The 576716-nt window shown below is 41.2% G+C and overlaps 9 protein-coding genes and 1 long non-coding RNA gene across 21 annotated transcripts; 3 read left to right on the forward strand and 7 right to left on the reverse strand.

The window, feature by feature from the left end:
* Positions 1-21467: 21467 nt before the first annotated feature.
* LOC132399889 (uncharacterized protein SCO4629-like) lies at positions 21468-41869 on the reverse strand. 2 transcript variants are annotated; one of them, XM_059980772.1, is made up of 6 exons: positions 41463-41869; positions 39203-39297; positions 34316-34439; positions 30025-30177; positions 24991-25173; positions 21468-22794 (listed from the first exon to the last, which is right to left on the reverse strand). In XM_059980772.1, exons 2-6 carry the CDS (start codon positions 39272-39274, stop codon positions 22676-22678), a joined length of 651 nt encoding a protein of 216 aa, XP_059836755.1. In that variant the 5' UTR covers positions 39275-39297; positions 41463-41869; the 3' UTR covers positions 21468-22675. The 2 variants fall into 2 exon arrangements, with proteins under 2 accessions (XP_059836755.1, XP_059836754.1); XM_059980771.1 differs by having other exon boundaries at positions 39203-40031.
* A 12872-nt stretch (positions 41870-54741) lies between these two features.
* Positions 54742-79267, reverse strand: mtg2 (mitochondrial ribosome-associated GTPase 2). Of its 3 annotated transcripts, none has more exons than XM_059980776.1 (7): positions 79170-79267; positions 65735-65938; positions 62398-62545; positions 59096-59211; positions 58800-59018; positions 57989-58127; positions 54742-55994 (listed from the first exon to the last, which is right to left on the reverse strand). In XM_059980776.1, the coding sequence occupies exons 2-7, from the start codon at positions 65930-65932 to the stop codon at positions 55597-55599; spliced, it is 1218 nt and encodes a 405-aa protein (XP_059836759.1). In that variant the 5' UTR covers positions 65933-65938; positions 79170-79267; the 3' UTR covers positions 54742-55596. The 3 variants fall into 3 exon arrangements, with proteins under 3 accessions (XP_059836759.1, XP_059836758.1, XP_059836757.1); XM_059980775.1 differs by lacking the exon at positions 79170-79267 and adding an exon at positions 78775-79158; XM_059980774.1 differs by lacking the exon at positions 79170-79267 and adding an exon at positions 78771-79158.
* A 6097-nt stretch (positions 79268-85364) lies between these two features.
* Positions 85365-182684, reverse strand: LOC132399891 (calcium-responsive transactivator-like). Its single transcript, XM_059980777.1, has 12 exons — positions 182460-182684; positions 179505-179581; positions 163469-163553; positions 156080-156224; positions 151672-151872; positions 133805-133969; positions 127419-127520; positions 126234-126323; positions 120167-120286; positions 115177-115304; positions 110646-110763; positions 85365-87570 (listed from the first exon to the last, which is right to left on the reverse strand). Exons 1-12 carry the CDS (start codon positions 182526-182528, stop codon positions 87533-87535), a joined length of 1338 nt encoding a protein of 445 aa, XP_059836760.1. The 5' UTR covers positions 182529-182684; the 3' UTR covers positions 85365-87532.
* Positions 182685-182800: 116 nt separating this feature from the next.
* Positions 182801-189282, forward strand: LOC132399893 (proteasome subunit alpha type-7). The gene is made up of 7 exons (XM_059980785.1): positions 182801-183045; positions 184426-184552; positions 185434-185558; positions 186003-186125; positions 187380-187499; positions 187781-187843; positions 189120-189282. Exons 1-7 carry the CDS (start codon positions 182944-182946, stop codon positions 189207-189209), a joined length of 750 nt encoding a protein of 249 aa, XP_059836768.1. The 5' UTR covers positions 182801-182943; the 3' UTR covers positions 189210-189282.
* Positions 189283-189716: 434 nt separating this feature from the next.
* Positions 189717-211385, reverse strand: lsm14b (LSM family member 14B). Of its 6 annotated transcripts, none has more exons than XM_059980779.1 (10): positions 211081-211384; positions 207145-207299; positions 205347-205482; positions 203963-204100; positions 199763-199918; positions 199444-199524; positions 198111-198272; positions 197364-197529; positions 195589-195759; positions 189717-191351 (listed from the first exon to the last, which is right to left on the reverse strand). In XM_059980779.1, the coding sequence occupies exons 1-9, from the start codon at positions 211199-211201 to the stop codon at positions 195594-195596; spliced, it is 1281 nt and encodes a 426-aa protein (XP_059836762.1). In that variant the 5' UTR covers positions 211202-211384; the 3' UTR covers positions 189717-191351; positions 195589-195593. The 6 variants fall into 6 exon arrangements, with proteins under 6 accessions (XP_059836762.1, XP_059836761.1, XP_059836763.1 ...); XM_059980778.1 differs by having other exon boundaries at positions 199763-199921; XM_059980780.1 differs by lacking the exon at positions 199444-199524 and having other exon boundaries at positions 199763-199921; positions 211081-211385.
* Positions 211386-227564: 16179 nt separating this feature from the next.
* On the forward strand, positions 227565-349539 carry LOC132399894 (transcription initiation factor TFIID subunit 4-like). Its single transcript, XM_059980786.1, has 15 exons — positions 227565-228988; positions 296960-297114; positions 305353-305469; positions 306346-306495; positions 318909-319031; positions 320026-320115; positions 322499-322732; positions 323106-323244; positions 323826-323952; positions 324683-324852; positions 327556-327686; positions 334315-334440; positions 340800-340856; positions 341278-341403; positions 347949-349539. The coding sequence occupies exons 1-15, from the start codon at positions 227572-227574 to the stop codon at positions 348111-348113; spliced, it is 3327 nt and encodes a 1108-aa protein (XP_059836769.1). The 5' UTR covers positions 227565-227571; the 3' UTR covers positions 348114-349539.
* A 14777-nt stretch (positions 349540-364316) lies between these two features.
* mybl2b (v-myb avian myeloblastosis viral oncogene homolog-like 2b) lies at positions 364317-424424 on the reverse strand. Of its 2 annotated transcripts, XM_059978777.1 has the most exons (15): positions 424233-424424; positions 422243-422339; positions 415532-415603; positions 407414-407506; positions 404681-404901; positions 390469-390625; positions 388462-388530; positions 379123-379362; positions 376914-377273; positions 373803-373945; positions 370345-370447; positions 370150-370245; positions 369110-369223; positions 367842-367982; positions 364317-365159 (listed from the first exon to the last, which is right to left on the reverse strand). In XM_059978777.1, exons 1-15 carry the CDS (start codon positions 424250-424252, stop codon positions 365034-365036), a joined length of 2052 nt encoding a protein of 683 aa, XP_059834760.1. In that variant the 5' UTR covers positions 424253-424424; the 3' UTR covers positions 364317-365033. The 2 variants fall into 2 exon arrangements, with proteins under 2 accessions (XP_059834760.1, XP_059834761.1); XM_059978778.1 differs by lacking the exon at positions 379123-379362.
* A 5714-nt stretch (positions 424425-430138) lies between these two features.
* On the reverse strand, positions 430139-466416 carry ift52 (intraflagellar transport 52 homolog (Chlamydomonas)). Of its 3 annotated transcripts, XM_059980788.1 has the most exons (15): positions 466315-466373; positions 463923-464030; positions 460472-460596; positions 451847-451934; positions 451476-451605; positions 451307-451382; positions 450484-450555; positions 449399-449525; positions 447522-447608; positions 440126-440194; positions 438621-438775; positions 437936-438023; positions 433341-433449; positions 432412-432551; positions 430139-431657 (listed from the first exon to the last, which is right to left on the reverse strand). In XM_059980788.1, the coding sequence occupies exons 3-15, from the start codon at positions 460588-460590 to the stop codon at positions 431604-431606; spliced, it is 1314 nt and encodes a 437-aa protein (XP_059836771.1). In that variant the 5' UTR covers positions 460591-460596; positions 463923-464030; positions 466315-466373; the 3' UTR covers positions 430139-431603. The 3 variants fall into 3 exon arrangements, with proteins under 3 accessions (XP_059836771.1, XP_059836770.1, XP_059836772.1); XM_059980787.1 differs by lacking the exon at positions 463923-464030 and having other exon boundaries at positions 466315-466416; XM_059980789.1 differs by lacking the exons at positions 460472-460596; positions 463923-464030; positions 466315-466373 and adding an exon at positions 453652-453892.
* Positions 466417-466452: 36 nt separating this feature from the next.
* LOC132399896 (uncharacterized) lies at positions 466453-470375 on the forward strand. Its single transcript, XR_009514131.1, has 3 exons — positions 466453-466712; positions 468781-468852; positions 470111-470375. It is a non-coding gene; the product is annotated as an uncharacterized LOC132399896 (long non-coding RNA).
* Positions 470376-474939: 4564 nt separating this feature from the next.
* sgk2a (serum/glucocorticoid regulated kinase 2a) lies at positions 474940-510115 on the reverse strand. Its single transcript, XM_059980790.1, has 12 exons — positions 509760-510115; positions 500240-500289; positions 500102-500159; positions 498882-498965; positions 496564-496695; positions 488977-489089; positions 488851-488887; positions 488689-488775; positions 487159-487254; positions 486252-486407; positions 480086-480175; positions 474940-475195 (listed from the first exon to the last, which is right to left on the reverse strand). The coding sequence occupies exons 2-12, from the start codon at positions 500284-500286 to the stop codon at positions 475175-475177; spliced, it is 921 nt and encodes a 306-aa protein (XP_059836773.1). The 5' UTR covers positions 500287-500289; positions 509760-510115; the 3' UTR covers positions 474940-475174.
* Between the last annotated feature and the right edge of the window lie 66601 nt (positions 510116-576716).

The following is a 576716-nucleotide window of genomic DNA, read 5'->3' on the forward strand; positions in this document are numbered from 1 at the left end:
AGATGAATCTCAGGTTTGTATAATGTATACATACTTTAATGTGTTAACAGCTTGCAGTTAAGTGGGACTATCATTGTTCTAGATTTAACTTTTGCTGAGTTATTTAAATTTTGATTTTGTTTTTCTTTTTAGACCATTATACATGGGAGCAAAATTTGGCCATTCAGTCCATCAAGTCTACTCTGCTATCCCATCATGGCTGATTTATTTTCCCTCTCAATCCCATTCTCCTGCCTTCACCCTGTAACCTTTGATGCCCCTTACTAATCAAGGACTATTCAATCTCTGGTTTAAATATATCTGGTGACTTTGCATCTACTGTCATCTGTGGCAATGAATTCCATAAGTTTAACACCCTCTAGCTAAAGAAATTCCTCCTCATCTCTGCCCTATAGGGATGTCCTTCTATTCTGAGCCTGTGCTTTCTGGTCCTAGATTCCCCTTCTATAGGAAACATCCTCTCCATGCCCACGCTATTAGGCCTTTAAATATCAGACAGGTTTCAACGAGAATCCCTTTCCTTCCCCCAACCCAGTCTTATAAATTCCAGTGAGTACAGGCCCAGAGCCATCAAATGCTCCTCATGCAGGTGGCACAGTGGCGAAGCGGTTAGCACAACACTTTACACTACCAGCGACTCAGGTTCAATTCCCGCTACTGCCTGTAAGGAGTTTGCACTTTCTCCCTAGAACCATGTGGGTTTCCTCCGGGTGCTCTGGTTTCCTCCCTCGGTGCAAGGATTACTGGTTATTAGATTAATTATTTACTGTAAATTGTCCCCTAATTAGGCCAGGGTTAAATTGGGGGTTTCTGGCAGCACGGCTCAAAGGGCCAGAAGAGCCTTTACCATGCAGTATCTGAACAAATAAATAAATAAATCGTTTCATTTCTGCAATCATTCTTGTTAATCCACTCCATAGTTTCCCCCTTTTATTTTTCTTCCCATATCTGAATCTACTCACTCTATTTTAAACTTATCAGACTTTGCAATGTTTACTCACTGTTCCTCAGTCGGTTTATGCTCAGAAATATACAGTTGGCTGCTTTGTTCATTCTGGTCGTAAGCTCCCTGCTTCTTCACATCACTGTTATTAACATTCACTTACAATAAACTGGCATTGAAAAATCTTAAAGCATTGTAGCATGCAAGGACAAGTTAACTACCTGCAGATGCTGATAACCAGCTACAGAAATATTTGACCCACCATTCAACCATGAGAGAAACAGGATTGAATGCAAGTCTCTTAAAAATTGTTCACATTTTCTGAGTTGAATGAACCTTTTCATTAAGTTACCCTTGACTGTTTATGACAGATCCTTCATGAAGCATGGTTCTCTCAATGTCCAATATATGTTTCTCAAAGAAATTTACAATTCCAGATTGATAAGAGCATAAGACATAGGTGCAGAACTAATTTCTATGTCAATCAAAACTCAATTATAAACACGAGAGATTCTACAGATGATTGAAATCCTAAGTAACACATACAAAATGCTGGAGGAATTCAGTAGGTCAAGCAGCATCTATGGAGAGGATTAAAGAGTCAGCGTTTCAGGCCAGAAAACTTTATCAGGACAGAAATTAATTATATTGTTTCCTTAAATGCCAGGTAACAGATACAAAGTGGACCTTTATTTGTCAAGCACTTAAATTGTTTGTATTTCTAGCATGGTATTTTAGTTTTTTCACTCTTCATTGACTTTAATCTTTTTGGGATGTTAATGTGTGTCTGGCATGTTCAAACTAATTCAAAAAACAATATGAAACCCGTATTGAATTTGATGGGCAACTAAGTTGTTACAAAGGCAGGGTTTGTTCTGGTCTGCGATGTGACTACATTACACTGCACAAGCTGCTACCATTTTGCAGGTCCTCACTGGTTAAATCTGAGCAGCTTCAAGCAACAAGCTGACACCAGCAGATCTGAAATAACTATTCCCATTAGTGGGGGAGTCTAGCACCAAAGGGCACAGACTCAGAATACTTTAGATCAAACAATGAGGTGGAATTTCTTTAGCCAGAAGATGGTGAATCTGTGGAGTTCATTGTGACAGACGGCTATGGAGGCCAAGTCATTGAGTATACGTAAAGTGGAGGTTGAAAGGTTCTTGATTTGTAAGGTGTCAAAGGTTACAGGGAGAAGAATGGGGTTGAGGGGTTAATAAATCAGACTTGATTTAATGGCAAAGTAGACTCAATGAGCTGAATAGCCTGATTCCAGAGATGAGAGGGTTAGACCATGGGAGAGATTGAGTAGCCTGGGACTGTACATGCTGGAATTCAGAAGGATGAGAAGAAATCTTATAGAAGCATATACAATCATGAAGGGGATAGATAAGATAGAGGCGGGGAAGTTGTTTCCACTGACAGGTGATACTAGAACTATGGGACATAGCCTCAAGATTTGGGAGAGTAGATTTAGAATGGAGATGAAGAGGAACGGCTTTTCCCAAAGAGCGGTGAATCTGTGGAATTCTCTACCCTATGAAGCAGTGGAGGCTACCTCAGTAAATATATTTAAGACAAAGCTGGATATATTTTTGCATTGTAGGGGAATTAAGAGTAATGGGGAAAAGGCAGGTAGGTGGAGATTAGTCCATGGCCAGATCAGCCATGATCTGGTTGAACGGCGGAGCAGGCTTGATGGGCCAGATGGCCGACTCCTGCTCCTATTTCTTATTTTCTTATGGTTTTATGAACTCAGCAGAGGCACCAAGATCTCAGCCAAATGGTTTTAAATAACATAAAGAATGCTTTACCTCCACAGAGTGGCCCAGTGGCATTGCATGTTCTGTAGTACTACTGTCTCACAGCTCCCGAAACCCAGTATTAATACTGACATCTAGTGCTGAGTTTTTGCAGGTTGTACCTTCTCATTGTGTCCATGAGGCTCACTCTGTACCTGCTCCATCTTTCTCATAATCCAAAGAAGCAATGGCAGGAGGCTAATTAGTTACTGTAAGTTACCCCTAGTGTGGGTGGAGCATAGCAAAAGTATGGTCATGGGTGTGCTTGACAGGATGCAATTACAAAGAAGGCGCAACAGCAGCAACATTGAGTTTCAGAGGATTTGGTACATCAGCAAAGACTCTAGTAAATTTCTACAGATGTACAATGGAGAGCGTTCTAACCGGTTGCTTCACAATCTGGTATGAAGGAGCCACTGCAGTTGCATACTCAGCCAACGCCATCGTGGGCACTCACCTCCTCAGCATCAGAAACATCTTCAAAAGGTGATGCCTCAAAAAGGTGGCATCCATTCAGGACCCCCATCACCCAAGGACATGTCCTCTTCTCAGTGTTACCATCTGGGAGAAGGTACAGGAGTCTGACACACATTCAACATTTTAGGAACAGTTTCTACGTCACCACCATCAGATTTGCGAAGAGAGAAAGAAACAATCCATGAACACTAACTTACTTTCTGCTCTCTTCTTGCACTATTATTTATATATATAATTTTACTGTAATTTATGGGTTTTTTATGTATGCACTCTGCTACTGCCACAAGACATCGGCCAGTGATATGAAACCTGATTCAGATACAGGATAGTAACTGAGAGAATGGCCCTGATGCAAATTCTCTAACTTCTTCCAAGTCATGAGGAACTATGGCTTTAGATATAGAAGACAGCTAGCTGCTAGCAAAACCATTGTAATGTTACTTGGGCTGAGTGCAGTGTGTTGAAGGTGAGAGAACTATGAATACTGTAGATCCTCAAGTACAATGAGGGTGTCAAAACTTGATGCTTAAAACTTGCTTCACGGTTGAAGAGAACATCAGGAAACGCTATCCCTGCTCTTCCGCAACTGAATTGGACCTGAATCCAGAGTTACCCAGAACTGATATGGTTACTGATATGTTACTGCTCAATACTTGCCTTTAAAGAGGTACCAACGTTCTGTGGAGATAAATGAATCTTTTGGAATTCTGGTTGCTGTCATAGTGCTGGAAATGCTGTGGCACAAACAGCCTCTGTTGAAATGATAATTGACTTTAACTACGTTGCCGGATGGCTAAAAATTGATCACATCAAACTGAAAGAACTGAACAGATGTCGAGTCACAGCTGTTCGCAAACACTTGTGATTATGCAAAACCTTCGCTGGAGCCCCTGAGATTTCACCGCAGATATTGCCAAGAATGTAAGGGTTTTATCGGTCGGGTTTTGAGCGGGTCGCGGTTTATTTTAATGAATTTGTAATGTCTGTCATTTTGCACTATTCTTCCGCCAACCCTGATCCAGACTTGCAGCAGTTACCTCACTCCCCTATCTCTCCTCGGGGATCTTGCCACCAGGGGAATGTCATTGCTGCTGGACGATGCTCTGCGAACCAAGACCAAGCCAGCTGCATCTTCCCCGGGACTGCTCCGCCCGGGAACCTGGCCCCTGGTGCTGAAGGGAACAGCTCCCAATCGATCGAGCCGAAACGTCTACTGAGGCGCTAGTTCAGTCTTGGTTATTCATTTCACCCACAGTCAGTCTTCGGACACCTCCACAGCCCTCTTGGCCGCCTTGATAGTTATTCTGACGTGTACCACTGTTGGAAAATGCGGACTGTGCCGGTCGTTACGGCAGATGCGAATCCGCGGAGCAGGAATGATTTTTTCCCCCTCTTAAACTTGGTTGCATCTGACTTGTCACTGGGTAATTCGTTGTTTATACACATATTGATGTCGACAACAAGGTGGCGCACCTGCTCAATGTTCAAAGCAAAATTCATTATCAGAATATCTACGTGTCACCACATACAGCTCTGAGATTATTTTTCCTGCAGGCATACTCAGCAAATCTATAGAGCAGCAACTGTAAGCAGGACCAGTGAACAACAAACCGTGCGAATGCAAATATAAATAAATAGCAATAAATAACGAGAGCATGAAATAACAAGACAAAGTTTTCTTAAAGTGAGATCATTGGTTGTAGGAACACCAGAAATAGAATGAGTGTAGTCATCCTCTTTTGTTGAAGAGCGTGATGGGTGTGGGGTAGTAACTGTTTTTGAATCTGGTGGTGCGAGTCCTGAGGCACTTGTACCTGATGGCAGCAGCGAGAAAGGAGCGTGGCCTGGGCGGTGAGGATCTTTGATGATGGATGGATGCTGGATTTTCCAGTCAAAGCGATTGGTGTTCCCATACAGGCTGTAATGGAGGCAATCAATACACTTTCCACCACACATCTATAGAAGTTTGTCAAGGTTTTTGATGACATGCTGAATCTCCGCAGACTCCTAAGTAGTGGCACTGTTGCGTTTTCTTACCAATTACATTTACGTGATGGGTCCAGGACAGGTCCTATGAGACACCAAGGGATTTAAAGATGCTGACCCTTTCCACTTCTGCTCCTCCGATGAGTACTGGCTCATGGACGTCTGCTTTTCCTCGCCTGAAATGCACAATGAGTTCCTTGGTTTTGCTGACATTGAGCGTGCAGGACTAGCCCTTAAAGCTGATTGGTTGCATTATCAACTACCTTTGACGAGACAGATCTGGGCATTTCAGAATAAATTGCCACTGAAGTATTTAAGGAATTTAGCAGGTCATCAAGACGGGAAAGGAAGGGGGTGAAGTCAGAAAAAGAAGGTGGAAGAGAGAAATAGGAGAGCAAGATGTCATCTGATAGGTGAAATCAGGTGAGAGAGATGGGTGGGGGAGGAGGGATGAAATAAGAAGCTAGGGGGTGAGAGATAGAAGAGGTAAAGGGCTGAAGAAGGAAGGAACTTGATAGGAGAGGACTGTCGACCATGGAAGAAACGAACATAATATTGCTGTGCCATTCTCTAAAGCACTAATAACAAATAAGCAGCATTTAACCTTTCTTCCTGAGCTCTACCCAAATGGCCTTGCTGGAGAAACTCACCAGAATGTCTTCTGTAGTTGCATCTCCAGCATTCTTCCTGATCAATAGTGCAATTGATGAAAAGTCTCAGCCTGGAACATCAACAGTTTGTTCCTCTCCATAGATGCTGCCTGACCTGCTGAGTTCATCCCAAATTGTGTGTGTGTTTTACTCTGGATTTCCGAGATCTGCAGAATCTCTTGTGTTCATGTTTTAAGCTGGACAAGGTGCAGAAAAGATTCACAAGGATGTTACCAGGACTGAAGGACTTGAGTAGTAAGGAAAAGCTGGATAGCCAGGAACTGTTTCCCTGGAATGAAGGAGGCTGCGGAGAGGGTGACCTCAGATGTATATAAAATCACGAGAGGCATAGATAAAATAAAATTCAACCTTCCAGTCATGATGGTGCCTGTGTACAATGCTCCTTTAGTCGACATCTCCCAGATAGATCATGAAATCATCTTTTTCACTTCTTTTATGTCTTTTACATTTGTTTCTAGCCTTGCATGTGATTCTGGAAATGCTGGGGCCAGTCTTTTGCTGTTTGGAGATCGTTCGGATTTTTCAGCACTCTACAGTATCCAAGAGGATTCAGGAAGCACAGGCATCATGTGCGAACCTCGTAGCAGGCAGGCTGTAGGATGGGACGCAAGCCAATGTTTGGCTACATTTTGCTGAATACAGCTTCCATTGTTCACCAATTAAAGCAACAAGGGAGATTGAAGCATCGAAGCGTGTGCGGAGGGTGCATGCCAGCTGCTTACCTTTTGATCAGTTGCTCTGTACCAGAGAGGGGAGAGCCTGCCACTGCGCTTGAAGAGCGTAGCCCAGGATTTTTCTGTATTTTGGATGTGGACTTGCATCATAGATTTTTTTTTCCAGTCTTAAGGATTTTTTTATTCTGTGTTTTTTTCACTCGAACTTTTCCTTTTTTTTGGTGTGGCAGGGGGATTTAGGGGTTGATGAGTCTGATCCATTTTTCTTGGTTTTTGTGCAGGAGGTGGGACTTTGGGGTTGATGATTGTGCTGTCTTTTTATTCTTTCCTGGTTTCATGGCTACCTGAAGAATTGAAGAATTTCAGAGTTGTGTACTTTGATGATAAATGAACCTTTGAACCTTTGCAATTTCAGTCTTTTCTCCAGGGTAGTAGAGTCTAAAACTGGAGGGGATAGGTTCAGGATGAGAGAGGGAAGTTTTAAAGGGGACCGGGGGCAAGCTTTCTCACATAGAGGACGTATATGTAATGAGTCCAGAGGTGGCAGTAGAGGCTTGGACAATTACAATGTTTAAAAGACAGTTGAATAGGAAAGGCTTCATGCATACAGGTCAAATGCAGGCAATGCTACTAGCTCAGAAATATGCCTTAAATGGCACAGAAAAGTTGGGCTGAAGGGAATATTTCCATGCAGTATAACTCTACAAGTCCATGTCTCAATTAGATAACATCTTATTTAAACTGTACTGTTTATTCATCCTTCCTTGTGGCAGAAATGCATCGTAAATCTCTAGCAATGCATTTGTGTATAAGTTTGTGCACTTAAGCAACCCTTTGCATGATTTAAGGACAAACAAATCTTTCAGCATATTTTCAAGAGTTATTTGGACTTACCCTTCAGCACAATAGAAATAAAGACCAAGAGGAGATGTACCGTGAAGCGCCAAGTTATAGGATGAAAATGTTAAATACCAAAGTACATACGTACCTTCACCTGACTATTTTTAGAGCAATACATTAACTATATTGACACCCTTTTTTCAGAAAATTCACTTGATCATGAAGATTCTATAATGCACTTTTAATTGTATTCAGATTTTTCAGTTCTCCCAAAGCTGATATTTCACACTATCATAAAACTTGAAATAAATAATATCTTGACCCCACAGAAGTCTTACCAATATTCTCTGCAGTTCGGAGCATAGTTGTGGAGATAGATATGTTTTGTTGTGCTTGCATCATAATAGCATTGTCTAAACTTTCCCAAACAATTAAATGTGGTTTTAATGTTTTCTGTCTTCTCCTATATGGCCACAGCTGCTATCTTACAATGGAAGATGCAAAGTAGAACGTATGACAAACAAAATTTGGAATAAATGCTGAAAAAGAGAAATAAAGTTACATACCTATGACAGATGAGAGGAAATTAGCTTGGTATCTTTTAGCACAGCTGCAAGGTTTGGAAGGAAGGCCTCAGAATATCAATTAATTTGTAGTAATAAATCAGCCATAAGTGATAAATAAATGGATATGTTACACCTAATTATTTCCCTACTGAGAATAGCTATCCAGTAGAGTGAGACTAACTACTATTGTGTTGACAATAAAGACAATGCATAATTAGCATGAATGAACTTATTTACATTTGGGGAAATTGCAATTAGAAGATGCATATTACAATTAAGTGTACTGCAAAGATTCTCACAAGATGAATCAATAGTATTATTCCTTATTCAGTCTGAATACATTTTCATTATGTAGCTGTGTAAATTCTTAATGTGACGCATATTTCCACTATCTCAATGATTTCTTTCTCACAGGAGAAAGCAGTGGTTGTGCCCTGGCATTTTCCCCAAAAGTCACAAGCTTTCACATACAGCTAAAGAGCCGACATTTAGGATTTTGAAGGTGAAGAGCAAAAGAGAAAAGGAGAATAGTAAACCCATTCCCAACCAGCTACATAACATCTGTATCATACAGCCCACGGTCACTGTATTAGGTACCTCCTGTACCTAGTGAAGTGGCCACAGAGTACGTTTCATTGTCTCCTACTGTTGCAGTCCATCCACTTCAAAGTTCGATCTATTGAGCATTCAGAGGTGCTCTTCTGCACACCACTGTTGGTTATTAGGGTTACCGTCACCTTCCTGTCAGCTTGAACCAATCTGGCCATTCTCCTCTGACCTCTCTCATTAACGAGGCATTTTTGTCCAGAGAACTGGATGTGGTTTTATTTTGTACTGTTTTCTGTAAACACTAGAGATTACCATACATGAAAATCCCAGGAGATCCGCAGTCTTTGAGATACACAACCCACCCTGTCTGGCACCAAGAATCATTCTACAGTCAAAGTCACTTGGATCACATTTCTTCTCCGTCTGTTTGGTCTGCAAAAGAAAACACAACTGAACTTCCTGATCATATCTGCATGCTGTTATGCATTGAGTTGCTGTCACATGATTGGTTGATGATATGTTTGCATTAACAAGCAGGTGCACCTAATAAAGTGGCCACTGGGTGTAGATCCCCTTCCACCCCGGCTATACATTCTCCTGATGCAGCTTAAATGACCTCCCAGACTCTGTCATGTTTCATTTTAGGGTGTATAAGGCAGCCACTGTGCCAATCATGCTGGGTCTCTGACCAGTCCCACTATTCTCCCCATCCCCACAGTTCTACGTAACCTCTCATTTCAGAATCAGGTTTAGTATCACTGACATATACTATCGTAACATTTGTGGTTTTGCAACAGCAGTACATAAAAATTACTACTGTACAAGCTACAAAAATAAAGTGGGAAAAAGGAACAGGGAGCTAGTCAGTGTTTATGGACTGTTCAGAAGTCTGAAGGTGGTGGGAAGGTAATCAAGCCAATTTATTAAGGCAAGGGTTCCCAACCTTGTTTTTTCTACAATGGGCCACTACCATTAAGCAAGGTGAACCCCAGGATGGGAACGCCTGCATTAACGGGAAATCATGAATGTTGCAAATCACTGAAGTAGATTAATTGGCCATCATAAACTGCCCCTAAAGTAGATATGTGGCAAAAGAACGGGGGCGGGGGGGGGGGGGGGGAGTGCTAATGAATAACGTTCTTGGATTATTCAAAGCTCTTTTCCCTTCAGCAGTTCAAATGTTCTACTATATTGGCTGACTCAATAATGGTTGCCACGTGGGAGGAATACGTGTTAATTTTAGCAAGGGTGGGCAATTAGCTTCCCTCTCTCCAGATCATCATGGATATAACCCGCTGTAAAAATCCCAGGACTTGCCAGCAGATGTCAGATTTTTGTCTCCAATGGAGCTACAGGTTTCATCAAATGACAAATGAGCTAAAAGACGGAACATCTTTGAGTGATATCTTGCATCGGTAATGTTGGTTTCGCTAACAACAGAGCACAGCGTACAATTCTGTTTAGAATTTCATTGCTGACGAGAAGACTTGTTAGCAAGTTCGGCAAAGAATAGTTGTTAAGAAAGGCTGGAAATTGAGAAGAAATTTAATCAAAATGTATAAATTATGTGAATCCTAGGTAACATGATCAGTAAGAATCTATTTAACTTGTCGGAGAAGTCAATAACAATTGGAAGTGAGTGGTAAAGATTTTAACCCAAACAGTGTGTCGGAGCTCAGGGTAGTGGAGAGTCCACATTTAAGATGTTGTTGGATAAGCACTTTAACTTACCTGAAGTAAAGTTGGCCTGAGCAGCTTTTTCATTCAGATTTCTGCTGTTTGTGACCTTTGCTGCTGTTTGTCAGTCCTTGTTTATATAGTTTTTCGTAAATTCTATTGTAGTTCTTTATTTTCTTGCCAGTGCCTGCAAGAAAGAAGAACCTCAAGGAAGTTTATGATGGCATATATGAATTTTGATAATAAATTTTACTTTGACTTTTTCTATGATGCACATTTCCAACAAATGAAAAGTTGCAGTGATAAATAAATGTGGTATTAATTCAATATATCTTGTATATCTGAAGTGTAAGTACTCCAAAAAATCTTCGCAGAATGGTAAGTGTTTTTTTCATGGCATTAAATATGTCCATGTCAATGTGATAGTTTTATTTTTTTAAACTCTTTTGTGAAACGTGAACACCACTGACTCTGGTATGAGGAACGTCTGGCAGCTCTTGGGCTGTATTCCCTGGAGTTCAGGAGAATGAGGAGGGATCTCATAGAAACATTCTGAATGTTAAAAGGCCTGAACAGATTAGGTATGACAAAGTTATTTTCCATGGTAGGGGAGTCTAGGACAAGAGGGCACGACTTCAGGATTGAAGGACATCCATTTAGAATGGAGATGCGGAGAAATTACTTTAGTCAGACAGTGATAAATCCGTGGAATTTGTTGCCATGAATGGCTGTGGAGGCCAAGTCATTGGGTGCATTTAAGGCAGAGATAGATAGGCTGTGATTAGCCAGGGCATCAAAGGGTATGGGGAGAAGGCAGGGGAGTGGGGATGACTGGAAGAATTGGATCAGCCTATGACTGAATGGTGGAGCAGACTTGATGGGCCAAATGGCCTGCTTCTGCTCCTATATCTTATGGTCTTATAGATACCATTTACTCTACATTCTAAATTGCTATCTGGTGGGACGTTCCTAACTGTAGATTTGTTTCAGTTCTGACAGTCATTTTGTACACACTGTTTTTTTCATATTGAGCTCTTTACCTTTCTTGTAATTTTTATGCTGCAATGGGTCCAGAATAGCAATCATTTCACTCTCACTTACATTCAAGCACTGAAGTATGACAATAAACAATCTTTAAACTTGCCTGGTCCCGAAATTGTAGCCTAACTATTCGGTTACTAATGGCTCTGCAGGTTACACACGTAAAGGAATTCAGTGAGTATGGATACACAGCTTGCAGCACATCTGCCTCCACACCAGATGGCCACATATTTATCTCCACTTTTTTTACCAGCTCGCAGCTGGACTCCTGAATGCAGGCAGATTCCTGTCGTCAAGGATAATCAGTGAATCATGAACGAAACCTCACTTTAATTCAACCAAATATGTTTAGGATTCCCCATCTGTCATTTTACAGATGAGTTTTGTTTTCACTCTAAGAGAGAAATAACCACCCACTTTCCCTATTTGGTTAACAAAGGCATTCCGACTCTCCCTCATAGAGCTGTACAAAACACTACCTCATAAGAAAGATTACACAAATTAGTTTTAATTTTACATCTTAAACTGAAGCCACAAATTATGCACTGTATTCTCTGGACAATGCAAGCTATCTGCACATTAAAATCATAAGCAGGAATAGACCATATAGCAATGTATTGCTGCTCCCATATCTCAACTCCACTTTCTCACAGATTTCCATATCCTACATTTCTCTTATTATCCAAGAATCCACTGGTCCCATCCTTGAGTGTCCTGAATGACCTACAGCATAAATGTAAAACAGACTACTTCAGCTATACAGGCAAGTCATATTGGATTAGTTGTGATCTATCACTCCAAATTTTCATTTATGTGAACCTTAAATCATAGGAAGGTGAAATTTGCTTAATTGATGGATCATTTTAATAATTCACATCCCTCATTTCGAGAAATTACTCGTATCATTCCTGAATGGTCAACACCTCATGTTAAGAAAACACCCTCCACGCCAGAATCTTCAGCAGGAAGGAACAGATTTTGTCTGCTTTTCCCTGAAAATGCCTTTCAGTGTTTTGTGTACTGTACTGTGATCAGTTTGGACTTCTAACTTCCAATGGCGAAATGCTCAGTCCCGCCTTATATTTGTGAATCATTGGGACGTGTGACAGAATTTTGACGTCAAAGTTCTGGTGACAAGTATTTTCTATACCTGGGCGTTTCCTTGAAATGTCAGTATTGACCTCGCTTCAGAAAGTTGGAGAAAGATAATAATGTTGCAGTCGTACAGGACCTTGCTGAGGCCACATTGGAATATGATGTTCGGTTCTGATCACACTGCTATAGGAAAGATGTCATTAACCTGGTAAGAGTGTGGAGTTGATTTACAAGGATGCTGCCAGGACTTCAAGGACTCTGCTGTGGAGAAAGGCTAAGCAGGTTGGAACTTGTTTTTGGAAGGGCAGCAGATTGAAATATGATCTCATAGAGGTAACATCATGAAAAGGCAAAAACTTTTTCTGAGGGTTATGGAATCGGGAACTAGAGGTTTGTGAGAGGGACAAAATGTAACAGGAACCTATTGGGTAACTTTTTCACCCAGAGATTAGTCCCAGTCAATGGGATAAACTGCCAGAGGAAGTATTGAGACAGGATCATTAACAAATGAAAGGTACTTGGATAGGAAAGGTTTAAAGGACTCTGGACAAAAGGGATCAGCTTAGATGGGAATATTGGATGGCGTGAACCATTTTCATTCTGTATGAGTCTCAGAGGAGGCTGAGGGAAGATCTGAGAGATGGATATAAAATGAGGAGGGGACTGGGCAAAGTTGACAGTAGAGGCTGTCCCCATATGCGAAGAGGCGAAGGCCCAAGGGTTAGAAGCATAAAATGAAAAGGAAGAGAATTGAGAGTAACACGGGGATTATTTGTTTTTTATACATGTGTGCATGGAATCTGGAACTGACTCCCTGTAGAACCAGCTTCTGCTGTGGCCTTCCAGATGGAATTGGATGAACATTTAGTAAAGAAAGAATTGCAAGCTTATTGAATTAGCCTCACTCTGGTAGAAAACAGGGACATGATGGGCCAAGTGGACTTTTTCTATGTTGTTAATCTCCAATGGAAGTTGACTCCAGGGCACTAAATGGATAATTGAGGGGATATTTCAGTACTGATGTGACCTCCGCAGAGAACTCACCTGAAAAACATCTTCAGTTTCCAGGGCCAATGTTTGAGCAGGACACCACAGATTTAACAAAGAAAGCAACATTGCCACACTGGTAAGATTTGTACCTGCTTTACACAAACAAACAAAAGAAACCACTTCCTCATTGTTTCCTTATGTCGGTATTGAAGTACAGCAAGATATACATCTATAATTGCACATGACCTTTCTGTACCACATATGTATTTTGTAATTCCATGAAACTAATGTGATATTAATGCTCGCATTGTTCCCAAAATGACTTATGATGAGATGTAGTGTTATTAAATCCCATTAACAAACATATTTAAAAGAAAACTTAAGAACAGAAAGTATATTTTGTTGACATCACCTACATGTTTGTTCAGTAATTTTCTCCCATGTACTGCTGGAAGGGATGAGAGAATTTGGGAGAGGGAATATGTGCTTCACATACTAAACACTTTGTACCTCTGTCCTCCACCCACAGAGCATTGAGCTTTTGGTGACTGGACTGCTGGCTTTGTACTACATCTCTTGGGCTTAATTCATTCCAGGGGAACCATGACACTTAAAAATCATTTTCGGTCCCAACAAGGATTCTTTTCTTGACTGTGGTACCCTCACTATAAAATATAATTTTGCATTCACTTTGATATTTGTAGGGTTCTATAAAGAAATAAAAAATGTCCATTCTTACTCATTTCCATCAGGTGCTTACAATTTCCAGAGTACTTGAGTACATCTAATCAAACCAATATGAAGGTGAAGCACTCACACATGGCTAATAACGAATCCAAACAAGGGCACTTCCGATGTCTGCTGCTGGAACTGAGGAACTGATGAACCAATTTACCACAAAGAGACCAAAGTCCCCGTTAAAAGAGCCGGTTGAAAAAAATAATACAAATTGCGTAATTATTTACATGCAATGATAGCAATGTGCAATTTCTTGGTTGGTAGATTAATTGTTAAGTTCAAAAATCTGCAGAAAGCGATTTCTAAATATACTAATTAAAAGAGGACTGTTTGCAATCAAAGCAGTACCTCTTCAATCTGTTATTGACCATCAATGGCATCGGGAACAAATTCCAAACTGAAGTGATTAGTGACATTCCCTCGTTATCGTTTTTGACTAAAATAATAAAAATATTATTCAAGCTTCATGACGGAATAGTTACATTTCCTGAATGCCAATTAAATTCTGACAGTTCTTCGGGCAGCAGATTGCTGCCTTCTTTGGGGAAGGGGCGACTCTTCCTCAAGCAAGAGTCTGTTATTTGGTTAGGTGTACTGTAAAGAAAGGCAGGTTGGAAAAATTTACCCTCTTGCCCGTGAGGATTACATATCAGTATCACTGCAGACCGTATGGAACCCGTCTCACGGCTCCAGTAGTTGTGATATTCCATCAGCAGAATAGGAAGCCTGCTGTTCTGTTGCTATGGAGTGCGACTGGTTACCTAGGATACACTTACACTCCCAGAGAACCACAGAAACAAGATTTCGCTGTTACAAATTGAGGGGAAACTATCACAGTTGGAAATAAATGTTATTAAATTTATGAAATTAAATTACTGTATTCACTATAGTAGAGCATTGAAGATAAAATTGAATGGCTATGTTTTTAAAAATCAACATTTGTAGTCTTTATTCATGATTGCATTGATTTCCTAGTTGATAATTTTAGCGTGAGTAAAATTAGAAATTCAGTAAAAGACCACATTCCCAGATTTAAATATATATATAAAACTGGGTGTGCAGATCATACTCAAAACAAGAGGTGTTGATAATTTAAGCCATTGCCTGCCACATTTGGTTCAGATAAAACACAGATCGTGCAGCCTACAGCAAAGCTCTCACGGGAACGGGAAGTTTGAGGCGATTGAGGTTATACTAGAACACTTGAATTTGAAAGCCATGATTATTGCTGCCAAGCAACCGCTTGTATGGTTTACCTCAAAGCACAGCTTGGTTCACTTTTGTCACCGTCATGAAAACCTGCTTGCAAACAGCTAAGATCTATATTGACAATTCCCAGCTGCACCACTAGATGGAGAGCTTCACAATACTCGAGTGTTTTCTCCCGTCCAGATGAAGGGTCTCGGCTCAAAATGTTGACTGTTTACTCTTTTCCGTAGATGCTACTTGGCCTGCTAAGTTCCTTCAGCATTTTGTCTGTGCTGCTTGGATTTCCAGCATCTACAGATTTTCTCTTGGTTGTGTCAGATAATTAGTAGGCTAATGAGAATGTCTTCTTAGTGAGTATGTTTGCTTAGGGGCAGATTTACTCTACGAATACACACAATAACAATCTCTAGATAATCACCTACACCACAGCATGCAGTTAATTTTTTAGGCAATATTGTCCCTTCTCTATAGCCTTTCACTCCATTGCCTTTAATACTCTGCAGCCAAGAGAATTAGGCTAATTATTAGCTTGCCATGAATGGTCATTGCAACCACCTTGTATTCTCTTCAGTTCAGTCTTTCCACTGATATGTACGGAAGCTTTACTCAAGTTACTCCCCCATTCAAATTGCACACAGGTGCCACTACAAAGAAGATAACGCCTCTACATTCTTCGAAGTTTGTGCAGATTCGACAAGTCATCTGTAACTTTGACAAACTTCTATCGATGCACAGTGGGGAGCACCCTGACTGGTTGTATCACGGCCAGGTATGGAAATACCAATGCCCAAGAATGGAGAAGTAGTGGATACAGCCCAGTCCTATGCAGGCAAAGCCCTTCACGCCACTGAGCGCATTGACAGAGACACACAAAAAAATACAGCATCCATTATCAAGGACCCCCACCACCCAGGTGATTTTTTCCCCCTCTGCTGTCATCGGGAAGGAGGTACAGGAACCTTAGCTCCACCAAGTTCATGAACAGTCATTACCCTACAAACGCCAGGCTCCTGAACCAGCATGGATACCTCAGGGACTGCAGTGGTTTAAGAAGGCAGCTCATCAGCACCTTCTCAAGGGCAATTAGGAAGGGGAAGTAAATGCCGGCTTAGCTGGCGCCACCCACATCTCAAAGGTGAATAAATAGATAAAACTACACTCAACACTGAGCTGATTCCACAATCTTTCAAGTCATATTCTCAGTATTATTTATTTACTAATTATTATTATGTATTTGCATTGTCTACTTTTGCACATTGGTTGTTTGTCTTTGTTTCACTCTTCATTCTTTCCTCTGTATTTCTTTGTTCTGTTGTGAACAGTGTGGTGGTTAGTGCATTGCTATCACAGCTCTAGGCGTCAGAGTTCAATTCCAACATCATCTGTAAGGCATCTGTGCGTCCTCCCTATGGAATGCACGGGTTTGCTCCAAGTGCTCTGGTTTCCTCCCACTTTCCAAAAACGTGCCAGTAGATTACTTGGTCATTGTCCCACAATTTGTCTCAGGTTAAATTAGGGGTTGCTGGTCTGAGCGGCTCGAAGGCCTATCCTGCACTGTATCTCAATAAATCAATAAAAATGAATCTCAGAATAGTACATGGTGACAAATCTGAATCGGGTTTATTATGACCGGCACGTGACGTGAGATTTGTTAATTTAGCAGTAGCCGTTCAATGCAATACATAATCTAGCAGAGAGAGAGAAAAAAATAATGATAAATAAACAAGTAAACCTTGTATAGAATAGATTTTTTTTAAATGTGCAAGAAACAGAAATGCTGTATATTAAAAAAGTGAGGTAGTGTCCAAAGCTTCAATGTCCATTTAGGAATCGGATGGCAGAGGAAAAGAAGCTGTTCCTGAATCACTGAGTGTGTGCCTTCAGGCTTCTGTATCTCCTTCCTGATGGTAACAGTTGGAAAAGAGCATGCCCTGGGTGCTGGAGGTCATTAATAATGGACACTTCCTTTCTGAGGCACCGCTCCCTGAAGATGTCCTGGGCACTTTGTAGGCTAGTACCCAAGGTGGAGCTTCTGCAGCTTCATTCAGTCCTGTGCAGTAGCCCCCTCCATACCGGACAGTGATGCAGTCTGTCAGAATGCTCTCCATGGTACAACTATAGAAGTTTTTGAGTGTTTTTGTTGACATGCCAAATCTCTTCAAACTCCTAATAAAGTATAGCCACTGTCCTGCCCTCTTTATGACTACATCGATATGTTGGGACCAGGTTAGATTCTCAGAGATCTTGACACCGAGGAACTTGAAGCTGCTCATTCTCTCCATTTCTGATCCCTCTATGAGGGATTGGTATGTGCTCCTTCACCTTTCCCTTCCTGAAGTTCACAATCAGCAATTTCATCTTACTTACATTAAGTGCCAGGTTGTTGCTGTGACACCACTCCACTAGTTGGCATATCTCACTCCTGTACACCCTCTCGTCACCACCTGAGATTCTACCAACAATGGTTGTATCATCAACAAATTTATAGATGGTATTTGAGCTCTGCCTAGCCACACAGTCATGTGTATACAGAGAGTACAGCAGTACCTACTTTAATTATAAATTTACCTTGAACTTTGACATTTTGAGATTCAGCACATACTGGCTAGTTTGTCCTTTGATCTCTCAAACTTCAGGTAAGATCTTAATTGCCACATTTCCAGGATCCACACACATGACAGTTACTTCAAGTTCTCAGTAACATAGAAAATAGGTGCAGGAGTAGGCCATTCGGCCCTTTGATCCTGCACCACCATTCAGTATGATCATGGCTGATCATCCAACTCAGAACCCTGTACCTGCTTTCTCTCCATACCCCCTGATCCCTTTAGCCACAAGGGCCATATCTAACTTATATAACATTGCAAATGTTCCTTTGCCATCTTGAGCTGTTATGGGCTAAGGATTCTCCACAATTCAGCAAGGCTGTTACACTTTACCGAGAGCATCTATAATCACCTGCCCTGGCAACCTCTTGCCACATTATCCTCATCAGCCACTGAGATCCAGTCTATAAACCATTTATCCTCCACCCTGAGGGACTATCTAATAGGAAACAATATGATTCCAACAGTGAAGATTCAGTCCAAATCCAAATCGACATTTTGCTCATGTGTAAAAGTGGTTGCTGAGAGAAGAGCAAGTCTGAAAAGATGGCACGGTAGTGTAGCAGTTAGCATAATGTTATTGCAGCACCAGTGACCTGGGTTCAATTCCCACCGCTGTCTATAAGGAGTTTGTATGTTTCCCCTGTGACAGTATGGGTTTCTTCTGGGTGGTCCAGGTTCCACCCACACTCCAAAAATGTAAGATTAGTAGTCGGTTACTTGGTCACATGGTCAATTGAGCAGCATGGGCTCATTAGGCTGGAAGGGCCTGTTACTGTGCTGTATCTCTAAATAAAAAAATAAATATTGCCAGTAACATACACAGAAAGCTGGCAGCATCTGTGGAAAAGATTACAATCAACATTTTCATAGAATCATTAAAACCTGCAGCACATTACAGGCCCTTTGGCCCACAATGTTGTGCCGACCATTTAACCTACTCTAGAAACTGCCCAGAATTTCCCTTTCGAATGGCCCTCTATTTTCCCAAGCTCCATGTACCTATCTAAGAGTCTCTTAAAAGACTGTATTGTTTCTGCCTCCACCACTATTGCCAACAGTACATTCCACACACCCACCACACTCTGTGTGGAAAAACTTACCTCTGACATCCCCCTTGTACCTACTTCCAAGCACCTTAAAACTGTGCCCCCTCATGTTAGCAGTTTCAGCCCTGGGAAAAAGCCTCTGGCTATCCACACGATCATTGCCCCTCATCATCTTACACACTTCTATCAGGTCACCTCTCATCCTCTGTCGCTCCAAGGAGAAAAGGCCGAGTTCACTCAACCTATTCTCACAAGGCATGCTCCCAATCCAGGCAATGTCCTGTAAGTCTCCCCTGCACTCTTTCTACTGTATCCACATCCTTCCTGTAGTGAGGTGACCAGAACTGGACACAGTACTCCAAGTGGGGTCTGCCCAAGCTCTTATACAGCTTTAACATTACCTCACGGCTCTTGAACTCAGTCCCATGGTTGATGAAGGCCATTACGCCATACGCCTTCTTAACAACACCGTCAACCTGCGCAACAGCTTTAAGTGTCCTATAGACACGGACCCCTACATCTCGCTGATCCTGCATACTACCAAGAGCCTTAAATTCCATTGGGCCGGGACCCTTCATCAGGACTGGAAAAAAAGATGAGGAGTCAGATTAAAAATGTGGGGGGGGGGGGGGGGGGAGGGGAGGAAGAACCACAAGGTGACAGGTGAAAGCGGGAGAGGGGGAGGAGTGAAGTAAACAGCTGGGATGTTGACTGGTGAAAGAGATACAGGGCTGGTGAAGAGGAATCTGATAGGAGAGGACAGAAGGCCATGGAAGAAAAAAAAGGGGGAGGAGCACCAGAGGGAGGCAATGGGCAGTTAAGGTGAGAGAGGGAAATGGAAATGGGGAGTGATGAAAGTGGGGTGAAGGCATTACCAGAAGTTCAAAATATCATGCCATCAGGTTGGAGGCTACCCAGCCGGTATATAAGGTGTTGTTCCTCCAACCTGAGTGTGGCCTCATCGTGACAGTAGAGGAGGCCACAGACTGACTTGTCAGAATGGGACAGGGAAGTAGAATTAAAATGGGTGGCCACTAAGAGATTCCACTTTTTGTGAAAGTCTCCCAATCTACGCCGGATCTCATCGATATACAGGAAGCCACACTGGGAGCACCGAACACAGTATATGGCCACAAGAAAACTCACAGATGAAATCTCACCTCACCTGAAAGGACTGTTTGTGGCCCTGGATAGTAGTGAGGGAGGAGATGTAGGGGCAGGTATAGCACTTGTTCTACTTGCAAAGATAAGTACCAGGAGAGAGGTCAGTGGGGAGGGAGGATTGGAAGAGGGAGTTGTGTAGGGAGCAATCCCTGTGGAAAGAGGACAACAGGTGTGGGGGGAGATGTGATTGGTGGTGGGATCCTGTTGGAGATGGCGGAAGTTCTGAAGAATTATGTGCTGGACGTGGGGGCTGGTGAGGTGGTAGGCGAAGAAATAAGAATATTTAAAATCACATTATTTAATTCTTAAGGACCAAGAACTTACACTTGGTAGCCATTTTATTGGGTACCTCCTGTACTTATCTAATAAAGCGACTACTGAGTATATATTTGTGGTCTTCTGTTGCTGTAGCCCATCCACTTCAAGGTTCAACTTTTTGTGCATTCAGAGATGATCTTCTGCACACCAGCATGTAATGTATGGTTATTTATTTACTGTTGCCTTCCTGTCACCTTGAACCAGTCTGGCCGTTCTCGTCCGACCTTTCTCATTAACAAGGTGTTTTTGTGCACTGAACTGCCACTCACTGGATGTTTTTCACACCACTTTCCATAAACTCCAGAACAGATGTTCCCAACCAGGGGACCCAGGGGTCCATGGCATAAAAAAAAGGTTGGGAACCCCTTCTCTGTTGTGCATGAAAATCCCAGGAGATCAGCAGCTTCCAATACTCAAACCACCCCATCTAGCACCAACAACCTTTCCACAATCAAAGTCACTCAGATCACATTCCTTCCCCATTTTGATGTTTGGTCTTAACGACTACTTGGACCTCTTGACCACGTCTGCATGCCTTTATGTATTGAGTTGCTGCGACCCCACTGGTGCCAAACTTATCGGACTCTGCCGTTTCTTTGGATTCATCAGCTGCATGGAGAGGGGAGCCTGCTGCGCAGGCAACAGCTTGCTCTCCCTATCGTACTGTCTTGGCTTGTGTAGACAACTTAGATCCAAAAACCATGGTCAACCCTGATCAACAGAGGGCCTATTGTCATATTTTCATCATATTCTCATAATATCAGCCACACAATAAGTCATCTTAAACACTGATAATATTACCTGGCCAGCAAGATAACCTGTAGCATCATTAATATAATAATATTTTCTCTAAACATGAATTTAACTTGCAGAGTTTACAGAAGAATTATCTCCGTCTAAAAAGTAAAAGATTTACAGTTGTACCATGTTTCAGAAAATCATTGTTTTTGTTCCACATTTCATTTTTAGTCAGGGAATTTTTAAGACTGCTGCCAGACAGACACAGGAAGAAAAGCTAACTATTTAAGTCAAGTAATTAAAGCACATGTCATGCTTAGTGATAGAAATTTTATTTAATTGTGTGAGCTTTGATTTGTTCATTTGAGTATTACAAAGGATTTTATTCATTAGAACGTAGAAGATTGAGGGGATTTGATGGAGGTATTCAAAATTATGAGGGATATAGAGAGGGTAAGTGCAAGCAGACTTCTTCCACTGAGGTCAGGTGGGACTTCAACCAGGGGTCAGGGGTTAAGGGTGAAAGGTAAAAAATTTCAGGGGAACATGAGGGGAAACTTCTTCACTCAGAGGGTCCTGAGACTGGAACAAGCTGCCAGTGCAAGTGGTGCACGCAAGCTCAATTTCAACATTTAAGGAAAGTTTGGACAGGTACATGGATGATAGGGCAATGGAAGGCTAAGGTCCCAGTGCAGGTTGATGGGAGTAGGCAGTTTAAATGGTTCAGCATGGACTTGATGGGCCAAAGAGCCTGTTTCTGTATTTTTCTAAGACTCCAAAGAGTACTTAATTATTACTTGTGGTATCAAATGAACTGGACAGCATTTCAGTTTGAAATGTCAAGCAATTGTATTGGTGAATAGTGGATTCCTTAGTGTTATGAGATGAACAGGATGTCTTTGTATTCTGTACTTCCTAAATCGACTGGGTTTTGTTTAATTTGTTTAGAGATACAGTATGTGATAAACCCTTCCAGCCCAATGAGCTCATACCAGCCAGATCAACCCACCTGACCTGTTAACCTACTAATCCAAACCAGTACATCTTTGGGATGTGGGAGGAACCCCTTGCAGTTACGGTCAGAACATACAAACTCCTTACAGACAGCGGTGCTCTTGCAAAATATAAGTTACAGTAAACGCAATAAATTCTGCAAGACAAAAAATGCTGGAGAAACTCAACAGATAAGGCAGCATCTATGACAATGAATAAATAGTCAATGTTTCAAGCTGAGACCCTTCTTCAGGACTATTAACAGCATATTGCTTTAGTTATTACTCCTCTCTGCAGTTTCACCAAATACAATCTTTATATTTACAATTTCTTTAAATACACAGCTTTTGCAAATCCACTTGTATGATGTCAAACTCAGAAAGAAAACTTGACAAATTTCGTTAAATAGTTCTGGGAGCTTTACTCAGTCCGGAAAAGTACGATTTCAATAAAAAAATTAATTTTAACGAAAATCTACTGGAGGAAGTTTATAATGTCCTTTTGATTTAAAAGTTTAAATGATACAATGTTTCATCATGATGTATTTTATTTTGGTCGGTAACCAGCTTGTAAGAGATTCCGCTGTGCTTCACGAACCTCTGGAAAAATTTCCTGCTCCACCTGAAAACCCCGCTTTGGGTAATCTCGAATGCGTTCAAAAACAGCTGGAGAGATAGGTAAAAAACAGTAAAATTAAAAGTTGAACAAATATTTCATGACAATCTACACATAAGTTAGTGATTACATTATCCCGTAACACGATTTAGTGTAAAACAAAGTAACACACACAAAATGCTGGAGAAACTCTGCAGGTCAGGCAGCATCTATGGAAATGAATAAAAAGTCATCATTTCAGGCTGAGACCCTCAATCAAGACTGAAAAGAGAGGGGGAAAGAAGCCAAAATAATAAGATGGGGGGGCAAGAAGTACAAGCTAGGTGACAGTTGAAGGGATGTGAGAAGGAAGGTAGAGGGTAGGGGAGTGGGGTGAAGTGAGAAGCTGAGAGGTGATTGATGGAAAAGGTAAAGGGCTGAAGAATGAGGAATCTGATAGGAGAGGAGAGTGGACCATGGGAGAAAGGGAAGGAGGAGGAGTAGATGATGGGCAGGAGCTTTTGGCAAAATTCTTCCCTTAATTAACATTAAAATTTAATCCAAAGGCTTATTACAGTGAACACTGAAAATTTGAAAAGTAAACAAAAGTTCTGCAAATTCAGGCAGAACCTGCAGAAAGAGGTAACACATTGTCTTTACAGATCAATGGCCATTCACCAGAATCCAATGATCTCTCAATATTTATTTATATTTATTGAGAACAGCACAGAATAGGCTCTTCTGACCCTCTGAGCTGCACTGCCCAGTAATCCCCCCTCATCATGGGACAATTTACAATGACTAGTTAAGTTCTGTGTGGGAGGAAACTGGGAGTACCCGGACAAAACCCAAACGGTCAAGGGGAGAACATACAAAGTCCTTACAGGCAGTGGCAGGTACTGAACCGAGATTGCTGGTACTGTAAAGCGTTGTGCTAACCACTATGTTACCAATATCCTCTCTCTGAAGATGCAGATACCCTATTGAGTATTTGCAACACCTTCTGTTTTTATTACCAAATGCTGAACAAATTGCTGTTACAATAACATTGCTGTGTGCAGATCAGTTTTATTGTTTACTTACACGCTCTAAATGTAATTGATATGCTACATAAATAATGCTTTAGTACACACTGACAGCTGCAATAATTGCATCTTATTAAGGCAAATTCCATCTGTCTTTAAATTAACACTTGCCTAAAAGCTAATTGCTATGCTTGGCTATTCAAATACTCAGTTAGATAGTTAAATGTTGGGAGAGGAGCATTCCAGCTTCCAAACACCTTCTAAGTGAAAACTTTTTCTTAGATGGAGTCATAGTGCTAAACCACAGAAACAGGCCCTTCAGCCTATCTAATCCATGCTGAACTTTCATTCTGCCTAGTCCCATCAAACTGCACCGGGACCACAGTCCGCCATACCCCTCCTTTCCAAATTTCTCTTAAATGTTGAAATCAAACCCACACCCATTACTTCCACTGGCATCACCCTCTGAGTGAAGTAGTTCCTCTTAAAGTTCCTTTAAATATTTCACTCTTCACTTTTAACCTACAACCTCTAGTTGTAGTCTCACCCAACCTCAGAGGAAAAGGCCTATCTATACCCCTCAATTTTGTATACCTCTATCAAATATCCCCTCATTCTCCTACACACCATGGAATGAAGTCTTAATCTGGTCAACTTTTCCTGATAACTCAGGTCCCGTAGTCCTGGCAACACCCTGACAAATTTTCTCTGTACTCTTTCAATCTTATTGATATCGTTCCTGTAGCCAGGCAACCAGAATTTGAAATGAGGTCTAACAACATCCTACACAACTTCAACATAACATCTCAACTCCTGTCCTCAATGTTTTGATTTACAAAGGCCAAAAGCTACCTAATACTTTTCCACCTTATCCTACACCTATGCTCTCTAGTTTTAAATACCTCTGCTACTTACTATCTGGTCTATCTCCAGTCCTCATTAACTCCAGCAATCTCCTCTGCTCCAAGGAAAATAATCCCAGCCTGTCCAGTCTCTCCTCGTAACTGAGATGCTCTATTCCAGAAACATTCCTGGTGAATCTCCTCTGCAGCCTTTCCAGTGTAGCCAAGAACTTGCCCAATCATTCAATGCCCACAACTGATGGATGGTCAATACTGTCATCTATGTAATAAAGGGAACTGTGAAACCAAAACTTATATTGATATAATAACAGTTAATATTTGAAGAAGTTATTTCAACTTGGTCTCGGTGTGGAATAGTCAATTTGCTGTCTCAGCTTACCCAACATGTACTCAATTAAGTTGTCCATATTACCCACATGCTTGTTTGGGTATTCATCAAGTTCCATGGTTGGAGATGTGACAATGGCTTGCACATTCTCTTTGTCTTCTGGCCACTGTTGAAGGTAGGTTGCATAGACACGGCGTTCCATAAATGGTTGTTGGACGAGGATAATTCTCTTTACTGGGGGAAAAGATGGAAAAATCCACACACGTTTCTGGGAACAAGCTGCATTTGCATCCTTTTTAAAAGTAGCAGTGTGTTTACTGAGGCATAAATGGGTACAAAGACAAAGGAGCGAATGGATTCTGTTTCAAAAGGCAAATGATTAAACTCAAGATGGCATTGTGGACAAGGTTTGAAAAGAACCGTTCAGAATGGGGGTACCAGAATGTCTCCCTAACCTACGACCATGATTGGAATGGAGGAAGAGAGATGGGAAGAGTGTGTGATGAGGAGAAAGAAGGGGAAAGGTAAAAGTCTATATCTGAAGGGAGGATGATTTGCACTCAGTGGTCATTTTATTAGGAACCACCTGTACCTAATAAAGTGGCCACTGAGTGTATGTTCATGGTCTTCTGCTGCTGTAGCCCATCCACTTCAAGGTTCGACCTGTTGTGCATTCAGAAATGCTCTTCTGCACACCACTGTTGTAATGTGTAGTTATTTGAGTTACTGTCATGTTCCTGTCAGCTTGAAGCAGTCTGGCCATTCTCCTCAGACCTCTCTCATTAACAAGGCATATCTACTCACAAGACACACTGGGCATTTTTTTTTTGTTTTTCGCACCATCCTCTGTAAACTCTGGGACTGTTGTGCATAAAAAGCCCAGGGGGTCAGTAGTTTCTGAGATACTAAAATCACCCCATCTGGCACCAACAATCATTCCACAGTCAAAGTCACTTAGATCACATTTCCTCCCCATTCTGATAGCTGGTCTGAACAACAACTGAATCTCTCAATTATGTCTGCATGCTTTTATGCATTGAGTTACTGACACGAGATTGGCTGACTAAATGTTTACATTAATGAGGTGCACAGGTGTACCTGATAAAGTGGCCACGAAGTGTGTTACAACATGTGATCATTAAATGTAAAGGGCTTGCGTGTTCATGGAGATGAACATTAATTTCCCAGTGTAAGTCTGGATGAAATTATTGTTATTCAATGGGAGGAATTAGAACTATCTTTTCAAATAATTATTAGAAATTCTGAAACATTAACCCACTGTAGCTATGAAACATTGTCCTGTGTAAGTGACCATCCAACCCTTTCACACAGTGATGCTTTCATGTAACTTGATTCTTTTATCTGCAAAATTAAGGATCAGATATACTTTGTAATCTGTGTGGTAACCATCATGCGTTGGTGGTCTCTACACAGACCCTTGGGATGGACCAATGATATCATGATGTCTCCAGTTCACCAGCAAAGTTGACAAATGGCCTTTCAGGGCAACTTTAAAATAAAGTAGAAGCATACGGTGCACAATCAGAATAAAAAAACAAGTCTCAATAAAAACAAGTGGAGTCTTATCAACCTAAGAATAATGTTATCAATGTCTAAACACAATCTGTACAATGTAACACAAGGCAGTAGAGGAAGATGCAAGGGGCTTCAGAGGACATCTCATGGTTCCTCGGCAGGACTTCCTGGATACAAAACCCAGGACAAGGAACAAATCTAATGAAGCATGAATTGGCAATCTCATTCAGAGCATGGGCACAAATGCAAGTGTGCACATTGACTTGCAAGCTCCTGCTTATAAGGAAACACAACAATCTGAGTATCTCGAGGGAGCGGGATAGCATTTAAAAATAAATATCTTGCAGGGTCATGGGAAAGAGAGGGGTATAGAGCTGAATGGATGATTTTATTCAGGGCCTGACGAGATTTGATAGCCCATTTTCTATGTCTATGATTCTATCTTAGTGGTACAGCAGAGATTGCTCTGGAGAAAAAGAGGCAGGAGATTCAGCAGGTGCTGGAATCCGGAGCACAAACAAACTGGTGGAAGATCTCAATGGGTCAGGCAGCATCTGTGGAAGTAAAAGGAATGTGTTGATGTTTCAGGCCGAGACTGCATCGAGCCTGGAGAGAGGAGAGTAGAGGAAAAATGCCAATATTGGAGGAGTTATTCTTTACTTATTTAATAAAAGCAACAAAGATGAACCCAATATAGTCTGCCACAACATGGAGCAAGATGTCCCACAGCCATGGAATTACACAGCACAGAAACAGGCCCATGCCAACCATGAAGGACCCATCTATGCTGATTCTACTTATCAGCACTTGCTCCATAGCCTTCAATGCCTTGACAATTTTAGAGCTCATCCCGATACTTTTTAAATGTAATGAAAGTAGCTATTTCCATTAACATCTCAGGAACAGAGCTCCAGACTGCAACTACCCTGAGGGAGATATCTTTTCCTCAAAGTCTTTCTTAATCTAACTCGTCACCACAAACCTATGAGCCCTGTCTTCTTCCATCTTAAGTGAAACAAAACCATAAACCCCTTATAAAATGAATTACAATTCAGAAGAAATGAGTTCACAAGTCAATGTTCCCCTTTTCTCTTCTAACACTGCTACAACAGGGCTACTCCTCACCCACAGCATGCCCTTTTCTCATTGCTACCATTGGGACAGAGGTGCAGGAGCCTGAAGACACACACTCAATGATTCAGGAACAGCCTCTTCCTCTCTGCCATCTAATTTCTGAATGGACATTGAACCCATGAACCCTGCCTCACTAAATTTTTTTTATTTCTAATTTTTTGCACTGTTTATTATATATATATATACTTCTTGCAATTCACAGTCTTTGCCCTGTGCAGGAAAGCAGAGTCGACTGTACTTCCTCAGAAGGCTGGTGTCATTCAATGTTCATAGTGAGATGCTGAAGATGTTCTATCGGTCAGTTGTGGAGAGCGCCCTCTTCTTTGTGGTGGCGTGCTGGGGAGGCAGCATTGAGAAGAGGGATGCCTCACATCTTAATAAGCTGGTAAGGAAGGCGGGCTCTGTCGTGGGCACAGAACTGGAGAGTATGACATCGGTGGCAGAGAGGAGGGCGCTGAGTAGGCTACGGTCAATCATGGAAAACCCTGAACATCCTCTGCACAGCACCATCCAGAGACAGAGAAGCAGCTTCAGCGGCAGGTTGCTGTCAATGCAATGCTCCTCAGACAGGATGAAGAGATCATTACTCCCCAATGCCATTCGGCTCTACAATTCAACCACCGGGGCAAGACATGTTAAAGTGCCGGGGTTAGGACTGAGCTTAAGTTACCACTCAATGCACTTTAGTAAACTATTTAAGAACTTTTTAAAAGCTATTTATTAATGCTTTTTGGGAGGGTGATTTTAGATGCATATCATATTTATACTGAGTTAAATACTGTATGTAATTAGTTTTGCTACAATAAGTAGCAAAATAAGTAGCAAATGGGACACTGGAAAAATGTTGAATTTCCCCTTGGGGATGAATAAAGTATCTATGTATCTATCTATCTTTTCTCTCTATTATTACGTATTGCAATGTACTGCTGCCATAAAGTTAACAAACTTCACAATATATGCTGGTGATATCAAACCTGATTCTGATTCAGGGCACTTCTTACGCCAGCTTACATATTGGCCTGCCTTGAAGATTTAGTGGTAATCTAGGACAACTATGCTTTGTTTTTTTTAGGAACTGGATAAAGACCAAGCCAGCAAACTCCGTAAGAGTCCGGAGAAAGAAGAGCCAAAGCACAGAAACCCTAGTACTCATAAATGGGCGTGTTGAACTTGTTTACCGAAGGGTCCCACAGCAGTTTTGGGTGAAGATCTGTACATAGAATTGACCTTATCCAGACAACAGTGCTCAGCGGTCGATCTTCACTATCTCCCATCTTTATAGAGAGTGTAGATTGGAGTCAAGGAAATTCACCGGTCACCAATAAGGGATGTACGTGAAAGGAGGTGGGCAGTTAATATGTGTACAGACTGGGAAAGAGTGGGTGGTGGAGAGATGTTCTGAGAGCCGGACTAGATCTGGAAAGATGGGAAGGGAGTGGAGATGAATGAAGGGGTTTGGCGGGGGGGGGGGGTGATCTGGAGGTAACTGAGGACATTGGCTGGCAGAAAGGGAGAAGTAGTGAAAGTGATTACCAGCAATAAAATATAAAGAGGAAGCTACCTATAAGAAGGCAAAATACGTTGGCAGCCCATTAGGACAGACCTTATAATAGACAGTAAAGTCAGCTTAAACCTATCAGTTACATCCTAATTCAATGGCAAATGGCAATAACTTTGTATATGTGACAGAATTTTATACATGGCATCAGTTGAAAGCTATGTGCTTTTGGATGCCCCTGCCCATTCACAGATGCACAGGCAATGGTAAATTTTGAAGTACTCAGTCACAACTTTGAATACAGTCTAGCATGAGATGCAAAGAGTCTAACAAGTGGTGTGAGAGAGCATGCTGGGATCCATGCCAGGTTAAAAGGCTGACCCTTGCAGGGCAGCTCTCCCATCAATCCTGCTCTCCACTGTTTGCTCCCTGGAAAACAAACTGGATTACCTTTGTGTGTAACTGGCCCACCATGAGATGAGGAACAGCTGCGTGCTTGTTCTTACAGAAACATGGCTCCAGGACAACATCCCATGCACCATCAATAACTTCAGGTCACGCCACTCAGAGACTTGTGCTGATATTATTTTGTGACTATTGTGCTTTATTTTAACTATATGAGCTGTACTTTAACCATATTCGCTGTGTGTGACCATATAAACTGTGTTTTGCACCTTGGCCACAGAGGAACGATGTTTAATTTAGCTGTATACATGCATATGGTTGAATAAGAATAAATATGGACTTGAACTTGACCTCATAACAAGACAGTATTTTCTGGGCCTTTACATGATGGCAGTTCCCTGTTGTGAAAAGCAGAGCATCAAATCTTTGCATTCCACAATCCCATGAGATACATGTGCCAATCAAGTGGTCATCAGTAACCAGGAATGATAAAAACTCAGGCTGATATTTACCCGGGATATCCTTTTCCTTCAGAGTTTGATATGCGAATCGTATATTCTCGCCTGTATTGGTGGCCTTCCTTTCCAGTAGAATCCGGTCAATGGGAACTCCCAATTTAACTGCGGTTTCGCTAAAAATGTCAGCCTCCGGCTGGTGCCATACTCCTGTTTATAACAGCAACAGTCAGGATGGTGAAGGAAATTTATAGTTCTTAGACAATGAGGAAAAACATAATTGCATCAGATATCAGCTGCTCTCAACTGCATATGAACATATTGGGAGCAGGCGTAGGCCACTCATCCCACAACCCCGCTCTGCTAATCAATATGATAGACATTGATCTGATTGTCATCTAAACTTCATACACCCACCGATCTCAGGAGCCTTCTTCCCACCACCCCCTCGATGCTCATCAAGGATATTTCTACCTTCGCTTTAGAAATATTTAATGACTTAGCTTCCATCACCCTTATGAGGAAGAGAGTCAAGGTCTAACAGTGTTCTGATAACAGAACTGTGCATCAACTTCAAAGTTCAAAAAGTTCAATTGAGCCTCATTTTAAACCATAATCTTCAATGAAAGATCTAGTTCTCTAGTATTCTTTTGTTGCAAACTTTGTAAGTGAATTTCAGAACTATTAACGTAAAATAATATCAGCTGCTGAAATTCAATCCTAAAGTAACAACATCGTGTAGCAGGCAAGGAATTATATTACAGCTCACACAAAATGCTGGTGGAACACAGCAGGCTAGGCAGCACCTATAGGGAGAAGCACTGTCGACGTTTCGGGCCGAGACCCTTCGTCGGTCCTGACAAAGGGTCTCGGCCCGAAATGTCAACAGTGCTTCTCCCTATAGATGCTGCCTGGCCTGCTGTGTTCTACCAGCATTTTGTGTGTGTTGTTTGAATTTCCAGCATCTGCAGATTTCCTGTGTTTGCTCAAGGAATTATATTGACAGGAACAATTTGTATTTATATGACACTATTGGAAACCACTGTCTTTTTCTTAGTAGTACTTTTTATAAGACTTGAACTTCTTAATAAACTCATTTATTTTCACACACACTGACAGAAAGTAGTACATCAGTTTATTACCTCTCATTTTTCTTTGGCTAAATATGAGGACTTTTCACATGATGTAATGGTTTTAATTATGTAGCATATTAACTAACTTATCACTATCTAAGGAATTTTCTTTTTCTTATCTATAAAAGTGATAGATTTTCAGAAGCAAAATTCTTTTCTTTCTCTTAATTCCTTCGTCTTACACTCTTTAGCGTTAAATCCCTTCTTAGCATCATTTCTCGGCTCTTTATTTGGCTTGCATAGTATTTGTACATTTGTACTTTAAATAAAGTGAAATCTTAGAATTAAGACTGCATGTCACTCTTGACATTTGGAAGAACCCCAAGGATCAGAAATTAAACAGAGATCCAACAGCATCTTTCACTTAGTAAAATTTAATCTGTCAATAGGTTTGCCAGACCTCACACTTGTAATTGTTCAAGCATTTAAACATTTATTCTTAACATCAATGTATATATTGTATAAAATTCTGCATGTTATAGATAATTAGCATTTATAACAGATAGCTAACAACGGTCAATTTATTACTGTGAATTTATTATGGAGCAATTAAAACACCAAAATTGGAAAGTACGGGCTTCATGCTCTATAGCATGTGGCAGGGTGTTGGAATGTACTAAAGCATTTTACAGCCAGAGAAACATACCTGAGAAGTGGTTACAGTTGTAATGTAGCAAAACAGAGGCAATTAATTTGTGCACCTTGTTGTTGTACATCAGCAACAACGTATGGGAGCGTATCATAAACTAACAAGATTCTGCAGATGATGGACAGATTACTGGAAGAGCTCAGCAAGTCAGGCAGCATCTATGGAGGAGAGTAACCTTTGATGTTTTGATAATTTGGCCTGAAACATCAACTATTTACTCCCCTCCATAAATACCACCTGACCTGCTAAATTCGTCCACCACTTAGAGGAGTGAATCAACTGTGTTTGGAAGAGTCAGAGAATAAATAGTCTCTGGGACACTGCTATATGATCTATTTTATCTCCACACAAGCTGGTATATAGCACATCTATTTTTATTTTCATTTTAATGATGGTACCTTCCCCAAGAACAGCATAAAATGCCAGCTTAACTATTTCTTAAATGTCAAGAGTGATGTTTCAACCCACTCCCTCTGAATCAGAGGTGAGAATGTAATCAAAACTTGACACCTACATAATTAGCAGGTGCTCTACAGGAAACTAAACATTAAGTGTTAATTGAAATAAAACCCCTCATTAACTGTGGTATTTTGGCAGTTATTAATTTTAAATATTGCAATTGATAACATTAATCGATTATCACATTGACAAATCTCCAAAATTATCCCACAGGGCTAAATGAAGAAAATGATTAAATAAGAAATGCTTGTGAAATTCTCATCGATTTTGTTAGTCTGACTCAGAGTTGCCCAGGGTTCTCTGACACAGCGGTTGCTGCAAAGCTTCAAGGAGTATTGATTTCAGAGTAAAAATTTATTCTTGCAATTTGTTATGCAAGGTCATCTATAAACTTTTCAAGAGAAAACATTGCTAGATTTTAACGTGAAACTTTTTCTTCAGTTGAAAACAAACAGATATTTCTGCTATTAAATACTGCATCTCTGATGTTCAGATACATTTAGAAACTTAGAAACCTAAATAATTTAAACAATCAAAATATTAAAATAAATTTAAACATTAATACAGATTCAGGAGACAGCAGATGCTGGATGTATGGAAATCTTGAATGCATTGATCTGCTGACTGAAACACTGGACATCTCAGCATGATTAAGCCCATAAATCCCACAACACAGCAAGATAACTAAGTGAAACTTCATTTTCTTTGTTTTTCGGCGCTTTGGATGTCATAATATTTAAATTCATAATGTTATACAGTACAGAAACAGGCCCTTCGCCCCAGCTCATCCATATTGTTATGTACCCCGTAACTGGGTTAACAGACCAGCAGAAATGGACTGAGATGTTGGAGTCTGGTGGTACTGTAACTAAAGGTGTTTATTAGTAAACTAAGCAATACAGTATCAACAATGCCAGTATACATATAAAACAGGTTAGCAATGATAAATACAGAAGTGTAGGAATAAGATTCAAAACCAAGCTCTATCAAAGTCTAGGGGTAAATGCATTGTCATAAGAGAATATAGAGTTCATTTCAGTTCGTGATGAGGTAGTTGTAGTTGTGTTGCAATGTTGGAGAGAGAGAGCAAGGGATGAGCAGCTGCAGTAGGCAAAGCTTCCGTCGTCTTCTTGTTCCGTTGTACCATTGGGGTCACCGATTATGAACCTTCCGTAACAGGCTAGACCGTTCTTCAATGATGGACTTGTCACTCAGGCAAGGGCGGACCCACACACAAGTCCCCACCGGTCTGTCTGCATCCACCGTGCTCCGGACCGATTCTCCTGAACCGATCCTCCAGGCCCCCACCTTCCTGTGGGTGCACAACACTCTTTCAGTGTCCACTGGTGTGTCTGAGGGTGTCTCCCCAGACTCGTCTTTTATCCCCACTGACGGGGTATCAGCCATCCATCAACTCGGCCACTCCATGTTGTCTCAGCAAGAATGTTAACGAGCAAGGAAGTGTCCTTGCAGCAAAAGATAAACAATCAGCGAAGAAGCCATAATACATAAATCATCTGTCTCTCTCTCTCTCTTATCTGTTGCAGATGCCTCTCCCTCTGTTCTTCATCTCTCTCTCTCAGTAGCAGCATAGTTCCCCGGGGGGTAGGGGGGCAGCTCTGGACCCCACTTCCATCTGGCTTGTTCAGCACACATAACAATATCGAGCAAGGTGCCTTGCCAAGAAAGGCCAAACTTATTGCAAGCCCCTAAATAGCGCAGAACAATACCACACCGGAACAGGCTCTTCAGCCCACAAATTGCCCTGAACTAATCAAACTAACAACGAAGATTCGAACTAAGCTAGTCCCTTCTGCCTAGACAGTCCATATCACTCCGTTCTCTGCACACTGGTGTGCCTCCATCGTGATAATATAGCGGGTAGCTATCTCCTGAATCGACCTCTCGAGTTAGAGTTCCTGTGGGTTATTGGATGTGGGGTTCCACGGATGACGAAGGATTATTGCAGCATTTCCAAGGGGAGCCTGCAATATCACATTTTGAACCACAGCCAAAAATCACAGAAACATTAGAAAAAAACCATCATTCTGTTATGCAACATAAATACTATTTAGTTGGAATATAAATTAGTAATATCACTTCTTACCTACTGTATGGTTTCCCAGATAACCTGTGAATAGTATCAGTGGAGCCCAATCTTGCAGATAAAGTTTTGCTGCTCTTTCAGCCACGCGAATATCGTGGCAGCCCAAACCTATAATTACATCACTCTGGAAAAACAAAGACCTTCAGACAGCTGGCTTGCATTTATCAGTAGCCGTGCTCCACATCAATTGTAAATGGTTAACATCACAGAGTGTCAATCTTTAGCAAGAAAACACATTAGGGTGCAAAGAAATGAACAAGAATTAAACTGCATGAATCAGGGCTGAAAATTTCACTTTATCAAACGATTACATTTCTCGGCTGGCTTGCTGTATCAGTCTCCTATGTTGCATTGTTTTCCTGTTTCCTTTAAGATGTTGCAGTGCTCCCTTCCACCACTTTCTTTGCTGTGAAGGTTATGGACAGAACAGCAACATACATCAATGAGCTAAGATGAATGAGAGAAGACTTACTTGCAATTCCAAAGTCTTTTCTCATTCATCTTAGTTTATTTAGAAGAACGAAGGGGGGAGGGGGAAATCTCATTGAAACTTATCAAATACTTAAAGGCCTAGATTGGGGGCTCCCAATCTCTTTAATGCCACAAACCCCTACCATTAAGCAAGGCTCCATGGATCCCAAGTTGGGAACCCCTGGCCTAGATAGAGTGGCTGTAGAGAGGATGTTTCCTATAGTGGGGGAAATCCAGGACCAGGGGGCACAGCCTCAGAATAGAAGGATGTCCCTTTAGTACAGAGATGAGGAGGGATTTCTTTAGTCAGAGGGTGGTGAATCTGTGGAATTTGTTGTCACAGATGGCTGTGGAGGCCAAATCATTGGGTATATTTAAATCGGAGGTTGATCAGTCAGGGCATCAAAGATTGGTTGAGAGGGATAATAAATCAGCCATGATGGAAGAGTGGAGCAGACTTGGTGGGCTGAATAGCCTAATAGTCTTAAAATAAAAATAATGCTAGAAACACCAAGAGTAGGCAGCATCCATAGAAAAAGAAACAATTAGACTTCAACCTGGAACGTTAACTATTTCCACATCTCAGACTCCGCCTGATCTGGTGAGTTTTTTTCCAGCACTTTCTGATTTTATTGCAGATTTCCAGTGTCAGCAGTATTAGTGTTTGATTTGGATCAATAAGCTGTCTCTTTGCTTCTGTTGTGAACTCTGTCCAAAGATGTTGACAACATGGAGAGTAGTTCACTCTACCAGAACACCATATGGACATTCAACATGGCACCTCCACAGATAATGGGGAGGGGAGTCACACCATAAAAATGGGGATAATTTGGCATTTAAAGTAATTATTTTTCATGCATTATACTACAAGTTAATTTCAGGAAACTACATATCATTTACTGGTGAATCTGCAATGTGATAATGCAAAACAAAACCAAATGAGCATAGACCAAGAATCTGTTTTGGAGAACTCCTGCACGCTGTCTGCCACAGCCACCTTGAGCTTCTGTTGTGTGTCATTTTAACTCCTCTTCCTGTATCCATATTGACCAGTCTGTCCTTGGACTTCCTACTACCATTGTGAGGCCAAACGTAAAGAATCTCAAACTCTGCTTGTATAGTTACGGCCCAACGGTATAAACACTGAACTTCCCAATTTCAGGTAACTCACGCCTCCTTTGCCCACTCAGGGTCTCTCTCCTTTTGTTCATCTTCCACATCCCTCCACCTGCCTCCCCCTCCCATTTCTAGGCTTATTTCCCTTCCCCACCAAGTTCCATCTGCCCATTACCACAAACCATCCACTCAGATTTCTTCAGCCTTCGTTCACCTTTACTATTCCTCTCCCACCTGTTTCCATCTGCCAATCCTGCTGACTTCATCAGGTTCCAACTATCCCTTACCAGCCTCAGCCTTGAAACCTCTCCCTGACCTTCCCCCACTTGACTCTGTTCTAAAGGGTCGCCCCTCAATTTTGATACTGTCCCCTCTAGTTCTGGATACCCTCACCATAGGAAACATCCTCTCCATATCCACCCTATCTAGTCCTTTCAAAATTTGGGAGGTTTCATTTAGATCCCCCTGCATTCTTCTAACTTCCAGTGAGTACAGGCCCAAACCTGCCAAACGCTCCTCATATGTTAAACCCTTCATTCCTGGAATCATCCTCTAGAACCTCCTCTGGACTCTCTCCAATGACAATACATCCTTTTTGAGATATGGAGCCCAAAACTGTTGACAATACTCCAAGTGGGACCTGACTAGTGTCTTATAAAGGCTAAGCATTATAGAACTATTATAGCATTATTTAAGGCTCTTAAATACCCCTAATATTTTAGCCTCCACCACCATCCCTGGCAAGTCATTCCAGGCACTCACAACCCTCTGTGTAAAAAACTTACCCCTGATGTCTCCCCTAAACTTCCCTCCCTTAATTTTGTAGATATGCCCTCTGGTGTTTGGTATTGGTGCCCTGGGAAACAGGTACTGACTATCCACCCTATCTATGCCTCTTATAATCTTGTAGACCTCTATCAAGTCCCCTCTCATTCTTCTACACTCCAAAGAGAAAAGTCCCAGCTCTGCTAACCTTGCTTCATATGACTTGTTCTCCAAACCAGGCAACATCCTGGTAAATCTCCTCTGCACCCTCTCCATAGCTTCCACATCCTTCCTATAATGAGGTGACCAGAATTGAACACAATACTTTAAGTACGGTCTCACCAGAGATTTGTAGAGTTGCAACATGACCTCTCTACTCTTGAACTCAATCCCCCTGTTAATGAAGCTTAGCATCCCATAGGCCTTCTTAACTACCCTATCAACCTGTGCAGTGACCTAGAGGGATGACTATCTCCTTGCTTTTATATTCTGTTTCCCTTGAAATAAATGTCAACATTGCATTTCTCTTCTTTACCACAATTTCAACCTGTAAATAAACCTTCTGGGAATCTTACATGACGACTCACAAGTCTCTCTGTACCTCTGATGTTAGAACCTTCTCCCCATTTCGATAATAATCCACACTATTTTTCCTTTAACCAAAGTGCATCATCATACATTTCCCAAGACTATTCCATCTGGCACTATTTGGCCTATTCTTCCAATTTGTCTAAGTCCTGCTGAAATTGCATTGCTTCCTCAGCACGACCTAGTCCTCCATCTGTTTTCGTAAAATCCACAAACTTTGCCACAAAGCCATCAATTCCATTATCTAAATCACCGACAAACAATGCGGAAGTAGAGGTTTCAAAACTGACTCTTGACGAACACCACTAGTCACTGGCAGCCAACCAAAAAAGGCCTCTTTTATTCCCATTCGCTTCCTCCTGCCTGTCAGCCATTCCTCTATCCTACAGGGGGAGGGGGAAATGTGAAAATGATAGAAGACCGGAGGGGGTGGGGTGAAGCCAAGAGCTGGAAAGGTGATTGGCAAAAGGGATACAGAGCTGGAGAAGGGAAAGGATCATGGGACAGAAGGCCTAGGGAGAAAGAAAGGGGGAGGGGAGCACCAGAGGGAGAAGGAGAACAGGCAAAGAGTGATGGGCAGAGAGAGAGAGGCAAAAAGTGGGGGGAATAAATAAATCAGGGATGGGGTAAGAAGGGGAGGAGCAGCATTAATGGAAGTTAGAGAAATCAATACTCATGCCATCAGGTTGGAGGCTACCCAGACGGAATATAAGGTGTTGTTCCACCAACCTGAGTGTGGCTTCTTCTTGACAGTAGAGGAGGATTTTTGCCAATTACCTTTCCAGCTCTCAGCTTCACCCCACCCCCTCCTGGCTTCTATCATTTCGGATTTTCTCCTCCCCTCCTACTTACAAATCTCTTACTATCTTTCCTTTCAGTTAGTCCTGACCAAGGGTCTCGGCCTGAAACACCGAGTGTGCTTCTTCCTATAGATGCTGCCTGGCCTGCTGCGTTCCACCAGCATTTTGTGTGTGTCGCTTGATCCAACTTCCCACTCACTTTTGCTACCTTGTATGCCCTTTCCTTGGCTTTTATGCAGTTCTTAACTTCCTTTGTCAGCCATGGTTGTCTACACCTGCCATTTGAGAACTTCCTCTGTGGGACCTATCTAACCTGTGCTTTTTGAGCTATTCTTAGAATCTTCAGCCATCTCTGCTCTGCTGTCATCCCCACTAGTATCCTCCTCCAATCTACCTGGGCAAGCTCCTCTCTCATGCCTCTGTAATTCCCTTTATTCCATTGTAATGCAGATACATTTGAGTTATGCTTCTCCCTCTCAAATTGCAGTATAAATTCAATCATATTATGACCACTGCCTTCCAAGGGTTTCTTTATATTAAGCTCCCTAATAAGATCTGGGTTATTACTCAACACCCAATCTACCTTAGCCTTTCCCCGAGTAGGCTCAAGCACAAGCTCTAAAAAGCCATCTTGTCGGCATTCAACAAATTCCTTTTCTTACAATCCGACACCAACCTGATTTTCCCAATCCTCTTGCATATGGAAGTCCCCCTTTACAATTGTGTCATTACCCTTATTACAGCGCCCTGCCACCAAATTCTCTTATCTCTTTGCTGTACTCCAACTCATGTCAATAAAAAGTTTATTTACTACAATATAATAAACTTTTGCATCTCAAATGAAGAATATCTAAGGCAGGGTCAGAGTTGATTATTGCCAAGGAGGTGGAAGGGGATAAACTTTCTGATGGACAGGTTAGAGTGGAGGTTCCCAACCTGGAATCCATGGACCTCTTGGTTAATTGTAGGGGTCCATGGCACAAAGAAGATTGGAGGACTTAGTCAGGTAACATGGTGAGGGCAGTGAAGTGCCCAAGAGGACAGCTGTGATATAGGGTGGAACCAGTGGTGAACCAGTATTAAACATTTAATCCATAAAGTGATCTCTACACACTTCTCTTGCCCATCATCAGCAAAGCTCTCTTACCTTCACAAGAGGTTGGTCCAATTTAAGGTAGTTCCATAAAACTTGTGCCCATTTTTTGCAGTCATCGTCCATTCCACTCACATCATCCCCATCAGCTGAAATTTTTTAAATGACAACTTTTTACAGTGTGTTCACAGAGCAGGTAGCATATGGGAGTGAGGTTAGGGGCTGCTATCTTTGTGCAGCAACTGTGGTCAGGTTAGTACATGTGGAACACAATGTCATTCTGCTGACAGTCACATTGATGCGAAGGAGCTCTATATGTGTACTGTATGCTTGCATGCATCTGTACTTCCTGCGGGGTCAGTGGGGCTGGGAACAACAATTTCTTACATTGAACCATGTGCTGATATTGGAGAGGATCACGAGGATGATAAAGAGTATTAAAGGATTCACATATGAGGAGTGTTCGATGTTCCTTGGCCTCCTCACTAGAGTTTAGAAGAATGAGGAGTGGGAGAGGTGGATCTCATTGAAGCCTATCAATTATAGAAAGGCCTAGATAGAGTGGATGTGAAGAGGATGTTTCCAGTAGTAAGAAAGTTTAAGACTGGAGGCACAGCCTCAGAATACAAGGACATCCCTTTAGAATTGAGGAGGAATTCCTTTAGCCAGAATCTATGGAATTCATTGTCACAGACAGCTGTGCAGGCCAAAATATTGGCTATATTTAAAGTGGAGGTTGATGGGTTATTGATTAATCAGGGTGTCAAATATTGTAGGGAGAAGGCAAGAAAGTGGGGTTAGGAAGGAAATTCTATCAGCCATGATTGAATGGCAGTGCAGACTCGATGGGCTGAATGGCCTAAATCAGCAGGTCGAGCAGCATCTGTGGGAGGACAGGAGGAAAGGAAATGCTGACATTTTGAGTTGAAACCCTGTATCAGGGCAATTCCATTTCTCCCACAGATGCTTAGTTCCTCCAGCAGATTGTTCCTCCAGTTTCAAGCATCTGCAATCTTTGGTGTTGCAAGTTTACAATTAACCTGGAAAGCCCAATAGACTGCAAGGGAACTTCTAAAATATTGCCGAGCTGACAGTTATAAAGCATAGAACCTGGAACACTACAGCACAGTACTGGCCCTTCAGCCCACAATGTTGTGCCGATTTTTTAACCTCTGAGATCAATCTAACCCTTCTCTCTTTCATAGCCCTCCATTTTTCTATCATCCATGTAGCTATCTATGAGTTTCTTAAATGCCCATAATGTATCTGCCTTGTCTGCCAACCCCTGGTAGGGCGTTCCATGCACTCACCACTCTGTGTAAGGAACAGACCTCTGACATCCCCATATACTTTCATGCAATCACCTTTAAATTTTCCCCTGTTGTATTAGCCATTTCTCCCCCAGGGCTGGGAGGGGGGGTAGTCTCTGGCTATCCTTTGGATCAATGCCATTTATCCTCTTGCAAACCTCTATCAAGTCACCTCTCATCCTCCATCCTTCCAAATTCATATGGAATGAAGTCAAAGTATCAGCTGATTCCTGAAGAGATGTTACTGTCGTGTCTACATTCCCAACTCTACTATTGAGTAGACGCAAACATTGAATCAACAACACTTCCAAAGGTGCTTCAGCACAGGACGGAGGGCAATGTTATTCCTGGAATGCATTTCAATGAGGTGAAAACCCTGGTGGCCTGGACGGTCCAGCATTTCGGGGGTTAAACTGATCCACGATAAAGGATTTGGACCAGAATCTGAATTCAAACCCCCCACATCCAAATCCAAATTTAGTATTTACATGCAGATCTCTCCAAGTGTTTGTTGGAGGGACATGTTTTATCATATCAAGAATTGCGCTGCCTCTGGACACACTCTGTAAGAGAATTTACAGCCAAATGTGATTTTGTATTAAAAATTCAAAGTCAATGAAACGTCGGCATTCAAACGAAATGTTCCAGTAAATCAAATGCCCTCCATTGTGACAGAGATCTACCCCTCTCCTCCCCCCAAAATGTAAAAAATAATGCCAGATACTCAATTTTATCTTCTACTTTTAAACAAAACGGACTAATCTTAAAAACTTGCCAATAAATCAATACATTTAATAGTGAATTCGCGTCCGTTCGCATCCACCCGCGTTTACTCCAAAGGATGAGATTACACCGAATAATGTCTGCAGTGCGCCGTGTAAGATCCCTTCCCCTCCCCCTCACCCTCTAGAATACACCAGGTTTAAAACCAGATTAATCCACGGTTATGTGCAGTTTGCTTCGAAAGAACAAGATCTGGACCGGGACGGCGTGGGCCGGTTTACCTGGTTACTGGCCGGGACAACACTGTGGGACGCTGTTTCCTAGATGTCTCCTCACGGCCCGGCCGGAGCATGATCCCGGCCGCCCGCAGCAAAGGCGGCATCTGCTTGCGTTTGTTTGCATCAATAATTGTCATCTGACCTGTCAGTGCGAGGGGGATGAGATACCCTCTGCTTTCAGCTCTCCCTCAGCCTCACGCCGCGCAACGTGGACCCTCTGGATGGAGTTGGGGAAGATTTTGATGGAGAAAGGCGGACTCTCAGCAGCAGAAATGCGCCTTTTCGAACATTCAGGAGTCTCCGACCACCACAAGCGGAAACCAATTAAAACATTAACGAAACAATGTTCAGGACGAACAAATTAAAAGATGGCAGTTGACGGAAACCTTACATAAAAGCAGCATAATCAAAGATCCCACCCACCCCGGACACTCTCTCTTCTCCCCCTCCCATCGAGCTGAAGATACAAAAGCCTGAAAGCACTACCGTATCACCAGGCTCAAGGGCAGCTTCTATCCCACATGTCAGATACTTAAATAGACCACTTGTACTATGAGATGGACTCAAGGCCACACAGTCTACCTCCTTATGAATTGCAGACTGTTTACTTGCACTGCACTATTTCAGGAGCTTTTACACTTCCTTCTGCATTGTAATTCTTTCCCGGCAATGCACCTTGTAATGATTTGATGCGAGCAAAACAGTAGCAAGGCAAGCTTTTCACTCTATCTTTGTATATGTAACAACATGAGGTGGCAGGGTAGCATAGTGGTTAGCACAAGGTTTTACCAGCTGACCCATAGATTTCTCCAACTTCTGATAATGCACCCTTCTTCACCATGCCCATTTCTCTCTCTCACCTCATCTCCTTGCTGGCCCATCACCTCCCTCTGGTGCTCCTCCCTGTTTTCTTTCTTCCATGGCCTTCTGTCCTGTCCTGTCCTGTCCTGTCAGATACCCCTTCTCCAGCCCTTTATCTCTTTCATCAATTTCCCAGCTCTTTACTTCACCCCTCCGGGTTTCATGTATCACCTTATATTTCTTCCTCCCCTCCCTCCCTCCCCCACCTTCTTACTCTAACTCCTCATCTTTTTTTCCTCCAGTCCTGATGAAGGGTCTCAGCCTGAAACATCAACCGTACTCTTTTCCATAGATGCTACCTGGCTTGCTAAGTTCTTCCAGCATTTTGTGTGTGTTGCTTCTACATTCTCCAAGTGGGGTTCCTCCAGGCACTCTGATTTCCTCCCACAGTCCAAGATCTACCACTTGATAGGTTAATTGGTCATTGAATGAGGATGTTAGGAGAATTCAGGGCGACTTGGATAGGTTGAGTGAGTGGGCAGATACTTGGCAGATGAAGTTTAATGTGAATAAGTGTGAGGTTATCCACTTTGTGAGTTAGAACAGGAAGGCAGTTTATTATCTGAATGGTGTAGAGTTGGGTAAGGGAGAAATACAAAGAGATCTAGGAGTCTTTGTTCATCAGTCACTGAAGGTGAATGAGCAAGTGCAGCAGGCAGTGAAGAAGGCTAATGGAATGTTGGCCTTTATTACAAAGGGAATTGAGTACAAGAGCAAGGAAATCCTTTTGCATTTGTACAGGGCCCTGGTGAGACCATACATGGAGTATTGTGTGCAGTTTTGGTCTCCAGGGTTAAGGAAGGACATCCTGGCTGTAGAGGAAGTGCAGCGTAGATTCACCAGGTTAATTCCTGGGATGTCCGGACTGTCTTGAGAGGTTAGAGAGATTGGGCTTGTACACGCTGGAATTAAGGAGACTGAGAGGGGATCTGATTGCAACATATAAGATTATTAAGGGATTGGACAAGATAGAGGCAGGAAATATGTTCCAGATGCTGGGAGAGTCCAGTACCAGAGAGTATGGTTTGAGAATAAGGGGTAGGTCATTTAAGACAGAGTTAAGAAAAAACTTCTTCTCCCAGAGAGTTGTGGGGGTCTGGAATGCTCTGCCTCAGAAGGCAGTGGAGGCCAATTCTCTGGTTGCTTTCAAGAAGGAGCTAGATAGGTATCTTATAGATAGGGGAATCAAGGGATATGGGGACAAGGCAGGAACCGGGTATTGATAGTAGATGATCAGCCATGATCTCAGAATGGCGGTGCAGGCTCGAAGGGCCGAATGGTCTACTTCTGCACCTATTGTCTATTGTCTATTGCAAATTGTCCTGTGATTAGGCTAGGATAAAATTGGGGGGGCTAACATTTCAGCTGGGAGATTCCAATGTAAGATTTTCAACCTGAAGCATTAACTCTGTTTTTCACTCCATATATACTACCAAATCTCCTGAGTTTTTCCAGCATTTTCTTCCTGGAATCCCAAAATGTCAGCAAATAGAAATCCTGTAAGGATTCACTTGTGGAGAAAGGATGTATGCACATCTCAATTCATTTAAACTGTATTGTGTTTCTCAAGATATTTTTAATTCAGATCTGGTTTGATTAAGAGGGATAGAATCAGGGGAGAGGTAATGGGAATGTAGGGAGATTAAAATTGGTTAAAGATGATTACTGTAAATATGTGTTTGATAATCATTGTAGCCTTGTTGGGCCTCATAGCTAGGCTGTATCTCTTGAGACATTTTTTTCCCATAGATGCTAGCTGGCCTGCTGAGTTCCTCCAGCATTTTGTGTGTGTTGTTTTTGATAGCTGCGTGTTTGCCCGCAATTTTGCTTCTCTGCTTGATTGATTATCATTGGTATTTCAAAATTGAAGCTTGTGGAATTGCAGGGAACCCTACAGTTGTGGATATGGAGTTGGGTAAGAGATGGAAAGCAGAGTAGTGTTGAATATTTTACAGACTGGAGAGGGTCTCACCACCCAGGCATCAGCTTTCTGTATCAGTTGCCCTTTCTGATGTAAATTAATAACACTAATCAAGAAATGAGGGACACTGAGGTTGAGCCAGAATTGGAAACATAACAGCAAAGCAGGGAAGTCTTCAAGAGGATCAAATACAGAATGGTCCTGAAAGCCCAGGATGTCTGTTTATTCCCTGCATAGACGCTGCCTGACTTGCTCAGTTCCTCCAGCATTTTCTGTTTGTTGCCCAAGTCTTCAGAAGAAAAGGATATGGACAGATAGTTTGTGATATTTTATGCAGAAAATGCAAAGTGATGCTTATTGGGAAGATGAGTATGAAAAAGAAGGCATCAACCAAATGGTATAATTTTAGGAGTGCTGGGGGTAAATATGTTTCTTTTAAAAAAAATCTTGACTTTACTCTTAAAGGGACAAAGCAGAAATGAAGGTGATACAAACTTTATAAACTACTGATCAGGATCAGCTACAGTATTTTTTTCCGGGCACCACAAGAATATGGAAAAGATTGCAGTGACATCCCAGAACTATAATCAGGGATAGAACTAATCAGTTACATGTGAAGATGAGAGAAGTGTTGATTGAGTGGAGGGCAGCTAGAATATGAATGCTCAAAATAGTTAGGACTTTGTAAATAAAAATGGGGGAAACTATTTCTAAGCAACACACACAAAATGCTGGGGGAGCTCAGCAAACCAGGCAGCATCCACAGAAAAGAACATTTCCAGTCAGTCCACAGCGACATCAATCAAAGGACAAGACTGGATATGATTGATATAACTGAGGCTTTTTAAAAATTACCCGGTGCACTGATTTGCAGTTGGCAGCTTTAAAGGACACAAAGCAGATTTAATAGTAATTTTGAAAACTAGATGGAATTCCAGAGCTGCAAAGGAAAGAAAAGTAGAATGGGACATATGAGATAGGCCTTTCAAAAAGCCTGCACAAACACAGTGGACCAAATACTTTCCTTCTGTTCTATATTCTTCTGCAGTTTATATGTTTTCTTATTTTAAAAAGAACTTCAGTGCATCCACGTTTTAAACCAGTGATTCATCATATTCTGATACCTTCAAGCTGCTAGAGGAAGGAGTGAATGCAGGTTCAATTTCAACTTTTAAGAGAAATTTGGATAAGTTCAAGGACAGGAGGGGTATGGAGAGCTATGGTCCAGGTATGCGTCGATGTGACTAAGCAGAACTAGAGTTTCGCAATAACTAGATAGGCCGAAGGTGGTGTCTCTGTGATGCAGTGCTCCATGACTCTTTCTCTGCACAATACTGGATTTCTATAAATTGTACATCACTTTCACTTCAACTGTAATATTTAAAATACTGCTACCTGAGAGTCTGATGCTTTCGTAGACTTTATTTGCAAGCAAGCTGCATGTAAAAGTACCTGCTTCAGAGGTAAGAGAGTCACACGACTGGTTGAAATCTTATGCATCAGAACACTGACATGGACATTTCTGTGTGATCTTCACCCTAATGCAGCCGATGTTAGCCACTTAACTAACAATGTCACTTTAAGCAGACCTCACGTTTTCCCCCACTGTTGACAGAATTTGCAGATTTTTGGGGCAATTTATGATCTTTGTTGTTCATTCAAAGAAACACCATATTGGTTCAGTCTTTCATTGATTCTTATGGATATATTGAGTATGGCTGCAAGAAAATGATTCTCTTAAGTTGTACATAGTGACATATATGTACTTTGATAATAAATTTTATTTGAACGTTGAACCCCAGGATCACACTGCGAAGGAATGAGAACTGGCAGTTAACAGGTCACAGTGGGTCTTCTACATTGTATCAGCCAGAGTTTTCAATGGCCAGCATAATGGAAAATGAATCAGAGGTGCTTCTCTCCCTGTGGTTCTTTTGTGTGAATCAGTTCTGAGCTGCTGGCTGTGATCTCTGATCAGAATCAGACCACCTCATGGGTATTTAATACTCTCCTCCCCTTCGTTCACCGTAACTGCCAAGGCAGCCCGTTTTGCAGCTGTACTCAATTTGCCATGCAAGAGGTTAGTTAAGTTCTGTCTCACACAAGAACAGATGAGGAAATAGGATCAGGAACCACTCAACCCCCTAAGCTTGCTCTATTTAAATGATCATGGCTAATCTGTCCCAGGCGCCTGTGCCAGTTTCAAAGTGCATTTACCTCTCCTGTAAATACCATTAATGATCTTGCCTCTAGGCTAGAGAATTCTAGAGATTCAACAACCTCTGTGAGAGATTCCTTAATGCCTCTGTTTGAAATAACTGCTTCCCCTTTTCTTATAACTATATTCCCTCCTTCAAGACTCTCCCCCGGAGGAAACAGCTCACCATCCTGCTTGTCATGATGCCTAAGGATCTGGTATATTTCAACGAAGGTCACTCTTTGTAAACTCCTAATAATACAGTCTAATTGGAGATATGACAACCCCTTCATTTCAGGATTTAGCCAAGTGAATCTCTTCTGGACTGCCTATATCTTAATTAAAGGGACAGAAACTTTGTCCATCTCCTTATCTATTCTAATATCTTCCTCTTGAAATAAATACCAATATGCCATTTGCCTTCATACAATGCTGCATGTTTATCTAATTTTTTTGTGTTTCTTGCTCAAGGACACCAATATCCCTCCTTTCCACTCCACTCTACAACCTCTCTTCATGGTGATATGTCAGCAGCATGGTAGCATAGTCATTAGCATATTACAATATGTTCAGTTCTGCCACTGTCTGTAAGGAGTTTGTACATTCTCTAGGGTTTCCTCTAGATGCTCCAATTTTTTCCCATGTTCCAAAGACATAGGATTGGGGTTAAGGAATTGTGGGCATGCTATGTTAGCACTGGAAGCATGGCAAAACTTGCAGACTGCCCAGTATAATCCTCACTGATTTGGTTTCAGAATCAGAATCAGGCTTAATATCACTGGCACATATTGTGAAACTTGTTGTCTTTGCAGCAACTCAATGAAATACACAAGAGAAAAACACAAATTACAGTATGTATATACATATATATTAAGTACTTAAATAAATAGTGCAAAAAAAAAGTAGTAAGTTCATGTTTTTAAAAAAAGTAGTAAGTTCATGTAGTGTTGATGCGTGGCCTAGTGGGCAAGGCATCAGACTAGTAACCTGAAGCTCACTGGTTCGAGCCTCAGCTGAGGCAGTGTGTTTGTGTCCTTGAGCAAGGCACTTAACAACACATTGCTCCGCGACGTCACCCGTGCCAAGCTGCACAGGTCCTAGTGCCCTTCCCTTGGATGACATTGGTGGCGTGGAGAGGGGAAGGCCTGCAGCTTGGGCAACTGCCGGTCTCCCATACAACCCTGCCCAGGCCTGCACCCTGGAAACTCCAGGCGCAGCTCCATGGTCTCTCGAGACTGACGGATGCCACAAGTTCATGGGTTCAATGTCCATTCAGAAATCTGATGGCAGAGGGTAAGAAATATTTCCTGATTTGTTGAGTGTATACCTTTAGAATTGGTCTTTAATGATGGATGCTGCCTTTTTGAGGCATCACTCCTTTAAGATATCCTGGATACTACAGAGGCAGGTGCCTATGCTGGAGCAGGCTAAGTTTCCAACTCTCTGCAGCTTCTTTTGATCCTGAGCAGTAGCAGCTCCACCCACCCCAGACGATGATGCAGCCAGTTCGAATGCTCTCCACAGTACATCTGCAGAAATTTGTGAGTGTCTTTGGTAACATACCAAATCTCTGGAAACTCCTAATGAAATATAGCCACTGTTGTACCTTCTTTGTAGCTGCATCGATATGTTGGGCCCAGGATAGGGCCCAACATCATGTCGACAGCTGGAATTGCTCACTCTTTCCACACCTCTGATCCCTCTATGAGGACTAGTGTGTGTGCCCTCATCTTCCCCTTTCTGAAGTACACAAGCGATGGATTCACTGTGTGTTTCAATGTACATGTGACAAATAAATCTAATCTTATAACAGTCTGCCTTTTGACTCTAACTTCTCTCCACAGAGAGAAGTGTCTGCATTTTGACTCCTCCTACCCAAGTGCATGACCTCACACTCTCCTATGTTAAACGCCAGTCCCACGGCACTGAGACAGCAGCAATGAAGTCTGGATTTACTTTTTGTCTGGAATGGCATAGGTCCCAGTTTGGTGCATTATTCTTCAAGGAACATGCCAGAACACTACCTTTAGTAGATTTTAACCCAATGTCACATAATTTTTCAAGATATCGAAGCTGGCACACAACGCATATTTTACATGCCAAAGTAAGATGAATTTCAATTTCTGGAGAAGTCTGTTTTTCTACTTAAAGATGCTTGAAACTTTTTTTGAAATTACATCAATGCTCAATATGTGGTGCAAGGTCTGAGTCAGGCTCCAGTATGACTCACAGGCAGTAATTCAAGACTCCCTGGAGTTCCTATACAGTGCTTGAAACGAACACACAAGGCGTGCAATTCCAACACAGTGCCAAAATAAATGTTAAAACTGACTCAGATTCCTCAAGCCATTTCTTCCCCCAAACATAGTATTTATTAATGATTCAGCCTATTGTATGATCCCTTAAGGCTATCAGAGCTGGGGGCGAGGGTTAAGTGTAGTCAGAATAAGCTCCCACTACCTACTAAACGCTCCAAATGGCATGCATCTCAGATAGCCAAGTCCAGCTCCTGGTCTTCATGTGTGGCTTAGCTACTAAGCCTGGTGGAACAGTTTCTACTGACAGAAGGGGAAAAGGTTACTGGCGCCTTAAAATGAGTCGCTCTGGGCAGATGGGGCTTGTCAGCCAGGGTTGGCAGCTCACCTGCCCGAAGGAAAACTCTAATCTCAAAGACCTCTGCTGCCTTGCAATTATACCCACTTAATGGAAAGGCTTTTGGAGTATACTCAAAGAAAAATCGGAGTTGGACTCCCCAAGGCAGTCCTATGTTGATTTCAACACCGACTGGAAACTCCACTGGTGCCAAACTGTACTGATGCCTGCCGTTCCTTTGGATTCATCCGTTCTGTGAAGAGAGCCTGGGCAACTGCTTGCTGTCTGCATGATACCGCCCTGGTTTGCATACTGACTGATAGCACTGCACCAACAACGTAACAGCTAGGACACAATACCCACTGGCAACCCCGACCAACAGAGGGCCTCAGCCTATTGTATTCTTACCAGTTAACATGCTCAGAAAATAATCAATTTAAAGTGATAAAAACACAAAATGCTGGCAGAACTCAGCAGGCCAGACAGCATCAATGGGAGGAGGTGGTGACAACATTTCGGACCGAAACCCTTCATCAGGAGTGAAGTAACATGGGTTGGTCAAGGGGGGATAAGAAGTGGGGGGAGGGATGAAGTAGAGAGCTGGGAAGTGATAGGCTGGAGGGAAATAGACTAGGGGGAAAGTAGAGAATTATGGGAAATAAAGAGAAAGAAAGGTAGGCCTGGGGGGAGATTATAGTGAGGGGGGGAAGAGAGAGAAAGAGAACCAGACTAAAATTATAGATAGGGATGGGGGTAAGGGGGGGGCAGGGGTATCAACGGAGGTCTGTGAGGTGAATGTTCATGCTGGCGGGTAGGAGGTTACCTTGGCGGGAGATAAGGCATTGCTCCATCAACCTGCGTGTGGCCTCATCTTGACGGTAGAGGAGGCCATGGACAGACATATTGGAGTGGGAGTGGTCTGTGGAATTGAAGTGTGTGGCCACAGGGAGATCCTGCCACTGCTGGAGGACTGAGCGCCGGTGTTCGGCGAAACGGTCTCCCAGTCTGGAGCAATACCTTATCTCCCACCTAGGTAACCTCCTACCTGTCGGCATGAACATTCATCTCACAGACCTCCGTTGATACCCCTGCCCCCCCCTACCCCATCCCTATCTATAATTTTAGTCTGGTTCTTTTTCTCTCTCTTTTTCCCCCCTCACTATAATCTCCCCCCCAGCCCTACCTTTCTTTCTCTTTTATTTCCCATAATTCTCCACCTTCCCCCTAGCCCATTTCCCTCCAGCCTATCACTTTCCAGCTCTCTACTTCATCCCTCCCCCCACTTCTTATCCCCCCTTGACCAACCCATGTTACTTCACTTCTGATGAAGGGTTTCAGCCTGAAACGTCATCACTACCTCCTCCCATAGACGCTGTCTGCCCTGCTGAGTTCCGCCAGCATTTTGTGTTTTTATCTATTTCCAGCATCTGCAGATTCACTTGTGTTGCAATTTAAAGTGAGGTAGAAACAACATCTCTCAACAAAAGTGGGCAAGTTTCTCCTCAAGTATTGCAGTGAGTGGAAGATAGTTACATACAAAATTATGTGCATAAAATGAATCACGTCTTCCCACTGACTTGAATCTCAGGGTAGTATATGGTGACATATACACACTTTGATAATAAATTTACTTGAAGCTTGGAGCCTGTTCTGTATGGTGAATTACCCAATTACCTCTACTCTATCAAAGTGATTTAAAGGTGCCATTAAAGGACAATGTTGTTATTCCATAAGGGAATATAAGTTGCAGTATACATGGCTGGAACTCATTCAACCTTTACTGGGCTCAGACAGTTTATAACAATTACAATAATAAAGAAAGCACACTAAAGAATTGACTTAAATTTTTAACAATAGGGTGCATCTTAAATAGAGAAATGTGCAGGGATAGAATTTAATATAATGATCTTAGTTGGAAGGCTTAGAAAGAGTGGAAATTTAAAGTGCTTCCATAAGTACATTTTGAGGCAGAACAGAGATTATCCTATTAGACAAGGGTCTAATGTTAGGTGCTCTAAATAGACATATGGCTGGTGGAAGGCTGATTTCATAAGGTACAGCCTAGCAAAAGTAAACCAGGCACTGTTACTTGCCTACTTCAAACAAGTGAGAGAAAACAAGTTGCGGGTGATATTAAAATAGTAAACAGGGAAGAAGTTATCAAAAATTTCAGGGGGATCTTGACCAGATAGGTAAGTGAGTCGAGGATTTGCATAAGTGAGAGGTGTTGTAATTTACACAGGGACCTGGGAAGTGATGTGGGAACAAAGAGACTTAGGAGTACAGATACATAGTTTGCCGAAAGTGGAGTTACAGATAGACAGGGTGGTGAAGATGTTTGGCATGCTGTCTTTTATCAGCCAGGGCATCGAGTAGAGGAGCCGGGATATGATGCTGCAGTTGTACAAGACGTTGGTGAGGCCACCAGGAGCATTATCTACAGTTTTAGTTACCCTTTTATAGAAGGGACATCGTTAAGCTGAAAGCAGTACAAAGATTTACATGAATGCTGCCAGTACTCAAGGGACTAAGTTATAGGGAGAGGTTGGACAGGCTAGGACTTTATTCCTTGGAATGTGGTGTGGAAGTTGTGGCAAGGCAAAGGTTAAGATGATGTCTAGGCAGACACAGCTTACAGTATGCAGCCAAGACTGGTGACAAAGGTCCCTGAGAACTTGGTTTCTCTTTGCACAACAGGGGACCAGAGCCACTTGGTATACCAAGGATGCAAACAAAGATTCTAGGGTGACATTTACTATGAGACAGTTTACTAATTCTTAAGTATCATTGGCCTTTAACAGATAGATTCTACTGGTAATTAACATAGATTAGCATAGTGTGATTGGTGTTTGATTATGCAAGTAAGGGATTTGAACATCCACAAGATTACCAATTGGCCCATGTTGCATCAAGCATCAGCACCTAAGTGGTGAAGGACATTTTAGACTAGAGTAGAGCCTTTTATATTGGAGTTACATAACAAGAGAGCAAGAAAGACATATGGTGCTGTTGTACATACACAATCAGAACAATAAAGCCTGGTGATCAGTCATGGACAGATCATGTGACCAACTACACCCTCAGTCATGGACAATGAGAATAATGAGCAGGAGATAGAATTGGTGACAGAACTACAATCAGAAAAACCAGTCTAATCACAAACAAGAAAAAATCTGCAGATGCTGGAAATCCAAGCAACACACACAAAATGCTGGAGGAACTCAGCAGGCTAATCACCCATTTCAGGAAAATACGTACACTTGTCCTACCTTGACTATCCGAGGAACATTTAGATACACCAATAATCAGCAAAGCCTCTGATCTGTGGATGGAATATTTTCAATAAGACAGGAAATTACAGGCCAGTGGGCCTGATATCAGTAGTGGGAAAGTTACAGGAAGGTATTCTAAGGGATCAGCTATACAAGTTTTTGGATAGAGAGGGAGTCATTAGGGATAGTCAACATGGCTTTGTGTGTGGTAGGTCATCTCTAACCAATCTCAAAGCTTTTCAAGGAAGTTACTAGGAAAGTTGGTGAAGCAAAGGTAGTAGAGGTTGTTTACACCAATTTTAGCAAGGCTTTTGAAAAGGTCCTGCATGGGAGGTTGGTTAAGAAGGTTCAGTTGCTTGGCATTTAAGATGAGATAGTAGATTAGAATATACGTTGGTTTTACAGGAGAAGCCAGAGAGTCGTTGTGGATGGTTGCCTCTCTGACTGGAGGCCTGTAGTGTTGTGTCACATGGACTGATGCAGGGTCTGTTGTTGTTGTTTATCTTCCATATCAACAATTTGGATGATAATGTGGTAAACTAGATCATCAAATTTGCAGATGACACCAAGATTGGGGTGTAGTGGACAGGTAGAAATACTATCAAAAATTACATCAGAATCTGGACCAGCTGGCAAAATGCAGATGGAATTCAATGCAGACAATTGTAAGGTGTTGCATTTGGATGGACCAGCCAGGGTAGGTCTTGGAAATAACTCAAAAAATGTGTAGCTCAGGTTGAGTTGATGGCAGAGTTGTTCTCTGATCTTGACAATCCATCTGCAAACATTTTGTCACCATATGAGGAGACATCATCAGTGTGCTCCCAGGGCAGTAGGGCAGAGTGCAGTAGAATATAGGGATTTAGGAATAAAGATCCATAATCCCTTAAAAGTGGTGTCACAGGTTCGTAAAGGAGGCTTCTGGCACATTGGCCTTCATAAATCAACATATTGAGGAGTACAGGTATGTTGAAATTGTACAAGATGTTGGTCAGGCATAACTTGGAGTACCGTGTGCAGTTTTAGTCATTGCTCCATAAGAAAGATACAAGTAAGATTGAAAGAGTGCAAAGAGAATTTACAAGTGTGTTGCTGGGACTTGAGGACCTGAGTTACAGGGAAAGGTTGAAAGGTGACGACTTAATTCCCTAGAACATTGAAGATTCAAGGGAGATGCGATAGCAGCATACAAAATTATGACAGGTATATATAGAGTAGCTCCACTATCATGTGGACAGCCACGGGGGAGACTAAGGCCATGGGGAAAATCCAGAGTGGAGCCCCTAAGGCAGCTGGACATCACTGCACATATTTCTGACAAAAGCATTGCTTCACTTTCCTATGGATTATACCTGTGAGGCCATGAGGGGGGATCTTGATGACTGGACATCCAAGAATCTCTATACCTTCCATCCAGGCTCGTGCCCTGGAGAGGTCACTGCAGTGCTGCTATCCATTGTCCTTCGAGCCAGATGGATGCCAACATCATCATAAATAGAGTTAATGCAAGTGGGGTTTTTCCACTGAGGTTGGCTGAGGCTACAACTAGAGGTCATGGGTTAAGGGTGAAAGGTGAAATGTTTAACGGGGAACTTGTTCACTCAGATGGTGGCGAGTGTATGGAATGAGCTGCTAGCACGAGTGGTGGATGTGGGTTCAATTATGAGAAATTTGGATAGATATGTGGACTGGAGAGGATCAGAGGGATATGATCCAGGTGCAGGTCGATGGGACTAGGCAGATTACTGTATTGGAAAGATTCAGTTCCCACAGCTTTCCAGGAGAATAAAATATACTAAGAGGATTTTATAGAAAATATGGAGGAACTCTGCAGGTCAGGCAGCATCTATGGAGAGGAATAAAGTGTTTCAGACTGAGACCCTTCATCAGGACTGGAAAAGACTGGACCCTTTCATCCATCACCTTCCAGCTGCTCACTTCATTCCTACCATCCTCCCCCCCCCCCACTTATCTTCCACTTCACCTATCACCTGCCACCTTGTACTCTGTCCCCACCTACCCCCTCCATGTTCTAGCTTCTTTCCCCCTTTCTTTCCAGTTCTGATGAAGGGTTTTTTATTCATCTCCATTGATGCTGCCTAACCTGCTGAGAGCCCCCGGCAGGATTTTGTGTGTTACAGCAGGATTCCAGCACCTGCAGAATCTCTTGTGAATAAAATATACCACTATAATCTCTGCAATTCCCAAGTAATAATAATAATAATTAGGAATTATTATGGAAAAAGATTGCTGCCATATTTGGCCAATGGTAACTGCATTTCAAAGCCATTCAGTACATATGACAATTCTGAGAGGCAGGCTGAATCAATGCAAAGCCTAACCATACAATCTACTAGTTACTTTGAACTGTTCTGAGGAAGCACCATGGTCAACCCCTATCTTTAATGATCTTGGTAATCACATGATTCAACAATAACATACACTCGGTGGCCACTTTATTAGGTACACCTGCTAGTTAATACAAATATCTAAACAGCCAATCATGTGGCAGCAACTCAATACATAAAAACGTGCAGACATGGTCAAGAGGTTCACTTCTTGTTGAGAATAAACATCAGAGCAGGGTAGAAATGTGATCTAAGTGACTTTGACTGTGGAATGACTGTTGATGCAAGACAGAGTGGTCTGAGTATCCCAGGAACTGCTGGTATCCCGGGATTTTCACACACAACAGTCTCCAGAGTTTACAGGGAATGGTGCAAAAACAAAAAAAAAAAATTCCAGTGAGTGGTAGTTCTATGGGCGAAAACACCTTGTTACTGAGAGGTTAAGAGAATGGTCAGACTGTTTCGAGCTAACAGGAAAGTAACAGTAACTCAAATAATGAAGTCATAAAATTTAAGTAACAGTGGTGTGCAGAAGAGCATTTCTGAAGCTTGAAGTGGATGGGCTACTGCAGCAGAACACCACTCTGGGTTCTACTCCTGTACCTAATACTGAGTGTAATTGTAATTGACAAACCCACAGGAGATGAACAGCCATCTCTCTTCCCCACAATCCCATCCAAATAGTGCAGAGGTTTCAAAAACACCCAAATTCTCCCAGTCATAATTCAATGGTCAAATTCTCTATCTCAAATTGTTCATATATTTGTAATTTTCTTCGTAAAATTTAAATGAAATTTTCACCTTTTACAAAATCCTGGAGGCAGCCCATTGCCAAAGGGGAACATTATTCAAAGGGTCTTAAGACTTCACCAGATCTTCAGATACAGAACAAAGGAACACACATTTTTTAAAATGAATTTAATAACTTCTGTCCATAATAGTAATTTTACCATTTGATTGGTATGCAGTCAGTAGTCTTGGTATTCTCCAGGTATCCATCATATAGTTCCCTGAGATGCATTAAAAGCTCTTCAATGTTTTCACCAGTAAGTGCAGAGACGGGGATTATTCTACAATGCTTTACTTTTTCTCGAAGCAAGACAAAATTGGCTCTAGACTCTGGAAGGTCTATCTTGTTTGCAATGACACAAAATGGTCTCTCTGACAACCCTTTTCCATACTGCTCCAGTTCATACTTCAAATGTTCCAGCTTCTGCCAGGGCTCCGGTGCGGACACGTCAAGCACAAACAGAAGAAAGAGGCAGCGTTCAATGTGTCTCAAAAAGGAAACTCCCAGCCCTTTGTTTCTGTGGGCGCCTCTGATGATTCCAGGGATATCTGCAACTACAGGAGGAGGATCTCTTTAAATGCCATCCAACACTAAGCTGCTTTTATTTTGAAAATCAAACACAATTCAGCTTCAGTTACTGTAGAGATAGAGCATGAAAACAGCCCACTGAATCCATATTAAGAATCAACATCCCATTCACACTAAACAAATGTTAAATTTCCTTTTATTTATTCTCTCCTCATCAACTACCCCCAGAATCTACCTACACACTGGGGTCAATTTACAGTCATCAATCGACCTACTGATCTGAACGTCTTTGGGACACGGGTGAAAGCTGGAGCATTGAAGAGAACCTACATGGTTACAGGGAGAACATGCAAACTCCACAGGAACAGCGCCCGAGGTCAGGTATGAACTTGGGTATGGTGCTGTGAGGCTGTGGTTCTACTAGTCGTGCCAGTCTGCCATTAGGTACATCACTAAATAAAGAATTAGAAGCACTACATTTTTAAAACTCAGGAACTGGTGTAATCAAAACTTATAGCCAATATCTAAACCTCAAACAGCAGTAAAAGGAAATCTTTTGTTTTAAATGTGAAGATTCAAGATGATGAACTCTTCTATTCCCTGCATCCTTTATCATTGTCCTCAACTTCAACTTCTCCCTCAACCACTTGCTGACATTTTGACCAAGTAGTTGGTACCTCATCTCTCTTAATTTTCTCAGTTATGGAAAAGTACAGCACAGAAATAGGTCCTTTGGCCCATCTAGTCTGTGCTGGAGTATTTATACTGCCTGGTTCCACCAACCTGCACCCAGACCACAGCCCTCCATACCCCTACCATCCATATACCGTTCCAAACTCCTCAAACATTGAAATCGAGCTTGCATGCACCACTTATGTGGGCAGTTCTCTCCACATTCTTATGACCCTGAGTGAAGAAGTTTTCCCCTCATGTTCACCTTAAACATTTCACCTTTTACCCTTAACTCATGAGCTCTAGTTGTACTGCCACCCAATCTCGGTGGAACATCCTTTGTCAATTTATTTGGCCGTGAACACTCCTGCAAACAGGAGTGAGTGAACAATCCGGGATACTACCTCACTTATTCCTATACCAGCGTATCTCCATATTACAAAGTAATAAAGCTGGAAGGCGGATCAGTTGATTTGTGGTGCAGTTAAGGGTATGTTGTTGAGTTCAAGGAGGGATGGTTGCTGACATCGTTAGGTCTCTGCCTGGGTTAAGTTCAGTGCTATGGAAAAGAACTGATATGCTAAAGGACTAAGCCAATAAAAAGCATGACTTTTCAGGAGCCCATGCGGAATGTGCCCCTCTGGTCCAAGAGCCAGTTCCGAACCTCCTGACCTTCCTGCCCAACATCAAAGTAAAGTTCAGACCAGCCTCTGCTCTGGGTTGACTTTCAGCAATGGAAGGGAGAAGGCAAAGGAGGAGCAGTGGTGAATAGAAATGATGTGATGTGGAGCTCCTTAACAAAAAGGAGCCTCTGCAGGTCTCAATTTGCAAACAAAGACTGACACAGGATTTCAAGCCACAGATTCAAATTATTGCAACCTACTTGTGAGAATTTACAAATTAATTGTGGCTATTTGGGTAGGTTGTTAGGAAGCAAAGAGTATCCATAAAACTTTAAATCAAAAGCAGATGCCGATAAACAAAATGCTGGAAACACTGAGCAGGTCAGGCAGCATTTGCAGAAAGAAAAAGAAAGTTTAGGCAAAGATCGTTCATCTGAACTAGGGAAAATACAAAGCTAACTTGTTTCTTCTCTTCCCAGTTCTAACAAAGGATTCTCTTTCCAAAGATAATGCTTGACCTGCTGAAAGTTTCCAGAAGTGTACCTCACCAAGGACTTTAAACAGGAAAACAGATTTTTATTAACAGTAAATGTGATCCAAAATCCAAACCTTGAATTAATTCACTCTTCAACCAGATATGAAATGATCAAAATTGATAAACTGTCAAGATCACCAAACTCCAAACCATTGTAAGATATTGATTTAAGATTTAAATTGCTATTTACCTGCAACCTGCTCAAAGTCTTGATACAGTACTACACCGATGTGAGGATTTAATGTTGTAAATGGATAATCAGCAACTGCTGGCTGGGCATTTGAGATTGCTCGCAGGAGAGATGATTTACCCGCATTAGGAAATCCAACCTTGCCATAAAAAGAAAGGATTTAGTCTTCTCAAATCATACAGAGTACTTTACATCTGTATGAACATCCATTTTATCTGTGTTTTTAAAATAAAGCATAAGAAAGCCCATTCGCAGGCATCCATAGATATCTGGAAAATTAACTTATAAAAATATCTGGTGCAATGATTTGATGAAAACACAACATCCTTGATAAAACTCATACTTTATTCTTTCACCAGATTCAGGAGCAGTATAAATTACATTTATCTACAGGAGAATGGCAGCATTTGTTTCAGTAATCAGCAGAAGAACACAATGTATTGTGTGGAAGCTACAGCACTTAGGGAAATTTTCAATGTATTCTCTGGTAGAAAAGATAGTAATTTTGCCTCTCCTCAGCAAAGTATGCTTAGGATTAGTCTTTTAATTGGAGTCCCTATCATAAACAAAACAAACTTTCATTAAGTATATGATTAATAAAAATACCGCTTGCAGATCAGATTTTATCTCTCTTGCAACAGGAACTTTTAAAATTCACAACATGGTAGTGTAAGTGTACGAGAGCTGGCATCTTTGATTATAAATTTCCTCAGATGTTTCCAGCCAAGAACCTTTTCAGGACTGGAATAGAAAGGGCAGAATTCAGCATCTGCAGAATTCTCTTGTGTTTCTTACTTCCATCTATACCTACCATCCCACCATGAGCCATGGTCCTGAGCTCCAGCTGCAAGATCCGCTGCTGACCAGGTTCCCCTGGCGTTGACATCAATGGTGCACGATTCTCATTGGTTAGAAAGAAACGGTTTCCTTTGCCACCCAGCCCACCATATGATGCCACATATTCTTCTCCGTGTGATGAGAGATCGGCTACTATCTTCCCATCTTCCTTGACCACAGTACCAACTGGCACCTAAGGCAGTAGATAATATTTAATTAACCTGAAGAGACCATTAAAATGCAATGATTTGAAAGTTTGTAATTACGCACCAGTAGATAAGTATTGGCTGCATTCTTTCCATAACAATTTTTACTTGCTCCATGTTCTCCATCAGTGCCACGATAAGAAGATTTTATGCTGAGCAGTGATTTCACCTGTTGAGCAACTGGAAAGTCAGAGAATTTCTTGAAGTTAATAAAAGTATACACCAAACTAAAGAGTTTGGTGAGAAACTTTGGTATGCCACCAAGACTCGAGCAAATTTCTGCAGATATACTGCGGAGAGCACAGGATCGGAATAGCTGCAGGTGGTTGCAAGCTCAGCCAGCTCCATCATGGGCACTAGCCTCCCCATCACTGAGGGCATCTTCAAACAAGGATGCCTCAAAAAGGTGGCATCCATCATTAAGGACTCCTGTCACCCAAAACATGCTCCCTTCTTATTACTATCATCAGACAGGAGGTATAGGAGCCTGAAGATACACACCCAACATTTTAGGAACAACTTCTTCCCTTGTGCTATCAGATTTCTGAACAGGCAATGAACTAAACCATGAAAACTCTTTATCATCATTATGTGCCATTTCATCTGACATGGCTGATAATGCTGTGGACTATGCTTGTTCTTGGCAATTTTTTCTACAAAAGTAGATTGCCTTTGCCTTCATCTGGGCAGAGTTTTTACAAGATGAGTGACCCCAGCCATTAGCAATACTCTTCAGAGGTTGTTTGACTGGCATCAGTGGACACACAACCAAGACTTACGAAATCCACGAGCTGCTCCTGTGGCTTCATGTGACCCTCAGTGAGGGAGGGGGGGCTAAGCAGGTGCTACCTCTTGCCTGAGGGTAACTGGCAGTCTAGTGGAGGGAAGGAGCATCTTGCACCTCCTTTGGTAGGAAAATATCTCCACCCTTCCATGAACACTACCTCCCTATTTGTGCTCTCTTTTTGCATTACTCAATTAAAATTTTAAAATATATTTTTCTTATATTTGTCATATATCAGACAACTAATTTAGTGACAAATGCCAGAGATATTAAACCTGATTCTGATACATAGGAAGTCCTATCTACTTTTGGAATCTTACACATAAGCTCCCAATCTTCTTACACCACACAGGGGTTACACTGCAAAACACAAAATAGGCGCTGGGGGTGGGGATTATAAATTGTGGGGAAGCAGGTTCAAATTTAATTCTTTATAAATTCAGGAGAATACTTCAGCCTTTGTTTTAGTTTACAACTGCAGTTATTTCATGTTCCCCTGAAGTGGGATGCACACCTCATAAAACCTTTTTATCCATGGCCAAACCCATACTAATAAAAACACACTGGGAAGCTAAATTGCTGTAGTATCCATTTTCACATTTTACACATTTTTATCTACTGGGAGATACAGCTCGGTAACACACCCTTCTGGCCCAATAAGCCTGTGCCACCCAATTACACCCACATGATCGATTACCCTACTAACCTGCATGCCTTTGGACTGTTGGAGGAAACTAGAGAACCTAGAGGAAACCCATGGGGTCATGGGAAGAATGTGCAAACTCATTATAGACAGCAGCAGAATTGAACCCAGGTCACTAGTGTTGTAATAGCATTATGCTAATCACTATGCTACTGTGTTGGACTTTTTGAACTTTTAGTGGCTGTTCTATCAATAAATCTTCAGGATCTGTTTTCTATACAATTCATCCTTTGAACCAGAAAGTCTAAAGAAAACACTTGAAAATATTCAGATCTTTGACTAGTTACCTAGTTCAGAATACCACAAATTTTGCAGCAGTAATTAATTCATTGCACAGCCTTCACTCTGCTTCCAGCACAAAACTAGGAGCAAAAATGATCTCCTAGTATCCTGCCAGTATCTATTTCTCAACCAACATCGACTAAAACAGGTCGTCACATCTCAAGCTCTTAAGATTTATGCTAATATCTGTGCCTACATCTTCATTTTCAGGCTTAGCTCTATTATCGGATTTGGTCTCAATCACAGGCTGCTACAACAGAAGGCTGCTATCGGTCATGATGTAAATGTACTTGACCCCACCAGATCAGATTGTTGATTCATTAATCCTATTTGATTACGGAATCTTACAAATTAGGTCCCAGTTTTCTTATATCACGGAGGGATTACACAGAAAAACACAGAATCCATTACTTGAGAGATTGTAACGGCACTATACTTCAAACTCTTTATTTTATAAATACTATGCTACACACCTACATTTTAATAGGTAATAAATATTAAAATATTAAAATGTGTACTATAAAGAGGTTGAAATATAAATGCAATTTGGATTAAATGTTAATTTGTTCAAAAACCTGTTAATCAATGCCTTTCTTCTAAAACAGATAAGCAGCAAATATCCACAAAGGCTTTTGATTTGAATCTTTGTTTCACCATGACGAAATCACCCTGACAACAATAAGTTGGTCCAAAGAGTAATCATGTCGCAATACACAGAACATTGTTCAGTCCAGCAACAGGCTCTTCAGCCCAAAATGTCTGTCTTGAACACAAAGCCAAATTACGCTAAATCTCTACGGACTACACATGATCCATATCCCTCCATTCCTTGCATATTCATGTGTCTAAAACCCTCTTAGATGCCTCTATCATATTTGCTTCCACCACTACCAGCAGCAGCCCATTCTAACCACTTACCAGTCTCCGTGTAAAATTTCTACAGCCCCTTTGAACTTTCCCCCTTTCCACTTAAATTCATATCTTCTAGTATTTGACACTTCTATCCTGGGAAAAACATTCTGACTGTCAACCTTATAATTTTATAATGATTATTTTATACACATAATTTCATACTCGTAATTTTATACATATCTAACCGGTTTCTACTTGGCTTCCAATGCTCCACAGAAAATAAACAAAGTTTGACCTCTAATCCAGGCAGATTCCTGGTAAACCTCTTCAGTAACTTTTCCAAAGCCAAAAGTGCTCACAATAATTAAAAATATAAACAAGTTCCTTAAATAAAAAAGCTATTTCCAGGTGTTTACAGCATTTGAAGATTTACCCAGTCAAAAATAGCCATACAACCACATTCAGTCCTGGAATGTGTAGAATTATAAAGTTAAGTCATAGCATAATTGGATCCAGAGTTAAGGAGGAGCAAATTAATATTATACTCTTCATTGCTGTCCACTGATCCCTCCAGGAAGCTGTGTGGTTTGTAGGATCCCAGTTGGTTATGATACTTTCCATTATCAAATAGCTTGTTGATACTCACGATCAGGGCTTATGAATGAATAGTGGCCACTAGAGAGCACTCAACGCTCATAAACTGTGTCAAGTGAGAAGAGTATAGAAAATTGGCAAAAGGCTTTACCTTTCAAAATAACGTGTCCTCCATTCCCTCCATTGCCTCCATCAGGACCTCCAAACTCTTTGCGAGGTTCACTGTGGAACGTGCACACTCCATCACCACCTTTCCCTCCTACCACAGAGATCCTTCGCTGATCCACAAAGTACCGGGTCTAAATCACAGAACAATGGTGGGCTACAATCTTACAAACATTTTTCCTCAAAACTTTTCCTCTTTAAAAGCAGAAGGCTCATTAAAAAAAACACAGATTATTTTCTGAACAACAGAGTGCAGTGCAGCAATGTTATGCTTCAATTATTTTCCTTTTTTGTCTAATTACATTTATTGGATTATAGGCACCCAGACCTGTGTTGATACTGTGGTTTTGTGTGGCTATAGTTAGTTTAAACAATACCGTAGATTTGGTGACTAGAAAAACAATTAGGCGAGGGCAACCTGTGTTCATCAGAACTAAGAAATAAGTTCAATCATTTCTGCCAACTTTTGAACATTTGCAATTAAATGCATAAGTTCAGAAGATGGTATCAGTTACTCTGCTTTTCCTTGAAGCTTTGCTACTTTGGTATTTTGTGGAGAGATTGTACAACCTAATAATTAAAAGGACACAAGGTTTCAGAAGGTGAAACACAACAGGAGAAAGTGGAAGTGATATTTTAACAGCATGTTAAATCATACATCATTTTCGGCATCAATCATTAAGGAGCATCACCATACGGGACAAGCCTTCTTCTCATTACTATCATCAAGGAGGTGGTACAGCAGCCTAAAGATACACTCTGAATCTTTCAGAAACTTATTCCCTCTGCCATCAGGTTTCTGAATGGTCTGTGAACCTCACTATTTTGCCCTCTTTTTGTAATACTTTAAAAAAAATATTTCTTATAACATAATATTTTATGTAAGACTATAAGATATAGGAGCAGAATTAGGCCATTTGGCCCACTAAGTCTACTCTGCCATTTAATCATGGTTGATCCTTTTTTTTTCTCTCCTCCTTAACCCCATTTCCTGGCCTTCTCCCTGTAACCTTTGATGCCATGTTCAATCAAGAACCTATCAATCTCTACCTTAAATACACCCAATGACCTGGCCTCCACAGCTGCATGTGACAACAAATTCCACAAATTCACCACCCTTTGGCTAAAGAAATTTCTCCGCATCTCTGTCCTGAATAGATGCCCCTCTATCCTGCGGCTGTACCCTCTTGTCCTAGACTCCCCCAACTTGGAAGCATACTTTCCACATCCACTCTGTCTAGGCCTTTCAACAGTCGAAAGGTTTGAATGAGATCCCCCCTCATCCTTCTAAATTCCAGCAAGTACAGACCCAGAGCCAACAAACCTTCCTTGTATATAACCCTTTCATTCCTGGAATCATCCTTGTAAACTTCCTCTGGACCCTCTCCAATGCCAGCACATCTTTTCTAAGATGAGGAGCTCCAAACTGTACACAATGCTCAAGGTGAGGCCTCACCAGTGCCTTATAAAGCCTCAGCATAACATCCCTGCTCTTGTATTCTAGACCTCTTGAAATGAATGCTAACTTTGCATTTGACCTCACCACTGACTCAACCAGCAAATAAACCTTTAAGGTGCTCTGCATGAGGACTCCAAAGTCCCTTTGCATCTCAGATTTTTAGATTTTCTCCCCGTTTAGAAAATAGTCCGCACATTTATTTCTACTACCAAAGTGCATGACCATGCATTTTCCAACATTATATTTCATTTGCCACACTCTTGCCCATTCTTCTAATCTGTCTAAGTCCTTCTGCATCCGACCTGTTTCCTCAAAACTATCAGTCCCTCCACCAGTCTTCGTATTGTCATGGGAAAACTTAGTTTGAAACGGGGTCCAGAATAGACCCTATGAACCGTGCTGCTATTAAGCGAGAGGGTGAGGAAGGCATCCAGCGCAATTAGAAAGAGAGAGACAGACAGAAACTGCTCGAAAGATTGATGTTATGGTTTCTCTGCCAGCTTGTTTACCTTTTCCCCCGAGGGCACTTGCCGCTTCTTCTCTCTGCTTCTCTGCCTTCTCAGCCTCCAGCTTTTTTACTCGTAACTCAAACTCAAACTCTTGCGCTCTTCGCTTCGCCTCAGCCTCGATCCTTAATCTTTCCATCTGAAATTGCGTCTCAAACCCGCTAGGTTTACTTTCAGGAAACAACTCCAACTCCTCTACTTGAAACACCTCCTTGGATACATAATACTTGGCTATGGCTCTCTGCATCTCTGACCTCCTCGTGGTCGACTTCACCTTTGAAAGTTTCAACTTTTTTGCAATATTCAACAGCTCCAACTTTCTGGCATCCTCTAATGACTCACTGGTTGGTGCATCCGAAAATTTATCAACATCCATTTCTGCTGTTTTTCCACACAAACAAATCAAATAAGGGAATTTCCCTAATCAATTCGAACAAGCCATCACACAATTTGTTCAAATCCTGGACGCAGGCTCCAATTTTGTCACGTACCCCATGACCGGGTTAAAGAACCAGCAGAAATGGAAAACACATTAGAGTCTGGTATCACTATAAACTAGTCGTGTTTATTAATAACTAAGCAATACAGTAATATAAATGCAAATATATTGAACAGGATATCCATTATATATATATTATAGACACACACACACACACACACACACACACACACACACCCACACACACATGTGTGTGGAAATAGGAACAAAACTAGGCTCTTTCAAATCTAGGAGTAAATGGGTACAGTCTTACGATATGATGAAGAGAGTTCAGTTCAGTTCGAGGTAGTTAGTTGAGTACCGTTGGGGGGGGGGGGAGGGGAGAGATAAAGTAATAAATGATAAGCACTTCTTATTTGCAGATGGTCCCAAATCATCGTGACCTAATCACTGATCCCAAATCCTGGTGTTCGATCTTAGATAAAGCACACCCAGATAAAGGAACAGTTCCCTCCAACCATTAGACTTCTGAACCAATGTGGATAACTTCACTTACCTCAATGCTGAATCGATCCCACAACTTAAAGACTCACTTTCAAGGACTCTACAACTCATTCTCAGTATTATTTATTTACTTTTTTTTAAATTTATTTACAAAATTGTCTTCTTTTCCACATTGGTTGTTTGTCAGTATTTATGTATGGTTTTTCCACAAATTCTATTATATTTTTTATTTTCCTGTTAATGCCTGTAAGAAAATGAATATTAAGGTAGTGTGTGGGGACATGTACACACTTTCAAATAATAAATTTACTTTGACTCTGTGACCAAAGATCGTTCCTTTCTCACCAAACTAAAAGTTTCAGCATACTTTGTAAGACATTTGAGAATTTGATGTGTGAAGAAACATTAGAATTACCAATTTCTTTTCAGAAAGCTGCTTCTTCTTCCGAACTCCTTTAGCTTTGGCATATTTCAAGCAGCTTACAGTGAAATTCTGTAACCGTATACTACCGACACCAGGGTTTACCAGGAGGTTACATCCCAAATGCTGGCACATTGCAGAGCTCTGCAGCGGAATCCACTTTCGCAGTGACAAGATTCGTCTGATAGACATGGTAGGCTAAGAAAAAGAAAATATTAATTAATAATAATTTGCGATTCCACTGCATCTCCGAATGAAAACAAAACATTTTACTGGTGCATTATTAAACAAAGTTTGGCAGAGAACATGTAAGTAGATAGTAGGGTGTGTTATTAGAGATACTTTTGGGTTTAGCACATTTACATTTAGCAAATGACTTTAGCCACCAATCTTCAAATCTAAATACAACCTGTAGATAGAATTAAAAATGCAGCTCTGAACAACAGATTCCTAAAAGCCTTGAATTTCTCAATTTGAAAAACCCAATTTCCCTCAGGATCAATAAAGTATGTCTGTCTGTGAATCACAGAACAGACAATACTGATTAAAATTCATTTAGGTGACTGTGGCATGGGTGTGATTAGGCAGTTGTGAAGTTTATGTGTAGTTTCAAAGGAAGCATTGTGGATACATTGTAAATATGGAATTGTCCTTTGATGTTTAGCACATAAAATATTGAGTCCCATGTTGGGCCAGCCAGATATTTCGACTGAAAGGTGCTCACTAGGATCTATTGCATCTTTCCTTGTCAAGTAATGAAGCTACTTCATAACTACCAGTACTTCTCTCAGATGACTTCATTCACGCAATGTCACTCGGTGTCTGGAGTTGGATACCCACAGCCGACACATCATGTGGCCAGCGATCTTAGCAGTCTAAGTGAGTGAGTATTTTTAAATCAGCACTCACACTTGGACCTGTTCGGGTTGGCGGTACAGGGGAACATGAGGTACCACGAACACAGAGAACTGAACTAGAAGATAAAAAAAGTGGTCTGTCCATGTGTGCTTATGCAAGAGATGAAACTTTGTGCGTTAATTTGGTGAGATGGGGCCACCAGTTGCAAAGGTTTGGGACTCCAGTGGGGGCTGAATTTTACCATACACGTTTTGCCAGGCAAATGCGATTCAAAGGAATACAGCAGGCATCATGAGTTCGAGCGCTCAGAAGTGGCAGATTGCAGAGTACTTACTCTGCGGTTTTAACTACGTGCTGATTAACTGGTATCAATCATTTTGTGTAGGTTGGGAGTTAGTGTGGAGATACCTCGGGAAGATTTTGCCTACACATATCTGTCAGGCAACGTCAGGTTGAGAGCCCTGATGATCGGGCCAGCCGGTAAAATAACTCATTAGTTAATAACTCATCAGGGGTGATTGATAAGTTCATGGCCTAATGCATTATCACCAAATGTAACGAGAGCTGTATAACTCATCTCCTTCTACCTCAGGCCACAAACTTATCTATCACCCATCTGTGGACACTTTCTGGAGGTCCAAGATGCGTACGCTCCATGACCACTGGACTTAATGTATAAATGTAGGAGGGGACTGTGTTGAAAAATAAATGTGCTAGGTTTTCTAAAACTGACTCCTTCTACCTTAGGCCACAAACTCATCAATCACCCCTTGTCCCGTGAGATGAGGGTTTGAAATCAACCCAAACAAGGCTCCGACAGGGAAGTAAACTGTACAGTACTCAGGCTACACCATTTCCCAGGGGAGGAAGGACATGTCAGATGACAGTCATTCAGATATCAGCTTCAAGCCCCCCTCTGTGAACGCAAGGGGAGTGAGGAAGGTAATGGGTCCATTCAATTACAGCCACAGTTTCATCCCAGGGTTCTCAGCATTTACGGCCCTGATACAGGCCTTGGTTAAAGAAGCAAAACCCCCTCTGCAGGAAGTAAGATGGGGGCCAGATGGCTTTTACAGATACTCTATCAAAAAGCCCTGGGTTCTGCACCTGCGCTAAGGTACCAGATGCAATTCACCCCGTTCACCTATACCGCAGCAATGAGGGAGGGTGCAGGACCATGGCGACACAAGGAGGCCAGTGGCATATTATTCAATGAAGCACACACTCATTGCAGCAGGAATTCCCGCTGCGAAGCAGCTTTAAACTACACCGTGTGGGCAGCGCGAGCAAGCGAACCAGTTGTAATGGCGGCACAACTCATACTACACACACCTCATCCCACTGTAGAACTGAATATGGAGGCTGAGAGCAGTCACCGAGAGCAGAAGGGGAGCTTGGGAGGACGTTCTCAACCCCAAAGACGAGTCAGTAACAATAGTTAGGACAGTGGAATGAATCCTGCAAGCACCATCCGAATAGAGAGGGAGGTACTCGAGTGCTAATTGGGAAGAGAAAGAAGAAGATACTGGTGTGAGGAAGCAGAGGAAATTTTTATAGATGGGTCTCGGAGGTACACAGACTGGGTGCATCGTGGTAACGGAAACAGGTGAAGAATTAGCTTCAGGAGCACTACAAGGGGGTTGCTGAGCTCAGGTCGCTGATCTGGTGTCCATGGTAGAAGCACTGCACTACAGTAAAGGCAGACAAGTAAATATACAGTGTATACAGACAGCCAGTATGCCTCCGGGGTGCTGTGTAATTATCTGATAGCACGGGCACAATGAGGATTTGTAATTTCAACAAGGGCAGGTATCAACATGGGTACCTAACACATGAACGGTTGAAAGCGGAGTGTCTGCCAGCAGTAATTAAGGTAAAAGCTCACCAGAAAGGGGAGAGCAAGGAGCAGCAAGGAAACGAGTGGACGGACATCAGTGCGAAGGAGACAGCAGAGGGACGAGAGGCAATTGAAATTGCAACTGTGCAGTTAGAAATGACTTGAAGCCCTTTTAATAAAAGTAAATGAAGAGGTGGAGGCAGAAGGAGAAATGGAGCAGAAAGTGAGCGGAGCAGGGACCGGATGGGAGATGGAGCCACAGGGGGCAAGGATTCGCAGCAGCACCACCATATAACAGGCAGATACTGCTAAAGTTATATCATGGGATGATGCATCAGGAAAGGCAGAGCATGATCACTGCTCTCCGGCAGGACTAGTGGTAGCCAGGATGGGTGGGGAGGCTGCTGTTGTATCATTTGTGCCCAGCATAACCCTGGTAAGGGCATAATGCTACAGATGGCAAACCAGCCATGGCCGAGGGGTCCCCGGGCAAACATCCACTTGGACTTCACAGAGAAGCTACTGTCTAGTCATTATGGACCACTTCACCCAGTGGGTAGAGGCTTTCCCAACAAGGGACTGCTCCACCAGCACTGCTGCATGGATTCCAGATCAGGAAATCCTCCTGAGGTGGGGAACCCCAGTTCAGGTGGACTCAGATCAAGAGGGAAAGTGATGAAGGAAATGTACCAACTGTTAGGGATTTGACAACGGTTTCACGCACCCTACTACCCTCAGAGTTCAGGAATGGTAAAAGGATGAACCGAACAATCAGGAATGCCTTTGCCAAAGCTACAGCTGAGATGGGAAAAACATAGGTTGATGTCATTACCAGGAATCCTGATGAGATTGCGAGCAACCCCAAACTGTACACTAGATCTCAGCGCCTATAAACTATTGATGGGGCAAGCAGTGTGATTCCCTTATGGGGTAATTATGGATTGCGGGGAGCCTGGGGCTTACAGGGATAGAATGACACAGTACGTGGAAGACCTTTGTAACCAACTTCAAGTGATGAGGAACCGAGCAAAACAACAGCAGCACCATGCTGATCAGAGAGAGCTGGAGGAAAAGGAGATCGTCCTCCCACAGCCAGATGACAATATCATGGAGATGGTGCTGCCTAAAGGGGCAGGGTTTGCTCTCAGATGGATGGGACCACAGATGGTACTTTTAACAATTGACATGTGTCTGTGCGCAGATTTGGTGAGGCAAGCCAGTAGAAACACTGGATTCATGGTAAAACCGTATGACTCGCCTTGTTGCTCCCACAACCATGTAAGGAGTAGGGGGGATGAAGTGTACCCAGTAACCATGTAATTACAGAGAACCTAAGAGATGAACTCCAGTCAGGTATACCAGACCTGACCGCAGTTTGAACCTAGAACTCTACGGCACATTACAGGTCCTTTGGCCTTCAATTGATGGAATATGATTGAATTCATACTCCAATTTGAGAGGGAGAAGCACAAGTCATATGTATCAGTATCTCAATGGAATAAAGGAAGTTACTGAGGCATGAGAGAGGAGCTTGCCCAGGTGGATTGGAGGAGGATACTGGTGGGGATGACAGCAGAGCAGAGAAGGCTGATGTTTCTAAGAATAGTTCACAAGGTGCAGGATAGATATGTTGCACAGAAGAAGTTGTTCTCAAATGGCAGGGCTTGCCAACAGTGGCTAACAAGGGAAGTTAAGGACTGCATACAAGCCAAAGAAAGGGCATATAAGGTAGCAAAAGTGAGTGGGAAGCTTTTAAAATACAACAAAAGACAACAAAAAGAAGCTACTAGAAGGTAAAAATAAAATATGAGGGCAAACTAGCCAATAATATAAAGCAGAATACTAAAAAATTTTTCAGTTATATAAAGAGTAAAAGAGAGGTGAGAGTTGATATTAGACCACTGGAAAATTATGCTGGTGAGGTAGAAATGGGGGACAGAGAAATGGCGAATGAACTTAATGGGTATTTTGCATCTGTCTTCACTGTGGAAGACACTAGAAGTGTGCCAGAGGTCTGTGAGTGTCAGGGAACAGGAGTGAGTACCATTGGTATTACAAAGGAAAAAGTGTGAGGCACACTGAAAGATCTTAAAGTGGATTAGTCACCTGGACCAGATGGACTACATTCCAGAGTCCTGAGAGAGTTTGCTGAGAGTTAATGGATACATTGGTCATGATCTCTCAAGAATCATGTGATTCTGGCATGTTCCCAGAGGACTGGAAAATTGTAAATGTCACTCCATTCTTTAAGAAGGGAGGAAGAAAAAGGAAAGGAAATTATAGGCCAGTAAATCTAACACAAAGGTTGGGAAAGTGTTGGAGACTACAATTAAGGATAAGATTTTGGGGTATTTGGAGACTAATGATAAAGCAAGTCAAGGTCAGCATGGTTGCTGTACAGGGAAATCTTGACTGACAAATCTGTTTGAGTTCTTCAAGGAAATAACAAGCAGGGTGGACAAAGGAGAGGCAGTGGATGTTACTTACTTACTTGGATTTTCAGAAGACATTTGATAAGGTGCCACACATGAGGCTGCTTAACAAGATAAAATCCTGTAGTATTACAGGAAAGATACAAGCATTGATAGAGGAATGGCTGACAGGCAGGAGGTAGTGAGTAGAATAAATGGGGCCTTTTCTGGTTATCTGCCAGTGACTAGTGGTGCTCCTCAGGGGTCAGTATTGGGACCGCTACTTTTCACACTGTTTGTCAATGATTTGGACAATGGAATTGATGGCTTTGTGGCAAAGTTTGTGGATGATACGAAGACAGGTAGAAGGCTAGATAGTGCTCAGGAAGCAATGCAATTGCAGCAGGACTTTGCAGCAGACAAATTGGAAGAATGGGCAAAAAACTGACAGACAGAATACAGTTTTGGGAAATGTATGATAATGCATTTTGGTAAAAAGAAGAATAGTGGGGACTATTATCTAAATGGGGAAAAGGTTTAAACCTCAGAGCTGCAGAGGGACATAGGAGTCTTTGTGCAAGACTCCCAGAAGGTTAATTTACAGGTTGAGTCTGTGGTAAAGAAGGCAAATGCAGTGTCAGTGTTTATTTCAAGGAAAATGGAATATAACAGCAAGGAAATAATGCTGAGCCTTTATAAGACACTAGTCAGGCTGCACTTGGAGTATTGTCAACAGTTTTGCGCCCCATATTTCAAACAGGACGTGTCATCATTGGAGAGAGTCCACAGGAGGTTCATGAGGATGATTCTGGGAATTAACATATTAACACATAAGGAGCATTTGGCAGCTTTGGGCCTGTACTTACTGGAATTTACAAGAATGCAGGGGTATCTCATTGAAGCCTACTGAATGTTGAAAGGACTAGATAGGGTGAGTGTAGAGAGAATGGTGGGGATATCCAGAGCTAGAGGGCACAGCCTCAACACTGAGGGACAACCTTTTAGAACAGAGGTAAGGAGGATTTTATTTTCCGCCAGAGAATGGTGAATTTGTGGAATGCGCCGCCACAGACTGTGGTGGAAGCCAAGTCCATAGGTATATTTAAGGTGGAAGTTGATCATTTCCTGATTGGACACGTATCAAAGGATATGGCTAGAAGGCAGGTGTATGGAGTTGAGTGGCATCCGGGATCAGCCATGATAGAATGGCAGAGCAAAATTGATGGGCTGAATGGCCTAATCCTGCTCCTAGGTCTTATGATTTTATGGAAACATACCCACAGCAAATACAAAGGCAGAAGACACCAAGAACGTGTCAGAAACAGAAATAACATGTTAAAGTGTGATGGTAATAGTACTCAAGAATGAAGGTTGGTTGCTGAAGGTAGATGATTAGTTGAATAGCATTAAAATAGAAAAGATATTGGTGAAAACAGGTGGGGAGGGATTTATGTTAAAGCAACTTTGATAGCGTGGTAGACTGGCTAAAATTGCACACAGCATCTGAAGATAGTCAGTCACACCCAGCCTGAATGGGGAGTGAATACAAATGAGCTGGGTCCTTTCAGCCAGGGGCCAGTGATCGACTTGTCAGTTCAGAAAGGGGTGCCACTAGGAAGAGGTCCTTGCAGTCATTCAGATAAAGACCACCCCAACCCCTTCCTGTACATTGATGAGAGTGCCTGTGAGCCTGATGCACTTACCTTGCTGGTGCCCCTGGAAAGAGAGAGCTTTAGCTACCAGAGAATGAAAGAGTGAAGACAAGGAATATGATTAAGCTGCAAATGGCCAGCAGGCAAAGAGCTAACAGGATTATGAACGAAGTCGCATTTCTAAAGACTGTTGTTCAAATTTCTGAAACGTTCTCTCTGCTTGATATTTTGTAGGTAGTGATTAGGGATGATGGGTAGATGTAGATGCACAGTTTCTTCAACTCTCACATTCGCCACTATGAGACATTCTGCATTTCAGGTTCCTCTGAAGTGTTTTCCTCTTTCTTGATCCATGGCTTCCCCTCTACCATAGTGGACGAAGCACTTGACTGCTTGGCATCTATTTGCTGCACCTTCTCTCTCATCTCTTCTCCTCCTAGACAAAACATAGTTCCTATGGTCCACACCTTGCACTCCACATTCTCTATGTTGAACAGATGATCTTTCACAATTTCCACCAGCTCCAACAAGATTCCACCATCAGAAGATGCATTTTCCCCTCCCTATCCTGGCAAAGGTATTGTTCACATTGTAACTCTCTTCCACCTCCACTAACCACTTCCAGTTTCTGATTTCCATTAATTACTTTATCTATTTTAATTTTACTCAAAAACTGTATCTCCTGCAGTTACAAAAACATAAACTGCTGGTAAATCTCTATAGGCAGCCTCTGCTGCTCACGTGGTTCTAACATATAACATGCCCCTGTCTGACAGAACCACATCAATGACAAATTACCTGCACCTCATCTCACCTGCACATGGTTAATCTGTGAGAAAAATCCTCATGGTTTCACCTACTTTTTGCTGCCACCCTATCTAATTTCTCTTTCTCAGATCTGATCAAAGCTCCCTCATCTGAAATATTACCCATTTCTCCTTCCACAGATCTGCCTGACCTGCTTAGCTTTTCCAGCATTTTCATTGGTTCTTATCCAATACTGTTAAGTCTAGACTGTCAACCAAGTCCCACCAATGTGCCAATGACAGCTCTTTAAGCAGATTTAGAAGCTTAATGTGTCTTCATTAAGCCATTTCAACTCATTCGGTCTCAGAGATTCCCTTTGTTCTGCACATCCCTCCTACTGAAAATGTACTTGTCTCCCCCTTACAGCAGACAATCTGCTGGAAAAACTCAGTGGGACAAGCCGCATCGGTGGCTGGAAAGGAATTGTCAATGTTTTGGATAGAAACCCTGCATTGAAGCCCTAATGCTAGGTTTCTACCCAAAACATCAACCATTCCTTTCCTCCCACAGATGTTGCTTGACCCACTGAGTCCTTCCAGCAGATTGTTCTTCACTCCAGATTCCAGCACCTGGAATCTCTTGTGTCTCCATTGCATCTCTCTTCCCTGGTTCTGACAAAGGGTCCCAAGCCCAAAATATTGACTATTTCTCTCTCCACAGATGCTGCCTGACCAGCATGGAATTTTCTGCATTTTTTTTCAGTTTGATTGTCCTTTCACCTCTTCCCTTCTACCATCCAGGGACACAGCCAGTCCTCCCAGATGGAGAAGCAGTTCACTTGCACCTCTTTGAATATTCAGTGTTCATAATGCAATGCCCTCTACAGTGGATAAACAAAACGCAGGATAGATGCTCACTGTGCAGAGGACCATTACAGGATTAAGCCTGTCTATCCTCCTGAACTGTTACAAGAAAGCCCAATACAAATTAGAGCTACAGCACTTAATCTTCCATTGTGACATATTGCAGCCTTCTAGACTCAAGATTGAATCTGACACTCTATTCTGTCTGTATCAAACTGATCAATTATATCCATCATTATTTTAGCTCAATTTTTCTTATTCTTTTCATATATTCTGACCTGCTTGGTAGGTCCCATTCTCTTGCCAAGCACAGACAAAAACCATCGCGTGTTTGAAGCAGTTCCCATTATCCCACTTAAATTCAGCCCCTGATATTCCCTCTGTTCTTAACATCCCTCCCTCTCCTCCCCTCCTAAAAACTAACTTGCTTTTCTCTCTTTCCAAGTTCTGAGAAAGGGTTCTGGACTTGTTCACTGATTCTCCTTCCACAGATGCTGCCTGACCTGCTGAGCATTTCCAGGAGTTTTTCTTTTTAAGGATCCTTCTCAGGTTATGGATGGCCAACTTACATACAGCTTGTACAAATGAGCGATCATTTGCTGGCCCCTGTGGGACTGCAGGCATCTCTTACCACCTGGGGACTCAGCTCGCTGCTGCATTTCCAACACATGAACTATGTGGGTTCCGAACAGTTCACAGGAACAGAATATAGCTATAACCCAGAGAGGACTGAATTTCAAAATTTATCATCCACAGTTTCTTTGAATGTCAATTTTTAAAAAGCAACTTGAAGGAGAAGAGCAACAGTACGTTGAAGCTAAAACTCCACCAAGCCTGGCTGCGAAAGGGGGATGGTTGGGCAGGAGCTAGCAGCCCCATCCTGCAAAACCCCAGAGCTAAAGTAACACCAAACGAAGCTCCCAAGGCCTCATCCCTGGGAGAATGTGAGCTACACTGGGAAAAAAATGTACAAGAATGGCCTGTGACTGAAGACTCGGGCCAGCAACTATTGGTGGCCTATGCCATACTAGGCGTGATAGGCCTAAGAAGAGGTGTTGGAGCTAAGGACCTAGACAACTGAAGGCAGAAACACTATTTAAACTGGGGATATGCGACAGGCCAGAACAAGAAAAATACAGAGATCTCAGATGACTCAAGTGCAGGAAGGGGATACTGAAACCGAGATGACTGAGGCTGTGGAAGGATGTAAATATATCCATATTACAGCACAGAAATGAACTATTTGACACCTGTTTAATCACACTTTTCTGCTCAATTCAGACATCTGAACTTTACAATTCCTTAACCTTTACCATAAACAGAAAGCTCAATATATTTGTTGATACATATGATTCATATGAATGAGGCACAAACAGAAGACATCACTGTCAAGACTACAACTGTAACAATTATAAACATTAAATTATGAAATAGACATTCATTCCTCACAAATTCATCTCAAGTGAATATGGAAATTCAGCTGATCATCAAGATTTTCCCCAGCTCTCCACATTATGTTGTATTAAAACAGATAATAAAAACACAGTAAATTGCAGTGTTCAAATGTGATAAACAAGGACATTCCTTTGGTCATTCCTAACTTTTTAAAAAAATGTTAAACAATTTCTTGGTTGATCATTTTCGGTGACAGTGGACATGTTATCACTGATGAATATGCCCTGACAAGGTTTTTAATGCCCAGTGTTCATTAACTTCTCTACAATGACAAGCTGAACAAAAATGCCTCATGATTTTGCAAAATTAAATATTACAATTTTTTCACCTTTTTGGACCTTCTTAATGTGTTGAAAATGTGTTGAAAAATACACATTTGTACTCCAAAAGCAGCACAGCAAAGTTCTCCACACCCTTACTAAAGTTAAGAATTAATTTCATATTTTGGGATTTCTTCCAACTACAGAAAAATCTTGGCAACAATTTAAAACTGGAGCTGATGTAACTGTTCTTCTCAACAGATGAAGAATGAATGATAGCACTTACAGAGGGTGCAAAGGAATCAGATTAAGGTTTAATATCACCGTTGTATGTTATGAAATTTGTCTTTGCAGCAGCAGTATAATGCAATACATAATAATAGAAAAAGTGAATTATAATAAGATATATATATAAAATAGTTAAATCAAACAAGTAGTGCAAAAACAGAAATAAAAAAGCAGTGAGGTATTGTTCATGGGTCCAATGTCCATTCAAAAATCTGATGGCAGGATATTCCTAATCGTTGAGTGTGTGCTTTCAGGTTTCTGTACTTCCTTCCTGATGTTAGCGATAAGAACAAGCTATGCCCTGGATGATGGGGGTCCTTAATGATGGATGCTGCCTTTATGAGGCATTGGCTGCTTGAAGATGACCTGGATACTATGGAGGTTCAGTTATGAGGAATGTCTGGTTTGATGGGAATAGTTTTATTTGGAGGTTGTCAGGAGATTTAAAAAGGGTTATAACTTGGGGCTTGGATGGGCTGAGTAAGCAATAATTATGTAAATATATCATAGATTGTATCATAGAATAGATATGTGGGCCCTTCGGCCCACAATGTTGTGCCTACCCTCAAACCCTGCCTCCCAAATAACCCCCCCACCTTAAATTCCTCCATATACCTGTCTAGTAGTCTCTTAAACTTCACTAGTGTATCTGCCTCCACCACTGACTCAGGCAGTGCATTCCACACACCAACTACTCTCTAAGTGAAAAACCTTCTTCTACATCCCCCTTGAACTTCCCTCCCCTTAAAGCCATGTCCTCTTGTACTGAGCAGTGGTGCCCTGGGGAAGACGTTTAATTAATTAATTAATTCAGAATTATTTTTTTTTTCCCCGTGGTGAAGAGCTAAGACAGCAACGTTCCACCTTTATAAAGCATTGGCATGAGGATTTGATGTGTTGGAATTATTAGAGCAACAGGGTAAGAACTAGAAAGTGAGGTCAGGTCAATACAGTTAAACTCTGTTAATCCAGTACATTCAGGATTTTAACTGAACTGAATGACAATCACATCAAATTCACATTTTCTTTAAATGTTAAATAGTGGAATAACACATTTTCCAGTGAAGCCGGTAAGTTTAATGGGAACATAGGAAATTATTCTCCAATAAATTTAAAGCATGGGAAATAGATTAATCTAAGTTCAGATAGTGTGTGTAAATTAGTGCCCCAGTGGGGTGATGCAGAGTGTGGTAAGAGAGACTCCAGTGAGAAGAAAGGAAATGTGGAATTCATGTATTGGAGTGTAATGGATGCATGAGATCTAGAACCAAGGTCAATAGTCACAGAGCGCATGCATCAATTTACAGCACAATTAACCTACAAAAGAAACTGCACCTAAAAATCTAGAACAACAATCTGCAGGTGGAACTCAGCAGGTTGAGCAACACCCTCAGCGGCGAAGGGAAGAACTATCCATGTTTTATTGAGAAATATATCTGACATAACCACTATATATACCTGAAATATAATCACTATGTGTTAGCTATTTACTATACTTCTAGGTACTGAATATTAGTATTATTTTACTAGACACATTTTGTTATATGTTGTTTTCACTAGATACTTTGTACTCTCTTAGCTGCATATTATGGCACTTACAGAACACCTGTTTGTTTAGCAGCACTATTAGCTGAGATGTATCCCATGTATTACACTCCAGCCTTTGTTTAGTACGAGATAACGGTGGCGGACAGGATGCTGCTAGCAGGAATGTAATGGGAGGGAGGTTGTCTGGAAAACATAATCTTGGCCACGAATAAGGTCCCAATGCGAATGGGTGAAAAATAATGGTGACGCACCGAGCGCTAGGCAACAGCGATTGATTAGTTAATATATAGATGATATGCAATTATAAATTGATTGGGTATGCTGATGAAACAGAAATGTAACTGAGATAAGAAATGACTATAAAGAATGCTGTACACCGGAGCTCGGCGGGCTTTTGGTGACAAGTTCATTGATTGCCTCAGCTTTTGTTTGCAAATAAAGGTTTAAACTTCTCGAAGAATTGTCTGCGTCTCCTGGTAACCAGGACAGTTTCAGGTCAGAACAGTAGCATCTGGGTTTCATCTTCAGAATGTGGGTGAAAGCAGGCGTATAAAGAGGAAGTCAACATGGTCACAATGAGAATATGCAAGCACGCAACATGGGACCAGACTCCCTGGAGTTAGATGACAACCACTGGACCTAATTGCTCGACAATATGGAACACGAACACAGCAGTCAATTTGTCCATAAAAAGGGCCCATAAATATCTACCTGGTGATTACTTGGCAATAAACGAAAGAGATTTTTGCTTTTGCTGTAAATCTTGAGCAACACATACTGTACTTAATGCTGAAGGAACTCAGCTGACCCGGCAACATCTATGGAGGGGAATAAACAAGATGATTCAGGACCCTTTTAGTAGCACTGATTAAGGAATTTCTATTACGTGTCAAGGAATTATTATGGGATCTTTAAAAGGCACATGATAGAGCATCAGACAAACACTAGCCCTGACAATGCGGCAGTCCCTCAGCACAGCACTGGAGAATTAGTCTGAATTTCTCTTCTCGTGCAGTCTGACGATATAACTTTTTCACTGGGAATCAACTGAGCAAATCTACTCTTTTATTTAAACCAAGTATTTAGTGTAATCGATGCAGCGGCCTCTTACCTACCAAATCCTTTTCCAGGCCACTTTCCGTTCACCTGCAATGAACTTCAGCGAGCCTGACAACTGCTTCCGGGAGGATGATTAACGCAAGCTCGGGGATTCCGCCGAGGCCTGAGGTTCTCGGGTCGACGTTGAGCGCAGCGCAGTCTCTTTCCGCCCCACATCCGGAGATGGAGGGCTGCAGGAGAAAGGGGCACCTGGGACACAGAGCAAGGAGCTGTGACCTGACACTCACTCGCCTCTATACTAACAAAAAGGGGGAAGGGTGGTATTGAAGACGCTGGAACTCGGCCACCACGCCGGCTGGGTCCCGGCCACAGCTTCGCCTGCACACGCCAGATTAGGTAATGCTCCCGTAAAACGTGGACAGCCCAGAGTGTACTGCGCGCACATACTCACTGCAGCACAGACCCAGAGAATTCTGCTCACTCAGCTGGACATTTCAGCATCTGTGGAGAAAAGGAGCAAGGTGCAACGTTTCAGGTCAAAGACCTTTCGTCAGACCTGGGAAGTTAGTTTTCAGATGCAGAGTTGGAATGGATAAGACAAACGTAATATTTCTGATGGGGTGAGAACAGGACTCCGGGTATGCTAAGACTCATTAAGACCTAAACAGAACATCAGGAATGTGCCAACCAAGTTGCCGGAGGTAGTGCAATTTCCCTGCGTTTGGCCATATTCTTCCGTCTAAACCAGGGGTTCTTAACTTTTTTTTATGTCATGGACCTTTACCATTAACCGTGGGGTCCATGGGCCCCAGATCTAAACTTTCCCTATGCACGTAACTGTCTAAATGCCCTGGTGTCACAACTGTACCTACCTCAACCACTTCTTTGACACCATTTCTATATACTCACCACCATGTACGTGGAAAAACTTGCCCTTTAAAATCTTTCATCTCTCCCTTTAAATCTACGTCCTCTAGTTTTGTACTTCCCTTACCTGGAGAAAACTCTGGGGGGGGGGGGGGGGTTGTTAGCTTATTGGTGCCTCTCCTGATTTTATAAATCTGTACAAGGTCACGTCACAGCATCCTACTTCAGAGAAAAAAAATCCTAGTCTGCTCAGCCTCGTCTTATAACCAAAGCACTCCAGTCGGAGTAGTAATCTTGTAAGTCTTTTTCGCACCCTCCCTAAATTAATGGCATTCCTCCTATAGCAGGGCAACCAGAACTATATGTAGTACTTTTAAATGTGACCTAAGAACATAAAACAGTACAGCACTGGACAGGCCATTTAGCCCATAATATGGTGCCAGTCATAGTGTCGATAATAAATTATCTCCATGTATCATGCATATTCCTCTAATCCATTGACATGCATATGTCTATCGAAAAGCCTCTTCAATTCCACTAAACTTCCTGCTTCCACTACTACTACCCCTGGTAATTCAATCTAGGCACCTACTCCTCTAAGTAAAATTTGCAGTTTGTTGTCTTTTGCACTTTGGTTGTTTGTTACTCCTTTTGGGTCTGGTTTATCATTGATTCTTTTGTGTTTCTTGTATTCATAGAATCATAGAAATCTACAGCCTATTACAGGCCCTTCGGCCCACAATGTTGCACCAACCATGTAACCTACTCCAGAAACTACCTAGAATTTTCCTACCACATAGCCCTCTATTTTTCTAAGCTCCATGTAAAGCCTCTTAAAAGACCCTATTGTATTCACCTCTACCACTGTTGCTGGCAGTGCATTCCACACACCCATCACTCTATGTAAAAAACTTACCTCTAACATCCCCTTTGTTCCTACTTCCAAGCACGTTAAAACTATACCCTCTAGTGTTAGCCATTTCAGCCCCGGCTATCCACACAATCAATCCTCTCATCATCTTATACACCTCTATCAGGTCATCTCTCATCCTCCATCACTCCAACGAGACAAGGCAAATTTCACTCAAACTATTTTCATAAGGCATGCTCTCCAATCCAGGCAACATCATGTATATCTCCTCTGTACTCTCTCAAGAATATCCATAATCTTCCTATAGTGAGGTGCCCAGAACTGAACATAGTACTCCAAGTGGGGTCTAACTAAGGTCTTATATTGCTTTAACATTACCTCATGGCTCTTGATCTCAATCTGATGGTTGATGAAGGCCATCACACCATACATCTTCTTAACAAAACTGTCAACCTGAGCAGCAGCTTTGAGTGTCCTATGGACATGGACCTCAAGATCTTGCTGATGCTACACACTGCCAAGAATCTTACCATTAACATTATATTTTGTCTTTAAATTCAACATACCAAAATGAACCACTTCACACTTATCTGGGTTGAAATTCATCTGCCACTTCTCAGCCCAGTTCTGCATCTTATCAATGTCTGGCTATCAACTCTGACAACCCTCCAGACTATCCACAACAACCTCAGCTTTTGTGTCATCAGCAAACTTTCTAACCCTACATCCACAACGCAAGGTCTCCTTGGATCCCTGTGCCTCCTTACTTTCTGAATGAGCCTTGCATGGTGATCCTTATCAAATACCTTACTGAAATCCATATACACTACATCCACTGTTCTACCGTGATCAATGTGTTTTGTTGCCTCCTCAAAGAATTCAATTAGGCTCATAAGGCATGACCTGCACTTTACAAAGCCATGCTGACTATCCCTAAACATAATTTGTCTCTCTAAATGCTCATAAATCCTACCCCTCTGATCTTTTCCAACAATTTGCCCACCACTTAAGTAAGACTCACTGGTCTATAATTTCCTGGGTTATCTTTACTCCCTATCTTGAACAAGGGAACAACATTTGCAGCCTTCCCGTCCACTGGTACTTCTCCTGTCCCCATTGATGATGCAAAGATCATTGCCAAAGGCTCAGCAATCTTGCTTCCCACAGTAGCCTGGGGTATATCTCGTCTGGTCCCAATGACTTATCCAACTTAATACCTTTCTAAAACTCCAGCATATCCTCTTTCTTAATGTCTATACACTCAAACATTTCAGTCCACTGTAAGTCACCCCCACAAATGCCAAGGTCCTTTTCACTGGTGAATACTGAAGCAAAGTATTCATTAAGTACCTCTGCTACCTCATCCGGCTCCTTGCATGTTTCACTATCGCACCTGATTGGTCCTATTCTCACACAGCTCATCCTCCTGCTCTTCACATACTTGTAGAATGCCTTGGGCTTTTCCTTAATCCTGGTCACCAAAGGCCTTCTCATGGCCCCTTCTAGCTCTCCTGATTTCATTCTTGAGCACCTTCCTGGCACCCTTGTAATTTTCTAGAGCTCTAACAGTACCTAGTTTCTTGAACCTTTTGTAAGCTTTTCTTTTCCTCTTAACTGGATTTTCTACAGCCTTTGTACACTATAGTTCTTTTACTCTACCATCCTTTCCCTGCCTCAATGGAACATACCCATGCAGAACGCTATGCAAATGTTACCTGAACATTTGCCACATTTCTGCGGTACATTTCCCTGAGAACATCTGCTTTCAATTTATGTTCCCAAGTTCCTGCCTAATAGCATCATATTTCCCCCTTCCCTAATTAAATGTTTTCACAAATTGTCCACTCCTATCCCTCTCCAGCGCTATGGTATAGGAGTTAAGAGTTATGATCACTACCTCCAAAATGCTCTCCCACCAAGACACTGACAACTGACCAGATTCATTTCCCAATACCAGATCAAGTACAGCCTCTTCTGTAATTGGCTTATCTACATATTGAGTCAGGAACACACCTAACAAACTCCATCCCACCTTAACCCCTTGCTCTGAGGAGATGCCAGTCAATATTAGGAAAGTTAAAATCGCCCATCACACAACCCTATTATTATTGCATCGTTCCAGAATCTGCCTCCCTATCTGCTCCTTGATGCCTCTGTTACTATTGATGGGCTCTATAAAAACACCCAGTAGAGTTACTGCCCCCTTTCTGTTTCTGACTTCCACCCACAATGACTCAGTAGACAATCCTTCCATGACTTCAGTAGTTACTGTGAATGCTCACAAGGAAGTGAATCTCAGGATAGCATAGGTGATGTTCATGTACTTTGATAATAAAATTTACTTTGAACTTTGAAAAACAATGAGGGAGCAAAAGACAAGCTGCTAGCAGAACTTAGTGTGTCAGGCAACATCTACGGAGGGAAATCAATGATGAATCCAGATGAAGCATCTCAACCTGAAACATTGACTGTCTATTTCCTTCTACAGATGCTGCCTGCCCCACTCACTGAGTTCTAACAGCAGATTTTTTGCTCCACATTCCAGTATATGCAGTTTCTTGTGTCTCCAAAACAATAAGTGAAGCAGGAGAGCACTGAAACCAAAAGGAGGCTACTGAAAATGCTCAGCAGATTGGGCAGTATCTGTAGAGAGAGAAATATGGAGATAATAATACAAATTACAGCATAAATGATGCAGATGAAGAGAGCAAGTTACCTGGAATTGTTGAAGTGTCTTTGAGTCCCGATGGCTAAAATTTTGAAACAGTAGACTAGGTGCAGTTCAACAAGTGAATTTTGTGCCTCATTGGAAAAATGCAGGCCCAATGGCTCAGAGGCAAGCAGAAAAATAAAGCACTGGTTTGTCTTGAAAGGAAGTAGTCTTCAGAACAATCACTTTAGAGATCATGAGCACCCAAATGCAATACATTAGACTGGAAATGTCAGTGAATCACTGCTTCACCTGGAAGGATGGTTTAGGTTTTGGGATGATAGGAAGGGAAGAAGTAAAAGAGTAGGTGTTGTATTTCCTGCCGTTGCACTGTCATGAGAATGAGAGTAGTTGGCAATGATGGAACAGCAGATTAGGAAGTGGAGACACAAGAGAAACTGTAGATGCTATAAATCTGGGACAATTCCCTGAAGTAGACCAGAAAGTTGTTCAGTTATAATGCTGAAAAAGGAAGGGAAGAAAATACCATAAGGCACAGAAGCAGAAAAGGGTCATTCAGCCCTTTGACTCTGCTCTATCAGTCAATCAGGACTAATTTATAATACCTCTCAACTCCATTCTCCTGCATTCTCCCCATCACCTTTGATGCCTTTACTAATCAAAACCCTATCAACTTTCACATTAAACAAATTAAATGATTAGGCCTCCACAAATTGCAATGAATTCCACAGGTTCACCATCCTCTGACTAAAGAAATTCCTCTGTTCTCGTATTCTGAGGCTGTACTCCCAGTCCTAGACTCCGCCGCTAGTATAAAAACTTGGAAAAAGGGCAATGTTACAATGGTCACAGGGAATCTCAATATGCAGGTAGATTGAGAAAATCAGGTTGGTCCTGGAGTCCAAGAGAAAGACTTTATAGAATGCCCCACAAGATGACAATTTAGAGACCATTAAGGTAGAGACCATTGGTTGAGACCATTAAGGTAGAGGCTTGATTTTTGCTTGGTGATTTAATCTCATTGAAGATTGCCGAAATTGCCAAGGGTGATATGTCAAATGTAGGGGCTGGTGGAGTGAGAAATAGGATGCTTTATCCTTGTTCTGGCTGTGGAACAGAAAACAAGAGAAGAAGTGTAGGAAGTAGATGAGACACAACTAATAGCTCTATTACTGTTTTGCCTAGCTAACCACTTTGTAAAACATTTTCTTTTAGTGTAGATGCTACTCAGACCCCTGAAACCAATCACTTTTATTCTCAGTCCCACTCCCACTCTAACCTGCCCATCTGTGACCTCCTATGCCATTCCAACTATGTCCAATGCTAGCATGATAATCAGCATCTCAACTTCCAATGAGGACTTTAGGACTTATTATCAAATTCAATATTATCAGTTAAGATGGATCTCCAGGAATGCAGCACTCCTTCAGTGCTGCATCAGAGACACAACCTGGACCACATTTGTTAATAGCCAACAAACTGAAATTGTGTTTTCAAATCGGTTTGATCAGACCTTATGTAATAAGTCTGCAGTGACAGGTAAAGAGTTAACAAAATAATAATTTTATATTGACAGCGAGGAAAGAGAATTCAGTGGCTCAGTTTATATGAAAATAAATTTAACTCTTCTCACAAACCTACTGTCTGGGGAATTGAATTATAGCCACTGCTTAAAATACTTGTTTTTCCCCAATTATGAGTTTGGGTAATAGCAAAGCAGTAAGTTGCCTTTCCCAGAAAGCTGAGGATACAAGAACAGGTTAAGATAGCAGGTTTCCTCTGATGACAAAGCCACTGACATCTCTAAAAGTACAAACCAGCAGCATTTGTGAATACTCATGCCAGTTGACAAATTGTTTTACTTGATTTCGGCTTTAGAACATAACCACATTAGAATTTGAATCAAGGCATTTTGATTGTAATATCTTCAAATATACAATACTTTCCACTCCATGATGGCAACTGTCTCACAGAAAAAATAAGGTATTTTCAGAAGTGTCTTTTTAGGACAGGCCAAATGCTCTGACTTTCTACCACCGGATTATTTTGTTTTCTCTGTCATTTTGTTTTGATGAAAATGTTGAGCAATGAAACCTATTCAATGGGTTGTTGCATACGAACAGTACATTAAAATATAATGAATTGGGTTATTTATTAGATTCTTTTTAAAATTAAAATGTAACAACTTTAAATAGCAACATGAAATTTCTTGTACAGGCAAGACAATTCAACTCACTTGTACTTACATCAAAGCCTGTCGGTCACGAATTCAAACAGCTATTGCCTCCATTTTACAGAGGTACACAAACATCTATTCAGTGGTTAGTGTTTTATTAGATAATGATGAAAAGGAAAAGACTTAACATATTACATTACAACAGATTTCATCAAAAAATTCTGTATTACTAAAATCTCAAGTTTTTTGTTTCTTGAAAACAAGCAGGTGATTGTCACAGTACAATCTGTATTTTAGCTATTTGGCTGTTTAACAGCAAGACAAAAACAACATTGGCTCTATCAGCAAATGAAATGCAAAATGTTCATGTGATTGTACATTGAAATACAATTATTTTTTTTACAGCAAATAGTGTAGCTTCCATTGCTCATTAATCACATGTCCTTGCATTCCCACATGAGACAAAGATCCTCCAGTTACACAGGCTGGTGCATTCCAGAATTAATGCTTTAAATATTTACACAATATGGTCAACTTCGGACAATTTTTAAAAATACCTCATCACTCCCTTGAATTTTTTTTATATAAAGTACATGACTTACTGGTTAAAAAGGTAATTAACTATGGAAGTGAATGTAACACACAATACATTGTAACACTTCTCTCAAGCTTCATCTCAGCAGGTCCCAATATCCCACCTGTGATGCTTCTTAATTTGAAAGTGACATATTCTAATTTAGAGGTATTTATAATTGATGCCAATACTGGTAAGTTAATAATACAGACAGACAGACCCTTCCCTACAATTGAATTGGTCTGATTAATAAATGTAGAACCAATTTACTTTAGGCCCAGGTGACTTGACAGAATGTATATATACAACATAGAGTCTTGGAACAATCCAGTGGTCTCTGATAGAGTCTTCTGATAGATGAAAACCAGTGCTGTGAGCATTAACCAAGCAGGTCATTAATAACAAGGCTCATTTCTAATCCAAAACCAGTGTAGCCCTTAGACCTGCAATGCATCTTAAAAGATGAAGACAACTTTCGATGACAAATCAACCACAAAAATAAAACATATCAAAATTACCTAACCACAGTAAAACTCCTGCATGATGATTGCAAACATGGAAGCTGTTTGTAGTGATTGAAATCTGGTTATTATGGGCTCAACAGCATTAATTGCTCATAAAGTTTATAGACAATCTTCATTACGCAGCTATATAACAAATTGCACTCTCAAATACAACATTCTTAGAATCAATTATTGTGATACTTTTCAATCATCACATTTGAGGCAATGATAGGAAGACACTACACTAGAACAAAAAAATGCTTGGTTCATCAATTTTTAAGTTTACACCACTCATGAAAACTATCCTATCAACTCTGAAAATCACTTTTATCCTTTGCTTTAGAGGTCCTCATTTCTTTCATGCTACATAACTTTATATTGATTTTGACACCATTTTCATATGACTCAATACAATGACACTTTCTCAGTGTCACTTGTGTAAAAATGTTTGTGTTATGAATTACCAATGCCAATTTGAACACATGCGATAGGAATTAAGTATACAATGTACTGCCTTCCTTGGAGAAATCAAGTGTACCAACAGTAACTACTGCTGCCCTATCCAAGGTGTAAGGTTTAGGACCAAGGTGACATGTGCTTTCTATTAAACTACCTACAATGTTTTGTTCACTGGTAAATACAACTGCAAACTTCGTGCACAAACTTAGCATGTTGCTTTCAAATCAAATTTTACTAAAAAACTCAAGTGACTTTTAGTGACCTATATCCAAAATTCATATCTCGCACTAATATGGAATAAATAAATCTTAGTGCAAATTTTAGTATAACCACATGGATGCTTATTTCAACAGGAAAATTCACTGCTTCAGAAAGCATCTGTAAATTTTTGAAACCTTCTTGTGTTTCTGTGGTGGATCAATGGAAGGACACCAGTAATCAACTTGAAATCCTCTTAACAGATGCAATTGAACAACAGTGCAACAATTTAAAACATACGATATTCACAGCACCAAGTCTAAACTATTACAGATTGGCTTGTCATTGGTAGTGCAATGAAAAGAATGAAAATTTCTACTACATCCAGAAGCTGCTTTGAGCTATCTCTCAGACATGAAATATGACAGTCCATGCTTTATTTTACTCTGTAAAAAAAAATCAAAGTAGTATACATGACTGGTCCAGTGGTGGCAATCAGCTGTTTCCTATTGCTGGTAGCTTCCGTACTGTGCCTACAAGGAAGAAAAAAACCCCAACATCAATAAATTTTCAATGAAATTGATAGAACAAATACAATTATGTGGAATTAGCAGTAATGGCTGCCTTAATCACTTTTTTTTGCTGGATACTTTGCAGTTCAGCTGTATACTCTAAACGTCAAAACGGTAGGTGACAAACTGAAAAGAAATACTTCCTGTAGGATTTGTAGTACTTGTCAAATTCTCTTGTAAATCTTCAGCTTGAGACATAAAACATTTATATTTTATTACATGCAGAACAGTATTCAGCATATTTTGTCTCCTGATTAGCAGAGGCAATTGCAGACTGTCTTGTATGAGTGCCCAGAAACATCTACGATCACAGTCATAAGCCAAAAATTAAATATGGTAATCTTAAAGAGTCTGCATTATAAATAAAGGAATATATCAACAGTGAGAAATATAATGAATGAAATTGCTCTGGGAAACAAAGAGTTTCTTCGTTAAATAGCATTGACTGATCTCGGTAATTGGCACAGTTTGATTGAACAAGGACAGGCAAAAATAATAAAGTCACTGTTCCTGATCATTCTTTGGTAAACCTTGCTGGAAAATCACTTTCTTTTTCAAGAGAGGAGGATCTAGTGTATGTGATTCATTCTTCTGAAACAACCATCACTGTCCAAAGTCACAGTGAAAAGCCATCTTCTTTCACCTATGTTTTAAAAATTAATTAAGTCTCTGGATGCAGATAATGCCTTCAAGGCCAATTTATGTTTCCCTAATGAAGGCATGATAAGAATACATTCAGAATCAGAGAAATTTCCTCTGAGATTAAATATAACTTTGTCAGTTAGACTTGGACGTGTGATGAAAGACATCAAACAGTCTAGGCCTCCATTCCATTCTCCACGCTCAAAAGCTAGTGACATTGACATATGATGAAGGAATTTCACAGTTGTTAAGTTGGCAAGTGCTGTGGATCAGGACCAGGTGGCACCCGGGTCATCAGGTCCCAGGATCAAACATCTATACGAGCAAGGTGCACAAGGACAGGTGACCCATTTTGTTCACGAGTTGGCGAGTCTGGGGTTGCAGTTGAGGCCTGCAGTTCAGGATCCTTTCAACAGCCAGAACTGGGGCCAATACCAAAGATCAAAGCCCGATGGTTGAAGCACTAGGTGTATGAATCTAACAGTCCACTGGGGAAGTCGGAGACCTATTGTCTACATGTCTGGAAGTCTGTCCTATGGTTCAAGGCCTATATGTATGTGTGAGTGGGTGGGAGGGAGGAAAGAGACTTGCTTTATCTGTTGTTGTTTTGTTGCTTGTTATGTTCTATTTTTATGTTCTGAATTCTTCTGCTAAACATTGTGGGCATGATATGGCGATACTGAAATATATGGCAACATTGGTGGGTTGCCCCCAGCACATCCATAGGATGTGTATTAAATATTGCTATCAGATGAGAATTGCAGATGCTCTCTTTAAACTGGTTTTGTTGAAAGAGTTGGGTCTTTAGTACAATTCAACTGTTTCACAGTTGCTTTAATTGACATAAATTAATTACATTTTTATATTTATATTATTTTTAAACTAAATTTTAATTTTTAAAACTGCCTCGGTTGACTTTGAACTAATGTTCTCTATATTATCAATCCTGAGTCAAATGTACTAAATGCATGAAATAATATAAGCTTATTGTTCATCAGTTACAATATTTAACTCGATTGAAGTCAATAGAAACAACTACAACAAATTTCAAAAATAGGTACAACCCAAATGGATTAACTATATTGCATGATTAGTACATGCAAATGAAAAAAAAATTCTACTTACCATTATACACCATATATAAATTTTATATAAGCCACCATTGGTTCAAAGGTACATCACTGTTAAAATATGCTTTATCTAATGCTGGTAGAGTTTTGTAACTCTTAATACTTTTACAAACTCCTCTAGCTTTCTGCAGTATTTGACTGCAAAAATTTTAAACATTGCTGATGATAAATCATAAATAATATATTTATTCTATAAACATATTTCAAAAGCTCATTATGTACCCTTTCAACAAAAATAAATTTTTACTTCTCTCTCTCTTTTCACACATGTTGCATGACCTGATGAGTTTTTCTAGCATTTTCTAATTGTTTATATCAGATTTCCAGCATTTTTTTTTTTGCTTTTTGACAACTGTTTAAATCATTGCTCCTTCCCTTCCAGAAAATACCAGTTTGAAGCAGCTCTACTCCTTTCTCTGAAATAATTGATGTTTACTCTTTTTCATCTTGTTCTCCTCCCAGTTTTTGGTTTATTTTCTGGCTTTGAAAAAGTTTCAATGACAAATGACCTGAAATGTTTACTCCATGCATGCAGGTGAATTATTCCAGCATTATTTCTCCAGATGCCTAGCATCTGCAACTTCATACTTTGCAACAGCACCTAACAGCTATCGAGGTATAAACTAGCTAGATATCTATCACTTCCTTTGTTCAAAATCAGTAACTTACTATTACTGTATGCAAGAATTTGCAGAGCTAAAGCAATCTTGCAAAAATTCTCTATCTCAGTTTTTATTGGTTATCCAAAAGGACTGGTTTAAAATACACAACTTCCTGACATACAACTTGATGGTCAATGCCTTCAAATATACTTCCTTTTCTATCTGATTAATTATTAACTTTGGAGTCTCACTTTGTGAAGAAACTGCTGTTTAGAGCCCCCCTCACATCTCTAACAGAACAGAGCAATCCTAATTTTAACTGCGTTGTTCAAAATAAGCCCCGCACTGCAGCAATGAATTTCAATCTTAACACATATTTCAATGAACTCAATTAAATGGTGCAAACAATAAAAAGTTCTTTATTTGGATATGAAGATGTAAATATTTTTCACTTAGATTACAACATGGGAAGTTTTAACAAGGTAGAAATAGATGGAAGTAAATTAAATTGCTCCAAGGTACATAAACTTAAATATATTTGGGCTGAAAAATAAACATAATTACCTTTTACATAGATTTAGTCAAAATAACTGTTAGATCTTTATTACTTAAAACAACTGATTACAGATTTTTAACTATTCCTATATAATATTAAATAGAACAAAGACAATTGTTCTAGGCGTAATAGAGATTTAAAAAAACTATGAGAAAATATTCTACAGTATATTTTTTAATAACCTTACTAAAGGTACTGCAGAAATTCATGCAAAAGAGCACACTTTCACTTAAAAATTCTCAGCTCCTCAAGTATGATAAAGTACCCTCATGTAGAAGATTCCAAACAAAAATAACCACCGATCACCTGTGACCTGTAAGCTTCTGATTTGGTAGTTAATATTACCTTAGATAGAGGCACTCAGCAGTTTGTTTTCATACCTCGCTGATCCTCTGTACCACTAAACTGAGATGTGATTTTTTTTTGGTAGGCCTAAATCAACAAAATCTTCAGATGTGTTTTCTCAAAATATCTCAACACAAGAAGCAAATTGCTCGAACTGATTTCCAAATGAATTTCATTTTGCAATGAAATTTATTTTGAATCCTATAACTTCCAGTGAGCCACTAGTTCCAAGTGAGATCATACAAATATTTGTGCAAGTTTTTCTATTCCAGAAATCAGAAGGAGCACTGGATCAAAACATGGGAACTTTAATCCCTAGAAAGACCCTCAGCACTTAACAGTCATAATCCTCCAATCTATGGAATAAGTGGCAGGCAAATGAACACCTGGAACAATCTAGAGACAAAACAAAATTAAAATGCATTTTTAGCAACTCAACATCTTTCCAAACAACTCCATGAAAAATATAAATTGCATTGGTGGAAATCACTGTCTTTCATAAGGTGATTAAAAAGTAAGATGAAGGATTATGGCCTGGTTGCATCATGGTATAATATGGAAACACCAATGCCCAAGAATGGGAAAAAAGCCTACAAAAAGTGATAGACAGCCCAGTCCATCCCAGGCAAAGGCCTTCCCACCATTTAGCACATCCACAGGGAGTGCTGCTACAAGAAAGCAGCATCCATTACTGAGGCTCCCCTCCCCACCACCCAGGCTCTCTTTTTGCTACTGCCATTGGGAAGGAGGTACAGGAGTATTAGACCCCACACCACCAGGTTTAGTAACAGTTATTACCCTACAGCCATCAAGCTCCTGAACCAGCATAGATAACTTCACTCAACTCACTCAACAATTTATATTTTCAGCATTATTTATCTATCTATCTATTTATTTATTATTATTATTTTGGTATTTGCACAGACTGTCTTCTTCTGCAAATGGTCATTTGTCAGTCTTTATTTGTGTGCAGCTTCTCACTGATTTTACTGTATTTCTTTGTTCTCCTGTGAATGCCTGCAAGAAAATGAAATTCAGTAGTATATGGTGACATATACATACTTTGATAATAAATTTACTTTGAACTTGTATGTTTGTGAATATATTAGGAATTCAGTGATTTCAAAAAAAATGTATATTGAAATTATAATCAGTTCTTCCTTGATCAATAAAGATTGTATCTGGACAATCTATTAAATAATGACCATAGAAATAAATCAGAGAAAATTAGTTCCTCTTATTTCCTAGAATGACAAAAGCTATTCATTCAACATTTTGTTTAGAGAATTGTCTATTACTACACTGGACAAATAAAGTTTTGGCACTCTATAGATAAAGCTGTGGTGTCCTGATTTCACAGATAGAGTTCATTTAAAAGAACTACAAGACCTAAAGAATATCCTGTTTGTGTGACAAAGATACAGTTGTCCTTCATATGTTACTTTGCTCACTTATTCTTTATGTTCTAATGCAATAACGACAAGTTCACGCACTGTGCTGAAGAATCTGAATCAAATTCAGGGAGGGCTGAAATGCAGCAAAGTGGAACACTATGTTTCACGATATCATTAATTTTACACTCTGTAGAGAGCTTTTCAAATGACGATTCAAGTGAATTTTGCAAAATAAAATTATGGAAAAATTGCAGATAATTATCTTAATTTTAAGCACCACTCTCCCATTAAAGAGCGAAACATTTCTAGGAAAACAAAACATGACTTAGACTCAGTGTCATTATGGATGTAGCATTTGTGGACAACCTTTCTTCACTTAGACCTAAAATTTTTAATGTTAGTTAGTGGTAAAAGCAGTGATAAACAAAAGATGTCTTTAAACACCTAACATAAACAGAAGAGGGTGTCACAAAATCAACAGTGATTTCTTTATATGCCTGGTCAGGGACTAGATTGCAATCAACATTCTTCAGCATGTAACCAAATTAGATGGCATTATTTTTGTTTCAAAGTGTGGTAATCAAGAACTTGTACAAGGTAGTTTTGGATGTGATTCACTTAATTAAGACTAATTCATTCCCAGCTTCAGGTATCCAATTGATATCATCACAAAATTCAACCTTATTGTAAGTTGCTGCTTTAAAATTCTGCACTATTACTTCCATGGAATAGTCTGATTGGAACAAATGGAACAGCATCAAGGAGATACAAAGCCTGAGAGCCATGAGGCAAAGTCTGAAGGACAGCAGGAGTAGAAGGACCAAAAATAAAATGATTCCCTGCTTAGAATCCCACAGCCTCATTTTCCTTCTGGGTGGAAGGGATTTCCCCATTACTAACTTACCTTTCTTAGTGGTCCAGTATCAATTCTCACCTCTCTTTTACTCTTCACATAACTGAAAGAACTTTTAGTATCCTGCTTTACACTATTGGCTAGTTTGCCCTCATATTTCATCTTTTCACTTCTATAGACTTTTCAGTTGCCTTTTGTTGAATATTATAAGCTTCCCAATCATCCAACTTCCCACTCAGTTTTGCTACCTTATATGCCCTTTCGATGGCTTTTATGCAGTTCTTAACTTCCTTCGTCAGCCACAGTTTCTTATTGCTACCATTTGAGAACTATTTCTTCTGTGGGACATACCTATCCAGCACCTTGTGAACAATTCCCAGAAACTTCAGCCATCTCTGCTCTACCATCATCTCCACCAGTATCCTCTTCCAATCCACCTGGGAAAGCTTCTCTCTCATGCCTCTGTAATTCCCTTTAAGTGACTTATGCTTCTCTCTCTCAAATTGCAGTACGAATTCAATCATATTATGATCACTGCCTCCTAAGGGTTCCTGTATGTTAAGTTCCCTAATAAGATCTGGTTATTACACAATACCCAAACTAAGACAGCCTTTCCCCTCATGTAAAATGTAATTTCATCTGCAGTTTCAAGGCATTAATCTTCTTCATAAACCTATGCTTGCACTTTGTCCCATGCCTCTTGAGAATCCACAAATGTGTTTGCTACACTGTACCTTGATCTGCTACTAAACTCACGAACTTAATCAAGGTAGTCTTTAAAAAAAATCATGCTGGCTCTCCTGGACTTAACTTACTCAATCAAAGTTCATTTGGTTTCCAGTAAGTTTCCAAAACCATTTCACCGCTAACATTAGGATGCCTAATTTATATTTTCCCCTGCATCCCTCTTCACCTTTCTCGAACAGTTATCTAACATAAGAAATAGTCAATATTCCTGCTCTACTAGCCTATGAGGTCTGAAGTATTGATATCAATTCTTCTGCTTTTACCACCTTTTTTTTTAGGTATCTGAGATCTATTTCATCCAATATTCTTAAATAGCTTCTATCACAGCCCTAACCATAGCTTCAGTCTCTTAGCATAATTGTTACATTACTCAATACCAAATTATATTCTGCAATATCTCACCAAATTATATTCCTGGAATTGATGATGCCTTAATCTGAGAAATGAAATATTGGGAATCTTTGACCTGTTGAATATCAAAAGGTCTACAATTGAAATAAGTATTGTTTTCTGACCCTTGCATTAGCAATTTTATAAACAAATTTATAAATAAATGATTCATATTTTCAGGAAATGTAAGACCATAAGATATAGGAGCAGAAGTAAGCCATTCCGCCCATTGAGTCTGATCTGCCATTCAATCGTGGTCTGATCCAATTCTTGCAGCCATCCCTACTCTCCTGCTTTCTCTCCATACCCTTTGATGCCCTGGCTAATCAAGAACCTATCTATCTCTGCCTTAAATTCACCCAATGACTTGGCCTCCACAGCTGCTCGTGGCAACAAATTCCACAGATTTACCACCCTCTGACTAAAGTAATTTCTCCAGATCTCTGTTCTAAAAGAATGTCCTTCAATCCTGAAGTCGTGCCTTCTTGTCCTAGACTCCCCTACCATGGGAAATAACTTTGTCATATATAATCTGTTCAGGCCTTTTAACATTCGGAATGTTTCTATGAGATCCCCCCTCATTCTCCTGAACTCCAGGGAATACAGCCCAAGAGCTGTCAGACGTTCCACATACAGTAACCCTTTCATTCCTGGAATCATTCTCGTGAATACTCTCTGAACCCTTTCCAATGTCAGTACATCCTTTCTAAAATAAGGAGCCCAAAGCTGCACACATACCCCTAGTGTGGTTTCACGAGTGCCTTAAACAGCCTCAACATCACACCCCTGCTCTTGTATTCTATACTTCTAGAAATGAATGCCAACATTGCATTTGCCTTCTTCACCACCGATTCAACCTGGAGGTTAACCATTAGGGTATCCTGCACAAGGACTCCCAAGTCCCTTTCCATCTCTGCATTTTGAATTCTCTCCCCATCTAAGTAATAGTCTGCCCATTTATTTCTTCCACCAAAGTGCATGACCATACACTTTCCAACATCGTATTTCCTTTGCCATTTCTTTGCCCATTCCCCTAAACTATCTAAGTCTCTCTGCAGGCTCTCTTTTTCCTCAACACTACCCACTCCCCCACCTACCTTTGTATCATTGGCAAGTTTAGCCACAAATCCATTAATCCCATAGTCCAAATCATTAACATATATCGTAAAAAGCAGTGCTCCCAACACTGACCCCTGTGGAACTCCACTGGTAACCATAGACATGCTCCAATGGTAATGTTTCAGCCTAAAGTCAATCACCTGAGTGAGGGTAACTAATAAAGCACAGAAGCAGATTTGATCTTGCTGGTTGAAATTATGCTTTGAATCTGTTCAGTGATCATTTAATACTAACAAATTAAGGGTCAAAAGACTCTAAATAGACCAGAGAGAAAACATCTTTTACAAAATCTTTAGGGTAACACATCACTGTCTGGAATCAGTGAAATGGAGATACAGCTAAACAGTTTCCTTGAGATTAGTATTAATGTCAGTACAGAACAGGAATTAAACTGGTTTCAAGCCTGAGGCAATTATTGCACATCAAAATCAATGCAGAAATAACTCCAACAGAGTTTAAAGCTTTAGATTTTGGGAATATAATCACTTCTTTAGCACTTTCTTTTGGTACTACTGCAAAACATGGATTTGGATCAAAACTGTTGACAAAAAAACAGCAAGTGCTTTTTCAAGATTCATAGCATTCAAAATAATAGCCAGAAGAACCACTGCTGCCCAATGTGTAAATTTATTTTGAGAATTTCTGGTTCTATTGTTACACATGCTGCCTAACAATCTGATGAACTGAGGCTCACAATTTTTTAATGCCTCCAGTATGAAACCAAGCAGTAATCTAGCAAAAAGATGATAGCTGTAGGTCGTTTCAGTCTATCAAAAAAGTTGTTATTGCTGTGGAACCACATAAGCACATGTTTCACTTAACAAGTGACAATGGATGTCTAAAACATTTCACAAATAAAAGAAGAAATAATCAAAAGGAAAAAAGACCAACAAAAGAGGCCCTCAGGAGCAAAGCATGTTTTAGAACATCACCAATACCCAAAGGATATCACTATCAGCCAGTGAACCAAGATATGGAATGTAATGTCCTGATGCATTTTAGGAAATGTGGCAAATAATTTCTCCACTGGAAGCTCCTACAAATTGCAATTTGTTGGAGTATTACTTAGGGGTGATATTAACCAAGATAACATCAGACATACCCAAAGGCAGTGAATTAAGTACAACTACCAACAAATAAATGTGAATGTAAAGACAGCCTTAAACTACATCATTTTACACCAATCTCTAGTAAAGGACAAGAATCAAAAAATTCTCTTCATTGAGTGTGAATTTAGCAGAAAAAATTGAAAAGTCAGGAGAAGAAAAAAAGAGAAAGTATGGGTCAGAACAGAAAAAAAGCAATGATCTACAACTAGGATTACCATGCACAATACAATTCAATTTCATTGAAAATAGAAGTATTGAAAATTAGGAGCTTCACAAAAATAACATGAAGTCAAATTTGCTTTCTAATCATTGTGCACTCTGGCATGCATAATGGCATAAAATGGTGTGCAAAGGAAGTCCAAACACTGCTTTCTTAAACTTTAAACAAGTATATAGGCTATGCCTTCACTTGCCATTCATGCAGAAATCACTTTTTACGTTGCTTGTGAAGCCACCTTCTGGGTGAATGCTGAATCATTTCTACCAGGTACTATTTAAGTGAGCCATTTACCTGGCTATGCGTCCAGAAGCCAAATGTTGCCCCGTCTAGAGTAAATTAACCAAGCAACCATCCCTCAATCCTTGTCCAACTACTGATTTGCCAACCCAATTACTTATTATACTTATTATACATCCACTTAAAATACTGATTGCACCATCCTTTGTGTGACCAGCCGCCAATCTGCACAGTGGAAATTTGAAAGGAAGTTACTTCAATCAGGTCCACTGCCTGAATATAAAAGACAGTACAGTAAAAATGAGCTTTAACCAATGGCCATTCTGAACATTGGAAGTTTTGAGAGGAGTGGACTTTACTTTCTTTTTAAATCTTTTTATTAGTTTTAAACAAACATAAATGAAACATGAATACAAAATGTTTGAGAGTACATAATTAATAGTTTAAATAGACATTCAGATATGTAATAATAAAAATATATAACCTCTCAAACCCAGAACATTAATGAACAAAGAAGTAAAAAGAGAAAAAAAAGAAAAACCCCCAAAAAAAGAGAGAAAAATAAAGCAAAAAAAAAAAAACATTAACCAACATGGGCCATTGAATAATATTAAGTACATATACAGTAGTGCCAATAACTCCGAACCTCCATCCAATTGATTAAGGATAGTATAAGTAAGGTTTAGGAAAAGACAATTCAACTCATGTGAAAATGTTGAATAAAAGGTCTCCAAGTTTCTTCAAATTTAACTGAAGGTTCAAAAGCCACACTTCTATTTTTTTCTAAACTCAAACAAGAAATAGTTTGAGAAAACCACTGAAATACAGTTGGAGGATTAATTTCTTTCCAATTCAATAAAATAGATCTTCTAGCCATTAATGTAACAAAGGCAATCATTCGTTGAGATGAAGCAGATAAACGATTATTATCCGTCATTGGTAAACCGAAAATTGCAGTAACAGGATGCGGTTGAAAATTAATATTTAAGACTTCATTTATAAGATGATCATGAATTTACAGTTAGATGTATCAGAAAAAAATTAAGAAGGAATGGCAAGAAGAGTTGCTTGTCCTATATCTACTGAGCAATGGGAAAAAATTTTATTATTGGTAAATTCATCCTCTATTTGTGCTAAACATGCCCTAATACAATTTAAGGTTGTACATAGAGCTCATGTGTCTAAGGATAAACTGGCTCGATTTTATTCTCATCTTAACTCAACCTGCAATAGATGTCATTCTGATGTTGCTTCATTGACTCATATGTTCTGGTCTTGTCCTTGTTTACAAAATTATTGGAAAGATATTTTCAGGAGTGGACTTTAATCGGGTCCAGAAGGATAAAAGGCAGCAGTGGGTCACTAAAGCGAACAAGAGCTTTGACTAGCGACCAGTCGGCATTTGGGATTGATCAGCAAGAGCAAATTAAAGGAAGGCAGGGGCAAGCACAGTGGCCATTGTGTGAGTGGACACAGGGTGGTGATCTTGTGCGGCTTTAGCTCTTCGAGTTTTCAGTCCGAGAAATCAAAGGAAAGAAAAGTTTAAGTTTTTTCATTCTCCTCTTTATATCTGCTCAGCTAGGACAGTGAAGATACCAGCCAGGATAGTGGAATGCTTATCTTGTAGAACGTGGGAAGGCAGGGAGGCCTCCAGTGTCCCTGAAGACTACAATGTGAAAAGTGCATCTAGCTGCAGCTACTAACAAAATACTTTAAGAAGTTAAAGCTGGAACGGGATGAACTTCGGATTATTCGGGAGGCTGAGGGGGTGATTGATAAGACATATGGAGAGGTAGTTACAGCTAAAGTACAGGACACAGGAAACTGGGTGACAGTCAGGAAAGGGAAAGGGGCTAAGGAGCCAGTGCAGAGTACCCCATCCCTTCAACAACAGGTATCACCTTGGATACTGTCAGGGGTGGGGGGGGGGGAGGTGAATGACCCAACAGAGGAAAGTCACAGTGGTTGGATTTCTGGCACTACGTCTGGCTCTGTAACCCAGAAGGAAAGTGGGGGCAGCAGGAAAGAAGAGGCATGCTGTGGTGATTGGGGATTCATTAGTTCAGCGAATGGACAGGAGTTCTGTGGGTGAGAACAAGATTCCCTGATGGTGCAGGGGCCCTGGCAGATATATTTAAAATGTCAGTATCTACGGGTGTGCCGAAGGATTGGAGGATAGCTTATGTTGTTCCATTGTTTAAAAAAGGCTCTAAAAGTAATCTGGGAAATTATAGACTAGTAAGTTTGATGTTGGTAGTAGGTAAATTATCGGAAGGAGTACTAAGAGATAGGATCTACAAGTATTTGGATAGATAGGGACTTATTAGGGAGAGTCAACACGGCTTTGTGCGTGGTAGGTCATGTTTAACAAATCTATTAGAGTTTTTCGAGGAGGTTACCACGAAAGTGGATGAAGAGAAGGCAGTGGATGTTGTCTACATGGACTTCAGTAAGGCCTTTGACAAGATCCTGCACGGGAGGTTAGTTAGGAAGATTCAGTCACTAGGCATACATGGTGAGGTAGTAAATTGGGTTAGACATTGGCTCAGTGGGAGAAGTCAAAAAGTGGTAGTGGAGGATTGCTTCTCTGAGTGGAGGCCTGTGACTAGTGGTGTGCCACAGGGACCAATGCTGGGTCCATTGTTATTTGTCATCAATATTAATGATCTGGATGATAATGTGGTAAATTGGATCAGCAAATTTGCTGATGATACAAAGATTGGAGGTGTAGTGGACAGTGAGGAAGGTTTTCAAAGCTTGCAGAGGGATTTGGACCAGCTGAAAAAATGGGCTGAAAAATGGCAGATGGAGTTTAATACAGACAAGTGTGAGGTATTGCACTTTGGAAGGAAAAACCAAGGTAGAACATACAAGGTAAATGGTAGGGCACTGAGAGCTGCAGTAGAACAGAGGGATCCAGGAATACAGATACAAAATTCCCTAAAAGTGGTGTCACAGGTAGATAGGGTCATAAGAGAGCTTTTGGTACATTGGCCTTTATAAATCAAAGTATTGAGTTTAAGAGTTGGAATGTTATGGTGAGGTTGTATAAAGCATTGGTGAGGCTGAATTTGGAGTATTATGTGCAGTTTTGGTCACTGAATTACAGGAAGGATATTATTAAGGTTGAAAGAGTGCAGAGAAGGTTTACAAGGATGTTGCCAGGACTTAAGAAACTGAGTTACAGAGAAAGGTTAGGACTTTATTCCCTGGAGTGTAGAAGAATGAGGGGAGATTTGATAGAGGTATATAAAATTATGATGGGTATAGATAGAGTGAATGCAAGCAGGTTTTTTCCACTGAGGCAAGGGAAGAAAAAAAAGGACATGGGTTAAGGGTGAAGGGGGAAAAATTTAAAGGGAACATTAGAGGGGGCTTCTTCACACAGAGAGTGGTGGGAGTGTGGAATGAGCTGCCAGATGAAGTAGTAAATGCAGGCTCACTTTTAGCATTTAGGAAAAACTTGTCAGGTATATGGATGAGAGGTGTATGGAGGGATATGGTCCAGGTGCAGGTCAGTGGGACTAGGCAGAAAAATAGTTCGGCACAGTCAAGAAGGGCCAAAAGGCCTGTTTCTGTGCTGTGATGTTCTATGATTCTATATGTTGCCTCCTGAGTGCCAGGGTCCTAGATATTTTGGGTTGAGTCCTCAACACTCTTAAGTGGGAGGGTGAACAGCCGTGGCCCATATAGGTACCAATGACATGGTAGGACAAGTGACGAGATTCTGTATAAGGAACTCAGAGATTTAGGTACTAAGTTAAAGGGCAGGGCCTCCAGGGTTGTGATCTCTGGACTGCTACTTGTGCCTGTGATAATGAGGTCTGAACTAGAAAGATTATACAATTTTATACGTAGCTAAGGAGTTGGTGTAGGAGGGAGACCATAAGGTTTTCGGATAATTGGACTCTCTTCCAGGGAAGATGGGACCTGTACAGGAGGAACGGTTTGCACCTGAATTGAAGGGGGACTAATATCCCAACGGGAAAGTTTGTTAATGCTGCATGATGGGATTCAAACTAGTGTTGCATGGGAATGGGAACCTGAGTGCTAGAACAGTTAGTAGAGAAGTTGTGAAGGCAGATGCTGGTAAGTAATCAGACAAAAGTTAGAAATCAAGCAGTTGCGTAAAGTGCGACAAGTATCCTGAGCTGCGTACATTTCAATGCAAGAAATACCGTAGGAAAGGTGGACAATAGTTCTGAAGATGACATAGCTGGTTTACAAACAGAGGCAATGTGCAGTGAGGAGAGGATGTTGATAGGGATAAGTTGCAGTCAACAGGATGAGTTGCAACTTAAAAAGCGGACAAAATTGAAAAGGGTGAATAGAGGACTGAAGGTCTTGTATTTGAATGTGCGCAGTTTACGGAACAAGGTAGATGAACTTGCACCACAGTTGCAGATTGACAGGTATGATGAATCATCACTGAATCATGACTGAAAGAAAATTATAGCTAGGAGCTTAATGTCCAAGAATACACAAGGATAGGCAGGAAGGCAGAGGTGCAGAATAGTAAAAAATGAAATCAAATCATTGAATGAGGTGACATGGTGAAAAGAACTAACAAACTGCAAGAGTAAAAAGACTCTGATCGGAGCTGTATACAGACCCCAAAACAGTAGTAAGGATGTGGCCTACAAGTTACAACAGGAGGTAGAAAATGCATGCCAAAAGGGCAATGTTACAATAGTCACAGGGGACTTCAATATGGAGGTAGATTGGGAAAATCACATTGATACTGGATTCTGGGGTGGGGGGGCATGGTTCTAGAGTGCCTACAAGATGGCTTTTTAGAGTAGCTCCTGGTTGAGCCCACTAGAGGATCAGCTATTCTGGATTGGGTGTTGTGCAATGAACCAAAATTGATTAGAGACCTTAAGGTAAAAGAACCATTAGAGGCAAGTGATCATACTATGATCGAATTCACCTGGAAATTTGAGAAGGAGAAGCTGAAGTCAGATGTATCAGTATTCCAGTGAAGTAAAGGAAATTACAGAGGCATGTGAGAGGAGTTGGCCAGAAATGACTGGAAAAGAACACTGGCAGAGATAATGCTGAACAGCAATGGCTGGAATTTCTGGAAGCAATTTAGAAGGCACAGGATATATACATCCCAAAGAGGAAGATTTCTAAAGACAAGACGACACAACTGTGGCTAACAAGATGTCAGAGCCAACATCAAAGACAAAGAGAGGACATATAATAGAGCAAAAATCTGTGAGAAGTTAGATGAATGGGAAGCTTTTAAAAACCAACAGAAGGCAAGTAAAAAGTAATTTGGAAGATAAAGGTGGAATACCAAAGTAAGCTAGCCAATAATATTAAAGAGGACACCAAAAGTTTCTTTAGATACATAAAGTGTAAAAGACAAGTGAGAGTGAATATCAGACCATTGGAAAAAAAAATGCTGCAGAGTTAGTAATGGACGATGACGCAACACGAATGAACTGAATAAGTACTTTGCTTCAGTCTTCACTATGGAGGACACTAGCAGTACGGTGGAAGTTCCTTTTGTCAGGGGTCATGAAATGTGAGAAGTTAGCATAACTAGAGAGAATGTTTTTGGGAAACAGAAAGGTCTGAAGGTGGGTAAGTCACCTGCACCAGATGATTTACACGCTTGAGTTCTGAAAGATATGACTGAAGAGAACATGGAGGCATTAGTAATGATCTTTCAAGAATCACTAGATGCTGGAATAGTTCCAGAAGACTGGAAAATTGCAAATGTCACTCCACTCTTCAAGAAGGGAGAGAAACAGAAGAAAGGAAACTATAGGCTGACCTCAGTGGTTGGGAAGATGTTGGAGTCAATTATTAAGGATGAGGTCTTAGGGTACTTGGATGCTCATGATAAAATTGGCCCTAGCCAGCATGGTTTCCTCAAGGGAAAATCTTGCCGGACAAATCTGTTGGAATTATTTGAAGAAATAACAAGCAAGATAGACAAAGGAGAACTGGTTGATGTGGTGTACTTTGATTTTCAGGTCTTTTACAACATGTTATACATGAGGCTGCCTAACAAGTTACAAGTCCATGGGTAAAGCAGTGGCTGATTGTTGGGAGGCAAAGAGTGGGAATAAAGGGAGCCTTTTCTGGCTGGCTGTGGTGACTACTGGTGCTCCAGAGGGGTCTGTGTTGGGACTGATTCTTTTTTACATTAGGTGTCAGTGATTTGGATGATGGAATTGATGGCTTTGTTGTAAAGTTTGCAGATGATATGAAGATAGTTGGAGGGGCAGGTAGGTTTGAGGAAGTAGAGAGACCACAGAAGAACTTAGATTGATTAGAAGAATGGACAAAAAATGGCAGATGGAATACAGTATTGCAAAGTGTATGGTAGAAGAAATGATTCCCTAAAGGTTAGTTTGCAGGCTGTTTCAGTGGTGAGGAAGGCAAATGCAATGTTAGCATTCATTTCAAGAGGACTAAAACATAAAAGCAAGGATATGATGTTGAGACTTTATAAAGCTCTGGTGAGGCCTCACTTGGAGTATTGTGAGTAGCTTTGGGCCCCTTAGCTTTGAAAGGATGTGCTGAAACTGGAGAGGATTCAAAGGAGATTCATGAAAATTATTCCAGGATTGAATGGCTTGTCATATGAAGTGTGTTTGATGGCTCTGGGCCTATAGGCCTAGATAGAGTGGATGTTGAGAGGATGTCCCTAAGGTGGGAGAGTCTAGGACCAGAGGACGCAGCCACAGAATAGAGCAGTGTCCTTTTAGAATGCAGGTAAGGAAGAATTTATTTAGCCAGAGAGCGGTGAATCTGTGAAATTCTTTGCCACAGGCAGCTGTGGAGGCCAAGTCTTTACATATATTTAAGGCAGAGGTTGATAGATTCTTGATTAGTCAGGACATGAAGGGATATAGGAAGAAGGCTGAGAGGTAAGATGGATTAGCCATGATGAAATGATGGAGCAGAATAGGCCAAATGGCCTAATTCTGCTCCTATATCTTAAGGTCATCCCCGATAAGCTACAAATGGTAGTGAGCCTGTTAAATCACCAACTGCACAAACACTTGGTTCATCCTTCTGCCAATAATTGATCCATCCTGATTGTCAAGCTCCTTACCTCTTCCACAACTAATCCCAATCTCAATCTCCAGTCATGCCCACATGCTAATCCTCCTCACATAGGTATTGCCACAATCTTTTCTCCCCTCTCCTACCTACAATGTTGAAACCACTTCCACACTCAACCATGACATCAAACCACAAATCACACTCCTTCATTGAGCAATCCTCCCACCACCCCTACAAGTCTACCAAAAACTCATGACTTCCAAATTGATACCTCTTCTATTCAGAACTGGTTGGCCATTTAAAGGAGGGGACTTGTTCATACAGTATTATTTAATAGTCCACCTGTGCCCATTTTGCTACTGAGTTTTATCATAGCATGTTCTTTGTCCATTGACTGATCACCAAATATCCAAGTAAAATTCTATAGTAGTATCAAGCAATTCTCGGGACACAGTATATTATGCCAGAAAACAATAGTAGGGATATTTTCTTTTTATTCCTTTCAATGACATGATAGCTTCATCCTTGAAGCTGTATGAATGCATTAATGCCAGAGAGACATTGCATACTTCATCATCTCATGCTTTATACTGATAAATTTCCATATCATCTGGGATCACAGAGGCCCAATAATCATTTGCAAGACTGGTACAGTTTCAGTAATCGTAATATCTAAAAATATATGAGTTCTACAGAAGTTTCATCATCAATAGTCTAAGCATGTTGGTTTTTAAAAATATACTTCTAAACTCCTTGGAAATGATCAAAAAGATCTTCAAAATCCAAATCACACTTTGTTCCTACATGGCAAGGGATTTAACCCAAAAGGACTTCAAACCCCACATTAGTTTTCCCACTTAAAATGTTCACTTCTCTTGCTATCATCCTTTTTGTTATAAATGGAAATTATGAATTATGAATGAAAATCATATAGTTTTGCCCTTGTGCAGAGAATTATAAGCTATTCTGGAGCACAATATTTCAGATATAATGGATTTCCTCTTTTTTTAAAAACACAAATATAACCGTATCTTTTTATTTCAGAATAACTTCACTATTTGAAATACTCCTATTTTGACAGATTAATTTGCATGAAAGAAGGACTTGATTTAGGATATTGGAATAATCAGCATGTAAGGAAATTTTAAAAATATCAACATCTGTTGAATACTCAACCAATCATGCCATTCGATTAATCTGGCTTCCTCTCCTATAGAGCTCAATAACTGTATCCACCTAGTTTTCACAAAGTATCAGCATTTTGGGGATCTTCAAGAAGAAGAGGAAACAAGATACTACTAATGAGTGTCTGAAATAAGAATGTATCAAGCTCTCATGATCAGAGATAGCACAATCAGAATCAGAATATATATTAAATAAGTAGTGCAAAAAGAGAGGGAAAAAGTGGTAAGGCAGGGTTCACTATACATTCAGAAATCTGATGGTGAAGGGGAAGAAGTTGTTCCTGAAATGCTGTATGTGTGTTGTCAAGCTTCTATACCTCCTTTTTGATGGTAGCAAAGAGAAGAGAGGGTGTCCTGGCTGATGGAAACTCTTAATGATAGATGCCGCCTTTTTGAGGCATCACCTTTTGAAGATGTTCTCGATGCCGAGGAAGCTAGTACCCATGACAGAACTGGCTGAGTTGACAACTTCCTGCAGCTTTTTCTGATCCAATGCAGTGACCTCTCCACACTAGCAGCGTTGCAACTATTTAGAGTGTTCTCCACAGTATATCTGTAAAAATGTGCTAGTCTTTGGTAACATTATAAATCTCCTCAAGCTCCTGGTGAAATATAACCACTGTTGTGCCTTCCTTGTAATTGCATCAATATGTTGGAGCCAGGATAGATCGTCAGAGATGTTGACACCCAGACACTTGAAATTGCTCACCCTGCCGATCCCACAATAAACACTGGTGTATGCTCCCTCGACTTACCCTTCCTTAAGTCCACAATCAATTCCTTGGACTTACTGATGTTGAGTGCTAGGCTTTCTTGTGACATCACTGAACCAGCTGATCTATTTAACTCCTGTACACCTCCTCATCAACATCAGAAATTCTGCCAACAATAGTTGTGCTTCTGCAAATTTATAAATGGCATTTGAGCTGTGCCCAAGGTGTAGAGAGAGTGGAGCAATGGACTAAGCACACCTCCCTGAGGTATACCAGTGTTGATTTTCAATGAAAAAGAGATGTTATTTTTGATTGGGAGATCTGTGGTCTCCCATTGACAAAGTCTAGGATCCAGTCACAGTAGGATATACAGAGAGTCACAGGTTTTGGAGATAGTTGATTCGTACCAAGGGTATGATGATGTTCAATACTGGGCTGTAATTAGAGGCCTGACATAGGTATTGATATTGTCCAGGTGGTCCAAGGCTGAGTGGAGAGCCAGTGAGATTGTATCAACTGTAGACTCATTGTGACAATAGGCAAATTGCAGTGGGTCCAGGTCTTTGCTAAGGCAGGAGTTGATTATGGCCATGAACAACCTCTCAAAGCACATCAACACAACAGATGTGAGTGCATATGTGAGGGTGAAAGTCACTGAGGCAGCTTACCCTGCTCTCCTTGTGCACAGGTATGATTATCACCTGCTTGAAGCAGATGGGAATTTCTGAATGTAGCAATAAGAGTCTGAATATGTCCTTGAACACACCAGCCAGTTGGTTGGTTGGTGCCCTACCAGATACGCCACTGCAATCTGACATGCTGTGAAGGTTCACCCACTTGAAAAACATTATGACATCGGCCTCTGAGATAGATCACAAGGTCACCAGATGCTGCAAGAATTCACATAGGTATACATTCAATCTCCCTTGCAAAGCATGCATAAAATATATTGAGTTCACTTGGGAGTGAAGCATCACGGCCATTCGTGATGGTAGGTTTCATCTTGTAGGAAGTAACGGACTGCAAACCCTGCCTTAGAGTAAATATCCTTGCTACTCCAGCAATGTGATTTTGCCTTGGCCTTAGCTTTCATTGTTTATACTGCTTTCCATTGCTTCCATCACTTCATGCCAAGACCACAAATTAGGAACTAATTAGGGCTAGCTTTGTTTTGTTTTACAATTTTGATATAAGTGCAGCACCAACTTCATGCTTGCCCGTAAGACCATAAGACATATAAGCAGAATTAGGCCATATGACTCATCGGGTCAGCTCTACCACTCCATCATGGTTGATTTATTATCCCTCTCAACCGCATTCTCCAGCCTTCTCCCTGTAACTTTGGATACACATACTAATCAAGAACCTGTCAATCTCTGCTTTAAATATGTCCAATGACTTGACCTTCACAGCCATTTCTGGCAGAATGAATTCCACAGAATGGCCACCCTCTGGCTAGAGAAATCCCTCGTATCTCTGTTATAAAGGGACATTCCTCTATTCTGAGGCTGTGCCCTCTGATCCGAGAATCCCCAATATAGGAAACATCCTTTCCACATCCACTCATCTGGGAATTTCAATATTCATTAGATTTCAATGAGATCCCCCCCCCCAACCCCCCATTCTTCTGAACTCCAGCGAGTACAGACCCAGAGCCATCTAAGTCTCCTCATACATTAACCCAGGATAATTCTCATGAACTTCCTCTGGGCCCTCCCTAATGCCAGCAAAGAGAGGGTCATTCAATAAATGAGCTCATTCGGTTCATTTAGATGTTCATTGTTTAGAAATAAGCATTACATAACCAAAAAGGGTTAAAAATCATAGTTTTGCAAATGTAATTATGAAGTCATCTGCTAAAGTATGCAGCAAAAAGGAAGAAAAGCATCTATACGGAATCTTTCAAATTATAGAAGTGTTTCAGAATGTGCATAACCGAACAACTACTGTAAAAATATACTCAATGTTGCAAAGTGGGGTGTGCAACAGGCAACGCAAAGAGCATCCTATAAACAGCAATTTGATAACAACCACTAAAAAAAATCTGATCTTGTGATACTAAATGAGGAAGAGATTTCAGCTAGGTCACTTGGATATCCTCTGAAATAGTGACATTAGGTCTTATCCATCCATCTTAAGGATCTGACGAGGCTTTGAAACAATGTTTGTCTTAAGGTCTTCAGCATTGTAGCACACCCTCAGTACTATAATGAATGTTCAATAGAGATTTTTATACTCAAGTCTCTGGAGTGGGACCAGAACCTAAAATATTTTGACTCCAACCAGAATGCTAATAGCTGTGCTATGGATTGATTGAAATACTTATTGAATGAAGCTGATGAGCTGGAAAGGATATCTGAATGAGAACATCTGCTGATAGTGATCATTATTCAATTATATTTAGAACTGTCAATGAAAAGGACAGATGGGCTTGAGGCAAAATTTCTCATTTGGCTAAGTAGTTAGGTTATACTGACAGCGATTTAGTAAAAATAGTCCAGGAACAGAAACCCCAATTAAGTCAGAGTTATAGCAGTAGGAAGCATAAGATGATCATGACGGCTTAGAGCCAAAAATGTTCATCCAAAGTATCTAAATCTACAGACCCCCATATGCCAAGGAGCAATATAAGTAGAATTAGTTTTTTAAAATGGTAAGGATGTGTCAGACACAGGTGCTAAGTAATTAGAAGAAAATGCTTGAATAAAAGTCAAGATTAGGGAGGATAAAAGGGGGGAGAAATTTTAAAAGCACAATTAAAGAAAACTCAAAAATTGCTTCAGAAATACATAAAAATAGGCAGAGATTTAAAAAAGGCCTACATTTGGAGGTGGAAGACCATGTTTTAGTACTTAATAAATACTTTGTGTCTAGCTTCACACACAAAACAAAATTAGCAATACAGAAAAGAAATGTAGCAAAGAAAGTGATATAGAATATTCAAAGGGGTGAACAAAATGATTAAAATATTCCGAGTTTAAGCTTCCTCAAAAGTAGGCAAGTCAGTTGTTTCATACCAAATATACACCCGGTGTTTTAGAGAATCTAGGAGGGAACATTAAAGATTCTGACTATTATTTTCCATTTGCGTTTAGATGCCGACAGTGTGCCAGAGGACTGGAAGACTGATAACAAGGTAATATTGTTTAAAAAGAGAGAAGAGGTCTAAATTTAATACTGAGTAAATTATTGAGGATCAGTATCAAGGTAGAAAACACAGATTAATCAAAAAGAGTTAAAATTAACTTAGTAAGGGAAAGATTCTGTATGACTACTCTGAATGAGAAAATGCATTCGATATGGTTTTCTTGGATTTTACTAAGACCCTGAAATACTGGTCAGAGATTCATGGGATCAAAAGGAAATTGGCATATTGGATCCACAACTGACTCTGTAACAGAAAGCAAAAAATAGTAGACATGTGTATTTGTAAGACTTTCCAAAGAGGTTCCATTGGGTTCAGCACTAGGTGCATTGCTTTTTGTGATACAGGTCAATGATTTATGACTTTAAAAATGTGGGTTCTTAATTAAGCTTGTAAATTACACAAAATTGGCCACTTTTCATGATAAAAAGGTAGGAATCTGCCGACGAAAACAGCACATAAGTGATCTGGTCAAGTGTGCAAATCAGTGGAAAGCAGAATTCAGTCCAGAGACGAATGGGGAGCACAAGTTAACATATTATATAATTAATTGTAGATTACTAATGTAGAGGAACAGAGGGGTATTGAAGTATGTGTTCCTTGCAGATAGTATCGGAGGGAAATTGCGCAGTCATGGCAACAAACAAGATACTCTCCTATTTTAATCAAAGCACAGAACACAAGAGCATGGAGATTTGCTCAAACAAGATCAACACAGGACAATAGCCAAAGAACACTGTAAAGTTTTGGGCATCACATTACAGATTGTCCAGCACTATAAAAGTACAAAGGGGATTAATGAGAATATTGCAAAAGATGGAGAATTTTTATTACAGTGAAAGGCTGGGTACAGTTTTGTTTGAATAAAGGAGGCCAAAGTGAAATCAAGGTTAAGGTTATAGGTTAAGATGGATTGATGGATTGATTTCTTTTAGCAGGGAGGAAATGATAAAATAGGAGGGAAATAAGGAGAACATTCAAGAAGTAGCACATGCAGCTATGGGTTAAGAGATGGAAAGTGGGAATTAGATGGATAGTTCTCTGGGTGGCAGGGGAAAGATGTACAAGAGATTTCTTTTGCTTCTAAACTTCAAATCCCGTAGTTTGAAGTATCCAGATGTTCAGGTGTTCTTCTAAAGTCATTCTCCATTCTGGTGCCCAGAAAGTGGAGGTAGAATAAGGTCACAAAAGGCTCTTTTTACGTTTCACAAAAAAATTATTAGTGCCAAAATATTCTGGGGAAGGAGTAAAAACAATTGAAGAAATGAGGATTGCCGAAAATCATCTGGCCTTAATGATATGTCCAATTAATATTATCCAGATAACTGCACTAACCATTAGTTCATCTTGATCAGCTGGAATTCATTATTGTTGATAACAAAATCTAAAAACAGCCATGGGCAGGGATGCAGCCAGGTTAAAGCAAGGACGGGAAGTTGTGGCACAAGAACATTCCTCTTGTATATGCTTAACTGAGGAATCGTTTAAAACATGACGTCTATAGGGGAGGTAAGAACTGAATGATTTCTTGAGGGTTGGAGAACCTTCAAGGGTATCCTAGACAGTCACCATACACACCCATTAAAGACGCCATTTCTGATGCCCGAGATTGTGCTGCTCTCACCTGTATGCAGTACCTCCAAAGCTGTGCCAGAGGCCCGTTTCTGATTTGAAGTCATGGTGCTGGCTGTGTTGATTTGCAGTCCCACACTCACGTCTAGCACCTCAGCTGGATTATTGCACTGAGCACAAAGAGAAAGAAGAACTGAGGAAATGCATCTTCCAGGGTGTGGGAACAAATCATCAAAGTGATTGATTTTTTCACCACTCCTCAGTATAAACGCCTCATGACCACAACATCACATAAATAGGATTACACCTCAAGCTTTTAAGGGAATTGTTAGACAAACACTGCATTGATGAATACATAGTGGAATAACTCAGTAAATGGAAGGTGGCACAACATTAAACAAGGAGTGCTGTTAGGCTTAATAGGGAATATCTGGGTGGTCCTGCATTTTTTAAGGATGTAATTCCTTCCTATATTCAGAGAAATGCCTTTACAGCAATGGTGAAGAATCTGTTGATTAAGTAAGAAAAAGTATAAGTTTTGTTCTTTTTTTGATGATGAACATGAAAAATGTTTTGCTTTAATAAGCAAATTTTGAAATTGTAAGAATCATTGCTACGCAGTTCCGAAATTCTAAAGGAAAACAAATCCTTGCAATGTGTATCCTGGAGTACTAATCATGAAATTCTATACACTTATTTAAGCTAAAATTCAATTATTTCAGAATGGTTGGCTATTTACCCATTTTATAGTACATTTAAAAGTATACTAATTTTCAAGGACTCCATCTCTATCATGAACTGAAAATTCAGTTTCTAACATGTACAGGTTTGGAGATAGAAAATTAAACTGAATAAAATATAGATTTAAGCAAAGGTGATATTTTAAATGCAAACAGGGACATCTTATTCAGCATTAAAAATTGATGATTTTACGAGCCACAATTATGACAATTTCTCACTGCATTTCTAACGGAAAATGAGACACAAAAGAAACTTCAAGACACGAAGGCCTAAAAAGAACACAGGTTAAGGGTGCAATTCTAGTTCACAACAAAACAATTCATTTGTTGATTTTCTCAATGGTGTCTCTTGAAGTTATTTAATTTGTTTGGACGCTTTGAAGACTTTGCTTTATCTATCATTGTCTATTCACACTTTCATTATCTAGTCTTTCACCAAAGTTCTAGTTTTCAAACAATTTGCTCTGCGGCCTAATTTCAACTTCTGAGTCTTTTTTCATTAATCAAAACTTTCCTCAGGGCCTTGCATTCTCTTTTGCACCCATCCAAATCAACTGCTTTCTATATTCATTGCTCAAACATATCCAACTCTCACTGTTGATCTGTGCTCTACTCACAGCAAGTTGTTCCATAAATGGTCCAAATCCCATCAAAGGATATCAACTGAACTATAAAATCTAATTTTCCAAGCTATTAAATGATGAGTCAATATATTTGTCTTTTAGCTCTTTCCAGGATCACACTTGTGATGAGTACAAATGTCAATTACCCAAACTTAACCACCCCAACATTTAATCTAATCTACTTGCAGCATCATATATTAAGATTTTTTTACTTGTATTTCTCCTCCCGTCATTGCACCATAATGCTTTTTACAGGAATCTCCATTACATGGCTGTATGTCAAAGATTCCTTTCACTAATAATTTCATTTCCGATCAACACTAATAGTATGGTTCCATACCGAGTCAGCCCTTCAGTATCTCATGCATCCTTCAGTAGGATACAATGAAGTGCATGATGGGAAGTTTTTATAGATCTATAAAATTTCTACTGATGTATACTGGAGAATATTCTGACTAGCTGCATCATAACCTAGTATGGAGGCGCTAAAGTACAGGATAACAAGAAGCTACAAAGGGTATAAACTCAGCCAGCTCCGTCACAGAAATAATCCTCCCCACCATCGAGGACGTCTTCAAGAAGCAGTGCCTCAGGAAGGTAGCATACATCATTAAGAACTCACACCATACAAAATATGCTTTTTTCTTGTTACTATAATAAGGGAGAAGGCACAGGAGCTTGAAGACCCACACTCAATGATTAAGGAACAGCATTCTCCTGTCCACCATCAGATTTCTGAATGGTCCATGAAACACATGAGCTCCATCTAATTTTTGTGCACTCTCTAATTTTGTAAGTTGTAATAATTTTATGTAGATGCACTGTAATGCTGCCACAAAACAACAAATTTCACATGTCAGTGATAATGTCTGACTCAGAATTCCTCTAAAATCCTTATTTCCCCAGATTTACTGTCACCATGAAATCCAATACTTTTACTTGGCTGAGGTCAATTTATACATACAGAGCTCATTCCAGTGATGTGGTGTTTCAACTTTTGTTGCCTCTGAATAAACCAAGGCAAAAAAAAAAATAATGACAGTGGTTGGAGAAATTTTTGAGGGAGAGGCAGCCAGTTAGTCTATCCTTCAACCATTAAAATAATTTTTCTTCTTGCCTCACTCCACCAAATCCTTTTATTGTTTCATTTTTGTTTCTTCGATGTTTTCTTCTCTAGCAACATTGTGTGTTGGAATTGGAGAAGAAAATTCACTGGCTCTTTTGCTATAATTTACATACATCAAACTTATTGCTGGAACAACATCTTTGGTGCATTTTCAAAAAAGGGATAGTTAATTGGGTTCAATTTACCCCCCCCCCCCCACAAAATCATACTTTATCATCTGAAAAGCAAAAAAACTACAGACTACAGATGCTGGAAATCTGAAACAAAAGCAGAAAATACTTGTAAATCTCAGATCAGGCAGTATTTATAGGTTTAAGAGCAATTAATATGTTGCATCAACTGTCAGAGCCAGGCTTCACTGCATCTTTAAAAAATATTGTTTTCTAACTTTTCCTTGTTCTAGTAAAAAGTCATTGGTATGAAAATTTATCTGTTTCTCCTTGCACAATTTTTGTCTGGTTTGAGTACTTCCAGTACCTTCAGCTTTAAATTCAAGTTCTAGGATTCACTGAAAATGTCTCCATTTCTGGAGGAAAAGTCAGTCCAGTTATCTAATAGACTATCAAACAAGTCCATAGTTAAACTCTGATCTCTGCCTATCTTTCGTCTTCTACAGTCCAATGGAATGAATACTTCTGAAGTGTTCACTCTTGTTTCATTAAACATGGAACTTCTTATTAACTCCATTTTCCTGACAAAACTACAGATTTCAAAAAATTCAAATCAGTTAATCATCACATCTAGATTTATTTTATCTTCCTCTACATTTGGTTTAAAACTGCAGGTGGAATGTACCACTTGGTCTTTGCCCTGCCTTTCAACACTTTAATTATCCTTTGGAAACAAGAACACCTCAAAAATCAAAACACTTGTTGGATTAACACAATTCAGAATTTCAGCATAAATTACAGTATGTTTTTGTAAAGAGAGACCCTTGAAAGTACATCAAGATAAACTGACAAGTTGTAACAAAGGAAACAATTCAAAACTTCTTTCAAAGTGTAGTGTATTAAAGATATTAGACATTATAAACCAGAAACAAATGTGAAGTTGACAATTAGAATGATCACAAAAATCTGACTGTACAATTTAACAGAACAACCACTGGACAACAACAATTTCCCCCTACCACTTTTCAAAACCAGTGTTGTCGTTCAAACTTTTAGCGCAGTATTTTTCAAGACTATGTGTCTGAAAATCATTCATTTCCAGAAAAGGAAGCAATTGAAACCAGTTTTGGGTCTAACTCAGCACTCTGAAAACTGAAACAGGCACTTCTGGTCACAAATCATTGTGCACTCATGGAGTAGTCTCTGTATCAGTCACCAGTGAAATGATTTTGGAGCGTTGCTTGGGAAATTTGAACACTCCAGGGACAACTATCTTTTGGTCATGTTTCTGCTTGAGAAGAAACACACCGGAAGCAGCTTTCAGCCAAGTGCGAAGAAATTGACCCAAATATACTTGAGCAGTTTTGCTTAAAATTAAGTTCCACACCTCTCTATTTAGCACCCAACTTTTGCCCCAAAACCAGATCCATTCTGTCAATATTCCATTTACCCAAGGTCCAATTTCCTAACATCGTACCTGCCAACCCCAACACCCAGCTCCAGTTCTTTAGCTTCACTTATCTCCACAAGATGCCAGTTAGTAAATATGAAAGGGTAGACTGGGTAAATACTGGACACTGATGTTTTGAGCCTTAGACATTTCTAAAATTTACAATGACAAGCCCACTTTCAAAAGAATTATTGGTATACAATGCACTGATTTTTAGATAGCTCTAAATGCTGAGATTAATTTCTAGGTCCATATTTTCCCAAGAAATACAAAACTAGTATTAAATGGTTTTAGTGTTAATAGTTTTATTAGATATTAGCCCCTTGAATTTCCCAGGAAATACCAATAAACATTAGTAAGGCACAAACTAAAATTATTTTAGAATGTTTTTATCTGGTTTTGAAAATAGACAAAACATTTGAGGAGAATCTGTTAAGAAAGAGAAGGATGCAAAATTTTGTGTACTTTTCTTTATGTAGTAAAACATTTCTACAAAACTGTAAATGAAGGAAATCACGGGATGGTCTATCTTGCCTGTTCATATCCATATGGCCTCTGTTGCTGAGCTGAGGGCCCTGGCTGAGCAGTCCTATAACTTCCATATTGCTGGCCTTGTCCCTGCTGGTAACCTGGATATTGAGAAGAGGCTCCTTGTGTTGCACCTGTAATTTTACAGCATATTTTCACTAAGCTGATTCAGCATCATTTTTAGTTTATTTTACAATTCAGAAATCTCAAGCAAGATAAATCACATTTAACAGAAACATTCAATTGTTGATTGCTATTGAAACTAATCCTTAACTTCATTCAATAGTCATGTAAAAACTATGCCAAAGCATGCTTATGTCATATCTGTATTATTCAATGATATAGATGGATATGAGATGCTATTGGACTTGAGACTTAGACCAAGTAATTTTCAGTTTTGTTGAAGTAACGAAGTTCAGCCACAAAGTAGCCAAACAAGGATGACATGTCTGTCTCAGCATTTTCAAACTGAACATATGAGCTGATGCACTTGGCCCCTCAACATTGCTCCAACAATCGATATAACTTCATATTTATAGTTTTCATTTTTTGCAATGGCATAGGAGGAGTCTATGCTGGCTTTCAGAGTATTGCCATTAAAACCATTCCCCTATTTATTTCCATAAAACCTATTTATTTGCATATGTCCCATCAATTCTCTCTGATTAAAGATAATCATAGCAGATTTGGAGGAATGTTACTATATTAATTAAAGAAATAGTGAGGGGCAAGGAACTTAAAACTAAATTTGTGAATTCTTAAGATCATTTGATACTTTTTTGCTCTTTATTGTTAGAGACTTGGAGGTTAAAAATAGAAAAATATTGAAAAAGGATCTTATGCTTTCCTGGTGTATAAGACAAATAAATTCTTCTCAGCTTCCACCGAGTACAGGTATCATAACCAATCTTTCGATGACAAACTTTGCCATCTTCATCAGGGATAATGCTTGGGCATGTCCCGTCAGTGGTATTTATACTACCAATACTTGAGATAAAGTATTGTCACAATGAGACCAGACCTGAAGTATTGTGTACAGTTTTGGCTCCCTTATGTCAGAGTATATTGGCATATTATATTGGCAGTACAAAAGAAGTTCACTAGGCTAATTCCTAGGATAAAAAGACTGTCCTACCATTAGTCGATAAAACAATTAGATCTATATTCTTTGGAGTTAAGAATGAGTTATTGAAACATGCAAGATCCTGAAGAAGCATAACCAGGTAGAATACCTCCACAGAGAGAAACTCTTAAATAATGGACACAGTTAGAAGATTTAGGTGACATTTTAAAACTGAAGTGTACTGGAACAATACTCACAGGGGATGATGGTAAATCTCTGGTGAATTCTCTACCCTGGAGGATTGTGAAAGCTGATCATCAGAGGTTCTTAAAGAGGAGGTAGCTAAGTATTTGAAAGATTTGGAAATTGAGGACTAAAGAGAACTGGCACAGGAGAGACACAATGCCTGGGGCTGCTCAACCATAATCATAACGAATGGTGAAGCAGGGTTGATGAGCAGGATGGCCTACTCCTGTTCCTACTTTCTTATGTTCTTATTAACCAAAAGGCAACATAGGTTGGCAAGCCCAGGACAAGATTTAATAATAGGTACAAGTTAGGACACAAGCTAAGGGGTGGGGGAAACAATAAAAATGTTTTGAATGACTTTAGGTTTACAGAGGACCAAATAAAGATGTTGATCAGGGGTATGATGGAAACTAAAGCATAATAATGACTCAACACCACCTTCGCATAGTCAAGGTATGATGGACAATAGGTGCTGTCTTTACTCAACAAATCAAAACCTAGTGCCATGACTGTGATTTGGATTATATATAAGTGCTCAAAATAAATGCTTAATCTAATGCAGCTGTACCCAACTGAAGAAAGGAAACTACATCCTTGGTGAGCTAATCCCCTTCATCGGTAAATTCATTTAGAAGTTGATGTGGGAAAATAAATCATATTGATGCATCAGGAAATGCTAATCTAAACTTGTTGGCAGATTTCATGTATTGAGGCAAAGAGTGCTTTTATTCAGTTTCAGATTAACATTGTGGAACTTTAATAAATCAAGACTCAATTCCAAAAAGGTCTCTGGCATTAATCACTGAAAAAGTGGTTTTAATTAGTTTTATTTGTTAATATTTTTGATATTCTGTTGTGAAAATATTTCAGTCCAATTTCATGTTAAAAGGCAGAGTGGCCACATCAACTGAGTTCCTGGGTAAACCAATAATGCTTATAGAACTATGACAGTAGTATAGTGTAGGCTAATCAAACTTTATAGAACACGCAGGCCTAACATCCATAACTGGGTAAGTCTGAATATACAGTGCCTATAAAAAGTATTTGTATAAACTTTAATGCTCCTTGGAAGGTTTCATATTTTATTGCTTTACAACATTGAATCACGGTGGACTTAATTTGGCTTTTTTGACACTGACCAACGGAAAAAGACTCTTTTGATTAAAAATGAAAACAGATCTCTACAAAGTAATCAAAATTAATTTAAAATACAAAACACAAAGTAATTGATTATATTAGTATTCACCCCCTTTAATATAACACACCAAATCATCATTGGTGCAGCCAATTGGTTTAGAAGTCACATAATTAGTTAAATGGAAATCACCTGTGTGCAGTCAAGGTGTTTCAGTTGATTGTCGTAAAAATACACTTGCATATAGAAGACTGAACTGCTGGTGAGTCAGTATCCTAGCAAACACTACACCATGAAGACAAAAGGATACTCCAAGTGACTCCATGAATAGCTTACAGAAGTGGGGAGATAGATACAAAAACAATTCAAAGTAACTGAATATTCCTTGGAGTACAATTAAGTCAATCATCAAGAAATGGAAAGAATATTGCACAGCTATAAATCTGCCTAGAGCAGGCTATCCTCAAAAACTGAGTGACTGTGCAAGAAGGGGACTAGTGACAGAGGCCACCAAGAGACCTATGACAACTGTGGATGAATTACAAGCTTCAGAGGCTGAGATGGGACAGACTACAGATACAACTGTTGCTTGGGTGCTTCACCAGTCATAGTTTTATGGGAGAGTGCCAAAAAGAAAGTACTGTTTGAAAAAAAAACTCTCATGAAATCTCAGCTAGACTTTGCCAGAAGGTATGTGGGAAACTCTGAAATTAGCTGGAAGAAGGTTCTATGGTCTGATTAAACCAAAACTGAGCTTTGTGGCCAGGGTAAATGTTATGTTTAGCAAAGGCCAAACACTGCACATCATCAAAAACACACCATCTCTAACCTGAAGCATGGTGGTGGCTGCATTATTCTGTGGAAATGCTTCACTGCAGCAGGCCCTGGAAGGCTTATGAAAGTATGAAGTAAAATGAATGTTGCAAAATTCAGGGAAATCCTGGAGGAAAACCTGATGCAGTCTGTAAGAGAACTGTGACTTGGAATATTTGTTTTCCAGCAAGATAATGACCCCAAGCATAAAGCCAAAGCCACAAAGGAATGGCTTAAAAACAAAGTTAATGTCCTGGAGTAGCCAAGTCAGAGTCAAGACCTCAATCTGATTGAAAATGTGACTAGATTTTAAAAAAAGTCTGTTCACTCATGATCCCTTTGCAATCTGACAGAGCTTGAGCAGTTTTGTAAAGAAGAATGGGGGAAAATTGTTGGCCAGATGTGCAAAGCTGATCGAGGCCTATTCACACAGACTCAAGACTGTAATTGCTGCCAAAGACACATCTACTAAATACTGACTTGAAAGGGGTGAATACCTATGCAATTAATTACTTTGTGTTTTATATTTGTAATTAATTTAGATCACTTTGTGGACATTTGTTTTCCCTTTGATATCAAAGTCTTTTTCTGTTGATCAGTATCAAAAAAGTCAAATTAAATTCACTGTGATCCAATGCTGTAAAGCAATAAAACATGAAAACTGGGGGGGGGGGGGGGGGTGGGGGCAGGGAATACTTCTTGTAGGCACTGTAACCTGCTGAAATGCCACTGAGTAAGCTTCATAGTTTACTCGTTCACTGATTTGCATTTACTGAACAACTGCTTTTCTTGGCTTTTAGGCTGGATTTTATGATGGATTGAACCGTCTTCAGCCATGCTGGATCATTTTGTAATGCCAAATGATATTCCTCATTTGCCAGTTACAGAAAATTAAAAAAGTAATACGTCAGTATCTACTTCATTTTCCTCCAAGAAAGAGGTTGAATTGCCTTTAAAAATATTCTGCATTGTTAATTGCTTTGTGGCTCCCCCTTAACAAAAATGAAATGTGCATGATAGAATTCAAACTACTGTAGGAAATTGCAATACCTCACAAGTTTCTTAATGATAAGCTTGCTGAAATAGTAGAAAACTACTTTCCTGTGTATTGGTTATAAATGAAAGGAAAGCAGACCACTAAGTGGTTATGATTCTTCCCCTACCATTCTTTGCAAAGTACTTATTCTCATATTTCTGAGTCAAAGCAGTTTTATTTAGGCAAGTGTTATGCAGCTTTATTGATGGAAACCAATACAACACTAAAATCTACACAACATGATCAAGGAACTGAGCACAAGCTGCATGTGTAGAGACGAACACTCAGCTCAGATAAAATTGCCAGCAACACAACTTGAATCTCCTAGCTGTATATTGTTATCCAGAATCCACAAGAACAGTAATGCCTAAATCCCCATAAAGTTTCATAGTTATCTGTTCAGTTTGAGATCTGAGGTTCTCCAGGTACCCATCTACATTTCTTATTGAAAAAAATGCTTTAGAAATGATAATAGCAGAATTCAATATGATTTATGATAGTCTGTGGGGTCTGGTTTGCTGCAGATGTGGTACTGTGCTTCAAGCTTTTAAATTGTGATCTGGATGGTTATTAACAAACTCAGATGCATCTTCTACAGGCCAAGTATAAACAGGTTTCAAATACATTATGACAATGTGCTTCTGCATTATCTGTATATTAAACATTCATAATTCATTGATGGTGTTTTTCTCCCACTCACCATATCCTTGTTGTTGTCCTGGATAGCTCTGTTGGGAAGGATATTGCTGCTGGGTGTAAGTCTGTTGCTGGGTTGGTCCCTGCTGGTAAGCAGTTTGTTGTTGGGCATATTGTGAATTGCCTGAATAAACGTCAGAAGAGGCTGTTAAATCTTGTTGTCCTTACTATAAAAGTAGTAAAACACAACCATTCAAAATCTGCAAAATGACTACATTCTCATTCCAAATCAAACTATAATACAGTGGTTATTGCAATTTCTGATTGTCAGTGATTCTGTAGGAAATAATGCATAATTAGGTATGAACAGTATCAGAAATTAAAACAGAAAATGGTGGAAGCATTCAGCAGATCATGCAGCATTTTTGGGAAGAGAAATAGAATCAACATTTCATGTTAAGAACCCTTCATTACACACCTTGATGCTCAAGACATAGTCTTCTCTGCATTGCAGAAACTAAAGGCAGGTTAAGTAACCACTTTGTCAAGAATTGTTACTCAGTCAGCAAGTCAATCCTGAACTTCCAGTCATCTGCTCTTCAACCATTTGTTCCACTTGATTCTGACCTCCATGTCTTAGGTCTCCTATAAGTGGCAACATATAGGAAAAACACCTCACCTTCTGTCCAGGTATACAACTGCCTTTGGGACTTAATCTTGAACTTAATATTTGCAGGTAACCACCACTTTATCTCTCTTGTTATCTTTAACAGCCAGTTCCTTTAAAATAATTGATATTATGATAACTTAGTCTGTACCCTATCACATACATCCCCTCTGTTCTCTCCACTCCTCTCATCTTGCAACCTTAAAAAATGCTCATTTACTCTCTTTCATAGTTCTATTGTTCTATCTTTACATGAAACATCATCTGCTTCTCTCCCCATTGATGTTGTTTACCCTGCTGAGTTCTTCCAGCATTTTCAGTACTTAAGTTTTGTTTCACTTCAAACATTCTATCAGATTATTTTGCCACTATCATGATTTATTAATGTACTGTAAAACAAAGAACAGTACAGCATAGGAACAGGCCAATCAACCACAATGCTGTGCCGAACTAAGTTAGTAATCAAGTGCCCAACTAAACTAATCCTTTCTGCCTATACAATGCTATATACTTCCATTTCATACACATTCATGAGCCTATCTAAGAGCCTCTTGAACACCCTTTTTCACGTTTGCCTCCATGATCACTCCAGACAGCACATTCCAGGGACCCACTACTCTAAGTGTAAAAAAAAATCTTGCTGCACACATATCCTTTGAATTTATCCCCTCTCACCTTAAATGCATGTCCTCTGGTATTATGCGTTTCAACTCTGGAAAAAATACACTGACTGTCCATCAATGCCTCTCAGAAGTTTATAAACTACAATCAGATCTCCCCTCAGCCATTCCCGTTTTAGAGGGAAAAAAACCCTAAGTTTGTCTAGCCTCTCCGTATAAGAACGTGCCCTCTAATCCAGGCAGCATTCTGGCAAACCTCTTCTGCACTCATCAAAGCCTTGACATCCTTCCTATAATACAGGAACCAGAATTGAATGCAATACTCTAGATGTGGCTTAAAATGATTTTAAAAAGCTGCAACCTCCCCACTCTTGAACTAATTAAGGCAAGCATGCCATATGCCTTCTTTACCACCCTATCAACCTGAATCACCACTTTAAGGGAAGTGTGAAATGAAATCCTATTTTCCCTTTGCTCATCAATATTGTTAAGGGTCCTTCCATTAACAAGGTACTGTATCTTTACAGTTGATCTCCCAAAGTGTAATACTTCATATTTGATCGGGTTAACCTCCACCTGCCATTTCTCTGCCCTTTTCTGCAAGTGACCTATATATGATAAGCATTGTTGCTTCTGATACAAACACTCAACAGTACATGCCATCTACTGCTCTCTGACTTTTCTCCAACTTCTAAAGCAAGCTATGGCTTCATCCAGAGCAGGACTGGAAATCTGGGAGTTGACATTAGGAAGTTATGAAGCCAGGAAGAAAAGGTTCCTAAATAAACTACACATTTTGTTGTCCCCCCCCCCACCCCCTCACTAAAGGTAATGCGACTGACTGGATAGGAGCTCATCAAAAGAAGTAGGTAGCATATGGGCCCTAAATGAGGAAAGCAGGTAGATCCCGCAGCAATGACTGGACAGAGAAGTATGGTAGACTTGGAGACAAGGTCTTAATCACAGAAAGACATGTTACAGACAGTGATGAGGGTGTAGAATGCCAGTTTTACTGTGTGAATTGGTGGGCGTAGAGGAAACAATTTCTTTTGCTAATATTCATTCAATGCTGCATGCATGCTTATCTTAGGGATCCAGGTCCTATCTTCTCCTTTCACATGTTGGATTTGCCAATGACTGGGCAAGAGGAGTTGAGAATGGAATATTGTAAAATTGAAAGCCACATTTTAGTAACATATATATTGATGTAGCACTGGTTAATTTTTCAACTTGTATTAAAACCAGAAGTGGGCAGTACATGGCAGGCTAGGTTCCTTTTTGAAGACTTACTGAATTTCAAAAATTGTGCAATGATATCCAGCTCATTGTACCACTGGCACTGAAGCACAAACAATCATTTCAGCTTATTCTACTCAAAGGCCTTTAAGTTTTGTTACCAAAAAAAAAGTAGTCTAGACTGATTTTCATCTCATTCGATCCAAGTCCAAAATGTGTAAGGGCAGAGTTCCAATCTTCCCTAATGACTAATTGTCTAATTCTTTACCCACCCACAACAATTTTCCATTCCCAAACCACCAAACTTAACTTCTTATTCAGTTCACTAAAACGTGTCAGGTTGCATTTGTCTTTATTATATCATTACCATCTGGATGTAACTAATGTTTAACAGGCCCAGATCATCACATCAGAGAGTAAGTAAGTATTCAAAATGAAGCACCAATTAAAATTGCTTTTATAAACCCAGACTCACAGAACCCAAAATAGTACAGCATTGTATGGACTCTTAGACCTTTGATGTTGTGCCGACCCACATAAACCTACTACACTATTAATCAAAACCTTCCCTCCTACACAAGCCATAATCCTCCATTTTTTTAACATTCACATACCTGAGATTCTTTTAAATGTCCTTATTGTATCATCTTCTACTATCACCATCAGCAGTGCATTCTTGGGATGCACTACTCTGTTTAAAAAAAAAACTATCTCTAACATCTCTCTTAAACTTTCCTCCATTCACCTTAAATGGATGTCTTCTGGTATTGGCCAATGTTGCCCTAGGGAAAAAGTGCTAACTGTCCACTCTCTCTATGCCTCTTATAATCTTATACACCTCTATCAAGTTGCCTTTGTCCTCTGTTGCTCTAAAGGGAAAAGCCCTACCTTGCTCAGCCTATCCTCACAAAATATGCTCTCTAATCCAAGCATCATCCTAGTAAATTTCCTTGTACCTTCTCTAAAACTCATCTTTCCTATAATGAGGTGACCAGAAATGAACACAATATTCCTAGTGTGGTCAAACCAGAATTTTATAATGCTGCAACATTACCAATCTGCTGACTGACAACAAAGCCAGTACACCAGCAACTTTGAAAGATCAATGGACAAGGACAGCAAAATCCCTTTGTTCTGCCACACTGCTATGAAACCTACCATTAACCTTGTACTCCACCTTCAAGTTTGGTCTTATAATTTCACACTTTCCTGGATTGAACTCCAGTTGTCATTTCTCCACCCAGCTTTGTGTCCTGTCTATATGCCATTATAAACTATGATAACCTTCTGCACTATCCACAACAACTCTGACCTTTAAATCACCTGCAGATCCTATCCTTCTAATTCCTTATCCAAGTCATTTATAAAAAGATCACAAAGAGCAGGGATCCAAGAATAGATCCCTACGGAACATTACTACCAACCTCCAGGCAGAATACACTCCATCTACTACCACCCACTGCCTTCTGTGGGCAAGCCAATTCCAAATCCTCACAGCTAAATTTCCATGGGTCCCATGCCACATGTTTTTCTGGACGAGCCTGCCACAGAGAACCTTGTCAAGTGACTTTCTAAAATTGATATACACCACATCCACTACTCTACTGTCATTAATTTGTTTTGTTACCTCCTTGAAGAACTCATTTAAGCTTGTGAGGTACATAGCTGTGCTGACCATCCCTAATAAGACTGTTTCTCCAAATGCTCATTAATCCTGTCCCTAAGAATCCTCTTCAATAGTTTGGCCAGCACCAAGGTAAGACCCATTGGTCTATAATTCCCAGGATTGTCCCTATTACTTTTTTTGAACATTGGAACAAAATTTGCCATTGTCCAATTCTCTGGTACCAGTCTGTGGCTAGTGAGGACATTAAGATCACTGCCTGGCTTTTTAACCTCAACATGCTCCAGCACATTAGCCTGTTCTGTGGTAAACTCACATTTGTCAAAGTCCCACTCCTCTTGGTGAATACTGTAGCAAAGTATTAATTGAGAACCTCCCATAGGCACATTTCCTTCTTGATTCCTGAATGGTCCTACTCCTCAATCCCCTATTTTGCTTTTGCCTCTGACTACTCCTCAGGCTCTACCAACTATTGATAATATCCTTTTTGACCCCACACTAAAACATTGCCCTTTATCTCTCCATAACAATCAGCAATTATATTCACCCCTAAACATGGCTCATATCTCTATTCACTAAACCATCAGCCACTCCTTTTTCATTTTTCATTCAAGGGTGTTCTGGCTTACCTCCCTTTCACAGACCCTCCCAACCTAAATCCATCCAAAGCAATGCTGTTCATTTTAGCCTCCTTTGACCCTAATGGTTCATACCCTTGCCCTTTATCATTTGTATCAGGATGCCTTTAGCTATCAGACTCTTGCAACATTGAAATACATGCTAAAAATCCCTCTGTCATCTTTTGAAAACCAAATCTTTAGACCATCTTCCTTATAGCTTGCTTGATTGTGGTCATTTACTGGAGGGAGGTAATAACATCCAGTCTTGCCTGCAACATGCCTTATGAATTAGATACAAGTTCTATAAACCAAAAGAACTCACAGAAAATCAGCATACAATTTCACCCAACATAGATGCTGTTCAGGTCCTGGAATAGCATTCATCTATTTACTTATATGAACCATATGCAGGTAAGTTAACAAAATCAAGTAATTTTCTAAAAGTTTCCTCTGACGATAAGTTGAAGCCCTTATCACTATATATAGAAGATCAGGCCATCAAGAATGCTGGTATCAGTGAAAAATTATTTGCAAAATCAGAGAAAATCATTTTGTTAGCCATACACTGAATTTTTCAGAAATTTCCCTTTGTCTGTGCAGACAAATGCTACTTTTAATGAAGTGCTGTCAAGCAGACATGGTTGTTTTGTGCATTGGGTCCATATACATCACCTTTAAATACACTGCTATTAATTCATTAAGCCTTCTTCAATTGTTCCTTCCAAACCACAATTTTTACTAATTCAAAGACCAAGTGCAACAAGCAAATGGGAACACTGCCGAAAGTTCTCTTCTAAATCATCCTCCAATTTGACCTGAAAAAAGATCCCAATTCATTTGTCATCATTAAGCCCAAATCCTAGAACTCCCTAGTAGTAATTTCAGCAGGTTGCAGTGGTTCAAGGATGGTCACCATCATCTTCCAATGGACATTTAGGGATTTGCAATAAATATACCTTTTCAAGCAACGTCTAAATTTTAAATGAGAGTAAATGAAAAGTTGCAGTTTTAAGTCAAATGGATTTAAGTATTTCAAATCTGGTCCCCCTAAATCTATACATCTGTTAACCTTAATATATATGAGATATTCATCTATTATTATACTTTCAACTGTATGTTTGTGCAGCAGAAATTGTAGTTAACCATTTGAGTTTTACACAGAACATAGAACACAGAAGAGTACAGCACAGGAACAGGCTTTAGGCCCACAAAGCAGTGCCAAACCAAATAAATTAGTAATCAAATGGCCAACTACACTAATCCCTTATGCCTACATAATGTCCATATCCTTCCATTTTCCTCACTGCATTTTAACTGCATTATGCAGTTTTAGCTGCATAATGATGTATATTTATTCATATTACCTCCTTCATAATAATGTTGTGAGGATTCCTCAAATGACCTCTCGTATCCTTGTTCTGCATAAGATTGTTGGTATGCATATTCACTATGACCTACAGGGCATGTTGCAGGAAGAAAATGAATTATTTTACAATGTTGTACAATTAAAGTCTATGAATGAAATAAATTTCTAAATCACCTCAAGGGAAAAATATAACTAACCTACTAAAAATCACATTGAAATAATCTCAAGTCTTTTATGTTTATAATATATGTGCATGTAATTGTAATCAATTATCTCTTGTTTAAAAGTTGCAAAGATAGAGAGGTCTCACCAATCATGTAAAATGTTCACCATACATCCCACAACCAATTAAGTCAGAAGTTACTCATGGCTATCCTCCTCTCTAAATAAAAATAAATAATTTTTAATTTAGGAAAATTAAATCACTCCCGTTTTGATACATTATTACCTGGTCTTGGATAATATTATATTTTTGTGGATGGTACTAAAGTTTGAAATGCAGTAAACAATGAGAAAGAAGATACTTCGGAAGTCTGTATCAATTAGGTAAACATATGCTTGAAAAATAATATGTTCAAAATGATTCATGTTGGTAATAATAATAAGAGACACAATATACAGTGGTTTTTACAAAATCTAAGGGGAGAGTAACCCAAAAGTTGAGGAAGCCTTTCAAAAGGCAAATAAGAGTGTTCATTTTAACATAGGGTCACACCCAGAAGTTAAGCTAAACCTTAATAAAATTGATCAGGTCAACTAAAGTGCTGCAATTAAAAAAAGATTTTTAAATTGCAGCTGTATAATGCAATAAACAATTGTTTTCAGAAAGATAGTTCCTTAAACACAAGTAGACAGGGTCAGAATTTTGAGAAAAAAATATCTGTCAAAACCAGGTTGCTACATGAAAATATGTAAGGTGGCAATTTGTTCCTCTACCAAAATGATTTTTCCTTGAAATATACAAAGCAATACTTCCTTACACCACATAATACATTAAGCAACATTATAAAATTTGTCAAAGATGACTTTTAATCATCTCAGATTTTTAATATTATGCAGTTTCAGTACACTTAAGTTAGCAGATTGAAGAGCAAATGATTTACTGGTAGATAAATCTTTATCTAGTTAGATAAAATTTTCACATTACAAATATGAATGGCAGTCTAAGGGAAAAAAAATGTACCATCAGGATAATACTGTTGATTAATGGTATCTGTGGGTCCTTGGGCATGTCCATATTGCTCACCATAGTAATCTTCCTGTCCAATGTATTGCTGAGAAGACCCTGCAAAACCAAAGAAGAAACAGTAACCAGTTTGATAATATTGTTGTAGTTTTGTGTTTCAAAGTAATGTTCTGTATATAGACAATTTATTCAGCCATGTTTTCACCTAAAAACTAAACACGCACACAAGAAAATTACTGAATGTTCTCTGCTCAGGAAAAAATATTGAATTGTTATCTGAAGATTAAAAATATATTATATGAAATGTCATAACAAACAAGTGATACAATTGTGCTAGCAGTATCTAGCATAGTAGCAGGAGCAAGTTTTGAATGGATTAACCATGGCATATTGTAGCTTATATTCATGTTACATTTCACAGTCTCAGCCACAGTAACCAAAAGCATAGGTTTTAACAATTGAGTAAATTACATAAGGAACTGTACAAATTTAAACTTTTCTTGGCTACATTCCTACATCTAAACTTATCACAAATTCTACTTTTAAACATACTCAAGTCTTTAAGATTGTAACCATGCTTTGTTCTGTCTCACTATTTAGAAGCATTTACTCTAACTGCTTGGTGGCCATCACAACATTTATCCAAAAATTCAAATAATAAAGATTTCCATCTGTCAATGTTTGATGTACCGGACATTAGATTTGCTTTATTTGTTTCAATCATTGCCATGGTCCTTGATCTATTGGAAACTGTTCTTCAGCTGAGAAAATAAACTGGGAACTAGTTATCTCCCATAAAAATATTCAAGAGTCTTTGGTGTTCCCCTGATGTTCTGACCAAGACTTATGCTTCAACCAACATCTCTGAAACATTAACATTCCCATTTATTGGACTTTAATGTGTACAAATTAGCTTACTGCAGTTTGTCACAAAATAATTTGTCAAGTTGAACAACAGGCCCGTCAAGCCTACTTGACAGCACTGACTATGCCACCTATGTAAATGAAATCCATTTGATTGCACAAAGTGTAAATCCATCTATTCCTTGCCTATTCATGAGTCTGTTTAAATGCTTCTTAAAATGTTGCTTCTACCACTTTCCTTAGCAGCATATTCCAGGCTTTGTACAAAAAAACTTGCCCCTTCTCACTTAAGACTATCTTTCTCGTATTTGATTTTTCTATTCTATACAAAAGACCAAATATCTATCCTATCAATGCCTATAATTATTTTCTAAACCTCTATCACATTGCTTCTCAGCCTCCAGTGCTCCACCGAAAACAAACCAAGTTTATTCAACCTCTCCTTATAGCTAATACTCACCAATCAAGACCCTATTCTGGTGAACCTCTGGTACACCCTCTTAAAAATCTCCTATAATGCGGGGATCAGAATTGGGCACAATACTTCAAAATGGCCTATCCACTGTTTTATATTGCTGCAACATGTAAATTCAAGTTTATTTTGCTTTCTCTCCTCAGGCTCTCAATGTTCACTTGTTTTTTTTAAAATTAAAAAATAAATTATCCTACAGTTTGAGCACAGCAATTCTGAATTAAGACTTGGTTTCACTTTTATTTTTGAAATTGTTGTGAGCTATTAAAATTTTCGATTCAACAGGGAGAACATTTAACAGATGTGAGACAGGAAACAAAAAAAAGTTACCCAAATGACTGAATTGGGAAGAAATTAAACTTAATTCCAAAATGTAGATTTTAATCTGGTGCAAAAGTGCATGACAGGTGACAGCTGAGCTCACAGTACTCTTATTATCTCTTCCTACCTTTATTTCTGGCTTACAAATAAATTCTGAGTTCTTTTGGCATAGATGTGCACAGGAATCATTGCTGCTTCCTCACTGCCCCTAGGATCTAGGGTTGAATTCTAACTTGAGGTGCTGTCTTCATGAAGTCTACAAATTCACCTTGTGATTATGTGAATGTTCATAAGTACTTCTATGTCCTCCTACATCTCAAAGATGTACTGTGAGATTAATTGGCTACTGCAAATTATCTCTTAATATAATTATTAAATGGTGAAAGAATTAAATGGAGTTAATGAAAATAATGAAAGAATATAAATGAAAGAATAACTTACAGGGCTAAGGAGATATAAGGGAGAATGTGACTGAACTGCTGGGAGACCCCATAGCCTCCTCCTGTATAAAACTGTGTCGCCCTAAAATTGATGAAAATCACAAAACCAAAGGGAAATATAGTTGCAAGGTTCATGGAAAGGCATCACTTGAATTTTCTATGTGATACCCCACTGAAATTCAGAAAGCTGGATACAGCTTGGCTTTTTGTTATGCCATATTGTAATTTCTCAGATGTATCTGCACACAACCCAGCAGATACAATCTTACCATCCAGCTTTTAATGTGACTGTTGGGAGTGTTGCTACTGAATAAATGATGGCTTCAGAGATAGGAGACCAGGTCACACTAGTTAAAAGCCCTACAAGAGGCATGTTCTTAATGCAGAGGACAATATGACTATCCAGGATAGGGGTTTTCACCAGGAGATTAGCAGGGAGATCTCTCAACGTACATATACATAAGACTATAAGAGATAGGAGCAGAATTAGGCCATTTGGCCAATCAAGCTTTCTCCACCATTTAAACATGGCAAATCCTTTTTCATTTCCTCAGCCCTGCTCTCTGGCCTTCTCCCCATAATCTTTGACGCCATGTCCAATCAAGAACCTATCAAGCTCTGCCTTAAATACACCCAACGACCTGGCCTCCACAGCTGTCTGTGGTAACAAATATCACAAATTCACCACCTTTTGGCTAACCTTGCCAATTTTGCCCTATCTTGTCCTGTGTCACCAAATACTCCATAATCTCATCCTTAAAAAGACTCCAACATCTTCTCAACCACCGAGGTCAGGCTAACTGGCCTATCATTTCCTTTCTGCTGCCTTTTTTTAAGACTGGAGTGACATTTGCAATTTTCCAGTCTTCTGGCACCATGCCAGAGTCCAATGAATTTTGAAAGATTATTACTAATGCCTCCACCATCTCTACCACTACCTCTTTCAGAACCCTAGGGTGCAATTCATCTGGTCCGGGTGACATGTACCTTAGGTTTTTCAGCTTTTTGAGCACCTTCACGCTTGTAATTTGTAATAGCTGTCCAGCAGAGTATCTTGTAATACAGACAATACAGGCATGTGGCATACCATGTCTGTTCACATGGTATGAAGGAAATGTAGATTATGACTTTTTCCCACCAGCATTGAGTTTTGGTGTACTCCCAAAAGGACAGCAAATTACAAGATATTGCAGAGATCAACAGCAGCATCCCAAGGTTGGGAACCTAAGACTTACTATAACTTCCATTAGCAAAGAAGTCAGGCCACATAGGAGGTTGTATTAAGGGTTACAGGAGATGATTGATCTCAATCAGAACAAACAATTTAGTGTTAATACTTTGAACAGAACAAAAAAATATGCATGCAACTATTATTTTTCATATGAGTTTAAAAATCTCAATGCAGATGAATTTGCACTACTGCCAAAGTAATTTAAGGGTATTTTATGGTGGAAAAATGCTAAATAAAAAAGAGGAATTTCCCAATGGATGCTGATTTTAAAAATTACTTAAAATTGCTCTATTTTGAGTTGGCAATTTTCCAACACCACTCTCTGTGGATGGATTCCTAGCAGGTTGTATGCAGGCTATCAAATGCCCTTACAGAATTAATGTAGTAACTTTCAGGCAAGATTAGACAGAAAGGTAGCAGCACAGCCATGTTAGGTACTTCCAGCTTCCCAGGATAATGCTATGTTACACAGATTCAGTGTGCAAGAAATGTACAGTAAGGTAAAACCAATTACCATTGCACATAGAAATTACCAGCTTGTTTACTCTCAAGAACAGATTTGTACAGAAGGAGTTCATCAAAAAAAAATTAAAATATAGCAAAAAGCAATTAGAAACACTTGTCACTATATACATAATACCTTTTTATAATATACCAACATTTGACCATTTAATAATCTTAGGAAAAGAAAAGTAATTGCCAACTTCAAACTGTAATTAATCCCTAAAAGCGTTGAGATAATTAAAAATATGAAGCAGCTACAGAAGCAATTTGGCTTGGATCTATTTGCACTATCCCTTAAAGGAAGATAAGCAGCTTCAAGAAGTGTCAAATTGTGTAAATCAGTTAAACACTAAACTAGATCTTGCTGCTGATGTCAGTATACATTTTCCTTTTGTGGATCTCTTGTTAGGAAACTGCTTGCAGAAGCTCACATAGTCCAAATTGATGAGGCCATGCATAGTAGCAGCACCTCAGGCAGAGTAATGCTGTTAAGAATCAAGCCAGAAGAAGCCCAATCCATGAAACAACTAAACACCTTTGATAATCACATGCCTAGTTTGGCCAATTATCAAATCTATCCTTGACATTCAGTAACATGAAAAGCAATAAAACTGTAAACCCTTAAGAGTAAATAAAATAACAATTTAAAATTTAAATAATTCAAATAAAAGCAAATTACCTTACTCTTATCCTTCACAATTGTTTGTCTTCACTAAAATGAATGAGCTCCTGTGCTAGAAACCTCTCTTAGGTTCACCTGGCAGATTACCTAGCAAGTTCACATTACTGAACTTCCTTCTCTCAAAGTTATTGTATAAAAGGGTTGGCGGGGTGGAGATATGCCTCTTCTAAGGGAAGTGATAAGCACTCTCTCCTTCCACTAGCCTGCAGGTCATCCTTGGGCAAGGTGTAGCACCTGCTTAGCCCACCAATTAGGATGACATGAAGCCATAAGAGCAGGTGGTGGATGGCCGTATAAGCAATTGGTGCATATCACAGGTCCTGGTTATGCGATCATTGATGCCAGGCAGACAATCTCTAAAGAATATTGATAATGACTGGAGTCACCTGTCTTGTAAAGACAGTCCCCAGAAGAAGGCTACAGCAAACCACTGCTGTAGAAAAATTTGCAAAGAACAATCATGGTCATAAGATCATGATCACCTCCATGAAATGACATGACACATAATGATGATGATGATTGCATATTAAAAAAAATACTCAGGTGTTGAGGGACTGTGTGTCACAGCTAACCAATATATTAATGGCCATGTTTAACATCTCACTAAAATAGTCCATTGGCACTGACTTTAATAATTATGAAGTGCTTTGATCAGCTGGTAATAAATCATGTAAAATCCCATCTTTCAGTTACATTGGACCATCTCCAGTTAGCCTACTGCTCAAATCAGTCCACTGATAATGCCACTGCCTTGGCCTTCTACTCATCCAGTCCACCAAGAAAATTATGCCTCACAAGCCAGAATGTTGTTCATTGACTTAGGCATTTAGCATGATTATCCCTCAGAGGGTGTCAACGTTGGGCTCAACACCCCTTACTGTAACTGGATGTTAGATTTCATGACCGAAAGACCTCAGTCAGACTGAATTGGCAGCAACATCTCAAGCTCCATCAATCTGAGCAGTGGCGTCCACCACAGCTCTGTGTGCTCAGCCCACTGCTCCTCACACTGCTAACTCATAACAGCATTGCCAGATTCAGCTGAAACCAAATCATGAAATTTGCTGATGATACTACAATGGTGTTGGCCCCATGAACAACAATGATGAGTCAGCATACAGTGAAGAGATAAAGAGGCTTATCAAATGGTGCAAGAACAACAACCCAAGACTCAACATGGACAAGACAAAAGAGATGATTGTGGACTTCAGGAAGGCATAGGTTGACCACTCTCCATTGCACATCAATGGCTCAGCCATGAGAGAGTGAAATGAACAAAGTTCCTTGGTGTGCAAGTAATGGAAATCTAACCTAGACCCACAATACCTCCTCACTTGTCAAGAACACACAATAGCATCTACACTTTAAGATACATGAAGCTCCTCATCCTATTCTAAATCTACAGAAGCACCATAAAGAATGTGTCTACGGCTGCATCGTGTGGTACGGAGGTTGCAAGGCATTGATCTGCAAGACTCTGTAGATAATAGTAAAAACAGCCAAGAGGATCATCAGGGTCTCCCTCCCCTCTATTTGTGACATTTACTGGGAGCATTGCAAGGCAAGGGCCCAAAGCATTGTTGAGGATCCCTGTCATTCATCCCACAATCTCTTTGGCCCACTACCATTATGAAGGAAGTACAGAAGCATCGGGACTAGGACTGTCAACGATAACGCTTTTTCCCTTAGGCTGTGAGACTATTGCCCTGCCATCATTGAGGCATTGTAAATTAAGATAGTGAGCTGTTTGCAATACTATTTACCTGTGTTGCACACTACATGCATCCTCCAGTATTCATTGAAAAGAATGATTACACTGGAAAAAGGTATCATTAGTTTTGCATCAAAATGTAACCATGCACATCTTACCTTGTTGTGTTGATCTATAAGGACCCATCGGCCTTTGCCCCATAATGTTGCTGCCTTGGTTACTCTGACCCATCATTCCCATAGTCGATTGTCCCTGGTAATGTTGTCCACTTCCTTGCGGTGTATTGTAATGTGGGGTTGCAGCTTGCTGGTGTATCATGGAAACTGAAAAATAATCTTAAATGAGTAGCTCTGTTAAAAACTACTTGCACATTTCATATAATCTAAATATCTCTTTGTGCTTTGTTACCAGTGAGGTATTTCCCAATAAAAGCAGCAAATTGGAAGTTATCCTCATTTTGATGACACAACAAAATCCATGTTATCAATGAGGTGACTGATCTCCATTATTTAATCTAAAGTTGGCTCCACTTAAAAGTTTATTGAGTTCATAATAAATAATATAAAGGAATACAGCCAATAAATTTCAATAAGGTCAGAATATGCATCAGATCTAGAAAATAACAATTGGTGGTGTCCACTGACAATGACTACTACCAATGTTCTACAATGCTGGTCCCAGTTGCATGGTTTAAAAGTGTGTTTGATTCTAGTTTTCAGATACTAAAATTTCTACATACTATTTAAGGTCAGAAATTAGCAGAATAGATTGAGACATTCACACATAGTTTTTGATCTTGTCCATCCTAACTTTTGCAATATAAGCAAGCATAAGGATAAATATATGCTCTTATTACTGTGCCATCTAAGCTGCACGTGTGCACAGGTGCACAGTAACTGAAATGCTCCTACAAACATGCCTTTGTTGTTGCACAGCTGGAATTTTCTTTCATATAATGTAAATATAATTTTGAAATTATGCTAACTTAATTTTGAAATCTAAGTAATAAATGTAGTACAATTTTGACTTTGAAACATTTTAGAGCTTCAACATATTTACATTTTCAACATTTCAAGTTATAACACTGTTACAATCTGTAACAATAAACAAAATGAAAGTTGGTAGCTCATTGTCAGTAAACTGCTGGCCTTATTTTGACTACCTGACATAATTTAATTGCATTGCAAAATGCGTTTATGTTGATTTGGTGTGAAAAATCTATATTCTGAATTTTTGGTAAGTAATCTTTCAAATAATCATAATCTAATAAGAAATGTTAATAAAATCTTGTCAGAACAAAGTAAAAATTCATTTCTATAAAATTGTTTACATGACTGGTTATTTTATTAAAATCATAAGTTTTGACTCACCTTGTTAAATGTTTCAAATAATAATTATTTTTAGTATTCTGAAATAATGATCATTATTATTTTTAGTATCCTAAGGATGTTGAAAAGAAACATCGGTTTCTATGTCGGTTCTGTGGTACCTGCCATCGGCTCCCAAGCAAGGGGAACCGAACGCACGTGGCTTCCTTCAAATGGCTTCTCGCTACTACGGGATCGTTAGCGTTTCTTCTGGTGCGTCAGAAGGGGTTGTTCCCCCAGACTCTCTTTTATACCTCCTCACGGGGTCTCAGATGTCAATCAGGTTGGGATGATGCAATCTCTCTCTCAACCAGCCCACTTTGCCCGAGGGCTTGCACGTAGCATAATCCCCAATCCACAAACGTGGTCTCCAGGAGACAATGGTCAATGTCACGTTAATTTGCATCACCGGGGAACGAGGCATCTGGCACGTCTCTCTCTCCCATTTCCTGGGTCTACTGACCACCCCCCCCAACTAGAGCTCTTGCGATTCTCACAAAGGAGGGGGCTGCGGGCATAACATTTGACCAGTCCAGTTTATTGTCGATTTGTATCCCCAGGTATTATATATAGACATATATATTATAAATATATATTTATATATTATAAACATATAGGTAAGAACTATATGTTTGAACTTGCTGAATGTATCAGAAGCATATAATGGACAATTTGTGGAGATCTACTTTCCATACACTAATTACTAATAAAGGTATAGACACTACAGAAAATGTTAATATTGTATTTTAAGTTTTGACTGGAAAATAAAACTTGATTCGGGCTGCCTGGAAAAAGGGTATGATCAGCTTTAAAAATTTTTAATTTTGTATTCTGGAAGACTATAGTCCCGAAGTTTTAAGGGCAAGAATGGCTTTTAAATCGGTTATGTCGGAAATTCATCAGAAAGGCTACAAACAAGCGCTGTTATTTCCAGCACAATTGAGAGTTACTCTCCAAGATGGGACTCATCAGCTGTTCAAATCTCCAATGGATGCTCAAAGATTCCTTGAAGAATAGTACTTTTTTTAACTACAAGTTGACTAATGTATTGTAATTTTACTATTTGTATTAAATTTTCTTTTCTTTTCTTCATGTTAATAACTAGCCTATAGATTTGGATCTTTTATAATTTGATGATTTTTGTGTGATGGATAACAGTGTATTTCTTACACACGGTAAAGGTCTGTTTTTTTTTGGTTTATCCTGAGTTTGTTTCTTTTATATTATTATTTTGTATTATTTTGTAACTCATTGAAAGTAACTCATTAGGTTCTTCCTTTAAGTTCATATACATTTTTTAAATATTTTTAACAATTAAATATTAAGGTTTCTTTTAATAAAAAACTTTTCTAAGATGTTGTTTCTTTTCCCCAAAAGACCTTAGTGCTTGGATACATCATATCTGTTTGGATGTGTCTGAATAAGTTTAAGGACTTTCTTTTAAAATACTAATACAATATTATCCATTTATGGGTTTTAACGTTTTAGGTTTTTTTTTCTTTTAATCCTTTTGTCTTATATATATATATAAAACACAAATTTTATAGTTTAATCTTTGTTATATTAACCCTTTCTTAAAATATGGGTGGTTTGTATCTGTTTTTTTTTACTTTTTTGTTTGAGTTGCCGTCTTGAGACATGGAGGTAAAATTAGTTTTAGATTGCCTGCTTGCCTCTTTTTGGCTTTTTTCCTGGGGTTTTGAGGGTGGAGGGAGGGGGACTTTTCTTTTTGCTTGCTTCATGCTTAGTTTTACTTCATGGGCTGACTTGAAACTACAAAAATGGTTGCAGAGTCATGACTTCCGGTTCTTCCTTGAACTTACTTCCCTCTTCCGGATCCATGAGGTAATCTTTTGTTTAACCTGATATATTAATTATAATAAATATTGGCAATATGGATAAGATTATTAATTTTGTTTCTTGGAATACTAATAGTTTAAATCATCCGATCAAACAGAAAAAAGTATTCAAAGTATTCCACAGAATGAATGCTAATATTATCTTTGTACAAGAGACTCATGTGAGGAAGGTGGATAGACAACGTTTTTTTAGGTTTTGGAAAGGTCAACAGTATCACTCGAATTCCCAAGCCAAAGTAAGAGGCGTTTCCATTTTTATAGATTCTTCAACCTCTTTTATACACTATGAAACAATTTAGGACCCACAAGGTAGATTTTTGCTTATTACTGGTTCACTTTTTAATCAAAAAGTTGTTTTAGTTAATGTTTATCCTCCGAATACTGACTATCCTGAATTTTTTAAGTGTTTATTTACATCCTTTCCTAATTTGAATCAGTACATGCTGATAATGGGTGGGGTTTTTAACTGTTGCTTAAACCCTTCGATGGATAGATCTAAGCCCACCCAAGCTCTTCCAAATAAATCGGCCTCTTTTATTAATTCCTTTATGGTTGACTCTGGAATCTCTGAAATTTGGCGTTTTTTACATCCCAATGACAAAGAACTTTCATACTTCTCCCATGTTTATCATAATTATTCAAGAATTGACTACTTCTTTATTGATTATCGTTTACTTACAGATGTTATTGATTGTAAATATGATTCTATTACCATTTCTGATCATGCACCTTTGAAGCTATCTATTAAGACAATGGATTCATCTTCTAATGCTAAATCTTGGAGGTTCAACTCTATTTTACTGCAGGACCCAGACTTCCTTAATTTTATTAAACAACAAATTGATTTGTTTTTCCTCAACAAATTTTACAGAAGAGATCTCTAGTGGAACATTATGGGACTTTTAAAGCATTTATTCGTGGACAGATTATTTCATACTCTGCTGAGGTTAGGAAACGAACTGATTTGGAAATATTAACATTGGTTGATAAAATTAAAGCAATTGATAAGATTTATTCAGTGACCCCTAGCAAAGAACTTTATAAAGAAAGAGTTGAACTTAAAATGGAGCATAGCCTGTTATTATCCTCTTCGATTGAAAATCAGTTAATTAAATCTAGAACCCAGTTTTATATACATGGAGATAAATCTAGCAAATTATTTGCTAATCAACTGAAAACTGCTTCAGTTAAACGTCAAATTACTAAGATTCATAAATGAGATGGCGCTTTGACGATTGATCATAAAGAGATAAATAAAGCCTTTCAAGATTTTTATAATTCTTTATATCAATCAGAATTTGTTGAGGATTCTTCTATAGTGGATGAATTTTTAAGAAAATTAACTACAGAAGATAGTGTACTTCTAGATGCACCTATTACGGAAACCGAAATAAAAGAGGCTATTTTTTCAATGAATTCAGGTAAAGCCCTTGGTTTGGATGGTTATACTGCAGAATTTTTTAAATCCTTTTCCTCTATACTCTCTCCTTGGCTTTGTAAAATTTTTAAAGATGTGTTAACTGTAGGTAAATTGCCACAATCTTTTTATGATGCCTCTATTTCTCTACTTCTTAAAAAAGATGAAGACCCCACTGAATGTGCATCCTATCACCCTATATCTTTGCTGAATACAGACTTTAAGATTTTTAGTAAAATTTTGGCCACTAGTTTAGAAAATATATTACCCCGAATTATCTCTGAAGATCAGACTGGATTTAATAAAAATCGTTATTCATCTTTTAACATCAGAAAATTGATTAATATTATTTATACTCCTTCAAAATACCAGAATGTGTCATTTCTTTAGATGCTGAAAAAGCATTTGATAGAGTTGAATGGCCATATCTATTTAATACATTGCAGCATTTTAATTTTAGTTTGAAATTTATATCAAGGATTAAGTTAATATATTATAAACCTTTGGCTTCGGTTTTCAACAATAATCAAAGATCTTTTTTTCAGTTATTCTGTGGTACAAGGCAAGGCTGTCCTTTAAGTCCTTTACTATTTGACATTGTTTTGGAACCTTTAGCTATCGCCATTCATGAATCACCTAATATTTTGGGTATTACCCATGGGGAAAGGATTTATAAGTCATCATTATATGCTGATGATTTGTTACTATACATATCTGACCCTGAGAGATCTATTCCTGCTATTTCATCCTTGCTAGCTCAGTTTAGTAGCTTTTCTGGTTACAAACTGAATTTTAATAAGAGTGAATTATTTCCATTAAAAATGCAAGTTCCAATTATAAACACTTACCATTTAAAGTTGTCACAGATCATTTTACTTATTTGGGTATTAAAGTTACCAAGAAACATAAGGATTTATTTAAAGTTAATTTTTTACCTTTAATTGACCAAATTAAGTAACTTGTTACCAGGTGGTCCCCATTATCTTTGTCATTGGTTGGTTGAATTAATGCTATTAAGATGATAGTGTTACCAAAAATTTTATATTTATTCCAAGCACTACCAATTTTTATTCCTAAATCTTTTTTTGATATTTTTGATTCTAAAATATCTTCGTATATGTGGCAGAATAAAAATCCTAGACTAAGCAAAAAATATTTACAGAAGCCTAAGAAGGAGGGTGGTTTGGCTTTGCCAAACCTGAGATTTTACTATTGGGAAGTCAATATTCGATATTTAATATTTTGGACACAAGAATCGATTATAGCGTCTTGCCCACAATGGGTAAATTTGGAATGTAAATCTGTACAAGACCTATCACTTTTTTCAATTTTAGGATCTTCTCTTCCTTTTTCTTTAGCTAAATTGAATAAACAAATAACTAATCCCATAGTTAAACATACATTGCGAATATGGTTTCAATTTCGTAAATTTTTTGGCTTGAATAAGTTTATCTTATCTAGCCCTATTATATCTAACTTTTTTTTTGACCCTCTTTTATGGATCAAGCCTTTGTATTATGGAAAACAAAAGGTATAACATGTTTTTGTGATCTATTTTTAGATAATAGTTTTATGTCCTTTGAACAGCTATCTAATAAATACAATTTACCTAAAACTCATTTTTTAGATATTTGCAAGTTAAAAATTTCTTGAATAATATGTTACAGTCTTTTCTGAAATTATGTCCAATGGACATTACAAAAAAAGTTTTAGCTCTGAATCCTTGCCAGAAGGGTTTAGTAGCCATCATTTATAATATGATCATGAAAATACAGCCAGAAGTATCCGAAAAAATTAAGAAGGAATGGGAAAAAGAACTTCATTGTCTTATACCCACTGAGCAGTGGGAGAAAATTTTACAATTAGTCAATTCCTCTTCTATTTGTGCTAAGCATGCCCTAATACAATTTAAGGTTGTACATAGGGCTCACATGTCCAAGGATAAACTTGCTCTATTTTACTCTCATGTTAATCCAACCTGTGACAGATGTCATTCTGAAGTAGCTTCATTGACCCACATGTTTTGGTCTTGCCCTTGTTTGCAAAATTATTGGAAAGATATTTTCGGTATTATTTCAACAGTTCTGAATATCAAATTGCAACCACATCCTATTACTGCAATTTTCGGTTTACCAATGGTGGATAATAGTTGTTTATTCTCCTCAGCTCGACGGATGATTGCATTTGTAACATTAATGGCAAGAAGATCTATCCTATTGAACTGGAAAGAAATTAATCCTCCAACTATATTTCAGTGATTTACTCAAACTATCACTTGTTTGAGCTTAGAAAAAATTAGAAGTGTTGTTTTTGATTCTTCAGTTAAACTTGAAGAAACTTGGAGACCATTTATCCAACATTTTCGTAATAGTTAAGCTGACTTTTCCTAAACCATGCTTCTATTATCCTTAATTATTTGGATGGAGGTGCGGAGTTATTGACGCTACTGTGTATATATGACATAATGCAATGGCCCACATTAGTTAGGTTTTTTTTCCTTTTCTTCTTTTTTGGGGATTTTTTTCCTTCTTTTTTACTCCCTTTTTTTTGTAATTACTATGAGTTTGGGAGGTTATTATATATGGATTATCATCTATATGAATTTATACTTAACCTATTAATTATGTACTTTCAAACTCTCTGTATTCATGTTTCACTTATGTTTGTTTAAAATTAATAAAAAGATTTAAACAGAAAAGAAAACTTATAAGACTGTTTTGTGGGTATTTTGAAACTAACTGAATGTGACGGTATCACTATTGTTGACGCAATTTTTAAAAAATGTTACATCAACATCAATCTTGGCATTCAAAAGGTGGTGATGTTTACATCAGATGGGACAAATGTTACACTTGGAAAGAATAATGGCGTGACAGCAATTCTTTGATGAGAAATAAAATAGCTATCCGAGCAAAATTGCACTGCACACGGAGAAAACCTGGGATTAGACAATGCATGGATAAAAGTATCAATTGTGTAGGATATAGAAACACTGGTATGAACATGCTATGTTCAGCAGATTGTTGGTTTAAAAAAGGAAAGCTATAAGAATTAGCTAATGTCACAGAATGCGATGTTGTTGTTTAGACCACTAACCAACGTAAGATAGCTGTGAAGACATTTTGCTGCTACTCCTTTGATGAGGAATTGCAAGGTTTTGTTTCAGTATTGCAAAGAGCAAGTTATGAATGTAACAATCCAATTAGCAGTCTGAAGATTTTGACCAATTCACAATATCGAGTAGCATAAACAGTCCTTAATGATGTTTTAGAAGAGCTGGCATCTCTTTGTAAATTCCTTCAGAAAAGTTGTTTGAGTACATTTGGAGCACTGCAGTATGCAGAAGCAAAAATTAACAAGTCACGGTCACAGTATCTTGGCGATATTGTTTATTGGAATGACAAAGTGAAAGATCTGCTTGCAACTATAAGTTCTGACACTCCTATTTTTCAATTCATTCAATGTGTGTGTAATAACTTGGGTAACCAATTTCCTGACAATGAGTTATGAGAATGGCAATACTTTAACCCTGTGGCTATGGCAAATGTAACAAATTTTGAATTTGGAAAAGAAAATGAATGATTGACAAAAATATACGATGAAAGCATTGCCTCAAAAATATCACAGCAATACTGTGATTTCAAATTTGTCATTTCTGCAAAAGTCAGGGCTGGTTCAATTAAGACATTCCCTGATATGTTGAACTATGAGCTTAGAAACGAACAATTTGAAAAACTGTCAAATCTTGTTGACATTGGAACATTTCAAACTTGTAGTCCTCCTGACTGCAAACATGGATTCAATGTTATGAATTTAATCAAATGTAAATCTAGTAAAAGACTAGAAGTGGAACATTTGTATGATCTAATGAGGATGAAGATCTATCTTTCATCTGGATGCAAAATTAATCTGGACAACGTTTAAAGACAGATGAGAAAAAGTTTATGAAATGTGAAAGATTTTCTTAGTTACCCTGTATTTCATTATACCCTTCTATTAATAAATAAAATCAAAGGTATGAGATTTTTTTCCCTTTTCATTCAGAATACTCATTGTAAGCATATTACAAAAAAAAACTCTTTATGTGCTGCGTAGTTTTTGGGGCCGTGTAAAAATTTCCTGCTCAGAGCAACGATTGGTCTGCGTGGCTGTAAAAAAAAATGGAGTAAACTTTGGCTCTGATCAACAAATATGAACTTTCTCCTGATCCTGCTCCCAAAATTCCCCTTCTCTCTCTCGATGACCCTTAATGCTTGAATGCCCCTTGTTTCCATTCTTACTGGCTCTTTGTTCACTGAATTAGCTATACTGTACTATTAATTCCTAAATAAGCAGTACCATAAACATGATGGGACAACAAAACTAAACTATCTCACAAACTACACAAATATGCAACATTAATTGACTACCAATTAGGTTAATCAATCGTGGATACTACTGAAAGCCCCATACCACCTCTCCTCATGTCCCCATTTTTCTAAACCAATGAAACCAGTATCTGCAGTCTTCTTTCAAATGATCTGAGAAAAGCCAGTATAAAACTGGGAACATTTTGATTAATTAGTATTACATTGTACCCACTGAGCCAAACACTAGACATGATTGTAACTATTTCATTTATACATCAGAAGATTTAAATGCAAAAGTAGTGCAACAAAGTTGCATTAAATTCCAGAAAGATAAATTAAGCTATGTTTGAGTGTTTATATCTAGTATCAAGATTGGTATCACTTTGGGTTCAATCACTAAACGAGTTCAAATCATCTAGTAAATGTATATTTTGCTATTCTCCAATGTAAAAATATTTTTATTTCTGAAAGCTTCTTTGTTTCCATTTGTTTGTTGTAGTTTTCTAATAAGAATATACAGTTGTGGAATGTTTTGAAAAAGAAGTCTTGAAAATCAAGTTCTCACTGATGGCATTATTTAATGTGATACTTGTCATAAGAACATAAGAAATAGGAGCAGGAGTAGGCCATCTGGTCTGTCGAGGCTGCCCCATCATTCAATAAGATCACGGCTGATCTGGTCATGGACTCATCTCCACCTACCTAACTTTTCCCCAAAACCTTTAATTCCCCTACTATGCAAAAATCTATCCAACCTTCTCCCAAAAACCTTCTCCCAACCTTCTCCCATAAAAAGTAGTCTCCACCACTTCTTTGGGCAGAGAATTCCACGGATTCACCACTCTCTGGGAAAAGCAGTTCCTCCTCATCTCTGTCCTAAATCTACTCCCCCGAATCTTGAGGCTATGTCCCAGTTCTAGTCTCATTTTCTTGCCTCTATCTTATGTACCCCTTTCATAATTTTATATGTTTCTGTAAGACCTCCTCTCATTCTTCTTAATTCCAGCAAGTACCATCCCAGGCAACTCAATCTCTCCTCATTGTCTAACCCCCCTCATCTCTGGAATCAACCTGATCAACCCTTCTGCCTGCACCGCCTCCAAAGCCAGAATATCCATCCTCAAGTAAGGAGACCAGAACTGCACACAGTTCTCCAGCTGCAGCCTCACCCATACAGCTGCAGCATAACCTCCCTACTCTTAAATTCAATCCCTCTAGCAATAAAGGACAAAATTCCATTTGCCTTCTTGATAGCCTGCTGCACCTGCAAACCAACCTTTTGCGATTCATGCATAAGCACTCCCAGGTCCCTCTGCACAGCAGCATGCTACAATTTTTTACTATTTAAATACTAATCTGCTCTTTCATTTTTCCTTCCAAAGTGAATGACCTCAAATTTACCAAATAGTACTCCATCTGCCAGATCCTTGCCCACTCACTTATCTATATCTCTCTGAAGACTTTCCGTATCTTCTGCACAATTTGCTTTTCCACTCAATTTAGTATCATCAGCAAACTTAGATACACTACACTTGGTCCCCTCTTCCAGATCGTTAATGCATATCAAGAACGGTTCTGGGCCAGCAATGACCTCTGCGACACACGGCTCACCACTGATTGCCAACTAGAGTAACAGCCAAGTATCCCAACTCACTACTTTCTATTAGTTAGCCAACCCTCTATCCATGCTAAATATACCACCCCCAACTCTATGCATCCTTACCTTTTATGCTGTACCTTATTAAATGCCTTCTGGAAATCCAAGTAAATAACGTCCATCTGTTCCCCTCTATCCACTGCACTCAATATATCCTCAAAGAACTCCAGTAAGTTTGTCAAAAAGGACCTGCCTTAGCTGAATCCATGCTGCGTCTGCCTGATGGATCAATTTCTTTCTGGATACTTTGCTATTTCTTCTTTAATGATAACTTCAACCATTTTCCCAACTGAAGATGTTAACCTAACTGGCCCATAGTAACCTGCCTTTTGCCTACATCCTTTTTTGAACAGTGGAGTGACGTTCGCTGTCTTCCAATCCACCAGGACCTGTCCAGAGAATTTTAGTAAATCATCACCGAAGTCTCTACTATAACTTCTGCCATTGCTTTCAGTATCCTGGGATGTGTTCCATCAGGACCAGTAGACTTATCTATCTTCAGGCCCTCAAGTTTGCTCAGCACTATCTCTTTAGTGATAGCTATTATAACAAGGTCCTTACCTCCAATGAAATCCATGTTAGATGTGTCCTCCACCATAAAGACCGACACAAAATATTAATTCAAAGCCTTGGCCATTTCGTTATTACCCAATATCAATTCCCCCTTCTTGTCCTCCAAGGGACCTACATTCACTTTAGCCACTCTTTTCCGCATTATATAATTATAAATCTTTTACTATCTATTTTTATATTTTGTGCTAGTTTATTTTCATAATCTAGATTCCCTTTCTTTACTGCTCGCTTAGTGGTATTTCAATACTTTTTAAAGTTTTCCCAATCTTCCAGTTTCCCACTACTCTTGGTGCCTTTGTATGCACAGACTTTAAGCTTGATGCTTTCTTTTATTTCCTTAGTTATCCAAGGCTGGCTCTCCCCACCCTTACTATCCTTGCTTTTAACTGGAATATAATTTTGTTGAGCACCATAAAAAAACTTCAGTCTTCACTGTTCCTCAACTGTCCCACCCTATAGCCTGTGTTCCCAGTCTACACTAGCCGAATCCTCACTCATCCCATTGTAGTCTCCATTGTTTAGGCATAATACACTGGTTTTCAATCAAAATATTGCACCCTCCATTTGTTTGAGAAATTCAATCATACTGTGATCACTCTTTCCAAGAGGATTCCTAATTACAAGATCACTAATTTTGCCTGCTTCTTTGCACAGGATTAGATCTAAGATAACATGTTCCCTCGTAGGTTCAGTAACATGCTGTTCAAAAAAACCATCACGGATGCATTCCATGAAGTCCACCTCAAGACTGCCTCAACCAACTTGATTCACCCAATCTATGTTCAACTTAAAGTTCCCCACAATAACTGCTGTTCCATTCTTACATGCCTCAGATATTTCTCTGTTTATTGCCTGTGCCATTGTAATATTTTTATTCAGTGGCCAATAGACAATTCCCAACAGTGATTCTTTTTCCCTTTACTATTCCTAATCTCTACCCAGATGGATTCAGCATTCTGCTCCTTAGATCTTACATTGTCTCTCACTATTGTCCTGATCTTATCCTTAATTAAAAGCACTACCCCTCCTCCCTTACCTTCCTGCCTATCCTTCCATATTATCTGATATCTTTGGATATCTAAATTCCCAATCCACTCCATTCTGCAACCACGTCTCTTCAATGGTCACTAAATCATACCTTTTTGTACTTGACCTTGTTTTGAATATTATGGGCTTTCAAATAAAGTGCCCTTACACTCATTGTGCTTTTAAAATCTTGTAATCTTTTACTCCTTTGCACTTGACTTTTCCTCACTCCACTCTTACTTTTCTCTTTTTTTTAATCTTTTTTTCTTTATTTTTTACCCACACTTTTCTTCCTTACTTTATCCATACTTCTCCAATCTGTTGAACCTACCCCCTTACCATTTAGTTTAAAGCCCTATCCACAGCCCTAGTTATGCAATTCACTAAGATCCAGGTCCCATTATAGTTCAGGTGGAGCCCGTCCCATTGATACAGCTCCCTCCTTCCCCAATACTAGTGCCAATTTCCCATGAATTCAAACCCACTTCTCCCACACTAATCCTTGAGCCACGCATTTATCTCTCTAATCTTCTTGACCCCATGCCAATTTGCAGGTTGCTCGGGTAGTAATCCAGATTACTACCTTTTTTGATTCTGCTTTTTAATTTAGTCCCTGGCTGCTCAAACTCCCTCAGCAGAACCTCTTTCCTCATTCTACCTATGTCTTTGGTACCCACATGGACCACAACAAGTGGATCTTTCCCCTCCCACTGCAAATCCTCTGCAGGTCAAATAAGATGTCCCCAACCCAGGCACCAGGCAGGCAACACAGCCTTCGGAACACACTATCCTCATGACAGAGGACTCTGTCTATTCCCCTGACTTTTCTACCCCAATTACCACTACATTCCTCTTCTATCCCGCCTTCTGAAATGGCTCCCAGAACTATAGTACTACAGTTAGGTTACTCATCCTTCCTACAGCCCCCACTCTCATCCACCCAGGGAGCAAGAATCTCAGACCTGTTGGACAAGCTCAAGGGCTGAGGCTCCTCCAGCACTGTCTCCTGGATCCCACTATCTGCCTCACTTGCAGTTACAACCTATTGTCTCTGACCACAGACTGAATTTGAGGCAGCTAATCTAATGGATCTGTCTACCTCCTGAAACAGAGAATCCAGGTAACTCTCTCCCTCCCTGATGTGCCGCAGTGTTTGAAGCTCAGATTCCAGGTCAGCAACTTTGAGCCTGAGTTCCTCGAGCAGCCAACACTTGCTGTAGATGTGGTCACCAGGAAATACAAAGACTCCAAGTTCCCACTCCTACACTGGTCCACACACATAATGGCCACTCTGCTTTGACTCTGCTTTACCTTTATTTGCTCTTGTTAATGAATCGCAAATCAGCTGGTCTGCTGCTAATGTGCTGAGCCCCATGAAACACTTGTTTTTTTAAACTCTTCTCCCCGACCTGTGTGAAGCTATCTTTCTCTTTGAATCAATTGGTGCATCACTAATATTTGTCATTTTTGACACCTTCTTCAAGTAAAACAGCTAATGTAGAACTCCTGCTACTTTCTCTTCAACAATGTGCTTAAATAATAACCTAATTCAAGCTCCCTTGCTTCATTACTCATGAATGGTAAAGTTGGGATGACTGAAGACTGTGCCATTGTAGAGGAAGCAGGGAAGAGTGTGACCTATTCTGCCTTTCAAACCTACCTCACAAGCTATCCAATGGGAAAGTTACCAATTCAATGCAAATGTATACAATTTGAGTAATCGGCATAAACAAGTTGTGTTCTCTGCAGAGACAGATAGTATTGCAAGGGGAAAGTTTTTTTTACTCATAGAGAGTGTGGGTGCCTGGTATGTGCTGCCTGGGGTAGTGGTCGAGGCAGATACATTAGGGACTTTTAAGAAACATTTAGATACACACATATGTGAGGAAAATGGAATAATATGGACATTGTGTAGGCAAAGAGATTAGTTTAGATTGCCATTTGATTACTAATTTAATTGGTTCAACACAACATTAAGGGCTGTAATGTAATGTACTGGTCTATGCACTCTGTTGTATGTTCCCTACCTATTGCAAAAGTCAATCAATCCCATTTTATTTTAGAGTACCAGAGGTCATTGAAGTGAAAGACCATCATCTATCAAGCTCACTTTTTCAACCAGGGGTTCCCAACCTTCTTTATGTCATGGATCCCTACCATTAACTGAGAGATTGGTGGACCCCAGTTGGGAACCCCTGCATTAGAACTATCTCTTGATCTTCAACCTTTCACATCCCCAATGCTCATTGACAATTTTTTTCCCAATTTATTTTCCTTTTAAACCAAGTATCAGTTTTTTGGAAAAAAACACATTTTCCATTCTCTTCAAATAACAATTTCTAAATCACAGATCTGATCTTGTATTTGCATATTCACCCCTACAATTTTGTTTGAGTTTCTGTGCATGAAAGATTGAGATCCTACCCTCACCACCTGCCCCACAGCCTCCTGACTTACATAAATTCTCAGTAATCTAAATGCCATAGTTCTCTTCAACACAAAACTTTGTCTAGATTGTTAAATCTATAATGTTGATCTTACCCAATTCAGCCTCATTCTAGTTTTCCACTGTTATCCTCCCCAAGAGAACTCTCCTGGGTTTGAAATGCAGTATACTTCATACACTTCCCTGTTCCCTCTACAAAACCACAATCTTCAGTTGTCTCAGCTTTATTTTTACAATTCCTTTGTCAATTAATACTATCTTGCTAAAATCAGAACACATTCATGAGCCATAGAGTCCTACAGGACAGAAACAGGCCCTTTGGCTCATCTAGTCAGTGCCAAGCTTTATTATGCCTGGTTCCATCAACCTGTACTTGGACAACAGCCCTCCGCTCCTCCCCCCTCCCGTGTCAATGTACTGATCCAAACTTCGCTTTAATGTTGAAAGCAAACCGGCATCCACCACTTCCTCTGGCAGCTCATTCCACATTTGCACTACCTTCTTCATGAAGAATTCCCCTTCAGGTTCCCCACCCTTCACCCTTAATCTATGATTTTTAGCTCCAATCACACCCATCCTCAGTGGAAAAAGTCTGCCTGCATTGACCCTATCTGTACTTCTCATAATTTAGGATACAGATATCCCCTGCTTTACGAATGTTCCCTTTACACCACTTCGCTTTTACAAAGAACCAACATTAGTAACCTGTTTTCACATTACAAAGAGGATTTTTGCTTTTATGAAAATTTTTCCCTTATAATTTTTTTTTGCTTTATGCCATTTCAGCTTAAGAAAGGTTTCATTGTCTACCTTTGTAAAGGGGGGGGGCACCTGTACGTCTATCAAGTGTCCCCTTATTCTCCTACACTCCAGAGAATAAAGTTCTTCATTATTTAATTTCTGAATGGACAATGAAAGACTACCACACTAACATTCCCCTCTCTTTTTGCATACTTATTTAATTACATTTTTATACAGATTGTAATATATAGTTAAAAAAAATTATTATGTATTGCAACGTACTATTTCCACAAAACAACAAATTTCTCATCATATGCCAGTGATATTAAACAGATTCTGATTCTGGTTCCGCTGTGCATCTCTTGAAGTTTGTCAAGGTTTTTGGCAACATGCTGGATCTATTCAAACTTCTAAGAAAGTAGAGGTGCTGTTCTGCCTTCTTTGTGAAGACACAAATCAGTGCTGCTCCCAGGACTTATTTTCTGATAAGACTGCAAGAGTACAGAAAATTTTTTCAAGGATGTTGCTGGAAACTTGAGGTCCTGCTGAAGGGTCTCAGTCCAAAACACTTACTGTACTCTTTTCCATAGATGCTTCCTGGCCTGCCGAGTTCATTCAGCATTTTGTGTGTGTGTGTGTGTGTGTGTGTGTGTGTGTGTATATATATATGTGTTTGTGTGTGTGTGTTGTGGGTTTCCAGCATCTGCAGATTTTCTCTTGTTTGTCAATGGAGGTGAAGAATCTGTTTCCGAAACATTGAATGTGTGACTTCAGGCTTCTGTACCTCCTCCTTGATTGTAGCAAGGAGGAGAGGGCATGTCTTAGGTGATGGGAGTTCTTAATGATGCATGCCATCTTTTTGAATCATTGCCTTTTGAAGACGTCCTTGATGCTGGTGAGGCTAGTGCCTATGATGGAGCTAGCTGAGTTTACAGTTTTCTACTGCTTTTTCTGATTCTGAGCAGTGGCCCCTCCATACAAGATGGTGATGCAACCAGTTTCAATACTCTCCATGGGACGTCTGTAGAAATTTGATTGAGTCTTTGGTGACATACCAAATCCCCTCAAACTCCTAATGCAATGTAGCCACTATTGTGCTTCTTTGTAATTGCATCGATATGTTGGGCCCACAATAGATCTTCAGAGATATGACATGACCCCTCAAAGATGACTGATGCGTGTTCTTTCAAGTTTCCCTTCCTGAAGTCCAGTCAATTCCTTGGTCTTACTTACAATGAGTGCAAGGTTGTTGTTGCAACATCACTCAACCAGCAGAGAATATGCAATGGCTACTCTATTGGAGAAGATCCTAACTGGTTGCATCATGGCCTGGAATGGAAACACCGTGTCCAGGAACAGAACAGGCTACAGAAAATGGTGGACACAGCCCAATCCATTACAAGCACAGCTCTCCACACCATTGAGTACATTTACATGAAGCACTGCCACAAGAAAGCAACATCCATCAGCAAAGCCCCCACCATCCGGGACATGCTCTTCTTAATACTATTGTGGCGACCCATTTCCTGGCACATCCGAACCGGCTCACAATTAGATAGCCTACGGGGGTTTGCGAGCACAGAGCTTTGGAGCCTCTGCGCCACGGGGGGGCAGGTTGAGGGAGGCTTAAAAGTGAGGCTGAAGATTTCGAATAAAGTTTTTCCTTCGACTGCAGTTACCGACTCCGTGTCGTAATTTTAGCGCTGCATGTAGCACACCGCTACACTATCATAATTACAGAAGCCTTGGGTCCCACACCACCAGGTTCAGGATCAGTTATTAAATGTTGTTAAAATTATTTAACTGATAATTACATATTATATTTTTATATAACAGGGAAATTAAATGTATGAGGAAAAGACAGGTAGGTGGATCTGAGCTCACAGCTAGAACTGCCATGATCTTATTGAATGGCAGAGCAAGCTCAACAGGGCAAATAGCTGACTCATGCTGCTGTTTCTTATTTTCTTTATGTAGGTAAGTTAATTAAGTAAATAGCCAGGGGTGTAGTATAGATGCAGGCTACTACTACCTGTGGACTTGAAACATCAGAACAACTTGCAGACTGAAGGAGCTAGGCACTGGCACATTGAGGATGGGATCTCGGTGCCCTTTTGGGGCACCCAAAGCTTAGGGCCACATGTAGGAATTACTTTACTTGAGTATCAATCTGGCAATGCAGCATTAAAAGTTGGCTTTGCTGGGAATGCTTCATGGAGCTCATTCACAGAGAGATTTATCATGTCCTGTTCCTGAAACAATGTTCTAAAAAAGTGTTACATGACAAATTAAGTAATCCTGTTTGTGGCTAACAGAAATTGCATTAAGTGCAAAAGGATGAATCACTCCAGGCAGCCCTTGGCCAACGTTCTGCAACTAAGTCTAAAGAATTTTCAGTCAAGTAATGCTAAACAAAATACTGCATGATTGCATTGCTAGCCCTGCTTTTCTTTCGGCATTCTGTTCAAGGAAGAATTAAATCCCCAAATAAACGCACAGAAATATAGAAGATTCAGCCCCACAGAGCAAAAATGATCAATACCAATGTTATTCACTAAATAATGTGACATGGTGATTTTTAAATGTTTACCTTGACTGGTTTGCATGCTCATGTTTGTCCGGGATCCATAGTTTGCCAGCGACTGACTCTGACCCTGCATCTGCATCCCTTGTGAAGAGGGCACAGAATGACTATAACCACCTGGTGTTCCATGGTTACTTACAGGCATATTCATTGAAGAACTTGGTATTGTGGTTGGTCCTGACTGTTGCACTGAAACATGAGAAGGACCTAAGAAAAGAACAGAACCACACTCAGTCACAGCAATTTGTTCCAATCACCTCTGAAATCATCCATTTCTGTGGTACATAGCTCAGTAGCCCGGACTCAATTAAAGTCTAAGCCAATGGGTAAAAGTCTTCCATATATTTCAGTTGCCTTATGATGCTAATATAACAAAAAAACATAGGGAAGTTTACAGAGACCAAATGAGTGCTAATCAAAATCAATAAAACAAGAACAATAGCAACTCATATCTGGAATCAACCAGTCCCCTCAAAATAAAATTAAAGTGAACTGTGGCAAAACACCCTGGCTACTCCACATTATAGAAAAGTATATGGACCCAAGCCCCTTGCTAAATCTCTTAAGCTAAACTTCTAAATTCACGTTATCCATGAATATAGCAGAAATTTGTAGTAAACACAAGGTGGTGATTGTGGGAGATTTTAATTTTCCACACGTAGACTGGGAAGCTCATTCTGTAAAATGGCTGGATGGTTTAGAGTTTGTGAAATGTGTGCAGGATAGTTTTTTGCAACAATACATAGAAGTACCGACTAGAGATGGGGCAGTGTTGGATCTCCTGTTAGGAAATGCGATAGGTCAGCTGACAGATGTATGTGTTGGGGAGCATTTCGGGTCCAGTGATCACAATAGCATTAGCTTCAATATAATTATGGAGAAGGACAGCACAGGACCTAGAGTTGAGATTTTTGATTGGAGAAAGGCTAACTTTGAGGAGATGTGAAGGGATTTAGAGAGAGTGGATTGGGTCAAGTTGTTTTATGGGAAGGATGTAATAGAGAAATGGAAGTCATTTAAGGGTGAAATTATGAGGGTACAGAATCTTTATGTTCCTGTTAGGTTGAAAGGAAAGGTTAAAGGTTTGAAAGCACCATGGTTTTCAAGGGATATTAGAAATTTGGTTCGGAAAAAGAGGGATGTCTACAATAGATATAGGCAGCATGGAGTAAAGGAATTGCTCGAGGAATATAAAGAATGTAAAAGGAATCTTAAGAAAGAGATTAGAAAAGCTAAAAGAAGATACGAGGTTGGTTTGGCAAATAAGGTGAAAGTAAATCCGAAAGGTTTCTACAGTTATATTAAAAGCAAGAGGATAGTGAGGGATAAAATTGGCCCCTTACAGAATCAGAGTGGTCAGCTATGTGTGGAGCCGAGGGAGATGGGAGAGATTTTGAACGATTTCTTCTCTTCGGTATTCACTAAGGAGAAGGATATTGAATTGTGTAAGGTGTGGGAAATAAGTAAGGAAGTTATGGAACCTATCACAATTAAAGAGGTGGAAGTACTGGTGCTTTTAAGAAATTTAAACGTGGATAAATCTCCAGGTCCTGACAGGATATCCCCAGGACCTTGAGGGAAGTTTGTGTAGAAATAGCAGGAGTTCTGATGGAGATCTTTAAGATGTCATTAGAAACGGGGATTGTGCCGGAGGATTGGCGTATTGCTCATGTGGTTCCATTGTTTAAAAAGGGTTCTAAAAGTAAGCCTAGCAATTATAGACCTGTCAGTTTGACATCAGTGGTGGGTAAATTAATGGAAAGTATTCTTAGAGATAGTATTAATAATTATCTGGATAGATAGGATCTGATTAGGAGTAGCCAGCATGGATTTGTGTGTGGAAGGTCATGTTTGACAAACGTTATTGAATTTTTTGAAGAAGTTACGAGGAATGTTGACGAGGGTAAGGCAGTGGATGTAGTCTATATGGACTTCAGCAAAGCCTTTGACAAAGTTGCACGTGGAAGGTTAGTTAAGAAGGTTCAGTCGTTAGGTATTAATGTTGGAGTAATAAAATGGATTCAACAGTGGCTAGATGGGAGATGCCAGAGAGTAGTGGTGGATAATTGTTTATTGGGATGGAGGCCGGTGACTAGCGGGGTGCCTCAGGGATCTGCTTTGGGCCCAATGTTGTTTGTAATATACATAAATGATCTGGATGATGGGGTGGTAAATTGGATTAGTGAGTATGCCGATGATACTAAGGTAGGAGGTGTTGTGGATAATGAGGTGGGTTTTCAAAGCTTGCAGGAAGATTTATGCCCGTTAGAAGATTGGGCTGAATGTTGGCAGATGGAGTTTAATGCTGAGAAGTGTGAGGTTCTGCATTTTGGCAGGAATAATCCAAATAGAACATACAGGGTAAATGGTAGGGCATTGAGGAATGCAGAGGAACAGAGAAATCTAGGAATAACAGTGCATAGTTCCCTGAAGGTTGAGTCTCATGTAGATAGGTTGGTGAAGAAGGCTTTTGGAACACTGGCCTTTATAAATCAAAGCACTGAGTACAGAAGTTGGGATGTAATGTTAAAATTGTACAAGGCATTGGTAAGGCCAAATTTGGAATATTGTGTGCAGTTCTGGTCATCGAATTATAGGGAAGATATCAATAAATTAGGGAGAGTGCAGAAACAATTTACTAGGATGTTACCTGGGTTTCAGCACTTAAGTTACAGAGAAAGGTTGAACAAGTTAGGTCTCTATTCATTGGAGTGTAGAAGGCTGAGGGGGGATTTGATCGAGGTATTTAAATTCCATGTATAAAATAATGAAGGGGATAGATAGAGTTGACGTGAATAGGCTGTTTCCATTGAGAGTAGGGGAGATTCAAACGAGAGGACATGATTTGAGAGTTAGGGGGTAGAAGTTTAAGGGAAACACGAGGGGTATTTCTTTACTCAGAGAGTGATAGCTGTGTGGAATGAACTTCCTGTAGAAGTAGTAGAGGCCAGTTCAGTTGTGTCATTTAAGGTAAAATTGGATAGGTATATGGACAGGAAAGGAGTGGAGGGTTATGGGCTGAGTGCGGGTAGGTGGGACTAGGTGAGATTAAGAGTTCGGCATGGACTAGGAGGGCCGAGATGGCCTGTTTCCATGCTGTGATTGTTATATGGTTATATGGTTTATATCTGGGAAAGAAGTGACAAATCACACAGTTAAGATCACACAGCAACAGTTCTTTAAAGGACCAGTGATACAGGCACTTGAAACTATCAACAGGCATAGTAATGATAGACTCTGCCCACTGGTACTTTGGATGTTGAGTATCTCAGAATATCATTTGATTGCTTCCAAAACCAGCCAAAATTTTGGATGAGTTTTACTGAAAACAGCAATGCCACTCTCAGGAATGAATCCCCACCCCATTTCACCCGAGGTAGACATCAAGTTAATCAAAGCCCTCCATGGGTACTGAGACTGCCCAATCGGAAAATTTCAATTTTTTCACTGGTATGTTGGCTGCAGTTTTGAAGTCTTCTTCTAAAATAGCTGAGTGATGTGGTTGATAGAAGGATGAAAATTGGAACTAGGACGTACAGCTGTAATAGTGAGTCACATAATTACAGACTGATAACAACTTCACACTCTTTCTATGCCATAGTCTTGTGGTACCAATATCCATCACTGACCAAATCCCTATCTCCGAAACCTACTTACCATTTTCATTAGATTTCTCCTCCAATGACAGCCTATATTTCCCAGTGATAAGAAAGAGGAAGGAAAAAGGTCATTTATAGATAAGTATAGAGGAGAAAGAGATAAAATAGAGAGAAAAAAATGAAATCAAAATATTAGGGAGGGGAAATACAAAAGTGATTCACAAACACAGAGGGATGTTAGAAGTAGGAGAGAAAGATTAACTGTGCTTTATTGTGAGCAATACCATGGCAAATAAACTTTTTGTAAAACTATCTATTAATACACTACCATTCCACCTTCCAATCGTCTGCAAGTAAGGCATGGAAGATGCACCAGTATTATTGGATAAACCTGACTACTCAGCAAATAATCAGAATGTTAAATATAATAAGATTGAAGGATTTTATAAATGACATATTTTAGCCATTGTTTATAAGTGTAGGTTGTACTGACCGTTCACATTTAGCACTGCAATAGGCATCTACATTTTCTTTACTAATGAATTTATATTTGAGGCAAATGAAAAGCATTGAAAAGACCTTGAAAAGTTCATACCAAAATGGAAAGAATTTATTATGTATAATCTGGATTTGGATGTTAACTTCAAACCTTTACCAGAACAGACTGATGTTGTAACAGGAGATCATTTTCTGTAAATCTTTACATCAGAGACAAAGCAGATCTGAATTCTACTACTTCCAGCCTGACTATTTAGAAGGTCCCAGTATCAACAAGTTGCTACAAACTATAAATAACTAACACTGTTAGAACCTACCATTGCTCATCTGGCTCTGCATTAGTGGAGAAGGCGGAATTCCACCCCCCATAGTGTCATTGGAAACATTCTGTGAATGCAAAGCTTGATTTGATCCAGACAGATTCATTCCTCCTGGTCCCATAGATATGTTTTGGGAAGGTGGCTAAGAAAAATGATATGGTAGGAAAACAGAAACAGAATTAAAAACTGCATTTTAAAAATATATTAATGCAATGCCTAATATTTATAAAAAAGATGGCAAAAATCTTGAATTTCAGATTTTCGATACATAAGAAAAACATAAAAATTATTTTATTCTAGAAATAGTTATTGTTATGTTTCGTAACTGCAAAATATAAAAACTAATTGAAAGGAAAACATGGAGCCCGGAATAACTTATGTTCTTATATTTACTTTTAAAGAGATGCGTACATATGACATTGCGGTGTAATGACATATGCTGTGGATGTACTTTTACATATAACACGTAAACAACAAAGGATCCTTAAAACCATTTAACACATTACGCAAATATTGCTGAAATATTAAATACACAACAGTTATGATATTCTTCCACTTAGAAGATTCTGGAGGAAGAATTTTACATTCATATAGAGATAAGAAATACAGTACTTGTGTATTTATACAACTCCATTTCATACTCTCTCAGCATCCCAAAACCTTCAGAATTGTTATTATTGAGGCAAAATGTGCAGCTAAATTGTGTGAAGTGATTTTGGCATTCAGGAAACAAATGAATGAGTACATATTATTTTGTTAGTCATGCCTGACTGAAAGAGTAATGTTACTTGGCGTACAGATGTTCCTTCGTCAAGTATCATTGGATCTTGAAAAATGTAAGCAGCATTCCCTCAGTTACTGCACTGAGGAGTCAGTAGTCGACTCTATTCAACAGCACTTTGAAGAATCAATATTCATTCTTACTCCATTAGGAAGCAACAGATGTTTCTGTTGACTTGGTATCTATGCTAGTGTAAAATTCATGTAGCTAGAAATAGGTCCAGCTTGATAACCCACCCCTGTCTAATCTCAGCTACACCATTAAAAGGGTGGACAACACTGCCTCTGGTGCAACAAGATAGAAAACTCCAAAGTTCCCTTTCCTTTGGTAATTCAATAATCCCGTTGAGAAGTACAAGTGTGTAAATAAGTCAAGTTTAGCAGCAGGATGCCAACTATATCCACCTTACCCAAACGGAAAACTACTTGATGCTGATTGCCTAGGGTTTTGCATAGAGACCAAGCTCTACTGCATTAAAAGTTAACAACTTCATGTCAAAAGAGTAAACTTGTAATGAAGTAAGAGGTACTACACCAAATTGCCTCTCCTCACAAACTATGTGCAAATGTGCACAATCTCCTTTATTGTTTTATTTGCTGAGATACATAGAGAATGTACCTAGTACTTCTTTATTATTCTTGGATTTTAAAAAAATGCATATGCTTGTATAGTATTGTATTAGATATAAAGACTGACTTTATCAAGTGATACAAAAGCACTGGTAACACCTTACAGATATATAGCAGCTTTTTTCATCATTGCAAATCATATTAGTGCATATAATCTTAGTGCATATAAGTGCACTAAGAACTGAAAAGTGACTTTGAATCTCTGAAGAATGCGAAGTGAAAGGAAAAAATATCTTTTAAAATTAATTAGGTACTCTGTATCATTTCATATTTATAAATCAGTTAAAAAGAATAAAAATGCTAGGTTACTAAGTATTGTGTATCATCCATAAATTCAGGAAACATTTGCTAAAGTTGATAGCTTATACACTTAGTATTAAGGAAATATTAGTATAGTTATTCATCCTTAGTTGTAAATGCTACATGATTGAAAGGCTGGCTTATAAAACTCAGTTCCATTGTTTCCAATTAAACTTGTAGTTGAAGCATGGTACTATGTACAGACACTAATTTATTCGATATCCAGTGTACCAAGTCAAAGATGATTTTTATATGAATGATTAGCTATCACTAACTCACAGTACCGGGAAGTTTTCATTGGAAGATGTGTCACAAGTCTTTCACAAAATTGGCTTGCCATGCCATCCCAGATAGCTTCTATTACCTACAGCACAATACAGTGTGCTCTAGATTTTTCTATTTATTTCTTCCATTCAGAGTTCAAATGAATACCCAGAGTAGAAAGCAAAATGATTAAGGTTTCCATCAAAACAATAGGGTAAAGGAATCTGATATCCATCATTAAGAGAATCCTGAAGTGGGGAATTGCCTACCTTCTCAGGTAGATGCTAATATTTCCTGAGCACTCTTAGGCAGGAGTTCTACAGATAACTGGCATTATTCCTATCTAATTTTATTCTACAACTGCCATCTAAAAACAGATGATTTCATCATTAATTTTAATGCTAGTTGTGGGAATTTTGGGCATTTTAGATAGAACAGTAACTACATTTTAAAGAGACTTTCATTGGCTTAAATGTGCTCTATAAATAAACATTCTTTCTTCCTTACATAATTGCCTACATAAAAAGAGCTACCTTTCAGTCAGGTCTGTGTTCAAGATTTACAAAAGCAGAGCTTTGAAGCAGTTTTCTTTGAGTTGGACAATCCAAACCAGAGGTGCATAAAAAGAGCTACTTTTTAATCAGAATGGCGATAGAAATTTTAAAGCAGAGCTTTGCAGCAATTTCTATGAGTTGAGGAGCATCATCAAGAAGGATTTATTAGAGAGGGCCAATAAAAATAATTCAAGTGTAAGTAGTGCAGCCATTCTTAGAGCAGCCCTTCTTTTGGAATGTACCAGTCTTTGAGTGGCTTTGGCTCATCAGGCTAATACAAGATCAGGCTTAGGTGAGGTAAACTGTCTTTTAAGTTACTCTCTCTCTCTCTGTTCTTATTATTTAATTCCTCAACTATTACACATAGTAATTTAGTGAGAACAGCTCCAGGGGCAGTGTTTTGTACTGTATGTGTGATGTGGGAAGTCTGGGAGACCTCCAGTCCTGAGAGAACATATTAAGGAACTGGAGCAGGAGCTTGAAGACCTTCAGCTCATACAGAAAAATAAGGAGGTGACAGATGGGAGATACAAGGAGGTAGTTACCCCTAGCTTGCAGAATAACCAGGTGACTGTCACGAGAAAGAGGGAGAATGCACAGCTGGTGCATAGTACACCTGTGGCCATTCCCCTCAACAATAAGTATACAACTTTAGATATTATTGAGGCATTGACCTACCACAGTGACCAGGTCTCTGGCACTGAGTCTTGTGCTGTGGCTCAGAAGAGCAGAGAGGTGAAGAGGACTGCAGTATTGATAAGAAATTCCTTAGTCAGAGGAACAGAGATAAGGTTCTGTGGCCACAATACAGATGCCTGGATGGCATGTTGCCTCCCTGGTGCCAGGATCAGGGATGTCTTGGATCGTGTCCATGGTATTCTCAATGGCAAGGGGGAGCAGTCAGAAGTCTTGGTACATTCTGGCACCAATGACATAGGTAGACAAGGTGAGGAGGTCCTAAAAAGATATTTCAGGGAGCTAGGTAGAAATCTGAGAAACAGTACCTCTGGGTAATAATCTCTGGATTACTGCCTGTGCTACATGCCAGTGAGGGCAAGAATAGGATGATTTGGCAGGTGAATGCTGAGCAACTGGTCCAGGGGGCAGGGTTTCAGATTTATACATAATTGGGATCTCTTCTAGGGAAGGTATGAACAGTACAAAAGGGATGTGTTACACTTGAACCTGAGGGGGTCCTATATCCTTGCAGGCACATTGTCTAGAGTTGTTCAGGTGGGTTTAAACTAATTTGGCAGTGGGATGGGAACTGGAGTGCGAATCCTGGCAAAGAGAAGCTGATGATAGGGCAAAATTGCAGTCAATAGGAAAAAAATCAAAAATGGTGAACACAGGACTGAAGGTGTTAAATTTGAATGCATGCAGTATACGAAATAAGGTTGATGAACTTGTAGCACAGTTACAGACTGGCAAGTATGATGTTGTAGGCATCACTGAATCATGCTGAAAGAATATCATGCTGGGAGCTTAATGTCCAAGGATGCATATTCTGCCAAAAGGACAGGCAGGAAGGCATGACTCTGTTGGTAAAAAATAAAATTAAATCATTAGAAAGAGGTAACATAGAGTTGGAAGGTGTTGAATTCATTGTGGTGAGAGCTAAGTAACTGCAAAGGTAAAAAGACCCTGATGGGAGTTAAATATAGACTCCCAAGCAGTAGTAAGATGCGGTCTACAAGTTACAATGGTAGATATTAAATGCATGCCAAAAAGGCAATGTTACAATAGTCATGGGGGATTTCAATATGCAGGTAGATTGGGAAAATTAGGTTGGTGCTGGATTCCAAGAGGGGGAATTTCTAGATTGCCTGCATGACAGCTTTTTACAGCCGTCTGGGGCATCAGCTATTCTAGATTGGGTGTTGTGTAATGAACTGGAATTGATTAGACAGCTTAAGGTAAAAGAACCTTGAGGCACAAATGATCTTAATATGATCAAACTCACCCAGAAATTTGAGAAGGAGAAGCTAAAGTCAGATGTATCAGTATTAGAGTGGAGTAAAAGGGAATTACAGAGACATGAGAGAGGACTTGGCCATAATTGATTGGAAAAGAACACCAGCAATGACAACAGCAGAGCAGCAATGGCTGGAATTTCTGGAAGCATTTCAGAAGGCACAGGATATATACATCTCAAAGATGAAGAAGTATTCTAAAGGCAAGATGACTCAACCATGGCTAACAAGGGAAGTCAAGGGAACCTAAAAGCCAAAGAGCGGACATATAATACAGCAAAAATTAGTGGGAAGTTCAATGATTGGGAAGCTTTTAAAATCTAAAAGAAGACAACTAAAAAAAGTCAATAAGAAGATAAAGAGGCAATATGGAAGTAAGCTATTAAAGCGGGTACCAAAAATTTCTACAGATAGATGAAGTGTAAAAGAGGTGAGTGTGAATATCGGACCACTGAAGAACAATACTAGAGTGGTAGTAATGAGGAACAAGGAAATGGTGGACAAACTGAATAAGTATTTTGCGTCAGTCTTCACTGTGGAAGACACTAGCAGTATAGTGGAAGTTCCAGGTGTCAGGGGTCATGAAGTTTGTGAAGTTAACATTAGTAGAGAGAAGGTTCTTGGGAAACTGGAAGGTCTGAAGGTAGATAGGTCACCTGGACCAGATGGTGTGCACCCCAGAATTCTGAAAGAGGTGGCTGAAGAGATTGTGCAGACATGAGTAATGATCTTTCAAGAATCACTAGATTCTGGAATGGTTCTGGAAAACTAGAAAATTGCAAATGTCACTCCACTCTTCAAGAAGGGAGAGAGGCAGAAGAAAGGAAACTAAAGGCCAGTTAGTCTGACCTCAGTGGTTGGGAAGATGTTCGAGTCAATTATTAAGGATAAGGTCTCAGGGTACTTGGAGGCACATGATAAAACAGGGCACAGTCAGCATGTTTTCCTCAAGGGAAAATCTTGTCTGAGAAATCTGTTGGAATTCTTTGAAGAAATAACAAACAAGATAGACAAAGGAGAATTGGTTTCTGCTCTGTACTTGGATTTTCAGAAGGCCTGTGACATGGTGCCACGCATGAGATAGCTTAACAAGCTACGAGCCCATGGTAGTACAGGCAAGATACTAGCATGGATAATCCAGTGGCTGATAGGCAGGAGGCAAAGAGTGGGAATAAAGGAAGCCTTTTCTGGTTAGCAGCTGGTGACTAGTTATGTTCCACAAGGGTCTGTGTTGGGACCAATTCTTTTTATGTTATATGTCAAATGATTTGGATGATGGAATTGATGGCTTTGTTTCAAAGTTTACAGAAGACACAAAGATAGGTGGAGGGACAGGTAGTTTTGTGGAAGTATAAGTGCTACAAAAAAACTTAAAAAGATTAGAAGAATGGGCAAAGAAGTTGCAGGTAGTAAGCAGTGTTGGGAAGTGTATGGTCATGCACTTTGGAAGAAGAAATAAAAGGGATGACTATTTTCAAAATGGAGAAAAAATACAAAAATCTGAGGCACAAGGGGATTTGGCAGTCCTTGTGCAGGATTCCCTAAGGGTTAATTTGCAGGTTGAGTCTGAAGTGAGGAAGGCAAATGCAATGTTGGCATTCAATTCAAAAGGACTAGAATATAAAAGGAAGGATGTAATATTGAGACTTTATAAAGCACTGGTGAGGCCTCACTTGGAGTACTGTGAGCAGTTTTGTTCCCCTTATCTTAGAAAGGATGTGCTGAAACTGGAGAGAGTTCAAAGGAGGTTCACAAAGATGATACCAGGTTTGAACAGCTTGCTATATGAAGTGTGTTTGATGGCTCTGGACCAGTATTCACTGGAATTCAGTAGAATGAGGGGTGACTCCATTGAAACCTATTGAATTGTGAAAGGCCTGGTGAAAGACCTTGCATGTGAGGAGGATGGTGGGAGGCTCTAAGACCAGAGGACACAGCCTCAGAATAAAGAGGCGTTCTTTTAGGACAGAGATGAAGAGGAATTTCTTTAACCAGAGTGATGAATCTGTGTAATCTGTTCCCACAGGGAGCTGTGGAGGCCAAGTCTTTATGTGCATTTAAGGCAGAGATTGATAGATTCTTGATTAGTCAGGCATGAACGGATGCAGGGGGAAGGCAGGATATTAGGTCTGAGGACAAATGGATCAGCCTAGGTGAAATGGCGAGTAGGCTCGATGAGCCAAATCGCCTAATTCTGCTCCATCTCATGGTCTTAGTTCATTTTAAGATAGGTATTTTTAATGTTCTAAAACATAAATTTACTCTTGTTGACAGAAAACAATTAATAGGTTCAATAAATAAGAAATCTTGCTGCAGATTTGAAATCTGATAGTTAATTATATCCCTCTTTTGTTGATACTAAATACTTAAAACTTAGGAAGACAAAGAAGTCATGTGAAAATGTTTTACCCCTTTAAACGGGGTAAAATATGGCTAAAAAGCTTGGAAGAGCCTACTCAAAACCGTAAAAATATATGGAACATAGATATATAGGTGACAAAATTATTGCTTAATGCAAAATGATTTCATGTAATACTTCCAATGCTTTATATAAATATTAAAGCACAACCAGTTTATTACAAGACATTTCAACAATGCAAAAGATCCACAGCACAAGGGAAAATCAAATCAACATAAGGTGCGTAATAATGATTGAAAACTAATTTTGCTATTTCCAAAGCATAGATAGTTAATTAATTAATATAGCAAAAGGCCATAAGTGAAAGTGCAAATGCACAACTCTATGGCATATACTACCCAAGTAACAGTCACAGTTAAAGGTAGAGGAATTAATAGAAAAAAGAATCAAAAAATCTCAATCACAATTGTTTTTTTAATTGGTTTTGTTACAACCTTGATTATGGAACTAATGGTGTATTACTTACAGCAGGTAGTAACGACTGCATATTTTGATTAGAATCTGCTATTGTTGCCAAGTAAACCAAGTTTCTGTGCAGCATCTGTTGATATCTAAGAAATGGAAGAATACAGCTCATTTCAAAAATTAAGGAGAAATACAAATCTTTCCATCAAATATGAACATTAACAATAAACTCATGTGTAGTTTCATTATTGGTGTGTCTGGTGTGTCCACGGAGGGAAAGCACCTTTGGTGAAGGGGCTTGTCATTTCCATTCAGGGCAGCACAGTCATCTTTGGTCCCTACCAGACACTCAGCTCTCACCTGTGGCTCCAAGTAGCCATACGCATGCAACAGCAACCAAACCCAGGCAAGGTAAATCAGGTGTGGATGGCCAGTGGCCCAAAATCCTGGGGAGATAAGGACATGCCTGTCCTAGCATGCAAAGTCAGCTCCAGTAGATTGGCAGATGAGATTTACAGTGAGATCCAACAGTAGGGAAGGCAGTATTGCAGCCCTCCGTGGAGAATGAAGGGCATGACAAGGCACAGAAGACGTTATAGTTAGCCACTGCAACGAAGGAGACCCCAGATTGCGATACTCATTCTTACCACTGGACCTGGACTCCTAAAGATGCGAAATTGGAACTGTCCCAGTGCAACAGCTTTTCTACTCTCTGCACAGATTTCCAGTCATCCAGTTTCATTACTGAAGTCTGCACAAGCTATAATTAATAACTAAAATCTATAATAATAAACAAAAACAAAAACTCTGAAAAATGTTTTAAATTTGAAGTAAAAACAGGAAATGCTGGAAACATTCAGCAGGTCAGGCAGCATCTATAGGAAGAGAAGTTCAAGTCCAACACCCTTCATCAGAACTGAGTTACCTAGAATTAAATTTCCAAGGCTTTCTACGGGCCTCAAAAGACAGAATAAATACAAGTCATTACTTCCTAACTTAAGCAGACATTAGTGGACTTCAGCTCACTTCGAAGCGTTTCTAAATGTGATTTAGTCCCATATTGATTACTTAGCTAGAAATATGTTCACAGAACTCAGGTAGTACCACACTGCAGGAAAATGGTTTAACCTGTATGCAATTTTAAAGATATTTCAAAATGCCTGACAGTCTATCAGAAATTTTGTCTCCTCACATTGGTGCAATATTCATTCATTTTAACAATTTTTGTTTGGGTCTTAAACTCCTCAAATGACATGAACAGTTACACAACTTGCAGGTCAAAATTAGGCACCCATGATACATTGTAGACAAATAATACCAGCACTTAACACCATCTGCAAATTCCTCACTTTGTCATTACTATCAAACCATGGGATCAACCTTGGTTCTAATAGTTGTGTAGAAATGCATATTTGGTGCAGAAACAAGCACACTTAAAAATGAGGTGGCAGGCTGGTGAGGCAGCAATGCAGGACCAAGTTCCAGTAGTAGGAATATAGTTACAAGTTTAAGGGCGTTCATTTAAAACTGAGGTGCAGAGGAACTTCTCTCTGATGATGGTGAATCTCTGCATTCTTTATACAGGAAAGTTATGGGAGCAAATCATCATGGCTATTCAAAGAAATTGATGTATTCTGTAAGATCAGGGACATAAAGTCTGTGGGCATCTGGCGAAGAAGAACAGATTAAGCCTGGGGCAGATTAGGTGTAATCACATTAAACAGTGATAGGATTGAGGGGCTGTGACCTACTCTTATGATTAGGAATGCCTATTGTTCCATGTCAAGACTGTACTTCAAGAAATCTGGGCACTTAACTGTTCTCCTCCTCCCTGCATATAGGCAGAGGGTACAGAACAAGGCTGCAGAGATAAGGAGAACAAAGAGGTGGTTGAAGGAGGCTGAGGAGTGGCTACAGGATTAGTTCGAGTTGGTAGACTGGTCCATGATCAAGAGCACAGAGGATCTGAACAAATACACCACGATTGTCACAGATTTAATAAAATTAGTTGTAGTTGAGTGTGTCCCCACAAAGTAATTCAGAGTCTTCCCTAACCAGAAGCCCTTGATGAACCATGACCTCTGCAATCTGCTGAGTGTTAGATCAGTGGCATTCAGGTCTGGAGATCAAGTTAAATACAAGAGGTCCAGTTATGTACAATCTCCAGAAAGCCACCTCATGTGTGAAGTGGCATTTCTGGACCAAACTTGAATCACTGAAGGATGCTTGACAGTTGTGCTAGTACCTGTACTAGAATACTATTATCTCTTACGAAGTGAAACCAAATGACATAGGTAACAACAAGGCTTCATTCCTAGAAGAATTCAATGCCTTTTATGCTTGCTTTGATCATCAAAACATGGAGACACTTGCATGAATTCCCACAAACCCCAATGACCCTGTGATTTCTGTCTCTGAGGTAGATGTGAATGCATTCTTCAGGAGGGTGAACCCACAGAAAGTATTCGGCCCAGACAAGGCATCTGTGACCTGTGCTGATCAACAGACTGGAGTATTCACTAAAATCTTTAATCTCCCACTATGGAAGTCTGAGGTACCTACTTCAAGCAGGCTTCAACTATGTTGGTACGCAAGATGAACAGGGTAACCTGCCTCAACAACTATTGTCCAGTAGCACTTACATCAACTGTGATGAAGTGCATTGAGAGGGTGATGATTAAACATATCAACTCCTGCCTGAAAGGAAACTTGGATCCAGTCCAATTTGCCCACTGTCACAACAGGTCAATAGTAGATGCTATTTCATTGATTCTTCACACAATCCTGGAACATCTGGACAGTGAAGATGCATACATCAGGATGCTCTTCATTGACTATAGCTGGGCATTTAATATTATCTTGCCTTCAAAACTAATCAATATGGTTCAAGTCACAGACCTCAATACCTCCTTGTGCAACTGAAACCTCAATTTTCTCACTTGCAGACCCCAAATAGTCAGATTGACAAAAACATCTCCACAATCACCCTCAGCAAAGGTGCACCACAAGGCTGTATGCTTAAACCCCTGTTCTACTCGCTATATGCTTAAAGACTGTAAGACTAATCATAGCTCCAGTACCATTCTCAAGTTTGCCGATAAAACCATAGTTGTTGGCAGAATCAAAGATGGTGACAAATCAGAATACAGGATGGAAACTGAAAATTAGGCTGAGTGGTGCCACAGCAAACACCTCTCATGCAATGTCAGCAAGACCTAGGAGATGATTGTTGACTTCATGAGAAGGAAACCAGAGGTCCATGAGTCAATCCTCATTGGGGAACCAGAAATGGAGAGGGTCAGCAATTTTAAATTCCTTGGTGATTATCATTTCATAGGATCTGTCCTGGGTCCAACACTTTAGTGCCATTACAAACAAAGCACAGCACCATTTTTACTTTCTTAGAAGTTTGTGAAGATTTAGCATGTCTGAGGCATTGCTGGAAGTCTGAGAAATCGATATTCATACCATCAGGTTGGAGGCTATCCAGACAGAATAAAAGGTGTTGCTCCTCCAACCTGAGCATGGCCTCATCACGGCTACAGATGTGGCCATGGACTGACACGTCAGAATGGGAATGAATGAGAAGTGGGATTAAAGTGGGCGGTCACTGGGAGATCCTTCTTTTTCTGGCGGATGGAGCATACGTGCTCCGCAAAGTGGCCTCCCAATCTATGTCGGGTCTCACCAATACACAGGAGGCCACACTGGAAGCGCTGAACATTGCATATTACCCCAACAGACTCACAGATGAAGTGACACATCACTTGGAAGGACTTTTTGGGGCCCTGAATGCTAGTGAGGGAGGAGGTGTAGGGGCAGGTGTAATACTTGTTCCTCTTGCAAGGATCAGTGCCAGGAGGGAGATCAGTGGGGAGGGACGAATGGACAAGAGAGTCGCATCCCTGTGGTGGCGGGAGGATGGCATGAGGACAGAAGTGCGTGTAATGGAAGAGAAGCAGTTGAGGACAGCACTGATAGTGGAGAAAGGGAACCATTTTCTTTGAAGGGGGACATCTTCATAGTTCTGGAATGAAAAGCCTCATTCTGAGAGCAGGTGTGGCAGAGACGAAGGAATTGAGAGAAGGGGTTGGTATTTTTCCAAATAACAGGGTGAGAAGAGGTATTCTCCAGGCAACTGTGAGGGTCAGTGAGTTTATAATAGACATCAGTAGATAAGTTGTCTCCAGAGATAGAGACAGAGAAATTGAGAAAGGGGAGGAAGGTGTCGGAAATAGGCCAGGTAAATTGAAGGCAGGGTGGAAGTCGGAGGCAAAGTTGATGACATCAACAAGCTCCTCATGGGTCCAGGAAGCAGCACAAATGCAGTCATTGATGTAGTGTAGGAAAGGTTGGGGAGTGATCACAATATTGGTTCATTTCGACAAAAGAACATAATTCTACAGATGATTTGGGAGTACCGTAACTGCTTTTGATATCAAAGCACTATTTCAGTGGATATGTCATCCTGGTAAAAACTGATATCAAAGGGCAATCAAGGGAAAATACTCTAGTTGCACCTAGTTGCATTGCAAGAGGTCAATTATCTTGGCCCTAGACAACGTTGTAGGAACTCTTCAGTGTCATCTTCAGGTGTTTCAACTGTCACCCTTCCATCACAAGGTCAGAATTGGGATGTTCGTTCTTAACTGAAAAGTATACAATTCCTTTTGCAACTTCTCAGTAAATAGTGCAGCTTCTGCCTGCAGACAGCAAGACCTGGAGCTGATGAGCAGCAAATAACATTTGTGCCACAAAGGTGCTAGGTAACAACTATCACTAAGGAGGAACTGTCATCATTCAATGACTCAGTCCTCCACCATCAATTCCCTGGAGATCACCAGTGATCAGAAACTCAAGTGGACCAATCAGAGAAATATCACAGATCTCAGAGCAGATCAGGTGTTGGGTGACTCATTTCCTGACATATCAATGCCTTTCCATCATCAACATTCACAAATTTGGCGTGATGGAATATACTCTGCTCGGCTGAGTGAGTGCAGTGACAACAGTTCTCAAGAAGCTCAACACTATCCAGGATAATGAACCCCCCTCCCCCCATTTAAATGTTAACCCATTTGACACACTTAAAATTAATTCCATCCAACTGACGCACAGAGGCTATAGAATAAAAAAATCTGCAAAATGCACTGCAGTTACTCACCCAAATACTTTGATAGCACCTATTCAACTCCCCACCAAGGGAAGAACAGAGTATAAATGGGAAAGCCAAACCTCTCATCCTGACTAGGATATATCTTGTTTGTCCTTCATCATCTGGAGTCTCAATCCTGGAAAGCCCTGTGCAAAAGCAGTATGGCAGTATCTTCACCAAAAGGACTGTAATAATTACAAAGGCAGCTCACTAGAACCTTCTTAAGAACAATTAAGAATTGACAATAAATGCTGGCCTTGCTGCAATGCCCAAATCTTGAAAACAAATCTATGAATAAGTGTTGTCTCTGGAATGTACATCCAGAAACAACAGGCATACAAGACAAGAATGTTAATTCCGATTCTCATTCCCATTCTGACACGTCAGTCCATGGCCTCCTCTTGTGCCATGACGAAGCCACCCTTGGGGTGGAGAAGCAAGACCTTATAGTCTGCCTAGGTAGCCTCCAACCTGATAGCATGAATATCAATTTCTCCTTTCAACAAAAATATCCCCCGTCCACTCCTGTCTTTCTCTATTCCCCACTCTCGCCTGCCTATCACTTCCCCCCCCCCCGGTCCCCTCCTTCTTCCCCTTCTCCTATGGTCCACTCTCCTCTCCTATCAGATTCTTTCTTCTCCAGCCCTTGATTTTTCCCCACCCACCTGGCTTCATCTATCACCTTCCAGCTAGCCTCCTTTTCCTCCCCCCACCTTTATATTGTTACATCTTCTCCTTTTCCTTTCTGTCCTGAAGAAGGGTCTTTACCCAAAATGTCCACTGTTTATACATTTCCATAGATGCTGCCTGACCTGCCGAGTTCCTCCAGCATTTTGTGGGGGTTGGTTTGGATTTCCATCATCTGCAGACTTTCGCATGTTTAGAATAGCTAATATTCTTAATAATATTTAGCCTTTAAAGCTAGCACAAGAGAAATATAAAAAGTAGCATCTATCGTTTGCCAATATTTTGCTTGAATAAAAAAGCTTACAGTGAATCATCTCTTAGCTAACCAAGATGTTGACAAGAATAAACCTTCATAACAAAGAGTAATACAACTTCATTATTTATTTTATGGCCATCATCATAATTTATCCACAAAACTTCAATAACATAAAAAGTATATTTCAGCAAGCTCAGTCCTTTAAGAAAGGTCCTTGGGAACATTTCCTAGTACACCTTCTTCAGTTACACTTTTCTTCCAATTGAAGGTAAATTATCTTATCAAACAAAATGACTCAAGTCCAAATGTTTATTCACAGGCATTTTATTATTTTGCTTAAGAACGAGTTCACTTCCTAATTAGAAACTAATTACTTCTATCCTCCTCTTATTCTAAAGTGATGTCCTTAGATTTTAACATTAAATTTATATCATTAAAATGATTGTGATGATTTTCTTCCATGGAACTGCATTCTATGCCTGAGATCAGGTTAGTTTGTTGATTTCCCTTTTTATGTAAAGAACTATGTTCATCAGATCTCACTGTTCAAAACAGTGGCATGGCATGAATTATCTTTAATGACAAATGAATTTTCATCACATAATTATCTTGTGTACATAGATGCACATCCCAGGAGAAATAAACTCCAAATTGTGCAAAATAAGCAATACTAATTGCAGCAGATCCTCCTCAGTGACTCTGTGTATTGACTGGAAGCAGCTCACTTCCATCCTCTAACATGTCAGGAAGCTAGAACTTTAATGCTCCAAATACTGAGTATAATAATCAGAAAAGAGTAAATAAAATAGAAAAGCAGGCAAGGGAAAAATTTAAGAACATATCATCACAAGTGAAATCTTAAAGATAAACTATAGTCAGCTGCTAGATTTGTGCTTTAATTGATAATAGCAACACAGTAGATAATTACGCTTTAAATTCAGAGTATACTGGTCAGGGCATGAGGGATACAGGGAGAAGGCAGGAAATTGGGGCTGAGAGGGTAAATGGATCAGCCATGATGAAATGATGGAGCAGACTCAATAGGCCAAATGGCCTAATTCTGCATCTATCTTATGCTCTTATGGTTGAAATAGAAGGGAAATTCAACTATGAGAAAGCATCAAAATCCATATTTAATCAATTATGCAGCTTATTGTATTTCTGTATCTAATTAATCACCAACTTTTTATCCAAGGGGGATCCAGAAAGATATTTCTTAATACACTTCTTCCATTTAGTAAAATTAGTTAACTTATTAAATTTATAAACATTTCAAAATTATATTAACTTCTTAAGTCTTAATAACTTCCAACATTTCAGAACATGCAAAAATCATTGAATTTCATTCTGACACACTCCTTCCATTTTAAAGCAACAGCATCATAATTCTCCTTTCGACTTTACATTAATTTAATGTCGCTTTAATCCATTCTTCATCAACTAAAAGCCTATGACACAACTATTTCAAGATATTCCTACAAATTATATCAATAACTGGGAGGGAAAATATAATCATCTGTGGGAAATAAGTGCTGCAGCATGTGACAGATTTACTGCCTGAATTTCAGACTACCTTTCAATGTAAAGTACTTTATCTTGTAAGCTGGTTATGTACATATGAATTTACAAATACCCTGTCTCCCACAAATATCTGCAATTATACTACTTGAGTCAAACCTGAAGTGAAGACTTGAGTCTCTAAAAATGTAGAATTCCTTAAAGTTATAGAGCTGGCATCAGGCATTCCATAAGTCCAAGAAGTATACTTCTGACCCGGAAATGGAACATGACAAATAAAATGAGTGATCATAGGTTCCACCTGGTGACCGCAGACCTCTCACATAAAAAAGTTTGGGAATCCTTGATATGGAGGAACAGAAGCTCCCAAATTACTTGTCTTCCTCCTTTTTGCCCTGCCATCAGCTGGACCATTCTTGTAAATCTAATTGATGTTAATAATTGGATTTAGCAACCAAGTACAGTTTCCTGGAACAACTGTGTAATTATAGCTCCAATGCCATTCTTAAGTTTGCTGATAACACTACTGTTGTTGGCTAGATGAAAAGTGACAACATATGCATATGGCCCAGTCCATGACAGGTAAAACCCTCTGCACTATTGAGCACCTCTACAAAGAGCACTATTGCAGGAAAGCAGCATGCAGAATCAAGGACCCCACCATCCAGGACATGCTCTCTTCTTGCTTTTCCCATCAGCATAGATGTACAGGAGCCTCAGGACCCACAAAACCAGATTCAGGGACTCTTATTACCCCTCAACCATCAGGCTCTTAAACCAGAGTGGATAACTTCACTGACCCCAACACTCAACTGATTCTACAACCTAAAGACTCGCTTTCAAGGACTCTACAATGCATGTTCTCAATACATATGACTTACTTTACTATTAAATGTTCTCCTCTTTTGCACAATATGTTGTATTTTACACCTGGGTTGTTTGTCTACCTTTGCTGTGTACAGTTTTTCATAGATTATATTGTGTTTCTTTATATTTACTATGAATGCCTACAAGAAAACTAATCCCAGGTTTGTATGACAGTGAGGCCAAGTACAGATCCAACACCATATACAAGTATGCTGATGACACCACTGTTGTGGGCCGTATCAAAGGTGGTGATGAGTCAGCATACAGGAGAGAGACTGAAAATTTGGTTGAGTGGTGTCAAAACAACGACCTCTCACTCAAAGTCAATAAGATCAAGAAACTGATTGTAGACTTCAGGAAAGGGAAACCAGAGATCCATGAGCCAATACTCATCGGAGGATCAGAGGTGAAGAGGTTCAGTAACTTTAAATTCCTGGGTGTCACTATCTCAGAGGACCTGTTCTGGACCCACCATGATAGTGGCTCCACTATCATGATAGTGTCCTTCAGAGTCTGCGGAGATTCAGCATGACATCAAAGCCCTGACAAACTTCTATAGATGTGTGGTGGAAAGTGTATTGACGGACTGCATTACAGCTTGGTATGGGAACACCGATGCCTTTGAGTGGAAAATCCTACAAAAGGTAGTGCATCCATCATCAAAGATCCTCACCACCCAGGCCATGCTCTTTTCTTGCTGCTGCCATCAAGTACAAGTGCCTCAGGACTCACACCACCAGATTCAAGAACAGTTACTACCTCTCAACCATCAGGCTCATTAAAAAAAAGAGGATAATTACACTCAATAATTGAGATGTTCCCACACCAATGATCTCACTTTAAGGACTCTTTATCTTGTTTATATTTGTATTTTCACAGTTTGTTGTCTTCCATGCTCTTGCTCTTCCATTAAACCTGCTTACAATTACTATTCTATAGATTTGCTGAGTATGCCTGCAGGAAAAAGAATTTCAATGCTGTGTGAAGCGACATGTATGTACTCTGATAATAAATTTTATTTTTAACTTTGGAGAGTATGATGGCCTGGTATGGAAACACCAATGCCCTTGAACGGAAAAGCTTACAAACAGTAGTGGGTACTGCCACCTTTGAGCACATTTACATGGAGCGCTGTTGCAGGAAAATAGTACCCATCATCAAGGTCCCCACTATCCAGGCCACGCTCTCTTCTCGCTGCTGCTATCAGGAAGGATACTTGGGTCCAATTTCAGGAACAGTTATTACCCCTCAACCATCAGGCTCTTGAACCAGAAGGGATAACTTCATTCATCTTCAGTCACCCCAAAACTAACTGCTCCCACGATCTATGGACACACTTACATGGACTCTTCATCTCATCTATTCATTCATCCATCCATTTATTTATTTATCTATCTATCTATCTATTTCTTTATTTATTATTTTTCCTTTTGTATTTGCACAGTTGTTTTTTTTTGCACACTGGTCGTTTATTCATCTTGTGTGCAGTCTTTCACTGACTCTATTGTGTTTCTTTGTATTTAAAGGTTTCAAAGGTACATTTAATGTCAGAGAAATGTATACAGTATACATCCCGAAATACTTCTTCTTTGCAACCATCCACAAAAACAGAATGCCCCCAGAGGATGAATGACAGTTAAATATTAGAACCCCAAAGCCTCCCCAGCTCCCCCCTCCCACGTATAAGCAGCAGCAAAGCTTGTGAATACACACAAGGAAATGAATCTCAGGATTGTATATAGTGATGTATATGCATTTTAATAATAAATTTACTGTGAACAGTAAACTCAAATTATGCAATGATGCTTTCATAACAATAAGTAAAATGATAAACTGTTCTACTGAGTTCTATTATAACACTTTAAAAGGTAAGTTTTAAGCAATAAAAATTCATCCATACTTTCCTTCCTCAGTAAACACTTAGACTCTGGTAATTGACCCATAGAATATACTTAACGCTTAAGAAGTAATTCCTTTATGAAGGATCTATTCCCTAATAAATACTCTTCTAGCTATCATTTCATAAATTCTCACTTCCCAGTTTATATTAAGGAAAGAAAAGAAAATCAGATTACTAAAGAGACAAAATTATATCCAAGACACTAAACAGTGATAATAGTAATTACTATAATGGGAGACAAAGGAACATCAGTAAGATGGAATGCAGGACAGAAAAATCAAGCGCTGAGACATTCAATGTGAGCAATCAAAATACAAGCTAAAAAAAATAAATTGATTCAAATGAGTAAAATAATTTGTTAGAGTAGCCAGATGGATGCCACTTCCTCAGGTGCAACAATCTAGGAACTGGGCATTACATTAAAAATGGTGCCATTGTCAGGGATGATGTCAAAAGTTATATTATGCACAAGAGATAATGGGTCCTTGCTGCCTAAGATCTGTGAAGTTGAGGGTCAGTTCAAAATTTTAAGGGTATTAACAAATTATGAAATCAAGGCAAGTAAATGAAATTAAGATAGCAATCAGCCAAGATCTAAGTTCATGTGGAAGAAACATCCAGTGGTTGACTATGATATTCCAGTCCCCATAAGTGTTTTATTTGTCATTCAGGCCTACATTCAAAATAATAATGGTTATACTTGTAAAGTTGTATACATCTAAAATGATCTTATGAAGTCTTCTTTAGGAATAGTGATAGAAAAGAACATGTATCGTTGAGTTCTGCAAAGATTTGTACTAAGCCCTGCTGCACTATCAATAACTCCAAAAGACTGGAAGTAGAGTAAATACTGAACGGCTTTTATTAGCAGTAAAACGGAGCACGTTCATGCTGGATGACTGCCCTGGACTGCAGGAGGAGCAGTGACACAATCATCTTTATCTAGGGGTCTGTGGGAGGAGCCACAGGAGCAGTCAGCAGAGGGGCGTGTCCAGACAGATATATATGATTTACCACAAGCCCACTGCTTTTTATTGACATATACAATAATTTGGATTTGGATGTACAGGCCACAATTTCCAAATTGCACAAAACTTAGAAGCATAATTAACTGTTACAAGGATAGCACAAATACAAGAGATTCTCTAAATGCTGGAGATCCATGGTAACGCAAAGAAAATATTCAAGGAACTCAGCAGGTCAGGCAGTGTCTATGGAAAGGATAGAGTGTTTATTTTGGGTCAAGACCCTTCATCAAGACTGACGAAGGAGAGCAACACCCTTCATGGCTATATCACAGATGGTAGAAAGGAAGGAGAGGTAGTAGATAAAATATAATGCTGAAAAAATGAGAACTACTCTATTTGATAGGAATGATAGAAATATGACATATAAACTAGATAACACAATTGTAAAAGGGATACAGATATGGTGATGTAGATGCATGATTTTAATGGAAGTGACAGTGGAGGTTAAGAAATGCCTTGAGGATCCTGGGCTTTACAAGTACAGGCAAAGAACAAAAAAGCTAAGAATTTGACCACAACTAAAATTTTGTGTCATGTTCCAGGTATCACTCTATAAAAAACATGAATGTTAGAGAAGTTTCAAAGGTGTTTAACAAAATCATTACATGGATGAGGGACTTTCATTGTGTGATGATAATGGTCTTTCCAGGATGAGGGGTGGCCACAAGGAAACCAGAACACCTGGAAAATGAAAATGCATATGCCACAATGCTCGTCATTGACTACAGCTCAGCATTCAACACTATCACCCCATCAAAACTCATCACTAAGTTCAGGGTCTCAGCACCTTCTGTCCAACTAGATCCTTCATTTCCTCACTTGCAGACCACACTTAGTATGGATTGGCTCCAACATCACCTCCACACTCATCATCAACACAAGTGCGCCACAGGGCTGTTTCATTCATTTGATGCCTATCATTAGGTGGCTAAGTACAACTCAAATGCCATATTTGAGTTTGCTGATGACACTACTGTTGTTGGCTAAATCAAAGGTGGTGACAAATCAGGTAATCTGAAATCTGGCTGCATGGTTCCACAACAACAACCTCTTACTCATGTCTTCAGAAGCAGTAAACTAGAGGTCCATCAGCCAGTCCTCATTGGAAGATCAGAGGTGGAGAGGGTCAACAACTTTAAATTCCTTGGTGTTATAATTTTGGAGGGTCTGTCCTGGGCCCAGCACGTGTGCAATTATGAAGAAAGCAAGGCAGCACCTCTGTTTGTGAAGATTCCGCATGACATCTAAAAGTTGCCAAACTTCTGTAGATGTATAGTCGAGAGTATATTGACTGGGTGCATCATAGCCTGGTATGGTAACACCAATTCCTACAAAAAGTCATGGGTATAGCCCAGTCCATCACGGGTAAAGCCCTCCCCAGAATTGAGCATATCTACACCAAGTGTTATTGCAGAAAAACAGCATCCATCATCAGAGAACTGCCCCCCCACCCCCCCCCACCCTGGTCATTCTCTCTTCTCACTGCTGCCATCAGGAAAAAGGGACACAAGCCCCAGGATTTACACCACCAGGTTCAGGAATAGTTATTACCCTCAATCATCTGGCTCTTCAACTAAAGGGATAACTTCACTCAACTTCATTTGTCTCATAATTGAAACGTTCTCACAACATATGGACTCACTCTCAGGTTCTTGATATTCATTGTTCGTTTGTTTGTTTATTTATTATTATTTATTTCCTTTTGTATTTGCACTGTCTGTTGCCTTTGGCATGCTGATTGACTGCCTGAATTAATGTGGTCTTTCATTAATTCTGTTATGGTTATTATTCTATTATGGATTTATTGAGTATGGCCTGAAGAAAATGAGTATTAGGTGATATGTATGTATTTTGATAATGTTTACTTTGAACTTTGTCAACATGGAGCAAAGAGAGTCTGCAAATCTGTCAGGAGCAAAGGATGTTTGGAATGAAGAAGGTGGAGCACCAATGGAGGGGAATGGGACAAGTGGCAGAGAAGGAGTGCCAGGAGTGGTGGGGAGGGTGGCATGGGTGCAAACACACTCAGTCCTGAGACACCGAACTGATTCCAAACAATTGGTTTATTGATCATTACGGAATATCCTTCCCGCTCCCTCCCCATTTTCCAAATCATGCTTCCCCACTCTCAGTCCACAACAGAGATCCATATCAGAATCAAGTTTATCATCACTTACATATTCAGGAAATTTGGGTTTTTTTTGCAGCAGTAGACTGCAATACATAAAATTACTACACTATGGTGCAAAAATTTTATATGTGCCTAAGACTTTTGCACAGTACTGTACATGGTAACATATACATACTTTAACAATTAATTTCCTTTGAACTTTTGTTGCAGTTACTTAAAGAATATCTGTATCAAAAGGAATACAATTTCATTAGATAGAGATAAAGTGTTTCGAGATCTATAGCTTGGAGCGACAGACTAAAGACTAAAGCACAAGATCCAGAAGAGACACAACGAAAGTATTATTTTTGGGTTGAGTTTAGAACACACTGCTAGGAATAGGAGTGGAGGAAATTCAATTAATAATGGCACTCTTTTAGATTGTGCTTAGTGGAGTATAATGATCAATTAACTGTGTTTTATTTAAATTGGAGAGAGAACAAAGGTTTCTGCTGGTTCTTTTCTGCCCAGTGCAAGTCGTAGTCTGCTTCCTTTTACCACAGAATTTTATATTTCATTTTCAACCTAACGAGTTTTGCAATACAAAAGGTTGACTTTAGAGTACTTTCTATATATTAAAAAAAGGCTGCAGAGAACCATGCAGGTCTTATGCTGGTAACCAAATATCTACAGAATTGTAGAGTCAGCAAATGATTAAGTTCAAACTTTATTCTACAGGGATAGAACATATAGTATAAAACACATACTTTGTTGGGGTGGGGTCAGGGAGGTACAATATTGCAAGTCAATTATGTGATTTAGCAGCACCACAAACCACCAAAGTCAACCACTTATACAATTAGCAACACCATCTAAGACTACTCATTAGATTTTCTGAAAAAGTATAATCTTAAGTTTTTTTTTAAGTGGTAAGCTTTCCTACAGCTACCTGAACATCTAATAACCACAGCAGTCCTATACCTCAACAGTCTCATCCTCCACAGATAGTAACATTCCTACAAGAAAGTTTTAACACTTAAAAACATTGAATCACAGTTAAATCATTAACAATACTGTTACATCTGGAAGAAACTTCTAGATTTGAATAACACCAGATCTTTCACTGCTGTTACAATTCTAATCTCATTAGTTATAAACACAACCAGATATAGACAAAAGACAATAGGTGCAGGAGTAGGCCATTCAGCCCTTTGAACCAGCACCAACATTCACTGTGATCATGGCTGACCATCCACAATCAGTACCCTGTTTCTGCCTTCTCCCCATATCCTTTGACTCCGCTATCTTTATCTAATTCTTTTCTGAAAGCATTCAGAGAATTGGCCTCCACTGCCTTCTGAGGCAGAGCATTCCACAGATCCACAACTTTCTGGGTGAAAATGTTTTTCCTCAACTCCATTCTAAATGGCCTACCCCTTAATCTTAAACTATGTCCTCTGGTTCTGGACTCCCCCAACATCAGGAACATGTTTCCTGCCTCCAGCGTGTCCAATCCCTTAATAATCTTACATGTTTCAATCAGATCCCCTCTCATCCTTTTTAATTCCAGTGTATTCAAGCCCAGTTGCTCCAATCTTTCAACATATGAGAGTCCCGCTGTCCCAGGAATTAACCTTGTGAACACAATACTCCAGGTGTGGTCTCACCAGGGCCCTGTACAACTGCAGAAGGACCTCTTTGCTCCTATACTCAACTCCCCTTGTTATGAAGGCCAACATGCCATTAGCTTTCTCCACTGCCTGCTGTACCTGCATGCTTACTTTTTGTGACTGATGAACAAGGACACCTAGATCTCGTTGTACTTCCTCTTTTCCTAACTTGACACGATTCAGATAGCAATCTGCTTTCCTGTTCTTGCCACCAAAGTGGATAACCTCACATTTATCCATATTAAACTGTATCTGCCCACTCACTCAACCTGTCCAAGTCACCCTGCGTTCTCATAATATCCTCCTCACATTTCACACTGCCACCCAGCTTTGAGTCATCTGCAAATTTGAAAATGTTCCTTTTAATCCCTTCATCTAAATCATTAATGTATATTGTAAACAGCTGCGGTCCCAGCACCGACCCTTGCAGAACCCCACTAGTCACTGCATACCTGACATATGATACCCTCCTGATGAAGGGTCTCAACCCGAAACGTTGACTGCTTCTTTCAACTGATGCTGCCCGACCTGCTGAGTTCATCCAGCTTTTTTGTACGTCTTGACATATGATATGTAGTCACATATTTGACTACTTATGTTGGATAAAGTTTGCTTAATCAGAACTGTGGTAGTTCACAATTATCTTAAAAACAGTGATACCTCAGGAGTGAGAATTAAACTAGTCCCAACCAATAAATGTCAACTTTATGTGGCTAATTTAATGCTACTACAATGTTGCCAGACACAGAAAACATTTCCAAGCAACTTCACTTCAATCCCACCACCTTTCTAGCATAAAAAAATCCAGCCTTTCATATACCAGATGCAGTGATATTTACTTCTCTTCTGGTAGATAGGACTTTGACATTTTCACTAAAACAATGTTCAAAATGACAACAAACTTACTGAGAACACTCTGCAGTTTTGCCTTTACTCTGGTAATCCATGATACACTGTATCAAATGATTGTTTTCATCCAACATCTAAAATCAGAAATAATTAAAATTGTTTCAGTTATATAGAAGAAACATAAACCAAATCTTACAATATAGTATAATTTAGTACTATTCACACTTAATTATACTCAAATGGAGTGCAGTTCTGATGGATTATTAAAACTATAATACTCATGGTAAACAAACATGTTTACAGATCAGCCTCCAAATTATTACCTGTTTTACAATTGTAGTTCAGTGTAATTGTTAAAAGTATTCAAAATCCCTTATATTAAAATATCTGTTTTGCTGACCAAATGCAAAGATGAAAACCAGCTTCAACCTCCATACTGATGGAAATGCAGAGCTCCAAAATAGGATTCTAATTAGGAGCTTAAAAGTTATATTTGATCTACAAAGGAAACCAGTTTTCTGTTGACAGCTGGCACAACCTTCTGTTGATCACTTGAAAGCAACTTATTTATCAGACATACCAAAATTATATAATGCTCCATATCAAATTCTGAGAAATGAAGGGTCAGGGCTACTTCAGGGAAAAAAAACAGTATTCTTTGATCATCTGGTCTAACTATTAATTCTTCAAAATGGAAGAATGAGATTCTTCTCTTCTGTCATTCAATGAACTACACACTACTCTTTAGTCAACCTGGCAATAGAATTAGTGAAGGGTCAGCCAAGTTGGGAGTTGGAACCATTGTGCTGTGTCAAGTGACATATGTATTTAGAGGCAACCAATTACTGGAAATTCCACCAACCAAATCAAAATGTTTAGAAGATTTATTCTAGCTAATTATTCATTACTTTCAATTTAAATCAACACTAGATCTTTTAAAATTTATTGGTTCCATCTATCATTTCTTTATTTGAGTATTAGATAACCCTAAAATTGATTATTTGGTCCATTAGCACAAATGCAAAACCAGATTGTTCCACAATAAAATCCTTTATTCTCAATGGATATATTTTCAGAATCTGGAGAACTAGACCATGAAGATCTTGAGATACAATAGCTGCACAAGGGTTGGAATTAGGAAAGGAAGAGAAAATTAAAAATTTATGTAAAAGTAATCACTTATTCTGTTTTATATATGTATAAATCATAAAACTTTACTATTTTGATTTTCAACTTCTCAATTCACCGAGAAACCTTTGCCTACTCTTCTTCAAATAGTTGCCGGTAATACTAACTTTATGTCTCATCTTAAAATAGAAAATTGAATGGACTATTGGCCTGACGTTTCAAAATGACTAACTTTTTTTCTGAAATTATATGCAATTAGCCTCTTTAAAACTTCCACTATTTATTTGTCATTTCTTCCAGGAAAAGCAAGATGGCAGAAAGCTACAGAAAGAGGGAGCAAAATGATGCAAAATATTAACACTGCTGGTTACTTGGCTAAATCCTGGCACACATAACACGAAGGCAGACGAGCATCCTATCTAATGTGCCGTTTGAGCTCTTTGTGCTCCGTTACGCTGAAGGCGCGCACGATACACCGAAAATAATCAGTCCAATCCTGATAAATAACGAGATATCGATCTGGTTACCCGGCTGCACTCATCAGAGGGAAATCCGCGCTGAGATCTGTTTGCAGCGCAGTTAGCATGAGCGAGGGTGTTCTCATCGGCAGTGACAGAGACAGATGCGAAGTGGTGGGTGTTTAGCAACAATGCTCCCTGTCCATCGGATGGCAGCACGATGGTTTGCTGAGCGGGATGCTGATGAGGTGTTGATCGCTGTCTGCACTGACACCTTTTTCTTCGCCATTATTAATCCGCGAAACTGCCATCATTTTCCCACCAACACGACATCGCCCTCCCCTCCCAAACCCTCACAGCCCTCCCCTCCACTCACCTATTCCGGCTCCTTCGTTACCATGAATGCCAAACTCAACGCAAGGCACCATCTGGATAAAGTTTGGTTAAATGCAGCACGAGTAGGGAGGAGAGGGGGGAATCGAATAAAAAATCTAATGCTTCGTTGCCCACTTAACCCGTCAGAGTAGAGAAACCGAGGTTGCAAGAAGCTTCCATCAGCACCATGAATCAGTTCCTCTTTACAAAGCAACTCCATTTGGAAGAATTGTTAAACTATTCACAGATTGTAAGTTTCAGTTCATTACTCAGATGCGTTCTCATAATAATTTAATAAATAATGAATCAATCTGCAACATAAAACACAACCTCCTTCACCATTTTAGCCTTTCCATTCCTGACTAAATTAGCACTTATATGAATCAATCCTTGATTGTATGGCTTAGCACCCGATCGTCTTATATGCTTCTTTGAAAAAAAAATTCGCAGGGTTTATTTTATCGGAATTGCAATTATTTTTAGGGAAAGTATTAGAGAAAATATATATCATTCAGTGATTTACCGGCTTTTAAAAAAAAACTGCAATGGGCAACTAACTGCATGCACATTTGGCATTATTTTAGATAAACGCGCGCGTTAAAAAAAATCACCTGTCAATAATAAGGGCGCAATGGTTTGGTTAAGTACATGTGATCGGTGTTATTTTACAGATTAAGAAAGAAAGGAAAATCAAATATCTACATTTTAAAAATGAAATCATATGATGCACTAGCTCCTTAACCTCCTTTGCCCCAAGTGTCTGCACTATCATCACACCTTGCTTTGTTCAGAGCTGCTGCATTCACAATCCTAAGAGTTGGGGGAGGAGGGGGGGGGTGGATATCACTACTGTCCCCAATCAGAATCTGTAAAGATGAAATCCCGCATTTCAAACCTGAACGAAATGGACCATCTCTTCCGAAGAATAAATGACAATCGATGAATTGCACTCCAGGCAAGGAATTGCATTTTTAAAAATTAAAAATAATTGCCATTTGCAGATTTTTCCGCCGAGAATAACAGAATGCAATATAAATAATAAGACGTTTACCTTTTGAATGGTAGCTTGAGTGACCTCCCCTTTCCCCCGCTGACGAGCTGATGCAAAGGCCACCGACATGATGCTCGTTCTCCACAGGCTCGCGTTGTGTTTGATCTAATTCGACTGCCGGCGAGGCTGACACGGGGGTAGCAGCGGCGCTGGCGATCGCGATCGCGGACGCGGCGGTCGGGCAGTTGCTGAGCAGCGGCTGCAGCTGCTGAGGGAACGGGGCAGCGACACGGGCGGCTGCAGGCTCCGCCTCCCGCAACACTCACTCCCCCGCGCAGCGAGTGGACGGCGCCGGGGCGGAAGGGGCGGGCGCGATGATTCGACGATTGTAGGGGGGGGGGGTGGTGGCCCGGGGATCAGCGACTCGGTTTCAGTTTCGCTCTCGCGGGCGCCGGGCTCGTGTTGTTTCGGCGGTTGGTGCTAACTGTGGGGAAAGGGGGCTCTCGCGCCGGATCTTTCGCCCGCCCGTCCGCACCCGCGCGCCATGAGCTCCAGCTACGACCGCGCCATCACCGTCTTCTCGCCGGACGGCCACCTCTTCCAGGTGGAATACGCACAGGAGGCGGTGAAGAAAGGTTCGGCGGCGGTGAGTACTCGAGCACGGGGGCTAAATGAGGCCTGCGCCCTCACCTCCGCCGCACCCCTCAGTCCTTCGGCGGGTTCCGGGACTTTCCTCTGCAATCATGGCCCGGAAGGCCGGACCCCGGAACAGAGTTGGATGCGGGGAAAATGTCTTTTAAATCTATGCAGCAGGAATAGATTTAGAAAATCCAACAGGAAGGACTGAAAACTGCAGAGTCACTGGGACTTTGCATTGTCCTCAAACTCCTCTCAGAGTGGGCTTGGATTTATAAAAACCGAACTGATCGGCCCACCGCGATCCCGTTCTCCATCCAAAGCCCTGCAATTAGATTGTCTGTTACTGAGTTTATTTCCAAATGAGTGTGTTCCACAACATTGAGCGTTGGTGTTTGCAGTTCCTGGTAGTGCCCGAGCTCCTCCAGTGCTCGCTGCCTGAACTACATCTGCTGTCATAACTCCTAACATTTGCAGTTGATTTGATTTCCGTTTCGTGAGACATTCTCAAAGTGCTGGAGGAACTCAGCAGGCCAGGCAGCAGCATCAATAGAAGGGGGTACAGCCGACTTTTCGGGCCGAGACCCTTCACGCAGTGTCCTGCCCAAGGGTCTCGGTCTGAAAAGTCGGCTGTACTCTTTTCCGTGGGTGCTGCCTGGCCTGCTGAGTTCCGTCAGCGTTTTGTGTGTGTGTTGCTCGGGTTTCCAATTTCTGCAGATTTTCTCTTGTTCGTGAAACATTCTGTGCCGATGAGGCTTGAAATTAGGTCTTGTGTTCCGTCGGGAACGCAGACGGGAATTCGTCTGTAGAAACATAGAAACCCTACAGCACAATACAGGCCCTTCGGCCCACAAAGTTGTGCCGAACATGTCTCTATCTCAGAATTACGAGGCTTACCTAAAGCTGTCTATTTTTCTAAGCTCCATGTACCTATCCAAAAGTCTCTTAAAAGACCTTATCGTATCGTCCACCACCGTTGCCGGCAGCCCATTCCACGCAATCACCGAGTAAAAAACTTACCCGACATCTCCTCTGTACATACTTCCCAGCTACTATACCTACTGTAATGTTATTTCCAGAGAGCATTAGTAACGTTTATCTCCTTGCAACATCTTTTGTATGTGAAATTGAAATTAGATTCATTGTTCAGATATAGTAAATCCAAACTTTTAATGTATTAAGTATTGTATAAAGTAGTTCTTTTCATACTAAAAAAAGCCTAGCCCATTCACGAGAAGCAGTGCGAGTCCAAAGGAAGAATAGACACACAAATCCTGTCACCACTTTGTTGATATAATCATTTATGTTTGGGCAAATTGCATTCCCACCACTAGTTTGTGCAATGGCGAGATAATTTTAGGACTAATACTTTTAATCTTTTACATGGTAGGTTAGTGTGCGAGGAAAAGGAATTGTGGTCCTTGGAGTGGAAAAGAAATCTGTGGCCAAATTGCAAGATGAAAGAACTGTAAGGAAGATCTGTGTATTGGATGACAATGTCTGTATGGCCTTTGCAGGTTGGTTCTAGCATTAAATGAGATATAATCTTGAAACATCTCTTCAGTATCTTTTTTTTAATCATAGAATTGCAATTTCATCCACTGGTTGAAGAATCAAGTGTCGTAGTCACAAAGCTAGAGCTGGAACTGTAACAGCTCAGCAAACTCTTTTTGTTGTAAATATTATATTTGTAAATGGCATTTTTGTCACCATATGTGATCAGTGTTTTACAGACCAGGAAATACTTGTACAATGTAGACAGCTGAAGGAAACAGATAAGTTATACATAACATAGTAAAAATACTTTTAAATGTCATTGGCTATAGGATAAGTATTCCATAAAATTGGACAATGTTGTAAACATGAATATACATTAGAAAAAGTTATTGAAAGTCATGTGGCACTAGTGGCAGAACACAGAAACAACCCCTCTTGGCCATTGTGTCTATACTGACAATTAAGCACCCACTTGAACTAATGTAATTTTATTCTCCCATTATTTTGGTTAACTTAACCCCAGAATCTTAATACTCAAATTTTAGTGAAAGGCTTTACATATTTAATTGTAAAATATCACTAGGGTGGAAGGGAAATAATATCTTGTATTGTGAATATTGAGTAAGTGGAAAAACCAATTTTGAAAATGGTATTTGTGTTAATTTTGTATTGCAGTCTTTTTAACTTATATTTAAAAATCTTCCATACAACAGACAGGATTTGTACTTAGTGGATTGTTATTCCTTGAATTTGATCTTGTTTTGCAGTTTAAAGAATCTTTTATCAAAATTGCACCCACAGGACAGTGATTGTAGTCAGAGGGCTTGCTGTACTTTATCGTGGTCAAATAATATTCTAAGGAGTGTCAAACATAAATGTTGTCTTTCAATATCTTTTATAGGACTCACAGCTGACGCCCGAATAGTGATAAATAGAGCTCGTGTGGAGTGTCAAAGCCATAGACTCACGGTAGAGGATCCAGTCACAGTTGAATACATCACACGCTTTATTGCCAGTTTGAAACAGGTAAATGATTATATTAGCTTAGTTGTTTTATGTTAACAAAATTTGTGTAATTGCAGAGCTCGAATTTTACTGTCATAATATACAATAGAATTTCTTATACTGCAAGATTAAAGTTAATTTATCTTTACATCAACATTCTTATCCTTTATATTTTGATCCAATTCCTACGATTTAACTTAACTGCATACCCTGTATTATATTAGTGTTAGTTCAAATGCTGTTCTGTACAGAGTAACTTTCCTTTTTTAACAATTAAAGGCTGCAAGCCCATATATCATGTGAGTTGCGTGTGAACTTTACCTATCTGTATATCTTATTGCTATTTTTCTACTGCCAATTTTAGTATGCTTTTGGTTTGCTGCTTTGTTCTAATGAATTATTAAAGGATTGCCTTGTTTGTGCAAAATTTAGTTGAGTTAATATGCATTTCCAAATTGTTCACAGCGTTACACACAAAGTAATGGACGCAGACCATTTGGTATTTCTGCACTGATTGTGGGTTTTGACTTTGATGGAACAGCACGACTATATCAGACTGATCCATCAGGCACCTACCATGAATGGAAGGTAAATAGTCTGAAAAATACAGTCCTCTGGTTAATTTTTAGTTGAAGATGGCCTTTTTGAATTAGTAGCACACAACAAGTCTTACTTATGCTAAATTATTATTTTTTTTTACATAGGCTAGGCAACAGACATTCTTGCTAGGGGCCTTCTAGACACTGAGAAGGGAATTCATTACCATCTATCTGGGCTGGATTCAGAAGTGAGATGAAAAATTCTTATGCTAATCCATCCAGATCACCAAAATGGACTACTGTTTAATACCTAATAAAAGAAAATGACCTGGATGCAGAAGTAGAAGGGTGGGTTAGTAGGTTTGCTGATGACATAAAGGTTGGAGGTGTCTGGAAGGTTGTCAGAGGTTACAGCAAGACATCGATAGGATGCAGAAGTGGCAGATGGACTTCAACCCAGATAAGTGTGAAGTGGTTCATCTTGGTAGGTCAATTTGAAGATGAAATATAATATAAATGTTAAGACTCTTGGCAGTGTTGATGATCTGAGAGATTTTGGGGTCTGAGTTCATTGGACACTCAAAGCTGTTGTGTAGGTTGACAAGTGTTAAGGTCTATGGTATGTTGGCATTTATCAACCATGGAATTGAATTCAAGAGCCATGAGGTAATGTTACAGCTATATAGGACCTTGTGGTCAGACCCCACTTGGAGTACTGGGTCACCTCACTACAGGAAGGATGTGGATACTATAGAGGGTGCAGAGGAGATTTATAAGGATGTTGCCTGGATTGGAGAACATGCCTCATGAGAATAGGTTGAATGAACTCAGCCTTTTTCCTTGGAGTGATGAGAAGTGATTTAAGAAGTATATAAGATGATGAGAGATGATGATCATGTGGCTAGCCAAAGCATTCCCCCCCCCCCCCCAGGGCTGAAATGGCTAACACAAGCAGGCATAGTTTTAAGGTGCTGAGGGGATGTTAGGGATAAGTGTTTATACACAGTAGCGTGCGTGGAATGCACTGCCGCTGGTGGTGGAAGCTGATACAATGAGGTCTTTTAAGAGCCTCTTAGATGGGTACATGGAACTTAAAAACAGAGGGCTATGTGCTAGGGAAATTCTAGGTAGTCTCTAGAGCAGGATACGTGGTTGGCACAACATTGTGGGCTGAAAGGCCTGTCATGTGCTGTAAATTTCTATGTTAAAAATGTACTTGAAACTTGAATGCATAATTTAGCTTCTGTTTTAACAAATTTCACATTTCATGACTGTATGATTACTTTTTTTTTTAAACACTTAGGCCAATGCCATAGGGAGAAGTGCAAAGACGGTCAGAGAATTCTTGGAGAAAAACTACACTGAAGAAGCTACTGCCACAGACAGTGGTACCATAAAGCTTGCAATAAAAGCTTTATTGGAGGTAAATTGTTTCAGTGAAAATAACTGGATAGAGAGAAAATGTGGTCAGCATTAGCCTGTAAAATACCAATCAAATACTTTGAGGAATCATATGGCAGTTTCTATTTAATATCAAATCAATCCTTAGGATTCTGACAGCTTGTTAATCAAAGGTCAACTTTATTTGCCATATACATATTAGGAATTTGCTGGTGTATTGGTGTGACAATGCAATGTTATGTTTTTTTAACAATTTTAATACAAAACGGGGAAATATCTTACCTGTATTAAACTTTTTTTTAGGTTGTACAGTCAGGAGGAAAACACATTGAATTAGCAGTGATGAAGCATGAACAACTCTTAAGGGTAATGAATGTTATCTTTATTGATTTTAATGCTCGATTTGTATTGAAACTTATTTATTCATTGACTGTTTAAAGTATCCATTCCTGTTCATATTCCCCACATAACCCAAAATTTCCCCATATCGCTTTACTTTAAAAGACTCAACAGTAAAATACCAATTATTTTATCCAATTAAAAATCTTTTATAACCACAGTAAATTTACACAAGCTAGTTGTTAAGTTTGCAGTTAGAGAAAAATGTTTATTCTATCAAAAAACCTTAAAGATCAAATTTGTGGTATGAACTTACCTTTTACCATTTATTGCTAATACTACAGAACTTCAATTCTAAATCATTTCTGCTAGTTAGCACTAAAATTAACTGTAGACCAATCAGATGAGAGCATTCCTAGAAACAAAACAATTTTAAATTTAAAACAATGGAAGCTGAAAAATTACATTGAAAATACTCTCATTTAAACATTAATTTTAATTAAGGGATAGAATATGCTAAGCAGTTAAAATACTTAACTCAGTATCAGAGTTTTGGTAGCACTGGTTCATAAATAGCTTAAATTCTTAATACAAAGGCTGCTAATCACAGCAACTTTGGAAATTTTGCATTAAAATACTAACTTGCTGTCATGAGTTTTACTGTTACTTATACAGTACAGGTCAAATTTATGGTGCTCATTTTTATTGGTTGTTTCCCTTTATATGTACCTTATTTGATAACTATAACTAGTACTTTGCATTATGCCACTACTTTCAATTTAAAGTGTTTCATTGTTTCACTTTCCCCGTGACACTGTAAGAATCGTAATTGTCATTGTGATCTTTACTTGTGCCTACAGCTCAGTGTATGAATGTTGACTCAAAGATTACAATATAACTTCCTTTTCCTAGGGAACATCCATCCCATCTCTGTGTACGTGTCCCCAATAGACAACTGTTTTCTCTTAGCCATTTTAATAATAAGAGACAATTCAATATAAATAAATCTTCCATTTGTGGTACTTTTAAAGTAAAGTCCTGTTCTGATTCTGGTGGTTCATCAAACAATCTAGAAAGCAACTTTGAACGATACAGGATATCTTTCACTTAAGAATTAACTGAATTTACAGAATTTTATTTCCTTTATATTTTATAAGTAGCTAACCTGTAACTCCTTTTGAGTTTATTCAAACAAAATTGTATTCTCATTAGTTCACAAGTCACTTCCGTAGTGCCACTTTAACTAGTTTATTGCATATACAACTTCACTAAGATATAAATTAATAAGTATTTGTTTTTATAGATCCTAAATCCTGAGGAAATTGAGAAGTACGTTTCAGAAATTGAGAAAGAACGGGAAGAAGCTGAAAAGAAAAAGGCGCCAAAAACCTAAAGCTTTTTAAAAATATAAAACTCTGTATTTTACTAATTGCGATTATGGGAATAAACTGAAGAATTGTGCCTCAGCTGAATATTTAAACTTGCTTTACACATGATTTATCTAGGTTTTATGAATTTGCTATGGCTGCAATACATTGATTTGCATCTAAAGCTTATAGTAGTTAAATGATTCTAAAGACCACAATTCCCACCTCAAATCAGGCAATGCTGTTGAATTTCTTGTCCAGTGTTCAAATCTCAGATCGGTGTTAGAAAATATGCCAGTGGATGCAAGTAGTATTGTGGACTAATCTGAAACACAATCAAGGGGAAAGATTGATTTGTTTGTCCTTTAACTACTTGCAAATTGAAAGTATGATTAAGATCCAACAGAAAGTGGATCTCATCTCTATCCCACTGATATGTAAAATAAAGTTTTGCTTGTTTCCTATATCAAGGCCATTTAGCAATACCAAGTTATTCACACAAACAGTAAAGTCATTAAAATAAGATACAAGAATGTTCTTTATCTGTCATTTATTAAATCACTGGGGAAATTTGCCCAATGTTAAAGTGTATTTCACACAATTTATTGCTACAAGAGTGCAATTACCATGGCTTTGTGACATTGTAATGTCAGTCTTCAAAGTTTCAAAAAAAAATGTGCACAGTAACAGGCATACTATTGCATACCAAACAATTAACCAAAGGCAGTGATCTTCCACCAAAGGCAGCGATCTCTTCCCAGATCAACAAGTGCCAAATATTTGTGAAAAAAAATATTCAAACACCTACTGTTATCTGAACATATTCAGAATGTTAGTTTTGTACAGATCAGTGCTGCACATACTTTTCAAAAAGCACTAGTCTGCATAGTGCAGTGAACATTCAAATGAGTTTTATATCTGGTATTCCATGCAATTTGTAACACTCATAGCATGGAAATGAAAAGCTCAAATACAAGTCCAGCACACTCATAAATCAGATGTTTGCCAGACAGAATAAAGTATACTTATGCACATGCTGCATCCCAGGAAATTTAATAACCAAATTGATGCCCCTGGAGAAATTTCTTAGCAGTTGGCTTCCATTAGCATTACACCAACTTCATTGTACAAAAACACTGCAGCGTATCATGAAGGCTTCTTGTTGATAAAGTCCATTGAGAATATTTATACCATCTGAACTGACATTCATTTCCAAATGGATTTCAATTACAGTATTTTATGGTGGTACAACATGATTAGATTCCAGGAAACCATCATTCTTAAGCAGCCTCAGATGTAAACTCAGCTCTTTTATTTACAAATCTGCAATCTACCAGGAGAACTGGACTAACTCTGTAAACAGAAGCAATCAAGTTTAACACCAATTGACCTATAGCAGATCTCCAGGAATCAAAAAGGTACCAAGATAAAACACTGTATCTGACAAGTGTAAGATACAATGAAGTCATTTTAATTTTTGCAAGTGTGAGGGTACATTGAAAAGCACTTCCAATCTCTAAAATTGAAATGCTCTTGAAAACAAACCATTGTTTACAATTCTTCAAATTACAAGACCATAGCAAAGTTTTGCACTGTAAAAACAAAAAAATGAAGTTACCAAATTCCAAGTGCATACAAATATGATAACCTCATGACAAATCTGTTTACCATTATTCATTATACCCTCATTCATACCTATTACAGACACTAGTCTTACACTTAGGTACCAGATGGATCTGGTGTCAAACTGCATGGGTGAGAAATGTTTTAGGTATTTAAGATACTTAAGTTGCTTTTTCATTGTGATGGAGGGCTGTTGTCAATCATGACCATATGGAGCAACAGTTACAACATGAAATTGTATTCAAAATAATAAATTAAGCTTTCCTTGCACAACTGCGCAAACAAGCCAGTTTCACACAATTACTCCTTCACCTGTTAAACAGTTAACCCAAAATAAATACATTCATCTCCCACAGAAAGGAGCTCTGATCATCAATACAAAAATCTTATTGGCAGGATACCCGAAACAATATTTTACAAGTAGCTTGCCCGTAACTCCTTTGGGTTTATTCAAACAAAATTGTATTCTCATTAGTTCACGTCACATCCGTAGTGCCACTTTTTGTGCATTTACACATGCACAATCCAAAAAACTTCAGCCATTTCTGAAAAACAAAAGAGCAAATTAGCTTGAGTTGATACAACATTCTCATGTATTCAGCTGTTTTAAGATACAGAAAGACTACACTTGAAAAACATGCTATGCACTTGCATGTCGTTTATCAATTTCATAAATAAAAACAAACACCCAAGATACAATATGATGCAACCATTGTAGCGACTTTAAATGATCTGTCACCAATATTTACACTGACTTAAACACAGCCAAGTAAATCTTCTTTACCCTCATTACAAAGTAATTTTTAGGTGAGCAGCCAACTACAAAAATAGAAATCAAAGTAAAATAAAAAACATTCTAAAATTATACACAAAAAGTGACAAGACTGAAGTTGCAGACTTAAGATGCTTTGTAAATAATGGCTGTTGCTCAATTCTGAGAATTACATTGTATACCTTAATGGATACATTCTAGCAGAATCCTAGGCCTGACAGCATGTTCAGTATATAGAACAACTAATCCTTTCTAGCAGTCTATAAATACAGATTGCTCTGTGAAGAATTACTCAACACATTGACCGTGAGAAAAGGTGTACAGATGCTCAAGGCCTCTGCACACAGAAGTTCTTAATATTCGGTTCATGAGCATCTCAGAAGGTTAAAACTAAAGTACTATTTAATAATAACTTTGACACAGACTAAGTGGCCTACTGGTCATTTTAATTGTATTTTTTTCTTTCATGTAGAGAAACTAAGCACTGTTATACATGAGAAAATCCACAGCCACACACACTAAACAACATTTTGGGCTGAGACCTGATGAAGGATATTGGCCTAAAACGTTGACTGTTTACTCTTTTCCATAGATGTTGCCTGGCCTGCAATTTCATGACCAAATCTAACATTTAATATACAAGCAATCTCATGTATCTAATTAATTATACATGAATACAAACTAATCTATAAAATCATAATAGACAACAATTTCAATGGATAGTACTGATATATAGTCCTGTGCAAAAGTCTTGGTACATATTTTTAAAAACTCTACAAAGTAAAATGCTTTCAAAAAGAATGAAATTAAGTTTCTAAATATTAAAAAAATACTATAAAGAGTAGTAAACACTAAAAAACTATAATCAATATTTGGTGTGACCACACTTTTTTCTTTAAAACTGCATCAATTCTTTTTAGGTATGCTGTTGTATAGTTTTATAAGAAAATTGGCTGGTAGGTTGTTCCAAGCACCTTGGAGAACTTGCCAAAGTTCTTCGGCAAACTTTGCAAATCTCACTTCTGTCTCTCCTGGTAAACCCAAGCAGCCTTGATCAGGGCTCCATGGAGGCCATAAAATCTACCGCAGAACTCCTTGTTCATCTCGCCAAAGGTTCTTTCTGACCTTGGCTGTGAGTTGGGGGCCACTTTCCTGCTGCAGAATGGAGTTGGGACTGATCAAATGCCTCTTTGATGGTATGGTGTGATTGTATGATGGACAAGAATGTAATTGTACTTGTCAATATTGAGGATTCCATTAATTCTGATCAGATCACCAGCTTCATTTGCAGAAATGCAGCCCCAAACCTCCACTATCCTTCACTCTTGGTTGCAGACATTCATCCATGAGATGCCATCCAGTTTTTCTATGGACAAACTGCCTCCCCTTAATTTTGAATTTTCACTTCTTAGTCCAGAACACTTGCTACCATTGTTCAGCACTACAATCCTTGTATTTTTGTGCGCCAGCCTCTTGGCTTTGTTTCCACTTCCAAGAAACGGCTCCTTGACAGCAATTCTTCTGTGAAGACCACTTCTGACAAGACTTCTTTGGACTGTAAAAAAGTTCAAAGGGGTAGAGGGGTGAACTTGCATTCCAGTGGCTGATACAGGTTTAGAGCTGATAGCAGTGCTGGACTTCTTCCAGCTTAGAAGGAATGCTAGTTTGATGTCTCGTCTGCACTCAGTTTTCGCGGCCAACCACAGTACTCCTGGTCTTCAGCCTTCCCTGTTTCTTTGTGCTTCTTCAGAACAGCTTGGACAGCAAGTTTTGAAACTCCTACCTGCCACAAAATTTTTGCTTGGGAAAGACCTTACAGATGCAGAATGACCACATTCTGTCTTGTTGCTATGCTTACTCTTGCCATGGTGTAAGAATGATGAATTGATGTCACATCTGCCACACCCTCACCTTTTGGCTTGGTTGTCCTTCACCCTGTTTGATTAACTCTGTTTCTGTTTCAGTTACCCAGTTTATGTCATTTAACCCATGTCAGTGATCATTAGCGCCTGTTTGTTATCTTTGTTTAATCACACACTGGGCTATATACACATACAAAGTAATCAAGTTTTTATTTGAAAAGGGTCTATTACTTAATGTTACTTCCTTTAACAAAATACAAAAATCTCTGCAGCATTTAAGTTTAAGGAAAATTAATGTTTAGAAATCTAAAATTTGCTCGGTTTACCTGACACGGATGCAGAAGACAAAAAAAAGGTAAATATCTAAAGAAAAATTTTAAACAATTTATGGTGCCTAAGACTGCACAGTACAGCAGAATAAAATTTCTATCATCAGGCATTCAATCAGAAAAGGTGCACAAGAATGTTTTACATTTTAGTTACATTAAAGCTTTCTTGCAGTTCTTGACAGTTCACTTATATCTTGCTCTTAATATTATACAAAAACTTGCTACAACTTTAATGCAATAGTCATTGTTCATGTATTCCTAAACTCAATTTGCTGAGGACTCTTACAAGGTAGGCAGATATTTCATCCTTGCATTCTAGACTTGAATTTGTGTCCTATAGAAAACACAATATTTACAAGCTAAAACATGCAGTCATGTTTTCCTATTCAGAAACCATTTTTCTAATCATCTCAAAAAAAAAGTGGAACGAATACAATCATTAGTATCAATGCAAATCTTAGCTGTGCTCCAAGGGCCACAATGAAGACAACAACACATCCACACCTATAAACCTCAATTAATCCACAAGACAAGCCTCATTAAGCTACTTGCAAAACAGAAGAGAAGCCAACATTGATAACCTGCGCTGGTGGAAATAATTTCCCACCACAGTAAGGCAAAGTAGTAAAACCATAAAGTTTCTACATCATGGAGATAAGTTCTAACATGGACAGCGCCAACTGATACATGTAGAACTACGTGTTTTGCAATGGCAACGTTAATCCCCTTCCATTCCCATTCTTACTAGATACTTTTTATTCAAAATATTTAACAATGAAAACAATAAAAATGCTGAAAAACTGAAAAACAAAACTACTGGAAACAGTAGGCCTCCTCTACATTGACTAGACCTGATGCAGGCTGGGGGACTGCTTTATAGAGCACTTTCACTCTATTTCAAAAGGAAGGTTCTCATGGTGACTACCCATTTCAATTTGACTTCCCATTCTGATATATCTCCTCTACTGCCACGAGGAGAACACACTCAGGTTGAAGGAGCAACCCTTCATTCTTTCTGGGTAACCTCCAACCTGATGGCACAAACATCAATTTCTCCAAGTTCTACTATTTAGTTCCCCGCTTCTCTTTATCCATTCCCCATTTTGGTTATACTTGCCCCTTCTCACCTGCCCACCACCTCCCTGTTCCCCCCTTCCCTTTTTTCTACTGTCCACCAAACTCTCCTATTAGGTTCCTTCTTCAACCCTTTATCTTTTACATCTGTCCCTTCCCATCTTCTTACTTCACACCCTCTTTTCCCTTCAGCTGGTCTCACTCAGCAGCGCCTAGTCTGTACTCCTCCCCTTTCCCTCAACAACTTGTTCTGGCTTCTGACTCCCTTCCTTTCCAGTCTTAATGAAATGCCTTAGCCCAAGGTGTCGAGTGTTTATTCCTCTCCACAGATGCTACCTGACTTGCCAAGTTCCTTCTGCATTTTCTGTCTGTTGCCCAAGATTTCCAGGATCTTTTCTGTTGGCAACAGTCAAGGGGCCAGGTAGTGGCTGGAGAAAGAGTTCGTTCTCTCTCTCACCTTCTCTACAAGAGATTTATTTTCTTTAACCCAATGCTGACAAAGGGTCTTTGCTCTGAAACATCAGCTCATGTTTTGCGTTCCACAAATTGTGTCTGACCAACTGAGTGTTTCCAGCATTTCTCTTTATCTTACATATTAAAAATAAAATTTTAACTGCACTTAGAAACAGCTGAAACATTCAGGACCATGAATGGATAATCCCAGGTTTTATTAATTTCTGTATCACTCCCAGTCCAAGAATCTTTCCCAAACAGAAGAACACCAAAACTGGTGTTGCTGCTTTACCTTAACTAAACTCTGCTGCCACCATTATTTCTTGGCATTGAAGAAGTTCTTCTCCCACCTCCACGACCTCTTCCACCACGGAAGCCTCCACGGAAACCACGTCCATGAACAAATTTAGCAGAGATCCCAAATGTTTCTGTATTAAGCTTTCTTTCTTCTGCCCACGTACGTCTATTGGAAGTTGAAGAGATGAAAGGAAAGCAGACAATATAGTGGGGAATGCTTCAGTTCATAAAAACAAGTAAGCAACGAATTAGAATGTTTGAACAAAGAAAACAATAAAATTGAATTCTGGGCAAAGTTTACAACCTTGTAGTGTCCCAGCCAGTCCACTTCTACCTTCTTTCCAAGATCCAAAAGTGAAACTGTCCAGACAGTCCCAATTATTACAAACTTATTTCAGACAGAGCATACTAACAGGCACTTCCAAGTCCATCAAGCCCACACCACCCATTTACTCCAATGTGACCAATTAACTACGTCTTTTGGGTGCGGGAGGAAAATGAAGCACTGAGGAAACCCGTACAGTCAAGCGCAGAACATAGAGATTTCTTCCAGTAGAAATGAACCCAGGTCACTGGTATTGTAATAGCATCATGCTAATCACTACACTGCCATAAACTTATTTCTTCGTACCCCAACTCCATCTTCTCTCCCTCAGTCCAGTCCCTTTCCAATACAACTTCATCTTAGCAGTGCAATCTTTCTATCCCCTCAACCCATTATCAATAGGGTCTGAGGGGTTTTCACTTTTCCCTCTCTATGAACTGAGTCAGACAAAGTTCTTCTCCGTTAACAAACCTGCCAGGTTGAACACATCCTAAGATTAAGCAACCTCTTTCAACACTGCTCACTTTCCCCAGGTCAAGGGGAAACTATGAGCACTGTACAAGTCCAAGCTGCTCATCTTTTTGTGGGATGAATGGAATGGTCTTTATTTCAGTTCTACTCTGCCTTGCAATAATTGCTGACTTAAATGGTACTCTGAACTCCAACTCTGTTGAGTACTTCTATTCTCTGTTTTTATTCAATATTTCCATTCTGCAACATCTGATTGTTCTTGCTTCATCTGCCAAAATCTTATTCCAAAGCACTACAAATTAACCCTCCTCATTTTAACCTATCTGCAATCCAAATCTCTAGTAATATTGCATGATATTCCATCAAGCCAAGATCCCCATACTCACTAATTTACATTATTAATCTCAGACTAAGCACTCAAATTTTAAGATCCCTTATCCCATTCGGTTCTATCTTCCCTTCATCACCTGATTCCCTTTAATATCTTAACACAAGTTTTAAAGTGAGAAGGAGCAAGTTCAAAGGAGATGCATAGAAGAACTGGAATACACTGCTGGAGTGGTGGTGGTGATGATGATGATGATTGATTAATACGATAAGAGGTGTTCAAGAGGTTCTGACATAGCCACGCACAAATGAGCAATAAATGGAAAGATATGGACATTGTACAGGTATAAAAAATTAGTTTAGTTGCATAATTGATTACTCATTTAACTATTTTCACACAACACTGTGGGCCAAAAGGTCTGCTCCTGTGTTGTACTATTCTACAAATGAAAATTTAGAAGTTATTCAAAGTTTTGCATCTTCACAAGGAAAACATGAACATTCAAATTTGAAACAAACTGTAAATGTTCCAAGAGTGGGAAACAGCATATATGAAAAGGCAAGCTTGTAACACTGGAATCTGAATAGGTGCAAACAACTTTTCTCATTCCAATTTAATGTATCATTGTAAACTACACAAGATTTACCTTGTCTTTGGCTCAGTAGAAATATTATCAAAGAATGATTTTGTTTTATCATAGTAACAGTTGGGTCCAAGTGATGGCTCCTTTTTTCCTTCCGTACTTAGTGTTTCTACAATTGAATCTCCTTTCTCTTCTTGTTGGCCATTATCTCCTTTATGTACAATATCATCTAAAAAGTTAAAGGTATTTCATTGCATGTTGTTAAAATTGCTATTCCATGCATACAATTATCCTATGGTAGGTACACTTCAGACTGCATGCACTCCTACTCTACATCTATGCAGGAAGCAGTACCCAAGTTCACCTGAATGTTTTCTCTCTCGTCACTGATTTATTGCAGTCCAAATTGCAAGCCCAATACTTGTGATGGTCAACTGCTCAAAATCAGAAATCAAAATATTGACCTAAGTTAATAGAAAACTTTATGCCTCATCTTCTGCTTAATTCAAGGTGCAAGTCAAACATTTTTATACTGACAGGTATAACTTCAGGCAGTCAAAGTGTGCGCTGAAATAGAAAACATCCACTATGCAGTTAAGATTGCAGAAATCAAGAAAATTTTAATACTCGAGACGTATATTTCACTCATATTGCAATGGATCAAGGTTAAGCACTTCATCCTTATGGATGAGACAAAAGGCAAAGAGCTACCTTATCAGCAAAACCCATCTGACTTTAGTGAATATTTCACAAATCAAATTGTGTAGTTACTTCAGATCAATTCTCTTTTTATATGTAGCAATAAAGTACCTTTAATTTTCAGTTTGTTTTGGAACTCCTTTTCAAACTCTTCCTTATTAAACTGAGCATTTGCACTTTCAAAATCAAAGTCCCTTTCAAACTTCATCGTTGCTTCTTTATTACTTCCAGAAAAGTTTTGTCCTCTTCCTCGGTTTCTGACTCTTCTATTGCCTGTAATGAAATATTATAAGAATGTAAGAATGTCTAAAATAACAGTTAAAGGAAACAGCTTAAACAATAAAGCACAGCCATTTAATTGGTACATTCACATTCCAAGTTTGTTGTAACCAAGTTTTTCATAGGCAGTAACACTAACAGATTACCAGACATAATGGCAGCAACAGTAAGAATTCAAAGGTCATCAAGTATGACTTCCTCAGCAAATTCCTTTAGAAGCTTTAATGGGTTTTTGAAATTAGGGAAGAAATATCCTATATTAAAGAAGAAATTACTGGATATGCTTTTGTATTAACAATTTATTTTGTCCAGAGAATTAAGTATCTAAACTCTGATGTCAAACAACTTGCTAACCCCATAGCTTTTCAATATTTTGCACTAGATACTAAATACTGTTTCAAATCTACTTAAAGTCTCTAATCTGTACAAGCAGCGGAGAACCCAGTAAAATCTGAATTAATATTTTCTAAACAAAATATTTTGCTTTAAAATTATTTTACTTTCAGCAGCAGCTGTTTCATGTTTGCTTCTGAATTTCACACTGTAACAAATTTCAAAGTTTTATTCAGTAAAATGTTTCTGGATAAAGAAGTCAAAACAAAAGTCAGGAAGTTTATTATCAAAATAAATATACGTCACTATATATTACTCCGAGATGTATTTTCTTGAAGGCATTCAAGCAAGATAGCTGAGTACTAGCCACCCATACAATATAATCAATTTGGCTCATCAGTAGTCTTTTGACTAACTTACACAGAGAACCAGTAACTAAATAGTTAAAAATGCTACTTAGTGCACTGCTGTTACTTAGAAACAAATTTTAAGTATTAAAACAAAATGCATTAATATAGATTTCAATTTTGATCAGATTTATACACACACACACACACACAATATATTTACATATACACACAAAAAATCAAAGTTACATTCAAAAACTAAATACTAAGATAATGCTCATGGAAACCATGGTTGAGGGGTTGAGGTTTGGCTTACATTAGCTTGGATCTTAAAAACTAAGCAGCTTCTTTGGAAATGCACAATTTCCATAAAATTGTTGGATTTATTTATTTGGTTAATATTCTTTCTGGTTGTACAATTTCAGAGCACTACTTTATAAAGCAGTCACATGAAAAGCCTAACAGCAGAGTAACAAAATATTCACCTGTCCGTCTCCTTTGAGGTTGAGGCTTTTTATTCTCATCATTCACTTGAGCTTGATTTTGTATTAGAGGCAGTGAAACAACTGTGAAAAAGGAAACAATTCACTACCCATTACTATTCTTCAACTTAAAACTGCTTAATGTACAGCACCATATTTCTGCCTGTCCTCAAGCTTTGAACTGAAAACTGACAGATGGCATCAGATTAACCAAGATAAAAAACCAAATAAATAAACTGCAAGACTACATTCTTCACAATATAGGAAGCAGGTTTTTCATGAAGAATTTGATGTGACCACTGTTGCAAATCTGAAAATCTACCTTTCTTTTGCTCCAGACCAACAGGTTGCTGATTGATACTGGTAGCAATTTTATCCTGTTGCAGGTTCTTCTGGTTAAGACCCTCTGTTGGACTTGTCTGCACACCTTGTTCCACCATAGGACTTTGTCTTGATGGTAAAAATGGAAAACCAGTAGCTGCTAAATAGGGAAATTTATTTCAGCAACTACAAAGAGGAATTGAACACAATCCATAACATGCTTACATGCAATGAAAGAGATTCTACTAACAAACATAAAAAAAAACTACCAGTCAGCAGTAATGTACTAGTGACAAAATGATCATTGGTTAGTTAACTTATTTCAAAAAGCATACAAATGGATGAACAAATACTCAATTCAATTATTGGCCTTGTACCAGAATAACCAGAAATATTTACTCTAATTTTTGAAAAGCACATTTAAGATACATTCCTTTTACAAACAACATTTCAACATTCAACAGGAACAGTGAACAAAGTAGATGACATTTTATGTAGTACCATCGATATATTGACAATGCAAGTCCTCCACACAACTATTATACTTAGCTCCACAACTGGTTTAGAGTACTCCATTTGTTAGAAATGAGATTCTTTTTGGAATGTCAGAACAAATCATTTAAAATATTGACAAAGGGATTCAAATAGAAACCTGGAAAAACCCAAGGTTTGTAGTTCAAAGCTGCCGTGTATTATATTTTTCAGTCTTCCCACAGGCAGTGCTTCCCTACGTAACCATTTTACATTGTGCAATGTTATATTCTGATGGAGGGTGTTCACTGAATGTGCCCTGGTCCTGATATATGATGAGCAACTGTGCAACTTCAGCCAATTTCAAGATATTTGCTCTTGTGTGACACCTGTCCCAAACGCCTATCGGGATGTATTTATTGCTGCCTATTTGCAGAACTTCCAGAATCCAAAGTCTTTTGCCATTTCAATATTTAACCCATCATAAATGGCTGCTAATCTCAAAATTATTTCCCTTAATTCATCTAAATAATAAGTACATAGTCACCCTCTCAGTTCTTCCACTACAAGAGATATGTCACACTGCTTGTTCAGCATCCTGTTGTTCAGCATCTTGTTCTCTCATCCATGGGTGAGAGAAATTTTCCAAGTATCAAGACTGAAGCCATCATTTAGATTGCAGTATAGACTGATGCTAACCATCAATTTCACTTGTCTCAGTTGAAAACAGACATAAGGGAATAACCTAGTATCACAAGTTTAAAAAAAACACACACAGTGCACACCTCAGTCATGAAGAGTTAATGCAGACTCAAGATACAACTCAGTGAGTGAGAAAAAACTTACTGAAGGAGGTGCAATGGACAGCCTTGGGACTAAAAGAAATCAATAGGGGGAAAAAAGGGAACATTTGCAGCATTATTTAAAATTGCTGCAATTACAAAATGCTGTTGAATATGCAGCCAAAGTAGCACTTAGAATATTATCAAGGGATCCAAATCCGAGGAATATGTGACTGCTACACAATCTTGACACTAAACTCAAGGATTGTAAAGCTTACATTCACAGCATTACCCATATGAGAACAGAATCCTATCTGCTGAGAGACACAAGTTCTTTTAAGGACCAAGTTGAAAACAGTTCTTTAACTGGTCTCCAATATTAGTTGTGTATAGCCAGATCACAACCTATGATTATAATTACAACAATATACCAGATTAAGCCCTTTCAAACAATTTTAAATAAATTCAACAGACCAGATAGCTGTGAAAGAATAAAGGATTACATTGAACTTACATCAAAGTACTGAAAAATGGAGCATCAACCAACCAGCTGGAGGAACTCAGCAATCTGAGCAGCATTTGTGGGAGGTGGGGAAGATATTATTAACATTTCAGACCTGATGCAGGGTTTGGACCCAAAATATCAGCAATTCCTTTTTCTACCACAGATGCTGCTCCACTCAACTAGGTTTTTCCAGCAGATAGTCTGTTGTTCCAGGTTCTAGCATTTGCAGAGTCATGCACTTCCATTCTGAAAATGGCTTCACCCTGATATACTAAATTTAAAAATTTATGTGAAGTGATAGAACAGACTAACCAATATGGTTGGAAGACATTTATATAGATTTTTGCTAGACTGATCAATGTCCAATTTCAAACAAGCTTGGAATCATTTTGTTCCATCTCCTTTGTACCAAAATGTTTAGTAGTGAATAATTAATACACAACAGCTCAAAAAGGTCTCAAACTAGATTAGCTACCAAGATTTAATTAGGTCAGCAGCAAACTTCCCAACTACATTTTACACCACCCAACTTAACAACATACAAGATGATTTTTCAAAAAGCCTAATGATCCTTCAAATGCCAACAGCTTAGTTTGTGGATATGGAAGATTACTAGAATTAGACTGCTTGATCAATTGACTAATTCAAAAGATGCAAACTTATTAAAGAACCTGAATGCTTGACACTACTTAAATCAGAAGCAGTAAACCTAAAAAATATACACGGCTCAGATTCCAAACTCAACTGCAAGAACATCTTTGTCTAAGTACATGTGAAGTATAAAACAAAGTTTCATTTTGTAATAATAAAGTACCAACAGAACTTCAGTTGCCATCAACTTGAAATTAACCATGATGTACATCAGCTACATCAGACAATAATGTCATAGATAAAGGGTCTACAGACCCAAGCACAAGACAACCATGTGCATCTTTGGTTAGTTAGCAACAAATCAATAGAAAGCAATCTTTTTACATGATCCTGAACAATGAACCCACTATTAGCAACATCTTTTTATTCAGAAATCTAATGTATCCATTTTATTAAAAAAAATAATCATTTCAGAAGGCTGACTTCAAAAACCTGACTATTTTGATCAGCAGGAAAGGCTATGAAGTAACATCTGCTACTGTACACAGTCACAAACCCGCCACCTGACAGAAGTCGTGGTCGTTTTCGACTCCAAAGGATGAACAACAACACCAGCACCACAAGAGAAAACACCAATTTAGAGTTGCGGCCAACTTTGTAATGGGTTAAATTTTGGCATTTGAACAGATATTTGCTTGGACCCATTGAAAGGACAGCTCAATTATTCCACACTGCTCCAGCAATGTCAGTACCAAAAACCTTCAAAGCATACATCATTTACTTTTAGGTTACAGCTCTTCACCTATATATGAAACTGGAATTTGTATTTAATTGTGTTAACACATAAAGATGATAAATTTTTCAAAGTCAACTATTCCACAATGGCGTTCCCTCCACCATGTCCAGCACTCACCCCCACCACACTGCCCAAATAAATGCAAACAGACTGGTGGAGCTCTTATCTTAAAAATACCTGCTACAATATAAATCAGTACAGGAAAATTACATGGAGCATTCAACATAGAAACAGGTCAAAGCTCTAGAACATCAGCAAAGAAACAATCTATTCAAGTCAGTAGTTAGCTAATTATGCACTAAACCATATTTCTGCAATGGAACTAGCAAAGAACCAACTGCATCTCAGAATAAAAGTAGTTGCACAAGAACCAAATCAACATGGTGACAGCATGTGCCCAACTCAATACTGGTGATGGAATTTCCATTATTTAAAATTGGAAGGGAAATCTCAATAAAAAAAGTACAGCTTTAAGTGCAATAAAACTTTAAAAAGTATATGAAATTGCTTAAGTATTACAAGAGGATCACATTGCTCCAAATTGGAGGGCCACGTGTTCCCCTTATCATACTCTGTCTGCAAGCCAAAAGATTAGTGTAGGTTATAAGGATGAAGAAACTGGAAAAAAAAAACACAAAACATTGCAATACATCAGTAATGAAATCCCTGAACACCAGTGATGAGACAAGCAAATCACAAGTATGATACTTGCACACCATTAGGTTTTTAAAAACAAGAATTTAATATTAACTATTTGTAAGAATATAATTATAAAAAAATTGATATCATTTAAAGTCAATTAAAACCAGACTGGTTAAATTTGATACAGTCAAATTAGGAATAAATGGAATCCACCTGGACTACTGTTTTGGAATTCTATACATACGATGAGCTTGTCTCTTATCATATTTATGAATTAGATAAAAATACTTCAGTAAACAAAAATCCAAATAAGTACCACATGCTGGATGAAGGCACATTTCAGGATTAGACAAGACAGAATACCATCTACCTAGCATAACAAACAATCTTAAGCAGACTACAGACAGACGTTACCCTGAGAAATCAGTTGGCTTTTCTGCAAAGGTGCTGGATCAGGTGGTATTTCAAGCTCTGTAAAGGCTGGTTGAGGTGAGGGAGGACTATCAGTACTGGACTGAGAAACAGTTGTGATTTGAGTGGGTGTTGAACATCCTGTTAGAGTGCAGGAAAGAGAAAAAAAAAGGGAACCAGAGGATCAATGCTGCCAACTTTGACAAAAATTATCTTCAAATTCTAAAGATACTTTACAATAACTCCATTAGACATTAACTGTCAAAAGTAATATTAAAAATCCACAAGAACAAATTACATACTATGTGGTGCAAAATCAGAGTAAAAATAGAGGAGAAAGGCAGCCAAAGGTGAAAAACCCAGCAGTAAGCTAAAATGAATTTACCACCAGAACCTTCATTTCCAGCAACAGGTAATTCAAAAAGATGAATGGATGAGTGGAATGGGGGTAGTGCTGATGTCACAAAGTAGTCAAAATTCCATTCAGTGTTTTTTTCCAAAGATCCAAATACTCTGGCATAGGATGAAGAATATTGCAGTACTCAGTTTTATTGTAAAAACCAAACTTCCAAACATTTTGACTACAAGGAATCAAACTTACACATAAATCAATTTTGTTAAAATCAAGTTTAGTTTTAAAAAAGAGAAATAATTTCACATCATGGGTTTCTTAACAAAAAACAACTATGGAAACCAAGTCTACAGATGCCGTCAAATTTGGATTATCATCTGTAGCAGTAGCACCTTAAAGTGCATTGCTAGGAAGCTTTAGAAACAAACCAGACCTCTATATAGACTTGCAATAATTGAAGGGGCTCAACCATTTCAGCTTTAAAAACTCTTATTTTGTCAAAACTGTTAAGAATATTGCTACGTGTTTTGCAATCACAACAGTCAATGCAATAGTTGAATAAGCAATGATGTGAACAACATTCTAAGAGGTGATTACACACACATACAAATATTTACTGCCAAATCACAGCCATAATTCAAATCTTTGCCTTATCCTTTGTCTAGTGGAAGTTGAAGAAAATCTGGTAAATTATTGCAACTAAATTCAGCACATTCATTGTTTTTTTTTAGAAAGACATTATGAATCACTGCGGACAAGTGACTGCAACTTGGATCTGGCAAACTGTGAGGCAATGTAGTAATCACTATTTTGTTTACTTTACACTGGATTCAACTAAAGCTACAGTTGGAAGTTACATAGCAAGTCTTAGTAAAGCATTTTTGAATGTGCACCAAGAGCATCAAAGAAAAAAATCTTTCAGATATCCATCTGTAAAATAGCAGGGACTTGCAATTGATGTTTTGGGACACATACAGTAATATTACTTAAAATACCATTATTACATGCAAATTATGCAACAGACAGTACACTGACCTAAGCCCACAGTGGCACCATACTGTTGTCCAACCAGGGATCCTCCAGCAAATTGGCTGTATGGAGTCATACTACGGAAAGGACTGTATGACGTAGGAGGCTGATATGAAGCATTTGATGAAGTGCTCAGTGAAGACTAGAAGAAAAAAAAGTTATGTCATGCTGACACTATTAGCTGCACACAGCTTTGGCCATAATACAGCTCGACCTTCACTAATCCGACCACCAGTAATCAGGTTCCTCCATAATCCAGCACTGATTTCAAATTTTCTGCGCAAATGTAATTTCAAATTTCCCGGGACACCGTACCAATCTGATGCACATTGTTTTGGTTGCGCTAGATCTGCTCACATGTTGGCACGCTCTTGTAAGCGTAGACAGGTGATTCCTGCTTGTTTTCCTGTATTTATTAATTTCATTTGCATGAGGCGCAACCACCTGGAACCCACCTGCCGGCAGTCACACACTGCCTTCCTGCGCTGCCCAGCCAGCGCTCCGTTCTCTTCTGCCTACAACCTCAGATCAGACGTGGTGACTCACTAATAAGCATATTACTAAGCGGAGGAAAAGAAACTAACAAGGATTCCCTCAGTGTGAGTGAAGAGGGAAGAGCCCAGCGTCGAATCCCCGGTCACCTGAAATGTGGCGTATAGAAGACCTCCTTTCTCTGACTTCTGCATCTGCTCACCCAGATGTGCTGCCATCAACATCAAGAGTTTTTGAAGAAACTGCTATGCCAGTTTCAGCACCAGTTCCTGATGCTTCACTCATTTTTCAAGATGAAGATGTTGATAATCGTGACAACCCCACACTTGCAGACATGCAACTTTGCCTGAAGGTATATTAAACGTCTCACTTTAAGATGCATAAGTACTCAGCTGTTCTGTACAAGTTAATTCCTGTACATTTACCTGTACCCTTTATTTTATCTGTGCCTGTTCAGTATATTACTTTATTAAAATTTCACTTGCTACTCATTTAATATTTCTGTTTCATTATTATCTAACTTGCACTGATTTAGATGATATTTTAAAGATATGATGAGGCTGTTAGCTATTGTTTAATGTGATCCTTCTGTAATTCAGCATTTTCACTAATCCAGCACTCCTTAGGTCCCAATGGTGCCGGATTACAGAAGGTTGACCTGTACTAGGTCCTACAATATCACTTACCTTGTATACATAGAGCAAAGCAACAAAAGCTCAGTAACCACAAAACTTATTCTGTTGAATATTATCCATCTGCATTATGTTCTAACAAATAGGCAAAGTTAACATGTGCAAGCCACTGAGGTGTTCATTGTGATTTTATTCATTATTACATTCAGTTCTTTCTGTAAATTTCTGAACCAACATATCAAAAGATCACTTTAAGAAACAATTTCAGAAAAGGCTAAACTGGTTATTTTTTCTGGCCCTAAACTCAGAAAAGCGATATGGCAACTTATTTACTTCACTGTTGGAGCAATATGAAGCACAAGTGGTTTACTTCAATCAAAAGGTTGACTTATTCAGGTAATACCTGAAGAATCCATCACCATCAAAAACTGATTAATCAGCTTAAAGGTAACAAAATTACTCTGGATGAGTCATTAACTTAAAAAGGAAAAAATTCTGTTTAAAATAACAATTTCTCCTGGTCCTTCCCCTCACACACTCAAGTAATACATATTGCATTGTTAAAAATTTTTGTGAACAAGGCCAATAATTACATAATATTCCAGTTATTTACTAGAAAGACTTAACTTCACAAATACTTCAAAGCCAGATTATTTTATTTAAAATCTTTAGATATTTACCTGTACAATAGCAGGATCCTGGGGTTGAGGCTTTGGAGGTTCACACACAGTAATATCTTTGATATCACTGCCTCGAAAGATTATGTATTCATAGATTTCATCTCTTGGGGCAACAGGTCTGTCCGTGGGCCGGTCTTCTGTACCAAATGATCTCACTACCAAAAAAAAACAATCTTGGTATCATGCATGGAAAATAATGAAGAATCCATATAAATCACAAAGGTATTAACTTAAACATGAAACCACCCATGAATCAATTAAAAAAATACATGTTAACAGTTAATGAACTGCATTAAATTCTAATGTGGAAAATGAATTCAGTAGAGGACAACATTTGACCAAGATCAGTCAGATGTACTTGCTTTTGCTATAGGAGTAAATAGCAAGATGCAAGATAATTTTCCATAATTGCTGCAATTACAAGCATTTGCTATATTTTCCATTGCATTTCTCTAAGTAGGCAAATGGCCAGATTCTAATCCTGTACCAACACCTCCTCTCCAATGCAGTATTCAAGAATACGTCACCGCCACTTTTGCCCTTATTTCAATTGACGTACATGAGACTCTAAATCTACCAAGTGCTTGGTCTTTAACAGTCCCAGCAGCTCAGAAACAATCTAGAGAAATAATGCTAACATACCTGTCTCATGTCCAATGCAAAACCAGTCAGGTTAACAAATTTGGAACTATTTAATACTGCTTTAGAACAGTAAAGCACAAGATGATGTTCTTCAGTCCATAATGTCTGTGCAATCAATCCTCACCATCCTTCCTGTAATGCAGTGACCAGACCTACATAGAGAACTCCAAATGTGGCCTAATCAAAGTTATAAACAGCTGCAACATGGCTTAACTACTTTTATGCTCAATGCTCCAGTCAATTAAGTATAGCAGATTTTCTTTCCTACCCTACCTACCTGTTATATTTGTTTTTGACTGAAGTAATCATTCTAAGAAGATTACTAAATAAGTGATTTTCAAAGCAGACTTTTCAGAAAGCTTCATGTTAAACAATTAATTGCTTGTACAACAACAGCTATACTGAACAGCTAATATCTAGGACGCCTACACTCGCGCTTCTCTGGGTTCAAGTTGCATTTTTCTCTGAAGGCAAATAAATCCACACTGCAATTTTGCATTATAAATACTTTGATCTATCGCATTCTTAACAGATGCTAGAACTCTACAATGTAATGCAAAGGATTCCTCAAAAGGAATGTACATCAAAAATATGAAATCTAAAGTAATTTCGAAAGCAATTCAGTCACAAGCAGTCCATTTAAAAAAAGCGCAATGGACTTTACACAAGATTGTTAACCATTAGTGCCTATTGGTATTATTAGGATTAAATCCGACAATGTTAAATCAGTTGCAAATCAAAAGAATGGACTATTTCAGTCTGCTGTATTCATGTATGGCTGAATGATAAGTGAACTTGAATTTGATTTTGATTTCATAGAGACTCAGCACAGAAACAGCCCCTTCAGCCCATCTAATCTCTGCTGAACCATTTAAACTGCCTACTCCCATCGACCTGCATCCGAACCATAATCCTCTACATCCCTACTATCAAATAGTCCTAATCTATTCAATCTTAACTTAACTCAGATTTGATCAATAATTTTCAAAACTAAGATCAGTGACAAACCTTGTATACAAATAATACATTTCTCATTTCATGATTTGACCTAGCTAATTCTCCAAGCTCTTTTAAAGACTAAAGAGCAAGGAGATAACGCAACACATCTCTTTTTTTTAAGTGACATTTCCCAGTTTGAGTACGATGATAAAAATATTTTGACAAGCAAGCAGATGCTCACTAAATTACATGAGCATCAATAGTGAACCACTTTTAGTTGTCTAAATTATACACTAATTTGCTGTTACAGTTTAAGCTAAAATTCTGCAACATACAAATTAGCATGCAATGAAATCCTTTAAGGCTATATTGTGGATATCTCAAGCAGGACAGAGTTAAAACCATAAACATATCAATGTTAACCACGGCCATTGACACTGACCAAACATTTCATGGACAAGTCAGATTTTCATAGCAAAAGCAAAATGACTTTTGTTTCTAACCTCTGGCTTCTGCAAAATGCCGGAAATAACTCAAATCAGGAAGCATCATTTTTCAAACTGGAATATTAATCCAGATCCTCCACCTACATACACTACCTGAACCAAGTACTTTCTGTTTTTAAACAACACGCACAAAATGCTGGTGGAATACAGCAGGCCAGGCAGCATCTATAGGGAGAAGCACCGTCGACGTTTCAGGTCGAGACCCTTTGTCAGGACTAAATGAAAGGAAAGAAAGTAAGGCTTAGATACTAAGATACATAGTATCTTTCCTTTTATTTAGTCCTGACAAAGGATCTTGGCCCAAAACATCGACAGTGCTTCTCCCTGTAGATTCTGCCTGGCCTGCTGTGTTCCACTAGCATTTTGTGTGTGTTGATTGAATTTCCAGCACCTGCAGATTTCCTCATGTTTGCACTTTCTGTTTTTATTTCAGGTTTTCATCAACCTCTAGAAGTAGAAAATGTTAGGATACAAACATACTCAAATAACCTCCAAAGAGCCAGGATCTGGTTTACACCTTAAATATCAGCAACAAGAGAAGAACCAATCAAAAAGTAGCAACAGGAGGAACAGTCTCTCTGAGCAATAAAGAAAAACTTAATTAAATGCACATCCAAACCAAAATAATACAAGCCACAAAAGTGCAGCGAAAATGTTATTGGAAAAAAGGCAACTAAAAAAAGCTTAAAATAAGAGTTCATGAAATGAAAACTTGTATCTAGATTTTTAAAAAAGCAGAAGTCAGTTTATGTCCACGGGGTGCAAGCCATAATTATTAAAACACACACCAGTGGTGGGGGGGGGGGGTTTAGGGGATATTTGGACAGAGCCTGAGGGGGGGGGAGGGGGAAGGGGCAGAGGCAGAGCCTGTTTGGGGGCGGGAGGGTTGAAAAAGAGCCATATGAAGAACTGGAGGGGAGAGAAGAGCCTTTGGAAGGGGGTGCTGTTGGGGGGGGGAGGGGAGGCAAGGAGAGCCCGCTGGAAGGGGGTGGGGGAGTGGTGGGCGAGGAGAGCCCGCTGGAAGGGGGCGCGGGGTGGGGAGGAGAGCCCGCAGGAGGGGACGTGAGGGCGAGGGGAGCCCACTGGAAGGTGGTGTGAGGGGAGGGGAGGACGAGACCAGAAGGTCCCGGTGGAAGAGACGGGTGGTTGGTGGAGGGAGAGGAAGAGCCCGGTGGAAGGGGGCGCGGGGGGGAGGGGAGCCCGGTGGAAGGGGGCGCGGGGGGGGAGGGCAGAAGGTCCCGGTGGAAGAGACGGGTGGTTGGTGGAGGGAGAGGAAGGGACCAGTGGAAGGGGGCGCGGGGGGGAGGGGAGCCCGGTGGAAGGGGGCGCGGGGGGGAGGGGAGCCCGGTGGAAGGGGGCGCGGGGGGGGAGGGCAGAAGGTCCCGGTGGAAGTGACGGGTGGTTGGTGGAGGGAGAGGAAGGGACCGGTGGAAGGGGGCGCGGGGGGGGAGGGGAGCCCGGTGGAAGGGGGCGCGGGGGGGAGGGGAGCCCGGTGGAAGGGGGCGCGGGGGGGAGGGCAGAAGGTCCCGGTGGAAGTGACGGGTGGTTGGTGGAGGGAGAGGAAGGGACCGGTGGAAGGGGGCGCGGGGGTGGGGGGAGAGATTGCCGGCTAAACAGGGAGGGGACGGAAAGAACCTACTGAAGAGTGTGGGGGGGGGGGGCGAATAGGTGAAACCTTCTGAAGGATGTGTGGGGCAAGAGGAGGCCGCTGAAAGGGGGCAGAGAAGAGGATGAGTCTGCTAAAACGGGTGGTGGGCTGCTAGGACTGCGGGTGCGCTGTGAATGGGTGTCACCCTGCAGTGGCCGTTGTTTTCAGGGCACTAGGAACAGCCCTGGGCTTCCCCCTTACCCTTAGCAAGAGCCACGGTCGAGTTGTCCGTGTCGATCGTGTACAAAATGCCCTCGTAGCGGATCTGTGCCTTCGAGATCAGACTGATCTTGCTGCCGATGTATGGCGTCCCGCCGCTCATGGTGACGGGCTTCGTGGATGCTGTCTGGCGAGCGGCTCGTCAATCTCTCTCCTCACCGCTCCTCCTGTGGCCGAACCGCACGAAATGAAGCCGGGGAAGGGGGTAAGACCCCACTCCACACCCACACAAACCCTAAATGTCTCCTCTTTCCCCCACCTCTCGTCGCTTAAATATGGCGTGCGGCCACCGTCAGAACACCGAACGCCCCTCCCGCCACCATCGCCCCCTGCAGCTCGCTGCTCCGTCACTGCAGGCTGAAGATGTGCAACAGGTGACAGGTGTGCGCACTAATGTTGCTGGCCGAGCTCTCCCACCCCCACCACCAGATAACTCTTTCCCAATGTATTTAAACCCTCTCCTTGCTTGTTGCCTATTATCCGTTTGCGCATATGGCATCGAAAAGTCCAAGTTGGGTTTCTCCAAATATAAGGCAACCGGGTTTTAGTAGTCCGATAGAGAAGGTGTCCCTCTTTGCATTATGCAAAGTCCTCAAATACTTTGAAGTAGCCTTATAATTACAAAATTATAAGCGGTATAATAAAGGTGGTGAAAAACGTTTCCTCTTAGCCATGGTTTCCATGACCAGTAGGCATAGGTATCATGTCGGGGATAGGCGGTTTTAAACGGGATTTGAGAATTCCCCCCCCCTTCCCAAATGTGGAAAGATAAAGGTTGCTGAATAACGGAAGCACGTACATTTTATCTTTTAACATATCAATGTGTTCAGACGAGTGGTTGAAACATCACGACGTAAAACTGCATGAACCAGTGGTGGGATATACACCTGATAGGAAAGGCAACCATAATAGGTTATATGTTGCATTGGCGTTAAATTAATTCGTGGCTAATTTATCCTTTACGATTACCATAATTCTCTTAGATTATGCTTCGTCTTTTTAATGCTTTGGTAATGCCAACAAAAGTGGGTTTGGGGTTATAATAAATCGATATACGCTAAGAACATTTAGTTAATAGACCAGGCCATGGAGAGTATCACTATTTTCTGCAGTACAATTATATGTATGCATATATGTACACACATTTTTCATCGTTGATCAAACTACATTTTAGTTGATTTATAGAGGACTCCTCTTTACAAACTTATTTCCATTTACCTCGATACTTGGATAAGATAGTTCGGTTCTAACCCTAAGAGGACCCCAAGTCTGCTTTGGTATTGTGTGCCTGTCCAGTAAAATGGAATCAAAAAATTATTGATAAAAACGTAATTGTAACTGGTGAGAATACGTGTATGCAATACACAGAAGTGATTTAATACAAAAATGCCCGTCATACACTACTACACGGTGACTCTTTATAATGCTGTTGCAGTCAAGGCATTGATTTACTGTTTATTTGGACAATTGGAATTCAGAATAGCACTGCAGAATACAGAACAAACTTCAAGTACTTATATAGTGAGAAGGGTCTACACAATGCTCAAATGTAAATCTGAAAGATCAATTTATCACTTATTGCATTGTTGGTATAGTGATCAATGTTAGCTTAATCATGATGTCCGGCTAGAAACACTTACCTATTCACCGAAACATTTCATCACAAACACTGATCAATTTCAGTAAAGCATAGGAGGTTAATTGTGTCTCCTGTAGCTTTTCATCCTTAATATCCTGCTAATTTTTTTTCGTCTATGTACTTCAATTAATGGTGTATTGTTACATCTTACATAAATCTATTAGTATTAGGCAATCTATTGCCTATTGACTATGGCGATTGTTTTAATGTTCTCAGTCCCCAAATTCTGTATTACATCCTATGATCCAACCAAATCTAGCTGATACTGCCATTATTTTAATCCAACTATCACATCAATTTTTCCTATATTCAAATACATGCATTATTTGTTTGTCTTTATACCATCCTCAAGATTAGTATCAACCTCATTAACATCAATTTTAATCATGCTTCAATCTTAAACCATCAATTAATGCTGGAAACAAGTGCAATAAATACTGCCAGCTAAAGTAGATGAGCTTCAATTCTTCTCAAGTCAGTGAAACATCTATGGTACTGTGCCCTTGTCAAGCTTTTGTCCTACAAAATACTGACATACAATTTTGATAACAGCCTTCTAAATTACCTTGCAGAATGCCTAAAAATTTGTCATGTTATGCATTTTGTAACCTATCAAAATCAAAATTTTGTAACCTATCAAAAAATAATTGGATGCATCATACAAGTCAGCAGTGGGTTATTCTAGCCCTCAAGCCTGTTCTGCTATTTAGTTAGATGATGACTGATCTAACTACCAATCAGTAAACTTTAAACATTTTGCTTACGTCTGTATCAATCTCCCCCCCCCCCCCCACCCATCTGTGGAAAGTTAAAAACCAATTCCCATCCAAAATGGCATCCTCTTAATTTTAAGGACAGTGACCACTTAGAGATAAATATCCTGTAAAAAGAATCCTCATTTTCCACTCTCACCTGGTTGTTACCCTTCTCATTCCTGCTATAAACTAAGTTGCCTAACTATTCCCAAACCACACATTCTACACATTTGTCCACCTCCAAAGCTCCCAGTATGGTTGTTGGATCATTTTCAACTGATCACTGGAATTATCTTAAATGGTTGATTTGAATATTGGATCTAATTTATTTCTTTCATAGGGAAGCTGTTGATCATTGTGTACATCTATTTGCAGATGTTTTATCAAATTTTGCTATTTCATATGCATTTCACATGTGTACTCTACACTGTAGCAAAACTTTGAATTCAAGTAGTTGAACTATGAATGTGCTGATACATTTTGCAGTAAATAACTTCCAAATGCAATTTTATTTAGAACAACTTGTCCAACTGATTAGTCTCATAACATGTTCAGTTTGTGGTTCACAAACAAAATTACATTTCCAGATATTCAAAGCACAGTAAATGATCAAAGAAAATCAAATTTTGACATTTGTCCAACAAAAAAGGAAAATTGACAAAAATGATCTGTTAAAGTAACCAGCCTACTGGCATTTTCCAACTTTAAGCTCTTAAACCTTAACGTTTGTGTACTTTTTCCCCCAAATGTATTTGTCTCTACCATTTGAGGAAATTCAAAACAATTGGTGAGTTATCATTTAATCCAGCTCTAAATACAAGTCTACTTGAATTTTAAACCAAGGAAAATGGGTTTTCATTGTTTATTGTACAAGTTCTTCAAACTTGAAGAATCTTAGGATATGCAGGCTATGTTTTGTAATCAATTCAAAATTCAACTTGGTATTAATAATCAGTCCTGGCAATAATTTCTGAGATTTGCTCTGCCCTTTTCACAGGGCAATGACAATGTTGTAGTTTGTCATTTAGAATAAGCTGGTACAATTAGTTTGAGCACAACCTTAACTTTGACCACCTCACATTTTATCCCTCAACTCAAAGCATTGTGCAGGTCTTTCATGAGCTCATCTCTGTCCTGGTGAATAAACATTTAGCAGAGAGGAAATATTCTTAACTGTCAAGTGTAGACTTCCTGTGAAGCCAGAAAATCAGTTATGACAACCTTCCAAATGAGTGTTATGGATATGCCACTAGTCTTCATTATTGGCCAACCCCACTTGAGATATTACATCTGAGCCCCATTGAATACAAACCTCCAATGTTCTAAGGTAAGGCCCAGCACTCTTAAGCAAAATGTAGCTCATGATCTTTGCTCCCTTATCCAGTATTCATCACTTTCTATTTGGAATGTTAAATGGAGAAAGGAAGTAAATCTCCCAAAATCCTAAATTTCAAAATACTGCAGGCATCATGTGGAAAATACAGAAACGTTACCCCATGTTGAAATGTTTCTTTGCAAAAATTGTGATTGAGACATTTGAAGTCAACTATCTGAATGTATCAATTATACTACTAAACTGGGGATGTTGGGTTTGATGAGGCCTCTGAATTCAGAGGGCCAGAACTCAGCTTGAATCAGTTAGAGTATACTTTGCTAACATGACTGGATTAAACAGCATAATTATGCACAAAACTGGTACATTTAAGTGAATTAATCAGCATTCAATTTGCATTTGATACAATTACTACAACATACTCTGACAGGTAAATTTGGTTGAATGCAGGAAGCAAACTGATCCAGGGATCTTAAAAAAAAGAACCAACAATACAAGTCTACAATGGCCCAGACTTCTCCCAGTTCTCAGATTGGTCCCAAATGATTCGAATCAATGTGCTCAACTATTTCTCTCCCTACCACCCACACACAGTCCTGTGTAAGAGTCTGCAGATTTACATTTCCATCCAATTTGCTCACATCAGAAGACAAGTTTCAGCAAATTTTTGAGCTGAACACTGATGCTTTAATACTTTCCTCCATAGTTGGGCACCTACTTACCCATGCTGGACTGAAAAATAAAGTTAATATATGCATCCATAAAAGGATCATAAGTAATAGACATGTATACATTAAAACAGAGGGCTATTATTTTCATGAAGTGTTGAATTTCTAACCCATTTCTGGGAATTAAACTAGGGTATCACTGTAGTATGGTACTAAACTGCTTTGAATTAATGACAGATTACTGTAAACTCCAATGCATAATACTGTACAAAGTTTTAATATTTGAATTTCAACAGTTTTGTTTCTGTTAACCCAGGAATACTCATCCCTCAACTGCACTACAAAATTAGTTAGTGGGCTGATAGGGACACTACTTATTCAGCAGCTTGAAATACGCAAGACAAAGTAGTAAACAGATTTAATGGTTTATTTTAATTCATTTCAGTACCAATGATGACAAAACTATTTCAAATGTTCTATCTAAAGATAAGTTTCAGTACCACTTGTAACCTTCAATGTCAAGTTCAACTGAATACATCAGCTAACACCCAACAAAACAAATACACATTTTCTAATCAAAAATAGTACAGGTGCATTGTTAGATACTATCAAACAGAGGGCTGCGATTTTCATGAAGTGTAGAATTTCTAACCTATTCTATTTCTCCGTATTGAATGATACTTGCAATTATTCAACTGCACATTAATAACATAGTAATTTGATATTCTATAACATTTCAAATCTCAGAACATTTGTTACTTTTGAAATAAATACCATGCCAGAGTAATTTATTCTTACATATGTGGTTAGTGAATTCTGTCGTATTGTCTAATAGAGGAAAGTTGACCAAAAATTCTTGCTCTTCACAAATACCTCTGCAGGTATTTAATCTTCCAACCAGGGATTTGAGGTAGAATATTTTCATTCAATGATGAGCACTTGGAATGAACCATCAAAAGCAAAAATTGACAGATTGAAGTCCCCCCCCCAAAAAAGCACCAGAATTATCTCAGCTAAAGGCTACAGGCCACATGCTGGAAGATGGGTGCCCAATGCGATGTGATGAACAATGCAATGCATGATAGACTATTGCATTACTCAATTCAGAGACCTAGAGTTGTGAAATGAGACAGGTTTAATCCCACCATGCCAACTTAGGGAATTTAAATTCTGATAATAGATTAAAGTTACCAGTAATTGGACTGAAAATTGTCCTCTGGTGAATTCTACCGTTCTTACTTTTATAAAACCGTATGGATTGCTATTGTTCTTGAGGATATTTCAAACCCAAAATGGTTGACCCATAACTGTCTCTTGCTTTGATTTTACAGATAGGCAAAATTGCTGGCCAGCAAAAGTACATCCTACAAACTTTTTCCCCCAAAACACTGAACTGGTCAGAAGTGAAGATCTAAATTTTATTTTAGACAAACATTGAAACTACAAAAGTTATAAACTAGAAGTATTTCCAAATGCACAAAAATCTTAAATTTTGTCTATTTTGATAGCCCTTTCTCCTGGAGTATAATAGATGCAAGCCTGCTGACAAAACAAACCTAGACATGAAAAAATATTTAGGACAGAACAAATGCAGTAAAGAGGTGACCATTGATTATCTGCAAAATGTTATCCTCCCAAATAGAATATGTGATGATGAATGACTGATATATATGCTGGGATCTATATATGCCAGCTGGCAAATTACAAATTTAACAAACAGCAATTAAAGCTCAACATGATTTTCTATTGCAAATGGCTCAGAACACAGGTGAAGATGCCCTATTGAAATTATTCAAGACTTTGGCAAGATCACATCTGAGCATACATGCAATGTACATTTCTGGCCTCTGTACAAGGACATACTTTGTGTAAATTAACATCTATTTCTTTGCTCTCAATCTCCTATACTTTTCCAAGTTGAAGCATCGCATTCTTGAGCAGGCAGAATTCAGCCTCAATGACTCATTGTCTAAAAAAGTTTTACTTCACATTTTTCAGATCTTCACATACATTTGGTAATTGGAGTTATTCTGCATTGGTAATCGGAGTTGTTCTGCATTTGTTCCTAGGACTTTATGCCTTGCACAACCACGAACTCCAACTACCTTCCTTCTATCTGTCTCCTACTGTCCACCAGATCACTGTTCTATTTTAATTGCATCACAACTCACTCTACCTGTAGTTCAGATATGACACCAACCCAAAACTTTCTCTCTGCTGATACTGCCCAACTTCAAATATTTCAGTCCCATACTATGCTTTGGTATATTCTTTCTTTGACTTAGTAGTTCTCCCTCTAAAGGGGGAAATTAGGCCACTTACTGGTTCACAAGGATAGACAGATTTACAATCCAAACCACTTGAGACACCAAAAATTGTTTCAGACTATACATAACCAGGTGTGGATTATTGTCAAATTTCCCACCACACCCTCTGTTCCATCAACCCTGCTGGTGCAGTCACCACCACTCCGGTGATTCTTTACATCTGCCAAAAATTGTCCAAACTTCAGTACCTCAGTATTATACAATAACACCTATATACCAATGCAGTGACAGATGCATGTGCAATAGTACATTATGACTGGGTCTAGAAGGGTCTGTAGACTCCAACAGGTCACGTGGTCCTGAACCAAGGTGGTGAAGGAAGTCCTACATCATGGTCAGCAGTTTCTGGAGACTGTCAAGCAAGAGCTGAATGCAAAACAAGCCATAGTCTGTGCACCATAAAAATTAAGGGAATTGCCCAAATCAGATTCCGAGGACTTTAGGCTGAGAGGTCATTTGTATACTGGAGAACACAAGACAACAGAATCTTAACAATTCATCACAATAAATTTTATTCAGAGGATCAGCTTTGTTTTCTAGGCTGTGGATGGTTAGTTACTGAGTATGCTCAAGATTGGACACTGGGAGAAAATGTGATTCAATGCAAAGCATATACTTGAACTATGATCTTATTGAATCAGGAATTGGAAATTCTTAAATGAAGCATAAAATTTAACAATGATAGTTGACAGATGTTGAATTCTTAACCTTTACTTTCCTTCATAAATTCTCTTCAAGGTAACAGTAACATTGTGCTAAAGCATGACAATTGAACTGAAACATGCAACTTAAAACTCTTCAGAGAAGATTTTTCTTGGAAGATGAACTCAAATGAAACATTTTAATTCCTTAGAAAATTAAGCCTTTTCCCCCCTTCCCAATTGCTTTATCGTCAAATTTGCAATATATGCCCGATTTATATTATCCTTCTGTTTAACAGCCTAAACATGACAATATCCAAGAAACTGAGAATTTTATACTTGGAAAAAGTTAGAAGTAACTTATGAGCTCAATTGAAAACTGGCATAGCAATTGGATTGGTAGAGTTGAGTACTTTTGAAGATAAATACAATTTAAAATTGCACTAGTGATCAACTCATACAAAAGAATTCTGGAATATGTATAAACCTATCTTCAAGAAATTTACAACCGTTACTTGAACATTTAAGACACACCAATATGGGGGTTGGATCCAGATATATTGCAAGCTGGGAGTTGATCAGTCCTGTATAGAATGAGTAAGCATTTCATGCTCATCTCCTAACTTCCCAGGGGAAGCAAAACCATATTCAATGAACACTTAATGATAAAATCACTTTTCTTGCTTAACTTGAATTCTCAGATCCAAATTAAAATTGTTTTACTATTTAATGTGTATCAAAATAGTGAAAAGCTCATCTGTATGTTCATACAGATCAGATGATAGTGTATTGTAGAACAAGTTAGAATAAATAATGTATCAGCTAAGAGAAAGTCAGAATCAGATTTATGATCACAGGCCTGTGTCGTGAAATTTGTTAACTTAGCAGTTCAAGGCAATATAGAAAAATAATAAATAAGTAAATCAATTACAGTATGTGTACTGAATAGACTAAACGTGCAAAAAACAGAATATTTAAACAAGTGAGGTAGTGTCCAAGGGTTCAATGCCCATTCAGGGATCAGATGGTGGTGGGGAAGCAGCTGCTCCTGAAACAGTGTGTGCCTTCAGGCTTCTGTACCTCCTTCCTGATGGTAACAGTGAGAAGAGAGCATGCCCTGGGTGCTGGATGTCCTTAATAACGGACGCTGCCTTTCCGGGACACCGCTCCTTGAAGATGTTTGGGTACGTCGTAGGCTAGTACCCAAGATGGAGCCAACTAAATTTACAACCCTCTAACTTCTTTTGGTCCTGTGCAGTAGGCCCCCCCAGCACCCCAGACAGTGAGATAGTGTGCAGTGCAGGTAAACAATAAGGAGGCCTAAGTCCTAATATAGGAAGTGTTTCTAGTCTTTTTATAGCAGGATAACAAAGTTCTTCTGCCTGGTAGTATACGCTTTCAGGCTTTTGTATCTTCTGCCCAATGGACAAGGCAAGAAGAGAATGTCTGGGGTAGACATTCCTTGACTATACTGGCTACTTCACTGATAGCCCTTAGAGGGTAGGATAGTTTCCATGATATGTTCAGCTGTGTCCACAACTCTGTAGTTTCTGTGGTCATGTGCAGAGCAGGATCCATACCAAATCAGATAGGATGCTTTTCATAACTTATCATTAAAATTGTAAGGGTTCATAGGAACATAAATTCCTTGGTTTCAGTGAGTTTTTTTTAAACCAAGTTGTGGTTGGACCAGGTACCCAACTATGGTGGAAAGTATTAAAGCAGCAGTGTTCAGCTCAATTTTGCTGAAACTTGTCTTCTGATGTGAGCAAATTGGATGGAAATGCAAGTCTGCAGACTCCTAGGAACTTGAAGCTCTTAACCTCAATTGATCTAGTGAAATCTATGTGCAGCAGCCCCTTCCTGAAGGGAAGGCCCTTTTATTTTGCTGATATTGAGGGAAGAGCTGTCATCATGACACCACATTACTAAACTCCCTATCCTTTAACATTTGAGATACAGCCTACTGGTGTTAACAAGTGCAAACTTTTAGAGGTAGCTGGAGCAGAATCTGGCCACTGTCACAGGTACAAGGAGTAAAGTAGGGGACTGATGATGCAAGTTGTTGAGCACCAATTTAGAATAATCAATGTGATGTCATTACCTATCCTTTGATTGTAGGATGTCTTTCAATTACAGTTGTTTAATTGCAAAACTAGAGATTTAAGGTTGCTGGGGGCACAAACTAGGGCTTGACAATATCTGAGACACAAGTAATTTTTTCCAGATTAACACCAGTGACAAATAATTGTGTTGTGATTACATGGCATTTTCCAGTCAGTCTTGTGGAAGTCAAGAATAGTGGAATAATGGAATTATTGCATCGTGCTCCACTATTGAAGCAATGAAGCTACACGTGTAGAATTTACAAAGATACAGAAACAGAATTAGGTCTGAAGGATTAGGACTACTGCTCAGGTGGATGATACTGTTCCTTCGTAGGTATTAACAATTTTAACAGCTAATTGTACAGAATGATTCATGCTTCATTGTAGTGTGAAATCAATAATTACTCCATTCACTGTTAATGTGACATCCCTTTTAACTTACTGATGAAATGGAGACAGGACGATTTGACTTTAGTCTTGCAGCTTAATATTTCAGATGATTGGAAAAGTGATCACACTTAGATTAGACTCAATATTCTTAACTTGGTTTCTTTAGCCTAGCATTTGTGGTAATGATACAAAATGGTCAACATTATTAATCAAAAAGTTACTGTCAGCAATATTCTGAAAACAGGAACACCCTGTAGGTTAGACAGAACCTGTGGAGAAAAATAGTAACAATAGATTCTGCAGATGCTGAAAATGTAGAGCAACACGGAGGAATTCGGGTCAGGCAGCATCTATGGAAAGGGATAAAAATGTCAACATTTCAGGCCAGACCCTTCAGGAGTGGAAAAGAGGAAGGTATCAGAACAAGCTGGAGGAAGAGGTGGTAAAAAGTGAAGGCAGGTGGGTGGGGAGGGGAGATAAAGCAGGAAGCTGGAAGGTGGAAAAGGCAAGGCTAGAGAAGCAATCTGTTATGAGAGGAGAGTGGACCATGGGGTAAAAGGGAATGGGGGTGATAGGCAGGTGAAGGGATAAGCCCCCCAGCATTTGGAGGTGAAGTGGGAAGACATGGGGGGGAGAAAAATCACTGAACTGAAGAGTTTGATGTTTATGCCATCAGGTTGGAGGCTACATAGATAGGATACGAGTTGCTCCATTAACCTGAAAACCTAACCTTTTATGTTAAAGATCACATCAGGTTAAGTTTCAACTAACTACTTTCCAGTTCAGATGAAGGCTTCTTTCTATACCTAGTGATGCTGCCAATCTGTCAATATGTTTCCAGCATCTGTAGTTTGATTTTCAGTTCCCACCTAACTGATGCATCATGATGTTATGGTAGTACTCTTTACAGACTGATCCAAGTGATTAGCCATGGCTTTTATTTTCATTTAGTAAAAATCAAGTTTTCCAAGCTTTAACTGTGATTGAACTTGTTCAAATGATTTGCCAAATTAGTACAGAACCTTGAATTGTAATGTCTAAAATAAGTTCTGCAACAATCAAAGCTTCTAGAATCAAATATTTAAAACTTAGATCATGAGTCACACTTTTGTTCTACTTTGCAAACAATTGATTGACATAGTAGCTTCATGGACAATAGATGCATAATGCTTCTTGACGCTACATTGAAAGTTATGGAGAATGTAGACATGTGGATCACCATAATCTAGTAAATACAATCTGCAAGGATTGCAAACTTTGATAAATGTACATGCAATACATCTACTTGATTTTGACATAGTATTGGAAGCCACTCCTGTACAAGTGCTGCCATTTGATCTTCTACGGACTTGAATTATAAAGTTAGATAACTTCTGTTTTTGCCAGTACAGCAGCATGGAAGGCCAACTTTAAAATCGACAGAAGTTTAAGTGTTTTATCAAATCCAAGCAACTTTGCATATCTGCCTCAAATTACTTGAGCAGGTCCAGGAAGACAGACACATAGCTACAAACATCAAAGTTTGAAGACTCACCACTGGACTTTGTTAGACTATATTTTAGGAGCCAATTATGGAATCAGAGCAAATTTTAAGTATGGAATTGTATCAGTTGCTGCCAACAGTAGAATTAATTTTTTAGTCAATGGAATATTTGATGTGGTTGTGTCGTCATTGAAATGGCTTCAACAGGTCAAACTGCTGGACAAAGATTAGTTATTTTATAAAGAGACATACAAAAGGAAGTAACCAAATAACTGAATGGTTAAATTAATAAGCCTTAAACAGCATGTTAAGGTTAGTCCATTCAGCTATCGGAGCTAGGCTTCTCCTTTACAACAGATATATCAAACCCTGAAACATAGAAAATAGGTGCAGGAGTAGGCCATTTAGCCCTTTGAGCCTGCACCAGCATTCAGTATGATCATGGCTGATCATCCAACTCAGAACCCTGTACCGCTTTCTCTCCATATCCCCTGATCCCTTTAGCCACAAGGGCCAATACATTTAATGTGTACAATTCTGCTACAGGTTGCAAGCCTAATGTTCAATATCCTATATCCTAGTTCTCATGGGAACAGATATAGTACAACCTGAATTATTATCACCAAGAGCATGGTAGATCAACCTACAAGTACTCTTCTATACCTCAATTTTCTAGCTTTAATATTAAAGCTGATAATCTGCTCCCATATCTTGCCATGAAAATCCTATAACCAACCATAGGGTCACCATGAGTCAACTAAATGGCACTTAATATTAAAATGACCATATTAAAATATACCTCACATTTAGGTAGATTTTGAATTATTAACAGAAATGTAATCACTAGATAAGGGATGCCAAATCAAAAAGTGAAACTCAACTTTGCATATAGCATTTCAGCCCTTTCAATACTAATAATTCTGGCATTCCATGATTAAAGATAGAGTAGCTTCATAGTGCTTCTACTAGAAGTTGCTATTCTTTAAGTGTCCATGACTCAAGTTTAGACAGTCATGGGCAGCTGCAATGAGAATTACATGTAAAAAAAACACTACAGATAATTGTGTACAGTTCTGGTCACCAAATTATAGGAAAGATATCAATAAATGAGAGAGTGCAGAGACGATTTACTAGGATGTTACCTGGGTTTCAGCAGTTAAGTTACAGGGAAAGGTTGAACAAGTTAGGTCTCTATTCATTGGAGCGTAGAAGGTTGAGGGGGGATTTGATCGAGGCATTTAAAATTTTGAGGGATAGAGTTGACGTGAATAGGCTGTTTCCATTGAGAGTAGGGGAGATTCAAACGAGAGGACATGATTTGAGAGTTAGGGGGCAGAAGTTTAAGGGAAACACGAGGGGGTATTTCTTTACTCAGAGAGTGATAGTTGTGTGGAATGAGCTTCCTGTAGAAGTAGTAGAGGCCAGTTCAGTTGTGTCATTTAAGGTAAAATTGGTTAGGTATATGGACAGGAAAGGACTGGAGGGTTATGGGCTGAGTGCGGGTAGGTGGGACTAGGTGAGATTAAGAGTTCGGCAAGGACTAGGAGGGCCGAGATGGCCTGTTTCTGTGCTGTGATTGTTATATGGTTATATAAGCATTTCCCCAGCAGTTTATGAATTTGAAAGGGGGAAACTTGGATGTACATCTGGAAATGAAGCAAGTCACCTTTGCAGAAAAGCACTTTTGGAAAAGCTACTAGTGCAATGCAGAAAAATCCAAATTGATGGCAACCGAGACCAAAATACTACATGGTTACTTCTACCACCATTCCAGGAGGTTAAAGTAATGTTACTCAGCTCAGAATACAAATCATTGCTTCCTGTACAACTTCCTAAAGTAGCACTCATCTATTAAAAACTTCAATAAATTTACAGCTGTGAAAAATTCACTGATGCAAGATGCCCTTTACAACTTTTGATAGGTACATGGCTTAATTACCTAGCAAATCACAACATGCTTGATTTAGCCATTAAAATTTACCCATTAGTCAGCAACCTGTTAGAAAGTAGACAGATTAGTGCACTTCAACCTCACAATTGAACAGTATGCAACTTTTGAATTCAAGTCCTTCATGTGACTATTTTTGAATCTGTGAAACAACGCTTTGCAACTACATTCAGGAGGCAGTGGAGATCGTTTTAATTAAGCACACTAGTTTGCTAAAGATGTGCAAATTTCTGAATTTAGTTTCACCCTTCTGCCACTTGGATACACGAGACTGATATGCTCATTGCACCTAGCTCCTACCATATCAAAAATGTAATGTTTACTGCAGACTATTTGCAGTGTGAGATTAAGTTACAGGTTAAACTTGATTCACAATGTACAATTTGGAATGGAAAGTATAGGTCCACCTTAAATACCCTAGCATTATTTCTTTCAAATCTAAAGCACCAATTTAATTGATTGATTTGATTTAAAACGTTCTTACTGCATTTCCTACAAATGAACACAGGATTTTTTAAAATTCTTTTGCTTAAGCACATTCTAGGAGAATGACTAAAATGAAATGGGGACATTAACTGTAAATTTAAATCTTTATGGTTATTTTATCAAGATCATTTGCATTGTGATATAATTTAATAAGGACATTTCAATTCAGCATTACAGAAATGTGTACTTAGATTACATTGAACTGAAAGCTTGGATTGGTCCAGCATGAGGCACTTCAAAGTTCACAGTTTAAAGATTAGAAACTAGTCAAAGATAATTAGTTACAGAAACAATGCATGGCTAATTTTGATAATGAACAAAATTTAAATGATAGTTTATTTTTAACATGAAGATCTTCCCCGTAATTATAAATGCTGCTTAAAATATCACATCTGTTCCATGTTAATGAACAGGTTATAAAATTTAAATATTCTAGTTTGTTTTGTTCAATTAGTGCTTGCACAAATTATAAATTCATTAAATAGGATCACCATTTTTTTGAATGCTATTTAAAATTACTTCAAGCTATATTATAGAATATACCTAGAATTGGAGTTCATTTACAAAAGGATCTTAGCTAGCCTGAAATTGCTTTGCAAGGAAGTCAACCATCTGCACGGTGAAATGCACCTCCACTGCAGAATACAAAGTATCCAAAGCTAGTTACTACATGGAATGTACTTCAAAAGAAAGCTCTGTTGATTATGTAGGACCAAGCCCAGCACAATAGATCCCCAGATTTAGCCCATCCTATGTTTGAGCACCCACCTTACTAGCCTATCACAGCAAGCTGGTGTAACCAGGTCTTAAATGGAAATTGACAGTGGACAATTTAGTTTTAGACCACCTCTCAACATATCCCTAATGGAAGGCCAACTCCATCCCCAACTTTGACTTCTACCACAGCCATCTTTAAATTTAACATTGTCTCATTTGAAACAATATTTAAAAGGGCAGTTATGTTTATAAATATCCATGGAAATCATGGTTTGGATTTGTTAAATTCCAAGTATATGGCTACTTCATATACCACAATCATTTTAGCTTCAAATAGTATGGTACTATAAGCATCTCACATTGGATAAAAAAAAAGTATAATTTGCAGAAAAACTACAAAGTCACCTGTTACTACTGAGTTATCCAGCTGATTTGAAAGAGTTTACCATGAAAATACTAGAGCACTTCTCTTGATAAGTGGGCCAACAAGCCAATACATCTACTTGACAAGGCTGCACAGATAACATGCATAATACATTGTTCTCCAACTCAATTTGCATAGCAGGAAAACATGCAATTTACACATCTCTAGCACAAATCAACAGAAGCAGAACCATTAAACCATCACTGTAATATAGCAGTGAGCAGGCAATAACATTCAACTAGTCTTCCTGACCATTTTACACAAGTCAATAGAAATACTTCATTTGAAAATTAAATAAAACAAATTCAAAGCAGTTCTAAAGGAAACATATCAAGTGATCCCTAGCCACCGTTTTCTAACTGCAGGTTTAAGATAACACAAAATACATTAGTCTTCACATTTCATCAATCTGGCATGCATACTGGTTAAGACTCGCATGCACATTGTGTATTACTGCTTTATTACAGTGAACGATTTGTTGCTTGTAGCAAATTAAAACTCCTATACTGAAGCCAAGTTAACTTGAACAATCAAATCAAACTAAACGTTTTCACATTTTACAGTAATGAGCTTAAGTTTAAAAAGTAAGATACTTTGGTTTCCACTAAAAACTTCGAAGAGCATTTCAGGATTAGTACAAGTGAAGACATTTTTTTAAATTTTAAGTCTTCAAGCAGCTAACAGAAGTTCATTGCGGTGGCATACAAACCTGAGGACATTGTCATGTTCCAAGCTGTTCAACGCTTTCGTGCAAATAAGCTTTAGAACAGAATTTCCTCTTCTAATCTACATTTCCCTATAAGAAATTTGGTCATTCTTTTCCACATCCGATGATTTTTTTAAAGGGCAAATAATAAACTTATTCATAGATTCCACAGGGAAATCCGAGACTCCACAAACGGTTAACGTGGCTGTCGAGGAAGCCTGACACTATTCTGCAAAATAATGTACAAACTTCTGGAGAAAGAAAATTTAATCCAAACTGCATCCTGGAATAACGTAATCAAACAATTTTTAAACATCAAATTTACAAAGTTTAAACTAGTTGTCACTTTTGCTGCATACCCATATCCATTAGTTTATGAAATAAACTCATGAAGTAGATTTAATAAGCTCGCTGAGATGGAGCTGTCAGGATGTGAGACAAGTTGATACTTCCACACACACCAGGTGTGGCGCCCTTCAGCATCTGCAGCCAGGGAGCCATCTTGCACACAATACTGTACAAAGATAAATCTGGAAAATCCGCAGAAAACAGTCGCATTTAACATTATTTTCGTCGAAACTGTTGAGATAGTCGGAAACATGAATCACTCAGACAAGAAAGAGCAGGATTAAGCCATTTCCTTTCGTGTTGTTCCTCCCCAGCGCGTCTCCAGCCCGCTCAGCACAGTCATTCCACAGCCTAATAACACGCTCCTTCATTCGCCGGCGCTTTAAACCGCGAGCGGACCAATCGCAGCGGGTCTCCGCGCACCCTGTTCTGACGTAACTCCCAACAACACGGCTCGGTGCGCATGCGCGATCCGAGTCAAACAAGAGTTCTGCCTTAAGATGGCGGCGGGGGCTTCAGATCTGTTGGACGATATGTTCCTCTCAGACGTGGACGAGAAAGTGGTGAGTGACTTAGTGGGGTCCCTGGAGTCCCAGTTGGCGGCTACGGGCCACAACGCGGCGGAACAGGCCCGAATAAGGGCGCAGGTGGTGAATAATCACGTGGAAAACACACCCGGGATGGTGAGCAATAATGTTGAGCTGCAAGCAGCAGAGAACAAAATGGGACTGGCAGGAGCAGAGCTTTCTACCGCAGCCAAAATCAAAGTGGAGGAGAGCTCCGAAGGGAAAACCGTGCAGATTAATTCGCAGAATGCATTTGGCGGCGGGGTTTTGCCCTGCACGACGGCGGGGAGTGGGGTACAGCAAAGTGCTGTTATCAATAATGCAAGGTCCCAGGCTTCAGGAGTGGAACAAGAGCAGAGTACAGCGGCGGCAGCAGTGACAGGATCATCAGCAGAAACATCAGCTTCGGGCAACATCGGTCAAGGGAAATCCGTGGTAATAAGTGCGATGGCAACCCCAGTGTCCAACCATGTGAAAACTGTCACCTCCAATGTACAAACTCTTAATGGGAATAATGGAATGGTGATAAACTCTCACAATGCAGGAAATGCCGCCACTTTCACTTATTCAGCAGCAGCAACTACCTTGCCAGCCGTCACGATGGTCAATAATGGACCTGGATCTGTTGTTAAAAACACGATTAATGCAGGGTCTCCAGCGGCATCCATGCCGGCCTCCAGTTCTGCTTATACTGTTATCCAGACGACTTTTGTCAGTACGCAGAATGTTCCTTCAACTGTCGTTTCCTCACAGACTGCAGGACCCACCGTGACATTAGTGAGACCACCACCTCACGGTGGCCCAGCTTTGTCAGTTGCATCGACGCCGAACGGTAGTAGTACTATTTTGAACTCAACGGTTAGTGTAACTAACTTGCCGGCTCCTGCTGCCACTGGGGCTCCCCATCAGACTTCACTTCTGACTTTAAATAGTCAGCCTTCTAGTTTGTCAAGCAACGTGTCTTTGACTGCTGGTGGACAGGTTATTAAATCCGATTTACAGCCCAAAACTATTATACAGCCACCACAGCAGACTCTCAGTTCGGGAATATTGACATCGACAACTGGTAGTGCTTCGTCCAGTGTAAACAATCAGTCAAATACAAGTACTATGGTAATAGGTCAGACTATACAAAGTGGGCTTCAGAATGTGGCATCCAATCCTGGTGGAATTTCCTCTCAGTCAGCAGGAATGGGCAAAGGAACCATTAGTACAGTTGCCCAAACTCTAACAAGGACAGCAGCAGTGAGCACTGGCCCAAGGACAACTATAACACCACAAATTATAGCTCCCCGACTCCCTCAGCCCACACAGCATCAGCCAAACATTCAAAATATTCAAATTCCTCCAGGTGAGAACAAAATTATTTTGGTAATACTTTTGGAAAATTACTTATTTCGTTTTATAGCTGGCAGCATGATGTCAAGAAGTAATTTGCAATCTGAGTAAGCCAAAGTAGGAAAACTTGAGCATTAAGCTTTAAATAAGTGAAATATTGGATTAAGCTATTAAATATTGTTAAGAATTTTTTTTTATTTTAAAATGTTATTCCAGTATTATCTGATATTTTGTAAGTTAAAGATTCTGTTTTACAAAATGTATAACCCTTGTGCTATAGGACTGTAAAGTTTATCACATTAGTTATATACAATAGTTAACTATAAAACAGTTAACTTGAGCAATGCTTTAGCACTTTGCAGTTAAAATAATGCTGATTTCAAGTGAGCTGTACAAATCATTTGTATATCCAGTGTTCATTTAGTTTAAAACATTGATTTTAGGGATTGACTGTAGTGGAGACTTACTTGGCAATTCAAATGGATTGGAAAAATTGGTAAAATTAGAATACTTTAAGAGATCCAGATAATTTTATGCAACTTTAAATTGCAAGTTCAACTCAAGTTAGTAAGTATGTATTCTTGGGCACCGTTGTCTGCTCCAGATGTGAATCAAAAGGCACATATGTGAATCAATCCACAAATAAATAATAAGTACTGTACATAAAGTATAAGTACACGTGCATTTATGAACTGTCATTTAGAGCCCCAGTGTTTGAAAGTGGATTATTGCTGGTGAAGTATTTTGTGCTAATATTTTAACGTAATCATAACTGCTGTGATAATGATTACAATTTTCATTTAATGATGCTAATTGAGAGGTATACATAATACATATAGACCAGGAGATTGGAAATAATCCATCCCACTGGCTCTTCTTTGAAGTAATCATATGGTACATTGGATCTTTTGCTATTAATGGCATGACTGAATGGGGGAGCCTGGGTTTAATGGTTCATTTGAAGGACATCAACTCTGCAGGTGCAGTATTCCTCAGTACTGCATAGAGGTGTCAGTGTAGATTTTTATACTGGGCTGGATCTTGAACTCATAACGTTTCAACTCAGACAAGTGTGTTGACCCCCATTTGAATGGTAATCTGTTAATATATTAAACACATTCTACTGATAATGTAAGGCTGAACACTGATCAGAGCTCACATGTAGTAATGGCATCAGTTGGTAAAATGACTTGTATCCCTGATATTTTTCTTTCCCTCTTTTAAATCAGAGTAGCTGGATGTGTAGATATTCCAGTTTAAATATTATTAGCATTCTCCTCATCGAGAGACAACTTTCTCAACATTTTGCAAAGAATTGAAGGCCATGAAAAAACATAATCAAGTTGAATACTTCCAGAAAGAGTTACTAACAAATGATCATCCTGTGAAATTAAATAAGTTTCCTGATTTCAATAACACTTATGAAGAGGGCTTCTGGAGGAGTGCTTGTGCGCTCTTAACCTTTTTAAGGTGTGTGTGTGTGTGTGTGTGTGTGTGTGTGTGCATGTGCGTGCGTGTACACGTACCCTCATACTAGATGTAATTTTAGAATAATTTATAGGAGACCCATACCCCTCCTCCTGCACAGGCCCTTAGACATCATCAAATAGATGGTATTGAATAACTGCTGAAAATCTAACAATGAGGAATTGAATTAATGGCTATAAAATTATAAATTGTATTTGTTGTCTCGAATATATGGTGTGATTTCATGAAATGTTCTTCCTATGTCCACATAAACAGAAGCTATCTACCCAGTGAAATAGTGTTGTAATCTAAATTTAGTTGTTCTAAACATTAGGTTAGATTTAGGGTGTTTTGAATTACAATGTTACAATAAATTTGTTAGAAACAATTTAAAATTATGAATTATTTTGTATGAAAATCACATTAGCACAGATAACATTGAAAGTTTTATGCTGTTAAGAGAAAGACAATTTCTGCAGTTTAAGAAAATTAAACACTTTTACTTTTGGTTAAAAGTGGTTATTTTCTACTGGCAAGGGAATCATTCTGACAGGATTCCCTCTTTTCTGGACTGTATCAGTGGCATCTCTAGTATGGAACATCCCTCTATGCATTCCACAAAAAAAATGGCATTCCCTCGATACAAACACACTACTGGTGTATGGTGCAGTGTAACATAGATTATAAGTGAGATCTTTGATTAGGGTCACTGTACCACACTAGGATAAATAGAAAGGAAAGAAAAATTTAAATGAAGAGAATGCAACAAAAATAACTCCAAATGATATAGTATTTCTAGTCTAACATCTTTTAAATGAACTAAATTAAGGTTGTATCTTCTCAGTATATGATTAAATCATTGACTAACATTTTAGAATATTGGATTCTTAAGAATTTATATTTTCTATAGTAAACCTATTTTTTTCTCATTTTGTTTTACAGAAGTATCTAAATGTGCTAGATTTCCCTCAATAGAAAAAAAGCCAAGAATTAACATTTATAGGCAAAATGCTAGTTTCTTGAATGCAGAATATCAAAGACAGTATACACTCTTGCACTTAATTTTATTTGCATGCAATTTTGTATCTAGAAATTATTTCGCAACATTTGAGATCAAACTTTCCTTAAATCAAAGTGTTCCTATTGTTAGGCAGAGAACAGTTAATCGTTGCATTTGAGGGACTGTTGGCATGCTATAAAAAAAAATCATATATAATGCAAAAAAAATTGAAGTTTTTACAACTTTTTTAAAGTTGAAGTATTGTCAGTTAATATTCTGCATGCTGTCAAATAAACTGAGGGTCAATTCCTGACTTTGCATGCATTACATTTTCAGTACACAGTTTAGATTGAATTATGGTTGGTAATATTCCATGCATGAACTATGTTAATTTCTTAAGAGTTCTGTTAGAATGGTTGCACTTATGTTAGTTTTCATTTGGTATGTATGTCTTTAAAAATAGTTCCAAAACCTAAGTGTTTAATATAAACTGAAAAGTTGTGAAATTTAAGTTGAAAAATTGAAGTCAAACTTACAATTTTACGGTTGAGTTCAGTATTTGAGTAGAATGGTAATATGGCAGGGTTATGTTGGTGGACAGTACAAATTGAAAAAAGGAGAGATCTCAGTAATTGATAAATTTTCTGTTGTAGTTTCCTCTGCAGTTCTGAAGTTGGGAAAGAGAAAATAAATGACAGGTTCTGGTTCTCCTACCTGTGCAGTGATTTCTGCAGAGATTGTGTTTTTATATGACAAGGTCAAATTCACGTCAGATTTGAAAAAGTTATGAGTCAACTTGGAAAGATAGTTGAGTGTGACTAGTGATAGTGAAGAGGTATTGTGTAAATGAGGGCAGCAATGAGAGAAGTTGATAAGCTTTTAGTTTCACTTTTAGAAAGTTTCAAGTAGGGACAAGGAATACAATGAAAGGTAAAATGATTCTCTAATGCCCTCTCATCTTAGACGTGCCTGAAGAGGACATGATTCCCCTTTTGAAATGCTATTAAGATGGTTGTGGGACATGGAAACTCGGCCACAGGTGGGACAGGGACAGGGTAAGTAGGCAGATAATTTGAAAGGTGATGCACTCTGCCCCAGTAGGCAGTGGAGGCCAAGTCTCTGGATACTTTTCAGAGAGAGTGTTAGATAGAGCTGTTATAGATAGCGGGGTCAAGGGATATGGGGAGAGGGCAGGTACGGGGTACTGATTATGTATGATCAGCCATGATCACAATAAATGGCGGTGCTGGCTAGAAGGGCTGAATGGCCTACTCCTGCACCTACTGTCTATAGTTTGTACTGAGCTGCTTTGTGCTTCTGATTAATGCAATTGAGGTTCCCAATAGCTTCATGGGACAAGGATTCCTATAAGCAAGTTGGGATGTTGTATTTCTTCAAGTAGGCTTTGAGAATATCTTTGAGTCTTTTCCTCTATTAACCTTGTAATAATTGTGATATAGCTTGGACTAATGCATCTCTTTCAGGTGTGTAAATAACACGGACTATGAGGTAGTGTTGGCTGGGCATAATTTAGAGCCTTGATGTTTCCTGCAAGAGGGCATTTGTTATTTTTATCTCACAAATACATTGGGAAGATCTTGCATTTACAGCATTGGTAGCTTTGAGATGTTGGTCAATAGCTGAGAAGCTTGTTGGAGGTCAGGGATCTTTGCTGCCCAGAAGACTACAATCTTTTGGCTGGACATGAGGTCTTGATCATGTCTGTCCTCAGATGGTCAAAGGCTGTGCAAGTGCATTGATAGTAATAGTGAGTTATTGATATGCACTTTAATTGATAATTATCTCCTGAGATGTAGGAAGTGGTTCATGTTTCAGGGGTCACATGGTGGACTCCTGATCACGGAAGAGTGTTGCAGAGCAAGAGCAATTTAGCAGAGGTTTTTTCTAAGCATCAGTCCAGTCAATGATGACACAAGTTGTCTGTGTCCTGCACAGTTGTCTGATTGAACTGGGGTTTTAGAGTGAATATAGCAATGGAATTGATTGTGGACTTAAGGAAAGGAAAGTTGAGGGAACACACACCAGTCCTCACTGAGGGATCAACAATGGAAAAGGGTGAGCAGTTTCAAGTTCAAGGTATCAACATCTCTGAAGATTTATACTGGGCCTAATGTATTGATGCAATTGCAAAGAAGGCACAACGGTGGTTATATTTCATTAGGACTTTGAAGAGATTTGGTGTGTCACCAAAAACTCGCAAATTTCTACTGATGTACTGTGGGGAGCATTCTAACTGGTTGCACCATTTTCTGGTATGGAGGAACCACTGCACAGGATTGAGAAAAACTGCAGAAAGTTGTAAATTCAGACAGCTCCGTCAGCCTACCCAGCATCAAGGACATCTTCAAAACGCAATGCCTCAAAACGGCAGTATCTGTCATTAAGGGCTCCTATCACCCAGGACGTGTCCTCTTCCCATTGTTACCATCTGGGAGGAGATACAGGAGACTCAAAACACTCACAACATGGGGGGACGCCACGTGATGACGTAGGATCGAGACGTGGAAATCCAGCTCTCCCGTAAAAAACCAGTAAAATAATGTTTAAGTGAAGAAAAGTTAGTAAATACTTTTTAAAAATTACTTATAAACTACTCAGTATTGTCTTAAGATATGTCTCCTAAACAGAAGCAGAAGAAAACTACTACTTTGAAGACAACACAAGTTGGAAAAGAAACGAGACTGGCCACCATGAAAGAGCCTTGGGCTCAAGTGCATTTTACCTTCAGCGACACGGAACAGGAAACTGTGGCAACATCAACCGTTTCCAAAAAAAAGAGCACAGGAATTGTGCATGCGTGAAGGAAGGGGCATGCACAAACACGAGCAACCCAAACTACAAATCCCAGCTATGATTGGAACTGATAGTGAAAGTGAATATGAGGTGGAATCAGATTCTCTGGATAAATCAGACGAAGATGAAGAGACAAACAAAGAAGAACAACAGGAAGAGGTTGGAGGTGATATTGGAGACATAAAAAAATCTTTGGTGCAAATAATACATGAATTAAAAGCATTAAAAGTAATAAAAAGATATTAAAAATATGAAGATTATGTTTGATAAAATGGTGAAAAGACAGGACAAAATAGACAAGAAAATTAAAAACTTGGAAGAAACAACGGGAGACACCATTGATAGAGTGAATAAAATGGAAAATAATATTTCTGCCTGGACATCAGAAAGAAAAAGGTTCTTGGAAAAAGTGGATGTACTTGAAAATTTTAGCAGACGAAATAATATTAAGATTGTTAGACTTAAAGAAGGTATAGAGGGAGAGGATCCAATAAATTTTTTTTCAAAAATGGATTTTGGAAATTTTGGAAATGGAAGAAGGAACCCAGTTAATTGAAATTGAAAGGGCTCACAGAGCCTGAAGATCAAGACCTCAAGTTGATCAAAACCCATGATCAATCTTGATAAAATGCTTAAGATATCAGGATAAAGAAAAGATCTTGAAGGCGGCTGCCCAATGTGCCAGAAAGAGAAATGGGCCATTGATGATAGAAGGGAAAACAGTTCTTTTCTATCCTGATATAAGTTATGACCTTTTGAAGAGAAAGAAGGAATTTAACCCAGTGAAAAATGTTTTATGGGAAAAGGGTTATAAATTTATTTTGCGCCACCCGGCAACCCTGATAATTTTTTTGGATGATGGAAAAAGAAGATCTTTTACTGATTATCGGGATGCGGAAGAATTTGCACAAGAACTCCCAAATATTCGCTAACCACAACCAAAGATATAAAAGTGAAACGGATTAAAGATGAAGACAGGGACAGTGAATGGAGTTGATGGATGTTTAAGGACAGAAGAATATTTAAATATATTCTTATATGCTACAGGGGGAGAAAGGTAAAAATTTGAGAAATATTAATTGAGAGTAGTGATATTATTTTTTCTTCTCTTATATATACTTTTTTATGTTGGGGGATCTTCGGATCGATTGCTACGGATTCATGTGGGTAATCATGATGCTTGCCATGGCCCATACAACGGAAGGGGGTAATGTGTTTTTTTTATTCACATTAGTAGGGGGGTTATTTTGTTTTTTTTCTTTATAATCTATTTTTCTTTAATCTTTCTTTCTTTGCCTGGACAATCGGGGGGGGGGGGAGAGGGGGAGGGGGAGACACATAGCAACACGGAGAATTTTAAAAAGATTCCCCGAGGTACTGTGAAAGAATGGACCGGTGAAAAGAAAAAGACTTTTAACATACATTAAGAGAATGAAAATAGATATAGCTTTTAGCTGCATTCCATTTGAAAAAATTACTTATAATTTAAGAGATAAATATGAAATATTTCTGAAAATTTGGCACCCTTATTTACAAAAGATGGGATTAAATATATAGGTGCTCCAAAGATAAAATTATTGGTTATTTGGGGAAAGAAATAAATATATATTCTAAAGCTATTATGAACTCCATGGAGCATGTGGGGATCTTCCGATATCCAGGCATTCTTTCTTACTTTCATTTTTTTCCTCTTTTTTTTTCTCTTTCTACAAGGATATGTTAGGGGGAGGGGGGAAGGGTTGATAATTTTTTTCCCTTCTGTAACCATTTGAAAATTAAATTAAAAAAAATTATTTTAAAAAACACTCACAACATTTTAGGAAGAGCTTCTTTTCCACTGTTCTCTACTTATTGTAAATTATAGTTTCAATATGTATTGCAATATACTGCTGCTGCAAAATAACAATTTTCACGTTAAATGCTGGTGATATTAATTCTGATTCTGGAACTTGAACAGTTTCCCAGTTGTCCTGTAAATTAACTCCACATGAATTGGAGATTTGGAGGTGAAATATAGCATTGTAGCAAAAAAAAAGCTGAGAAAAATATTGTGGCAGTGATGCAGCCTTGGCAATTGTCTGTCCTTGGATTAGGTCTCTTGTGGAGCATTGGTAAATTTTACTTCGTGAAGGAGTCACAAATTGGAGACTAGCAACTAAATTTAAGAAGGTTAATTCACCGGTCCCCTCAATTGAAGGAGTGAAAGACCTTGTGGTGGAAATGCTTGCTGCATTTCCAGAAGTTTAGTGCATGGAGAAGATCAAATTGTGTTTTGGGGTAAAGATTTTTGTTGACTGAAGTTGCTTGAAACTCATAACTATAGTTTCCAATATTCAGATCCTGTGAATCTTGGTTAAGAGGAAAAGTATCTTATCAGGTTTGGATGTAGAGTGATTAGCACTAAATTTCAGTATTCATGATGATCAGTTCAGACACTCATGGATAAAATGCACATTTCAGTTAACTGATGAATACAGCTGTGTAGCCAAAACTTGTACATTGAACCTGTAATCTTGCATAAGTTTGTAAAATCCATAAAGTATTTTGTTTGAATGTACAAACTTTACTTTTCATATAAAATATCATCATAAAATTCACATTGTCACTTACAAATTTATTTCTGCTGCTATAATCTTAACGGGCTTCCAGAAAGTGAAAAGTGTTTGTATAACCTGGAGTTCACACTTTAGTGAATAAATAATTATGTGTGGTGGATAAGATATAAAGCTGTTTATTGTAGGGTTAATAATTTTGAATTATTTTGTCAATTATAGAACATAGAAGACTACAGCACAGAAATAGGCCCTTTAGCCAGACTAATTGCATTAGTAATCAATTGTCCAACTGAATGTATCCCTTCTGCCTACACAATTCTCATATCCTTCCATTTCTGTATATTGATATGCCTATCTAAGAACCTCTTGAATAACACTATCATATTTGCTTCACTCCAGGCAGTACATTTCAGACCCCATAAATTCTGTGTTTTTTGAAAAGAAAACTTGGACCATCCATCTTCTTTGAACATCCCCTCTCACCTTAAATGCATGCTCTCTGGTATTAGACATTTCAACCCTGGGAAAAAGGTGCTGGCTGTCTAATCTATTTATGCCTCTCATAATCTTATAAACCTTTATTATATCTCCCATTGGTCCCTGTTGCTCCAGATAAAACAACCAAAGTTTGTCCAAGTTTGACCTTGCCTTTTAGTACATGACCTGTAATCCAGGCAGCATCATGGTAAACCTCTTTTGCACTCTCTCAAAATCCTCCATGTCCATCCTATAATGGTGGTGAACAGAAATAAATGTAACACACCAGATATGTCCTAACTCATTTTGTAAAACTACAACATAACTTCCTGACCTTCAACTCAGTTCCTTGACTTATAAAGGCAAGTATGCTTTATGCTTTCTTAATCACTCTATCAACTTGTGTTGCCAATTCCAGAGAACTATGAACTTAGACCCTTGGATGTCTTGCCATTAACAGTGTACAATTTCCTTATGTTTCATCTCCTAAAGTGCTACACTTAATATTTTGCTAGAATTAAACTTGAATTTCCCATTTCTCTGCAACTGATCTATATTTCACTCTATACTTTTCCAATTTTCTACACTATCCAGAGCATCACCAATATCATCTGCAAACTTACTAACCAACATTTTCATCTTTTTGATTATGTGTGTATGTATGTGTGTGTATATATATATATATATATATATAAAATGTATAAATGGATATATACGTTCTTATATTCCATCCAGAATAAATCCCATTGACAACTGTCTTCTGTCTTCTATGGGCAAAGTAATTCTGAATCCAAATGGCCAATTCACCATGGATCCCATGAGCAACCTCGACAAACACCTTTCTAAAATCTATGCAGACAATATCCATAGTTCTTCCTTCATCAATCACCTTTGTCCCCTCAAGTTAGTAAGACACAACTCACCCCACAGAAATCCATGCTGTCTGTCCCTAATTAGGCCCTAGCTTTCCAATTGCTCATAAATCCCATCCCTAAGATTATTCTGAAATAACTTTCCTTTCAAATTTATTTTGTTCAAGAATCTGCTTTGAGCCATCATGATTCATGAAGAGAAAATGCTAGTTTTATTCTCTAATGAAAATCAAAATAACCATTGTTGTGGTTTTGTGTTTTTGTTGTGAAGTTGTGCTGAATTAAATCCATATTTTGTTTAAAGTAAAGCAAGAATTTTCAAAATAACTGAATATAAAATGACAGTTATATCACTGGTACCCGACACCCTATCTTAAAAATAACAAACCTTTTTTCACTTATTTCCAACCCAGGTTATTAATTGTAAGTATACAGGTTCTAACAAAGCATTTGCCTACAGAGGAAATAACTTCCAAATTTCACAACAAAAATAATATTAAATTTGGGTGCGTAATAAACTGTACAGCATTTAAGCCATTATTTGTTTGGATATGCCATTCTGCAACTGGGAAATCCATTGTAAAGAGTTAATAGGTGAACAAATTAAGTCAATTAAATAATTAATTGTTTCAGCTAAAAGCTATTTGTTTATAGAACAAATAAAGCTGCATTGAAATATTGTGCATCTTGAATCTCATTATTAATCTGTGGATTTTCTTTTTGTGGTCATGACCTGCAGAATGTCAGCCTACATAAATTTATGGGTGAACCACTATTTCTGAACTGAATTTTAACTGTTTTCCTGAGAAATAGACTAGAGATTAATTTGCAAATATTCGTGTTCCAAATCCAATTGGCCCCTTTTGGTAATATCTGCTGCGGTCTCCAAGCCAATAACCACTTAATATTCTCAGAAGGGGCAAAATGGGGGAATCACACACCCCCTCCTAGAGTGATCAGAGGTGGAGAGAGTAAGCAATTTCAAGTTCCTGGGTGTCAGTATCTCTGAGGACCCCTGGACCCAATATATCAATACAGCTAGAAGGAAAGACAGGCTATCTTTCATTAGGAGTTTAAAGAGATTTGGTATGTCACCAGAACCACTTGCAAATTTCTACAGATGTACAATGGAGAGCATTTTACCTGGCTGCATCACCATCTGGTGTAGAGTGGGGGTGCTATTGCGAAGGATCAAAGCAAGCTGTAGATTTGGAAAATTAGCTTCTTCATTGAGATTAGCCTTTGTGGTATCCAGGGCATCTTCAAGGAGCGGTGCTTCAGGAAGGCGGTGTTCACGGTAAAAGACCTCCACCACCCAGGACATGTCCTCTTCTCATTGCTACCATAAGGAAGGAGGCACAGAAGCCTGAAAGCACACATTCAACTTTTCAGCATCAGCTTCTTCACCTGTCATCTGATTTCTGAATGGACATTGAACCCATGAACACTACCTCACTGCTTTTTTAAATTTTATTTTTTTCTGCACTATGTATTTAATATATACAAACTGTAATACAGTTTTCTTCTCTCTATTATCATGTATTGCATTGTACTGCTGCTGCAAAATATCAAGTCCTATGCCAGTGATATTAAGCCTGATTCTGATATTTTTTTAAAGAAGTATGTAAGACTATTAACTACCTTAAAACTTTATCTCTGTACAAAGAAGGCAAGAATAAAATTCTTCCCTTTTAGATTCAGTAATTGTCAGTGTGAGTGAACTGTTGTGAATGAGATAGTGGAGTGATTCCTAAAAGCAAGAGGTGTGAGATTAAAGAGTCTGGTGAATGAATGTAGAGTTAAGAAAAAACAATATTGAATGACAGGATAGTTTTAAAAGTAGATATATCAAAACAAAATCTGGTAGTTTTTCTTTCATATGCACAACTTAATGTTTATGCAAAGTTGGATAGGCAGAGGCTGATCAGATATAGTCAGCATGAGTTTATGTAAGGGAAATCCTGTCTTTTCTGAGGAGGTAACTAAGATGATTGATGAAGGCAGAAAGGTATATGATGTCTAGGTGGACTTTATTAAATTATTTCTTACAGTGCTCTGTGGTAGGCAGATTCAGAGGTCAAAGTACATGTGATCCAAGGAAACTGACCAATGCATCCCAATGTGGCCTGCTGATAGGCAAAGGGTAGTGGCTGAGGGAGTTGCTTTTTTGATTGGAAGTCTGTGACCCCAGAGATTGGTGCTGGTACCTTGGTCCTTTATGATGTATATTGGATATTAATGCAAGAGATAAATTTGTGAGTGACTTGAAAATTGGTGATATTATAGATAACAATAATTCTCCAAGGCTATATAGCAGGATGTAGGACAGATGGAACATTATACTGGGAGCTGAGATCAATGCAAAATAATGCTTTTTGGGAAGTCAAAGACATGTACATTAAATGGTAGGGCACTAAAGGCAGGCAGCGCAGTAGAGTAGCAGTCAGTGTGACTCTTTACAGTGCCAGCAATCCCAGCTGCTGTCTGTAAGGGTTTTGTATGTTCTCCCTGTGACTATGGGTTTCCTTCGGGTGCTTCGGTTTCTTCCCATATTCCAAAAATGTGTGTATTATGATTAGTAAGTTGTGGGCGTGCTATGCTGGTGCTGGCAGCATGGCAATACTTGCAGGCTAACTCCAGCACAATCCTTAGACTGTGTTGCTTGTTGATGCAAATTATGCATTTCACTATTTTGGTGTACATGTGACAAGTAAAATTAATCTCTATCCTTGTGAGGGTTGATAAACTGAAATACCTTGGAAGTTCCTTGGAAGAGGCATCAGTGTTGAAGAAGGTATATGACATGCTTGCCTTTATAGGTCAGGATACAGAATATACAAGTTAAGGTATCATGTTGCAACTTTACAAACCACTGGTTAGGTTGGACTTCAAGTATTAAGTGCAGTTCTGGTTCCAGTATTACAGGAAGGATGTGGAGGGCTTTGGAGTGGGTGCAGAAAGGGGTTCGCCAGAATTTTGCCTGGGATACAGGTTGAATAAACTTTTTGTTTTCTTTGGCACTTAGAAGGCGAAAGGTGACCTGATAGAAGGAAATTAAGTTGTGTGAAACATAGATAGTGTGGATAGTCTTTTTTTTAAACCCCTGGTAGTGATATCAAAATAAGAGGTCACAGGTTTAGGGTGAGAGGAAGGAGTTTTCAAGGGGATCAAGAGGCATTTTTTTTTTGAATTACTCAGGAAAGGTTGATATCTAAAACTACTGCTAGTAGAGTGGTGAAATCAGATACAATCGTTACGTTTGAGAGGCATTTAAATAGGCACTTGAATGGACAGGGCATTGAAGGTTATAATCCTAATGCAGACAAATGAGATTATGCGTAGATGGAGAAGCTAAAGTCAGATGTAGCAGTATTACAATAGAATAAAGGAAATTGCAGAGGCATAAGAGAGGAGTTAACCAAAAGTAATCGGAAAAGAACACTGACAGGCATGACAGGAGAGCAGCGATGGCTGAAATTTCTGGAAGCAATTCGGAAGGCACAGGATATATACATCCTGAAGAAGAAGTATTCTAAAGGCAAAATGACACAACTGTGGCTAATAAGAGTGAAAAGCAACATAAAAGGCAAAGGGAGGGCCATATAATAGAGCAATAATTAGTGGCAAGTTAGAGGATTGGGAAGCTTTTCAAAAATAAACAACAGAAGGCAACTAAAAAAGTCATTGAGAAAGAAAAGATGGAATACGAAAGTAAGCTAGCCAATAATATTAAAGAGGATACCAAAAGTTCCTTTATATACTTAAAGTGTAAAAGAGAGGCGAGTGTGGATATCGATGAGGCAGAAGAAAGGAAATTATAGGCCAGTTAGTCTAACCTCAGTGGTTGAGAAGATGTTGGATTTTATTGTTAAAAATGTAGTTTTGGGGTACTTGGAAGCATGTGACAAAATAGGCTGTAGTCAGCATGGTTTCCACAAGGGAAATTTTGTCTGACAAATTTGATGAAATTCTTTGAAGAAATAACAAGCAGGATAGACAAAGGAAAATCGGTTGATGGGGTGTACTTGGATATTCAGAAGGGTTTTGACAAGCCTGCTTAACAAGCTATGAGCCTATAGTATTACAGGAAAGAAACAAGCATGAATAAAGCAGTGGCTGATTCGCATGGTACAAAGAGTGGGAATGAAGGGGGCCTTTTCTGGTTGACTAAAGATGCTCCTCGGGTCTCTGTTGGGACTTTTTACATTATATGTCATTGACGGATGTCAGAATTGATAGCTTTGTTGCAAAGTTTGTGGACGATATGAAGATAGATGGAGGGGCAGGTAATTTTGAGGAAGTAGAGAGGCTACAGAATGAGTTAGATAAGGAGAATGTGCAAAGAAATGGCAGATGAAAAACAGTATTGCAAAGTGTATGGTCATGCACATCGGTAGAAGAAATAAAAGGGTAGACTATTTTCTAAATGGGGAGAAAATTCAAAAATCTGAGGTGCAAAGAGAAATCTGAGACACAAAGAGACTTGGGAGTCCTTGTGCAGGATTCCTGAAAGGTAAATTTGTGGGTTGAGTCTGTGATGAGGAAGGCAAATGTGATGTTAGCATTCATTTCAACAGGACCAGAATATAAAAGCCAGGAAACAATGTTGCAGCTGTTTTAAAACACTGGTGAGGCCTCACTTGGAATATTGTGAGCAGTTTTGGACCCCTTACCTTAGAAAGGATGTTCTGAAACTGGAGAGGGTTCAAAGGAGGTTCACAAAAATGATTCCAGGATTGAACAGCTTGTAATGTGAAGAGTGTTTGGCTCTCGGTCGATATTCACTAGAGTGCAGAAGAATGAGGGGTGACCTATCGAATGTTGAAAGGTACAAACTAGCTGGATGAACTCAGCAGGTCGGGCAGCATCCGTTGAAATGAGCAGTCAACGTTTTGGGGCCGAGACCTGACGAAGGATCTCGGCCCGAAACGTTGACTGCTCATTTCAACAGATGCTGCCTGACCTGCTGAGTTCAGCCAGCTTGTTTGTACGTGTTGATTTGACTTCAGCATCTGCAGTGTACTTTGTATTTACTGAATGTTGAAAGGCCTTGATAAAGTGGATGTGGAAAGGTGGGAGAGTCTAGGACCAGAGGACACAGGCTTAATAAAGGTATGTCTTTTTTGAATGAAGATGATGAGGAATTTCTTTAGCCATAGAGTGGTAAGTCTGGAATTCGTTGCCACAGGCAGCTGTGGAGGCCATGCCTTTACATATATTTAAGAAAGAGGTTGATAACTTCTTGATTGGTTATGGCATGAAGGGATACAAGGAGAAGGCAGAGATTGGGGCTGAGAGGAAAAATCGATCAGCCATGATGAAATGGCAGAGCAGACTCAATGAGTCAAATGGCCTAATTCTGCTCCTTTATCTTGTGGTTCTATAGTCTAAAATGCTCATTAAGGATGTGGTAGGCTGAAAGATATGTTTCTATACTCTATAATTCTATGATTCTATATAAGCAATGTCTAGATTTTTAAGAGCAGGTCATGATTGATCAGAAACTTCATTAAAGTTCAATTGTTCACAAATATTAGAAATTTGGTAGAGGAATATAGAAAACGGGTTTTTGTTGACCAAGAAATTTTAGGATTTTGTGGTATATGGAATCACCAATGAAATGTAATTTGTTCTAAGCTGTCCAAGTCAGTTATAAGAAGCAATTGAGCTTTGTTCTGTCTCTAGCTGTAGTACCATGGCTATGTATGATCTTAAAACATTGCATGTTCATTGAAATACTACTTAAAATGGGCTGAGGGCTTCTGATTCAATAACCATTTCAGACAGTAAATTTTCAAGCCTCCATAGCTCCAATGTTTCTCATCTTCCTACCAGTCACCTTAAATCTATACTCCTCCAATTATCACCTCCCTTCTTATACAGTTAGTGACTTTAATGTTAAGGTCCTATTCACCCTTTATAAGATATATGTAATTTTATAGACCTTCAGGCATTTGCTTTTGTAATGATCCTCGATTTCCTCACTTGTAGACACTAATCAGTTCAAATTGGCAACATCTCCTCCACAACCTCTGTCAGTACAGTGACACTACAAAGCTGTGTTTAGCCCCCCTACTCTGCTTGTTTTACATTTGTGACTGTGTGGCTAAGCACACCTCCAAGGTCATATTTAAGTTTGCCGATAACACCACCGTTGTTGGCCAAATCAAAGGTGGTGATGAATCAGCGTATAAAGCATGGCAGCACCTCTACTTTCTTAGAAGTTTTCAAAAAATTGGAATGTAATCTAAAACTTGGACAAGCTTCTATAGATGTGTAGTGGAGAGTCTATTGACTGGTTGCATCACGGCCTGGTATGGAAACACTAATACCCTCGAAAGAAAAGACTACAAAAAGTCGTGATTGTGGCCTAGTACATCATGTGTAAAGCTCTCCCCATCACTGAGCACTTGTACATGAATGCTGTCACAGGAAAGCAGCATCTATCATCAAGGTCCCCCACCATCTAGGCTATGTTCTGTTGCTGCTGCCATCAGGAAGAAGGTACAGGAGCCTCAGGACCCACACTGCCATGTTCAGGAACTTTGATTACCTCTCAACCATCAGGGTCTTGAACCTGAGGGGATAACTTCACTCACCCCATCACTGAACTGTTCCCACAACCACTCACTTTCAAGGGCTCTTTATCTCATGTTCTCAATATTTATTGGTTTCAGGGTTGTATATGGTAAACATTTCTATACTTTGATAATCAATTTATTTTGAACTTTGAAAACAACCATAGTCAAAGCCAATCTTCACAATAATTTAATTTTTCTTGCCTTTACAACATTTTCACTCTCCTGTGCCATCACATCCTTGAAGTAATGACTAGAACATTATGGGCTACTCAGGTTCACATTTTCTACAGTTCTTGATGTTCTTATTCTCATGTCTTATACCGGTGTAAATATAGTATTCTAAGTAGCACCCTAAGCATCTTATCTATCTTATCTGCAAGAACTTACGGACATTGAAAAGAACTCTTCTGTATCTACGCTTCAGTATCCTATACTCAGTTGCCTTGTTTCTCTTCTCCAAGTAAATTGTCTCACATTACTGTAGAATAAAATATATTTGTCTTCAACCCTTCTCCTCCTCCTCCTGGACACCCCCCCCCCCCCCCAACCACCGGGCCTTCTGACTGCACTCAATCTTTGCATCTCCAACTGTTGCCAAGACATCAACCATCTCAACTTCACCACTCCTCTCTCCTGTTTCCAACCTCAATCCCTCTGAACATACTGCCCCTCACTCTCCCCACACTAATCCTAACCTAACCATCAAACCCGCAGACAAATGTGATGCCGTAGTAGTCTGGCGGATGGACCTCTACCTCACTGAGGCCTCCTTTTACTTACCCCTGGAACAGGACCCCACCAAAAACCATCAAACCATTGTCTCCCGTACCATCACTACCTTTATCAACTCCGGAGACCTTCCATCCTCAGCCAAAAAACTCATAATTCCCACACCCTGCACTGCTCGGTTTTACCTCCTCCCCAAGATCCACAAGCCTGACTGTTCTGGTAGACCCATAGTTTCGGCCTGCTCCTGCCCCACCAAACTTGTATCTGCCTACCTGGACTCCATTTTGCCACCCATAGTTTAGTCCCTCCCCACCTACATCCAGGATACGTTCCATTCCCTCCACCTCTTCAATAACTTCCAGTTCCCCGGTCCCGACTGCTTTATTTTCACTATGGATGTCCAATCCTTGTACACTTCCATTCCCCATCAAGAAGGTCTCAAAGCCCTCCGCTACTTTCTTGACGTCACCAGTAGACCTCACCAGTTCCCTACCACCACCACACTCCTCTGGTTGGCAGAACTGGTACTCACACTTAATAACTTCTCTTTTGGCTCTTCCCACTTTCTTCAGACCAAGGGTGTAGCTATGGACACATGCATGGGCCCCAGCTGTGCCTGCCTCATCGTTGGTTATGTGGAACAGTCTATGCTCCAAACCTATACTAGTACTGCTCCCCAACTTTTCTTTCACTACATTGACAACTACATTGGTGGTGCTTCCTGCACCCATGCAGAGCTTGTCAATTTCATCGACTTTGCCTTTAAGTTCCACCCAGCCTTCAAATTCACTTGGTCTATCTTGGACACTACTCTCCCCTTTCTCAACCTCTTGGTCTCCATCTCTTGGAGACAGACTGTCCACTGATATCTTCTATAAACCCACTGACTCTCATAACTACCTCGACTATACCTCTTCCCACCCTGCCACATGCAAAAATGCTATTCTCTATTCCCAGTTCCTCCAACTCCACTGCATCTGCTTCCAGGATGAGGCTTTCCATTCCAGGACATCTGAAATGTCCTCTTTCTTTAAGGATCATGGTTTCCCTTCTGCCATCATCAATGATGCCCTCACCCACATCTCCTCCATTTCCTGCACTTCAGCCCTCACCCCATCCTTCTGTCACCACAACAGGGATCGAGTTCCCCTTGTACTCATCTACCACCCCACCAGCCTCTGGATCAAGCACGTTATCCTCCACAACCTCTGCCACCTTCAACAGGACCCCACCACTAAGCACATCTTTTCCTCTTTACCTCTCTCCACTTTCCACAGGGATCGTTCCCTCCTCAACTGCCTGGTCCACACGTCCCTCCCCACAGATCTCCCACCTGGCAGTTCACCCTGCAAGCATAAGTGCTACACCTGTCCCTACACCTCCTCTCTTACCACCATTCAGGGCCCCAAATAGTCCTTCCAGGTGAGGCAACACTTCACTTGTGAGTCTGCTGGGGTCATCTATTGCATCCGGTGCTCCTGGTGCAGCCTCCCCTACATCGGCGAGACCCAACAGAGATTGGGGGACTGCTTTGTCAAGCACCTCCGCTCCGTCCACCACAACAGACAGGATCTTCCGGTTGCCACCCACTTCAACTCTGCTTCACATTCCCATTCGGATGGCCTCCTCTACTGCCACGATGAGGTCAAACTCAGGTTGGAGGAGCAACACCTCATATACCGTTTGGGTAGTCTCCAGCCCCTTGGCATGAACATTGAACTCTCCAACTTCCAGTAGTTCCCTCCCACATCCCAGTTTCACTCTGCCTCCTCCTCCAGCTGCCTATCACCTCCCTCATGGTTCTGCTTCCTACTACCCATAGTGCTTTCCCCTTACATTCCTTCTTCCCCTTTCTTGCCTATCCCCTCCACCACCCCTTGATCTTTGCCCTTTCTGGTTTTTCACCTGGCATCTAACCGCTTTCTCCTTCCCACCGTCCACCCACCTTCTTTATAGGGCCCCTGCCCCTTCCTCTTCAGTCCTGACGAAGGGTCTCAGCACAAAACATTGACTGTTCGTTTCCACGGACGCTGCCTGACCTGCTGAGATCCTCCAGCATGTTGTGCGTGTTGCTCTGACCCTAGTATCTGCAGTGTACTTTGTGTTTAAAATATATTTGTCATTTTCCTGCTTCCCTGAAAAATCAATTGACATTTTCCTGAAACATAAAACACAAGCTCTACAGAAGAAAAAAATATTAGAACAATTGAAGTATTAGGCCTTTTTAATGCTAATGTTTCTAGGATCTTTTTATACCAATTTTAATTTAAGAGCCAATAATTACATCCAAGTTACCAATATTTATCATGACTAGCAAGAACCCAGCACTTGACTAGCCAGTCCCCCAGATGCAATCACCTGCCAATGCTGCCTTTTCCTTCTTGTTGCTGAGCCCATTTTAGTTTTCACTTTAACTTTGGTCCCGCGGACTTTGTTTTCTGATCAGTCTGCCTTTGTCTAGTAACCTAGCTGAAGTCTATTCAGATGTCAAGAAATGTGACACCCACACTTGACTCTCCTCAGTACCTGCTCAAGCAAAATTTTTATAATGTGTCTGTTATTAAAGATCAATATTTGGGAAATTGGCATTATTTTACAGGCTATGTATATGAAGTAAATTATTTACCTTATGAGTTAAATTTTAGATCAATCACTTCATCTCAATGTAAACTTTGAGAACTGGATAGCTTTAGCTATTACTATTGTTCCGTGTGAAACATTAAGCACTTCTACATATCTGATACGTATTCCTCAGTTTGTATTTGTGATCATGTGCAAGAAGAGAATGCTATTCTGTTTCTCAAATAACCCAGGATTTTGAGCAGCTTTAGTGATTAGCTCCTTCGACTGTTGAACAGTGTCTTTTAGGCTGGCCACTAGGATGTTTGCAAATAGCATGGAGTGATATCCCTCTGCACATAGTATGGCGAATACTTTCTTTCTCTGGTTTCTGTATGTCATTACTCAGTTGTATTTAAGAATGTACTCTTGACACTGCTTTGGAGCATTATAATAACAATTTAGAATGGTTAAATATAATTTTCCTTTACATCTGTGAAGGTCTAATGGTCTACAAATCAATCGTCCTCTCCTAAAAAGTGCTCTTTTGCAATTCCAGTTCAAAATGTGCAGCTTGAAAATCTTAATCCAATTTTTGAAACAGACATTAAATAATTCAGATGAGATGCTGTTTTTTCAAAGTTTATGAAATTGACAGGGCCCTACAAATTATAGTTTTCAATAATTTCATTAATTTTTGTGCAACTTCGGTTTCTACACAATAGGTACTACCTCACTAACTAATGGAATTTGACATTGAAGGATGCCATTTGATAGATTTTTTTTTCTCTCTGCCAGTACTTGTATGCATGTACACTTTTTTTTTCCATTATTGGGGAATGCTTTGGAAAAGACCCTGAAATCACTCAGAAAAGGAAGAAACATGCTTACAGGTAAGCTTTCCAAGTCAGTAAAAGTACAAGTGACTATGCTGGGCTTGAATGCAGACTTGGCACTAAAATAGGCAACTCCCAATTATTTTCAAAACAAGTACACATTGAATATTGTGAGTATGTTTCTACGTGAATTGTTTAATCCTTTCTTATTCTGTAAGTCTTTATATTTTGATTACTCCAATGATAGAAATACAAAACAATTACATAATTAAATTTAAATGAATCCTGTTCATTTTGGTTTTATACCTAAGTGTTGTGAATCATCATGTATTAAACACAGAATATGTGTCTGTTTAATTTATGTGCTGTTCCTTTAAAAATCTACCCAATGTAGGTTTTAAACCGTATTTTGATTACTTATTTATTATACAAACCCCATTTCCAGAAAAATTGGGATATTTTCCAAAATGCAATAAAAACAAAAATCTGTGATATGTTAATTCACGTGAACCTTTCTTTAACTGACAAAAGTACAAAGAAAAGATTTTCAATAGTTTTACTGACCAACTTAATTGTTTTTTGTAAATATACACAAACTTAGAATTTGATGACTGCAACACACTCAACAAAAGTTGGGACAGAGTTAAAATAAGATTGAAAAGTGCACAGAATATTCAAGTAACACCAGTTTGGAAGACTCCACATTAAGCAGGCTAATTGGCAGCAGGTAAGGTATCATGACTGGGTATAAAAGTGGCATCCATCAAAGGCTCAGTCTTTGCAAGCAAGGATGGGTCATGGTTCACCCCTTTGTGCCAAAATTCATGAGAGAATTGTTAGTCAGTTCAAAAGGAACATTTCCCAACACAAGATATCAGAGAATTTAGGTCTTTCAACATCTACAGTACATAATATTGTGAAAAGATTCAGAGAATTCAGAGACATCTCAGTGCATAAAGGGCAAGGTTGGAAACCATTGTTGAACACGTGATCTTTGAGCCCTCAGGCGGCACTGCCTAAGAAACCGTCATGTTACTGTGACAATTATAGCCACCTGGGAGTACTTCGGAAAACCATTGTCAATTAATGCAGTCCGTCGCTGCATCCAGAAATTCAACTTGAAACTGTATTACTCAATCAGGACGCCATACATCAACTCTATGCAGAAACGCCGGTGAGTTCTCTGGGCCCGAGCTCATCTCAGATGGACCGAAAGACTGTGGAACTGTGTGCTGTGGTCAGATGAGTCCACATTTCAGCTAGTTTTTGGAAAAAAACAGCCGTCGAGTTCTCTGTGCCAAAGATGAAAACGGCCATCCTGATTGTTATCAGCGAAAGGTGCAAAAGCCAGCATCTGTGATGGTATGGGGGTGCATCAGTGCCCACAGCATGGGTGAGTTGCATGTATGTGAAGGTACCATTGACTCTGTGGTGTACATTAGGAGTTTAGAGAGACTTGTGTTGCCAGCAAGGCGACGTCTCTTCCCAGGATGTCCATGCTTATTTCAGCAGGACAATGTCAGACCACATTCTGCATGGGCTACAACTGCGTGGCTTTGTAGACACAGAGTGCGTGTGCTTGACTGGCCTGCTGCCAGTCCAGATCTGTCTCCTATTGAAAATGTATGGCGCATCATGAACAGGAGAATCAGACAACAGAGACCAGACTGTTGAGCAGCTAAAGTCTTATATCAAGCAAGAATGGACAAAATTTCCAATTGCAAATCTACTACAATTAGTATCCTCAGTTCCAAAATGATTAAAAAGTGTTACTAAAAGGAAAGGTGATGTAACACAATGGTAAACATGCCTCTGTCCCAACTTTTGTTGAGTGTGTTGCTGCCATCAAATTCTAAATTTGTGTATATTTACAAAATACGATTAAGTTGGTCAGTAAAACTATTGAAAATCTTTTCTTTGTACTTTTGTCAGTTAAATAAAGGTTCACGTGAATTAGCATATCACAGATTTTTGTTTTTATTGCATTTTAGAAAATATCCCAACTTTTCTGGAAATGGTGTTTGTAGGTTGGTCCCATTAAGCACCTTGTTAATCCTTTTACTATGTGCAATTAATAACTAGCCACATTCAGTCGCTTGAAATCTCATTTAAGCCAAACCAAGTAAGTATGGCATGAAGGAAAAAAAGATGCCATACTTGCTTGATTTGGCTTGTTGTTAAGCCCATCACCCCTAGTGGGGCATAGGCTGCTGATAGCAGCTTACCAGAGGCTTCTGTCCTGAGCCAGTCTTTCAAGTTGTGCCCTGGTGTCGGCAATCGTTCTTCTCCCAGGAATGAGGTCTTTGGAGCTTCTGATGGGGTTTCTGTAGCTCTGAGTTTTTACAGCATGGGGTTGCTAGCCCCACGTGCAATCCTCCTCCTCTCGCAGCAGGGCTTGTGTTCATGGTGGAGTTTTTGGCTTACATGAGATTTTTTTTTCTTTGTAGACCAGATGAAATTTTGTGATGATACAGCAATTTCATGGTCACAATCTCTCCAACTATCTATTTTTTTCCACATTTATTAAATTACTTCAGTTTAAATTTCCTAGCTGCCATGGCAGGATTTGAAAACTTATCTTTGGATCAGTAGTCCAGGCTTCTAGATAGAATATTAATCTTTTGTTTTATATTTTTACCATTGCCCTACTCAAGTCTTGATTTCTAGATCCATTGTTTAGATTTCAGGGCGGTCATCTTTTTTTGTTGAAGACCAATTGACACAGCTGGCTTTTCATTTCTTGAATATCTTTTGAAAATGGTTTGTGTTAAATGTTCTATATCTCGATCCGAGACCAGAAACATCATTTTTATTGACTTGGAATGCTTGTGTATAAGAATGAGTTTCATTCCTCTCTGAAGTACTTTGGAATCCTTTCCAAAATATTCCTCAAAGTTTAGAAATACTAAGTGAATACATTGGCATGCTGCAAGATATTTTAAACTGACATTTCCAACCAATTCTGATACGTGAACTTGTAATAGTAAATGAAAAGAAATCAGTATTTTTTATGATGTTGCTAGAGACCTATTTTGAATGTTTAATAATTAATATACAAAATAGCAACAGGAATGGACCATTCAGTCCCTCAAGCCTGTTTCATCATTCAGTAAGATCAGATCTGACCTTCTATCCCAACATTTCCCTCCCACATCCCTTGATTATTCCAGTATCCACTGTGTCTTATCAACCTGTTTTAAATAAAAGCACTAACTTGAGCCTTCATTGTATTCCAGGATGGAGGACTCAAAAGATACACTCAGTGGCCCCTTATTAGGTACACCTGTGCACCTGCTCAATAAAGCAAATATCTAATTAGCCAATTATGTGGCACTAGCTCAATACATAAAAGCACACGGACATGGTCAGAAGGCTCAGTTGTTCAGAATAGGGAAGAAATGTTATCAAAATTACTTTGACTGTGGAATGATTATTGGTGCGAGAAGGGTTGGTTTGAATATTTCAGAAACTGCTGATCTCCTCCTGGGATTTTCAAGCACAACAGTCTCTTAGAGTTTACAGAGAATGTTCCAGAAAACAGAAAAACTCCAGTGAGCAGCAGTTCAGTGGGTGAAAATGCCTTGATATGAGAGGTCAGTGGAGAATGGACAAACTGGTTCAAGCTGACACAAAGGTGACAGTGACTCAAATAACCACACATTATAACAGTGATGTGCAGAAGAGCATCTCTGAATGCATAACACGCCAAACCTTGAAGTGGATGGGCATAGCAGCATAAAAAGACCACACTGGGCTTCACTCCTGTACCTAATAGACTGGCCACTGAGTGTATATCATTCTTTCAATGGAAAAAAGTATCATTTCACTCTAAACTGCCTACCCTGTAAAACCAGACTTCTCAAATCTCTTCTGCTCTGCCAAGCCCTCTAAAAGAGTTATTTGGAAGAACCAAATCAAAAGAACAAAGGAAATTAGGACAAAGGATGGAGAAAATTTTACTGCACTGTATAGGCAGTGTGTAAACTGATGATGGAAGAGAAAATTCATAAATATATGTCCCATTCTCAAATAACTCTATCGCACATACTTGCCGATAGTGTTCTGCTACTGGAAGATATTTTGGCACCAGAGGAAGTACATAACTCTAGGTTCGGCTAGCAGCTTAATCTTGGGTAAGACAGCCCCCGACCCGGCCAAACTTAAGAAATCTTGTATGGGTGGTTGCTGCGTGATGTGTTCCCCTGTTACAAATCAGTACACAATATGTGATTGAACGATTGAGCATTATAATTCTTAATTTGACTGTATGGTTAGTAAAGAAGAAAAAGGTAAAGGGCCCACTCTCATGAAACAGTCAAATGCACAATGTTGGAGCTCACGGTTCTGTCCATTCATTCTCCGTCAACCCTTGGACCCTCACTCCAAGTCCACTCTGTCCAGTGGTCTACCAAATCTCTCCATTCACGTCTTCTCTCTTCATCTCTTTCCAACAAAAGACCATGAATCCCTTTACTCAGATCCACAAGAAAGAAGCAACATGCCCCTCACTGGATCACTCACATTCCAAAGCCCCTGTTATCTCTAGTTATAATCCAAACATTGCTGCTACAGAGAAACCTTTACATTAGCAGTGAAACATTACAGCGTGTTACGAGTATTTTAATGTTTTATCTTGACGTCAGTTTCATCAAGTGGTGTCTAGATTCTCGAATGAATCTTCACTGTTGTCCAAGGTTTAAGGAGGAGTGTTTTTGTTATTGTAAGTTCAAATAATTATTTTCTTGTTAAAGTATGCATGTACAGTACAACTCTGATACTTATGTTCTTCAGATAGCCGTGAAATAGAGAAAGACCCTGGGAGTTGATGAAAGGAAAATAATCAATTCTCTTCCCCACCCCCACCCCTCCACTGGCATGCGAAAGGAAACTCACAAATCCAAAATCCTTGACTCCCTCCCCCACAGAAAAATCGAGTGACAGTAACAACCCTAAGCCACTCATTTCCAGAAACGCAGTGACAATAACAACCCTGATCCCCTCACTCGCGGAAAAGAATTGCAACAGTAGCATCAAAACCCCCAACATGCGAAAAAAATTAACAGATCGGCCACCCACCAATCATCCACAAGAAAGAAAAACACAGCAAATCCAAAAATCACATATATCTCAGAATATCAGAAACATCTTTTCATTTGCATACAAGGAGAGCGGCTGCACAAACTCAGTCCTTCTGTAAAGAGTGACCACTGAGCCAGTTCCGAACGCTGCTGATCCATTTCTGAGCGTGCTGATCATTGTCGTTCCAGTGGCCTCCATCAGGAGACATCGCTGACTGTTTCTGCATTCACCTTGATGCCTCAATCTTCCTTGCTGCTTTGAGATTGAGTCGTTCATGACCTCACTCCTCGTCTCTGGTCTTTTCTACAAATCAGCTCATGTTCTAGGTCCTTTTTGGCACCCCTGCCCCCCCCCCCCCCCCCAGCTGCTGATCTCCATGAGGCAGCTCTCCGGACACAGCAGAGTGCTGGATCCTTCGATCAAGTTTCAAACTGTACATTGCAGGCTCCAGCAGCTTCTATAATACAAACAAGATGAAAAGAATGAGCAGAATGCATAGAAAAAGTGAAATAATGGATTTTTGATTTGCAATGTTGAAGATGTTGCCCACTGGTTCACTGGTGTTATCTTAATCAGAAATAGAAATCGACATTGGATTTTTAAAGAATTTTGGTTGTTAATTCACAATTAGGATGGGCACAACAGGCATGTGATATTTGAGAGCCTGTTCAGAGGATGCAACTACAGCACTAGCATTCCCTGAGAAAAGGAAGCAAAAATTTTAAGGGCAAAGTTGTTTGGCTAGAGACAATGTTACAGGTTAAAAATTTCCTTCCAGGTGACTCCCTGCAGGTCGTATATATCCCAATAAGGGAAAAGAAACATTATCGTATACTCTCCCAGCCCATTTTTTTCTACTGCTCCTAGCCATAAGGTATTTTACACAGCAAAAGGAAGTCATACTGTCCATTAATAAATGATCCAGGAACATGTGTAAGGATGCAAGGATGGAATATTGAGACTTTATAAAGCGCTGGTGAGATCTCATTTGGAGTACTGTGAGCAGTTTTGGGCCCCTTATTGTAGAAAGGATGTGCAGAAACTGGAGAGGTTTTGAATGATTCTGAGATTGGATGGCTTGTCATATGAATAGCGTTTGATGGCTCTGGGCCAGTATTCACTAGAATTGAGAAGAATGAAGGGTGACCTCACTGAATGGTGAAAGGCCTTGACGGAGTGGATGTGGAGATGATGTTTCCTTTGATGGGAGAGTCTAAGACCAGAGGACACAGCCTCAGAATAGAGTGGTGTCCTTTTAGAACAGAGATGAGAAAGAATTTCTATAGCCAGAGTGGTGAATCTGTGGAATTCTTTGCCACAGGCAGCTGTGGAGGTTAAGTCTTTATGTATATTGATGTAGAGGTTGATAGACACTTGACTGGTCAGGGCATAAAGAGATACAGGGAGAAGGCAGGAGATTGGGACCAAGAGGAAAATTGATCAGCCATGATGAAATAGTGGAGCAGACTCAATGAGCCAAATGGCCTAATTCTGCTCCTATGTCTTATGGTCTTGTATCACTAACAAATAATCTGGGATGAAGAGAGGATATTGAAATAATTTACTTTGAAGTTATAATATTAAACTTACAGGAAATTTGTCAACAGTAACATGTTAGAGCATTGCAAAGAAAGGGAGATTTGTATATTACCAGAGTTTATAGTTATGTCAGATACTTTTGAAGTGTAATTACTATTGTATCCCAGAAAAACAGCAGCTAGTTTGAATATCCAAGCTGATACAGTCTGGGTCATTTTTATTATGATAAATAAGTGATAAATATTGGCCGGAAACTAGGATAATGCTTTTCTTATTTGGAGTGGTGCATTGGGATCTTTTTATTCATTTCAGAGTGAAGACGGGATCTGTTTAAATTTCTTATGAAAAATGACAGTAATTTTTTTAAATGCCCGTTAATTTTTTTTTTGTCTAGTTACTTTGCAAGAACCTCAAGGACTGTTTGAATAGATTACACATTTATGTAGCTAGGCATTGCAGATTTTATGTGGATTTTACAGTATAATGTGTAAATTGGTTTATTATGGTCACTTGTCTGAAGATACAGTGAAAATTTTGCATGTCATCCATATAGATAAATGCACTGAGGTAGCACACGGGGAAAACAAAAATAGAATGCAGAATCAAGTGTTACCATTGCAAAGAATATCTTTGTGTGGAAAATATTCCAATTACTCTACCAAATTTAAAGATTCAGGTTTATAATTTGAAAAGAACCTCCTGCGTATTGTAACTAAAGCCATATGTGGGATTTTAAGCCTCAAATGACAACATTGATAAATGAGGCACCCACAGATCTGAGTTAAATTCAATTCTATTCACATGGGATAATTTTAGGAGGCTCCATTCCTGAGTTAGAGTTTGTGTGACAGATTTACCGTGGCCTCTTAGACTTGCTTTATCACTGACACTATTGGCTACTTCACTCTTGTCTATTACGCTTAAAAGTAGTTTAATTTTTATGTATGGCAATGTTCAGAGACCTGTAATGTGAACAGTTCGCCTTCGCTATCAGTTGTAATCATGGTACAATAAATATCATCTATTTTTCTAGTCTCACAATAAAATTGTTTCACTACTTTTTAATGTTGATTAAGCAATATTTGAAAGTCATCTTAATACATTCAGTAAAAGTCCTATAAAGATAAAATGAAACTTCTGTTCAGGAAATGGCTTTGTCTGTCTCCCATACAGTGTCATGTCTACACTATTGATCTGTTTGCAAGTTCTTACAGCTGTCAGCATTTGGCCTCACTTAGTGGAATCTCAGCAGCCAGCTTTTAAAAAGATATTCCACAATAATCTTCCACTTCTGAAACATGTTATTACATAACAAATTAATACTGTAATAGACAGTTTGGAGAGCGCTCTCAGGGTCAAGGGACTAAGGCAGCCTAGTGAAGAAAAGTACCAACATTATAAAACAAGAGGTTCTGCAGATGCTGGAAATCTAGATCAATACACAAAATGCTGGAGAGACTCATCAGATCTGGCAGCATCTGTGAAGGGGAGTAAACAGTCAAGATTTCTGGCTGAGACCCTTCATCAGGATTCATCAGTCTGCCTTCCTTAGATGCTGCCTGACCTGCGTTCCTCCAACTTTTTGTATGTTGCATGATTCAAGTTCTTGGTTTCAAGCACTCCAAGTGGCTGATTGTGAGAGATCAGGCGGAATATTGCATGATTGTAATCTATAAAAACCTGCATTCTGAGGAAACCCGTAAAGCAATCAAATCACTATGACTGCTCTCCCTCTATTGCCGGGTTGAACCTAAAGCAGATGAAGTCTTCTCTCATTTGGAACTTGTATGATTTTCCTTCTGCAGCAGTGAGCAGCACAGTGAGACGGGCAGTAGAAGCCTAAAATGATCGCGAGGCTCGCATTATAAGGTGACTATGACTTTCACCTGAGCTTTCAAATCAAGTCAAGTCAAGTCACTTTTATTGTCATTTCGACCATAACTGCTGGTACAGTACATAGTAAAAATGAGACAACGTTTTTCAGGACCATGGTGTTACATGACACAGTACAAAAACTAGACTGAACTACGTAAAAAAAAACAGAGAAAGCTACACTAGACTACAGACCTACACAGGACTGCATAAAGTGCACAAAAACAGTGCAGGCATTACAATAAATAATAAAGAGAACAAGGTGTCTGTCCAGGCTTCAGGTATTGAAGAATCTGATAGCTTGGGGGAAGAAACTGTTACATAATCTGGTCATGAGAGCCCGAATGCTTCGGAGCCTTTTCCCAAACGGCAGGAGGGAGAAGAGATTGTATGAGGGATGCATGGGGTCCTTCATAATGCTGTTTGCTTTGCGGATGCAGCATGTAGTGTAAATGTCCGTGATGACAGGAAGAGAGATCCCAATGATGATCTCAGCTGACCTCACTATCTACTGCAGGGTCTTGCAATCCGAGATGGTGCAATTTCTGAACCAGGCAGTGATGCAGCTGCTCAGGATGCTCTCAATACAACCCCTGTAGAATGTGATGGGGATGGAGGGTGGGAGATGGACTTACCTCAGCCTTCGCAGAAAGTAGAGACGCTGTTGGGCTTTCTTTGCTATGGAGCTGGTGTTTCATCGACAAAACAGTCTAAAGTCACGAGCGGCTACGTTTGAGTTCAAGGGCATAAAATGCAGCTTGAATGTTGGTCATTTAAATAAGCATGACTTCAGAGGCAGAATTAGTAGATGCTGGTTGTCCTGAGAAAATAATAGCTTTAATACTTCAGTTTAAGATCACAAAATTGCAAGTCACAATGGAGATTAAGTTTGGAAATTGACCTACCATTGATTACATTTGGGGACATTTTTACACTGGAGATGATGTCTGAACATCCTGCTGAAAAAATCCAGCTGAGGCAACACCACACTTGTGTGTCTGTCAGGGTCATTTATTGTATCCATTGCTCCAGGTGTGGCCTCTACAAGGGTGTGATCTGACGTATACTGAGGGACTGCTTTGCTCACTCTTTGCACTGCAAAAGAGAGGATTTTCAATTCAATTTTCTATTTACCATGTTGGTCCATGGCCTCTACTGTAAAGTACTGTAAAGCCGTACTCAGATTGGAGGAAGAAGAAGAAAGCCCCTAACTCCAAGTGGAGTCATTGGGACGCCGTCATGATGGCGTTTTTTTTTTAACAGGATTTTTTATTTTTACGAGGCCAAGTTGCTAACTTGCTGCTCAACCCAGCACGGATGGAAAGCATGGAAGGGAGACAGCTGGATTCAAACTCAGGAACCTTTGCACCGAAGTCCGGCACTGATGCCACTACGCCACCAGCCAGCTGCAGATTGGAGGAGCAACTCCTCATATTCCGTCTGAGTAGCCTCCAACCTGATGGCATGAACATTGATTTCTCTAACTCCGCCTATCACCTCCCAGCTTCTTACTTCAACCACCACCCACCCACCCTCCCCCTTACCTGGTCTCGCCTTTCACCTGCCAGCTTGTTCTCCTTCCTCTCCCCCTTTATTCTGGCTTCAACCCTCTTCCTTTCCAGTCCTGAAGAAGGGCCTCAGCTCAAAATGCCCACTGTGTATTCCCCTGCCTGTGCTGACTTGAGTTCCTCCAGCATTTTGTATTGCTCAGGAATCTAATTTCCCAGCCAATAGCTGAACCACCTGGAAGAGGCACAATATTACTTTGCTCCTGGTTTGCAACTGCACAGCCCCTCTTTTTAAAATAAAAATCTTGGGAGTTGTGTGAAGTAATTTCTAAGCTAAAGTTTTTGGAAAAAATTCAGGCTGAGAGACCGGTTCTGGTACTGAATAGTTTTACAAGTTTTAATTAACATTTGTTTAGAACATTTTGGGAAATAAAGTAATTTGTAAAATTTCAAGCTGTGAGTTTGTGATCATAGATCACGTTTAAGGTTCCAGTGCAAATTGAGTCGTAGCGACACTTCTTTCAGTGGAGTATATGAAGTCAATACTTTTAACTTTCCAACCTAAAATAGAAAGGAATTTAGTTTTGTCTTTGAAATGCACTGACAGATGGTCTTCATTTCCACACTATTAGAAGCCCCAGAAACCACAAATTATGAATCTGACAAATATTTTTGGTTTCAATAAGATGTATGTTCCAGGTGTACAACACATAGTACAAATACTGGACCACATTGAGTGACAATATAATTCTTGAGATTTAAAGTGAAACTTAATTATGAGCAAATAATTTCAAAGCATTTCTAAATTTAAATGGGAAGAATACATGTGTGTTAATGTTTACAGAAATTATTTTTTCCTGCATTAAACGAAGGAGAGTTTCTGGAATTTTTTGTACTAATAATTTAGAATGATAAATTAGAAAGAATCAACTATGAGATTGAAAGAAATATGTGGTTACTAAATTGTGAATCTGCATGACCTCCAAATCATGATCTTTCTATTCAGAAACTCGTAGTCAGCCACCATGCTTTATTTTTATGAAAGGTGAAGATATCTGATTATAACATGTGCATTGGGGTTGCCAATTAAATCACAACTGAACTTGTAAAAACTGAGTCCATCAATCTCAATACAGTCTCCCATATCAAATCTCCTCGAGGGGTGCAAGGACTGTTGCCATGGGAAGAGAAAACACTGAAATTATGACTAGCAGGTGCTGCAATGTTGAAATCAAAGTTTATTGTGGGGGGGGAGAAGTGTGCAAGTTTCAGTTTACATGACCTAGGATGGCTTCAAGATAACTAATTGTAACTAAAGGTTAGAGGAAAGAATTGCAACTTTACAGAGTTGCATCAATTTATGAAATTGTAAATATGGAAACAACTGGAATCATAGGAACATGTTTTGCTGGTCATATTATATAAAAGAAGAAAGGAAAAGTTACGAGAAGAAATGGAAATCTCCATAGTGCATGCTTTTGTTTATTTTGGATGGTAATGATCATAACTAGTTAAACATAATTTGTCCTGACGAAGGGTCTGGGCCCGAAATGTCGAGAGCGCTTCTCCCTATAGATGCTGCCTAGCCTGCTGTGTTCTACCAGCATTTTGTGTGTTTTGTTTGAATCTCCAGCATCTGCAGATTTCCTCGTGTTTGCTCTTTAGAAACATAATTTGAAGATGTTTCTAATACAATTAATATACATTCAATATATAGTATATGTGAAACTGAAGATGTTACATATACAATTGATATAGAATTGATGTACACTGTCCATTCTGCAGACTTGCCTCTCATAATGCATTTGTGCAGCTATTATGCAATAAACACAATGCATTTATCACAGAGAAAGGTTGAATAGGTTGAATTGTTCCCTGGAGCTTAGAAGAATGAGGGGAGATTTGGCCATAGAGGTATTTAAAATTATGATGGGTATAGATAGAGTGAATGCAAGCAGGCTTTTTCCACTGAGGCTAGGGGAGAAAAAAACCGATAGGACATGGGTTAAGGGGGAAAAAGTTTAAAGGGAACGGGGGGGGGCTTCTTCACACAGAGGGTGGTGGGAGTGTGGAATGAGCTGCCAGATGAAGTGGTAAATGTGGGCTCACTTTTAACATTTATGAAAAACTTGAACAGGTACATGGATGAGAGAGTTATGGAGGAATATGGTCCAGGTGCAGGTGAGTGGGCCTGGGTAGAAAAATGGTTCGGCACAGCCAAGAAGGGCCAAAAGGCCTGTTTCTGTGCTGTAATGTTCTGTGGTTCTAATGCACTCAACCATGGACACTCAATGGCCACTTTATTGCATACACCTTTACACCTTGTTAATGTAAGTATCTAATCAGCTAATCATGTGACAGCAACCCAGTGCATAAAAGCATGCAGAGACAGACAAACATACTTTTTCGATCCCGAGGGAAATTGGGTTCTGTTACAGCCGCATCAACCAAGAGTAGTGAAGAAATATAGCAATATAAAGATTGTCAGATATAATAGAGATTGTCAGAAGGCTTGATTTGTTATTCAGACTAAACATCAGAATGCGGAAGGATTGTGATCTAAGTGACTTTGATTGTGCAATGATTGTTGATGCCAGATGGGGTGGTTTGAGTATCTTAGAAACTCTGGATCTCCTGGGATTTTCACTCAAGTAGTCTCAGAAGTTTACAGAGAATGGTGTGAGAAACTAAAAAGCATCCAGTGAGCTGCAGATTTGTGGGCAAAAACACCTTGATAATGAGAAAGGTTAGAGGAGAATGGCCAGACTGGTTCAAGCTGACAAGAAGATGATAGTAACTCATAACCACAGTTTACAACAGCAACTCTGAAGGCACAACATGGTGAAAATTGAACTGAATGGCTATAGCATCTGAAAACCACACTGAGTTCCACTCCTGTATCAAGTAAAGTGGCCATTGAATATATGCAATAGCAAAAATATTTATATGCAAGAGTTTAGCAAGTCTTCAGATAAATATAAGACCATAAAACACAGGAGCAGAATTAGACCATTTGATTGATTGGTTCACTCCATCATTCTATCATGGCTGATTTTTTATACAGGTAATGCCCAAGTTACGAGCATCCGACTTGCAGACAACTTGTATTTATGATCTGAGGAAGGAGAACGCTGTCCGCCATTTTAAGTCGTTGCCGTTGACACTGTGTTGAGTGTGTAACTTTGTATTTGGCTTCAATTTTACTTAGCAAGATTCACCCTGACCACACCCCCCCCCACCCCCGTTCTGGTCGGCTGGTGACACAGTGAGATCAGCGCCGGGCTCAAGAACGGAGGTTCCCCAGTTCGATCCAGTGCAAGATTGCTCCCATGCCAGGTTGAGGTCAATCCAGTGGCTCCCATACCATCCGTGCCAGGTTGATGTCGAGCTCGCAACTCGACCTCGTAAAAAAAACACTGCCACCTCCAATTTAAATTCCCACACGGAATATTGTGGAGGATCAAAAACCCAAACCCAGCACAGCCCCCACTTGTTCCATTTAACCTGTCTCAGTGGACTTTAGGACCCGGGGAATTCAGTGCGGTGGTCCTTAGTACCCAGCAGACCTCGGGAGCCGGCGGATGTTGGGACCCGCCGCCCGCAGTGTTTCCGTTCCGTTGACAGGAAGTGATCGAGATTGAAAGTAAAGTGGAAATAATAAAGCGTTTGGAAAGAGGTGAAACGCCATTGGTCATTGGAAAAGCGTTAGGCTACAGTCGGTCAACGATCAGAACAGTTTTATAGGATAAAGGAAAAAAGTGAGAATAATGGAGCATGTGAAAGGCCCTGCCCCGATGAAAGCTATAATAATTACTAAGCAATGCAGTGGTTTAATTATTGGAATACATACGTTTCTTAAGCCTTTTATATGCATAGAAAGGTAAAATATAATATATGCTAAGGCAAACGTTTGACTAACTTTTGCTAAATAATACCGGATGTACTTGTTCCAACTTACGTACAAATCCGACTTAAAGATGGACTCAGGAACGGAACTCGTTCGTAACCCGGGGACTGCCTGTACCTCTTGACTCCATTACCATAGAACATTACAGCACAGAAACAGGCTTTTTGGCCCTTCTTGGCTATGCCGAACCATTTTTCTGCCTAGTCCCACTGACCTGCACCTGGACCACATCCCTCCATACACCTCTCATCCATGTACCTGTCCAAGTTTTTCTTAAATGTCAAAAGTGAGCCCACGTTTACCACTTCATCTGGCAGCTCATTCCACACTTGCACCACTCTCTGTGTGAAGAAGGCACCCCCCCCCCCCCCATGTTCCCTTTAAACTTTTCCTCCTCTACCCTTAACCCATGTCCTCTGGTTTTTTTTCTCCCCTAGCCTTGGTGGAAAACGCCTGCTTGCATTCACTCTATCTATACCCATCATAATTTTATATACCTCTATCAAATCTCCCCTCATTCTTCTACGCTCCAGGGAATAAAGTCCTAACCTATTCAACCTTTCTCTGTAACTCAGTTTCTCAAGGCCCGGCAACATCCTTGTAAACCTTCTCTGCACTCTTTCAACCTTATTAATATTCTCCCTGTAATTCAGTAACCAAAGCTGAACACAGTACTCCAAATTCAGCCTCACTAATGCCTTATACAACTTCACCCATAACATTCCAACTCTTATACTCAATACTGTGATTTATAAAGGCCAATGAGTGTACCAAAAGTTCTCTTTACTACCCTATCTACCTGTGACACCACTTTTAGGGAATTTTGTATCTGTATTCCTGGATCCCTCTGTTCTACTGCAGCTCTCAGTGCCCTACCATTTACCTTGTATGTTCTACCTTGGTTTTTCCTTCCAAACTGTAATAACTCACACTTGTCTGTATTAAACTCCATCTGCCATTTTTCAGCCCATTTTTCCAGCTGGTCCAAATCCCTCTGCAAGCTTTGAAAACCTTCTTCACTGTCCACTACACCTCCAATCTTTGTATCATCAGCCAATTTGCTGATCTAATTTACCACATTATCAACCAGATCATTGATATAGATGACAAATAACAATGAACCCAGCACTGATCCCTGTGGCACACCACTAGTCACAGGCCTCCACTCAGAGAAGTAATCCTCCACTACCACTCTCTGGCTTCTCCCATTGAGCTAATATCTAATCCAGTTTACTACTTCACCATGTATACCTAGCGACTGAATCTTCCTAACTAACCTCCCATGCTGGACCTTGTCAAAGGCCTTACTGAAGTCCATGTAGACAACATCCACTGCCTTCCCTTCATCCACTTTCCTTGTAACTTCCTTGAAAAACTCTTAATAGATTTGTTAAATATGACCTACCATGCACAAAGTCATGTCGACTCTCCCTAATAAGTCCCTGTCTATCTAAATACTTGTAGATCCTATCTCTTAGTATTCCTTCCAATAATTTACTTACTACCGATGTCAAACTTATCGGCCTATAATTTCTCAGATTATTTTTAGAGCCTTTTTTAAACAATGGAACAACATGAGCTATCCTCCAATCCTCTGGCGCCTCACCCATAGATACCAACATTTTAAATATAGGCAATCCATGGGTTACGTACGAGTTTTGTTCCTGAGTCCATCTTTAAGTCGGAACAAGTACATCTGGTATAATTGAGCGTCAGTTAGTCAAACGTTTGTATTAGTATATAGTATATATTTTACCTTTCTATGCATATAAAACACTTAAGAAACATATGTATTCCAATAATTAAACAACTGTGTTGCTTAGTAATAATTGTAGCTTTGATCAGGGCAGGGCCTTTCACATGCTCCATTATTCTCACTTTATCCGTTATCCTTTAAAATCGTTCCGATCTTTGACCAACTGTAGCCTAACGCATTTCCAATGACCAATGGCATTTCACCTCTTTTCAAACGTTTTATTATTTACACTTTATTTTCAATCACGATCGCTTTCCGTCAATGGAACAGAACCACTGTGGGCGGCGGGTCTTGAGCTGTGCCGGCTCCTGAGGTCTGCTGGGTCCTAAGGACCACCGCACTGACTTGCCTGGATCCTAAACTCCACCACACTGAGACAGGTTAAATGGGACAAGTCGGGGCTGTGCTGGGTTTGGGTATTTGATCCTCCACAATATTCCGTGCGGGAATTTAAATTGGAGGTGGCAGTGTTTTTTTTTTACGAGGTCAAGTTGTGAGCTTGAAATCAACCAGGCACGGGAGCGGTCTGTCACTGAATCGAACTCGGGAACCTCCATTCTCAAGCCCGGCGCTGATCTCACTGCGCCACCAACCGACCGGAACGGTTGGGGGGGGGGGGGTGCGCGGTCAGGGTGAATCTTACTAAGAAAAATTTAAGCCAAATATAAAGTTAAACACTCAACATAGTGTCAATGGCAACGACTTAAAATGGCGGACGGCGTTCTCCTTCCTCGGTTCGTAAGTACGAGTTGTCTGTACGCCGGACGTTTGTAACTCAGGTACTACCTGTATATCTGCCAGGGCCCCTGCAATTTCAACACTATTCTCCTTCAAGGTCCGAGGGAATACCCTGTCAGGTCCTAGGGATTTATCTACTCTGATTTGTCTCAAGATAGCAAGCACCTCCTCTTCAATCTGTATAGGTTCCATGACCTCACTACTTGTTTGCCTTATTTCCATTGACTCCATGCCAGTTTCCTTAGTAAATATAGATGCAAGAAACCCATTTAAGATCTCCCCCATTTGTTTTGGTTCCATACATAGCCGACCACTCTGATCTTCAAGAGGACCAACTTTATCCCTTACTATCCTTTTGCTCTTAATATACCTGTAGAAGCTCTTTGGATTATCCTTCACCTTGACTGCCAAAGCTACCTCATGTCTTTTACCCTTCATCGCTTCTCCCTATAGATGCTGCCTAGCCTGCTGTGTTCTACCAGCATTTTGTGTGTGTTGTTGTCCAATTTCTTTAAGTTTTTTTGCACTTTTTATACTCCAAGTACCTTATTTGCTCCCTGTTTCCTGTACATGCCATACATCTCTCTCTCCTTCTTTATCAGAGTTCCAATATCCCTAGAGAACTAAGGTTCCTTAACCTTATTCATTTTGCCTTTAATCCTGACAGGAACATACAAGCTCTGCACTTTCAAAATTTCTCCTTTGAAGGCCTCCTACTTACCAATCAATGACATCTTTGCCAGAGAACAAATTGTCTCAATCCACGCTTTTTAGATCCTTTCTGATTTCTTCAAATTTGGCCTTTTTCCAGTTTAATACCTCAACCCAAGGACCAGATCTATCTTTATCCATGATCAAGTTGAAAGTAATGGTGTTATGATCACTGGAGCCAAAGTGTTCCCCTACACTCACTTCCATCACCTCCTGCCTTCTCACCATAATCTTTGATGCCCTGACTAATCGAACCTATTGACCTCCACTTTATATATGCACAATGACTTGGCCTCATAGCTGTTTGTGGCAATGTATTCCACAGATTTACTACCCAAAGGCTAAAGGAATTCCTCCATATCCATTCTGAATGGATGTCCCTCTGTTCTGAGGTTGTACCCTCTGGTTCTAGACTGCCTTCTATAGGAAACATCCTCTCCATCTACATTGATCTAGGCCTTTCAATGTTTGATTCAATGAGATCTCCCAATCATTCTTCTAAATTCCAGTGAGTACAGGCCCAGAGCCATCAAATGCTCCTCACATGTTAACCCTTTCATTCCCAGAATCATTCTCGTGAACCTCCCTGGACCTTCTCTAATGCCAGCACATCTCTTCTTAGATAAAGGCTCAGAACTGCTCACAACTCCATCATCCAAATCATTGACATATAATGTGAAAAGAAGCAGACTTAAAACCGACCCCAGCGGAACACCACTAGTCACTGGCAGCCAACCAGAAAAGGCCTCTTTATTCCACTTTTTCCCTCCTGCCACTCAGACAATCTTCTATCCATGCTAGTATCTTTCCTGTAATACCATGGGTTCTTATATTGTTAAGCAGCCTCACGTGCAGCACTTTGTCAAAAGCTTCTGAAATCCAAGTAAACGACATCCACTGTTTCTTCTTTGTCTGTCCTGCCTGTTATTTCCTCAAATAATTCGAACAGATTTGTCAGACAAGATTTCCCCTTAAGGAAACAATGCTGACTTTGACTTATTTTATCTTGTGCCTCCTTCATAATGGACTCCCAACATCATCCCGACCACTGAGGTCATGCCATCTAGCCTATAATTTCTTAAAGAGTGGAGTGACATTTGTAACTTTCCAGTCCATTGGAACCATTCCAAAATCTAGTGCTTCTTGAAAGATCATTATTAATGCCTCCGCAATCTCTTCAGTTACCTCTTTCAGAACCCTGGGGTGTAGTCCATCTGGTCCAGGTAACTTATCTACCTTCAGAGCTTTCAGCTTCCCAGGCACTTTCTCCTCAGTAATTGCAACTTCACTCAATTCTGCTGCCCTAAAATACTTGAATTTCTGGCTTACTGCAAATATCTTCCACAGTGAAGATCCCCTTGATCCTTTGGTGGCCATATAAAGTCAAGATGGAATTGACGAGTTCACTTCTTTGTTCGCATTTTTGAATATTTGGGCATTCCCACATATGTACGACAATCAGCATTTGTGGTAGCAAGGCAGTAATATGCAGTTATGTGAATAGATTGGCATGGCAGGAAGGAAAGAAGTGGTTTAAGAGCTACAAGGATGTTTAAAAAGAAAAACACCAGCGCAACAAGCAAATAGTATGGGGATTGATTCAACATGCTTGTGGGGTGCTTAGAAAGAAGCTTTTGGAAATATTTAGTGTGAATGTCAAAATGCAAGAAATAAAAAGACAAAGTTAACGTTTTGAGTTCAAGTAACTTGTCAGAAGGGTTGACCATTATTTTAATTGTCACAATATATTAATACATGTTTTCTTCAGTTACTGGTAGATAGTTGCTAGTGCAGACAATGAGAAATGAAACAAAGTTCCAAAATGTAATTAGAAAAGTAACAATTCTTTTCATGTCTTATTCATTTCTGATACATGGTTAAACAGGTAATGAGAGTCAAAGTCAAGTTTATTGTCACTTGCACATCTATCGTGGAAAAACTTACTTGCAATAGCATCATAGACATATAGCATTATAAAAAGCACTCACAAACAATATGTAAATTAAACATCAACTATACAGGTAGTCCCCGAGTTACAAACCTCCAACTTATGGACAACACGTACTTACGAACTGAGGAAGGAGAACGCCGTCCACCATTTTAAGTTGTTGCCGATGACACTGTGTTGAGTGTTTAACTTTGTATTTGGCTTAAATTTTTCTTAGTAAGATTCACCCTGCACCCCCCCCCCCCCCAAAATTCCGGTCGGCAGGTGGCGCAATGAGATCAGTGCTGGGCTCAAGAATGGAGGTTCCCGAGTTCGATTCAGTGACAGACCGCTCCCGTGCCTGGTTGATGACGATCCAGTGACTCCCATACCATCTGTGACATATATAATTAGAAATCATTTAATGTTATAAATCTTTTATACAGTGAGAAAGTGTAATTTTTAAAGATCTTTTCACTTTCTTTGGGCATCCAAGTTTCAAAGCTAACAGTTCTATATTAATTATTCAGCCTGTGTAGTCTTTTTGCTCACTAACACAATCTAAGAAAGAGCAATGATTTGTTTTTGTTGGAGTTAACTAGATAAATAGATAGATACTTTATTGATCCCACCATAGCATTACAAGTGCACAGATATAAATATTAGAAGACAAATAGAAAGAAAAAACCAAAAGTTACCACAAACAGTCTAACAAGAGGGGGGGTCATCACTTCAGAGTCAGAATCAGGTTTATTATCACCGGCATGTGACGTGAAATTTGTTAACTTAGCAGCAGCAGTAGTACGTAATCATTGCAATACATAATCTAGCAGAGAGAGAGAAGTAATAAATAAAATAAAAGATAATAAATAAACAAATAAATCAATTATGTATATTATTAAAAATGTGCAAAAACAGAAATACTGTATAGTTTTTTTAAAAAGTGACTTAGTGTCCAAAGCTTCAAAGTTCATTCAGGAATCAGATGACAGAGGGGAAGAAGCTATTCCTGAATCACTGAGTTGTGTGCCTTCAGGCTTCTGTATCCCCAGCTATAGGTTGACTCATTATAGAGCCTAATGGCTGAGGGTAAGAATGACCTTATAGTTGCTCTTTGGAGTAGTGTAATTGTCTTACTCTATTACTAAAAGAGCTCCTTTATTCAGCCAAGGTGGCATGCAAAGGTTGAGAAACATTGTCCAGAATTGCCAGGATTTGCCATAGGGTTCTTTGTTCTACCACAGCCTCCAGTGTGTCCAGTTTGACTCCTATAACAGAGCCAGCCTTTCTAATCTGTTTATTGATCCTGTTGGCATCACCCATGTTGATGCCATTGCCCCAGCAGACCACTGCATAGAAGATTGTACTGGTGACAACAGACTGCTAGAATGTGTAACGGAGAGGCCTGCATACTCCAAAAGGACCTCAGTCTTGTCAGGAAGTGGAGGTGACTGTGGCCCTTCTTGTACACAGCCTCTGTGATGGTACTCCACTCAAGTCTGTCATCCAGGTGCACCCCCAGGTACTTGTAGGCCCACACCACATCCATGTCCTCACCATCAATAGTAACAAAGAGCAATTCAGGCTTAGTCTTCCCTAAACCCATCACCATCTCCTTTGTCTTACTAATGTTGAGCTGCAGATAACTCAGTGTGCATCATTTGACAAAATCCTCCACCTATATTTATTCTCCCATTCTCCCATTATACATCCAACTATTGCTGAATCATCAGAGAATTTTTGCAGATGACGAGTTAGTGTTATATCTAAAGTCTGAGGTATACAGTCCGCTGTGGGGCTCCAGTGCTGCTTATAGCCATGTCTGGCACACTTCTCTGAAGCTACACAAACTATCCATTATCTAGTATACAATGGAAGTGCCGACCTGCATTGAACAGAGCTTTTCTCCTAGTAATGAGGACAATATGGTGTTGAAGGCATTCGAGAAATCAAACAAAAACATGATCGTCACAGTGCTGCCATGCTTATCCAAATGTGAGTGGGCTCTGTTCAGCATGTAGATGCCAGCATCGTTAACTCCAGTGTGCTCCTGGTAGGCAAACAGCAGGAGATCGAGGGCTGATCTGACCAGGGGCTGGAGGTGAGCCAGGACCACCTCTCTGGGGTCTTCATGATGTGTGAGGTCAGGGCCACTGGATGGTAGATATTCAGGATTTTTGTTTGGCCCTTGGGTGCTGAGACCACACATGATGTTTCCACGCTGTCAGGACCCTTTCTAGGCTGAGACTCAGATTGAAAATGCACTGGAGAACTCCACACAGCCGTTCAGCACACTCCTTCAGAACTTTGGGTTCACACCATCTTGTCCCAGTGCTTTGCCATGTCTCAATTTCCCCAAAGTCCTTCTCACCTGCTCAGTAGTGAAGGAGAGTCCATACTGACTGGGGAGTTGGTGGGATGGGGGAGCTGTAGGAGGTGATGATTGGGATGATAACTGTTGGTATGTGGAGGTGCAGATGATAGGTGATGAACATGGGTGAGAACTTGCCTATTCTTTGAAAAGTACTGTTTTTTTGCATCTGATAAAATAAATAGATGCTACCTTATTTAATGTGTTCATACAGTTGTTAGGCACTTCTGAAGAACTAGGCTGAAAATTAGTCTAGAACTTTTAAGCTTATGGGAAGAGCTTTGAGGTGACCTACATAGTAAGAAAGGCAAAAATTAATCAACAGGCAATTTTTTTTGTTTTTGTTTTTTGAATGGAATTTTAATGGAGTTGGGAGAAAGACCTTTGTTAGGACAGAGGATCCAGTAATGATCTTAAATTGTAAATGTTTCTATCTCTAGAATTTGTAATGTTGCAATTACAATGACAAAAGATGGACAACAATATTGAGTAATTTTAACTCTTCCTCATTTGCTTAAGTGTAAATTAAAATGAAGAATATATTTTGCCCTGGATCTGTCCTGGGTCCAGCATTCAAGTTCCATTATGAAGAAAGTACAGCAGTGCCTCTTCTTTCTTGAAGTTTGAAAAGATTTGGCATGTCATCTAAAACTTGACAAACTTCTATGAGGTGGAGCGTATGTTGACTGCTTGTATCATGGCTTGGTATGGAAACACCGTCTGTGAACTGAAAATTCTACAAGAATAGTGGATATGGCTCAGTCCGTCACAAGTAAAGCCTCTCCACCAGTAAGCACGTCTACATGGAGCACTGTCGCAGGAAATCAGCATCCATCACCAAGGACCTCCACCCCCAGACCATGCTCTCTTCTTGCTGCTGCCATCAGGAAAAAGGTACAGGAGCCTCAGGACTCACACCTCCAGGTTCAGGAACAGTTACTCCCCCTCTACCATCAGGCTCTTGAACCAGAGGGGATACTTCACTTGCCCTATCACAGAACTGTACTCGCTTCCAAGGAATCTTCATCTCATGCTCTCAATATTTATAATGATCATTATTTCTCTTTTCCTCTTTCTTTATGTATTTGTACAGTTTGTTGTTTTTACACACTGGACGTTATTTATCCTGTTCGATGTGTTTTTTTTTTAATTGATTCTATTGTGTTTCCTGTATACTGCAATTGTTGCAAGAAAATGAACTTCAGAGTTGTATATAGTGAAATATTTGTACTTTGATAATAAATTTATTTTGAACTTTGGAGGTTGGAAGCTGAAAGAGACACCAATGATGCCCAGTCTCAAATCAAGAATATTTCTTGCTGTATTTACAGTTGCAAGAAAAATGTTTGTGAACCCTTTGCATTCATTGCTCATAAAATGTGGTCTGATCTTCATCTAAGTCACAATAGTGGACACACACAATCTGCCTAAACTAATACCACACAAACAATAGTACTACTTGTGAATACTGAGTACACTATTTATGCAATCACAATCTAGGGTTCAAAAAGGTATGTGATCTCTGGGGTAATGCCTTCTACAAAAGCTGTTTGGAGGCAGGTGTTCCAATCAATGAGATAAGATTAGAGTCATGTGTTGTAGAGGTGCCCTGTCCGATATACTTTTTTTTAAAAAGAGACAGTAAGACAGAGGAGCAAAATTAGTCCATTTGGCCCATCCAATAATGGCTGATTTCTCCCCCCCCCCCCCTTCTCTATATAACCTTTGATGCTGGTAACAAATTCCACAACTTCATCACCCTCTGGCTAAAGGAATTTCTCTGCATTTGTTTTAAATTGACATCCCTCTATCTCGAGGCTGTGCTCTCTTTTCCTAGACTGTTCCACATGGGAAACATCCTTTACACATCTACTCTTAATAGGCCTTTAAACATTTGAAATGTTTCAATGAGATCACGGCCCCCCCCCCCCCCCCATCCTTCTAAATTCCAGTGAGTACGGACCCAGAGCTATCAAATATTCCTGGTATGATAACCCTTTCATTCCTGGAATCACGCTTGTGAACCTCCTCTGGACCCTCTCCAATGCTAGCACATCTTTTCTTTGATGAGCCCAGAACCGTTCACAATACTCAAGGTGAGGTCTCACCAGTTCCTTGTTAAAGCCTCAGCATCACATCCCTACTCTTATATTATGGACCTTTTGAAATAAATGCTAATATTGTATTTGGCTTACTCACTGACTCTATCTGCACATTAACCTTAAGGGTGTTCTGCACAAGGACTCTCAAGTCCCTTTGCATCTCAGAATTTTGGATTTTCTCCCCGTTTAGAAAATACTTATTTCTTCTGCCACAGTGCATGACCCTGCATTTTCCAACAATATTTCATTTGCTACTTTCTTGCCCATTCTTCTAATCTGTCTTAAGTCCTTCTGCAACCTACCTACCCCTCCACCAATCTTTGTATCATCTGTAAACTTGGCAACAAAGCCATTTATTCCATCTAAATCATTGATATATGCAGCATAAAAAGTGGTCCAACATGAACTCCTGCCATACACTAGTCGTTGGCAGCCAAACAGAAAAGGATCTTTTTATTCCCACTTATTGCCTCCTACCAATCAGCCAATGCTCTAACCATGCCAGTAACTTCCCCGTAATGCTTGGGCTCCGAGCTAAGGGTAAGCAGCCTTATGCGGGGCACGTTGTCAAAGACCTTCTGAAAGTCCAAATATACAGCATCCCCTTCATCTATACTACATGTATTCTCCTCAGAGAATTCAAACAGGTTTATCAAGCAAAATTTTCACTTTAGGAAACAATGCTGACTTCGCCCTGTGTCACCAAGTACATGATAACCTCATCCTTAACAATTGATTCCAACATCTTCCCAACCACTGAGGTCAGGCTAACTAGTCTATAATTTCCTTTCTGTTGTCTTCTTCCTTTCTTAAAAAGTAGAGTGACATTTGCAATTTTCCAGTCCTCTGCCACCATACAAGAGTCCAATAATTTTTGAAAGATCATTACTAATGCCTCCACAATCTCTACTGCTACCTCTTTCAGAACCCTAAGTGCAATTCCTCTTGGTGACTAATGTACCCTCGAGTCCATCAGCTTTTTGAGCACCTTCTCCCTTGTAATAGTAACTGCACTCACTTCTCTCTCCTCACACCCTTCAACATCTGGCACACTACTAGTGCCTTCCACAGTGAAGACTGATGCAAAATACTCATTTAGTTCATCTGCCATCTCCTTGTCCCCCTATTATTTCTCCAGCCTCATTTTCTAGCAGTCCTATGTTCACTCTCATTTCTCTTTTACTTTTAACATACTTGAAAAATCTTTGCCTATCCACTCTGATATTATTTGGCAGCTTGCTTTCATATTTCATCTTTTCCCTTCTAATCATTCTTTTTAGTTCTCTAAGTTTTTTAAAACTTACCAATCCTCCATCTTCCTACTGATTTTTGTTTTGTTGTATGCCCTCTCTTTTGCTTTTACATTAGCTTTGACTTCCCTTGTTCATGACAGTGTACTATTTTGCCATTTGAGTGTTTCTTTGTTTTTGGGATACATCTGTCCCACAGCTTCCTCATTTTCCCCTGAAACTCGTACCATTGCTGCTCTGCTGTCATCCCTGCCAGTGTCTCCTTTCAATTTACTTCAGCCAACTCCTCTCTCATATCACTATAATTTCTTTCACTGCTCTGAAATACTGCTATATCAGAGTTTACTTTCTCTTTATCAGATTTCAAGTTGAGCTCAATCATATTGTGATCACTGGCTCCTAAAGGTTCTTTTACCCTCAGCTCCCTAATCACCTCTGGTTCATTATATAATGTCCAATCCAGCATAGCTGATTCCCTCGTAGGCTCAACAACAAACTTCTCTAAAAAGCCATCTTGTAGGCATTCAACAAACTCACTCTCTTGAGATCCATTACTAACTTGATGCTCCCAATTGAACTGCATGTTGAAATCTCACCTGACTATCATAACATTGCCTTTTTGACACAACTTTTCTATTTCCAGTTGTAATCTGTGGTCCGCCTCCCAGCTTGTTTTGGGAGGCCTGTACGTAACTGTCATCAAGGTCCTTTTACCCTTGCAGTTTCTTAACTCAACCCACAAGAATTCAAATCCTCTGATCCTGTGTCACATCTTTCTACTGATTTGATGCCATTCTTTACCAGCAGAGCCACGCCACCCCCTCTACCTACCTTTCTCTCCCTTCAATACAATGTGTAACCTTGGACACACAAAGCCAGATTACTGACAGAGACTGCTCTTCTAAAGAAAGATCTGTTTCTGAGCACCATGCAGAGGTCAAAACAACTTTTAGAGCAGCTTAGAAGAAGAATTGTAGAGATGCATGAAGCTGGAATATGCTACAAAAGCATTTCTAAAGACCTATGTGTTCATCAGTCCACAGCAAGAGAGATTGTTGACAAATGGAGGAAGTTCAGTAGTGTTGCTGCTTTCCATAGGAGTGGGTGTCTTGCAAAGATCACACCAAGAGCAGAACATACAATGCTGTAGGAGGTGAAAAAGAACCCAAGGATAAATAACAGCAAGAGATCTGCAGAAATATATACAGCTTGCAAAAATCTCTGTTCATGTGTCCACTATAAGAAAAGCACCGAACAAGAATTGTGTTCATGGAGGGACACCTTGGAGGAAACCACTGCTCACCAAACAAAACATTGGTCCACATCTCAAATTTACAAAAAATCACCTGGATGATCCACAACAGTTCTGTGACAATGAGATAAAAGTTGAATTTTTTGGCAGAAATGCACAGTGCTATTATTGGAAGGAAGAGGGAACGGCACCAACACCAAAACCATATCTCAACTGTGAAGCATGTTGGAAAGAGCTTCATAGTTTGCGGCTGCTTTGCTGCCTCAGGGCCTGGACAGCTTGCAATCAATAGTTGAGGAAACAATGAATTCTAAATTGTATCAAGACATTTTATAGAAGAATGTCAGGGTAGCGGTCCATCACCTCAAACTTAATAGAAGTTGGATGGTACAACAAAGCAACGATCCATAAAACAGGAGTAGATCAGCAATAGAGTGGTTTAAAAAGAAGAAATTCATATTTTGGAATGGCCAAGTCAAGTCCAGACCCAGCTCAATTGAGATACTGTGGTATGACCTGAAGAGGGCTGTTCATGCAAGGTATCCCAAAAATATTGCTGAACTGAATTAGTTTTGTATGGAGGAACAATCTATAATTCCTCCTCACTGTTGTTCAAGTCTGATCAGCAGCTACAGGAAACGTTTGGTGGAAGTTATTGTTGCTAAAGTTCTACCAGTTGTTCACATACCTTTTCTAGCCTGGACCATAAATGATTAAACAGTATGTTCAATAAAGATATGAAAAGTACAATTGATTGTGTATTATTAGTTTAGGAAGATTGTGTTTGTCTATTATTGCAACTTGGATGAAGATCAGACCACATTTTATGAGTAATTTATGCAGAAAACCAGACAATTAAACTTTTTCCTGCAACTGTATGTATTGTGTTAGTGTGAGGTGGATTCTTTGCTGTCCCTTCTTGGAACCAATGATACATTGTTTTCTAGATGGTCCTTTTATTTTCTGTGTGTAATCAGATTTTATGTTCTGCAATTAAATATGGATTGCTAAAATTAAATAGCTCTATTAAAAGGTGATTTTAAAAAAAGCATTACAATTGTATGCTTATTATCCATATGCCATAGCACAGCAAATCATATTACAGTGCCAGTGAACTGGATTCAGTTCCCATTACTGTCAGTAAGGAGTTATTTTCTTTCTGTGATCGCATGGGTTTCCTCCAACTGCACTGGTTTCCTCCTCCTGTCCAAAGACGTGTGTTTTAGCTTAATTGGCCACATGGGTTTAATTGGGTGGCACGGGTTTGTTGGTTCTGAAGGACCTATTATTGTGTTGTATCAATACGTAAAATTTAAAACTTAAAAACTTAACTTTAACGTCTTTATCAGTACATTCTGAATTATCATTTAAAAACACATGATTCTCCTGAAATAAAGTCTTTTTCCCCACAAAATAATCAACTAAAACACTGATTCTCCTGGAAGATTAATCATGAGTCTTTGACATTTGCCATGTAATGGTTTAGAAGTTTCCAACCTGCTGGAAAAGGAAGTCTTTGGGACTTTCTGTTTTACATCTGCTTTTATTTTATATCTACGTGGTTGTTAATTAATGGTGGTTCTCCTTTAACAGCAGTTTAATTGGGAGTTGATATTCTTTGTGAGGGAAATAAAAGCTTTCTGATAATAGTTTTTGATAAATTCAAAACCTGTTAACCATGGTCTTTCTCTGACAATTAGCAGAATTTTCCAGTTATTTTACAAGGAGCATATATCACAGAGCAACTCTTACCCACCTTTTTATTCTGACATCTTTCTCCTTCCTTTCTACTCCGAATAAAGGGTCTCGGTCTGAAACATTGACTTTTTTCATTTCCATAGATACTGCCTGACTCTAGCAATTTCATGTGTCTAACTTTTAATAGAGGTTAGGTTGTAATCTAATCTATAGCGAACTGCATTCTTTTATTAGCTATGTTGAAGCATATTTCTTTAACCAATCAAGCTAGACCCAAGCGCTTCAGGGTGCCTGAAATTTGAAAGTCCCAAATTTTATTCATTTTTCAGAGACATCACCTTCATTAAAGTATGATTTAAAAGTGTGTGCAAACAGCACAAATTAATGATATAAATTCTTCTGTATTGAGATATTGGAATGTCTTTAAAAAAAAAATCAGTTCCTGCAAGAACAGTAAGTACCTAACAAGCTTTTACAGTTGTTTTAATTTTAAAAAATTGTAATGCTGATTTTGGGGGAAAAAAAGTCCACAAACAGGTCAATTATCAGTGAGGAAAATAAAGTTGTTTTAATACATTTTGAGATTGAAAGAAGGTGGATCTAAACGGATTATCATGTCCAAGCTCAGAGGTACAATTAAATCTGTCAACTGAGTACAATAGTCAATGTGAGTTATCCTTGGACAGTTATTTTTACCCTTTTAGTTCTAAGATTTACAGCTACAGAATAAAGGCTGTTCTTTATTTGAGATTTTTGACAGTTGTGCTGCTGTGAATAGAGCCTTTGGGAAGCCCTTAGGCAGGTACAATTTGAACTATTGTGAATTAAGAGTTTGAAAGTAAGGTTCCAGTTCATATGGCATACTTTTGGATCTATCGTGTTCAGAAGAAGTGATATAATTCAAAGGAGTAATTAAAATATTGATTTAAATTTAATGGACAAATATGACAAATTGGATTAAAGTATTAACGGAATATAAATTTTAAGACTTGCATACAAATGAGGTATGAAGTGATGCCTTTTGGAAGAATCAAGTGGCCATGTACTGTCACAAAACTGATACAAAAATAAAGTATTAAACTACTTATTTTCTAGTCACAAGTAGAATATCGAAGAAAAGGGAGCTGCGGTACAGGTGCATAAATTATTCATGTTGCAGTTTAATAAAAAACACAAAAAGAACTTTCATGCTCTTGTACAGGATTAGAAGGTAAAAGTAGAGAAATCGCATTAGGTTTGTATAGGACCCGGATTAAACCATAATCCAGGTCCTGTACAAATTTTCTACCATAACTGCTGGTACAGTACATAGTAAAAATGAGACAACGTTTTTTCAGGACCATGGTATTACATGACATGGTACAAAAACTAGACTGAACTATGTACAAACCCCATTTCCAGAAAAGTTGGGATATTTTCCAAAATGCAATAAAAACAAAAGTCTATGATATGTTAATTCACGTGAACCTTTATTTAACTGACAAAAGTACAAAGAAAAGATTTTCAATAGTTTTACTGACCAACTTAATTGTATTTTGTAAATATACACAAATTTAGAATTTGATGGCAGCAACACACTCAAAAAAAGTTGGGACAGAGGCATGCTTACCATTGTGTTACATCACCTTTCCTTTTAATAACACTTTTTAATCGTTTTGGAACTGAGGATACTAATTGTAATAGATTTGCAATTGGAAATTTTGTCCATTCTTATTTGATATAACCAGCTGCTCAACAGTCTTGGGTCTCTGTTGTCTGATTCTCCTCTTCATGATGTGCCGTACATTTTCAATAGGAGATAGATCTGGACTGGCAGCAGGCCAGTCAAGCACACACACTCTGTGTCTACAAAGCCACGCTGTTGTAGCCCGTGCAGAATGTGGTCTGGCATTGTCCTGCTGAAATAAGCATGGACGTCCTGGGAAGAGACTTTGCCTTGATGGCAACATATGTTTCTCTAAAATCCTAATATACGCCTCAGAGTCAATGGTACCTTCACATACATGCAACTCACTCATGACGTGGGCACTGATGCACCCCCATACCATCACAGATGCTGGCTTTTGCACCTTTCGCTGATAACAATCAGGATGGTCGTTTTCACCTTTGGCACGGAGAACCCGACGCCTGTTTTTTCCGAAAACTAGCTGAAATGTGGGCTCATCTGACCGCAGCACATGGTTCCACAGTCTTTCGGTCCATCTGAGATAAGCTCGGGCCCAAAGAACTTGCCGGCATTTCTGCATAGAGTTGATGTATGGCTTTCTCCTTGTGTAATAGTTTCGTTGCATTTCTGGTTGCAGCAACGGACTGTGTTAAGTGACAATGGTTTTCCGAAGTACTCCCGAGCCCAGGTGGCTGTAATTGTCACAGTAGCATGACGGTTTCGTAGGCAGTGCTGCCTGAGGGCTCGAAGATCACGCGCATTCAACAGTGGTTTCCGACCTTGCCCTTTACGCACTGAGATGTCTCTGAATTCTCTGAATCTTTTCACAATATTATGTACTGTAGATGTTGAAAGACCTAAATTCTCTGCAATCTTGCGTTGGGAAATGTTCCTTTTGAACTGACTAACAATTCTCTCATGAATTTTGGCACAAAAGGGTGAGCCACGACCCATCCTTGCTTGCAAAGACTGAGCCTTTGATGGATGCCACTTTTATACCCAGTCATGATACCTTACCTGCTGCCAATTAGCCTGCTTAATGTGGAGTCTTCCAAACCGGTGTTACTTGAATATTCTGTGCACTTTTCAATCTTATTTTAACTCTGTCCTAACTTTTGTTGAGTGTGTTGCAGCCATCAAATTCTAAGTTTGTGTATATTTACAAAATACAATTAAGTTGGTCAGTAAAACTATTGAAAATCTTTTCTTTGTACTTTTGTCAGTTAAATAAGAGGTCACGTGAATTAACATATCACAGATTTTTGTTTTTATTACATTTTGGAAAATATCCCAATTTTTCTGGAAATGGGGTTTGTAAAAAAAAACACCGAAAAAAACTACACTAGACTACAGACCTACCCAGGACTGCATAAAGTGCACAAAACAGTACAGGCATTACAATAAATAATAAGCAGGACAATAGAGCAGTAAGGTGTCAGTCCAGGCTCTGGGTATTGAGGAGTCTGATAGCTTGGGTGAAGAAACTGTTACATACTTGTCGTGAGAGCCCGAATGCTTCGGTGCCTTTCCCCAGACGGCAGGAGGGAGAAGAGTTTGAATGAGGGATGCGTGGGGTCCTTCATAATGCTGTTTGCTTTGCGGATGCAGCATGTAGTGTAAATGTCCGTAATGGCAGGAAGAGAGACCCTGATAATTGTCTCAGCTGACTGCACTATCCACTGCAGGGTCTTGCGATCCGAGATGGTGCAATTTCCGAACCAGGCAGTGATGCAGCTGCTCAGGATGCTCTCAATACAACCCCTGTAGAAGGTGATGAGGATGGGGGGTGGGAGATGGACGCAGCCTTAGCAGCAAGTAGAAACGCTGCTGAGCTTTCTTTGCTATGGAGCTGGTGTTGAGGGACCAGGTGAGATTCTCCACCAGGTGAACACCAAGAAATTTGGTGCCCTTAACGATCTTTACCAAGGAGCCATTGATGTTCAGCGGGGAACGGTTGCTCCATGCCCTCCTGAAGTCAACAACCATCTATTTTGTTTTGTTCACATTCGGAGACAGGTTGTTGGCTCTGCACCAGTCTGTTAGCCGCTGCAACTCCTCTCTGTAAGCTGACTTGTCGTTCTTGCTGATGAGACCCACCACGGTCATGTCATCGGCGAACTTGATGATGTGGTTCGAGCTGTGTGTTGTTGCACTGTGAACAGCAGTGGACTGAGCATGCAGCCCTGGGGAAGCCCCGTGCTCAGTTTGATGGTGTTGGACTGACTGAGATCTCCCAGTCAGGAGAGGGGGATGTTCAGGCCCAGTAGGCTCAGTTTTCCAATCAGTTTCTGAAGGATGGTTGTGTTGAATGCTGAACTGAAGTCTATGAACAGCATCTGAACGTATCTGTCTTTTTTGTCCAGGTGGTTTAGGGACCAGGTGGAGGGTGATGGGAATGGTGTCTGTTGAGTGGTTGGGATGGTATGCAAACTGCAGGGGGTCCAGTGAGGGGGACAGGAGGGTCTTGATATGCCTCATGACGAGTCTCTCAAAACACTTCATGATGATGGATGTGAGTGCAACGGGACAGTAGTCATTTAGGCAGGACACTGAAAACTTCTTCGGCACGAGGACGATGGAAGCGGCCTTGAAGCACGTTGGAACGGTGGCGTTGCTCAGGGAAATGCTGAAGAGTTCAGTGAGAACATCTGCTAGCTGGTCTGCAAATCCTCCGAGCACTCTACCAGGAATGTTGTCTGGTCCAGCAGCCTTCCGTGGGTTGACCCTGCACAGAGTTCTTCTCACATCAGCCATTCTATAAAAAGAATGTTGAGGTGTAGAAGGTGCAAAAGTAAAAATTGACAGCACTGAGAGGGTCTGTACATCAAAACATTGAGCAGACTGGGGTTCTTTTCTCTAAAGAGGGCAACAAATGAATTGATATTAGAATTTTAGTATGGTAATGAAATGCTTTATTGGGCAGAACATGAGAGCTATTCCCTCCACCTATGTTATACATACAAAATGCTGGAGGAACTCAGCAGGCCAGGCAACATCTATGGAAAAGAATACAGTCAACATTTCGGGCCATGACCCTTCATCATACTATTATTTTCTGAAGGACAACTCTCTATTTTTCCATTCAATTCCTCTAATAATTAATATTAACACCTTTGACCTTGCGGTGAAAGATGGTAGAAGACTGAGGTATGGAGGGATCTATGAATGTCCTTGTGCTAGATTCACAAAGTTTACTGCTGTATGCAAATAATTAGGAAAGCTAAAGCTGTTAATATTTATTACAGGTGTCCATCCCCTCTTTACAAGGTTGGACAAGCTCGGATGTTACTGGTAGAATTTAAAAGTGAGAGGGGATTTGATTGAGAAAAGCCTTGGCAGGGAGGATGTGAAGATGAGAGAATACAGAACTAGGGAACACTGTTGAAAATAAGACTGGTAAGGAGCTGTCTTGGAGTTGTAAGTCAGATTCATACAACACAGAAACAGGCCTTTAGCCCACCACATCTGTGCTACCTTTTTGCCTAAATTTGCTCCCATTTGCTCATATTGTTTTTGCCCTTCTATTCCAATTCAGATGCTTGTCTAAATGCTTCTTAAACTTAGTTATTATATTGATTCCACCACTTCATCTTGCAGAATATTCCAAATATCACTCTCTGTATGTAAAAAGAAACTCTCCTCCGATCCCCTTTAAACCTCCTTCTTCGCACCTTAAACCCATCTCCTCTTGTTTTTGATATCCCCACAATTGGAACAATATTGTCTCCCCTATCTATGCTTCTTGTTATACAGATTATTTTATATTAATGTTTCATTCTTGAGAACTGTCTGTGAGCTCTCATTCTTTCATCTAATTAAATAGTCAGTCAACCTAACAGTATCCATAATTAAGTTAATTGGGTGGTGGAGTGGTGATACATCATTACCAAAGAGGCTGTAAGACACCCATTCCCTCCGCTAGCCTGCAGGTCACCCTTGGGCAAGCTGCCACACCTGGTTAGCGACCCCAATCAGGGTCATCTGAAGCCATGGGAGCACGTGGTGCATATCACAAGTCCTGGTTATGCGACCACTGACGCCAGGCAGACAATCTCTGAAAAGTATTGATAATGGCAGTGTCACCCATCTTGGAAAGACACTGCCCAGAAGAATGCAATGACAAACCACTTCTGTAGAAAACTTTGCTAACACAATCATGATCACGGATAGGACCTTGATCGCTCACGTCAATACAATGTGGCACATAATATTGATGATAATAATGAATTAGACTAGTAGAACTTATAAAGTATCTAATTATTAATGAATGTCATGAAACATTTTGTTATTACTAGCTGTAATGTATGGCAGAATTTGTGTAAAGTTGGATTTTCATAAATAAGATCATCGAATCCCTGTATACCTATGAGATTACTGGATGGCCATTTCCACTCCAGGGAAAATGTGCCCTGCTATCCACTTACCTTCTTAGCTAAAATCCTCCAATCAAGGCAACATCCTGGTAAATCTCCCTGGAACACTCTCCATTGCAGCCATATCCTTCATCAGTGAATGATGGAAGCACAATCCTGAACATATTTAAGACAGGGCTACATAAATTCTTGGTTAGTAAGAAGATAAAGGCAGAGTTGAGGTGCAATCAGATCATTCATGATCTTTTTGAATGGAGGTAACCCTTACCCAACAGGCTGGTATATGTCTAGGGGAAAAAAGAGATCCAGCCACTCTCCAACCCACCTCCCGTACACGCAGGTGCTGTGAGAATCGAGTTAATGCCTCGCGCCCGCCAACAGTATCAAACCCACAACAAATACCGTTATGAAATACACTTTAAAGAGTTTACTAAAATTAAAAAAAATAGTAGGCAATACAATATATATATATATATATATATATATATACAAGGAAAAAAACAAAAGGTGCCAACTTATCAAAGTTCAGTCTGTTTAGTGCACTCGTTGGAGCTCAATCAACGAACCAATCGACCCATCCGGCCGTCGCACCTGGGACCACCCCGGTGGTCTTACGAGCAGTCCAGCACACGTCCACCTTCCTCAGCGTCTTCCTCGGCCTCTCCCCAAAAAAACCGCGAAAACCCCTCCCCCAAGTTCCCAGCATCACAAGACACAATGACATTCCCCATTGATTAACAAATGAATACAATTACCATATCAGCCATTCTAAAGTGAAACAACGGCGAGAGAAACACTTATCCGACAAAGAAACATTCCTACTTGTAACAAACCAAAGAGGCCATTTTGAGTAACATACCCAGGACATTGTACATTCTCTCCCCACCAGCAAATGTCATGCCCTCATGGCATTACTAGAGGTCCCCAAAGCTTCTTGCAACACACAAAACCCAACCCTGGTGCAGAAAGCAGTGACATAACTACCCAGAGCAGTAGAAATCACACTCGGTTCTCCCAGTACCACATATGTCAACCGCTCCTCTGAGATCTCCATACCCCTTCTGCCCCACTGGGCTCCCTCGTCACCTGTGAACCCACTGTCTCGGACACCCCAGGTCTACCTGACAGACCCGCACCCCCTTCCTCACAGGGGTCCTCCCTCACCTGAGATCTCTCCGGCTCACGCTCGGGTTCCACCCTCTCTCCCACCAATGTAGGCTGCCTCTCCATCTGACCCTCAAGTCTTTCCCTCCTGTCACCCAATTCAGTATGGGAAGGGCCAGGAGCCTCCTCTCCTGGTACTGGAGCACCAGCGAATGGGAACAGGGCCCACTCATCTGAGTTGTCCTCCTCTGAATCGGTAGCCATTCCCGGGTGAGGGACCCGTCCCCGCTCTTCAGCAGCAGGCACTTCCCGTTCTCCGCGCCCTCGCAGAGTCCTTGTACTGGGCGTAACCTCCCACTCGGGCTCCTTATCCACCTGCACCGCTTGACCCAGTGGCAGCAGGTGATTCCTATGGAGTACCTTGATAGGCCCTGTTCCATCCTCAGGTTTCACCCGGTAAATGGGCAGGTTCGGCATCTGGCTCTCTATTACATAGGGGCTGGCCGCCCATTGATCTGCCAACTTGTGCTTACCAGGGAGTCCCAAATTCCGTAAAAGGACCCGGTTGCCCGGTAATAATTGTACAAACTTCACCTTTCGATCATACCGCATCTTATTCTTCTGATTTTGTTTGGTAGCCGCCGCCTCGGCCAACTCGTACGCCCGCTGTAACTCCCTCTTCATGTCGGACACGTACTTTAGATGGGACTTCCCGGGAAATTCACCCACTCCACCTCCAAAACACACGTCAATGGGCAACCTCGCTTCCCGCCTGAACATCAGATAATAGGGTGAATACCCTGTAGCCTCATTGCGAGTACAATTGTAACAGTGAACCAATTGTCCAATATGACGACTCCACCTGCTTTTCTGCCCAATCTCCAGCGTCCCGAGCATATCCAACAGGGTCCTGTTGAATCTCTCTGGCTGAGGGTCTCCCTGTGGGTGGTAAGGGGTAGTCCTGGATTTCTCAACCCCAAGCATAGTCAGTAATTCCTGGATAAGGCGGCTCTCAAAGTCCCGCCCCTGATCACTATGGATTCGCCTGGGAAGGCCGTAATGCACAAAATACTTCTCCCATAACACCTTCGCCACTGTCGTCGCCTTCTGATCCTTGGTGGGAAATGCCTGAGCATAGCGAGTGTAATGATCAGTGATGACTAATACATTCGCGGTGTTGCTGGTGTCAGGCTCAATCAACAGGAAATCCATACATACCAGGTCCAGAGGTCCCGCACTCTGCAAGTGCGACAGTGGAGCCGCCAACGCTGGCAGGGTCTTCCTCTGGATGCAACGACGGCATCCCCTACAGTATTCTTCGACGTCCCCCCTCATCCGGGGCCAGTAGAACTGGTCTTTGAGTAATCCATATGTCTTTTCCACCCCCAAATGTCCAGAATCATCATGTAAGGCCTGGAGTACAGCCTGGCGATACTCCTCCGGCAGGACCAGTTGCCAACAGCGGGGTTGGTCCGGAGGCGTCGTTACCCGGTACAAGATTTTGTTCTTTAACTTCAACCGAGACCACTCCTTCAACAACAGAGGCACGCATGGGTGTTTCGCCTTCTCAGCCAACGCCCCATCCCCCTTCTCGACTGCTCTCCACACTGTGCCAATGCCCGGGTCATTTTGCTGAGCAGTTGCCACTTCCCCCGGACTCAGTTCCGGCAACTGTTTAGTCCCCAGAGCGGTCAGGTCACAGTAAACTACGGGTATGGCGTCGTCAAAAACCCCCAAATGGTCCACGGCTCGTTCCAGCCTCCCTCTTCCCTCGGCCTTCACGATGATAACAAACTGACACATCGCCTTCACTCCAGGGGCAGGGACACTCTCCCACTCCTCGTCCCTCTCCTCCTCCCCCGGCTCCCGACGAGACAATGCATCCGCATCGACATTCTTGCTTCCGGGGCGGTACCTCAGGCTGAAATCATATACCGACAATGCCGCCAGCCACCGATGTCCTGTGGCATCCAGCTTCGCCGAAGTCAAAATATAAGTGAGAGGATTGTTATCCATTCTCACCTCAAACTTGGCTCCGTACAGGTAATCGCCCAGCTTGTCCACCACCGCCCACTTCAGCACCAGGAACTCCAACTTGTGAGTGGGATAGTTTCTCTCCGATGGCGACAAGCTTCGGCTGACAAAGGCTACCGGCCTCAATGCTTTGCCATGCTCCTGGTACAGAACAGCCCCGAGACCCTCTCGGCTGGCATCCGTGTGCAGCACATATGGCTTCTCGGGATCGGCAAAAGCCAACACCGGGGCCTGGGTCAGGGCCCTTTTCAAAGATCGGAACGCCTCTTCACATTGATCATCCCATCTCGAGCCAGAAGGTTCCGCCGGGTTCCAGTATCCTCCAGCGTCCTGCCTCTGGTTCCCCGTCCTCTTCTTCCCCACCGGGGGATAGCCACACAACAGCTGAGTCAACGGGTGACACACTTTGGCGTATCCTTTCACAAATCATCGGTAATACCCACAGAACCCCAAAAATGAGCGCAGAGCACCCACTTTCTGGGGTCTCGGCCAGGTGGTCACGGCCTCTATCTTGGTTGGATCAGTAGCCACTCCCTCTCGCGAAATGATATGGCCAATGTAGTTAACCGACGACTTGCAGAACTGGCATTTGTCCAGGGAAAGCTTCAACCCTTCTTCATTAAGCCAGTCCAACACCTTCAACAGCCTCTCCTCATGTTCCTCCAAAGTCGATCCAAACACTATCAAATCGTCCAGGTACACCAGCACCTCCAACAGATTCATATCCCCCACAGTTCTCTCCATGAGCCTCTGGAAGGTGGCTGGGGCTCCCGATATGCTTTGGGGCATTCGTTCGAACTGAAAGAACCCCAGCGGGCAGATAAAAGCGGTCTTCTCTTTATCGGCGGCACTCATCGGGATCTGGTAATACCCACTTCTTAAATCCAGCACACTGAACCACTTCGCACCGCTCAGGCAGGCCAACACATCCTCGACTCTTGGGACAGTATATTGATCAGGGACAGTTCGCCGATTCAACGTCCTGTAGTCAACACACATGCGCACTCGCCCATTCTTCTTCCGTGCCACCACTATTGGGGACGCATAAGGACTTCGAGACTCAGCTATGATTCCTGCCTCCTTCAACTTGCACAAGTGCTGTCGCACGTCCTCAACATCTGCCAGAGCCAGCCGCCGGGATCTCTCTCGGAACGGGGTGTCCTCCGTCACCCGGATGGTGTGGCGAGTGCTTTTGGCGCAGCCAACATCAAACTCGCCCCGAGAAAAAACAGTTTCCATCTTCAGCATCTTCTCCACTAGCCGGTGTTTCCACTCTGGCGACACAGGGGAATCCCCGAAGTTAAAGGCTTCAGCGGTCAGCTCCCTTCGATGCTCCGATTCCTCCCCGTTAGGGGTCCTCACTGGTGCGCTAGACATTACCGTCACCGGGAACAGATGTGCCAGCGGCATTCCCCTCTTAAAGGTGATTTCTCTTGCCGTGGTGTTCCTGACACTTATAGCTATACGCCTTGCATGTACCACCCCTGGTCTCTGCACTTCGGGCCTCACCAGCGCCCCCGCCGGAAATCGGGTCTCCCCTTCAAGATCGTCTGGGGTGTCTACTAACAGGGCTTCTCCCGTCGGCACTCCTGGGAATCTGGGAGTCCCCATCACTAGTGCTACCTCCCCTGGTCAGATCACCTTGGGCCTCACCTGCGTACACCACACCGTCCCTCGTTTACACTCCGGGTCCAGCCCTTGGGAGGCAACCCCTTCTGCGAACACTGCTCGAAACACTGGATGCACCGAGAGGGTCTCCAGAAAGTCTTCCCCCCCTTTCTCCTTACAAGCTCCCAGGAGCCGTCGCACAACTGGGGAGTTAGTCCCCACCAGGAGGGCAGCACCACCGGTTTCCACCGGGTCAGGACACACCAACACCAACGTCTCAATAGCTTCCGACACTCCCACATCGCCCTCCGAGAACTCCAATCTCACTGATAGGTACCCATCGTACGGGTAGTCACCCTCGCTCACACCCCAAATCTGCAGGGCGTCAAATGGTGTTACGGGCAAATGCTTTAGATATTGATTGTAGAAAGACCGGTACAATAAGGTCACCTGCGATCCCGTATCAAGAACGGCTTTTGCGTAAATTCCCTCTATCCGTAGACCCACACTGGCACGGGGTCCTACCAGCCCATCCGGAACAGAGGCGTGGGTACCCGGTGGTCTTCCGGCTGATCTCTGGGAACGTGTTCCTCCAGAGGCTCCAGTCCGTTCCCTCACTGAGCCTCTCCTAAGTTTCCTGACAGCTCTCCCTTTTTAGTCATGGGGGGCTTGTCCTCCGCGGGACTCCTTGTCTCTCACAATCCCACCTAAAGTGACCCTCCTCTCCACAGCTATAGCACACCCTCGGCCGCCCACAGTCCCGCCTGAAATGCCCCTCTTTCCCACAGTTAAAGCACACACTGCCGGCCGCCCCTCCTCTCCCAGGACGGCTCCTGCTCCCAATCCACTGCACTGATCGCCCCTGAGAGTGGGTACCTCCCCTGTCCCTCCCCTCCAAAGGGGGTTCCCTACTCCCCGGGGGATTGTCATTCCTCCACTCAGCCACCACTTCCTGTATCGCTGAGGATCGCTCCCGTAGACCCGTGCCCCTTTTCCGTCCCAAAGCTCTCTCTTCCTCTCGCACCTCTCTAATCAGTTGCCCGAAGGATGGAGGGGGGCCTTTCCTATAAGCCTGCCGGATAGTCCACGCCACCTTGTCCTCCTCCAGAGAGCCACTGAATAGCTGACTCATCCTCACGCTAGCCACGTCAGTCGCCTTCACTACCCCCTGGCGCCGCAGCCCCGAGAGCATCCCCTCCATCCTAAATATGTACTCGGAGAGCTTTTCCCCTCTCCATTGTTCCAGACATTGAAACTCTGCTAAAAGCAGCCAGGGTTCCCCTGACAACCCAAACTCTCCCTCCAAAACTGCTAGGCATTCCTCCACTGAGGCCCCAGGCTTCTCAGCTTTCAACTCCCGGATGGTTTTGGCTGCTAAACCCCTCAAACTTCCCACCAATCGCTGCTTCTTCTCCTCCTCTGAGCCTGGCCACTCCTCTAACATCAAAGACGTATGCTCGATCCAGGTCTCATAGTCCACCTCCCCATCCGGAGTAGGCTTGGCCACCCCCACCAGGGAATTAAGTGCGGCTGCCAGCTCCGAGGCTTCCACCCTACCTGGGGAGCGGGGCTTAGTCACGACTCCCTCCTCCCACCTCCCTTTACTAGTGCCGGGCACCTCTCTGGGGTCCACCTCTAGCTCTAGCTCTTCCCCCGATGTCTCCTCAGCCTCATCCTTGTAGGAATAGAGCCCCCACGGCCCCTCCTCCCCCAGTACACTGACCGTCGCCGGCAGTTCCACTGTCCTGACTTCAGCACTCGTACGAACCAACACCCAGCTAGACTCTACCTCTTTACCACACCGTCTGCTACCAATTCTACCTGCCCAATACCCTTCACCGAACTTAAACCCCGCACTATCGCATCTCCCGAAACTCGAACATCCACTCCGTTCACTACGCATGCGTACTGTACTGGTACACCTTCAAACTGGCACCAACAAACAAACTTATCTCTGTCCATCTCCGCTCTGCTGCCTGCGCGATTCCACAGCCCCTGACAATCCAATCCCGGACGAGCCCCCCACAAATGTAACCCTTACCCAACAGGCTGGTATATGTCTAGGGCAGGGGTCGGCAACGTTTACCACTGAAAGAGCCAATATGGACCCATTTCCCACAGAAAAGAAAACACTGGGAGCCACAAAATGAAATAACACTGCATACAACGGGTTTTTTTTTGCCTTTATGCTATGTATAAACAAACTATAATATGTTGCATTTATGAAATTGATGAACTCCTGCAGAGAAAACGAAATTACATTTCTGCATGCAACAAAAACATTTTGAACTCCGAAAAAAAGACGTTGGGTTGAAGGTTACTCCATAGTTAGCCTACCTTGGATCGAAGAATTAAAAGAAAGCACGCACTGGTGGGTGTCAGGCATTGGCAGTTGTGATGTATATTAATAGCGATAAAAATACACGTTGTAGCGGTGTGCTACACGCAGCGCTAAAATAAAGACTGCAGTCAAAGGTAACTTTATTCGAACTAAACAGCCTTGCTTTAAAGCCTCCCTCAACCCGTCCCCGTGGGCGCGGATGCTCCAAAAGACACGTAATCACAAACCCCTGTAGGCTATCTCCCTTAGCCGGAACGGTGGCTAATTGTGAGCCGGTTCGGATGTGCCAGGAAATGTACAATCTGAAAACTTTGTGGAGACACCAAGATCACCATAATCTTCAAATTTTGAATTACATTTCAAAAGCTAACAAACCACGGGGAGCCGCATCACAGAGATGAAAGAGCCACATGTGGCTCCGGAGCCGCAGGTTGCCGACCTCTGGTCTAGGGGAAAAAAGAGATCCAGCCACTCTCCAACCCACCTCCCGTACACGCAGGTGCTGTGAGAATCGAGTTAATGCCTCGCGCCCGCCAACAGTATCAAACCCACAATACCGTTATGAAATACACTTTAAAGAGTTTACTAAAATTAAAAAAAATAGTAGGCAATACAATATATATATATATATATATATATATATACACAAGGAAAAAAACAAAAGGTGCCAACTTATCAAAGTTCAGTCTGTTTAGTGCACTCGTTGGAGCTCAATCAACGAACCAATCGACCCATCCGGCCGTCGCACCTGGGACCACCCCGGTGGTCTTACAAGCAGTCCAGCACACGTCCACCTTCCTCAGCGTCTTCCTCGGCCTCTCCCCAAAAAACCCGCGAAAACCCCTCCCCCAAGTTCCCAGCATCACAAGACACAATGACATTCCCCATTGATTAACAAATGAATACAATTACCATATCAGCCATTCTAAAGTGAAACAACGGCGAGAGAAACACTTATCCGACAAAGAAACATTCCTACTTGTAACAAACCAAAGAGGCCATTTTGAGTAACATACCCAGGACATTGTACACTAATATGCTCCTTATTTATATATTTCATACGTTCTGAGTTAAACATATCGTCAACTTATAAAAAATCATATTAATCTATTTACTGCAGATGGCCTAATTTCTTAGATAGATTCAGTTTCACAAAACCATTTGAAGCATCAGAAAAAACTTGGTGATTCCCTTCTAAACCTTTAGTTACTCCATTCTGCAGCTCTGCCTGCCAACCAAATCAAATCTGTTTTTGCTAGCTGCATGAGAAGTGAAAACGCAGCTCATCCATTCAAACCAGTTCTGTTATTTTCTACAAGGAAACAGTTGTAGCCTGGAATCTGTAATGAGGATGTTGATGAGGCCATCAGCACTATTAGAAAAACATTAGACTTCATAGAAAACAATTTAAAAATGTATATACCTATAAATATTGATTTTTTTTCTCCCTTGCCTTCCTACATGAGAAAATATTTCCATTGATAGTAATCAGGATGGAGATGAGGATTTAAATTAGATCAACCTTTGAAAACATAGCAGAGAGCCAGGATCTCAGGGAAGCGCAGTGCACACAGCCTCTTTGTTCTTGGAAAGCTGGGCCTTGATAAACTTGTAAGTTTGCTGCACACAGGTGTCATTGACACTATGTAGAGAGAGTGTTGAGGGCAGTGTGGCCAATGAGTACAAAAAGGACTAGGTTCACCTTTTCCTCTTGTGCTGAATGCTGTAGTTCAGCTTTCCATGCTGTCCACAAACATTTTCTTGTCAAACTATCGTGAGGTGCATCTGTGATGTGCACCTCTATCCCGAGCAGTCATTTTGAACTGCTTTATCACTTTTAAAATGAATATCGAGTAGGTATGATTTATTGACTTGCACTTAGTTGCTTGTATTTTGACATGTGATTATAAGCTTTTAGTGGTATATCTAGATTCTTGGCCTCCACACCCCTAATCTGTGCAATTCTAAAATTCTGGTCACTCAAAATAAAAGTGCTTAAAATTGACTTTTAATTGAAAATATTAAATAAAATTTACTTTATCTAAAAATGGAAAATTTGGCTATCACTTCTGAAGCTCTGTGTAGTTAGATGTAGAAATCTAGAGTTGATTTCAAAAGTAACATGCTCTTCCATAGAGAGCACTTTTGCTCTTTGCAAAACATCCTGAATTGAAATATATGTTGGACCCTGAACTTTGTGTTTCCAGTATAATCAACTGGGGAAAAATTTACGGCTGGTTTAATCAGAAACTGGTATAAGTGATCTCAAGTACGTTGCTAAATTGCTTCTGTGATAATCGGGCCCTGATGAAGGGTCTCAGCCCGAAACATTAACTGCCAATTTATTTCCGTAGATCAGGGTTTCTCAACTGGGGTTCCACAAGAGATTGTGATTAAAACAAAATAAAACATTGTTTTTTTTTTAACTTTGCGCAATGTGCAATGCAAATGCAGTGGTAGGCAGTGACCAAACAGCCCCATCAGCAATCTTGTTCAGGGTCTCTTAGCTCACTATGGCAGTGTGCAGTAGGACCGTATTTATTTGCTTGAGTCCATTCTCAGTTTTTGACACGAGATAGGGGAGCCGTTGATAATTGCTGAGCACTGTATTGCATGGTGGGGAGGGTGGTAGAATGATAATTGGTGAGTGCTGTACTGCATGAAGGGATGGACGGTAGACTGACAATTGGTGAGTGTTGTACTGCACAAAGGCAAGGACGGTAAGCTGATTATTGGTGAGCACTGAATTGCACAGTCGGCTGATGAGCGTGAATTGCATTTTCCAAGCATTGAATGGATTCGCCCAACTGGGCTATGACATTAGCCTCTCCCTCCCGAATTACTTCCCTCAACTTCCCCGATGCACGGTCGACTGACTTACGGAAGTGAACAAACTACTGGTGTAGTAGAGACATAGAGGGAATTTTTCATTCTAAAGGTAGTCCAAAGAGGCGATTTGTGAAGAGGTGTGAAATGGAAGAGGAGGACTCTAGGCCTAGGCCAATGGGCAATTCTGATAAGGATCATGATAAAGAATTACACTCTTCTGAGTTATTTCACTGCACTAGTGCAACAACGGTCCACAAAAAAGTCCATCTGTTTTTACAAAGCTATAAAAAGTTCATTTACACAACAAATACACAAAGTACATACCCTTCCCTTGGACAGCATCGGTGGCGTGGAGAGGGGAGACTTGCTGCTTGGGCAACTGCTGGTCTTCCACAAAAAAAAAACCTTGCCCAGGCTTGCGCCTTGGAAACTTACCAAAGGTGCAAATCCATGGTCTAACTGAGGCCTACAGTCAGTATTTACAAGGCAGTGAATAAATTCAAATTAACATGTGATTATTGCTGTCTGTAAAACAGTCAATTCCCTAGGGAGCCCACTGTTCCCGGAAATCCCCACTGTACCCATTATGACTGCATGCGCCCTCTCCAAGGACAGCCAGACACAAATGCATCCTCAGAAGATGGGCAGGCTTCTGAGCTTCCCGCTGCCTGCACCCATGAATAGTCATCATGGCCAAGCCCAGGCGTAAGCCCCCCAGTAGATCCATCTTGTGACCCACCCTCCTTTCACACTGGGTGACTGTATATAACAAGCATGGGGCTGAAGTGCAACCAAAACCTGAACAGCAGCCCCCTCAGATACTCAAATAGGGGCTGCAACCTCTCACACTCCATATACGCATGGTACACTGACTCCTCCTGGCCACAGAATGGATAGGTGGACAGAGTGTTAGTGAACCTGCTTAAAAACCTGTTGTATGATACTGCCCTATGCAACACCTTGCACCCCAGGTCCCCAATGTACTGAGGAAGGATCCCTGCATAAAGAGATTTCTGCTGGGTACGACCTCCGCTGCCAGATGGTAAAACAGACTGCCAAGGTGAGTCTGGTTGGAAGACGAAAGCAAGGAACTGAAAGATGTGCAAGTGCAGACTGTACAAGAAATGCTTTAGAGCATTAGGAAATGGCACCGTGTGAAACAGCTCACATTGTGCGGGACCCTCTCCCGTGTTGTATCCCCGGGCCTAGATCCAACGAGCTCTTCCAGCCCATCAGGTGGTGGTGCAGCCCAAACTTCTCCGCTTCCCCAAGCCCCTCAACAACCTCCATGATAGGCTGACCAGTTCTCCAGGCAGCGAGAGCACTATCCTCCACTAGCGCAGGAGCACCCTGTCTGAATGAGACTAGACCCTATACCCTTGACAGCTCTCAGTAAAAGCGAGGCGGTTCCCACAAAGCGACATGACCAATGCTGTCCACTGGAAACCACGAGCCCTCCTGCAGGCAGTGCCTCTGGCAGAGAAAGTACATCACCAGCGCATGCCATCTTGGAGAGTGGTCACTGCACAGTTATCTCTGCAGGGTCCTGAGACGGAAAGCTGTTAGCTAGGCGTGCACACACACCAATTACTGACCGCCCTCCGTGATCAGAAGACTCGGGACCGCAGCAGAGACCCAGTTCCTCCTGTTGCCCCAGAAGAAGTCTGCTAGTCTCTTCTGGGTCCTGGAGTCAAAAGCAGTGGGCAGGACTAAAGTAATCAGCTAGTACCATACCTTTACAATAAAAGCTACTTATCAATGGATTTTACATGTGCTAGTGATCCACATTGTCCTATTCAATTGTGCCTGGTCTTTGACAATCAATTTACAAATGTAGCAATGGCTCCAGCAAAATTGAAAAGACACTTAATGACAAGTCATAGGCATATGACACATAAAAGTGCCAATTATTTTAAATGGCTATTGGAATCTCAAAACAAACAGATTAAAGCTTTTGAAAATAAAGTCAGTCAGTAAAAGGACTTGGAAGCAAGTTATTTAGTAGCTTTAAGACCAGTTCACTCAAAGTTGTTTTTTAAAAAAACTGTGAAGACCTGGATGAAGAGCACACCAATCTCTTGTTACATACAGAAACCCGGTGGCTTAGCAGAGGAAGAGTTCTTAACAGAGTGTTTGAACTGAAAGGTGAATTGCAGGAATACTTTAAAGAAAATAGTAGGCCAGATTTTGTTGAGTGCTTTGAAGATGAAGAATGGCTGTAGACACTAACCTACTTAACAGAAAATTTTCATCATATGAACAAGTTGGAACAAGTCTCTGCAAGGCCCCAAAGAAGATGTTTTGACTTCAAGTAACAAGATTCTTGGATTTAAAAGGAAACTGAATCTTTGGGGAAAAGTCATGTTGCAAAAGGAAATCTTGAAATGTTTCCACTGCTGCTTGAAGTTGAAAGTGAGGAAGGATATCAGAATGTATCAAGTCTTATCCACCTGGAAGAATTGCAGAACAAAATTGAACAGTAATTTCCCTCCCTTTCAAAACAAGTGTATGAAAATGTATGACTGGGTGAGGGACCCTTTGTCTGAGTCCTCTGATTAGCCTGAGAACTTGACTTTGTGAGAAGACGAAGAACTTTGTGAGATGGTCTGATCATGCACTCAAAATGGGATTTATTTACCTGTTCCTGGATAAGTTCTGGATTTCTGTGAAAGAGGAGTATCCTGCCATTCATAGGAAAGCAATGAACATTTTACTGCCGTTTTCAGCTTCTTACATGTGTGAGCAAGCTTTTTCTTGTTTGACATGTACTGGAGCAAGGATGGAAATAGTTTTATTTCAGTTGCAGGTGAAATCCGTGTGAGCTTATCTCAAGTTCAACCAAGAATTGAGAAACATATTGTGTTTGTGTTATGAGTTTTTTAAAATTTATGAGAAAGAAAGAAAGAGTGATTTCAAGAAAGTTAAGCTAAGCTTAACTATCTGTTATTGTTTCAAGAAAGGTTGTCTAAAAACTCATTCTCTACTCAAAAGAGCATTGACATTTATTTTCAGATTATTACTATCTACAACTTACTGATCATGGTAACATACTGTGAGTTCTAGATATAATTTTCATGCAGGGGTTCCCTGAGACCTGAAAATTATTTCAAGGTTTCTTCCACGGCAAAAAGGTTGAGAAAGGCTGCCATAGAGCCTGCTGAGTTCCTCCAGCATTTTATGTGTGCTGCTTTGGATTTCCAGCATCTGCAGACTTGCTCATGTTTGTTATTTTCTGTGATTATAGGCTGGAGTTCAGACATTTCAAATTGCTCCTGACATGTCTAGTTGTGCAGTGCTTGAGATTTAGACAGGCTTGTTGGAGATGGTGCAAAGGTGTGATTGGAAAAGAAGAAATTAAAGGCTCACTGCTATGGTTGAGATGAATCTGAGATCATACTGTCGTGCAAGTGGACTCTGATCAGTGGGAAGGCTGCTAATGGTGATTCAGTAATTGGGAGTGGCAGTGGGTTCTGATTGTATAAATGCTCGGGCTTTTATATATATATATATATATAAGTTTCAGAAATACTTGACAGGAGACAGCTGTGGGACAATATGGTCTTGGTACCTTTCAATACTCTAAAAGGAATATTAGTTCAGAGATTAAGTCATTTTGCACATGCTGGCAAGATCACTCATGACAGGAAGTACTCTTTAAAACTGAAATTATGAAGGATGAACCAGAACTGGTCATTATTAGAGAAATAAATCAATTTTCAATTCCATGTTGCTGCATTATCCAGTTGAATTTCCTGCCTATCTACTTAAGTGGATGACCCCACAGAATTTTCTCAAAGAACAATAGGGATTTGCCTGTTAACTTTTGCCAGCTGGTTATTTATCTCATTTGCAATTTGTGAACTTTTCATTGTACAAATTGATGTCACATTTGTCTATAGATATTAATGCTTAAAGTAATTAATTGTCTGTGAAGTACTGAGGAATATCTTGAGAATGTGAAATTGTTGTTTAAATATAAATACTCTAAAAAGATGTTACTCTTAACACAAAATGCTGGAGGAACTCAGCAGGTCAGGTAGCATCTATGGAGAGAAAGAAACAGGCGATGTTTCTGGCAGTGACTCTTCATCAGGTCCTAATGAAGGATCTTGGACCGGAATGTCAACTCTTAATTCCCTCCATAGCCTGACCTGCTGAGTTCTTCCGATATTTCATGTGTATGTTACTCTGGATTTCTAGCATCTGTAGAATCTCTTGTGTTTGTATTAATTGAACTTACTTTTTTTGGAGTAGAGGGGGGGAGCCTTTGATTAATGGTATCTTGGATAAAGCTGTACCAATGTATTTACCATACTCAAACTAAGTTCTTACTTATCAAAATTTGTTTGAGGATGGAAAGTGAATGGAAATATCCTTTACCAGAATCTTAGTGAACAGGAATCCTAAATTAATTTCTTTCTGTGTCTAGGAATGGTCCTTGTGCGTAGTGACAGCGGGCAGTTGATGCTGATTCCCCAGCAAGCTCTGCAGCAGATGCAGTCACAAGCTCAGTCTCAAGGGGCACTCACTTCACGATCTGCCACACCCACTAGTGCTCCTCCAGTTCAGATTTCAACTGTACAGGTAAGGTGAAGAAACCTCAGAAACTGGATTTGCCTGGTTATTTTAAGGCAGCCTTGCCTGCTTTGCTTTTGCCATTGCATTTTATTCACTCCTAATTAAATCTAATTTAAAGTTTTTTGTGCAATTTTGTCCAAATAATGGAAATCGGTCTGGATTTGAAAACCATTTTTATTGTCAAAAACATATCTGGATTTGATTGGTATTAGTTTATTATTGTTACATGTTCTATGATGCAGTGAAAAACTCTTTACTTGTACAGATCAAATCATTACACAGTGCACTGAGCTAGACAATGGTAAAACAATAACAGTGTAGAATAAAGTGTAAAAGCTACCAAAACAAGTGTAGGGCATGTGAACAATAAAGTACAAGATCATAATGAGGTAAATTGTGAGGCTAAAAGTCCATCTTATCTTACAAGAGGTCTGTTCAAGAGTCTGGTAACAGTTGGATAGAAACTGTCTTAGAGTCTGGTAGAACATATGTTCTGCACACATCTGTTAGTATCTGAGTAAAATGTAAGTTTCTTATAATCTTCAGAACGTTTTCCTACCTTACATTATGGATTGAAAGCAGGAAAACTCATTAGAGTCAGAAAAGAACAACAAGTAAGAAATACAAGGAGCTGAAGTGTGAAGTACAGCGACGCTGCAGGCTTGACAAAGAGGCATACCTACAACGCATCTACTCCAACATGGAAAATGAGGCTAACAAAGGCAACAGCAACATAGCTTATGCTGCAGTAAAATAACTTAACGGCACCTTCACACAAAGAATTGGTGCAGTCAAAAATGACGAAGGAAAAATTCTGACAGAAGTTGCAGATGTGAGGGAAAGGTGGCTCGAGTACACCAAGAAACATCGAGAAAATTAAAAAGAATAAAGCACCTGGTCCAGACAACATACCAGCAGAACTACTGAAAGCAACAGGCACCTCAATGGCCCACATTTTGCATCGCATTGTCTGCACCATCTGGAAGACTGGCAAATAGCCAACAGACTGGTGCAAATCTGTCTACATTCCAGTTCCCAAGAAAGGGGACCTCCTGCAGTGCAGTGATTACAGAACAGTTGCATTGATATCACACGCCAGCAATGTTCTACACATAATGATCTCTGAGAGACTAAAGAACTGCGTAGATAGAGAAATTGCACTCAAACAGGCTGGCTTCAGGAGTGGCCGAGGCACCAGGGACCAGCTCTTCAACATGAACCTAATAATGGAGAAAATGAGAGAGGTCAATTCCCCCTGTACATCTGCTTCATAGACTACTCAAAAGCATTTGACTGTGTACAATACACCAAACTGTGGATAACAATGATTCAACTGGGCGTAGCACCACTCCTAGTGGCTCTTCTAGAAACACTGTATGCAAAGCAATCCTCCAGCCTTCGGACCACATCTGGTGAGGCTGAATCATTCTGCAATGGGAAAGGAGTCTGCCAAGGCTGCATCCTTTCTCTATACCTTTTTAACATCTACATTGAGATCATGACACTGGCAATTCCAGACAACACTGGCATTAAAATAGGAAGAAGAACCATTAGTAACTTGAGATACGCAGATGACACAGCCCTGCTAGCCACAACAGATGAAGACCTACAAGCACTACTCAATAACGTTGCAAGAGTCTCTGCTGAATTTAGATTGCTGATAAATGGCAAAAAGACCAAAGTTATGGTGATAAGCAAAACTGCAATTCAAGCTGACATCTACATCAGAAACGACAAGGTTGAACAAGTGTCTTCCTTTATATACCTCGGTGCAGAACTAAATGACACAAACGAACGCAGCAAGGAAATAAGGCAAAGATTAGCAGTGGCATGCACAAGCACTACCAAACTCTGAAACATCTGGAAAGAAAGATCTGTGAGCACTGACACCAAGATACGCCTCCTCAAGAGTCTCGTCTGGCCAGTAGCCCTATATGGCTGTGAAACATGGACCCTAAAAGCAGCTGATGAAAAGAAGTTGACAGCATTTGAGATGTGGACATACAGACGAATCCTCTGGGTATCATACATTGAAAGGAGATCCAACAATTTCATCCTAGAGAAGATTGGCATGATACCAATACTTCTGGAAACCATTATCCAAAGGAAACTTCGCTATTTTGGACACATCTCCAGAACTGATGACACACTGGAACGAACTGTGCTTGAAGGCAGAGTAGAAGGAAACCGCTTCCGAGGCAGACAGAGGACAACCTGGATCAACAACATCAAGAAGTGGACCAGCCTCACCGCCAGAGATACAAGAGGTTTGACCGCTGATAGATCGCAGTGGAAGAAAGTGGTCGTCGAGTATGGCACATGAGGATGATGCTACACTTTATTTATTACAAGCCAGCAACAGATGTCCTTTAGCAAATAAATTCAGTATTATGTAAGAGTTGATCCATAACAATAAATTTTCAGATATGTGCTCTCAAAATAGTTTTAAACAATCATTAGATGGAAAATAGTTTCTGCACTCAACATTAATTGCAAGGAAATGGAATTTCCTCACAAAGGATCATGGTGATAAAATCTTAAGATGTAATTATTGTATGAATTGGCTTCTTAATAGTGTTCTTAATTGATAATTGCTGCTTTTCTCCTCCTTTACAATTTTCTATCTGTACTTGTTGAGAGCATTGCAAATAGAATATGGCAATGCTGGTAGGCTGCAAAGTAAGATTTCCAGAAGATCAATTGGCATAAAATTAGTAATTTAAGCAACCACTTGCATACAGTCTTACAGATTATTTTTACAAGTTTTACAGCTTCAGGCACCTGAGGACAATTCTACACTTTGTTAGTGCCTGTGTGAAATTTACATGTTGTTTAAATGACTGTGTGCTTTCATCTGGATGCTTTGGTTTCTTACCATATTCGAAAAATGAGTTGATAAGTGACCTGGGTTCAGTACATTACTGCTTTATGTAAACTAATGACATTATGAATCTGAATTAGTTAATAAGGATGTGTGAGATAGAATAGATTTAAAGTTTAAAGTAAATTTATTATCAAAGTACATATATGTCACCATATATAACCCTGAGATTCATTTTTTTTCTTGCAGGCATTTTCAATAAATCCATAGTACAATAATAACCATAATAGAATCAATGAAAGACCACACCAACGTGGGCATTCAACCAGGGTACAAAAATCAACAAACTGTACAAATACAAAAAGGAAGAAATAATAATAGATAAATAATACATTTTAAGAACATGAGCTGAAAAGTCCTTTAATGTGAATCTGTGGTTTGGGGAACATTTCAATGATGGGGCAAGTGTACAGTAGCTGAGTGGAGTTATCCCTTTTGGTTCAAGAGCCTGATGGATGAGGGGTAATAACTGTTCCTAAACATATTGGTTTGAGTTCTGAGGCTCCTGTACCACCTTCCTGATGACAGCAGTGAGAAGAGAGCATGACCTAGGTGGTAGGGATCCCTGATGATGAATGCAGTTTTCCTGTGACAACGCTTGGTGTAAATATGTTCAATGATGGGGAGGGCTTTATCTGTGATGGACTGGGCCGTATCAACTATTTTTTGTAGGATTTGCCATTCAAAAGCATTGGTGTTTCCATACTAAGTTGTGATTCAGTCAGTCAGTATATTGTCCACCATATATTCATAGACGCTTGCCAAAGTTTTAGATGTCATGCTGAATCTTTGCAAATTTCTAAAGAAGTAGAGGCCCTGCCATGCTTTCTTCATAATTGCACTTGTGTGCTGGGCCCAGGACAGGACCTCCGAAATGATAACTCAGAAGAATTTAAAATTGCTGATGCTCACCACCTTTGATCCCCTGGCTCATGGACCTCCAGTTTCTTTCCCCTGAAGTCCTGCAGATTGGGAGTATAGAGAAACATGGAGAGGGGAATGCGACAAATGGGATTGGCATGAACTCATAGATCGAGTAGCTTCCTTCTGTGGTGTCATAAGTACAGGATACATAAGTCATCACAAAGAAGGCATGCGGTGCTTCAACTTAAAAAGGACATTTCAGCGTATCACCAAAATCTTTGACAAACTTCTGTTGATCACAGTGGTTGCATCATGGCCTGGTATAGGAACATCATTTCCCAGGATGGGAAAGGTTACAGAAAATGGTGGATACAGCCCAGAGGCAATTACTGCTGCACCATTGAGTACATTTACATGGAGCAGTGCCCAAGAAAGCATCGTCAATTACCATATACCTTCACCATCCATCTTCTCTCTAGTAGCATTGGGCAGGAGGTACAGAAACTTGGGTCCCACAGCACCAGGTTCAGGAGCAGTTACTACCCTAATCCATCAGGTTCCTGAACTGGCATGGATAACTTCAATTACCACTACTCTGAACTGATTCTATGACCTCCAAACTCACTTCCAAGGACACTTTACAACTCGTGTTCTCAGTAATTTTATTTGCACAATTTGTTTTCTTTTACAGTTTGGTTGTTTGTCAGTCTTTCTTTGTGTATGGATTTTTGTTAATTCTATTGTATTTTTCCCTGTAAATGCCTGCATTAAAATGAATCTCAAGGTAATATATGGTAACGTATACTTAAAACTTTGAGAAAAATCTGCAGGAAGCTTACTTAATAGAAAAATAGGAGTTGTCATCTTGGCACATGATTCTAGAATAGTATTTTTATGGTAGGAAATACCAGGAAATTAAATTTGATGCCAGGATGGTAAATAATATTTTCAAAATAAAGAACTTTTTAGAAAAAAATCATCTATTAAGATTGTTTTAAAACATCATGAATTTTTATGTGCCTAATATCAACCTGATTGACATAGCATCTTTTCTGAATGCTATGTTGCTGCTTGAACTGATCAGTGATTAAAATGTCATAATTAATTACAGAAAATCTTCAGCAGTGAGGCAGCATCTGTTGAAAAGAGAAAAAGATCTTCAATTTGAAACTAACTCTGCTTCCTTTTCCACAGAAGTTTTCTGTCCTGCTGAGCCTTTCCAGCATTTTCTATTTTTATTTCCTATATCTGCAGTCTTTTGATATTTGGTGAAAATTTAGGTTGCTAAAATGTGGAAAGTGCAAAGTACATGTACAGGGTTTCTTTTAACACTAAACCAAAGCATGACAGTCTCAAGGTCTCTCTTCCATATTGGTTTTCCAATTTAATCACTGTTGTAAAAATAGGGCTCCGTTATCTTCACAGAATCTCTGAAAAAAAAAACTTTCTTTGTTCCAGTGGCATCTCTTTCCCCAGTGTCTTTTATTTCTTTGGATAATTCCATGTCAAATTTTCTTCTGGGCCCTGCAGCATCATTACAAATTCAAGCTATTATCTTGACATTATCAGCAGTACCTAGTGTATTTGATAATTTCCCCAAGTGAACTGCATATTGACAACATGAATGTCAAGAAGAAAGACTGCAATTTATAGGATGCCAACTCTGAGGGTTTAGCACTATAATGGAACTGAGTAAAAATGATTAATTTACTGGAAAGTTATTTTGTAAAGGGATTAGTCATATTTTAAACACATAGGCTGGGTTAATCATTTCTGTTGTTCTCTGAGCTTTCTTATGTAATAACTAGTTTAGAATAATAAACACAGGAGATTCTGCAGATGCTGAAAATCCAGAGTAACACACACAAAATGCTGGATGAACTCAGCAGGTTGGGCAACATCTATGGAAAGGAATTAACAGTTGACTCTTAGGCTGAGATTCTTCATCAGGACTTTAAAATGTCTAGGTTACCAGAAGTGAATTCTTACCAATTTTACATGCCAGAGAAAACTATATCATTATGAAAAAATTTTTTTTAATAACTTGAAAAGCAACCTTGCAATCATCTGGAACAACTTTAGCACAATCTAAGTGTACTGGATAGTTCTATATATTAATCCTATTGTAGCTATATCTACTATAGTTAGATTCAAGCATTCTTGTATTCTGTGTAATAAGTTTCACTTGAGGCTAATTCTAATATGATGTAATCCAAACTTGGTCTTTTTCAGGGCTATAGCTTTTTTAACCATTTCAATTTACTCATACAAACCTAAACTATGTGATTTTATTTAGTCTTTAATCTTGGTAGTGTGATAAGTTGTGTTTCAGCTAGACCTCTTAAAGAAACCCTTCACAAGGATATATTAAAGTTCATGGTCAGTAATGTGTGAGTGTTCATGGTTATTTTTATAGCCCACAATTATATTACTATAAATATTCTTAATATAAAAAGGTACAAAAGGCAAAATGATCTCTCTGTCTGATGGAATTATTTGAAAAGCTGTTATCATGAATGGACTCATTAAGCATAACAGACATAATTGATAAAAGTCTTATCTTCAAGTCTATATTTCCATACAGTTACCACACTTCAACATTTGGATCAGTTGAAGGTTTTTTTTTAAGCTCATGCAGCTGACCAGGTAGATCTGAACCAAAATGTAGAAGCTGTATTGAGTTCTGACTTCAGAGCCGAATGTGTTAAGTGCCTCACCACTGAGTACTTGTTCAGTTTTGTACTTTATATTATCATTCATATTTCATAGGTTCAGAAAAATGATTTTTTTAAAAAACATTAGTCATTGAATATTGAGATATTACTAGAAGTTTATTTTTTAGACTATACAACTTGGCAAAATAATGTTTGGTGAAGTTTCATTTTTGGCAAGTGCTCTTTTCTTTGAATATTCCCATCATCGCAGAAAAAAATATGAAAAACTTTATGGGGACCAGGAGAAAAAGGAGCAATACTAGGTCATTTATTGTTGAAGAAACTGTCATTCAGAAACGTGCTACTTGTGTTATTTTCCTGATTTGTATCATTGTTCACTATGTGAATAGGGTTTACCTATCCAAGGTCAGATTGACATCTTATAGAAATTGTTACTGGCAACGGTGGGGTGGGGGGGTAGTAAAGATCATTCTACAGGAAATAGTTCTCTCTTGATAGTACAATTTCAATTGTGCTTGTTAATAACCTGAACTTTAGTCCTGCTACAAATATATCCATTCATTTTGTGCATCTAACTTTGTTTGTCAACTTTAAATGCTAATTTTTCCACATTCCTTATGGGTTTAGATCAAATTAAGCCAAATAGCTAATAGGACCATTTCAGCTGATTGCAAATTTCTCTAACCCAACTTTTTAACCATTTAATATTAATAAGATGTCCATAGATTAATCCAATGTAAGGTTGTAATACTCAATTAGCAGCTCAGATGTCATGAATTCAAATTCTACCACTTAGACATAAAGTAGCCTCCAATAGCTCCCTGGAACTGGCTACACAGGTTGATAGGGTGGTTAAGGCAGCATGTGGAATGCTTGCCTTTATTAGTCGAAGCACTAAATTCAAAGATCAAGAAATTATCTTGCAGTTTTGTAAAACCCTATTTTGGCCGCATTTGGAGTATTTCATACGGTTCTGGTCTGCCCATTATTGAAGGATATTGAGGCTTTGGAGAGGGTGCTGAAAGTGTTTACCAAATCCAGCATGTTGCCTGGATTAGATTGCATGTGCTATAATGAGAGGTTGGACAGACTTGGTTTGTTTTCTTTGGAACAGTGGAGATCTGATAGAAGTTTATAAGATTGAGAGGCATAGATAGACAGTCAGTATTTTACTAGGAGTTGAATTTCTCATTCCAGAGGTATTTAAGGTGAGAGTGTGAGCTGTCAGGGGCAAGTTCTTTATGCAGAGTGGTCAGTTTCTAGAATGTGCTGCCTGGGGTGATGTTAGAGGCAGAAGCATTAGAGACTTTTTAAAGAGACATTTAGATAGGCACATGAATGTGAGAAAAATAGAAAGATATGGACATTGTGTCAGCAGAGAGATTAGTTGGCCATTTGATTACTAATTTAATTGGTTTGACACAACATTGTGGGCTGAAGGGCCTGTTCCTGTGCTATACTGTTTTATATTCTAATATTATTTTAGGATAGCATCCAATGAAAATATAGCCATCAGTGGTTATGATAACCTAACCAACCAACTCATTACTGTCCTTCAGGAGAGGTGACCTACCACCTATTTTTTTCAGATTTGTTCACTCTCCGAGGTGCTGAAAGCTGACATTAAATAGTTCCAAATGATTGTATGTGCATTAGTCTGAAGACCTTTTTCTTTAAACAATGGGTGTTTGTTTACTAATCTGAGTATTTCAATGCTGATTATTTAAGTATTACATTTAAAATTATTCCAGTTTTTATAACAATCAGAATCTCACTAAACGACTGGCCTCTTTTTGTTTCCTCTTTGCTTTTCATTATTTCTAGGCACCAGGAACACAAATAATTGCACGGCAAGTAACACCTACAATCATCAAACCAGTTTCTCAAACACAAACTGCAGTACAAGTGACGACAGCACTTCAGCGACCTCCAGCTGTACAGGTATTGTTCTGAATCAGATTAATCAATTTGAATAATAAATTCAATTTCACTTGAGGGGGAAAGAAACAGGCAGCAATAGCCTACCACTGGCTGAGGGAAAGAAGAAACAAAGTGGTAAAACAAGAACCAAATTAAAACTACATTTTCTGCTCTGAAATTGCATTGCTCACTATGTTTGGGCAATCATCCATAGTTTCAATTCCATCATCCAGGACCAGCTTGTAGTTTGACACTGGTTTGCAAACTAAATTGTTGCAGATAGGAAAGCCACCATTCATCTCATTTTTCTCTCAGGTTATACAAGGATACCATGTAGGTGGCTGGATTAAGATCCAGATCCACATGGTCTTGGTGAATGATGAAGTAAGCTGGAGGTGCTGAATAACTTACTTCCTGTTTTCAATTTACTGTCCCAGAACTTGACAGTATATTTCACTTAAATGAAAATACTAATTTTTAAGAATTGGAATCAATGTATTAAATTACCCCATGTAAATTTTAATACAATTTAATCAAATAATATACTTTCATTTTCCATGTATTATCTCTTCCTCTGATCAGTCGTTCTGCTGAGCTTTAAGATTGTGGTTTTGAGCCCTGTTTCAGCAATGCATACATAACGTAGGTTGCCACTACAGCACAGTTCTAAGAGAATACAGGCTATCATATGTTCTTAGTCAGGGCTTTCTCCCTTTTGGGTTCGACAGGAAGAATTCGTGGTATCTTTTAAGAAAGTGTTTTCCAGCATTATCCATCCATCATCCAGATGTTTTAGTAATGAATCATCTTCCCATTGGTGAGGCCTTGTTACCTGCAAATCAGATGCCACGTATCACTGAATTACAAAAAAAGTGATTAATTTAAATTTTCTTACAGTCTCAGATTGTAATAAGTGGAGCAACATCTGCAGCCTCTATAGGGACAGCAACAACAGTTCAACCAGGAACACCACAGAGAACTGTGCAAACATTGACAGCAGCCACAGGTGCTCCAACGTCACAGATACTGCAACCCACTGCGTCAGCGGTAAGAATCAATTATGTGTAACCCATGTAGTAGCAGCTTAGTAACAATATGGTGCTCAAAACTTTTTGTGAGGCTAGAACTTTTTAAATGTTTAAGAAATTAAATTTTCATAAAATTTCAGTTGAAAGCTAAATTAAGCATAATACTCAATAGTTCATATAAAGAAAAAGATAACAGATAACAAATTAAGAAATTTTCTGTTTAATACTACACTTCCAAAAGTATTTTCAATCCAGTTAAACTTCATCTCTCTACAGCAATGGAATGAAACAAACACATCCATTGTAGCCTTTGATAGCTTTGAAGAAGTAATAGCTTACTGTAAGATTTAAAAGTAACAATTCTTGAAGGTTGTGCAGCCAGGAATGGTTTGATAATAGGTAGTCAATGGATAATATTCAAAAACAGTATATATTACTGCATGTGTTTTGTCATGTGCTTCATTTAATTGGTAAAATTGTGAATTAACATAAATACTCAATTATTCATGCCTAGCAAAATGAGTAAAGGGAACTCCATCATTGCTTACAAAGGAAATTAGCATAGCATCAGATCCAAAAAGTAGGCTTATAAAATTGTTAGAGTAAGTAGCAGACCTGAACACTGGGAGCACTTTAGATTTCAACAAAGAAAGACTAAAAGATTAAGAGGAGGGAGGTGGAGTTTGAGAACAAGCTCACAGGGAACATAAAAAGACAATGGTGAAAATTTTCAATAGATACATGAGAAGAGTTCTACAATGTAGATCCCAGAGGACACAAAGTAGGTTTCAAAGATCCTCCCAGATATATTGGGATACAAAAGCATAAAGAGAGGGAGGAATTATAGGAAATCATTATTAATAAAAATCCTAGAGTAATAAAGAAAGTGGCTTTAGAAATAGTGGATGCTTTCGTGGTCAGGGATGTATGTTAAAGCTTAATAAGGCATTGGTCAGGCTCCACTTGGAGTACTGAGAGCGTTTTGGACCCCATCTCTAAAAATAGTAAATGTTTGCATTGGAGTGGGTCCTGAGAACATTCATGAGAATTATCCTAGGAATAAAAGGGTTAACATATGAGCATATTAACATATTTACCTTCCCCCTTTCTGAGCCTGTACTCAGAATAAAAGGACACCCCTTTTGAACAGAGATGAGAAGGAGATTTCTTAAGCCAGAGGGTGATGAGTCAGTGGAATTCAGTGGCATAGACTACTGTAGAAGCCAACTCACTGGGCATAATTAAAGTGAAAATTGATACATTCTCGATTAGTAAGGGTGTTATATTAAAAAATTTATATAAATGAATTTATTTTATGATGTATGACCTATCTTTAAATTTTTGATTACAGAGTGGTATACCTTTGTGATATGCTATAATATTTTGATCAATTTTATTACAATATATGAATGTACACAATTTATGTTGATGCATCTATGTGTTGCACTGTGTAAATCTTGTTTTTTTTTCTGAATAAAAATATTATAAAAAGAAAAGTAAGGGTGTTAAAGGTTACAGAGAGAAGTGCAGAGGAATGGGGTTGAGTGGGAAAATAAATTAGCCATGATTGAAAGGTGAAACAGACTTACTGCTGTTGTAGCCCATTCACTTTGTGGCTCTCCAGGTTATGCATTTTGAGATGCTCTCCTGAACACCACTGTTGTAATGCATGGTTATTTGAATGATTCACCACCTTGTCAGCTTGAAGCAGTCTGGCCATTCTCCTCTACCCTCTCTCATTAACAAGGTGTCTTTGCCCACAGAACTGCTGCTCACTGGCTGTCTTTTGTTTTTCACACCATTCTCTGTAACCTCTAGTGACTCTTGTGTTTGAAAATCCCCATCTGGCACCAGCAATCATTCCATGGTCGATTTGATCATATTTCTTCCCCATTTTGATGTTTGGTCTGACTAACAACTGAACCCCTTGATCATGTCGGCATCCCTTTATGCATTGAGTTGTCATCACATGATTGGCTGATTAGGTATTTGGATTAATGTGCAGGTGTACAGGTGCACCTAATAAAGTGAACACTGAGTGTCTATTGTAGAAAATACAATAATAGAACACTTGGAAAGCTATAAAGTGACTGGATAAAGCTATTATTAGTTCATAAAATGCAAATCATGCTGAACATATCTATAGGAACTAACTATCAGTATTTCTATGATCTATATAGTGCCTATAAAAAGTATTCACACCCCCTTGGAAGTTTTCACGTTTTAATGTTTTACAGTATTGAATCACACTGGATTTAATTTGGCTTTTTAACAGTGATCAACAGAATAGAATCTTTGTGTCAAAGAGAAAACTTATTTCTACAAATTGGTTTGAATTTATTACAATTATTAAACACAAAATAATTGATTGCATAATTACTCCCCACCCCCCTTCAATTCAGTATTTAGTAGAAGAACCTTTGACAGCAAGTCCATCCTTGAGTCTAAGTGGTTAGGTGTCTATTAACTTTGTACATCTGGACACTTCAGTTTTTTTCCCCATTCTTCCTTACAAAACTGCTAAAGTTCTGTCAGATTGCATGGGGATTGTGAATGAACAACCCTTTTTCAGACACAAATTCTCAACTAGATTGAAGTATGGACTCTGATTTGGACACTCCAGGACATTAACTTTGCTGTTTTTAAGTCATTCCTGTGTAGCTTTGGTTTTGTACCTGGGGTCATTGTCTTGCCGGAAAACAAATCTTCTCCCAGGTCGCAGTTCTCTTGCAGATTGCATCAGGTTTTCCTCAGGATTTCCCTGTATTTTGCTGCATTCATTTTACTCTCTACCTTCACGAGTCTTCCAAGGTCTGCTACAGTGAAGCATCCCCACAGCATGATGCAGCCACCACCATACTTAAGGGTGGAGATGGTGTGTTTTTGATAATGTGTGGTGTTTGGCTTACACCAAACATAGCATTTACTCTGATGGCCAAAAAGCTCAGTTTTGGTTTCATCAGACCATAGAACCTTCTTCTAGTTGACTTCTGAGTTTTTCACATACCTTCTGGCAAACTCTAGCTGAGATTTCATATGAATTTTTTTTAGCAATGCTTTCTCTTTGCCACTCTCACAAATAAACTGTGACTGGTGAAGCACCCGGGCAACATTTGTATGCTTAGTCTCTCCCATTTCAGCCACTGAAGCTTGTAACTCCTCCAGAGTTGTCATAGGTACCTCCCTCACTATTCCCCTTCTTGTATGGGCACTCAATTTTTGAGGACGGCCTGCTCTAGGTAAATTTACAGCTGTGCCATATTCTTTCCATTTCTTGATGATTGACTTAACTGTACTCCAAGGGATATTCAATGACTTGGAAATTTTCTTTTATCCATCTCTGGACTTGTGCTTTTGAATAACCTATTCAGAATTCCTTGGAGTGTCTTCACGCTGTAGTTTTTGTTAGCATACCAACTCACCAGCATTTGGACCTTTCAGATACAAGTGTATTTTTACTACAATCAATTGAAACACCTTGACTGCATACAGTTGATCTCAATTTAACTAATTATGTGACTTCTAAACCAATTGGTTGCACCAGTAATGATTTGGTGTGTCAGATTAAAGGGGATGAATACTAATGCAGTCAATTATTTTGTGTTTTATATTTTCAATTAATTTTGATCACTTTGCAGAAATCTGTTTTCACTTTGACACAAAAGAGTCTTTTTCTGTTGATCAGTGTCAAAAAAGGCAAATTAATTAAACTGTGATTCAATGTTGTAAGACAGTAAAACATGAAAACTTCCAAGAGGTGTGAATGCTTTCTGTAGACACTGTATATTTTTGGATAAAGCAGTGTTTGAATTTTCAGAAGGTTTTTGATAAGGTTACGCGACAGAAGCTAGGAGTAATATACTGGCATAAATTGCGGATATGATGCGGTCAATTTACCCAATTTCCCTTGGGATCAATATGTCTGTCTGTCTTTTAAGAGATTCCTGGATAGGTACATGGAGCTTAGGAAAATAGAGGGTTGTGGGTAACCCTAGGTAAATTCTAAAGTAAAGTACATGTTCAGCACTGCATTGTGGGCTGAAGGGCCTGTATTATGCTGTAGTTTTCTATGTTTCCTATGCTTCTAAATTGAAAATTCGTTGACTGACATGAAACAAAGAGCAGAAATAAATGGCCTTGATTTCTGGATGGCAGGTAATAACTAGTAGGGTGTCCTGTGGACCCATGTTAATATTCACAAGATGTAATGTGGATTGCAGTTAATTGGGCCATTGATTAAGCGGGGCAGCCACTTATTTGGGCCAACTCACAAAGAACAAAAGCTGATTAAGAAAGTAGCTAGGATTCCCTTTGTTTATTTGGGACACATTGCTACTTAATTGGAACAGAAGACTTTTGCTGACGTTTCTAACTGGCATCAGCCATGTGCACTTGCTTAGAGCAAATAGCTTTTAAATAGTATCAGTTGTGTGTGTATGTGTTCAAAAAGCAGTGATTTTTGTCACTGATAGTTGGCGAGAAATAAATGGTAAGACAACTCAGAACCGTTTTGCTTATTACTACAGTTTCAAGCATACAGGCTTGGAGATGCCAGAAATGGCCGGGAGTAAAATTGAAACAATTTCACTACTTCACGTTAGGAACTACGAAGAATTTCAAGGTATTGACAATCATTGTGAAAATCACTATGTGAATTTTCAACAGTAAAAATCAAGATTTGGAAGATGCAGTCATCAAAAGCATTGTATGAAGGCTGTCCATTGTCTGCACTAGGTCTCTGCACTGATTTTGTTTTTTTACAATCAAAAGAACACCCCTGCGTACATTGCATGAAATCCCCTGACAATAACTATTAGGAACTGATGCACAGTTTTATAGTATTGGCAGTGTTCTAATTGGTTCTGTATTTAATTTAAATACATAATTTGTTATTTAGTTTATATTTTATATACCTTTTTAACTACTTCCTTGAAACTTTGGCTAATTGGGACAGCTGCTTAATAGAGGCACAATGTACTGCTGCCACTATGTCCCAATTATCCAGAATCCACAATATTTGGATGATATAATTAAATGTAGCACACCCAACTTTGCAAATGCATACCAGATTGTGTGGTTCTGGAGACAAAAACAGACTGTTGAAATGGAAAGAGAAAGATGCAATGAGATCTTCAGTGTCCTTGAACACCAGTCTCTGAAAGAGCAGGCATATGAAATATTAGCAAGAGGATTTATGTGTGTGGCTTTTATGGTATCTGAGAAAGGATGCTCTTGCCTTAGAGAGTCAAAGAGATGCTGTATACAACTTGAAAAACTCGTTATTGGGCACAACTCATTCACACTGGCAAAGTTACATAACTGAGCTAGTTCCATTAGCCCATGTCAACTCTGCCGTTCCATTAGCCCGTGTCAACTCTGCCCTCTAAGATGCATGGATGCTTGGACATGCAGTAACTGAAGTGCTCCTGTGCCTTTGTAATAATATCATTTTGAAATTTTAATAAAACATAATTTTGAAGTCTATGCTAATATAATTGTGAAATACCCTGTAATTAATTGTGTTAATAAACATCATCCATAAATTTTCTAAATAATAAACACACCACAACCTTTACTTTGAAACATTTTTATATTCAGTGTTTCAAGTACAACACTCTTACAAATTGTGACAGTAAACACAGAACGGAAGTTGGTAAACTCATTGTTTAAAAACCTCTAATGCCATCTAGTCAAGCTTTTCTTGCTGGCTGTGAACATGGATTCAGTCATATGAATTTAATCAAATACAAATCCTGATATAGACTAGAAATAGAATGTTCGGATGATCTAATGAGGATTAAGACCCATCTTTCATCTGGATGTGAAATTAATCTGGACAGTTTTTATAGATAGTGGATTTGTAATAAAGACAGGTGAGAAAAGTTATATGAAATGTGAAAGATTTTCCTTGTTCTTGTTTCATGATACCCTTCAATTAATAAATAAGATCAAAAGTATGTGATCTTTCCATTTTCATTCTAAATATTCATAATATGCATACTACAAAATGAAACATTTAAAATACTGCTCATCTTTTAGGTCATGTAAAATTTCCTGCTGAAAGCAATGGTTGGTCTGTGCAGCTGTTTTAAAAAAAAGAGGGAAAATTGCTCATGTCCCTCTAAACCTTTCCTATCAAGATACCAGTACAAATGTTTTTTGAATGGTGTAATTGTACCAACCTCTACCACTTCCTCTGGCAAGTCCTTCCATATACATACTATCCTCTGTATGGAAAATTTGTCCCTCAGATTCGTATTAAATCTCATCTTAAACCTATGCCCTCTTGTTTGGAATCCCTTTACCTTGGGGAGAGTGGGGGGAAGATGACCATTCACCTTATCCTTACCCCTTATAATTTTATAACCTTCTATAGGGTCACCCGTCAGGCCCCTATACAACAGGGATAAACTCCGAGCCTCCTCTTGCAACTCAAACCCTCAGTCCTGGTAACATCTTTGTGAATCTACTTTTGTATCCTTTCCAGTTTAATGACATTAAAGTCATTAAAGGTACAGCTAGGTTTACTGGACTGATTACAGGGATGAAGAGGAATGAATTATAAAAAGATAAGAATAGTAATAGTTCACAGAAGGGAACATCAATTACCTTTACCCCTATTTACAACTCATTAAAGACAGCTGCGAATCCTCTTCAAGCTAGGGATTCAAGTAGCCCATATTTTACCATACATTATTTTGTGTTCCTGTAGTAAGTTAACTTTCATTTCAACTTTAGCTTTTCAACTTTCGTTTCCCATCAAAAAATACTGACTGCTGTTGTTTGGATGAAAAGCTAAGACCCCATTTGCTCCCCCTGCTGGATACAAGATCCCTTGTTATTATTTTGGAGAGCTGAGATAATTATTCCACTTTCCTATGCATTGTAAAATACTCAACTAAGTCACTAAAGTGTATCAGAATAATTATTGCATTACTGTTTATGGGAACTTGATATTTGTATTTGCCTGGGCAACAGATACATACCCCTGAACTGCTCAAGTATTTAGAATATCCCTGTATCATAAAAGGCTCTATGTAATAGCAAGTACTCAGTTTTCTTTCTAAAGTTGACTGAATATATAAAATGTAGGACTCTGTCAAATTTCTGAGTGACACATTAGTAACAAAGTTTGGACTATTTTTTAAAGAAATGCCCATGTTGATAAGAAAGTTTGTAAAACCCTTGCATTCTCAGGTGTAATTGGTAATTTAAGAGATACTGCAGAGGTGGACCATGTGATTATTATGAAAGATGTAATAGAATTTTTATTTACTGATCATATTAAAATATTTTGTTACTGTCTACTCGCAATTCCTTTCATCACTAGTTTTAGACAAATTGAATAATAACTTTCAAGTATACAAGAGAATTATGTTACATATCTGTAAATTTTATGCTTTAATTGTAGAGTTGTGTAGTTAAGGCTACTCTTTCATGATTGATGTAGGTCAGTGTGTCAGCCAAGTACTTTCAGCACTGGAAACCGAAAACTGATTTATGGCTGATGAGTTGAAGAAATGTAGCCATCTGCTGGCAAGGATTCAAACTGCATGACTAAAAAAATAATAAATTCCAAATTTGTATCAACTTTAGGGATAAAGGGGAAGCCTTTTAGGACCGAGATGAGGAGAAACTTCTTCACACAGAGAGTGGTGAATCTGTGGAATTCTCTGCCACAGGAAACAGTTGAGGCCAGTTCATTGGCTATATTTAAGAGGGATTTAGATATGGCCCTTGTGGCTAAAGGGATCAGGGGGTATGGAGAAAAAGCAGGTATAGGGTTCTGAGTTGGATGATCATACTGAATGGTGGTGCAGGCTCGAAGGGCCGAATGGCCTACTCCTGCACCTACTTTCTATGTTTCTATCTTTCAATTATGTACTAGTTAGTCAATTATAAACACAGCCCACTTTGTAGAAAAGTTGTTGTTGAATTTTAGTGGTGGTAGTTAGATAAATAATAGAGTTATACAAGCCCAACACTGAACATTAACATCTGTAATGGCTGCATAAAGAATGCATACAAATTCACAGGCATTTTAGCATTAGAAGTCTTCCTTCATAATCTCATTCTGCTGTTGCTGACAAGCCACACACACATTTGATTTAAGAATAACTTGCTATTGGTAGCAGTTTACTTCTTTGCATTGTGTTGCCCTGGGGTTGAAATATACAATTATTTCTGATGCAACCTGGTACTCTTTATTTCCTTCATTCTCCATGGTGGGACATTAAACAGGTTACTTATGAGAGTTGCCTTCAATGCAATGATTTGTTTCCTAGCTCCAACTTAAAACGTAGCCTGGAGATATAAGAAGTAGAGTGGTAAAATGAGGTCAAAAGCTTTAAGTCTTTGCTGTTAAATAACAGTAATTTTAGGATCAAATTTTTACTTTAGTTAAGAAATATCTTACTTATATTTGTAATTTTAATTTATTGGAAATTTGATTCTTATTATGATTTCTGGATTGGTTGCTATTTAAAAAGGGAAATTGATTTTTTTTCAATTACAAGAAAGCAAAAAAGTTAAGTAGGTACTACAATTTAGCCAAGTAGGTTACCTCACATTTACTTAGATTAAACTGTACCTGCCATTTTTCAGCCCATATAACGAAAATATTGATACTCTCTCTGCAGTCCAAGGTAGTCTTAGACTGCACAGGGTTAAGTGCACCAAGATCCTGGGAGTTCACATCATAGATGACCTCACCTGGTCCCTTAATATCACATCCCTGAACAAGAAGGCACAGTAGTGCCTCCATTTCTTAAGAAGATTGAGGCAAGCAAGGTTCTCAGCCCTCCCATCTTAACTGCATTTTACTGGAGCACCATTGAGAGCGTCCTGACATCTCCTCCTTGGACGGGAGCAGTCAAGCATCGGACCAGAAGTCCTGACAAAGGAATGTGAGAACAGCTGAGAGCATCGAGGGGGTCTCCCTACCATCTATCAGGGACATTATCAGGAGGGCTGCATGTGCAGGGTCCTTAGTATTATTAAGAATCCCACCAATCCATCCAGTATCCTCTTTGATTTTCTACCATCAGATGGGAGATTATGATGCATAAAAACAACAGCCAGGATGAGAAATAGTTTCTTTCCTCAGGCTGTTAAGCTTCTGAACTCCCAGTTGCATCATATTCAAAGTATCCCTAGTTAATCTACTCTGTACTTTACATTATTTAATATTAGTGCACTTTAGTTTGTTATTTATGTGTGATTCACCTGTAGATTTTATCTTCACCTTCATAAGTTATCGTGTGTTATGTACTTTACACCCTGGTTTGGAGAAATGTTGTTTCTATATACATTATATATGTTATATACATGTATGTAGTTAAATGACAATTTGACTTGACTTCCACACTATCCATCAGTCTTTCCAGCTCTGCCTGTTTTTATATCATCTGTAAGCTTTCTCATTACGCTTCATACATCTACATTCATATATATTAGGAACAGCATGGGTCCCACCAGCATCGTCAGTCCCCATTTCCTCAGCAAACGAATTACTGTTCTTCCATGTTAAATGGCCTTTGAAAGTAGCATTGGTCTCAGAATGTACTACTTCCACCATCATTACTGACCAAGGTTGCTGAAACTTTGTCTTTCTTGGTTATTACATGACTGTCACGTCTTCCAATCCTGTCATGGTAGGATGCATGAACACAGGAGATGTGAATGCTTGTCACTACTAGTCTGTTGTTCTGCCTGTTGATCTAAATGCTCAGCCCACTTTAGCCAACTCCTTACAAATTACTCTGTAATTCTCCTTATTTAAGTTTATGTAATTGTTTCAGATTCAAGCCTTTCACTCTTAAGCTGAAGACTAAATTCTTTCGTAATATGATCATTTATTAAACCTGTTTCATTACACATTTCCAGATCCAAGTAACCACTATTTCGTGGTTTACTCAATATGGGCTCTGGCAAACTTTCCTGAAGGCACTTTATAAATTCTTTTTCATGGTTACCATTTTGGATTTATTTAATGAAGATTAAAGTCATCCATAATTAATGCACCATTTTTTCCTGATATGTAGTCTTCTACCCAACCTCATTTATTTATCTTGCTATTTTCACGTCCACCAAATGAATATGACATTTTCTGAACCTTGATCATCTTTCAAAACTGTACTTGCTTCACTCATTTTATAGAACTTCTCCACTTTCCTTCCTGCCTGTCCTCAAATATCCCTGAATATTGAGTTTGCATTTTTGCTGTCCTTGTAACCATGTTTCTGTATCACTAATAGATCATTCCCCATCTGTCTCTATCTGTGTGTTCATTGATTTTGTTTTAGATATCAGACACAATTAGATATAAAACTCCTAATTAATTTAGTTTATTACCACATTGTCTTTAATTGTCTTGTCTTGTCCATACTGCACCAACTGCTGCCACTGGGCTATAAACGTGCAGGAGCAGCGTGTGGTTAAGTGCCTTGCTCAAGGACACACACGCTGCCTCGGCTGAGGCTCAAACTAACGACCTTCAGATCGCCAGCTCAAAGCTTTAGCCACTTGGCCAAGCACCACACATAACCAATAATTAGTTGTGTCTATTATGGTTCCAGCTCTAGCAAGCATCTCTGCAACGAAAGTAATCCAGGTCCTGCCTACGTGTAACGTGTCCAGCTGTTCAAGTTCCATCTTCCCTAGAACCACTCACTGTATCTTGCGAGTCAAAATCACACTCTCCTACATCAACCCTGTGGTCACTTCATATCTGTCCTTCAAGGTCTGCTCCTACTAGTTTGTAGCATTGATGTCACTACCTACAAGTTCTGAAGAACATAGTTGCTGGACTGGACCTTTGGCAGGTGGTGACTGAACTAACCTGAGAGACAAATTGACATGACCTTGTCCTTGCCAGTCTTCCTGCAGTAGATGCATTCACCCATGACAAGATTGGTAGTCCTTGTGGAGTCAAAGCCCAGTGTTCATGGTCATTATCCATCAGATTGAATTGCACAATAATTGTGCTGAATAGGAAAGGGCAGATCATCAGCTCTAACTGAGGCACTGTGGACCAGCTGTAACAGTAGATATATTAATCATCATAACTTTAAGCCTCATGACTTGGCATTGTCCTCATTCTGTCCATACAATCAAGCCTGTATCAGTTGGAAGTGCAGAAGGACATGGCTGGTGCAGGATGATACTTACTTAAAAATGATCCATGTGCACAGTGTACTGTAATAACTCTCCACGCTCCTCTACAAATCAGGTAGGACCTGGGCAGTAAGCACGTAGGACACTGCCACCTCCACACAAAATATAACGTGTTTTTTTTTTCATTATTGCTGGATTTAAAACTTTAGAACATTCAAAATTTTGAATCCAAATGAACACCATGCCCATATCTAGTACTGACTGAACTATGTGAGCTCATGGGCAATCACACCCTCAAATTTGGAAATTCCATTTCCTACACAGAGTAATTCTTAACTTCACAATTCCTCCCCCCCCCCCCCCACCCATCTTCCTCCTCGTATTACTTTCTCTAAGTTTTAGACACTTTTAAACAAAATTGTTAAATCTTGAAATAAAAAACAGAAAATGCTAGAATTGATCAGCTGATCTGAAAGCATCTGAGGAAAGAGAACCATTTCATTTCAGGATGAAGATTGCTTTTCAGAGTTCAAAGTTAATTATCAAGGTGCATATCTCACCACGTACTACCCTGAGATTCATTTTCTTGCAGGTATTCTCAGTAAATACAATGAAACACCATGGAATCAGTGAAAAATAGCATACAACAAGATGGACAAACAATGTGCGAAAGACAACAAACTGTGCAAATACAAAAAGTAAATAAATAAATAGATAGATAAAGAGATAGATAGATAGATATTTAATATCAAGAACGTGAGATGGAGAGTCCTTGATAGTGAGTCCACAGGTTGTGAAAACAGTTCAGTGATGGGGCAAGTGAAGTTGTGTGAAGTTATCCCCTCTGTTGGTGTGGGTCCTGAGACTCCTTGTACCCTCCTCCCTGAACTATTTTGGGTGTTTCTAGTACTTTATATTTTGTTTCAGATTGCAAGCTTATGCTTTGATTACATCTATGTGGAGAATGTTGGGGCATTTTCCTACGTTAATTCTACTGTACTTGTAGATGTTATTTTTGACTACTTATTTTATTATTTGAATAGAAAATTTAACAATGTGAAGTAATTGCTGTCAACTGGGCATGTACCTGCATAAATCATTGCTTTCAGAAAGGATTGGATTGTCCAACAAATAGTTTTTTTTTATTTTGAAATAAAATAAAAATAATATATTAAAAAAATTACTTCATACTGAAGTTAAATTTTCTTCTTCCCAAGACTGACTCCTGTGTGTGTAAACTCAACTTTCTGAAGGAAAGGCTTTTTAATTGTACAGTACTGTACCTTTCCTGCTATTAAATGCTTAAATGTTCTACAGGAAACAATGGAAAATGTGAAGAAATGCAAAAATTTTCTGTCTACGTTGATCAAGTTAGCTTCAAGTGGTAAACAGTCAACTGAAACTGCTGCCAATGTCAAAGAACTGGTGCAAAATTTATTGGTAAGAAGGCATATTGCAAATGTTTCTGCATTAATGTAATTGGAAAACTAAATTGTATGTCTTAGAATTGTAGGTAATGAGTGGCAAATAATTTTTTCATAGATTTGAGCAGAAATTCTAAGGAAGAATTGATTCATTTCCCTGAAGCTGAAGATGATAAAGGACAGTGGGGAAAGGGCAGAGCATAGAGAATAGTTTAGTTTATTGAATTAGAGAAGAACAGTACTAACACTGCAGGACAGAAGTTTTTATTTTGTGTGTAAGCATCTATGTCTTCTGTTTAAGACAATATACTAATGAAATATGTTGGGTAAACTTGTGCATCGTACCCAAGGCATGAATGTACCAAACTGTTCGTTAAATATTTGAGTGATGCATTGGAACACTCAAGGCATGAAGTTCTAAGGCTTCTGCGGCCTTTAAAATCTTTTGGATCCTCTTTTAAGCATTACAGACAAGTTGTCTATAATGTATATAGAACAAAATTCAGCTAAGTTTTCTGCAATAGGTAAATAATGTAACAGATCAAAAGAAACATTCACCTGTGCATAAAAGTTCCATTATTCAGATTGGCAGTTTATATTTCTTATTATTATATGGTTACCTTCCAATTTAAAGAAGTCATTTTGATTTTCTGATCAAAATCTGACCATGTTTAGAATTTATCTAATTTGGAAAAATATGTGGCATTATTTTAGATGGTAAAATCCATTTTCAGACTGAAATTTCACAAAAAAATTGATGTATTGTGTAAGTGCATGAACTACCTACCATTAGCTCTGAAACTGCATCAGCCCTAGAGAAATCAAATGTGCAGAGATGCCTACTGAGGAGATTCTTACCTTTATTAAAATGTAACAGTCGGTGCTATTGAATACTAAATAAGAACAATCATTGAATTATTTTCCCTACAGAACACCAAATTGTCTGTTGAAATTGGAAATGTTCTCAACATGTTGAAATCAATTCCAGTTTTACTCTCTTCATTTTATAGGATGGGAAAATTGATGCTGAAGACTTTACAAGCCGGTTATATAGAGAGCTCAATTCATCACCTCAACCATACCTTGTGCCTTTCCTGAAGGTAATTTATAGTTTGCCTGATAATGATAAGTCCAAACTTTTCATGTTTGAAAGAGGTGTTTTTTGTGTTCTGCCTGATAAATTCATTGAGCAAACACACAAAATACTCAACAAGTCAGGCATAATGAATGGAGGGGAATAAACAGTCAACGTTTCGGACTGACACTCTTTATAGGGATTTGAAATGTTGACTGTATTCCCCTCCATAGATGCTTCTTGACTTGCTGAATTCCTCCAGAATTTTATGTACATGGCTCAGGATTTCCAGCATCCTTTGTGTCTTGTGTTTATGATACACAGTCCCTTGTGTTTATGATAAATTCAATTATGCTTGGGAACAAAACCAGGATTAGCAGTATTTGAAAACTAGATAACTTGTTTTCTATTATGTAGACTAAGATATAATCATTCTTTGATATCAGGCTTAGTTGAAATTCTATCAGTTATTGAGAATAAAATCTCCTCCCTTCCCACCCCACCACACCGATTCTCCTGTAGAAAAAGTATGTGCATTATATTTATCAAGCAAACACAAGGAAATCTGCAGGTGCTGGAAATTCAAGCAACACACACAAAATGCTGATGGAACACAGCAGACCAGACAGCATCTATAAGGAGAAGCACTGTCGACATTTCGGGCCGAGACCCCTCCGAAACGTCGACAGTGTTTCTCCTTATAGATGCTGCCTGACATGCTGTGTTCCACCAGCATTTTGTGTGTGTTGCATTATATTTATTTTACATTTTAATTCCATTTGGGTTTCTTTCTGTAGATTTTCAATAAATCCCCCGGTTAATTTCATAAGGGAATAAAGTTACTTTTTGCATTGATGTGTACAAACTAAGAAATAGAACATCTAATCTGTTCTTTCATCCATTATTATGGGCATGATTTGAAAATAATGTACATGTCTTGTGTGTATATATAGCAGAAAGTTTTTTTTTTCCCCCTGTTCCAGCTTCTAAAAATACACATTGTTAAACTAGTACATGAGAAATTGGGTTTAGCCGGTCCCGCTCTTTGGAGTACCAGGAACCCAACTTAAAAAGGAAGATAAGACATCAAATGCTGAAAGTCAGAAATAAAATTAGTAAATGCTTCTAATATTAAGTGGATCAGGCACCATCTATGGAGGAGAAATGGATTTAACGTTTTGAGTTGATGACCTTCTATTGGTAATAGCTGAATTACTCTAAACCAGGGATTCTTAACCTTTTTTTATACCATGGACTTCTTTGGCAGTCGAGTGAAGCCAGTGGACCCCGTCTCAGAATACTATGTTTAAATACATGAAATAAAATATGTAGGCATTACAAAAGATACCAATTATTTTGAAATATAGCTACCAAACAGTAGGTTGGTTGCCTGCATTCATAATTGAAGGAAATGCTAAATTTTTGTTAGAGGGTAGTGAAAATAAAGATGTAATTTTTTTCCCCATCCAAGTTCACAGACACCCTGGACACAATGGACCCCTGCTTTAAACCAAGTATTCAGGAATTGGTGGCATTTTCAAGTTTTAAAAAATCCAATTAGTGCCAGGAAGATATAAAGGATAGGAGTAGGAATGGGGTATATGTCCACATTCAATTAAATCCTGTTTGGTCCGAACTTGTTCTTGACTGCATTTTCTTGTCTGTTTCCCAAAATCCCATAGATCCAAAGTCTGTGCAATTTGGCCTTGAATATATTTGATGATCCAGCTTCTACAAATCTCTCTGACAGACAATTCCAGAGATTCACAACAATGTTAAAAATTTTGAGAATGCTATATTTTGAATCCATGTATCCTGGTTCTATACTCCTCCCAAGATGAAACTTCTTCCACGTCAACCCTTTCAGAATATCTCATATTTTTATAAGATCACCTCCCACTCTTATGAGATGCTGTGGCACTCACCTGCTTAGAATATGTCATGTAGGACAATTTTGTCACAGAAATCAGCGAGTGTACCTTTTCTAAATTACCTACAATGCAAGTATATCTCTCCTTAAGTAAGAAGATCATAACTGTATGCAGTACTCTGTGGTCTCACCAGTATCCTGCACTATTGTAGCAACATTACCTACTTTTCTACTCCATTCTCTTGTCAAAGAAAGACAACATTGAACGATTACAACATTTAAGCAAATACATGGATGGGGGAATATGGAGGGCCATGATCCAGCTATGAGTTGATGGGACTAGGCAGAATAACAGTTCCGCACAGACGAGATGGCCTGAAAGGCCTAGTTCTGTCTGTTATGCTCTTAGACTCTATGACTCTGTAACATTCTGTTAGCCTCCTAACTATGATAGCACCTTGCATAAAGTGAAAGTAGTTTTTTTGTATAAATCATACTATGATTAATTCAAAAGTTTAACTGTTCTGTGCATTCTTAGCGGAGCTTGCCAGCCTTGCGCCAACTCACTCAGGACTCGCAGGCTTTTATTCAGCAAAGTCAACAACAATCCTCAACTCCAACCACAACAGCATTGACGGCAGTGGTACTAGGAAACACTGTTCAGCAGCGGCCTGTAGTACGGACAACTACTTCTACAGCTACGGTAACCAGCACCCTCCAACATCCAGTGTTAAGTCTAGCACAACCTGGACAGTCAGTACAAGCTGGCAAGGTAAGTCAAAGGAACACAACTAATCCATAGGGCCATCTGTGCACCTAGGGTGCCTCAGGATCCCTTACTTTCAGATTTTGTGTAAACTTGTTCACCAGAGGCTGCCTTAGAGAGGTTTTCTAATTAAATTATTATCTGCTTGAAGTTGTGGTTGAAAAATCAGCTGAACAATATTGTCAGCAGATATCAAACAATAGCTTGCAACATAATATGAAATTAAAGGTGATTGAACAGTTTCAGTTACATAACTTTCATATCCTGTTTGGTTTAGCTTTAGTGTGGGAAGATTATGATCTAAAATGTTATAAAAATGCTGATTTTTTAAAATGCTAGTTTCATGCTTGTATATTTTCATATTTGTGTGCCTCTTCAGGTGTTTCAACAGCAGCAAGGAACGCTGGCCAGACCGCAAGTGACTCTGACACAAACACCCATGGTAACACTTAGACAACCTCACAATCGCATCATGTTAACTGCACCTTCACAGGTGCAATTGAAGCAACTTCAGACAGGTAAACCTAAATATTATTATTTCTCTTAAAACAGAAAATTAAATATATAAAATAATTATGGATTATGTCTATACTGTTCCATAACTGTTTTGCTGTCCTTTAAACATGCAGAGTAGGATGTCAATAGATCTGAATTTCAAATGTGGAGTTGAATACACTAAATATTTCCACATCACTTGATACAGAACATCTTGACCTTACTAATACAAGTTATTAATTTTGACAGCCAGAGTGACCCTTAACCATTTTGCATTGTCATAAAACTGTACATTGCAGTGTTTGAGTAGGTTCTTTCACAACTTAAGTAATAATGTTTCAGCATATTGAGGAACTTCTGTTGTAACACAAGATAATATATAGAAAATATACCTGGCTTAATACAAGGATGAATGATAGAAATGTCCCTGGCTGTCAAAGGGTATTCATCCTCAAACATCCTAAGTGTGATAGTTTGTTGTACAAAGTTTTGTGTGCCTATGATTTAGACATTTACAGTTAATTTTTAGTTTAATAATATATTGTAACCATTGGAGATATAAAAAAAGTTGATTAATCCACCTAAGTTCTCCATAATTTTACAGTTCCTGTTATGAAACCGACAGTGGTGCCAGGAAGTAAAGCTGGTTTGACTTATTCTGTCCAGACATCAGTTGTTCAAAAGAACAAGCTTAAAGAAGCAGCAGCAGCAGCAGCAGGCGGTTCTTTCAGGTGAGATGTTTGAGTCTAAACTCATAAAGTTAAGGATGGAAAACAGTGAAACCAAAATCTCAATGTTTATTTAAAAATCAGGCTTAATATGGTTTTTGAACCAAATCCAGGTAAATATTTATCAAACACAACAAAAATGGCTGTTCCTTTAAAACTAACCTCAATTCTTCAACTAGTATATATTTTAACTAAGTCCTTCTTACATTAGAATTCCGGACCTTCATCAGGTTACCTAATTGGAACTTGAGACATAGTGCCCATTTGCTTAACTTAGATTGGATTTTGTGCTGGGATAATACATCACAAATAGTAGTCTCTGTTTAACTCTCTAGGGAAGAGACATCTTGCACTGAGCACAGAGTGAGGCATGTCCCAATAGGAAGAGAAAACAGCTTCTTTGTTCAAAGATTTTTGCAATGTTGGCAAGGTGAAATTCATTGTCTGTACCTTGAAAAAATATGTCAAGTATTTTTGAACACTTTGTATGTGAGATGATTGTGCTAGGTAAAGAATTACCTATATGTGTCTTTCACCTGTCTGATCATTGTAAGCAGGTTGCCAGTGCTGTTGACCAAGGACAGTCCAAATAGGTCTTTTTCACTTATATTCATAACTACATTTCTGACAAATGTGTTCATTTTGATCCAGTTTTAAATTAGCATTTGAGATTCTTTTAATTTGTAGGCTACCTCTAATAATGACACTTGTGTATACTTTTGAAATTTTATAGGGATGATGATGACATTAATGATGTGGCATCTATGGCTGGAGTTAATCTGTCTGAAGAAAGTGCACGAATTTTGGCAACAAATTCAGAATTGGTGGGCACTCTGACAAGATCATGTAAAGATGAAGCATTCTTGTTTTCTGCGCCATTGCACAGAAGAATGTTAGAAATAGGTAAAGAAATACCTACTCATTGTTGCAGGGTGGATGTGCTTTCCAATGCAATTTTTGAAAGAACCAAATGAGACAGAGAATCAAAAAACATGAGTTCCTTTCAAACTCCTAGAGATATCTGTAAACAAAATGTTTGACATGGCATTTGAAAACAAGTGGTCGGGGGAATAAAAATGCTGCTGCCTAGCATTGGAATTGCAGCAGGAGTTGTGTCTTTGTCAGCTACCATTGTTGTTTATTGAAGGCTGTTAACTAAGCACAGCGATCAAGAGCAATAGCATTTCAACCGCATACACTAATTGTTTTGATTGTCATCAAAATTAAGTTAGATATATTTACAGAACAAACATCTATGTTTTCAAGCAAGTAAAACATTTTGGCATCTACAAGTACTGCCCATCACCTTGCATGAACATAAAGGACCTACATAATATACAGAGATGCCTGTAGCATTATAATGCATTCCTGTTATCAGACCAGATTTATTATCACTGATACACGACATAGCACTGTAGCAGTTAGCGTAACACTATTATAGCGCCATCAATACAGGTTCAATTCTGTAAGGAGTTGACATGCTCTCCTTGTGATCACATGGGTTTCCTCCAATTGCTATAATTTCCACCACGTTCCAAAGGCGTAGGTGTCTATACATTAATTGGTCTCTTGGGTGTAATTGCACAGCACATGCTCAAAGTTCAAATTAAATTTATGGAAGAACATATATGTCACCATATACAACCTGAGATTCATTTTCTTGTGGGCATTCACAATATCTACAAGACATAATGGAAAATTTGAAGGACCGCACCCAGCAGGACAGACAAATAACCAATGAGCAAAAAAAAACTACAAACTGTACAAAAAGAAAGAAAACAAATAATAAATAACTAAGCAATAAATATTGATAACATGAGATGACAAGTCCTCGAAAATGAGGTTGAGGGGAGTTGAGTGAAATTGTCCCCACTGGCTCAAGAGACTGATGGTTGAGGAGTAATAACTTCCTGAGCCCATTGGTATGGGTCTTGAGGCTTCTGTACCTTTTTCTGGTGGCGAAGAGAGCATAGCCTGGGTGGCGGGGGTCCTTGATGGGTGCTACTTTCTTGCGACAGCACTCTGTGTAGATGTGCTCAGTGGTGCCGAGCGCTTTACCCATGATGGACTGGGCGATATCCACTACTTTTTGTAGGCTTTTCGTTCAAGGGCATTGATATTTCTGTGCCAAGCTGTGATGCAACCAGTATTATGCACCACACATAAATAGACAGTTTTTAAAGATTTAAATGACATGCTGAATCTTCAAAAAATTCTTAGAGGCATGCTGTGCTTTCTTAATAATGGCACTTTCATGCTAGACTCAGGACAGATCCTCTGAAATGAAAACTTGAGGAACTTGAAGATGCTGACCCTCTCCACATCTGATCCCCCGATAAGGACTGCCATGGACCAATGGCTTCCTCCCCTGAGGTCAAAATCAGCTCCTTGTTCTTGCTGACGTTGAGTGAGAGATTGTTGTTGTGGCACAACTCAGCCCAATTTTCAGTCTCTATCCGATATGCTGATTTGTCACAACCCTTGATTTGGCCAACAACAGTGGTGCCAAACTTATATTTGGCACTGGAGCTATGCTTAGCTCCACAGTCACAAATGTAAAGCAAGTAGAGCAGTGGACTAAACGTACAGCTTTGTGGTGCACCTGTGCTGATGGAAATTGTGGAGGAGTTGTTGTTACTAATTTGAACTGACTGGTGCCTGGAAGTGAGGAAATCAAGGATCCTGTTGCACTTGGAAGTATTGAGGCCTAGGTCTTGAAGCATATTGATTAGTTTTGAAGGGATGATCATATTGAATGCTGAGTTGTAGTCAATGAAGAGTATCCTAATGTATGCATCTTAGTTATCCAGATGTTCCAGGGTTGAATGAAGAGCCAATGAGATGGCATCTGTTGTTGACCTTTTGAGACAGTAGGCAAACTGAAGCAGATCCAAGTCAGTTCTCCAGCAGGAGTTTAAATGTTCCATCATCAACCTCTCAAAGTACTTCATCAGAGTGGATGTGAGTGCTACTGGACATTAGCTGTTGAGGCAGGTTACCACATTCTCATTAGGCACAGATGTAATTGAAGCCTGCTTGAAGCAGGTTGGTACCTCAGATTGCCAAAGTGAGAAGATAAAGATATCTGTGAACACTCCAGCCTTTAGAACTTGGCCAGGTACCCCATCTGGCCCGGATCCTTTCCGTGAGTTCACCCTCCTGAAGGATGCATTCACATTGTTCTTAGAAACTGAAATCACAGGGTTATCGGAGGCTGTGGGAGTTTATGAAGGTGCCTCCATGTTTTCATGGTCAAAGCGAGCATAAAAGGCATCTAGCTCATCTGGGAGTAAAGCCCTGTTGTCCCCTGTCATTTATTGGGTCAGAAAAGCCTGTTTTTAAGTCAATTTTAAAAAGTTGTGATATTTCTTATTTTTGTGTCAGCAGTACTTTCCATTGCAAGACATTAAAAACACTAAGTTACAATAATAAATAAATAGAAATGTAATTAAGGATATTTCGACTTCCAGTTAACCATGTGGAACCAGAGACTAGTATATTGGGCAATATTGAGCTTATAGTACAGAATTAGTAAAAGGAGTGCAATAATTCAATTAAGAATATTAACTTTTCTAAAAAGGCACTTTAACCTTTTTTTGGGAACAGGTAAAAAACATGGAATTACTGATGTCCATCCTGATGTAGTAAATTTTGTGTCGCATGCCACCCAACAGAGATTACAAACACTTGTAGAAAAGATATCTGAAGTTGCACAGCAAAGAAACATCACATATAAGGTGAGTGGAGAATTACTTGTGGTCTTGCTAGACTGAGCCTCACCTAAATAAAATACAATTCTATTACAAATTCTTACAACGAAAGGTAAATGCACTGAAAACACTTGTTCCCTTTTTCATGTGATACCACTGGTAAGCAATATTTCTTTCACTAAACTCACTATCGTTTGTGATGATATCCATAGCTGTAAGTCATTTTTTTGGTATCTCATGAAGGTGGGAAATCAGTGGTGGCAGCAAATCTCACAATGGAAGTACAGCCAAGCTTGATTCTCACTCAACCTAATACCAAGAATGAACAGTTTAGCAACTGTAACAATTTGGTGTTTGAAGTAGAAAGTCAAGCCAGTCATTTCCACTCCCAATCACAAGAGTCAGCTCTGTACAAATGAAAAACGAATACATGTAATGATTGTATTGCAAAGATATATTGGTGGAATATTCAATCTTTTATTCAGGTTTTTAAATAAAGTGGTATGTTGCAATAAACCTAAATAAACACGTTTTAAAAAAATAGAAAATGCTAATAATACTCTACAGACCAAGCAATATCTGAGAGAAACAGAGACAATTTGGAAGTTTGGTTGGTTGCCAAGCTTGGCAAAGTGCTTGCAGATGTTTTGGCTCCAATTGGGAAGCCATCTTCAGTGCACAGTTGAGAGTGTTGTCCTCAGTATTCTGTCCTCAGAATACCTCTACTGCTGCACTGCTCACAGCTTATATACTGGCTTATATACTCCTCCGGGGTCTGAATCGATATTGATTAGAGTCGTGATCTGGTTGGCTGGTTCAAAACGCTGTGAGCAGTGCAGCAGTAGAAGATTCTGATCGGCTAGCTTTGAGGGAAGTCTGTTGAAAGTGTTTGCTTTGCCGTCTAGATCCCGGGATTACTGGCGATTCGTTGATTGTTGACTTTATTCTTTCTGTTTTCTTGGTAAATGGTTCATATACCAGATCTATGTTGATGTGTTCGTTGATAGATCTTTCTGTAGAGAACCAGGCTTTGAGAAATTCTCATTCTTTGTTTGCTGCCGTCCAATTGTCGTCCTTCTTCACCTTCATGAGCTGATTCTAGCAGGAGTGGGTCATGCCTTCTGCTCGCTAGCTGATGATTGTGTATTCTGGTCAATAGTTTTCTTCCTGTTTGACCAACATAATACTCGTCATACTCTCTACACTGGATTTTGTAAATAATGTTTGTTCTATTAGTCACACTGTTGTACTTCGAGTTGTGATAGGTTCCTCCTCAAAGTTGCAGTCAGTTTGTGAGCAGCTGTGATGTGTTGCTGAAGCATTCGTGCTGTTATATTCGGGACATTCTTTATGTACAGCAGTACAATTAATTTATTCGTCGCTTGTGTAGTTTGACACGACCCATTCTCGCTAATGTCATCTCAAGAAGACGAAGAACACTATTTCATCTGGACGACAGCCAGTGTCTTGACTCAAGCAAGAACAAGAAAAGAGTGAAAATTTCTCAAAGTCCGGTTCTCTACAGAAGGATCCATCAACAAACACATCGGCATAGATCTGGCATATGAACCCTCATGGAGAAAAGAAAAACAAATACGTTGTGGCGACCCACTTTCTGCGCAGGCGAACTGACTCACAAATAGCCAGCACGCAGGGGGAGACTTTGGTAATGCACCTCCGATGTCATTTCCATCCGGAGAGGACGGGCGCTAGGGATTTAAATACCAGCACCGCGAAGTTTGAATAAACTAGTCTCGGAACGACTTACCGACTGTGTGTCGTTATTTCAGCGCTGTGTGTAGCTGTGTGACCCCGACGGTCCAAACGGGATTTGGACCAAAGATGACCAACTCTTCATTTGTTCACACAGTTTCGCTAAAACTGCCAACTTTCTGGACGCTGTGACCACGCGTGTGGTTTAGCCAAGCAGAAGCCCAGTTCCAGATTCGGCAGATATCCTCTGAATCCACGCGTTACTACCAAGTGGTGAGCGCCGTTGACCAGGAGACAGCTGCCCAGGTTGCGGATTTCATACAGTCGCCCCCGGAAAAAGGCAAATATGAAGCATTCAAGGCGCTGCTCATTGGGACCTTTGGCCTCTCACGGCATGAGCGAGGTGCCCGCCTGCTTCACCTGGACGGTTTGGGAGACAGACTGCCATCAGCATTGATGAACGAGATGCTGTCCCTGGCTGACGGACACAAGCCCTGCCTCATGTTTGAGCAGGCGTTCCTAGAGCAGCTGCCTGAGGACATACATCTGCTGCTGGCCGACGCAGATTTCAGTGACCCCCGGAAGGTGGCGGCCCGGGCAGACGTGCTGTGGAAAGCCAAGAGGGAGAGCGAGGCGTCCATCGGTCAGATTACCAGGCCACACGGCCAACAGCAGATCAGACCAGGCCTGGCAGGGGGGCGCACACAACACAGAGGCAGGAGTGAGGAGGCCAGTGAACAGTGGTGTTTCTACCACCAGCGATGGGGCACAAAAGCCCGCCGTTTTCGCCCGCCCTGCAAGGGCCAGGGCCAGCTGCCGCTAATGACTATGGCGGCTGGCCACCAGGACAGCCTCTTGTACGTCTGGGACAAACAGTCGGGACGCCGCTTCTTGGTCGACACTGGAGTGGAGATCAGCGTCTTGCCCTCGACGGGGTACGACACCTGCAACAGGAAGCCAGGACCCACCCTGAGGGCCGCAAACGGCAGCACGATACGGACCTACGGCACCCGCACAGTGCAGCTGCAGTTCGGCGCCAGCCGGTTCACGTGGGACTTCACACTGGCCGCGGTGGCCCAACCACTCTTGGGGGCGGACTTCTTGCGAGCTCACAGCCTGCTGGTCAACTTGCAAGGGAAAAGACTGGTAAATGCCGAGGCTTTCCAGACGTTCTCCCTGGGTGAAGCCAAGTTGCCGGCCCCACACCGGGACTCCATCATGGTGTCGGACAACAAATTCACCAGAATCCTGGTGGACTTTCCATCGATTCTGGCACCGCAGTTCATGGCAGCCATGCCCAGACACGGGGTATAGTACCACATTCCGACCCAGGGACCACCCCTCCACGCCCGCGCACGAAGGCTCCCCCCGGAAAAGCTCCGCCTGGTGAAGGAGGAGTTCAAGAGGATGGAGGAATTGGTGATCATACAGAGGTCCAACAGCCCATGGGCCTCCCCCCTGCACATGGTGCCCAAAGCAGCCAGGGGTTGGAGACCATGTGGCAACTACCGCAGACTGAATGAGGCTACCACTCCAGACTGCTACCCTGTGCCACGCATACAGGACTTTGCAGCAAACCTGCACGGGGCAAGAATCTTTTCCAAAGTAGACCTCGTCCGGGGATACATCAAATTCTGGTGCACCCTGAAGACATCCCCAAAACAGCACTCATCACCCCATTCGGCCTGTTCGAGTTCCTCCGAATGCCATTCGGCCTGAAGAATGCCGCACAGACGTTCCAGCGGCTAATGGACGCGGTGGGACGCGACCTGGACTTTGCATTCATCTATTTGGACGACATCCTTATAGCCAGCAGTTGTCGTCAGGGGCATCTGTCCCACCTCCGCCAGCTCTACTCCCGCCTGAGTGATTTCGGCCTCACGATCAACCCGGCCAAATGCCAGTTCTGTCTCGATACCATCGACTTCCTGGGCCACAGGATTACCAAAGACGGGGCAACACCTCTGCTCACCAATATAGACGCGATCAGCCACTTTGCCCAGCCCAACACGGTCAAAGGCCTGCAGGAGTTCGTTGGTATGGTGAACTTCTACCACTGTTTCCTCCCCTCAGCAGCCCGTATCATGCGCCCTTTGTACACTCTAATGTCGGGTAAAGGCAAGGACATTACTTGGGATGAGGAGGCCGCGGCCGCTTTCGTTAAAGCCAAGGAAGCCTTGGCAGATGCCGCGATGCTGATGCACCCCAGAACGGACGTTCCGACTGCCCTCACGGTGGACACATCCAACACAGCAGTCGGTGGGGTGCTGGAGCAGCTCATCGAGGGGCGCTGGCAACCCCTGGCGTTCTTCAGCAAACACCTACGACCATCCGAACTTGTGCTTTTGACCGGGAGCTGTTGGCACTGTATCTGGCAATCCAGCATTTCAGGTACTTCTTAGCAGGCAGGCCGTTCACCACGTTCACGGACCGTTGACCTTCGCTTTCATGAAGGTGTCCGATCCCTGGTCGGCTCGCCAGCAGCGACATCTATCCTACATCTCCGAGTACACGACAGACATCCAGCATGTCTCAGGAAAGGACAACGTCGTGGTGGACGCACTCTCCAGACCAGCTGTCCAGGCCCAGGTCTCTGGGGGTGGACTATGCAGCACTGGCGGAGGTGCAGCAGGCAGATGACGAGATGCCCAGCTACAGGACCGCAGTCTCAGGTTTGCAGCTGCAGGACTTTCTCATAGGCCCAGGTAATAGGACCGTCTTGTGCGACATGGCTACCGGCCAACCTCGCCCCATCATCCCAGCAGCCTGGAGGCGGCGAGTTTTTGACTCCATACATGGTTTGGCGCATCCATCTATCAGGACAACCATCTGGCTGGTCTCCAGCAAGTTCGTGTGGCACAGACTTCACAAGCAGGTCAGTGATTGGGCCAGAATGTGCGCACAGTGCCAAACAGCCAAGGTGCAGCGGCACACTAAAGCCCCGCCGCAGCAGTTCAAACCCACCCACTGGAATATCGTGGGCCCCCTACTAGTGTCCTGAGGAGCCCAGTACCTCCTAACTATGGTAGACCGGTTCACGAGGTAGCCAGAGGCAGTCCCACTCACCAACACATCTGCCAATTCCTGCGCCCGAGCACTGATCGCAACCTGGGTAGCACACTTCGGGGTACCGGCCCACATTACCTCAGACAGAGGCGCCCAATTCACCTCCAGCCTGTGGTCGGCTGTGACCAGCCTGTTGGGAACACAGCTACACCACACTACTGCCTACCACCCACAGTCGAACAGACTGGTGGAACGCTTCCACTGTCACTTGAAATTGGCTCTCATGGCCCGACTGAGAGGACCTAACTGGGTGGACGAGCTTCCCTGGGTCCTGCTTGGAATTCATACAGCGCCCAAAGAGGATCTGCACGCCTCGTCAGCCGAGTTGGTGTACGGCGCGCCCCTGGCTGTCCCGGGAGAGTTCATACCAGCCCCAAGGGGGCAAGAGGAAGAACCCGCAGCAGTCCTGGACAGGCTACGCGAAAGGCTCAGCAACCTGGCCCCTGTACCAACTTCACTGCACGGACGGACCCCGACCCATGTACCCAAAGACCTGCAGAACTGTAAGTTTGTGTTTGTACGAAGGGGCGGACACCGGGCACCGCTACAGTGGCCGTACGAGGGGCCATTCAAGGTGATCAACAACAACGGGTTCACGTACGTTCTGGACATTGCTGGGAGAGAGGAGGTTTTTACGGTGGACCGACTCAAACCAGCCCATGTGGACTTGGCGCAGCCGGTCAAGGTTCAGGCACCGTGGCGCAGAGGCAGACCTCCCAAACAGAGGCTGATCCAGACTGTGGACATTGGGGGGTGTATCGCCGGTTCTGGGGGGGGGGGGGGGTTATGTGGCGACCCACTTTCTGCGCAGGGGAACCGGCTCACAGATAGCCAGCGTGCGTGGGGGAGACTTTGGTAATGCACCTCTGACGTCATTTCCGCCCAGAGGGAGCAGGCACTAGGGATTTAAATGCCAGCACTGCGAAGTTTAAATAAACTAGTCTCGAATCGACTTACCCACTGCATGTCGTTATTTCAGCGCTGTGTGTAGCACATCGCCACAACGTTAACAATCAACGAATGGCCAGTAAACTTGGGATCTGGACAGCGAAGCAAACGGACCTTCCTCAAACCTAGCCAATCAGAATCTTCTAATGCTAAACTGTTCAGTGTTTTTAACCAGCCGACCAGATCATGATGTCTAATCGATATCTGTTTGAATCCCAGAGGGGTATATAAGCTATACTCTGAGGAGACAACACCCTCAACTGCACACTGATGCTGGCTTCTTGAATGGAGCCAAAACGTCTGCAAATATTTTTTATTATTTTTATTATTTAGCGATCAACCAAACACTCAACCTGAGCTACCAATATTCTGCAATATTTCCAATAGAGACAATGTTTCAAGTCATTGACCTTTCATCAGGAGGGTTATCAGCCCAAATTCACTGAGTCTCTCATCTTTGGTACTGTCTGGACCATCTTAATATTTCCAGCAGCAAATCACAAAACTACACAATCATGAAATATGCAGTATTTTACTTTGGTTTAAACAGAGGCTCAATCTACTTTAACAAAATGAAACTGCTTAACAAAATACATATATTTGAGGGCTTTTGTTGTTATGTTATCATTAATATGAATTAATTATTGTGTTATTGGGTTAAATACTGAGTTTATAGCCATTTTTTGTTGTTATTAGTGAGTAGAGTTTGAATTACTGGGGTAAGAAGGTGATGAATGGAACATTTTCTTCCTCACACACGCTGTAGAACAAAAGTGTTTTTTTGGAGTATTACTGTTCACAAATTTGCAAAAAGCAAGAAACCATGATGGAACAGACTCTTTTTATTTATGGAAGTTTGTATGTAGAAGATTTTTTTTGTCAGCACTACTGCAAACAACAAATAATTTGGATTACCTTTTGACTTTAGGAGGATGACAGGTACGAGCAATTAAGTGATGTAAGGTCACAGCTGAAGTTCTTTGAACAACTGGATCAAATAGAAAAACAGAGAAAAGATGAGCAAGAAAGGGAAATTCTAATGCGAGCGGCAAAGGTAGGCCACATGTCATGCATTTTAAAGAGACTGTTGTTATTGCAACTTAACAAAACTCAAACGTGGCTAGGCATTTTTTGTTCATTTTTTTTTAATGCTTGGTATAGTAGCAGTCACGTTTACTTTGCTTTTGAAATTTAGTTCCATTGAAATCAATGGAATCATAGTTTGGAACTGATGTCCAATGATACTGTTATTTGTACATTAAGCATGTGCAACAAAGAACAAAATTTTAATCTCTAGCTCCATAAAAAAGGGGTTTGAGCATTTCTTGTATCTGGACTTATAACCATGTAACAATTACAGCACAGAAACAGGCCATCTTGGCCCTTCTAGTCCGTTCCAAACGCTTACTCTCACCTAGTCCCACTGACCAGCACTCAGCCCATAAACCCTCCATTCCTTTCCTGTCCATCTACCTATCCAATATTACTTTAAATGACAATACCGAACCTGCCTCTACCACTTCTACTGGAAGCATGTTCCACACAGCTACCACTCTCTGAGTAAAGAAATTCCCCCTCGTGTTACCCTTAAACTTTTGCCCCTTCTCAACTCATGTCTTCTTGTTTGAATCTCCCCTACTCTCAGTGGAAAAAGCCTATCCACGTCAACTCTATCTATCCCCCTCATAATTTTAAATACCTCTATCAAGTCCCCCTTCAACCCTCTATGCTCCAAAGAATAAAGACCTAACTTGTTCAATCTTTTCCTGTAACTTAGGTGCTGAAACCCAGGTAACATTCTCGTTAATCTTCAATGTACTCTCTCTATTTTGTTGACATCTTTCCTATAATTCGGTGACCAGAACTGTACACAATACTCCAAATTCGGCCTTACCAATGCCTTGTACACTTCTCGTTCAATGCTAAAGTTGCTGCTGATTACACATCAAATGCATATACTCACAATAGCAGCCATGAAGTATTTGTTCATACATTTTTTTTATCCATTGAGGCTAAATAAATCTGTGACCACCACAAATATTTAACATTGCAGTTATGTTAAGATTGCTTTTAAGATGATTTAGCATTTTGTGCACCACAGTCCCAAAGAGACACTGCATTGTGCAGTGGGAGAGAGAGTTTAAAAGAAGTGAGTGGAGGCAGTCAGCACATTTTGCACACCGCAGTCCTGAGGAGACAGTGGATTGTGTCGAGGAAAAGAGAGTTTAAAAGAAGTGGGCGGGTACAGTCGGCACATTTTACACACCACAGCCCTGAGGAGATACTAGAATGTGTACAGGGAGAGGGAGTAAAAGAAGCAAGGGGGGCAGTCAGCACATTTTACACACCACAGTTCCCGAGGAGACATTGGACTGAGCATAATTAGGCACTTGTCAAGAGCCAATGAAAAGAAGTTAGGTTGAAGCAGAGTGGCCATTGTGTGAATGGGCCAGTGTTAGAGTGGGGAGTTAAGGCTTTGAAGAGGAGAGACGTTTGCCATAGCTAGATTTTTTTTTGTTATTTATTCTTTCTTTCACATATAGAGCAGTGGGGATGCCAGACAGGATACTGAAATACTCTCCTTGTGGGATGAGGAGACCTCTAGTGTCCTTGACGACTACACCTGCAAGAAGTGCATCCAGCTGCAGCTTCTAACAAACCACATTACAGAGTTGGAGCTGAAACTGGACAAATTCTAGATTATTCAGGAGGCTGGCAGGTTGATAGGACATAAGGGGAAGTAGTTACACCCACGGTGAAGGACATAACTAATTGGCTGATCATCAGGAGAGAGGGGAGTGGAAAGGGATAGGCAGCCAGTGCACAGTACCCTGGTGGCCATCCCCTCAACCACAGTAATACTGCTTTGGATACTGTTGGGCGAAGGGAACAACCTAGCAGAGGAAAGCCACAGCGGCCAGGTGTCTGGCACTGATTCTATCTCTGTGACTCAGAAGGGGAGGGGGAGAAGAGGATAGCTGGAGTCATAGTGGATTTGTTGATTGGGGAAGCAGAAAGGAGGTTCTGTGGACAAGAATGAGATTCCCGGATGGTTTGTTGCCTCCCGAGTGCCATGGTCCGGGACATCTCAGATCGAGCCCACAGCATTCTTAAGTGGGAGGGTGAGCAGCCAGAGGTCGAGGTCTGCATCATTACCAGTGACATGGACAAGATGGGTGATGAATGAGTTCAGAGAGTTAGGTGCCAAGCTAAAGGACAAGACTTCCTGGTTTGTAGTCTCAGGATTGCTACCCATGCCACATGCTAGAGAAGCCAGAAATAGGAAGATCATTCTGTTTAACACGTAGCTGAGGAGTTGGTGCAGGAGGGAGGGCTTCAAAAGTTTGGATTATTGGGCTTTCTTTCAGGGAAGATGGGACCTGTACAGAAAAAACGGTTTCCACCTTAACTAGAGGGGGCTAATATTCTAGCGGGAAGATTTGTTAGTGCTGCACAGGAGGCTTAAATTAGACTTGCAGAGGGATGGGAACCAGAGTGCCAGAACAGGTGGTGGAATGGCTGTAGAGAAACGTGTTAAGCCTACATACAAAGTCAGGAATTAAATGGTCAAGCACGGTGGTATGGAGCTGCAGATATTTCACTGCAAAGAGTAGTGTTGGAAAGGTGGAGGAGGTGAGGGCATGGATCAGCACGTTGAATTATCACATTGTAGCCATTAGTGAGACTTGGTTGCAGAGGGGACAGGACCAACAAGTCATTGTTCCAGAGTTCTGTAGTTTAGACATGATAAAGCAGGAGGGATCAAATGGGAAGGGCTGACAACTACCCCTACAAGTAGTGCATCTAGCTGCAGCTTCTGACAAATGGTATTGAGGAATTGGAGCTGGAGAGGGTGGCAAAGGTATACTTGGTAAGTGGGAGGCCTTCAAAAATGAAATACGAGGCAATGCAGAAGCAAGGTTATGAACTCTGTGCAGATTACAGAGGAGGAGGTATTTGCTGTCTTGAGGCAAATTAGGGTGGATAAAACCCAGGGCCTGACAAGGTGTTCCATAAGACAAAGGAGCAGAAGCCGGCCATTTGGCCCATCGAGTCTGCTGCCCATTTTATTATGAGCTGATCCATTCTCCCATTTAGTCCCACTCCCCTGTCTTCTCACCATAACCTTTGATGCCCTGGCTACTCAGATACCTATCAATCTCTGCCTTAAATACACCCAATGACCTGACCTCCACTGCTGCCCGTGGCAACAAATTCCACAGATTCACCACCCTCTGGCTAAAAGAATTTCTTTGCATCTCTGTTCTGAATGGGCGCCCTTCAATCCTTAAGTCATGACCTCTCGTACTAGACTGCTCCACCATGGGAAACAACTTTGCCACATCCACTCTGTCCATGCCTTTCAACATTCAAAATGTTTCTATGATGTCCCCCCTCATTCTTCTAAACTCCAAGGAGTACAGTCCAAGAGCGGTCAAACATTCCTCATATGTTAACCCTTTCATTCCTCTAATCATTCTGGTGAATCTTCTCTGAATCCTCTCCAACGTTAGCACATCCTTTCTTAAATAAGGAGCCCAGAACGCCGCCCTTCTTGTCCCGATCCCTGTTTCAGTGGGAGGCAAGTGCAAAAATTGCCCTAGCAGAGATATTTTAAAGTTCAAAGTAAATTTATTATCAAAGTACATATATGTCACCATGTGTAACCTAGAGATTCACTTTCTTGTGGGCATATTCAGTAAATTTATAAAATAATAACCATTACAGAATCAATAAAGACCACCCAACTTTGACCTTCAACCAGAGTGCAGAAGACAACAAACTTTACAAATATAAAAAAAAGAAAGAATATATAAACAATAAATATCAAGAACATATGATGAGTCTTTGAAAATGAGTCATTGGTAGTGAGAACATTTCAGTGATTGGGCACATGAAGTTATCCCCTTTGGTTCATGAGCCTGATGGCTGAGGGGTAATAACTGTTTCTGATCCTGGTGGCATGAGTTCTGAGGCTTCTATATCATCTTCCTGGTGGCAGCAGTGAGAAAAGTGTGTGTCCTGGGTGGTGGGGGTCCTTGATGATGGATGCTGCTTTCTCGTGACAACACCTCATGTAAAAGTGCTCAATGGTTAGGAGGGCTTCACCTGTGATGAACTGGGCCATGTCCACTACTTTCTGTAGGACTTTCTGTTCAAAGGCATTGATGTTTCCATACCAGGCTGTGATGCAGCCAGTCAATATACTCTCCACTACATATCTGTAGAAGTTTGTCAAAGTTTTCGATGTCATTCTGATCTTCACAAACTCCTAAGGAAGTATAAGCACCGTCGTGCTTTCTTTGTAATTGCATTTACATACTGTGCCCAGGACAGGTCCTCCAAAATAATAACACCAAGGAATTACCAGTTGCTGACCTTCTCCACTTCTGATCCTCCAATGAGAGCTGGCTCAAGGACCTCTGGTTTTCTACTCCTGAAGTCAATAATCATCTCCTTGGTCTTGATGACAAGGTGGTTGTTGTTGTTGATTAAAAGATCCTTAGCCATGGGTGAGGTGCTAGAGGATTGGAGGATAGCTAATGTTGTTCCAGTGTTTAAGGAAGGCTCTAAGAATAAGGCAAGAAATTATAGGTTGGTGAGCTTGACGTCAGTAGTGGGAAAGTTATGGAAGGTTTTCTAAGGAACCAGATATACTGCATAAATACTTGGGTAGATGGAGACTAATTAGGGATAGTCAACATGGGTTTGTGTATGGTCAGTTGTGCCTAATCAGTCTTACAGAGATTTCGAGGAAGCTACCAGCAAAGTTTATAATGGAAAGGCAGTGGAGGTTGTCCACGTGAACTTTACCAAGGTTTTTGGCAAAGTCACGCATGGGAGGTTGGTTCAGTCACTTGGCAATCAAGATGAGATAGTGAATTGGATTAAACAGTGGCTTCCAGAGAGTAGTAGTAGAAGATTGTCATTCTGAATGGAGAGCTGTGACTAATGGTGTGCCGCAGGGGTTGGCGTTGGGTTCGTTGTTGTTTGCCATCTATATCAATGATCTGGATGATAATGTAGTAAACTGGATCAGCAAATTTGTGGATAGCAAGATTAGGGGTGTAGTGGACAGCGTGGAAGAGTATCAATGCTTGCAGCGGGATCTGGATTTGACCAGTTGGAAAAATGGGCTGAAACATGGCAGATGGAGTTTAACGTAGACAAGTGTGAGGAGGACCAACCAAGGTAGGTCTTACATGGTGAGTAGTAGGGCACTGAGGAGTGCAGTAGAAAAGAGAGATCTGGGAATACAGTTCCATAACTGCTTGAAAGTAGTGACACAGGTAGATAAAGTCATAAAGAAAGCTTTTGGCACACTGATCACTGTATTGAGTACGGGAGTTGGAATGTTATGTTGAAATTGTATAAGACAAAAGTGAGGCCTCATTTGGTGTTTGTGTACAGTTTTGGTCATGTACCTACAAGAAAGATGTAAGTAAGATTGAAAGACTAGAAAGAAAGTCTGCAAGGATGTTGCTGGGAATTAAGGACCTGAGTTCTAGGGAAAGGTTGAATAGGTTATTCCCTAGAATACAGAATACTGAGTGGAGATTTGATTGAGGTTGGGTGAGACTACAACCAGAGGTCATGGGTTAAAGATGAAAGGTTGAATTGTTTAAGGGGAACATGAAGGGAATCATCTTCACTCAGAGGGTGGTGAGCATGTGGAACTAGCTACCAATGTAAGTGGTGAATGTAGGGACGATTTCAACGTTTAAGAAAAATTTGGATATGTACAGGAATGGGAGTGTTGTGTTGGGCTATAGTCTGAGTGCAGGTCGATGGGACTAGGCAGATTAATAGTTTGGCACAAACTAGATGGGCTGAAGGGTCTGTTTTTCTGCTGTAGTGTTCTATGAATCTATGATGTGCACTGCAGCCATGTTGCATTCGGATGGAGGAAGGGAATGTTAAAGGTGGAGGAATGAGTGCAATTCAAGCTGGTTGATTGTTCCAGGATTGGATTAAACTTCTAAAGCTTGAATGAAACATTACCATCAACCATCCATGTACCTTGGATGTATACCTTGTTCCCACCATCTCCAAACTGATCAATTATAGAACCAATTCTTAGTACTTTTAAACTTCTGACTTTGGTCACTTAAATTACTTTGAGTTATACATGTATGGGAATGGAGTAGAAACCAAACAAAGCAATTAAGTATACAGTAATATTAAATAATCAGCAAGTGACACAACCTTTGAGTCAGATCCGTATGTCAGTAAACTGTTGCAGCTTAAAACCTAGAGTTAATCTGAACTTTAAAGGATTCAGATATTCGAATGTTTACTAGTCAGTGGTTTTCAAGGATATTATATAAAATATTATTAATCTCAGCTGCAGTATATTGTACTTCAAACCAAATGCTCCTGGACATTTATCATCTTTTTCTATTTCATCATCAGTCTCGCTCCAGACAAGAGGACCCTGAACAACTAAGGCTAAAACAAAAGGCCAAAGAGGTAAGAATATTATAGTCAGAATAAGTATTTGTGGAACAATCCATTTATCAATATAATTGACAGTTAACTTAAAATTTTAAAACTCTGTGGAATACAGCTCCAACAGTGATGCTTGTATTTCTAACATTAGACTTAAACAGCCATAACATAACCACCAAATAACAATGGTGTGTAATCATGATAGATCAAATCCATAAATGGAAAAAATAGCATTAATAATTATATAATAAACTTTTTGTGTCATAACAAACATGAATAACTAACAATTTCTAGAAGTTAAATTTTCAACTAGATAAAACTATTGTTTATTGAATTAGGTGTCTAACAATTTTTTATGATACATAGAAACTTAAGAAAACCCATAGTAAGTTGGAGGAGTTGAGCTCTTTGATCTAAATAATTGAATCTTCTTCAATTCTAGATGCAACAACAGGAACTGGCTCAAATGAGACAGAGAGAAGCCAATTTAACTGCGTTAGCTGCCATTGGTCCCAGAAAGAAACGGAAGGTTGATTCACCAGTACCGGGGATTGGAGCTGGGGCAGAGGTAACTGCTATTTATCTACAGAAGTATAATTTGCACTATAGTGTTGTTACAAGAAAGGCCCTTTGTAATAATGATCAGTGAGGCACAGAGAATCTGTATTTACCAACAAGTAACTTTTATAGTTTCAACTAAGAAGCATGTATGTTCACAAACTATCTACCTGTGTGCATCCTACTAGAATCCCTGACCCTCCATGAACAGTCAACAAAAAGAAAAGGTATTACCTGGCCAAGTGTTCCTCATGGTCCTGATCTCCACGTGTCCGTGGAGCCCTATACAATATCCATATCTTCCATGTCCATGATGGTTGGTCTCCGGTTGCTGGAGAGCTATCACCCATGCGTATTTGAAGCTCTTGACTCCTATAGTATTCCTCATCAATTGAACTCTTGGATCTTCATCCCGTTGCTCAAGGTCACTTGACCTACCTGTGACACCTTCTTTACTAGTCATTGTATAGGGCTGTAAACATTGTTTCATGGCTTTGCCCGCCTTGTGACCTTGAGACTTTCAACTCTAACTGGTCCAAACCAGTTAAATGAGGCAACCCAGACAGAGTTTTACAAGATTGCAGATCGCTTCTTTGGTAGGACTGGCATTTTACATAATAAGTAGCTGCTGCTCCGAGAATGGGCTCAAGTTTAGCAGGTCGTTACCTGAAGTTCCTTGTGTTGACATTCAATTGCTCTGACCAGAATAAATTCAGAGTCCACACTATTTACATAACAAATAGCTATTTGTCCAAGAATGGTCTCAGGTTTAGCAGGTCATTACCTGAAGTTTCCTGTGTCCACATTCAATTGCTCTGATTAAGTTATCCCAGAGCAGGAATCAGTTGAGAGTTCACAAAATGGAGGAAACAAAGACAATAAAAAACACAAGATGCTGGCAGAACTCAGCAGGCCAGACAGCATCTATGGGAGGAGGTAGTGACAATGTTTCGGGCCGAAACCATTCATCAGGAGTCAAAGACAATTGGTTTGTCTGCTTCCCTGTCCTTGATTAGACTGTAGGCTGCATCCACACTACGCTGGATAAATCCATAACCAAAGCTTTTTCTCTTTGTTTTTACCCTCCGTTCACACTAAAACAGCATTTTCATCCCCCGAAACTGGAGCTTTTCAGAAACGCTTTCCAGGATGGGTATTTTTGAAAATGTTGCTCAGATAGATCAGTGTGGACGGGGTAACCGGAGACTTCTGAAAACACTATCAGATGGCAGCGTGCTATTTCATTGTTTTCTTGAAGGCAACCTAACAATTTCAAAACAGACGGCAACGAGACTGAAGCCAGAAGCGTTAGAAATGTACTCACCAAATACTTTAACCCATAACTTACTGAATAAGTAAGTATGCTGTGCTCACTTTGCCCTGTTTTCTGTCCTTGCTTGTATGAAGGTGGTTTACCTATTTACGCAAGTACTTCTCTGACAATAGATGTGTAACAGCCTAATGTAACATCGTATGGAAATACAAGATAACACTGATGCAAGCATGTTTTACGCATTTAACAAGGTGCTTTATTAATGCAACATAGCTCGTCAGTTTTTCAATTTCCGTCGTCAGCCGGGTCATACAGTCCATGAATTCCCTGTTGGTTTCCTCCATACGCTTCAGTGCTTGTTTTTTAGGCAATTTGTTTTTTTTTTAAACTTTTAAATCTTCTGTGCGAGAGACAACAGCTGCCCGTCGTTTAAGTTTTTCTAGTCTGTAACTACACAAACGTGCACGGTCTTTCACGGCGAGATTCGACACCAAACATCGCTTCTTTTTGGTAGATGAGCCCTGCGCATGTGCAGGAGGAGGAGATTTGCCGAAATCTTCATTTCAATGTGGATAGAGATACTTTTACAACCGCATAGTGTGGATGTCTGTCGTTTTTATGCGAAACTGGTGTTTTCAAAATTATCCAGTCTAGTGTGGATGTAGCCTGTAGTTTCTCTGGCCAACAGTGTCATTCAAAAGTTAGAATCACAAGAACCTGTTCATTGAAAGTTATGAGGGAAAAGTTTTTTTTAAGCAGTCAAGATTTCAAAAGAACATCAGAAACAGGAGCTAGATCATTAGGATATCCTACAATTTTAACATTCAATCAGATCCTGGTGAATATAATGAATACCTAAGGGATCTTGGGGTCCCAAGTCCACAGCTCTCCAAAAGTAGTTGCACAAATTAAAAAGTTAGTAAAGAAATGTATGGCATCCTTGCCTTCAGACCATTAGACATAGGAGCAGAGTTAGGCCATTTGATTCATCTTTATAGATGAGACACTGAGTCTGAAAGTTAGGGAGATATGTTGCAGCTTCATAAAACTCTGGTTAGGCCACATCTGGAATATTACGTTCAGTTCTAGGTGCCCATTATGGGAGGGATGTGGGTCTTAGAAGATTATATACCTGGGTGCTGTGTGAAATAGAGAGCATTTGTTAATTGAGGTTGGACAAAGTTTGGTTATTTTCTCTGGAGTAGCAGAGAGTGGGTGGAGACATGTTTATACAATTATGAGAAGACATCATTGTCTTTTTCCTAGGGTCGAAATGTCTATCATCAGAGGGCATGTATTTAAGGAGAGATGGGTTTAAGGAAGAAGGAGATGTCTGAGTCAAATTTCTTCCCCCCCCCCCCCCCACATGGAGTGATAAGTATTTCAAAAGCTCTGCCTGAGCTGGTAGTGAAGACTAATACGTTAGAGGCATTTAAGAAGCTTTTAGATGGATACATGAATATACAGAGAATGTGAAGTCTGTGTATGGACATTGTGTAGGCAGAAGGGCTAAATTAATTAGGCATTTAATTACTAGTTTAATTCAGCACCACATTGTGGGTCAAATGACCTGTTTCTGTGGTTATGTTCTGTGTTACAGTGAAGAAGTATCTTTTTGTCTGAATGGCCAAACCCTTACTTTGAAGCTATAACATGTCTACCAGGGGAACATCATCTTTCCTGTCAAGCCCCATAAAAATCTTGTATACCTCAATCAGATCACCACTTGGTGTTCAACAGTATATGTCTATTGTTATTAATCTTTCCTCACAGGACAAAAGCACACTACCTCACCCTAGGATCAATCTAGTGAGCCTTGATAGCTTTCTTCCAATCGCAAGTATATCCTTCCTTAGATATGGAAACCAAATCTCTACCAGTATTCCTGGTACAGTCTCACCAGAGCTATATATGATTACAAACTAGAGGTTCATACCCTTGCACTTAACTCTTCCAGATAACTTGGTGTAATGATTGTTAACTTTCAGAGATTCAACAGCTGAAGTTCTAGTAGTACAGTAATGTTTAGTATGTGTCCTGGGTGTTTGTTAGAGAGGTTTTCATGAAGATCTAATTTTCTAAATGTGAAATACGTGCAATGCAATCAGGGTCCTCTTTTCATAATCCTGAATAGAACTTCAGGAGTATCCAATTCAAGCTGATTGTAATAGGAAGATGTTTATTACATAAAAATGAATCATTTTGCATAATGTACCTTGATCATATTATGACAGAAACTCATTCCTAACTCAAATTCATTACACTATAAGAAGGTGAATACTCTTTAATTTGAGATTAATTATTTACTGGTGTCAATTAAGTGAATCGCCAGGTTTGTTATTATGAAGGTATTTACCTATTTTTATTTTTCCGGTTGTGTTATATAATCATTGCTATTTTTAGTGCGTGGTTCAAAGCTAATGCAAATAAGTCATAAGTGTAAATCACAGTTAATCATAATTGTATAAAGTGGAACAAATATAAAGCTGATTGTCAAAATCACAAGCTTAAAAACACCATTTACTCTCACAAAACGTAGAAGGAACTCAGCAAGTCAGGCAGCATCTTTAGAGAGGAATGGCTGAAACATCGACTTTACTCGCCTCCATCGATGCTGCCTGACACGACAATTTTCTCCAGCCTTTTCTGTATGTTGGTCTGGATTTCCAGCATCTGTCGACTCTGTTGTGTTTACAATATTTTTACCTGTGAGATCCAGTTTCCACCTTGTACAACAGCGCTAATGCCTTTTGCTTCTCGGCTTCAAATGAGTTTAAGTGATTGACATCATGAAACAACAAAATATAATCTTTCATTAACTGAAAAATAGCAGAACAAATAATGTGATCTAGAATTTGAAATGCCACACAAATGGTGTAAAATCTCTGTCTGAATATGTCCCTTTGGTTGTGTCACTTAGAATCAACAGTTCATTTAATTTCATTTTTCCATCTTACTTTTTCTTTTTATATCTTTTTATTTTAAACAAGAGAAACATAGATACAGAGAGTTTGAGAATACATAATTAATAGGTTAAAGTATAAATACAAATAGATGATAATCCATATATAATAACCTCCCAAACTCATAGTAATTACAAAAAAAGGAGTAAATAAGAAAAAAAAACCCTTCAAAAAAAACTAACATAGGCCATTGCATTATGTCAAATATACACAGCAGCGTCAATAACTCCGTACCTCCATTCAGATAATTAAGGATAATAAAAGTAAGGTTTAGGAAAAGTCAATTTAGCGCATATGAAAATGTTGAATAAATGGTCTCCAAGTTTTTTCAAATTTAATTGAAGGGTCAAAAAAAACACTTCTAATTTTTTAAAACTCAAATAAGAAATAGTTTGAGAAAACCACTGAAATATGGTTGGAGGATTAATTTCTTTCCAATTCAATAGGATAGATCTTCTAGCCATTAACGTATCAAATGCAATCATCTGCCGAGCTGAGGGGGATAAACAACTGTTATCCACCATTGGTAAACCAAAAATTGCAGTAATAGGATGCAGTTGCAATTTAATATTCAGAACTTTTGAAATAATACCGAAAATATCTTTCCAATAATTTTGCAAACGGGGGCAAGACCAAAACATGTGGGTCAATGAAGCAACTTCAGAATGACATCTTTTTATTTCCATCTTTCCATCTTTTTATTGACTTTCAGTAAAAAAAATACAAATCAGAGAAGTTTAGCAAACAGATAATACAAAAGACATATAAACAGCAATAAAGGAAAGTATATATTGTCAAAATCAAATTGGTATAATGTTACGCTGTTATATATACACAATATAATTAAAAAACCACAACTCCTCTTAACAGATTGTAAAAAAAATTGGAAAATTTATTTAAGAAAAGGAAAAAAAATACACTAAACTAAATCAACCGTTCAGTTCATACTTAAAAAGCAAACATGAGGAAATCTGCAGATGCTGGAAATTCAAGCAACACACACAAAATGCTGGTGGAACACAGCAGGCCAGGCAGTATCTATAGGGAGAAGCACTGTCGACATCTCGGGCTAAGAAGGGTCTCAGCCCAAAACGTCGACAGTACTTCTTCCTATAGATGCTGCCTGGCCTGCTGCGTTCCACCAGCATTTTGTGAGTTCAGTTCATATGGCTCTTTTTCCTAATGCTTCAGTAGTACTTGGTTGAAAAATCTGGAAATCTAGAAGTCATTGAATATAAACATTTTATTATTATTCTTCTGACATCCTAGCTGAGATCAACATACTGCTTGGCTTAATTTCTCTATTAAAGATAATGATTAGATTATATTGATCACATGTACATTGAAACATACAGCAAAATGCATTATTTGCATCAAATCAAATCAGCGAGGATTGTTTTGGGGACAGCTCGCAAAGGTTGCCACGCTTCCAAAGCCAGCATAGACTGTCCACAACTCACTAACCCTATTGAAATGTGGGGGGAAACCAGCGCACCTGTAGGAAACCCACGTAGGGATGGGGCAGAACATACAAACACCTTACAGATGACAGGAATTGAATCCCAATTGGAGATCCCTAGCACTGTAAAGTAATTGCATTAACCACTATGTTACCACACTGCCCCTTGTCCAATTTATTCCTTGGATTAATAGGAAAACCTGATGGAAATTCTGGTCATAAAAAATAAATAGTAAAATTCTGATAATCCAGCACCTTCAGGACTTTGGTGCTGGACACACAGATTTTCTGGGCCATTGGATGTTATTCTGTTTCATCAACACATTTAGAATCCACATTTTTTTAAAGGTTCAAGATAGTTTAATGTCATTTCCTGTACACAAGTGTAAGGAACAAAATAATTATTACTCTGGATCCGATGCAGTGCAAAGCCCCTCACAAAAGATAAAGAACACAATAATAATTTTGAAAACACACCATAAATATAAATACATAAGATATCTTGTATACATGGATTGTATGTCCAATTTTAAAGTGACGCTAGGCAATACATAAGGTGACTGATGGGAAATAATAAGGTAGTGGTGGAGGTGTTGAACAACCTTACTTCTCGGGGTAAGTTTCTGTTTCTGAGTCTGGAGGCCCTGGATGTTATGTGGCCTCCTCCCTGATGGGAGTGAGACAAACAGTCCATGAGCAGCATGGGTGGGATCCTTTATGTTGTTACTGGTCCTTTCCTGGCTCCTTTCAGTATACATGTCCTTGGTGGTGAGTAGGCTGGTACCAGTGATGCATTGGGCAGTTTTGTCGACTGTTTATTTACAATGGAACATAAGACATTACCTTTTCTTTTGCTTCAGGGACCCAGTACGGGCGGGACACCAGGTGGCTCAGGAGTTGGAACAACCAGACAGTTCACAAGACAACGAATAACAAGAGTCAACCTCAGGGACCTCATCTTCTGCTTGGAGAATGAGCGTGAGACAAGCCATTCACTAATGCTATACCGTGCATTCCTTAAATAAACATCCTAGGTTGATTAGTTTTTTTTTGACTGAAACAACCTTCTGCCATTTCTTTTTCTTTGCATTTTTCTGGGAGAGGAGGGGAGGGGAAGAGAAAGAGAGTTGGAGCCCAGCTGGAATTCTGCGCAAGAGAATATTTGGAAGTTCAGCTTTACATTATCTCATGTTTTTAAAGTTTTGAATCTTATTTAGAAGAAAGGAATACAGTGAGACCTGTGGATACTTTATTTATAAAATAAAAACATCTTATCACTTCTCATCTCCTGACTGAGTGGCCTTCTTGCCAAACAAGCCATATTTGAAAACCTATCCTGATTTCACCAGTGTATAATTTGCCACCTTCATGGCAGATTCGTAGCAACTTGAAACGTTGAAGTATTCTGTTTTTCAATCATTTGGCTTAGAAGACTTTGAATTCAATCAGTCTGAAACTGATGACCTTGCATTATTCTACCTTCAAGGGCATGGAGCAAAAAATCATTTTCATATTTTCCTGATTTTTTTCCCATCATTTCTGTTCCTTTGGCTGTATTTTTTTTCCTCACGTTAGCTTTTGTAGATGTATGGTTTGTGAAGAGTTAGGAGCATTCGTTCAGTGATAACTCTACAGTTCTCACCATGTGATTTGCATGTCAGAGGGTTCAAAGCCTTCACGAAGGATTTTTTTTGTGAATGTTATTGGGCATTTGTAAAAAGAAAAATGCTTTTTTTTATTTGATACAATACATGATGCCGTAAAGGATTTAAAAAATAACTTTTCTGCATAAATATACACTTGCACTGTGTTGGCTATCTAGCTAATGTAAAACTTTAGTTTAAAGAAATTTAAGAAATGGTGAATTGTGAAAAGGATTGTTACCTGGTATGAATCACGTGTAGAAAACAATTTGCTGGTGTCTATCAGTGAGCTAATAATTTGTACATAATTTTGGCACATAACAAATTGCTATGTAAACCGTAATTATTTTGGTAAAAAGACTGTATGCAAGCAATGGGCCTACTTAATGGTAACCAGAGCAATGTCCCTTCTTTGTATCTATTTTTTTATAAAAAAAATACTAAATTTTTCTTTATATTTTCAGAGGTTATTGTATTAAATGATTGTCTATCAATAGGACATTATGATTGTAAATACTTTTGCTTTCTTTGTGTGTAATTTTATGTTGTTAAAAGAAACATTTAAGATGCTATTAAGCTGATGAGTTGTGTGTGTAAACTGAAAACTAATCAGTATTTTTACCAATGCCTGAAAACTGTTACGCCCTTGGTCTTTTACAAATCCCGTCTTTCCATTTTTCATGTAAATTTTGCACAGTTACTTGTTAATATGTAAATATTTTACTTTCAAAAAAAGGAAGTTTTTAATTACTATTGTTTTATATAGGATTGAAAGAGAATTAACTCCTTTATTAAAACAATGAATTTATCTGTATTTTGTTTACTGTCTTTCCTTAATCTTTTAAAATGGAGACACCATACGGTAGTTTAGAGGTTAGCATGACAGTATTACAGCTTGGGGCATCAGAATTTGGAGCTTGGTTCCAATGCCATCTGTAAGAAATCTGTATACCCTTCCCGTGAAATGTGTCTGTTTCCTCTAGGTGCTCTAGTTCAAAGACATATCAGTTAATAGGTTGATTGTCATTGTAAATTGTCCTGTGATTAGGCTAGGATTAAGTAGCTGGGTTGCTGGGTGGTACAGCTCATTGGGCTGGAAGGGACTCTCTATCTCCAAACAAAATAAAATAAAAATAAGACCACAAGACATAGGAGCAAATTTAGGCCATCCGACCCATCAAGACTGCTCTGCCATTCAATCATGGCTGATTTATTATTACTCTCAACCCCATCCTTTTGGCTTCTGCCCATAACCTTTGATCAATCAAGAACCTATCAACCTCCACTTAAAGTACGCCCAATGAGTTGACCACCACAACCATCTGTGGCAATGAATTCCAGACTCACTATTTACTGGCTAAAAAAATTCATCTAATTTCTTAGAGGCTTGAGGGAAAAAAAAGAAACTAAACTGTTATGCTTCAGTTTAAAAAGAATGTAAACAGGACTGTAGTTCAGCCTCGTCACCTAACATCATTGAGATTTTCTGTGGCCTTGTCAAGTAAACAAAGGCCATTTCTTCCTACATTTTGCATGTAGTTTCAAATTAGAAAAATATACTGATCAGTAACCCAGCACTTTTTTAAATATATTTAGCTCAAAGCCATTATTAAAGGGGACAAAAGGAAGTTAGACATTAATCTTCCTAACAAACTCTTACTGTGTGGATTAGGCTAATTGGACTATCTCATTATATTATAATTGCAGCAAAATCACTTTGTTATTTCACTTAGAGGGATTGTTATCCATCTAGCAATTATGTCTCAGTAATTCCAATTTTCTGTAGTTTTTCCAGCTATCTAATCTTCATTTGAGACAGTTTTTTTAAACAATCTAAAGCAAATTGGAACAATCCAAACCCAGGATAGGGCATTTTATCTAGAAATACTAGTAGAATTCAGGTTCGAAAATGGATTGTAAACGCCCCAAATGTTTAAAGATGTAAGCGTCTTGAGACAAATTATGTACTTCTGTACTTGAATTCCTTTTCACTTTCAATCTCAATTGAGCTATTACATCATAATAACTTTAAAAATGTACTTCTTTAGGACATGTTCCTGTCTTTGACATCTAGCCAGCAGTTTACCTTCCTAATTTTTATTATTTGCACTAAATCATGATGATTAATTGAAAAATCAGTGGGATTTGGAACATATAGTGAGTTAATTTTTTTAATTACTGTGGTCTAGTGTGGAACTTCCACATCCCCACCTAGAAACAGGGATCTCATAAGCTGGTGATAGAGAGAAGGAGGTTGAAGTTCCTCTAAAGCAACTAAGGAATTTAAATTTGGTCAATTAAAGTTGGGGGAGGGTGATCAAGAGCAAGGATTTTGGTAATGATGGTCATGCAGCTATCAAGTTTTTACAAAAACCTGTCTACAGGAAATAAGGATCTTTGCCCGCCTGTTTTGAAGGAAGAAGAGGACAGCCTTTCTGCTGGCCAGACTGTAACAAATGTCTGTCACCCACCACTATGCTCTTACTGCAATTAATGATGAAGACACCCACCCTTTGTAAATGGATTTTAAAATACTCTTAAGCTGCCTTCAAGAAGCACAGTGTTTTTTTTTGTAACAAACCCTCATCCTCCCCCCACCCCACCACCGCTGACTCACAGCTTTCAAAGATTCCGAAAATACCAAGCTTAAGAACTAAATATTGCATCCATATTGTCAGCAGTAAGTCCGAGATGAACTGAGTGATGGACACTGGCACTCCATTACACCGGCACTGAAACCTGAATTTACTGGAAGTCTACAGTTTTACACTTCCACATTGGTCAATTCTGCCACAGAACTGGAGTTCCCCGACATTCTGAATGGAGATTCCTCACCAGCAGATGGGGAAGGGTTAGTTATTAAATTTTACTTTTCATTTTCTTAATATTTTCATGTATTTGCATCAATTATATTAATAATCTTTAAAACAAGTGTTAAAAGATATGCACCCTGGATTTCTGAGGGAGGAATACACCAGCTAAGACCAAGGTGCAGTTCAAGGTCTCCGTAAACCTCACCACTCAATTCCCACAAGTAGAAATCAGTGCAGCTGGCCCATGGAAATGCAAATCGGGTTGAGGCTTGCAGTAGCAAGATGAATCTAAGTCAATTTGGCCAAACAATTCAGTGGTTATTGATCAGACCATTAAAGAACAGTTTCAGTAACCTCAGTCCTTGTTGTACCCAATCAGTGCGAGTCTGGCCGCAGGTTCCATCTTGAATCTTTTTAACAAATGTATCTATAAATGTGAACATGTCAAATCATTGTCTATATAAATAGTGTGATCTGTTTCTTAACCTCTTGTATCAAATGGCTCACAGTCTCCACTGATCTGATGAAGAGCAACTCAGTATGCACAACTGCATTGTGTGATTTCAAAAGCTGTAATTGCTTGCACGTATGAATGAGGTTTGTTGGCTAATAACACTTCTTTTAAGATAATTAAATGTTTTGGTATGTTTATTGTTATAGATGCCTTAACGTTCTTAACGTATTATTTTGGAATTTCAGAGGGTAGAAAGGGAAAGGGTCCTGGTGACCCCCCCCCATTTTTTGGTTAACTGTTACCAGATGTGCCCCATTTTTCCACTGATATTGAAGTTAGTGTATTTTAAAAAAGGAGGAAACTGCATGGCTTAAGGAATTAGTGGGAAAGTAGAGTTAAATGTTGAGCTCCCACAGACATTGTGAACTTGTTAGCTGTGTTACTCACACTTTGCTCAGTATTTTGTTCCTAAAGGACTTCAACATTTTTTATTAAGGGAAAGAGGGAAATAACCAGAGTGATAGTGAAACTTGGGGATCAGTTTTCTGTAGAATAATGTTTCAATGGGCACGATTGAAGTTCTAAAATGACAAGGGATTCAGTCTTTTTACTGACTGGAAATCTAAATTGCAAACAAGAAATGCAAGTCATGCAGACATCCACAGAAGATGAACTTTAATTCCAATCAATTATTTTCATAGAATGGCAGAATTATGCGGCACAGAAAAAGGCCTTTTCAGCCCACCTCAGTGTCGACCACAATTCCCATCTGTGCTAATCCCATTAGCCCTGTATGAGACCCATTCAGTGTTGGTCGCCAACATGATAGATTACTTAAACTCAGTTGGTAATAAATTCTGCCTAATTCTTGCACTGCAAATATAAATTTTACAGAGGCTGAGTATTAAATGAACCAAGTATTCTACAAATATGCATATTTCTGTCTTACAATCACCTTCAAAATTACAAAGTGGAGCCCTTGGAAGCAACATGCATGACAGATTGACTACACCCTAGGGTTCTGAAAGATGTAGCTGAAGAGTTTGTGGAAGCATTAGTCATGATCATTCAAGAATCACTCATTTCTGGAATGGTTCCAGAGGACTTAACTTGCAAATGTCTCAACTCTTTAAGAAGGGAGGGAGGCAGAAGAAAATTATAGGCCAGTCAGTCTAACATAAGTGGTTGGAAAGAATGTTGGAGTCCAATATTAAGGATGAAATTTCAGGGTACTTGGAGGCACATGATTAAATAGACCAAAGTCAGCATGGTTTCCATATAACAATTACAGATTACTGTCACCTAGTCCCACTGACCTGCACTCAGCCCATAACCCTCCATTCCTTTCCTGTCCGTATACCTATCCAATATTTTTTCCATAAGGGGAAATCTTGGTTGACAAATTTGTTGGAATTCTTTGAGGAAATAACAGAAAAGACAGACAAAGGAGTGTCAGTGGATGCTGTTTACTTGGATTCGCAGAAGGTCTTTGACATGGTGCCGCACATAAGGCTGCTTAACACAAGATAAGTGTCCGTGGTATTACAGAAAGAGACTAGCATGGGTAGAAGATTGACTGGCAGGAGGCTATGAGTGACTTAAAGGGGACCTTTTCTGGTTGGCTGCCTGTAACTAGTTCCACAGCAGTTGGTGTTTGGACCGGTTCTTTTCACATTACATGTAAATAATTTGGATGATGGAATTTATGTCTTTGTGGCAAGTTTGTGGATGATATGAAGATAGGTGGAGGGGCAGGTAGTGTTGAAGCAGGAAGTCTGCTGAAAGACCTGGGTAGTTGGGAGAATGGGCAAAGAAGTGGCAGGTGGAATTTAGCATATCGAAGTGTAATCATGCACTTTGGTAGAGGGAATAAAGGCATAATTTTCTAAATGAAGAGAAAACTTAAAAGTCAGAGGTGCAAAGGGATCTCGTGCAGGATTCTCTAAAGGTTAACTGCAGGTTGAGTTGGAAAGCAAATACAATACTGCATTAGCATTCCTTTCAAGAGAACTAGAATATAAAAGCAAGTACGTATGTAATACTGAGGCTTTATAAGTCATTGGTCAGGCCACATTTGGAGTATTGTGAGTAGTTTTGGGTACCTATCTAAAAGATGTGCTGGAACTGGAGAGGGTCCAGAGGAGTTTCATGAGAATAATTCTGAAGATGAAAGGGTTAACATATGAGGAGAGTCTGACTCCTGACTGTACTGCAGGAGTTTAGAAGAATGAGGGTGCATCTCATTGAAACCTATAGAGTATTGAAAGGTCTGGATGGGGTGGTGTAGGGAGGATGTTTCCTTTATTGGGTTGACCAAAGAGCACAGCCTCAGAAGAGAGGCCTGTCCATTTAGAACAGAGAGGAGGAATTTCTTTAGCCAGAGGGTAGTGAGTCTGTGGAGTACATTGCTACAGACGGCTGTGGAGGGAAACTCATTGAATGCATTTAAAGCAGAGGTTCATATGTTCTTGATTATTCAGGGCATTTAATGTTAAAGGGAGAAAGCAGAAGTCTGGGGTTGAGAGGGATAATTAACCAGGCATGAAATGCTGGAGCTGATTTAATGGGCACACTGGTCTAATTCTGCTCCTGTGTCTTATGGTCTAACATTTCAGTCTGTATGTTACCACCTTAGATTTTCATGGTATAAAGGTATAAATGATCAGGTAGGTCCTTGTAGACCATACATTAGGTAATTAAAAGGAATGGTAATATGTTGGCTGAAGCCACATCTGTGATGCAACCTGTATCATATTTTGAATGTATGGAAATAGGTAACTTGAATAAAAATATACACTGTTCTTTTTGAATTCCACTTAAAAATATCACAGATGACTGTGGTTGCATTCCACATACAGATGCAAGTTTAAAACAAAAACAGAAACCTGAAATGATTTAGCAGCATCAGTAGGGAAAGAAGCCGAGTCAACAGTTTGTGCTAAAATTACTTCTCAGAACTAAGAGAGTGAGAAGACAAACATTTAAAGTTGCAGGAAGATGAAGTGGTGGGGAAAAACTAGGGAAATACCTGGGATAGGATTGTTTCAGTTTGTATCTTGTATCATTTTGTTCCAACTGCAGGTTTTAAAGTAATTATCACCATCACAACCACAGTCCACATCCTATCACAGACATTCCTTTTCTTCTCCTTGTCCTCTTTCTCTCTGCAACTTAGAGCACATTCATCTTCTCACTTTTTCAGCAAATGGTAAAAAGCAACTGTTTCTCCATGATAGTTCAAACATTCCGATTTTTATTTAAAATTCTGTGATATTTATGATTACCCCAGGGGAAAAAACTTTGTTTTTTTAAATAAACACAAAGTACACTGCAGAAGCTGTGGTCAAAGCAACACGTACAACAAGCTGGAGGAACTCGGCAGGTCAGGCAGCATCCGTGGAAATGAGCAGTCAACGTTTCCACGGATGCTGCCCGACCTGCTGAGTTCCCCCAGTTTGTTGTACATATTTTTTTTAATGCTAGTTATATTGATGAATCTTAAAAAAACTCAATAAGTGCTGATTGAGTTAATGTTTCTTTGAAGAGTAAGTCACTCACGAGTTTGCAAAACATTATGAACAATGCAATTTGTATTTTTTTAAAATGCCAAGTTGCCCAAAACAAGGTACAACTAGCTGTTCTGTTAAAGCTAGCTACATTCTCAACATTTTTCCCCACTAGATTCAACTACTTTGTTCTGTCAGTAACTGTATCTTCCTTGAATCATTTACAAGAGAATTTGGATAATCCCAGTCCATCTGTAATATACAAATAGGGTGCAATCAGTCACAAATCAGAATTGAACTTGGCTAAATTTCATAACATTCCCCTCTGTTGATTAAAAATTAACACAAAGAAACTCTCATTTCTAGGACCATACTGCACAATTTTAACTAACACTGAGAACTGAAATTGCTTTTGGTCATTGTCCAAAAGGTAGAGGCCCAGGCAGCCTGTTGATCCCTTCTTACTGAACAGTAAATCAAATTGATTCTTTTGTAGAAAAAAAATTGAGGCTAATTAATGTGAATTAGATGATTATTACAGCAAATTTAAGGATCTATCTCCTTGTAAAATTCAACAAACAGAAATTGGTTCCTAACAGTGCATTAGGCATGATTACTCAAACAAATTTACATTGTGAAATGGAATGGGAAAGTGAGAAGACAAGTGGTTTAAATTGCAGAAAGAGGGAGGAGTGGAGAGAACACAGGAAATGAGTCAAAAGATGTAGACTTCAAAAACTCTTGCAATGGATGGTACAAATATTTTATGGGGAGATGTTGTAGCCATTATAGTAATCTGAAAACCACTATCTACCTACAAAACAGATGGAACTTAAAGAGAAAAATCTGACAGAATACAGCAGAAACCTTTTGCACCTAGTGCAGAACTGGGAAGCAGGTAAACAACACAAGCAGGTGTTCGAAGATAGCAGATGTGAGTAAGGGGTAGAATGAGAATGTAAAAACACATACAAATGCACTTGTATGTGGAGGAGTTGAGGGCACAGTATCTAGAATCAGCACACACACCCCTATACAGTGACTCTCTCCTTTTGGGGACCCTAAAAAGTGCAAAGCAAGGAGAGAGGGATGGTAGCTGCTCAAGGAGCATGAAAATAGTGCCCGTGGTTTTGGGAAAACAACCCTCCCAGCGTGTGGGACTGTGCTGGGGCTCAATCGAGACAGTACTGGGGCTCTTCCTTCCAAAAACCTTGTGGAAGAGAGGGCAGATATGCAACTACTCTCCCCTCCCAGCTATTAGCACTGCATGGCTCCTGACCATGAATGATGGCTGAGAAAAGACAGTCTCTAATTCTCAACACCTGTCACAAAATTAAAAAAACATGTTTACCTAAGTTTAACCAGTAATAAAAATGCATCCTGAATTTTATGGATTATAATTTATGTCAGGTTTTTTTTCAGTTTAGCCAGCAATTCAGGATGGGTCTTAAGTAGTTATTGGACTCATTGATCACAGAGGGTTTTTAATTGAATTGAGCTAATTTAATCTTTTGAATCAAACTTGCTTATCAGTACTAAGTTTTTTTTAGGAGTACATGGCAGTCATCTTGAAAACAGTTGGGTAAAGCTGGGTGCTTGCTGGTCAGCATAGATGTAGTGAACTAGAGGGCCCGTTTCCAAGTTGTATGACCTTGACTTCTTTGAAATGCAAAACCATTAACACCATATTGGTAACATGCTCTGACTGACAATGTATAACAATGTTCAGACACTGCAAAGCCAGGCTGTGTGGTAGACATTTTTCCCCAATACTGAAAACAAAGATTCTACCTCACAGCCTGAGAAATCAAATGCCAGACTGTATTGAGGGGTCCATATCATCAAACTAATACAGGGCAAAATAAAAAAACAACCAGTTCATAGAAACATAGAAAACCTACAGCATAATACAGGCCCTTTGGCCCACAAAGCTGTGCCGAACATGTCCCTACCTAGGCTTTACACATAGCCCTCTATTTTTCTAAGCTCCATGTAGCCATCCAGTAGTCTCTTAAAAGGCCCTATTGTTTCCGCCTCCTCCACTGTGCTGGTAGCCCATTCAACGCACTCACCACTCTCTGTGTAAAAAAAACTTACCCCTGACATCTCCTCTGTACTTATTTCCAAGCACCTTAAAACTGTGCCCTCTCATGCTAGCCATTTCAGCCCTGGGGAAAAGCCTCTGACTATCCACACAATCAAATTATCTTGTACACCACAATCAGGTCACCTCTCATCCTCCGCTGCTCCAAGGGCCGAGTTGACTCAGCCTATTCTCATAAGGCATGCTCCACAATTCAGGCAACATCCTTGTAAATCTCCTCTGCACCCTTTCTATGGTTTCCAAATCCTTCCTGTAGTGAATTGACCAGAACTGAGCACAGTACTCCAAGTGGGGTCTGACCAGGGTCCTATATAGCTGCAACACTACCTCTTGGCTCCTAAACTCAATTCCACGATTGATGAAGGCCTTCGTAACCACAAAGTCAACCTGCGCAGAAGCTTTGAGTGTCCCAGATCCCTCTGATCCTCCACACTACCAAGAGTCTTACCGTTAATACAATATTCTGCCATCATATTTGACCTACCAAAATCAACCACCTCACAAGTTTATTTTAGAAGACCTACCATTTTCATGTTATCCTAATGAGACATTTCTAAGCTATACCATTTACAGATTGTCCATTTAATATTCAAACATAACCCTATTGATTTAAATTTATTTTACTATGAATAAAGCTTTGGATCCTAGTACAAAAGTTATGTAAAAAAAACAACAAACCTGAGATTGGAATAGGCTGAAGGAACTCAAACACAAGCCAAACAAAAAAAGCTTTCACTACAATTCAGAGGCAATTTTGACAGGTTCCTGGAGGAACTTAACAGGCCAGGCAACATCTATGGAAAAAAGTAGTCAATGTTTTGGGTTGAAACCCTTCGGCAGGACTGGAGAAAAAAAGCTGAGGAGTAGATTTGAAAGGTGGGGGAGGGGAGCGAAAAACACCAGGCGACGGGTGAAACTTGGATGGGGAGGGATGAAGCATTCCCATACCGATATGTCCATCCATGGCCTCTGCCACTGTCGTGATAAGGCCACACTTAGGTTGGAGGAACGACGCCTTATATTCCGTCTGGGTTGCTTCCAACCTGATGGCATGAACATCGATTTCTCAAACATCCAGTACAGGTGTCCCCCCTTTACAAAGGTAGAGCGTTCCTATGAAACCTTTCTTAAGCCAGAATGGCATAAAGCGAAGAACCATTAATTTATATCGGCAACATTTTCTTAAAAGCAAAAATCCTCTTTGTAATGCAAAAACTGGTTACTAATGTAGGTCGTTTGTAAAAGCGAAGTGGCATAATGCAAACATTTGTAAAGTGGGGGCTACCTGTGATGCCTCCCCCCCACCCCCGCTTCACTATTTCCCTCTCTTGTGTGATCTCCTTGCCCGCCCATCGCTTCCCTCTGCCTCTTTCTTCCATGGCCTTCTGTCTCTTTCACCTATCAGCTTCCTAGATCTTTGCTTCACATCTCCCCCTTCCAAGTTTCACCTGTTGCCTGGCGTTTCTATCCCCTCTTCCCACCTTTCAAATCTACTCCTCAGCTTTTTTTCTCCAGTTCTGCCAAAGGGTTTCGACCCAAAACGTCAACTGTACTTTTTTTCCATAGATGCTGCCTGGCCTGCTGAGCTCCTCCAGCATTTTGTGTCTGTTGCTCGGATTTCCAGCATCTGCAGATATTCTCTTGCTTGTGATTTGACAGGTTTCTGTCTGGTCCTAGAGTCCAAAGCTGGGTACCTTGGAACTAAATCTAACCATGTCAGTCGTCAGTTGTGTGACCACTGCACTAGTTAGGCACAGGAGTACATTCAGCTAGAGACTCATTCCACCGAGATGCAACACTGAGCGTCATAGGAAGTCATTCCTGCCTGTGGCCATCAAACTTTACAACTCCTTCCTCAGAGTGTCAGACACCCTGAGCCAATAGGCTGGTCCTGGACTTGGCATAATTTACTTATTATTACTTAATTATTTATGGTTTTATATTGCTATATTTCTACACTATTTCGTTGGTGTGACTGTAACAAAACCCAATTTCCCTCAGGATCAATAATGTATGTCTGTCTGTCTGTCTAGTCACAGTGCAGGATGAATTCCAAAGTAATTGCAGCCAAGTAATTCACTTTTAGCAGCACTTTGCAAAAGTCACTAAATTTGTTCTCAAAGGAGAAAACTTTTTTAAAAAATCAGTTTGATCGAAGTTATACTCTGCTATTATGCGAATCCTGTTGAGGACCAGCTGCTGCCCGCTCTATTGTTTGTGACTGTCACTCAGAACAGGAATAGCAGGCTCTTCACCCCTGCAGCTCAAACACCCAACCCAATCCAGGCCCAGTCTGAAGGTCCGTCTCTAGCTGTACAGGAGCCCTGTGCAGGCAAGTTAGTATCAAGTATCAAGTCCAAAGAAGAAACATATAAATTAGCAAAAAAAAAGCAGCACACCTGAGGACTGGGAGAAATTCAGAGACCAGCAGAGGAGGACAAAGGGCTTAATTAGGAAAGGGAAAAAAGATTATGAGAGAAAGCTGGCAGGGAACATAAAAACTGACTGTAAAAGCTTTTATAGATACGTGAAAAGAAAAAGATTGGTCAAGACAAATGTAGGTCCTTTACAGTCAGAAACAGTTGAATTGATCATAGGGAACAAAGACATGGCAGACCAATTGAATAACTACTTCAGTTCTGTCTTCACTAAGGAGGACATAATCTTTCGGAAATAGAAAGGGACCGAGGGTCTAGTGAGATGGAGGAGTTGAGGGAAATACATGTTAGTAGGGAAGTGGTGTTAGGTAAATTGAAGGGATTAAAGGCAGATAAATCCCCAGGGCTAGATGCTCTGCATCCCAGAGTGCTTAAGGAAGTAGCCCAAGAAATAGTGGATGCATTAGTGATAATTTTTCAAAACTCCTTAGATTCTAGATTAGTTCCTGAGGATTGGAGGGTGGCTAATGTAACCTCACTTTTTAAAAAAGGAGGGAGAGAGAAACCGGGGAATTATAGACCGGTTAGTCTGACATCGGTGGTGGGGAAAATGCTAGAGTTGGTTATCAAAGATGTAATAACAGCACATTTGGAAAGAGGTGAAATCATCGGACAAAGTCAGCATGGATTTGTGAAAGGAAAATCATGTTTGACGAATCTTATAGAATTTTTTGAAGATGTAACTAGTAGAGTAGATGGGGAGAGCCAGTGGATGTGGTATATTTAGATTTTCAAAAGGCTTTTGACAAGGTCCCACACAGGAGATTAGTGTGCAAACTTAAAGCACATGGTATTGGGAGCATGGTATTTATGTGGATAGAGCATTGGTTGGCAGACAGGAAGCAAAGAGTGGGAGTAAACAGGACCTTTTCAGAATGGCAGGCAGTGACTAGTGGGGTACCGCAAGGCTCAGTGCTGGGACCCCAGTTGTTTACTATATTAATGATTTAGACGAGGGAATTAAATGCAGCATCTCCAAGTTTGCAGATGACACGAAACTGGGCGGTGGTGTTAGCTGTGAGGAGGATGCAGGGTGACTTGGATAGGTTAGGTGAGTGGGCATATTCATGGCAGATGCAATTTAATGTGGATAAATGTGAGGTTATCCACTTTGGTTGCAAGAACAGGAAAACAGATTATTATCTGAACAGTGGCCGATTAGGAAAAGGGGAATTGCAACGAGACCTGGGTGTCATTGTACACCAGTCATTGAAGGTGGGCATGCAGGTACAGCAGGCGGTGAAAAAGGCAAATGGTATGCTGGCATTCATAGCAAAAGGATTTGAGTACAGGAGCAGGGAGGTTCTACTGCAGTTGTACAAGGCCTTGATGAGACCGCATCTAGAATATTGTGTGCAGTTTTGGTCCCCTAATCTGAGGAAAGACATTCTTGCCATAGAGGGAGTACAGAGAAGGTTCACCAGATTGATTCCTGGGATGGCAGGACTTTCATATGAAGAAAGACTGGATCAACTAGGCTTATACTCACTGTAATTTAGAAGACTGAGGGGGAACTTATTGAAACGTATAAAATTCTAAAGGCATTGGACAGGCTATATGCAGGAAGATTGTTTCCGATGTTGGAGAAGTCCAGAACAAAGGGTCACAGTTTAAGGTTAAAGGGGAAGCTTTTTAGGACCGAGATGAGGAAAAACTTCTTCACACAGAGTGGTGAATCTGTGGAATTCTCTGCCACAGGAAACAGTTGAGGCCGGTTCATTGGCTATATTTAAGAGAAAGTTAGATATGGCCCTTGTGGCTAAAGGGATCAGGGGTATAGAGAGAAAGCAGGTACAGGATTCTGACTTGGATGATCAGCCATGATCATACTGAATGGCGGTGCAGGCTCGAAGGACCAAATGGCCTACTCCTGGACCTATTTTCTGTTTCTATCACCCTTTTTCCCCATCCACTGATCATCACAGACCAAATCAATGCATCCACAGGTGTGCCAGCAAGGTCACAGCATGAAGATGTCAGCGCGTGCAGGCCAATCATGGTACCTTTTTGGACCAAACGAACTAATAGGTGTGAAGTTACCAAGAGGAAAGTTAGCCTACAACAGAATGAGTGGAGGTCCAGGGCACAAAATTGTGGCAAAGGCATAATACTGCAGGGTTTGCAGTTTCTGACAGGTCATAATTTATTCAAGCGCTCACTGTACCATACAATACAGCACAGGAACAGACTCAAGCTGTCTGTGCCAATGATGCCAATTGAATTTGCCTGCATATGACCCATATCCCTCCACTCCCTGCCTGTTCGTGTGTCTGCCTAAGTGGTTCTTAAATGTTGCTCTGATGTATTTCTACTATCTTCCCTGGTCCCCTTGAGATGGTAAAAACATATGGGAGCAAGATTTAGGCAGGCACTTACCACTCAATGCAAGTAAACTTGCCTCCTCACAAATCTACTTTAAACTTTCCCCTTCTCTTTTCACTTAAATCTTGTCTTCTAGTCTTTTTCCTCATGGTGGAAATGTTAATCTGCCCCAACTAGGCCATCTATTACATAAACCTCTCCCTCCAACATTTCACAGAAAACTCAAGTGTATCCAACTTCTCCTTATAGCTAATTCAGGCAACATCCTGGTGAACCTCCTCTGCACTCTCAGTCTCCATGCCTTTTCTGCAATACAGCGGCCAGAACTGTACAATATTCCAAACACGGCCTATCCAAAATTTTACATAGCTGCAACCTGATTTCCTAACATTTAGCACTGTGACTAATTCAGGCAAGTATACTGTATGCCTTCTTTACCATCCTATCTACTTTTGGTGTAACATCCAAGCAGCAATGGCCTTGCACCTCGAAATCCCTAAGTACATCACTGATCCCATGAATTCTGCCACTTACATTTCATCTCCCAAAATGCAGCACCTCACACTAACCTGGACTAAACTCCATTTGTTATTTCCAACTTATCTACATTCTGCTATATCCTTTGCTCACTTTATCACTATCCACAGCTTCACCAATTTTCATCTCAAACTTAAATCAGCCCATCTACATTTTCATCCAAGATAAAATTTAAGTGTCAGCATTGATCCCTGTGAAATAGCACAAGTTATAGACCTCCAGTCAGAATAGTACCCCTCCACCACTATCCTCTAAGTCTCTAGGGATCCGATATGCCTTAATCTTCAGTCGGAAATGAGGGACCGTGACATAAGTTTTACTGAAATCCATGTAAACAACATCCACTGTTCTACCCTTACCAACTTCTCAAAATGTTCAATCAAGTTGTGAGACATGACCTCCCTCAGACAAAGCCCCCACCCCATCACTGAAAACCAATGCAAAGTAATGATTTAGTATCTCAACCATTTCTTCTTGCTCCACTCAAAAATTCCCTCCTTTGTCCTAGAGTGGCCCTATACTTTAACAACCCTAAACACAAAGGGTTCTGCAAATGCTGTAAATCTTGAGCAACACATACAAAAAATGCTGGGGGAGTTCACTCCTGATAAAGTCTTGGTCCAAATCAGCAACTTTTCTATTTCCCTCCATAGATGTTGCCTGACCTATGGATCCAGAATTGGCTTGCACACACAAGGAAGAGTGGCTGTAGATGAGTCATATTTTGCATGGAAGTCAGTGACCAGTGGTGTGCCTCAGGGATCTGTTCTGGGACCCCTTCTCTTTGTGATTTTTATAAATGACTTGGTTGCCGAAGTGGAGGGATGGGTTAGTAAACTTGCTGATGACACAAAGGTTGGGGGTGTTGTGGATAGTCTGGAGGACTGTCAGAGGTTACAGCAGGACATCAATAGGATACAAAACTGGGCTCAGAAGTGGCAGATGGACTTCAACCCAGATAAGTGTGAGGTGGTTCATTTTGCTAGGTCAAATATGATGGCAGAATATAGTATTAATGGTAAGACTCTGGGCAGTGTGGCTAAAAAACTCAGGAAGCAGAATGGAAAATAGTTCCCCAAACGTAACACAAACACCATCACAGATGAGCTGAAGAGCACAGCACAAGATATTTTAATACAATAAAAGGTGCTGCATGCCTACTACAAAAAAAAATTAAAACAGGTGGACTCTTAAATTCTATTTGGATGTTGGTATATTCATGATGTAATTTAATGTGGGGAAAAGCCTGCATGGATACTGAACAGATTTAATGCCCACTACTCTGTATTAATACTACACTATACACAAAGTTAATTCTGGAACAGTTTTGGGAACAGAACCCTTCAGAATTTTTTTTTTACAGAACTATTTTATTAACATTTAAAAAACAACAAATTTAAGTTCACAAATATCTACACCTTTGTAATTTGAAAATCATTACTTTTAACAAGTCAGGGATAAAAAAAAGCTATACTTTGCAAATTGTCAATTTTGGAAAATACTTTGAACTCAGCTGCCAGCTAATGAGCAAAGAACTAATATGCTTTAACATGTGTACTGGGAAAAAAATTAGCTATTGAAAAGAAATGCACATCTCTTGGCAAAGAGTTCTAAAATGAGAAATTTTACTAAGGGGTAATTTCTCAATTCACATTACTATTGGCAAGATGTTCAGCAGTTTTGTGTCTCTGCTTAGTGATAAAACCTTCTAAGCAGTCAAAACAATGCACCTTAGAAACACAGGTGCATGATATCACCATTAAAGAACACATCACAGTCACAACACAATGTACAAATTATCTTGCCCAGCGATTGTTCAGTATTGGTACTTTCTGGTGAACAGGAGAATCTGAAGTTAATGTGTTAATGCAAGATTCTCCTGTTGGAAACAAAATACAGTACAATCACAAATAATACTCTTATGCTCTGGAACTTGTGAAATACTAATATGAAATAGTTGTTTTACAAAATCAGTCATTGGAATAATCTCTTCCTTTACAGTAAGGACATAAACTGATGCTGGAACTTCACGTTTTATGGATGCACTTAAAACATTTTGCTTGCAAGCATTCCACCAGATAATCCTTTTGACTAGAATAGATAGTCCATTAGCGTATCCCGTATAGCATTATAAAATCAAAGTCCTGGAGGTGTGTGTAGATTTGAAGGCATTTAAATACTTCCTGGCTTTCTCAGTCATTATTAGCTGATCCTTTGTTCTTCCACAGACTACTGCTTCCCAAGTACTACTCATCTGCAAACATTAACAGGGCAAACAGATTAGAGATCACAAATAACTTTTTGTTAAAGATCCTCTTACTAAAAATTAGCCAATATTGAACAATGAATTGTGGTCTATGGTCTATTAACTAGAGACATTTTTCCCAGGGCAGAAATTGCTAATACAAGGAGACATCAGTTTAAGATGAATGGGGGGTTGTCAGAGTTAAATTCACAAATGGTGAGGGTGTGGAACACCCTGCAAGGGCTAGTGATGGAGGCAGATACTTAGAGGCATTTAAGAAATTATTAGATAGGCAACTGGCTGTTAGAAAAATGGAGGCTATGTAGGAGGAAAGGGTTAAGATTGATTATTGAGTAAGTTTAAAGGCCAGTATTACATCATGGGATAAAGGGTCTGTTCTGTGCTACAGTGTTCTACGTTCTAACTCTGGTGTTTCCCCTCGGGAAACAAAACAATTTTCCCTTGGGATCAATAAATTATGTCTGTCTGTCTGAATAGGTTGACCACAATATTTGGAAATGGTCAATAATTTATATCTTGGGTACATGCACAAAATTGCAAATTTGCTTAATCTTGATTGTTATAATCTCAGGACAGAATTCCTTGTGACAGAAAGAAATATTTAGAAGAAACAGCATCTGCAGATTTCCTCGTTTGTGAAGGAACAGCAACATGGGCCCAGGACATGGAGCTAGTTAAGAAAAAAAACAGAAAGCATTATTTAATGATGTTCCTAATATCATGAATCAATTTGAAAGAGAATGCCTTCGTTCACTGACTAAACACCAAATTTAGACCATAAGATATAGAAGTAAAAACTAGGCCAGTCTGCCCATTGAGCCTGCTTCACCATTTCATCATGGCTGATTTATTATTCCTCTCAGCCCCATTCGCCAGCCTTCTCACAGTAACCTTTGACACCCCGAATTATAAGAACCTATCAAACTATGCTTTAATTATACTCAATGACTTGACCTACATAACCGCCCATGGCAATGAATTCCACAGGTTCACCTCCCTCTGGTTAAAAAAAAATTCCTCCTCATCTCTGTTCCAAAAGGACATTCCTGTTCTAAATGGACATACCTCTCAATTCTAGGCCCTCTGGTCCTAGACTCACACACAGCAGGAAACAACCTTCCACATTCACTCTATCTAGGCCTTTCAATGTTCGATGGGCTTTAATGAGACACTCCCCCTCATTCTTCTAAACTCCAGCGAGTACAGGCCCAGGGACATCAAACACTCCTCATACATTAACTCTTTCATTCTCATAATCATTTTCCAAATGTGGTCTTTAGTCCTCTCGAAATGAATACAAACTCTTCCTTACCATTGACTCAACTTGCAGGTTAACCTTTAGGGAATCCTGCAAAAGGACTCCCTGCTTCATCAACACTATCTGCCCCTCCACTTCTCTTTGTATTGTTTGCGAACTTGGCCACAAATCCATTAATTCGGTCATCCAAATTGTTGAAATTTAATGTGAAAAGCAGTCTCAATACCAACCCCTGCAGAACACCACTAGTCACCAGCAACCAACTGCAATAAGCCCTATTTATTCCGACTCTTTGCCACCTGCCAGTTAGCCAATCTTTTATCCAGGCTAGTATCTTTCCAGCAATACCATGGGTTCTCATCTTGTTAAGCAGCTTCATATGCAGCAACTTGTAAAATTTTGAAAATTCAAATAAACAACATCCACTGATTCTTCTTTGTCTATTCTGCCTGCTATTTCTTCAAAGAATTCCAGAGTAAGCAGCATAAACCAGAATAATCAAGTGATTACCATCTTGGAGGTCATGCTCCTCAGTCTCCTCGATGACTCCCTATACCCACTGCACAGGACTTCTCCCTTTCTACCTATGTCATTGGTGCCAACATGCACCACAACATCTGGCTGCTTACCCTCCCTCTTGAGAATCTTCTGCAGCTGCTCTGAGACATCCTGGACCCTAACATCTGAGAGGTAACACACCATCTTAGCTTCTCTTTTGTGGCCACAGAATCTGCTGTCTGTCCCCCTAACTATTGAGCCTCCTAACACTATTGCTCTAACGTTGCCTTTTCCTGCTAAGCCTCAGAGCTGCCCGCAATGCCACCGGCCTGGCTGCTGTTGCTATATCCTGATACGTCAACCCACTCCTCCCCCACCCAACCGGTATCCAAAGGGGTATATTTGTTGCTGTAGGGAATAACCACAATGACTGCTTACTCGCCCTATTTCTGGTCATCTATTATTATCTGAAGCCTGCATTCTGGGTGTGACCACCTCAGTAAAAGTCTCATCTATGAAGTCTTCAGCCTCCTGGATGGTTCTGTGTGCATCCAACTCCAGCTCCAGTTCCTTGACCCTGTCAATCAGGAGCTGAAGTCCAGCACACTTCCTCCACATGTAGTTATCAGGGATTGGACCCAGTGATGAAGGTCTCGGACTGAAATATCAACTGTTTATTAATTTTCATAGATGTTGCCTGATCTGCTGAGTTCTTCCAAATTTTATGTGTATTATCCTGGATTTCCAGCATCTGCAGAATCTCGTGTAAAAGAAAAACCAAAAGTGCTTATGGGGATTAAAACCCATGGGGAAAAATTAACAGTAAGTGAAAAGGACCATGTTAAATTACACACATCATACTTTATAATAATAATGCAACTAAAAGGAGACTTCCAATTAATAAAATTACTTACCCATTTTGGAGTTTCTAGGTTATATTGTTTCAAAGAAAAACTAGCCTCCTTATTGGGTATAATAAAACCTCTATCCAGAGTATCATCCTTTTTACTTGAAGAGTTGTTTAAAGATCTTGATAAGGAGTCTTCTGTTTGCTTCTATGAGAGACAAGTGCATCATAAACCTGGTGCTGGAAAATGTTTTCAATTTGAAAACTTCAATTTAGCTACCAAAATTCAACTGAGCCCCAGAAATTACTCTAACACAAATGATTAAGCACCAAGCATACAAAGATTGCAAATAAAAGGATGGCACAATTTGAATTTTCAAGCCTACTCCACCATTCAATAAAATCATGACCAACTTTGTGCCAAATCCATCTTGGCAAATTATTGAGGTCGAGAGATGCAAGGATTATCTATATCCCTGATTACTTGGTCTTTCAAGAGACTGGTCCCCAGCCAGTACCTTCAGAAAAGCTCTCCCTTATTCCTGGTACTTGCCGCATGAAGGTGAAACCTGTGCTTCATACATTATCACTGGGGAGAAACTAAATCAGGACTTGCTTAAGACTGCTGACTGGGCCAAGAATAATATGTAGAGAAAAGCATGCAAGAAGTTCCATGATGAATACAGGCACTTAGTTGAAGATCTTCATTTCACTGTTTCTCCAACCTACCTAAGAAAGGAATAACCATCCATCCATTTTTCCAATAAAGTACTAAGTCACAGATTAGTGATCTGATTAATTAATCTGTTGATTGGCAACTGGCCAAATATCAAATCTTAAGAGCAAACTTCTATGCAACTGTTTAGAAGAGAGCTAAACAGCGAACAAAACAAAATTACTTCAGCTTTATTTATTTATTTGCCTCATGTGCATCAAAGCATACAGTAAAATGCATTGTTTTTTTGTTGTGTCAAATCAAATCAGTGAGGATCGTGCTGGACAGCCCTCAAGTGTTGCCACTCTTCTAATGTACACAGAACACTAACCCAACCATAGAATGTGGGAGGAAACTGCAGCACTCAGGGGAAACCCAGGTGGTCAAGGGAGAATATACTCCTTACAGACAGTTGTGGGAATTGAACCCTGTCCTTACAGCTAGCACTGTAAAGCAATGCACTAACCACTACAATGCCAAACAATCTCAGTTATTGGAGAAAGAACACTGATTCTGTCTGATTGCTTCAAACAGATAATTCTAGCAGTCAAAATGTCACAAATTTAAGTTAATAGTTACTGCTGAACTCACATCTTTTCCACCCTACAAGCGTAATTTACCTGTGTGTTCATGTTGATAGTATTTGATGTAGCCTGACTTGCACCGCACCCATCCTTTTCCAAAATGTCCAAAGCAAGTGACTTTCGTACTTTCTTCATAAGCGGCCTGTGTAGCTATACAATGAAAAGTGAGCTCCAGTGAGGTTTCACAAACAGGTTTAACTGCAGAACTTTAAACCAATTACACAATATTATACATATTAAATTGAGGATCTGTTACCCAAAATGGTCTACTTAATAAGCTATTTATATATTGTGTTACAAGATAAAAGCCCTGTAACCTTATTTTGTGTCTCTTTCCACACATGCTGCCTGACCTGCTGGATATTTCCAGTATTCCATGTTCTATTTAAAGGTTAACCCACTGAGGCAACGCTTTGGTGAGACTTTCAGAGAAAACCCATAGATTGGCTTCATACATCCTGCACGATGATTCTTCAATGCCATTGCTTGTATCTTCTACTGATAAATCATGGACAAGTTCTTGCACAGGAAAGTTTTGAGGTATATGGGCCAAATGGGACAAGCTCAGGTAGACACCTTGGTCAGCATCAATAAATTAGAAACATACATTGGACAGGAGGACCTGTTTCAATGCTTTCTAACTCCGCTGATCATAATAACCTTCAGAAGATTGGTTAAGTTTAAAATAAATACATTTTGATGCCTCACAGCAGGTGTGCAGAAGCCATAAAGTTTATAAAATAGGGCATTCTGTTCATTCAATTTATTTACCCATTTGACAGCTTTGTAGCAGAATAAAGGAGTTTTCTTAACAAGTCATTCTTCAGCATAAAGCAGGGTGATCTGATATTAATGTAATTTATCAACAGGGAGTTACTGTTATATTGAACAGTATATTATATTAAGCTCTTGATACAAGCTAATCTAGACGTAATGGACAATACAAAACAGATGTATAACAACTAGATGTTAACATATAATTAAAGATTTAAATTAAAATGTGGATTGATGAACACAATTAAAATCAAAAACAAAATGGTGCAAGCAATACTCGATGACTAAATGCAAGTACTAACCCCATGCTCCTTTCTTTTAACTAAATGGGTTTCATCTTCCTGCAAAATGCTCTTCAAACTCTCTTTTAGATCTTCTTCAAACTGAGGCACCGGATGCTAAATTGAAATCAGGAAAAGAGATGGATAAACAATTAAAACACAAGTCATAAATACATAGACAGGGAGAGGCATAATTTTGCCTAAAAGAATACATACTTGAGGCTTTGCAACTCCACATTTGTCCAGTCCATTTTTGAATGGTGTGGGTGTCCTTGGTGTACTGTCCAAAAGAGATCTGTGACTTCTGGGTGTTCGAAATCTATAAAATTCAGAAATAATACATAGCATTTTTCATATTCCCTCATCTACTAGAACATACGGTTGGAGCACATTGGAAATGTATAATAACCCAGTATTTCTTCCTATTGAAGTTAACAAAATTAAACAGGTAAAGCATTTGTTTTAAGAGAAGCTGGAGAAAAACCTATAAACATAGCTTTAAAATTTACCAACGCAAACATGAGGAAATCTGCAGATACTGGAAATTCAAGCGACACATACAAAATGCTGGTGGAACACAGCAGACCAGGCAACATCTACAGGAGGAAGTACAGTCGACGTTTCAGGCTGAGACCCTTCAGCAGGACTATCAGGGATTACTATCTCTTCTTTCATATAGTCCTGACGAAGGGTCTCAGCCCGAAACATCGACTGCACTTCTTTCTATAGATGTTGCCTGGCCTGCTGCGTTCCACCAGCACTTTGTTTAAAATTTACCATGTTACTCTTCAAAATTTTAATATTTCATGAGAAATACAGCATTTCCAACAAAGTGCACGAAACTTTTTCTTAGAAAAATAGAGAGCTACGCGATATGGAAATTCTAGGCAGCTTCTAGAGTAGGTTACATGGTCGGTGCAACATTATGGGCCGAAAGGCCTGTAATGCATTGTAGGTTTTCTGTTTTCTAAAATTTGCGAATGGGGCAAAGAACCAAACATCAATTTTTAACTTCCAGAGGATCTGCACAAGTAGGTTTTAAGAACTTTTAATTCACAAGTGAAAACCATTCAACTTGTGAACTAAATACCAGTCAACACCTTGCTTACATATCATCTGATTTCTGAAGCAGGTTAAAAAAACACTAAATGCAAACCAATTCTTTATTGGAACCTTTTAAGATTGTTGTTTGTTATATGGTATAATTGTGAAAGAAACCACTAGAGAATGCTGATCCATGGAGCAGCCAAGAATTTTGAAGGATCTAGAAGAGCGACTGTTGAAGAGGAGACACTGCAAGGATTCTAAGATCCAAGCGCCCACATCCCAGCTGTTCCCATGTCCTTACTGCTCCAGAGTCTGCAGATCCAGAGTTGACCCCTACAGTCACCAATGATCATGTTGTCACTCCTGTGGACTCTTCTTCCCTCCTGATTTTCACAAGTGAAGAACCAGCCACCATCATCATAAAAACCAACAAACTAAAATGGTTTACTTATGACACAGGGTAACCAAAGTGTGGACATGATACAGAGATGAGCCTCATGAACAAATCTGCAGTGTTATTTTGTTTAGGGAGTAGGGAGATACAAAGCCAAAGATTATGACTTGGTTTATTTAGTTTTATCACAATCGTTACCTGGATTGACCTCTTGGAAAACCATAAGCCACCACTGAAATCTGTGTGTAGCATCATGTTCAAGGTTTTGGAAATTGCTTAAAGTGAAGGCTGTCAAGGTGAAAGTGAAGAAAAGGGGAACAGTATCTTAGAGGAATGAGAGCAGAGGTTCAGGAAAAGGAATTATCATGGTAAACAGAAGGAGGATGCTTATGTGAGAATGCTGTTCTTGGACTACAGTTCAGCTTTCAACACCATAATTCCATCCAGGCTCAACAAGAAACCCAAAGGCCTCGGCCTTGACTCTGCCTTGTGCAGCTGGATCCTGGACATCCTATCAGATCACCAGCAGGTGGTAAGAGTGGGATCCCTCACCTCCACCCCTCTGACTCTCAACACAGGAGCTCCTCAGTACCAAGTCCCTTCCTTTACTCCCTGTATACCCATAACTGTGTTACCACCTACAGCTTTAATCTGCTAATTAAATTTGCCAATGACACTACACTGATTAGCCTTATTTCAAACAACAAGGTGGCCTGCAGGGAAGAAGTCATCTCTCTGACACAGTGGTGTCAAGAAAGCAACCTCTCCCACAATGTCGCAAAAACAAAGGAGCTGGTTGTGGATTATAGGAGGAATGGAGACGGGCTAGCCCCTATTGACATCAATGTATCTGGGGTTGAGGGGGTAAAGAGCTTTAAGTCACTCAGCATCCACATCACCAAGGACGTCATGTGGTCTGCACACATCAGCTGTGTGGTGAAAAAGACAAAACAGCGACTCTTTCACCTCAGACTGTTGAGGAAGTTTGGTATGGGCCCCTAAATCCTAAGAACTTTTTACGGGGCACAATTGAGAGCATCCTGACTGGCTGCATCACTGCCTGGTATGAGAATTGTACCTCCCTTAAACGCAGGATTCTGCAGAGAGTGGTGTGGACAGCCCAGTGCATCTGTAGTTGTGAACTTCCCATGATTCAGGACATTTACAACGGCAAGTGTTAAATGGGCCAGCAGGATCATTGGGGACCCAAGTCACCTCAACTAAAATCTAGTCCAGCTGCTACCATCTGGGAAACGGTACCACAGCATAAAAACCAGGACTAAAAGGCTCCAGGACAGTTTTTTCCACCAGACCATCAGACTTATTAACTCATGCTGATTTGAGTGTATTTCTATGTTACTTTGACTGTCCTATTTATTATAAATAACTATGACTGCACATTTAGATGGAGATGTAATGTAAAGATTTTTACTCCTCATGTATGTGAAGGATGTAAGAAATAAAGTCAATTCAATTCATCCTATCAGTTATGGTGAAGGTAACCAAGACAGAAGAAAAAGAAATTCTGAGAAGGTCAGAACAGATGAAAATGAGATAGAGTAATTACATAACCATGAAATTGTCCTTAGACAGAATAAGAGAGAAAGTACATTGAAATCAACATGATCTTTTCAATGAATAGTTTTTAAGTCCAACAGCAAAAATAGAAAAGTTAAGGACCATGTAATAGCAAGATCAGAATGGAAATTAACTACAAACACAATCCCATCTGGTCAAGAGCAGGATGTGATATCAATTTACTTAAAAATAAATTTGGTTTGGAAGTTCAGAAGCTAAAAGGTAGAGGACAGGAAAAAGAAAGAAAAGCTGAAATCTTCTTGTGCAGACGAGAATAGAAGTCATATAGTCTTAAAAAGTCTTAGGTTTTCAGGAGCATAAGAAAATTAAATAATGCTTTTCGCAAGATTCAGGGAAGTCTTGTGATATACCATTAGTTGCCTGCAGAAGAACACTAATTGCATGCAAACATTTTTTCATAAAAAGAAGGAACTTTCAGCAGTTCCAGAAGGGCTATGCTCAAAGGTTGACAGAATAAGCAGAACAGTTCCAGTTTCAGCAACAATTGATCTTTTGTGTAAGAGAAAATGAAATAAGATCAACAGGATTGCATGTTACATGTGCTAAATACTTTAGAATAAATAATGAATTGGTTAATTTATTCTATTGCATCATAACATAAACAAAGAGTTTAACAATCAGCTCTGCTACTTACACAGAGTTCTCCTTCTGAACTTTGGGTGTGTAGTCTCGTTGAAGTGGAGCGGTAACGATTATCTTCTGGCTACACACTGGCGTAGAGGTAAGAGATGGATTCTCTATATCAAGATTGTCTTGTTTAGTCCAGAAGTTCAAAAACTATAAAATAAATATTGTTTTATTCAACCTTATACTCATACCTGAATATTGACCCATGTGCACAAGACATCTGATAATAATAAAGGCATACTTATTCAAAGTAAAGCTTAATTGATCTAAGAATGTAAAATCAAAGTTTAGAACTTCATTGTCCTCTAAACATCATGGACAAACTAATCAGCACCTCCAAATGCTCATCAGTGAAAAGCAAATTCTACTGAAGCCCGAGTCTGAGGCTTCTGTTAGTCAGAGTTGACCATGGATATTGGGTCCTAAGTGTCTAGATATGCAAGCCTGGGCAGTACAATATGGAGAGCAAGCTCTCCCCTCCGTACATCTGTTGAACCCAAAGGAACTGCAAAGACCGATACAGTTTGGTACCAGCAGCATTGTAGGAGTTGCCAGTCAGCATTGAACTCAATGTAGTACTGCCTTAGGGTCTCCAGCTCTGGATTCTTCCCTCGGGGTTTAATCCCGAAGCCTTGCCCATGAGTGGGTATAGCTGCAAGGCAGTGGAGGTTTGAAATCAGTGTTTTCCTTCTCCTAGATGAACTGCCAACCATGGCTGGTAAACCCCATCTGCCCAAAGCAGAACACCACAAAAAAATCATAACTAAATGCAGCAAGTCTAATTGTATGTGGTATTAGGGAGGGAGGTGGGAACTGGACACTGAGATGAGAAAATAATTTTTGTAGCTCTTTTTTTTTTAAAGATAGGTATTTTAATATTTTCCAGTAGATTCTGAAGCAAGTGGCTGGTTTCACATTGCTCCATCTTTAAAAGGAATCTATTGTTACTTGTCAGGAAGTATGTACAAAATCTGATATATTTTCAAATACAGAAAGTATCAGAATTAATTTGAACCTGCTCTCCAAAACCCAACCGAAAAACCTTCCTGCAGTGACTAAGTATTCACCTTGCTTGTATTTAAACTGAAGATGCCAAAGAAACAAATATGATAGCAACTATTAAGAATCAAGTGCTTAAAGGAATTAGGTCTTCTCCATATATCTGTGGAAAGCAAAGGACAGAAAAGAGTAAGTAACAAGAGTTAGAGCTGGATTATACAAATCCAAAAGGAAATTCTAAGTAAAATTCCTTAAAATCTCGAGCATTCTTGTTTGCAATATCAATGAAACTGGAAGAAAGCATTAAAATTCTGATCTCAACCTCAGTGCCACATAACAATAATGGAGGCAGGTAAAAGTCTTCCCTGAAATAAAATAAGTACTGGCTCCAAGCTGCTGGAATAATGGCAGATTTCCTGCTGACCAATAACCATTCTGCTTAAAAGGTATGAAAAGGCTGAAATAAAGACGTCAAAATAATTATCATCTGAATGTGGCTGCATCATATTTTTAGTGAATAAGACAATAGGCCACATAAAGCAGCAGTAGATTTACTGCCCATCATCTCCCTCTGGTTCTTCCATTGCCTCTGTCTTTTCCTATTAGATTCCCCCTTCTCCAGCCCTATCTCTTTCACCAATCAGCTTCCCAGCTCTATACTTCATCCTTCCCACCTCTCAGTTTCACCTATCACCTTGAGTTTCTCTCTACCCTCCCCGCACCTTTTAAATTTACTCATCTTTTTTTCTCCTGTCCTGCTGAAGGGTCTCAGCCCGAAAAGTTGACTGTACTCTTTTCCATAGAGGTTGCCTGGCCTGCTGAATACCCCTCCAGCATTTTGTGTTTGTTGCTTGCATTTCCAGCACCTGCAGATTTTCTCTTGTTCTAGATTTACTAATTGGTTTAACCACCTGGACAGTATTCTACTGATCACTCACACTAAAACCCAATTATGCTCAATCCTTGTTATCAGTTGAGTACTCAGGAGATTGGCTATAGTTCCATCTCAAATTTTCTTCCAACAAATATGCTTAAAATATGCATACACATTTGAGGAACTAATTACAGCTAGTATAAATATGATAAGTTTTCAGACTACATATTTGAGTTAATCTCTGCATGTGCACTGTTTAAATAGGACAGTTATTATTTAAACAACTGCACCTTGTGATTTCAAAATTATTACTATTTCTAAGTTTCAATAACCTTCAGCAGAAGTAGCTTAACACCTAATACCATTTTTTGGGTATTTAAAACCTATTAATTTGTTGATTAATGCAAGTTAATTTTACCTTTATTCAGAGACTGTATTGACTACAAAGGAAAGGGCCCTGACAATACCTGCATTCTTCTTATACACCTGCTGGAAGTCTGTGTGCATATCCCTTCAAAGGTAATAAAGATTTATCGTATGCTGGACTCTATGTCATGTGATCTCTGCCCCCTCTACTCATCCTGCAGCCGCGCTAACCTATTGCGCCTGCAATGCCACCAATAGTTTTAAAGCAAGAACCATGGCTAGTGACTAGACCTTAGGCTGAGCATCAAAAGCCCTTTTCACTCCTATCAAATGGCCACTATTAAAGACATTGAAAACTATTAATAATTCACATAAGCAATATTATATGATTTAATACCTTATTTATCTGACATAAAGTTTGAAATAACCTTGTGAACTTTAACAAATGGGATGAATATAGTTGTATGAAACATAAGGGGGCCAAATATAAAGTACATATAGCCTAACTCAGATGACTATGGAATACCATTGAACCCAAAAGGCCAATCCAGGTCAGCCAAATTCGCATCATTAGCACAAAATAAAATGCTGTAAGAGCCAATGGGTCAGGCAGCATTCATCAAGGCAAAGGGAAGGTTGATGTTTCAGGTTGAATCCTTTCATTACGACTGAGCGTGCAGAGGGAAGATGCTGTCTGACCCACAATCCTTCCAGCAGGTTATTTTTTTACTCCAGATTCCAGCATCTGCAGTCTCTTGTACCTCATCTTCAGCACAACACTGGTATTGGGGCTAGCCAACTACAGACCCACCAAATAACTATCAGCAGGTTATAGCCCATTCTTACATTGCTTTGTCAGCTATACAACTGCAATTTTACCTGCGATGGCGAGAAAGGCAAGGTCTTCACTGGGGTACTTTTTGGAGTCATGCTACTGCTGGTGCTGCTTTCAATAATTGTAAAACTATTATTAGAATTGCTTTCAGTAACAGGTGATAGTGTAATTTTTGTTTTCCTCTTACGCCGCAGGATTGTTGGAGGAGTGCTGAAGCTTCCTGCAACTGGTGAGGTGATCATGGGGATGAGTTCACCCTTCTTTGCACTTTTGCTCAGGTCTGAGATGGTATTTGCATCAATGCGATATTCAGTCAAAGTCTGCTGCGAGGTCTCTACTGGCTCTTGTTTGACAATATCTTCCGGTAAATCGAAGCAAGATAGGTCAGACCACGCATCTGGTTCCTTCAATATGAAAAATAAGCAAAATTAATATTTTAATAGCATTTTGAGGTTTTCTTTTCTCTCAAGTGTGCTTACGTTCAAAATTGTGAGTCACTATGAAAACCATAAACACAAATTTGAATGATTCCAATACAAGGCCCTCCCAGTGTATGAATGCCTGACTTCAGTACAGCTCACAAACATATGGCAGACCAGTGTGAGGGTTTGTCAGCTGCTGTGTGGGTACCTGGTTCACAATCACCTTTTCAAATTGTGAGCTGTTTGGTTTATGAACAATTCACAGGAACTGAACTCTACCATAACCTGGTGACAAAGTCATGCTATCAAAATCATCCCTTTACCCCACTGTTATTAAATACTTGGAAGCATAATTGTGCATGACCAAGGAGAAAAGCCAACATACATGCAATTGTGAAGGATGGGAGATGAAAAGTCTCCACTTAACTCAGTGACATCATTTGGGAACATATGGAACACAATAATGGTAAATGCAAGTTCATCCACTTCTGAAGGCAAACTATTCAATTGGATTATTATTTAAATACTGGAAGATTACAGCATGCTGGTTTGCAGAGGGACTTGGAAGCATGAATTGCAAATGGTTGGCTTGAGGGTGCAACAGGTTATCAAGAAGGCAAATGGAATTTTGGCCTTTATTGCTACAGGGATTGAATGTACTGTATAAGCACGGAGGTTATGCTACAAGTTTACTAGGTAGTGCTGAGATCACAACTGAAGTACTGCATAACATTCTGGTCTCCTTACTTGAGGAATGATTTACTGGCCTCAAATTCAGGGAAATAGGTTTAGGACACAAATGAGGTGAAACCGATTTTCCCAGAGAGTAGTAAATCTGTGGAATTCTCTGCCCAGGGAAGCAGTAGAGACTACCTCATTAAATATATATTTTTGTATAGCAGGGGAATTAAGGGTTATGAGGAAAAGGAAGCTGAGTTCACGGCAGACTAGCCATTAACAAACAACCAAGCAAGCTCAATAGGCCAGATCCTATTCCTGCTCCTATTTCCTAGGTTTTTATGTAAATCACAACCAAGAGGTGATGGAAAGCAATAATTAAAAGAAAATCCACCCAACTGGCATAGCCTTAGAAATGGCAAACTATTTTCTTTTGGTCAAAAAACACATGAGATGTTACAGAGGTTTAAGGAGGAAATTTGATAAACTTACCCCCTACCCCAACCAAAACGTATCTGATGGAGAGGATGAAAGAATGAGGTTCAACCTTAACCACGTTTTCTGAGCATGCTAGAAGATGTTAAAATCAAACCCCACTAGCTCCGCAGTACTTAAATATTTACTCAGATAACTTCTGGGGTAAGCTAGAATGAAAGTAAAGTTTGAATGAACTGTTCCCTTCCTCAATCAGTGACTGAGCTGCTAAATTGGAAGATGAAAGCTTCTATTACCCTCTACTGCTGAAATAGTTATTCGTACCAGTGACAGTGATGGGGTAGGAAAAAAAGGTAAACAAGGGGAAAACTCAACCAATTCCCCCTTGCTAAAATAATGTAGGAAAGTTATGTTTGCCTCTGTTTTCTATAAAACTGTTTCCAACTGAGATGAGAATTTGAAGATGGTGGTGATTCAGGCCAGGATGGCAGATTATCCTTGCACACAAGGTAAGTTTTCATCTTTTGTCACAATATGCCTATTATAATTGACTTCAGATAATTCACACAAATAATGGAAGGCAAATATCATTGGAACTGATACTGCAAAAAATGATTCTGACAATGATCAGACCTTCCCTATATTTAAAACATGTAAAAATATATTTTAAAAAACTAAAAATGTTTTCAACTTGAAAGACAACTTCTAAAACACTTACACATTTGATTAACTCCAGAGGTTCAGAGAATTCAGGGATCTCCTGTGTTGAAAATATTCCCTCACATTCCACAATCACAAATGTACTACTAGAATCCTCTTCTTTGGAATGGTTAACCTCCTGTGATTGATCTGAAGTGGACTGTTCCTGCTGTGTTTCAGACGTAGCTGATAGTCCATGATCACATTGTAAGGAGTTATCCGTAAGAAGACTGCCCGGCCAAGTGGCTAAACTGTCCTCCTGTCATCAATGGGGATGGCAGAGTGGGGTGGGCAAGGGGCAGGTGGGGGAGAAAATTGTTTTTTAGCTAAACTTAAAATCATCTGCAAGTCAACAGCTGTTTTTGTGGCAACTGCACCACGACTACAAATACTAAAGGATTTTACAGTCAAATAATGCTTTGAAAGTATTATGAAAAGTATATTTTAAACTTATTTTCTGCATTAAAATATATCTGCAGGAGTATAGTAATCTCCCAGATGACTTGCTTTTCAAAATTTAAAGTCCAAGTTGTTATAGTCTTTTCAACTTGAATTTTTGAATCACCATTCTGATTCACAATCCCCCCCCCCCCCCCCTAGTTTGAATGCCACCTAAGCTCTGGAGTGAATAGAGAGTCCACAAAGGTGACCAAACATGTCACATTACAAAAGAATAGAGAGGTTGCTACAAACAACTCACTGCAAGGATATGGCAGGTTATCAACACAATCCTTTAGTCCAAATTGCAAGACTGGATCAAGGGCATGTATGTTTAAAATTAAGATGATTTTCAAACATGATCAAGACACAGAATTATCTTTTATTTAAACAAATTATGATTAGTGTATTTTGAGTTGATAAACATAGAACACAGAACAGCACAGCACAGGGAAAGGCACTTGGGTCCACAATGTTGTGCTAAACCAAATAAATTTGTAATCAGATGGCCTCATAAACTATTTATTTATTTATTTCCTTCTATATTATGCATTGCACTGAACTGCTGCTGCTTTTTTTAAACTTTCTATGACCGATCTAGTTTTTAAGGAATGGGATAGATTAGGTACTAAATGCTTCCAGGATTTGTTTGTTGGAGGAGGTCTCTTTTCGTTTAAGCAACTGTCAGCTAAATATAGCTTACCAAAAAACCTACTTTTTTCGATATCTACAAATTAGAGACTTTCTGTGATCTCAATTATATACATTTCCTAGAAGTCCTGATAAGAACTTAATTAGATGTAATATCTAATTTGAAACCTTTTCATAATGGTTCAATATCCAATAATTATGGCATGTTGCTGGGAATGAGAAATGCTCCTTTAGACAAAATTAAAAATCTCTGGGAATAAGATTTACAGACTTCAATTTCTGAGGTAACTTGGAATGAAATTTTAAAATTGGTTAACACTTCGTTATGTGGCCGCCACCCCCTCCTACAATTTAAAGTGGTCCATAGGACCCACACAACCAAGGACAAGCTATCTCGTTTTTAATCGATATATCTCCCTATTGTGATAGATGTAACAATGGAGAAGCTTCACTAATTCATATGTTTTGGACATGTCCGAGTCTTGAAAAATACTGGAAGGAAGTATTCCAAACTTTCTCTGTACTTTTCAAAGTAAATTTTAAGCCTAACCCTTTGACTGCCTTATTTGGTATTGTTGGAGGAAAAGATATTATTTTGGAGACATATGATTTGCACATTTTGGCTTTTATATCTCTTAAAGCTAGGAGGGCGCTCTTGCTTAAATGGAAGGATGTTGTTCCGCCTACTCACATTCAATGATTATGTGATGTTATGTCATACTTAAAATTTAGAGAAGATCCGTTGTTCAATTTCTGAATCTAGTCAAGACTTTCAAACGTTGTGGGGACCATTTTTGAACTATTTTCAAAACCTTTGATTTGCTGTGAAAGTACAGATGTTGGCTAATAACATAAAGTTTTTAAGTTATAAAGTTTTTTCCCCCCTTTTTCTTTCTTTACCAAACAGCTTCGATCTTGGTAGTGGGCTTAGATTAGTGTTCGCCAACCTGTCGATCACGATCGACTAGTCGATCTTTAAGACTTTCCCAGTTGATCCCGAGAAAAAAAAGAAAAATAAATACACAAATACTGTTGAGAGATTGTTTCCGGGTTGCGGGGTTTTAGTTCCGTTCTTTCTGCCCAGTGCACATGCGTGTAGCTCTCCTGCACTACACGGTGTAATTCAGTGATCCCCGACCACCGGGCCGCAAGGAAACGATATGAACCAGCTGCACCCTTCCTCATTCCCTGTCACAACCACTGTTGAACTTAAATAAACGCGAGGTCATCAGGCGACTAAACGCAGTGACACACTTGTGCCAGTGATCGTTGGTTGGCCTTGCATGGCCGGCAGGAAGTGCTGTCGCTACTGGCCTGGAGCGCTGCCTCTGAACCTGTTTACCACAGTGAATGTCCTTGGGGGTCCCGGTGCTAAAATATTCGCAGACGACCTAATTCGGACTCAGCGTTTCGTAAGTAGCAGAGCAGCTACCGCGCTGCAATCTACTGGAACAAACTTTTGTCAGCCGATTTATCCTACGGGGGGGCAGGCCGGCGCTCTGTCGCACTCCCTGCTCGGTCGGCCGCTTGCTCTAGACTGCGACTATTATGGCCCAGTACGGGGACCTCCGGTCCTGACCTTGTCCTCTCACCCCACCCACGACCAGCTGCACCTGGCCAAGGCGTCTGGCGGGCGGGCGGGAGGCTGTCTAATGAGGCAATGTCTCAAAACTGCTTCAGTATCCTGAGTCCAAGCACCCCACACTTAAAGACAAACCCACTGCGTTTTTTCTGCAGAAAAGACGTGAGCAAGCAGGACAGAAGCTGAGAGCCGTGAAAACTAAATTGCGGAATAGACTGGACATATGGAACCTGCTTCGAGTATCGCTGTATTCCCATCGTGGTTAACACCCACCCCCCCCCCCCCCCCACCACCCAAGAATATTATCAATATTAGACCGGTCCACAGTGCAAAAAAAAGGGTGTGTACCTCTGGTGTTTATACATTATTTCTACTTCCAGGTTGTGGGGTTTTACTTCCAGTCCTTTCTGTCCCGATGCGCATGCGTGTAACCAATTGATGTGGGGTCGATCTTGTCTTTTACAATGGCCGAGATAGGGGATCTTGGGCTTATAAAAAGTTGGTGACCACCAGCTTAGATTCTTTTTTTTGTATAATAAAATGATCACATTTCAATATTATGATTTAATTTAATTTACATGAATATAGGGTAATGAGATTGCAAGTGTGATTCAAATATAATGCACTTGGTATTATTTTATCTTTTTTAGACTTATAATATATATCTTCTTGTACTCTGTATTCTTCTATGTAGAAATTAATAAAAATATTGAAAAAGAAAGAACTGCTGCTGCTAAGTTAACAAATTTCACAACACATGCCGGTGATAATAAACCTGATTCTGATTCTGTAGCTGCATGATGTGGGAGCTGGTGGAATCCATTGCGGTTCCTGGTGACCACATCTTCAGCAAGTGTTGGCTGCTCGAGCAAATCGGGCTCAAAGTTATTGAAATTGAATCTGAGCTTCAAGCACTGTAGCACATCAGGGAGAGGGCGAGTTACCTGGATATCTGATTCAGGAGGTAGTCACACCCATTAGATTAGCTGCCTCAAATTCAGTCTGTGGTCAGGGAGAAAAGGGTGGACTGCAAGTAAGGCAGGTAGTGTGATCCAAGAGACAGTGCTGAAGGAGTCTCAGCCCTTGACCTTGTCCAACAGGTCTGAGATTCTTGCTCCCTGTGTGGATGACAGTGGGGGCTGTAGAAAGGTTGAGCAACCTAACTGTGGCACTGTAGTTCACGGAGCCATTCAAGAGGAGGGAAAGAAGAGAAATTTTCAAGAGAAATGGGGACAGTATAGTCAGGGGAATAGACAAGAGTTTTCTGTCGAAGGACAGAGTGTTCTGAAGGCTATGTTGCCTGCCTGGTGCCTGGGTTCAGGACATCTTATCTCACTCGCAGAGGAACTTGCACTGGGAGGGGAAAGATCCAGTTGTCGTGATCCATGTGGGTATCAACGACATAGGTAGAATTAGGAAAGAGGTTCTGCTGAAGGAATTTAAGCAGCTAGGGACTAAATTAAAAAGCAGAATCAAAAAGGTAGTTATGAGGGGTGATTGATAAGTTCATGGCCTAAGGTAGAAGGAGTCAATTTTAGGAAACCTAGCACATTTATTTTTCAATGGAGTCCCCTCCTACATTTACACACTTAGTCCAGTGGTCATTGAGCATACGGATCTTGGACCTCCAGAAAGTGTCCACAGCAGGGCTGGTTGATAAGTTTGTGGTCTAAGGTAGATGGAGATGAGTTATACAGCTCTCGTTATATGTGCATGCAGTTCAACTCTTTGAGCGATTATGCAGAAAGTTTGAAGTTAATAACTCATCAGGGGTGATTGATAAGTTCGTGGCCTACAGAAGGACTCATCTTCTACCTTAGGCCACAAACCTATCAATCACCTCATGTATCTCTGGTAGTCACCCAAGCCATGTGCAAATTGGCAAAGGGTCAAGAAGATTAGAGAGTTAAATGCATGGCTAAAAGATTGGTGTGGGAGAAGTGGGTTTTAATTCATGGGAAATTGGCACCAGTATTGGGGAAGGAAGGAGATGTACCAATAGGACGAGCTCCACCTGAACCATGATGAGACCTAGCAAATCACAAAACTAGGGCTGTGGATAGAGTTTTAAACTAAGTAGTAGGGGAGTAGGTTCAACAGATTGGAGAAGTATGGATAAAGTAAAAAAAGAAAAATGTGGATAAAGATAAAGCAAAAGATATAAAAAAGTAAGAATGGAGTGAAGAAAAGCAAAAGAGTAAAAGATTACAAGATTTTAAAAGCACAATGTGTGTAAGGGCACTTTATTTGATGTCCTTAGTATTTGAAACAAGATCAGTGAATAGGGGCACAAATCAGTACAAAGAGGTATGATTTAATGGCCATTACAGTCGTGGTTGCAGGGTGGAGAGGATTGGGAATTAAATATCCAAAGGTATCACGTAATACGGAAGGATAGGCAGGAAGGTAAGGGAGGTGGCGCAACACTCTTAATTAAGGATGAGATCGGGGCAATAGTGAGAGACGATACAAGATCTAAGGAGCAGAATGTTGAATCCATCTGGGTACAGATTAGGAATAGTAAAGGGAAAAAAATCGCTGGTGGAAGTTGTCTATCGGTCACCAGTAATTACATTACAATAGCACAGGCAGTAGACAAACAAATATCCGAGGCATGTAAGAATGGAACAGCAGTTATGGGGGACTTTAACTTGTACACAGACTGGTTGAAACAAGTTGGTCGAGGTAGTCTTGAGGAGGATTTCACAGAATGCAACTGTGATGGCTTTCTTGAACAGCATGTTACTGAACCTACAAGGGAATGTGCTGGCTTAGATCTGGTCCTGTTCACTGAGACACGTAAAATTAGTGATCTTGTAGTTATGGATCCTCTTGGAAAGAGTGATCACAGTTTGATTGAATTTCTCAAAGGGATGGTGCAATAATTCAATCTAAAACCTGTGTATTATGCCTAAACAATGGAGACTACAATGTGATGAGGGAGGATTTGGGGATAGTTGAGGAACATTGGAAGACTTTCAAAGAGACTTTTCATGGTACTCAACAGAAGTATTTTCCAGTAAAAAGGACAGTAAGGGTGGGGAAAGCCAGCTTTGGATAACTAAGGAACTAAAAGAAGGCATCAAACTAAAAGCTCGTGCATACAGTCACCAAGAGTAGTAGGAAACTGGAAGATTGGGAAAACTTAAAAAGCAACAGTATCACTAAGCAAGCAATAAAGAAAGGGAAGCTAGATTATGAAACTAAACGCACAAAACATAAAAACAGATAGTAAAAGCTCTTATAATTATATAAAGTGGAAATGGGTGGCTAGAGTGAATGTAGGTCCCTTGGAGGACGAGAAGGGGAAATTAATATTGGGTAAGGAGGAAATGGCTGAGGCTTTGAATGACCTATTTTGTGTCGGTCTTCACAGTGGAGGACAAATTTAACATACCAAAGACAGATGTTACGGACGCAATGGGAGGTGAGGACCTCAATACAATAACTATCATTAAAGAGCTAGTGCTGAGCAAACTTGTGGACCTAATGATAGATAACTCCCCTGGTCCTGATGGAATGCACCCCAGGGTACTGAAAGAAATTACAAAAGTTATAGCAGAGGCATTGGTGATGATTTACCAAAATTCTCTAGACTCGGGGCAGGTCCTGGTGGATTGGAAGACAGCAAGTGTCACACCACTGTTCAAAAAAGGATGTAGGAAAAGGCAGGTAACCTTAGGCCAGTTACTTTAACATCTGTAATTGGGAAAATGCTTGAAGCTATCATCAAAGAAGAAAATAGCGAGGAACCTGGAAAGAAATAGATCCATAAGGCAGATGCTGCATGGATTCAGCAAAGGCAGATCCTGTTTGACAAACTTACTGGAGTTCTTTGAGGATATAATGAGCACAGTGGATACAGGGGAACAGATGGATGTTATTTACTTGAACTTCCAGAAGATGTTTGATAAGGTGCCGCATAAAAGACTTATCCATAAGGATGCTTAGAGTTGGGAGTGATCCATTAGCATGGATAGAGGATTGGTTAACTAATAGAAAGCAGAGAGTTGGAATACATGGGTGTTTCTCTGGTTGGCAATCGGTGGTGAGCGGTGTGCAGCAGGAGTTGGTGCTGAGCCTGCAACTATTTATGATATACATTAACGATCTGGAAGAGGGGTCCGAGTGCAGTGTATCTAAGTTTGCTAATGATACTAAATTGAGTGGAAAAACAAATTGTGCAGAAGATACGGAGAGTCTGCAGAGAGATATAGATAGGTTAAAAGAGTGGGCAGGTTCTGGCAGATGTAGTATAATGTTGGTAAATGCGAGGTCATACACTTTGGAAAAAAAAAGCAGATTATTTAAAATGGTAAAAGATTGCAGCATGCTGCTCTGCAGGGGAATTTGGGAGTGCTTGTGCATGAATCACAAAAATTTGGTTTGCAGGTACAGCAGGCTATCAAGAAGGCAAATGGAATGTTGGCCTTCATTGCCAGACAAATTGAATTTAAGAGCAGGGAGGTTATGCTGCAACTGTGCGGGGTACTGGAGAGGCCGCACCTGGAGTACTGTGTGCAGTTCTGGTCTCCTTACTTGAGGAAGGATATACTGGCTTTGGAGGAGGTGCAAAGGAAGTTCACCAGGTTGACTCAAGGTAAGGGGGTTAGACCATGAGGAAAGACTGAGTCACCTGGGACTGTACTTGCTGAAATTCAGAACAATGAGAGGAGGTCTTATAGAAATATATAAAATTCTCAAAGGGATAAGTAAGATAGAGGCAGGAAAGTTGTTTTCACTGGCAGGTGAGACTAGAACTAATGGACATAGCCACAAGATTCAGGTGAGTAGATTTAGGAGAGGTGAGGAAGAACTGCTTTTCCCAGAGAGTGGTGAATCTGTGGAATTCTCTGCCCAATGAAGCAGTGGAGGCTACCTCAGTAAATATACTTAAGACAAGGTTGGATAGATTTTTGCATAGTAGGGGAATTAGGGGTTATGGGGAAAAGACAGGTTGGTGGATATGAGCCCATGGGCAGATCAGCCATTAAAATTATTGAATGGTGAGGCATACTCGATGGGCCAGCTAGCCTACTCCTGCTCCTATTTTTCATGTTCTTATGACACACCCACCTTAATGTTCATTAAGAGACCTTTACCTCAAAATGCCTTAGACTATCAATACACTCAGCACTGATCTCCCTATCCTCAACATCCTTCTCTTGGTAAATACTGATGTAAAGCTCTCATTAAGGCCACTGATTAAGGAAAGGAACAGTTTTTAAGAACCACACCAACATTCAAGTAAGTATTTACCACCTTTATCCTTGGGTGGTCCTATCCTCTCCCTAGTTATTCTCTTGCTTTTGATGTATGTAGAGAATGCGTTGAGATTCTCCTTAATCCTACTTGCCAAGAAATTTTCATGCCCCCTCCTGGCTTTCCTAATTCCCTTCTTGAATCCTTTTCTGGTTTCTTTATAATCCTCTGGAGCTCTGTTTGACTCTAGCTCCCAGAGCTTTACATACTTTTCTTTTTTTCTTCTTGGAATCATTAAGTAGTAGAGATTTTCAACTATATTTCATGCTATTCCTATTTTATGTATGTTAGATTTTACATTAATATTAAATAGTATGTTATATATTTAAAACGCTGTCCACTTCCTCCACTAGCTTCAACTATTATCAGATATTTAAAGCAAACTGAAAACACTGTTTATTCTCCAAAATGCTGAATTAATTGAGGATTTAATGCCAACTGGAAGATCAGATGGTGTTTGAATTGACACTAAACTCTGTTGGAATAGAATTGGACCTTCCAGTCAGGTACATTGCAACCTTCAAAATTTCAGATATCCAACCTTTCTAGTTTGTATCAAAACCGATCAGTTCTGATGAAATGTCATTAACATGAACATGGATTTCAAAATGCCTTTTTTTCGCTCTCCACAGATATTGCTTGTTCATCACAATCACAACTTTTTTATACTTTCTCTTCATTATTCTCATTCATCTTCTTTCATTCAGAACTTCCCTAGATAGATCAACAATAAATATTTTCTTTTAAACTGACAGCACCATCACTTACATTAGTGGGCACTTCCATCTTGCCAATTGTTCATCCTCCACCTTCCCCCACCATTTCTCTGCAACTTAAATAATGCTGGTTTTCTTACTTACCTTTGTTCTGATAAACCCAAAACATACTTCTCCTGAGTACATTCCACCATTTTCCTTTTCTTTTACTATTTTAGAATGAGCTTTTCTGACCACTTCCAAAAACATAATTAGGTACAGTGGCAACTAAAGGTAAAACTCAGAAAGATTCAGATAGCCTACTAGATCTTCAGAGAATTAAAGAGAATTTTGAATGGAATTTTCAGCTTTATTAGAAAACACACACCATTTTTTTGTTGTCCCTGTCTCTAGCACTAAAACTGAGTTGCTGGAGAATAGTGATACAGATACAAAAGTGTTACCCGGACCTCTACTAAATCCATATAACAGGAGATTGTTGCCTTTGCATCATTGCACTTGTTTCTGTCATTCACACCAGTAGGACCCATGTCATATAGGTAACACTGTCTTTAGTTCCAATTAAACAAATGGACAAATTGTTCATTTACAAAAACACAGCTGCAAATCTTCCTTATGAATTCACACAAAGTTAGAAGATAAAGCTTTCATTTAACTGAAACTCTACTAATTATTTACATACCCTATCATCGAATGATTATCGTATTACCTGTTTTAATGCAACAGAAGTCGGTTGTGAAATAGTTTCCACAGTGACAGGTTCTTGTTTTAAAGATGGCTGAAACAAGAAAACAAAATTTTGGTATAAGCAAGTTATTTCTTACCCCTTAACAACATTCCTCTTAACCAGGAAGTCTACACCCTATTTCAGACAGAAATTCTTAAGAGTTTGGAGAAAGGACTGCACAAATGGAATTGTGGGTGCTCAGTTAATCAGCCAGAAAGGCAGGGTAAAAAAAATCAAATCCATTCTTACTGGATTTTTTTAACAGAATTTTGCAAAACAAGAAAAAAAAACTCAAAAAGCAAACACAAGGAAATCTGCAGATACTGGAAATTCAAACAACACACACAAATTGCTGGTGGAACACAGCAGGCCAGGCAGCATCTATAAGAAGCACTGTCGACGTTTCGGGCCAAGACCCTTCGTCAGGACTAACTGAAAGGAAAGACAGTAAGAGATTTGAAAGTAGTGGGGGGAGGGGGAAATGCGGAAAAAAAATCTCAACTTGTTTGCCCCTCCCCCACCCTAGAATTATATAAAAATCAATGCTATTTTGTGTTAAAAAATAACTAAGGACAGAATGAAAACATAACTGATGTAAAGAACAAGCAAAAGTAATTTAATGAAAACAAGAAGTTTACAATTTTGTTTAATTCTCTCTCAGAATTCAATTGCCACCAAAGCTTAAGCACAGAAATCTCACAATAATCTAGTCTATTAGTAACACAAGAGGAATATTTTAGTCAAGACACATAATCAACTACCCTCTCAAGTGAATACAAAAAGACATATCATCATTCAAAGAACAAGGAAGTTCTCCCCATTTGTTTCCCTCAAACAGCAGCTTTCCCAAAAGGTGTGGGGACACTTTCTTGAATATTTTCAAAATTCCTAGCCAGTCTAAAGGTTCATTCTTTCTCCCTTTCCTCAGTACATAAATCCCTGACCTCCAGTATTTGCTGGTAAAACTCTTCTGACTCAGATTTGTTATCATACAACAGCCTATGTATTAGAAAAATACACCTCTATACCAATGCAGCTCTGTGGGGACAAAGGTTCTAGAAACATAGAAAATAGGTGCAGGAGTAGGCCATTCAGCCCTTCGAGCCTGCACCACCATTCAGTATGATCATAGCTGATCATCCAACTCAGAACCCTGTACCTGCTTTCTCTTCATACCCCCGATCCCTTTAGCCACAAGGGCCATATCTAACTTTCTCTTAAATATAGCCAATGAACCGGCCTCAACTGTTTCCTGTGGCAGAGAATTCCACAGATTCACCACTCTCTGTGTGAAGAAGTTTTTCCTCATCTCGGTCCTAAAAGGCTTCCCCTTTATCCTTAAACTGTGACCCCTCATTCTGGACTTCCCCAACATCAGAAAAAATCTTCCTGCATCTACACTGTCCAATCCCTTTAGAATTTTATACTTTTCAATAAGATCCCCCCTCAATCTTCTAAATTCCAGTGAGTATAAGCCTAGTCGATCCAGTCTTTCTTCATATGAAAGTCCTGCCATCCCAGTAATCAATCTGGTGAACCTTCTCTGTACTCCCTCTATGGCAAGGTTCTGTTTAACCCTTTTTGCCAATGCACTGATGGCTTGGAGTTGGAGACTGGGACTGGTGAGGTGATAATGTTTGTACTTTGGGTGCATCTCTTTCATGAATATGAATTGTACATTTGATATGCACTGCACAATTCTCCTTTACACTATGTTCTTTTTATCTAAAAAAACAAAAATATTGTCGGGAAAAGAAAAAAACCAACGGCTTTCGGGGGGGAAAAACTACCAAGTCCTTTGGGGCATTCTATGTATGGTAATAGTAGATGTAATTTTGAAACTTCCCTGCAATCCTTATTTCCTAATATTTAATAAAGAAGATTCCTTATTAAGGAGACTGTCTAAATGTCAGAATTAGTAATACTAATAAAAGTTAATAAAGCTCAACTCGTACAGGAATTTTCTCTGAACATTTGAAGAATACAAACCTCTGTCACTGTGGCTCTGTAAACCTGGAGTTCACCATCTTCCGAATGAGTAAGTAAGAACATCGGCATATCCTGGTTACCATCTTGCAAATAGCCTTCCATCTCCACCTTCCTCTTCATTGTAGAGTTCCAATGGTTTTTTACAGCATTGTCGGTCCTATCATTAAAAAATGTCATTACTCAGAGTTTGGCTATATTAAATTCAAAAAGTTAGCTAGCTTTGCTTAGCATTTCATTATCAATGAATGTTTTTGTTTTAAAGTTTTATCCAAGAATTCTACAGTATGTTACTGTTTTTCCTTTGCTCTCCCCCAAATACTTTGATGATACAATTTTTATTAGACCATAAGACATGGAAGTAATATTAAGCCATTTGGCCCTTTGAGTCTGCTCCACCATTTAATCATGGTTGATTCTTTTTTTTTCAACTCCACTCCCTAGCCTTCTCCCTGTAACCTTTAATGCGTGTCCAATCAAGAACCTATCAAAGCTTTGCCTTAAATACACCCAACTGCCTGGTTTACACAGCTGCCTAAGGTAATAAATTCCACAATTTCACCAACCACTAGCTAAAGAAATTTCTCCGCATCTCTGTTTTAAATGGATGCCCCTCTATCCTGAGGCTGTGCCCTCTTGTCCTAGACTACCCCACCATGGGAAATATCTTTTCCACATGTATTCTGTCCAGGCCTTTCAATGTTTGAAAGGTTTGAATGAGATCTCCCCTCATCTTTCTAAATTCCAGCAAGTACAGATCCAGACCTTGTATGATAACCTTTTCATTCCCAGAATCATCCTTGTGAATCTTCTCTGAACCCTCTCCAATGCCAGCACATCTTTTCTCAGATGAAGAGACCAGAACTGATCACTATACTCAAGGTGAGGTCTCACCAGTGTCTTATAAAGCTTCAGCATCATATCCCTGCTCTTGTACTCAAGACCTCTTGAAATGAATGGTAACACTGCATTGGCCTTCCTCACCATTGACTCTACCTGCAAGTTAACCTTAAGGGTGCTCTGCACAAGGACTCCCAAGTCCCTTTGCAACTCAGATTTTTGTATTTTCTCCCTCTTTAGAAAATGGTCTGCACATTATTTCTTCTACCAAAGTGCATGACCATGCATTTTCCAATATTGTATTCAATTTGCCACTCTCCTAATATGTATGGGTACATATAAACATGGACAGATACATGGATAGAAAGGGTTCAGAAGGATATGACCCAAACACAGTGCATAAGATGAAGGGAGAATAATTAGGCCATTTGGCCCATTGAGTCTGCTTTGCCATTCCATCTGGCTGATCTACTATCCCTCTCAACTCCACTCTCCTGCCCCCACCACAACCAACGACACCCTTACTAATCAAGACCCTATCAACCTCCACCCTAAATATACCCAATGACTCAGCCTCCACAACAGTCTGAGGCAACCAACTCCACACATTCACCTCCCTCTGGCCAAAGAAATTCCACCTCGTCTCTGTTCCAAGTGGACGTCCCTCTATTCTGAGGCTGATCCTATAAGGAAGAAAGCTCCTCCACAAATCTTCATATCATCTGTTAACGTGGTAACAAAGCCACATATTCCATCTAAATCATTGATATACACCATAGAAAGCAGTTCCAACACCAACCCCTGCACAACACTACTACTCACTGGCAGCCAACCGGAAGAGGATTCCTTTATTCCTACTTGCTGCCTCCTACCAATCAGCCCATGTTCTAACCATGCCAGCAACTTTCCTGTAATACCACGGTCTCTTACCCTGCATCATGTGTGGCAACTTGTGAAAGGCCTTCTAAAAGACAAAATATACAACATCCACTGATCCCCTTTATCTATCCTACTTGTAATCTCAAAGCATTTGAACAGGTTCGCCAGGCAAGATCTCCCCTTAATGAAACCATGCTGACTTTGTCCTATCTTGTCCTGTGTCACCAAGTACTCCATAACCTCATCCTTTAACAGTTGACTACAACATCTTCCCAACCACTGAGGTCAGGCTAACTGGTCTATAATTTCCTTCCTGCTGCCTTCCTCATTTCTTAAAGAGCGGAATGACATTTGCAATTTTCCGGTCCTCTGGCACCATGCCAAAGTCCAGTGATTTTTGAAAGGTCATTACTAATGCCTCCACAATCTCTACTGCTACTTCTTTCAGAACCCTACAGTGCAATTCATCTGGCCTGAGTGTCTTATGTACTCGAAGGTCTTTCAGCTTTTTGAGCACCCCCTCCCTTGTCATAGTAACTGCACTCATTTCTCTTCCCTTGTACCCTTCAACATCTGACATGCTGCTGGTGTCTTCCACAGTGAGGAAGACAAGGGTCTTCCCTTGGGTTTAAAACCCTAAGGGTTCTTTTACCTTCAGCTTCCTAATCACCTTTGGCTCATCACATTACACCCAATCCAGTATGGTTGATCCCCTAATAGGCTCAACGACAAACTGTTCTAAAAAGCTATCTCGTGGGCGTTCAACAAACTCTCTCTCGAGATCCCTTACCAGCATGATTTTCCCAATCGACTGTTTGATTGTTGAAATCTCCCATGACTATCATAACATTGTCCTTTTGATACCCCTTTTCTATTTCCCGTTGAAATCTGTGAGTCCACACCCCAGCTACTGTTGGGAGGCCTGAATATAACTGCAATCAGGATCCTTTTAACCTTGCAGTTTCCTAACTCAACCCACAAGGATTCAACATTTTCCAATCCTATGTCACATCTTTCTACTGATTTGATGCCATTCTTTACCAGCACAGCCACGCCACTCCTTCTGCCTACCTTCCAATCTCTCCAATACAACGTGTAACCTTGGACATTCAGCTCCCAATTACATTCTTCAGCCATGATTCAGTGATGGCCACAACATCATGCCTGACAATCTGTAACAGTGCAACCAGATCATCCATCTTATTTCTTATACTCCATGCACTGAGATATAACACATTGAGTACTGCATTTGCTACCCTTTTTGATTCTGCATCCTAATATACCAATACTCACCCTTTAGGCTTCAATTATGGCTTATCATCTGCCTGCCTTTCCTGATAGTCTGACTGCACACTATCCTGAGTCCCTTCACTCGGTTCCCACCCAAATTAGTTTAAACCCTCCCCAACAGATCTAACAATATTGGTCCCCCTCAGGTTCAGATATAACCAATAATTTTTGAACAGGTCATACTTACCCCAGAAGAGATCCCAATGATCCAAGAATCTGAAGCCCTGCCCCTGCACCAGCTTTTCAGCCATGCATTAATCTGCCAAGTCATCCTGTTTCTACCCTCACTGGTGTGTGGCACAGGCAGCAATCCAGAAATTATTACCCTTAGGTCCTGCTTCTCAGCTTTCTACCTAGCTCTCTAAATTCTCTTTTCAAGGCCTCTTTGGTTTTCCTTCCAATGTCACTGGTACCAATATGGCTGCTCTCCCTTCCTCTCCAAAATGCTGCAGATGCAATCTGAGACATCCCTGACCTTGGCACCAGTGAGGCAACACACCATTCAGGTGCCCCGTTCACATCCACAGAATCTCCTGTCTGTTCCCCTGTCTACTGAGTCCCCTGTCACTCCTGCTCCATTCTTCTCCCTCTTTCCCTTCTGCAACACAACTCTGCTCAGAGCCAGTAACTCGGTCTCCGTGGCATTCTCCGGGAGGTCATCCCCCACAACAGTATCCAAAGCAGCATACTTATTATTGAGAAGAATGGCCACAGGGATACTCAGTGCTAACTTCCTATTCATATTTCCATTTCTCCTGACAGTCACCCAGATACTTGCACTTACACTCAGCTTCCTGCAACTTCGGGGCGAGTATTTCCCTGTAACTCTGATCGATTATGCTGCTCCAGATCCCCAACATGGCCTTCAAGGAGCTGCAGCTGGATGCACTTTGCACAGAGGTAGTCCCCTGGGAGCCTCTGAGTCTCCCAGGACTCCCAACATCCGACATGAAAATAACACAACAGCCATTTACTACACTAGGTACAATAAGAGAGAGAAAAAAGGGAACTATAACAGAAGCTTACACTCAGCTAAAGCCTCTTTCGAGCTGAAGCCTCTTTGGAGTCAATGCCAGATACTCCTATTATCACCTCTGGCCTACTGCTTGTCCCTTCTGAACACTTTTTCAATTCTGTGTCAGTAGAACCATTTACACAAACAAATGCCAAGACACCAGGGACTGGGGGAAACAGCAAAACAAGTCTCAATAACAATAGCTATAGAACCACAGAATTTAAAGATTTCCTTTGGGGTAAAAAAATTCTATCCTTACCTGGTCTGCTCTCATCTGACTCCAAATCCACAAACTACTGCTGAACTACTGAAGATTGTTCCTAATTTGCCTGGAATCTGTTGTCAATTACTGGCTAGGTCACAAGTTATAAATACTTTGAGAAAAATTTTGGGTTTAAAGCACTAAACAGCAGCTTACAGATGAATACAGAAACAGAAAAGCACAAAATTCAAAGTTTGTATGACCAAGGAGAAGCTAACCAAACAGCAAAAGCTTTCCTCACAAATACTGGAAAATAAAGTTGTTGTGAACTAGCTTAAAATGTTACACCCTCACAAAGCATAACCAAACAATTTGCTTCAAACACATTCCAAATCCTATATGAACACTAACAACATAGAGGCCACAAATTTCCACAGCCTTGGAATTCAAATAATGATGCAAGTGCAAGATACATGACTAGTTTTCAGACAGTACCCAGCTTCCCCAAGTCTCCAACTTTTTTTCCATCATGGCCACTTAAGACAAAAATGTAGAAGTGTACTAGTTATGTTTTGGTGTGGCTAACTAAAAGTATAAATTTCATTCGAGATGCACTTAGTGTAATGTGGAACCAGAATCCCAGTGCTAAGTTTCTATGGCTGTGAAGGTGATAAACTACAAATCAGTAGGTGTCATTGGAAATACTGATGCTATTTCTTTTCTAAGCCTCACCATAACTAGAACTGTTGGGGGGGGGGGGGAAGGTTTAAACTAATTTGATAGGGGGATGGGAAACTGAGTGACAGGTTGAGGACGGGTTGGTTGTTATAGGCAGTATGTAGTGAGACTGTCTGGAAGGACAGGCGGATAGATGTTAAGACAAAGGTGCATTTGATGGAATGAGTTGCAGTGTACTGGGGACAAAATCAAAAAGGGTGACGAATACAGAGTTGAAGGTGTTGCATTTGAATGCACACAGTATATGGAATAAGGTAGATGATCTTGTAGCGCAGTTAGAGGATGGCAGGTATGATGTTGTGGGCATTACTGAGTCACGGATGAAAGGAAATTATAGTTGGGAGCTTAACGTTCAAGGATACGCATTGTGTTGAAAGGACAGGCAGGTAGTGTGGCTTTGTTGGAAACAATGAATTCAAACCATTAAAAGGAGATAACAGGATTGGAAGATGCAGAATTGTTATGGGTAAGGTTAAGAAACTGCAAGGGTGTTATGTATGGGAGTTATATATGGGCTTCCAACAACAGCCAGGATTTGGGCTATAAATTACAATGGGAGATAGAAAATGCACTTCAGAAGGGCAATAATAGTCATGGTGCATTTCAACATGAAAGTAGATTGGGAAAATCAGGTTGGTACTGATTTTGGATCCCAAGAGAGGGAATTTGTACAATGCCTATGAGATTACTTTTTAGAGCAGATTTTTTGAGCCCACTAAAGGATCAGCTATTTACAATTGGGTGTATAATGAACTGGATTTGATTAGGGAACTTAAGGTAAAGGAACCCCTAGGAGTCAGTGATCATAATATGATAAAATTCACTGTACAATTTGAGAGGGAGCAGCTGAAATCAAATGTATTAGTATTATAGTGAAATAAAGGGAATTACAGAGGCATGAGAAAAGAGCTGGCCAAAGCTGTCTGGAAGGGGATACTAGCAGCAATAACAACTTAAGAATTAGGAGCAGGAGTGGGCCATTTGGCCCATCGATCCTAGTCTGCCGGTCAGTAAGATCATGGCTGATCTGACCATGGACTGATCTCCACCTACCTGCCACTTCCCCATAACCCTGAATTCACCTAATATACAAAAATCCATCCAACCTTATCTTAAATATATTTACCAAGGTAGCCTCCACTGCTTCATTGGGCAGAGAATTCCACAGATTCACCACCCTTTGGGAAAAGCTGTTCCTCCTCATCACTGTCCTAAATTTACTCCCCATTTAATTCTCTGTAACTTCCACCATCTTCAACGGGATCCCACAACCAAGCACATCTTTCCCTCCCCCCTTTCTGCTTTCTGAAGGGATCGCTCCCTACGCGACTCTCTTGTCCATTCTCTCCCCCGCCCCCCCCCCCCCCCGCAATCCCTTCTCACCGATCTCCCTCCCGGCACTTATCCTTGCAAGTGGAACAAGTGCTACAACTACCCTTACACTTCCTCCCCCACCACCATTCAGGGCCCCAGACAGTCCTTCCAGGTGTGGAGACACTTCACCTGTGAATCGGCCGGTGTGATATACTGCGTCCAGTGCTCCCTGTGCGGCCTTCTATATATTGTGAGACCTGACGCAGACTGGGAGACTGTTTCACTGAACACCTACGCTCTGTCCCCCAGAGAAAGCAGGATCTCCCAGTGGCCACACATTTTAATTCCACGTCCCACTCCCATTCTGATATGTCTATCCATGGCCTCCTCTACTGTCAAAATGAAGCCACACTCAGGTTGGAGGAACAACACCTTATACTCCGTCTGGGTAGCCTCCAACCTGATGGCATGAACACTGATATATCTAATTTCCGTGAATGCCCCTCCTCCCCTTCTTACCCCATCCCTTATTTATTTATTCCTCCCCCCCTTTTCTTTCCTCTCTCTCTTTTTTCTCTCTGTCCCTCTCACAATCACTCCTTGACTGCTCTCCATCTCCCTCCAGTGCTCCCCTCCCCCTTTCTTTCTCCCTAGGCCTCCCGTTCCATGATCTTCTCCCTTCTCCAGCTGTGTATCCCTTTTGCCAATGAACTTTCCAGCTCTTAGCTTCATCCCTCCATCTCCTGTCTTCTCCTATCATTTCGGATCTCCCCCTCCCACTTTCAAATCTCTTACCATCTCTTCTTTCAGTTAGTCCTGACGAAGGGTCTCAGCCCGAAACATCAACTGTGCTTCTTCCTATAGATGCTGCCTGGCCTGCTGCGTTCCACCAGCATTTTGTGTGTGTTTCCTGCCTCTTTCATAATTTTATGCTTCTATAAGACCTCCTCTCATTCTTCTGAATCTCAGAGAGTAGTCCCAGGCGACTCAATCTCTCCTCATAGTCTAACCCTCTCACCTCTACAATCAAACTGGTGAACCTCCTCTGCATCACATCCAAAGCCAGTCTATCCTTCCTCAAGTAAGGAGACCAGAACTGCACACAGTACTCCAGGTGCAGCCTCAGCAGTACCCTGCACAGTTACAGCATAACCTCCCTGCTCTTAAATTCAATCCGTCTAACAATGAAGGCCAACATTCCATTTGCCTTCTTTATAATCTGCTGCAGTGCAAACCAACCTTTTGTGATTCATGCACAAGCATTCTCAAGTCCTCCTGCACAGCAGCATGCTACAATCTTTTACCATTTAAATAATAATCTGATCTTCCATTTTTCCTTCCAAAGTGTATGACCTTATATTTACCAACATTGTACTCTATCTGCCAAACTCTTGCCCACTCACTCAACCTATTTATATCTTTCTACAGACTTTCCAAATCCTCTTTACAATTTGCTTTTCCACTCAATTTAGTGTCATTAGTAAACTTACATAAACTATACTCGCTCCCTTCTTCCAAATCATTAATGTATATCATGAATAGTTCACCAATAACGCGTTGACATTGCCACACTCAATGAGAACAGGCTTGCAGATGAGGGTTCATTACAGGAAGCAGTGAGTGGATATACATTCTTTTGGAAAGGGAAACCACAGACTGACGACAGGATCCACAGACTAGGTTTTGCAAATCAAAACTGCTCTGCTGAAGAATATCCCTACTCTACCCACTAGAATAAATGAAGTTCTGCTTTCCTCTCAGCAAGTCCTGGTATATCGCCATTGTCAGTGTCTATGTACCAACTCTCGTGTGTCCAGCCAAAGACAAGGAAAGTTTCTACGAAGGTCTGGACCAGACTATTCGCACAACACCCGCCAGCGACAAACTCGTCATCTTGGGCGACTTCAGCGCTAGGGTGGGGACAGACAGCAACAACTAGGACAGAGTCCTTGGGGGACATGGGGTGGGAAAACTAAACAGTAACGTCCTGCTGCTTCTAAGCAAGTGTGCCGAGCACAACTTGTGCATCACTAACACAATGTTCAGACTTGCAAACAAGTACAAAACAATCTGGATGCTACCCAGATCCAAACAATGGCACCTACTCAATGTCATAGTACGCCAGCGTGACTTTCAAGACGTCACCATCACCCAGACCATGCGAGGTGCTGAGTGATGGACAGATGACAGGCTGGTTTGGTCGGTCCTCAACCTGCACATAGCCCCTTTGTATTGTAAGCAACCAAAGACTGTAAGAGCGTCATTCAGCATTGGCAGACTGCAAGACCCAGGTCAAGTCCAACGTTCTCAAGACGTACTTAATGAAAAACTCTCTGGCAATTCATCGCTTGTGGGAACCTGTTCTGAAAAGTGGACGCAGTTCAAAGATGTCATCACGCAGACTGCAACAACTGTACTCGGACTGAAAACCCAAGTGCATCAAGACTGGTTTGATGAAAACCACAAGATCATCACAGCAGCCCTTCAGTCCAAGAACAAGGCCTATGCAGACTGGCAGAATGACCCGTCATCTGTCTCAAGAAAGGACAAGCTTAAACACCTGCAGTCCAAAGTACAGGGGGAACTGTGAGAAATGCAGGACGAGTGGTGGCAGAGAAAGGCTGAGCAGGTGGAACACTATGCAGACATGTATGCCACCAGAGTTCTTCAGCGCCATAAAGTCAGTTTCCACTCCTTCTACATCAGGATGCTCCCCCTCAGCTGTCATCTGATGGGTTGAGCCTGATCAAAGTCCAGGAAAGACTGAAAAACCACTGAGGTGAACACTTTTACCAACCTACTCAATAGCCCATCCACAGCTGATCCTGATGTTTTACAGCAGATCCCTCAGCATCCAGTCCTGGATGACCTAGGCCTGCCGTCCTCTGATGAGATCAAGAAAGCAATCTCGCAGATGAGCTCAAATAGAACAGGGCAAGATAGCATTCCTGCTGAGATCTACAAAGCATTAGGCCCAATTGCCTTACAGGCATTCCAAGACATCCTGGAAGACATCTGGATCACAGAGGAGATGCCTGACGAAGCACTCATCGTGGCTCTCTACAAAAACAAGGGAAGCAAATCAGACTGCGGAAACTACAGGGGTATCTCACTGTTGTCCATCGCAGGCAAAATTTTTGTCCGCATTCTCCTGAACAGACTTGTCACTGTCTCGGAAAGGAACCTCCCAGAGGCGCAGTGCGGCTTTCGGCCAGAACGGAGTACATGTAGACATGATATTTGCTGTGAGGCAAGTTCAGGAGAAGTGCATCGAACAGAACAAGCTTCTTTTATTCTGTCTTCATTGACCTGACAAGGGCACTTGACACTGTAAACAGGGAGGCTCTCTGGATTAGCCTGAGATGGTACGGATGCCCGAGGACATTCCTGAAGATGATTCAGCTGCTCCACAATGGAATGACAGGACAGGTCATTTGCAGTGGTGATACGTCAGCTGCATTTTCCATTTCTAATGGGGTGAAGCAGGGCTGTGAACTAGCTCCAGTCCTGTTCAATCTCTTCTTCACTTGCATGTTGTCACACGCTCTCCAAGGTTTGAGGGAAGGAGTATACATAGGGTAACGATTGGACGGCTCTCTTTTTGACCTTGACCACTTGAACGCACAGACGAAGTGCCTCCATGGAGTCATTCAAGACTCTTTGCTCCTGGCGCACAAAGACAGTGATTTACAGTTGATGCTGAACAAATTCTCAGACGCTTCTACACTTTTTGGCCTATCAGCCTGAACAAGTCTGAAGTACTTCACCAGCCCATGCGAAACACCAACCCCATAGAACCAAAAATCAAAGACCCAGCTGACAGATGTAAACAGCTTCAAATACTTGGGAAACATCATCTCAAGTGATGGGTCTTTGGACAGAGAAATTGACTCCAGGATCAGCAAGGCCAGCCAGGCTCTGGGCAGGCTACATACCAGAGTGCTCAATCAACACAATGCCCACCTCTCCACAAAGCTGAAAGTCTACAGAGCTGTGGTCATCCCTTCTCTCCTATATGAATGTGAGACCTGGATTCTGTACCGACGACACATCAAAACAACTGGAGAAATTTCACAGCGCGTCATCCACTCCATCCTTGGCATTCATTGGCGAGACCGTGTCTCCAACCTGGAGGTCTTGGATTGCGCGGAATCCACCAGCATTGAGTCCCTGATCATCAGAGCCTAGGTGCGGTGGGTGGGACATGTCATCAGAATTGATGACCACCATATGCCTCGCCAACTGCTCTGTGGTGAACTGGAGACCAGAAAGAGACCTCAAGGTCATCCATGCAAGTGCTACAAAGACACTGTGAAAGAAACCCTATGCTACCATGACATCCAGCCACGGGAACTAGAAGCTGCAACTGCTGACGGAACCCGCTGGCGAGCTCTGTGCTATGAAGTCTACACCAGTTTTGAAGACAGGCGCTGCCAAAAATTGATCGAAAACTGTGAGCAGCGTCACAGAACAGCAGCCACAATTATTACAATGGACTTCCAGTGCCCCCATTGTACCAGACTCTGTGCTTCCAGACTGGGAATGCAGAGCCACCTCCATGTTCACAGATGAACTGCATAAACAGCGTGTCTTCTTCAAATCCAAAGCCCTACCACTAGTGAATAGTTCTGGGCCCGGCACTGACCCCTGCTGCACACTGCTCACCACTGATTGCCAACCAAAGAAACACCCATGTATCCCAGCTCTCTACTTTCTATTGGTTAACCAGTCCTCTGTCCACGCTAATACATCACCTCCAACTCTATGCATCCTATCTTATGGATAAGACTTTTATGTGGCACCTTATTGAATACCGCTGGAAATCCAAGTAAATAACCTCCATCTGTTCCCCTCTATCCACTGTGTTCATTATATCTCAAAGAACTCCAGTAAGTTTGTCAAAAAGGACTTGTCTTTGTTGAATCCATGCTGTATCTGCCTGATGAATCCATTTCTTTCCAGGTGCCTTGCTATTTCTTCTTTAATGATAGCTTCAAGCATTATCCCAACTACAGACGTTAAACTAACTGGCCTATAATTACCTGCCTTTTGCCTACATCTAGCAAAGTAGCAATGGCTGGGAACAATTCAGAAGTCGCAGGATAGAAGATACATCCCAAAGAAGTATTCTAGAGGCAGGATGACGCAACTGTGGCTGACAAAGGAAGTCAAAGCCAACATAAAGGTAAAAGAGGGTATATAATAAAGCAAGAATTAGCGGGAATTAGAGGATTGGGAAGCTTTTAAAAACCAAAAGAAGGCAACCGTAAGGAGGGAAAAGATGAAATATGAAGGTAAGCTAGCCAATAATATCAAAGATATATTTGATATTTGGGGTACTTGATAAAATAGGTTAAAGTCAGCATTGTTTCCTTAAGGAAAAAAAAGCCAAGCAGGATAGACAAAGAGAATCGATGATGTTGCGTACTTGGATTTTCAGAAGGCCTTTGACAAGGTGCCGCATACAAGGCTGCGTAACAAAATGCCCATGGTATTACAGGAAAGATACTAGCATGGATAGAACATTGGCTGATTTGCAAGAGGCAAAGAATGGGAATAAAGGAGACATCATCATTTTTAAGGATGAGGTTTTGGGGTACTCGGAGACGAATGATAAGTCAAAATCAGCATATGTTTCTGTAAATGGAAATCTTGTCTGACAAATCTGTTAAGAATTCTTCAAGGAATTAACAAGAAGGGTGGACAAAGGGGAGGAAGCGGATGTCACTTACTTGATTTTCAAAAGGTGTATGATAAGTTGCCATACCCGACACCACTTAAAAAGATAAAATCCTATAGCACTACAGGAAAGATACTGGCATGGATAGAGGAATGGCTGACAGGCAGGAGGCAGTGAGTGGAAATAAAAGGAACCTTTTCTGGTTGACTGCCAGTGACTAGTAATGCTCCTCAGGGGTCAGTAATGGGACTGTTACTTATCACATTGTTTGTCAATGATTTGGATAAGGGTCTTGATGGCTTTGTGGCAAAGTTTGCGGATGATATAAAGACAGGTGGAGGGGTAGATAATGTTGAAGAATCAATGCAATTGCAGAAGAACTTAAGACAAATTGGAAGGATGGGCAAAAAAGAGGTAGATGGAATAAAGTGTTGGAAATGTATGATTATACATCTTGGTAGAAGGAACAATAGTGCGGACCATTATCTAAATGGGGAAAAGGTTCAAACCTCAGAGGCGCAGAGGGACTTAGCAGTCCTCGAGCAAGACTCCCAGAAGGTTAGTTTACAGGTCAAATCTGTGGTAAAGAAGGCAAATGCAATGTTGCCATTTATTTGAAGCGGAATAGAATATAAAAGCAAGGAGATAATGCTGAAGCTTTATAAGAGTGTAAGAGAGTAGGGTTGAGTGGGATCCAGGATCAGCCATGATGGAATGACAGAGCAGACTCAATGGACTGACAGGCCTAATCCTGCTATGACTTATGGTCTTTTCTGATTGGCTGCCGGTGACTTGTGGTGTTCCGCAGGGGCTGATGTTGGGAATGCTTCCCTTTACCTTGTATGTCAATAATTTGGATGATGGAATTGATGGCTTTTTGGCCAAGTTTGCAGACATTACAAAGATAGGCGGAGGGGCAGGTAGTATTGAGGAAGCTTATGTCTTATGGTCTTATAACTGCCTGCCCCCCCCCCCCCCATTAATAGCAAACTACTGCTCCAGTTTCTCTAGATCCACAGTACAAACACCCAGGCAATGCTATAAATGGTATAGAGTTTTAACCCTTTATGCACAGGCCTAGTCTTCAGTCCCCGCATAAGGCTGATTCCAAAAGATATCGCTGGTGCATTTTCAATTACATTTCCCAAAATAGCAAATTTGTGATTTGAATTTCACAAGCAAAATTCACACTTGATATTATCCAAACTGAATAGTATTACTTTGCTTACTTTAAAACTCATACCAACATGTGCTGGAGTGATTTCAGCTACTGAAGCCATTGCTTTTTCTAAACCATCCTGCTCACTTCTCTCTCCTTCCCTGCTTTATTAATGTGCTCCTTAAAACCTTACATGACCTGATTTTGGTTACTTGTTGTATTATCTCTCATGTGACTTAACTGTCAGATTTTGTTTGACAAAATACTCTTGCGAAACATCTGGGCTGTTAAGGTTCTAAATAAATACAAGCTGCTACAATTTAATGGAACCAAATTAGCTATAAATTCAGGATTGATACATTTCCTTCAATGCTATGGCTGAAGGTGATATGGAGTTAGGTCACAGATTAGCCATGATCTGAGATCCAACAACACATCAGTCTTGAAGGATAAATGGCCTTTCCCTGCTTCTGTGATATTTTTATTTTAATTTTAAAACTATTTGTAGTTCAAAATATAACCCTTATAGTACCAGCAAAGGGTGCAATATTTAAACATTTGAGGAACAATACTTGCTTTTCTGACCAATAGTACAATTGTACTCATATATGCACGTCGTTTTCAAATTCATGCTTGTGAACAAGCATTCTCTTATGAAGACACACAAAACTGAAGATGCTGGGATTTGGAGCAATGTGCAAAGTGCTGAAGGAACTCAGCAGGTCAGCCAGTATCACAGCATCTTTTTTTTTAATGATCAGTTATGTTCCTTTGCCTTACTCAGTTTCTCCTTTTTCTAGTTTCTGCACTTTATGACTTCAGGCCTTCACCACTGTTTGACTTTGGGAAGGCTAACAACCATTCTCCCAAAAGTTTTCATCAAGCATTTGCCTCAGTGACAGCACAACATGTGGGTTAAGTGGATATCATCGTACATATCAGACATCTAGAAATGGCAACAAACAGCCCTTGCAGACATGTTCGTCTTTCATTTCCTGCTAAACTCAAATCTAACAGAAAACAATAAAAAATAAAGGATTTTTGCTTGCACATTATTTACAATCCTAAAATCTCATGGAGAAGAAACAGAACACTTGCCTTCCTGGAAGTAGCTTCGCAATCTCTGCCCATCGGTTGCCAAGGACTTTGTGTGCTTCATAAATAACCTTGTCTTCCTCTTCTGTCCAAGATGATTTCTTAACCTCAGGATTGAGGTGATTATGCCAGCGCTCACGACACTGCTTGCCAAGCCTACCTTTTAGATGCCTAGCAATCAAAGACCAACGTTTTGGCCCATATTTCTGAACTAATTCAATTACCTAAATAATACAAAAGGAGTCAAAGATCAGTTCATCCGTCCTGCTGCTCTTTGCATAAATATTCTATTTTATTCGAATAGTTGGCCATTTGTTTCAGACTTCCCAATACAACATGCCAAAATTAAAAAAACACAACTTTAAAATAAGCAGCTCAAATCAAGCCCTCTGACATTAATGGGCACTGATGGTAAAGAACAGTCAAGTACTGTACTCTCCAACATGTATGCTGTTCAATCCAAGAGCAAAACATTAGAAATTGGAGCAAAAACAGGTAATTCAGCCTGTTCTGCTATTACGATCAAAACTGATCATTGCTGATCCAAAATATAGTATTTATCTTTAATATACTGACCAAAGGTGCACTCTCCGGAGTTGTGGATGAAAAGATTTATAATTCCATGAAGAAATTTCTTATCAATCTAAAATGAACTCATTTTGACTGCACCTATTAATTCTAAACCTAATTCTAATGTCTGCTCCTTCAAACGCTGTAAGATTGTTATTTACTTTAATATGATCGTCTCTCATTCTTCTAATTTCCAGGAATAGAAGCCAAGTGTTAACAACCTATTCCTTCCTCCAAAAAATTAATCTTGCAACCATTCACTGCAAACTAAACACAATACAGGTGTCCCCTGCTTTGCGAATGTTCGCTTTACACCACTTCGCTTTTACAAGACTTATATTAGTAACCTGTTTTTGCATTACAAAGAAGATTTTCGCTTTTACGAAGATTTTTCCCATATAAATTAATGCTTTGCTTTACGCTATCTTGATGTAAGAAAGGTTTCATAGGAATGCTCTACCTTTGTAAAAGGGGGGGGGGGGGGGAACACCTGTACTTTGGTTCTATTTTCATGAATCTCATGACATTTATATACAGTCCTTTTTTAATGAACACTGGCATATTATTTGGTCTTCTACTTGCTTTCCATACGTACATCTGAAGAACAAAGATCCCTCTCTCTGAATTCTAATATTTCCAAGTTTTTCATGACTTTTAAGATGTTATGCTTATCCATTTGTTCTACCAAAGTGGATAGCTTTTTATATATCTCTACGCAGACCATCCTTGCCTACTCACGTAATTAGTTGATATCCACTTGCAACCTTATTGGGCCTTAATTCTGCCCATTGGTTTCCAAAGACCTTGAGTGCTCACAGTTCGCTTGCCTATATTACTTTGCAAACCTGGATCCATTACAATTAATCTTCCATTTGGAATAATCAATAAAAACAGTAAATCACAGACCCATACAATAATCCTCCCAGTTCCCCAATATTAAAAGCCTGATAATTTGAAGAAGGCCCCCTTCTTTATACAGTTATCTGTCTGTTAATTAATTTTATTCATTTTGCAGGCAAAATCAGAATTTATTGCTCTTCCCTCACAGCGCAAAAGATGGCAGTGAACCACCTTCCTGAACAACCTGAACCTTTCTGACACATAGTAAGGAAAATGATGCAGAACAGCAATACATTTCAAAGTAAGGATGATGAAAGACTTTAAGGACAAGTTGCAGGCACTTATATATCCACAGACCCACTGCCCTCGTCCTTAGCGATACAAGTCACGGGCTTGTAGTGTGCTATTAAATACCTCTTTCCAAGTCCTAATCACAAATAAGGCACAATATTAACTGGCTCACCTTACCAACCCTAATAGTCTCAAACTCAAAAAAAAATTTGTCACGCACAATTTTACTTTCTTAATCTATGGTGATTCTTCCCAATTAAATGTAATGCTATTATATTTCCAATGCATATCAGGCAAAACGGTCTATGTACTTTTTTGTTAAATGCAGTGTATATTTGCTACCTTTAGCTTCCAAGGTTTATTCTAAAACCCAGGTAATTCCAGAATGACAAATGTGATGATTCTCTGTGAGCAACCATTTTAAATTTTTTTGATTCAGGGAATTTGTCTGTTCCTTGTCCTTCTGCTCCTTCCCCTTTCTTCTGTTAATCATTTTAACTAGAAATTTGGTTCTTCAATATTCTTTGGAATCTTCTATATATTAAGGCATGTTTAAAATCTCATTCTTTATTTCCCTTTCTAATTTCTCCTCCGTACATGTCTGTAAGGAATGAAAACTTAAAAGACAATTTCATTATAGTGAACAGAATCTGACAGAACTGTCAATTTCTTGGTAATCCTTTACTGAAATCTAAAATCCTCTTCACCTTCAGATCCACTGTCCTTTTTGTTAACATTATAAGCCTTCTACTTCAATTTTACTGCATCTTCTTAGCTGAGGCTGCAATGCTTAATTTTTACTTTCGACCAATCACTGAAGAAAGAATGGAGAAAACCACCAGGGTAGGATGGATCACTGTTGTAAATTTGACCCAACGGTATTACGAGATTTATTATCCATAACTATTTTAACCATTATATGACATTTCAATTATCCTACAGAACTAACTTTACAGTTATGGAATTACAAAATTTAACCTTTTTATTACCAATTTAGTATAATCTTTATAATTTAATGTATTTGCACATCATTACCTTCTGGTCTTCTTCCTTTGTCCATGGACCTTTCACAAGCTCTGGATTTAGAACCTTCAGCCACCTACGTTGGCACTGAGTATCTGTTCGGTTCTGTTAAAACATTATATAATTAACTTGATAAAAAGAATACATTGCAAAAGGGATGAGAATTAATTTGGTTTTATTTAATTTCATCTTAGTCTCTTGCTATTCTCCACAACCACTGAAGGTATGCCAGTCTTGTTCTAGCCTGATGTTACCTCAGCAGTATTACAGATAAGGTGGGATCTGCCTCCAAAATGCATCCCTTCTCTCTGTTGATCATTCCCAATTCCATGACTCCCAACTCCCTTCTCCAAAAGCATTACATTACTCTTGCCTTCATCTTCCACTGCATGATAAAACAAAACAGTACAACAGGCTCTTCAACCCACGACGTTGTGCCAATCTAATTAAACTAATGACACCTAACTAAACTAGACTTTGCATCTGACAAATAAGCCCAGAAATACGCATACCAATGCCACTCCTACACCCACATCTCAGGGAAGAAATGTTTCCCTTTTAATACCGTTGTTCTCCTTTCTATGGACTCTGTTCCAGATAGTCTTCCATGAGATTATTCCAACAAAAAGTACCATTAAAAATAACCAGCATCACAAACTCAGCAAGTTACTCGTATTTCCTTCAATTTCTACAATTTTCTTAGCATTTTCTTTTTAAAAAAAATATATTTTTATTGAAGGAATGACAATACAGAATACATAATGGATTACATTTTCCTCCATTTTGCTTTTATATCTTATCCCTAAACAAACATCCCCTTACCCTCCCTCCCCAAACATACCATGGCATTTAATGTAACTACAAAACAACAATTTGTAAATATAAGTACGAACATTTCACAGGCATACCCCCACATTACTTCAAGATGAAGGCCCACACACATCCACAACATGTCAGATGATCCAGAATACACTCACATTACAATTCATCAACCACCCTGTGAGGTAAACCAGATGCGTGTTAAAAGGGGGGGGCAACTTCCAAGTACAATCAAATGCCCTCAACTAATAGGTAGTTCCTTAAGACTCCCAAAATATGACAAGAAAGGTCCCCATTTCGAATAGAACTTTTTCACAGACTCCCTCAAAGAGAATTTAATCTTTTCTAATTTCAGAAAAAACATTATGTCCTCTAAGCAAGCTCCAGCAGAAGGGGGAGTGGCAGATTTCCAGACCAGCAAGATTCTCCTATGGAACAAAAGCGATGTAAATGCAACGATATCCGACTGGTTTGCATTTAAGCACAAAGCATCATCTGCCACACCAAATACAGCTACAAGCGGGCAGGGTTTCAGTGTCACCCCCCAAGACCTCACTAATAATTTTAAAAACCAATGCCCAATTGCCATCAAGCCAAGGACAAGACCAAAATGTATGCACTAAACCAGCCGCAGAGAAGGAACACCTGTCACAGCCAGCGTCTGTCCCAGGATATATGTCAGCAAGCCTGGCTTTACTTAAATGTATCCTGTGTAAAACTTTTAAATTATATGAGTCCCAGTCTAGCACATGATGACGAGGAACAAACTGTATTCAATGCTTTTGCCCAATATTCCTCAGCCAGATCCATACCAAAGTCATCCTCCCACCTAGTCTTAGTTTTGTTTAAATAGACAATAGGTGCAGAAGTAGACCATTCGGCCCCTCGAGTCTGCACTGCCATTCTGAGAGCATGGCTGATCATTCACTATCAATACCCAGTCCCTGCCTTGTCCCCATATCCCTTGATTCCCCTATCTATTCCTACCTATCTATCTAGCTCCTTCTTGAAAGCATCCAGAGAATTGGCCTCCACCGTCTTCCAAGGCAGTGCATTCCACACCTCCACAACTCTCTGGGAGAAGAAGCTCTTCCTCAACTCTGTTTTAAATAACTGACCTCTTATTCTCAATCCATGCCCTCTGGTACTGGACTCTCCCAACATCTGGAACATATTTCCTGCCTCAATCGTATCAAATCCTTTAATTATCTTAAACGTTTCAATCAGATCCCCTCTCAATCTCCTCAATTCCAGCGTGTACAAGCCCAATCTCTCCACGTAAGACAGCCCTGCCATCCCAGGAATCAACCTAGTGAATCTACGCTGCACTTCCTCAATTGCCAGAATGTCCTTCCTTAAACCTGGAGACCAAAACTGTACACAATATTCCAGGTGTGGTCTCACCAGGGCCCTATACAAATGCAAAAGGACATCCTTGCTCTTGTACTCAATTCCCCTTGTAACAAAGGCCAACATTCCATTTGCCCTCTTCACTGCCTGTTGCACTTGCTCATTCACCTTCATTGACTGGTGAACTAGGACTCCTAGGTCTCTTTACATTTCTCCCTTTGTGTTTCTCTCATAACTCTACACCATTCAGACAATACTCTGCCCTCTTGTTCCTGCTTCCGAAGAGAATAACTTCACATTTATTCACATTGAATGACATCTGCCAAGTATCTGCCCACTCACCCAGCCTATCCAAGTCTCCCTAAAATTCTCCTAACGTCCTCTTCGCATGTCACACTGCCACCCAGTTTAGTATCGTCAGCAAACTTGCTGATATATTTTTCAATGCCCTCATCTAAATCGTTGACATAAATCGTAAAGAGCTGTGGTCCCAATACAGAGCCCTGTGGTACCCCACTAGTCATCTCCAGCCAGTCCGAGAAACACCCATTCACTGCTACCCTTTGCTTTCTATCTGCCAACCAGTTTTCTATCCATGTTGAAACCCTGCCCCTAATGCCATGAGCTCTGATTTTACTCACCAATCTCCTATGTGGCACCTTATCGAATGCCTTCTGAAAATCTAGGTACACAACATCCACTGGCTTACCCTCGTCTAACATCCTTGTTACACCCTCAAAAAACTCCAACAGATTAGTCAAGCATGATTTGCCCTTGGTAAATCCATGCTGGCTCGGCCTAATCCTATTTCTGCCATCAAGATGTGCCACTATTTCGTCCTTAATAATGGACTCAAGCATCTTCCCCACGACTGACGTTAGGCTAACAGGGTGATAGTTCTCCGTTTTCTCCTTCCCTCCCTTCTTGAAAAGTGGGATAACATTAGCCACTCTCCAATCTTCAGGAACTGATCCTGAATCTAAGGAACATTGGAAAATGATTACCAATGCATCCGCAATTTCCTGAGCCACCTCTTTTAGAACCCTCGGATGCAGACCATCTGGACCCGGGGATTTATTAGCCTTCAGTCCTACCAGCCTACTCATCACAGTTTCTTTCCTAATGTCAATCTGTCTCAATTCCTCTGATATCTTATGACCCTGGCCCATCCATACATCTGGGAGATTGCTTGTGTCCTCCCTGGTGAAGACAGATCTAAAGTACGCATTAAATTCTGTTGCCATTTCCCTGTTTCCCATAACAATTTCTCCCAATTCATTCTTCAAGGGGCCAACATTGTTCTTAACTATCTTCTTTCTCTTCACATAGCTAAAAAAGCTTTTGCTATCCCCTGTTATATTCCTGGCTAGACTGAGCTCATACCTGATTTTTTCTCTCCATATTGCTTTTTTAGTTAAGATCTGCTGTTCCTTAAAACTTCCCCAATCATCTGTATTCCCACTCTTCTTAGCCCTGTCATACTTCTTTTTCTTTAATGCTATACAATCTCTGACTTCCTTTGTCAACCACTGTGGCCTCTTCCCCCTCTTTGAATCCTTCCTTCTCATTGGAATGAACTGCTTTTGCATCTCTTGTTTTATCCCCAAGAATATCTGCCACTGCTGATCCACTGTCTTTCCTGCCAGGGCATCCGCCCATTTAACTTTGGCCAGCTCTTCCCTCATGGCTCCGTAGTCTCCTTTATTTAATTGCAACACTGACACCTCTGATCTGCCCTATCCCTCTCAAACTGTAGATAAAAACTTATCATGTTATGATCACTACTTCCTAAAGGCTCCTTTACTCTTGAACTCCCAAAGACATCAGCTGAGAGTATAGTACAGAGATCAGCCCTTTATTATTGCAGCTAAGAATGAGTTTTTCCCACAACATAGCAGGTGGTAGATCAGGAAAAGGGGGAAATTTTCCTTGACAAAGAGGCGAATCCTCAGGTATTTAAAAAAATGATTATGCAAAAGGCCATATTTACTGCACAGGTTAGCATTTTCTATTCAAGTAGCTGATAGTCACATCAGATATGAAAGACTGACCCTTCTGAACAGCGGAAAAACAGCATTTACCCACTATGTGCTGCCTTTCCTACACTGGGAACCCCCCACTTGTGCGATCCATGGGAGACTCATCTCTTAAGGCCAATTTATACCTCTGCATCGAATCCACGCCGTAAGTACGGTATAGCCACGTACCCTACGCTGTAGCCTGATGTGCACCTCCCCAAAAATTAACTACGCATCACGGCAACGCAGACCGCAACAACTGTGATTGGTCCGCTTGGTAGCATCGCATTTCCTCCTACACATTTCCAGTTGCTTCTGAACGATGAACCAAATCATCAAATCTACCTGTCGACATCCAAAAATATTTGAAATGCATTTCCTCATCCATGTCTTTCAGTGGCCAGACAAGCACAGAAAATTCACCCTCCTTCTGCCTCAATCCGTTCAACGATTGTATACACCATCTCCTCTGACGTCTTCTCTCTTTTCTGCGTTGTAGTAATTTCAATAAAAGTAACTCCTGTTCAACATTTATTAGCTCCAACTCCAACATGACGCGCTTGGTTTCCGTCGCCATTGTTCGAAGTACACAAAGAAACTCAACACAGTGGCATAGAAACCCCATCGCCAGCCAGCGTTTTGGCGGTGAATTGCAGTGACGCTGACACACCAACTCTCAAGTATAAATGCTCACAATGGCGTAGGCTATGGCATAGAGCCTCAAAAGTATAAATCAGCCTTTACACTGCCACTACCTCGGAAGAAGCACCGGAGGCAAGGGAGAAAGGCCGATGTCCTGGTGAGGCTGAGACAGCATGGAAATCGTCTGGCATACTCCTGGCTAATGTTCAGTACCTGAACAACAAGCTGTGGGAACTGACAGCCAGAAATCTCCTACCAGCGGGAAACAAAGGAATGTAACATATTGTGCTTCGTGGAGACCTGGCTGACGGAGGAGATTCCGGACCACGCTATCGAACCCTCTGGGCTCTCCCTGTTCCAGGTGGACAGGTCAGAAAAACTCTCTGGGAAGAGTAAAGAAGGAGGGATATGCTTTATGGTCAACAATGTTTGGTGCAACCCCCAGAATATGCATGCTCTCAAATCCTTTGTTCCCCAGACCTGGAATACCTGGTGCAGCTCCCTACCCAGGGAGTTCACGGATGTCAACATCACAGCTGTGTACATTCCACTGCAGGGTGATACTTACCTGGCTCTCAAGGAACTGTACAAGACCATCAACACACTGGAGAATGCACCCAGAGCTGCCTTCATCGTCTTGGGTGACTTTAATCAAGCATTGCTGACGTAGGTCTCTCCGAAGTTTTGTCAGTATATCCAGGGTGAGCACTCATGCAGATAACACTCTTGACAACTGTTACACTCCCTTTTGTAATGCTTACAAAGCTTTCTTTCGTCCAGCTTTTGAAAAATCAGACCACTCTTCGAACCTACTTCTCCCGACATACAGGCAAAAGCTGAAACAAGAGGCGGCCATAGTTAAAACCGTCCACTGTTGGTCCAACCAATTGGCCTCCATGCTGCAGGACTTCTTCAATGACGTTGACTGGAATGTCTTCCATGATAAGGATGTCTCCAAGTTCATGGATGGAATAACATGCTTCATCCCAAACTGCATTGATGATGTTATCCCTCAGAAGTCGGTCAGGGTCTTCCCAAACCAGAAACCCTGGATCAATTGTTCCATGTGAGCAGCAGTTACTGCGCGACATAGAGCTTACACTGCTGGCAATCAGCTGGAGCTCAAGAAAAGCAGCTACAATCTGCACAAAGCTATCAACGCTGCGGATCAATACAGGGACAAGATTGAGTCAAGATTCACAACAAACAGCATACATGACTTGTGGAGAGGGTTGCATACCATCACAGTCTTCACAGTCAAACGTAATGGTGCTGCCAACATCGCGACCTCTCTCCCAGATGAGCTCAATCACTTTTATGCTCGGTTCGATTGCTGGGTTGCTAACTCTGAGCCTCTGAGGAAAGCCACTGCTACAACTCGCAAACTGATCATCTCTGAGGCTGAGCTGCACAGATGTTTCCAACGTGCAAACAGCTGCAAGGCTGCAGGACCGGACGGCATCCCAGGGTGAGTAACAGGATGTGTGCAGCACAACTGGCAGGTGTGTTTACAGACATTTTTAATCTCTCCCTCTCCCGGTGTAATCTCAAACAATAAACGAGGTGGTCTACAGGAAAGAAGTCATCTCTCTGACACAGTGGTGTCAAGAAAACAACCTCTCCCTCAATGTCGCAAAAACAAAGGAGCTGGTTGTAGATGACAGGAGGGATGGAGATGGGCTAAGATGGGATGACTGGCTGCATCACTGCCTAGAATGGGAACTGTACCTCCATTAATCACAGGACTCTGCACAAAGTGGTGTGGACAGCCCAGCACATCTATAGTTGTGAACTTCCCATCATTCACGACATTTACAAAGACAGGTGTGAAAAAAGGGCCTGAAGGATCATTGGGGTCTCAAGTCACCCCAAACACAATCTACTCCAGCTGCTACCATCCAGGAAACTGTATCACAGCATAAAATCCAGAACCAACAGGCTCTGGGACAGCTTCTTCCACCAGGACATCAGACTGATTAACTCTCATTGATTTGTGTATATTTCTATGTTACATTGACTGTTCTATTTACAATAAATTACTATGATTGCATATTGCACATTAAGACAGAGACATAATGTAAAGACTTAGGTGAACATCTCTATTCTATTTGGACATATAGTGCCAGCTTTGCCCTGGTTAAGTTCTCCTCCCACTGAAACATTTCAGGTTCTAATGAACCTCAACACAAAGTATAGGAATGGCATATTCCTTCAAGATTTTCTCACATTTGATCTGAATATTTGACTTTTCTGAACTTTATAATCTAGTTACTCCTCCCTACCTTTGTCTTTTACCTATTTTCTACCCATTTAACTAATTCAAAACATTGACAGTCAATACCCAAAATGTCGATCCACTCTCACATATTGATTGGCTAGCAAAAGGCCTAATGTTATTCAGTAGAAAACCTGACCTGATAACAGGTTAGTAGGGAGCAAGCTGTAATTGTTCTTAAGAGAACATGAAAAATTCTAAATGACTTTGAAAAGTGTTAAAACTACATTGGCTTGTGCTTTGAACAGTGTTCAGTTAGAAATGAAGCAACTAGCACTTGTGCTCTTCATCACCAAAGCAGCACCCCATTTTTTGCACCAGCCAGTCCTAGAGCCAAAGATCCAAATTATAAAGCTCTACAGAACTCTGGATGCCTTCCAAACAGTGAAGCAAGGCCTATGTGAAGTTATCTGAAACCTAAACAAGCTCATTCCACAGGAAAGGAAAAAAATTCATTTCACCAAACTGGGAAATGAATGAAGACGTAGTTCCAGAAGCCCCATGAGGCGGCACGGCAGCAGCAGCCTTTCAGACCTAGCGTTACTTTAATTTAATTTTCTATTTTAAGTTTGATACACAATTTTCGATTAGGGCACATGGATAACAAAGTGGCTATCTACCATCACCAGATAAAAGTGACTTGACTTGAAGTTCAAGTCTTTCAGTGAAGGGCAGCTATTCAACAATTACCAAAATTTTGTACTTCATTGCTAGAAAGAGCAGTACAAAGCAGATCAAAATTTCACAACCTGTAACAAGAACATTTGGACCCTGTCTACCAAATAGGTCAGACTAGTTTTGGGAAAGAGCAATTTTTAAAAAATCCTTTCAATCTTACAGCCTAACCATTGGTTCTCTTAAGTACTCGTATACTCTCTACGCAATTTGTTGTATATAATTCCAGATAAATGCAATAAATATGGTTTTCTGAGATCTTCACATACACTAATGTTAGATCATTTTTTCTCATGAAAAACTCAGACAAAAGTGACTACATTTAAAAGTCGTAACTACAAAGATACTTACAGAGAAATTACTTGCTATAAGCTTCCAATCATTTTTGCCAAATTGCTTTATCAGCTTCTTTAACCTTTCATCCTACACAAAAGTAAGAAGTTTAATTTACACCATTATAACACTGTAATCATTAATATTCCATTGTAGACACAGCTCGGTGCCTCTTATAACCACTCTGAAACAATATATGGAACAGGACCAATTAATAGAGCTCTACAACAAAAATATAAGATGTTTATGACCAAAGTACTGTGGAAGCAGACAAAAAAGTGCAATGTGATCTAGATTAAATTCAGATATACGGGGGGGGGGGGGGAATGTTGCATTAAACTAGAACTTTGCAATATGTCTGATAAGTGATTTTGAAATAGAAATGCCCTCACTGTTGTAAACCCATTTACTGCTGTTTTTCTCTACTGTACTGTATTCTTATGAGTAGAACATATTATTCAGGCTGAAGGTATTCGTTACAGATCTTTAAAACAACTTTTAAAATTAATCTCATGGTATTGGACAACCAGTTAAGAATGTCACTGACCACCAAATCCATTGTCAGAACACTGGCAACAGATGCTCACAAACATTTGAACTTGCTGCATTTTAAGAAGGTAACACAATAATGAAAATTATGGCACTAGGTTCCTATCCTAGTTCCTGTTTTACAAAGGAAGTGGGCAAGAACAAATCAGATGTTCAGCTAATTTCAGAATTTTTTTTTAGTGCAAAAGTATGCAAGTCTCTTTGTTACTTAAGAAAGATAAGGGGAAGAAACAAAGAAATCTTATCAGAATCATGAAAACCTTTGATTGATCAGATATATATAAAAAAAATGAGGACCTGTAAAGTGCAACTCATATCCAATTATTTTATTACTCAAGTAGTGAGCAGGGGCTATCTTTGGAGTCACTTAACTGAAGTAATCTTTCATAAAGTCCCTTGTCAGAAACTGAAAGCTGAGGTTGCTCATGGGACCAAAGGCAGCTTATTCGGCTGACTGGACAAGTCTAAGCAGTTCTATGGTCATGTTAAACGACAAAGTCAATCAATGTATGTATATGTTACCATTTACTGGTTTGACATGCATCAGGCATTTACAAGAAATCAAAAAGTATAATGGAATATTGGACTTGCATCATACACTGGGATGCTCTCGTCAGTTACCTGATGAGGTAACCGTAGGCTCTGGTTGGAGAAGATGTCATCAGATGGTGCCCGACCTTCATAGTGTTTCGATTCTTAACCACTACATTCTTCAGTTGGTGTGTCAACAATGATGGCCAAGTCACTGCCCAATTGTCCTAAGTTCCAGCTAAACTCCTGTCTGCTACTCCATATCCAGCAAGAGGGTCTTTCTGCATCCTCCCCCATCCTGCGAGCTGCTTGATTCTTGCCCTTTTCATCAATTCCCAGAGGAGACAGCAACCTCCATGCTAACCTTGCCGGGAACCCTCTACAGCTGATCTCCATGGGGAATAGCCACGTGGCCTCTGATATGACTGGTGTGGCCCTCTCGATGAAAATGACTGCCCCGTTTGCCTGTCAGCTGATATCTCTTTACACCTCTCCCGCTCCAGTGTGTCAGCAAGCAACAGCGGGACCTTGTCATGGTGTCACCTATACCATCCTTGTATTAAAGCTGTTTTGCATCCTCATAGTATGTGTACCAATGAATCTCGCTAACCACAAAGCTTGCAGTTAGGGTGTTCTCTCAACTCCCGTGTATGCAGCTATAATGGTGTGGGGAAGAGTGTCATATATGGACTACATAAGGAAAGAAAAGTGGAAGGGGTCCAGTCTGTAAAGTTCCGCCCAAGTGATCTTGCACTTGAGAAGATCCCATTTTATCCAGGCACCCTGCGACCCTATCTACACAACCTTTGATACCCGCTTTTCATCCTCACAGTTCCGTACTTCTGCCTGGACCATGTCATGCCTATCCCTTGCACTTCCCCACTGTTGGAAGCACGCAGAGTCAAGGCTTTGCCACCCCAGGCAAGAGTTGCCGAAGATGTCTCTCAATTGCAGGGAGCTCACTGCCTGGTCTATGGCCAAGTTGGCAGCCCACTTTCACCCTGATCTTGTGACTCCTACTTGATTTATTAGCTTGTCATTGGAGCCCCTCAGCATTAACACAACTCTACGCTTTGCCATCTTGAACTCCTACACAACCAGTGACAATGGGAGCTGTAGCTGGCCTAATCTTAAGCAGAGACCCACTGAGGAAAATTTTGGGGGACATCTCCAGACACCTCCATAGGTGCTTGTTAACTTTCCCCTAAATGAATTCTACAGTGGTCATGGGGAACTTGTACACCATGAAAAGCCAAAGCAGCCTTGGTAGAAGATCATGTTGATACAACCATGTTAAATTTACCAGGGAGTTCAGTTTTGTCAACCTTCTTCAGTCTGCTTTACTGTGTCAGTGACGTTGGCACTGTCTGTCATTGCTGCATTAAACCACTTTCCAAGACACTTTATTGGGTTGTTTTCTATGAATGGAATGTCTGCTCCCTATAACCGAAGACAAAACGTGCTAGTAACCTTGCCCTTTTGATCACCATGCACCTGGACTTCCTTGCCTTGAAGGTCATCCTCGCTCAGGTAGCTACATTGTCCAGGGTTTCCAACAGCCATCTTGTTTGGACGTGAGTTACAAATGGTTACCATGATGTCATCTTTGATCCCCCGTATTGCAGGTTGTCAGATCCTAGGCTCCAGCACCAGGCCTTGGGTTACATTTGCTGCTGCTGATATGAGGAAGTTCACACCCATGACAAACAAGATGGGGGAGATGGTACAGCTAGTGGGAATCCCTTTTTGGAGGTCTTGTCACTTGGTTGCAAAGTCGACTGAAGTGTGGCTTGAATCCTCCTAGACAGCTGGTGATCATGCCTTGCGTTACTGGGGGGATAAGGCAGTGGTCCTGAATGAGGACATGTGGAATTGATCCATAGACGTTGGCTAGGTCTAACCAAACGACTGTTAAGTTGCCTTTCTTCTGTCTGGCCTTGTGGATCAATTGGCAGATTATTGAGGTGTGTTGATATAGTGGTACTCCATGCTAAGGAGGGAGATTGTCCCAAACCAGGTGATTGTGGAGGAATCTTCTTCCATGAGAACAAAGCATCCTTCAACCATTCTCCAGCTTGGTAGAATAGCGCCTTTAGTCCAAATCTTCCTCATTATCTTTCACAACCTCCGGGAGAGCCTTGGGCATTTCTTATGTACCTTGCAAGGGATACCACTTGGTCCTGGGAGCGGCAGATGGCTTAGCTCTCTTTCTGATATTCTGGAGCTCCTGCCACATGGGCTCTGCCATGTTCAGCTCAGTTGCTGGGATTTTTGGATGGGGGGATTTTTGGATGGGGGGGCTTTTGGATTGAATTCTAGTCCCTGATTCCTACAGGGATTGCTATGTGATTCCGGCTGTAATTCTTCCACCTCCTGCTTTGCACTGATTAGGGTGCCAAAATTTTGCTGGCTGAGAAGAGCCTTGGCGAACCTGAATGTGTTTTAACAAACTCTGCTCTTCTCTTTTTCTCCCTTCTTCACTTTCTCTGCTGCTCCACTCTCCAGAGCTTACACAGTTATTCCTGCAGTTCACTGGTTCGATCTTTGACACCTTTTTATTCATCGGGTGAACTGTTTTTGAATTGTTTGTTAAACGTCTTTTTCTTGCTTCTCAGGTGGCAAATCTCCCCTTTCCCTCCTGTTTGGTTGCCATGATGGTTTAAAATCCCCTTTCTCCTCCATTGGGCCGAATCGCCCTTTAGCAATGGCTGTGAAGGAGTTGATTTTCCTGTAGAGTCCTGCCAATGTAGCTTCCAAGATGCAATCCAGGTCATTATTGAACTGTTTCCAAGATACAACGTCTGATGATCTAGGCCTTCAGATCCCTTCTTTCCTTGATGAATGGAATAGGGTATCTGAGGTGGGACTCACTTGGTTCCTTCTTTGGCACTGGGGCAGCTTAGGTGCAGAGAAATCTTAAGCTCTGTGGGGTGATTCCCAGCAGTTGAGTCTGTGCATTGCACTTGAATGGCCTTCTTTCCACAGCTGGACCTGCTTTGGTGTATCTTGAAGCCCTTGATGTTTTGCAGATTTTGCCTCAATAGGGCTTTGCACTGAATGTTTCCCCGGTCAGTGTTGTTTGCTTGACCCTTCTCATTATCATATTTACAGTCCTGGCCGCTGCCATTATGTCCATCCTATCTCTCATCCTCCCTCCCTCTATGGAGACTTTGGGGGTATTGCATATTTTGTTCATCTGTAGCTCGTATGGTGGCCTCTTGCGAGTGCTGCACAGAAATTTGCTAGCCTTGTATGTCCGTGCTAATCTTTCCTGGAGGTCATTTCCAGCATCACCAACCTTTCTTGGTTGCTATCCAGTCTTTCCTGGAAGTCACTGACAAACGAGGTGTTACTTGCATCAGACATCTCTCTGAATTATGGAGGACTCTCTCTTGAGCAGACTTCATCATAATCATCATGACTCCAGTATTTCTACTTTTTTTCAAATGTTTCTTAACTGTACATATGAATTTTTTATGTTCTATCACTGAGCAGCAGTGAACCAGCTGATTGGCCTATCAGAGTTCTCTTTGGGAACTAGTTGACTTTATTAGCATTTCTGATCTGGCTATTGTTCACAATTGCACTTAATAAACTAAAAAAAAACTATACATTAATAAAAACTCACATATAACCAATGTGCAAAAGACAAATTATGAAAATAAGAAACTAATACTGAGAACATGAGTTACAGAGTCCTTGAAAGTGAGTTTGTAATTTGTGGAATCAGTTCAGAGACAAGAACAGAGATTATGGAGATACTCAATTTGACAGCATGTGACCAAGCAGGATCTCAAAAGGTTCTGTGTTGGGATTGCAATTAGCTGGTGCATTGAGAAATTATTTAAATCATGGGACAGAAATATACTTTTCTAAATGTATTGACAACACAATGATAGAGAGCACTATACCACTGCAGATGAAAACGTTACCAAGATTTTAATAGAATGGCCAAATAATTTTAATGTAGTCTACTACTTTAGACCAAAATAAGTATAATTCAAAATATTTCTGAAATTATGCAAAGTGAGAAGCAATAACAATACTACAAGGACCATTAAAATATCATATTCAGAAAAAGCAACATTAATGGAGTGCTGATGTATACATCTCCAGGACAGGATTGGGAGTTTTGACATTATTGAGTTATTGACATTGGGAGTTTTGCAAGTACTTATTAGCAGCATATTTAATTAATGCCAAGGGGTGACTCATCAATGTTCACAAAGTTATGTGGGCATAGATGGGAGATGCAAATTTTATCCACAGAGTTAGTTGAATATCTGGAATAAGCTGTCAAGAGAATATGGAGACAAGTTGTCTCAATGTTTAAAAGACAGTTGGACAGATATTTGGATAGGAAAAGCACAGAAGGACATGGATACCAGATGGACAGATAGGATTAGTGTAAATAGGCACTTTGGCCAGCATGGAAGAGGTGGACTAAAAGACCCTATCTTGGTGTTGTACATTTCTATGATTCAAACTAGGACTGAGGTCTCTGGAATTTATAAGGCAGGTGACTTCATTAACATTTTCAAGATTTACATTTACACTGGTTAGGCAAAGTCTAGGACCAGAGGTATTGCCTAAAAATTAGTTAGTGCCAGCCTCTCAGGAGTGAAGCTGAAAAACACTCAGTGCTAGTAGAGATTTGAAACTCTCTTCCATATACACTAAGTGATGCTGGGTCAACTGTTAATGTTAAATTTGAGATTGATATCAAGGTATTTAAGAGGAACAGAGAAAAAGCACTCTTATGAAATAAAATCACTGATCAGCCAAGATATTGAAGTGCTCAGGAGCTCAAGGGATAGATGGGTTTACAGTGCGCCAATGCCAAGGATAAAATACTCTACTGTTATGTTAGTGCTCTGACATATGCATTAATAATATTCAGAACAGATTTGTAGCTGCAATGGTTAGTTGGAGTCACTGAAATTTGGTTAACATGTCAATCTGCTGGTAGGTCTATGGATCTGGAAATTAACAGGGTCACTTAAACCTACTTGATTGGTTGTACATGACAGTGACTAAATCAGTAGAATATCTCATGTGATAAATAATTTGAAGTTCAGCACATATCCAGTTCACCCCTGAACATTGACAGGACTTAATATATGAATCCTGAGTCATAACTATGTACACATTTGATGCCCACATTCTGAAATCCACTGTAAGTGGATTGCCAATGCTTTACCTACCAAAGACAATCAAATTTGAATTCTTACTAAAAAGAATTTCTATATTCTTATAACAAATTAGCATTTAATTGTGGCAGCATTAGTGTGCTTCAGGAATATTCCAATGAAAACCAGAGTGACATGAACAGCAAGAACTGAAAAAAATATAAACTTTTTATTTGAGCAAACCCCTTCTGTCCAAGGCAGCATGAAAAAAAACTTATAGAACAAATTACGATTTCTAAATTGATCTTAATAACATTGATTAGATAGCATACAAGTGGAATTTATTTTATAAGCAGGAAGGTTATCAGCAAAAAAAAAGTTTTCAAATTCTATACAACCACTGGATTCACATATAAATGGCAAATCCTTTATCACAGTAATCCTAACAGACATTAAAATCTTATCCATTTTGCAACCTTAACTTCGTGCATTTTAAACAAACTGCTGGTAGAGCATATACCTCTTCCGAAGTCCATTTGACTTTGTACAGTTTACTTCCATCTTTGCCGTCTGGAACATCATAATCCAAATCCTGTGAGAGCTCATCCAATTCCTCACTATATTTCACACAAAATTAAAAGAAAAGCTCATAATGTAAAAGACAATGCAAGCTTTGAGTTTTCTCTTGGCTGCAGCATAGAAGGTTGCAGGCGGAGTACAAGAAAATAGAATTTTCACTAGATAGACACATGATGGCTGACATTCTGTAAGACCCTACATCCTTCATTTCCCAACCCCTTTCAATTAGTGAGAAGTTGACCTCTATTACCATTAGTGAGGGAATGCATGAGCATAATTTGCTATGAACCTGTGACAACAGATGTCCATAAAACACCAAATATAAATCTCATTACTAAAACTTCATTATATTGAAGGCAGTAAAAATTCAAAATTCAGTTAAGCAATTGTAATTCTTGTAAATTAGTTATAAATTCTCAACTATATTTTTGATATTGCATACAATATCGCTTTCTTTTAATTCAATGATCAACCTCTACATGACTGAGAATGTATTTTCATCTTCTGTCCTCAGATTTTTCTATCTTAGAACCAATCTGTCTTTCTGTTACAGAAGTATGAATTAGGAGCAGGTCATTTGGCCTGTCAAACCTGTCTACTGTTAATAAGATCATGGTTGATTAGTTTATATTCCTTTCTTCTATGCATTTTCCATTACTGTCTTTCTCATAAAAATTTCTTTGGTTATATTACTTCACTCATCTGGGCAGTGCTGTCAAGGACAGGATTTATTGCTTATATGTCCTTAGGAAGGTTGTGAACATGCTTTCAGGTGAAGGTGCTCTCACAGTGGTATTGGTTGGGAAGTTCCAAAATTTAAACTCTGGGAATGATAAAAGTCTGCCACTTTATTTCCAGTCAACTTGGTGGGCATTTTGAGGGGGAACCTGCAGGAGGTAGAAATCTTATACCCTTATAATCTTATACCCTTTTACCTGTTAGCACATATTACAAGGTTGAACAAGTTAGGTCTTTATTCTTTGGAGCATAGAAGGTTGAAGGGGGACTTGATAGAGATATTTAAAATTATGAGGGGGATAGATAGAGTTGACATGGATAGGCTTTTTCCATTGAGAGTCGGGGAGATTCAAAAAAGAGGACATGAGTTGAGTGTTGGGGGCAAAAGTTTAGGGGTAACATGAGGGGGAACTTCTCTACTCAAGAGAGTGGTAGATGTGTGGAACTAGCTTCCAGTAGAAGTGGTAGAGGCAGGTTCGATATTGTCATTTAAAAAAGAATTGGATAGGTATATGGACAAGAAAGGAATGGAGGGTTATGGACTGAGTGCAGGTAGGTGGGGCTAGGTGAGAGTAAGTGTTCAGAACGGACTAGAAGGGCCGAGATGGCCTGTTTCCGTGCTGTAATTGTTATATGGTTATATATAGTTACAGTTTAGGTGATGCTGTGAGAATATGGACAAGTAACTGTAATGCATTTTGTAGAAGGAACACGCAGCTGCTATTGTGGTTGAATGAATTTTCAGGATGATTGATAGGGTTCCAATCAAGAGCATCACTTTGGTGTGGGCAGTCAAGTGCCTAGAGAGATGCTGGACTTGGACGTGAAAGCAAGTCAACTACGCAGTTCCAACCCTCAAGAATCTTTATGTGACCCTTCCTTACTACTTGTATCGGTTTTGTGTCTTGGAATTATGCAAAGCTGTTCCAGTGGAGCCAAGGTCCCACTGACCCACTACCTGAAAGTGGTGCCGTTCCCAGACAATAAATATAAATGGAACAGTAGAAGATACTCTTAAAAGTTGCTAAGAGGAGTCTTTAAGGCGGTGGTTTTACAGCAGGGAATAGGGATGAGGCCAGGCAGCTCTTCAGGCGAGCACAAGCACGAAGGGCCAAATGGTGACCTTTTATGAACCAGATATTTGATGCTAATAGAAAATCGGCCAGTAACACTCAGTGTGGCCACTCACTTACCGGAGGGTCGGCTGCGACATGGCCACCAGCGCGGGGGGAGCTCGCCCGGAGCCCCTTCAGCCCGCCGCCCCAGCCTCAAGGGCAGAAAGATACAAATATCAAGAACCCGACACGAATTCAGCGGCTGCAGTGTGTCCAGTGTAGACCCTCTCGGAGCCGGCCTGATTGACTAACTGACTCCGCTCTCTCTTCCGCCCGAACTAAAAACCGCCAAATCTAGCGCTCGCCGCTGGCTGGAAGAGCGCCACCCCCGCGCCTGCGCAGTCGGCCCGCCTCCTGCCAACCCTCCGCACGCTCTAACAGGCATCCTTCTGTTTCTTTGTGTTTATTTATTTCCAATGGGCTACGATCAAGTATTGCAAACAAAAAATGTAATGGCACCGTGTACAAAAATATGGGCTAACACTACTATGCAATATTCAATGTGTGGCCAAACGACACTAAGAATTAAAAGAGCTTTCCAATGCATGTGTTATTTTGTATGTATGTTTTATTATGAATAAATTATAATTTTGGTATAGAAGAATGAATGGCGTTACTTATACAAACTAGACTTTTTGAAGCTACCGCCTGCCCTCCTCCAGTATTTCTTGCATTATTTCGATGAGAGTTTGGAAGTACACAGTAGCATTTCCCCTCCCCCTTGCTTTAGTACCTGCATTCTTTGAAAGGGAGGAGTGGAAGTTGCCTGTTTAAAGAAGCATGGCTGTTGTATGGTAGCAATCACTTGATGGAGCAAAGTATCAATCCACTGGCAAGTGGTCCAAGATAATTGAAGGACAGATTGTGTATGGACACTAATGTGTATGTAAGCACCATGTGGCCAGTACAGATGCATTCTCTCATGCATGCAAGGATTCTGGTACAAGTGCCCTTGACCATTGCCTTCCTCCTTCTCACCAATCTTTCCATGACCCATCATGCCCTCAGTGCTCCCTGAATCTGTATCACTTCATTGTTTCCCTGCTGTTTGATATGCTGCCCTGCCATCAATGTTCCCTCTTTTTCTTACACCTTCATAGACCAACCATTGCTCTGAGCAGGAAAATTTATATGGCCTGAAAAATGCACAGCACTTCAAATGGTTATTTTTGTAATATGTAAATAATGATTGAAAAATCACATACTTTTGATTTTATATATTAATTGAAGGGTATAATGAAATACAGTACAAAAAAAAGCTTTCATGTTTTGTTCAGCAGGCTGGTGGTTTATTGGACAATAAGCTACCAACTTCCATTCTGTGTTTATTGTTATAATTTGTGACAGTGTTGTAACTTGAAAGAATGACAATGCAAATACTTGAAAGCTCCAAAATGTTTTAAAGGTTGTGGTACATTTATTATTTAGAAAATTTATATATTATATTCATTAACACATAATTAATTATCGGGTATTTTACAATTATATCAAAAGATTTCAAAGTTATACTAGCACAATTTCAAAATTATACTAGCATTATATAAAAGAAAATTCCAGTTATGTGGCAACAAAACTTACATGCATGGGAGTGTTTCAGTTACTGAGTGGCTGCGCAGCTGCACAGCATAGAGGGAATTGTCCCTGCCGTAGTCCCTTCTCTTCGGCCATGGATTCCTAGACACATTCTAGCCTTGGCTCACAGTTGCACACCTGACTCTGTCGCTGGTTGCATATTATTGAGTGGAACAAGATTTTATGAAGTGAATTCTGTTTTAGCAAGACAGTGACTTGGCAAAATCAAATGATGTTTTATTGTAAAATGCAATGATATTAAGAGTCAGAAAATATAGACCATACAACCATAAGACATAGGAGCACGATTAGACTGTTCAGCCCATCGAGTCTGCTCTGCCCTTCCATCATGGCAGATTCCAGATCCCACTCAGTCCCATACACCTGCCTTCTCATCATGTCCTTTGAAGCCCTGACTGATCAGGAAACAATCAATGTCTGCCTTAAATATACCTAAACACTTGTCCTCGACCTCAGTCTGTGGCAGAGCATTCCACAGATTCACTATTCTCTGGCTGAAAAAAAATCCTCCTTACCTGTGTTCTAAAGGGTCGCCCCTCAATTTTGAGGCTGCGCACTCTAGTTGTAGATACCCCCACCATAGGAAACATCCTCTCCACATCCACCCTATTTAGTCCTTTCAACATTCAGATGCTCCTGCTTTCTTTTAAATTCCAGTGAGTACAAGCCCAAAGCTGCTAAACGGTCCCTGTACGTTAACCCTTTCATTCCTGGAATCATCTTGTGAACCTCCCCTGGACTCACTCCAGTAACAACATCTAAGATACGAGACCCAAAACTGTTGACAATACTCCAAGTGCAGCCTGACTAGTGTCTTATAAAGCCTCAGCATTTTCTTCCTTGCTTTATATTCTATTCCCCTTGAAATAAATACCAACATTGCATTTGCCTTCTTTACCACAGATTCAACCTGTAAATTAACCTTCTGGCAGTCTTGCATGAGGACTCCTATGTCCTCTGCACCATTGATGTTTGAATTTTCTCCCCATTTAGATAAAAGTCTGCATTATTCTTCCTTTTGCCAAAATGCATTATCATACATTTCCTAAAAAAGATCCGTCTGTCAATTTTTTTTCCGTTCTTCCAATTTGTCAAGTGCTGCTGCAATCGCAATGCTTCCTCAGCACTACCTAGCCCTCTAGGTATCTTCCTATTCTCTGCAAACTTTGCCACAAAGCCATCAATTCCATTATCCAAATCATTAACAAACAATGTGAAAAGTGGCAGTCCCAATACTGACCCCTGAGGAACACCACTAGTCACTGGCAGCCAACCAGAAAAGGCCCCTTTTATTTCCACTCACTACCTATCCACTCACTCACTCACTCACTGTCTATCCATGCTAGTATCTTCCCTGTAACAGCGCCTATGGAGGTTTCGAGGCCAGACCCTTCTTCAGGACCGATACTACTTTTTGAATTGATGGAATTTAGTATTTTCAATCTTATTTATTTTTTTCTGTTCTCCCTATTTCACCACCTTCTCTTTCACTTGTCTGTGTGGACGTTCACTTAACACTTTTAGTGCTCTTCAGAATTGATCCATGATGGTCTAGATCCAGAGCCGACAGAAATACCTTTGCAAGAGGAACTAATATTTATCCATGGTGGGCTGCAAACTCTTCCATCAAGACGGGCTGAGTCGAAGCTTCTTGATACTTATCTTTTGGGGTAATACACCAATAGTAGCGCTGGACTGGAACCAATCAGGCGTTGATTGACCCTAATGGTTTGCACAGTATTTCTAATTAACTGGCCACGAACGCAATCGTATAAACCGCCGAAGAGCTGGTTTGAGTTAGCTTCAGATAAGTATGAATTCAACTTTGAATCGAGGCTTTATGAATGATGGTTCCGGGGTTGTTGCCCTATCTTCACCCACTTCTGAGCAGCGAGCCATTACGGATAAGACTACGTTTATAAATATGAAGGTAAATGCTTCAAAGTTGGAATGCGGAACAATGAAGAATGACAGTACTTATTCGGAAGCTGAGAAGCGCTTTTCTACACCTGGTTCCTTAACTACACCTTCATGTAAAGGGCACTCCTCACTTGGACCTGAAACAGCAAGCTGTAATTGTGATTCTCGTTCAGATTCATCCTTGCTGTGCCTGTCCTCTGTGGCTTCTCTTTCAACTGCAGATCTCAATTTCCTAGCCCAAGAACTGCTTCAAAGTCCTTCTCCGTCAGTAACCGATGCCTTCTCCTTGGACGTGATGGGCACTGCGTCTTCTACTCCGGTCTGGGGTACAAAAACTGCCGCCGAGAGTTTCTATCAGAATGCAGACATTCCCAGTGATCTTTCCAGCATTCTCGAGATCGCCGTGACTTCGGAGGATAGATGCGGCTCTGTGGTAATGCCCGAACACTCTAACAAGTGAAATTCTCCACCTCAATCGGTATCACTTTCACCAGTTACACCACGGAAAGGTCAAGACCCTCACATCATGTAGCCCTCAGACGGCCGTAAACGCCCGCACAACATGTAAAGTATTTGCCGTAAGGAGTAAATCTGCTATGTATTATGTAACTGTGTGCCTAACAATAGTTATATAAATAAGTTTTCCCTCGAGTTAAAAGAACTACTATACTCGAATTTCCCGCCTTTTCAACCCGCTTTTGTTTGCTTTAACTTATTAAAGAATCATAAGAGGATTTTAATGAAGTTCATGAGTACAGCCTTTAGATTCGACATTGCTCACTTATAAGGTAGACTGTTAAATTCGAACATGTGTACGCATTTTTCTTGAACTGCTCAAGTTCAGAACACCACTTCGGTGTGCATATGTAGGCGCCCTTTATGTCACTACGGGGGAAGGCGGTGGAGGGGTAGGTAAAATAGATAGTTCCGACGTATATCCCTCACAGACGTGGAACGACAGTTCCATCCACATAATGTCAGTGTATTTTCAGTGTTTATTTCCAGCATCTTTTGGGGTTTTAACTTGCTATTTTCCTCCAAAGGCAAACTGCGCCAATAGTTAAATCGGCACTCCATGGAAATATTAAACAAAGATTTCTCTGGACAAAGTGATCTGAATATTCACTAACCTGAAGTGAGGTACCAGAGGACTGGACGATAACCAACGTTCTGTTTAAGAAAGGCTCTTTTTTAAAAAAAATAAAATAAAATAAAAATAAATCACCGAGATATTATAGGCTGGTGATCCTGAGGTAAGTAGTGGGAAAATTATTGTAAAGTACTCCAAGTGACCTGATATAAGCATTTGGATTAAGGATAGTCAGCACAACTTTGCATGGAGGCAGTGTCTAACCAATCTTGAGTTTTTTTTCTAAGGAAGTTACCAGAAAGTTGAAGGCAACATGGTGGATGTCTATATGAATGTTAGGAATGCCTTTGACCAGGTCCAGCATGGGAGGTTGGTCAAGAAGGTTTAGTTACTTGGCATTTAAGATGAGGTAGTAAATTGGATTAGAGATTGGCTTTGTGGGACAAACTAGGAGAGGTAGTAGATTGTTGCCTCTTTGGCTGGAGGCCTGTGACTAGTGGAGTACCACAGGGATTGGTCTTGGATCAGTTGCACTTTTCATCTGTATTTGTGGATGACGCCGAGATTGGGGGTGCACTGGACAGTGAGGAAGACTCATGGCTTGCAGTGGGATCTGGACCAGCTGGAAACATAGGCTGAAAAATGGCAGATGAAATTTAATGCAAATAATTGTGGAATGTTGCACTTTGATAGGGCAGACAAGGGTGGGTCATGCACCCTGAATAGTAGGGTACTGAGGATTGAGGTAGAATAAAGGAATCTGGAAATATAGGTCCCTAATTCATTGAAAGTGATGGCACAAGTAGACAGGGATGTAAGGAAAGCTTCTGGCACATTTTTCTTCATAAAGAAAAGTACAGAAAATGGGATGTTGTGTTGAAGTTGTATATTGGTGAGTATTGTGTGCGGTTTTGGTCACCTACCTATAGGAAAGTGTAAAGGCTGAAAGAGTGGAGAGAAAATTTGCAAGGATGTTACTGTGACTAGAGGATCCGAGTTACAAGGAAAAAGTTGAATAGGTTAGGACTTTATTCCTTGGTACGTAGAAGATTGAGGGGAGATTTGATAGAGATATACAAAATTGAAGGGTATAGAGGGCAAATGCAAGCAGGCTTATTTCCACTGAGGTTGGGTGGAACAACTGGAGGCGATGGGTTAAGGGTGAAAAGTTTAAGGGGAGCATGAAAGGGAAACTTCCTTAGAGGGTGGTGAGTGTGGAATGAGCTGCCAGCACAAGTGGTGTATGAGTTTGATTTCAACATTTAAGAGAATGGATAGTAGGGGTATTGATGGGACTATGCAGTTTAAAGCTTGGCACAGACCAGATGGGCTGAGGAGCTTATTCCTGTACTTTTCTGATACTACTACAGCTAATACCAAATAGTATTTCACTTCATTTTCCTTTATTCAATTTACAATTTTACTTCCAAGATTCCTTTTGCCTCTGCCCTACATACATTAGCATAACTAATACCAGTACAGATGACCACTGATTATACAGTGTCATGAGCAGAAGGCCATCACATTGTAGAACCATTTTGAACACAGCAATAACTATTCAAAAACAGCATATGGCATTTTTTTTCAATTCAAACAGCCAGTTTTTTGGAGACTATGATCTTTTTTTTAGTAAAATCATAGCTGGTAGCATAAAACATTCACTGATTTTACTTGGTTTAAAAAAGGCTCAATGTGCACAGAAATGTATCTTCATTTCAGGGAAAGGAAAATAGAGGAATTGAACTGTGCTACAGTTTGAATTGAATGAGAAAATAGGGTATTTTAACTGAGTAACCAAATAAACTTAATGGTATTAACCTTTTCCTCAATATAGATGACACAAATGCATCTGTCCTTGTGGGTGAACTCTAATCTTAGACAGTGGCAGACCACTTAAAGCTACTGAGAGTAAGTTTGGAATGAAAGGCTATGGTCCAAGTGTGGGTTGATGGGACTAGGTAGAAAAGTTTAGCATTAACTAAATGGGTCATAAGGCCTGCTCCTGTGCTATACTGTTCTGACTCCAAGAATATCTCTGTTCTCTGAAGCAGAGGTTCCCATCCTTTACTATACCATCGGTCTTGCCATTGACTCCTGCTCTAAGACTATAGGACTTAGAATGAATGTTGGATGCACTGCTGAAGGTTTGTGTTTAGCCAAAAGTATAAAATAAATTATTCTTCAGATTTTTCCTGAGAAAGCCTGGAACATGTTATCCACAAACACTGTGGGAGTAACTTCCCCAGAGCACTGCCAGTATATCATCATCTTGTGAAGGTAGCAAATACTGATCCCAGTATCATCCAAACCCAGAAAGATGAACAGATTTGAAGTCGTGTACTAATACTTTCAAGAGAAAATTGACAAGGAAACAAAATATAATCTACCATTTTACATAGGCTGGGGCACCATTTAGTGGTTCATTTCATATAATTGTACAAGTTCGCAGAACTCCTGTACATTTTTACTTTGCTATTGAAATTGCTATTCAAGACAAGCCTTGCAAAATTAAATCTTTATTTACAAATAAAAAGTACAAACTAGTAAACAGGAAAGCTTAAAAACAAAGTAAATATAATGAAAATAATTCAGAGTTAAATTCTGAACTAGAATAAGATTTGGTAAATGGAGATATTTACAAACAGGAAATTGCTCTAGAGGATAAATTGACCATTATCTTAGATATATCTGTAGTGTATGAAACATCTCAAAGTTGTAGACAGCCAAAGTGATCAACTCTTTCAGTACAAAAATATACATTTTGTGTAAGGAATCTAACAATTTGCAAGTTACATGTTGTAAAAGGACAAAGTGCTGATGAAATCTCCAAGTACAGCTACTTGGTTTCAATTATTCTGCAAGGTAATTATTCCATCTTCATTTGTGTCTATGTCATGCTCCTGTGGAGAAACAGAATATAATCACTCGAGTCTAAAATCAATTTAGAAGAAATCAAGTCTTAGAACCATAGAACATTACAGCACAGAAGCAGGCCTTTTGGCCCTTCTTGGCTGTGCTTAATCCCACTGACCTGCACCTGGACCACATCCCTCCATACACCTCTCATCCATGTACCTATCCAAGTTTTTCTTAAAAGTGAGCCCACATTGACTACTTTATCTGGCAGCTCATTCCACACTCCCACCATTCCGAAGAAGCCCCCTCAATGTTCCCTTTAAACTTTCCCCCTTAACCCATATCCTCTGGTTTTTTTCTCCCCCAACCTCAGTGGAAAAAGCCTGCTTGCATTCACCCTATCTATACCTATCATAATTTTATATACCTTTATCAAATCTCTCCTCATTCTTTTAGGCTCCAGGAAATAAAGTCCTAACCTATTCAACCTTTCTCTGTAACTCAGTTTCTCAAGGCCTGGCAACATCCTTGTAAACCTTCTCTGCACACTTTCAACCTTATTAATATCCTTCCTGTAATTTGGTGACCAAAACTGCACACAATACTCCAAATTTGGTCTCACCAATGCCTTATACAACCTCACTATAGCATTCTAACTCTTATACTCAATATTTTGATTTATAAAGGCCAATGTACCAAATTCTTATTGAATACTAATATCAATTTACAATTTTAAAGAGAATTTTGTTGTTTATGATTTATTTGCTGCAGATTTTTAATAATGTCTTTAAATTTTACCTGATTCAGTTTCTTAAATTCCACCACTTGGAAAAAGATGTGTTCCAAAATTTCTTTTGCACCTTTGTTTTCTTGTCTGTTTGAGACACCAAGAATATCACCACACTTACGAACGTAGAATTCTAGATCATCCTCAGTACCTGAAAAGAAACCAATGCCAGTTTGTTTTCATTAAACACATAGTAGGCTCATATGAACTCTTCTATCATATAGCAACTCATGAATAAGCCAGGCAAAAGTAAACAATAATATCTAAAACAGAATAGTTTCTTTGGTGATATTAAGCAAGGTCAAGTATTGTGGCTACTAGTAGTAGATTATATCCTTCTGCTAGCCTTGGTAATTGAATGTCTGATTGAAGCTGCTCTCACACAGTTCATTTATCATTTATTCTGGCTCAATAATATGAGCTATGGATGTGGAGGGGTGCATGCTACTGAAAGATTGTACAATAGACTACAGTTAATCTTAAAAAAAAATGTGAAGTGCAGTTTTCTTGGATCATATTGGCACATTTGTTATTAGAATCAATGACGTAGAGCTGTAAAATGTTCCTAACTCAAAAGAAAATTTACAAACATGGCAATGATTTTCCTAAACAGCTAAACAGAAGTAATTTTTTTAATCTTTGTGAAAATACCCCTCAAGGTAGATGTTGGAGCAATTGTTCAATGTGGCCTTGGTATTAACTGTTGGCACTTGTCTGATTTTCACATTACAACTGGCAGTTCAGCAGAGGTAATTGCCTCCACTAATTTGCTGACCTTCCAACTGAGCAAACATTATTGCAACCGGCCCTTCAGCAAATTGAAATTGATGTAATCTGAAAAATAACAGGCCACAAGAACAGCAAATATTCAAAAGAAAGACAGCATTTGATACGAGGCATAGATATAAAGATAGTCAACTAAAACAAATTATTTGCTCACATTTGTTAGTCAGCTGAGCAAGCCTCACTTTCTCAGATGAAAACGTTTCATCAAGATCAAAGAGGTCCAATGTTGGTGCTGGCAACTCTCGAAAGGAGGGAGGAAAGACCTGATGAACAATAAAAAATGCACAATATTCATGCCCCATGCCAATGTAAATGTTGTACACACTGAACAGATTTGAAGCAAGAAGGCTGCGAGTGGAACAGCTAAGGATTTCCGGAGCGAAGGCATTTTACTACTCGGGGTAAAGAGAGGCAAGACTACGCAGGCATGTGACGACAAACAGAGTGGGAAAAATTTTAAAAGACAGCCATATCCAACAGGCAGCAGAGTGAGAGGGCTTGGGCGGTAACGGAACAAGGTCAGGTAGGTTTACCTGTGTTAATTGCAGAAAGGAAGAATGTGTGTGAGGCTGATGTTCTGTGCTTGGTGTCAGATGTAGGAAGTCCTGGAGTCTCCCAGCCTCCCGGATAGCCATATCTGCACCCGGTGTGTCGAGCTGCAGCTCCTGAGGGACCACGTTAGGGAATTGGAGTTGTAGCTTAATGACCTTCGTCTGGTCAGGGAAAATGAGGAGGTGATAGAAAGGAGTTGTAGGCAGGTGGTCACACCAGGGCCTGGGGAGATAGACAAGTGGATAACAGTCAGGAGAGGGAAGGGGAGAGTCAGGTACTAGAGAGTACCCCTGTGGCTGTCCCCCTGAACAATAAGTACTGTTTGATTACTCTTTTGGGGGGGGGGGGGGGGAAGCAACAGTGGCTGTGCCTCTGGCACAGAGTCTGGCCCTGTGGCTCAGAATGGTAGGGAAAGGAAGAGAAAGGCAGTAGTGATAGGGGATTCTATAGTTAGGGGGTCAGACAGGCGATTCTGTGGACGCAGGAAAGAAACTTGTATGGTAGTTTGCCTCCCAGGTGCCAGGGTCCGGGATGTTTCAGATCATGTCCACAATATCCTGCAGTGGGAGGAGAAAAGCCAAAGGTCGTGGTACATATTGGTACCAAAGACATAGGTAGTAAAAGGGAAGAGGACCTGAAATCAGACTACAGGGAGTTAGGAAGGAAGTTGAGAAGCAGGACCACAAAGGTAGTAATCTTGGGATTACTGCCTGTGCCATGTGACAGTGAGTATAGGAATAGAATGAGGTGGAGGAAAAATGTGTGGCTGAGGGATTGGAGCAGGGGGCAGGGATTCAGATTTCTGGATCATTGGGAACTCTTTTGGGGCAGGTGTGACCTGTACAAAAAGGACGGGTTGCACTTGAATTCCAGGGGGACAAATATCCTGGCAGGGAGATTTGCTAAGGCTACTGGGGAAAAGGAGGTTGGCTCACGAACAGAGAAAGCTTGGAGACCGTGCGAAAGGGAGGATAGGCAGGTGATAAAGAAGGGACGTGCTCAGACCGATGGTTTGAGATGTGTCTATTTTAATGCAAGGAGTATTGTGAACAAAGTGAATGAGCTTAGAGTGTGGATCAGTACTTCGAGCTATGATGTGGTGGCCATTACAGAGACATGGATGGCTAAAGGACAGGAATGATTACTTCAAGTACCGGGTTTTAGATGTTTCAGAAAGGGCGGGAAGGGAGGCAAAAGAGGTGGGGGTGTGACACTGTTGATCAGAGATAGTGTCACGGCTACAGAAAATGTGGATGTCATGGAGGGATTGTCTACAGAGTCTCTGTGGGTGGTTAGGAACAGGAAGGGGTCAATAACCTTACTGTGTTTTTTATAGGCCTCCCAATAGTAACAGGGATATTGAGGAGCAGATAGGGAAACAGATCCCAGAAATCCCAATAATAACAGAGTTGTCATGATGGGAGATTTTAATTACCCAAGTATCATTGCTCCCTAGAGCAATGAGTTTAGATGGAGTGGAGTTTGTTAGGTGTGTTCAGGAAGGTTTCTTCACACAATAAGTCTACAAGAGAAATACTTGATTTGGTATTGGGAAATGAACCTGCTCAGGTGTCATATCTCTCAGTGGGAGAGCATTTTGGAGTCAGTGATCATAATTTTATCTCCTTTCCAATAGCATTGGAGAGAGATAGGAACAGACAACTTAGAAAAGTGTTTAATTGGAGTAAGGGGAATTACGAGGCTATCAGGCAGGAACTTGGAAGTTTAAATTGAGAACAGATGTTCTCAGGGCAAGGTACAGGAGAAATGTGGCAAATTTTCAGGGGATATTTTTGTGGAGATTTGCATAGGTATGTTCCAATGAGACAGGGAAGTTACAGTAGGGTACAGAAACCGTGGTGTATAAAGACTGTAGTAAATCTAGTCAAGAAGAAAAACTTACAAAAGGTTCAGAGAGCTTGATATGTTAGAGATCTAGAAGATTATAAGGCTAACAGGAAAGAGCTTAAGAAGGAAATTAGGAGAGCCAGAAGGGACCATGAGAAGACCTTGGCAGGCAAAATTAAGGAAAACCCCAAGGCATTCTACAAGTATGTGAAGAGCAAGAGGATAAGACGTGAAAGACTAGGACCTATCAAGCGTGACAGTGGGAGAGTGTGTATGGAACAGGAGGAGACAGCAGAGGTACTTAGTGAATACTGAAGTAAAGTATTCATTATGGAAAAGAATCTTGGTGATTGTAGTGATGACTTGCAGCGGCTGAAAAGCTTGAGCATGTAGATTTTATGAAAGAGGATTTGCTGGAGCCTTTGGAAAGCATCAAGTTGGATAAGTTGCCGGGACCAGGTGAGATGTACCCTAGGCTAATGTGGGAGAGGTTCTGGAGGATTGGAGGGTTGCGGATATTGTTCCCTTATTCAAGAAAGGGAGTACAGATAGTCTTGGAAATTATAGACCAGTGAGTCTTACCTCAGTGGTTGGTAAGTTAATGGAGAAGATCCTGAGAGGCAGGATTTATAGACATTTGGAGAGGTATAATATGATTAGGAATAGTCAGCATGGCTTTGTCAAGAGTAGGTCATGCCTTATGAGCCTGATTGAATTTTCTGAGGATGGGACTAAACACATTGATGAAGGAAGAGTAGTAAAAGTAGTGTATATGGATTTCAGCAAGGCATCTGATAAGGTACCCCATGCAAGGCTTATTGAGAAAGTAAGGAGGCATGGGATCCAAGGGAACATTACTTCGAGGATCCAGAACTGGCTTGCCCACAGAAGGCAAAGAGTGGTTGTAAACAGGTCATATTCTGCATGGAGGTCGGTGACCAGAAGTGTGCCTCAAGGATCTGTTCTGGGACCCTTACTCTTCATGATTTTTATAAATGACCTGGATGAGGAAGTGGAGGGATGGGTTAGTAAATTTGCTGATGACACAAAGATTGGGGGTGTTGTGGATAGTGTGGAGGGTTTTCAGAGGTTGCAGTGGGACATTGATAATATACAAAACTGGGGTAAGAAGTGCTAGATGGAGTTCAACACATAACTGTGAAGTGGTTCATTTTGGTAGGTCAAGTATGATGGCAGAATACAGTATTAATGGTAAGACTCTTAGCAGTGTGGAGGATTAGAAGGACCCTGGGGTCTGAGTCCATAAGACGCTCAAAGCAGCTGCGCAGGTTGACTCTGTGGTTAAGAAGGCATATGGTGTATTGGCCTTCATCAATCGTGGAATTGAATTTAGGAGCCGAGAGGTAATGTGGCAGCTATATAGGACCCTGGTCAGACCCCACTTGAGAACTGACCCCGCTCAGTTCTGGTTGCCTCACTACAGGAAGGATGTGGAAATCATAGAAAGGGTGCAGAGGAGATTTACAAGGATGTTGCCTGGATTGGGGAGCATGCCTTATGAAAACGGATTGAGTGAACTTGGCCTTTTCTCCTTGGAGCAACGGAGGATGAGAGGGGACCTAATAGAGGTGTATAAGATGATGAGAGGCAATGATCGTGTGGATAGTCAGAGGCTTTATCCCAGGGCTGAAATGGCTGCCACAAGAGTAGATACAGAGGAGATGTCAGGGTAAGTTTTTTTTTTAAAAACTCAGAAAGTGGTGAGCGCGTGGAATGGGCTGCCAGCAATGGTGGTGGAGGCGGATATGATGAGGTCTTTAAAGAGACTTTTGGATAGGTACATGGAGCTTAGTAAAATAGAGGTAAGCCTAGTAATTTCTAAGGTAGGGACATGTTCGGCACAACTTTGTAGGCTGAAGGGCCTGTATTCTGCTGTAGGTTTTCTATGTTTATTATGTTTCTATGATAATATTTTGTAATTTTGATGGGCAAGGCACACCTTGCATCCTCGTTTATTGTCAGGATCAACTATACAGAGTCGGAGGCCTGAGAATGTGCCTATCCCAAAAGAAAATTTATGAACACATTTACATTCACCACACTATGACTGTTATTGTCTGACTTACAAAGTACTACTGTTGTCAAAAAGACTTATTGCAAGACTACAGTTCTCATGAAACTTATCACCTAAAATTTTCAACATTACTTCGATAATAAAAAATTTTGTACAGATCTTCCTATGACGCTCACTTAAAAATAAAACAAATGAGATTAAATTACTGTACAAAAAGCTTAATAAGCATAACATAGTTCATTTGATTTCTTTTGCCTTCAATACAGTTGTGGTTGTTTTTTATATTGTTTAATAGTTTGCAGATCTGCACTTACAGCTGGCTGTAGTGTAGGGAGTGGTGTTTCAAACTGAGGTTGTATCAGTTGGAGTGATTCATGTTTCACATTCAGTTGTTCATATGCCCTGGAAATGCATGAAATCTTGTAAGACCGCATCGTTGGCTCAAACACCGCAGGTATAATGTAACTCAGATTTCAACAATGTTTAATTATTTACACTTTGCTAGCTGATATTTTCCTTTAGTTTGAAAAAATTTTGTTTTAGTCATTAACTTCAATTATGAAAGTGGGTGAAATGTCCCATGAGTCATGGTATTTTTTTGGCTAAGACAATGGGCAGCCAATCATTCAAAGTCTGAGGTAGTGTGCTAACTGGGTACCTTGAAAGTTGGACAGAACAAAGCTCTAAACAATTTGGTTTCATAATTTCAATATTATGAGGGATTTATGGCCATATCAAGCTTTATGAAACAGAAAAACAGCCCTATAGCCCCATTTGGCAATGTAGCACATTAATGCCAGATTATCACTCAGGGTTGAATATGGTGACATATGTGTACTTTCATAACAAATTTACTTTGAACTGGTTCTTTGAATTGAGGGAATAACACATGGTTTGAACAAAGATTAAAGAAATATTCATCAGTTGTTTTAAATTCTAGTTTCTTTTGCACTTAAAATCCAGCTCTTAAATAAAAGACAGTTTCGATTTAATACTGACGTGATAACTTTTGGGAGTGCCATTGTGTCCAGTTTAAAGAGTGACATGTCAAATAGCGTGGTAAAATCCCGTGGATTTTCATCTCCTTCCTGTAAGCACACCCTCAGTCTGTCAGATAGTTTAGATGTATCTGGAAGCATGGTGTAATCTGAAATCTTAAGATTGAATTTTTCCATTAATAATACAAAAACATTGATTAATTTCTTTTTCATTTCATTAAACAGAGAATTTGTAATTATATTTATACATTTATTATCGTAAGACAACCCAAAACACTTATGAGCATTATCAAGTGAAATTTTTCATCATGTTATATTGAACTTGGTAATATGAGCACATTTGGGAGAAAATTGGAACTTCAAAATTATAAGGAGAAACTGGATAGCCTAGGTTTGTTTTTCCTGGAGCAGAGGAGGCCGAGCGGTGAGCTAATATAGGTATGTAAATTTGAGGAAAATATAAAGGGTAGATAATAAAATTATTTTTCCTATGGTGGAGGAGGCATAGGTTTAGCTAAGAGGTGAGGTTTAAAGAGGATAAAAGGGCAGATTTTTTCACAAGAGGGTGGTTGGAAGAGGGTTGGTGTCTGAAGAGGTGGTGAAGGCAGATGCTCTTGTGACTTTTAAAAAAGTATCTAGATACTTGAACTGCCAAGGCCAACACAAAGCAAGATTAATTTAGATAATGAGATTAATGTAGATTGTAGTACAAAGAATGGAATGGACAGTGCGTCAAAGGCTTGTTTCCGTGATGGACCCTATACTCCCAATTTTTGCTCAGTGGCTTCTGGAATATCATCGTAAGCAGCAGTAATTAACTAGGTTCTGCCTAAACAATAATATTAAGCTAGAATTGACGCTGTATATATTTTTATCCTCAGCAATGTTAACTAGTGAAGTTGTGAAAGTGCTTCATACTTTTACTTGTTGATTCTTAACACAGTAACCCTTTTTTATTTTTAAGCATGTATTACAACTAAAATGTAATTATTACATATGATCATTAAGGATATCTTCAAAAGGCAATGCCTCAAAAAGGCTGCATCCATCATTAAGGACCCCCATCACCCAGGACATTTCCTCTTCGCTTTGCTACCATCAAGGAGGATACATACACACTCAATAATTCAGAAACAGCTTCTTCCCCTCTGCCATCAGATGTCTGAATGGACAATGAACCCATAAACAACACATTTCATGACATATGCCAGAGATACTAAGCCTGCTTCTGAGCTATTGATTTCTCTCTTGAATCAAGGGCAAAGTTTTCTGTATTATATAGTCTATAAATGGCTGTGGAGGCCATATCATTGAGTTTATTTAAAGGAGAGGTTGATAGGTTCTTGATTAGTCAGGAGTCAAAGGGTATGAAGAGAATAGGATTGAGAAGGATAATAAATCAACCATAAGACTATCAGACTCAATGGGCCGAATGGCCTAATTCTGCTCCTTTGTCTTATACCCAAGAAATGATCCAGTTTCTACCAACTAATTTTCATGATTTACCTCTGGATCCTCAGCATCAATTTGGTTTAACTGGATTTCATTTGTAGTCAGCCACTGAAAAACAACATCCTGGAATAAAAGAAGTAAAAATTGAAGGATCAATAACCAACACGTGTTTTTTTTTAGAAATTATCCACAGATTTCAATGAATAGTTGTGAGTATTCTTTTTGGATGCATTGACTTAGATATCTTATCAGAAGGATTTGGTACATATCTCAGAAGATGGCTGAATTTGTAGTGAAGTGCTAGTCTAGCAATACTATGACACTGATTAACCTGATCAATGTTGACCGGTTGCATCATGGTCTAGTATAACAATTCAAATGTGCAAGAATGAAAGAAGCTGCCCAATATATCACGAGCATTTCCCTCCTGGTACCCACAGGAGGCAAAGCCTCAAAAAGGCAACATCTGTCAACAAAGATCCCCACAACCTAGGCCATGCCATCTTCACAGAGCTACCATTAGGCAAAAGGTACCAAAGTCTAAAGTCCCATACAATGACGTTTAAGACCATCTACTTCAACATTCAGTTCTTGAGACAACCAAAACAACTTTAATCACTTACTCAGTTTGGCAACACTTTGCACTAAATGGGATTTTGTTGTTTTTGTCCTTTTTGATATCATACTTACAAAAGTTCAAACATTTAAGTTTTTCTTGTGAATGCTGTTTGTATATCCTAATTGGCTGTGATGCTTGCATGCAACATTTTCATTGCATCCATACATACGTGTAGTTGCGCATATGACAATAGAACTAACTTTGATTTTAATATTCTGAAAGAAGTCACCAGGCATTCAAAGATTTATTTTGAAAGGTGATTGAACTGATTATGGTTAGATAGTTGAGTTATGAGAAGATGTTTACAGTGAACCAAGCTGTTACCAGGGTTTCTTAACCAGGGTTCCGTGAGAAGTCCATAGGGGTTCCACGAGAGATTGTGATTTAAAAAAAATAGGTTTTTGGACTTTGCGCAATGTGCGATGCTAGCACTTGCAGTGGTGGGCAGTGAGCGAGTGGCCCCATTAGCAGTTTCAGCCCAGTATGGTAATGCGCTGTTTATGCTCAGTTTTTGACGCAAGAAAGGAGGATGTTTATAATTGGTGAGCACTGTATAGCACAGAGGGGAGGGCGACAGGCCGATGAGGAGCATGAGCTGAAGTTTCCAAGCATTGAATGGATTCTCCCAACTTGGGCTGTGACATCAGTCTCCCTTTCAAACTTCCCCTTGCGTGTTTGCTGACTGACTCATGGGGGTAAACAAACTCAATCAATGCAGGAGAAAATTGGAGGGAAATTTTTGTTTTAAAGACTGTTCAGTGTAGCAATTTTTAAAGAGTTGTGAGATGGAAGAGGAGGATTTTAGGCCTAGGCCTACACACAATTCTGATAAGGTTAACAATGAAGAGTTACAATCTTCTGAGATATCTTACAGAACTGGTGCAACAACAGACAAATGTCTTTTGTTTTTACAAAACTATAAAAGTTTATTTAAAGAACAAATACACAAGGTACAACATTAAGAATTTACAAGACTGAATAAATTCAAATTAAAATAAGATTACTACTGTCTATAAAACAGTCAATACTCTGGTGGCCCATCACTCTTAGAAATCCCCCACTGTACCCATTGTGACTGCATGCTGGACATAAACGTACCCTCAGAAGAGGGACAGGTAGTTGGCCCTGGCAGAACCCTCGACTTTCCACAACCTAGACTCATGAATAGCCATCTTGGCCTAGCCCACCAGTAGATTTCTCTCACAACCGCCCCCTTCTATACTGTAAGGTGCCATTATATCAGGGGCATGGGGCTAAAGTGCATCCAGAACCTGAGCAGCACCCACTTCAGATATTCAAACAGGGGCTGCAACCTCTCACAGTCCACGTAGGCGTGGTACACTGACTCCTCTTGGCCACCGAATGGACAGGTGGATGTGGTGTCAGTGAACCTGCTCAAAGACCTGTTGCACGGAACTGCCCTATGTAACACTTCCACTGCAGGTCCCCAAAGTACAGGGGCAAGATCTCTACATAAAGAGACCTCTTCCGCCACTGAATGGTAAAAGAGAGCACCAAGGTGAGCCTGTTTGGCAGACGAAGGGAAAGATGTGAAAGGTGTGCAAGAGCAGACCATACAAGAAACGCTTTGGAGAATCATGGAAGGGCATTCCAGTGAGATGTCCCACATTGTGAGGGACTCTCTCCCATGTGGTATCCCGAGGCCTTCTGGCCCATCAGGTGGTGGTACAGCCAGAACCTCTGTACTTCCCTAAGCCCCTTGACATCCACCATGATAGGATGGGGACAAGACCCATTGCAGTTAGAGTCACCTCCCACAGGTGCAAGAGTACCCTATCCAGATGAGACTGGACCCCATACCCTGAACAGCTCTTGGTAAAAGCAAGGCAGTTCCCTCACAGCAGCGCAGCTGATGCTGTCCACTGGAAGCCAAGTGCCCTCCTGCAGGCAATGTCCCAGGCGGAGAAAGTGCATAGCCAGTGCGTGCCATCTCAGAGGGTCGTTGCTTTTCAGGTATCTCTGCAGCGTCCTGAGGCGGAGAGTTGCCAGCTGGGTGCGCATGCACACTAATGACTCGCCACCTTCCATGATTGGAAGGCTCAGGATCACAGCAGAGAAGCAATGACTCCTGCTGTTTCAGAAAGACTCTTCTGGGTCTTGACAACAAAAGCAGTGGATGGGACTAAAGTAATCAGCCGGTACTGTATCTTTACAATGAAAGCTACTTATCCATAGGTTCTACATGGACCAGTGTTCCAAGTTGTCCTTTTCCATTGTGTCTAGTCTGTGGCAAACAACTTACAAAAGTAGCAATGGCTCCAGCAAAATTGAAAAGACACTTTACAAATTACAGCCATGTGGCACATAAAGGTGATTATTTTAAAAGATGATTGGAGCCTCAAAAGAAACAGATTAAAGCTTTTGAAAATAAAGTCATTGTCAGTAAAAATATTGAGGAGTCAAGTTATTTAGTAACTTTAAGACCAGCTCACCTCAAGAGTGTTTAAAAAGCTATCATGCTATCAATCAACAACACCTCCAACCTTTGTGTCATTAGCAAACTTACTAACCCATCCCTCCACTTCCTCATCCAGGTCATTTATAAAAATCAGAAAGAGTAAAGGTCCCAGAATAGATCCCTGAGGCACCCCAATGGTGACTGACCTCCACACAGAATATGACCCATCTACAACCACTCTTTGCCTTCTGTGGGCAAGCCAGTTCTGGTTTCACAAAGCAATGTCCCCTTGGATCCCATACCTCGTTACTTTCTCAATAAGCCTTGCATGGGGTACCTTATCAAATGCCTTGCTGAAATCCATATACATCTACTGCTCTTCCTTCATCAATGTGTTTAGTCACATCGTCAAAAAATTCAATCAGGCTCGTAAGGCACGACCTACCTTTGACAAAGCCATGCTGACTACTCCTCATCATATTATACCTCTCTAAATGTTCATAAACCCTGCTTCTCAGGATCTTCTCCAACAACTTACTAACCACTGAGGTAAGACTCAGTGGTCTATAATTTCCTGGGCTATCTCTACTCCCTTTTTGAATAAAGGAACAACATCTGCAACCCTCCAATCCTCCGGAACCTCTCCCGACCCCATTGATGATACAAAGATCATCGCCAGAGGCTCAGCAATCTCCTCCCTCGCCTCCTACAGTAGCCTAAGGTACATCTCATCTGGTCCTGGCGATTTATCCAACTTGATACTTTCCAAAAGCTCCAGCACATCCTCTCCCTTAATATCTATATGCTCAAGCATTTCAGTCTACTACAAGTCAGCACTACAATCACCAAGATCCTTTTCCATAGTGAATACTAAAGCAAAATGTTCATTAAGCACCTCTGCTCTCTCCTCTGGTTCCATACACACTTTTCCACTGTCACACTTCATTGGTCCTATTCTCTCACATCTTATCTCTTGCTCTTCACATACCTGTAGAATGCCTTGGGGTTTTCCTTAATCCTGCCCGCCAAGGCCTTCTCATAGCCTCTTCTGGCTGTCCTGGATTTTCTTCTTATTAGTCTTATAATCTTCTAGATCTCTAACATTACCTAGCTCTCTGAACCTTCCGTAAGTTTTTCTTTTCTTCTTCTAGATTTATTACAGCCTTTGTACACCACGGTTCCTATACCCTAGTGTAACTTCCCTGTCTCATTGGAACGTACCTATACAGAACTCCACACAAATATCCCCTGAATATTTGCCACATTTCTTCTGTACTTTTCCAAGAACATCAGTTTCCAATTTAAGCCTCCAATTTCCTGCCTGATAGCCTCATAATTCCCCTTACTCCAATTAAATGCTTTTCTAAGTTTTCTGTTCCTATTTCTCTCCAATGCTATTGTAAAGGAGACAGAATTATGATCACTATCTCCAAAATGCTCTCCCACTGAGAGATCTGACAGCTGACCAGGTGCACTTCCCAATACCAAATCAAGTGCAGCCTCTCTTCTTGTAGGCTTATCTACATATTGTGTCAAGAAACCTTCCTGAATCCCTGACCCCTGCTCCAATCCCTTAGCCACACATTTATCCTCCACCTCATCCTACTCCTATTCTCACTATCACGTGGCATCGGAAGTAATCCTGAGATTATCACCTTTGCTGTCCAGCTTCTCAACTTCCTTCCTAATTCTCTGTAGTCTTTTTTCAGGACCTCTTCCCTTTTCCTACCTATGTCATTGGTACCAATACGTACCATGACCTCTGGCTGTTCTCCCTCCCACCGCAGGATATCTTGGACGTAATCCAAAACATCCCAGACCCTGGCAGCTGGGAGGCAAACTACCATCCGAGTTTCTTTCCTGCGTCCACAGAATCACCTGTCTGACCCCCTAACTATAGAGTCCCCTATCACTACTGCCTTCCTCTTCCCTTCCATTCTGAGCCACAGGGCCAGATTCTGTGCCAGAGGCACAGCCACTGCCACTTCCCCCAAGCAGGCTGTCTCCCCCCCCTCCCCCCAACAGTAAACAGGAGTACTTATTGTCAAGGGTACAGCCACAAGGGTACTCTTTAGTACCCAACTCTTCTCCTTCCCCCTCCTAACTGTGTCCTACTTGTCTGTCTCCCGTGGCCCCGGTGTGACTACCTACCCATAACTCCTTTCTATCATCTCACTTTCTCTGACCAGGCAAAGGTCATCGAGCTGTATCTCCAGTTCCCTAACTCAGTCCCTCAGCTCGACACACTTGGTGCAGATTTAGCCGTCTGGGAGGGTGGGAGACTCCAGGACCATATAACCATATAACAATCACAGCACAGAAACAGGCCATCTCGGCCCTCCTAGTCCGTGCCGAACTCTTAATCTCACCTAGTCCCACCTACCCGCACTCAGCCCATAACCCTCCACTCCTTTCCTGTCCATATACCTATCCAATTTTACCTTAAATGACACAACTGAACTGGCCTCTACTACTTCTACAGGAAGCTCATTCCACACAGCTATCACTCTCTGAGTAAAGAAATACCCCCTTGTGTTTCCCTTAAACTTCTGCCCGCAACTCTCAAATCATGTCCTCTCGTTTGAACCTCCCCTACTCTCAATGGAAACAGCCTATTCACGTCAACTCTATCTATCCCTCTCAAAATTTTAAATACCTCGATCAAATCCCCCCTCAACCTTCTACGCTCCAATGAATAGAGACCTAACTTGTTCAACCTTTCTCTGTAACTTAAGTGCTGAAACCCAGGTAACATCCTAGTAAATAGTCTCTGCACTCTCTCTAATTTATTGATATCTTTCCTATAATTCAGTGACCAGAACTGCACACAATATTCTAAATTTGGCGTTACCAATGCCTTGTACAATTTTAACATTACATTCCAACTTCTGTACTCAATGCTTTGATTTATAAAGGCCAGTGTTCGAAAAGCCTTCTTCACCACCCTATCTACATGAGACTCCACCTTCAGGGAACTATGCACTGTTATTCCTAGATCTCTCTGTTCCTCTGCATTCCTCAATGCCCTACCATTTACCCTGTATGTTCTATTTGGATTATTCCTGCCAAAATGTAGAACCTCACACTTCTCAGCATTAAGCTCCTTCCACATCTGACACCGAGCACAGAAGACTGGCCTCACACACATACTTCCTCCTTTCCACAGTTAAACCTACCTCGCCTCCTCCCATTACCGCCCAGGCCCTACCACTCTGCTGCCCGCTGGATATGGCGATCTTTTTAAACGTTTCGCACTCTACTGGCCGACCTCATGCGTGTTCACAGTCTCGCCTCTCGTTTACCCCGAGTAGTAAAAAAACTCCCTTCACTCCGAGAAATCAGCCATTCACCGGGTGAGGGACACTTTCTCTGAGTCTACTGCTCAGCCTGAGAACTTTAGTTTGAGAGAAGAGGAAGAACTTTGTGAGCTGCACTCTGATCATGCACTCAAGAGGTTTATTGACCTGCCCTTGCACATTCTGGATTTTTGCAAGAAAAAGAGTATCCTGCCATTCATAGGAAAGCAATGAACATTTTGCTGCCATTTTTAACTTCTTACCTGTATGAGCAAGCTTTCTCTTGTATAACAAGCATCAAGAGCAAGGATAGAAATCATCTCATTTCAGTTGAAGGTGAAATCCGCCTGTGCTTATCTCAAGTTTGTCCCAGAATTGAGAAATCTACTATTTTTGTGTTAAGAGCTATTAAAATTTATGAAGGAGAAAGAAACAGTAATTTCAAGAAAGTTAAGCTAAGCTTAACTGCCTTTTTTTTTCCAAGAAAGGTTAGCTAAAAATTCATCCCCTACTCAAAAGAACAATGAGAATTACTTTTGGATTGTTATATCTACAACTTACTGATCATGATAACGTACCATGAGTTCTAGATATTTTTATGCAAGGGTTCCTGAGACCTGAAAATTATCTCAAGTGTTCCTGCAGGGCAAAAAGGTTGAGAAAGGCAGTTTAGATTGAATTGTTTTATGCAATGAGATGAAATATGGAATGGACTGCTGAAGTAAATTGTGTGGTTAAATACCATCAAGAAATTCAAGAGAGCTGGACAAGGATTGGGTGAAAAATCTGATGGACTAAGTATGACAGATACTGTGACAAATGAGATTTTCTGGCCATTGATATAAGCCAGAAAGATCACACTGCATAAAGGAACAAACCAGTTGTGACCAGATGAGATATTGTAATAGTAATTTTTTTAAAAAGTTAGTAAAATATTAAAATCACAAACTAATTAAAAATAGATATGAAGTTATTCCTATAATTAAGTACATGCCCTATCATTTGCCATTCACAATTTTGAGTAACTATTAATTATCTTTCATTTACCTTGTTGGAACATCTTGACCACAATAAACCGATTGATGAATCTAATATTTTAATACCATGATTACATACCATGATTTTGCCATTTTCTTCTTTGTCAAAGTATTGGTCACTTATCATGTGACAAGATCCCAGCACAGCCAATTTTCCACCTTGAAGCTGTTAAAAAAAGTTTGAATTTTTTTATGATCAAGACAACTGAAGTCTGTTCACTATTCTGAGTCATTGTAAGCTTTTAAGGTTCCGTGTTTCTTGCCTCACTTAATTACACATGAAGATGCTTTGGGTATTTTCATCCAAAATATTTGACACATTCCCTTTACAGGTAGGACCACAATAAATGACATTCCATAAGTTTTAAATATTTAAGAAGATGACAATGATCAATCTATGATACATATTGCTTCTTTTCTGTTCTCCCTTGGTCTAGACTTATCTGAAAATTATCATTTTAAAATAGTTTCATTTGGCCTATCATCGCTGTCCTTATAATCAGGCTCTTTGCAATCTAGTTTACTTTCAAAGGGACTTACAGTGGAAAAAAACACTAAGCATTGACCTACTTTCTGAACCTAGAAGAATACATGTATACATAATCCTTCAACACAAATTTGTTCTTAAATTATTGAACTACATTGGTAATAAACCACATTATTAAATAATTAAAATTTAAACAATTGCTAAGAAATAATTGTTTCTTTTTCCATAAATGAGATATCATCTGTTATGTTTCTAAAATTCTACAACTTGGGCTTTTTTCCTAATGGTGTTGCACACCCTGTAAATAAAATGTCTGTTTCAAAACAAAAGTTCAAGATGATATGAAAGAAGCAGGATACAAAGAGTAGCCTCGGCCTGCCATTACTAGTCTTGATTTCTTGGTCAGGTCAAATGAGCAGTATTTGCCTTTCACTGGACTTTCTGGGAGCTTTTGCACTGGAACTAGAACTAACTAGAAATAAAAAACAAAATACACAGGAGTATTCACTGTGGCTTGATAAAAACAGAGGACAAAATATCCAACTGTGCATCTACTTAACCAATCCAACTTCAGAATTTTTACTGAGATGTGCATGACCTAGATTAGGAACTACCAACTTCAATGGTTAATTCAATGGTAACTTATGCATAGACAGCAAATTAAAGAGACAGAAACAATGCAGGCAAAATTTAAACATTGTCAACAATAATTAAAATCTGAAGGAATGAAACTCCCACTCAAAAGTTATTTTTCATCGTCAGGAAATGTGGCAACTAATTATACACATATCAATAAAAATCCATAATTTTCTGGCACATTTATCGGATGTCGAAGGGAATTATAGTATCAAACCCCAATGTTTATTAACACTCCTTAATGTACTATCATTTACAAATCACATCCTTTCCGTTTGACTTTCCAAAATGCATTCTTTTAGTTTGCCAGGTCTCTTTTGCCTGTTCTGCCATCGATCAGGGTATAATTGATCTATACAGATATGCCACAGTCCCCTTAATATCCAGAAATCTATTAATTTCCAACTTGAATGAACTCAGTGACCCAAGTTTTCAGAGTCCTCCAGGTTAAAGAATTCTATGGATTCACCACCTCTTGCACAAAGAAATCCTAAATGGCTCTTTGCTTTGAGACTATGACCCCTAGGTAATAAACTCTTCAGCCAGGGGAAACTCCATCCTTGCAGCTACCCTTCAGAACCTTGAAAGAAATTGCGTTTCAATGAGAATGCCTCACATTCTTCTTAACATCCATCTCCTCATACAGCAAACCTGACACACCAGGAACAAATCCTGTGAATCTTTGCTGCATTTCCTCATATGGCAATTATCCCTTCTCTAGTAAGGGATCCAGACTTGTACCTTATACCCTCCGTAGTAAGCTGACAAGAAACTAACAAATTCTGCACAATGGAAACTATTTAAGTATTTGTAGGTATTACTTGAAACAGTACCTTGGAATTGTAGAATGCCAGAATAGGCCTGTTGAGGGGAAAACATACAGAACCTGTCGACAGCACTGCAATGGCTGGTTTCATTACACTCAGTGTAGCACCAAATGGATAAACAAACGTCAGGGCTCTGTAGTACATAATGACAATAAGATTAACTGTAAGCACAAAACAGCAAACTAGTCCACAATTTAACACTGAAACATTCCTGGGAATCTAGTAACTTCAGCAAATTAGACCTACATGTGATTGCATCTCCATGAGCATCAATTGGACTCTACAACTTATTTTCAGTGAATTACAGATAGGTAGAAGTTCTTCTATTTACCACTATTATTGGTGTATTTTTTAAATTGTTGAAAGCATAGAACTATAACTTTTTGTGAACAAACATCCATTATGTACATGATTATGTATTTCAATTATCATAAATGTACTTAAAAACCTTTTGGTTTACATTTATCTTCATTTGGACTAGAATAAAGATGAATTTATCAATTTATATTTATTAATTTGAGGCACAATATGTTAGAGAACTATTCTACTTTGCTACTTATAAAGATATTGCAATAGAAGATAGCACAAGAGCAGTTATTACAAGCAGGTGACTGGATAATGTTTTGAATATGTAAATTCTTCACTAATAGTTTATCACATAATTTAGTCTACAATTTATTCATAAAGATAATGATATTTTTCTGAGTTGCCATCTAACAGTCAAATCACAAAGATAATTATTAAGAGTACAAATCATATTCTCTTTACGATTAGTATAATTTAATGGGACACCAACCATGCTTCACAAGGACAACTTCTCATTGCTATATGACTACTGAACAGACCCTAGTATAATCTTGACTTAGTAGACTCTTGACCTTATTATCGATCTCATTATAGCCTTGTACCTTACAGTCTAGTTACATTTCACTTTCTTTGTAACACTATATTCTGCATCCTGTTACTGTTTTCCCTTGCACCGTTGTAATGAAATGATCTGCATGGACAGCATGCAAAACAAGATTTTTTTGTTGCATCTCAATACAAGTGATAAGGATGAATCAATTTACCAATTTGATGTAAAAACTTACTGCAAGTTGTTGCCATTGTTTTCTTCATCCATCATTCCAGGCACAGACTTACCAGCTGCTCGACTAATTTCTCTGTGAATAGTAATTTATTGTCCATGATATATTTGAAAGAGAAGGTACAAGTTCTGAAGAAATCCATTTCACATTATCAATATACACAAGATCAAATCCTACATGAGATAGGTCAGTCATTCTTTCATCCCACTCCCATTTTTGTGGCCTGCAGCACTGAGGATCAATGCAAGCTTGAGGAACAGCAAGTCGTTTTCCATTTAAGGCACACTGCAGCTTTCTGTACTCAGTGTTGAATCTTAGAACTTCAGGTGACTTCCTCTATATTCCAACTAATAATTCTGCTATATGTCAACCATCAGCAATATTGACTCAGTCTTTCTCCATTTGCATGGCATCACCTACTGGCAGTTTCTTACACAGATCTGCATGTCATTGTTTTTATCCTCCTTTATTAATCTTGTTACTCCCTAACAACATCAATTTCATAGGTTTTATGTTCTTTTGTTTCATGCCTTTTTCTCCAATTTTTAGACTTCAGGTCATCACCTTGGCCTGTTCCATGAGATACAAGCTTTGCCCTATCCATCCCTCTTCTACTCTTATACCAATTCAAAATTAACATGTTTTAGCCTGAAACATTAACTTTCCACTTCTTTCCACAGATGTTGCATGAAATGCTAAGTGTTTCCAACATTACTGTTCTTTAAAAAAAATTTCCTGTGCAAGATGCACTGCATAAAATAAAACATTCCATTTTGTTAAGGACACAGATAAAATGAAAAGGATGAAAAATTGTGCATAAAACTACCTGTTTAAAATTCCATTTGATATTAAAGCTTCTTTGGGATGGAAGTATTTATAATACATATTTCTTATAACTGCATCTGCAAGTAACAATATTTGAAGGATAAATGTGATATGAAGTAATCAAATTGCAAAAAAATAACATTTAAAGGAAATAAGTATATAATACTTACCATTATTCACCATAATTCCATACTCCTCTAATAAGAAGTTTATATTAGTGTCATATTTAGATTCTCCACCTTCTCCCAGCATCACAAGAATACATCCTCCACTTTCTAAGTACTTTTTCAATACATCAAGCTAGGAATATGAAAAAAATTACAATAACTAATTCTGAATTCAATAAATGCAGAGTATTCCTCATTTCATAAACTTTAAAAAGGCATACAGAGCACAATGAGAAATTTCTAAAACTTGCACAGGCCTGAAAATAACTTTTTAACGAAAAAATGTAGCAATTCTATAAATAGCAACATGCATCTTCGGATGTTTGAGGATATAAAATTAACGATACTAATCAAAAATAAATGTGCTTGCTTACTTCAGTAGCAGTGAATTTTTCTCTGGGACCAGCTGTTATCCATAATTTCACACCTCTTAGTTTCTCTTCTGTGATTTCATCTTTAAAACTGTTAAGAACAAAATACTCATTATGTCTGAAATACTAATCCCTAAATCATAACCAATAAAAGTTAAAGCACATGAACATATGAATTCAAAATTATAGACATTTCCCAGTGATTAATTTTATGACACAAGCCATCATACTGTAAACCCACGTTGTATTAGATAATTAATATACTAATTAATTATTTGGAATTTATAGTTCTCTAATATTATAGATTTAAAGATACAGAAGTGACAGGTTCATGGCATTCAATTTTCTTAACTGGATTTATCAAATAAAGACCATAGGACATAGGAGAAGTATTACAGCATTCGATGCATCAGCTTTCCTCTGCCATTTAATCATGGCTGAATTATTTTCCCTCTCAAACTTATAGCTTCTCCCTATAATCTTTGATGGCCTTAGTAATTACGTACCTATCAATCTCCTCTTAAAATATACAAAAGTTCAAAGTAAATTTATTATCAAAGTACATATATGTCACTATATACAAGCCGCTGGTCTTCAGAGCTTCACCAGGTATACCATCAGGGCCTGATGTCTTGATGTCTCTTGAAAGATGTTTTGATGGCGGCATCCAAAAGAGATCATCGGGTCACCAGATGGTGCAGTGATTTGCACAGGTGTCGTTTATTCTCTTTCAAAGTGTGCATAAAAGGCATTGAGCTCATCTGGGAGTAAACCATCACAGCCATTCATGATGTTAGGTTTTGCTCTGTAGGTTTTGCCTGCAAATCCTGCCAGAGTTGATGTGCATCCAGTTCCGCCTCCAACATTAATCAGAATTACTTTTTGTCCTTGAAATAGCCTTCTGTAGGTTGTATCTGGACTTCCTGTATAGCTTTGAATAATTGGTCTTGTGTGCCACAAATATAGCCCTCAGCCCTCAACCTCTTGGTTCATCCACAGCTTTTGGTTTGGTTATGACTGGTATATTCTCGAAGGCACACGTTCATCCATGCAGGTCTTGGAGTCGGTGATAACTGTGGTACAGTCATTCAGACTCGAAGATTAACCCTTGAAAGTTGTCCAGTCCACCAACTCAAAGCAGTCCTGTAAGTGCTCCTCCACCTCCCTTGACCCTTCTTGGTCCTCACCACTGATGCTGCAGTCTTTAATCTCCGCCTATATGCTGGGAGGAGAAGTACAGCCAGCTGATTGAACTTTTCAAACTGTGGGCATGGGATGATACGGTAAGCATTCTTGATGGTGGTACAAGAGTGGTCAAGTGTGTTGGCTCCTCTAGTTGACAGGTGATATATTGGTGGTAGTTGTTCAGATTTCTTCAAGTTGGCCTGATTGAAAATTCCTGCAATGATAGGAAAGACGTCAGGGTGCGCAGTTTGGTGCCTGTTGATCTTGTTGCTCTGATCCTCCAGTGCCTGTTTGGCATTGGCGTAATGTGCAATGCACACCACTAACAGAACGATGGTGGAAAACTCCTTCGGCAGATAAAATGGACACTTGACTGCTAGATCTCGGAGGTCAGGTGAGCAGGACAGAGACAGAATTGCCATGTTTGTGCACCACAATCAGTTACACTCAGACCCCACGTTCCTCGGAGGTGGAGCACTACGTAAATCAACACTCTGCAGGGTCATTAAACATTATGTAAATGTACGTTTTTTGCCTGATTAAAAAAAAGGTCAAACCTGAGATATATTATTTTATGTACACACAGTAATTCATGGAGTAACAAACATGCAAATAGGCCTAACCTGTAGACTAGTAGAACAGCAACACTTCGCAGCAGCAGTGGAGGGAAGCGGATGGTGGTTACATCTTAGAGAAGGGACCAAGCTGTGGCCTCTCCTCTAACTTTGGCTTTTAAAAATTTCAATAATGAATGGAATAACCAGGTTGTAACGAATCAATGCCATGCAGGGTTGTGTGAGGTGGAGTCTACTCCACTCCCTCTGCCTCCAAAAGATGGGCTGTCCTGTCTTTGCAGCACTGAATCCAAAACGGTGGAAGATAGCCAGGGTTCTGTGAAGAAAAGTACACAGCAGTCCCTGATATGGCAAACTTGCTCTGAGGTCTTCAATTTTAGTTTCCAGAGACTGTACATTTGACAGCAGGATAGTCGGGAGTGGAAGTATGAGGCCTCTGCAATTCAATCCCACCTGTAGATTGGCTTTGCTTCCGCTTTCTTTAAGGGGAACTACACTCTTAAAGGGAATCTGCCATCTGAAGTTCATTGATTTTGATTATCGATAGGTTTTTTAAAACATCTTAAAAAGAGGAGGCTTACTAAAGTATCCATGATTGTGACTAGGTTTCAGCTGTAGTAGTCTTGAATGGGAATATTTGATTATTTCCATGGGAGCTGCTGCATGTTAACAGTTGCCACTATTGGAGTATAAAAGTTGCATTGTTTGCTGTGTAACCAAAACTATGTAGTCAGCTTTGAGCTTGCTGTTTGTTATGCATGTATCCAATTTAGTAGCAGAATGAAATCTTAAGAATGTAGAAGATAATGGTGTGTTAATGAGAGGCTAGCTAAGAGATGTAGAGCTTTGAGTTTGCTATTTGCTATGCATGTATCCAATTTAGTAAGAGAATGAAATCTTAAGAATGTAGATTATAATGGTGTGTTAATGAGAGGTAGCTAAGAGATGTAGAGCTTTGAGTTTGCTATTTGCTATGCATGTATCCAATTTAGTAAGAGAATGAAATCTTAAGAATGTAGATTATAATGGTGTGTTAATGAGAGGTAGCTAAGAGATGTAGATTAGAACATGATTAAATCCATAGAAACAATAGTGGTGGATGTACTTGTGACAAGCAACTGTAGACCAATTGGATATCCTAATGCAATTAAACCAGGAGATTGCTATAAAGATTGTACAAGGACTGGTGGGCAATCGGGGACTAGCTCAATGACTGTCTCAGTTTTGATTTGCAAATTACTTCTTGAAGAATCTTCTGCGTCTCCTGGTCGTTTGTGGGGCAGGAGAAACCACGACACCACTCAGCACTACTATCTTACCAGGCAAATGGTGCTATCCTATTAGGCAATGCGCCATCAAGAATGAGGGATTCACACTCCCCCACCCCTCCAACATTCTTCTAAACTTAAGCGAGTATAGGCCCAGAGGCGTCAAATGCTTTCATTCCAGCATAATTCTAGTAAATTTCCTCTAAAACCTCTCCATACCTAGCACATCCTTTCTTAGAAATAGGGCCCAAAACTGCTCACAATACTCTAATTCGGACGTGGATGTAGGAGACATGATCACCAGGTCTGCAGATAATACCAAGACTGATGGAAATGATGACAGTATGGATGTTAGTCAAGCTATATGATAATATCATTGTGTCATGAAATGGGTTGAGAAATTGTAGATAGGGTTTAATCAGGTAAATGTCAAGTGATACATTTTACGAAGCTAATGAAGCTACAACATACCCTATGAACGGTAGGGTCCCCTACAGAGTACTGAGGAACAAGGAAATCTTGGTGTACAAATCCAAATCCATATGCAAAATATAACATGGTTAAGAACTCATATGGAATGCTGGTTTTCACTCATCATTGGTCAGACCTCCGCTGGAGAACTGCACACAGTTCCGGTCACCAACATTTAGGAAGGCGTGATAGTGCTGGGAAGAGTGCAGAGGAGATACTCCAGGTTATAGTTTGGAATGGTGTGTTTCAGTCATAAAAGGAGACTGGGTCTGTTTACCCTGGAGCAGAGGAGTTTAAGACAGGACATAGCTAAGGTATATAAAATTATGCCAAGCTATTCAGTTACATCCTAGACTTATTCATCCATGCTTCATTAGTGATTAATCAGACACAATGGACAAAGAGTGTTCAAGTTAGATGGCAGCACAATATAAACATATTTGTTTTTATTTTTGACTAATACTTTTTAACATTTTATTTCAGCACATCAAAGGTAAGATTTGTCTCCTTTCTCTGACCCTTGACTGCTGACATAGTCTCAACTTACATTGATCTGTTATATTGGAAACAAATACAATGTGATGCTTATCAAAAGTGTGAACTAACACTCATTTGGTAAATTAGGGATCCAAAGTGGATTTCTGATTTGTGGATAAAAATGACTAATAGTCATGGTTACAGACAGGCCAAGATTTTGCACAGCATTCGCATTAACCCTTTTTTGAGTTTGTTGATAAAAGGGTATGTAAAGGGGGTTTCTTTTTTCTCTTTGTTACTGTTGGGAAAGGGTTTCCTTTTGTTAACTAGCAGGAATGCTAATTTACTGATAACGAGAATGGTATTCCTTTGTAAACCAAATGGGGATTAATGTTCTTTCTTCTGAGTCTGTAAGCTTTTGTTGACGGGCTTTTGGGCAGATCGGCGCGAGAGGGTCGAGAGAGAGGACGCAATGCTCTAAGCTGGGCGAGGATCGGACCCCAAAGGGGGGTCCGAGGCCGGGAGATTCTCCAAGGGGGGGGGGGATGAAGCTAGATGTGCTTGGTTGACCACTCGGAGGGTCCTGAGCTGTTTGGAGAGTCGAGGAGTTCGGAGGGTCCTGAGCTGCGAGTCAAGGAGTTCGGAGGGGATCGAATGGTGGCCAGAAGACTTCAGTAATTGAGCTCCAATGGCTGTGCACGAAGTGGTTTGGACTTTGATAAGTTTGGCGCCTTTTCTTTAATTTTCTCTTCATATATACTGTATCGTTATTAATCACTTAGTTATAGTAACCTTTATAAATTGTACTCATTTAATCGCATATGGTGTACTGTCTGGTTTTGGGCGAGGCGGGGACATCACACAGCATCCACACCAGCTGATTACCCAGTTTGGCGGGACCGGAGGCTGTTCCCCCTAGACAAGAACGAGCTGAGCGAGCCTGAGGCGACCCAGGGGGTTACATTGTGGGGTGCTCGTCCGGGGTTGATTTCTGTAGAAGCTGTGTGATCACCCTCTTTAAATTGTGTCTGCGGCAAAGAGCTGGTGTGCCTTTGTGGGTGTGCGATTGCTGGTTATCGCTGTGTGTGTGTTGGGTGGGGTGGTTGCTGTTGGCTGACGAAATGGTGGTGGGACCATGGGTTGTCTGTATTGTTTGGAGAGTGAGGAGTGACAGGTTGGGATGTTTCAGCAGTGGTGAGCTCCGCCCGGTTATTGGAATAATGTCCAGCCCTAAAGGGGCGGAGGCGTGGGCGGAGCGGACCTCTCAGTTGTTGGGTGAGTGGCAGTGCTTGGCTGAGGAAAAGCGACAGGGACGGGTTGAAAGTTTGAGTAGGCGGGCTGGTGACTTTGTTAGAACTGTCAGGCGCAATTACCTCGAAGTGACCGCTGCCAGTTCTGGGAAAGTGTGGGAAAATGCGTGTGGTTCGACTGGAAGTCAAATGCCGCAGCTGGGGGGCTTATTATATCTGTGGCAGGAGATTGGTGGGAAGTTTTTAGGGTATCCCTTTTTGCCTAGGGGGGCAGATAAATTGCTTGTGGTGCCAAGGGGATCTGTCAAGGGGATCAGTTGTTCCGTTGATTTGAGAGGTGTCGGGAAACTTAGAGGAGGCCCAGTGGGGGAACGGCTTGGGGTCTCTGGGGGAGCACATTCCCAGCAATGTACCAAGGAACTCCCGAAAGGAACAGACCCTATTCCTGAAGGCTTAGAGGGGCCATGCGCACAGGTGTTGTTACGGATGGATGGATGGAAGTCAAGTTAAAGCCATCCTCGGCACCGGGGCGCCGGTGAAGTTGCTGTACAGTTTGTTTCATAACCGTTATTGGAAGCATTTACCCTTGACGACATTGAGGACACTGGTGATTCGGGGTACCAGTGCCGGTGATTATCCAGACAACGGTTGTTGGTCAGTGAAAATGGAGTTCTTAGAGGCAAATGTGGAGGAGACTGAGGTTCATGAATCGTTAATGCTGATGTGTCCGGACCCTGTTGAGACGGGCAGCTTTTCTGTTCTAGAGAGAACCAAAATCCTGCTGGTGCGCTTGGGAGCCTGCCCGGAGGAGGCGGGTGAATGCTGTTTGGAGGCATTGTCGATGCACCCAGGGTTTCGAGCTGCTTGTGCGGACGTGTGTAGCAGCATTGGGCTGATACCGAATTCAAACAAGAGCCAGTGGTGGTACGGCCTGGGGGAAGTATCTGAGGGTGAGACCCTCTTAGTGGACGCTGCGAAATACCACAAGGGAGGGGAGTTGACTGCTGAAGACACCTCGGAGACAGAGAGGTTGCAGCAACTGGCCCCTACAGCCGTGGAAGATGTAGGCAGCGTGTGTATGGATTATATTGCGTTGAAGAGGCGCACTGTCAGTGACCAGAATATGGCCCTGAGGGCCAGAGAGGCGATGGCCTGTCTGAGTGGTGTGAAGTAGTTTAAGGTGCTGGATCTGAGGAGTGGATGTTGCCAGATCCCGATGAGTGGGGCCAACAAGGAGAAGACGGCCGTTATAAATTCCCTAGGAGTCTTCGGGTCCGAAAAGATGCCACAGGGCATATCTGGAGCCCTTGCAACCTTCCTGCGGGGCAGGTGGAAGACCATAGGGGATGTGGAGGCGTTTGGAGTTTTGGTGTATGTGGATGATCTCTTGGTATTTGGATTTGCCTCAGGAGAATATGAAGTGAGGTCGTTGCAGGAGCAGCTGAGAACTACCGAGTTAAAGTGTTTTCGGGACACGTGCCAGGGCTGGCGAAGGTCGCAGCTCGTGAGAGACTGTCTCTACGGAATCAAGTTTGAAATGAAGACGGAGAGACTGGAGAAAGTGATCTGGAACCATTCGGAAGACTTACAAGTTGGAGAGAATGAAGAACGTTGTCTGACTGAGGGTAATAGCAAACTGAGAACCCGGAGAGGGGAGTTTGCAGAGGTGAAGAAATTACAGACGAATCTCAGAAGAGAGAAGCGGAAGCTTGAAGGGAACCTGAAGATGACCATCGACAGTTCAAATGAAGTGCAAAACCTGAAAGTTGATCTGGAAGAAGTCATGAGGAAGAAAAAGCTGGAGAGAAGTGCAGTGAATACTGAACAGGAGGCTGAAGAGACTGCGGGAGCAGTGCAGGCCACGTGTTTCCGTTTGGAGAAGATCAAACAGCAGCTACTGATCACAGGAATGAGGAAGAATACAGATTCGATGGATGATGTGCTGGATGTGTGGTACATGCTGCCTTTTGCTGACTTTCCCTCGATTGAGGAAGAGACCTTTGGCCCTTCTCCCATTGAGTCAGGTGTAGCGGGGAGGGTTAGCTGTGTGCAGTGTGGGGCATGAGTGAGAGGTTGAGAGAGGAGTTGGTAGTGGGCCCAAGGTATCCCCAGTTGTGTCCGAGCCTGAAGGGTTTAGGTGAGGGGGTACGGAGGCCTCAGAAGGGTTAGGGAACTCCCAGATAGTTGGCCTAAGTAGCGCCTGAGGAACAGGGCGTGAAGGTTACTGTGTGGGGAGGAGATGTCACTGTTTGTGCTTGGGTTACGGTGTGTTGGCAGGAAAGGTGGCGAGTTATTTAGTAGTCATGAGGACATGACTTTTATTTGGTGGAGGAAGTGTGTAAAGGGGGTTTCTTTTTTTCTTTGTTACTGTTGGGAAAGGGTTTCCTTTTGTTAACTAGCAGGAATGCTAATTTACGGATAACGAGAATGGTATTCCTTTGTAAATCAAATGGGGATTAATGTTCTTTCTTCTGAGTCTGTAAGCTTTTGGGCAGATCGGCGCAAGGGGGTCGAGAGAGAGGACGCCATGCTCTAAGCTGGGCGAGGATCGGACCCCAAAGGGGGGTCCGAGGCCAGGAGATTCTCCGAGGAGGGGGGGTGGGAATGAAGCTAGATGTGCTTGGTTGACCACTCGGAGGGTCCTGAGCTGTTTGGAGAGTCGAGGAGTTCGGAGGGTCCTGAGCTGCGAGTCGAGGAGTTCGGAGGGGATCGAATGGTGGCCAGAAGACTTCAGTAATTGAGCTCCAACGGCTGTGCACGAAGTGGTTTGGACTTTGATAAGTTTGGTGCCTTTTCTTTAATTTTCTCTTCATATATACTGTATCGTTATTAATCACTTAGTTATAGTAACCTTTATAAATTGTACTCATTTAATCGCATATGGTGTACTGTCTGGTTTTGGGCGAGGCGGGGACATCACACAGCATCCACACCAGCTGATTACCCAGTTTGGCGGGGCCGGAGGCTGCTCCCCCTAGACAAGAACGAGCTGAGCGAGCCTGAGGCGACCCAGGGGGTTACAGGTAAAATCAAAATCTGACAGCACAACTCTCTTTTAGCACTAAATTGAGAATGATGCTTAAGTAAATGATAAAGTAAATGCACCAGTTTTGTGAACTTATGCTGGATAATTACAACCTTTGTTTGGTCATTTCAAATCTTTAAAACCGTTAGTATTTTAAGTACTGTAGGCCTATGATCAAGAGGTATTCTTTTTTGCTGATTATTATTTCTTAGTAACTTTAATGATTTATTTTCAGTTTGTCAGTAACGTATCTGCTTGACCATGTGTTTAAACCAATAATAATAACCTCTAGGTTTCTGCTTACTTAATGCACAAAATAATCCTAAAATACCTCTAATATAAACAGTCATATTGTAAAAACAAATCCCGACACTTGCCTTTGTATCTTCCAGTTGGTACGAAGTTTTTTCTGCAATGACTTGTATCCACTAGTGGTAGAAAATAGTTCTTTTTTTGATGCGTTGAAAACTATAATGTTTCGTTGATCCTTCTCCATGTTATCCTAAAAAGTACAACACGTCTATTGGTAACATATTACTGCAAAGTTAAAAATTCACATGTAACTTTATCCTCCCAAAGACACAGTTGGGATAAATTTATATTTTCACAGATACAAGCCACATTATACCTCTGAATTGGTCTCGATTCAATTTATACAAACTTATTACCACAAAGACTTCAAAGCATTCAAAGTTGATTAATGAACAAGAAAGCAGAAAAATCTGATTGTGATAACTGTAGTATATCTCCCTGCTGTCAACAGCAAAGTAAGTCATTGCTAGGGTCATCCACAGCTCCAGAGTGTGGATCTTGTTGGTTTAGACATAGGGGTTCCCAACCATTTCTATGCCACAGACCAATGCCATTAACTAAGAGGTCTGTGGACCCCAGGTTGGGAACTCCCGGAAGGCAGAGTGAACACGTTCTTTCCCTCATCAGAATCAGGTTTAATATCACCGTCATATGTCGTGAAATTTGTTGTCTTTGCAGTAGCAGTAGTACATTGCAATACTTAATATAGAAAAAAACTGAATTACAGAAATTGGATGACAGAGGAGGGAACTTGTTCTTGAATTGTTTGGTGTGTGCCTTCAGGCTTCTGAACCACCTTCCAGATGGTAGTAATGAGAACAAGGCATGCCCTGGGTGTTGGGGGTCCTTAATAATAGTTGCCACCTTTTTTAAGATGTCCAGGATACTATGGAGGCTAGCGCCCATGATAAAGCTGACTAAGTTTACAACTATCTTCAGTTTATTTTGATCCTGTTCAACAATGTGAAATGAACACAAGCAGCGCACCAATACAAGATCCCTTTAGAACATTGCTAAGCCTTTGACAATGAATCAGGCCAGACTGTGGAGCACTCTGCTCAGATTCTGCTGCCCAGATTAATTTACTTCACAGTGGCAGCCAAACCATGATAATAACTAATTACTCAATCACTCAAGATTAATTTAGCACATGTACAAATGTTTGTACATTGAAACATACAGTGAAATGCACTGTTTGCATTAACAACCAACATAAACTGAGGATGTACTGGGTATAGTCCACAAGTGTTCTCACTCATTCCAGTGCCAACGTAGCCAACCAGATTGATTCCTGGGATGGCAGGACTTTCATACGAAGAAAGACTGGACCAAATAGGCTTATACTCACTGGAATTTAGAAGATTGAGGGGGGATCTTATTGAAAAGTATAAAATTCTAAAGGGATTGGACAGTGTAGATGCAGGAAGATTTTTTCTGATGTTGGGGAAGTCCAGAATGAGGGGTCACAGTTTAAGGATAAAGGGGAAGCCTTTTAGGACCGAGATGAGGAAAAACTTCTTCACACAGAGAGTGGTGAATCTGTGGAATTCTCTGCCACAGGAAACAGTTGAGGCCAGTTGATTGGCTATATTTAAGAGGAAGTTAGATATGGCCCTTGTGGCTAAAGGATTCGGGGGTATGGAGAGAAAGCAGGTACAGGGTTTTGAGTTGGATGATCAGCCATGATCATACTGAATGGCAGTGCAGGCTCGAAGGGCTGAATGGCCTACTCCTGCACCTATTTTCTATGTTTCTATGTAGCATGTCGACATACACCACCAGTTAGGTCACAGTATTATTGAGTCTTATGCTTAATTCTACACCTCATATTTTAATACTATTGTTAAAGCATGAAAGAGCACACAAACAATTTACTAAATGGTATCAGAAAAGAGGCACTCCAGTTATGTTGGCAGACTGCAAAGTTTTACTGAGAGAGCATCACGAAATGTTCCACAGCATTTTCTGCATTCACCCTTTTTAATTCTACAACTGCAAGTTGGAATAATCCTGACATCATATTGGAAACAAGATCTACAGCACGAATAATACTTCCATTTTTTTTGTTTACATAAAACAACAAAATATTTTGGACAATGGATGATAACATTAAGAAATATTATTCCTGCAAATCAGTATTCTATTGCAAGTAGGAATACTGAAAAGTGCACAAAATATAATGCTATTAAAGACTATATTCCGAAGGCTCATTAACTATTGCTTATAATCAAAATCAAAAGAAGGATCTGTTTATTACATAATCTGACATTCCAATGGAGTAAACATACACTGGAGCATTGTTGGTAGTACTATCTTTTAGACAAAAATTTAGAAATTGCTTGGGACATCCTGTAAGTTTCTTAGAAGTTCCTCCATGCATCATTAAAATAGCTTTTTAATACTGATGCAGTACTCAGTTATACCATAAGATGGTGGTACTCAACTAAAATACTTGAGATTTACGTTGTCCAATTCTAATGACAACATGTAGCCATTCAAAAATGCAGATGTCATTGTACGAATATGATGATTTTACAATATTATCAAAAGATGTCCAAGAAGATAGAGAAATATTTAAAATTTGCATATGATTCAACCATGTGATAAAATCATCCCTCACAAATTGCAAAGAAGACATTTCTAGCATGTTACTCTGGAGTCTATTCCTACAGTAGAAAAATCCTTAGTGAAACCTGATGAATAAAAATTTCACTCAGTTAATTATGTACTAAATCTTGAAAATTTCTAAAATCCCAACAAATAGTTATTCAACAAAAGAATGAATTACATTTGAAATAGAGTCTCAAAATCGGGCATGATAAGAGGATAACCTTTTTGTTCTATTTAATCCAGATCACCTAGAAAACCAGAAAACATCACAATAGTATCTAAACCAATTGCTCAATTTGTAGTAATTTATATTTCAAATAGCAAGGTAATTACTGAGAGATAGGTGGAACATAGGCAAAATTGCTACATTGGCAATATAGCTGGTACAGGTATCTTATCAGTCAGCAAATTGTCCCTCCCTCTTACTCAGTTGCTGCATCTGTTCCCAAGTTGAACCATTTTGGTCTCCGACTTCTGAAATGTCCTCCTTTCAGAAACGTGGCTTCCCCTCTCACACATTTCCTGTTTTCACCAACCCCAACCCATCTCCCTCCCAAGACAGAACAGAGATAGAGTTCCCTTGGTTCTCACCTTTCAGCTCATTAGCTTCCACATTCAGTACACATCCTTCACCATTTTTACCTGCCTCAATTGTCACAACTTCCCTCTTTCCCCTCATCTTTCTGCTTTCTACAGGAACCACACTCTTCATGGCTCACTGGTCCCTTGCCATCCACCTCTCCACATACCCTGGCACTTTCCCTTACAACTGTAGGAGATGTAACTGTCATCCTTTGCCTCCTCCCTCACCACTACCCAGGGACATTAACAGCTTTTCCAGATGTGGCAGATTTTCACAGGTACTTCATTGAACCTGGTCTCACAATCGGTGTATTTGGTACTCACAATATGGCGTCCTCTGTACGAGTGAGACTAAGCCCAGACTAGGTAACTGTTTTGCCAAGCAGCTGCACTCTGTCTGCAACAACCATCTTGAGCTTCTAGTTGTATTTCCTTTCAAAGTTCAAAGAACATTATTATCAAACTATAAATAGTATATAACCTTGAGATTCGTCTTCTTGCAGGCAGCCACAAAACAAAGAAATGCCATAGAACCAGTTTTAAAAAAACACACACACACAAGACCATCAAATGTGTGAAAAAAAGAACAGCTCCCCTTCTCATATCTACACTGACCCATCTGTCATCAGCCTTTTCCAAAGCCCTAGTGAGGGCAAATACACACTAAGAGAACATAATCTACATGGTAGCTTTTAACCCAATGGCTTGATTATTGAATTTTCCACTTTCAGTTAACCCACAGCTAATTTTCCTTTCCTTTCCCACTGCTGTCAGACCTCCCAGGTTCACTCTCTATTTGTCCATCTTTTGTATTCCACTCCACCCATCATCTACTGGCTCCTGTTCTACCACTCTTCACCCCAACTTCTATATACTAGCAATCCTTCCTCAGCCTCCAATTCCCATTCAGGGTCTAGATCTGAAACGTTCACATCTGTTATTCTTCTGTAGATGCTGCTTGACCTGTTGAGTTCTCCAACCAGCAAAAAGTTTTATTCTTCGTCTCAATTTGGATAATTGGTGTAGAAGGTTCTGTGCTAGTCTCAATCAAGTACTTTTTTTTGGAGTTAGGCTAATTTAGTCATTTTCCATTTATACTTTGAGTTTTCCACAGGAATTTGGCATATGCTAACTTAAACACGGAACTAAACCAATGAGAGAAAAACTATAAGTTTGGGTGATAACAGTTGTTGGATTCATGTATATGCATGCATCATCATATTTGTTAAAATTATATGCTCTGGCAGTAATATTTTTATATAACAATGTCCAGCCATCATAAATAAAAATATACACCTTGAAGATTTTTGAAAAAAAATTATGGCAAATGATTTTTTTTTAAAACACAAAATGCTGGCAGAACTCAGCAGGCCAGACAGCATCTATGGGAGGAGATAGTGACGACGTTTCGGGCCAAAACCCTTCATCACTCCTGATGAAGGGTTACGGCCCAAAACATAACCATTGAAGTGCTGAAGGTTTAAAATTTATTTCCAGCATCTGCAGATTCACTCGTGTTACTGCAAATGATGTTACTTTACCTAAGGTACAAAAAAACCCTGGGAATGTACAATGAATTGATAATAGATTATGGAATTTGATTGATTTACTTAAACATATCTTTATGAATTTGTAGTGTCTATTTTGAAATTGTTACCCACAATGACACTACTGGATTCCCAAGGGCTTTTCTCAGATATATTAAAATTACAAAATCATTTTAAGCACGTGTTAAGACACAGATGGAGGGGGGGTACTGTCAGAAAGTATAAACAATATCCTGGAAATGCACGTATGAAAGCATGTAGTGTTTGGAAGCGAGACCCTGAGAAAAAACAGTGAAGAAACTTTGCAATGTAAACTTGCCTTTATCATCAGGCTGTTGGGCATTGGAGTTTGTTACATGGGATGTCTTTCACGACTATGCGCATACTATGAACTGCTAGCAAGATATACAGATCTTAGGAAAGAAGCATGCATTATACTGTGGAAATCTAAATTTTGGTGACTCTACTTCATAAAGATCATAAAACTGTTGATTGTTTTACACAAGGAAAAGAATATAAAAACCGGACAAGTAATCATTATACATTCCATTTCCTCTAATTTCTAAATGCTGTTGTGTACTAATGAGAAAAGTTAATGGCAAATATTTGTAGTATTAAACATAAAATATTGATAATTCATACAAGGGCAGCCAATATCAAACTCAAAATCGAATTCATATGTAGATGATATGTACTTATGAATTTGAAGACATTCATACAATTTCCTCAAGCGATAACTACTGACCGCAAAGAATGTTTACGTAAGTAATGCATGTCACTCTATGTTTACATCTGAACGAATCTGAGTATGAGGCCGGAAACGTTTAGTAAATGCAACACACGCAAAATGTCCCAATGAGAGGCCCAAAACATCGACTGTTTACTCTTTTCCATAGATACTGCCTGACCTGCTGAATTCCTCCAGCATTTTGCGCGTGTTGCTCGAATTTCCAATATCGGCAGATTTTATCTGGTTTACGTTTAGAAAATGAACTGTTTCTGCGGTTATCGCCATGACTACTATCAGATAAACACAGAATTCGCAACACCAACCAGAATTCGGAGGATCAGTTTATTCTTCTATATGTTCTGATAGCAAATTGTGTGATTGATTTTATTATAGTTATATCGCACCAGAACTAAACAAATCTCCCACAGCAGCCCCTCACCTGGACACCAACGACCATGCTCCCCGCTTCCCTTCATTGGTTGGCGCCGCGTTGCATCTTGGGCTGTTACCAGGTGCCGCGCTGCACTCTGGGCCGGTAGCGAAGCACCGCGCTGAACTCTGGGCTACAGCCATTTCCATGGAAACGAATCAGCGCTGCCGGAAGCAAGAGTGATGTCCACTGTAGTTCAGGTTTAGTGTTGTCGTAGACATACATATACGGTGTAAATGCCATGAGCTGTTTTTATTTGCTGCATGACGGACACATCCTTCCCTCCCGTCGGTAATATTTACAGGTACAGCCTCGGAAAGTCAACATCATCAAAGATCCCTACTATGCCATCTTCTCGCATCTACCATTGGCAGGAGATACCGGAGCATGAAGTCCGACACCACTAGGTTCGAAAGAGCTACTTGCCTTCAACCATTCGTTTCTTGAACCAACCTGTTCAATCCTAATCACAAGTTCAGTATAGCAATACCATGACCACTTCGATCACATTGCACTAAATTTGACTTTTTAAAATTCCAATTGTGTTCTTTCTTGTAAAAGTGTGCATAAATTATGTTTTTCAAGTGAATGCTGCTTATATTATGCCGTGTGCCTATTTCATTGCACCTGTACATTTATGTACTTGTGCATATGACAATAAACTCAACTTTGATATAACACAGCAGGCATGTTGAAAGAAGCGCAGCAAAATGCACTATTTTATCATACATAATGTGCAATATAAATATATTAGGCTGAAATATATTGCAGATCCATTGTCATCTGAAAAAAGCAGACTTGTTACTGAACATAGCAAAAATGTCTACCAGATAAAATTCATAAAGGGATAGATATGAGTATATGAAGATGGTTTATTTGGTGATTGAATGAGATTTTAATAAAGTACCAGGTTTAACATGAAGCACCATGGAAAAAGAGCTGGGAAGTGGAGTTTAATGCATAGCTATTAGAGACCCAGGCTCTGAAATGAAATTGGTGAGCCCTTTGCAATTGCATGAACACATAAGGTCACACACTGGGACTGTGGAGTAAAATACTGTGTGCTTCCCCTCTATTATTCACATACTTTTCATCTATTCTTCTACTGAAATGGACACATGCAATCAATTTCCATCTTTTTACATATTAAGTTGACAAGAGCCCCATAAAGCAAGTGACGTGGGCCATTTCTGTGCTGAAAAAGTGTCTGATTGTAAGATTATTGGAATTTAGGGAACCATTTGAGACCATTTGGCCTGTTATGACTTATTTCCACTTTGGCTCATAGCAGTTTTCCATTTCTGATGAAAGCTCATGTACTTGAACTTGTAATTCAGTTTTTCTCTCTCGGAGTTGAATACTACTTACTCTGCTGAACATTTTCAGTACATTGTACTTCTATTTCAGATTTCAACACATACAGTTATTTTGATCTTGCATTTCATCTTTCAATTATAGTTTTTCATAAGCATCATCCTTACAGAATATACTACTAATTAGCATTGTATTGTCAGAAAACTTGAATTTATTATAATAGATTTCCTCATCTAAGTCATTAATAAAGTTTCTGAAATGTGGACCCAGCAATGATACTTTTAACAATTCACCGGTCACAGCTCCTCCCCAAAAGTGTCCCATTTATTCCTCCTCTGTAAGAACAGCAATTCCTTAACAATAATTTCTTGCATTTTCCTTACCTTTGGCCAGTCTAACTGGTCTGTAGTTTCCTGTTTTTTCTCTCTCTCTTAAGTAACAAGGTTACGGACGTATATGTATACACACACTTCTTCTTCTTTGGTTGTCCATCGGAATCTAATGTCAACATCTACTCCTTTAACGGTGAGATCTTTGATGACTATACAGTCCTATCCTGGACTCACAAGTTCTATTGCAGATGGGACATGTATATGTGGTAGTGGTGGTAGTGATGGCAACCATGGCTGCATTTCTCCTGGCTCTCTTCTGCTGTCTTCTGGTTGTTCTTTCCATCTCCAGAATACAAAGCACGTCCCTACACAGCTGTCACCAAGTGTTACGGTCAGCAGCAACATCCTCCAGGTCCTCAGGTCTGATCTTGCACTTCCTCAAAGCGCACGCACACACACACACACACACACACACACACAAAATTCCAGTTAATTGGGCCATCAGTTAATCAACCCAACTGCTAATTTGGCTAATTCGAGATAACTCTTAAAGAACTAAAACCAATCAAGAAAATAATCAGCATTTTCTTTATTTATTTGGGTCACTATGCTATTTGATGGGACAGGAGACTGTTGCCAAACAGTTTCTAACCAGTGTCAGTCATGTGCACTTGTGTGGTCATCAGACTCTATACCATGCTTAGAGTGAACAGTTTTTAAATAGTGTCAGTTAAGTGTATTTGTATTCAAAAAGCAGTGAATTTGTTACTGATAGTAGGTGAGAAATAAGCTGTAAAAAAATTCTGAACTATTTACTTACTGCTTGTAGATGCCAGAAAAGGCCATGACTGAAAATGAAACGATTTCACTACTTCAAGTAGAAACTACAAAGAAATTCAAGGTACTGTATCATATTGAATGTAACGATGGAAGTTATGTCAACACTCATGTCCCCATCTACATCAGCAGAGTTGTAGTATAGTTGTAGTTGTAGAGCGAGTATCAAGCTTCAGATTCCTTGGTGTCCACATTTCTGATGATCTCACCCGGTCCCTGAACCTCCATCCTGATCAAAAAGGCGCAACAGCGCCTTTATTTCCTGTGGAACATCAAGAAAGCTCACCCCGTCCCAGGATACTTATGGACTTTTACCGCTGTACCATTGAGAGCATACTCACCAACTGCATCTCAGTGTGGTATGGCAATTGTCCTGTATCGGACCACAAAGCACTCCAGTGGGTGGTGAAAACTGCCCAATGGATTATCAGCACCCAATTGCCCACCATTGATAACATCTACTATAAACGCTGACGTACAAAAAAGCTGGATGAACTCAGCAGGTCGGGCCGCATCTGTTGAAAGAAGCAGTCAACGTTTTGGGTCAAGACCATTCGTAAGGACTAAAGAAGGAGGGAGCAGAGGCCCTATAAAGAAGGTGGGGGGAGGGTGGAAAACTAATCACAGAAAAGATCAAGGGGTGGGGGAGGGGGTAGGCAGGAGAGGTGAAGAAGGAATCTAAGGGGAAAGCACTATGGGTAGTAGAAGAAGGCAGAGTCATGAGAGGTGATAGGCAGCTGGAAGAGGAGTTAGAGTGAAAGTGGGATGGGGGAAGGGAGAGGGAGGGAATTACCAGAAGTTGGAGAATTCGATGTTCATACCAAGGGGCTGGATACTACCCAGACGGTATATGCTGTTCCTCCAACTGAAGTTTGGCCTCATCATGGCAGTAGAGGAGGCCATGTATGGACATATCCCAATGGGAATGTGAAGGAGAGTTGAAGTGAGTGGCAACCAGGAGATCCTGTCTGTTGTGGCAGACGGAGCGGAGGTGCTCAATGAAGTGGTCCTCCAATCTGCGTCGGGTCTCGCTGATGTAGAGGAGGCCACACCGGGAGCATCAAATGCAATAGATTATCCCAACAGACTCACAAGTGAAGTGTTGCCTCACCTGGAAGGACTGGGGCCCTGAATGGTGGACTTTCAACAGATGCTGCCCGACCTGCTGAGTTCATCCAGCTTTTTTGTACGTCTTGATTTGACCACAGCATCTGCAGCGTATTTTGTATTTACTATAAGCGCTACCTGGGCAGGACAAAAAGCATTATCAAGGATGCATCTCACCCTAACCATGGACTTTTTACTCTCCTCTCTTCCGGTAGGTGCTTCAGGTGCCTCTGCTGCCACACCTGCAGTCTCAGGAAGAGCTTCTTCCCCGAGGCTGTGACCCTGCTGAAACTCACATCACAGTGCTAAGCAGTATTGCACCCATATTGCACTGTCTTAGTACTTTCATATTTGTATGCTGTAGCACTTACTTTTTATTCGCAGTTATTTTGTAAATAACACTATTCTTTTGCACTTTAGATGCTAATTGCATTTCATTGGCTTTGTATCTGTACTTGGCAAAATGACAATAAAGTTGAATCTAAACTAATCTAATCTAATTTCGTTCCTGTCTTCAATTGTCTCAAGTGTGCTATCCTGGAATTGTTGACTCCAAATAAACAGGTTCATTATTAAATAACTGACATTCACTATTAAATAATTGATTGAATTGCTACACAAAATAATTGCTCCTGTGTTTTGGGTGATGATTTGAATGAAATATATTGTATTTTGAGGGGAGTGGTGATGTTGCAATGGTTAAATTCCAGATTAAGATACCAAAGGCCATAACAATCATTTTAGAGAACTGCGTTGAAAAGTGCTCACTATGGCAGCTATGGAATTTAAAATCATTCAACAATCTGGAGTTAAAATAAAATAGCCATTAGGTCCCCAAAACTATTGGATTGTTAAAAAAAAATGTTCAATCTGTCATTTTGTGCATATGGGGGAGGGGGACAGTAATCTGCTATCCTTAATTGATTTGGCCTGTATGTATCATAAATCACCAATGTGGTGAAGTCTTAAGTGGCCTAATAAGTGCAATTAGGTCTGGACAATAAATGCTGGGATAATCTGTGATTAAGAGCAATGTTTGGACTTGAACTATTTACAATATATAGAATAGAAAAGCAGAATATTTTTAAAAGCTGCTGGACCAGCAGTTCTTGAGAACTAAAGAGAATTTGGTGTTCTTTATCATGGATCATTAAAAAATATAAACAGTAGATAAGCAATCATTTAGGAAGATAGATATTAAATTAGGCATAATTGCAAGGATATTAGTGTTAGAGAGTAACAATGTTTTGCTATGATTTTGTTAGATGTTTATGAACTTATTTAGAGCACTGTTTCTCACTGTTACCATCAGGTAGGAGGTACAGAGGCCTGAAGGCACACACTCAACGATTCAGGAACAGCTTCTTCCCCTCTGCCATCCGATTCCTAAATGGACGTTGAACCCATGAGCACTACCTCACTTTTTAAATATGTATTTCTGTTTTGCACAATTTTAAATCTATTCAATATGCATATATTGTACTTTATTCATAATTATTATTTTTCTTCTTCTATATCATGTATTCTACTGAACTGCTGCTGCTAAGTTAACACGTTTCACGATGTACCGGTGATAATAAACCTGATTCGATTCTGATTCTGATTCCCAGTACTGTGTACACCTTTGATGTTGTAATCTAATGAATGATTGGCTTGCCTTGGCACTGGTGCAGTAGAGTCTCACTGGACTTATTACTGGAAATTATGCGATTCTTATTTGAAAATTATTGAGTAAAACATATCTCTGTCCTGTGGAGTTTAAATTACCTCCAGAAAAGAAAAGACTTGCCAGCATAAATTGTAGGAGACCATTTCTTGCTGGAGAGTATAGAACATCTCAGATAGTCAGCTTTAGGTGTGGTGAGTGGACATTCATTCACAGGTCTACTTCAGAAGTGTACTCTGGGTCCTTATTTGTTGACTATGTTCAAGAAACATTGATAAGTTTTGGAAATAAGGGTAATGAGTATCTTACTGATTTAGTAACCTAGGTGATCAGACATTTTATGGATAACAGATTCCTCACCTGCCCCCCCCCCCCCCACACACACAATGGCATAGTGAACTAAATGTATTTTTTAACAATCCAATAGTCTTAGGGACTTGATTGAAATTTTTGAGGATGTGACTAAACACATTGACAAAGGTAAAGCAGTAGATGTAGTGTATAGGGATTTCAGCAAGGCATTTGACAAGGTACTCCATGCAAGGCTTATTGAGAAAGTAAAGAGGCATGGGATCCAAGGGGACCTTGCTTTGTAGATCCAGAACTGGTTTGCCCACAGAAGGCAAAGAGTGGTTGTAGATGGGTCATATTTCTGCATGGAGGTCGGTGACCAGTGGTGTGCCTCAGGGATCTGTTCTGGGACCCCCTACTCTTTGTGATTTTTATAAATGACCTGGATGAAGAAGTGGAGGGATGGATTAGTAAATTTGCTGATGGTACAAAGGTTGGAGGTGTTGTGGATAGTGTGGAGGGCTGTCAGAGGTTACAGCGGGACATTGATAGCATGCAAAACTGGGCTGAGAAGTGGCAGATGGAGTTCAACCCATATAAGCGTGAGGTGGTTCATTTTGGTAGGTCAAATATGATGACAGAATATAATATTAATGGTAAGACTCTTCGCAGTGTGGAGGATCAGAGGGATCCTGGGGTCCGAGTCCATAGGTCACTCAAAGCTGCTGCGCAGGTTGACTGTGGTTAAGAAAGCATATAGTGCATTGGCCTACAATTGAGTTTAGGAGCCAAGAGATAATGTTGCAGCTTTATGGACCCTGATCAGACCCCACTTGGAGTACTGTGCTCAGTTCTGGTTGCCTCACAATAGGAAGCATTTGGAAACCATAGAGAGGGTACAGAGGAAATTTACAAGGATTGGGGAGCATGCCTTTTGAGAATAGGTTGAGTGAACTTGGCCTTTTTTTCCTTAGAGTGGTGGAGGATGAGAAATGACCTGAAAGAGGTGTATAAGATGATGAGAGGAATTGCTCGTGTGGATAGTCAGGCTTTTTCCCAGGGCTGTAATGGCTAATACGGGAGGGCACAGTTTTAAGGTGCTTGGGATTAGGTACAGAGAAGATGTCAGGGGTAAGTTTTTTTACACAGAGAGTGGAATGGGCTGCCAGTGATGGTGGTGGAGGCAGATACAACAGGGTCTTTTAAGAGACTCCTGGACAGGTACATGGAGCTCAGAAAAATAGAGGGCTATGTGTAACCCTAGGTAATTTCCATGGTAAGGACATGTTCAGCACAGCTTTGTGGACCGAAGGGCCTGTATTGTGTTGTAGGTTTTCTATGTTTCCATGACTTTATAGTGATTTAAAAAAAAATTTCAGATTGCTAACTGATCCAAGGAATGAAAGGGTTAACATATGAGGAAAATTTGACAGCTTTGGGGCTGTACGCACAGGAGTTTCAAGAATGAGGGGGGTTTAATTGAAATTGAATATTGAATATCTACTGAATATTAAAGGACCTAGATAGTGTGGATGTGGAGAAGATGCTTTGTAGTGGAAAAGTTGAGGACCAGAGGGCACAGTCTCAGAATAGAAGGATGTTCTTTCAGAACAGAGATGAGGAGGAATTTCTTCAGTCAGAGGTTGGAGAATCTGTGGATTTCATTAATAAAGATGACTGTGGAGGCTAAGTCACTGGGTACATTTGAAGCGGAATTTGATAGGTTGTTGATTAGTAAGGGTGTCAAAGGCCATAGGGAAAGGCAGGGGAATGGCGTTAAAAGGGATAATAAATTAACCAGGATGGAATCAGAGTCAAAATAAGTTTAGTGCCACTGGAATATGTCGAGAAATATGTTGTTTTGTGCCAGCAATATATAGTAAAACATAATAATAAAAACTATAAGAATTATATATAAAAAAGAAAATTAAATAAGTAATGCAAAAAGAGAGGGAAAACTACTGAGGTAGTATTCATAGGATCATTGTTCATTCAGAAATCTGAAAGCCAAGTGGAAGAAACTGTTCTTGAACACTGAATGTGTGTCTTTAGGCATGTGTACTTCCTCCTTGATGGTAGCAATGAGAAGAGGGAATGTCCTGAGAGATGGGGTCCTCAGTGATGGGCGCCACCTTTTTGAGGCATTGCCTGTTGAGTGTATCCTGGATGCTGGGGAAGCTAGCGCCCATAATAGAGCTGGCTGAGTTTACAACTTTCTGCAGCTTTATCCAATCTTGTGCAGTGGTCCCTCCATACCAGATGTTTATGCAATCAGTTAGAATGATTTCCATGATACATCTGTAGAAAGTTGCTTGTGTCTTTGATGACCTAACAATTCTCCTCAACCACCTAATGAAATGTAGCCACTGTCGTGCCTTCTCTGTAATTGCATCAATATGTTGGGTCAAGGGTAAATCATTTATGACATACAGGAATGTGAAACTGCTCAGCCTTTCCACTTCTGATCCCTCGATAAGGACTGGTGTGTGTTCCCTCAACTTCCCCTTCCTGAAGTCCACAACCAATTCCTTGGTCTTACTGGTGTTGAGTGCAAGGTTGTTGCTTCGAATCCACTCAAACAGCTGATCTATCTTGCTCCTGTATGACTCCTCATCACCATCTGGAATGGTGAGGCAGACTTGATGAGCTGAATTACCTAAATCGGCTCCTATATCTTGTGTCTTGAGGTTTAAAATCCTTCTGTAAAACATTATGTACTATGTACATAGAATACTATGTACAGAATATTCCAAATTTCAGCAAAACACCTGGTAAGATTTTGCTATCAGAAAATACTACTAAACATCGATTGCTGAAAATGAGACAGACTTCTGAATGCAGGAATTAGTGATTGAGGTTATGGATGTCAAACTTGCTTAAGTATAAAAAGTATACATTTGAAATTTATACAGACTTATAGTGATAGAAGCAGTCTTGTAGAAACTGTGTACACATTTATAATTGAGGTATCAAGACATATTTGAAAACTCATGCATGACAGTGCTGTAAAAAATAATAAATTCTATTCTATTATATTTCTATGCAAGACAATTATTTTTATTTCAAATTATGAATTTATTTCTCAGAAACCATTTCGGTGATGCATTTTAGTATTAATTACATTATCTTCCTCCTGCTAATAATATCCATTTAAATAGCTCAGTTTACATACTGTATTTAGTTAACTTCTCAAATTATCATCTGTAGTAGCATAGGAAAATCCCAAAAATGCACTTGTTGCAGTTGGGCTGTTAATAGTGGAGTCAGGAATGCGCCCAATAGAATTAGGGACAGTTTCTTGTGTGAATTCAGGATCAATGTGTCATAAGTCACCAGGGCCAGCCTGAAGTAAGAAGTGAAACAAATCTGTAAAGCAAATCTTACAAATACATATATGCAAATTTTAAGAAGGAATAAGGAATATTTTAAACTGTATTTTCTTGATCCTTGAGTTTGATCCTCATTCCTAGCAATCTTGTGCAGATTAGACATGGCCAAAGTTACTACTGTCTAAATTGCACTATGATTCTTTTTTAAGTGTTATGGATGTTTTATTTTCATTCATTATCAGGATTTTTTCCTAATTGCTCCTCAGAGGGTGGTGGTGAGTTACCTTCTTGAATCACTGCAGTCTTTCTGTTGAAGGTACGTGTACAGTTGTGTTGGGTGGTGAGTTTCAGGATTTCCAACATGTGACAATCAAGACCAGTGAAACATTTCAAAATCAGTATGGTCTGTACCTTGGATGGGAACTATTAGGTGATAATGTTCCCATGCCCCTGCTACCTTGTCTTTAATGGCAGAAGTTACTGGTTTGGGAGTGCTGAAGAGTAACCTGATTCCGTTCCCTGATTTAAACCTGAACCGGATATGTCATGGAAACATGGCTTAATCTTTTTCTCCGGATCTACTTACTAGATACATAAGTAGTTTATGCGTTTATGATTTTCTGCTTCTATCTTGTGCCCAAGATCCAAAAACAGGGCTGTTCTGGTAGACCAATTGTTTTAGGTTCCCTGGCCCTAAAACAATCATTTTATTTTTACTATGAACCCCTATACACCTCCATCCCCCACCAGGAAAGCCTCAAATCTCTCTGTTTCTTTCTGGATACCAGAACCAACTAGTTCTCCTCCACCATCACTCTCCTTTGCCTAGCGGAACTTATTCTCACTCAAAATAATTTCTCCTTTGGGTCCAGTGGTGAACTACATATACCTGTCTGGACATGCCCCCCCCCCCCCCCGCTGACTGCTCCTGTGGCTCCTCCCACTGACCCCTGTATAAAGGCGATTGGGGACACCACCCCGGCCTCAGTCTCCAGGATGCAGTGTGGTTGTCAATTGCTGCTTGTTCTTTCTTCCAGCCAATAAAAGCCTATATCTTGCCTCATGTCTCCAAGAGTTATTGATGGTGCATCAGGTCCTCCCACTTCCTTCAAGCAAAAGGGGTAGCCATGGGCACTCACATGGGTCCCAGCTGTGCCTGCCTGTTTGTCAGCTACATGGAACAGTCTATGTTGCAAGCCTACACTAGTGACTTCCTCAATTTTCCTATACTACATCGACGACTGCATCGGTGCTGCTTCCTGCACCCACGCTGAACTTGTAAATTTCATCCACTTTGCCTCCAGTTTCCACCCAGCCCTCAAATTCAACTGGTCCATTTCCGACACGTCCTTTCCCTTTCTCGATCTCACAGAGACAGCTTAATCACCGATGTCTATTATAAACCAATGGACTCTTACAGCTGTCTGGACTATACTTCGTTCCCTTGCTACTTGTAAAAACCCCATCCCATTTTGTCTCCACCACATCTGCCCTTGGGATGAGGCTTTTCATTCTAGAATGAAGGAGATGTCCTCCCTTTTCAAAGAAAGGGGCTTCCCTTCCTCGACCATCAACGCTGCCAACTGCATCTCTTCCATTTCACATATGTCTGCTCTTACCCCATTCTTCTGCCACGCTACCAGGGATAAGGTTCCTCTGGTCCTCACCTATCACCCCACCAGTCTCTGCGTCCAGCACATAATTCTCCGAAACTTCCGCCACCTCCAACTGGATCCCACCACCGAACACATCCCCCCCTCCCCCACTTGCAGCTTTCCACAGGGATCACTCCCTATGAGACTCCCTTGTCTATTTGTCCCTCCCCACTGATCTCCCTCCTGGCACTTATCCTTGCAAGTGGAACAAGTGCTTCACCTACACCTCCTCCCTCACTACCATTCAGGACCCCAAACAACCCTTCAAGGTGAGGTGACACTTCACCTGTGAGTCTGTTGTGGCCTCTTGTATATCGGTAATTCCCAATGTAGATTGGGAGACCGCTTTGCTGAGCACCTATGCTCCATCCACCAGAACAAGCAGAATCTCCCAATGGCCAACCATTTTAATTCCACTTCCCATTCCCTTTCCGATATGTCCATCCTTGGCCTCCTCCACTGTTGGGATAAGCCACACGTAGGTTGGAGGAACAACACCGTATACAGTATTCCATTTGGGTAGCCTCCATCCTGATGGCATGAATATTGATTTCTCAAACTTCCAGAAATGCTTTCACCCACCCCTCAACATTTCCCATCCCTTTGTCCCTCTCTCATGTTATCTCCTTGCACCTCCCTCTGGTGCTCTTCTTCCCCCATTTTTCTTTCTTCTATGGCCTTTGTCTCTTTCACCAATCAACTTCCTAGCTCTTTGCTTTATCCCTCCATCTCCAAGTTCTCCACTCCCCCCAGCTTTCAAATCTACTCCTCAGTTTTTTTTTTCTCCAGGCCTGCCAAAGGATTTTGGCTTGCTATGTCGACTGTACTTTTTTCCATAGATGCTGCCTGGCCTACTGAGTTCCTCCAGCATTTTGTGTGTGTTGCTCGGATTACCAGCATCTGCAAATTTTCTCTTGTTTACTGACCCATTTTTTCTCCCTGCTTTTGGCCCATTGAACTTATCTTGTAACACTATTCTGTATCTTCTTATCCACTTCCTTAACCTACACCCACCCGTCACCATTTGGACAGCTTCCAATTCCCTAGCCCCTAATGCCTCGTCTTTACTATGTATATCCAGTGTCTTTGTACACCTCCATTCCCCATAAGGAAGGTCTAAGTGCCTCTTCCAGGGCATCTGAAATGTCTTCCTTTTTTTGGAAGTGTGGCTTCCCTTTTGCTGTGATTGATGTAGCCTGATCTTGCATCTCCTCTGTTTCCTGTGCTTCTGCTGTGTTCTCTCTCCTACTAGACAGAACAGAGGTAGTCCCTCTGGTCCTTTCACCCTATGAGTTTCTGCATCCAGCATACCATCCTTCATCATTTGTAATCCCTCTATCAGCTGCATCTTCTCCCCACCCTTCTGCTTTCTACAGGGATTATCCCCACTGTGACCCCCTGGTCTACTTATCCCTCTACACCCATCCCTCCCTTACCACTGGCATATTTCCCTGCGCTCACAGTAGATCACACACTTCTCCTTATACCTGTTCCCATCATCCAAAGATTTAAATAGTCCTTCCAGGTGGGGCAACACCTTATATTCCACCTGCTTATCTCCCTCCAGAAGTTGTCTCCCATTTTCACTCTCCCCTCCCTCTCTCCATCTGTTGTACTTTTTCTTTTTACATTCTCTCTTTGTCATCTCCATCTATCATTCAGCTGCTACAGTCATCCAACAACACCCCACACTCACCTCCCCTACCTGGCACTGTCTGCCTGTGATCTTATACTCCTCTTCAGTCTGCCAATTGCCTTGGAATCCTTTCTAGCCACTTTTCCTCTTTATACTAGCCAACTCCCCTCTCCTGATGCAAGATTTCAACCTGAAACTTTGACTATTTCCTTCCTCCCATCAATACCACTCACCCATTGAATTCGTCAAGCAGAATTTTTGTGGCAACAAATAATTCCCTCCTGTTTCTAAAGGTGCATGCCACAATCTTACCTCAAACAAAATCTTTTGTGATAGATGACCTGACTGAACACTGTCCAAGACAGACTGGAGGCAGGGTGAAACAACTGGAGGTGGAGTGAAGTCAAGATGGTGCTAAGTGGTGACTCCTTTGCTTGTAACTTTGGAAACAGATCTGTTTCTATCTCTATCTCTATTTTCGTTTTCAAGGTTCTTTTGAAGACTCTGACCTGGAGTTACAATTTGACTTTGTTTCCTTGTGGGAATGGGACCTGATCTCAGGACCTCACAACTGGCCACTTTTTGATATCCCAAGGGCACAGCCTGGAGGACAAGTGCGCCCTCGGGGTTCCAGAATCTCATGGCTCTGGGGACTTGCTGATTCTAGGCTGGTGCCCCTGACTGAAGCATCGCGGGAGAACACGGGCGTTGGGAGCAATGGGTTAGCTGCCGGGGGTTGTCCATATGGAGAGCTGTGCTTTTCTGCTGGCAACTGTCTGGGTGCAGAGCTCAGAAAAAGCGACGGAACAGACTTTTAACATTGCAAATCAGCTAGTTGTTTGTTAAGTCTCCCCTCTCACTGTGAAATGGGGACACCTCTTTTTCCTTTACTAAGGAAAGAGAGAGCCTGTGGTAAGTCTAAATACTGGGTGAATGAGTAGTTTTTGAGGTACTGCGGGTCTGTGTCTTTATTGATGCTTTACTGCATGCTTGAGTGCTTGGTGGAGGGTGCTGATGCTTTTTTGTTGGTGGGGGGGTTGTTGCCTTGTTGCTGCTTATGTGTGGGGGATCTGGTGGGCTCTGAGGTTCTAACGTTTTAACTGTTATTCATTACTTGGGGCACTCCTCTGTTTTTTAGAATGTTTGTGAAGAAAAATAATTTCAGGATGTATATTGTATACATTTCTCTGACAGTAAATTGTACCTATTGAAACCTATTGAATAACAACCAGATTTTCAATTTGTTCAATATAGATCAGCACCAACTACCTCTGTATCCAGAGAGAGCAGCCAGAGAAAGTACAAAAGCAGGTATAATAGCAACATTTAAAAGACATTTGGATTAATGCATGGAATGCAAAGTCTTTGAGGGATATGAGCCAAATGTGGGCAAATGGGACAAGCTTAGATGGCATCTTGGTCAGCAGGGATTAATTGGATCATAGGGCATGCTTTGGAGCTATATTACTGTTATGACTCCAATATTAAATGTTCATTGATACCTTGATTCTTGATTACATCAGTTAATTTTTTATAATATGCAGCTAGATTAATTGGAAGATTATTCTATCTATAAACTACACCCAAAAACTAACAGAAACCAAAACACCTACCACATTGGGATTGTATGGTGGGGCAATTCTCTTGTGGTAGAGATCCTCCCAGGAAATTGTTGAAAAGAATGGGTGCTTTTTGACATCAAGCTGTAACAGAAGAATGCACTAATTAATCAAGCTTTAATATCTCATCATGCGTCATGTCGGACCTTAAATTCTGTTTTTATTTTGGATGAAAGACCTTGGATATAGAATTTGTATACTATTCAACACATTATTTGTGCTCAATGTAAAAAGCAGTATGTGTTAGCATAACTAAGCTTCTGTTAACCATCTTCACTGAACTTTATCTTCACAATGAAGACAGCTGTCAGGATTTACAGAGGGATCTTGATCAGCTGATTAAGTGTGCTGAGAAATAGCAAAAGGACCTTAATTCAAGTGAGCAAAGTTTTGCATTTTTGGATGATAAATGAGGGTAGGGCTTTCCTAGTGAAAGGTAAGGACGACCCTGAGGAGTGTTATAGAACAGAGGAACCTAGGACTACAATACAAGGCTCCCTGAAAGTGACATTACAGATAGTTAGGGTGGCAAAGAAGGCTTTCAATATATCAGTCAGGATACTGAGTTTAGAAGGTGAGATTTTATGTTGCAGTTGTATAAGCTATTGGTGAAGCTACATTTGGAATATTATGTTCAGTTATGGTCATAGGATTTATGAGGATGTTGCTCGGACTCAGCAGACTGAGTTATGGAGAGAAATTGAGTAGATTGGGACATTTCTCACTACAGTGTAGGTGAATGAGGGGTGATCTTATAGACAATAGGTGCAGAAGTAGACCATTCGGCCCTTCGAGCCTGCACCGCCATTCTGAGATCATGGCTGATCATCTACTATCAATACCCGGTTCCCGCCTTGTCCCCATATCCCTTGATTACCCTATCCATAAGATACCTATCTAGCTCCTTCTTGAAAGCATCCAGAGAATTGGCCTCCACTACCTTCCGAGGCAGTGCATTCCAGACCTCCACAACTCTCTGGGAGAAGAAGTTTTTCCTTAACTCTGTCCTAAATGACCTACCACTTATTCTCAAACCATGCCCTCTGGTACTGGACTCTCCCAGCATCTGGAACATATTTCCTGCCTCTATCTTGTCCAATCCCTTAATAATCTTATATGTTGCAATCAGATCCCCTCTCAATCTCCTTAATTCCAGTGTGTACAAGCCCAGTCCGGACATCCCAGGAATTAACCTCGTGAATCTACGCTGCACTTCATCTACAGCCAGGATGTCCTTCCTTAACCCTGGAGACCAAAACTGTACACAATACTCCATGTGTGGTCTCACCAGGGCCCTGTACAAATGCAAAAGGAATTCCTTGCTCTTGTACTCAATTCCTTTTGTAATAAAGGCCAACATTCCATTAGCCTTCTTCACTGCCTGCTGCACTTGCTCATTCACCTTCAGTGACTGATGAACAAGGACTCCTAGATCTCTTTGCATTTCTCCCTTACCTAACTCTACACCATTCAGATAATAATCTGCCTTCCTGTTCTTACTCCCAAAGTGGATAACCTCACACTTATTCACATTAAATGTCATCTGTCAAGTATCTGCCCACTCACTCAGCCTATCCAAGTCACCCTGTATTCTCCTGACATTCTCATCACATGCCACACTGCCACCCAGCTTAGTATCATCAGCAAACTTGCTGATGGTATTCTCAATGCCTTCATCTAAATCGTTGATGTAAATCGTAAACAGCTGTGATCCCAATACCTAGCCCTGTGGCACCCCACTAGTCACCACCTGCCATTCCGTGAAAAACCCATTCACCATTACCCTTTGCTTTCTATCTGCCAACCAGTTTTCTATCCATGTCAATATCTTCCCCCCAATGCCATGAGCTCTGATTTTACCCACCAATCTCCTATGTGGGACCTTATCAAATGCTTTCTGAAAATCGAGGTACACTACATCCACTGGGTCTCCCTTGTCCAACTTCCTGGTTACATCCTCGAAAAACTCCAATAGATTAGTCAAGCATGATTTGCCCTTGGTAAATCCATGCTGGCTTGGCCCAATCCTAACACTGCTATCTAGATATGCCACTATTTCATCTTTAATAATGGACTCTAGCATCTTCCTCACTACTGATGTTAGGCTGACAGGATGATAGTTTTCTGTTTTCTCCCTCCCTCCTTTCTTAAAAAGTGGGATAACATTAGCCATTCTCCAACCCTCAGGAACTGATCCTGAATCTAAGGAACATTGGAAAATGATTACCAATGCATCCGCAATTTCCAGGGCCACCTCCTTTAGTACCCTAGGATGCAAACCATCTGGACCTGGGGATTTGTTAGCCTTCAGTCCCATCAGTCTACTTATCACCGTTTCCTTCCTAATGTCAATCTGTTTCATTTCCTCTGTTACCCTATGTCCTTGGCCCATCCATACATCTGGGAGATTGCTTGTGCCTTCCCTAGTGAAGACAGATCTAAAGTACTTATTAAATTCTTCTGCCATTTCTCTGTTTCCCATAACAATTTCACCCAATTCATTCTTCAAGGGCCCAACATTGTTCTTAACTATCTTCTTTCTCTTCACATACTTAAAAAAGCTTTTGCTATCCTCCTTTATATTCCTGGCTAGCTTGCGTTCATACCTCATTTTTTCTTCCCGTATTGCCTTTTTAGTTAAGTTCTGTTGTTCCTTAAAAATTTCCCAATCATCTGTCCTCCCACTCACCTTAGCTCTGTCATACTTCCTTTTTTTTAATGCTGTGCAATCTCTGACTTCCTTTGTCAACCACTGTAGCCCCTTTCCCCCCTTTGAATCCTTCCTTTTCTGGGGGATGAACTGATTTTGCACCTTGTGCATTATTCCCAAGAATATCTGCCATTGCTGTTCCACTGTCTTTTCTGCTAGGATATCCATCCAGCTAACTTTGGCCAGCTCCTCCCTCATGGCTCCATAGTCTCCATTGTTCAACTGCAACACTGACACCTCCGATCTGCCCTTATCCTTCTCAAATTGCAGATAAAACTTATCATGTTATGGTCACTACCTCCTAATGGCTCCTTTACTTCAAGATTGCTTATCAAATCCTGTTCATGACACAAGACTAAATCCAGAATAGCCTTGTCCCTGGTTGGCTCTCGTACAAGCTGTTCCAAGAATGCATCCCGGAGGCACTCTACAAACTCCCTATCCTGGGGTCCAGCACCAACCTGATTCTCCCAGTTCACCTGCATGTTGAAATCCCCCATAACTACTGTGACATTACCTTTGCCACATGCCAATGTTAACTCCCTATTCAACTTGCACCCAATAACCATGCTACTGTTTGGTGGCCTGTAGACAACACCCATTAGGGTCTTTTTGCCCTTACTGTTCCTCAGTTCTATCCACACAGACTCTACTTCTCCTGATCCTATGTCCCCCCCTTGCAAAGGACTGAATCTCATTCCTCACCAACAGGGCCACCCCACCCCCTCTGCCCACATTTCTGTCCCTAAGTTAGCACGTATACCCTTGTACATTCATTTTCCAGGTCTGATCTCCCTGCAGCCATGTCTCCGTTATCCCAACAACATCACAATTACCCATTCGCACCTGAGCTTCAAGCTCATCCGCCTTATTTCTGACACTTTGTGCATTCAGATATAGAATTTTTAGCCCATTTCTCTTCTCTCTGTTTAAATCGCTGCCTATTGTGCTTAACCCAGCTCCCCAAACTCCCATCGCGCTATACGCCCCTTGAATTTTGTTGCCCTTCCTAAATTTACTTATTCTTTCTGCACTTTTAACTCCATGTTCTGTCAGACCATCCCTCTGTACATGTGTCTTCCTTATCACTTGTTCCGCCTCATCTTTCTCTACTACACACTTAATATTCCAGAACCGTGTAGTCCCCACCTGTCCTTTATTCTTCATTTCGCTATCCTCTCTCACATTCTGGATCTCTGCCCCCTGCAAATTTAGTTTAAAACCCCCCCCCGAGAAGCACTAGCAAACTTTCCTGCAAGAATGTTAGTACTGCTCCAGTTCAGGAGTAAACCGTCCTGTCAGAACAGATCCCACCTTCCCTGGAACAAAGCCCAATTATCTAAAAACCTGAAGCCCTCACTCCTGCAACATCCTCTCAGCCACGTATTAATCTGTATAATCCTTCTGTTCCTTGCCCCACTCGCACGTGGCACAGGTAGCAATCCTGAGATTGTTACCCTGGAGGTCCTGCCCTTCAGCTTTGCACCTAACTCCCTGAACTCACTACGCAGGACCCCCTCACTCATCCTACCCACGTCGTTGGTCCCTACATGGACCACAACATCTGGGTTCTTGCCCTCCCTCTCAAGAATAACCTGCACCCGATCTGAGATGTCCCGGACCCCAGCACCAGGGAGGCAACATACCATCCGAGACTCCCGATCTTCCCCACAAAATCTCCTATCTGCTCTTATATTATAGATGTGTATAATCTCCTATTACAGAGGTGTATAACATTATGAGGAGCATAGACAGGGTGAAAATGCACTGTCATTTGCACCCGGAGAACGGGCAGAGGTGCTGAAGGAAGTGGTTGAGGCAGGTATCTTAACAACTTTGAAAAGGTATTTGGGCAGGAAAATGGACAGGAGAAGTTTAGAAAGATATGAACCATACATTGACAAATGAGACTAACTTAAATGGTAATCTTGGTTGGCAAGGACCAGATGGATCTAAGTGTCTGTTTCCATGCTGTATGACTCTGACTTTAAACTTCTAATAAATTTAAAGTTAAAATATCCTTTCAAGTGTTTTGGTTTTAGTAATGCTGTATAGTGGCTTTAAGCAAAGGCTGTATAAACTCTTTGAAACAGTACTTCAACATACTTTGATATATATTACATTTTTGAATGTTACCTTTTATCATTTCACATTCTTTTCAATAAAGATTCAGTGTATTTCTCAAATAAAAGTATACAAACTAGACTTGTTGGGTCAAATGGCATTCTTCTGTTCTGTATGCATTCTATGACTTTAACTATTTTCAAAGATTGAAATATTTGTAGTATTGTTGCAATTTTAATCTTCAATTCATCTGGAAAAACTATTCATTGTATTTCTTTTCTAAGTGTCTAAAACTTACATCAAAAAAACAGTACATTAGTCAAGCATGATTCCCCAATATCTAAAACTACATTGCTTGAAACAGATTAGTTAGATTTTTTTTGTTATTAAGGAAATCAAGGAATAGGGGGTCAAGAATGGTGGAGAAAAGGTAAAAGATTACCTATGATCTTACTGAATGATGGAACCAACAAGAGCAGCTGAATGGTACTTTCCTGTTTCTTAAATCATAATGTTGACTTTAAAATAAAGATACTCAATTATTCCTCATTCACTATTACATTTCTAAAGTTGAATATCCTTTTAAAAACAGCAAGACTAAAACTGGCCAAGTATTCCAAATGTAGTTTCAGCCTCCAGGCATATGTTATGCTGTTATTCTATGTATACTGCATCCATCTGTTCATGAAACATTTTTTTCCATCAGCTTTGGAACATTGTGCTGATGATCCACCTACACCTATTAAAATTCCAAGACTGTTGTCATGCTCTGATAACAATATATTCCAATTTAGTTCACAACTTGCATCAATCTTCTCTCTGTCAGATCTCAGTTACATTCCCTTTGTTAAACATTATCCCCATCTTCCCTGTGTTCTAGCTAACCTAAATTGCAATGTATTGATAATCATTATTTGCCTCTGTTTGTTATTTGATATTTTCTAAACATTTTGGACTATTCTGTACTTCTCAATCATTTATAAAATGAGCTGTATACAAAAATGTCTCAAACACTTAACTTTGCAATGATTATACAAGTAATTGGCTATCAGCCATATTTATGTCACACAGTAATGTTCATGTTCATACATTTACTATTATACACTGTACACCATTTAAAAATATTCTAGTATTCAAAGGCTTTGAATTTATTGAGTAGCCAAGTATGTGAGAGAATGTCAAATGATAGCTGGAAGTCTGGAAGATGATATTCATTAGCTTTTTTCTTAACTATTATGTTGGCATTCATTAAAAGAAAACAAGAAATTAGTCTCGCATGTCTAAAACCACATTGCATCAATCTGATTGGCTCCCTTACTGGCAATGCATGGTATTGTTGTATTCATTTACACCCAGCGTTCAGTCACATACAAAAGGTACACTCACAAAGTCTGCTTGAGCTCCTAATCTTCTCCTTTGATCTTTTTGTAGAAGTCCTGTCAAAATATCACGGGCAGCTGTTGATATGCTCATTGGCAAGTGGAGTGGCTTGTGAAGAATATTGTCATACATCTCAGCTATATCCTGGCTGTAGAAAGGTGGCTATCAACAAAAATGAAAAACAATACACCTTCTCGATCAAACCCATGAATGTATATATATATATATTTGTCTCAAGAGCAATTTGTACAGAGAAAGAAATAAATAGAAGCCCACTGTTTAATCATTTTTTCCAGATTTGTCATGAAGTGCATACAATTTTAAATTACCAGGACATGAGGATTTATAGCAATTTTCATCATTGTTGCCTCTGTTATAGTAACGAAAAGAGCAGTCAGATGCTTTCAGTTTATTTCCACATTATTTAAAAATACTACAGATTTGCAACTTTAGTAAGGTTTGGCTTACTAAAGCTATATTTAAGGCAGTTGGTAAGTGAAAGAAAGGTGGAATGTGGAAATTATTTTTATAAGTAAGCATTGCTTCATATGATAATAGATATCGATTCAATTGTTCCCCTTCCAAATAAAATTGTATGAGTACTTTTTTTTAACTTTATCTTTTTCCAGTTATCACCCACCAGGTTCTGATCCTGAAGTCCCCACTAGCCCCCCTCAAGTGTGACTCCATAAGCCAATCATCGCCTACCACACCTGGTCTACTTATCACTCTGCCCCACCCTCTGCTTCCCACCTCTTTATGCTTGCTACCTTCAGCCTACACTCCCATTCCTCGTATAGGTCTCAGTAAAATGTTGATCGTATCTTTGCTTCCACGGATGCTGCTTGACCCACTGAGTTCATTCTGGATTTGGATTTAGATTCTGGTTCATAGATTAGAGTTCATTCCTTACCAATCCAAGCAACATTTCATAGAGTACCGCCCCAAAGCACCACCAGTCAACACTACGATCATACGGATGTTTTCTTAATACTTCTGGAGCAAGGTACTGTTAAAGCAAAATGCATTTAGAATGGAAACTTGTAAAGTTTTCTCTGAAAATTTCACTTTCTTCAAGCATGAAATGAAGCCAATAACAATTTAATAGGATATTAAATCTGAACAAGATCAAAGGAAGCGAACAACTAAATATAAGATTGAAAGATACAAAGGACATTTGTTGTCAAAGTATGTATGCAGTATACAACTCTGAGATTCATCTTTCCACAGCTATGATACAAAGAGACATCAAAGAAAACATCAAACCTCCAACTTGCAAAAAAAAGTGAAAAACACAGAATATAAAACATCAAACCACAGTAACTGAAATAGTCTAGGAATGTTCAGTTTAGTTCAGTTCAATTTAGTGCTGAGTCGATCAACAATCTAAAGTTGACCATCCCTTGTGAAAATTCCTGATATCCTTGTGCACTCAGTGAGAAAATGGAATTTATAATCCTATCAGGCATTTGTAACATTCAAACGCTATCCTATTTTCACCTGAATAATACAAAGGAGGAATGAAAAACAATGCACTTGATAAGATTCAACTATTGTTTTAAGGGACAGGCTTGGAAAGGCCAGATGTCAAATTAGAGATTAAATAATCTTAAAAGAAGAAACGAAAAATATCTGCTTTATGTTTCTTTAAAAAATACTCTTTACACACTGAACTTTCATTCGTTATATAAAGAAAACACTCTCATATTTTTTCTTCAAAGAGTTGTGTCTCTATTGAATGCCTTTATGCTCAACTTTCCCATGCCAATTTCCTGTGTTTGGTCCATAACCCTCCAAGCCCTTTCCCTCTATGTACCTAGCCGAATGCCTCTTAAGTATTGTAACTGTATCTGCATCAATCATTTCCTTTGGCAGTTCATTCCAACTACTCAATCTCTTCTGTATGAAAAAGTTAGGTCCCTTTTAAATGTGTTACCACTTATCTTGTATTTATACCATCTACTTTTAGAGTCCCAACTTTGGGGAAAAGACTGACTTTATCCATATCCCTCATGATTTTATAAACTCCTAAGTAAGAGGTCACTCCACATTCCACTATGCTCGAAGGAATAAAGATCAAGTGTGATCAACCTCAACTTCACCATGGATGTCCCAAGCCTGGCTGGGAAAGGAGGGTTGGTCATGGGGCTAGCAACCCCATCCTGTTAAAAGTCAGTGCTATAGAAACACCAACAGAAGCTGCAATGACCTCATTCCCAAAAAAGTATCGATCTAAGAAAATGGGCTACACTTGAAAGACTGCCCCAGGATAGATGACTCTGGCAAGTGCTGTCGGAGGTCCATGTCCTAGTAGGGATGTAAGTTAACCAACCTCTCCCTATAATTTTAGACCCTCTAGTCCAGGCAGCATCCTCGTGAATCTACTTTACACTCTCTCCAGCTTGATGATATCTTTCCTATAACAGGGTAACCATATGCTTACCTCAGGAGTCCCACAAAAAGTAGAAGTTGTTCCTGATGGCTCTATTACCTCTTTACAAAGTCCAAAGTCTGTTAGTACAATATGACCCTGAAATACGAAGAAGATCTGGATGCTGAAACTATTCTTTAAATTTGAAAGCATTGGGATATTTGTTAATAATACCTGAGAATCAAGGAGGATGTTTTCAGGCTTTAAATCCCTGGAATATAAAGTAAGATTGGAAACTCAGCTGCAGAACTTTTGAATTTTGGCAAAAAAAAGAACTAACATTTTTGCAACAAAACTCACCTATACACAATGTTGAGTGAGTGCAAGTACCCTATTGCACTGGCAACCTCAGAGGCATAAAATCTTGCTCTAGCCTCAGGGAAAGTGTGTTCTCGTTGTAAATGGAAGAAGAGCTGCAAATAAAAGTCACTAGTGAATGGGTGTAAAGTACTAAATCTTGATTCTGGGAGAGAATCAGAATCAGGTTTAATAGCACCAGCACACTTTGTGAAATTTGTTGTCTTTGCGGCAGCAGTACAATGCAATACATAATAGCAGATAAAAGCTGTGAATTGCAGTATGTATAAATATAAGGGGTTGGTGTAGGGGGTGCATAAGAATTTTGTATAATTGGCTCTCTTCCAGGGAAGATGGGACCTGTTTAAAAAGGGATGGGTTGTACCTGAACTGGAGGGGGACTGATATCCTAGTGGGAAGGTTTGTTAATGCTGCATGGTGGGGTTTAAAATAAAATTACAGGGGGATGGGAACTAGAGTGCCAGAACAGTTAGTGGAGAGATCATGAAGGCAGATGTTGGTAAGACCTCAGACAAACTTGGGAATCAAAAGGTTGAGCATGGTGCAAATAGTGTTGTGAGCTGCATGTATTTCAATGCAAGAAGTATTGTAGGAAAGGCGGATGATAGAGCTGAAGATGAGGTAACTAGTTTATAAACACAGGCAATGTGCAGTAAGGAGAGATTGTTGTTAAAGCAACAGTGCAATCAACAGGATGAGTTGCAATGTAAAAGGCAGACAAAATCGAAAAGAGTGAATACAGGACCGAAGGTGTTGTATTTGAATGCGCGCAGTATACGGAATAAGGCAGATGAACTTGCAGCACAGTCGCAGATTGGCTGAAAGAAGATTATAGCTGGGAGCTTAATGTCCAAGGATACACAATGTATTGAAAGGATAGGTAAGAAGGCATTGCTCGATCAGGAAAAATGAAATCAAATTATTAGGAAGTGATTACATAGGGTCGGAAGGTGTTGAATCATTGTCAATAGAGATAATGAACTGCAAGGGTAAAAATACCCTGTTGGGAGTTCTATATAGACTCCCAAACAGTAGCTAGGGTGTTGTCCACAAATTACAACTGGAGATAGAAAATGCATGCCAAAAAGTCATGGGGGATTCAATATGTAGGTAGATTGGGAAAATCAGGTTGCTGCTGGATTCCAGGAGAGGGAATTTCTAGAGTGCCTACGAGATGGTTTTTTTAGAGCAACTTGTGGTTGAACCCACTAGGTGATCAGCTATTCTGGACTGGGTGTTGTGCATTGGTTAGAGAGCTTAAGGTAAAAGAACCCATAGGGGTAAGTGATCATAATATGATCAAATTCACCTTGAAATTTGAGAAGGAGAAGCTAATGCCTGATGTATCTGCATTACAGTGGAGTAAAAGGGACTACAGAGGAGTTTGCCGGAATTGATTGGAAAAGAACACTGGCAGGGATGATGGCAGAGCAGCAATGGCTGGAATTTCTGGAAGCAATTTGGAAGGCACAAGGTATATGCAACACAAATAGGAAGAAGTTTTCCAAATGAAAGATGACATAACTGTGGCTAACAAGATAAGTTAAAGCCAACATAAAAGCCAAAGAGAGGGCATATAATAGAGCAAAAATTAGTGGGATGTTAAAGGATTAGGAAGCTTTTAAAAACCAATAGAATTGACCGGGATTTGGAGAGGGGGTGTTGAGCATAAAGTTTCTCTTTATGCTGATGACTTATTACTTTTCCTTTCAAATCTGTCTACATCCCTACCTCCAATGTTTTCACTTCTTGACCAGTTTAGCCAGTTTTCTGGCTATAAACTTAATTTACATAAGAGCGAACTTTTCCCAATTAATAAAGAAGCACAAGAATTAACATTTCGTGATCTTCCTTTTAAAGTAGTCCGTAATCAATTTACCTATCTTGGGATTACAGTCACAAGGAAGTTTAAAGATCTCTTTCGTGAAAATTTTACCAATCTTGCATATAATATAAAACAGAGTCTGGTAAAATGGTCACCTCTATCTATGTCTTTGGTAGGATGTATTAATGTTGTTAAAATGTATGTTCTCCCTAAACTTTTATACTTATTTCAATCAATCCCAATTTTTATTCCTAAATTTTTTTTTGATTCCTTAGACTCTATTATTTTGTCATATTTGTGGAAGAATAAGCGCTCTAGAATTAATAAAGTCTATCTCCAAAAACCTAAAAAAGATTGTGGCATGGCTTTACCTAACTTTTGTTTATATTACTGGGCAGCCAATGTACGTTGTGCTACCTTTTGGTCTTTTGGCCAGCCCGAGTGCCCTAATTGGGTGGCAATGGAGTTGAGCTCCACTAAAGAACTATCTATCTCTGCACGTCTTGGCTATGTACTCCCTAGTAGTTTGTCCAGATTAATAGTTAATCCTCTTGTTAGACACACTTTGCATATTTGGGCTCAGTTTAGGAAATTTTATGGTTTCCATAGTTTTTCAGTTTCCAGCCCTGTCGTACATAATCACCTTTTTCTACCCACTATGTATGACTCAGCATTCCATGATTGGTATAGGAAGGGCATTAGACATTTTGAAGATCTTTTTATTGATAATCGCTTCGCTTCTTTCCAACAGCTCTCCGCTGTTCAATCTGCCCAATGCTCATTTTTTTAGATATCTCCAAATTAGACACTTTATTGTTCCTTTAATTCCTAACTTCCCTGAAATGCCTGAGAAAAATGTTATGGACTTTTTTCTTTCCATTAATCCACTAGGTAAAGGTTTAATATCATGTATTCAAGATAAATTAGCAGCCTTACGATGTGCCCCTGTGGATAAAATTAAAATGGTATGGGAGCAGGATTTAAATACCTCCTTATCTGATGAGACTTGGGACTTGATTCTCAAATCGGTTAATACAACCTCTCTTTGTGCTCGCCATTGCCTTTTACAGTTTAAGATTGTTCATGGAGCCCATATGTCTAAATCTAAACTATCTCGATTTTACCCTAACATCAGTCCGCTTTGTGATAAATGCAAAAAGGGTGAGGCCTCTCTCATTCATATGTACTGGTTTTGTCCTAGCTTGGAGAAATTTTGGAAAGATGTCTTTATAACATTATCGTATATTCTGAATCACCACCTAGAACCAAACCCTTTAATTGCTCTGTTCGGTTTCTGGGGTGAGACAGATTTACGTCTGAGTTTGTCTAAGTGTCGAATATTATCATTTGCCTCTCTCCTGGCTAGACGTTTAATCCTTCTTAGATGGAGAGATGTTGCCCCGCCCATGCATGCTCAGTGGCTTAAAGATATTATGGCCTGCTTGGACCTCGAAAAAATTCATTATTCAAATCTTAATTCGAACTTAAAGTTCCATAAGGTCTGGGGACCTTTTGTTGAGTACTTTCATAACCTTCCTCCTAAATAAGATTTTTTTTTTCGGTCCCTTGCTTTCAGCTCCTTTTTCTTTTGGTAGTAGGCATTAATATCTTCTGTTGCTAAGTGTATTCACAGTTTGGGGGTTTGATTGTCCTGATTTATATTCTCTATATTGTGTTGTGGGTGGTCTGGAGTTTCCTTTTTTTGTTTTGTGTTGTGGGGCTTGGGGAGGACATTAATTTTACTTGTCTTCAATTTGGGTGCTTTTTCAATTATCTTTCTCTGTATCAGATTGTTATTGTATGCTTATTTTTGCACTGTATCAATGTCCTTCCTTTTGATCTGGGTTATTTTTAATCTGTAGTTAAGTAGAAAATGTATAAAAAAAAACAATTAGAAGGCTACTAAAAAAGTCATTAAAAAGGTAAAGATGTAATACAAAAGTAAGCTAGCCAATAATATTAAAGAGGATATCAAAATTTTTTTCAGATTCATAAAGTGTAAAAGGGAGAGTAGAGTAGATATCGGACCACTGGAAAATGTTGTTGGATAGTAATGGGGAGAAGGAAATGGCGGACGAACTGAAAAGTATTTTGCATCAGTCTTCACTATGGAAGACACCAGCTTTATGGTGGAAGTTCCAGGTGTCAGGGGTCATGAAGTGTGTGAAGTTACCATTACTAGAGAGAAAATTCTTGGGAAACTGAAAGGTCTGAAGGTAGATAAGTCACCTGGACCAGATGGCTTCTAAAAGAGGTAGCTGAAGAGATTGTGGAGGCATTAGTAATGATCTTTCAAGAATCACTCAATCCCAGAATGGTTCTGGAAGACTGGAAAATAGCAAATGTTACTCAACTGTTCAAGAAGAGAGAGAGGCAGAAGAAAGGAAACTACAGGCCAGTTAGTTTGATCTCAGTGGCTGGGAAGGTGTTGGAGTCGATTATCAAGGATGAGGTCTCAGAGTACTTGGAGGCACATTATAAAATAGGCCATAATCAACATGGTTTCATCAAGGGGAAGTCTTTACTGACAAATCTGTTGGAATTCTCTGAAGAATCTACAAGAAGGATAGACAAAGGAGAATCAGTTGACGTGTACTTGGATTTTCAAGAAGGCATTTGACAAGGTGGCACACATGAGGCTGCTTAACAAGTTACAAGCCAATGGTATTACAGGAAAGATTCAAGTATGGATGAAACAATGGTGATTGGCAGGAAGTAAAGAGCTGAAATTACATGGAGCCTTTTCTGACTGGCTGCTAGTGACTAGTGCTGTTCCACAGGGATCTGTGTTGGAACCAATTCTTTTTACGTTATTTATCAATAATTTGGATGATGGACTTGATGGTTTTGTGCAAAATTTCCTGATGATATGGTGGAAAGGTACATAATTTTGAGGATGTAGACAGATTAGGAGAAAATTGGCAGACATGTCAGATGGAATACAGTGTCAGAAAGTGTATGGTCATGCACTTTGGTAGAAGAAAGAAAGGGATGACTATTTTCTAAATGGAGAGAAATACAAAAAACTGAGGCACAAAGGGTCTCAAGAGTCCTTGTGCAGAATTTCTTAAAGGCTAATGTGCAGGCTGAGTCTGGTGAGAAAGGCAATTGCAATGATAGCTTTCATTTCAAGAGGACTAGAATAGAACAGCAAGGATGTAATGTTGAGAATTTATAAATCATTGGTGAGGCCTCACTTCGAGTATTGGGAGCAGTCTTGGGCCCCTTGTCTTAGAAAGGATGTGCCGACATTGGAGAGGGTTCAAAGGAAGTTCACGAAAATTATTTCAGGATTGAATGGCTTGTCATATGAAGAGCGTTTGTTGGCTCTGGGCCTGTATTCACTTGAATTCAGAAGAATGAGGGGTAACCTCACTGAAATCTTTTGAATGATGAAAGGCCTTGTTAGAGTGGATGTGGAGAGGATGTTTTCTATGGTGGGAGAGTTTAAGATCAGAGGAGACAACCTCAGAACAGAGAGGCGACCTTTTAGAATGGAGATGAGGAGGAATTTCTTGAGACAGAGAGTGGTGAATCTGTGGAGACCAAATCTTTATGTATATTTAAGGCAGAGGTTGATAGATTCTTGATTGGTCAGAGCATGAAGGGACGTAGGGAGAAGGCGAGAGGGAGATTGGGGCTGAGAGGAAAATTAGATCAGCCATGATGAAATGGCAAAGCAAACTCATTGGGCCAAATGGCTGATTTCTGCTCCTCTATCTTATGTATTATCATCTTATATATGAAATAGTTAAGTTAAATAAGTAGTACAAAAATAGAAATATAAAAGTAGTGAGTGTCCATTCAGAAATCAGATGGCAGAGGGGAAGATGGTGTTCCTGAATCATTGAGTGTGTGCCTTCAGGCGTTTGTACCTCCTGACAGATGGTAGCAATGAGAATAAGGCATGACCTCGGTGATGGGAATCTTTAATGATGGATGCCACCCTTTTGAGGCATCACTGCTTGAAGATGTCCTGGATACTATAGAGTCAGCTGGAATAAATTTACACTAATGGCTTCTGAATTTTCAAGGACTTTCTGATTAGTAGGTATGGTATATAACTTATATCTTAAGTAGGAGAGTTTATTTTTAACATGGTCTTCTTCCAAGAATATCCTGTACCTCAATTACCCAGGTGTATCTTGTACTTGAAAAACATAGCATTGTTCTGTCCTGCTGACTATGTACAGTATTTCTCTTTCCTTGATCCCATTCAAAGGACACTGATATATTGCAAATTCAATTCTCATTGAAGCTGTATTTTCAATGTTCTTCTCTGAACATCCACATGAACATAGCTACTACTCCCACTTCTATTCTGTTTTATGGTATCAACCCTATTACCACATATCTGCCCTCAAAACCTCCAACATTGTTTTGATAGTTTTAAATTTGATTACTCCAGTGTTCTTTTGATAATTCTTCATAGCCTCCAGCTCATCAGAAACTTCATTCTCATAACCCCATCTTGCATATTTTGTCTGTCACTTTCATACTCATCCCAGGTTAGGTCATAACTCTTCATAACCTCATTTTTAAAATCCTCACCCCATTGCTTTGCTCTTCCTATATTTCTGTAACCTCCTATGCCTTTGTGAGGAATGTGCTTAATTTCATTCCTCCTAGGTACAGAGCACCTTAAATGTGTAACACAAAATGGAAATTTGGGTAGATGGAGAGAGATAGAGAGAAAGAGAGAGACAGCGAGAGAGAGATAGAGAGAGAGAGAGAAATGAAGGGGGAGGACTGTCTGATAATTGTGGTTCCCTCCAGCAATATGTTGTGTTTCATGGCTGAGTGATTGGTTGATAAGTACTCTTTTGTCTCTTTTATGAATTCAGTAACTACTTTTTGGTATTTTATTTTTTAACTGTAATAAATTAATTTCTTATGACTTTTAACACGTGTACAGTGTTTCCTTTGTTTGTAAATACCACTTGCCACTGCATTTAAAATATTTTCAATAAAACCTTGCAACCTTTGCTGAATGCTCCTCATTTGATTCTGGCCTTGTGCCTTTAGTTTAGCTCTGGAATTCCCCACCTACTTACTTCACCTCTTCATTTTCCTCTTCATCTCTTATAATTGTGTTAAAACTGGTTCCACCGTTGTATTGTCCTGCAGTGGCTACTGCGAAACGCAAACACTCATAGCACTCCGTGGAATCACTCACTACATATTCTACAAAGCTCGTGTAATAAACGTTTGGATTTGGATGAGAGATGTTCAGATTCAAAATGATTTATTGTCATATATACCAGGATGCAATGAAATGCCTTGCTTGTGTGTCTCTTGCAGGATGATGAAGTGTAAATTTCATATCAAACCTTTTGGAAAAATGTCCCACATCTTAAAGACTCCAGTATTATTCCTCTTCTATGAATACCCAGCATGAAGAGCTTTTGCTTCATAAATATTCCTTGAACTAATGACTATATGGACTATGCTGTACACTTATTTCAGACTTCCAGATCTGCAGTTTTATTTTCCTGTTCACTTCATGGAGTTTCCTATTCGCTTTAATAGTTCCAGGAATTAGATAGTCTAAGCAAATCAGGAACTTTCAAGAAGTCACGAATAGACGCATAGTGATTATAATGTGCAAAGCTATTGAAGTGTTTTGTCATGTAGAACAGGACGAATAATGGAACATAAAGAATCAAGGAGAAAACCAAAGAAACCCATTTATCTGTTTGATATAAATACAATGGCACATTTATAAAGGATCACGATCCACTCACCTCTCCACCATTTACATAATCAAGAACAAAATAGAGCTTTTCGGTTGTTTGAAAGGAATAATGGAGCCCAACCAGAAAAGGATGCTTGAGATTTTTCAATAGCACATTGCGTTCTGCCATTATGTTCTTTTGCTAATTTAAAATAGGTAACATTAGGTTCTGAGCAAACAACAGCAGAATAAATTTATACATTCATTAGTCAATACACTTAAAATAATATGCTTTATTTCTATAGATTTTGCAATTGTGGGAACTCATACCAAGTTGATTCTCATTAGTTGTATTTCTGATTATGATTGTCTACATTACTAATCACCAGTCATACATTTACTTTAACAATTAATTTACACAACAGTAAATGTGTTGTTAGATCAGTGTTCGCTCTTTTGCCTCAGGATGAAGTAGGTCAGTTCCATTTCAGAGATTTGTACACAAAATCTAAGCTTAGAGTACAGCACAGAGCACAAAATTTAGGCCTACATTTCATGGAGTACTGAGGAAGTTCCTCCCTCTTTCAGTTGGGACTTTAAAGCAATGATTACAAACAGATCAGATAGTGCTATATGGAAGGGGAATAAGTATTGTCAGAGGTGCACAGTGCCAAAATGGTTCCTTCAGCCAAATTTGTCCATGTCATCATAATGCCCGTCTAAGATAATCCCATTTTTCCTCCATTCCTTGCCTATCCATGTAGTCTTTCAAATGGCTTTTAAACACAGGTTCTGCACCTGCCTCCATCACTTCCACTGGCAGTCCATTCTCTAGATACTATAATAAGGGGTGGGGGAAGGTGGGAATAAGAAGTTTTTCAATTAGTGACTAAAAACTGGTGGAATAATGTAGGGCTGAATGTTTTCATTCTGTATTATACCATCTTGCAATTCTACAGATTTCTTACCACTGCCCTGAACAATATAGAACATAGAACAGTACCGCACATGAACAGGCCCTCCAGCCTACGACATCTGTGATGAACATGATGCCAAATTAAACTAAATCACTTCTGCTTGCATGTGATCCATATCTTTCCATTCTCTGCATATTCAGCTCTCTAGCTAAAAGCCTCATGAGTGCCACCATTGTATCTCTTTCTGCCTCTACCCTATAACCCTCTGGGTAAAAAAAAAATTCCCCCGCACATCTCCTTTAAAGTTTCCCTATTTCACCTTAAACACAATGTCCTCTAGTATTTGACACTTCTATCCTGGAATAAGATTACGACTGTCTATCATATGCCTTTCATAATTTTATAGACTTCTGTCAGGTCTCTTAGAACAGAAATATTATGCTGTGCTCAAACTGGTACTTTTTTTTTCATTATAACAGTGACAATATTTAAAAATACAGTCACTGTTAGAATGAATGAAACAGCATTCATTATAAAGGAATGGATCAGCTTGGAGCCATTAAGATGTTAAGTAATTGCATATCTTTCTTTCCTACTAACTTCACCAATGATCCTCAATACAGTGTCAAGCTGCCATAGGCAGGGCCATTTTAAAAAAGGGAGTATATCATGGCGGTGTTCACATAAGAGAACAATTTGATAACACCAATAAATTTAAGGTTGCTGACCTTCTCCACCTCTGATCCTCTAATGAGAGCTGGGTCATGTACCTCTGATTTCCTCCTCCTGAAGTCAATAATCTGCTCTATAAAACTCTGTTAATCTTACATGCTTGGTTCTTGGTGGTACTAGATTAACAGATTTTCCATGGTATTTAATTCACTTCTGTGCTCTGTCTTAAACAGCAGTGAACCAAGTAGGTTGAATAGGATTGTGAGGAACCCTGGTGAGATTAAAGAGAGTGTAGAAACCAAGCCTTCGTGAGTTTGGAGTGATTGTGGGAACTGGATATTAAAGGTAGTGTGGGATGAACATATGGTGGCCAAACCACCAGAACTTCGGAACATTCAATGGTGGATAATTAGATTCTTACTTCGCCTTTCAATCGTGTAGCATTCTTTCCTGCTACTCCCTATTTAAATCCCTCAGTCCCATCACTGAACTGATCTGGCCCCGGCCAAGGACATGATCATTGAATTATATCTCATTGTGATTTACCAATCACTAAACAGGTTCGTATTCCTGCTACCAGCTCAAGTTTTAGCACCCAAGCATTTGTAATACTTCTGCTGTTTAATTTAATTGAATAATGCAGGAAATAATGTAAACTATTATTGAATTTGAATTTTTTTTGGAATGAAAAAATTTCTTCAGGGCCCAATCATCCACCAGTGAAGAGATGCAGAGTAAAATTTTATACATTGAAATATACACTTCAGAAGAAAGACATTTTAGATAGCTTCATACATACCTCATTTTTTTTAAGGATCATTTTCTTCTGCAAGACTTTGATGGCATAAAATCTGCCACCGGATTTGCGTTTTGCAAGAAGAACCTAAATCAATATTAACAATTTAAGATTAAAGCTCCAACTGTACATTAAATGTTGACTATAGAATTTACAAGTTATAGTCTTTCTCAGATTATACACTGGAACATTACGTTGCACTGAGGATGCATTCTCTGTAATGACTGCACTAGTGGAAATAGCGCTTAAATGTATCGCGAAGCACCTTCTAGAGAGGACACTGGCCTGCAGGTCCCACAGCAATGACATAGTTAAAGGGATCACACAGATGTGTGGCTTGGCAAGCAGTGAGCCACTGAGGCAATGTTGGTATTGATAGAGTTGGAGTGACCAGACTGGCAAAACCCACCCCATCTGTTAACAGACTGCTTGGATGCATCACGACCTCCCGCTGGACGTCATGGGAGCTGCCCCCTCTCCCCTCTTTGCTTTGCTCTTGATTCACCGGTTGTTAAACTCGTCACCACGGAGAAATCACCGAAGTGCGGCCAAAAAGAAAGGAGGAGGTTGCTGCTTTCATCACAGCAAGCAGAAGCAGATACAATAAACTGTAGAATCTGAGTAGTCTGACGACACATGGAGCAACTGCTGCCAGTCCTCAACAATGGCCAGAGTATAGCACAACTCAGTGTTGAGTTATCAAGCTACAGTCATTGCTGCACTCCAAACAGGTCCATATGATTAAGAGACCTCAATGTGACTGCTACAAGGGTTCATGCCGATTTCTCAACATAGCAATGAACCACTGGAGAGTGCATACAGTACTCCATTTACACATAGGTTTATACTCAAAGATTCAAAGTACATTTATTATCAATGTATGTATCCAGAACAAAAAGCATTGTAATAATAGTCCTCTACAGGTTAGAACTAAGCGGGGTACAAGTGTGTTCAAATTAATTCTAGCTATTTTTGAGCTAACAGATTTAAGCATATATAAAGCGATATGCTCATTTGTGGAAACTGCCTTTTATGTCCGACGTTGATCTCACGTAATGAAAAATAGTGCACATCTTTTTAAAAGTCACTCTATTGAAAGTGGGATAAAATGTAAATAAATAGTGGAACTGCTTTATAATTGCTGTTGAAGGAGAAACTTTTTAACAGTATAGATAAGGTTAAATAGAAATGGAAGCAAAATAGTAGTAAAGCAATTTACTTACTTTCCCAAAACTCCCTTTTCCAATAACTTTTAGAAAGTCAAAGTCTGTTGGTTTGGCGCTGTAAAGAAATGTTTTTTAAGTGAAGTACAGTATTTTCAAGTAAAATAGGTTGTTATTCTGGAGTCAAAGTAAACTTACAAAGGATTAGCTGATGGGCCCAGGTTGATATCACTTTGTTTTGACATGCTCTGTAAGAGAAGATTTGGATAATATGTTTAAAGGAGGGAAATCTGCTTGTTAAATAATGATAATAAGAATCTGAAAGTTTGTGGTATTAAAACAGCAAAACAAGATTGAAAAATAATTTCTCCTTATTGGAGTTCCTCTATTATGGAAGTGATCCTTTTCAGTGTCTTAAAACTTTATTTTCTAAGGCCAAGGGCTGAAAAGAAAAAAAAACAGTTTTATTGTTTGAAGTTTGCATCTTTAAACTATCTCTTGACCATTATAGCATAATGAAATGTAGCAGCCAGTTCCCACTTTGCTTTGATTGAAAAGAGACTGAGAAATTTTGGAGGAGGAATGCTGCTATTCATAAGGGGTGTGTTCTAGGAAATTAACAATGATTCTCAATGAATAAAAAAGTTAACAACATTGTGGGGTTATGCCCTGTAGGACATACATTCAGTGGCGATTTTGTCAGGAATCTCCTGCACCTAATAAAGTGGCTACTGAGTGTATGTTCGTGGATTTCTGCTGCTGCAGCCCATCCACTTAGAACTAATTTCTTTTCCATTCTGATGTTTGGTCTGAATAACAACTGAACCTCTTGACCATGCCTGCATGCTTTTGTGCATTGAGTTGCTGCCACATGATTGGCCGATTAGATATTTGCATTAATGAGCAAATGTACAGGTGTACCTAATAAAGTGGCCACTTAGTGTATATCTCTGTTGTCACCTATCAATGGGCATTTTGTAAGAACGTGAAAGAAATAGGGCAGGAAGAAACCATACACACTACTTGAAACTGGTCTTCCCATTAAGATAATAGTTTGATTATCCGCAGCACTTCTTCTTCCAATAATGCTTGGACACCTTACAATATAAAACTTTCTCTAAGTCTTGAAATACATTCAGTAATTCAGCATCTGCAGTCTGATGCTACAGAAAATTCCAACAACTCACAGCTCTCTGAGAGACAGATATATATCAGCCATTTTCCGGTAATTTTATGCTGAGATGTTGGCTCTTGTTCTCCATTCCCTCATGAGGGAAAATATCCTCACAGCATCTACCCTGTCAATACCCTTTAGGATCTTTTAAATCTTGATGAGATAATTTCTCATGTTAATTAATATTAAAACAATATGTCATCAAGAGCAGAAAACCGTTTGAGGCGCAATAAAAGACTCATTTTGATTAATGTGGTAGTTTAGGGCATTGCCCTTCTGTTTCTATTGGTTGCAATTGTGATGTAGCCTCCGGTTAAATATTTGTAAATGTAGTTACTATTCAAATCAAACATGTGAATGTTGTCCAGTTCCAATATTAGCTTGTTTTTCCAGATGATCTGTGTCTGTGTGTTCTTACATACACTTGGGGAGTTTCTGCCTAGTAAACAAATAAGATTTTGAATATTTTAAGCAAATTGGGGTGGATGTTCTCATGCCACTGAATGTTCTGGCTAAGTTTTTCTGATGATTAGGAGATCCAAAGCAAATTTATAATCAGTATTTGTGACCCATTGAAGCAAGGTATACTTTAAAAATATAAAATGCAAGTTTTTAAAGCTGCTTGAAGTTAGAGGGGTAGTGAAGGAATGAGAATGTTAGCAGACTCCACTTCCACAGTCAAGTCAGAACCAGGCATGGAGGAACTACATCAGCTTTGTAGTATAAACATAACTTAATGGTTTTTATATAAACAATATGCTATAACATTTAGTTTCAATACAATACTCAAGAAGATGATCTGTAGACCTTCTGCTAAACATGTATACAGTCAGTGGCCACTTTATTAGGCACACCTGTCACCTACTCGTTAATGCAAACATCTAATTGGCCAATCATGTGGCAGCAACTCCATCCATAAAAGCATATGGACGTGGTCCAGAGGTTCAGTTGTTGTTCAGGGCAAGCATTGAAATGGGAAAGAAATGATGTCTAAGTGCCTTTGGCCACAGAATGATTGTTGGAGCCAGATGGGGTGATCTGAGTATCTCAGAAATTGCTGATTTCCTGGGATCTTCATGCACAGCAGTAGTCTCTAGAGCTTACAGAGAATGGTGTGAAAAATAATGTAAGCCTTCCAGAGTGTGGCTGTGCTGTGGGCAAAAGCTCTTTGTTAATGAGAGAGATCAGAGGAGAATGGCCAGACTGGGTCAAGCTGACAGGAAGGGGATAGCAACTGAAGTAACCAACAGTTGTGTGCAGAGGACCATTCCTGAATGCACAAGACGTCAATTTGAAGTGATTTGGCTATAGCAGCAGAAGACCATGAACATGTACTCAGTGGCCATAGGAGACCCAATGACATCAGTGCCGGACTCCGGGGCGAAGGCTCCCAAGTTCAAATCCAAGTCGGGCCACCCCTGGGCACGCTTTCCATCCATGCTGGGTTGAGCATTGAGCTAGTCACTCAGTCTCGTAAAAAAAACAAGGGTTCAGTCAGAAACGTTTGATCGTGACCTGGTTAATCCGAAAGGAGACCAATCCTGACACCATGCACCAGACAAGAATGGCTGACTGTCTGGTGCAACACGCTAAAAAAAGCTATAGGAGGTAATTGTGTCAGCAGTTTAGAATTGTTATGTATTCTTCAACTGTTGTTAAAAATGTTATACAATAATAGCTGTATTACTCATGTAAAAGTCACAAGTAATAAATTGGTTAGTAAAATAAAAATGCTGAAAAAGAAATGTTGCAAGAAATAAACTTGCACTCAACATCAGTAAGACCAAGGAATTTGTTTGTGAACTTCGGGAAAGGGAGGTCAAGGGAACACGCACAAGTCATCATCAAGAGGGATCAACACTGGAAAGGATGAGCCATTTCAGGTACCTGGATGTCAACATCTCTGAAGATCTATTCTGGGCCCAGCATACTAATGTAATTATGAAGGAGGCATGTCAGAGGCTATATTTATAAGGAGTTTGAGGAGAGTTGGTGATGCACCATCAATAACTCTCGGAGACGTGAGGTGAGATGGAAGAAAGAACAAGCAGCAAGTGACCACCACAAAACATCCTGGAGACTGAGGCCGGGGCTGTGCCTCCAATTGCCTTTATACCGGGGTCCGTGGGAGGAGCCATGGTCTGTGGGAGGAGCCACAGGAGCAGTCAGCAGGGGGAGGCATGTCCAGACAGGTATATGAAGTTCACCAAAGGTGGTATGTCGCCAAAAATACTAGCAAATGGAGAGCATTCTAGCTGGTTTCATCACCGTTTGGTATGGAGGGGCCACTGCACAGGATTAGACTAAGCTGCAGAACATTGTAAACTCAGCCAGCTCTATCAAGGGCACTAGCCTCCCCAGCATCCTGGACATCTTCAAAATGGGATGGCTAAAAAAGGTAGCATCATCATTAAGGACCCCCATCCCCCAGAGTATGCTCCCTTCTTAGTACTTACTACCACCAGAGAGGAAGGACAGTAGCCTGAAGATACACACACTCAACTTTTTCCCTTCTGTCAACAGATTTCTGAATGGACAATGATCCAACCCTTAAACACTACCTTTCTTTTATTACTTATTTAATTTAATTATATATATATATTTTTTTCTTAATGTAATTTATAGTTTTTTATGTATTGTAATATACTGCTGCTGCAAAACAACAGATGTCACATCACAAATCAATGATATTAAACCTGATTCTGATTACAGATGTTCCAATTTCCAGCTTGGAATCTCTGTACTCACACAGTATCAGAAGTTTAAACTAGTGATGACCCAATTGAGAAAAGCTGACCAGAAGGAAAGTATTTTTCCAAATTAAGATTTTAAAAAGAAGATGACTTTCTGTAGAAAAGTTAACAAAACATCTTATTTTAGAATTCTGAAGTTATGCTCTGACTAAAATCAGCAGTGCCATTGCAGACTTGTTCTTCTTTTAAAAAAATAACAATGGCATTTGGTTTTAATTTTCATCAGTTTAAAGTGTTTACTGTACATCCCCATGAGTGTTTGCAGAGCTTGCTAGCCCTGGTTTAATTACATGGCTTACAGGCAGGAAAAGGGAAACATTGAAGGGATTTGTGTACAAAAGCAACCCTATGTTGTTGCATCCAAGAGCTGAGAAAAGTAAAGTTGATGAAAGTTGGAAGTGCCTTGACCTGACTGCATTGAAAACTCCTCAATGCCCAACACAAAATCTCCATCTATGAAATGAGAGGAGTTAAAATTGCAGGAAAGGCCAATGATAATTCAGAATTAAAATTGAAGTAATTTATAAATCAGTGAGAATGTCTATGGTTTGTGTAGAAATAGAAGATATTCTACAAATGCCTGAATTCCAGAAGAACACGCAGCAAAATGCTGGAGGAACTCAGCATGTTAGGCAGCTTCTATGAAGAGGAATAAACCATCAATTTTTCCAGCCAAGAACCTTCCCAATAGATTGTGTATGTCCATGTATGAACTCATCAACTATTTTTAGAAGAGTTAAGATATCATCAGCTTCTAAGAAAGTCAAAGTACAAAGATAAAGATTAGCTTCATTTGTCATGTGTACATTAAAACATAGTGACATACACCATTTGCATCAATACCCAACACAGTCTGAGGATTGTACAGCGGGGAGTCCACAAGTATTACCACGTGTCCAGTGCCAACATAACAATGTCCACAACTCACCAACCCTAACCCAAACCATAACCGTAGAGTTGGAAATGTGGGAGTATACCAGAACATGCAGATGAAACCCATATGGTTCATAGCAAGAACATGCAAACTCCTTTCAGACAGTGGCAGGAATTGAACCCTGATCAGTGATTGCTTGTGCAGTAAAGCATTGTGCTAACTGATATGCCATTTCAGGAAACCACTTGAAGTTTTATGATCTCACATAAGCTTCACCTTACCGTGCTCCCAACCCTTTGTTCACATAAATGAGTATTACTACCAGGGATTTTGATCAACTTAACTGAGAATTTTTATTTGTGAATCACATGCTCCAAAAAAACAAGGAAACTTGTAAAGCAATTCAAAAGTTTTCTTCACCCTTTGCTCAGTACTTGGGTGAACCACCTCACACAACTATTACAGCCAGTAGTCTTTTTGGTTAAGTCTCTATTAGCTTTGCACAATATGATGGAGCAAGATTTGCCCATTTCTCCTTGCAAAATTATGCAAGCTGTGCCAGATTTGATGGGTAGCAGTGGTGGACATCAATATTGAGGTATTGCCAGAGTTGTTTGATCATGTTAAGGTCAGGAGTCCGACTGGGACACTTAAGGACAACAATTTTCTTCATTTGAAGCCACTCTGTGGTTGCTCTGGCAGTGTGCTTTGGGTCATTGTCTTGCTGGAAGATGAACTTCCACCCCAGTTTCAGCTCTCTGGCAGAGGTTAGAAGGATTTTATCCAGGATCTCTCTTTATTTTATAGCATTTGACTTTTCATAAATCCCAACCAGATTTCCAGTCCCTGCTGCTGAAAAGCATCCCTTTAGCACTATACTTTACAGTAGAGATGGTGTAACGTGGCTGATGCACATTATTATATTTACGCTACATGCATTGCTCAGTGTTGAGGCCGAAATGTTCCACTTTAGTCTCATCTGACCAAAAGACCTTCTTCCACATCTTTACAGTAGCTTCTGTGACACTTTGCAAAGCCTTGTCAGGCAAGGATCTGTTCTTTTTTTAAAGACAGGGCTTCTTACTTGCTATTCTTCCATAAATATCCTTTTTGTGGAAGGCCTTAGAGCTTGTGGAACTGTGAACTTCATCTCCAGTTGCAGCCACTGAGCTCTGCAGCTCCCTCAGAGTGACTGTTGGTGTCACATAGCCTCTCTTACAAATGCCTTTCTTCTCTGCCGATGAACTTTAGAGGGTCAGCCTGATCTCAGGAGTGTGGCCGTGGTTTCATATTTTTTCCACTTTTTCATGATGGATTTTGCTGAGCTCTGAGGTACATTTAATGCCCTTGAGATGGCCTTGTACCCTTCCCCAGATTTGTGCTTCTCTATTCTTATTTCCCTGACTTATTTTGAATGCTCTTCTGTCTTCATTTTGGTTTGGTCTGCTGAGAATCTGCCATACTGTTGGACCTTACAGAGAGAAGGGGTATTTATTCTTATGAAAGGAAAAATAGCACATTCAATAATGTTATCTTGGGGCTTGCATTTGTGGAATTAGGATTGGCTGTCCCTCCAGGAGCAGACACAATTGGATCAGAGTGCCAAGCACTAAATTTAGTGTAATTTTCATGACAGATGTTATATTATTTACATATTCCATTATAAGTTGCTACATCTACATTTTTACATTGCACTGCTTAAGAAAACTAGTCAGACTATAATTAGAGGTTCCACCTTATGATCACAGTACAGTTGGAGTCAACAGCAAATTATCCTTGCTCTTGCAACACAATTATGTAAGTGATAATAAAGGTATCACCTTCGGTCTCCCAAGACTTTGGTTTAGCAGAAAGCAGCTAGCTTAGTATACAGTCTGTAAAACACATTGTGATTTTTTTTACTGTATGTCTCAAATCTATTTAATGACTGAAATCAGGGGATGATCCTTTTCACCTCAGAAATGTGCAAAGTTCAAAGTTCAAGGTAAATTTGTTATTAAAGAGCGTACATATCACCATATACTACCCTGAGCTTTATTTTCTTGTGGGCATTCACAGTAGAACAAAGGAATACAACAGAATCAGTGATATACTACACACAAAGACTAACAATCAATCAATGTCCAAAAGAAGACAAACTGTGAAAATACAAAAAAAGCAAATATTAATAATAATAATAACAAATAGAAAATAATATCTTGAAAATTACTTGTAGAGTGCTTGAAAGTGAGTCCATATGCAACCCTGAGATTCATTTTTTGAGGTCATACAAAGTAGATTTGGAAACAAAATAGAGTCAATGAAAGATTGCCCCCAAAAGGATGGACAAATCGTGCAAATACAAAATAAGAGAAAGTAAACTAAATAATAATAATAATAATAATAAATAAATAGGCAATAAGTATCAAGAAAATGTGTTGTAGAGTCCTTGAAAGTGAGTTCATAGATTGTAGGAACAGTTCTGTTGGAAAAGGGGAGGGGGAGGGGGGAGATGGAGGGGAGAGGGAGTGGGAGGGAGAGAAGGAGGGGGAGAGGGAGGGGGAGAGAGAGTTACCACTTCTACCATCGTCCAGCGATTCTGAGTGAGGCACAGAGAGATCTGTATTTTCTGACAATTACCTTTATTGTTCAAACTAACAAGTACATGAATTCATACACTAAATACCTTGAGAGCACACCTGCTAAGTACCCCTGACTCTCCTGGATAGTCAAAGAATAGCAAAGGTATTACCCAGGTGGAGGAATTTACACTCCTTGTTCCTCATGGTCCCGACTCACTCTCCACGTGCTTCACGCAGGGTTCTTCTCGTCTTGTGTCTTTGAAGTTACCGCCACCAGTACACACAAAGCATCCACTTTTATATCCATGTCTTATCAATTCAAATGTCGCATTCCCGTGTCATTGGCTGCAGGTCATGTGTCTGGCCTTTAACACCTGGTCTTTGGCTCTGGTCCAAACCAGCATCCATCTATTGTCCTCTTCCCATCAAGGGACAGTTGCTGACTCATGGCTCTTTGTTCTCAGTCAGCAATGAGTTTGAATCACCTCAGGCATTCACAAGTCTGCATGTTATAGCCAACGAAAGAACACCTCACAAACAACTCCTTATTTGGAAATGACCTCCAGTCCAGCAGATTACTTGAAGAGTCTTTGTGCCTTCTTTAAAACAGTAATCAAGTCCAGCACATCAAGCTCACAAAATGGAGAATTGAGTGTATTCACAAAATGGCAGCCTCCATCCCCCAAGCATACGGCAAGAACAAAGACTGCTTCCACTGTCTTTGATTCATTTGAATTCACTGATTTGAAGATTGTCATTCTTTCTGGCCAACAGTTCAGTGATGGGGTAAGTAAAGTAAACTGGTTAACCCTTTTGGTTCAAGAACCTGAGGGTTGTGGAGTAATAAATGTTCCTGAACCTGGTTATGTGGTTCCTGAGGCTCCTATACCTTCTTCCTGAAGGCAGCAGTGAGAAGAGAGCATGACCTGGATGGTGGGGGTCCTTGAGGATGCATGCTGCTTTCCTGCAACAGTGTTCCATATAGATGTGTTTAATGGCCGGGAGGGCTTTACCCATGATGGACTGTGCTGTGTTCATGACTTTTGTAGGCTTTTCTGTTAAAAGGACATTGGTGTTTCCCTACCAGGCTTTGATGCAACCAGTCAATATACTCTCTACCACACATAGAAGTTGGTCACAATTTCTGATGACATGCTGAATCTTCACAAATTTCCAATAAAGTAGAGGCGCTGCCGTTCTTTCTTTGGAATGGCACTGATGTGCTAGACTCAGGACAGATCCTCTGAAATGATAACACTGAGGAATTTAAAGTTGCTGACCCTCTCCACCTCTGATCCCCCGATGAGGACGGGCTCACGGACCTCCAGTTTCCTCTTCCTGAAGTTAATAATCAATGACTTGCTCTTGCTGACGTTGAGTGAGAGCTTGTTGGTGTGGCACCGCTCAGCCAGACTTTCAATCTCCATCTGATATACGATAGAACACCACCTTTGGTTCAGTCAGCAACAGTGGTGTTCTCAGCAAACTTAAATATGGCATTGACACTGTGCTTAGCCTCATTGTCATAAGTATAAAATGAGTAGAACAGTTGTCCGCGCTGGTTCAGGACACTGATGGTTGAAGCGTAATAACCATTCCTGAACCTACTTCCCTTTGTCATCACTGAGAAGAGTGTGTGTCCTGGAGGGTGGGGGTCCTTGGTGAAGCAGACTGCTTTCTTGTGGCAGTGCTCCTTGTGGACGTGCTCCATGGTGGGGTGAGCTTTTCCTGTGATGGAATGGGCTGTATTCACTCATAGGTCGATGAATACTCTCTCAATTTCTCAAAATTTTAAATTAAGTATGGTTAAGTTTAATAAGTGCCCATTAGCATTGCTGATTTTCCTGGGACTTTGCACACCAGGTTTGTTGATGATCTGAATTTGTTGCGGAACTGCTCAATGGCAGAGTAGTTTCTGTTGTTAGTGATGTCATGGAGTGGAGACAGAATGTGAATTTTACTGTGAGGGCCCATGGTACTGATAACTTCAATCTTCTAACCCCAAGATTAATGTTATATCACAGGAATGGTGAGGGTGGGAAGGAAAAGCATTTCCCCCCCCCCACCCCCCCCCCGGCCTTCGTGCCCATCCATTGGTGAGGTTATAAATATGGATTTACCCATTAATACCAACCATCAGTATTATCAGCTGGTGGTTTATTCAGACACTAAAGCAGCAAACTATCTGGAAAAGCAATTTTTTGTTTTTATATATATCTATTCAGCTGAAGATCAATATTGATATTTTTCCAAAGAAAAGAACAGCAGCATTTGGATAATTTGTACAACCGTAGTTCTAATGTGTATATATGTCTACATACAATCTTTACTTTCAGAGCACTAAAATTCAACTTACCTCATAATGTTTAATCTTTTCCAGTATTTTCTATTTGTAGCCTCCTTTGTGGAGAAATATTGCAGTATAGAACATTAAAAAAAATCTGGAGCATGACGCTGCTCTGCCATTCAGTACAATCATTAATTAGTTAGTTCCTTTCCGTGCCTTGTGGCTCATTGGGCAGCAACCTTGCTGTTTCTTTCTGAGTTGCTAGCTCGACGCTCAATCAAGCACAGATGAAAAGTGTGCAAGGAGCCGGCTGGATTTGATCCCGGGTCCACTCGCCCTGAAGGCTGGTACGGATTTCACTACAGTACCGATCGGCGCAGTATTATCTCAGCTGCCTTGTTATTGCAACGCCATATTCCTGCTCTCCCCCGCTCACCTCCCATGATGCCTTCTGTGCCTCACTGACATGGACCATTTATTTTACCATGTATATGCCATGTTCCAAACAGAATTGGAGATTAAACCAAAAACACTGAGACCCAATGAAGCATCATTGTACTTAGTAGCTAATTTGTACTGGCGTTTCTCTCAGTTTTACACAACTGAGTGAATATTTTTGCCATATAATTCTATTGCATTAACTGCTGGCAGTCACAAGTACAAAATGCTAACTTAACCTAAATCCTAACTGAACCTAAATATGAACAGTTAACCATGCAGACTGCAAACAAGTGAACGTTTAATCATTGTTAAATATCTGCTTCATAATTGCCGCTGCAGAATTGGCAAGAACCTTCAGACATCAGGTGACAACAACAATCTGTACTTATAACATGCTAGGACATCTCACAGTGGTTCACAAGGCCATTACCGTACTATAACTACAGCTGAGAATCAGCAATTTAATGATGTTTTTTAGACTGAAGGTGACTGAGCACAAAGGATATAATTTAAAGGCATCTACTGTACCTTCAATGGGTAAATCTTGTGAAAGTGGGAGCCTTCTGCTTCTTGACAGATGATAATGAGCTGCTGTTGGTCTGGCTGCTGCCAGGCGAAGAATGTGAGAGATCGGGCTGTCTGACAAGGTCAGGAAACTATTTACATAAACACAAACCTGACATATATAAAAAAACATTCTTCCACTCTTGCAAAATTCACATAGCAATCTTCAACAGTCAACTTTTTGCCTACCCTAATGGAATATATTAAAAACCTTCACTTCTACTATCTTCTAATTCTGTACTGCCAGATACCTAGTGATAATTTCATTATCAGGCTATTGAAAAATAGTATCATCAATATGAATTTATTTAATTGCATTCTATAAACTTTTAAATTAAAGATGATACAGTTAAGACTCTGGTTTGCAGGAATTATTGAATAGGACCAAATGCTAAATCAACCTATATATGCACAGTTAAACACGCAGACTGCAAACAAGTGAACATTTAATCACTGCTAAATATCTGCTTACATTTGAATGTTTCACTATGCATGCCACGTACAGTCCTGTCCCTTAATGCATCAGAAAGTCCATCTCTAAAGTCACAGTACTGTGAAAGTTTGCGCAGTTCTGCAATGCAAGAATCTGCTGGAGGAACTCAGTGGCTGAGCAGCGTTTGTGGAGGGGGAGGGCAGAAAGATTGTTGATTAATTGAGTCAAAACCTGGCATAAGAATTGGAGAACAGATCAAGCAAATATAGATGTGTTGAGAACTGACTTCTTGCGAAAAGGACACCCTGATAAATTGCAAAAGTGTAGACTCTCTGTTAACTGAGGGACTGATGGTTGAGGTAATTGTGGGATGGCAGCAGGAATTTAAAGGAGTTAAAAAAAACATATACTTGTATGGATAAGGAATGGACTTATAGCCATATAATTATCAATAGGGAACTAGGCAATGACTCTAAGGTATGTGATGCAATGTGTAAAGGTTGCCTTCTGAGATAACTTAATTGCAGTGACTCCAGAGAACAACCACTGAAGAAGACTTTGAGTTAGAGAAGAACTTGCCAAGATTGAACCCTGGTTAGGTTTATTAAGACTGGGAGATAAATAAACACAGGTAGTAGGTTTTGTAAGTTGTAAATATAAGCCAAAGAATTGTGTAACAAAAAAGATTCTGAAACTAAATAGTTAATGCATCTTGTTTGAATTTATGTAGTTATTCTTTGAGTTGTTTGAATAAATCCAAATTAATAAAGGAGTATTATTTCATAAAGAAGAAATATTTTGAGTTCACTGTTTAAGAGAAGTTTGGATAGGTACAGTATATGGATAGGAGGGGAATGGAGGACTATGGTCCAGGTCCAGATCAATGGACTAAGCAGTTTAAATGGTTTGACATGGACTAGATGGGCCAAAGGGCCTGTTTCTGTTCTGTAGTTTTCTATGACTCAATAAGGACAGGTGTTCAGTGAAGTCATTTAACACCGTGTGGCACCAGTATATAAAGTGTATCTTCAAAAGGTGATGCCTCAAGAAGGTGTCATCCACCATTTAGGACCCTCACTGTCCAGGACGTGTTCTTTTCTCATTACTACCTGCAGAGATGGGGTACCAGGGCCTGAAGACACACACTCAGTGTTTTAGGAACAACTTCTTCCTGAATAGCCCATGAACCTATGAACACTACCTCACTATTTTTGTCATATATACTCCCGTTAGTAACTTATCTATTGCACTGTATTGATACTGCAAAACAACAAATTTCACAACATATGATTCTGATTTTGTTTAACGACACAAAGGCAAGGCTTACAGTGAACCACAAACCAGCCATCAGTGAGACGTTACCCACACAGGTTTTAACACAACCAAGCTGCCTCTGAACTAAAATGGTCAGAAGCTCAAGATTATGCTTGTTTCTGCCTGTTTATGAATACATTAAACAATCTCATATGATCTGCACGTGTATTATTGCCTATTGCTATATGTAATCAAAAACAGAATTGGAATCAGGCTTATTATCACCGGCATACCCTGTGAAATTTCTTGTTTTACGGCAGCAGTACAGTGCAATAGATAAAAAAATTACAATAAGAAATATGTAAAAAGTGCAAAAACAGTGCAAACTAATGAGGTATCATAGGCTCATGCACTGTTCAAAAATCCAACAGCAGAGGGAAAGAAGCTGTTCAAACTGATCTGTTAATGTGCTTCCTCATGCTCCACCTCCCTGATGGTAGGAATGAGAAGAGGGAATCTCCCAGATGGTAAAGGTCTTCATGGATGGACGCTGCATTTTGAGGATGTCCTTGACGATGAGGAGGCTAGTGGTCATGATGGAGCTGGTTGAGCCCACAATCCTCTGCAGCTTTTATTGATCCTGTGCGTTGGAGCCTCCATACCAGACAGTGATGCAACCCATCAGACCGCTGCCCACGGCACACCTGTAGAAATTTGCTAGAACCTTTGGTGGCATAAAAACCTCCTCAAAGTCTTAACAAAGTACAGCTGCTGGTGTGATTGCATCAATATGTTCAGCCCTGTCCTCAGTCCACAGAGATTTTGAAACGCAGGAACCTGAAGTTGCTCACCCTTCCCACTGCTAACCCCTGAAGAGGACTGATGTCTGTTCTCTCAACTTCCCCTTCCTGAAGGTCACAATCAATTCTTCGGTCTTACCGAAGTTGAGATTAATGTTACTGTTGTGACACCACTATCTCACTCCTGTACACCTACTCATCGCTATCTGAATTTGCCAACAACAGTAGTGTCATCAGATGGCGTTTGAACTGTGCCGAGGCACACAGTCGTGAATGTAGAGTAGAGCAGTGGACTAAACACATATCCCTTGAGATGCATCTGTGTTGGTTGTCAGCAAGGGGGAGATGTTATTTTCAATCTATACCAAGTATGGTCTCCCAATGAGGAAGTCAAGCATCCAGTTGCAGAGAGAGGTACAGAGGCCCAGGTTTTGAACCTTGTTGATTAGCACTAAGGGGATAATGGTGATGAACGCTGAGCAGCGGTCTGAAGTAGGTATTGCTGTTATCCAGGTGGTCCAAGGCTGACTGGAGAACCAATGAAATTGCATCTACTGTAGACATATTGTGGCAGCAGGCAAACTGCAGTGGGACCAGATCCTTGCTCAGGAAGGAGTTAGTTCCAGCCGTGATCATTGTAACTGAGTTCAGACCTATCAGAATGTGTACTCATTCACAACCTGTTAGCTCAGCCGTTCCCAACCTTTTTAATGCCATGGAGCCTTGCCATTAACCAAAGGGTCCATGAACTCCAGGCTGGGAACCTCTGAATTAGCAGAAGCTATATAATAAACATGGAGAGGAACATGAGAATATGAATTAGAAAATACTATTTAATCCCTCAAAACTGTTCTGCCATTCAGTAAACTCATAACCAATCTTTTCATGGCTATGTGGCTCTCTTGTTTCAATATTCCTTAAATTCTTAGATTTAAAATTAACAATTTATTCAGTATTAATTGCCCACTGGTGAAGAATAATTCAAAGTTATTATGTTTTCTAGTTATACATCTTAAAGGTCTAGCTCTAATACTGTATGTAGGCTCCATTTTCTAATCCTATACTCCCCAACCACTAGAATTGAAGTTTTCTCCAACTACCTTAGTTCCATTTCAATTTGGAAGCTGTAAAAAATAGAATCAGAGTCGTACAGCAAAGGAACAAGTCTCTGAACCTACAAGAACATTCCAACCATCAAGCAACTGTCTACAATGGGGTCCATGGACCCCTTGCTTATTGGCATTGGTCCATGACATATAAAAGGTTGGGAATCCCTGGTCTACATCAATCCTAGTCACTTCATAACTTTGTTAATTATAATAAATATAATCCTAATCTTTGTAAATGTATTTTACAAATTAATTCACAGAGTCAGGTAGTGTTCTTGTCAAAGGTACTGGAGCCTCTGGAAATATCCCTGTCTTAGTGGATATAGCCAAGATCCTTGACCAGATCCAGCGTGTGGTTGACCTGTACAGCAGCACAGTGGCGAAGTTAGTGGGGTTACTACCTCACAGCGAGCTCAGCAGAGTGATGCAGGTACCCCTCAGCTCCAGGGTCCTGGGTTCAGTCTGTAAGAAAACAAGACACGGGAGCAGAATATCACCATTCGGCTCATTGAGTCTGCTCCACCATTCCATCATGGCTGCTTTATTACCCTGACCTTCAGCATTGCCTCTGAGGGTTTCCTCGAGGTGCTCAGTAATCTTCTCAATCCCATTAGAGGAAGGATGTTGAGTCTTTGGAGAGGATGCAGAAGAAGTTTACCAGAATCTTGCCTACTTTAGAGGGCTTGTGCTATCATGAGAAGCTGGATAAACTTGGGTTGTTTTCTCTGGAGCGACGGAGGCTGAGGGGAGATCTGACTCTGAATAAGACTAGGAGTGGACAGGGGGTTTCCATTTCAGGCTTGAGATGTCTAATGCTAGAAGGTGTGCATTGAAGGTGAGGGGGAGGGGTGGGTTCAAAGGGGATGTGAGGGGTAAGTTTTTTTACTCAAAGAGTGTTGGATGTCTGGAATGGTAGAGTCAAATACATCAGAGGCTTTTAAGAGATGTTTAGATAGGCACATGAATGTGAGGAAGGTGGAGGGAAATGGACACTGTGTAGGTAGGGGGCATTTTTATTTGCTTTTTAGTAGGTTTGGTACAAAACCGTGGACCAAAGAGCCGGTTCCTATACTGTCCTCTACTACGTTCCCATGCTGTGCTCTACCACATTCCTGTGCTGTCCTCTACTGTGTTCCCGTGCTGTCCTCTACTGTGTTGCTGTGCTGTCCTCTACTACATTCCAGTGATGTCCTCTACTGTGTTCCTGTCCTGTCCTCCACTGTGTTCCTGTGCTGTCCTCTACCGTGTTCCTGTGCTGTACTCTACTGTGTTCCTGTCCTGTCCTCTACTGTGTTCCTGTGCTGTCCTCTACTGTATTCCTGTCCTGTCCTCTACTGTGTTCCTGTGCTGTACTCTATTGTATTCCTGTGCCGTCATCTGCAACATTCCTGTGCTGTCCTCTACTGTGTTCCCATGCTGTCCTCTACTGTTTAACTGTGCTGTCCTCTACTGTGTTCCTGTGCTGTCATCTGCTGTGTTCCTGTGCTGTCCTCTACTACGTTCCTGCGCTGTCCTCTACTGTGTTCCTGTGCTGTCCTCTACTACGTTCCTGTGCTGTCCTCTAGTACATAACTGTGCTGTCCTGTACTACGTTCCTGTGCTGTCCTCTACTACATTCCTGTGCTGTATTCTACTACGTTCCTGTGCTGACCTCTGCTACGTTCCTGTGCTGTCCTCTACTGTGTTCCTGTGCTGTCACCTGCTCTGTTCCTGTGCTGTCCTCTATTGTGTTCCTGTGCCGTCCTCTACTGTGTTCCTGTGCTGACCTCTACTGTGTTCCTGAGCTGTCCTCTACTGTGTTCCTGAGCTGTCCTCTACTGTGTTCCTGTGCTGTCCTCTACTGTGTTCCTGTGATGTCCTCTACTGTGTTCTTGTGCTGTCCTCTACTACGTTCCTGTGCTGTCCTCAACTACGTTCCTGTGCTGTCCTCTACTGTGTTCCTGTGCTGTCCTCTACTGTGTTCCTGTGCTGTCCTCTACTGTGTTCCTGTGCTGTCATCTGCTGTGTTCCTGTGCTGTCCTCTACTACGTTCCTGCGCTGTCCTCTACTGTGTTCCTGTGCTGTCCTCTACTACGTTCCTGTGCTGTCCTCTAGTACATAACTGTGCTGTCCTGTACTACGTTCCTGTGCTGTCCTCCACTACATTCCTGTGCTGTATTCTACTACGTTCCTGTGCTGACCTCTGCTACGTTCCTGTGCTGTCCTCTACTGTGTTCCTGTGCTGTCACCTGCTGTGTTCCTGTGCTGTCCTCTACTGTGTTCCTGTGCTGTCCTCTACTACGTTCCTGTGCTGTCCTCTAGTACATAACTGTGCTGTCCTGTACTACGTTCCTGTGCTGTCCTCTACTACATTCCTGTGCTGTATTCTACTACGTTCCTGTGCTGACCTCTGCTACGTTCCTGTGCTGTCCTCTACTGTGTTCCTGTGCTGTCCTCTACTGTGTTCGCATGCTGTCATCTGCTGTGTTCCTGTGCTGTCCTCTACTGTGTTCCTGTGCTGTCCTCGACTGTGTTCCTGTCCTGTCCTCTACCACGTTCCTGTGCTGTCCTCTACTGTGTTCCTGTGCTGTCCTCTACTGTGTTCCTGTGCTGTCCTCTACTGTGTTCCTGTGCTGTCCTCGACTGTGTTCCTGCGCTGTCCTCTACTGTGTTCCTGCGCTGTCCTCTACTACGTTCCTGTGCTGTCCTCTACTGTGTTCCTGTGCTGTCCTCTACTGTGTTCCTGTGCTGTCCTCTACTGTGTTCCTGTGCTGTCCTCTGCTATGTTCCTGTGTCGTCATCTGCAACATTCCTGTGCTGTATTCTCTACGTTCCTGTGCTGTCCTCTAGTACATAACTGTGCTGTCCTGTACTACGTTCCTGTGCTGTCCTCTACTGTGTTCTCATGCTGTCCTCTACTGTGTTCCTGTGCTGTCCTCTACTACGTTCCTGTGCTGTATTCTGCTACGTTCCTGTGCTGTATTCTACTACGTTCCTGTGCTGTCCTCTACTGTGTTCCTGTGCTGTCCTCTACTGTGTTCCTGTGCTGTCCTCTACTACATTCCAGTGATGTCCTCTACTGTGTTCCTATCCTGTCCTCCACTGTGTTACTGTGCTGTCCTCTACTGTGTTCCTGTGCTGTCCTCTACTGTGTTCCTGTCCTGACCTCTACTGTGTTCCTGTGCTGTCCTCTACTGTGTTCCTGTGCTGTACTCTATTGTATTCCTGTGCCGTCATCTGCAACATTCCTGTGCTGTCCTCTACTGTGTTCCCATGCTGTCCTCTACTGTTTTCCTGTGCTGTCCTCTACTCTGTTCCCATGCTGTCCTCTACTGTGTTTATATGCTGTCCTCTACTACGTTCCTGTGCTGTCCTCAACTACGTTCCTGTGCTGTCCTCTACTACATTCCTGTGCCGTCCTCTACTGTGTTCCTGTGCTGTCCTCTAGTACATAACTGTGTTGTCCTGTACTACATTCCTGTGCTGTCCTCTACTGTGTTCCTGTGCTGTCCTCTACTGTGTTCCTGTGCTGTCCTCTACTGTGTTCCTGTGCTGTCATCTGCTGTGTTCCTGTGCTGTCCTCTACTACGTTCCTGCGCTGTCCTCTACTGTGTTCCTGCGCTGTCCTCTACTACGTTCCTGCGCTGTCCTCTACTGTGTTCCTGTGATGTCCTCTACTGTGTTCTTGTGCTGTCCTCTACTACGTTCCTGTGCTGTCCTCAACTACGTTCCTGTGCTGTCCTCTACTACATTCCTGTGCTGTCCTCTACTACGTTCCCGTGCTGACCTCTACTGCGTCCTGTGCAGTCCTCTACTGTGTTCCCGTGCTGTCCTCTACTGTGTTCCTGTGCTGTCCTCTACTGTGTTCCTGTGCTGTCCTCTACTACGTTCCTGTGCTGTCCTCTACTGTGTTCCCGTGCTGTCCTCTGCTGTGTTCCTGTGCTGTCCTCTACTACATTCCTGTGATGTCCTCTACTGTGTTCTGTGCACTCCTCTACTGTGTTCCTGTGCTGTCCTCAACTACATTCCTGTGCTGTCCTCTACTGTATTCCTGTGCTGTCCTCTACCGTGTTCCTGTGCTGTCCTCTACCATGTTCCTGTGCTGTCATCTGCTGTGTTCCTGTGCTGTCATCTGCTGTGTTCCTGTGCTGTCCTCTACTGTGTTCCTGTGCTGTCCTCGACTGTGTTCCTGCGCTGTCCTCTACTGTGTTCCTGTGCTGTCCTCTACTGTGTTCCTGTGCTGTCCTCTACTGTGTTCCTGTGCTGTCCTCTACTGTGTTCCTGTGCTGTCCTCTGCTATGTTCCTGTGTCGTCATCTGGAACATTCCTGTGCTGTATTCTCTACGTTCCTGTGCTGTCCTCTAGTACATAACTGTGCTGTCCTGTACTACGTTCCTGTGCTGTCCTCTACTGTGTTCTCATGCTGTCCTCTACTGTGTTCCTGTGCTGTCCTCTACTACGTTCCTGTGCTGTATTCTGCTACGTTCCTGTGCTGTATTCTACTGTGTTCCTGTGCTGTCCTCTACTGTGTTCCTGTGCTGTCCTCTACTATATTCCAGTGATGTCCTCTACTGTGTTCCTGTCCTGTCCTCCACTGTGTTCCTGTGCTGTCCTCTACTGTGTTCCTGTGCTGTCCTCGACTGTGTTCCTGTCCTGTCCTCTACTGTGTTCCTGTGCTGAACTCTATTGTATTCCTGTGCCGTCATCTGCAACATTCCTGTGCTGTCCTCTACTGTGTTCCCATGCTGTCCTCTACTGTTTTCCTGTGCTGTCCTCTACTCTGTTCCCATGCTGTCCTCTACTGTGTTTATGTGCTGTCCTCTACTACGTTCCTGTGCCGTCATCTGCAACATTCCTGTGCTCTATTCTACTACATTCCTGTGCCGTCCTCTACTGTGTTCCTGTGCTGTCCTCTAGTACATAACTGTGTTGTCCTGTACTACATTCCTGTGCTGTCCTCTACTGTGTTCCTGTGCTGTCCTCTACTGTGTTCCTGTGCTGTCCTCTACTGTGTTCCTGTGCTGTCATCTGCTGTGTTCCTGTGCTGTCCTCTACTACGTTCCTGCGCTGTCCTCTACTGTGTTCCTGTGCTGTCCTCTACTACGTTCCTGTGCTGTCCTCTAGTACATAACTGTGCTGTCCTGTACTACGTTCCTGTGCTGTCCTCTACTACATTCCTGTGCTGTCCTCTACTACGTTCCTGCGCTGTCCTCTACTGTGTTCCTGTGCTGTCCTCTACTACGTTCCTGTGCTGTCCTCTAGTACATAACTGTGCTGTCCTGTACTACGTTCCTGTGCTGTCCTCTACTACATTCCTGTGCTGTATTCTACTACGTTCCTGTGCTGACCTCTGCTACGTTCCTGTGCTGTCCTCTACTGTGTTCCTGTGCTGTCACCTGCTCTGTTCCTGTGCTGTCCTCTATTGTGTTCCTGTGCCGTCCTCTACTGTGTTCCTGTGCTGACCTCTACTGTGTTCCTGAGCTGTCCTCTACTGTGTTCCTGAGCTGTCCTCTACTGTGTTCCTGTGCTGTCCTCTACTGTGTTCCTGTGATGTCCTCTACTGTGTTCTTGTGCTGTCCTCTACTACGTTCCTGTGCTGTCCTCAACTACGTTCCTGTGCTGTCCTCTACTGTGTTCCTGTGCTGTCCTCTACTGTGTTCCTGTGCTGTCCTCTACTGTGTTCCTGTGCTGTCATCTGCTGTGTTCCTGTGCTGTCCTCTACTACGTTCCTGCGCTGTCCTCTACTGTGTTCCTGTGCTGTCCTCTACTACGTTCCTGTGCTGTCCTCTAGTACATAACTGTGCTGTCCTGTACTACGTTCCTGTGCTGTCCTCCACTACATTCCTGTGCTGTATTCTACTACGTTCCTGTGCTGACCTCTGCTACGTTCCTGTGCTGTCCTCTACTGTGTTCCTGTGCTGTCACCTGCTGTGTTCCTGTGCTGTCCTCTACTGTGTTCCTGTGCTGTCCTCTATTACGTTCCTGTGCTGTCCTCTAGTACATAACTGTGCTGTCCTGTACTACGTTCCTGTGCTGTCCTCTACTACATTCCTGTGCTGTATTCTACTGTGTTCCTGTGCTGTCCTCTACTGTGTTCGCATGCTGTCATCTGCTGTGTTCCTGTGCTGTCCTCTACTGTGTTCCTGTGCTGTCCTCGACTGTGTTCCTGTCCTGTCCTCTACCACGTTCCTGTGCTGTCCTCTACTGTGTTCCTGTGCTGTCCTCTACTGTGTTCCTGTGCTGTCCTCTACTGTGTTCCTGTGCTGTCCTCGACTGTGTTCCTGCGCTGTCCTCTACTGTGTTCCTGCGCTGTCCTCTACTACGTTCCTGTGCTGTCCTCTACTGTGTTCCTGTGCTGTCCTCTACTGTGTTCCTGTGCTGTCCTCTACTGTGTTCCTGTGCTGTCCTCTGCTATGTTCCTGTGTCGTCATCTGCAACATTCCTGTGCTGTATTCTCTACGTTCCTGTGCTGTCCTCTAGTACATAACTGTGCTGTCCTGTACTACGTTCCTGTGCTGTCCTCTACTGTGTTCTCATGCTGTCCTCTACTGTGTTCCTGTGCTGTCCTCTACTACGTTCCTGTGCTGTATTCTGCTACGTTCCTGTGCTGTATTCTACTACGTTCCTGTGCTGTCCTCTACTGTGTTCCTGTGCTGTCCTCTACTGTGTTCCTGTGCTGTCCTCAACTACATTCCAGTGATGTCCTCTACTGTGTTCCTATCCTGTCCTCCACTGTGTTACTGTGCTGTCCTCTACTGTGTTCCTGTGCTGTCCTCTACTGTGTTCCTGTCCTGACCTCTACTGTGTTCCTGTGCTGTCCTCTACTGTGTTCCTGTGCTGTACTCTATTGTATTCCTGTGCCGTCATCTGCAACATTCCTGTGCTGTCCTCTACTGTGTTCCCATGCTGTCCTCTACTGTTTTCCTGTGCTGTCCTCTACTCTGTTCCCATGCTGTCCTCTACTGTGTTTATATGCTGTCCTCTACTACGTTCCTGTGCCGTCATCTGCAACATTCCTGTGCTGTATTCTACTACATTCCTGTGCCGTCCTCTACTGTGTTCCTGTGCTGTCCTCTAGTACATAACTGTGTTGTCCTGTACTACATTCCTGTGCTGTCCTCTACTGTGTTCCTGTGCTGTCCTCTACTGTGTTCCTGTGCTGTCCTCTACTGTGTTCCTGTGCTGTCATCTGCTGTGTTCCTGTGCTGTCCTCTACTACGTTCCTGCGCTGTCCTCTACTGTGTTCCTGCGCTGTCCTCTACTACGTTCCTGCGCTGTCCTCTACTGTGTTCCTGTGATGTCCTCTACTGTGTTCTTGTGCTGTCCTCTACTACGTTCCTGTGCTGTCCTCAACTACGTTCCTGTGCTGTCCTCTACTACATTCCTGTGCTGTCCTCTACTACGTTCCCGTGCTGACCTCTACTGCGTCCTGTGCAGTCCTCTACTGTGTTCCCGTGCTGTCCTCTACTGTGTTCCTGTGCTGTCCTCTACTGTGTTCCTGTGCTGTCCTCTACTACGTTCCTGTGCTGTCCTCTACTGTGTTCCCGTGCTGTCCTCTGCTGTGTTCCTGTGCTGTCCTCTACTACATTCCTGTGATGTCCTCTACTGTGCTCTGTGCACTCCTCTACTGTGTTCCTGTGCTGTCCTCAACTACATTCCTGTGCTGTCCTCTACTGTATTCCTGTGCTGTCCTCTACCGTGTTCCTGTGCTGTCCTCTACCATGTTCCTGTGCTGTCATCTGCTGTGTTCCTGTGCTGTCATCTGCTGTGTTCCTGTGCTGTCCTCTACTGTGTTCCTGTGCTGTCCTCGACTGTGTTCCTGCGCTGTCCTCTACTGTGTTCCTGTGCTGTCCTCTACTGTGTTCCTGTGCTGTCCTCTACTGTGTTCCTGTGCTGTCCTCTACTGTGTTCCTGTGCTGTCCTCTACTGTGTTCCTGTGCTGTCCTCTGCTGTGTTCCTGTGTCGTCATCTGGAACATTCCTGTGCTGTATTCTCTACGTTCCTGTGCTGTCCTCTAGTACATAACTGTGCTGTCCTGTACTACGTTCCTGTGCTGTCCTCTACTGTGTTCTCATGCTGTCCTCTACTGTGTTCCTGTGCTGTCCTCTACTACGTTCCTGTGCTGTATTCTGCTACGTTCCTGTGCTGTATTCTACTGTGTTCCTGTGCTGTCCTCTACTGTGTTCCTGTGCTGTCCTCTACTATATTCCAGTGATGTCCTCTACTGTGTTCCTGTCCTGTCCTCCACTGTGTTCCTGTGCTGTCCTCTACTGTGTTCCTGTGCTGTCCTCGACTGTGTTCCTGTCCTGTCCTCTACTGTGTTCCTGTGCTGAACTCTATTGTATTCCTGTGCCGTCATCTGCAACATTCCTGTGCTGTCCTCTACTGTGTTCCCATGCTGTCCTCTACTGTTTTCCTGTGCTGTCCTCTACTCTGTTCCCATGCTGTCCTCTACTGTGTTTATGTGCTGTCCTCTACTACGTTCCTGTGCCGTCATCTGCAACATTCCTGTGCTCTATTCTACTACATTCCTGTGCCGTCCTCTACTGTGTTCCTGTGCTGTCCTCTAGTACATAACTGTGTTGTCCTGTACTACATTCCTGTGCTGTCCTCTACTGTGTTCCTGTGCTGTCCTCTACTGTGTTCCTGTGCTGTCCTCTACTGTGTTCCTGTGCTGTCATCTGCTGTGTTCCTGTGCTGTCCTCTACTACGTTCCTGCGCTGTCCTCTACTGTGTTCCTGTGCTGTCCTCTACTACGTTCCTGTGCTGTCCTCTAGTACATAACTGTGCTGTCCTGTACTACGTTCCTGTGCTGTCCTCTACTACATTCCTGTGCTGTATTCTACTACGTTACTGTGCTGACCTCTGCTACGTTCCTGTGCTGTCCTCTACTGTGTTCCTGTGCTGTCACCTGCTCTGTTCCTGTGCTGTCCTCTATTGTGTTCCTGTGCTGTCCTCTACTGTGTTCCTGTGCTGACCTCTACTGTGTTCCTGAGCTGTCCTCTACTGTGTTCCTGAGCTGTCCTCTACTGTGTTCCTGTGCTGTCCTCTACTGTGTTCCTCTGATGTCCTCTACTGTGTTCTTGTGCTGTCCTCAACTACGTTCCTGTGCTGTCCTCTACTGTGTTCCCATGCTGTCCTCTACTGTGTTCCTGTGATGTCCTCTACTGTGTTACTGTGCTGTCCTCTACTCTGTTCCTGTGCTGTCCTCTACTGTGTTGATGTGCTGTCCTCTGCTACCTTCCTGTGCCGTCATCTGCAACATTGCTGTGCTGTATTCTCTACGTTCCCGTGCTGTCCTCTAGTACATAACTGTGCTGTCCTGTACTACGTTCCTGTGCTGTCCTCTACTGTGTTCCTGTGCTGACCTCTACGGCGTCCTGTGCAGTTCTCTACTGTGTTCCCGTGCTGTCCTCTACTGTGTTCCTGTGCTGTCCTCTACTGTGTTCCTGTGCTGTCCTCTACTACGTTCCTGTGCTGTCCTCTACTGTGTTCCCGTGCTGTCCTCTGCTGTGTTCCTGTGCTGTCCTCTACTACATTCCTGTGATGTCCTCTACTGTGTTCCTGTGCTGTCCTCAACTACGTTCCTGTGCTGTCCTCTACTGTGTTCCTGTGCTGTCCTCTACCGTGTTCCTGTGCTGTCCTCTACCACGTTCCTGTGCTGTCATCTGCTGTGTTCCTGTGCTGTCATCTGCTGTGTTCCTGTGCTGTCCTCTACTGTGTTCCTGTGCTGTCCTCGACTGTGTTCCTGCGCTGTCCTCTACTGTGTTCCTGTGCTGTCCTCTACTATGTTCCTGTGCTGTCCTCTACTGTGTTCCTGTGCTGTCCTCTACTGTGTTCCTGTGCTGTCCTCTACTGTGTTCCTGTGCTGTCCTCTGCTATGTTCCTGTGTCGTCATCTGCAACATTCCTGTGCTGTATTCTCTACGTTCCTGTGCTGTCCTCTAGTACATAACAGTGCTGTCCTGTACTACGTTCCTGTGCTGTCCTCTACTGTGTTCTCATGCTGTCCTCTACTGTGTTCCTGTGCTGTCCTCTACTACGTTCCTGTGCTGTATTCTGCTACGTTCCTGTGCTGTATTCTACTACGTTCCTGTGCTGTCCTCTACTGTGTTCCTGTGCTGTCCTCTACTGTGTTCCTCTGCTGTCCTCTACTACATTCCAGTGATGTCCTCTACTGTGTTCCTGGCCTGTCCTCCACTGTGTTCCTGTGTTGTCCTCTACTGTGTTCCTGTGCTGTCCTCTACTGTGTTCCTGTCCTGTCCTCTACTGTGTTCCTGTGCTGTACTCTATTGTATTCCTGTGCCGTCATCTGCAACATTCCTGTGCTGTCCTCGACTGTGTTCCTGCGCTGTCCTCTACTGTGTTCCTGCGCTGTCCTCTACTACGTTCCTGTGCTGTCCTCTACTGTGTTCCTGTGCTGTCCTCTACTGTGTTCCTGTGCTGTCCTCTACTGTGTTCCTGTGCTGTCCTCTGCTATGTTCCTGTGTCGTCATCTGCAACATTCCTGTGCTGTATTCTCTACGTTCCTGTGCTGTCTTCTAGTACATAACTGTGCTGTCCTGTACTACGTTCCTGTGCTGTCCCCTACCGTGTTCCCGTGCTGTCCTCTACGCTGTTCCTGTGCTGTCCTCTACTCTGTTCCTGTGCTGTCCTCTACTACGTTCCCGTGCTGACCTCTACTGCGTCCTGTGCAGTCCTCTACTGTGTTCCCGTTCTGTCCACTACTACATTCCTGTGCTGTCCTCTACTGTGTTCCTGTGCTGTCCTCTACTACATTCCTGTGCTGTCCTCTACTGAGTTCCCGTGCTGTCCTCTGCTGTGTTCCTGTGCTGTCCTCTACTACATTCCTGTGATGTCCTCTACTGTGTTCTGTGCTCTCCTCTACTGTGTTCCTGTGCTGTCCTCTACCGTGTTCCTGTGCTGTCCTCTACCACGTTCCTGTGCAGTCATCTGCTGTGTTCCTGTGCTGTCATCTGCTGTGTTCCTGTGCTGTCCTCTACTGTGTTCCTGTGCTGTCCTCGACTGTGTTCCTGCGCTGTCCTCTACTGTGTTCCTGTGCTGTCCTCTACTACGTTCCTGTGCTGTCCTCTGCTACGTTCCTGTGCTGTCCTCTAGTACATAACTGTACTGTCCTCTACTGTGTTCTCGTGCTGTCCTCTACTGTGTTCCTGTGATGTCCTCTACTATGTTCCTGTGCTGTCCTCTACTGTGTTCCTGTGCTGTCCTCTACTGTGTTCCTGTGGTGTCCTCTACTACGTTCCTGTGCTGTCCTCATCTACGTTCCTGTGCTGTCCTCTACTGTGTTCCCATGCTGTCCTCTACTGTGTTCCTGTGATGTCCTCTACTACGTTCCTGTGCTGTCCTCTAGTACATAACTGTGCTGTCCTCTACTGTGTTCCTGTGATGTCCTCTACTGTGTTCCTGTGCTGTGCCCTACTCTGTTCCCGCGCTGTCCTCTACTGTGTTGATCTGCTGTCCTCTGCTACGTTCCTGTGCCGTCATCTGCAACATTGCTGTGCTGTATTCTCTACGTTCCCGTGCTGTCCTCTAGTACATAACTGTGCTGTCCTGTACTACGTTCCTGTGCTGTCCTCTACTGTGTTCTCATGCTGTCCTCTACTGTGTTCCTGTGCTGTCCTCTACTACGTTTCTGTGCTGTATTCTGCTACGTTCCTGTGCTGTATTCTACTACGTTCCTGTGCTGTCCTCTACTGTGTTCCTGTGCTGTCCTCTACTGTGTTCCTGTGCTGTCCTCTACTGTGTTCCTGTGCTGTCCTCTACTCTGTTCCCGTGCTGTCCTCTACTGTGTTGATGTGCTGTCCTCTACTGTGTTCCTGTGCTGTCCTCTACTGTGTTGATGTGCTGTCCTCTACTGTGTTCCTGTGCTGTCCTCTACTGTGTTGATGTGCTGTCCTCTACTGTGTTGATGTGCTGTCCTCTGCTACGTTCCTGTGCTGTCCTCTACTGTGTTCCTGTGCTGTCCTCTACTGTGTTCCTGTGCTGTCCTCTACTGTGTTCCTGTGCTGTCCTCTACTGTGTTCCTGTGCTGTCCTCTACTACGTCCCCGTGCTGCCCTCTACTGCGTCCTGTGCAGTCCTCTACTGTGTTCCCGTGCTGTCCTCTACTGTGTTCCTGTGCTGTCCTCTACTGTGTTCCTGTGCTGTCCTCTACTACGTTCCTGTGCTGTCCTCTACTGTGTTCCCGTGCTGTCCTCTGCTGTGTTCCTGTGCTGTCCTCTACTACATTCCTGTGATGTCCTCTACTGTGTTCTGTGCACTCCTCTACTGTGTTCCTGTGCTGTCCTCAACTACGTTCCTGTGCTGACCTCTACTGCGTCCTGTGCAGTCCTCTACTGTGTTCCCGTGCTGTCCTCTACTGTGTTCCTGTGCTGTCCTCTACTGTGTTCCTGTGCTGTCCTCTACTACGTTCCTGTGCTGTCCTCTACTGTGTTCCTGTGCTGTCCTCTACTGTGTTCCTGTGCTGTCCTCTACTGTGTTCCTGTGCTGTCCTCTACTGTGTTGATGTGCTGTCCTCTGCTACGTTCCTGTGCCGTCATCTGCAACATTGCTGTGCTGAATTCTCTACATTCCCGTGGTGTCCTCTAGTACATAACTGTGCTGTCCTCTACTGTGTTCCTGTGCTGTCCTCTACTGTGTTCCTGTGCTGTCCTCTACTACGTTCCTGTGCTGTCCTCTACTGTGTTCCCGTGCTGTCCTCTGCTGTGTTCCCGTGCTGTCCTCTACTACATTCCTGTGATGTCCTCTACTGTGTTCTGTGCACTCCTCTACTGTGTTCCTGTGCTGTCCTCAACTACGTTCCTGTGCTGTCCTCTACTGTGTTCCTGTGCTGTCCTCAACTATGTTCCTGTGCTGTCCTCTACTGTGTTCCTGTGCTGTCATCTGCTGTGTTCCTGTGCTGTCCTCTACTACGTTCCTGCGCTGTCCTCTACTGTGTTCCTGTGCTGTCCTCTACTACGTTCCTGTGCTGTCCTCTAGTACATAACTGTGCTGTCCTGTACTACGTTCCTGTGCTGTCCTCTACTACATTCCTGTGCTGTATTCTACTACGTTCCTGTGCTGACCTCTGCTACGTTCCTGTGCTGTCCTCTACTGTGTTCCTGTGCTGTCACCTGCTGTGTTCCTGTGCTGACCTCTACTGTGTTCCTGAGCTGTCCTCTACTGTGTTCCTGAGCTGTCCTCTACTGTGTTCCTGTGCTGTCCTCTACTGTGTTCCTGTGATGTTCTCTACTGTGTTCTTGTGCTGTCCTCTACTACGTTCCTGTGCTGTCCTCAACTAAGTTCCTGTGCTGTCCTCTACTGTGTTCCTGTGCTGTTCTCTACTGTGTTCCTGTGCTGTCCTCTACTGTGTTCCTGTGCTGTCCTCTACTGTGTTCCTGTGCTGTCCTCTACTGTGTTGATGTGCTGTCCTCTGCTATGTTCCTGTGTCGTCATCTGCAACATTCCTGTGCTGTATTCTCTACGTTCCTGTGCTGTCCTCTAGTACATAACTGTGCTGTCCTGTACTACGTTCCTGTGCTGTCCTCTACTGTGTTCTCATGCTGTCCTCTACTGTGTTCCTGTGCTGTCCTCTACTACGTTCCTGTGCTGTATTCTGCTACGTTCCTGTGCTGTATTCTACTACGTTCCTGTGCTGTCCTCTACTGTGTTCCTGTGCTGTCCTCTACTGTGTTCCGGTACTGTCCTCTACTGTGTTCTTGTGCTGTCCTCAACTACGTTCCTGTGCTGTCCTCTATTATGTTGCTGTGCTGTCCTCTACTGTGTTCCTGAGCTGTCCCCTACTGTGTTCCCATGCTGTCCTCTACTGTGTTGATGTGCTGTCCTCTACTACGTTCCTGTGCTCTCCTCTACTACGTTCCTGTGCTGTCCTCTACTACATTCCAGTGATGTCCTCTACTGTGTTCCTGTGCTGTCCTCTACTGTGTTCCCATGCTGTCCTCTACTGTGTTGATGTGCTGTCCTCTACTGTGTTGATGTGCTGTCCTCTGCTACGTTCCTGTGCCGTCATCTGCAACATTCCTGTGCTGTATTCTCTATGTTCCCGTGCTGTCCTCTAGTACATAACTGTGCTGTCCTGTACTACGTTCCTGTGCTGTCCCCTACCATGTTCCCGTGCTGTCCTCTATGCTGTTCCTGTGCTGTCCTCTACTCTGTTCCTGTGCTGTCCTCTACTACATTCCTGTGCTGTCCTCTACTACGTCCCCGTGCTGACCTCTACTGCGTCCTGTGCAGTCCTCTACTGTGTTCCCGTGCTGTCCTCTACTACATTCCTGTGCTGTCCTCTACTGTGTTCCTGTGCTGTCCTCTACTACGTTCCTGTGCTGTCCTCTACTGTGTTCCCGTGCTGTCCTCTGCTGTGTTCCTGTGCTGTCCTCTACTACATTCCTGTGATGTCCTCTACTGTGTTCTGTGCAATCCTCTACTGTGGTCCTGTGCTGTCCTCAACTACGTTCCTGTGCTGTCCTCTACTGTGTTCCCGTGCTGTCCTCTGCTGTGTTCCTGTGCTGTCCTCTACTACGTTCCTGTGCTGTCCTCTACTGTGTTCCCATGCTGCCCTCTACTGTGTTCCTGTGCTGTCCTCTACTGTGTTCTTGTGCTGTCCTCTACTGTGCTACTGTGCTGTCCTCTACTCTGTTCCCGTGCTGTCCTCTACTGTGTTGATGTGCTGTCCTCTGCTACGTTCCTGTGCCGTCATCTGCAACATTCCTGTGCTGTATTCTCTACGTTCCCGTGCTGACCTCTACTGCGTTCCCGTGCTGACCTCTACTGCGTCCTGTGCAGTCCTCTACTGTGTTCCCGTTCTGTCCACTACTACATTCCTGTGCTGTCCTCTACTGTGTTCCTGTGCTGTCCTCTACTACATTCCTGTGCTGTCCTCTACTGAGTTCCCGTGCTGTCCTCTGCTGTGTTCCTGTGCTGTCCTCTACTACATTCCTGTGATGTCCTCTACTGTGTTCTGTGCTCTCCTCTACTGTGTTCCTGTGCTGTCCTCTACCGTGTTCCTGTGCTGTCCTCTACCACGTTCCTGTGCAGTCATCTGCTGTGTTCCTGTGCTGTCATCTGCTGTGTTCCTGTGCTGTCCTCTACTGTGTTCCTGTGCTGTCCTCGACTGTGTTCCTGCGCTGTCCTCTACTGTGTTCCTGTGCTGTCCTCTACTACGTTCCTGTGCTGTCCTCTGCTACGTTCCTGTGCTGTCCTCTAGTACATAACTGTACTGTCCTCTACTGTGTTCTCGTGCTGTCCTCTACTGTGTTCCTGTGATGTCCTCTACTATGTTCCTGTGCTGTCCTCTACTGTGTTCCTGTGCTGTCCTCTACTGTGTTCCTGTGGTGTCCTCTACTACGTTCCTGTGCTGTCCTCAACTACGTTCCTGTGCTGTCCTCTACTGTGTTCCCATGCTGTCCTCTACTGTGTTCCTGTGATGTCCTCTACTACGTTCCTGTGCTGTACTCTAGTACATAACTGTGCTGTCCTCTACTGTGTTCCTGTGATGTCCTCTACTGTGTTCCTGTGCTGTGCCCTACTCTGTTCCCGCGCTGTCCTCTACTGTGTTGATGTGCTGTCCTCTGCTACGTTCCTGTGCCGTCATCTGCAACATTGCTGTGCTGTATTCTCTACGTTCCCGTGCTGTCCTCTAGTACATAACTGTGCTGTCCTGTACTACGTTCCTGTGCTGTCCCCTACCATGTTCCCGTGCTGTCCTCTACGCTGTTCCTGTGCTGTCCTCTACTCTGTTCCTGTGCTGTCCTCTACAACGTTCCTGTGCTGTTCTCTACTACGTTCCAGTGCTGTCCTCTACTACATTCCAGTGCTGTCCTCTACTACGTTCCCGTGCTGTCCTCTACTACGTTCCCGTGCTGACCTCTACTGCGTCCTGTGCAGTCCTCTACTGTGTTCCCGTGCTGTCCTCTACTGTGTTCCCGTGCTGTCCTCTACTGTGTTCCCGTGCTGTCCTGTACTGTGTTCCTGTGCTGTCCTCTACTGTGTTCCTGTGCTGTCCTCTACTGTGTTCCCGTGCTGTCCTCTACTGTGTTCCCGTGCTGTCCTCTACTGTGTTCCTGTGCTGTCCTCTACTGTGTTCCTGTGCTGTCCTCTACTACATTCCTGTGATGTCCTCTACTGTGTTCCCGTGCTGTCCTCTGCTGTGTTCCTGTGCTGTTCTCTACTACATTCCTGTGATGTCCTCTACTGTGTTCTGTGCTCTCCTCTACTGTGTTCCTGTGCTGTCCTCTACTGTGTTCCTGTGCTGTCCTCTACTGTGTTCCTGTGCTGTCCTCGACTGTGTTCCTGCGCTGTCCTCTACTGTGTTCCTGTGCTGTCCACTACTACGTTCCTGTGCTGTCCTCTACTGTGTTCCTGTGCTGTCCTCTACTGTGTTCCTGTGGTGTCCTCTACTACGTTCCTGTGCTGTCCTCAACTACGTTCCTGTGCTGTCCTCTAGTACATAACTGTGCTGTCCTGTACTACGTTCCTGTGCTGTCCTCTACTGTGTTCCTGTGGTGTCCTCTACTGTGTTCCTGTGGTGTCCTCTACTACGTTCCTGTGCTGTCCTCAACTACGTTCCTGTGCTGTCCTCTACTGTGTTCCCATGCTGTCCTCTACTGTGTTCCTGTGATGTCCTCTACTGTGTTACTGTGCTGTCCTCTACTCTGTTCCCGTGCTGTCCTCTACTGTGTTGATGTGCTGTCCTCTGCTACGTTCCTGTGCCGTCATCTGCAACATTGCTGTGCTGTATTCTCTACGTTTCCCTGCTGTCCTCTACTACATTCCTGTGATGTCCTCTACTGTGTTCCTGTGCTGTCCTCTACCACGTTCCTCTGCTGTCATCTGCTGTGTTCCTGCGCTGTCATCTGCTGTGTTCCTGCACTGTCATCTGCTGTGTTCCCGTGTTGTCCTCTACTGTGTTCTTGTGCTGTCCTCTACTGTGTTCCTGTGCTGTCCTCTACTGTGTTCTTGTGCTGTCCTCTACTGTGCTACTGTGCTGTCCTCTACTCTGTTCCCGTGCTGTCCTCTACTGTGTTGATGTGCTGTCCTCTGCTACGTTCCTGTGCCGTCATCTGCAACATTCCTGTGCTGTATTCTCTACGTTCCTGTGCTGTCTTCTAGTACATAACTGTGCTCTCCTGTACTACGTTCCTGTGCTGTCCCCTACCGTGTTCCCGTGCTGTCCTCTACGCTGTTCCTGTGCTGTCCTCTACTCTGTTCCTGTGCTGTCCTCTACTACGTTCCCATGCTGACCTCTACTGCGTCCTGTGCAGTCCTCTACTGTGTTCCCGTTCTGTCCACTACTACATTCCTGTGCTGTCCTCTACTGTGTTCCTGTGCTGTCCTCTACTACATTCCTGTGCTGTCCTCTACTGAGTTCCCGTGCTGTCCTCTGCTGTGTTCCTGTGCTGTCCTCTACTACATTCCTGTGATGTCCTCTACTGTGTTCTGTGCTCTCCTCTACTGTGTTCCTGTGCTGTCCTCTACCGTGTTCCTGTGCTGTCCTCTACCACGTTCCTGTGCAGTCATCTGCTGTGTTCCTGTGCTGTCATCTGCTGTGTTCCTGTGCTGTCCTCTACTGTGTTCCTGTGCTGTCCTCGACTGTGTTCCTGCGCTGTCCTCTACTGTGTTCCTGTGCTGTCCTCTACTACGTTCCTGTGCTGTCCTCTGCTACGTTCCTGTGCTGTCCTCTAGTACATAACTGTACTGTCCTCTACTGTGTTCTCGTGCTGTCCTCTACTGTGTTCCTGTGATGTCCTCTACTATGTTCCTGTGCTGTCCTCTACTGTGTTCCTGTGCTGTCCTCTACTGTGTTCCTGTGGTGTCCTCTACTACGTTCCTGTGCTGTCCTCAACTACGTTCCTGTGCTGTCCTCTACTGTGTTCCCATGCTGTCCTCTACTGTGTTCCTGTGATGTCCTCTACTACGTTCCTGTGCTGTCCTCTAGTACATAACTGTGCTGTCCTCTACTGTGTTCCTGTGCTGTGCCCTACTCTGTTCCCGCGCTGTCCTCTACTGTGTTGATGTGCTGTCCTCTGCTACGTTCCTGTGCCGTCATCTGCAACATTGCTGTGCTGTATTCTCTACGTTCCCGTGCTGTCCTCTAGTACATAACTGTGCTGTCCTGTACTACGTTCCTGTGCTGTCCCCTACCGTGTTCCCGTGCTGTCCTCTACGCTGTTCCTGTGCTGTCCTCTACTCTGTTCCTGTGCTGTCCTCTACAACGTTCCTGTGCTGTCCTCTACTACGTTCCAGTGCTGTCCTCTACTACATTCCAGTGCTGTCCTCTACTACGTTCCCGTGCTGTCCTCTACTACGTTCCCGTGCTGACCTCTGCTGCGTCCTGTGCAGTCCTCTACTGTGTTCCCGTGCTGTCCTCTACTGTGTTCCCGTGCTGTCCTCTACTGTGTTCCCGTGCTGTCCTGTACTGTGTTCCTGTGCTGTCCTCTACTGTGTTCCTGTGCTGTCCTCTACTGTGTTCCCGTGCTGTCCTCTACTGTGTTCCTGTGCTGTTCTCTACTGTGTTCCTGTGCTGTCCTCTACTGTGTTCCCGTGCTGTCCTCTACTGTGTTCCTGTGCTGTCCTCTACTGTGTTCCTGTGCTGTCCTCTACTACATTCCTGTGATGTCCTCTACTGTGTTCCCGTGCTGTCCTCTGCTGTGTTCCTGTGCTGTTCTCTACTACATTCCTGTGATGTCCTCTACTGTGTTCTGTGCTCTCCTCTACTGTGTTCCTGTGCTGTCCTCTACTGTGTTCCTGTGCTGTCCTCTACTGTGTTCCTGTGCTGTCCTCGACTGTGTTCCTGCGCTGTCCTCTACTGTGTTCCTGTGCTGTCCACTACTACGTTCCTGTGCTGTCCTCTGCTACGTTCCTGTGCTGTCCTCTACTGTGTTCCTGTGCTGTCCTCTACTGTGTTCCTGTGCTGTCCTCTACTGTGTTCCTGTGGTGTCCTCTACTACGTTCCTGTGCTGTCCTCAACTACGTTCCTGTGCTGTCCTCTAGTACATAACTGTGCTGTCCTGTACTACGTTCCTGTGCTGTCCTCTACTGTGTTCCTGTGGTGTCCTCTACTGTGTTCCTGTGGTGTCCTCTACTACGTTCCTGTGCTGTCCTCAACTACGTTCCTGTGCTGTCCTCTACTGTGTTCCCATGCTGTCCTCTACTGTGTTCCTGTGATGTCCTCTACTGTGTTACTGTGCTGTCCTCTACTCTGTTCCCGTGCTGTCCTCTACTGTGTTGATGTGCTGTCCTCTGCTACGTTCCTGTGCCGTCATCTGCAACATTGCTGTGCTGTATTCTCTACGTTTCCCTGCTGTCCTCTACTACATTCCTGTGATGTCCTCTACTGTGTTCCTGTGCTGTCCTCTACCACGTTCCTGTGCTGTCATCTGCTGTGTTCCTGCGCTGTCATCTGCTGTGTTCCTGCACTGTCATCTGCTGTGTTCCCGTGTTGTCCTCTACTGTGTTCTTGTGCTGTCCTCGACTGTGTTCCTGTGCTGTCCTCTACTACGTTCCCGTGCTGTCCCCTACTGTGTTCCTGTGCTGTCCTCTACTACGTTCCCGTGCTGACCTCTACTGCGTCCTGTGCAGTCCTCTACTGTGTTCCCGTGCTGTCCTCTACTGTGTTCCTGTGCTGTCCTCTACTACATTCCAGTGATGTCCTCTACTGTGTTCCTGTCCTGTCCTCTACTGTGTTCCCGTGCTGTCCTCTACTGTGTTCCTGTGCTGTCCTCTACTGTGTTCCTGTCCTGTCCTCTACTACATTCCAGTGATGTCCTCTACTGTGTTCCTGTCCTGTCCTCTACTGTGTTCCTGTCCTGTCCTCTACTGTGTTCCTGTCCTGTCCTCTACTGTGTTCCTGTGCTGTCCTCTACTCTGTTCCCGTTCTGTCCTCTACTGTGTTGATGGGCTGTCCTCTGCTACGTTCCTGTGCCGTCATCTGCAACATTGCTGTGCTGTATTCTCTACGTTTCCCTGCTGTCCTCTACTACATTCCTGTGATGTCCTCTACTGTGTTCCTGTGCTGTCCTCTACCACGTTCCTGTGCTGTCATCTGCTGTGTTCCTGCGCTGTCATCTGCTGTGTTCCTGCACTGTCGTCTGCTGTGTTCCCGTGTTGTCCTCTACTGTGTTCTTGTGCTGTCCTCTACTGTGTTCCTGTGCTGTCCTCTACTGTGTTCTTGTGCTGTCCTCTACTGTGCTACTGTGCTGTCCTCTACTCTGTTCCCGTTCTGTCCTCTACTGTGTTGATGTGCTGTCCTCTGCTACGTTCCTGTGCCGTCATCTGCAACATTGCTGTGCTGTATTCTCTACGTTTCCCTGCTGTCCACTACTACATTCCTGTGATGTCCTCTACTGTGTTCCTGTGCTGTCCTCTACCACGTTCCTGTGCTGTCATCTGCTGTGTTCCTGCGCTGTCATCTGCTGTGTTCCTGCACTGTCATCTGCTGTGTTCCCGTGTTGTCCTCTACTGTGTTCTTGTGCTGTCCTCTACTGTGTTCCTGTGCTGTCCTCTACTGTGTTCTTGTGCTGTCCTCTACTGTGCTACTGTGCTGTCCTCTACTCTGTTCCCGTGCTGTCCTCTACTGTGTTGATGTGCTGTCCTTTTCTACGTTCCTGTGCCGTCATCTGCAACATTCCTGTGCTGTATTCTCTACGTTCCTGTGCTGTCTTCTAGTACATAACTGTGCTGTCCTGTACTACGTTCCTGTGCTGTCCCCTACCGTGTTCCCGTGCTGTCCTCTACGCTGTTCCTGTGCTGTCCTCTACTCTGTTCCTGTGCTGTCCTCTACTACGTTCCCATGCTGACTTCTACTGCGTCCTGTGCAGTCCTCTACTGTGTTCCCGTTCTGTCCACTACTACATTCCTGTGCTGTCCTCTACTGTGTTCCTGTGCTGTCCTCTACTACATTCCTGTGCTGTCCTCTACTGAGTTCCCGTGCTGTCCTCTGCTGTGTTCCTGTGCTGTCCTCTACTACATTCCTGTGATGTCCTCTACTGTGTTCTGTGCTCTCCTCTACTGTGTTCCTGTGCTGTCCTCTACCGTGTTCCTGTGCTGTCCTCTACCACGTTCCTGTGCAGTCATCTGCTGTGTTCCTGTGCTGTCATCTGCTGTGTTCCTGTGCTGTCCTCTACTGTGTTCCTGTGCTGTCCTCGACTGTGTTCCTGCGCTGTCCTCTACTGTGTTCCTGTGCTGTCCTCTACTACGTTCCTGTGCTGTCCTCTGCTACGTTCCTGTGCTGTCCTCTAGTACATAACTGTACTGTCCTCTACTGTGTTCTCGTGCTGTCCTCTACTGTGTTCCTGTGATGTCCTCTACTATGTTCCTGTGCTGTCCTCTACTGTGTTCCTGTGCTGTCCTCTACTGTGTTCCTGTGGTGTCCTCTACTACGTTCCTGTGCTGTCCTCAACTACGTTCCTGTGCTGTCCTCTACTGTGTTCCCATGCTGTCCTCTACTGTGTTCCTGTGATGTCCTCTACTACGTTCCTGTGCTGTCCTCTAGTACATAACTGTGCTGTCCTCTACTGTGTTCCTGTGCTGTGCCCTACTCTGTTCCCGCGCTGTCCTCTACTGTGTTGATGTGCTGTCCTCTGCTACGTTCCTGTGCCGTCATCTGCAACATTGCTGTGCTGTATTCTCTACGTTCCCGTGCTGTCCTCTAGTACATAACTGTGCTGTCCTGTACTACGTTCCTGTGCTGTCCCCTACCGTGTTCCCGTGCTGTCCTCTACGCTGTTCCTGTGCTGTCCTCTACTCTGTTCCTGTGCTGTCCTCTACAACGTTCCTGTGCTGTCCTCTACTACGTTCCAGTGCTGTCCTCTACTACATTCCAGTGCTGTCCTCTACTACGTTCCCGTGCTGTCCTCTACTACGTTCCCGTGCTGACCTCTGCTGCGTCCTGTGCAGTCCTCTACTGTGTTCCCGTGCTGTCCTCTACTGTGTTCCCGTGCTGTCCTCTACTGTGTTCCCGTGCTGTCCTGTACTGTGTTCCTGTGCTGTCCTCTACTGTGTTCCTGTGCTGTCCTCTACTGTGTTCCCGTGCTGTCCTCTACTGTGTTCCTGTGCTGTTCTCTACTGTGTTCCTGTGCTGTCCTCTACTGTGTTCCCGTGCTGTCCTCTACTGTGTTCCTGTGCTGTCCTCTACTGTGTTCCTGTGCTGTCCTCTACTACATTCCTGTGATGTCCTCTACTGTGTTCCCGTGCTGTCCTCTGCTGTGTTCCTGTGCTGTTCTCTACTACATTCCTGTGATGTCCTCTACTGTGTTCTGTGCTCTCCTCTACTGTGTTCCTGTGCTGTCCTCTACTGTGTTCCTGTGCTGTCCTCTACTGTGTTCCTGTGCTGTCCTCGACTGTGTTCCTGCGCTGTCCTCTACTGTGTTCCTGTGCTGTCCACTACTACGTTCCTGTGCTGTCCTCTGCTACGTTCCTGTGCTGTCCTCTACTGTGTTCCTGTGCTGTCCTCTACTGTGTTCCTGTGCTGTCCTCTACTGTGTTCCTGTGGTGTCCTCTACTACGTTCCTGTGCTGTCCTCAACTACGTTCCTGTGCTGTCCTCTAGTACATAACTGTGCTGTCCTGTACTACGTTCCTGTGCTGTCCTCTACTGTGTTCCTGTGGTGTCCTCTACTGTGTTCCTGTGGTGTCCTCTACTACGTTCCTGTGCTGTCCTCAACTACGTTCCTGTGCTGTCCTCTACTGTGTTCCCATGCTGTCCTCTACTGTGTTCCTGTGATGTCCTCTACTGTGTTACTGTGCTGTCCTCTACTCTGTTCCCGTGCTGTCCTCTACTGTGTTGATGTGCTGTCCTCTGCTACGTTCCTGTGCCGTCATCTGCAACATTGCTGTGCTGTATTCTCTACGTTTCCCTGCTGTCCTCTACTACATTCCTGTGATGTCCTCTACTGTGTTCCTGTGCTGTCCTCTACCACGTTCCTGTGCTGTCATCTGCTGTGTTCCTGCGCTGTCATCTGCTGTGTTCCTGCACTGTCATCTGCTGTGTTCCCGTGTTGTCCTCTACTGTGTTCTTGTGCTGTCCTCGACTGTGTTCCTGTGCTGTCCTCTACTACGTTCCCGTGCTGTCCCCTACTGTGTTCCTGTGCTGTCCTCTACTACGTTCCCGTGCTGACCTCTACTGCGTCCTGTGCAGTCCTCTACTGTGTTCCCGTGCTGTCCTCTACTGTGTTCCTGTGCTGTCCTCTACTACATTCCAGTGATGTCCTCTACTGTGTTCCTGTCCTGTCCTCTACTGTGTTCCCGTGCTGTCCTCTACTGTGTTCCTGTGCTGTCCTCTACTGTGTTCCTGTCCTGTCCTCTACTACATTCCAGTGATGTCCTCTACTGTGTTCCTGTCCTGTCCTCTACTGTGTTCCTGTCCTGTCCTCTACTGTGTTCCTGTCCTGTCCTCTACTGTGTTCCTGTGCTGTCCTCTACTCTGTTCCCGTTCTGTCCTCTACTGTGTTGATGTGCTGTCCTCTGCTACGTTCCTGTGCCGTCATCTGCAACATTGCTGTGCTGTATTCTCTACGTTTCCCTGCTGTCCTCTACTACATTCCTGTGATGTCCTCTACTGTGTTCCTGTGCTGTCCTCTACCACGTTCCTGTGCTGTCATCTGCTGTGTTCCTGCGCTGTCATCTGCTGTGTTCCTGCACTGTCGTCTGCTGTGTTCCCGTGTTGTCCTCTACTGTGTTCTTGTGCTGTCCTCTACTGTGTTCCTGTGCTGTCCTCTACTGTGTTCTTGTGCTGTCCTCTACTGTGCTACTGTGCTGTCCTCTACTCTGTTCCCGTTCTGTCCTCTACTGTGTTGATGTGCTGTCCTCTGCTACGTTCCTGTGCCGTCATCTGCAACATTGCTGTGCTGTATTCTCTACGTTTCCCTGCTGTCCACTACTACATTCCTGTGATGTCCTCTACTGTGTTCCTGTGCTGTCCTCTACCACGTTCCTGTGCTGTCATCTGCTGTGTTCCTGCGCTGTCATCTGCTGTGTTCCTGCACTGTCATCTGCTGTGTTCCCGTGTTGTCCTCTACTGTGTTCTTGTGCTGTCCTCTACTGTGTTCCTGTGCTGTCCTCTACTGTGTTCTTGTGCTGTCCTCTACTGTGCTACTGTGCTGTCCTCTACTCTGTTCCCGTGCTGTCCTCTACTGTGTTGATGTGCTGTCCTTTTCTACGTTCCTGTGCCGTCATCTGCAACATTCCTGTGCTGTATTCTCTACGTTCCTGTGCTGTCTTCTAGTACATAACTGTGCTGTCCTGTACTACGTTCCTGTGCTGTCCCCTACCGTGTTCCCGTGCTGTCCTCTACGCTGTTCCTGTGCTGTCCTCTACGCTGTTCCTGTGCTGTCCTCTACTCTGTTCCTGTGCTGTCCTCTACTACATTCCTGTGCTGTCCTCTACTGAGTTCCCGTGCTGTCCTCTGCTGTGTTCCTGTGCTGTCCTCTACTACATTCCTGTGATGTCCTCTACTGTGTTCTGTGCTCTCCTCTACTGTGTTCCTGTGCTGTCCTCTACCGTGTTCCTGTGCTGTCCTCTACCACGTTCCTGTGCAGTCATCTGCTGTGTTCCTGTGCTGTCATCTGCTGTGTTCCTGTGCTGTCCTCTACTGTGTTCCTGTGCTGTCCTCGACTGTGTTCCTGCGCTGTCCTCTACTGTGTTCCTGTGCTGTCCTCTACTACGTTCCTGTGCTGTCCTCTGCTACGTTCCTGTGCTGTCCTCTAGTACATAACTGTACTGTCCTCTACTGTGTTCTCGTGCTGTCCTCTACTGTGTTCCTGTGATGTCCTCTACTATGTTCCTGTGCTGTCCTCTACTGTGTTCCTGTGCTGTCCTCTACTGTGTTCCTGTGGTGTCCTCTACTACGTTCCTGTGCTGTCCTCAACTACGTTCCTGTGCTGTCCTCTACTGTGTTCCCATGCTGTCCTCTACTGTGTTCCTGTGATGTCCTCTACTACGTTCCTGTGCTGTCCTCTAGTACATAACTGTGCTGTCCTCTACTGTGTTCCTGTGCTGTGCCCTACTCTGTTCCCGCGCTGTCCTCTACTGTGTTGATGTGCTGTCCTCTGCTACGTTCCTGTGCCGTCATCTGCAACATTGCTGTGCTGTATTCTCTACGTTCCCGTGCTGTCCTCTAGTACATAACTGTGCTGTCCTGTACTACGTTCCTGTGCTGTCCCCTACCGTGTTCCCGTGCTGTCCTCTACGCTGTTCCTGTGCTGTCCTCTACTCTGTTCCTGTGCTGTCCTCTACAACGTTCCTGTGCTGTCCTCTACTACGTTCCAGTGCTGTCCTCTACTACATTCCAGTGCTGTCCTCTACTACGTTCCCGTGCTGTCCTCTACTACGTTCCCGTGCTGACCTCTGCTGCGTCCTGTGCAGTCCTCTACTGTGTTCCCGTGCTGTCCTCTACTGTGTTCCCATGCTGTCCTCTACTGTGTTCCCGTGCTGTCCTGTACTGTGTTCCTGTGCTGTCCTCTACTGTGTTCCTGTGCTGTCCTCTACTGTGTTCCCGTGCTGTCCTCTACTGTGTTCCTGTGCTGTTCTCTACTGTGTTCCTGTGCTGTCCTCAACTGTGTTCCCGTGCTGTCCTCTACTGTGTTCCTGTGCTGTCCTCTACTGTGTTCCTGTGCTGTCCTCTACTACATTCCTGTGATGTCCTCTACTGTGTTCCCGTGCTGTCCTCTGCTGTGTTCCTGTGCTGTTCTCTACTACATTCCTGTGATGTCCTCTACTGTGTTCTGTGCTCTCCTCTACTGTGTTCCTGTGCTGTCCTCTACTGTGTTCCTGTGCTGTCCTCTACTGTGTTCCTGTGCTGTCCTCGACTGTGTTCCTGCGCTGTCCTCTACTGTGTTCCTGTGCTGTCCACTACTACGTTCCTGTGCTGTCCTCTGCTATGTTCCTGTGCTGTCCTCTACTGTGTTCCTGTGCTGTCCTCTACTGTGTTCCTGTGGAGTCCTCTACTACGTTCCTGTGCTGTCCTCAACTACGTTCCTGTGCTGTCCTCTAGTACATAACTGTGCTGTCCTGTACTACGTTCCTGTGCTGTCCTCTACTGTGTTCCTGTGGTGTCCTCTACTGTGTTCCTGTGGTGTCCTCTACTACGTTCCTGTGCTGTCCTCAACTACGTTCCTGTGCTGTCCTCTACTGTGTTCCCATGCTGTCCTCTACTGTGTTCCTGTGATGTCCTCTACTGTGTTACTGTGCTGTCCTCTACTCTGTTCCCGTGCTGTCCTCTACTGTGTTGATGTGCTGTCCTCTGCTACGTTCCTGTGCCGTCATCTGCAACATTGCTGTGCTGTATTCTCTACGTTTCCCTGCTGTCCTCTACTACATTCCTGTGATGTCCTCTACTGTGTTCCTGTGCTGTCCTCTACCACGTTCCTGTGCTGTCATCTGCTGTGTTCCTGCGCTGTCATCTGCTGTGTTCCTGCACTGTCATCTGCTGTGTTCCCGTGTTGTCCTCTACTGTGTTCTTGTGCTGTCCTCGACTGTGTTCCTGTGCTGTCCTCTACTACGTTCCCGTGCTGTCCCCTACTGTGTTCCTGTGCTGTCCTCTACTACGTTCCCGTGCTGACCTCTACTGCGTCCTGTGCAGTCCTCTACTGTGTTCCCGTGCTGTCCTCTACTGTGTTCCTGTGATGTCCTCTACTACGTTCCAGTGATGTCCTCTACTGTGTTCCTGTCCTGTCCTCTACTGTGTTCCCATGCTGTCCTCTACTGTGTTCCTGTGATGTCCTCTACTACGTTCCTGTGCTGTCCTCTAGTACATTACTGTGCTGTCCTCTACTGTGTTCCTGTGCTGTGCCCTACTCTGTTCCCGCGCTGTCCTCTACTGTGTTGATGTGCTGTCCTCTGCTACGTTCCTGTGCCGTCATCTGCAACATTGCTGTGCTGTATTCTCTACGTTCCCGTGCTGTCCTCTAGTACATAACTGTGCTGTCCTGTACTACGTTCCTGTGCTGTCCCCTACCGTGTTCCCGTGCTGTCCTCTATGCTGTTCCTGTGCTGTCCTCTACTCTGTTCCTGTGCTGTCCTCTACAACGTTCCTGTGCTGTCCTCTACTACGTTCCAGTGCTGTCCTCTACTACATTCCAGTGCTGTCCTCTACTACGTTCCCGTGCTGTCCTCTACTACGTTCCCGTGCTGACCTCTGCTGCGTCCTGTGCAGTCCTCTACTGTGTTCCCGTGCTGTCCTCTACTGTGTTCCCGTGCTGTCCTCTACTGTGTTCCCGTGCTGTCCTGTACTGTGTTCCTGTGCTGTCCTCTACTGTGTTCCTGTGCTGTCCTCTACTGTGTTCCCGTGCTGTCCTCTACTGTGTTCCTGTGCTGTTCTCTACTGTGTTCCTGTGCTGTCCTCAACTGTGTTCCCGTGCTGTCCTCTACTGTGTTCCTGTGCTGTCCTCTACTGTGTTCCTGTGCTGTCCTCTACTACATTCCTGTGATGTCCTCTACTGTGTTCCAGTGCTGTCCTCTGCTGTGTTCCTGTGCTGTTCTCTACTACATTCCTGTGATGTCCTCTACTGTGTTCTGTGCTCTCCTCTACTGTGTTCCTGTGCTGTCCTCTACTGTGTTCCTGTGCTGTCCTCTACTGTGTTCCTGTGCTGTCCTCGACTGTGTTCCTGCGCTGTCCTCTACTGTGTTCCTGCGCTGTCCTCTACTGTGTTCCTGTGCTGTCCACTACTACGTTCCTGTGCTGTCCTCTGCTATGTTCCTGTGCTGTCCTCTACTGTGTTCCTGTGCTGTCCTCTACTGTGTTCCTGTGCTGTCCTCTACTGTGTTCCTGTGGTGTCCTCTACTACGTTCCTGTGCTGTCCTCAACTACGTTCCTGTGCTGTCCTCTAGTACATAACTGTGCTGTCCTGTACTACGTTCCTGTGCTGTCCTCTACTGTGTTCCTGTGGTGTCCTCTACTGTGTTCCTGTGGTGTCCTCTACTACGTTCCTGTGCTGTCCTCAACTACGTTCCTGTGCTGTCCTCTACTGTGTTCCCATGCTGTCCTCTACTGTGTTCCTGTGATGTCCTCTACTGTGTTACTGTGCTGTCCTCTACTCTGTTCCCGTGCTGTCCTCTACTGTGTTGATGTGCTGTCCTCTGCTACGTTCCTGTGCCGTCATCTGCAACATTGCTGTGCTGTATTCTCTACGTTTCCCTGCTGTCCTCTACTACATTCCTGTGATGTCCTCTACTGTGTTCCTGTGCTGTCCTCTACCACGTTCCTGTGCTGTCATCTGCTGTGTTCCTGCGCTGTCATCTGCTGTGTTCCTGCACTGTCATCTGCTGTGTTCCCGTGTTGTCCTCTACTGTGTTCTTGTGCTGTCCTCGACTGTGTTCCTGTGCTGTCCTCTACTACGTTCCCGTGCTGTCCCCTACTGTGTTCCTGTGCTGTCCTCTACTACGTTCCCGTGCTGACCTCTACTGCGTCCTGTGCAGTCCTCTACTGTGTTCCCGTGCTGTCCTCTACTGTGTTCCTGTGCTGTCCTCTACTACATTCCAGTGATGTCCTCTACTGTGTTCCTGTCCTGTCCTCTACTGTGTTCCCGTGCTGTCCTCTACTGTGTTCCTGTGCTGTCCTCTACTGTGTTCCTGTCCTGTCCTCTACTACATTCCAGTGATGTCCTCTACTGTGTTCCTGTCCTGTCCTCTACTGTGTTCCTGTCCTGTCCTCTACTGTGTTCCTGTGCTGTCCTCTACTCTGTTCCCGTTCTGTCCTCTACTGTGTTGATGTGCTGTCCTCTGCTACGTTCCTGTGCCGTCATCTGCAACATTGCTGTGCTGTATTCTCTACGTTTCCCTGCTGTCCTCTACTACATTCCTGTGATGTCCTCTACTGTGTTCCTGTGCTGTCCTCTACCACGTTCCTGTGCTGTCATCTGCTGTGTTCCTGCGCTGTCATCTGCTGTGTTCCTGCACTGTCATCTGCTGTGTTCCCGTGTTGTCCTCTACTGTGTTCTTGTGCTGTCCTCTACTGTGTTCCTGTGCTGTCCTCTACTGTGTTCTTGTGCTGTCCTCTACTGTGCTACTGTGCTGTCCTCTACTCTGTTCCCGTGCTGTCCTCTACTGTGTTGATGTGCTGTCCTTTTCTACGTTCCTGTGCCGTCATCTGCAACATTCCTGTGCTGTATTCTCTACGTTCCTGTGCTGTCTTCTAGTACATAACTGTGCTGTCCTGTACTACGTTCCTGTGCTGTCCCCTACCGTGTTCCCGTGCTGTCCTCTACGCTGTTCCTGTGCTGTCCTCTACTCTGTTCCTGTGCTGTCCTCTACTACGTTCCCATGCTGACCTCTACTGCGTCCTGTGCAGTCCTCTACTGTGTTCCCGTTCTGTCCACTACTACATTCCTGTGCTGTCCTCTACTGTGTTCCTGTGCTGTCCTCTACTACATTCCTGTGCTGTCCTCTACTGAGTTCCCGTGCTGTCCTCTGCTGTGTTCCTGTGCTGTCCTCTACTACATTCCTGTGATGTCCTCTACTGTGTACTGTGCTCTCCTCTACTGTGTTCCTGTGCTGTCCTCTACCGTGTTCCTGTGCTGTCCTCTACCACGTTCCTGTGCAGTCATCTGCTGTGTTCCTGTGCTGTCATCTGCTGTGTTCCTGTGCTGTCCTCTACTGTGTTCCTGTGCTGTCCTCGACTGTGTTCCTGCGCTGTCCTCTACTGTGTTCCTGTGCTGTCCTCTACTACGTTCCTGTGCTGTCCTCTGCTACGTTCCTGTGCTGTCCTCTAGTACATAACTGTACTGTCCTCTACTGTGTTCTCGTGCTGTCCTCTACTGTGTTCCTGTGATGTCCTCTACTATGTTCCTGTGCTGTCCTCTACTGTGTTCCTGTGCTGTCCTCTACTGTGTTCCTGTGGTGTCCTCTACTACGTTCCTGTGCTGTCCTCAACTACGTTCCTGTGCTGTCCTCTACTGTGTTCCCATGCTGTCCTCTACTGTGTTCCTGTGATGTCCTCTACTACGTTCCTGTGCTGTCCTCTAGTACATAACTGTGCTGTCCTCTACTGTGTTCCTGTGCTGTGCCCTACTCTGTTCCCGCGCTGTCCTCTACTGTGTTGATGTGCTGACCTCTGCTACGTTCCTGTGCCGTCATCTGCAACATTGCTGTGCTGTATTCTCTACGTTCCCGTGCTGTCCTCTAGTACATACCTGTGCTGTCCTGTACTACGTTCCTGTGCTGTCCCCTACCGTGTTCCCGTGCTGTCCTCTACGCTGTTCCTGTGCTGTCCTCTACTCTGTTCCTGTGCTGTCCTCTACAACGTTCCTGTGCTGTCCTCTACTACGTTCCAGTGCTGTCCTCTACTACATTCCAGTGCTGTCCTCTACTACGTTCCCGTGCTGTCCTCTACTACGTTCCCGTGCTGACCTCTGCTGCGTCCTGTGCAGTCCTCTACTGTGTTCCCGTGCTGTCCTCTACTGTGTTCCCGTGCTGTCCTCTACTGTGTTCACGTGCTGTCCTGTACTGTGTTCCTGTGCTGTCCTCTACTGTGTTCCTGTGCTGTCCTCTACTGTGTTCCCGTGCTGTCCTCTACTGTGTTCCTGTGCTGTTCTCTACTGTGTTCCTGTGCTGTCCTCTACTGTGTTCCTGTGCTGTCCTCTACTGTGTTCCTGTGCTGTCCTCTACTGTGTTCCTGTGCTGTCCTCTACTACATTCCTGTGATGTCCTCTACTGTGTTCCCGTGCTGTCCTCTGCTGTGTTCCTGTGCTGTTCTCTACTACATTCCTGTGATGTCCTCTACTGTGTTCTGTGCTCTCCTCTACTGTGTTCCTGTGCTGTCCTCTACTGTGTTCCTGTGCTGTCCTCTACTGTGTTCCTGTGCTGTCCTCGACTGTGTTCCTGCGCTGTCCTCTACTGTGTTCCTGTGCTGTCCTCTACTACGTTCCTGTGCTGTCCTCTACTGTGTTCCTGTGCTGTCCACTACTACGTTCCTGTGCTGTCCTCTGCTACGTTCCTGTGCTGTCCTCTACTGTGTTCCTGTGCTGTCCTCTACTGTGTTCCTGTGGTGTCCTCTACTACGTTCCTGTGCTGTCCTCAACTACGTTCCTGTGCTGTCCTCTAGTACATAACTGTGCTGTCCTGTACTACGTTCCTGTGCTGTCCTCTACTGTGTTCCTGTGGTGTCCTCTACTGTGTTCCTGTGGTGTCCTCTACTACGTTCCTGTGCTGTCCTCAACTACGTTCCTGTGCTGTCCTCTACTGTGTTCCCATGCTGTCCTCTACTGTGTTCCTGTGATGTCCTCTACTGTGTTACTGTGCTGTCCTCTACTCTGTTCCCGTGCTGTCCTCTACTGTGTTGATGTGCTGTCCTCTGCTACGTTCCTGTGCCGTCATCTGCAACATTGCTGTGCTGTATTCTCTACGTTTCCCTGCTGTCCTCTACTACATTCCTGTGATGTCCTCTACTGTGTTCCTGTGCTGTCCTCTACCACGTTCCTGTGCTGTCATCTGCTGTGTTCCTGCGCTGTCATCTGCTGTGTTCCTGCACTGTCATCTGCTGTGTTCCCGTGTTGTCCTCTACTGTGTTCTTGTGCTGTCCTCGACTGTGTTCCTGTGCTGTCCTCTACTACGTTCCCGTGCTGTCCCCTACTGTGTTCCTGTGCTGTCCTCTACTACGTTCCCGTTCTGACCTCTACTGCGTCCTGTGCAGTCCTCTACTGTGTTCCCGTGCTGTCCTCTACTGTGTTCCTGTGCTGTCCTCTACTACATTCCAGTGATGTCCTCTACTGTGTTCCTGTCCTGTCCTCTACTGTGTTCCCGTGCTGTCCTCTACTGTGTTCCTGTGCTGTCCTCTACTGTGTTCCTGTCCTGTCCTCTACTACATTCCAGTGATGTCCTCTACTGTGTTCCTGTCCTGTCCTCTGCTACGTTCCTGTGCCGTCATCTGCAACATTGCTGTGCTGTATTCTCTACGTTCCCGTGCTGTCCTCTAGTACATAACTGTGCTGTCCTGTACTACGTTCCTGTGCTGTCCCCTACCGTGTTCCCGTGCTGTCCTCTACGCTGTTCCTGTGCTGTCCTCTACTCTGTTCCTGTGCTGTCCTCTACAACGTTCCTGTGCTGTCCTCTACTACGTTCCAGTGCTGTCCTCTACTACATTCCAGTGCTGTCCTCTACTACGTTCCCGTGCTGTCCTCTACTACGTTCCCGTGCTGACCTCTACTGCGTCCTGTGCAGTCCTCTACTGTGTTCCCGTGCTGTCCTCTACTGTGTTCCCGTGCTGTCCTCTACTGTGTTCCCGTGCTGTCCTGTACTGTGTTCCTGTGCTGTCCTCTACTGTGTTCCTGTGCTGTCCTCTACTGTGTTCCCGTGCTGTCCTCTACTGTGTTCCTGTGCTGTTCTCTACTGTGTTCCTGTGCTGTCCTCTACTGTGTTCCCGTGCTGTCCTCTACTGTGTTCCTGTGCTGTCCTCTACTGTGTTCCTGTGCTGTCCTCTACTACATTCCTGTGATGTCCTCTACTGTGTTCCCGTGCTGTCCTCTGCTGTGTTCCTGTGCTGTTCTCTACTACATTCCTGTGATGTCCTCTACTGTGTTCTGTGCTTTCCTCTACTGTGTTCCTGTGCTGTCCTCTACTGTGTTCCTGTGCTGTCCTCTACTGTGTTCCTGTGCTGTCCTCGACTGTGTTCCTGCGCTGTCCTCTACTGTGTTCCTGTGCTGTCCACTACTACGTTCCTGTGCTGTCCTCTGCTACGTTCCTGTGCTGTCCTCTACTGTGTTCCTGTGCTGTCCTCTACTGTGTTCCTGTGGTGTCCTCTACTACGTTCCTGTGCTGTCCTCAACTACGTTCCTGTGCTGTCCTCTAGTACATAACTGTGCTGTCCTGTACTACGTTCCTGTGCTGTCCTCTACTGTGTTCCTGTGGTGTCCTCTACTGTGTTCCTGTGGTGTCCTCTACTACGTTCCTGTGCTGTCCTCTACTGTGTTCCCATGCTGTCCTCTACTGTGTTCCTGTGATGTCCTCTACTGTGTTACTGTGCTGTCCTCTACTCTGTTCCCGTGCTGTCCTCTACTGTGTTGATGTGCTGTCCTCTGCTACGTTCCTGTGCCGTCATCTGCAACATTGCTGTGCTGTATTCTCTACGTTTCCCTGCTGTCCACTACTACATTCCTGTGATGTCCTCTACTGTGTTCCTGTGCTGTCCTCTACCACGTTCCTGTGCTGTCATCTGCTGTGTTCCTGCGCTGTCATCTGCTGTGTTCCTGCACTGTCATCTGCTGTGTTCCCGTGTTGTCCTCTACTGTGTTCTTGTGCTGTCCTCTACTGTGTTCCTGTGCTGTCCTCTACTGTGTTCTTGTGCTGTCCTCTACTGTGCTACTGTGCTGTCCTCTACTCTGTTCCCGTGCTGTCCTCTACTGTGTTGATGTGCTGTCCTCTGCTACGTTCCTGTGCCGTCATCTGCAACATTCCTGTGCTGTATTCTCTACGTTCCTGTGCTGTCTTCTAGTACATAACTGTGCTGTCCTGTACTACGTTCCTGTGCTGTCCCCTACCGTGTTCCCGTGCTGTCCTCTACGCTGTTCCTGTGCTGTCCTCTACTCTGTTCCTGTGCTGTCCTCTACTACGTTCCCATGCTGACCTCTACTGCGTCCTGTGCAGTCCTCTACTGTGTTCCCGTTCTGTCCACTACTACATTCCTGTGCTGTCCTCTACTGTGTTCCTGTGCTGTCCTCTACTACATTCCTGTGCTGTCCTCTACTGAGTTCCCGTGCTGTCCTCTGCTGTGTTCCTGTGCTGTCCTCTACTACATTCCTGTGATGTCCTCTACTGTGTTCTGTGCTCTCCTCTACTGTGTTCCTGTGCTGTCCTCTACCGTGTTCCTGTGCTGTCCTCTACCACGTTCCTGTGCAGTCATCTGCTGTGTTCCTGTGCTGTCATCTGCTGTGTTCCTGTGCTGTCCTCTACTGTGTTCCTGTGCTGTCCTCGACTGTGTTCCTGCGCTGTCCTCTACTGTGTTCCTGTGCTGTCCTCTACTACGTTCCTGTGCTGTCCTCTGCTACGTTCCTGTGCTGTCCTCTAGTACATAACTGTACTGTCCTCTACTGTGTTCTCGTGCTGTCCTCTACTGTGTTCCTGTGATGTCCTCTACTATGTTCCTGTGCTGTCCTCTACTGTGTTCCTGTGCTGTCCTCTACCACGTTCCTGTGCTGTCATCTGCTGTGTTCCTGCGCTGTCATCTGCTGTGTTCCTGCACTGTCATCTGCTGTGTTCCCGTGTTGTCCTCTACTGTGTTCTTGTGCTGTCCTCGACTGTGTTCCTGTGCTGTCCTCTACTACGTTCCCGTGCTGTCCCCTACTGTGTTCCTGTGCTGTCCTCTACTGTGTTCCTGTGCTGTCCTCTACTGTGTTCCTGTCCTGTCCTCTACTACATTCCAGTGATGTCCTCTACTGTGTTCCTGTCCTGTCCTCTACTGTGTTCCTGTCCTGTCCTCTACTGTGTTCCTGTCCTGTCCTCTACTGTGTTCCTGTGCTGTCCTCTACTGTGTTCCTGTCCTGTCCTCTACTGTGTTCCTGTCCTGTCCTCTACTGTGTTCCTGTCCTGTCCTCTACTGTGTTCCTGTGCTGTCCTCTACTGTGTTCCTGTGCTGTCCTCTACTGTGTTCCTGTCCTGTCCTCTACTGTGTTCCTGTCCTGTCCTCTTCTGTGTTCCTGTGCTGTCCTCTACTGTGTTCCTGTGCTGTCCTCTACTGTGTTCCTGTCCTGTCCTCTACTGTGTTCCTGTGCTGTACTCTACTGTGTTCCTGTGCTGTCCTCTACTACGTTCCTGTGCTGTCCTCTACTACGTTCCTGTGCTGTCCTCTGCTACGTTCCTGTGCTGTCCTCTAGTACATAACTGTACTGTCCTCTACTGTGTTCTCGTGCTGTCCTCTACTGTGTTCCTGTGATGTCCTCTACTATGTTCCTGTGCTGTCCTCTACTGTGTTCCTGTGGTGTCCTCTACTACGTTCCTGTGCTGTCCTCAACTACGTTCCTGTGCTGTCCTCTACTGTGTTCCCATGCTGTCCTCTACTGTGTTCCTGTGATGTCCTCTACTACGTTCCTGTGCTGTCCTCTAGTACATAACTGTGCTGTCCTCTACTGTGTTCCTGTGCTGTCCTCGACTGTGTTCCTGCGCTGTCCTCTACTGTGTTCCTGTGCTGTCCTCTACTACGTTCCTGTGCTGTCCTCTGCTACGTTCCTGTGCTGTCCTCTAGTACATAACTGTACTGTCCTCTACTGTGTTCTCGTGCTGTCCTCTACTGTGTTCCTGTGATGTCCTCTACTATGTTCCTGTGCTGTCCTCTACAGTGTTCCTGTGGTGTCCTCTACTACGTTCCTGTGCTGTCCTCAACTACGTTCCTGTGCTGTCCTCTACTGTGTTCCCATGCTGTCCTCTACTGTGTTCCTGTGATGTCCTCTACTACGTTCCTGTGCTGTCCTCTAGTACATAACTGTGCTGTCCTCTACTGTGTTCCTGTGCTGTGCCCTACTCTGTTCCCGCGCTGTCCTCTACTGTGTTGATGTGCTGTCCTCTGCTACGTTCCTGTGCCGTCATCTGCAACATTGCTGTGCTGTATTCTCTACGTTCCCGTGCTGTCCTCTAGTACATAACTGTGCTGTCCTGTACTACGTTCCTGTGCTGTCCCCTACCGTGTTCCCGTGCTGTCCTCTACGCTGTTCCTGTGCTGTCCTCTACTCTGTTCCTGTGCTGTCCTCTACAACGTTCCTGTGCTGTCCTCTACTACGTTCCAGTGCTGTCCTCTACTACATTCCAGTGCTGTCCTCTACTACGTTCCCGTGCTGTCCTCTACTACGTTCCCGTGCTGACCTCTACTGCGTCCTGTGCAGTCCTCTACTGTGTTCCCGTGCTGTCCTCTACTGTGTTCCCGTGCTGTCCTCTACTGTGTTCCCGTGCTGTCCTGTACTGTGTTCCTGTGCTGTCCTCTACTGTGTTCCTGTGCTGTCCTCTACTGTGTTCCCGTGCTGTCCTCTACTGTGTTCCTGTGCTGTTCTCTACTGTGTTCCTGTGCTGTCCTCTACTGTGTTCCCGTGCTGTCCTCTACTGTGTTCCTGTGCTGTCCTCTACTGTGTTCCTGTGCTGTCCTCTACTACATTCCTGTGATGTCCTCTACTGTGTTCCCGTGCTGTCCTCTGCTGTGTTCCTGTGCTGTTCTCTACTACATTCCTGTGATGTCCTCTAATGTGTTCTGTGCTCTCCTCTACTGTGTTCCTGTGCTGTCCTCTACTGTGTTCCTGTGCTGTCCTCTACTGTGTTCCTGTGCTGTCCTCGACTGTGTTCCTGCGCTGTCCTCTACTGTGTTCCTGTGCTGTCCACTACTACGTTCCTGGTCTGTCCTCTGCTACGTTCCTGTGCTGTCCTCTACTGTGTTCCTGTGCTGTCCTCTACTGTGTTCCTGTGGTGTCCTCTACTACGTTCCTGTGCTGTCCTCAACTACGTTCCTGTGCTGTCCTCTAGTACATAACTGTGCTGTCCTGTACTACGTTCCTGTGCTGTCCTCTACTGTGTTCCTGTGGTGTCCTCTACTGTGTTCCTGTGGTGTCCTCTACTACGTTCCTGTGCTGTCCTCAACTACGTTCCTGTGCTGTCCTCTACTGTGTTCCCATGCTGTCCTCTACTGTGTTCCTGTGATGTCCTCTACTGTGTTACTGTGCTGTCCTCTACTCTGTTCCCGTGCTGTCCTCTACTGTGTTGATGTGCTGTCCTCTGCTACGTTCCTGTGCCGTCATCTGCAACATTGCTGTGCTGTATTCTCTACGTTTCCCTGCTGTCCTCTACTACATTCCTGTGATGTCCTCTACTGTGTTCCTGTGCTGTCCTCTACCACGTTCCTGTGCTGTCATCTGCTGTGTTCCTGCGCTGTCATCTGCTGTGTTCCTGCACTGTCATCTGCTGTGTTCCCGTGTTGTCCTCTACTGTGTTCTTGTGCTGTCCTCGACTGTGTTCCTGTGCTGTCCTCTACTACGTTCCCGTGCTGTCCTCTACTACGTTCCCGTGCTGACCTCTACTGCGTCCTGTGCAGTCCTCTACTGTGTTCCCGTGCTGTCCTCTACTGTGTTCCCGTGCTGTCCTCTACTGTGTTCCCGTGCTGTCCTGTACTGTGTTCCTGTGCTGTCCTCTACTGTGTTCCTGTGCTGTCCTCTACTGTGTTCCCGTGCTGTCCTCTACTGTGTTCCTGTGCTGTTCTCTACTGTGTTCCTGTGCTGTCCTCTACTGTGTTCCCGTGCTGTCCTCTACTGTGTTCCTGTGCTGTCCTCTACTGTGTTCCTGTGCTGTCCTCTACTACATTCCTGTGATGTCCTCTACTGTGTTCCCGTGCTGTCCTCTGCTGTGTTCCTGTGCTGTTCTCTACTACATTCCTGTGATGTCCTCTACTGTGTTCTGTGCTCTCCTCTACTGTGTTCCTGTGCTGTCCTCTACTGTTTTCCTGTGCTGTCCTCTACTGTGTTCCTGTGCTGTCCTCGACTGTGTTCCTGCGCTGTCCTCTACTGTGTTCCTGTGCTGTCCACTACTACGTTCCTGTGCTGTCCTCTGCTACGTTCCTGTGCTGTCCTCTACTGTGTTCCTGTGCTGTCCTCTACTGTGTTCCTGTGGTGTCCTCTACTACGTTCCTGTGCTGTCCTCAACTACGTTCCTGTGCTGTCCTCTACTGTGTTCCTGTGCTGTCCTCTACTGTGTTCCTGTGGTGTCCTCTACTACGTTCCTGTGCTGTCCTCAACTACGTTCCTGTGCTGTCCTCTAGTACATAACTGTGCTGTCCTGTACTACGTTCCTGTGCTGTCCTCTACTGTGTTCCTGTGGTGTCCTCTACTGTGTTCCTGTGGTGTCCTCTACTACGTTCCTGTGCTGTCCTCAACTACGTTCCTGTGCTGTCCTCTACTGTGTTCCCATGCTGTCCTCTACTGTGTTCCTGTGATGTCCTCTACTGTGTTACTGTGCTGTCCTCTACTCTGTTCCCGTGCTGTCCTCTACTGTGTTGATGTGCTGTCCTCTGCTACGTTCCTGTGCCGTCATCTGCAACATTGCTGTGCTGTATTCTCTACGTTTCCCTGCTGTCCTCTACTACTTTCCTGTGATGTCCTCTACTGTGTTCCTGTGCTGTCCTCTACCACGTTCCTGTGCTGTCATCTGCTGTGTTCCTGCGCTGTCATCTGCTGTGTTCCTGCACTGTCATCTGCTGTGTTCCCGTGTTGTCCTCTACTGTGTTCTTGTGCTGTCCTCGACTGTGTTCCTGTGCTGTCCTCTACTACGTTCCCGTGCTGTCCCCTACTGTGTTCCTGTGCTGTCCTCTACTGTGTTCCTGTGCTGTCCTCTACTGTGTTCCTGTCCTGTCCTCTACTACATTCCAGTGATGTCCTCTACTGTGTTCCTGTCCTGTCCTCTACTGTGTTCCTGTCCTGTCCTCTACTGTGTTCCTGTCCTGTCCTCTACTGTGTTCCTGTGCTGTCCTCTACTGTGTTCCTGTCCTGTCCTCTACTGTGTTCCTGTCCTGTCCTCTACTGTGTTCCTGTCCTGTCCTCTACTGTGTTCCTGTGCTGTCCTCTACTGTGTTCCTGTGCTGTCCTCTACTGTGTTCCTGTCCTGTCCTCTACTGTGTTCCTGTCCTGTCCTCTTCTGTGTTCCTGTGCTGTCCTCTACTGTGTTCCTGTGCTGTCCTCTACTGTGTTCCTGTCCTGTCCTCTACTGTGTTCCTGTGCTGTACTCTACTGTGTTCCTGTGCTGTCCTCTACTACGTTCCTGTGCTGTCCTCTACTACGTTCCTGTGCTGTCCTCTGCTGTGTTCCTGTGCTGTCGTCTACTGTGTTCCTGTGCTGTACTCTATTGTATTCCTGTGCCGTCATCTGCAACATTCCTGTGCTGTCCTCTACTGTGTTCCCATGCTGTCCTCTACTGTGTACCTGTGCTGTCCTCTACTACGTTCCTGTGCTGTCCTCTACTGTGTTCCTGTGTTCCTGTGCTGTCTTCTACTGTGTTCCTGTGCTGTACTCTATTGTATTCCTGTGCCGTCATCTGCAACATTCCTGTGCTGTCCTCTAATGTGTTCCCATGCTGTCCTCTACTGTTTTCCTGTGCTGTCCTCGGCTACGTTCCTGTGCTGTCCTCTAGTACATAACTGTACTGTCCTCTACTGTGTTCTCGTGCTGTCCTCTACTGTGTTCCTGTGATGTCCGCTACTATGTTCCTGTGCTGTCCTCTACTGTGTTCCTGTGCTGTCCTCTACTGTTTTCCTGTGCTGTCCTCTGCTACGTTCCTGTGCTGTCCTCTAGTACATAACTGTACTGTCCTCTACTGTGTTCTCGTGCTGACCTCTACTACGTTCCTGTGATGTCCTCTACTATGTTCCTGTGCTGTCCTCTACTGTGTTCCTGTGCTGTCCTCTACTGTGTTCCTGTGGTGTCCTCTACTACGTTCCTGTGCTGTCCTCAACTACGTTCCTGTGCTGTCCTCTACTGTGTTCCCATGCTGTCGTCTAATGTGCTCCTGTGATGTCCTCTACTGTGTTACTGTGCTGTCCTCTACTCTGTTCCCGTGCTGTCCTCTACTGTGTTGATGTAATGTCCTCTGCTATGTTCCTGTGCCGTCATCTGCAACATTGCTGTGCTGTATTCTCTACGTTCCCGTGCTGTCCTCTTGTACATAACTGTGCTGTCCTGTACTACGTTCCTGTGCTGTCCCCTACCGTGTTCCCGTGCTGTCCTCTACGCTGTTCCTGTGCTGTCCTCTACTCTGTTCCTGTGCTGTCCTCTACCACGTTCCTGTGCTGTCCTCTACTACATTCCAGTGCTGTCCTCTACTACATTCCAGTGCTGTCCTCTACTATGTTCCCGTGCTGTCCTCTACTACGTTCCCGTGCTGACCTCTACTGCGTCCTGTGCAGTCCTCTACTGTGTTCCCGTGCTGTCCTCTACTGTGTTCCCGTGCTGTCCTGTACTGAGTTCCTGTGCTGTCCTCTACTGTGTTCCTGTGCTGTCCTCTACTGTGTTCCCGTGCTGTCCTCTACTGTGTTCCTGTGCTGTTCTCTACTGTGTTCCTGTGCTGTCCTCTACTGTGTTCCCGTGCTGTCCTCTACTGTGTTCCTGTGCTGTCCTCTACTGTGTTCCTGTGCTGTCCTCTACTACATTCCTGTGATGTCCTCTACTGTGTTCCCGTGCTGTCTGTTACTAAGTTCCAGTGCTGTCCTCTACCATGTTCCTGTGCTGTCCTCGACTACGTTCCTCTGCTGTCCTCTACTGTGTTCCTGTGCTGTCCTCTACTACGTTCCTGTGCTGTCCTCTACTACGTTCCTGTGCTGTCCTCTACTACGTTCCTGTCCTGTCCTCTACTGTGTTCCTGTGCTGTCCTCTACTGTGTTCCTGTGCTGTCCTCTACTACGTTCCTGTTCTGTCCTCTATCACGTTCCTGTGCTGACCTCTGCTATGTTCTCGTGCTGTCCTCTACTTTGTTCCTGTGATGTCCTCTACTGTGTTCCTATGCTGTCCTCTACTAAGTTCCAGTGCTGTCCTCTACCATGTTCCTGTGCTGTCCTCGACTACGTTCCTCTGCTGTCCTCTACTGTGTTCCTGTGCTGTCCTCTACTACGTTCCTGTGCTGTCCTCTACTACGTTCCTGTGCTGTCCTCTACTACGTTCCTGTCCTGTCCTCTACTGTGTTCCTGTGCTGTCCTCTACTGTGTTCCTGTGCTGTCCTCTACTACGTTCCCGTGCTGTCCTCTTGTACATAACTGTGCTGTCCTGTACTACGTTCCTGTGCTGTCCCCTACCGTGTTCCCGTGCTGTCCTCTACTGTGTTCCCGTGCTGTCCTCTACTGTGTTCCCGTGCTGTCCTCTACTGTGTTCCCGTGCTGTCCTGTACTGTGTTCCTGTGCTGTCCTCTACTGTGTTCCTGTGCTGTCCTCTACTGTGTTCCCGTGCTGTCCTCTACTGTGTTCCTGTGCTGTTCTCTACTGTGTTCCTGTGCTGTCCTCTACTGTGTTCCCGTGCTGTCCTCTACTGTGTTCCTGTGCTGTCCTCTACTGTGTTCCTGTGCTGTCCTCTACTACATTCCTGTGATGTCCTCTACTGTGTTCCCGTGCTGTCCTCTGCTGTGTTCCTGTGCTGTTCTCTACTACATTCCTGTGATGTCCTCTACTGTGTTCTGTGCTCTCCTCTACTGTGTTCCTGTGCTGTCCTCTACTGTGTTCCTGTGCTGTCCTCTACTGTGTTCCTGTGCTGTCCTCGACTGTGTTCCTGCGCTGTCCTCTACTGTGTTCCTGTGCTGTCCACTACTACGTTCCTGGTCTGTCCTCTGCTACGTTCCTGTGCTGTCCTCTACTGTGTTCCTGTGCTGTCCTCTACTGTGTTCCTGTGGTGTCCTCTACTACGTTCCTGTGCTGTCCTCAACTACGTTCCTGTGCTGTCCTCTAGTACATAACTGTGCTGTCCTGTACTACGTTCCTGTGCTGTCCTCTACTGTGTTCCTGTGGTGTCCTCTACTGTGTTCCTGTGGTGTCCTCTACTACGTTCCTGTGCTGTCCTCAACTACGTTCCTGTGCTGTCCTCTACTGTGTTCCCATGCTGTCCTCTACTGTGTTCCTGTGATGTCCTCTACTGTGTTACTGTGCTGTCCTCTACTCTGTTCCCGTGCTGTCCTCTACTGTGTTGATGTGCTGTCCTCTGCTACGTTCCTGTGCCGTCATCTGCAACATTGCTGTGCTGTATTCTCTACGTTTCCCTGCTGTCCTCTACTACATTCCTGTGATGTCCTCTACTGTGTTCCTGTGCTGTCCTCTACCACGTTCCTGTGCTGTCATCTGCTGTGTTCCTGCGCTGTCATCTGCTGTGTTCCTGCACTGTCATCTGCTGTGTTCCCGTGTTGTCCTCTACTGTGTTCTTGTGCTGTCCTCGACTGTGTTCCTGTGCTGTCCTCTACTACGTTCCCGTGCTGTCCCCTACTGTGTTCCTGTGCTGTCCTCTACTACGTTCCCGTGCTGACCTCTACTGCGTCCTGTGCAGTCCTCTACTGTGTTCCCGTGCTGTCCTCTACTGTGTTCCTGTGCTGTCCTCTACTACATTCCAGTGATGTCCTCTACTGTGTTCCTGTCCTGTCCTCTACTGTGTTCCCGTGCTGTCCTCTACTGTGTTCCTGTGCTGTCCTCTACTGTGTTCCTGTCCTGTCCTCTACTACATTCCAGTGATGTCCTCTACTGTGTTCCTGTCCTGTCCTCTACTGTGTTCCTGTCCTGTCCTCTACTGTGTTCCTGTGCTGTCCTCTACTCTGTTCCCGTTCTGTCCTCTACTGTGTTGATGTGCTGTCCTCTGCTACGTTCCTGTGCCGTCATCTGCAACATTGCTGTGCTGTATTCTCTACGTTTCCCTGCTGTCCTCTACTACATTCCTGTGATGTCCTCTACTGTGTTCCTGTGCTGTCCTCTACCACGTTCCTGTGCTGTCATCTGCTGTGTTCCTGCGCTGTCATCTGCTGTGTTCCTGCACTGTCATCTGCTGTGTTCCCGTGTTGTCCTCTACTGTGTTCTTGTGCTGTCCTCTACTGTGTTCCTGTGCTGTCCTCTACTGTGTTCTTGTGCTGTCCTCTACTGTGCTACTGTGCTGTCCTCTACTCTGTTCCCGTGCTGTCCTCTACTGTGTTGATGTGCTGTCCTTTTCTACGTTCCTGTGCCGTCATCTGCAACATTCCTGTGCTGTATTCTCTACGTTCCTGTGCTGTCTTCTAGTACATAACTGTGCTGTCCTGTACTACGTTCCTGTGCTGTCCCCTACCGTGTTCCCGTGCTGTCCTCTACGCTGTTCCTGTGCTGTCCTCTACTCTGTTCCTGTGCTGTCCTCTACTACGTTCCCATGCTGACCTCTACTGCGTCCTGTGCAGTCCTCTACTGTGTTCCCGTTCTGTCCACTACTACATTCCTGTGCTGTCCTCTACTGTGTTCCTGTGCTGTCCTCTACTACATTCCTGTGCTGTCCTCTACTGAGTTCCCGTGCTGTCCTCTGCTGTGTTCCTGTGCTGTCCTCTACTACATTCCTGTGATGTCCTCTACTGTGTACTGTGCTCTCCTCTACTGTGTTCCTGTGCTGTCCTCTACCGTGTTCCTGTGCTGTCCTCTACCACGTTCCTGTGCAGTCATCTGCTGTGTTCCTGTGCTGTCATCTGCTGTGTTCCTGTGCTGTCCTCTACTGTGTTCCTGTGCTGTCCTCGACTGTGTTCCTGCGCTGTCCTCTACTGTGTTCCTGTGCTGTCCTCTACTACGTTCCTGTGCTGTCCTCTGCTACGTTCCTGTGCTGTCCTCTAGTACATAACTGTACTGTCCTCTACTGTGTTCTCGTGCTGTCCTCTACTGTGTTCCTGTGATGTCCTCTACTATGTTCCTGTGCTGTCCTCTACTGTGTTCCTGTGCTGTCCTCTACTGTGTTCCTGTGGTGTCCTCTACTACGTTCCTGTGCTGTCCTCAACTACGTTCCTGTGCTGTCCTCTACTGTGTTCCCATGCTGTCCTCTACTGTGTTCCTGTGATGTCCTCTACTACGTTCCTGTGCTGTCCTCTAGTACATAACTGTGCTGTCCTCTACTGTGTTCCTGTGCTGTGCCCTACTCTGTTCCCGCGCTGTCCTCTACTGTGTTGATGTGCTGACCTCTGCTACGTTCCTGTGCCGTCATCTGCAACATTGCTGTGCTGTATTCTCTACGTTCCCGTGCTGTCCTCTAGTACATACCTGTGCTGTCCTGTACTACGTTCCTGTGCTGTCCCCTACCGTGTTCCCGTGCTGTCCTCTACGCTGTTCCTGTGCTGTCCTCTACTCTGTTCCTGTGCTGTCCTCTACAACGTTCCTGTGCTGTCCTCTACTACGTTCCAGTGCTGTCCTCTACTACATTCCAGTGCTGTCCTCTACTACGTTCCCGTGCTGTCCTCTACTACGTTCCCGTGCTGACCTCTGCTGCGTCCTGTGCAGTCCTCTACTGTGTTCCCGTGCTGTCCTCTACTGTGTTCCCGTGCTGTCCTCTACTGTGTTCACGTGCTGTCCTGTACTGTGTTCCTGTGCTGTCCTCTACTGTGTTCCTGTGCTGTCCTCTACTGTGTTCCCGTGCTGTCCTCTACTGTGTTCCTGTGCTGTTCTCTACTGTGTTCCTGTGCTGTCCTCTACTGTGTTCCTGTGCTGTCCTCTACTGTGTTCCTGTGCTGTCCTCTACTGTGTTCCTGTGCTGTCCTCTACTACATTCCTGTGATGTCCTCTACTGTGTTCCCGTGCTGTCCTCTGCTGTGTTCCTGTGCTGTTCTCTACTACATTCCTGTGATGTCCTCTACTGTGTTCTGTGCTCTCCTCTACTGTGTTCCTGTGCTGTCCTCTACTGTGTTCCTGTGCTGTCCTCTACTGTGTTCCTGTGCTGTCCTCGACTGTGTTCCTGCGCTGTCCTCTACTGTGTTCCTGTGCTGTCCTCTACTACGTTCCTGTGCTGTCCTCTACTGTGTTCCTGTGCTGTCCACTACTACGTTCCTGTGCTGTCCTCTGCTACGTTCCTGTGCTGTCCTCTACTGTGTTCCTGTGCTGTCCTCTACTGTGTTCCTGTGGTGTCCTCTACTACGTTCCTGTGCTGTCCTCAACTACGTTCCTGTGCTGTCCTCTAGTACATAACTGTGCTGTCCTGTACTACGTTCCTGTGCTGTCCTCTACTGTGTTCCTGTGGTGTCCTCTACTGTGTTCCTGTGGTGTCCTCTACTACGTTCCTGTGCTGTCCTCAACTACGTTCCTGTGCTGTCCTCTACTGTGTTCCCATGCTGTCCTCTACTGTGTTCCTGTGATGTCCTCTACTGTGTTACTGTGCTGTCCTCTACTCTGTTCCCGTGCTGTCCTCTACTGTGTTGATGTGCTGTCCTCTGCTACGTTCCTGTGCCGTCATCTGCAACATTGCTGTGCTGTATTCTCTACGTTTCCCTGCTGTCCTCTACTACATTCCTGTGATGTCCTCTACTGTGTTCCTGTGCTGTCCTCTACCACGTTCCTGTGCTGTCATCTGCTGTGTTCCTGCGCTGTCATCTGCTGTGTTCCTGCACTGTCATCTGCTGTGTTCCCGTGTTGTCCTCTACTGTGTTCTTGTGCTGTCCTCGACTGTGTTCCTGTGCTGTCCTCTACTACGTTCCCGTGCTGTCCCCTACTGTGTTCCTGTGCTGTCCTCTACTACGTTCCCGTTCTGACCTCTACTGCGTCCTGTGCAGTCCTCTACTGTGTTCCCGTGCTGTCCTCTACTGTGTTCCTGTGCTGTCCTCTACTACATTCCAGTGATGTCCTCTACTGTGTTCCTGTCCTGTCCTCTACTGTGTTCCCGTGCTGTCCTCTACTGTGTTCCTGTGCTGTCCTCTACTGTGTTCCTGTCCTGTCCTCTACTACATTCCAGTGATGTCCTCTACTGTGTTCCTGTCCTGTCCTCTGCTACGTTCCTGTGCCGTCATCTGCAACATTGCTGTGCTGTATTCTCTACGTTCCCGTGCTGTCCTCTAGTACATAACTGTGCTGTCCTGTACTACGTTCCTGTGCTGTCCCCTACCGTGTTCCCGTGCTGTCCTCTACGCTGTTCCTGTGCTGTCCTCTACTCTGTTCCTGTGCTGTCCTCTACAACGTTCCTGTGCTGTCCTCTACTACGTTCCAGTGCTGTCCTCTACTACATTCCAGTGCTGTCCTCTACTACGTTCCCGTGCTGTCCTCTACTACGTTCCCGTGCTGACCTCTACTGCGTCCTGTGCAGTCCTCTACTGTGTTCCCGTGCTGTCCTCTACTGTGTTCCCGTGCTGTCCTCTACTGTGTTCCCGTGCTGTCCTGTACTGTGTTCCTGTGCTGTCCTCTACTGTGTTCCTGTGCTGTCCTCTACTGTGTTCCCGTGCTGTCCTCTACTGTGTTCCTGTGCTGTTCTCTACTGTGTTCCTGTGCTGTCCTCTACTGTGTTCCCGTGCTGTCCTCTACTGTGTTCCTGTGCTGTCCTCTACTGTGTTCCTGTGCTGTCCTCTACTACATTCCTGTGATGTCCTCTACTGTGTTCCCGTGCTGTCCTCTGCTGTGTTCCTGTGCTGTTCTCTACTACATTCCTGTGATGTCCTCTACTGTGTTCTGTGCTTTCCTCTACTGTGTTCCTGTGCTGTCCTCTACTGTGTTCCTGTGCTGTCCTCTACTGTGTTCCTGTGCTGTCCTCGACTGTGTTCCTGCGCTGTCCTCTACTGTGTTCCTGTGCTGTCCACTACTACGTTCCTGTGCTGTCCTCTGCTACGTTCCTGTGCTGTCCTCTACTGTGTTCCTGTGCTGTCCTCTACTGTGTTCCTGTGGTGTCCTCTACTACGTTCCTGTGCTGTCCTCAACTACGTTCCTGTGCTGTCCTCTAGTACATAACTGTGCTGTCCTGTACTACGTTCCTGTGCTGTCCTCTACTGTGTTCCTGTGGTGTCCTCTACTGTGTTCCTGTGGTGTCCTCTACTACGTTCCTGTGCTGTCCTCAACTACGTTCCTGTGCTGTCCTCTACTGTGTTCCCATGCTGTCCTCTACTGTGTTCCTGTGATGTCCTCTACTGTGTTACTGTGCTGTCCTCTACTCTGTTCCCGTGCTGTCCTCTACTGTGTTGATGTGCTGTCCTCTGCTACGTTCCTGTGCCGTCATCTGCAACATTGCTGTGCTGTATTCTCTACGTTTCCCTGCTGTCCACTACTACATTCCTGTGATGTCCTCTACTGTGTTCCTGTGCTGTCCTCTACCACGTTCCTGTGCTGTCATCTGCTGTGTTCCTGCGCTGTCATCTGCTGTGTTCCTGCACTGTCATCTGCTGTGTTCCCGTGTTGTCCTCTACTGTGTTCTTGTGCTGTCCTCTACTGTGTTCCTGTGCTGTCCTCTACTGTGTTCTTGTGCTGTCCTCTACTGTGCTACTGTGCTGTCCTCTACTCTGTTCCCGTGCTGTCCTCTACTGTGTTGATGTGCTGTCCTCTGCTACGTTCCTGTGCCGTCATCTGCAACATTCCTGTGCTGTATTCTCTACGTTCCTGTGCTGTCTTCTAGTACATAACTGTGCTGTCCTGTACTACGTTCCTGTGCTGTCCCCTACCGTGTTCCCGTGCTGTCCTCTACGCTGTTCCTGTGCTGTCCTCTACTCTGTTCCTGTGCTGTCCTCTACTACGTTCCCATGCTGACCTCTACTGCGTCCTGTGCAGTCCTCTACTGTGTTCCCGTTCTGTCCACTACTACATTCCTGTGCTGTCCTCTACTGTGTTCCTGTGCTGTCCTCTACTACATTCCTGTGCTGTCCTCTACTGAGTTCCCGTGCTGTCCTCTGCTGTGTTCCTGTGCTGTCCTCTACTACATTCCTGTGATGTCCTCTACTGTGTTCTGTGCTCTCCTCTACTGTGTTCCTGTGCTGTCCTCTACCGTGTTCCTGTGCTGTCCTCTACCACGTTCCTGTGCAGTCATCTGCTGTGTTCCTGTGCTGTCATCTGCTGTGTTCCTGTGCTGTCCTCTACTGTGTTCCTGTGCTGTCCTCGACTGTGTTCCTGCGCTGTCCTCTACTGTGTTCCTGTGCTGTCCTCTACTACGTTCCTGTGCTGTCCTCTGCTACGTTCCTGTGCTGTCCTCTAGTACATAACTGTACTGTCCTCTACTGTGTTCTCGTGCTGTCCTCTACTGTGTTCCTGTGATGTCCTCTACTATGTTCCTGTGCTGTCCTCTACTGTGTTCCTGTGCTGTCCTCTACCACGTTCCTGTGCTGTCATCTGCTGTGTTCCTGCGCTGTCATCTGCTGTGTTCCTGCACTGTCATCTGCTGTGTTCCCGTGTTGTCCTCTACTGTGTTCTTGTGCTGTCCTCGACTGTGTTCCTGTGCTGTCCTCTACTACGTTCCCGTGCTGTCCCCTACTGTGTTCCTGTGCTGTCCTCTACTGTGTTCCTGTGCTGTCCTCTACTGTGTTCCTGTCCTGTCCTCTACTACATTCCAGTGATGTCCTCTACTGTGTTCCTGTCCTGTCCTCTACTGTGTTCCTGTCCTGTCCTCTACTGTGTTCCTGTCCTGTCCTCTACTGTGTTCCTGTGCTGTCCTCTACTGTGTTCCTGTCCTGTCCTCTACTGTGTTCCTGTCCTGTCCTCTACTGTGTTCCTGTCCTGTCCTCTACTGTGTTCCTGTGCTGTCCTCTACTGTGTTCCTGTGCTGTCCTCTACTGTGTTCCTGTCCTGTCCTCTACTGTGTTCCTGTCCTGTCCTCTTCTGTGTTCCTGTGCTGTCCTCTACTGTGTTCCTGTGCTGTCCTCTACTGTGTTCCTGTCCTGTCCTCTACTGTGTTCCTGTGCTGTACTCTACTGTGTTCCTGTGCTGTCCTCTACTACGTTCCTGTGCTGTCCTCTACTACGTTCCTGTGCTGTCCTCTGCTACGTTCCTGTGCTGTCCTCTAGTACATAACTGTACTGTCCTCTACTGTGTTCTCGTGCTGTCCTCTACTGTGTTCCTGTGATGTCCTCTACTATGTTCCTGTGCTGTCCTCTACTGTGTTCCTGTGGTGTCCTCTACTACGTTCCTGTGCTGTCCTCAACTACGTTCCTGTGCTGTCCTCTACTGTGTTCCCATGCTGTCCTCTACTGTGTTCCTGTGATGTCCTCTACTACGTTCCTGTGCTGTCCTCTAGTACATAACTGTGCTGTCCTCTACTGTGTTCCTGTGCTGTCCTCGACTGTGTTCCTGCGCTGTCCTCTACTGTGTTCCTGTGCTGTCCTCTACTACGTTCCTGTGCTGTCCTCTGCTACGTTCCTGTGCTGTCCTCTAGTACATAACTGTACTGTCCTCTACTGTGTTCTCGTGCTGTCCTCTACTGTGTTCCTGTGATGTCCTCTACTATGTTCCTGTGCTGTCCTCTACAGTGTTCCTGTGGTGTCCTCTACTACGTTCCTGTGCTGTCCTCAACTACGTTCCTGTGCTGTCCTCTACTGTGTTCCCATGCTGTCCTCTACTGTGTTCCTGTGATGTCCTCTACTACGTTCCTGTGCTGTCCTCTAGTACATAACTGTGCTGTCCTCTACTGTGTTCCTGTGCTGTGCCCTACTCTGTTCCCGCGCTGTCCTCTACTGTGTTGATGTGCTGTCCTCTGCTACGTTCCTGTGCCGTCATCTGCAACATTGCTGTGCTGTATTCTCTACGTTCCCGTGCTGTCCTCTAGTACATAACTGTGCTGTCCTGTACTACGTTCCTGTGCTGTCCCCTACCGTGTTCCCGTGCTGTCCTCTACGCTGTTCCTGTGCTGTCCTCTACTCTGTTCCTGTGCTGTCCTCTACAACGTTCCTGTGCTGTCCTCTACTACGTTCCAGTGCTGTCCTCTACTACATTCCAGTGCTGTCCTCTACTACGTTCCCGTGCTGTCCTCTACTACGTTCCCGTGCTGACCTCTACTGCGTCCTGTGCAGTCCTCTACTGTGTTCCCGTGCTGTCCTCTACTGTGTTCCCGTGCTGTCCTCTACTGTGTTCCCGTGCTGTCCTGTACTGTGTTCCTGTGCTGTCCTCTACTGTGTTCCTGTGCTGTCCTCTACTGTGTTCCCGTGCTGTCCTCTACTGTGTTCCTGTGCTGTTCTCTACTGTGTTCCTGTGCTGTCCTCTACTGTGTTCCCGTGCTGTCCTCTACTGTGTTCCTGTGCTGTCCTCTACTGTGTTCCTGTGCTGTCCTCTACTACATTCCTGTGATGTCCTCTACTGTGTTCCCGTGCTGTCCTCTGCTGTGTTCCTGTGCTGTTCTCTACTACATTCCTGTGATGTCCTCTACTGTGTTCTGTGCTCTCCTCTACTGTGTTCCTGTGCTGTCCTCTACTGTGTTCCTGTGCTGTCCTCTACTGTGTTCCTGTGCTGTCCTCGACTGTGTTCCTGCGCTGTCCTCTACTGTGTTCCTGTGCTGTCCACTACTACGTTCCTGGTCTGTCCTCTGCTACGTTCCTGTGCTGTCCTCTACTGTGTTCCTGTGCTGTCCTCTACTGTGTTCCTGTGGTGTCCTCTACTACGTTCCTGTGCTGTCCTCAACTACGTTCCTGTGCTGTCCTCTAGTACATAACTGTGCTGTCCTGTACTACGTTCCTGTGCTGTCCTCTACTGTGTTCCTGTGGTGTCCTCTACTGTGTTCCTGTGGTGTCCTCTACTACGTTCCTGTGCTGTCCTCAACTACGTTCCTGTGCTGTCCTCTACTGTGTTCCCATGCTGTCCTCTACTGTGTTCCTGTGATGTCCTCTACTGTGTTACTGTGCTGTCCTCTACTCTGTTCCCGTGCTGTCCTCTACTGTGTTGATGTGCTGTCCTCTGCTACGTTCCTGTGCCGTCATCTGCAACATTGCTGTGCTGTATTCTCTACGTTTCCCTGCTGTCCTCTACTACATTCCTGTGATGTCCTCTACTGTGTTCCTGTGCTGTCCTCTACCACGTTCCTGTGCTGTCATCTGCTGTGTTCCTGCGCTGTCATCTGCTGTGTTCCTGCACTGTCATCTGCTGTGTTCCCGTGTTGTCCTCTACTGTGTTCTTGTGCTGTCCTCGACTGTGTTCCTGTGCTGTCCTCTACTACGTTCCCGTGCTGTCCTCTACTACGTTCCCGTGCTGACCTCTACTGCGTCCTGTGCAGTCCTCTACTGTGTTCCCGTGCTGTCCTCTACTGTGTTCCCGTGCTGTCCTCTACTGTGTTCCCGTGCTGTCCTGTACTGTGTTCCTGTGCTGTCCTCTACTGTGTTCCTGTGCTGTCCTCTACTGTGTTCCCGTGCTGTCCTCTACTGTGTTCCTGTGCTGTTCTCTACTGTGTTCCTGTGCTGTCCTCTACTGTGTTCCCGTGCTGTCCTCTACTGTGTTCCTGTGCTGTCCTCTACTGTGTTCCTGTGCTGTCCTCTACTACATTCCTGTGATGTCCTCTACTGTGTTCCCGTGCTGTCCTCTGCTGTGTTCCTGTGCTGTTCTCTACTACATTCCTGTGATGTCCTCTACTGTGTTCTGTGCTCTCCTCTACTGTGTTCCTGTGCTGTCCTCTACTGTTTTCCTGTGCTGTCCTCTACTGTGTTCCTGTGCTGTCCTCGACTGTGTTCCTGCGCTGTCCTCTACTGTGTTCCTGTGCTGTCCACTACTACGTTCCTGTGCTGTCCTCTGCTACGTTCCTGTGCTGTCCTCTACTGTGTTCCTGTGCTGTCCTCTACTGTGTTCCTGTGGTGTCCTCTACTACGTTCCTGTGCTGTCCTCAACTACGTTCCTGTGCTGTCCTCTACTGTGTTCCTGTGCTGTCCTCTACTGTGTTCCTGTGGTGTCCTCTACTACGTTCCTGTGCTGTCCTCAACTACGTTCCTGTGCTGTCCTCTAGTACATAACTGTGCTGTCCTGTACTACGTTCCTGTGCTGTCCTCTACTGTGTTCCTGTGGTGTCCTCTACTGTGTTCCTGTGGTGTCCTCTACTACGTTCCTGTGCTGTCCTCAACTACGTTCCTGTGCTGTCCTCTACTGTGTTCCCATGCTGTCCTCTACTGTGTTCCTGTGATGTCCTCTACTGTGTTACTGTGCTGTCCTCTACTCTGTTCCCGTGCTGTCCTCTACTGTGTTGATGTGCTGTCCTCTGCTACGTTCCTGTGCCGTCATCTGCAACATTGCTGTGCTGTATTCTCTACGTTTCCCTGCTGTCCTCTACTACTTTCCTGTGATGTCCTCTACTGTGTTCCTGTGCTGTCCTCTACCACGTTCCTGTGCTGTCATCTGCTGTGTTCCTGCGCTGTCATCTGCTGTGTTCCTGCACTGTCATCTGCTGTGTTCCCGTGTTGTCCTCTACTGTGTTCTTGTGCTGTCCTCGACTGTGTTCCTGTGCTGTCCTCTACTACGTTCCCGTGCTGTCCCCTACTGTGTTCCTGTGCTGTCCTCTACTGTGTTCCTGTGCTGTCCTCTACTGTGTTCCTGTCCTGTCCTCTACTACATTCCAGTGATGTCCTCTACTGTGTTCCTGTCCTGTCCTCTACTGTGTTCCTGTCCTGTCCTCTACTGTGTTCCTGTCCTGTCCTCTACTGTGTTCCTGTGCTGTCCTCTACTGTGTTCCTGTCCTGTCCTCTACTGTGTTCCTGTCCTGTCCTCTACTGTGTTCCTGTCCTGTCCTCTACTGTGTTCCTGTGCTGTCCTCTACTGTGTTCCTGTGCTGTCCTCTACTGTGTTCCTGTCCTGTCCTCTACTGTGTTCCTGTCCTGTCCTCTTCTGTGTTCCTGTGCTGTCCTCTACTGTGTTCCTGTGCTGTCCTCTACTGTGTTCCTGTCCTGTCCTCTACTGTGTTCCTGTGCTGTACTCTACTGTGTTCCTGTGCTGTCCTCTACTACGTTCCTGTGCTGTCCTCTACTACGTTCCTGTGCTGTCCTCTGCTGTGTTCCTGTGCTGTCGTCTACTGTGTTCCTGTGCTGTACTCTATTGTATTCCTGTGCCGTCATCTGCAACATTCCTGTGCTGTCCTCTACTGTGTTCCCATGCTGTCCTCTACTGTGTACCTGTGCTGTCCTCTACTACGTTCCTGTGCTGTCCTCTACTGTGTTCCTGTGTTCCTGTGCTGTCTTCTACTGTGTTCCTGTGCTGTACTCTATTGTATTCCTGTGCCGTCATCTGCAACATTCCTGTGCTGTCCTCTAATGTGTTCCCATGCTGTCCTCTACTGTTTTCCTGTGCTGTCCTCGGCTACGTTCCTGTGCTGTCCTCTAGTACATAACTGTACTGTCCTCTACTGTGTTCTCGTGCTGTCCTCTACTGTGTTCCTGTGATGTCCGCTACTATGTTCCTGTGCTGTCCTCTACTGTGTTCCTGTGCTGTCCTCTACTGTTTTCCTGTGCTGTCCTCTGCTACGTTCCTGTGCTGTCCTCTAGTACATAACTGTACTGTCCTCTACTGTGTTCTCGTGCTGACCTCTACTACGTTCCTGTGATGTCCTCTACTATGTTCCTGTGCTGTCCTCTACTGTGTTCCTGTGCTGTCCTCTACTGTGTTCCTGTGGTGTCCTCTACTACGTTCCTGTGCTGTCCTCAACTACGTTCCTGTGCTGTCCTCTACTGTGTTCCCATGCTGTCGTCTAATGTGCTCCTGTGATGTCCTCTACTGTGTTACTGTGCTGTCCTCTACTCTGTTCCCGTGCTGTCCTCTACTGTGTTGATGTGCTGTCCTCTGCTATGTTCCTGTGCCGTCATCTGCAACATTGCTGTGCTGTATTCTCTACGTTCCCGTGCTGTCCTCTTGTACATAACTGTGCTGTCCTGTACTACGTTCCTGTGCTGTCCCCTACCGTGTTCCCGTGCTGTCCTCTACGCTGTTCCTGTGCTGTCCTCTACTCTGTTCCTGTGCTGTCCTCTACCACGTTCCTGTGCTGTCCTCTACTACATTCCAGTGCTGTCCTCTACTACATTCCAGTGCTGTCCTCTACTATGTTCCCGTGCTGTCCTCTACTACGTTCCCGTGCTGACCTCTACTGCGTCCTGTGCAGTCCTCTACTGTGTTCCCGTGCTGTCCTCTACTGTGTTCCCGTGCTGTCCTGTACTGAGTTCCTGTGCTGTCCTCTACTGTGTTCCTGTGCTGTCCTCTACTGTGTTCCCGTGCTGTCCTCTACTGTGTTCCTGTGCTGTTCTCTACTGTGTTCCTGTGCTGTCCTCTACTGTGTTCCCGTGCTGTCCTCTACTGTGTTCCTGTGCTGTCCTCTACTGTGTTCCTGTGCTGTCCTCTACTACATTCCTGTGATGTCCTCTACTGTGTTCCCGTGCTGTCTGTTACTAAGTTCCAGTGCTGTCCTCTACCATGTTCCTGTGCTGTCCTCGACTACGTTCCTCTGCTGTCCTCTACTGTGTTCCTGTGCTGTCCTCTACTACGTTCCTGTGCTGTCCTCTACTACGTTCCTGTGCTGTCCTCTACTACGTTCCTGTCCTGTCCTCTACTGTGTTCCTGTGCTGTCCTCTACTGTGTTCCTGTGCTGTCCTCTACTACGTTCCTGTGCTGTCCTCTACTGTGTTCCTGTGCTGTCCTCTACTACGTTCCTGTTCTGTCCTCTATCACGTTCCTGTGCTGACCTCTGCTATGTTCTCGTGCTGTCCTCTACTTTGTTCCTGTGATGTCCTCTACTGTGTTCCTATGCTGTCCTCTACTGTGTTCCTGTGCTGTCTTCTACTGTGTTCCTGTCCTGTCCTCTACTGTGTTCCTGTGCTGTCCTCTACTGTGTTCCTGTCCTGTTCTCTACTGTGTTCCTGTCCTGTCCTCTACTGTGTTCCTGTCCTGTCCTCTACTGTGTTCCTGTCCTGTCCTCTACTACGTTCCTGTGCTGTCCTCTACTGTGTTCCTGTGCTGTACTCTACTGTGTTCCTGTGCTGTCCTCTACTACGTTCCTGTGCTGTCCTCTACTGTGTTCCTGTGCTGTCCTCTACTGTGTTCCTGTGCTGTCCTCTACTACGTTCCTGTTCTGTCCTCTATCACGTTCCTGTGCTGACCTCTGCTATGTTCTCGTGCTGTCCTCTACTGTGTTCCTGTGATGTCCTCTACTGTGTTCCTATGCTGTCCTCTACTGTGTTCCTGTGCTGTCTTCTACTGTGTTCCTGTGCTGTCCTCTACTGTGTTCCTGTGCTGTCCTCTACTGTGTTCCTGTGCTGTCCTCTGCTACGTTCCTGTGCTGTCCTCTACTGTGTTCCTCTGCTGTCCTCTACTGTGTTCCTGTGCTGTCCTCTGTCACGTTCCTGTGCTGTCCTCTGCTACGTTCCTGTGCTGTCCTCTACTGTGTTCCTGTGCTGACCTCTACTGTGTTCCTGTGCTGTCCTCTATCACGTTCCTGTGCTGTCCTCTGCTACGTTCCTGTGCTGTCCTCTACTGTGTTCCTGTGCTGTCCTCTACTGTGTTCCTGTGCTTGTCCTCTACTGTGTTCCTGTGCTGTCCTCTACTGTGTTCCTGTCCTGTCCTCTACTACATTCCAGTGATGTCCTCTACTGTGTTCCTGTGCTGTCCTCTACTGTGTTCCTGTCCTGTCCTCTACTGTGTTCCTGTCCTGTCCTCTACTGTGTTCCTGTGCTGTCCTCTACTGTGTTCCTGTGCTGTCCTCTACTGTGTTCCTGTCCTGTCCTCTACTGTGTTCCTGTCCTGTCCTCTACTGTGTTCCTGTCCTGTCCTCTACTACGTTCCTGTGCTGTCCTCTACTGTGTTCCTGTGCTGTACTCTACTGTGTTCCTGTGCTGTCCTCTACTACGTTCCTGTGCTGTCCTCTACTGTGTTCCTGTGCTGTCCTCTGCTGTGTTCCTGTGCTGTCTTCTACTGTGTTCCTGTGCTGTACTCTATTGTATTCCTGTGCCGTCATCTGCAACATTCCTGTGCTGTCCTCTACTGTGTTCCCGTGCTGTCCTCTACTGTGTTGATGTGCTGTCCTCTGCTACGTTCCTGTGCCGTCATCTGCAACATTGCTGTGCTGTATTCTCTACGTTTCCCTGCTGTCCTCTACTACTTTCCTGTGATGTCCTCTACTGTGTTCCTGTGCTGTCCTCTACCACGTTCCTGTGCTGTCATCTGCTGTGTTCCTGCGCTGTCATCTGCTGTGTTCCTGCACTGTCATCTGCTGTGTTCCCGTGTTGTCCTCTACTGTGTTCTTGTGCTGTCCTCGACTGTGTTCCTGTGCTGTCCTCTACTACGTTCCCGTGCTGTCCCCTACTGTGTTCCTGTGCTGTACTCTACTGTGTTCCTGTGCTGTCCTCTACTGTGTTCCTGTCCTGTCCTCTACTACATTCCAGTGATGTCCTCTACTGTGTTCCTGTCCTGTCCTCTACTGTGTTCCTGTCCTGTCCTCTACTGTGTTCCTGTCCTGTCCTCTACTGTGTTCCTGTGCTGTCCTCTACTGTGTTCCTGTCCTGTCCTCTACTGTGTTCCTGTCCTGTCCTCTACTGTGTTCCTGTCCTGTCCTCTACTGTGTTCCTGTGCTGTCCTCTACTGTGTTCCTGTGCTGTCCTCTACTGTGTTCCTGTCCTGTCCTCTACTGTGTTCCTGTCCTGTCCTCTTCTGTGTTCCTGTGCTGTCCTCTACTGTGTTCCTGTGCTGTCCTCTACTGTGTTCCTGTCCTGTCCTCTACTGTGTTCCTGTGCTGTACTCTACTGTGTTCCTGTGCTGTCCTCTACTACGTTCCTGTGCTGTCCTCTACTACGTTCCTGTGCTGTCCTCTGCTGTGTTCCTGTGCTGTCGTCTACTGTGTTCCTGTGCGGTACTCTATTGTATTCCTGTGCCGTCATCTGCAACATTCCTGTGCTGTCCTCTACTGTGTTCCCATGCTGTCCTCTACTGTGTACCTGTGCTGTCCTCTACTACGTTCCTGTGCTGTCCTCTACTGTGTTCCTGTGTTCCTGTGCTGTCTTCTACTGTGTTCCTGTGCTGTACTCTATTGTATTCCTGTGCCGTCATCTGCAACATTCCTGTGCTGTCCTCTAATGTGTTCCCATGCTGTCCTCTACTGTTTTCCTGTGCTGTCCTCGGCTACGTTCCTGTGCTGTCCTCTAGTACATAACTGTACTGTCCTCTACTGTGTTCTCGTGCTGTCCTCTACTGTGTTCCTGTGATGTCCGCTACTATGTTCCTGTGCTGTCCTCTACTGTGTTCCTGTGCTGTCCTCTACTGTTTTCCTGTGCTGTCCTCTGCTACGTTCCTGTGCTGTCCTCTAGTACATAACTGTACTGTCCTCTACTGTGTTCTCGTGCTGACCTCTACTACGTTCCTGTGATGTCCTCTACTATGTTCCTGTGCTGTCCTCTACTGTGTTCCTGTGCTGTCCTCTACTGTGTTCCTGTGGTGTCCTCTACTACGTTCCTGTGCTGTCCTCAACTACGTTCCTGTGCTGTCCTCTACTGTGTTCCCATGCTGTCGTCTAATGTGCTCCTGTGATGTCCTCTACTGTGTTACTGTGCTGTCCTCTACTCTGTTCCCGTGCTGTCCTCTACTGTGTTGATGTGCTGTCCTCTGCTATGTTCCTGTGCCGTCATCTGCAACATTGCTGTGCTGTATTCTCTACGTTCCCGTGCTGTCCTCTTGTACATAACTGTGCTGTCCTGTACTACGTTCCTGTGCTGTCCCCTACCGTGTTCCCGTGCTGTCCTCTACGCTGTTCCTGTGCTGTCCTCTACTCTGTTCCTGTGCTGTCCTCTACCACGTTCCTGTGCTGTCCTCTACTACATTCCAGTGCTGTCCTCTACTACATTCCAGTGCTGTCCTCTACTATGTTCCCGTGCTGTCCTCTACTACGTTCCCGTGCTGACCTCTACTGCGTCCTGTGCAGTCCTCTACTGTGTTCCCGTGCTGTCCTCTACTGTGTTCCCGTGCTGTCCTGTACTGAGTTCCTGTGCTGTCCTCTACTGTGTTCCTGTGCTGTCCTCTACTGTGTTCCCGTGCTGTCCTCTACTGTGTTCCTGTGCTGTTCTCTACTGTGTTCCTGTGCTGTCCTCTACTGTGTTCCCGTGCTGTCCTCTACTGTGTTCCTGTGCTGTCCTCTACTGTGTTCCTGTGCTGTCCTCTACTACATTCCTGTGATGTCCTCTACTGTGTTCCCGTGCTGTCTGTTACTAAGTTCCAGTGCTGTCCTCTACCATGTTCCTGTGCTGTCCTCGACTACGTTCCTCTGCTGTCCTCTACTGTGTTCCTGTGCTGTCCTCTACTACGTTCCTGTGCTGTCCTCTACTACGTTCCTGTGCTGTCCTCTACTACGTTCCTGTCCTGTCCTCTACTGTGTTCCTGTGCTGTCCTCTACTGTGTTCCTGTGCTGTCCTCTACTACGTTCCTGTGCTGTCCTCTACTGTGTTCCTGTGCTGTCCTCTACTACGTTCCTGTTCTGTCCTCTATCACGTTCCTGTGCTGACCTCTGCTATGTTCTCGTGCTGTCCTCTACTTTGTTCCTGTGATGTCCTCTACTGTGTTCCTATGCTGTCCTCTACTGTGTTCCTGTGCTGTCTTCTACTGTGTTCCTGTCCTGTCCTCTACTGTGTTCCTGTGCTGTCCTCTACTGTGTTCCTGTCCTGTTCTCTACTGTGTTCCTGTCCTGTCCTCTACTGTGTTCCTGTCCTGTCCTCTACTGTGTTCCTGTCCTGTCCTCTACTACGTTCCTGTGCTGTCCTCTACTGTGTTCCTGTGCTGTACTCTACTGTGTTCCTGTGCTGTCCTCTACTACGTTCCTGTGCTGTCCTCTACTGTGTTCCTGTGCTGTCCTCTACTGTGTTCCTGTGCTGTCCTCTACTACGTTCCTGTTCTGTCCTCTATCACGTTCCTGTGCTGACCTCTGCTATGTTCTCGTGCTGTCCTCTACTGTGTTCCTGTGATGTCCTCTACTGTGTTCCTATGCTGTCCTCTACTGTGTTCCTGTGCTGTCTTCTACTGTGTTCCTGTGCTGTCCTCTACTGTGTTCCTGTGCTGTCCTCTACTGTGTTCCTGTGCTGTCCTCTGCTACGTTCCTGTGCTGTCCTCTACTGTGTTCCTCTGCTGTCCTCTACTGTGTTCCTGTGCTGTCCTCTGTCACGTTCCTGTGCTGTCCTCTGCTACGTTCCTGTGCTGTCCTCTACTGTGTTCCTGTGCTGACCTCTACTGTGTTCCTGTGCTGTCCTCTATCACGTTCCTGTGCTGTCCTCTGCTACGTTCCTGTGCTGTCCTCTACTGTGTTCCTGTGCTGTCCTCTACTGTGTTCCTGTGCTTGTCCTCTACTGTGTTCCTGTGCTGTCCTCTACTGTGTTCCTGTCCTGTCCTCTACTACATTCCAGTGATGTCCTCTACTGTGTTCCTGTGCTGTCCTCTACTGTGTTCCTGTCCTGTCCTCTACTGTGTTCCTGTCCTGTCCTCTACTGTGTTCCTGTGCTGTCCTCTACTGTGTTCCTGTGCTGTCCTCTACTGTGTTCCTGTCCTGTCCTCTACTGTGTTCCTGTCCTGTCCTCTACTGTGTTCCTGTCCTGTCCTCTACTACGTTCCTGTGCTGTCCTCTACTGTGTTCCTGTGCTGTACTCTACTGTGTTCCTGTGCTGTCCTCTACTACGTTCCTGTGCTGTCCTCTACTGTGTTCCTGTGCTGTCCTCTGCTGTGTTCCTGTGCTGTCTTCTACTGTGTTCCTGTGCTGTACTCTATTGTATTCCTGTGCCGTCATCTGCAACATTCCTGTGCTGTCCTCTACTGTGTTCCCATGCTGTCCTCTACTGTGTTCCTGTGCTGTCCTCTACTACGTTCCTGTGCTGTCCTCTACTGTGTTCCTGTGTTCCTGTGCTGTCTTCTACTGTGTTCCTGTGCTGTACTCTATTGTATTCCTGTGCCGTCATCTGCAACATTCCTGTGCTGTTTTCTACTACATTCCTGTGCTGTCCTCTAATGTGTTCCCATGCTGTCCTCTACTGTGTTCCTGTCCTGTCCTCTACTGTTTTCCTGTGCTGTCCTCTACTCTGTTCCCATGCTGTCCTCTACTGTGTTTATGTGCTGTCCTCTACTACGTTCCTGTGCTGTCATCTGCAACATTCCTGTGCTGTTTTCTACTACATTCCTGTGCTGTCCTCTAATGTGTTCCCATGCTGTCCTCTACTGTGTTCCTGTCCTGTCCTCTACTGTGTTCCTGTGCTGTCCTCTACTATGGTCCTGTGCTGTCCTCTACTACGTTCCTGTGCTGTCCTCTGCTGTGTTCCTGTGCTGTCTTCTACTGTGTTCTTGTGCTGTACTCTATTGTATCCCTGTGCCGTCATCTGCAACATTCCTGTGCTGTCCTCTACTGTGTTCCTGTGCTGTCCTCTACTACGTTCCTGTGCTGTCCTCTACTGTGTTCCTGTGCTGTCCTCTACTACGTTCCTGTGCTGTCCTCTATCACGTTCCTGTGCTGACCTCTGCTATGTTCTCGTGCTGTCCTCTACTGTGTTCCTGTGATGTCCTCTACTGTGTTCCTATGCTGTCCTCTACTGTGTTCCTGTGCTGTCTTCTACTGTGTTCCTGTGCTGTCCTCTACTGTGTTCCTGTGCTGTCCTCTACTGTGTTCCTGTGCTGTCCTCTGCTACGTTCCTCTGCTGTCCTCTACTGTGTTCCTCTGCTGTCCTCTACTGTGTTCCTGTGCTGTCCTCTGTCACGTTCCTGTGCTGTCCTCTGCTACGTTCCTGTGCTGTCCTCTACTGTGTTCCTGTGCTGACCTCTACTGTGTTCCTGTGCTGTCCTCTGTCACGTTCCTGTGCTGTCCTCTGCTACGTTCCTGTGCTGTCCTCTACTGTGTTCCTGTGCTGTCCTCTACTGTGTTCCTGTCCTGTCCTCTACTGTGTTCCTGTCCTGTCCTCTACTGTGTTCCTGTGCTGTCCTCTACTGTGTTCCTCTGCTGTCCTCTACTGTGTTCCTGTGCTGTCCTCTGTCACGTTCCTGTGCTGTCCTCTGCTACGTTCCTGTCCTGTCCTCTACTGTGTTCCTGTGCTGTCCTCTACTGTGTTCCTGTGCTGTCCTCTACTGTGTTCCTGTCCTGTCCTCTACTGTGTTCCTGTGCTGTCCTCTACTGTGTTCCTGTGCTGTCCTCTGCTGTGTTCCTGTGCTGTCCTCTACTGTGTTCCTGTCCTGTCCTCTACTACGTTCCTGTGCTGTCCTCTACTGTGTTCCTGTGCTGTCCTCTACTCTGTTCCCATGCTGTCCTCTACTGTGCTGATGTGCTGTCCTCTGCTACGTTCCTGTGCCGTCATCTGCAACATTGCTGTGCTGTATTCTCTACGTTTCCCTGCTGTCCTCTACTACATTCCTGTGATGTCCTCTACTGTGTTCCTGTGCTGTCCTCTACCACGTTCCTGTGCTGTCATCTGCTGTGTTCCTGCGCTGTCATCTGCTGTGTTCCAGCACTGTCATCTGCTGTGTTCCCGTGTTGTCCTCTACTGTGTTCTTGTGCTGTCCTCGACTGTGTTCCTGTGCTGTCCTCTACTACGTTCCCGTGCTGTCCCCTACTGTGTTCCTGTGCTGTCCTCTACTACGTTCCCGTGCTGACCTCTACTGCGTCCTGTGCAGTCCTCTACTGTGTTCCCGTGCTGTCCTCTACTGTGTTCCTGTGCTGTCCTCTACTACATTCCAGTGATGTCCTCTACTGTGTTCCTGTCCTGTCCTCTACTGTGTTCCCGTGCTGTCCTCTACTGTGTTCCTGTGCTGTCCTCTACTGTGTTCCTGTCCTGTCCTCTACTACATTCCAGTGATGTCCTCTACTGTGTTCCTGTCCTGTCCTCTACTGTGTTCCTGTCCTGTCCTCTACTGTGTTCCTGTCCTGTCCTCTACTGTGTTCCTGTGCTGTCCTCTACTGTGTTCCTGTCCTGTCCTCTACTGTGTTCCTGTCCTGTCCTCTACTGTGTTCCTGTGCTGTCCTCTACTGTGTTCCTGTGCTGTCCTCTACTGTGTTCCTGTCCTGTCCTCTACTGTGTTCCTGTCCTGTCCTCTACTGTGTTCCTGTGCTGTCCTCTACTGTGTTCCTGTGCTGTCCTCTACTGTGTTCCTGTCCTGTCCTCTACTGTGTTCCCATGCTGTCCTCTACTGTGTTTATGTGCTGTCCTCTACTACGTTCCTGTGCCGTCATCTGCAACATTCCTGTGCTGTTTTCTACTACATTCCTGTGCTGTCCTCTAATGTGTTCCCATGCTGTCCTCTACTGTGTTCCTGTCCTGTCCTCTACTGTGTTCCTGTGCTGTACTCTACTATGTTCCTGTGCTGTCCTCTACTACGTTCCTGTGCTGTCCTCTGCTGTGTTCCTGTGCTGTCTTCTACTGTGTTCTTGTGCTGTACTCTATTGTATTCCTGTGCCGTCATCTGCAACATTCCTGTGCTGTCCTCTACTGTGTTCCTGTGCTGTCCTCTACTACGTTCCTGTGCTGTCCTCTACTGTGTTCCTGTGCTGTCCTCTACTACGTTCCTGTGCTGTCCTCTATCACGTTCCTGTGCTGACCTCTGCTATGTTCTCGTGCTGTCCTCTACTGTGTTCCTGTGATGTCCTCTACTGTGTTCCTATGCTGTCCTCTACTGTGTTCCTGTGCTGTCTTCTACTGTGTTCCTGTGCTGTCCTCTACTGTGTTCCTGTGCTGTCCTCTACTGTGTTCCTGTGCTGTCCTCTGCTACGTTCCTGTGCTGTCCTCTACTGTGTTCCTCTGCTGTCCTCTACTGTGTTCCTGTGCTGTCCTCTGTCACGTTCCTGTGCTGTCCTCTGCTACGTTCCTGTGCTGTCCTCTACTGTGTTCCTGTGCTGACCTCTACTGTGTTCCTGTGCTGTCCTCTATCACGTTCCTGTGCTGTCCTCTGCTACGTTCCTGTGCTGTCCTCTACTGTGTTCCTGTCCTGTCCTCTACTACATTCCAGTGATGTCCTCTACTGTGTTCCTGTGCTGTCCTCTACTGTGTTCCTGTCCTGTCCTCTACTGTGTTCCTGTCCTGTCCTCTACTGTGTTCCTGTGCTGTCCTCTACTGTGTTCCTGTGCTGTCCTCTACTGTGTTCCTGTCCTGTCCTCTACTGTGTTCCTGTCCTGTCCTC

The sequence above is a fragment of the Hypanus sabinus genome, chromosome 9 (assembly GCF_030144855.1).
Source record: "Hypanus sabinus isolate sHypSab1 chromosome 9, sHypSab1.hap1, whole genome shotgun sequence".
NCBI classification, from domain to species: domain Eukaryota; kingdom Metazoa; phylum Chordata; class Chondrichthyes; order Myliobatiformes; family Dasyatidae; genus Hypanus; species Hypanus sabinus.

Excerpts from the sequence above, each read along its gene's own strand:
- LOC132399889 (XM_059980772.1), bottom strand. The coding sequence starts at position 39,274 with ATGGACGATGACTGCAAAAAATGGGCACAAGTTTTATGGAACTACCTT. Across the intron at positions 30,178-34,315 it reads TCTGGGAAACCATACAGTAG|GAGTATGGCACCAGCCGGAG; the intron begins GTAAGAAGTGAT and ends TGTTATAAACAG. Across the intron at positions 25,174-30,024 it reads GAAGGAAAAGGATATCCCGG|TAAAGAGAATTATCCTCGTC; the intron begins GTAAATATCAGC and ends CTTTTCCCCCAG.
- mtg2 (XM_059980776.1), bottom strand. The coding sequence starts at position 65,932 with ATGTCTATCAGACGAATCTTGTCACTGCGAAAGTGGATTCCGCTGCAG. Across the intron at positions 62,546-65,734 it reads AGCTTTCTGAAAAGAAATTG|ACCCGGTACTTTGTGGATCA; the intron begins GTAATTCTAATG and ends TCTGTGATTTAG. Across the intron at positions 58,128-58,799 it reads CCATGGCTCATGGTGGGATG|GTTGGATTTCCTAATGCGGG; the intron begins GTAGGTATAGAT and ends TTTTATGGCAAG.
- LOC132399891 (XM_059980777.1), bottom strand. The coding sequence starts at position 182,528 with ATGTCGGTGGCCTTTGCATCAGCTCGTCAGCGGGGGAAAGGGGAGGTC. Across the intron at positions 120,287-126,233 it reads ACAACATTATTATGAAGGAG|GCAATTCACAATATGCCCAA; the intron begins GTAATATGAATA and ends ACGTTTATTCAG. Across the intron at positions 115,305-120,166 it reads AGGACAACAACAAGGATATG|GTGCAACACAAGGAGCCTCT; the intron begins GTGAGTGGGAGA and ends GTAAAATTACAG.
- LOC132399893 (XM_059980785.1), top strand. The coding sequence starts at position 182,944 with ATGAGCTCCAGCTACGACCGCGCCATCACCGTCTTCTCGCCGGACGGC. Across the intron at positions 183,046-184,425 it reads TGAAGAAAGGTTCGGCGGCG|GTTAGTGTGCGAGGAAAAGG; the intron begins GTGAGTACTCGA and ends TTTACATGGTAG. Across the intron at positions 187,500-187,780 it reads CAATAAAAGCTTTATTGGAG|GTTGTACAGTCAGGAGGAAA; the intron begins GTAAATTGTTTC and ends ACTTTTTTTTAG.
- lsm14b (XM_059980778.1), bottom strand. The coding sequence starts at position 211,201 with ATGAGCGGCGGGACGCCATACATCGGCAGCAAGATCAGTCTGATCTCG. Across the intron at positions 199,525-199,762 it reads TGGTCTGGAGCAAAAGAAAG|TTGTTTCACTGCCTCTAATA; the intron begins GTAGATTTTCAG and ends CCTTTTTCACAG. Across the intron at positions 195,760-197,363 it reads TCTACTGAGCCAAAGACAAG|ACGTACGTGGGCAGAAGAAA; the intron begins GTAAATCTTGTG and ends AACTTCCAATAG.
- LOC132399894 (XM_059980786.1), top strand. The coding sequence starts at position 227,572 with ATGGCGGCGGGGGCTTCAGATCTGTTGGACGATATGTTCCTCTCAGAC. Across the intron at positions 323,245-323,825 it reads ATTGAAGCAACTTCAGACAG|TTCCTGTTATGAAACCGACA; the intron begins GTAAACCTAAAT and ends ATAATTTTACAG. Across the intron at positions 334,441-340,799 it reads TTCTAATGCGAGCGGCAAAG|TCTCGCTCCAGACAAGAGGA; the intron begins GTAGGCCACATG and ends TTTCATCATCAG.
- mybl2b (XM_059978777.1), bottom strand. The coding sequence starts at position 424,252 with ATGTCGCAGCCGACCCTCCG. Across the intron at positions 404,902-407,413 it reads CAAAGGAAGAAGACCAGAAG|GTAATTGAATTAGTTCAGAA; the intron begins GTAATGATGTGC and ends TGTATTATTTAG. Across the intron at positions 390,626-404,680 it reads GCGAAGCTACTTCCAGGAAG|GACCGACAATGCTGTAAAAA; the intron begins GCAAGTGTTCTG and ends TTTTAATGATAG.
- ift52 (XM_059980787.1), bottom strand. Across the intron at positions 449,526-450,483 it reads AACAATGGCAACAACTTGCA|AGCCCTGACGTTTGTTTATC; the intron begins GTAAGTTTTTAC and ends TATGTACTACAG. Across the intron at positions 440,195-447,521 it reads AAGAAAATGGCAAAATCATG|GATGTTGTTTTTCAGTGGCT; the intron begins GTATGTAATCAT and ends CTTTTATTCCAG.
- sgk2a (XM_059980790.1), bottom strand. The coding sequence starts at position 500,286 with ATGTCAAAACAAAGTGATATCAACCTGGGCCCATCAGCTAATCCTTT. Across the intron at positions 488,776-488,850 it reads ACATCCTCCTTGATTCTCAG|GGTCATATTGTACTAACAGA; the intron begins GTATTATTAACA and ends TTCGTATTTCAG. Across the intron at positions 475,196-480,085 it reads CACCATACAATCCCAATGTG|GCTGGCCCTGGTGACTTATG; the intron begins GTAGGTGTTTTG and ends TTCTTACTTCAG.